This window comes from Ambystoma mexicanum, chromosome 8 (assembly GCF_040938575.1).
Source record: "Ambystoma mexicanum isolate Mex_15411 chromosome 8, UKY_AmexF1_1, whole genome shotgun sequence".
In the NCBI taxonomy this organism is placed as follows: domain Eukaryota; kingdom Metazoa; phylum Chordata; class Amphibia; order Caudata; family Ambystomatidae; genus Ambystoma; species Ambystoma mexicanum.
The window spans coordinates 1,052,536,296-1,053,113,011 of NC_090929.1; the positions used below are offsets into that span (position 1 = coordinate 1,052,536,296).

At 46.6% G+C, this 576,716-nt stretch overlaps 1 protein-coding gene across 1 annotated transcript; it reads right to left on the bottom strand.

The window, feature by feature from the left end:
• Positions 1-155,253: 155,253 nt before the first annotated feature.
• On the bottom strand, positions 155,254-484,168 carry ZCCHC24 (zinc finger CCHC-type containing 24). The gene is made up of 4 exons (XM_069611026.1): positions 483,630-484,168; positions 413,338-413,538; positions 191,875-192,039; positions 155,254-163,450 (listed from the first exon to the last, which is right to left on the bottom strand). The coding sequence occupies exons 1-4, from the start codon at positions 483,909-483,911 to the stop codon at positions 163,337-163,339; spliced, it is 762 nt and encodes a 253-aa protein (XP_069467127.1). The 5' UTR covers positions 483,912-484,168; the 3' UTR covers positions 155,254-163,336.
• Positions 484,169-576,716: the final 92,548 nt, after the last annotated feature.

A 576,716-nucleotide genomic window follows, 5' to 3' on the forward strand; every position in this document is an offset into this window, starting at 1 on the left:
CGACTTGCGAAACATGTCACATTTGGAAAAGGAGTAACCAGTGCACGGCAATCATTAGACCGGTTGCCTATTGAAGCAAGGGATAAGTTCAAGTCATTGTACGTGATTCATAATGCCCGAAATGGCAAAGGATGCCTAGCCATTCAAGAGAAACTTCAGAAGTATAATCACAGTGGAACTTTAAGATCCACAAATATCTCTCTTTTTTGTGTGCCCAGGTACGTAAGAGAATGGCTGAGTGGAAGAGCCTTCTCCGTGGCTGGGCCCAGGCTATGGAATTCTCTGCCCATACATTTAAGAAATAATGATGACTTTGCATCATTCAGGAAGGAGCTCCAGACCTTTCTTTTTACATAGGGGGTTCTCTTCCTTCTGGTATCTCTGTTCTACTTGTTCCCTTGGTGTAAGGGCCATGATGCCATTGGCGAAAGCGCGCTCTAGAAGAAACACATTGATTGATATGCAAGGCTGGGAAAGCAAAACGCCTCCAGCCTTACATGGCTCATTGAACTTGCGGTGCTGGGGAACTGTAACGGTCAAAGAGAAACAATGTTTCCCTTTGACAGTTCACAGCGTTCCCTCAGCTGACAAAAACAACTGATGGAGCACTCAGTGTTTCACTGGGCTGTGTCCTCCATAATGGCGAGAGGGGGCAAAGACCCGGTGGGTCGTCGCCCCCTCGTCCATTATGGACAAGCCGCCCCTGCAGGAAACATTTCTTAAAGCCTTCAAAAACAATCATGTATGACAGACACTTCAAGGACAGATGCATGTGATTGTGCTTACCAAGCTTCATCCCTTGTTTTCCTATGCAACCTTTTTTAAATAGTTCATGCAGGACTGTATTCTAGGGCTCCAGCATCTGATGAGGTGTGTGAGTTAAGCCATCTTCCACACAATACCCTGAACCGGGATGCCCTTGATCCAGGTCTGCCCATGGTTTGACTATTCATGTATTTAGTGTGTGCCAGCGGCTGACCTCAAAATTGTCTCCTGTTTTCCAAAATGGTGAATTTGCAGCATCTTCAAGTCAAGGATTTTTAATACTAGGATGTATTGAGCATTGACAAAGCCACATAGTTTTGGCAGTTGGATGGTGAAAAGCTTTTCTGAGGTCATGCAAACAGACCTGCTTAGGCAAATGGGGGATAAGCCGAGAGTATAGCCGAGTAGAGATGTTGCAGGGGGGAGGAATGAAGGAAAATGTGAGGAGTGATGGATTTATGAAAGCGAGGTTGCATGTGTGGATTGTTTGAGGGTAAATGGGGGTATGGGTATGGAGCGGGAGGGATGAATGTAAGATTCTGAAGATGGATGAATGAAAGCTTGAGGACTTATGAGGATGTGTGGGTGGATAACTGCAGGAGTGTGATATGGGTGAACTGATTATTGAAATAGCTTTTAGGGATGGATAAGTTAGTGTGATGTGGATGAGTGAAACAGTGAGTGGGAGCACAGTAGTGCGAAGCACACAGCAAGGCGGTCCCATCGCACCACTGTTCACCATGCAATGGCCAAGAATTTGGAGCATGTGCAAGTGTAAGAGGCTGACAGTGCATGCACTCATTTGAAAGCTTGGAAAGTAACCAAATGCATGGAGGTCCTTCAGCAGCAGAAGCCTGCTGTCTCCATTTCCATGGATTTAATTTGTGAGGCAAGTGACTGGTGTGCCCCAGATGATGATTATTCTACCAGCAGCCCCGTTTTAGGATGAACGCAGTGGCAGAGCGGCTTTTCTGGTGCAGGCGGCTCCTGAGTGGGCCGTCCAAAGTCATGGTCAATGGTGGCTGGTGAACATTTTCAGTGAAGGGGCATAAATGTTTCTCCCCAGATTAGGTGGATGGGCCCCTAGGTAATGAGGGGTCAAGAGGTTCCCCCGGAGAATTTGTTTTACATAATGGGCTGAAAGGGTGCATTTTACAGTACTGTTTTTGAGAATTTGCAACTATTATTTCAGTAGGGTAACACATTAACGAATCCACTAGACACGCCCCTACAGTGCCAGTGCACAGGCACATTTTACAACCTTTACTTGGTAACTGTACCCACAATATATGCCAGCATTCCCGTGCTCCCCCTGTAAGTTTTTTGCTGATGGCAATCTGATCTGCATTGCAACGCTTAACACTCGCTTAGCTGTCAAACTCTCCTCTGACTTCTGCAACCACCTTGAACTCCTGTCTCGGGTTTTGACACACTTCTCCCAGAAGGCTACAAGATACTCTCTCTGCCTAGACCAAACAGACGAGGTGGGGGAGTAGCATTGATCTTCCCTGAGTGTATCCTTGTGTCTGTCATTCCAACTCAGGCCTACTCATCATTTTCGCGCCTTGAAACACATGTGTATAGGCGCGTTACAAATACCATATCATATCATATCATTTGAGTGCCTGGACTGCTGGTGCTCACTCTGTCCTAGCTTTTCACTCCTGCTGGCAACCTTCTATCGACCACCTGGTCAGCCCTACCTCTTCCGTTCGGAATCGGCTGCCCTGGCCTCCTGTGTCCTCTCCTCCTCATCTCAACTCCTCCTACTGGGTGATCACAAACTCAATCTCGACTCACCTGATTCCTCAAGACCTTTACGCAACCTTTGTGACTCTAGTGCTGGCCCTACCTTCGATTTATTCGATGCTCTCATCTCAACTGACATTCATCTATCTATCCCTCTCACTACTTCTCTCTACTGGATTGATCACTCTCTCCTCTCTTCTCACCTGAAGCATCGGTAAGCCTGGCACTGCCTCCTGTCTGCAAGGTCATCCGACCCATGAAAAGAGTGTCAGTAGCTGCCTTCGCCTCCATCTACTCTGCTCCTTCCACTCCTGTGGCTGATTCCCACACTGATAAAGCCCTCTCTGACGTTACCTTCTCCATTTCCAACACTCTTGATATCCTTGCCTCTTTCATGAGGGTACAACTGAAGCCTACCAAAAAGTGTAATTCTTGGTTTGCCTCTGCAATGGCTGCCCTTAAACGCAAGTGCAGGGCAGCCGAATGGAAATGGGATTCCTCGGACGCACCCTCTGACAAACTGGCCTGCCGCCTCCTCCAAAGGCAGTACAGACTCTGCATCCTGTCCAAGAAAAGAGTCTTTATTCAAGCCGGCATCTCTGCGGCATCCAATAACACAGCCAAACCTTTCAAAGTCTGCAAGGAACTAGCCAAATCTACTGCAGCCTCCTCCACCATTGCACCCACACAGGCCCTTTGCTCGGCTCTGGCTGCACACTTCACCTCAAAAACACAGAATATCCTATCCTCCATCTCTTTCTCACCACCTCATGCACCAACATCTCTTGTACCACCCTTGGCCCTCTACACTGCTTGCCTTCTTCTCTCGTCTCTCTCCCCTGTCACACCTGTGGAGGTCACTAGCCAAGTCCAGTCTATGAAAGCCTCCTCCAAACAGGTGGACCCCTGCCCCTCCGAAACCATCAAGGACAACATTGACTCTCTCGCCCCAACCTTGACCAATCTCTGCAACCTCTCCTTCGCCAATGGAGTTTTTCCCACTGCACTTAAGCACTCCCTTGTGCACCCTCTTCTCAAAAAGCCTTCTGCTGACCCTTCCATTCCGGCAAACTATCGCCCAATCTCTATCACTCCTTTCCTGGACAAACTCCGGAAGAAGTTGGCTATTTCAATGCCACCCATCCTAGTAACATTGTTGTCTCTGTCCTCCCTCTGTTCTCCTGCCTAGCCTTGCTGAGCCTTGAAAGACTTGTGTATAGGTGGCGTTAAAAATGCCATATCATATCATTTCCCAGCTTACCCTCCACACTGAATCTGTTGGCTGCATCCATGACCACCAGTCTGGCTTTAGAGCATCCAGAGGCATGGAAACTGCTCTTCTGAACACCTGTGAAGATCTGCTCTAAAATCTTGATTCTAACTCTCCCTCTGTCCTCATTCTACTGAACCTCTCCTCTGCCTTCGATACAGTGAACCACAACACCCTGATCGCACGTCTCTGTGCTACCCTGGGCATCAGTGATCAGGCCCTGGTGTTGCTAACCTGCTTTCTCTCTGACTGTCCATCCCAGGTGGAACTTGGGTCTTTCTTCTCCCCTATCACTCTTTCTACTTGTGGTGTTCCCCAGGGATCTAGCCTATCCCCCTGGTTTTTCAATGGCTACATGGCCCCCATGGCCCGTATGATAGCCACCTTCAACTCGAAGTTTCAGTGTTGTGCGGATGACACACAGCTCTCCTTCAGTCTACCAGTGGCCTCCACCTCTTCCGCACTCATACCTGACTGTCAGTCCGCAATTCAGTCGTGGTGTGCTGCAAACGACCTCTGCCTCAATGCCAGTAAAACAGAGATTGTCCTCATCGGGACCCCTGCTCCCGCCTTTCCTCTTTCTCTCTGGCCGGCCTCCCTAGGCCTTGTGCCTCCACCTACCAACTAGGCAAAAAGTCTGGGGGTCTTCTTCAAATCTTCGACTCCACTCTAGCCTTCTCATCTCACATCACGGACATCTCTGAAAGTTCCACTACCAACTGCACCTTCTCAGAGGTATTCTACCTTTTCGCACCTTCCCCCAGAGGCTCGCCGTCTCAAGAGCCCTGGTACTCTCTAGGCTAGACTACTACAACAGCTTCTTTCTCAACCTATCCTCTTCTACTCTCCATTCTCTTCAACTCATCCAGAACAGAACTGCAAGATTTATCCTTGGCCTCAAGCGCAGGGACCGCATCTCTCCAACGATGAAATCCCTTCACTGGCTCCCTGCGGCTGCAACGATTAAGTTAAAGATGCTTTGCATTGTCCACATTATCTACAACGCTCTCTTCCTAAATACTCGCCTTCCCGAGCCCTCCGCTCATCTTCCTCCAACTCTCTGCGGGTGAGCTGTTTTCCAAGCACAGACTTGGGGGAGATCTTTATCCTCTGCAGGTGTCTCGCTCTGGATCAGCCTCTCTGCCGCTCTCCATCTTGAGCCAGATCCCCTTAAATTCCGGAAACTCCTCAAGACCTTCCTCTTCACATCCCCCTCCCCACTCCCCCCTCCTGCTAACCACCTCGTTCTCCTCTCTCACTCTCTATCCTCTACTTCTGCTCAGTTTTACTGACTGGCTGCCTGGTGTACCCTCAGAACCTAACAGGTCCCAAACTTTCCTCACCAGTCTCCTGCACTTGCCCGCGGGTCTTGCACTTAACGCAGCATGACTGCACTTTGGTTACGACCCACAGGAGTGGTATTTCTTTGCACTTAACCCATGTTCTGATGGGACTGGGTGCACTTGTCCCTATTGCCCCCCTCCCACCTCCCACAAATTTCCTTTTCTGTTCACCCGCATAATCTGGATGGACCATGCCTATTAAGATTGTTTGTCTTGTCTTCCCCTCCTATGCATGGTTGTGCTTTGAAACACTTGTGCATAAGCACATAATAAATAATCAATCAATCAATTGCCACTGTAAACCACTTTTGTCACACCCACAATATATGCAAGTGTCCCAAATGCAACACTTGCATAGTGTTGCACATACAATATATGCCAACATTCCCACTGTAAAGCACACTTAGGATGCCTCTGCTCAGAATGTTTTGTAGCATTCCCTCTGTAAAACGCCTTCATGGCACTGGTCCCCAAAGTATACGTCAATATGGCCTCTATATAATGTTCATGCTGCTGCAACTACACCCACAATATATTCCAGCCTTTCAAAAGTTGTAACATTTGTTTTCCAGCTTTCTTACTTTACAGGAGGGAAGCAAATGTTTGTCTCTTCAGTACAACAACATTTTGTCTTGGGGACATTAGAATGGGGCGAGAAAGTGGACATTTCTGATTCCCATACTCTATCCACTAGACCAGACTATTGTGGTGGTAATGACGCCTGTTTTGGTTCACCCAAAAATTCCACCCACAGTCTCAGACCCAGCGTTGGATTGAGCAGTCGGCCAACCGGCCCGTGGCCGATAAGAATTGGAGCTGACTGGACTGCGGGCCGGTTTTATTTAGCACTTAGGGGCCGATTTATCAGTCACACACACACACGTAATAAATCATTCATTCCATTAGCATTTCCACTCTGGGCTGCCTCTGCTCTCAGCCTGATGGCGCCGGCAGTGCTGCCTGGGCGGGCGTGGTGTTGTTACATTTGCTAAAAGTAACAGACTTCGTCCGGCGGAGCGCGCCCATGTGCCCACAGGTGAGAGAGCAGAGCAGGCCATTTAGCATTCAGTTTCGTTTCGCTTCCTTTCGAATTTTGCATTCAAAAGGAAGCGAGACTTCGAGTGCTGACTGCCTGCGGAGAGGATCAAAGTGCTCCCTGCAGAGGCTGTGGGGAAGGCGTGCACACAGTCATGGGGAAAGAACATAATCCGGCGAGCTGCAGAGGTTAGTTGGCAGGCACGCATAAACTTTGTTCTCCTTTCCCAGTGCGTGTGCGCCAGTTTTGGGATTGCTAAATGATGTTCTTGCTGACTGGCAGTGGAGCTTCAAGCACTAATTGTGCAGCCCGTACTATAGAAAACAATAGATTTTTTTTAAACTGACGCCATTCCTCAGACATACTCATGAAAGCAGACTTTTTCCTATTTGCAATGAAAGTGTGTGCTGTATAATAATTACACCGCTCAAGCAGCTACTGCTGCTTTTTAAGTGTCTCCCTTTGCAATGCCTGCCCCATCCATCCGAGAGGAGTTGTTGAAATGGGCAGTGCGCAAGCAACACAAACCCTGCCACTGGCAAGAAATTTCACAGGAACTCAACGCAGCGCATAGGCTGTGTTTAACCACTGCTTTAGAGCAATTGTGTTTCGTGTTGGAGATAGACCCGTTTTGATGCTTTAGACAGCAAATAATAGATATATCTCAAAGGCTGTAACTCCCATTAAAATGAATAGATTGTATTAGAACTAGAAGGGATGTGCAGTCCTGTTATTTGGTTTTGTAACTCTTAAAAAGGATGGATATTTTTTTCTCGCAGTTTGCATTCTGCCCATCGATTTGTTTCTTTTTAGTTTTTATGTAGCGCTGAAGCCCACTTTACAGTCACTTCAAAGCACTAGTTGGCAATAAGGTAAGAGAAGAGGATTGGCAGACAGAAGAGAATGATGCTCAGTGGGAAGTCTAGGGAACCGTGTGAAGTGATTAACATTAAGGGCCTGATTCATAGAATTTTTTCATGATGCAAAGTGACTTTTCACTGGTGCAAAGTGACTTTGCATTGACAACAAACACCCCGATTCATGGAACTGTGCAAAGTGTATTTTTGCAGTGCAAAGGCACTTTGAACCATGCAAAAAAGTTAATGAATCAGGCCCTATCTCTATAGTTCTAATTAGAATTTCAGAGTTTAGGTTATTAAAGGCCTGGTTGAAGGTGAAGAAGCAGAGGTACATTGTCCCCGAGACTGGGGGCATGATGGTGGACAGACCTACACCTTCTGTGCTTATCTCAGATGGTATGAGGCCAGGAGGTTGTGGGGGGGCCAAGGCTTGCTTAGCAGAGTGCTTGTGCTCTAGTCAGGAATTGTGGCTCATTATAGTAGTGGAAGGATTTGTGGTGCAGTCAATAGATCTCGCATTTATGTGGAGGTCTCCTGCATCCGTAGTCCCATCACACCTTCCATGTTGTGTGTGACACCTTCGGACCGTACTGTCTATTTGCCAAATTTATTTTATATGCTGGGTTTTGCTGGCACATATTTTAAGAAGGAACAACAGAACTACAAGTCCCAGAATACAAAGTGCTCTGTGTGGTGATAGATTGTCGGTCGACACGACAACACATGACTTCAGGGACAGGGCGAGGCGGGTCAGGCTGGGCATACAATTGTCTCGGGGACCATCAAAAAAATGTCCCAGGCCAGTTGCAAATAGCAATTAATTCCTTTTGTGACAGACTGTTTGAGTAGTACCCAGGGATTTTTTGATAAAACGTAATGCTAATTGTGCAATTTAAAGAATATTGATTCAGCAACAATGGTCAAAACTATTAGTCGCATAGTGAAGTTACTCATTCAACTGTAACTGGGCCATATTGGTCAAAAAAGTGTCCCACAGTTGCAAGTGGCTATTAATTCCTTTGGTGACACTGTTTGAATAGTAACCAAGGGGGAGTTTTTTTAAAATAAAATGTGATGTAAATTGTGTATTTTAAAGAATATTTATTCAGCAACACTGGTCAAAACTACTAACCCCATAGTGAAGTAGCTCGTCAAACTGGCCCACATTGGCCAAGAAGTGGTCTACTTTGACCAAAAAAACTGGCCTAAACCAGCATTTAGCATTTTTGGTTCGGTCATGGAGGAAACTGCACAGGGGCAGTGGCTACTGCGCTGTGTGGAGAGGTTGTTGCATGCTTACTGTTACATGATGGGGTGAAAGGGCATCATCATTCAAGCCAGAAACTGTGCGAAACCTCCTTGATCCGTTGCTAGTGCCTTCATATGAATCCACATAGAATGATAAATAGTTTACAGTTAAGTTGGAACCTACACAGTTGGGAATAGCATGTAATTTTGTTACTACCTACGAACATACTTGCAAACGTAGAAGTAATAGCCTGTATTTGTTATGCACGTGTTTAAGTGGAACGAGTTTCCATTCAATTTCATATGGGGCAGCACAATGGCAGCCCTGGGGTGGAATTCGAGCAGGGACAGCAGCTTTCAGCAATACTTGGACAAGAAGAGTGACATGGGTGGGGCAGAAGTGGGACAAGAGGCAGCATGAAAATGTGTTACAGTGGTAATGCAAGCACAGATTGTTAAGGCCAGTACGTGTTGTATGTTATCACTTTCTCAAGTGTTTACACAAAACATTACATGCAACAGACACATGAACCCTCCATGAGTAACTTTTTATGTAAAGTCGTGAATTGACGCGATTCACGGATGATGGTTTGAGGGCCACTTTTTTGAGGCGAGGGGTGGGCCACTTTTATTTGGGTGTCCGGGCCTATTTCTTGTCCCAGTCCGACCCTGCTCAGACCCTAATGAAACTTGCATGAAATACATATTGATTTGGCTTCATAGTAAAGACGGCACACAGTTACTTTAGAAAAAAGGTAGCTCCACTTTATTCCTACAGCGATCACATGGGAATGACATCCCAGGGTGCCCTGCAACAAGCATCGGGTGTAGGAAGCACATTCGTTCTTCCTTCTCTCTTTGCATCCTGGAATAAGTATGAATAAAGCACTACATGTCCCAAAATGCAAAGGAAAAAAATTTGATTGATTGAGACAATTCATTCACTAAAGAACAATTTGATTGCTTTTCACGGGCCCAAGTAAGCATTTGTGGCTAGAATTGGTTGCATGTTTACAACACCTGATTCCCGTTTTGTGAAAGAACACATTCCTGCTGTATTAGTACATTTGTATACATTCCCCTGCACACACAAACACACAAATAAGAAGTGCCTCTTGCTCTCCCTCAAAAGAATACTTCCACCTCCATTGATTAAATGGCCCAGTCGCGAGGTAATGATCTCATGTAGCGTGGCAGCACCAATCCAGCATGGCAGCTGGACTCTAATGGCCAATCATCCTGATTCCACCCTTTGCCACCCCCAACCCTACACTGTGACTTCCTCAACACCACCTTAGCAACCGTAATTGGGGCTTTGATATATACATGGATGCAATGTGAGAAGCAGCACTAAACCCTGCACGTGGTCAGTTTTTCCCATACAGCATGGCTTCGTGTAGCCCAAAAATGAGTCGCCCCATCTGACAACCATGATCACTAAGCATACATGTGTACTTTTATTTCAAGTATGGTGCTGAAAGGGAGGGTGGCTTGTTTATTTATTTTTTATTTTATTTTTCGTTTAAAACGCGTTTAATACCAGCGAGTGGTTTCTAAGTGCAGACCGGGATTCAAACCTGTGTTGCCACGTTGTCTTGCTTCCTTGACAAACGCGTTGCCCCTGAGCTATCCTTCCTCCCCTACCTTGAGATGTAGTATTATGAATGAGTGTTCATAAAATCAGGGGCTCTCTTGTGTATAGGCGTGTTATAAATGCTATATCATATCATATATCATCTAAGGGTGATGAAAGAAAAAACGGATTGGATGAATGCTCTACTGGAAGTAAACCTTTATTTCAATTTTATTATAATTGTTCATTTATAAGGGCTTTCTAAACACGGGTTAGGGATTCGAACCTGTGTTGTGCTGTGTTGTCTTGTTTCAAGACAAGCGGGTTGCCCCTGAGCTAGCCTGCCTCCCCAAGTCATAGACCTATGTCTCCTTACACGGATCTGAAAGCACACACAACACAGTAGAAATATTTTAGCCAGGTTTGCAAATGTTTAGGGTTAAAGTGCAGGATCTACCGTCAGCAAAATACTTTACCACTGCATTGCTGCACCACTGTACTGGGGGTTGGAGGTAAAATGGCAGTAACGGTAGGAAGTTTGGCCGATTTACCACTATTTTTACCGCATTGCCATACTCCTATTGAGGCCCCATGTCCAAAAGAAATGGGCGGTGTAACTCAAGGCGGAACAGTTGCTATTTCAGATCATTAGAAAATGGACTTGAATCGTTCACTTTAAACAGATCTATTCAGCATTTGCTAATGCTGTAACGTTTCATGATTTTATTCTTTCAACCTACCTATGTTATTTATCACCTAAAGCTGGCTCAAGCTTTCCTTGAATATTATATACATTTTTTTATTCATATCAGTTGCACTTTTTTGGGAGCTGACCTCTGCATAATGTATCAGGAGGGTGGCCTGGCTCTTATCTACAAAGGACAGAGTTGGAAGTGGCAGCGTGAACCCCACTGTTCTTGCAAGTGAGGGATTCAAGAAGTGTACTGTTGTGGGATTTTGGGGTAAGATAGGTGGAATGCATCGAGGGGATTGGAAGATAATGGGAGGTGGTCTTGGAAGTTGCTAGTAAGGTGGTCATCAAGTGAGGGGGGAGTTGGCAGTGGTTGGTGATGGAGGGCAGGTTGTTTTAGTTTGTCCTGGGTAGCTCTAATACTCCATGACCATGTGATGTGACAGGCAGGACAAGTAGAGATGTTTCAGGAGAGAGTTCGGAGTTTACTCAGGTGAGAGTGAAGTTGTGTTGTGTTGGGTTGGTGCCGGTTGAGGTTGCCTTGTGCAGGACGGGAAGAGTTGGTGATGTTTAGGGCTTCTATTAGAGCAGTGATGGAAGAGACAATGAAGAAGTTACTCAAGGATTCGTCTAGTCGTATGAGAGTTAGCGTCTGCAATGGGCCAGTGTGTGGTGTATGCTGGCACTGTGGTGGAAGGGGAGAGGTGAACAACAGGAGAATTTCACGTGAGAGGTTGTCTTTTCAGATGAGAGTAGGGGGTTTTGGGTTTGGTGAGCGACTTCCTCTGTTGGGTATGGAATAGAGAGAAGGTATTGTGGTGCTGGTGGTGTGATGAAAGGTGTAAAGGGTGATGGGGCATTATACATCGATTGAGCAGGCGTGTTGGTTTGTTCATGCATTTGTTTGGTGCATTTGGATCTGTGCCTTGTGTGATCAGGCCTGTTTGAGTAGTGTAGGTGTGGGTTAGTCTATGCTGTTCAGACAGTGTCCTGTGTAATGCAAATATGGGCCCACAAGATGTCAGAATTGATTTATAAGTATTGTTGTAAGGAATGTGTGGGGTGGCATCTGTGGTGTCCATCTTTTTTGTTGTGACTTGTAAGTGATGTGTGGTTGGTTCATCCTGCGGGTGAGGATGGTGTGAGTCATTATATAAAAGTTCATTTATTATTATTATTATTATTATTATTATTATTATTATTATTATTATCATTGTATTTATTGAGCACCGAGCTAGCTTCGAGAAGCAATGGAGCCCTTTACAGATGTATACATCAGTACAAATGCATAACGGAGTGCTTTTCAGAGGTTACAACAGAGCAGATATACGCCAGGTGGTAGGATACAGAGGGACACAAAGGAAGGGTACAGCTGTAAAGGGTGGTGGGCAGGAGAGGGGCGGACGGCGTCTAGTGAGTCAGGTGGCACGGGGGGAGTAAAGTGATAGCCCAGTGTTGAGGCAGAGAGACTCCTTGAAGAGGTGGGTGTTGAGTTCTTTTCTGAATTGTAAGAGCGTGCGGTCGAGTCTAATGTTGATGGGGAGGAGGTTCCATAGTCTCGTGGAGTAGGCAGAGGCGGCTTGTTTTCTGGTCCTTTCCTTTTTGCAGCAGTGGATTTCAACTCTGCACGTATCCTAGCTTCTTGTGGTGCACTGTTTGCCAGAGATGCTGAGTTTATCTGCAAGATAGCTGGGTGACATGTGGGCGGCTGCCTTATAAATGATGCACAAGATTTGTAGGTGATTCCTGGGAGACAGTAAAGGTCAGTGAGGGCTCGGGTGATGTGGTCATATCTGCGTGAGCCCTTGATGAGGCATGGGGCAATGTGTAGGACACTTCTCAGGGGCACAAGGGAGGACGATGGGTGTCTTGAAGGAGAGGTGTTTGTTGATGTGGAACCAGAGGGATTTGGCACAGGAGGTGAGCTTGGGTGTGAAGCCCTCTGGATTCATGGTTGATAGCCAGGTTTGTATGTCTTTGTTCGGTGTTGTTGGTGAGGAGCAGGAATTCAGTCTTGGAGGGGTTGAGCTTCAAGTATGCACTGCACATCGAAGACTGGATCAGAGAGAGGCAGGTTTTGAGTCTGTGGATGTCCTTGATGGAGTTGATCTTGAGGTATAACTGTGTGCCATCGAGATACTGGTGGATATGGATGTTTTGTGTGGCTAGGGGGGCTCCCAGCAGCTCAATGTATAAATTGAAGATCACTGGGTGTAGAAGATGGAACCCTGTGGGACTCCACAGGTGATGGGTATCATTGGCGATCTAGAAGAGTTCACTTGAACAAAATGCTGAAGGTTGGTGAGGTAGGACTTAACTCAGCATAGGACAAGGTTGCTGATCTCCATGCGCCGATGTAGAGTGACCGTGAGTGCCTGGTGGTATACTGTCAAAAGCAGTCAAGATGCCGAGTTTAACCAGGAGGCAAGGGTGGCATTCGTCAAGGATGTGGAGGGCATTGTCGACCCCCTGTATGGTTGCTGTCTATGTGCTGCGTCTGGAACTGAACCTGGATTGGTAGGTTTGGAGGATATTGTTGGTGTTGGTGTGTTGCTGCAGTTGTGTGGCTACTGCTTTCCCAATGGTCTTACCTAGAAAGGGGAGATGGGTGATGGGGTGATAGTTACCTAGGTTGTTTGGATTCAGAGGAGGTTTCTTCAGTAGAGGGAGGATTTGTCTTGTCTTTAAGGTCAATGGAAAGGTGCCTTGAGTTAGGGAGCTGTTGAGGATCTCCAGGTAGGGAAGGAAAGATTCTGCAGGGAGGATCTTGAGGATGCATGCTGGGAGTATGTCATCTGTATACGATGTGGCTTTGAGGGTGGCCAGGGTTTCTACCAGGTCCTCAGTAGAGAGTGTCTTGAATGTTGTTCAGGGTGTGGAGATTTTCAGAGGAGGGACGTGAGCTCAGTCTGTGGATGCAGAGCCGTTGTCTAGGTGCTGGCAAATTTTGCTGATTTTGTCGATGAAGAAGCTGTTGCTGGATTTCCCAATCTAGTGTGGTATGGCAGTGGCAGGTAGCCGGTTGATGCAATGCTTGGCCGCTTTGAAGTGGGCTCTGCTTTTTTTGTCGTCTTCTGTTATGTTGTTCTGATAGTAGTCAGCCTTGGCTGTGTTGATTAGTTGTCGGTGGATTGCTCCGAGGTCCTTGAAGAGTGCCAGGTTGGATGTGGTCCTGGAGCAGCACCAGGTTTTCTCTTGTTTAGTTCTTGCATGTACCAGGGTGCTGACAGATTTGCTTTGCAGGTGTGTTGTTTCATAGGCACGTGTCAATCGATGGAAGCCGGGAGGGTGTAGAGAGTCAGAGTTTGGTTGGGGGGTGTTCAGTCCATGTGAGGTGGAGTTTGGCAAGGTCTTCCATGAGGCCTCCCTCTGGGAAGTTCTTGAAGGACCTGAAGGTTTGTCTGCTGGGTTTCTGCTGGGAGTGCTTGACTGGGGAGGTGTGCAGGATGTTGAAGGGCACAGGCAGGTGGTCAGACCAACCAAGTGGGAGAAGAGAACTGTAGTCGAGGAAAGACAGCACGATGATGATTAGGTTGACGATGTTACCTTTCTCACACATTGGGTCTTTTGTGTACTGTGTGAGGCTAAGGGTGTTGAGGAGAGCTTTCTTCATTGGTTTGGTGACCTTCTTGCCTGGGAGGTTGAAGTCACCTAGAAAGAGGTCATTGGAGATTGTGGTGATTGAAGCACCAGTTATGTCTTTCATTTTTGATGAGGCCCTAGAATGAGATCGGGAGATAGATGGCCACTATGTGGGTATTTACTTTGATGAACAGTGTGGGTGCATCCATAATAAGCAAAGGGGACAGAGCCCTCCCATTACAGAGGGACCTTCACTGTTCGTCAAGCAAAGCACTTCCTGCCAGTCCACCAGACCAGGCGCACTCTGACCTAATTGTGAAGAGAGGAGCCATCTTCGATGGGGGCCTGCTTGGCCCCATGTCCCCATGCAATAGATGGCACTAGGCAGGCCCAGCTTTAGTAAATAATGAGGGCTTCTATTTTTATGCTTTAATGGGCTCCTTCAGGAGGTGCGGAGGAGGGACTTGGTGGCATTGTCAATCAACATCCCTCCTGGCTTCATGTTTCTGTGCAGCAAAGAGCAACAGAAGAACGGTCAAAATGGAGCCAGTTACAAAGACGTGGATTCGGGCAGAGAAAACCTTTTGTTTTTGCATAAATGTGGTTGGGTGGGAATACATGCATGTATGTGTGTGTGTGTGTGTGTGTGTGTTTGTGTATGTGCATGCATACATGCTGGATGTCGGGGTGCACTGGAGAGTCACTGGTGTAATGATGCAATTTTGGGGGCAGAATTGATGACATTGAAAGCAGTAGTGTGGCAAAACTGGGCACTGTCATTAAATAACCTGTTTACCCAATGGGCGTAAATTTAGGAGGGGGAAAAGGGAGCTTGTCACCCCCAACATTTCTGGCACACCATTTTGTCCCACTCATTTGGCAGGGGCTCCTTTCATTTAGATGTCAGGTCCCCCCGACATTTCAGTAAAGTTATTCCACTGCCTTTACCATCCCATGGAGTACTAACCACAAAAGTATTTCTTCCCTGTTTGGAATCACATGACGGCGACCAAGGGACAGGAACTGGGTGGAAATGGCCATAGGGATCAGCATGGCCATAGGCAGCCAATGAGTGGGCAAATAACCAAACAACACCTACAAGCTTTATTTCCCTCCTCATCTGCCATTTCTCTCTAGCTGTACTCTAATGCGATAGTCATGGGTGTCATTTTAGGGGGAGGACGGGGGTGTTTGTCCCCCCCAACTTTCATGGCACACTATTTTGTCCCCATTCATTTGAATGGGGCACATTTTCTTCAGAGTTCATGTCCCCCCCCAACATTTTCAGCAAAGTTTCTCCACTGGCAATAGTTGTGTCTTATAGGTGGTTGTGTCACCTACAGTCTGAACTAAAAGGGAAGATCTCGAAGATGAACTCTGGAGAGTGTAGAATGAGCTGAGGGATGAAAGCTTTCAAAGGTGTAGCCAAAACAAGGAAAGTGAATGAAAAGTGTAAAGCTGCATGCTGGAACTTGGAGTCACAGTCCTTACAACACTGTGAGAGAATGCATAACGCCATCCATTGAGAAAGGGCATTCTAACAGTGAACTGCTGCTTGCTGTAAGTCCGAGGTCACAAAGCCACTTGGAGAAAGCACACTGGCCATAAACTGTTGCCTGTTGGAACTCAGAGCCAACGTTCCTAAAGATGGATTGGTAAATCGCATGTAAAGAGAATTTCTGCTGGTTGGAAGCTTTACTCACGGTTCCCAAACCACATGGAGAAAGTGCACTCTCAGCAAACTATTGCACACAGGGAACTTAAGAGTTCAATAAAATAATTACTTGGCAATGAAAGAGAGATGGAATAGTGTTCTTGACATCTTCACTAAACCCAATTCTGTTTCTGCCATCATTTGAAGGCGGTAGAAGAGTTTCTGCCCAATGTCTTTTCCTGGATCAAGGGTTTCCTGCTCCATGTGATGTACTTCTCATCGTCCCATTGCTCTTCAAGTCTCACGCCTGGGCCATCCGGACTTACTGTTGCATGCATTCAAGATTGGGCTGTCTGTTTGCAAATGTTTGTGTGTTGGGTTCTTTTGAGGGGTCAGTAATTCGAGGCGGACAACTGCTTGTAGTATTTTTGGGATTGAACATTTTATTTAAGTAAAAGTTTGCAAAATAAATCTTGCATGCCCTACTCTATCAGGGACGTCCTACCTAGTCTAAATGCTAAGGGAACCACTCCTAATATAGAACAACTGGTCCTCATACTAAACAACCAAACATTCAAAGCAAATAATACAACAACATAAGATATTAAACAAGAATTGAACAATTTCTGATGACCTTCACCTCTGGTTTCTGTTGAAAATATCCCCTTCCAATTCCAGCTAAGTAAATAGCACCAATGGCAATCCTGGATTTCTTATTTCCAAGATTATTTGCCACAGTTCAAAGACTAGGTATAGAACATCTTAATCTACAACGTTATTCTTAATTAGAACCTCTCCAGTACATTTGGTGTCATTGACAGGATGCTCCTCTTTGAGTTGCTACTTTCCTCTTAAGAACCAACCTTCTACTAATGTTACTGTGGGAGCATTCACCTTTGTCTCATAGCATGTCACTACACCAAACAACTTCAATGTGACATCCTCTGACAGTTTTACGCCACCAAATTTAGGCACTTATGCTTCAGTTTTATATTTTAATTGTTAGGCATATTAAGACAAGACACTCTGACCTCTAGAAGTAGGCAAGGTCTATTCCTTTATATGCTCCAAGAAAAGGGCAGCCTAGTTGCCCTGGCTATCTGTCTCACTGCCACATGGATAATCCATCTCTGCCCCATGACTTATTTCCTCTCAGCTTCAGCAGTCTTTAGCATATTGGGTTACTGCCTTAATCTTCTCCTACAAGCACCCAGAGCCCTTCCCCGGCTTCAGTCACACCTTCTCTTTTCAAAAGAATGTTCAGAAGCTGTAGTGCCACTCTACCAGCGTCAGATAATAATGCCACTCTTGTACGTAAACAACTTCACAGAGTAGGTGGATGGCTTAAACAGGATTTGTTCCACTACGGAAAGGGTTAGCCTCTTGGCTTGGGTAATGCTTTTTATCCTCGTCAGTACAACAACTTCTGGTAATAAAGAATGACAGTTTGGGATACTGCAAGGTTCAGTCTTCAAAGGAAAAACACAATGAGGCACACGCAACCACTCTGTAATCTTAAAGGGTTGCAAGTAATTGTTTTCCCATATAGTTTCATAGAGATGATTTCTGACTTCTCTCGGGAAACACAGTTGGCCACACATGACCTTCCTTTGATGCTGTATTCCTTTGTAATACTTTTAAAAGTTAATGTTACGTTTTTGGCAAGGTTTATTAACCAGCATTTCCTTTTTCATTAAGGATACGCGACCACTCCTGCAATAGGAAAAAGTGTTCCACAATGGATGAAAGGTTCTTTGCTTTTCACGCAAACACTAACGCTTTCACTATTAGTGTGCATGCTATATTTCTATTGTGAAGGGATGATTTCAGAACAACAAACAGTGTTTACTCGCTTTCATGCATATGTGAGTTGCTTTAGAGCTGGATACAGTTACCAGCAAAACTTGCTGAGTGACCTAGGAACATCGAGATTCACTCACCCGCTTCAGGAACACTGCGGTTGTGGGTTGCTCCACTTTCCCGTCTTCCTCGACTTCTACTACTGCTTTGGGCACACTTGGGACCCACACCCTCCTCCAGCATGGGTGTCTCTGATCCGGCCACACTGTTTGGGAGTCTCCTTCATTCTCAGTCCTTTGGCTTGCCTTCTGTTGAAAGGCTCGGATTCCAGCATGGTCACGGCTCTGCAATCACAGCAACTCAGCACACATAGGGAAAGGTTTACCCTCAGCACATCTTCCTCTGTGCAGACACAGCAACAAAGGTTTTGAGACCACAATACCCTCTCAGAGCTTGCAGTAGAAATCTGATTTTATCACATTCCGGCGGCGTCCCTTCTGTGTTTCCACTTCCTCACGAATTTCCAGACTCATGCTTCTCCTCTACTATTACTACTGCCAGCCTTCCAACTCCTGCTCCCTTTCTTTCTTTCTCTGGCCTTTTATGCCTCACAGGTTAGGCAATTGGCTTCAGGTGTGAGCCATTCGTTCCAACTGCCTGACCCTTACACTGGCTAGTAGGCCTAATTGCCTAACCACTACTTCTACAAACCTCTTCAGCCCTCCACAGGATTCGTCATAGAGTGCTGTGAACCTAATTTCACGTGGCCCTCCCTGCCTACTGTGCATGTACAGAAATATGAATATTTTTTGGGCGTTGAAAAGTGAATATTTCCAGTTGGGCTTACCTGGTTTTTGCGCCATGCACTACTTCAGAATGAGGTTTAGGTTTGTGCCAAACATCAAACATCAAAGCAGACGATTTCGAGATATTGTGGGCCCAATAGCCTTTGTGGAAATCCCTTGAAAAAAAGTGCTATTTTTATGAATGGTTTTAACCATGAAAAGGCTGATGAAGATTTGCAAAGTTTGGCATGAGTGCTCAGAGTTATGCAGATCAGTTGACAGCCAAGTGTTATGAACTTTCATGGGCAAGAACACAAGTTACAGTGGAAAACATTTGAGCATTTTCTATATGTGTAAAGACATTTTTGTGCAACACGTATGTACATGTCAGAATTCTGGCAAGGCCATCTCCTCCTTTCAACCTGATGCAGCTGATAAAATGAGTACTATTTGATGGTATAATTGTAACCTACATTATTTACTATGCTGTGAAGCTAGTGGCACCCGCTGTTATGCTACATGATATTGTATAGTACCTAATTGCCATTGTAATGGTCTAGCTTTGAGTTGCCTGGGATTTCGGAAGATCATAGTCTAAATACTAGGTGGTAAAAGTGCATTGCATTAGAAGATATGCTGCACATTACAATTGCAGGGCAATGACAATTGCTTCGGTAGGGGTGACTAGTCTTGTAACATTATCTTTAACACGTTTATGTTTTGGGCGTGGGGTCCTGTGTGTTTTGCTATGTCATTGAGTGAGTGATTTCTTGCATAAGAACCAAGCGGGTTTGTGGGAGGATGCCACCTACGATGGGGACGCTGAACTAAAAGGTGGAAACAGCCGTGAGGTTTGACACAACTATCTCTTGCTGAAGGAACTGATTGCAGTTGTGTGTGCCGCAATTGCCTAAAAAACTGTACATTACATACACATTTGGTAGACTTCAGTCTGAACATTACAGGGTAAAACAGTAAATTGCCCTGGAGGAAAAAAGCATAAATGATAAATGTTCACGGTGCAATTGCTCACAAATGACGAGTACTTTGGGTGAAATTAGGTGTACTGTTCATGTTATTTATATATACCTGATAGCTGGCTTGAGAACCAAGTTTGGTCCTGGGACGCGGGCAACTATTATGGGGAATGCTGAAAATAAATTAGGAGCAAGCAGAGAGTTGAGATGCAACGATCTATTTCCAAGCAATTGATTGCAGTTGTGGTTTTCTGGGATTAACTATACATTAGATAACATGCAGATACAATAGACCATTCTCTGAGCATTCATTTATTTATTTATTTTTAAATTGTTGTTTAAAGCGCACCTAGTTCAAGCGCAGCAGAGCACTTTACAGAGTGTGGCTAGGCAGCATTTGGGCTGCCATCTTTTAACAGTAGCTCAGTACTGCAAGGTCTGTGTGTCGCTATGTGCATCCACTGGTACTAGTCCTTGGTCAGGTATTATTGAAAGATCCATGTTTTGAGAGAATTGCAAACTTGGAGAATTGTGGGGAAATTCCGAGCCGACACCAGGTTCCAAAGGGAATGCATTAAATCTTTAACATTGCTTTTTGTTCAGGAGGGTATTGCAAAGCTATACTCGAGCACCCATGAGCAGTATCATAACTCATTCTTCAACACACACACTGTTAACATATGGGGTCATGACCTTGTACATAGATATGCATCATTCATTTAATACAAACATTAAAAATAAACACTACTGGACCAGCAAGTAACACAATAGCTAGATTTGTCTTTTTCGCTTAAATTATTCAGCATATACAAATGCACCTGATTATACACCAGCATATACTGAAAACCACAGCCCATTAGGTGCAGTGGTGTTGTACCATATAGCATCTACATTAGTCATCAATATCTAAGTAACACACACTTGTATCTCTAGATTGTTTAGAGAAACAAACTACACTGTATACTATAAATGATATTGCAGGAAAACACTGGGGACTAGCATTATATAGTCATTTGTACAGTACACTCAATAATGCATTCTGGCGATTTCTGTCAGGGAAGCCTGCACTTTGCAAGTCAACAACAAAAATTAAAAAATCTAATGTGCAGAATCAGAATAGAGAGACCCTGGATAAAGAAATATAGGCAATCCCGAGCTATGGTTCATCATTTTTTGTTAAAAAAATATATTGTTCAGTGCATTTAGGCAATTTTGAGGAATTGTGGCTAATTCTGAACTGTTTCTATATTTTGAGCGATGTGAAATCGTGGTCAAAATTGATTAGCTGCAATGCGCCAAAATATTCCCTGAACAATGACACATACTTTTTTGCGAAACAAAATGCTTTAACTGAGCTTTTGCTGTGGCTGTATTGGTTCACCCAGGCCGTTGCATTGTTAAGGGTTGAGCATGACCAATTCAGAAGCTGTATAAATGCAGTCTGCTAACTTTTAACTTTGCTAAATAAAGGTATTTGTAAGTTCTTAGTAGGGCATATTGAAGAATTGTGGCCAATATTTGTGCTGAAAGGAGCAAGTACACGAATCGGGCTGGACTGGGAACCAAAAGAGACCCTGGAAATAATGTTCAAAGTGGTTGCATCTTACACATTTTCAACAAGCCCAACCCTTTTCCTATGGGAACATTTGCAAATACCACACAAAAGAGGCCCAGGGTGCAGAGGCCTACTGGGAAATCTCCGGAGTTAAATATATGCCAGCCCACCCCTGAACCTCTTCAACAATGAGACTTAGTTTTGTACTGAGCTGTAAAAAGTATGTGGAGCCCACAGATAAATAGAATGACTCATTCAGGAGTTTGTCTGAAAGAAATTGAGTAGTGAAGCTAGAATTCAGAAAACACTAGAAGACAGCAGAAGCTAGTCTAGTCGCCACCAATGCCTTTTTTTTACTAACTGTTTCATATCCTGGGGAAAAGCTATTAGGGCTTAAGACCTTAGTTGGCTGGGGCAACCAACCCATATTCCACAGTAGACTCTGCAGACTCACCACCCCTTTTCAAGCACTTTTGCCCTCAGCTCTGCATGATACTTGTTTATTCAAACTTACCTGCAGTGTGGCTTTTGAAGGCACAGACCGGCCTGTAAATAGTCTTACAAGACACCAAGTCTGTTTAATGCCAACTACAAAAAGTCTTGCTAGTTTCCAAGGTTGCCAGGATTCGTAAGCCAGCGCTGGCATCCGTATTCATGGCAGCCTGCATGTCGTGCCCCCAAAGCACAACAAACCACCTTGCAGAGCATGTACACAGACTACAGCTTTGCAGAAAGGAGCTCCTACACAGCCTGCAAACCCCACATACTCCCCCTTCCTCCACCCATGGGATTGGAAGAACAGTCCTGCCAATGCCCAGCTCCATCACAGAATAGGGCGACACATTCTGGGACATGGTTCTAAGCTTCACACGGGCCCAGGCCTGATCACGGTGAATATGTCGCTCTGCCAAAATCTTGAGGCCCACAGAAAGCTGCACACCTCCCAGCCCCCCGTGCTCCTCTCTGGGAGTGCCATCAGGTCACTATTGCCTGGTTACAAGAATGGCAGTAGCCCTAGCATCTAGGAAAGAAAACAAAAATTAAAAAACACTATATAAGATATAGGGCCTTTTCGTTTAAACAAGGAATTGCGGTTAGAAAGGCAGTTTATGGTACATAGGAGTGTTTTAGGCCGAGTGACAAGGATGGCTTGGGTGCAGAAATACACGCACTGCAGAAACGTAAATAAAGCAATTTCGTTGCCATTTCTCAGGATTTGTTTGAAGAATTGTGGGCAATTATAGGCCATTACAGGCCAAGTGAATCTGTTGTCACAAAAATGGCTGAACATTGGCCATATTTACTCAAAATAACCCTTGACCAGCAATGTCCGCCCTAGGATTTTAAAAATAGCCCTGCGAAATATGAGTGGAGATGGGCTGGAGGGGCCAATGAAACCAAAAGCTCGAGAAGGGCCAGAGATTTGTTTTTAACAAATGTTGCACTTTGCTGTGCTTTAACAGCAGTTTCTGCCTAAAAGACCGTATTAAGTGATACCTTTGGCAGCAGTGCTTATGATCCAGGATATCTCTGAATAAGCACAAGAAACATTCTGTGAATAAGATGCACATTCTGGCGCCATTTTTGGGTCAGGCAATCACTGCAGGGGTAGAAGGAGCAGTATACACCAAAGAGGAAAGATTTTGCCACTACCCCGCACTCTCCCCCTCGTTCTCCGACTCAGGGCACCAGCTGGAAGGCCAGGCTGGTGGCTCTGAAAAGCCAGCTGGCACAGTGTTGTGTCAGTCGCATGCCATAAACTGTGTTTTTGTACATCATGCGAAATAAAGAGCTGCAAGACGCAGCTCCGTTGCTTCTTGAAGCTAGGTCCATACTCAATAAATACCATAATAATAATAATTTGTAAAACTATGACTATCACACAACTTTTGTTGTTGTTTGTCTAAGTCCTGAAAGTACAGTTGCAAAACCCAAACCAGTTTCTTTTAGGATTTACGTGTAGTGTTATGAAGCTTAAATTATACTCTTTTTATTCAAAATCAAACAAAAACTGTTTGAAGATCACTACATGATCCTGAACAGAAGAACTGTCCTTAAGATCCTCAAGCAGGTCGATATACTCAACACCCTAAAGTCTGACAACTTTACGCTTATAGAGCCTTAACACAGAAACAAGCAAGCAAAGGCCTATCTACACATCAAAGATTTGGCGCTTCAAGAGATTCCCCAAGAATTTTACGCAAAAGTGGCCCATGTGGCCTTCACCCCGACGGAGATCCAGACTGCAAATAGCAACAAGAGCCAGACGGTAAATTACAAAAAAAACCCAGTAAAAAACTACAGATACAAATCACAAACTGAGGATCTGTATAGATGGAGAAGACGGGGAAGAACACCGCCTCGTTGGGAAAAATTTTACCATAACGAATTTAGAACTACTGGGAAACTTCCAACTAGATCGGACTACTCCAAACATCACCGGGACGCCAATGAAAGATTTGAAGAAAAAAGTGACTCAAGAAATTACAAAGAGCACGGAAGATTATCCACGTCCACCCATACATCATCAGCGCGCAACAAAGAAGGAAGACCCGCATCACCAGACCATTATGTACGGTCAAAACAAAAGACAGTCCAGTCTACTATTCATCCAGACCCGAAGCCAACAAAAGACACATGGTCTTGGTTGCGAGATGCCTTCACCCCTGGCCTCAAAAGATAGCAGCAAACGCGGGGAGCCAATCCCTTATCACGCTACCCGAAGCAAACTACGAAGCTCTTCAGAACTCAACCATATCCATAGCATCATGGAACACCAGAGGCCACACGCACCTTACCAAAATTGGTAGCTACAACTTGGGGGTCCACGATATTCTTTGCCTCCAAGAAACGTGGTTACTGAATAAGCCTGCTCTTGACGGCTACACCATCGAGATCTCGCCAGCCCTAAAAGGTCCATTTGGCAGACCACCTTCTGGCCTACTGACTGCTATTCGGACGGGATCAAACATAAATATCAGCAAGATAATAGTAGATACCTACGCTTTTCTGGCAGTGCTCATAACAACGAGCGATGAAAATTCTTCTGAAGTTTGGGCTATTATCAGCGCCTACTGTAACCCACAAAAACGTCTTTCGGCAAATTCTGTGACGAAGCAGCTAACATCATCGACGAAATAATGATCAAACACAAAACCTTGAATATTCTTATCTGTGGAGACCTCAATTCTAACTGCTTGAATCCGACAGACCACACACCGACGGCAGAAAGAGGGAAATTATGGGTAACGCTAATGAACTCTAAAAACCTTTGAAACGCTGCAAAATCTAATAATCAAACTACAATTCCAACATGGGAGCGCGACCAATCTACAGCAAATCTCGATTACATTTTTGTTTCGGAAATAATCGACTTGAATATAGCTTCTTTTGAAGCAATCAGAACAGAAGCTAGTGGCCATAACCTGTTAAATCTCACATGTAGCACAAGGCGTCGTGACCAGCAATTTTACAACGTAGCGGTCGAGACTAACACTCAGCTCTCTCGTCTACGTATGACCGTAAACGATATCAAAACTTTGTCAGATGAATATAAAATTCTTACCTCGGACATTGAAGCAAACAACGCAACATTCAGGACTAGCTATATCCCATTGCTCCTGACCTACAAAAAACCCTGAAAAGGGCTCGACAATCAGACCGGAAATCATACCCACACTTAAAATCGGAGCCTAGTGATCAGGCGCCATCATCTAAGAAAATTTAAAAAAGAGGCTACGGCTACGAGCTCTCCAGCGCTATTGAATCCTATCTCCTCGAGCTGAGACGCTATAAACAGTGGCTAAGAAACACCAGATCAGCACTCTACCAAGCAGATGCTGAAAATATGATCAAGACCATAGCCAACAAAAAAACTCGAGAATTTTGGAAACTAGTCAATAACACCAAACTCCATCCTAAATCTCAGATGATAATCGCGGTCTCCGAAGATTGTTGGATTAAACATTTTTCAAAACTGTTTGACCACCCTCCTTCCGACATCGAGAGGACAATATCTTCTACCAAATCTAACTGGGTCGACCTCTCTGATACAGAAGATGTCATGCACAACAGATCAGCTACACGACTATGCACCACCCTGCTTAATACCCTGACACACACTGCTGGACTCCCCGGGTCACAGTCCACCTCCCAAGCTATCCCTACACCTGTGGTGCGGGGGAGTCGTCATCGCCGCTGGTTTCGGGCCGTGCGCAGGGGCCGGCCCAGTTTGTTGCCTCGTTTCCATTGGCAACTCCCATGGAGATACGGTCGGGCTGGAGCACCCGATCGCGGTTACTTCCTGGTTCCGCGTCGGCTTCACGATCACGTGCTCAGGGTTCCGCTCACGTGATTGGGAGCCGGCGCACATAAAAGCCGGGAAGTTTGAATCGCTCACCGCTTCACAGCTGTCTCACGACTCTGTTCGGCGTTTCAGGATCCACGTTGTTTTGCTGCATCGGATCAGGACTCAGGCTTACGGACCACGGATTGGATTTCTTACTCCACGGACACTGTCACTCGGAACTCTGCACGGATATTGGTACTTTGGACTCTTTTTGCTAACGCTCAATGGATTGCTTTCGGATTTCCCCTTTCTGGCTCTTGACTTCTTGGACCCCTCGACCATTGACTCTACGTGATCAGTCCAAGCTCCCTTCGGCTACACCGGAAGGGCTACAGGTTTCAGTCGGTACCGCCCATCTGGTACTCGGCTGCCCGGAATTTTGATGCTCCCTCGCACCAGAACCCAAGGAACTATAGCACCATCCTGCTATATTTGGGTAAGAGAGTTTGCACACTTCAAAGTACTGTGTTTGCCTGTGCTAACCCTAACTTCCTTTTAACAGCCTCTGGGGTCCTCGGTATCATCAGATCCGGCGAACCGTCAAACCACCTGTGGCGTCAAAGCTCGCACAGGGAGTTGCTTTTCTTTCTCCCTGTGGGTGATTTGTGGACAGAGGCCCATTACTCTCCACTACGCGGCAAGTCTCGACAGACTGTGAAGCCGTTGCGTTGTGATGAGTATGGAGCCTGCAGCTGAGGACCCCGTGGCTGCCTTGGTACAGGCACTCACAGTGCTAAGGGCGGATATGGTTGCCGCCACTGCTGCGATACACCAGAGGCTAGACTTTATCCAAAGCACACAACACCCTCTGCCCGCTGATGTTGAGTTCAGGGAGGCCGCTGCCGCTGCACAACCCTCAGCGCTCCAGCCTATTGTTCCCCAACCTCCTGTTGCCTCTACAGCACCACAGTTGCCAGTACTCATGCCCACGCCCTTTCCCTTGGCTGCCCCAGAGAGGTTCCACGGAGACCCTAGAAAGTTCTGCACCTTTATAAATCAATGCAAATTACACTTCCTCTCTAGACCTCAGGCTTTTCCCGACGCCACCACAAAAGCGGCGTTCACTTTGTTTCATCTGGCCGACACCGCCGCAGCGTGGGCCAATCCTTTTTTGGAAAACAACAACCCTGTCCTATATGACTTTGAGCTGCTGATCACAGAAATGTCTTGTGTATTCGACACACGTCACAACGCCCAATCCCGGGACCTCGAGCTGTTAGACCTGACTCAAGGAAAGGGATCCCTCATAGAATACATTGCTCGATTTAATCAGCTAGCTGCTGAGACGTCCTGGCCTGAACCCAGAAAGGCAGTTGTCTTCTATAGAGGGCTCAACAATACCATGAAAGACGCTATGGCTGTCGTCCCTTCCTTACCCACGACCCACACCGATTTAGTGGACCTCGCGTTACAGATCGACGCAAGGCTTTCCGAACGCCGGTTCGAAACAGGAGTCCCCAATACCACTTTGCCCCCCTCTTCCTCTGATACAGGCATTGAGCCCATGCAAATAGGAGGCGTTCAAAGTCCCATGACACAAATAGAGAGGGACTGCAGAAGAAACGACCACGCTTGTTTCTATTGTGGCCTGAATGGCCATTTTGTAAAGTCATGTCCCAGACGCCCTAAGCTCAAGAATCCGGTTTTTCGGAATGCTCGACCCTAGACCCGGGGGCCGGCTCGAGCAGTCCTTCCGTTCCCCCGGACAGGTACCCCACCTTCGGCAGGATTAGGCCAGTGCTGGTACAGGCCATGTTAAAACCAACACTCGACATTGTTCATGCTGTTTCGATTTACATAGACTCAGTCGCCACAGGCAACTACATTGACATAAAACTGGCCGGGTCCTTAAATCTACCCCTGATTACCAAGCAACATCCGGAGCCGGTACAGGCGGTGGATGGCACAGCACTGATTTCAGGTCCTATCCGGCAACAGACTGCCCCGGTCACCCTAACTATACAGAACACGCATCAGGAAGTTATCTCTTTTGACCTGATTACCATGCCACAATTTGGGATCATACTGGGTCTCCCATGGTTGCATCAACATAACCCTTTAATTGACTGGGAGTCTGGGCAGGTCTGGGCAGGTTCATTTCGAATCAGAAACGTGTCAGAACTATTGTCTCACCGCACCTGACGACACTGAATCACCCCCACGAGCCCTAGGGGCCATAGTGCAATTCACACTGCACAAGGACATTCCTATGTCCCTGGAGCCTCACATGGTGGGGGCTGTTGCTGCTGGCTTCCCTATGGAATACGGGGATTTTCATGAGGTCTTTGATAAGGGTTCCTCGCAGGTGCTCCCGCCACATCGTTCCTACGATTGCCCCATTGATCTGCTCCCTTACTCCGCGATTCCCCCAGGCCACATCTACTCCTTGTCTCCCTCGGAAGAACAAGCATTAAAGGAATACATTCAAGTAGCTCTGAAGATAGGCCACATACGTCCCTCCACCTCACCGGCGGCCAGCCCTATTTTCTTTGTCCCCAAAAAGGAGGGCGATCTGTGACCTTGTGTGGACTACCGCTGACTAAATTCCATCACCATCAAGAACCGATATCTGATTCCCCTGATTACCCCATTGCTGGACAGGTTGAGTCACGCTACCGTTTTCACAAAACTCGATCTCCGTGGGGCCTATAACCTGGTCAGAATCTGCTCCGGAGACGAGTGGAAGACAGCCTTCTGTACTCGCTACGGATTGTTTGAATACGTGGTCATGCCCTTCGGACTTTGTAACGCCCCTGCTACCTTCCAACATTTAATGAATGAGGTTTTTCACGACTTATTGGATGTTTGTGTAGCAGTATACCTTGATGATATCTTGATATATTCACAGAGCATGAAGGATCACGTATCACACGTCCGTGAGGTACTGTCACGTCCACACTGAAAGTGTGGAATTCCTGGGATTCCATATTACCCCTGGGGGTTTGGCAACAAACCAGTCCAAGGTCTGTGCGGTTTTGGACTGGCCAAAGCCCAGTAACATCAAGTCCTTACAATCATTCCTTGGGTTCTCGAACTTCTACCGGCGGTTCATCCAGGATTTCTCATCTCTGGTAGCCCCCCTTACTGCCCTAACCAGCCCCAAGCTGCCTTTTGTCTGGTTGGAGGAACACCAAGCCGCTTTTGATGCCCTGAAGTCGGCGTTTACTACGGCTCCTGTCCTGAAACATCCTGACCCGGAACTCCCGTTCATTGTGGAGGCCGATGCCTCCTCCTTCGCCCTTGGTGCAGTTTTGTCCCAACGCTGCCCTTGTTCGGGTCAGCTACATCCGGTGGCGTTCCATTCCCAGAAGTTTTCTGCTACTGAGTCACACTACACTGTCACGGAGAAGGAGCTGTTGGCCATCAAGGATGCCTTCCAGGTCTGGCGGCATCACCTATTGGGGGCAAGGCACGCTGTCACGGTGTTCACGGACCACCGTAATCTCCAGGACGTGGCCTCACTAAAGTGTGTCAACAGTCGGCAGGTGCGGTGGCATTTATTCTTCGCGGCCTTTGACTTCCAGATCAAACATCGATCCGGTCTGTCCCATGGGAAGGTGGACGCCTTGTCTCGCTCTCTGGGTGGGGTATCCTTGCCTATTTTCCCTGAAAATCTACTAGACCAACATGTCATTTGTCTTTGCACCCCTCCTCTGCCTTTGTTGGATTCCATTCGCAATTGGGTTTCACTACATCCTGATCAGGTTACCGAGTGGAATCTGGTGTTTCATGACGGGCTACCATATATCCAGAACAGATTGTGGTTACCGACAACCGACGCTCGCAATCTCGCTCTGGAATGGTCCAACGATAGCGCCATCAATGGTCATCCCGGACAAAAACGCATGTTGGACCTCCTCAGGCGTTGGTGCTGGTGGCCCTCCATGAAACACGATGCAGAGGGATATGTTAACACTTGTGCGATATGCGCCCAGTGTAAGCACCGCAGAGGGCATCCGGTGGGGCTCCTGCTTCCTTTGCCTATACCTGCCAGGCCCTGGCACACGGTATCCATGGATTTCGTAACAGACCTACCCCGAACCAAGGGATTCGACACCATTTGGGTGGTGGTCGACTCCTTTTCCAAAATGGCTTGTTTCATTCCCTGTTCTGGCATCCCTTCAGCCCCGGCTTTGGCCGATCTTTTCTTTAGGTCGATCTTTTGCCTCTTTGGGCTACCCACAGTTATCGTCTCAGATAGGGGACCCCAGTTCACTTCTCGGTTCTGGCGGCACTCACAGTTCACCTGGGCATCGATTCCCGTTTTTCTTCCCCGCATACCATCCGGAGACGGACGGCCAGACTGAGAGGGTGAACCAAGCTATGGAGCAGTATTTGCATTGCCTTGTTTTGCAACACCAGCAATCCTGGCTGGGTGTACTACACCTCGCTGAGTTTTCCTACACAACGCCATGCATTCCTCCACTGGCTCTTCTCCCTTTTATGTTTTGTATGGTCAACACCCTCGCACCTTGCCTGTCCCTGACCTCGCACCTTCTGATAATCCTGCTGCTGTTGCCTGTGCTCGCGACTTGTCGACTGTTCAGGCCTGAACCCTTACTCACCTTCAGGAGGCCCAGGAGTCTACGAAGGCTGCAGCGGACCGGAGGAGGGCACTGGCACCTTCCTATGTTGTGGGGGACAGGGTTTGGCTCTCTTCTCGCCATCTCAGGCTTCCTAGTTGTCGCAAGTTACTTCCCTGATTTGTGGGCCCCTATAGGATTTCTGTTGTGATCAACCCTGTGGCCTATCGCCTCTCAGTCCCTACCTCCTGGCGCATACACCCTGTATTCCACACCTCCTTGTTGAAACCATGTCCTGCCCCTACCCGTCTCCAGTCTACGCCTGGCCCCGTTTCGGTGGGTGGCTCAGTGGAGTACAAGGTCTCGGGTATACTGGGATCTAGTGTGGTTCGGGGTGGTCTCCAATATCTTGTGGACTGGGCGGGTTTTGGCCCGAGGAGCGGTGTTGGGTCCCCGCGATTGATGTCCATACCCCGAGACTTGTTTCATGTTTTCACCGAGATCACCCTACCTGCCCACGTGGGCCATTGAGGGGGGGCCTCTGTCATGCACAACAGATCAACTACACGACTACGCACAACCCCCTGCTTAATACCCCGACACACACTGCTAGACTCCCCGGGTCACAGTCCACCACCCAAGCTATCCCTTCACCTGTGGTGTGGGGGAGTCATCATCGCCGGTGGTTTTGGGCCGTGCACAGGGGCCGGCCCAGTTTGTTGCCTCGTTTCCATTGGCAACTCCCATGGAGACTACGGTTGGGCTGGAGCACCCGATCGCGGTTACTTCCTGGTTCCGCGTTGGCTTCACGATCACATGCTCAGGGTTCCGCTCACGTGATAGGGATCCGGCGCACGTAAAAGCCGGGAAGTTCGAATCGCTCACCGCTTCACAGCTGTCTCACGACTCTGTTCGGTGTTTCAGGATTCACGTTGTTTCGCTGCATCGGATCAGGACTCAGGCTTACGAACCACGGATTGGATTTCTTACTCCACGGACACTGTCACTCGGAACTCTGCACAGATATTGGTACTTTGGACTCTTTTTGCTAACGCTCAACGGATTGCTTTCGGATTTCCCCTTTCTGGCTCTTGACTTCTTGGACCCCTCGACCATTGACTCTACGTGATCAGTCCAAGCTCCCTTCGGCTACACCGGAAGGGCTACAGGTTTCAGTCGGTACCGCCCACCTGGTACTCGGCTGCCCGGATCTTTGACGCTCCCTCGCACCAGAACCCCAGCCACTATAGCACCATCCTGCTATACTTAGGTAAGAGAGTTTGCACACTTCTTCATATCAAAGTACTGTGTTTGCCTGTGCTAACCCTAACTTCCTTTTAACAGCCTGTGGGGTCCTCGGCGTCATCAGATCTGGCGAACCATCAAACCACCTGTGGCCTCAAAGCTCGCACAGGGAGTTGCTTTACTTTCTCCCTGTGGGTGATTTGTGGACAGAGGCCCATTACTCTCCACTACGCGGCAAGTCTCGACAGAAGATATAAGGTCAATCATCTCAAAATTGAAACTGTCTCGTGCGCCTGGGCCCGACGGTCTGGCAAATACTGATTTAAAACAACATCCGGAGGCCTGGTCAACGGTTCTGAGCATGATATTCAAACACTGCAAAGAACGAAAGATTATCCCTAGTTCCTGGAACCAAGCTATTATCGTTCCGATCTTCAAAAAAGGCATTAGAGAAGACCCTTCCAACTATCGTCCTATTGCCTTACTGGACATCATCGGTAAAGTCTTTGCTACTAGTCTTCTGACTCACTTCCAGAACTGGGCAAGAACTTCTCCAGCCAGGGACCCACTCCAAACGGGATTTCAGAAAAATGCTAGTACTGGTGCCAATATAATGATTCTAAACATCTTAAAAGAAAAAGTTCTGCTCGGTGCCCCAAGAATCTTCCTTGCATTGGTGGATTTATCCCAGGCCTTCTATAGAGTGGATAGATCGAAACTGTGGGCTAAATTGAAGAACTGGAACTGTCCTAACCAGATCCTTGATCCAATTATCGCCCTTCACACCGACACCAGTGTTTCAGTCAGGCTAAACCATCAAGGCTTACTCTCCAACCCCATACCGTCCAATCGTGGAGTCAAACAGGGATGCCCTCTGGCCCCAGCACTCTTCATCTCCGTCCTTGGCGATTTTAAAACCTCACAAGATCTGATTAGATCCTTTCCTCCAAAAATCGGAAATACAATGGTCACCAGACTTCTATGTGCAGACGATCTCATCATTCTGGACCATACTCAAGAGGGCCTTCAACGCCAACTAGACAACCTGGCCCAGTACACCAAGGAGAACAATCTGGAGATCAATAAATCTAAAACGAAAATACTGATTGTTCAGAAGCAGGGGCTTAAAAAAAAGAGTCCTTGAAGTGGTTTCTTGACCACTCTAAAAATGAAACTGTCTCCACATTCAAATACCTTGGAGTTGACATTGACAGCTCGAAAAGATGTTTGAGTATGCAGAAAACCCTGTGGTCAAAGACAAAAAATCTAACGGCCCAACGTCGTGCTGTCGACAGAAAATACGGCAAATACAGTCTCCTTCCGGCAATTCAATTCTATAAGTCAAAAGTAATTTCAGCATTAACATATGGCATGGACGCCAGTCCCGCAATTCCATCGACCCTATGGACTAAATTAGAAGGTTTCATCTGGAGAGCAAAATTAGGCCTACCGAAATCGACAGCTGTGGCACCTATAAGACGTGAACTTGGGCTGCTTTCCATGGAGGCAGTTGTCGCTCAGAGGACCATCCAACTCTACAGGAAAATCCGGAGCCAAGAAAGCCTGGAAATATACGGGATGATTTCCGAGGAAATACATAAAGGGAGCAACAGATCCCTTAACAATTGGGCTGACAAGCAAAGGCGTACATTGCAAGAAATAGCTTGCTGAGAAGAAGAACTTATCCAGAATCCCATGAGAGTAAAAGCAAAAATGGAGTGGCTTGATTGGATAAAAACTAATGACAATGCTGTCTCGAACAAACTATTAACTCACTTGCCGCCAGTCTTCAATAAACTGAAACAACCGATGGAATATTGTATCAAATACCCAAGCAAATTCCTCATGAGAACTCTGCTAAAAGCCCGCCTAAATCTTTTACCAACCCAGGAAGTCTTGGCAATTCGGTCCGCATCTAAGGAAAAATTCTGTAGACTCTGCAGAGACCCTCAAGCCACAGAATCTATCAAACATCTTTTGATGGTTTGTCCTGCTATTGACCAAGAAAGAAAGGCCTTCCTCGGTCCTGTATACAAAATATCTTACGTCGTTGACGAAAATATTTGGTGGAACCGCCTCATTACCAGAGCCCAAACAAGATGGTTAATAGCAGCTACCAAACTTATAACCATCGCTCTGGAGAAGACTTTGCAAATGACATAATAGAGAACCTTCGAAATAGTACATCTCAGAGAAACTTACAAATACACAGAAATGTCACTTTTCTCTCTTCTAGACCCAAAAAGTTTTTGTAAAAATCTAAATTGATTAAATAAAATTATTAAAAAAAATTATACTCTTTTTGCTTAACATAAATATTTATATATTTTCAAGGTGGTATATAATGTGATTTGTGTACTTTTTATGTCTTCTGTATGAAATAAAGCACCTGTTTGTATCAGCTAGAGGTGAGAATATGTAGGGGCCAAACTCTAACGACTGCTTAAATTCAGTCATCGGCTCTCGCACAAAATGTGTCATACTTGGCAAATCATTTCTTCACTGTGCTTTATCTGACGAAAATGGGATGCCCAGGTGGGTGCCTTTTGTTTTGGGGGCATTGGGAAAGGTAATTCAGAAATTAATAATCCATTTTTTCAAGACTAGTCTAAACCTCAGATTGCCCCTCTCTAGGGATTTCCGAGTTAATGTAAACCCACTAGAAGGGTCACTGGATATACCCTCACATCTTTTAAACCTTGGTACTCATGGGAGAATTCTCTGCACTCCCTCACGTACTTGACAGATGTAGGGTTTGCCAGTATCATGCACTTCATGAGGTTGTTTACTGTTTAATCTCTTGCACTATGTTGAAAGCCGGCCAGGCGCCAGCCAGCCTACTATACCTCACTCCCTGCAGCCCCAGCACTTATACTGTCCTGAACGACCCAAGGACATTGAAGGACCTTTTATTTGTATCTCTCCAGCGTCACTGAACAACCCTCCCCACTCGTCCCTCTTGGGAAGTTACAAAGCAAATCTTGCACTGTGGACAGGACCTTATACATAAATATATTCCATTGGGGAGATTAAAATACGGTCCTGATTTTTGGATTAGGATTCAGGGTTTTGAAGTACTGGATTTGGAATGGGTAATCCAGGACTACAAGACCCAGAATGCAAAGGAAAAACATCAGAAATGAAATCCCGTTTCCCCAAAGGAATGGAGCATGTTGGCATGTACAGTTATGGTTCTGTGTTGTGGAGGGGCAGGATCGCATGTATGGATTTGTGTTTTGGAGGGAGAGAGGGAGGGAGGGAGGGATGGAGGGAGGGACGGAGGGAAGGCACTGGTATTTTGCCTGATCTTCTTGTTTGACTCTCAGTGCCAAGCAAGGACACTGGCTCAGCTCCAGCCACAAATAATCTTGCTTCACATTTGTGCTCCCGGGTGACTTCTCACCTCAACTCCCAGTGTGGATGGCAGTTAGCCTGACACTTAAGGGGTTAACAACATGGGCAGTCAAAGGACCTGCCCATAGATGTGTTTACTTAGTTTAATTGAAAACCATTACATTGCAAAATAAACGTGTTTGGGGAAAGGGTCGTCCCCTATGATCACTCAAAGTTAAACTAGTCAATGAGCGAGAGGGCTACCTTGCATGTGCAATGACTGCTAATTTAGGAAATGTAAACACCCAGTAAAGATAGGAAAAATGATAGACTACTGCCCACTTTTCTTACCCACTCACTTGTCTTATTGACAAGTCTTTTCCTTTCATCTAAATCCTTAAAATCACGCTCTTCTGATAAAGCTGGCTGCATTTTTTGTCATTGATGCCGGCGTGCAGCAAGCTGATGTGATTATAATAAAGACATTAATACAATGAACTACGATTTTAAAATGTTTGAAGAATGAAATGCATTTAGTAATGCAGTTTAATTGTTTTTTTTTTTATTACAGTAGTTTGATGGAGTGATTGGGGCTTTGGGTGGGTTCTTGCATTGAAATGCTAATGTCCTATCTCACCTGTTTACCAACACACCCTACAATAATTTCCGTGGCTCCCCATTTTCTTGGTGAATTATTAAGTAATCAAAATTAAGACACAGTGTCAAACTGCCAGCTCACCCCCCTTCTGTGCATGTAAGACTTGCACCACTGATGGCTTTGACACTGCCCTGCTTTGTACCATGGGCCCTCCTTGTATCGAGTTGAGATTCAGAGCGATCCACATAAGTGAGAGCATTGAATGAGAAGGGTCCTGCGGTCTGGCACTTCCCACCTAGGAAGCTTGCTGCTGAGCCTTGCAGGGCATGCTGTGTGCTGGCTGGGTGCCAGTTCTGGAGCTGTGGAGGGTCCTCTGGATTTGTATCTCCCTCTATTCCCTGGAAGTTGTTCAGGGGAGGGATCTTGCTTCCCTCTTGGAGGTCCTGGCCTTCCTTCACTTGCGAAAGATGTAAGGGAGAGTGTACCTTCAGCCAGGGGCCAATGATGAGTTCTTCTTGCTAGGTCACACGTCCCGCAGGATGCCTGGCAAATACTCTTTCGGAAAGCCACATTCACCCAAAAAATTGGGATTTTCAATGATTTGGCCCCAGCCCTCCCTTACTTTTGCCATACTGAATGCACCCTTAAATGTAACACTTCACGTTGATCTTTTCAGATCCGCCAGAGCGCCAGGGGACCAGTCCGTGGGTGATAGTGCGGGTACAAATGTCCTTCAACATCAACTGTGCTAAAAATAAGCCTGTTTGTTGTCTATGAATTTTGAATGTAGTACACATATAATTCCACTAGATGGGAGTAGATGAACATATACGAATGTCAATTAAGCACATTTACAATAAAGCAAACATGATAATTGCTATTGCGTGTCTAGACTTAATTGTACAATAGCATTCTTTGGGTTGTACATAATGTACCGATTTCTAACCGGTATTCTTCATTACACCTCGTACTACTCTTCCTCGTTACAGAAGACAATCCATCTTAATACATTCTTCAATAATATAGCTCATTTTTTAGCTTGACACCCCAAAACCCTCTGGCGTTATACATAGGGTTGACTAATACATATGATAAAGGAGTCAAGGTGACCAATTACCCGGTAGAGAGAGGTTGGTGTCAGGACCGTGACAAAGAAGAGCACTGTAATGAAGATTACTGGGCAATACCGCCATGCCCTCTCTTCCTCACCTCAGTCCTTACTCTTGCAGCATACCAAATACCACAGATCATCCCACAGAACACCCCGAAATGAAAACCCATATATGCAAGAAACCAGTGCACCTTTATCACCAACTAAAGAAAGTGGGCCACCATGAAAAGGCAGCCAGAAGGACTGCGGCAGCAAAGGTGGTATGGTAATGCAAAGTGGACCACTAATGATAGATAAACGTGCTAGGAGGAGCCCAGGTGGCAGCCATTAAGATGTGAAGCAAGTAAGTGCTTCTAGCCTCTGCCCAGGAAATTGCCACCCTTCTTGTTGATCTCCCTGGGATTCCTTGCATGAGATTTGTGTCAGACAGAGAGTATGGCAGCAAGAGGGTACCTCCCCCCCTGCCAGGGACTGACTGAAAGTGTGCAGGCCCTGAGATGCTTGTTGACTACCCAGTGGGTCACAAAGAGGCTATTGGCGTGGATTGGAATAGTCCTGCCCAACTATGTCAGGATTACAGATCAAGAATTCTGGGAGCAAAGTAGACTATGAGAGATCCAGAGTAAGTGCATGTAAGATGACTTTCTCTGACATGGGTAAGTTGGATACCACTTTAGATCAGAAAGTTGGATTGCTTCGTGTAATTACTGCTCCCGGCAATGTCCCCACCTGGGAGGGGAGTTTATAGAAGGGCTCAGAGTTCTCCTTATGCGTGTTGCCATAGAAACCAGGAAGACTGTTTTCGAAGGAAAGTATTTTGAATCAGCCAGGACAAAGTATTCGAAGGGAGGGGCTTCCAGATCTTTGAGAAATTAGGTGTTAACAGTGGCAGCTGGTGAATGTTTTGATTGGAGGGGCATACATATTTCCCACAAATATGCCAGAGTGGATGAGCCTAGAGCAGGATCATGAATCTAGCAAGCAAGGTCTGAGTGGCTGCTCCCTCCAAGAAGTTGTTTGAGTAATTGGTTAAAATGGTGCATTATGCTGCACACTTTCTGCAGTCCATGTGCAATTGGGTTTTGTAGGGTAACTCATGAAACAATCTTATAAATGCAAGTCACCAAAAGTTTACAAGAGCATTTCCCAACATATTTTCATGATGCCTTTGCCCACAATATATGCCAGTAAAAAAACATTTTCATGCAAGCTGCACTCATACGCTTTCTTGCCGACTGCATTATTATAGGCAAGTATTCCCATATCAGAACATACTCATGTTCGCTTTGCCATCATGTCAGTAATAATGGGGTAAGAAAGCATGTCTATATGGACTCTCCAATATAGAACCATGTAAGAACATACTAACATACTCCTGTTGGCTTTGCCATTAAAAATGCCATGCCACAATAAGAAAACATGTTCAAACTGGATGCACCAATGTAGGCCAGTCTAGACACATAATAACACTTATCATGTTTACTTTATCATAGATGCCCAGTAAAAATGTTTGCCACAGTAAGAACCTATAGCTAGACTGGCTGCACCAAAGTCAACGGGCTGCAGGATTCACTTGCTCATTCACAGGTGCATACAGCTACACACACATCATACACTCCCTATCTCATACACGCACACATAACATACATTTAAATTGATCTTGCTTTCAGCCCTAGACCGGACTCTGCTCCTGGCCGATGGTGCATCCCATGAAAACCCTCTGAGTCCTATGCAGCATGAACAGGAACCAGGAAGCAAAGAGCTGTACTTGGCTCCTGCACAAGTGTGTAGGAGCCCCGGAGTACTCCAAAGTCAGCTCCCCAGGTTGTCTGAATATGTGAGAGGGACCAGGAGCACCCCCTCCACATTTTCAAAGGTGCAGTTCCTCAGCCATCAGCCCCAAGGGGCCATTTGTGGCTGGGAAAGTAAAACACAAAGCCAAACAAAATAGAAACTGTAAAAGGGAAACTATATTTCCCTTTCAAAGTTTAAGCATCCCAGAAGCACTGCCTCAGCTGCAGCAAGCAGATGAGGGAGTTCTCAGAGTTTAAACTGCACTGGCATTGGATCATCCATAATAGGCAAAGCTCTCATGGCTCAGTACCCCGTCGCCCATTATGGAGGAGCCACCCCTGGGTGTGAGGGACTGGATCCTGGTACAGGAAATGAAAAAACTGTCAAGATGCTTGGATACAGTGTGCAGGAGCACAGAGCTGTGAGACCCCATGTCCACCCTGGAGTATAGCTCTGTGTAATCCTCCAATAGTGCCTGTACCTGTTATGCCACATATGAACAGCTACAGGTACGGAGCAAGAGGTTTTTTCTCAGAGCACTGTTTACCTATTATATACTGGGTCATGGGCCACTGTTTCCCGAGGAGACATAGAAGTCTGCTGACCCAAATGTCCCAGAAAACTATGGGCCATCATTCAAAAGTGCGTGAGCGAGTGGTCTTCTACCAGATCACTAAGTAACTTAAGGATAATGGCCTTGAGGATACTGGCCTTGGAGATCCGCTTCCATTTGGCTTACATAGTAAACAGGCCACTGAGACTGCTCTCATGCATGTCTCCAACATTCTAATGCTCACCACTCCAAGCTATACTTCTGTATTCCTCACTTTCCTTGAGTTTTGCAAAACTGCTCTTGCCTGGATCACCTCCTATCTGGAAAGCCAATCCTTTACAATCTCTTGGAACTCACAAGCCTCTGACCCACCCCTCTCCCTGTCAGCGTCCTTCAATGATCAGTCCTTGGACCTCGGCTCTTCAACCTCTCCCCTAGGAAATCCTATCTCACCTTTGGCTTTCACTATCACCTTTTTTGCTGATGACAATCCGCCTCACCCCAACCATCGCGGAATGGATTACCAACTGTCTCATTGCAATTCTTCACTGGATGGCTCTTTGTTGCCTGATGCTAAATTCTTCTAAAATGGAAGTCATCTTGCTCCAGGCTTTCAATGCCATTCCTACCCTCCCCTCTTCTATCTCCTTGCCATCTGACATTCTTGCTCCCTCTCCCAAAGCTCAGAACCACGGGGTCCTCTATGATAGCAACCTATGGCTGCAACAATTTATCACTGTCTCTGCTGCTCGTATTAACCTCCTCAATATTCCAAAATGCATCCATTATGCACTAACCACTCTACAAAAACTGTAATGTCCACTCTCCTGCTCAGCAAACTTGACTGCTGCTCAAATCTACTCCTTGGCCTTCCTTTCTACATCCTCCTCTCTCTATACAAAGTCCTCATCTTTGCTATCCAGACTCTCAAAATCTACCCAGAGCCTCCCCGACTTCTACCTACAAACAACATGCTGGTATGACTCTCCAAGCGCAATTGCTCTCTTTTAACTTCCTTCTGCTAGTCTACAAAGCTATCAATGGCCTTACTCTTCAGTACCTGTTTGATTGTATCTCATTTTACTTACCATCTTGTTCCCTCCGATCCTCCTCTTCACTCAACCTCACCATCCCATACGCTTACTGTACTTGGCCTCATCTCGCTTCTGCTCTTTCTCCCTACTCGCACTGTTCGCTGGAACCCTCTGCCCTTACCAATCAAATCCAGTCAAACATTGGATCTTTTCAAAGCTTGGATCGTAGTTCACTTACTTGAAAAATAGGGTGCTCCCGCTGCCCACTACCCATCCTTCCTACCATACCCCACCACTACCTCCAGTAATGCTTAATAATGTAATTGTTTATATTTAAATAGTACTCCTCTTTAAATAGTACTCCTCTTTAGTTTGAAGTACTTGCCCCCTTAGGTTAATGTTAACTTTGCAAGTCATCTGTTTTCATATGTATATATATTTTGTCTGTTTGTGTTGTCCCTGGTATATCTCTCACTTTGTATACATCCTCATAAACGGGCTCACCACTCGTTCTCATCCTTGTGTTATTGTACAGACACCCTTCCTTGGAACACCTCCACCATCTGTAAATGTTGTATTGTAAGTCATTTGTGATCGAAATTGACATGCCTTTTCTTCAAATAAATCCAAATACATCCCGTTAAACTACATTGCATAGGCGCGACATCCCAATCGTTTGAAAGGGATTGCTCCTCCCCTTTGAGGGCGAACCACTTGCTCACAAACCTTGGAATGGTAATACGATCAGGTTCCCACTATTCCTTTATGATCATATTTCTTGGTGTTGAGATTTGGTGTGTCTTCTTTTGAAAATTCCATGCGTTGAGAAACATGCTCCAACGCCTTGCTGACCCTGTCCTTCTAGACAAATTTTCCCCTTGGTTCTTTTCTGGAATCATCATTCGAAGAGAATGCAGAGGAAGAGGAGGAGGAGGAGGAGGGGGACTTACCTCTCAGTGTAGCAGTGCTGCAGTGTTTCTTCCGCCATGTGGTCCTGTTGGGCATAGGATAGCTGTAGGGGTCTGAAACCGTTGGGACTTCTCTATGATTGCGATACTCAGAGCGCTTGTGAGGCCTCATGATGCAAGTAAACAGATCAGAAGATACTGATAACAGACTATCTAGCTTCTCCTCGAAGCTGCATTAGCAGAGGACAGTTTCCATCACCCGCACGTGCACCAAGAGCCAGCAGAGGATTGAAAGCACTGCGAGGGCTATCAGCAAAGGATGCGTCTTACTGGGCTGCTGGATGCTACCCTGAAGTGTGCAAATTCACCCTGACAGACTGAGTGGTTCTCCATTGTGCATGCGTGAAATGAGAGGCCCATCGTCATCTTTCAGGATGGTCACAAGAGAACACACACACAGATAGCAGGCTGGGGGTGTTGCTTACTTCCCTGCATGGGACATCATCCGCTCCCCTCGGATACGAAAAGCTATCATGGAATTAACACTTGCATGACCTGTAAACACTGCTGCTTCCAGTTGTCCCAGGGTTGTAGCAAGGTCTTCTTCAATGCACCCCACCGCCAATAAGGTAGCATGCACCTTGGGGATCCCGAGACCTCAGCTCAGATTGTGGTATGGAGCCCTGCCTACTCACCAGGGAACTTTGCTGCCATTCCTACTGTACTGCGAACTAAGCCAAGGAGGGGGCCTTGCCACCATTGCCTCCACTGAGGATCCTTAGGAGGATGAGAAGATAAGTCCAGCAATCTCCCCCTCTCTTCTGGAAGATCTGTCTGGAGAACAGCAGAAAGAAGAGGAGCATTATGGGAACGTCAATCCCATTTACATGCCAGTGGGGCGAGGGATAGGATGAGCAAATAAAAGGGGGTGGGAGGGCATTTATTTGAAAAGAGAATGGGGGAAGGTGGGCTGCCTTCCAGAGTAGGGACTGCGATGAGGAATAGTGGAAGTCGTGTTAATGTAGGTTTAAGAGCACCACAATGCAAATGAAAACATCCTTCCAGTGTGTGTGGGAGCACACACATGTTGCACTGGCGGTAGTCTTCCCCAAATATTGCTCAAAAGAACTAACTCTCTTTTTTGGAAAAGAAATCCAGCAGCTCGAAGATATACCTTTTATTACTAGGCAGTGTGAATACGTTAGCATCAAATGAAAAGAAAATTAGTTCTGAAAACCTTGAAACAGCAACACGACTTGCCATCATGGATGCTAGTTTCTGAATTGTACATAAAGACATGTCTCTAGTTACAAGACGCCTGCAACCAACAACATGGTTTTAAAAACATCTACCATAATTTCCAAAGTTTGTTTCAAATTTCAGTTTACAATTAAAAGGCTGATATTAACTTTTTCAAAAGCATGCAATTAAAAATCACACATATAATTGTACCTAAAATAACAATCACATAAAAAACATGTATAACGTACAAAGTGAATAACGGATAAACCTCTGCTGTTTTATACACTGTAACTTGACATGTAAATGAGCTAATCTGCAGTGTATATAATGCATTTTTATTCCGTTCTATAATACATAATTTAAAAATGATCTACTATATATTGATCATAATACTTCATTATTCTGTTCTACTAAGGCTTTGATTTGTTTAAAGTAATGAGAAAACAACCTGTTAACGTTACAGCATATCAGATTTAATTGACCCCTGACCAGATGTTACCAGCTGTTATGATCATTATTAGCAGACTAGACATTATTCTCAAGCCAATTCGGTCTTTGATTTCTATATACCATAAGGATATTAATTCTATAATAACTTCAATCAAATCATATCAAATAAAATATCCTGGATAAAAGTGTGATGTATGTTATTGATAACATGCTTGTCTGATGAGATATTGGAGTGAAATGTATTTGGTTGTATGGAAATGCTAGGTTTCTATTACTTATGGAGGTAATACAAACATAAGAGGCTTCCGAAGGTTTTTTTCATGTGGTGGCAGTGCATGACTGGGAGGTGGCATGCCATTGTTGGTTAGGCCAACAAGGTGTGCTATTTTGAAAACTGAGATTTAGATCTACCATTTCCAAAGAGCCTTCCTTATACATTGTAAATTAGGACTAAATACCAGTCACGGCTGGTGTTCATTTTTTTATTTGTCGTGCTTAAATATTTCTCGTGAATGAGCAGCCAAGCATAGTGAGGGCCCGCAGCCAACCAAATGTGGCTCAAAGGTTCTCCCCCCAAACATTTTGTGAAAGAATTCTCAGAAAGCAATCCAATTTACAATAGGTTTGCATGGTAACATGTGAACAAATCCAAAAGACGCCAGGTCAACAATAGTGCACATGAGCATTTTCATGATTAATTTGCCCAGAGTACATGCCAGTATTCTGCCAGTGTAAAAAGACATTTTCATACTGACTGTAAGGGAACAAGTCCATGCTGGCTGTGCCAATATACGCCTGTATTGCCATGTAAAAACACTCACGTTGGCTTTATCCAATTGATAGTACGGTCACTGTAGGAAAACATATCCATGCTGGATGCACCAATAAATGGCAAGATTCTCAGGTAATAACACTAAAATTGGCGCTGCTCATTATGCACTAATGCCACTGTAAGAAGACATGTCCATGCTGGCTGCATCAATACATGTCAGTGTCCCCAAGTAAGAACACTCATGTTAGCTTTGCCCTCAATGCAATAATGCACAAAAACATGTCCACGCGGATGCACCAATATATGCCGGTATTCTCGCTGAATTGCACGCTCATTTTGTCTTTGCCTATAATGCCACTAATGTGCTGTGAGAAGACATACCCATGTTGCCTGTATTACTATATACCAAAATTCAACATTAGAACACCCACATTGGGTTGGCTTTGCCCATTATGCATTCATGGAATTGAACAAAAACATGTCAATGCTTGGTTCACCGATATATTCATTATCTACATATAATTACACCCTCATTTTGTATTTGCCCAGGTTGTACTGTAAGAAGCCATGCTCCTTGTTCTTTCCATTTGTCCCCCACCAACTGCTGCAGTCACTATCATCAGCCAGTTGAAATACAGTGAACCTCCCATGTATCAATTCCCCCCTCATCTGCCGGTGCAGCAGCATGATGCTTTCTGGATTGGCCATTGTGGGAATGTGTATCTTTCTCTCTATGCTGTGCCTATATTTGTTATGTTATGTTATGCTATGTTAAGTCATTTATAGGGCGCCAAAGCCCAAAGGCATCCAGGCACCATAAGAGGGAGGTACGGTAACTATCTTTTTATGAGAACAGGATGGTCTTTAGCTGTTTTCTGAAGTCCAAGTGATGTGCTGTTTCTTGTGACTGGGGTGCACTATGTGCTTCTTTGGTGATAGGCCACTTGTACTCTGCTCTGGGCCACTTGCTCAACTTCTAAATGGAGCAAATGTTGAAGGGCATTTCTTGGAGCAAATTCTGCAGTCTGGTTTTGTAAATCAGGATCTTGGTGTGTCTTCACTCACTTACTGTGGTCACTTTCCATTTGCATGCTTAATATGGTCCATTTGCATGCCTTCCTTCCACTGAGATGCTTACTTCTGTGAATGTGGTGCATGTATGTGTGGCACATTTGTGGCACATCTCAGTTTTGCACACTTTTTACATTTTTTTAATTTTTGAGAATCTGGCCTAGAGTCTCCACATCATGTAAAGAGTACTTCTGACCTGCACTCACCAACACCATACATTTTCCACATCTTCCCATCCCTCCATCTTACTAACATCGCCACCCCTTTCTCTTGCTTAGCCATACACAGTGAGGTGAACATTATTTGCAGAAGGGCGCTATATAAGAACACTTTACCTTACCATACAACATATCACAGCATTGTCACTGCAAAACAAACTCTCAAGAGGTATGTGCCCACAATGTATGCCAGGATTGCCAATGTAAGCAAACTGCTGGCTGCCTGTACCAACAATATTTGCCAGCATTGCTACTGTAAACTACTTTTTCAAGATGCCTGTGCCTACAATACGTGTCATAATTGCAGCTGCAATGCACATTTTATGCCCACAACAAATTCCAGCATTTCCTGTAAATCCAAATGAATGCTGCCAGTGCCAGTAATCTATGCCACCATTTCATAATGCCTCTTGCACAATAAATGTCAGCATTGCCAAGTAAAACAAGTTTAATGATGTTTGTGACCACAATATATTCCAGAATTTGGGATTTCATGTCACCATTGCCTTTATGTTGCCTGTGCCAATTATATATGCCAGAATGGTTACTGTAGCACTTTTCTATGTCGTGCCCACAATATATGCCAGCATTGCCCTACTGTGCACATGTTCATAATGACATTGCCCACAGAATAAACCAACATTGCCAATGTACCATGTTTTCATGATGCCTGTTCCCAAAACAATTAAATGCTTCCATAGAGAAAACCTCTTTGACTTGTATATCCCAAATTGACAGCATTGTCTAGCTGTTCGCAGATGTATTCATAAATATTCACCTTCCATTGGTGTATTCTAGCATTGAATTTAGTTTTGAATTCCACAATGTTGCATACAACCAACGGGACTAGTGCTTTGCTCTATTTACAATACTGCACGCAACGGGTGGCTTGATGACGTCACCCCGTTGCCGTGCACGTTGATTATAATGGCGGCAATTTTAACAGCCGTGAATTGGCATTTTTATTGTGCCAGTGGCGGCTCAGCTTCTCTTGGCGTTCCTATAACCCAAATTTGGTTAGTAACCTAGCTTACAAAATAATATGACAGGGATAGCATTAACCATGGCATATTGGATTTATTTAGGCCCATCAAGTACATCGTTTCTTTTTATTTGTTCTTGATTTAGGTGCTTAATGCTACTTATTTACCTTTATTCGAGTACCTAACAGGCCTCATCTTCCGCTAACGTCCCTCACCGTACACATGCTGAGGGGAGTTTTCATTCCACTTTTTGATTGCAAATCCTTATTGGCGACTTCCATTGTCTTTATACTATGCGCAAGTGGTTTTTAGAGCTACTTTTGTTTTCTCCCATATGGATGTTTAGATTGTCGCATTGAAGTTCCCATGTGATAGTATGTCACTATTTTGGCCAAGACTCAAAGACATGTGTATTGGTAAGGAGTTCTTTTGTTATATTAAAGCAATTTACCTGAGGTTCGTAAAAGGCAATTTGACAGTAACCAGACATTGGCTCCTCTTTTCTTTATAGATACTTTTCCGTTTTTTACAAGAAGTGTAGAGGAATTTACTCTTGGCCTTACACCCTCTTCCAAGATTCCCATTGGAACGTCACATATATGAGGTGACCTATAAAGCCTATAGTCTATTAGCATTTATGATATTGAGCCTTATTACGAGGCTGGCGCCAGTATTTTTTTTCAAGCGCCCAGGAATGGGCAATTACCGGGTCATTACGTCCTTGCCGGACTCGGTAATTGCCCATTCCTGGGCGCCGGAAAATATTCTTCCCCATTCCCATTGAGCCCTATAGGACTCAATGGGAATGGGGAAGCCGGATGCACTGGCACCGTCATTAACGGTGCCGGTGCATCCGACATGCTCTGCTCGCGGGTGCCGGTACAGCCGCCAGGGCAGACCTGCCGGCCGCAATGGCACCCGCGAGCAAAACTCGTACTTTGCCAGTCCGGGAACTACAGTACCGGCATTCTTACCAGTACCATAGTTCCGAGACCGGCAAACTTATTATGAGTCCCATTGTGCATACTATATACAATTACTGTGATAACTGAATGATTTATGCAATTAGCTACTTCCATTAGCTTTTTCTGATTACTTTCAACACTTGTTAAGGAATTAACCCCTGAAGAAGAGAATTATTTTCTCAAAACGAGTTTTAGATAAAAATGTGTCTGTTTCATGACAACACAAGTGGATGCCAAGAAGAATTTCCTTCATGAATGATTAATGACTAACCATGTACTTTACATATATCCCTATGAAATCATATAGGTATACTCTATATAGAATTGTTTGGCTTCTGAAGGCAGAGGAGGGGTGTTTCCACGCCTTTGGGAACTTTACCTTCTTGTACCCAAAACAATATATGTCGGCATATGTAAAACACGTTTTCATGCTGAAAGTGAACAATAAGGTGCCCTTGCCCAGAGCGCATGCATGTGCACACACTCAAACACTTCTTAATTACGTGCCTGCTGCTTTGCGCAGCCAGTCCCTGTGGCTCCGACACTGTCTGCAGGTTCTCTGGGATTCCGTGCAGAATGTGCACAGGGAACCTGGCTCACTGGGGGCATCAAGCTTGGGAACCCCAGTCATGCAGTCCTTGTGCATGTCCAGGGCTCTGAAAACCTATCACACACCAAGCTTGAACCAGCACTCCTGCAAGGTAGAGGCACTGGAATGCCTGAATCAAGAAGCATGGCCAGTGCCACATCCAGGGGCTTGAATTCTTGATGAAGGGAAAAGAGGGTGTAGACCTATGGTTAGGCCCTGAACACTTTGTGTTAGCCCCACACATCACTTGCATGATACCAGACTATATTGTTTGTAGGTTGTTGTCCCTATGGTTTTTAGTTCTCACACACATCCATTCTGATCAAGTTTATAAAGGTGTTAAAGCTGGCTACTGCCTCTTGTGTGGGCTGTTTATCATTTGTCACGTGGCTTTGTAAAAATGGAGTCACAGAAGACATTACTCGCATATGGCCATGTGTGCCACACTTTGTTTTCTGGACAGGGGATAGAAAGTTTTCATCTGGGCTCATAGACCTTGCTTGAGAAGCTTGCTTCAAGTCAGCCAGCATTGGGAATGCTTCTGCTTGCCAATGGGCAAGGGTTGGGCCATTGCCCAGACTGACACCTCTATCCCATCAAAGAGAATCGCACCTAGAAACAGGAAAAGAAGTAGCAAGACTGGAACCAAGCGGGCACTCAAGCTAGCTAGCAAGCTGAAGAGTACTAACAGCCTATCCCACCACTCTCAACCAGTGACAGCTCCTAGGTGTTGCTTCATCTCGCTGGGTGCACTATCACTCAAACACTACAATCTGTCTGATGACAGAGCCACCAGCCTTATGTTAAATATGTAGAAGTGCCCAGGGTCAGTGGTGTAAGGAGTGTTGCTACATCTCTGCCCCAGTTGCCTGTCCATCAAATGCCCTGCCCCAAAGATGCCCATCATATTCACATGCATGCCATGCCCAAATCCTTCTCATCTGCCCTCATATATCAAACTGTTTTAAGGTACAGTAAAATTAAACTGTGGCTGAAAACCTTTTGGCTGATTGGTATATATATCAGCTCTATTTAATAGGGAGCAGGCAAGTATGGCAAGCTTAGCAAGCAATCGCGACTCCTTAGGGTGGAATTTTGCAAAGGTGTTCCAGGCAGTTCTTAAGGGTCACTCATGAAATATTAAAACATTAACTAGATCATAGCCACTCCTTTTACTTATCCATGAATGATGAAAGGCTGTGAAGGCACGTCACAATTTCATCTACCGTCTTGCAACCCAACCCTCACACATATCTTTGCCATTTTACTGGAATTGGAATGAGCTCTAATGTACAATCATATCTCGAGTTAGCACGCAATCTACTGAGCTATTTCACGAGGTTTGAAATCTGAGACCTGCTGTGTGTACACACACACAAACACACACACTCTCTCTTCATCTCTGTCTTTCTGAGCCTCATCACAAGTTGGGCGGTATCCCGGCTGTAATACCACCTGACTGCAATAGCCTTAGCACCCACCAGTCCGGCGGTATTATCGCTTTAACGGCAAATCCCCTTTCCCCATTAGGTCCATTGGATCCAATAGGGAATTTTCGGGCACTAATACTGCGGGCTAATACAGCCGGCGGTAATACCGCTGAAAACAGGGCGCTAAATGGGATTTTCAGGGCTACAGCCAACTCGTGATGAGGCCCTCTGTATCTCTCTATCTCGCTCTCCCTCTCCAATGAGCTATCTAAGTGGGGCTGAATTGCAAGAAAGGATATGCAGCCAGCACACCGTCCCTTCAGCAAGTACAAACCTACTTGATATGTTTTTCTGGACTGGAACCTCTGACATTGCATGCAGTTCACATCCAGACCTCTACAGGCGTCAGCAAGCCCACTGAGCTAGCTTACTGCTGAGATTGTAATATGTGAACATCACATTACAAACCTACGTTTTCACCACGGACCCAATCAACTGGACTATGCGAATAGAAATGACACCCGTAAACCACAGTTTAGATGCATCTGTGCAGCAGAGCTATTAACACTGTGTTCTCTGCTCGGATTAGTGCCTCTGAAGTGCATCTGACCGAAAATCCTACCAGCTATTATGGAGTTATCTATATTAGCCAATCGATATCTGCCCCGCCCACTCTGCAAAAATAAAATACTATTTTAGGCATTGTGACTGCCCCTTAAGTGCCAAGGACGAGTATGCTCGTCCTTTTTGCATAGACTTGCATAATATTACTCTCCAGAAGTGATGCCAATAGAAATCACAGACTGGGCTTTGCGCATGTTTACATTCCATTGAAGAACCCTAATAATGTATAATACCTGTCTCTCCTCCCGACAAGCATCCCCAACCTCTAAAGTCTAGAGACACTTATCCTAGTCGGGTGCTGAGGGGGTTTGGGGGGAGGGCTCAGGGGGGATAGACACTCCATCCTAGTCGGGTCCTGGGGGGGGGGGGTGGTCGAGGATGGACGCTCCCACCACAGCCAAACCTCCTCACACTCAGGGCCATTTTAAGCAGTTTTGGGGCCTGGGGCACAGACCTCTTTGGGACCCTCCTCCACCGAACCAAATGAATGAAGGGATAAGAATATCTGATCACAAACCTCCTCGTCACCTTCACAACCCATAGCTTGATATGCTGCCTCGCAGAAATCAAAATGAGCCGTAGTGAATGCACAAACTCTGTATACCACAGTGAACACAGAACGCATTATAGGATGAATTGATTAGAGCAGAATGTGTTTGTCAACAAGAGAGGCAATAGGTTTAGAGCCTCAGCAGCATGCTGAACAAGGGAAACTGACTTCTTTAGCTCTGGCAGCCTTGTGGGTCCCCCCTACAAGGTGTGGGCCCGGGGCAAGTGCCCCTTTTGCCCTCCCATAAAGACATCTCTGCTCACACTCTCTATATGCCCAACACTCCTCTGTGTCTGTCACGAGCTCAAGCTCTTTTCGGCATACTCATTGTGCCCCAGGCTCCACAGCCTAGCCTGTTTGTGCACCCGAATGCATCCCATCACTGTATATGTGCCCAACGTTCCCCACGTGCCTTGTCTTTGTGCCCTGGCATTTCACATTAGTGAGTCATGTGCTGAAAGCCCCTCAGACACTTTGTGAATGTGACACAATCGCCACACACAAGTATTCTGTTAATTTGCTCAAAGCATCTGACGTGCTCTTCCGTATACAATCTCAGACCCACAGGGCAACATCCAAACACATATGCGCGGCCTGTTTTAGAAGTGTTATCCATTGTACATCAATGTAAACACTGGAGCGGGTGCTTCAGGAAATGCCACAGGCTAGCATATCTTGTTTTAAGAGTGTTTCCCATTACTCGAAAGGGTTATTCATTAAATGTTACGCTCTGATGGGGTCTTTTTAATTTTCGACAACTTTCTAGTTCGTTAACTCTATTCTGTTTGAAAAAATATATATATTTTCATAGAGCAGAATAACTTTGAATCGAGAACACTCCAATAAAAAGCAGGTGGAACTGAATGTTGATCCTGTTGAAGACATTTTCTCTTGGAGGGCAGCGATTTGAGTGATCTACGACTCTCGTGAAGAGCAAAAGAGTATAGTCTGATAGAAGTCACGTTGCCAAGAAGTCTGCTTAAAGTCAATAAATGAAACAGATTTTGGGGGGAGTCACTTTGAGAGGAGGAATGGTCAGCTGACTAGGAGCTTACCAGGCGAGCTAAGGAGCTGCATTTCTTCAGCACCTAGCTTTGTATTTTTTTGAATGTTCATGTTTTTAATTTTAATTGTTACTCCTAGAGTTTTCAGCTTCAAATTCTGGATTCAGAATTTTAAGCCATACCTTTTGATTTTTACATGTTCACCTGTTCTTAGATAGGGTTTCAGAGTGGCCCTGTTTTTTGCCAGGCTAGCCTTTTAAACTGTTCATTGGTGTTTGAGAAACACTGGGCCTCATTACAAGTTTGGCGGTGGCCTTGCCGGTAAAACCGGCAGGCTAACACCAAACTTGCGAATTTTTATGGCACCCGCGAATGGGCAATTACGGGGTCATTACGGCCCTGCCAGACCCGGTAATTGCCCATTCGCGGGCGCAAGAATAAAATGCTCCCCATTCCCATTTGAGCCCCATAGGGCTCAATGGGAATGGGGAGGACGGATGCACCAGCACCATTCTTCAATGTTGCCGGTTGATCCGACATGTTCTGCTCACGGAGGCCGGTACGCCCGCCAGGTCAGACCTCCTCCTGCACATTCTATTTGCGAGGAAATATGTAACAAACAAAACATGTGAGCAAATCTGCCACAAGCAAATTGCCTTGAAAAAACAACTTACAACAATAAGATTGTGGCTGAGACTATTATTTGACAATAATGCTCAGAGAAGCAGTCCATACTGCCTGGTTGCGGCCCATAGCACAATTTAATAGGATGGAGAGTAGCACGGTCCTCTACATGGGCTAAGGGTGGTACCACACATTACATCCGGCTACTCCAGCATTACTGCAATTAGCCCCCCAAAATAACAGCCAGGGTTCTAGTGGTTTATTTTTTTGTGGGGTAAACCCTTGGTGGGTGGTGCATCTAGTTTCCCATTCTCACAAAGAACCTAGACTCAAGACGGTCAAAAGAGTAGATTTTTTTGTTTGTTTCATGATGGATGGAGGGTGAAGGCAAAGAGGCGCATATCGAGGTGGCAGGTAAGTTTTATTTTTAGGGCCCATGGATGAGGCAGGGAAATGGGGAGCAAGATGGAATACCCACCACCTTGCTTGGGACACAAGCTTTTACTGTTGGATTCATCCGGTGTTCCAAACAACCTCATTGTCTACTCAACACCAGCTGGGTGCTAATTATTGCCCTACTTCTAAGGAACTGTGCCCTGGAGGAAGCCGATCAGTTACTGATTCACTTCTCAGCTCTGCTACTCATAAAGCAGAGTGACATCTTGTGGAGGATTCAGGTAGTTTGCAGACATAGGGCCCCATTACAGGTTTGGCGGTTTGGAAATAAAGGTGCCAGTAGCAACGTACCGGCACCCTTTCCGGACTGCTGAACTAAGAGTCTGCCGGTAGGAGCATGATACTCCCGGCAGGCCTGACCTGCCAGGAGTTCAGGCCCCTACCGGCATACTTGAGCACCGGCACTGTTACTAACCAAGCCAGTGCTTCAGGTTTCCCATTCCCACGGAGTCCCATAGGACTCCGTGGGAATGGGAAACAACCGATCCGCCGCCTCTTCTGATATCCCGGTGGCATCAGGATGTCAGCCAGCGGTAACAGTGTTACACGGTTAGCGGCAACCCGCTGGTAGCACCGGCAGCACCAACCTTGTAATGAGAGCCACAGCTTTAAAAAAGGTGCTTTTCAATTTTTTTCATGACCGACTGAATACAGATCTTTTTCTAGAACAGAGAACCCATAGGTAAAACAAGTAGTGTCGCTTGGGAAAAAAAATATGCTGAGACACCAGAAGTCACAAAGCCCTGCAAATTGGGGATTTGCAAACTGAGATGTCCATACTTGCCACCCTGAACAGAGGGGCCGCGCTCTAAAGAGACTTGGGCTTGATTCATGGAATTTTTTGTGCAGTACAAAGTGACTTTGCACTGCCACAAACACCCTGATTCACAGAGCAGTGCCAAGTGTATTTTTGCAGTGCAAAATCATTTTGCACTGCAAAAGTACTCTTTGCACCGGGATTTAGGCCAATTTAGCACACTGAAAAGAGTACATTTGCAGTGCAAAGTGGTTTTGCACAGCAAAAATACACTTTGCACTGCTCTGTGAATCAGGGTGTTTGTTGGCAGTACAAAGTCACTTTTTACAAGTGCAAAGTGTCTTTGCACTGTGCTTAAAGTTCCATGGATCAGGCCCTTGGAGTCTTATAATTAAAAAATAAATAAAAATGCAATTACATCACCTCTGAAGATATTCAGATTAGTTTCCTTTAATCTGGATCTATACATTTTGCCAGAGTTAGTACTCTTAGGGGTTTGTAAGATCTATTTGATCTTGTGTGTTGTTTCTTCATGAAAGATTGAGTCACTCTACTTTAATTTGAACAAACTATATTGCTTTTCTATTTTACAATATACATTGTTTTAAAAGGTTACCTACAAAGTGGCTATTGGAGAGAAGGACGTGCCTACTGCTGCTTGAACTGGAAATGCTGGCTCATTTCAGGTGCTGAGCTCTGGTTTAACTCAACCTATGTAAATGCATGGCAAGCGCCTGGTACTATTTTTGCTTTGATAAATTAAAAACTAATTTTCAGGCGGACAGGAGGCAATGCAACATGAATGCTGCAGGAGAAAGAGCAGAATCAGGCCATAGCAAATTAAGGGCCTGATTTACAAAACATTTTTAACATGGGAAAGTCTCATTGACATTTATTTTGTAAATTAGGCCCTAAGAATACTAAAATGTCCATTCCTGGTGTCATTGAATATATGAACGCAGTCGTAGATTTGGAATTACTGAGGTGGGCTGCTGCATATGCTATTCAAACAGGCATGCAGTAACTATCAAGGTTGAAAGAGTTGTACATCAGTAAACCCAATTTTGCAAAGAATATTGTTACATCGGTTCTATGAACCAGTCCCAAATAATGTTTGCCGGCCTACACGTTTGCCAACTTTTTCTAACCGAGTTTTGCACTTTTATTGCCGCACAATGTGCATCCTCCTCCTTACTACCTCTCACCCACATAAATACCTTAACCAGGTGCTTTAAATGGGCCGGTCCTACCTGGTCCTCAGTACCTGCACTTCTTATTTTTTAGCATTTGAGTACATGCACTTCTCAACGCTTGAAGGGGACCAGTACTCAACTATGTTGCAAAGTTAAAATAAAAGCTTTTCATTTCACTTTATCGCAATTTACAGGAGTACAATTCTGCAGCCTTTGCTGGGGAAAGCAGCTCCCCCTCCCTCCTCCTCTCCCCACCACCCGCAGTGCCCATAATGTCTCCCTCAGGGCCCACTCTGCAGAACTAAAAGAGAGACACATATGCATTTACTGTGGCCCAGGACACTAGGCGCGATAATCGTTTCGCTAAGTGGGCCTAACCTGTTACCATTGATGTCGATGGAGCCGGTATTGATTTGGAAAGCCTGGGAAATTACTTTCTTAAGATGCTTGTTTGTTATTAGCAGTGCCTATCCTAATATGTAAATGTTTCGGTAATTGGAGTTGTGATGGCAAGTTTTCGACTGAAAACTCACACACAGCTCCAGTTGCCTACTGAATTTCTCATTAGGTAATGAAAGCGAGCAATAATAAAACTCCCCTTCTAAAGCTTAGTTTACATCGATGATTTCTGCTGGTTTAATACCAAAAAAGAAAGCCTCACTTAATAACAACAAACTGGACGTGTGTGTGAAAGGATCTCAGATACACTGCTTTAATAAAGTGTATGCTCCTTGGCACACAATTTAATCTCACTGGGCATTGCCTGCAAACAACAGGAAGAGGGTGAGCCTAAACGGGACCTGTGCCCCAGGTGTCCTGCCGAAACGGCATGCCGGTAATTTTCTATTTTTACTGGCAAACTTGTAATGAGGCCCAATAGGCAGAGCATTTGCAGGCTGGCGACTGCCCTGTCGTAGCCTAAAAGGCCAGACAGGGAGTAATTTACAATCTGATCTATTTGCTTCTTTTTCAGTGTTGTAACACCGGACTGTATAGCGAATGGTGTTGAGTGCTCTTTGAAACCTAGGATCCTTTCTTTTTTGCTTGTTCACTATGCTTTTAGCCTGGGGTTTGTGGGGAGGGGGTGTCTGAACAACAGACCAAAACTCTCTGAGAGAGAATTACTTACATCAGTCTATATTTAATTAAAAAATATATAAAAGTCACGGCTTCTACGCCCTTGCCAGATGACAATCCCACCCATGCATAAACTAGGTTCATGGAATGCCCTGGTTTCTGAAGGAGTCTAAATCCTGAACTCGATGAGAGGCAAGCGCTAGAAAGATACTGGCTGCAGACACTAATAGGATGAGAGAAAGTATTGTCATGGAAAAAAATAATTTGTAGATTATCATACAGGACTACTTGCTTTTCAGCAGATGGGAAAAGATGGTGCCATTTATTCAGAAATTGGTTAATTCCCAGCTAGTTGAAACAACCACGGTCAGGTTGCCACCATCACTAAAACAAGAGATGTAATTGTTCTAATTAATTTTGGGCGCAATAATGCATGACATAAATCCTGCTTTCCAGATTGGATGCTTCTATTTATACAAAGCATAGAGTAGCTTTGCCACTTGTGACGCAGGTTTAGATGTCCTTATTGAGCCAAAATTGAAAAGGTAAATTAGTAATTTTTTAAAAGAACAAAAAAATGTTAAAAAACATTACTAAAAACATACATGATCTGAAACATCACACATGAAACTTTGCTGCTCTGATGTCTCGTGAAAACCCGGATTTAATTTCAGCTTTCAAGGCTTAAGTAGGACATCTTGTCATACAGAATGTCTAATTCCATAGCTCTCTATTGCGTTTACAGAACCTCAATACAGCCGACACAAGTTGAAAGGCAGACCCCCTGACAACCAGACATGGAATAAATGCAAACATCTAGGGAAAAAAGCTTGGAACACCTTTTGCTAGGATAACAAGGTTTTTACTTCCAAAAAGAAAAATACATGTCAGCAGCTGCATTCAAACCCTACTGCCACGGAGCACACTGGTTAGTTCATGGCAGACAAAGCTTTTTAAGGAACAGCAAAGTCACTCATGACGCAAACAGTATATGGTATCATATCATCATTATCATTGGTGGGGCCACTATGTACATGCGGTCGGCCCCTTATTGAACACCAGATGATTGGCTTCAGTTGCTTGTCTGGCTCTTCTCCCATGTGGACCTTGGCCTCGATATGTTCACACCCTAGCAATACAATTGGTTAATTAAATGAAAAGACCTTTCTGTTCGCGTTTTGACCACATGATGTGCACCTGGTAATTAGACATGAGCTCAGTTGATTCTCTCAAGGTCAAGATAGCTCTCAGAAATGCGAGGAGCATCCTTCAACCCCAGACACTCTGGCACCCCACCATGCCTCCCCATCATTGGCCTAAGTATGTTATCCTTACCCTGCACACCTTGCAGTACAAATGACACAGCATTCTGTTTGTGCTTCCCCTTTGGGGTCGGCCTGCTCCCTGGACTGCCCTTTACAAACACACTAATCAATCAACTATTGAGTGATTTGAGAGTTTGGATAGTGGGCATATGGTAGTTCAAATAGAATGGCTGGGGGCTTGGGGAGATGGGTGCTCTAAATCTGGGATACATGTTCTGGTAGCTCCAGACCTCTGCCCTGCCTCTTGTGAGTTTATCCTTCAGAACCAGGAGCAACCCTACCTGTGCTTTGCTGTGCACATTCCTTTCAGATTGCATGGCCCTGCAGTGTGAATCAAGAAAGGGCTCTGTCTTAATTGATAGGGTGACCTTCCCGTCTATCACCTGGGGTGGGAACAGGGGTGGAGGTGGGTATTATTGCTGAGGCCTACACCTATTATTCCCTAATACTGAGTCCTAGTGTTGCTGGGCCTAACTTTAAAAAAAGTGTTGGCTCGTTATACGTTTGCTGCATGAGATGCTCACTGTCTACAACTCAACACTTCCTACAAGTGTCTACATCCTACTGTCCCTATTATTCACCTCCCCCTGCTGCATTGTGCCATTAGGTGCCCACACTCATATTGTATTTCTCTCAGTCCAAACATTAACTCTGCTGCTATTCTTTGCATGTCCTCACCTCCATGTCTCTTCCTTTGTCACCCAAACTCAACATACATCACGCAAATCTTCTCCCGCCTAGGCATACTGTTCTAGGGTGCATGTAAGGTAAATACACCCTCGATCACCTGCCAAATCTACCCAAAGCTCAGTGTAATTTTCTGGGTCTGGTGGTCCCTGTTCCTGCAGGGTCAATACTTCACTCAATCCTCACCGTACGGGTTTGATAGGATCATCTATTTACCCCAATTGTAACCGTCATCATTGTGCTATTAGGAAGCACTTTATGCAATATCAAAGAATCATCTGGCATCTGCAGAACATCACCAGCAGAAGCACTACAGTGGGGACCAGTATCTTCACCAGTGCTTCCATCCAGGATGGCGCCCATGAGAACATGTTATCGAACCAATCGTCTGCATCAATTCCACCTTCTGTTTGTATATTCATCTTCTTCTTATATAGGGCCCCTATAATGTGCATTAGGCACCTGTTTTCTGCATCATTTGGGGCTGTGTAGGTACAACATGATATAGTCCAATTTTTCTACATACCCCCCTTCCAATGGCAGTGAGCATGTCGAGAATGTATCGGTTCTGGGGTGTTGTCAACCTAATCGCCCTCATTTCAGGCTTGATCGCATTTGGTCCTTGCTCTGTATCATTGGCCAACTGTTTCACTTCCCGCAGCACTTTATGCAGCCATTTTGTATTGACTGCTCCCTGCACTTCTGGTAGCAATATTGACGCAAATAGTTGATATTTATCAGGGATTTGATTTAGTAATTTGGAGAAGTCCTCAGACAAGTAGTTCAAACACCTCTTCTGTTGTCTGAGTGAGCGCTCATTTCTTCTTGGTTGTGGGGGCTGTGGCATGAGGTGTTTGGGTTGCCTTGCGCCAGTGTTTGATGCTGTCACAAGATTCACCTTAGGAACCACAAGGATCGCTGTCATGCCGCCGTCTTTTGGTGGTCGCTGGCGGCTATGGAAGGCTTGGCGTTGGCGGCGCCATTAGAATGTCCCGTGTTTTTCTTTCACTTCCTGGTTTGATGGTCTAGTCTTTTCCCTTGTTTTCTCCTTTCCGTATTTAGCCACGCCCTTCTCTAGGCTCTGTGCGTTGCAACTTTGTTTCCTTTCGCTTTGTTGCCGTGCTACTCCTTACCTTTGCTTTGTACCTGTTGTTCTGCTTTTCCTCGCGCAGATTTTCCCTCCGTGCTAGCTCCTCCTCTCTTCTCCTCCTCCTCCTCTGTTTCCCCGTCCTTACGGTTCCCGCACCGTATTGGGTTTCTCCCCTCCTTGCTGCCTTTTTTCCCGGACCGCTCCCTGGTCCCTGTCGGTGTTTCCATTACAGTCCTATTGCGGTGCCTGCTTTTTCTCTGGTCCTTTGCACTGCCCCCTGCTCATTACCAGCTTTGCTGCAAGTCCGGACGTCTCCGGTTCTCAGCTGCTTTGTGGAACTTGTGCCTCCATCTCTGAGGTCACCTGCTGCTCCTGCTCGTCTTACCTGCAAGTCCGGGTGTCATTTGTCATCGCGTCCTGAACGGAATCAGTTTCAGCAACATCCGTAGAGAGGTTTTTTTAAGCGGCTGCTTTTTTCCTCTCGTATTGGTTCCTGCGGGACGGGGGCCGGCTGCTTCCCTGTTTATCAGGGAATCAGGGTGGCTTCTTCCCGCGGACGGCCGTATCTCTTCACAAAGAAGAAAAGACCCAAGAACAAGACCACCAGACAAGAACCCTCCTCTGAAGAGACAGGTGAGGAGGAAGGGGAGGTGGACATTGATATATCAGATTTAGTAGATAATCCGCTTGCTCCTATCAAACGTGACAGTTTGCAACGCCAAAAGGAGATATCAATGACTACCCCGGAACAGGCCCAAGAGCTGCTTACAGCAATGCAGAATATGACATTAGAATTACAAGCTGTGAAGGCCGGAAACACTACTCCGAGACAGCGAGTCGACCGCTTCGAACAGTCCCGGAGTGATCTACCTCCCATGCCTTTAGCCTGCGGCAAATATGATGGTTCACCTAATAGATTTAAAGAATTCATGGAGGCTTGTATAATCTATTTCACCTTCAGACCCCAGACCTATGCCTCAGATCCAGCCCGCATAGGTTTTCTGATTTCTAATCTTACGGGCAATGCTCTTTCCTGTGCTACTCCACTAGTGACCGGTACCAGCCCGTTATTACACGATTACGCCGGGTTCACCGCCCAGTTCAAATTGGCCTTTGAAAGGCAAGAAACTGCGGTAGTTGCCAGCGAACAGTTACTTGATATTCGACAGGGAAATTCAGATCTTCTGTCCTACATCTCCCGCTTCAAACGGGTGGCTGCAGACGCAGGTTGGCAAGAGAACGCCCAGTACACCATTTTTCGTCGAGGATTGAGGGAAGACCTTAAGGACGAATTAGCAAGGGTAACCAGACCCGCTACGTTAACCGACTTGTGGTCTACGGTGGTACAGCTGGATTTCCGCCTATCAGAGCGGCGGTCTGAACGTCGGAAGCAGCGTGGGTTTCCGGCTACGGCTGATCCTGGGATTACCTCCCCCTCTCCTACCTGTCTGTCGAAAGAAGAACCAATGCAGATTGGGACTACTCGAGGACCACTTACCTCGGAAGAAAGAAGAAGACGCAGGGAGAACAACCTGTGTATGTATTGTGGATCCAACCAGCACATTCTTAGGGACTGTCCTGATGTACCACCGCGACGATCGGGAAACTCCATTCCTCGGAACTAGTAGGGACAAGTTACCGAGGGGGATTTCCTGGTCCCTTTGTTTCTTTATCTGTAACTCCCATGAATACCACAGAAGACAACCGTCTCATGGTAGTAGGAGTCGAGTTGTTCATCTCTCAGCAGTCCTATGAGGTCCTGGCGCTACTGGACTGTGGCGCTGCAGGTTGCTTTATGGATTTGGTTTGGGCTGACAAGGTCGGCATTCGCCGTTTGCAGAAAGATGAGGACCAAAAGGTGGAAGGAGTTGATGGAAAACCCCTGAGCTCGGGCCTCATTACCCATACCACTACTCCTATGCAGATGAAGATCCTCCATCACAGCGAAACCATTCAATTTGACCAGATCCGAGCAGCACATTTTCCAGTGATCTTGGGGGTCTCTTGGCTTCGGAAGCATAACCCGACCATTGATTGGACAAAGAATCAGCTGTCATTTACTTCAACATTTTGTCGTCAGTCCTGTTCTACGCAGACCCTGCATACCACTGTCCACACTCTCCCAGATCTAGCCTCCAGATCGGATGTTTTGAAGGTCAATAGCATCCCCAAAGATTATCTCTGCTATCAGGAGGTGTTCAAGGACGATGGCCCTCAGGAGCTACCTCCTCATCGACCAGAAGATTGTCAAATCATTCTCCAGCCCAATGCGGTTGTTCCTTTTGGGCGAATGTTTTCTCTTTCCCTCAAGGAAAAGAAGGCTCTCAAGGAATATCTGGATTCTAATTTACATCATGGCCTGATCCGACCATCATTCTCTCCCGCTGGGACTTCACTTTTTTTTGTTCCGAAGAAAGGTTCGAGCGAACTTCGACCACTTTGTATTGACTACAGGGGCCTCAACCAAGTCAGGCTAAGGGATAGGTATCCCATGCCGCTGACCGGAGACATTCTGGAAGCAGTTCAAGGTGCTAAAATCTTTTCTAAAATCGATCTAAGAAGGGCCTACCACCTTTTGCGGATTCGCTCAGGCGACGAATGAAACACTGCTTTTCGCACTCCTTTCGGACACTACGAGTATTGCGTCATGCCTTTTGGTCTGGTGAACGCTCCATCTGTTTTTCAAAGATTCATGGACCGCACCTTTTCTGATCTGCTTTTTCATTGTGCTATTGTCTACCTTGATGATATCCTGGTTTATTCTAAGGACGCCCAACTCCACTCTAATCACCTTCACCAAGTCCTCCAAAGACTGCAAGATAACCTACTTAAGGTCAATGCGGATAAGTGCGTCTTTCAAGCATCTGAAGTAAACTATCTTGGGTTCATCCTGTCCTCGGAGGGAATTCGGATGGATCCCGCTAAGATAGACGCCATACTGCATTGGCCCACTCCCCATTCCATCAAGGACGTTCAAAGGTTTCTAGGGCTTGCTAATTTTTACCGCAAATTCATCCAAGGTTTCTCGGATCGTGTCCTTCCCATTACAAAACCTTTAAAGAAGTCTTCAATGCCCTTTGTCTGGTCTTCTGAGGCAAACTTGGCTTTCCAACGACTGAAGGAGGATTTTTGCTCTGCCCCGGTGCTTCATCAACCAAATCAAGGTTTAAGATCCATTGTAGAAACTGATGCCTCCTCTGCTCCTCTTGGTGCAGCTCTTCTACAGGAACATGAGGGTCTGGAATATCCTGTTGCCTACATGTCCAAGACGTTGAACGAAAGCCAGACACACTGTTCGGTAATAGAAAAGGAACTCCTGGCCATGAAATCTGTCTGCGAAGAGTGGGGACATCTCCTACAAGGGGCTAACCACCCCTTTGAAATCAGAACTGGCCACAAGAATCTTAAGATTCTGCAGAAGATGGAATGTGTCAACTCCCGTCAGGCCCGTTGGGCGCACTTTTTCTCCCAATTTGATTTCACATTGACCTACTTGGCAGGGTCCAAGAACATCCTAGCTGATGCCCTTTCAAGAAGGCCTTATCCAGGCATGTCCCAGAAGGAATTCCCTAGTAACATGCTTCCTGAAGTCAAGGTAATCTGTACGGTGGAGTCTTTTTTGGAAAAGGTTCACAAGGCCACACAGTCTACCAGCATGTTTTCTGGCTCTCCTCTCACAAAGAACATATCCATTCAAGATGGCTTAAGTTTTAAACAACAGCGATTATTCCTGCCAGACATTTTCACCCGTCTTTCGGCTTTCAAGTGGTGTCATGATGACCCAACGGCGGGTCACAGAGGTGTCAAGAACACTCTGGAATTACTCAGTCGCAGGTTCTGGTGGCCCAGCATGGCCAAAGAAGTTTCATCCTACGTCAAGTCATGTCCAGTATGCTGTCGATCCAAACATTGCACTCAGAAGTCGATTGGATTTCTCCAACAGCAGGATCTTCCTAAGAGACCTTGAAGCCTTTTTTCGACGAATTTTATTGTGGATCTGCCACCCTCGGAAGGTTGTTCGTGCATCATGGTTACCGTCAACTGCTTCACCAAGATGGCTCATTTCACTCCCTTGGCCGGTCTTCCCACTGCCGCCGAGATGGCGGCTGTATTTGCCAGAGAAATATTTCGTTTGCATGGAACTCCGGACAAGATTATCTCCGACACAGGTCCTCAGTATACTTCAAGGTTCTGGAAGGAGCTTTGTGATAGACTGGGAATTGAACGTGCCTTGTCGTCAGGCTTCCACCCGCAGAATAACGGGCAGACAGAAAGGACCAATGCCACACTGGAGCAGTATCTTAGGTGCTTCACTAATGCCCAACAGGATAATTGGGTTAGTCTGCTGGCCACCGTAGAATTTGCCTATGACAATGCCGAGCACAGTGCCACTGGTCTCAGTCCTTTTTTTTGTTCCTATGGTTTCCATCCCAGCTTTACTCCTTCTCTCTCCTTTCCTCCTTCTGCCACCCCATCTGTGGATGCACTACTTACCAGTATCTCGGAGGCCCACAAGTCGGCTGCCGGATGTTTGCGGGCAAGCAGACTTCGGTATCGATCTTACTGCAATCTTAAGCGCTTGCCCGTTCCGGCGTGGCCGAGGGGCATCAAGGTCTGGTTGTCTACTAAGTATCTACCTCGCTGGCTTCACCCCTCTAAGCTGTCTCCCCGTTTTCTGGGTCCTTTTCCTATACTTTGCTAGATCAACCCGGTGGCCTTCCGCCTCCTGTTGCCCAAGCACATGCACCGTCTCCATCCTGTTTTTCATTCCTCTCTCCTGAGGGAATGCAAGGGAGATCCCTACCATCGCCCTTTGCCACGGGATCCGGTGCCCACCGTGGTTCCTCCCAATGAGTATGAGGTGGCCTCCGATCATGACTCCCGCTATCGGCGAGGTCGTTTGGAATATTTGATCCATTGGAGGGGGTATCCTCACTCGGAGGACACCTGGGAACCGGTGTCTCATGTGCACGCTCTGGCGTTGGTTCAATTATTTCACTGCCTGTTCCCGGGTAAGCCGGGGGGGGTGTTCCTTGGGGGGGCATACTGTCATGCCACCGTCTTTTGGTGGTCGCTGGCGGCTATGGAAGGCTTGGCGTTGGCGGCGCCATTAGAATGTCCCGTGTTTTTCTTTCACTTCCTGGTTTGACGGTCTAGTCTTTTCCCTTGTTTTCTCCTTTCCGTATTTAGCCACGCCCTTCTCTGGGCTCTGTGCATTGCAACTTTTTTTCCTTTCGCTTTGTTGCCATGCTACTCCTTACCTTTGCTCCGTACCTGTTGTTCTGCTTTTCCTTGTGCGGATTTTCCCTCCGTGCTAGCTCCTCCTCTCTTCTCCTCCTCTGTTTTCCCCATCCTTACGGTTCAGCACCGTATTGGGTTTCTCCCCTCCTTGCTGCCTTTTTTCCTGGACCGCTCCCTGGTCCCTGTCGGTGCTTCCATTACAGTCCTATTGCGGTGCCTGCTTTTTCTCTGGTCCTTTGCACTGCCCCCTGCTCATTACCAGCTTTGCTGCAAGTCCGGACGTCTCTGGTTCTCAGCTGCTTTGTGGAACTTGTACCTCCATCTCCGAGGTCACCTGCTGCTCCTGCTCATCTTACCTGCAAGTCCGGACGTCATTTGTCATCGCGTCCTGAACGGAATCAGTTTCAGCAACATCCGTAGAGAGGTTTTTTTAAGCGGCTGCTTTTTTCCTCTCATATTGGTTCCTGCGGGACGGGGGCCGGCTGCTTCCCTGTTTATCAGGGAATCAGGGTGGCTTCTTCCCGCGGATGGCCGTATCTCTTCACAAAGAAGAAAAGACCCAAGAACAAGACCACCAGACGAGAACCCTCCTCTGAAGAGACAGGTGAGGAGGAAGGGGAGGTGGACATTGATATATCAGATTTAGTAGATAATCCACTTGCTCCTATCAAACGTGACAATCGCTGAATGCAGGGTGGCCAACAAAATTGTGGTGGGAGTTGCAAATATGCCTGTGGGACGCACACCCAGTGCATGTCCATAAGTGCTGCAGTACCCATTTTGAGATCTGGAATATGCAACGTCTTGTTACATTTATTATTATTCCTTACTGGAACACTTCCGACTCCTTGAAGAACACCTGGTATTCTTCTTACACCTGCACCTTCACTGGAGCTTCTTTTGCTTCAATCCATGTTAGTACAGAAATGTGTTCCATCCAGAAATCTTGAAACAAGTTGTTTACTTCCCATATGACCTCTACTTCTAACACCGTCAATTTTCCAGCTGTGCAGCTGACCACTTCTCCTTCCCATCGGTTGAATACAAACAATACACCATCCATATTTATGAGCAGACGTGGCATACACTGTGGGTCTTAACTATTATTGGCACACTTTTCACTGTCTTTGCCCATCAACATGAAACATACACCATGTGCCTGGAAAAAGCTTTGCACTCGGCTTAATGCTAGATGGACTAAGCACTGCACATCTAACGACAACGTTTCTTGTGGTACTAACATCTTAGGTTCCCCTGATGCGTGGGAGATCAAGGAGCATACATAACAGCTCACATTTGTCCTCACTTTCCCCACTGTCGAAGTTCCACATATTACTAAATTCAGGATGGTGCACATCCCACATTGTGTCTAAACCAAGGCCCACATATTCATCATATTTTTTTCTGCCATCCATTTCTCTTTTGAATCTATGTACTCTTATAACAGTACTACTTAATTGCACATTGAGTGATGAATCCGGATACATGAGGGTTGTTAACTTCCCTTGCACATCTGCACCCACAACTAAACACTCCCTCCTATTACACCCACCTTTTATATGAACCAGCCATATAAAATGAATACTTACCTACATTGTTATTCAAAAAAAGAAACCTAATACTATCATCACTGTTATATATATCCTGCTGTTGTAATAGGAGTAATACTGTGCAGTAACTCTTTAAAAAAAAAGTGCTATACTTGTGTGATAGTGCAGGAAAAGCAACATGGGTACTGATAATAACTATGATTATGTGAGCAAAAACTAAAATTTGTGTGTACTTGAGTGCACTGAAAGTTGGTTGTGATGATGGGATATATTTGTTGTGCTGGAAAAACAAAGCACATATATACAGGCATCCCTTTTGGATTATTATTCTTTATAGCAGAGTGTATAACTTTAATTAACAGTTCATGCAAGATGAAAGAAAACAACACTATTGATTAGCAAGTATTATTACTTCGGACATCAGATAGTTGCACTCAATAGCGCAGTTCCTTTCCCTTAACTGGAATGGAGTTGCATAAACAACTGTGAAGGAACTGTTGTATCTGGGCTCACTCCATCTGTGGACAAAGTTTCCAACATAAATTAAGTCACCATGTGACAGCTGAAGGGGCGGTGAGCTTGAGAGAAAGTTTTGATTGAGCGCATCAAAACGGAAAGATATTCTTTAACTTCATCCCCCAGGATTGACGCAGCCCTGTGAGCATCGGAGGCACTTCTGATTGGTGATACAGGCATGTGCATATGCCAGCCCATCACTTTTCCATGGGGTGATAGGTGGTGATCCTTACAGGGCTCTGTCTGCATGCTAAACAGGGCTATGGACAAACAATAGACCCAGTTCTTCCTGAGGGTAACATACGATTTTGATAGCTTTGCCTTTAAAAGGCCATTGATCCTTTCTATTATGCCGTTAGTCTGGGGTGGTAAATTGAACACATGGGGGCCGTTATCTCCTTAAGCAGCTAATTAAAGAAATGCATGCCATTGTCCGATTTCAAAGAGTCGCACACACTCCATCGAGGAAATACATACCACCACAAGGAGATATGTGTTGTACTGTTCTCCCATGTCAGCGTAGTTGATATGGACCTCCCGGTATGGCCCAGTACGGCAAGGCAGGGTGCCTCGTACTGTCAGGAGTGTTTGCCTAGTACAATAGCTCTGGCACACAATACAGTGCATGTTGGGGACAAACAAGTCCTCCTGGATGTTTGCAGCAATATGTTGTTTGGACAACTGAGAAGGATAGTGGAGTTGCTCAAATGCAACGGCCATCAACTCATACGGCACAACCACCTTTCCTGAAGTACTTTGCCTCCGCACTAAGTCAATGGGAGATTGTGTACACCCTCTCGTCTACCAAAGCTATTCCTTCTCTTGGGGAGTCCGCCCCTGTATCTCAATAATCTAAATAGTTGGTAAGGACGTGTATGACAGTGGCAACTGCACTCACATATTTGCAACCTCCAGGCATTCAGCTATCTCGGGTACAGGAAGATACACTGTATCTTTGGCCGCTGTGTCCGCTGCACGATTTCCAAGGGACATTTTGTTTGGGTTGTTAGTATGGGCAGTGCACTTCACCACCTCTACTGACGTGGGCTGGGATAGGGCATACATTCATCTGTATAGTAAGGCAGCATGCTGCACGGGGGACCCATCTGCTCTTGAAGAGGGGGGGCCAGAATCTACCTCTGCCCCCCTTCCCCCAGACACATGAACAGGAAGAAGAGCAGAAAGAATAATGAGTGCACTTACCATTTTACACCAATCTCCAGTGCGCCCATGGGTGACAAATATGGTGAAAGATACCCACTTTGCCAACCCTGCAACCTACAAGCAACACAAACCTTGCACAGAGCAGATGAAGAGCTTCTTGGTGCTAGCAGAAACACTTCAATTAACAGTCTTGACTAAACCGCCAAGAAGACTTGCTCAGTGCTATTACGGCCCTCATGACATAGCCACGTTAGACATGAAAAACACGTGCCATCCACACACTGAGCCACTCAAACACGTGATTACATGAAGAACACGGATGTGCAGTTCTGTAGTTAGAGGACAGATATATTTACACTTTGTCATTGTTTATTATGTTTGTTCATTAGCTTGACTGCAGCAGTGCTGAAACCTGCAAAATGTAGAAGTATTTGGGACACCTAAAAGTGCTATAACTAATTAATCCATGCATTATAAAATGGCAAAATGGAAGCCATACTAATGCAAGAAGAGATCAGGGTACCAATTTAAAGACAACGGGATTCGGCCCCACAAAGAGTAACGGACAATCAACGACTAACCCCTTCCTATGTGTTACGCTCACCTGGTATCTGCGGAGGCATTGGGGCATGGTTGCAGCCCTCCCTGGAGTTAAATCATCCCCTTCTGGTTTCGGATCAGCTATGGGCGGCGACAATCGGTGGCACTGCTCCTGGTAAGTATGAATCATGAGCTCTCCGTCCTGATACTTTTGGCAGGGGCGCTTGTTGATGGAATCGAGTTCCTTCACTGATTCCCGAGTAATAGTCCAGTCCAGCTGTGACTAAGTTTCTCTTTCTTCTTCCTCTCAATGTCTTGGTGTTATTGCTCTCAATGTTGTTGTTTTTCGCTGAAAAACTTTTCTCTCTGTTTTCTCCGAAATAGGTGGAAATGCGGCCTAACAGCGGCTGTGGAGGTGCGGAATGCGACTGAGCGGAAGATGAATGCAACCACAATGTCCAGCAGCATGTGAGTGATGGCTTTAGGGAAGGCGCGAGGTTTTAATGGCTGCGCGCCCTTAGTGTAACATCTGTTAAGCGTCTAACCTTGTCTTTTGTCTTTCTTTTGCAGGTGCTGTGAGTTTGGATGGAGTGCGTCATGCCGCGGTGCCTAGATGATGCTGTCTGCATTCCGAGATGTTTGCCGGTGAGCCGCGTTGCCAGGAAGAAGATGTCTGTGCTCCGAGATGTTTGCAGGTGAGCCGCGGTGCCAGGAGGAAGATGTCTGCACTCCGAGATGTTTGCAGGTGAGCCACTGTGCCAGGAAGAAGATGTCTGCGCTCCGAGATGTTTGCAGATGAGCCGTGGTGTCAGGAAGAAGCGTACAGGAGAGAGCAGGATCCTCCAGATGGTAAGTATGGATGAAGATGGCAGGATCTCTCCAGGTAAGACGAATCCCAGGCTACGATGATCGTTACGCTACACGGAGGTGCAGAATAATGCGAAGCGTGTGCCTTGGGGTTGGGCTGGCTTTTATAGCTGAGCTTTTAAGGCCACGCCCTCTAGCACAGTCCTGCATTCCACACCCTGCCATCCTAGAAGTTGCACGTGCAGATGCAGATGGAGACCACACCCGGACTAGTTACACACAAATGAGAGTTCTTAAGAGTATTCCTACCCATAATAAAAGAGTTCCTGTTCCATTCCAAGCACTTCTGCCCATAATGAAAATGTCTTGTTTAAGTTCTTCCATGAGCCTGGCGCCAAAGGCACCAGGACTGCGTCCAACCAGGCCCACCATGTATAAACGTCCAAAAGGGACGTGCATGAACCATGATGCCCCCTGCTCCCTCCACTTGATGGTGACACTCCTGTGAACCTGGGCAAGTGGCACTATGTTTGGATAACTCAGTCTGTGGACCAAATAGGTGCTGAGTCAGAATTATTTCATGATCAAGATACAAATTTATTAGGAAAAAAACAGATTAAATCAATACATTTAAAAAAAAACACATTACAAAATTGACAATCTAAAACATATACAGTATGATACACATCTCTAAAGCCTCAAAAGCCCTAGTGCTTAGAATGTAAACTAAAAAACACCCTTCCTATACAGATCTAAAATTTATAGTGAAAAATACAAACAATTCAGTTCAGCAGTTGAGTGTAAACAAAGCGTTGGTGAACAGAACCAGGGGGCTCCTCTAATCGCGATTGCCTCACTGGACCTACACAACTGGTCTTTTATATGCACAAGTGCCCCATCTCTGCTACAAGGGACAAACAACAACTCAATGTGCTGTTAATAGCACTGCTCTATTTTCCAGTGCAAGGAAACCCAACATGTTATACCCAACCCAACGAGTTATACTGTGAACTTCTTCAGGGGAACCAACTGCACTTCATAACAACACACACACCACAACAATGTGTGGTGCCTACACCAAAGGAAGAATAGGCAACATTTAATACAACCAAGAAGAATAAAGGTATGGAGTCCAAACCTAGAAGAGAGAATAGAGAGAAAGCAGCAGTGAGAAAATGGAATCTAACTGCCAGCTGCTGCACCTAAGGGGTACTACAATCTACCCACATCAAGTTTACCGTGTCATCACGGTATGCTAATTGTCCTTTACACAGCCAGGTTCGAGCGTCTTCAAAGTAGACAAGAAATCTAAGGAATAATGTAAAACATCAGCATGAGTAGAGATCAAACGAAAAATGCATCTGCCAACCATCATAAATACCCACAGTCACCTGCAGTCACCTGACCAGACAAAAGTTCATGTCTGACCCCACACTTCATTGTTGATTTACATCTGCTGCTTAGTCTCCGCGTTGCGGAGCGTGGCCTTATTGTGCTCAAGTACAGACATATAAGTGAATGTCAGAAACATTACACAGAACTCTGCCGCCTACAAAAGCAGGGGTTCAGATGCGTGCTGACGGTCTTTAATTTGTTCATATATGCTTCAAGGTCGATAGTACCTACACCTTTATTTCCAATAGTTAAAGTATGCAGTTACCTTCCATCTATTTGCGTGAGGGAAGTAGAGTTGTATAATTAGCCCGTTATGTGCTCGTGGTTAAAGCACTTTGCAAATGCCTGGTGGTTATTCACCTCGTCCAACCGAGTGCGTACCGGTATTAGAAGGTGGCTGGATAACTCGCATCTGAACCTGTGAATACCGAGGAGTTGGTTACAATGGTGTCCAGACAACCAGAACTTCCAGCAACCAGTGCTGAACCCCAACTAGCCCATTTCTGAATGTTCAAAGCTTACAGCGGCTCCTCCGAGGTAGTTCGATCTCTCATGTAACCGCCGTTAAGCTCCAACACCAGTCAATCACTGGCTGCGCACCATGTGGGATGCAAAGCCAGAGAAGTACTGGTCAAGAAACACACGTGACTCTGGTTATGGTCCGATACGAAAGAACGATATCACAAAGTGCGTCAGAGTCATTGGGTGTCAGTGCACATACTCTGGACATGCATGCGCCCACGCTTATCCTCCACAGCTGGTACATGATGATTAATCAGAGCATGGGAACATTTGATTGTTAGCTCACTCAAGCAACTGTGTGGTGAACCATTCTAAAACACAATCAGGGCGTAAATGCCAAGTTCCAACAACATATAAATATATGAGAGACATTAAGATCTTACTACATCAGATGACCACATTATATGCATATTCCCAATCCTTACACGCATCATTGGTAGTCCATGATGGGAACAACAAGGAAACAGGAAAAAGCCAGGTCCTAGTGAGAGCCCCCTTGTTTAAAAAATTGCTCCATTCCACTTGTTCGTTCAGACCAAGTTCTCATGCGTCGGTAAGAAAGATCAACCATTGCTCCTTAAAAAAGAGTTTCTTAGGGTCAGCCTCGCTATTATGCGATGTCTCCAATTGTAATAATACTGTCCACTTCAATAAATCAACTTCATGCTCCATCATCAAAAAGTGATTAACTAATGGATGCCATGCCTGGCTCAGGAAAAGTAGAGCAAAGTACACTTGTCTCAGTGAAGTCCAGTAGAGTTGGGGTCTGCGCGAACAACATAATGCACCCCGTAAATCCAGACTCTCAAACAAGGTCTTGTGCGACAGATAAAATTCCTTTCCCTGAACAACAGTGAACTCAAGCACAGACAGCATTATTAATTCTTCTAAAATACAGCTAATTCAGAGCTGGAAAAGTCCAGAGCATGAAGACAGAGCCCGTGATTCAGTGGACCTGACAGCAAGCCAAGGACCCTTCTCTCGGAATGAAAGACAATTTCGCAAGGCCCAGAGATGATTTGCCACACAGTGTAACAAGAACACTTGCATGTTGCATTCAAAAGCAGGAGCACTCAAACGCAGTGGTGATTCACAAATAATTATGAAGCAGAAAGAAAACAGTTACCTTTACTTTGGGAAGATACATTCGAGCTGAGAGAAAATTATGTCTCAGGCCTGGGGCATCAGCTAAACCGATGGGAAGACATTCACAATGCAACATTTTAGAATTAGATCATTGGGGAACTACCAGGGCTGCCCTCTGACAATGTAGGACCAATTAAAATGATTTCTATAAGGGAACTATATGTGACCTATCACTCAGCACCCAATCACCGGGTGAGATAGGTTTTGTGGGAACTGACCCAAGCTCTGAGGTCAGCAGGACACTGTGTCTTAGAAAAGAGCCTGCAGCCAGGCTCTCTGTGAGAGTGTGCATGGACATTTTTTCTGTGCACAGATTCCTGTATGTTTCTGGCCTGAATAAAACCACAGTTTTGCTGTTTCTTTCAACTTCTGCATTCCTTATTGGCAAAAAGGTAGGTTTTGGGCCCCCCATGAGTTCTGGATCCAGGCACTCCCAGTAACCCTCCCCTACCTGGGGGTTCACTCCAACCCAACACTCTTTTAAATCCCCTCCTTTTCCACCAAGCCAAACTGGAATTTATAGTAGTGGTGACGTATGCCGAATTGGAGTACATTTTCACTCGGCAGCCCTGAGATGCTTCTAGTGCTTCTATTAGCGCTATCAGTTCAGCCGACTGGGCCAAATGATGCATGGGCAATCTCTTTTGTACTGGGGTCTCGTACTAGGCTGACCACAGTTGCAACAATATGTCTTTTTCCTGTCTCTTGGTCAATAGTGGCCGTACCCATCAATGAAAAACACCTCTCCTTTATCTAGGGCATAGTTGCATGCTTTTGGAGTGTCATCCTCTGGAACGTCATATGTGGCACAGTCATGTACTGTGTCATCGTCAGTGTTAGGTCCAGTCAAAAAGGTTGAGGGATACACTGGTTTGCATTGTACTACGTGAATGTTAGTGCTAGACAATATAATCTTATCATGCTGATGCTCACTGTGTGGTGTGAGAAACCTGAAGGTGTCTCCCTGACTAGTCCCCGGCAATCTGTCGTCCATGTAGCCAAAACACAGCCATTGCAATTGGATCCAGTTTGTGGGGGTGGACCAGTGAGAGAGGATCATCTGGATGGAAGGTCCTCAGGGAGTGGAAGTGGGACACTGATGGGTGAGACACGGTATCCCCCTTCTTATAACACTTTTTCCCCAGCCTACCCCATAGGATACTCAAACACTCTGCCCCCACCCTTTTCCGACACTAACACTTTTGCACACTACGAAAGACAATGGACAAACACCAGAGCCATCTACCTGACTTGTCCCAACACAAGGGTCAGGCAAGGTCAGGCAATTGACCAGAATCACACACACCTGATTGCCCTTTCCCTTCCCCACACAGATAAAATGTGGAGCATGAGAGCACAATACGAGCAAGGCAGAACGCACGATGAAAGAGCTAACTCAGCATGGCAGTTCAAGAGGAGGAGAAAGACAGCACGAAACAAGTGGGTGACAAGGAGAAAAGTGACCTTGCCCTTTCTGAGCCAGGCCCATGTAACCTCCATAGAAGGAATCGTAAGGCTGCGAACAATAGCCAGCGTGTGTTGCAGCAGATGTCGATGGTACACTGGGCCCTTTGCGGGCAGAATGGCGCACAAATCCTGTTTTTTTCGGCGCAAATAATCCATGAATCAGGGCCTTGATCTCTCGAAGAAATCCTAATGCTAGCATGGGCTGACATGGCACTCTCTATGCAGACAGAAGGCCTCATGACAAGTTTGCCGTTCCGGAAACAGGGGTGCCGGTAAACTCACAAGCACCCTTGTTTCTGGACCGGAAAACTATATTTTGACATGGTATGGCCATGCCGTGCCCTGCCGTGCACAGCAATCATGGTAGGCAAACCCGTCACAGAAACACCGGCACCATTAGCAGTGGTGCCAGTGTTTCCTTGTCCCCACTCCCATAGAGTCCAGTGGGACTCAATGGGAATGGGGATTTACAAATTTACTGGCACCTGACTTCTCGGCCACCAGACTTGTAATGAGCCTGTGGCACCGGGAAGTCAGGTACCAGTGAATATTTACTGCTCCGCCAGCAACCCACCGGTATCACTGGCAGGGTTACCGCCGGACCCATAATGAGGCCCAAAGTCTCTAGGTAACATAAATTCACACACAGCAGCTACAGTGCCCATAATCCAGATGAAACCATCAGAAAAACCAACCAGCAGAGAACAACTCAAATACTACCGGTGTGGTTACAATTTTCCCCATGTTGCTCCCTGTCCAGCAAATGGCCACTCCTGTGATGGCTGTGGAGGTGAAAATAATTTCCAGTCTGTATGCAAAAACATCAAATATGTCCAGCAGATTGCAGGAGCTCCAGCAAGTAAGCTGATGGCCCTCTGCCTAGAAAGTGGAGGTCTCCAATTACCAGGCAAACAACTTCACCAGGAAGACGTCACGAGTCACTGCGACAGGTCAGACAACGAGCTGAAAGAAAGAGGAATACCACAGATCGTTCCGTCCACTCCAGAACAGCCAAGAAGGAGGTCAGCACGCCACAAACTAAGATATGTAGCAGCCTCTTCCAGATATCACGATGACTGCTCATCAAGTGGTGATCGTAAACAAGGGTACGTCCATGCCATTGGGAACAAGACAGCAGTGGAATATAGTCCAATGTTATTGCTCCAAGTACTTGGTAATGCACAAGAGTTTTTGATTGACACTGGTGCCACGGTAAATGTGGTAAATGAGGACACATATTGAGGGCTAAAAAACAACGGGATGCTGCAGCCAGCTGACACAGACTTATATCCCTACGGATCTAACAAACCGCTGGAGTGCAAAAGCATGTTCAAAGCCAATTGTGCACACAAAGATTAGTCCGCAAAGTTAGTCATATATGTTGTAAAAGGAGAAGTACCAGGAGATAGCATTCTCAGCTTCAAATCGGCTATGCAAATGGGGCTAGTCCACATAATGTACCAAATAATGACAGCATACACCACAGACCCCAAAGACATGGTAGTCAAGACGTTTCTCTCTCTATTCAAGGGATTAAGAAAACTCAAGGGAAAACAGATCAAATTGCACATCAATCCTGACGTCAAGCCAGTAGCACGGCACTATTGGGGAATTCCTCTAAATGTTCAGAAACAAGTCAAAGATGAAATACAAGCATTATTGAACCAGGACATCATTGAACATGTGACAGGACCCACCACATGGGTCTCCCCCATTGTTCTTGTGCCCAAAAAAGAAAATGGGGACAAAACCCGAATATGCATAGATATGAGAGCACCAAATCTGGCTATTGTAAAAGAGAGGCACTTTTCCCCAAGAATGACAGACATGATGCATCTTCTAAATGGGTCAAAAGTATTCTCCAGATTAGATTTAAACAAAGGCTATCACCAATTGGAACTACACCCTGCATCTTGCTATATTACTATTTTCACGACACATCTAGGATTGTTCTGATATAAAGGACTTAGCTTCAGTGTCTCATCAGCCGCTGATATTTTTGAAAAGGAAGATCATCAAGAAATTCAGCACATACCACAATGTCTTAACTACAGCGAAGACATTTTAATATTTGGCACAACTCAAGAAGCGCATGATGACACGCTGCGTTGAGTGTGCATGGCACTGGAGGATGCCAATCTAACATTAAATGCAGCCAAGTGTGAATTCAGCAAGTCCACATTAAAGTTCTTTGGGCACATATTATCAAGTGAAGATCTACAACCTGATCCAGAGAAGGTGCAATCCCTTATTGTCACACTGACACCTACTTCAACCTCAGCAGTACGATCATTTCTGGGCATGGCCAGCTACTGCACAAGAAATATTCAAGATTTTGCATCAGTCAGCAGACCATTGCGCCTTCTCACGGGAAAGGGATAAGAGTTTGCCTGGTCAACGGAGTGCGAAAATGCCTTCAAAGAAATAAAATCCTGCATTGCATCTGCATCCTGCATGGCCTATTATGACCCTGACCTGGAAACGGAGCTGACAGTAGATGCGAGTGCTGTGGGTTTAGGTCCTATCTTGGTACAGTTCAAGCCAGGCTCATCCTCCCCTCGCCGGATTGTGGCATGCGTGAGTAGGAGCCCATGGACAACTGAATGTGCGTATTCTCAACCTGAGAAGGAAAGATTAGCAGAGGTCTGGGCTTGCAACATTATCATTTGCTTTTATATGTGAGAAAATGTGCTATCATCACTGCAACCAAGTTCTTACGACCATTAATGCCATGCCAAGCTGCCCCTGTGGATTGCACGCTGCGGGCTTCGATGGCAGGAATCCTCGTTTGACATTATCCTCTGGCCTGGAAAAGACAATAACCCTGCGGACTTCTTGTCGAGTAACCCACTACCTGCGAAAGAAGAAACTCAGTCATCTAAAGCTATTCAATAAATTAACTACATAGTAGACAATGCACTCCCAAAGTGCATAACTATTCCAGAAATCATAAATTAAATACATCAAGACAGAGTGCTGACTCAAGTCAATAATAAGGTCATATAAGGAAGATGACGTGAGTCATGCAAAGGCGAAGGAGAACAGAATTGTTATTCCTGAATCTCTACAGGATCATGTAATCAATCTAACTCACGCAGGACACTGAGGGATTGTCTCTGCCAAACGACAACTTCAAACAAACGTGTGGTTCCCACAGATGGACATCAAATTACAGGAGGCCGTTGAAACCTCTGACATCTGCAAGGCCGTAGCCCCACACACATTACCAGAGCCGCTAAAAATGACACCAATGCCACTGAAGGTGTGCCACAAAGTGGCAGTTGACATGTTGGGACCACTAGCTAACGGCAAACATGTACTGCTAGTTATGGACGAAATGTCTTGCTTTCCAGGGGTACACATGGTTCACTCAATGGCAGTACATGCGGTCATAGGAACATGTGACAAACTATTTGCTGACTATGGTATTCGAATAACAGTAAAGTCGGACAACGGCCCTCCATTCAGCAGGCATGAGGATCATTCATGCAAGCCATTTGCACGCTACTGCGAGACTATCGGAATACTCTGCACAGCTCAACGGGAGTCTGTCTGAACTGATGTTTGGAAGAGTAATAAAAACTAGACTTCCACAGAGTGGAGAGCCAACTTCAGGACCTGATCCAGATCTAAGAGTCCGATCAAAGGATGCCACAAGCAAGAGGAAAATGAAGATGTATGCAGACGAGAAGAGAAGAGCCAAAGAGTTGGATCTTCAAGTAGGGGATGTAGTACTGGTGCGACAACCGCAAGGACAGAAGGAAGTATTTGCTTTTGATCCCAAGTCACTGACCGCCATCAAAGGATCCATGGTGTCTGCTGAGGGTCCTGGTCGCAGAATCACCAGAAACTCCTCCTTCTTTAAAAACCAGACGACTGACACTTGTGAAGTTGAGAAACCAGATGATGCTGTAACGTCACAAGAATCTGGTTCGGACTACCTGGACGGCGATGTAGACTCTGATGACAGTTGCATCGCTGAAGAGAGCAGAGGAACAGTGTCTCTGAAGCCTTCAAGGAGAGTAACCCGAAAACATGTAAAATGCATTGAGGAAATGGAATAAGGGGACCATGTAGTATCTATCCTATTTGGGGGCGGGGAGATGTAATGTCCTGTTTCTATTTCTGGGCACACCCTTTCTCCTGTCCCCTGTCGATATTGTTTCCATATCATTGCCGCGGAAAGCATGTCATGTGATAGGGCGGGGTCACAGCAGTTCGCGCCTATGTGTCAGAATAAAGAGACGTGCATTACTGATCCGTGCCTCTCGTTTTATTAAGGCCATAATTGTTGTGCTAGCATCCTTCTGGGTTCCCCCATAACGAGACAGAACACACCCCTTAGTGCATCTAATTTGTATGCAAATTAACACCCAAGTCTCTGCGCTGAGCACTGCATATTAAAAATGTCGCACTCTTGAGCCTCGGCGCAAGATTGTCAGTGCGCCACGTTCACGCAATCTTTAGTAAATTGACGCCTGTCACATGTGTTTACAGCCTTCGCCTGCGAGAGTGAGTGAGATGTAGTCCTTCCTGCTTCGGTTTGGTGCAAAGCCGAGTGCGCAGCGCATGAGGGCGCTCTTGGGCGTACGAACGATCAGTATGCTCTTCCTCTATTTTTCCCGGGATATCTGTTCATGAAAGAAAGGCTTTCAGCAAAAAATACACGTTACTAACTCCTTTTGTGCCTTGTTTCCAGTGCGATGGCAGATGCAGATTCGCCTTCCCAATAACGCCTCTTACTCCTGACTGCCACATTACTTTGCACCACAATTACAACTGGACCATAGGGGTCGCTGGTTTACGCGTTTGCGGTTTCTTTCACTCTGGGGCCCTAGTGAATGCTGTTTTCTTAAATGAGGCTTAGGTGTTGTTGCTGTGCTGGTCAGTGGCAGAGCCAGGATTTGAAAAGAGTCCTTTGACAGTTTAAGCCTGGAACAGGTGTGTGGGTTGGGTACGAGGCACCAAGAGAAACCCAGTATGTAGGGGTGAGTGAGCAGAGATTTTTTTTTCATCGTGCATTTTGACTTGTTTTCACAGCGCTCACCATTCAATGAATGTACAGTTTCACACTAACCATTTGGCAGCAATACTTGGGAGTGAACAGATCTTTGTGAAAGCACAAGGAGCAAGCTGCGCGTTCAGTTTATGGCAGCATTTTGGTGCCAGGCAAGATCATTCTATAGGCAGCTGGATTGCCTGACCCCAATCCAACATGGCCACCTACTTTCAAGGTATCCCCCTCATAGACGAGTTGAGGTGCAGCACAAGCATCGTTTAATTCTCACCTCAAATATAGGAGCAGTAGATGCCAACAAGTAAAGATCCCTTATTTGCTCTGTCTCCCAAAAGCCCCCCCACCCCCCGCCCGCCACAGACACCTTCGATGCAACTGGATGGGGAAGCGCCTGCGTGGGTCCGCCCACGCATAAGAAAGAAAGAAAGAAAGAAAGAAAGAAAGAAAGAAAGAAAGAAAGAAAGAAAGAAAGAAAGAAAGAAAGAAAGAAAGAAAGAAAGATCTTACACAGCCCAGAAATGCCAGAGTGGCGACTCTGAAAAAGTAGTAGGCATGGGGTTTGGTTGGTCACATGTGGCGTGATCCTGGCAAGCCAATGATCCTAGCCCAGCACAACCATCTTTTCAAAGGCACTACATGTTGGTTATCCTGCCATTTATGTCTCCTGGTGACTTCTCAGCCAATTCCCAACAAGGATATTTTAACTATATGAGGAAGTAGTCCAAAGGACCTGTCTAAAAGCATGTTTAATTACAGTCTGGTTCGACACAATTACATTGTAACAGAACTATGTTGGGGGTTTAATTAGCCTGCAGCGCTCAAAAGTTAATCTGCTCAGTGGAGAAGGTTAATTTGCAGGTAAAGTAACCATTAATAAAGGAAATGTTCAAGTCTAAAAAAACCTCAACGAATAGGCATGTGTCCAGCTATCCTAAGTGTTAAGCTCCATAGACTTACCCCAACTTCCAATGCACTGATCTTACCCCTCGAAATTTCTGTTTTCAAATTCCATCAGTCTTACCATATCTTCTAACCAATTCTCAACTTTGGGCTTTTTCCAGATCTTCCGTACCCCAAGAATCTGTTTATTGGCCACAAGTCTATCTTCAACACCTTTCACAGCCCCAGATCCAAATATCTGAAGTGTAATCACTTTTGGTGGGATTTCAGTTTGACACCCCAGCACCAAATCTATTGCCCAGGGTTTCATGCCAAATAATCTCTCTCCGGTGGGCAAGACCATGACATATGACCTAGAAAGGCCCCTTCACCATTGTAGCCATCTGAGTCTGCTTGCAGGCTTATGGCTCACAACTCAACTGGAGTCCGATTTAGCCTATGGGCTGTCTTTTGATTGAACAGCCAGCGAGAGACGTCTGCTCCACTATGTATGTAGGTTTGTCTCTTGTGATTTATATGTATGTCCTTGAGTTGTTGTCGACAAATTCTAATTGTTTCTAATTTGAAGACTTACACTAACTGAGGCCTTGGTTGCTTCTGGGTTGGCCAATCAAAGTACTGGGTTTTACCTTTATGTATACAAAATGCTATGTGAGTTGCCTGGAAGCTGGTTGGACTGTTGTCTATTGTTCCTGGCCACTGTGAATGTATTATATATGACAAAGTGTTGGCAGAGTCTTGTCCTGCCAGGAAACACTGCTGTTTGTTGTGTGCTGCTGCAGCTGTTGTTGCAGTGACTACTGAGCCTGTTTACCGTCACTGCCAAGAACGAGGGGCTATTCCTTCGAACACTCCACTCCGTTTCGAGGACACGCAGCCAAGCCAGGCTCCAGCTAAATGGAGGTAAAGGGGGGAGGGGCGGCTCCACCGGTGTCAATGGGTCTTTTACCTCCTACCAAAACGCCCAATATGAATCTAGTGGATGGACCCAATATGTCCCCTCCCCCCCCATTTACTTCCTGGGCAACCAGCATCAATACAGAACTCAGGAAACCAGGGAGGGGTCTGTTGGCCTCCCACAACTGAGCCCTTAGGCTCTAATCCAACGGACACAGTGCTTGCCAGAACCAACCTGGCAACAGTGGAGCTTGACACGAATTTGGGTGGACACCTCTCCAGCATGCCTCCAGCTCTCTTTAGCAGCAGACCTGAGGCGCTGGTTCTGTGTGGGGAGCCCTTGCGGCCCCAGATCGGGGTTGTTGGGAGTGAGGAAATTGCCCATGATGGGACCTTGGCTGTGGGAGACCTAGGGGATTTCTGGGTTATGCCTGCTAACATTGAGCCCTTGTAAATGGATACCCCGCAAGGTCTTGTCCATGGTGTGACTTCTAAGCCCTCAACGCCACCGGAATGGACAAATATCAAGCTGCCTGAGGTCTCCCTTGCAGAAAAAGGTGGCGGCAACCAACAAAAACCTAGGGGCAAGTAATTCTCCGAAAGTAAGACCATCAAGTGGCATTTCAGAGCCAGGGCACAGACCCTGTTGCCGAATAAAAAAGTAGCTGCCCTTCCAACAGAGGAAGAGTGGAGCAATGTATCAGACTTGGACCTTCTGGCTTGGACGGTCCACGTCCACAGAAGGAGACACTCCAACGTTCTACTAGAGAAATGACCACAAGGGGGGTCCCAACCTCACATAGAGAATGAGGACAATTGCACTTTTACAGAGCCCATGCTGGATCCAGTGCCCACAGGGCCTGTCAAACATGGGAGCTCTGGTTACCAAGGATCTGGAGACATGGCAGCCATCCCTGCAGAAGCCAGTTGAGATCCCACAGAAGTCAGTCACCGATCAAGAGCTGGTATGTGGTGAACAAACCGGAAGAGAGAACTTTGCCTTGGCAGCCTGTCTTGCAAAAGACATTGCAATACTTACTTTCCAATTGACCACGAATGATGCGGCTAGGGGCGAGAAAAGGTGCATTCGAGAAATGGAAGAAGACTTGATCTCAGATCCAAGGGCCCCTCAAAAAAAGCTCAAACTAAGTTTGGTTTCTAACCAAGCCGGTCAAACAAAGGGCCATTCATCAAAGCAGCTTGAGAGGGCCTCTGGTAAAACCAAGGATTTCCGATTGCCGTGGGTCCCCAACGGGTAACCCAGGTGTACATCAAGTTCCAGTGAGGACTCAGAGATGGATCCTTCCAAAAGAGAACAATTTACCCAATGGAAAAAAGGATTGGTGTGGCCCACTGCCATGTAAGGAGGGCAAGAGCTACTGGACATTGAACAAAAAGATGACCATCAAAATGGGAGGCCAGTGTGCCCAACTTCAGCCCAGCGTGCCGAACTCCAGGCTTCAATTGTGTCAATAGTTTCAATCACCTTGTCTCCCTTTCTAAAAGTATCTGAAAACCTTAATGAGAATTATAAGGATCAGTCAACCTTGCTGGCGCTGATGCATTAGAAACTTATCTTTATATAATCTCATATTGAAGCATCAAGGGAAAAATTATCCAAAAAAACGTCGGAGAAAAGAGAGCTGAAGCTCCAACAAAGAAACCAAAAAACATCATGATATCTAAAGCGACATGCGGAGGTGGCACTAGAAATTTTATTAGAAACCTAAGAATGGTTTCAGTAACTTCACTGAGCTACCCACTGACATCTGAACAACACACAGAGGAGTCCAACAAATGTTCCCCTATAAAGAACAGCCGGGGGAAAAATGCAAACACTGATAGGCCAGCAGAGGGGGAGAATTTGGACTCAGAAGTTGAGGAAGGCCCCCTGATGCAGTTGTCCACTTACGAGGACTACAAATCAGAAGACCAGGAGAGTGACCCTAAGTCAAACTCTATATATTGAGTGTGGAGACTCTAGACGAGCAAGCAATTGCTCCCAAAACAAAAAACAAACCATTCGAAACCTTAGAAGTCAAGAGGGAAAAAATGCCCTGAAGTGGGTCCCAGCAGAGAGTCAATCTACGGTGATGGAGAAAATGATTGCGCATTCTAGAAGGCACAGCTCTCCCCTACTGCTGGAAAAGATAACCCTTCCTAACAACAGATAGTGAGAGACTCCTCAATTTCGCTCAGAAGGGAATCATCCACCAACGTCACAAGAGGGCCTAAAGGCACACCATAAGGTTTTTCTGGAGAGAGTATTGAAGGCTGATGACGGTCTTATATTGAAACAAGCCAATATCATGAGCCTTCTATACAACATACCCCAACTAAGGGTTATCGAATCAAAAGACATCAAGATAGTGGATTTACCGAGTGAAAAAGAGGATAATAGGGTACTCTTGCACGTGGCCTCCTCTGCTTTGATAGCTCTTATGCTGAAGGCCAATGATGACCCGAGGGCCTTCGGCTTTGATTTAAAAGAGTACGACTCTTCAACTAGCTATGATTCAGATCCCAGCTTGAGTGTTGTAAAAGAAAGATACAGAGACCCAAATAGATACTTATGTGTGAAAGGTGATGACACGTCTAAGCCTAAGAGAGATGTGCCTCCCATTCTTCATGGCCCAAAGGCCCTGAGGATCACTTTAAAAGGAAAGTCCAATGTGAGATGGCAGGAGAACTCCTCTGGGAGAGAGAACTTGAGTACAAGGATCCCAAAAGAGGAATCACAAGGCTGGCTATCAAGAGCATTATCTGCTCCTATCAGCGAATAGAGTGAGAAGAGACAATCAGGAATCCTTTCAGATCGGATCCTGCAACACCAGGGGATTTGCTCACCTGCTTCGATCCTTGGATCCTAGATTGTTCAAAGTTGATATTCTGTGTTTTCAAGAATCCTGGTTAAGAGAAACTCCACTGCTGGATGGATTCACGGGATACTTGAATCAAGTGACCAAGGTCCTGAAAGGGAGGCCCAGTTCAGGGTTATTAAGGCTGGTGAATAACAACTTGGCGGGACAGGTTTTGAAATAACAAAACTAGTGGAAATCTCCAACTCTACAGAAGGAACATTGGTCCTTTTTAACCTGTATTGGAACCTTGACACCAATGACTCAAACTCCTTTACATCTACATTAATGAAATGGATCAATGACTTAAAAACTGAACTAATAGATCCCTGTATAGTTCTTGGTGGAGACTTGAATATCGATTGTCTCTCAAAAGCTTTGAAAAAAAAAGGGGAGGTGGGAAGCCCGCACAAATGAAAAAAGCATCAAGAAGCCAGCAATGGCTAGAGGAAACCCACAACAGGGACTTGCACATGGTAAATGGCCAGGTAAAGGGAGATCTAGGGGGTGCCATAACTTGGTGCTCTGCCGTATCAAGTGCGACATTAGATTACTTTTTTGTGACTGGTTGAATCTTCCCAAGGGTGATATCCATGAAGACTTTTCAAACTAAACAAAGTGATCACAACCCAATGATCCTAACCTGCTCAAGACCATGTAGGAGTGAGGGGAAAAAGAACAGTGGGAAATCCTGCAAACAGAGTTTTACTGGAACCTGGCAGAAATAGGCTGTGAATCAATGCTAAATCAGCCCCAGCTTTGACAAAGACATTGAGGGTGTGGCAAGAGAACTCTGATGAGGGGGTCAAATACAAATCCTGCTTGGCAGTCTTTAGAGAAGAATCCAACCAAGGAGGTAAAACAACTTTTAAGAAAAAACACATCTTTGATTACCTCATTGCAACAAAAAAACATCAGCTACAGAAAGAATTTAGGAGCTGTTAAACCCTTCCAGTACCACTAAGATGTTGGGAAATTAAGAAGTTAAAACAACAATAACGAAATTGGGTTATTTCCCACAGAGCCATTCTGTACCAAAATGACACAAAACGCATGATGCACGTCTTAATGACCAAGAACTCAAAGAACTTGTGGTCATCACTTAATGGTAAAGAAGAAAATAGCTGCTCTTTACAATTAAACCCAATACATAGGTCTGAATGGGTTGAGCATTTTGAAAACCTTTTCAGCCAAAAGACGAATAAACAGACCCTGGGACCTTTCGAACAACAAGAGCTGTGGCACCTCACCTTCGATAGAGCTGAAATTAGAAACATCATATCCAAAGCAAGCACTTCAATGCCCCGGGCCTGGACGGCTTGACTAACGCCATGTTGAAAGAAGCACCAGAATTATGGACTGACTTCTGTATGATCCTATTCAATAGAATCACTCATCTTGGCAGATCACCAGTCTCATGGAAAAAAGCTATAGTGGTCCCTATATTTAAGAAAGGGGACAGACTAAACCCCAAGAACTACAGGCCCATTGCCCTCCTGTACATCCTAGGAGAAATCTTTGGAGGAGTACTGTTGAAGCAACTAAGAGAGTGGCTAGCTAACTCGGAAATTTACAATCTTAGGCAAAATGGTTTCATCAACAACACAGACTGTGGCTTAAAGCTGCTTATTATTAGACTGCTTAAAACAAAGACCCTGAAATGGAACGAGAGACTCTACGTAGCCTGCATAGATATGGAGGCTGCTTTCGACTCTATAGATGGAGTGTCTATAGTCGAAGATTATTGCAAGAGGCTGCCCTAAGGATCAAGTAGCGGCCATTAAATATCTTTACAATGGAACATCCTTGCAGATCAGGCTGGATGAGGACAGGAATTTAACAAGGGAGATCGATACTGTTAGCGGAGTGAAGCAGGGGTGTCCCTTGGCTCCAATACTCTACAATCTGTAGATCAACAATATGAAATATGTTCTGGACCTGCCAAGATCGTGTCCACCAAAGAACAATGGAACCTAGGCCGGATCGTTTTTATATGCCGATGACCTGGTCCTCCTGGATAGAACACCTACCGGCCTTAAAAGAAAATGGACGTACTACAGGAGTATGTTGACCAGAATAATCAGAAAATCAACACTGACAAAACCGAAATTCTGATTACTCAAAATCCCAGGGGGAAGGAGAAAGAGAATTGCCCGCTGGAGGTTTGGAAACAACCAAATCAGCCTCACGGCATCCATAAAATATCTGGGCATTATGATCAGTACCAGTGCCGGCGAGGCAGCCTGGATTTCAAGCTTGATTTTGAAAACGAAGCAGCTAACAGCTCAAGGCTTGGTGATGAGGAGAAATATGGCAACTTTTCTCTTATGCCTGTCATCAAATTTTGTAACCAGAATGTGGTTCCAGCGCTGACTTATGCCAGAGAGGCCGGGCTCAGGTTACCTTGGGAAACCTGTGAGAAATTGGAGAGTACATTTTGGAAGCAAATCTTAAAACTCCCTAATGTGGTGCCAATGGCTATGATAAGGCACAAATTGCGTCTCTGATCTCTATAAGTGGGAATTGTCTGGAAAACCTTAACTGTTTTTGGCAAGCTCAACTCCCCTCACTGCCCTCCTCAATACCATTTCATAAATATGAAGCAAGTGGGCATGAACAATTGGGCTTTGAATCAATGGAGAGATACATGTCTAGAAATTCTGGCCTCTCTAGGCCTCTCTACCGACACCTTGTGCCGAAATCCTGTTCTGGTTAAAAGGGCCCTCTGGGCGGCAGACTGGTCTGACACAGAAGCCAGGAGATCTTCTTCCAAGATCTATACGTTATCGAGAAATCTCACCAGCGTCCTTAACACCAAGTCGGACAGCCTAAAAAAATCTCTTAACCCAAGATTTCGAGACCTTTTTTTGAGATTCCGCTTTAACGTATTATACACAAAAGTTACATTATACCATTACGACAGAAGGGTAAAAGATGAAAAATGCCACTTGTGTAATAAATACCCAGGAAGATTCACTGCAACATCTGGTTATTTTTTCCCCTGAACTGAGAACGCAGAGAACATTGCTACTATATGAAAAGATGAAGAATTCTCTAGGCACAGACAGAGATGTATGGTGGGAGACCTTCTACAGGGGCGCAAGCCGAGCAGTAACCAGGCACCTGATGTTTTTTTAGAGAGGGTTTTTGGAAAGAAATTCAAGGATTTTATCCTGGAGTAAACTCTGGTATTAAGCCTGGACTCCTGTAATTACTGTTAAATGGTGTCCCTGCCAGAGGCGGAAATGTGGCTGCTATTTGGAATGAAACTGGAAGGGGAGAGGAGAGAGGACTGGAAGGAGAGGGAGTGAGAGAGCGAAGAAGCTGTTTCCTATGGAGAAAGTGGGTGGAAAGTGATCCACAGCGGGCAGAAGTCAAGCTTTGTGGCCTTCGCTGAGGATTCCAGAGCTGGTGCCATCTGCACCCCATGGGTGTAGGCCATCGGGGGGGCAGGGGCAATAAAACCCCCCACAATTTTAAGCAGGGGAATATAATGCCATTTATCCCCCCAAATCAGAAGCAAGGCAAGGAGCAGGGGTTTAATTTTTAGCAAGGCTGCCTGTGTTAACTTAAAATCAGGGCTGGAGCTGGACACTGTATGAGCGGATGTTCACTGGGCTCTGCTCATACAGTGTTTCTGGTTAGCAGTCATTTGGTCGAAAACCAAAGGATCGAATGCCATTTGATCGACAGTCAAATGGTCGAAAAAAATAGTCGATTTATTTATTTATTTATGTTTTTATTTATTTATTTATTTTTTATGGGGGTTCCCCCCAACTCCCTGTTTTCTTTATAAAAAATATTTTTTAACAAACCAAAACTAAAAAAAATATATAAATAAATAAATAAAAAATGTGACTTTTTTTTTCCGACCATTTGACTGTCGATCAAATGGTCATTCGATCTTTTATTTTCGACCATTTGACTGGACACCAGTGTTTCTTGCTCAAAGACAGTCACACTGGCTGGCTGTATGTGGCTGGCTGCCTGTGCACAGCTCTAGACCGCGCACATAATTGTTTTCTATCTGCTCGCGCTCCTGGGGTTTTTCTGCTTGTGAGCACAACAGTTCCCACCTCTTTGATTGGAATTCCAGGTATTTTGCTTAATGGGCAGGCTGGAGGTAGCACCTATACCTAAAGCAGTCCACGCATTGATGGCGAAATACATGATTTTTTATGCCACACAGACAAATGAGCTCGTACTTTTGAAAGTATGAACCATTTTTGTTGAAATTGCATTTAAACAACTTTATCCAGCTTCAGTCTACCTTTAGATTGACAATGTGTGAAATCCCTAACACTTATATAATGTTGATGTCCTTTTGATGCTGCATGCTTTAAGATAGACTTTATAGAGACTGATCATAATATTAATAATAATTTGCATTTATATAGCGCTACAAACCCTCAGGCATCTGAGCACTGCATATTATTAGCCACAGTGTGTGGTGCGCATTTATTGACCTCGGAAGGATGAAAGGGGGAGTTCGGCCCTGCCGGGATTCGAAACCTGCGTCGGCAGGCTCTGCATGGATGTCAAAGCGAGCACTGTGCTATCTGACTGGCATTTTGCTTAATGGGCAGGCTGGAGGAGGCACCTATAGCTAAAGCAGTCCAGGCTTTGATGGCCAAATAAATGATATTTTATGGAGTGCAGACACCTGTACTCGTAGTTTTGAAAGTATGAACCATTACAGTTGAAATTGCATTTAAACAACTTTATTATAGTACCTGATTGTTAAGCAACATTATTAACAATTCATTTTGGGCTCGTATTCGATTTGAGTGTACACTCACTTCGTTTTGATAAGTTTTAGCCTGAAGATGCCTTCAGCAGGTTTGCATTTGATTTATCTGCTAGTGCCACTCTGCTGGCGATCAGCCATCCATTATCACCACAATGCTTTCCTGGCAGCAGTGGCCAGAAGCGATGGGCTTGTAATTACGGGTGCATATTTCACACTTGGGGAAACTGACGTATAACCAAACATAAATTGCACTCCTCACTGGGGCGGCCACTAACTTCAAACTGGAACGTCGGGGATTTCACCCATCGACATCTCCACTTCCAAGCATTAGGTAGGTTCATAACCTGGGTGAATGGGCTTTTATGGTAACCTTGAGGCATGTTGATCCTCAACACTGGTGCAATCGCATAATGAGGGGCTCTAGGCGCATCTTTTGTAAGTAATGACCTAGCCCGTTTTCCTGGAAGATTACAACTGGGTGATACCTTTTTTGTAGCCAAGAAGAACAGATTTGTTAACATTGAGTGGACAATAGAGGGGATTGGAGAGTTGTCCAAATTGATTGTTGAGAGAAAATGGACAAATAGGGAAAAAGGGGTCTGTGTGCCTCTGTGCAGAGGCTCTTCTCAATGTGGACAGTATCTGTTTGACACAAGGGTAATCAGAGTTGGGGCGTTTACAACTCCTTTTATATAGAAATGTTTTAATGCTTTTCCATGACCAACAAATCTGGTGTAATTAGCCAATGGTGTGGTGTGATCACTATTTGTTCATATGGGGCAAATGATATCAATGCAAGGTAAATCCTACATTCAATGTCTGCAACCAAATATTAATAAATATTGGTAATAACTATTAACTATTGTTAATAAGTATTGTTGCATATGCTGCATTATTCTGTCTCTCATCTTTTCCTTTTTGGCATGTTTTTTGCCCTTCTCTTTTATCTGTGGTGACAATGCCGGAAACACAGAAAAGGCAGACAAGCTTCGGCCAAATGTTCAACACACACATATGTGATCAGGAATGGATTCTTTATATGTCCTGAGGATGGCTGCGGCATGAAAACCACCTTTAATGTCCAGCCGAAACTCAAGTCGATATTTTACTAGTTTAAACTCCAGTTGGATAACAATTTGGAAAGTTATACATTATTTGTGGGAAATTATTGTATCCAAATTATAGAGTCATACATTCCAGGATTGTAAATCACTGGTGCATTGATGGTTACAAAAAGTATTTTGCACCCAAGGTCTAATGGTGTGACCTCATTCTTTTGAATGAATTGTTCTTATTGCGTGTTTTGCACATTATGTAAGTATTTGACTGGGAATTAATGTTTTTGATCTGGATGAGTTAGAATGGTAGATCATTGTAAGTGTGTTGACACATGATTAATATGTATTATTATATCATAAATTGAGCTATGCATATTCTTTTAAATTATATGAAATTTGACACACTTTTTTTGTAAGCTCTTATGTACTTTATAAAATAAAGTAAAGAATTGTGAAAAATTATCGAAGTTGATCTTTATAGAGAGAGATTGTTTTCTGCATAGTAAACCTATTGAATGCAATGAGAGTTTGTATTTGCCTTTTGGGTATCTACATGTTGGGAGGTAAAATTCACGCCTAGTCATTAACGCTGCATTGCCTGATTAAAATCATTGTTTATATGCTCCTGGACCGCCACATGGGCTGACCGATGTCGCCGCACATGAAACAAGTGCTGCTCCTTCGCTGCGGCGACCGATGTCCTGACCCGGGCATGATGCATATTATTAGCAGCACTTTGGCTTATAGTGCTATGATAAAAATGAAACCATCGGCATCATCCATGCAGATTGTGTTTAGTGTTCGGTCCTGATTATGAGCTAGAGAAATTGGAAAGGCAATGTAGGTGCAGTAATGTATAGTAGTGCATTTGGTTCTGCGGCTTCTGCCTGGTGGAGCTTTTTGATATATATGCTTGCCGTTTAAGTGTCATGATGATGCTGCACTCGTAGCAACTTACTAGCAAGTGCAATATTGGTAAAAACTGGCGAGCAGAGCTTGGACCTTTGGCTAATTAACAACCAACCACTACAAGACCAATTTATTTACCCAAGATTACCCGAGCGGGACTCGGGACGGGAACACAGTCTACATGTCCACAAGGTGTCCCCTATCCCCCCAGATTTTGTGTCTCCTACGCCCCTGTGCCCTCCCCTCTTGGGACTCAGGACAAATGTATTTTCTCTCGTATCTTGTTTCTTTTTTCTTTGCTCCTCTCTTTCTCGCACCTTTTTCCCCGCCTTTTTCTCTCTGTCTTCTTCTTTTAATGAGTAATTATGGCTACTGAATGCTGCAAAAAAGCAAACATTTCTTTGTAATACTGAATTCTTAATAAAAAATAAAAATAAAAAACAAATATATATATATATATATATGTATATATATATATATATATATATATATATATATCTTTTTCTCTTCACACTGATACAATCAGGTAAAATTGAGCAGCACTCTTCAATCCTCCAAAACAGTTGGTCCGGACATCCAGTTCGTGTTAAAAGATAATCTTTATTAGTGCCTTACAGGACGGCACAAACATATTAAAAAAGCCATTAAATTAAGGCTCCCCAAAGTGCAAAAATGTGCGCGTTGGGAACGTTAACGCGTTTCGCGGCTTTTCCTGCCGCTTGATCACAACAATTCGTTCCCTTGGACCCATAGAGTTTAAAACAGCCATGCAGAGCGGAATGGCGCTCGTTGCCACTGAAATAGAAAGAGGACTCGAATGAGGGAATGCACCCATTCGGAGTAAATCTAAAGCGGACATGTTTACCCTAGCAAATCTCTATTAACAGAAACACTTATGGGTTAAGGTCTGTGTTCTGGCCCCCATAGGTAGTGCATATATGGATGTAAACTACAATCCAATACATCAGTTTAAAAATATTCAAAGTAATAAAGTGCCTGGTGCATGTTTCCTGAATAATAAACTGTCCGCATTTCTGTGCGGTATACAATGTATGGATCTAAAATTCGAACCCACATGCTTTCAATTTGAGACGTTGCTTTAAATGGCATATATCTTTCATATTAACTATCGCATAGTGCAGCTGGGTAATACTTGAATTAAATTCGTTATTATCCAATATATGCCAGAGGAGGACAGTTTTAATATGAACACATGTTAGTCTATCAATTCCTCAACTTTCTGTTGCAGAAAACATTTCCATGAACTCTGCATATGCTGTTAAACCAACCTCTAATGTGCATGTGTGTTATATAAAACAGTGTATATGTAAAAATCAGTGTAAACATAGTAGTGCACAAACAATCTACAATTCCATAAAAGAATCGTAAAATACCCTTTAAAAATAAGCAATAACAAACAGGTTAAAAAGGTGTTTAAAAAATTTGTCTTAAAATGCAAACATTGGAGTATCATTCTGTGTGTACGGACTGTATGGTTCCAGTGGTATTTTTTATCTCAATATTGAAAAATGTAAATTGGCAAGAACCATGGAAGCCTCGGAAGAATGTACCATTAGGGGAACAGATGGGAGCTTTCTTTTGACCGATGTCCAACACTTGATGGTCATTGTCCCAGAAATGTATATAGTTCCTCGTCTATGTTGTGTCCTAGGGGGAATTTGCTTTCCAAGTCCAATATGCAGCGAGTCTCTTTTTGCCTCAGAGTCTTTTCTTTGTCACCTCCTCTTGGTCCCATCTCAATTTTGTGCATGCCAAAGAACCTAAAGCTGCTTATGTCATTTTCATGATGTTCTGCAAAATGTTTGGCCATAGGGTAATTTGCATCGTTATTTATAATTGCTCTTACATGTTGTTGAATACGTGTTTTTAGTTTACATTTAGTGCTCCCTATATACCATTTGTTGCACGCACAGGTCAGCACATAAACAACGTATTCCGTCTCACAGGTAATCATTCCTAATATAGGAACCAGATTCCCAGTGATCGGATGTTTGAAAGAGCTTTGTGTTATAGCATACTTACAGATGTTGCAGCGAGTGCATTTAAAGAAACCCTCTTTCTTGTTTTTTGTCAGCCAATTACTCTCTCTGCTGTTTTCTTCTTGTGTCATATAGCTCTGGACCAGGACATCTCTGATCGATTGGTTCTTTCTGAAAGTAATCTTGGGATGATTTTGGAGGTTTCCATTAAGGTCTTGGTCTGCCATAAGGATTCTCCAATGCTTGTTGAGAATCCGTCTAATTTTGGGTGCTTGGATATCGAAGGTTAAAATTAATCGCGTGCTGTCTTTCTCCGTAGTTTTTCTTTCGTTGTGTTCGGTTCCTGCTATGAGCATTGAGCGATCCTTGGCTCTTGCTTTGAGGTATGCTCTCTCCACAACTCTCTTGGGATATCGTTGTTTGGAAAAACCTTGCGCGGTTATTCTGCTCTCCATGTCATAGGTTTTCAGGGTACTGTTATTTCTTCGTAACCGGATGAATTCTCCATAGGGAACACTCCATATTAGATTCTTAGGATGTCCACTTTGTGCATGGAGTGGTGAGTTGATCCCTGTGGTTTTCCTATATAGTTCACTGGTGAGTTTGTTATCTACTATTCTCACATTCACGTCGAGAAATGTAATCAGAGTACGACTGTGTGTTTCTGTGAACTGGAGATTGTTTTCATTGTTGTTTAGATGTCTCACACATTCCATCCATCCTTGTTCAGTCCCTTTCCATATAATGAAGAGGTCATCGATATATCTCAGCCAGAGAATGATGTTGTCTGTGTATTTTTGGTTTTTCTCCGTCCACACCTCACATTCTTCCCAAGCGCCCATCGTCAGATTAGCATACGAAGGCGCAAAAGTAGTGCCCATAGCGGTTCCTTGTAGCTGTTTAAAGAACTCATTATTGAACAAAAAGATGTTATTGGTTAGACATAAGTCTATCATTGACAGTACCATTTCAGTGTGCTCCAAATAGTTGAGAGATCGGGTTTGTAGGAAATGTTTACATGCCTGTTTACCATATTCGTGGCTGATTGAGGTATAGAGTGAGACCACATCCATGCTTATTAATAAGTAATCTTTCTCCCAGGGGATATCCTCAATTCTGGCTAGAAAATCTGTGGTGTCTCTGAGGTATGATGGTAATGTTGAGACAAATGGAAACAAGACTTCGTCTATGTACTTAGACATATTTTCCAGAGCAGATCCTATCAGACAGACAATCGGTCTTCCCAGTGGTTTTTTTATATTTTTGTGTATCTTGGGAAGAAAATAGATAGTTGGTATGATCGAGTTTGTTGTTTTCAGGAATTTGCAACTTTCTTCAGACAGGAGGTCTTTTGCTCCCCATTCCATAAGTAATATTTCGATTTTGTTTTCAAGTTCTTTAATGGGATTATGAGCAATTCTCATGTAACATTGGTTGTTATTAAGCTGTTTATAGGCTTCCCGTATATAGTCCTCCCTGTTCTGCAGGACTATATTACGTCCCTTATCAGAGGGTTTAATGATGCAATTTTTAAGTTCGTGTAGCTCTTTCAATGCTTGTCTGTCTGTAAACGATAAGTTGTCATTGGGGATGTTCTTCTGTTCCTTTCTTCTGAGTTTCTTCAGATCTTCGATCACTAGACTCTGAAATGCCTCTATATTGTTTCCAAGATTTGCCATGGGGTTGAATTTGGACATCGGTTTCAGTTGACTTTTAGGTGTCCAGTCTGTTCTAATGTCTAGTTCTTGTAGAGCTATGGGTTCCCCTTGATCTCCCGCAGCCGTACCTCTTTCCAGGTCAACCAGATCTGTCAAGACGGTTAGCTCCTTGATTTGAACCTCAGTGTGTCCCATTTGTTTTTCTCTGGGGCGTTTTTTGTACTGATTAGTGGCAAAGAATTTCTTCAAACGAATTTTGCGTATATATTTGTCAAAGTCTATTCTGGTTTGTACATAATCATTTTTTGCCTTCGGGCAGAAGTTTAAGCCTAGATTGAGTACTTTTGTCTGATTAGGGGTAAGGACATGGTCTGATAGATTGATGATTTTAAGATTTGTGTCATCCCCATTGGTTTGTTCTGTTATTTTCCAGAGCGCAGCGATCTGGCCGGGGTATTGTTCATTACAATCCCTGCCCCTCTTCCCCCTCCTCGTGGTTTTCGGCCACCTCTGCCTCTGCCTCTTCCTTGACTTTGATTTCCGCCTCTTTGTGATTTGTTCTTCCTGCCATCTTGGCGTAAGAGACGCATTTCGTCTAAAAAATTCATACGTACATGTGGTTCATCTGTTTCACTGCCTGTCAGGTCTGATTCGGAGGTTAGTGCATTATCACTGAATTCCTCTTCATTTGGTTCGATTGGGCCTGCCGGCCTCGATAGGGATGCCAGTCTCATTTGATCAAATCTTTTCGCAAATGTATAAACTCTTCCTCTTTCGTAGTCTTCCTTATCCCTTAGAAACTTTCTTTGTTTTCTTTGCTTTATTTCTTCTTCGTACTCGTTGAGACTTTTCTCTATATTCTTCCCCAACTTTTTACCTTCCTCGGTCTCTGGTATCTTTTTCAGTTGTTTCTCTATTTCTGAGATCTTTTCCAATGTTTTAATCCGGTCCGCACCAGCATACTTCACCAGTAACTGTAAAAATGTTTTAGAACATCCGTTCGTTGCTACACTCCATTCCTGTAGCATCATAGGGTCTAGTTCTTCAAATGAAGGGATAGTTAGAATTCTTAAACCCCGTGGGATTCTGCCTACTTCAATATAATTTTGAAGTGAGTGCTCCTCCCACCATTTACTCAGCTCTCTGCGTTGTAATTTTTCTAGTTCCTTTAGAAGACCCAATTCACTGTCATTTTTTGGTGCTGTTGCTGCTGGTTTATTAATGTTACTGGTTTGCAAAGTCTCATTAAACAATGTGGCGGCTTGTGCCTTTCTAATCGCCTCTTTGTTACTTTGGGGGTTGGCCATTCTCCTTGCAAGGTTGACAGATGAAATCTGTCTGAAGTCCGGTAAATGCAATGTCACTGCTTAGGCAATCCTATCCACTCAAGCAGCACAATTTTGGGATATGAAACACATAAAACACAGTATTGTATATATCTGTGTGAGTAGTGGGCTGGTGAAGAGGTCGTGATTTAGTGTGGTAGCGGTTGTATCCGGAACCTCTCTGACAGTGGAATACAGTTGCTAATTGGCACCAGTACTCACCCTGCTTCGTTCCGTTGTCCGTCCTCCGACGTTCAACCTCACTCCGCCGCGGGTTTTCCTGAATGCCGTTCTGCTACTGCTTTCCGAGTTTGTCTCCGTTTCAACGACCTGAGCAGCCACGGGACCAATGGGTCTTACAAACGTGCCGTAACCGTGCGCTCACTTCCAAGATGAGATCCCACTGGTGCTGAACTCCGCGCTCGCACGTTATAGCGTGTAAATTTCTTTTTCTCTTCACACTGATACAATCAGGTAAAATTGAGCAGCACTCTTCAATCCTCCAAAACAGTTGGTCCGGACATCCAGTTCGTGTTAAAAGATAATCTTTATTAGTGCCTTACAGGACGGCACAAACATATTAAAAAAGCCATTAAATTAAGGCTCCCCAAAGTGCAAAAATGTGCGCGTTGGGAACGTTAACGCGTTTCGCGGCTTTTCCTGCCGCTTGATCACAACAATTCGTTCCCTTGGACCCATAGAGTTTAAAACAGCCATGCAGAGCGGAATGGCGCTCGTTGCCACTGAAATAGAAAGAGGACTCGAATGAGGGAATGCACCCATTCGGAGTAAATCTAAAGCGGACATGTTTACCCTAGCAAATCTCTATTAACAGAAACACTTATGGGTTAAGGTCTGTGTTCTGGCCCCCATAGGTAGTGCATATATGGATGTAAACTACAATCCAATACATCAGTTTAAAAATATTCAAAGTAATAAAGTGCCTGGTGCATGTTTCCTGAATAATAAACTGTCCGCATTTCTGTGCGGTATACAATGTATGGATCTAAAATTCGAACCCACATGCTTTCAATTTGAGACGTTGCTTTAAATGGCATATATCTTTCATATTAACTATCGCATAGTGCAGCTGGGTAATACTTGAATTAAATTCGTTATTATCCAATATATGCCAGAGGAGGACAGTTTTAATATGAACACATGTTAGTCTATCAATTCCTCAACTTTCTGTTGCAGAAAACATTTCCATGAACTCTGCATATGCTGTTAAACCAACCTCTAATGTGCATGTGTGTTATATAAAACAGTGTATATGTAAAAATCAGTGTAAACATAGTAGTGCACAAACAATCTACAATTCCATAAAAGAATCGTAAAATACCCTTTAAAAATAAGCAATAACAAACAGGTTAAAAAGGTGTTTAAAAAATTTGTCTTAAAATGCAAACATTGGAGTATCATTCTGTGTGTACGGACTGTATGGTTCCAGTGGTATTTTTTATCTCAATATTGAAAAATGTAAATTGGCAAGAACCATGGAAGCCTCGGAAGAATGTACCATTAGGGGAACAGATGGGAGCTTTCTTTTGACCGATGTCCAACACTTGATGGTCATTGTCCCAGAAATGTATATAGTTCCTCGTCTATGTTGTGTCCTAGGGGGAATTTGCTTTCCAAGTCCAATATGCAGCGAGTCTCTTTTTGCCTCAGAGTCTTTTCTTTGTCACCTCCTCTTGGTCCCATCTCAATTTTGTGCATGCCAAAGAACCTAAAGCTGCTTATGTCATTTTCATGATGTTCTGCAAAATGTTTGGCCATAGGGTAATTTGCATCGTTATTTATAATTGCTCTTACATGTTGTTGAATACGTGTTTTTAGTTTACATTTAGTGCTCCCTATATACCATTTGTTGCACGCACAGGTCAGCACATAAACAACGTATTCCGTCTCACAGGTAATCATTCCTAATATAGGAACCAGATTCCCAGTGATCGGATGTTTGAAAGAGCTTTGTGTTATAGCATACTTACAGATGTTGCAGCGAGTGCATTTAAAGAAACCCTCTTTCTTGTTTTTTGTCAGCCAATTACTCTCTCTGCTGTTTTCTTCTTGTGTCATATAGCTCTGGACCAGGACATCTCTGATCGATTGGTTCTTTCTGAAAGTAATCTTGGGATGATTTTGGAGGTTTCCATTAAGGTCTTGGTCTGCCATAAGGATTCTCCAATGCTTGTTGAGAATCCGTCTAATTTTGGGTGCTTGGATATCGAAGGTTAAAATTAATCGCGTGCTGTCTTTCTCCGTAGTTTTTCTTTCGTTGTGTTCGGTTCCTGCTATGAGCATTGAGCGATCCTTGGCTCTTGCTTTGAGGTATGCTCTCTCCACAACTCTCTTGGGATATCGTTGTTTGGAAAAACCTTGCGCGGTTATTCTGCTCTCCATGTCATAGGTTTTCAGGGTACTGTTATTTCTTCGTAACCGGATGAATTCTCCATAGGGAACACTCCATATTAGATTCTTAGGATGTCCACTTTGTGCATGGAGTGGTGAGTTGATCCCTGTGGTTTTCCTATATAGTTCACTGGTGAGTTTGTTATCTACTATTCTCACATTCACGTCGAGAAATGTAATCAGAGTACGACTGTGTGTTTCTGTGAACTGGAGATTGTTTTCATTGTTGTTTAGATGTCTCACACATTCCATCCATCCTTGTTCAGTCCCTTTCCATATAATGAAGAGGTCATCGATATATCTCAGCCAGAGAATGATGTTGTCTGTGTATTTTTGGTTTTTCTCCGTCCACACCTCACATTCTTCCCAAGCGCCCATCGTCAGATTAGCATACGAAGGCGCAAAAGTAGTGCCCATAGCGGTTCCTTGTAGCTGTTTAAAGAACTCATTATTGAACAAAAAGATGTTATTGGTTAGACATAAGTCTATCATTGACAGTACCATTTCAGTGTGCTCCAAATAGTTGAGAGATCGGGTTTGTAGGAAATGTTTACATGCCTGTTTACCATATTCGTGGCTGATTGAGGTATAGAGTGAGACCACATCCATGCTTATTAATAAGTAATCTTTCTCCCAGGGGATATCCTCAATTCTGGCTAGAAAATCTGTGGTGTCTCTGAGGTATGATGGTAATGTTGAGACAAATGGAAACAAAACTTCGTCTATGTACTTAGACATATTTTCCAGAGCAGATCCTATCAGACAGACAATCGGTCTTCCCGGTGGTTTTTTTATATTTTTGTGTATCTTGGGAAGAAAATAGATAGTTGGTATGATCGAGTTTGTTGTTTTCAGGAATTTGCAACTTTCTTCAGACAGGAGGTCTTTTGCTCCCCATTCCATAAGTAATATTTCGATTTTGTTTTCAAGTTCTTTAATGGGATTATGAGCAATTCTCATGTAACATTGGTTGTTATTAAGCTGTTTATAGGCTTCCCGTATATAGTCCTCCCTGTTCTGCAGGACTATATTACGTCCCTTATCAGAGGGTTTAATGATGCAATTTTTAAGTTCGTGTAGCTCTTTCAATGCTTGTCTGTCTGTAAACGATAAGTTGTCATTGGGGATGTTCTTCTGTTCCTTTCTTCTGAGTTTCTTCAGATCTTCGATCACTAGACTCTGAAATGCCTCTATATTGTTTCCAAGATTTGCCATGGGGTTGAATTTGGACATCGGTTTCAGTTGACTTTTAGGTGTCCAGTCTGTTCTAATGTCTAGTTCTTGTAGAGCTATGGGTTCCCCTTGATCTCCCGCAGCCGTACCTCTTTCCAGGTCAACCAGATCTGTCAAGACGGTTAGCTCCTTGATTTGAACCTCAGTGTGTCCCATTTGTTTTTCTCTGGGGCGTTTTTTGTACTGATTAGTGGCAAAGAATTTCTTCAAACGAATTTTGCGTATATATTTGTCAAAGTCTATTCTGGTTTGTACATAATCATTTTTTGCCTTCGGGCAGAAGTTTAAGCCTAGATTGAGTACTTTTGTCTGATTAGGGGTAAGGACATGGTCTGATAGATTGATGATTTTAAGATTTGTGTCATCCCCATTGGTTTGTTCTGTTATTTTCCAGAGCGCAGCGATCTGGCCGGGGTATTGTTCATTACAATCCCTGCCCCTCTTCCCCCTCCTCGTGGTTTTCGGCCACCTCTGCCTCTGCCTCTTCCTTGACTTTGATTTCCGCCTCTTTGTGATTTGTTCTTCCTGCCATCTTGGCGTAAGAGACGCATTTCGTCTAAAAAATTCATACGTACATGTGGTTCATCTGTTTCACTGCCTGTCAGGTCTGATTCGGAGGTTAGTGCATTATCACTGAATTCCTCTTCATTTGGTTCGATTGGGCCTGCCGGCCTCGATAGGGATGCCAGTCTCATTTGATCAAATCTTTTCGCAAATGTATAAACTCTTCCTCTTTCGTAGTCTTCCTTATCCCTTAGAAACTTTCTTTGTTTTCTTTGCTTTATTTCTTCTTCGTACTCGTTGAGACTTTTCTCTATATTCTTCCCCAACTTTTTACCTTCCTCGGTCTCTGGTATCTTTTTCAGTTGTTTCTCTATTTCTGAGATCTTTTCCAATGTTTTAATCCGGTCCGCACCAGCATACTTCACCAGTAACTGTAAAAATGTTTTAGAACATCCGTTCGTTGCTACACTCCATTCCTGTAGCATCATAGGGTCTAGTTCTTCAAATGAAGGGATAGTTAGAATTCTTAAACCCCGTGGGATTCTGCCTACTTCAATATAATTTTGAAGTGAGTGCTCCTCCCACCATTTACTCAGCTCTCTGCGTTGTAATTTTTCTAGTTCCTTTAGAAGACCCAATTCACTGTCATTTTTTGGTGCTGTTGCTGCTGGTTTATTAATGTTACTGGTTTGCAAAGTCTCATTAAACAATGTGGCGGCTTGTGCCTTTCTAATCGCCTCTTTGTTACTTTGGGGGTTGGCCATTCTCCTTGCAAGGTTGACAGATGAAATCTGTCTGAAGTCCGGTAAATGCAATGTCACTGCTTAGGCAATCCTATCCACTCAAGCAGCACAATTTTGGGATATGAAACACATAAAACACAGTATTGTATATATCTGTGTGAGTAGTGGGCTGGTGAAGAGGTCGTGATTTAGTGTGGTAGCGGTTGTATCCGGAACCTCTCTGACAGTGGAATACAGTTGCTAATTGGCACCAGTACTCACCCTGCTTCGTTCCGTTGTCCGTCCTCCGACGTTCAACCTCACTCCGCCGCGGGTTTTCCTGAATGCCGTTCTGCTACTGCTTTCCGAGTTTGTCTCCGTTTCAACGACCTGATATATATGTATGACAAACCTATTGGAGGGGCTATTGTGGGACCCTGGGGAGTGATTCTGGTGTGGGTGAGGTTTGGAAACAGTTCAAGCGGATGTCCGGATTGATGAGCCCGCAGGGTGGTGTGTCTGTGTTGTTGAAAGGGGAAGAGGTGGTCAGTGAGGAAGCGGAGAAGGCAAATTTGTTGGGGGAGTATTTTGCGGAGGTGCACAGTTCAGGGAATTTTCCAGATGCGGTGAGGCTAGGTATGGGTGTGGTTGAGGAGGAGATGCGGGAGTTGTTGGCGGATGTTGGGCCTTGGGAGGAGCAGTACGAGGTTCCGTTTTCTATGGTGGAGGTGTATGGGGCGATTCGGAAGGGGAAGTGGTCTAGCCCAGGGGTGGAAGGGGTCATGTTTGTATTTTTGGAGAAGTTGCCAGTGGAATGTAAGTTGGAGGTATTGGCTTTGTTCAATGAGATTGTGGAAGAGAGCGATTTTGAAGGGTGGCAAGGTTCCTACGGAGTGTAAGTCGTATAGGCCGATTGCACTGACTGTTGTCAGGGTTCGGTGCGCGGTACAAATAAATAAACTAAACTAAACTAAACTAAGGTAATGGAACGGATGGTGGTTGAGCAATTGGGGTTTTATTTGGAGTCGAATGGGCGTTTGAGTGATTTTCAGAGTGGGTTCAGGAGGAATCGGTCAGTGGCTGATCCGTTAGTAAGGTTGGTGACTGGGGTGGAGGAGGCGTTGTGTGATGGGGAGTTGGTGGGGGCGTTCTTTATGGATTTGGAGAACGCGTATGATATGGTATGGAAGAGCGGGTTGTTGATAAGATTGTTGGAGATGGGTGTGAAGGGGAGGATGTTTCGGTGGATTAGGGCGTTTTTGGCTGATAGGACCTTTCAGGTGAGAGTGAGGGCGGTGCTGTCTGAGGTTTGGAAGATGGAGAATGGGACACCGCAGGGGAGTGTGATTAGTGCAATGCTGTTTGATGTGATGGTGGATGGGTTGATTCGGGCTTTAGCGGGAATCGGGTGTCAGGTGGATTTCTTTGCAGATGATGGTGTGGTATGGGTAAGAGGGCGGAGTTTGTTGTTGGTGCAGAGTCGGCTGCAAGCTGCGATAGTGCGTATGGAGGAGTGGTGTGGGAAATGGGGCTTTTCGGTGTCTGTGGATAAACGTGTGAGTATGGTTTTCTCAAGGAGAAGGGTGCAGCAGGAGTTGGACTTGGTTTTGAAAGGTGTGAGGGTAAAGAGCATAGAAGAGTTTCGGTACTTGGGGGTGATTTTGGATAGGAAGTTGAACTGGAATGTGCAGGTGGATGGTGTGGTGGATAAGTGTAAACATAGGTTGAATTTGTTGCGGGCGGTGTCTGGGAAAGAGTGGGGTGCGCAGCAGAAGTGTTTACGAATGTTGTATAAGGGGTTGATTTTGAGTGTGATGGATTTTGGATGTCAGGTGGCAGTAGGTTTCACAGCGAGTCAGAAGTTGCGGTTGGATAGGGTGCAGGCGAGGGCATTGAGGGTGTGTTCGGGTGTGATGAGGTCCTCTCCAGTGAATGCGGTGCAGGTGCTTGTGGGGGAGATGCCATTGGGGTTGAGGAGGGATGCGTTGAATATGAGGTGGTGGGTGAAGTGCAGTGCGAAGAGTGTGGCTCATCAGGTGCGTGAATGTTTGAAGTATAATTGGAGGTTTGACTATTATAGGGACCGGTGGAGGAGGAAGGGGGCACTTTGGGGTTTCATATGTGGGTGAAGTGGGGTGTAGGCGAGTTGTTGGCTGTGACGGGTACGGATTTGGTGAGATGGCCGATGTGGATGATGGGGTCTCCAAAGGTGTGTTTTGAGTTGGCGAGTGTGGTGTCGAAGAAGCGGGGTTTGCGGGATGAGATCAAGGCTTTGGGTCAGGCATATGTGGCAGGGAAGGAAGGATGTAAGGTGTTCACGGATGGTTCGAAAGATCCTGTGTCTGGGAGAGTGGGTATGGCGTATTATTTGGAAAGCACTGGGGAGTATAAAGTGGGGTGTCTGACGAATGATGTGTCTATTTGTGCGGCTGAGTTGGTGGCGATTGCATTGGCGATTGATAGGGTGTGCGAGTTGGGGTATGAGAAGGTGGTGGTGTTCTCGGATTCATTAAGTGGGTTGCAAGCGATTGTGGCAGGGGATGGTGATAGGAAGGATGTGATTTTGGACATCAGGAGGAAGATTGATTGGTGTGTGCGTGGGGGAATGGATTTGGAGTTGGCGTGGGTCCCCAGTCACAGTGGCATTTTTGGTAATGAGTTGGTGGATCTGGCGGAGGGTGAAGGTATGTGAAGGGGAATGGTTGATGTGAGGTTGCCTTTGAGTGTGGATGAGGTGAAGGCTGTGGAGGTGAGACAGGTCATGGATGAGTGGCAGGAGAGGTGGGTGAGTGGGGTGAAGGGCAGGTGGATGTTTGGTGTTCGTGGGAAAGTGTCGGTGAAGGTGGATGCGGGAAGTCTGGAATGGAGGAGGGGGGAGGAGGTGATGCTGAATCGGTTGAGGATAGGGCATGTGGGGATGAATGACTGTCTGTATCGAGTGGGGAAGCGTGAGTCGAGGGACTGTGCAGTGTGTGGGGTGCCTGAGACTGTGAGACATTTTTTGCTTAGGTGTGAGAGACATGTTGTGGAGAGAGAATTGATGAGGGTTTGGTTGTCAGCGCTGGGTGTGGCTGAGATGAGTGGGAAGGCTTTGATGGGAGGTGACGGGGTGAGAGGCAGGAGGAGGAGCAGTGTGTTGTTGGATTTTGTGAGACAGACGGGGCGGTGGGAGGAGTTGTGAGTTTATGTGGGCTATGTGTTGATTGGTGGGTTGGTGCACATCATCCTATTGGATGGGGAAGCGCCTGCGTGGGTCCGCCCACGCATTTAGTAATTAAGAAGAAGTTCAATGTATTATCAATAAGCCAAGTCCAGCTTATAACACAAGCAAACCACTGCTACCTTTCCTAATTTATGAAGAAAATGGCTTTCAAATTATTCACTGGCATGTCTGAGATGCTTTTCAAATCTCAAATTTTAGCTCATATAGTTTTCATTCCTGTACAGTGCTTGAAGTTTTATCTTCCCATTATCAACGCCAGAGTCCGAGCAAAGTGACAGAAGCATGGAAGCCAGGCCTGGCTTATCATCTTCCACTTGACGTGGGACAAACTTCAGACCAACTTTTTAAAAAGTTGGTCTGAGGTTTATCCCTGGCGAATTACCCGATTTTCAGGTGTTTCAGGTTCATTGCAGTAACGTTCGCCCCATACTACTGTAATGGATTGCCATTTGCCATGGGCGTAGGAGCCCGGGCTTGTTTTGAATTTTTAAAAAATGTATAGAATTATGCAGTTAATTCCCTCTCTGAAAGGTAAATCTGCTGATCACATTCCTCTTTCATAAGCTCCACGACAAAAGCACAGTGTGTACCTGTGTCCTGCTGCATCAGTACCCCGATTTGCAGCATCTGCACCATCCGTGGCAAAGAGCAGGTTCAGAGGTCAAAGGTGGCTATTTGACAGCTGCAGTGACTACCACGTCTCTGCATTGTAAGGGCTGCATTTCCGACATGCACTCCTGTCCCAAAACCCTATTATTATGGGCCCTCCCCCTGGTGGCAGAATAATCTTTAAATATAAGGCATACCTGAGTTAGTGTGTGGTGGATGGTATTCTCATAATTATTACACCCAATTTGATATCACAAATGTGTCAGCTCCTGTCAGTCATGCTCAGCTGTGGAAGATGATGTGTATTCAGGCCAGGCAGGTTGAGCCTGACACTCCATGCCTCCTCTTTGAACTCTTTGTGAGGGCTGGCAACACCTTCCGCCTGGGACAGCCGCAAAGCAGACTGTCCCTGGGCCCAGGCATCAAAGGAGCACACCCATTCATAGGGTGTAGCCCTACACCAAGGTGTCACATTTCTAAAGGCCTTTGATCCTAGTGAGAAGGAAAGTGGGTGAGGTTAGAATAGACAGGGGTGATTTGTTCAGTGGTAGGAGACCTTCACCATTTTGTTTCACTCTGCCTTTCTCTTTCCTTCCTGTCCTCTCTTCCCCTCCGCATGTTGGGTGTGATGTCAGAAGGACAAAGTCCACTTCTTGCTTTTAAAAGAAGGGGTCTACCACCACTTCTTAGATTCACTCTGGAACTACACCTGAAAATAACTCGCTGGACTTCCTTTGGTAAAATTGAACTTTCCAGAGACCTCAGTCTGGGGTGAAGAAGGAGCCTTGCAATGCAGAAGAAAGATCTGCTCCCTATTCACTCCCAGGGCACATTTGGGGTGAACCTTTGCGGTGGACGAGGACCTGCCACTTTGCATCGGAATCTCCTAAAGCTAGGTGATCAGACCCTTCACGGAACCATCCTGTCCTCAAGTCCCTGTGAGTGGACCTCATAGCAGCCGGAGGAGACCAGTTGAAGTTCACTGTGCTAACAAACCGAACCGGTCACTCCATGCTGACCATAAGCTGGACAAGAGGGAAGATGCTGGCACTAGCTTTTGTGCTCCTCCCCCAATCCGAACTATTGCTTGCGCTCCAACCAGCTTGACATTTCATCGTGTCCTAGCCCTGCCCATCATTTGCTAGGCCGCAAGCTACTGCCCGACTCTGGGACCTGACCCGAACCACTGCTGAGTCACACACCGACTCTAACCAGAGTTTGCAACCACAGTTCGGCCCAGCTAGCCCTCGAATGCATGCTTGACCGACCTGCACATTGAAGCATCCAACCTGCCCACTCAAACCACTGCAGCGTCACACATCGAACCCTCCCTGTGACTAGAAGCCTGACTCTGCCTGGCCTAACTTCAAAGAGACCTGCATTACTGAGAGCCCTCCTTTGACCACATAGAGCAGGCCTGTCCAACCTTTTTGAATGTGGGGCCGAAGCATTAACTTTTTGTCACCCGGTGGGCCGGCGAGCTAAAAGTGAACACCCTCACACAAAGCAGTATATTCAAAAGCGATGGTGTGTGACCTTTGACACAATAGCATCACAGGCATAGCCATGCAGTCCCAAAGATAGCTTTTGGTGTTAGGGGCAGTGATCAAAGGTTAGTTTCTTGTGATTTCTTCCAGTGTGTATGTGTTGATATTTCTCTGAAATAGTGGGGGCGACTGAGCATAGCGAGGGAGCTATAACGATCTAGGGAGGGTTTGGGGCCCCCCCCAAGATATTCTTTACAAATATGGGGCTGAAATTGTGCATTTTACAGCAGGAAAAGTGACCAAAAAGCCATGAGTTTACAATCAGTTCTAAAGAGGAACATGTACATTCCATGTCACCAACAGCAGACAAGAACATTGTAGAACACAACACATTTTAATGATCAATGTATCCACAGTGTAAGACAGCACTGTCACTGATGTAACACATTGGCATGTTGGTTTTGCCCAAAATATGCCTCTGTGGCAACATGTCTATGCTGGCTGTTCCCAATTTAGGCCAGCATTGTCCTAATCTGTTTATCTGCAAGGAACTGGCCAATCCTGCTGCAGTCTCTACCTCTCCTGTTCCTTCCCAGGCCCTCTGTGAGGCACTGGCCTCTCATTTTGTCTCAAAAACTCAGGACATCCTGTCCGCCCTCTCCTCCTATCCTCTCCTTCCCCCTACTCCCTGCTCCTCCTCTGGCCCTTCTGCAGCCACCCTTCCTCCCTCCTTCTCTTCCTTTCCCCTTTTCTCCGCAGACAAGGTTTCTAGACAAGTCTGATTTATGAAAGTCTCATTGAAACAGGTTTACCCCTGTTCTTCCAAAACTATCAAGGACCACATCGACTCCCTGGTTCCTGCCCTGGCTGATTTCTGCAACCACTCCTTTGCCACTGGAGTCTTCCCATCCCCCCTGAAGCAATCCCTTGTACACCCCCTTCTTAAGAATCCCTCTGCTGACTCCACTTGCCCGGCTAACTATCGCCCAAACTCTATCACTCCCTTCCTGGGCAAGCTCGTGGAGAAACTGGGCATCTCCCAACTGAATCTCCATACTGAATCTGTTGGTTGTCTTTATGACCATCAGTCTGGCTTCAGAGCTGCCAGAAGCATGGAAACTGCTCTCCTGAACATCCGTGAAGACCTGCTCTCCAACCTTGATTCTAACACCCCTTGCGTCCTCATCCTGCTTGATCTCTCTTCTGCCTTTGATACTGTCAACCATGCCATCCTGCTCAACCGTCTCCATGATAACCTGGGTATCACTGGTCAGGCTCTGGCGTGGCTGACCTCTTTCCTCTCTGACCGACCCTTTCAGGTCCAACTTGGGTCCTTCCTCTCCTCTGTCTTCTACTCTACCTCTGGTGTCCCCCAGGGGTCTAACCTCTCTCCTCTGCCAAATGCCAGCAAGACTGAGATTCTCCTCATCGGCACACCGCCTCCCTCCTTCCCTGTAGCTCTCTGGCCGGCCTCTCTCCCCTGCTGAATTCCTGGCTGAAACTGCACTGGTTACCTGGCCACCCTGCCTGATCCCAGGCCCAGACACCGCCAGCTACACACCTGCACTGCCTCCCTGGCAACCCCTGCACCTGGGGACTGTTTTCTGGATCCCTTCAGTCCCCGTACCAGCACTTATGTCTGCACTTACCTTGCACTTGCCACCTCTGGCTGTTCATTATCTTATTTTTTCTACTACCTCTTGTACTGCACTTTCCCCTCTCCCTTCCCCCATGCACTTTTCTCTTTCCCCCTTCTCATGCACTTGCGCGATCTGAATGACACCTGGCCTAGTAAGATCGCTGTCTGTATTCCTGTTGTTCCCCCTCCCTTGCCTTGCCGTGCCTCGAAACACTTGTGTATAGGCGTGTTATAAATGCCATATCATATCATATCCTCTACAAAGCATGATTGATGCTGCCTGAGCATGTGCAGTGTGCCCAATACATATGCCAGCTTATCTCTGTAATACACATTCATTACTTCTGTGGTAATGAAAGAGGCATAATCCAATTCCAGGGGGGCACCTGAGGCAGTAAAAGTCCTCCGCTATGGCCCGGTTTATTGGTCGGACCCAACATTGCAAAAAAAAATAAATTAATTGTGTCCACGGACCCGACAAGCATTGAACAAATAAATAAATTGGGCAGGGGAACCGACTTATGAATTTCCCGGGGGGTGCCCAAATATAGGAAGTGACATCACCAGCAGTTATATGACTGCATTTGCACGTAGTTGCCAACTTGGTGCAAGGAGTGCGGGGAGTGCAGAACAGTGGAAACATTGGCTAGCATGTACTGCATATAATAAAGTCAAGTAAGAAGGAGGTTTAAGCCTTCCAGTTGCATTCCAGTAGGCCAATACTGCCCTTACTCCACCCCTCTATAATCATCCAGGTTGTAGTAGACCTCAAAAGGCAGAGTAACACAACTAGGATGGGAGAACGAAATGCCATCCCATCCTGTAAGTGTGTCAAAACTCAGAGCAAAAACCGTGCATGTGCCTCCTTGGCGGTACACCCAATTTCTAAGGGGGGAAACTGGGTGTACACCCTCAATTTCTAAGGGGGGACAGAATTGCTTTGCATCTGTGCCTCGATTTATAAAATTCGTTTTGGGTTGGGTGTACCTCTACATCTGTGCACCTCTCTTGCCAAGAGGGGTGCACAGATGTACAAATACATCCAACCCAAAAATATTTTTAGAAATTGAGGGATAGATTTGCTTTGCATCTGTGCCTCGATCTCTAAAAATTGTTCTTGGTTGGGTGTACTTGTAAATCCGTGAACACAGATGTAGAGGTATACCCAAACCAAAACGATTTTTAGAAATTGAGGGACAGATGGAAAACAAGAGCCTCTTGCTTTGCACCCGTCCCTCAATTTTTAAACATCGTTTTTTACCCGGCTTTTACCCGGGCTGCCAGAGAGAGACACAGTATGGATGGAACAAAGGGCCATCCATACTGCGTCTCTTCTCTCCGGCCTGGGGGATTATTTATCGGACCCAACATTGCAGAAATAAATAAATGAATCAGGTCCACGGACCCGACAAACATTGAACAAATAAAAAAATAAACCGGGATGTGGCAGAGGCAGTAAGAGTCCTCCGCCACGGCCCGGTTTATTTATCTATTGGTTCAATGTTTGCCGGGTCCGTGGACCCAATTAATTAATTTATATCTGCAATATTGGTTCGACCACCATTGCAGAAATAAATAAATTAATTGGGTCCACGGACCCGACAAACATTGGGCAAATAAATAAATAAACCGGGCCGTGGCCTGTTACCTCCTCTCAAGCCCCCCCCCCTTTTAGGGGGCACCAGAGGCAGTAACAGTCCTCCGCCACGGCCCGGTTTATTTCTTTATTAGTTCAATGTTTTCTGTACAGCCTCGCGGGCCACATGAAATGGCTTGGAGGGCCGCATGTTGGACAACCTTGAGATAGAGCACCTGCATTCACTCCTACCCGAAGGCTGCTTGTTGCATGGGCCCACATGATCAAACGTGCCCGAACTAAGCCTGATGTCCTAGCATCTACATTTGACACCGGGTTTGACATCAGCCCACCCACCAAGAACCAAAACTAGATACTGTTGATCCCAAACTGCCCCCTCTGTCTAGAGACTGGTTAGGTCACCTACGCACCCTTTTTCACCCAAAGTCCTATCCGTTTTTTGTGGCTGGTAATTTGCCTTTCACTCCTGTATTCACACTGAGAGTGCTACTTTCTTCAGTATGTCACATTTCATCTGTCTTTTCACTCGGGGTTGATTTTGTACACTGCTTTCTATTGAATTATCTTGCAGATGGTGTGTTTTATTATTAAAGTACGAGTGGAAAAGCCAGTCTACACTGGCTAATGTGTGTAAGGGAAGACATTTTCAAGAGTGTAAACATATGATGTGGTGTATTTTAATTCAATTTATGTTAATAGAAAAAAATTGTGTAAAGGATCTTGCTCTTTTTACGTGTAGGAGTAGTAACCTCAAACACAATCTCCCAGACCCATTGAAAGTTCAACATGGTACATACAGACAATTGTTGTATCTGCTCCTCATTATCTTGGATTCCACTTATGGGTTTTGGACTCAAATATGTAATGTTGAGGGATGTCAGTGTAATACATTTCATGTGCAGCATGATTCGAAGTAGACATGAGATCATAAAATAAAGTCAATTGAAGTACAATAAAGTTTAAAATGTACATGAAGAATATTATTGATACACTAATACATACCAAAAAATGTTACAATTAATAATTACATAATACACTAGTACATAAATAAGAAATTGATTTTGTTGGAGAAATAGTGCTTAATCAAATGAATTTCTGTTTATATGTTTTTTTATATGTATATATTTTCTTAGTGTATGCAACTTCAAGTATGTTGTTAAAGTGGTATCCCTGTCTTGGGCCTTTTCTGCTTCTAATTGTATGTTATCATTGTTGAAATACACATTTTGTTGGCCTAGACTCTAGAGGATGAACTTGAAGTCTTATTGTTTTATGCATAAGGCAACAGCTCCCTCTAGCGGTTATAACGGGCGAAGCGGGAAGGAAATACACATGCCTGGAAGATGAACTTGAACAGTACACCTCGTTTTGGTACGGAAATTTCAGTGCCAGCAGTTTTGGCGTGCCACTTTGGCCATAGAGCTCCTTTTGGCATGTCCAAAGGGCCGCGAAAGTCAATTTGGCACAAAGGGTATTTCGACGCAGCTGACATTGCAGCCTATGTGCAAATGGCCCTCGTGCCAAATGGGCCCTCAGGGATGGAGATGGCCCAAAGCCTAACACCCAAGCAGATGCCTGAGCAAGTGTTAGCAGACCACCTTCTAGTCTAGGCTCTCCTTACCTGGAGAAACCATGAATTCAGTGCAGTAGAGAGAGAGGAGCAGAAGCCACCAACAAAAGGGCTGGTGCAGCAGAGGGGATGCCATCAGCCCAGCTGCAGGGCGCTGCCAGGAGGACAGCACTGCACCCAGAGCTGCAGTGACTCCCAAGCTTGTGGGGAAACTGAGGGGAAAGTCTTTGCAAACACTTTGGAAGCACTGAATTATGAAATGACCCACTGAGGAATGTCGTGTGAATTGCAGAGCAACCCCCGAGATGATTAAAATGTCCCACTTTCCTGAGGGGGTTATATCAACTTTACCGACATTAGTCATAGGATTTTCACATGTTTGTAAAATGCTAGTACTTGTCACACTGCAAATACATGCACATGGAGTTGGCATGCCTACAGGTAGGCATGCAGGGGTGGACTGGCCTTCAGGTGTGCATGCAGGGGTGGACTGGCCTTCAGGTGTGCATGCAGGGGTGGATTGGCCTCTGGATGTGCATGCATGGGTGGATTGCCCGAGGGATGTGCATGCAGGGGTGGACTGCCCTACAGGTGTGCATAGAGGGTTGTGTATGCAGAGGTGGACTGGCTGTCAGGTGTGCATGCACTGGTCGATGGTAAAGGCGGGATGCTGTCCATTTCCCATTCTGCTGTCAGGGAGGACGCTGTCCATTTTCCATTCTGTTAGGCCGAATGCTGCCTATTTACTGTTCTGCTGTTAGGGAGGATTGCTCTTTTTTGATTAGTCAGAGTTGTGATGTTTTTTAGAGGGTGGTGATGATAATTAACTGATCAATTGGATGTATGTGGGCATTTTCTTTAAACAGGTGCAATAATTTGATAAGATTTGTTTGTGGGTTCATCTAATCAGATCTATGTCCAAAGGTCGATTACAAAAGTGTAATGTTGCGAAGGACTGCCTTGTGAAGGCCCCCACCCCGCATGGTCACTCTTTTTTTTTTTTATTATTTTTTATTTTTGGTTTAATTGTATAACAATTTTTACAAAAAGAGACAGAAATTAATTTGCAGAATCCTATCTGTAAAATTCCGTTTAATCTAGTCCTTGTTTTGTCTTTGACTTATTCTTCTTGGTCTTTGATCCTAAATCCCATTGTACAGAAGGTTGGTGAGCCTTCGATGGATTTGCTTTCCTTTCTTTCCAAAAGTCATCTTCTCAGGACACATTCTACTACTGCAAGTTCAAAGATTTAAAGACTTAAGAAACAGGGCCACTCCTATGACGCATCGCTTATTGTTCCCATTGGTCAGCAATGACCCACCGATTTTCTGTGTCAAGGGTTGAGTAGTGTTTCAGTGGATCCCTAAGAAACCGCGACCTTTCTGTTTCTAAGCTGGAACTTCCATTATCAGATGCTTTGAGCTTTCTATATTTTCCTTTGATTTACAAAAGAGACAGGTGTTTGAAGGCGCTTGTTTGCGAATTGCCAGGATCTCATTGGTTTTCAATTGGTATAATTTGAATCTTAGGAACGTACGACCAAGGTTCTTATCTGGGAAGCTGTGCAGGTAACCGCGTATAGGGTTGAGCTTCATCTGGGCGGTTGGTAAATTGGTTGTCAGGGAATACGTGTGTGCCACTTCTTGTGTATGGATCCAATCTGCCTCAAACAGTTTTTTCGACACTCTGTTTGGATTTTGAATGAGTGTCTCGATCGACAGATCCAGTTCTTTCAAGATCGCTAAGTTTGTTTGTTCCCATTTTGCGAGCATCACATTTCCGCCAACCACAAGTTCTTTTCGTATGAGGTCCAACACGTGTGCTTCCGGGTTGTTGATGACCTTACGGTATAGCATCAAGGTGGCTCTCATTTTTGTTGCCAGTAATGATGATGTACAGAGCTCCCTCCTTATTAGTGCGATCGGTGTAGATGTTGCTAAGCCAAGTACATTTCGCCAGAAAAAACTTTCAAATTTCTCCCATATGGTGTTCGGAACCAATGGCATTGCGTCCGTGCCATAAATTAAGGCAGGGACAACCTTTGATTTGTAGAATCTTAGAATGGGCATAACCGAGAAGCGGCCATGCTTGTTATCAACAGCCTTTGCTTGTGCTGCGAGGTTTTTTAACTTTAGCCAGAGTGTCTCTTGCATGGTCTTTTCGTCCTTGTCGGTGCTTATTATTATTCCCAGGTATTTAAAAGCATCGACTATTTCTAATTTCTTGCCGTCGCAATGCCAGATGGGTTTTTGCTTCTTCTTTGCGGGCCTGCCCAATATGAGCACTTTTGTCTTTTCATTGTTTATTTGAAGGTTTTTTTCTGACATATAGGATACCATGTTATCCAGTTGGCGCTGGAGGCCTATGGGAGTCAAATCCATCAGGACGATGTCGTCAGCATATAATAAACGATCAATTTTTTCACCGCCCAGCCAAGGTGGAAAATGTCTGAGCGTCTGGATTGATTCTCCATAGTCTGCAATATAGGAGTTGTATAACGAAGGAGCCAAGGGGCAGCCTTGTTTAACTCTGCGTGCTGTACCAATTTCCTCAGACAAGCGGCCATCTGCACTAAGGCGCACTCGTATAGAAGTCCCCTGATGTAAGGCCCTTTTGTTTCCAGTTTCGCCCAAAGGCGCTGCCTGTCGACCTGGTTGAAGGCTTGGACCAGGTCGATGAAGACATCATAAATTGGATGGCCGCCTTGCAGAACTTTTGCCTTCAGGGCGCTCATGAGCAGGATATTGGTGGTTGTTCCAGAATTTCTGGTAAACCCATTCTGAAAGGGATCCAGGGCATTGGTGGAACGAGCCCAGTTTTGGAATGCATCCAGTACAAAGGACGAGAAGACTTTCCCCATTACATCTAAAAGGGCAATAGGTCTGTACTGGTTTGGGTCATCAGTCGCACCTTTTTTAAAGATGGGGACAATGTTAGCTTTTTTCCAGGTCGGTGGAAATTGCCTTGGTCTTATTGCAATTGGAGAAAAGTTTACTCATAAAGTTAGCCCACAGCTCAGGATGTTTTTTGAGTTCCAGATTACTGATACCGTCAAGACCAGGTGCCCTCGAGTTATTCAGTTTTTTAAGCTTATTTAAGATAGAATCTTTATCATCAGGGATGTTCCATGTAGTATTACTTTCCCAGTCATCTCTGGTAGAAGATTTGGTTGTGGTCACTTCCGCAGTTGGTGCAAATAGTTTTGAAAAATGCTCAATCCAGCGGGTCTCTCCCACGTTATTCTGGATATTGTCATTGATGTTAGTTTGTGTTCCCTTAATTGAGTTCCAGAATTCCTTTGGCTTGTTTCCACAGATAGCAGACAGCATTTGTTGGGAGTCATTCAAGTATAGTTTATGGCGGTAGTGTAACAGCCAGCTTCTGTAATCACACACTGCCTTTGACCAGTTTTGCTGGTTCTCAGGAGATGGTGCCTTTTGATAGAGTCTTTTGAGTCTTCTGTGCTCCTTCCTTTTCTCTACTAGTTCTTTGCTGTATAAGTGTAAATGATCTTTCTTTGAAATCAGTGTTTTAGCTGGAGCCATAAGGAATCTGGTTAGTAAGGGTGTGTAGTCCAGGTTGGTTCCGTTCCTTTTTGTTTTTATCGAGATCTTAATTCGGGATCGTATATATTGTGCTTCTAATTCCATCAGTCCTTTTTTGGATATCTTAACTCGTTTACCTTTTTCCGTTATTTCAAGGGACATAGGGTATGAGATCATTTGCAATCTTGCCGACCAGCCTTCTATTATTAAGAGGTTATGGTCGCTAAAAGTTGTATGTCTGATCACAAAGGAGCGGATCTCCGGCAGGATATCTCTTGAAACAAATATGTGATCTATTGTACCTGTTTGGTCACCTCTTTGCCATGACGGGATCAAAAGGTTTGCTTTAGAACGCTGCCAGTGAAGGTTGTAAATATTCCTATCCGACATTATCTTATCGAGGAGTTTTCCTCACTCCCGTGCTGGGGATTTTTGGCTTAGCGTGCTAGAGCAGTTTCTGATCCCTTCACAAATGGCGTTGAAATCACCATTTATAATTGTGCTGTAGTCAGTCCTTTTTTTGAAGGCTTCATCCAGGACATTTTGGAATTCATCTATGAAATCTTCATTCGTTGTTGTCAGAGGATTCCAATACACATTTATTAAAAGGAATGTGGTTTCCGTTTGCTCAATGGGAGTGGATTTTCTTATAAGTACTGAGGCCTGAATCCAGTACGGAGTCGTGAGAATATCAGAGATTTCCACACCCGAGCCAGCTCTGATCGCGGTTATTAGACCCGCTGAAGGACATCCTGTTACTCCTTTCCTGGGACTTGTGAAAATTATTTCATAACCATCCAGCTGGGGTTTGGTGGCTAGCCAGGTCTCCTGTAGACACAGGACGTCAAAATTTCCCAGATTAACATAGGTTTCCTTGGTGAGGTGCGCAAAACCTCTCGCATTCCAACAACCAAATTTTAATGGGTTTAAGAGGGGTATTTGCAACTCTTTGGCATTTTCCTGATGTATCTGAGGGTGGTTCTTCTTATCCGGTACTCGTTGCTAATGATTTTTCCTGGCATTGGTTTCAGTTTTGTGCCAGGTCCATGGTTCAGTTTGATTTGCCCCTGAAGTTCCATGGTTGTTTCGAGCTTGGTCGTTACGAGAGGACTGTTGGAACCATTTGCTCCGATCGGAAGTCCGTTCCCGATTTGAATCAGACCGAAGGTTTTTCACAAGTCTTTCTCCATCTCTCTGATTAATGCTACAAGTTTCAAATTTATTTGTTTTTTGGGTGATCTGTGAAGGTCTGGCATGAGGCATTTTGATGATATAGCGAGTGCGGTTTTCTTTGTTCAGCTTCAGAGTATCCTCTCGGTTACTTATTCCTCTTTGAATTCTTTTTGCTGAGATCACTTGTTCACTTGGGCGTCTAATGTCTGTTAGTTCGAAACCCACTGATAGCAGATTTTCTGATTCTCTCAGTAGGAAAGGTTTGGTGGCTTCCAAAGTAAGGTGAATGTAGGATTAATTGATTCTTCCTGAAGTACTTGGTCCCACCATCCAGAGATCTTTATTTTCTAAGTGCTTCGGATTTGGAATGTGTGTTAAGATTTTAATAATGTTGTTTCTGTTCATAGTTAGGCCTTCCTGTTTTCGGTTGATGTTTTTCAACGTATGAGCGCTCACAATTTGTTTAGGTTCATTTTTCCGTTCTCTATCTGTTTCCACTACTTTGTCTTCTTTCCTCTTCTTGTTCACCTGAGAAACATATTGAAGATATGAGTTTGTGGTCTTTTTTTCTTTTTCATAGTTAGGCTTTGTGTTCTTTTTCTGGTCTTCTTTTTCTCATGGGTCCGAGAATGGACAGGTGTATGCAGGTGTTTATTCCTCTTCCAAATATTTGTGCTCACTCTGCATACTCGGTCAGATCTTTTTTCTTCAAGGACATTTGACCTAGTTTTTGTAATGTCTACAAACTCCACTTTTTGAGGTTTTTGGCTTTCCTCAGAGGACATCGATAGTGAATCAGAGATATCGTAAATTTTTACCTTGTTTGGTGGTTCGTTTTTAGAAGAATCTGTGGTCTCTTTGTTCTCTTTTCTCTTTACTGGTTTCTTTGGGTTATTTTCAAACCATATCTCTTCCACTGTCAGAATACTCCAGTCTGACTGCTCTTCAACAACAAAAATAGGTTTAATTTCCTTAGTGCAGTAGGCTCGTTTTTCTGTCTCACAATTCTGGCGGGAGGAGACTTTCTTCTCACCTTTTGCAGAGGGGCCTTCTCTCCTGGTGGCCACCTTAAGCTGCTTCTGCTGGGCTAAAGAAACCGGTGTAGCATGTGGCATATTATCGTTACTCTTCGGGTAATGGTTAACAATCGATTTTTGTTGAGTGAATATGCCATATGTAAAGTTCTTAGAACTTCTGACAAGGCCTTTATTTGATCTTCTCCCACCTTCCACAGTCTTTGTGTAAGAAAAGGGGTTAGATTTTTGTTTCTCCACAGGTTCTGTATCCACAGTTTGAGTTGTCCCTGGATGTTCTTCTTCCTCCTCTAGAATGGCAATGATGGCATCTAGAGGCTCCGCCCCTTGTTTACATATCTGTGTGTCAGGAACTCTGTCCTGGTGAGATGCCGATCTGACTGCCTCATCTATGGGGTCCGACAAGGATGTTGATGGGCCGTTGGTATGTTGCGACCATCGATTTAAAAAATCATCAGTAGCTGGCTGGGGTTCGGATCGATGGAAGCATGGGCAGGTATCGGTCAACTTTACCCTGCTAACTCTTCTGCCTAATTCAGAGTCTTGGGATCCCATAATATAACCTTCCAGATACAGTAGTTTTGATTGCATTGTAGCCAGCATGGATACCTGGTCGCGCAGCGTTTCATTAATATGTTGGCCATTAATAAATGGCCAACATGATAGCAAGACCTCTAATTCCAGTACAGAGTAATTATTTTCACGTGGGAAAAGTTTGCAACTCGTAAACAAGATGGGATGTTACAATTCATTGTGAATTTGTGATAAGACTGCTCCTAGCCCTGTAAGCGAGGTGTCTGTCTGCAATACACATTCTTTTGAGAAATCTACTACCTTTAGGATTGGGTTCTGGCACAGGGTTTGTTTTAGGTTGTTTTAACATATATAATCTTCATCAGTCCAATTAATTTTCTGGGGTTCAGCATTCTTTAGTTTATCCGTCAGCCTGGCTGTCCTGCACAAGAGGTTTGGGATAAACCTACGTAATAACTGATTAATCCTAGAAATGCTCTGAAATCTCTTTTATTTGTAGGTGTTGGGATATCTAGGACAGCTTTCACTTTCTCACGTTGAGGTTGCACACTACAATTCCCTTCAAAGAAGCTGAGGTATTTCATCGCTGATTGGGCCAGTCTGCATTTGGATGGATTGGCAGTTAGACCAGCTACCGTGAAAGCCCTCATAATGGTAAAGAGATGGAAAAGGTGGTCTTCCCAAGTTTTACTATAAATTATATCATCATTATAAGCTCCACATCAGAGTAGGGCTGTAATATTTTGTCTGTAATTCGTTGGAAAGTGGCTGGAGCCCTGTGTAAGACAAAAGGGAGGACCTTGAACTTAAACAGTGCTAGGAGAGTGGAGAAAGATGTATTTTCCTTATCAGGCCTATACACTCGGACCTGCCACTCTTCCTGGTTTCTCTGAGAATACATCAGGGAACGAGATCATGATATCTTTCAAATCTTGTTGTTGTTGCCTGGATAGCTCTTGAGTAATTAATTCATAGTTGTCTACCTCCTCTGGCACCAAACAGGATAGTATCGTGGCATTGGTAGCAGACAGGTTTTCCTTCCACTCTTTTAAGAGATTTACATGATATAGATGTAATTTCTGTTTCCTATCAGGTTGTGCTACCTTATATGTACAGGTTCCTGTTTGTTCCATTTTTCATATGGTCCATGCCACTTAGAAACAAACTTGTTTTCTAAGGTAGGAAAGATGACCAATAGTATCTCTCCTACAGAAAACAATCTTAAGCTCACCTTTTTGTCATAGGTGGATTTTTGCTGGATTGGGGCAATTTCCATATGAGTATAGACTCGGTTTCAAACAAGTTTCATATGCTCTCGCAGTCTGGTAGAGGTCAGTGAAAGGGGAATGGGTGCCTCTTCTCGTTATTCCCAGGTCTCTCGGAGCATGTCCAGGACATCTCTAGGTTCTCTGCCATAGAGGAGTTCGAAAGGAGAGAATCCAGTAGATGCCTGAGGGGTTTTTCGCACTGCAAATACTGCCCAGAGGATCATACGGTCCCAGTCATTCTCATCCTTATCTACCAAATTTCTTAGGATCATTTTAAGCATTTTATGGAATCTCGCTACCAAACCATCTGTGTGGGGATGGTACAGAGAAGTTCGCAAGGTGGTAATATGGAGTAGCTCCTTGACTTCCCCCATGAGCTTGCTCATAAAGTTTGAACCTTGATCCGTCAGGAGGTGCTTTAGAATTTTCTGAGTGGTGTTGTTTCGCATAGGGAATGCCTCTGGGTATCTGGATGCGTAATCTACAATCACGAGATTGCCGCACGTTCCTGACGAGGGCAGGAGCCCTTCCCAATTGATGAGCACCGTAGACACCATCTCCATCCACGTGGAAGCTATGCGGAAGGCCGCTCTGCATGAACTAGCTCCACCCAGTTGATCCGAAGCGTACCGTACCACACGGTCCTACGTACAAGCCCGTGCTGCAAGAGCAGCCCCTGCCTAGCTGCAAGAGCAGTCCCTGCCCAGCTGATCAAGCATCCAGAAAAGTGAGATGTACCTCGTGCAACACCGCGCTTCATGAGAAGTGCAAGCAGCCTTTTCCTCACGTTCCGCTTCACTGTGAGGTATGTTCAAGCTAAAGCTTGCGCTCCTGCAAATCGCCATTTGATATCTCCCCAGCTGTACTTGAATCAAGAATTCTCTGTCTCAATTCTGCATGCCTCTACAATGGCAGCCGTGCGCTTTTCAGCACAATAGTGAGGCTATTGTCTCGTTGCTAAGCAACGCCTTCTACTACTTTACCCAGAACATACTGCCGGAAGGCGGAAGCCGGCCCACTCCTGAGAAGGCCCACGTTGAAAAGGCCCTATTTGTGCCTTTTTTCCCATTGCCGCACGTTCCTGGCGAGGGCAGGAGCCCTTCCCAGTTGATGAGCACCGTAGACACCATCTCCAGCCACGTGGAAGCTATGCGGAAGGCGCGCTGCATGAAGCAGCTCCACCCAGTTGATCCGAAGCGTACTGTCCCACACGGTCCTACGTACAAGCCCGTGCTGCAAGAGCAGCCCCTGCCTAGCTGCAAGAGCAGCCCCTGCCCAGCTGATCAAGCATGCAGAAAAGTGAGACGTACCTCGTGCAACACCGCGCTTCATGAGAAGTGCAAGCAGCCTTTTCCTCACGTTCCGCTTCACTGTGAGGTATTTTCAAGCTAAGGCTTGCGCTCCTGCAAATCGCCATTTGATACCTCCCCAGCTGTTCTTGAATCAAGAATTCTCTGTTTGTCCCAATTCTGCCTGCCTCTACAATGGCCGCCGTGCGCTTTTCAGCACGATAGTGAGGCTTTTGTCTCGTTGCTAAGCAACGTCTTCTACTACTTTACCCAGAACATAACGCCGGAAGGCGGAAGCCGGCCCACTCCTGAGAAGGCCCACGTTGAAAAGGCCCTGTTTGTGCCTGTTTGTGTCGTGGAGCGCGAGGGAGCGTTCTAGTCTGAACTCCCATAATTCATCTGCTGCCCAGGAGCCGGAGCTCCTTCGCACATGGGAGCTGCAGGAGCAGTGTCCTGTCCTCTACGACGAGTGCCAGCCCTCCGACGCACATTAGGCACCAGAAGACCTGATAAGGTCTGACCCCACGATCATTTGCAACATTGCCACCGCATTTTGATCCGGCCACATAGCCAATCACACGCCACCGACAGGCGACAGCCGGCCAGCGACTAAGGCTGCGAACAAGGCTGACCGAGCTGACAGAGCGCAATAGGAGCTAGGAGCCGACATGCTGCCCGTGTCATCTATGCCCACCACGAACCTTGGATGAGACTATCTAATGCTTCTATATCTGCATTCCCTATCAAAGTCTAGCTACGATGCCCGCTATTTGTTAAATAACGCTGCCCCAATCTTATATTCGTTGAACAAGTTTGACCCGTGCCTAGCTATGTACTAATTGTTCACCGTCTAAACGCAACTATCCCTTATTCTGAACGCCTCTCCTTATTGAGAGATACTACATCACTAGAAGCCTTCAGACCCATCTATTGCTCAATACAATAATCATGGCACAAAATTGTGCACTTCTAGCATGTCTTTACAGTATCTGTATTAGCTAAATCGTACTCACCAATGCTAATCCAAATGTATTTACCTATCCTCCTGCAGAAGCACTGCGCTGCTAGGTCAGTTAGCAGGCACCTCTTCACACTTGGCGACACGCTTGATAATTGAATCCTGTTTGAATCTAGGTGTACTCACAGTCTGAATCCATTCAGCCACGGTCAATCACTGTTAATTTTGCCATATTCTTGAAAATTGAATCTAGGTGTACTCAAAGTCTGAATCCATTCAGCCACGGTCAATCACTGTTAATTTTGAAATATTCTTGAAAATTGAATATAGGTGTACTCACAGTCTGAGTCCACTCATTTGTATATCTCATGGTCGTTAACAGACCTCACTTGATTGTGTTATGCCTTATGGTCACTAGCAGACCACACTTGATTGTGTTATGCCTTATGGTCACTAGCAGACCACACTTGATTGTGTTATGCCTTATGGTCACTAGCAGACCACATTTGATTGTGTTATGCCTTATGGTCACTAGCAGACCACACTTGATTGTGTTTTGCCTTATGGTCACTAGTAGACCACACTTGATTGTGTTATGCCTTATGGTCACTAGTAGACCACACTCGATTGTGTTATGCCTCATGGTCGTTAGCTAGCTGCTACTCTAAACCTACCTACTAGTCATGCCATTCACAAGCTACCTGTAAGCATGCTTCAATCCCGAATCTAGTGATACCTCAAACTAGCCTGTTTGCCCCTGGGCCCACAAGCATTAGCCTAGCCTACAACTTCCATCATCCCTCTAGTATCCCGCCCCGATCCCATATCCGAACCATGCCAGCCTGGCTAGTACTCATCATGTTACCCTTCTGCATCTTGCCCGATTGCACACCATGCAGCAGAAATAGCTATATCCCATTTAGCAATGGACTCGCCAAGCTTGGCTGTCCAAGACACCACCCCATTCCCTGCCCCACACCTTTCCTGCCCTCCCAGCCTCCTTTCCCCCACATTGCTCCAACAGACCAAAGCACTAAAATCAGCATTACTCTATGTAACCTTCCACCTAACCTCGTCACAGACAACCATTCTGACAATATCCTGAACGCACGTAATTTGCTCGAACCTCGCCCTACAGCCCACCCCAACCTTATGACTCGCAACAACAGACTAGGCTGTAACTCCCTACCTTACTTAACAAAATGTCCAACTACCATACATCTAAAGCCACTAACAAAAACATCATTGCAAACACTATGCCACTCAAAGGAGCCTTACTCAATGTTAGATCCCTTGTAGCCCATCCTACGGAAATCGCCGACATCATCCATTCAGCAAACTTGGATTTCCTCACCGTCACAGAAACCTGGCTTCATGCTGCAGCAGGTCCCTCCCTAACCCTCGCGGTTCCAGACAACTACTCCATCCTTAGGGCCGACAGACCTAATGCCCGTGGAGGAGGTGTAGCACTTATATTCAAATCCTCGTTGGATATTAGATCTGTGACTTCCCTTCCTCTAAACTCCTGTGAACACCTATCCATTAAAATTCAAACTACCCCTAAAAATACCATCACCGTAGAATTAATATACAGACCTCCTGGGCCCATAGGCTCCTTCGAGGAAGATTTAACGTCCCTCATAGCTGAAAAATCCAAACCTTCATCATAGAGCATTATTCTAGGTGACTTTAACTTGGGATACAACGATCCTCACGACACTCCAGCATCTGCCCTTGCCAATGCACTTGGCGAACAGAACTACATTCAACTTAACACCTTACCCACACATCAGAAAGGCAGAACCTTAGACTGGCTCGCTGCCCATAACTGCAACATTATCTGTAAGGACCCCCAACCACTCATATGGACCGACCATTTCCTACTCTCATTTGACATTAGCACTAATAACCCACACCATATACCGTGACCACCTGCACCAGCATGCCTGACGAGAAATAAGCGGAACATCACCGCTGAAGCCCTCATTCCATTGGTTCTACCCACCCTAAATATGATCCCCAACTCAGCGGACCTTAACCTACTAGTAGACACCTACAACAACGCCATGACCAAAGCTATCGACCTTGTCGGCCCTTTAAAACTATGTAAAGGTAAACCTAAAGCACATCTCAACTCCTGGTAAACACCTGAACTTAAAATACTAAGAAATAAAAAGTCCAAAATGGAAGCCCTTTGGAAAATGAACCCATCAGAGGAACATAAAATCAATCTCACAAATGCATCCTCCCTTTATAAAAAAGAAATAATTTGCACTAAAAAGGAAGCCTATAACACAAGAATAAGTAATGCTAGCGCCAGTACCAAAGAATTATTCACCATCCTGAAGGAGTTAGAAAACCCTAATCCCCCCACGGACACGTCCGTGAAGGATCAACTCTGGTGCACTAGCATCCAAGATGCCCTTGCGAACAAAATCACTGGCCTAGAAACTAAAATTGAAAACAAAAGACTGCAACTCTCTAATAGCAGTCCCACCCCTAGGCCCCCTATCCCCAGCCCATCCACCACCCCTAACACTAACCTTGGCTTCACCTTTAAAAAGGTCACTGCTCTAGAAGTGCAAAAAATCATAACCTCCCTCAAACCGTCAAACTGCAAAGGGGACAGCTGCCCTGCACAGATTATAAAAGACGCAGCAAGAGATCTCGCCCCCTTCATCTCCAAGCTCATAAACATGTTTTTCGCCACTAACTCGGTACCCAATAACTTGAAACAGTCATGGGTCCTCCCGCTGCTAAAAAAACAGACCTTGGACCCAGCCATCCCTACTAATTACAGGCCTATCACAACCGTTCCCTTCCTGTTAAAAATTCTTGACAGAGTTGCTTACTTGCAAATTCAGCATTACCTAGAGTCTAACCAATTACCTGGATTGCGTCAGTCTGGCTTCCGGCCTCAGCATGGTACAGAAACGGCCCTTGTTGATCTTAAAAGCCAGATTGACGAATTCAATTAAAGATAAGGGTAAGGCTGCCATCATACTCCTTTTAGGTCTCTCAGCCGCCTTCACATAGGCGACCATAACATACTCTGCAATCACCTCTCCTCTGCTGCCCACTTCTCCCCCTCTGCTGTCGCGTGGATACGGTCCTTCCTGGCCAATAGAACCATGAGAGTCTTCTCTCCGGTGGCAGCAGCAGACCCTATCCCCATTACCTGGTGTGTCCCACAAGGTTCATGTGTTTCACCGACCTTATACAATATTTTCACAAAGCCCCTCTTTGATAAACTGGACCGTCTGGGTGTCACCTACACAAACTACACGGATGACACCCAGATACTCCTCACTATCTCCGGCAACTACAAAACTGATGTAACCAGGATCAATTAAATCTTCTCCGTCATTCAGGCATGTATGGCCACACATGGCCTCTGCCTGAATGACGAGAAGACTGAACTGCTCATTGTTGGTTCACCCAACAACTTACAAAAACTAAGTCCCAACTACTCCAACATCATAATCGATGGTAACACTATCCTGGTTGCCAAAAATGTAAAAACACTTGGCTTCTACCTCGATGCTAATACCAACCTCGCCAAACAAGTCAACTCGACAGCTTCAGCCACTGCCTATACAGGAAAACTAATTAGAGCTTGTAGATCATTTATTTCCCCTAACAGTTGCCTAACAGCTAGAGCTCTTATACAATCTAAGTTAGACTATTGTAATAGCCTCTACCTAGGTGCCAATCAAGCGATAATGAGCAAACTCCAAGTCCTTCAAAATAATGTGCTACGGGCAGCGCTAAACATTCCCAGGCGTGAGCACATCTCTGCCACTCGAACCTCATGCAAATGGCTCACCATCCAACATAAAATCGATCTAAAAACCCTCTGCCTTACCTATAAAGCCCTCAACCAGCTAGCCCCTCCCTACCTTACTAACAAATTCACTCTGAAATCTTCCCCTAGAACTACGAGATCTTCCAATACCCTATGTCTCACAGTACATAGATTTACCTGTAAAAGAGCCAGAGGCTCGAGCTTCACTGTCCTTGCCTCCCAACTCTGGAACACCCTGCCACTGAATATTAAGTCGTCCAAATCCTTCCAATCGTTCAGAAAGCTTGCCATTAGGTGGCTTCTGACTAAAAGTCAACCTTCAAGTTAGACTTCAGCTACAAATTGTACATATTGCACATGTCTCATCTCTGTCATTATTGGTTGCTATTACCGCTACTGCCTGTATATTCTGTATATATATATATATATATATATATATATGTATATATATATTATGTATATTTGTTGTTCTACTACTACTATTGATTATTACCATGTACTGTGCCTTGTAACTTGTACTAAGCGCTCTTATACTCCCGGGCCCGGAGCTCTATAGAAATATAATAAACAAACAAACGAACAAGGCCATATTTGTTACCCAGTCTAGATGATTCTACAGGTTCAATGATATTGATCCCAATTCTTGTAAAAGGGACTTCTATGATTGGCAAAGGATTCAGAGAGGCAGGCAAGGGGATGTGAGTACTGGTTTTCTGACATATTTCACACTTCTAAATAAAGGTTTTTAAATCAGCATGGATACCTAGCCAGTAAATCTTCTGTTGATATGTGCCTGTGTTTTGGATTGTCCTAAGTGTCCCCCGGTCAGATGGGAAAACGCAGTTTCTAGCATGAACTTTCGGTGGGTTTTGGGGATTACTAACTGGATTTCACTCAAGCCTTCTGTGGATGTTTCTTTTCTATATGGCAATCCTAGCTTTAAGAACAAGAAAGAGCTTCCCTTCTCTGCCCCCTCTCATTCGGGAATTGCTCCTAAGAACACCTCAGCGATAGCTGGGTCATTTCACAGGGCAAAGGCTAGGTCAGCATAGATGTTAATGTTAATGGTAAAGGATATGTGTACCACGCACTATCACCACCGGAGTGGTCCCCTGGTGCTCTGGCGGCTCTGAAAAGGGAAGGGGGTGAGTTAGTAGGAATGAACGGGAAAAGTGCAAGAGAGCAGTGATGTGCCGTTGGCAGCATCAGCCTAGTTAACACTGTTCGCTGGGCTTGGGGTGCTTTCCAGTCGGTAGCCTTCATGTGCTGTTGTGCGAATCTATGTGTGGTTTGTTTTGTTGTTGCAGTGTAGTGAAGTTTGTGCGGTTTGTTGAGCTATAGGGTTGTGGTTGTGTTTGGTTAGAGTTTGAGAGGTGTATGCAGAGGGGTGAAAATTGTTAGTGGGTTGCTTATTGCCATCGCTGTCTAGAAGTGATGTGCTAAAATTTCACGTTCTTTCTAGATGTGGCCCCTTAATATCTCTGCATTTCTATCTAGATCCGGTACCGGCCTATATTCACAATCCATTCTATATATGACGTCCACCAATATTCACAACTGTATCCAAATGTGACACTGGCCCACCTTAGAAAATCCTGTCTATATGTGAAGCAAGCTGGTATTCACAATTCTATCTATATCTGGTCTCGATAGTATTCCCAATGCAGTCTAGATGTGGCACTGGCACAGCAGGGATCGCACAAAACTGTAATCCAACCACCGGGCAATGTGAGGGGGAGGGCCCCCTTCACTGCCCGGGGGTTGGATTATCTTCAATTTTACGTCGACGTGCGTGACGCACGCCGACATGAAATTGAAAGTAATTTCACAGTGGCACCCATTTTCGGCTGCCACGGTGAAAACAGAAGGTGAGTGTTCACCTTACTCTGCCTCGATCTCCGACTGTATTTCAAGCCGGAGATCGATGCAGGTATCGTTGCAAAGGGGAGATTCTCCCCTTTCCAACGATACCTTGTGTGACAACATTGCTGGTCACGGATCGGGCGCAGAGCTCGATCCATGGCCAGCAATGGCCACTAGACCACCAGGGATCTGTTTTGGGACAGGGGGAGGGGGGCTGCTTACTAGCCACCAGGGATATGGGAAAAAAGTGGTGTCGTTGGAAAGGGGAAATTCTCCCCTTTCCAAGGACACCATGTATGACGCATTGCTGGTCACGGATCGGCACAGACCGCTCCATCCGTGACCAGCAACCCACTGGATCTCCAGGGACACGTTTTTGATGTGAGGGGGGCTGCTTACAGTAAGCAGCTCTCTCCCCCCTGCCCCCCAAAGCATGGGGCACATATATGATAAACTCTGGGGGCAGATGGCTGATCATCTGCCCCCAGGGAAGGGGGCAAAATAAAAAAAATCAACAAAAAAAATCAATGGCGGGTGGGGTGGGGGCCAGGGTTTTATTTTGCCCCCCCTGAAAGGGTGGTGGCCCTCCCCCTCCCACACCAAGTGGAAAGGGGGGGCACCCCTTGTAGCTCTCCCTGGGGGCAGATTTATGCCCCCACGCAGGAGTACATGAGGTGCCCCCCATCCAATTGGTGGGTGGGGGGAGACCCACCAGAAATAAGTGTGCAGGCCCCCCAAAGGATGGGGCCTGCAGGTTAGGGCCCCCCTGGGGTCAGATGGCTGATAATCTGCCCCCAGGGAAGGGGCAAAATGAAAAAAAAATGAAATTAAAACTAATTACAAAAGGGAATTTTGGGTGGGAGTGGGGGGGGCACTAGTCACCAGGGATTTATTTTGGAAATAAAAGGGAAAGAAAAGGGGGATGGCCCTCTCCCCCTCAACCCCAAGGGGAAATGGGGGCACCCCTTGTAGCCCTCCCTGGGGGCAGATATCTGCTCCTAGGAAGGGGCATCTGACCCCAGGGAGGGCAGCATGTGATGCCCCCCTCTTATCTGCCCCCAGGGAGGGCTGAATGAGATGCCCCCTGCATTTGGTATGGGGGTAGAGGGTCACCCCTCATTACATTAGAAAATTACCTGGCGGTCTAGGTTGCCCCTCAGCCCGCCCTAAAGTGTAGTGTACCATTTTCCATTTTTTTCTTTGTTTACAAAACTTGCTTGGTGGCCCTCTCCCCCTCACCCCAAATGTAGGGGGTGTACCTCACGCAGCCGTTTGTAGGAGACCCAGGGAGGCCTGCATGAGGTGCCCCCGCCACCCATTTGGGGTGAAGGGGGAGAGGGCAATCAAAAATTGTGGGACAGGCCCCCTAGTGGGTGGGGCAGTAAGGGTTGGGCACCCTCGGGCCAGATTGGCACACCAATGTTCCCCTCTGCGCCAAGGCAAGTTTCGTAAACAAAGAAAAAAATGGAAAATGGTGGAACGCATTTTAGGGGGGGCTGTGGGGCACCCCAAAGGGAGGGGGAATTTTCTAATGGGACTGGGTGGTGACCCCGTCCCCCCCACCCGCAATGGAATGGGTGCCATGTCATGCAGCCCTCCCTGAGACCAGATATCTGCTCCTAGGACGGGACGCCTGAGTCCAGGGAGGAGTGCAGGACGGCCCCCCTTATCTGCCCCCACGGAGGGCTACATGAGATGCGTGGCCCCTCCAATTGGGGTGGAGGTGGAGAGGTGCACCCCCCTACACATTAGAAAATTCCCGAGCGCTGTAGGGTGCCCCTCAGCCCCTGCTAAAGGGCAGCCTGCCATTTTGAATTATTTTCTTTGTTCACTAATTTCTGGGGGCCCTCTCCCACCAACGCAAATGGAGGGGGGGTGTACCTCACACAGCCGTTTGTAGGAGGCCCAGTGAGGCCTGCATGAGGTGCCCCCGCCACCCATTTGGGATTAGGGGAGAGAGGGCCCCCAACAATTGTGGGACAGGCCCCCCAGTGGGTGGGGCTGTAAGGTTTTGGCACCCCGGGGCCAGATTGGCACACCAATGTGCCCCTCTGCGCCAAGGGGATTTGGGTTACCAAAGGAAAAAAGGGAAATGGTGGAATGCATTTTAGGGTGGGGGCTATGGGGCACCCAAAAAGGGACAGGGAATTTTCTAATGGGATGGGGCGTTGACCCCCCACTCCCTACCCACAATGGAGTGGGTGCCATGTCATGCAGCCCTCCCTGGGACCAGATATCTGCTCCTAGGAAGAGACGCCTGAGCCCAGGGAGCAGTACAGGACAGCCCCCCTTCTCTGCCCCCATGGAGGGCTACATGAGATGCACCGCCCCTCCAATTGGGGGGGGGGTGGAGAGGTGCACCCCCTTTCACATTAGAAAATTCCCCAGCGGTGTAGGGAGCCGCTCAGCCCCCGCTAAAGGGCAGCCTGCCATTTTGAATTATTTTCTTTGTTTACTAAACTTGCCTTGGCACAGAGGGGCACATTGGTGTGCCAATCTGACCCCGGGGTGCCCAAACCTTACTCCCCACCCACTGGGGGGCCTGTCCCACCATTTTTGGGGGCCCTCTCCCCCACCCCAAATGGAGGGGGGGTGTACCTCATGCAGCCGTTTGTAGGAGTCCCAGTGAGGCCTGCATGAGGTGCCCCGCTACCCATTTGGGGTTAGGGGGAGAGGGCCCCCAAAAATTGTGGGACAGGCCCCCCAGTGGGTGGGGCTGTAAGGTTTGGGCACCTGGGGCCAGATTGGCACAACAATGAGCCCCTCTGCGCCAAGGGGTGTTGGGTTACAAAAAAGTAAAAAAGGGAAAATGGTGGAACGCACTTTAGGGGGGCTGTGGGGCACCCCAAAGGGACAGGGAACTTTCTAATGGGATGGGGCGTTGACCTCCCCACCCCACACCCGCAATGAAGTGGGTGCCAGGTCATACAGCCCTCCCTGGGACCAGATATCTGCTCCTAGGAAGGGATGCCTGAGCCCAGGGAGGAGTGCAGGACAGCCCCCCCTTATCTGCCCCCGGTGAGGGCTACATTTTGCTGGTGTGACCGTAGGTAACACATGTTTTTTGTTTTGTTTACAGCTTTTTCTACGCGAGCAGCTGAAACGTTATGTGAGTACTGTTTTTTATTTTTCTATGGTTAGGGCCCACTGTCAGTGGGGTGGGTGAGACTGGGGCTGGATTGTTGGTGGTCTGGGTGGGAATGGGCCGTCTGGGCAGATATGTTGGTGGGCTAGGACACAATTGCAGGGGCAGGCCACAAATTGCCCCCCATGCCAGCATAACAGGTGTTTCCCTGGAAGCGGATCCCTCCCATGTGGGTTGTCCGTATGGAAGCCCAGGCTACACCTCTGGCTGTGCTATGTTACGGATGTCACCTCCGGGGAGGAATCGGGATCCTGCTGGGGTTCCCTGGAGCTGCTGCTGTGCTTAGGGGATGGTACACCCACATGGTAAATGAATGTCCAAGGCCAGGGACATCACCTCCAACCGTCCTGGAGTTGCGGCTGGGCTGCATTACAGCTTTTCCCTTCGGGGAGGTATTGGCACACTGCCGAGACTCCCTAGTGGGGAGAAGCAGTAACGCAGGGCAGCCAGGGCTCCAGCAAAGTCGGCGGTAATAGTCCTGGCCTTGGGCACCCTTCTCCCATGTGGGTCTTTGCCGGGGGTTCTGGGTAATACATTCTGGGCCGATTTGTGCAAATCATACCTCTGCGGATTCCCACGGGTGTCCTCTTTTCGGAAATGCATGGGGTTCCCCGTTTTCCCTGGTGGCTTGGACACCTGAGGCCCATATCTGTATGGTGTGCCCGTCTGCAGAACGTGTGAAATTCAGGTGTCAAAACAGACTTGGGGTTTTCCCTTGGCGCCCAGGTAGGTGCACCCTCACATGTGAGGTACCGTTTTCATCGGGACACCTGTGGGAACGCGGGACGGTAGGCCATTTGTTGTTGGCGACGTGTTTCTATGGGTGAGCTGAGTGAAATATGCGGAAAATGCGTTTTTTCTCACATTTTGGACTTTGCAGCGGTGTCTGGGTAATACATTCTGGGCCGTTTTGCACAAATCATACCTTTGTGGATTCCCATGGGTGTCTTCATTTCGGAAATGCATGGGGTTCCCTGTTTTCCTCAGTGGCTTGGACACCCGAGGCCCATATCTGTATGGTGTGCCCGTCTGCAGAAAGTGTGAAATTCACGTGTCAAAACAGACATGGGGTTACCTGTGTTTTAGGCTTTCCCCTTGGCCCCCAGGTAGGTGCACACACACATGTGAGGTATCGTTTTCATCGGGACACGTGTGGGAACGTGGCAAGGTATAACATTTGTTGTGTTTGTGTGGTTTTCACAACTTTTTGACCCATTTGCTGGTGCCCTTTTTCACACAACCCTAATGTGCCCTACATTTAGTCGCTGCTTTAGGCACCATACACTTTTGTAACGTACACAAGTCACCTACCCTTGAAAAGGTCTGCCTGTGCTCTTTCAAAAAATGTATGCTTGCCGTTCCTCACCACATTGGTTTTCCTGATTTACACATGCTAAGTGCGTCTGTTCAGGCCGTAAGCATAAAACTCCTGTGTGTCATGGGTCAGTGTTTGGCTTGTGGTGTTGCTTGTTTTGTAAAACACTACAAAAATGTGTGCTTTCCTAACTGCAAGAGTCGGGGAATGTAGCGGAGCATTGCTTTTCTCAAAATTCATAGAAGCCATTGCGTACCAAGCCAACCATGTCCACCACATACCTTTTTGTTCGGTCATTTTCCAGCTTTTCCCGCAATATATGGCATTTTCCCCTACCTACTTGTTGTCCGACCTATTCAAATCACCCCTTCCTAAACTTGGAATTGTGTCTACTTTTCAGAAATGTATGCCTTTCTGTCCTCCAATTCGGCTTTCCTACCCTTTTCTTCCGTTCCGTCCATGCATGTCCAATTGGCAAAAATGGCCAAAATCGTCTACCTCTCACAAAACGGTTGATAACCACATCAAAATAATTTGTTTTCATTTCCACTAAACCTGTTCTTGAAAGCCAGGAAATTGGAGAATTCAGCGCAGCAAACCATTTGTTCCTAGCTCTTACAAGGAAACAACCACAGGCTTCTCCGTACATCATTTTATTGGCATTTTTTGAAAAAACACAACATTTTTGCCCTTTTTGCTTATTTTCTCTCACCGCCCTACAGCAACCTAGGATTCCTGGGTGGTGTTATGACCGCCTACATGTGGGAAAAAAAGGGGCTGAATTTGGCCGCGATATCTCATGTAACAAAAAGGTTACAAGGCATTGACTGGCCACATACCGAAATCACCAAAAAAGGCCTTGGCACTGGGTGGAAATACCCATGGCAGTTAAAGGGTTAAAGACAAGAAAATGGAAAAATAAGATTAGAAGGAAGCAAACTAAAAAATGCTATCCCTCTTTGTGAATGAACAGACGACACTCTGTTGTTTGTTTTGTTACTCTTTGTTCTTTGATGAAAATGATTTCCTTCGTACATTGAAATTAGGGTAGTGGCCACCACACATGACAAAGACATAAGCCAGTTTGTCTAAATAAACAAGAAATAGCTAAAATTCCAAGGGTAGGATGCCCCCCATATTGATATTTTGCTAAACCCATAGTCCTTTTCCATTTGTAGGGTTTTCCCTTTTGTTTCTCAGATCCATTTCAAAACAAAGTTCAGAGAATTCTTTCTCGGGTTACTCACGGTCCACCCTTGACCTCCCTCTGCCGGGCTCAGATCCCTTCCATTCATTTAATTAGTCTCCCTCAGCTGGACTCGGACCAATTGTGATGTACATTAAACTATCAAAGACTTTCAAATGTGCACAGGGTTTAGCTTGACCCGTTGCATGACCACTTCGATTCCAATATTTCTTTCTCTCACACTCAGCATCAGTTGGATATCTAACAGAGACTTTCAAATGAGCACCTATGTGGTGCCGGACCACTCTGTGTATGGTATCTTTTCTTTGCTTCCAATTGTATTTGCGTCGCTCATCACAAATGCTTCACACACTGTTCTCTTTATACAATGTCGTCACTTCCAACCTTGGTTCAAAACACAAGCTGGTTTGGTATAAGTCTCTCTGACTCACCGGCTGTGCTGTCTTTCCTGGCGCTGTTATGTCGTAGAAGCCAAGGACAGTACCACTGCGGCAATCGCTCCTCCCCGTCTTGGTTATCGACGCAGGAGATCCCCGGGTACCTTCAATTTACTGTGCAGGTTTGATCAGCCTTAGTTCCTGGTCTTCGGTTTCTTACTTTCCAAGGTTCACAAAAGTAAAGGTTTTTATAGGTCAAGGGTACTTCCTGTCTCACCCTGCGGTGTCCCACTTCCACTACCCGAATATCCCTTATCCAGATGATCCTCCCGCTCTGCTCCACCCCAGGAACTGGATCCAAAATCGATGGCTGTGTCCTGGCCACCTGGATGACGGATCCACAGGGACTAGCGGGTGAAACACCTTCAGGTTTCTCACAGCAGACAACACTCAAGTCCACAAAAAGGATAAAGCGAATGCACTCAAACCAATGGCAACTGATCATGGTAAATTCATGAAGGGAAAAGACAAAGGTTGTGATCCTTATTCCAAGAAAGGTTCCCAAAATCCCCCGAACCCAAAGGGAAATCCCAGACCTTTGCCCGCTCAACTCCCACCAGAAAGCAGAGTGTGGGCAGTTGTAGCACTGAGGTACTCACACACCCAAGAACCAGGGGTTGTTTTCAGTGTAGAGATTTCACACACAGGAAGGGAAATCCTGCCTGCAAGTGAAAACCCAAGCAGGCTATTGTGATTGATGGTCCCTTCATGGAGGAGGCCACAGTCTGCATGGGCATCTTAACAGACAACGTCCCTCTAGACCAAGGAGTGGCAGAAGGTTGCCTTACTCTGAGTGGGAATGGTACTGGGTCCTTTGAGAGGACCCCAGTTCCCGCCAAGACTGGGCCTCATTACGACCGTGGCGGTCCGGAAATAACGGTGGCGGTAAACCCGCCGCCACCGTTGTTTCCGGACCGCCTGATCCCGACCCCTGCAGGCGGGAGGTGATGTTCCCGCCAGGTCTGACCTGGCGGGTTTAACACTGCCCGCCTGCAGGCGGACGAGGAAACACCGGCAGCATTACAAGATGCTGCCGGTGTTTCCATGATCCCGATTCCCATTGAGTCCCATAGGACTCAATGGGAATGGGGATTTACACCATTCCGCCTCCGTGATTCCCGGAAAACCGGGGTTGTGATGCCCCGGTAATTCCGGGAATCACAGAGGCGGAATGGTAATACGAGTCCGGCGTTAACCAGGCGGTTTTACCGCCTCGGTTAACGCCGGACTCGTAATGAGGCCCTGTGTCTCTAGAAACAGGGAAAGGTGTCCAACCTAGCATGGCACTGCTGTAAGTGTCACAGATGTCAGCAACTGTTGAAGGTATGGCCGTATACCACCAGACCAAACTCACAGTTAAGAGAGTTTGACAGTCTGAGTTACTGTCTCATGGAAATTGTAGGTCTTGCTCAGAGGGGCGCATGCTCCCGGTACCATATTGCAATCAGGGCCTTCATTTCAGCAGGGTGTCCATTAGGTAATGACCTCTCTGACCCGGATGTAGTCATGGCAAGTACTGGAGCGTAAACTCCGGAAGCAGGAGGAAATCCTTGAGGGCCGTGGCCCTGAGACTTCCTCAAACATGGGTAGCGCAAAGGACTGGTGTCTCCGGTAGCTTCTTGTCGAAGCCTTGAAGACCCCTGAAGCTCCCACTCCTGCAAGATAGGGCCCAGTGGCCACTGAGGTGACTATTGTGTTAGCACCAGGTTCCGTGATCTCGGGGTTGTCTGCTGGAATAGAAAAGGCACCTGGGATGGTGGACAGGGTAGTTTCTAGCTTGAGGGGTGCCTCAGGACTGAGTGAGTTGTCACCCACTGGAGTACCAGATCAGGCTGAGTGTTGCCTGGAACAGCAGGGCTGTTCCACTGAAACAGGTCAGTTGAGGCAGACCGTGGAGCAGGTTTCGGGGCAGAAGCCGTGAATTGCTCCAACAAAGGGAACAGGCACAGAGCGAAAGCTCTGACAAGTTCCACAAAAAGAAGGATACCTTAGTTGGGGAATGCGAGAGACCGGTCTCACCAGAGCCTCCCAATCCAAACCTGAAGTCCCCTGATGCTCCTAATCTTACAAAAGAGGACTCAACGTCCACTCAGATGACTATCGTGTTAGCACCGGGCTCAGTCCTCTCAGGGTTGTCTAATGCCATAGGAAACGAACCTGGCAAGGTGGGTAGGGACGTTTCAGACCAGAATAGCATGTCAGAACTGAGTAAATTGTCTTCAGCTGGAGCCACAGGTCAGGCTGACTCTTGCAGGGTACAGGGAATCTGTCCCACCAAAGCGAGTCTACTGAGGCAGACAGAGGAGCAGATGTAGGACGGAGGTCCTGAGCCACTCCGAAATGTGAAAGAAGCACAGAGCAGAATCCCTGGCCTCTTCCAAACACTGAGCAAAAGCCCTGACCAATTCAATGCCAAGATTTCTGGGACAGGGCACAGCTGGTTGTTGGACCAGGCTCAGAGGTTTCCTACCGCACTTGGCTCCTGACAACCTTGCTGGTCACTTAGATGTGGCTGGGACATCTGACCACTTGTCAGCTCATTTTCCCAATCCCTGGGTGGATTTAAAAATAGAACCTTTGTGCTCTGTCCAGTCCAGTCTAGGCATTGACAGGTTCAGCAATGCACACCAGACCCCCTTAAAACCACTACATGCGGTTGGGTGGTTTTGTGAGAGGAAAAGTAACTTCACTCAAGTGGCATCTCCCCAAGCTGTCATAACTGACAGGGGACACCATACCCTACCCGTGGCTGTGCAGACACCACATAGACATCAGCAGGCCTCTACCCCCCAAACAACGTTCCAGCACTGGAAGGCTGCTTTCTGCAGTTCTAAGGCTCCCACACTATGGGCAGGGAAGTAACCGTCAGACAGGCACCTGTAAAACTGGAATTGGAGTAGACTAAGTGCAGCTGAGCTTGGAAGAAACCGCATATTTTTGTAATGCGCCCAGATACGTACAGGTGAAGAGTGCTTTATAAATAAATAAATAAACAAACAAACAAACGTTGCTGAATAGCCAATTGCCTCTCTTCACATGCGGCTGATGGGATCAGGGAAACACTGGGCCAGGGTTGAGAAGAATCCAGCACTTGGACATCGGACCGTCTCTCTATCGGGAGTTCAAATGGGCATGCTTCCTAAGTATGGATCTCAACCTGTTAGCGCAAACGGCATCCAGCTATTTTCTCACCTTAAGGATGAGTCTGACCCTCAGAATGGTGGGCCTCAACATTTTTGGGCTGTGGGGTGTGTGATGGATTGCCATTTGGCAAGGGTGTAGAAACCCTGGATTTTTTAAAAATGTAATTAATAAAATGATACAGGTAAATCCATCTCTGAAAGGGAAATCTGCTGATCAGGTTCCTCTTTCATAAGCTCCATGCCAAAAGCAAAGTGTACACCTGTACCCTGCTGCATCAGTCCCCTATTTGCAGCACCGGCCCCACCCTTGGCATACGATATGATATTATATGATTTGTAATTTATAATGCACCTGTACACAAGTGTTTCTTCATAGAGCAGGTTCAGATGTCACAGGTGGGCTATTTGATGGCCACAGTGACGGCAAAGCCTCTGCAGCACAGGGGCTGCATTTAAGATGTGCATCCCTGTTGCAAAACCCTATAATTATGGGCCCAGCTCCAGGTGGCAGAATAATCTTTAAATACAAGGCATACCTGATTTAGGGTATGGTGGTTGGTATTCTTATAATTATTACAGCTACATCCAATTTGATATCACAAATGTGTCAGTTCCTGTGAGCTAAGCTCAGCTGTGGATGGTGATGTGTATCCGGGCCAGACGGATAGAGCATGACAAGACAGGAACCTGAATGGCCATGCTTCCTCTTTGATCCCTTTGTGAGGGCAGGCAACACCCTCTGCAAGGGACCGTCGCATGGCAGGCAGCTGCCTTGAGCCCAGCAATCAAAGGAGCACACCCATTCATAGAGAGTAGCCTCACACCAGAGTGCTGCATTTCTATAGGCCTTCGATCCTAGTGAAAAGGAAAATGGGCGGGTTTAGAGTAGTCAGGAGCAATCTGTTGAGTGGTAGGAGACCACCACCATTTTGTTTCTCTCTGCCTTTCTCTCGCCTTCCTGTCTCCTCCACTTTTTGTAGAGCAAGAATGTTGGGTGTGAGGTCAGAACGGTAAAGTCCACGTCTTTTAAGAACAGTGATTGAACCACTTAAGTAGGCTAGCTTTAGTTCAATCCCCTGCAGGAGTTTGCCTTTAAAAGAAGGGGTCTCCCACCACTTCTTAGATTCACTCTGGAACTACAGCTGAGAAGAACTCACCGGACTTCCTTTGGGAAATTTGCATTTTCCAAAGCCCTTGGTCTGAGGTGAAGAGGCAGTCATCCAAGGAAGACGAAAGATCTGTTCCATATCCACTCCCAGGGCTCATTGGGGGTGAACCTTTGCTGTGTACCAGCACCTGCCACTCTGAACCATAATCTCCTAAAGCTGCGAGAGCAGACCCTGCATGGAACCATCCTGTCCTTGAGTCCTTATGAGTGGGCCTCGCAGCAGCCGGAGGACCAGACCAGCTGAAGCTCCCTGTTCTCCCACACCAAACTGATTGCTCCGTGTTCACCGCACCTTGGACAAGAGGGAAGATGCTGACGCTGGTATGTGCTCTCCTCCACCAATCCAAACTATTGCTTGTGCTTGAACCAGCTCATGCCCTAACTGTGACCATCCCTTGCTAGGCACGATGCTAGTGCTTAACACCAGGACCCGACTTGAACAACCACTGGCGAGTCACACGCCGACTCTAACCAGAGGTTACAACAATGGCTCAGGCCAGCTAGCTCTCTGACGGATGCCTCACCGAACTACACATTGACACACCCAAGATCACCACCTTTGACGACTATCGCCTGCTGACTCGAACCGCTGGAGCATCACACATCAACCCTTCCCAGTGGCTAGAAGCTGATTCGGCCTGACCAAACTGCAAAGAGATCCTATGACTTCCCTGTTCTGCATCGCTGAGAGCCCCCCTTCAACCTCACAGAGCAACCGCATTTGCCCCTACCCGACACCCACTTGTTGCATGGGTCTACATGATTCAACATGCCTGAACTGTGCCTGATCCGTTAGCATCTATGTTTGACACTGGGTTTGAGATCCACCAACCAATCAAGAACCAAAACTAGGTACTTATGAGAAATCTAGGGGTATTCTCCCAAGTAGATCCTGGGAATCCTCTATTCAGGTGGACAAAGGAGGGCCATCGCTTTTGAATCCCAACTTTGGGGGTGGACAATCATAGGAGGATCACCTGGGTAGGGGAGGCTGTGGTTACCCTGCGGAGAATACCCTAGGGGAGATGCAGTATTCTAATGGGACGATAGGTGAAGAGTTCCCAGAAGCCTTTATGTGTTATGCATGTCACATTAACCCTAACCCCAGAGAGAGACAAACCGATTATCCCAGAAAAAGGCCGGGGAAAGAGGAAAGCAAGGTTACACAAAGACATAGGGCCTCATTACAACCCAGGCGTTAGCCGTGCCGGTAAAAATGGCAGGCTGCCACCAGAGTTGTGTTTTTTTACAGTGCCTGGCTTTAGGGAATCACTGGGACATTACAGCCCCGGCGGTCCGTGAAGCCAGGAGGCGGAAAATGTAACTCCCCATTCCTATTGAGTCCAACAGGACTCAATGGGAATGGGGAGGACAGTAGCACCAGCACCGGTCATAACGGTGCCGGTGCCAACGTGAAAGTCTGCGAGCAGGTGCCATTCCACCTGCCAGGTCAGACCTGGCCGGGGGGAGGGCATCCGGCTCGCAAACTAGTAATGTGCCGGCCCAGTAACAATGGTGCTGGTAAGCCTACCAGCACTGTTGTTACCGGACCGGCAGGGTCGTAATGAGGCCCATAATCGCAATTCCAACGCTTCATTTTTTTTCCCCGGTTCAGATCATGGGAAGGGTTATACGGGCTCAGGATCGCATGGACGGTGAGTAGGAAAGGGAGTAAGTTAATACAACGAGAATCACCTTTTGCCTACCAATCTAGGGCTAGGAAGTCTTCCCCTATCCTTTAGCAATCACCTTGTAACAGCCTATAAATGTCAATTCCTATCTGACCCAATCTTCCACTCCCCATTTCCAACAAATACTGAGACGAGGAAGAGGCAACTAAGATCAGTAAAGATCACCCATAGCAATAACATGGGGCAAAGTAAGGGCAACCTACCCTAGAAAGAACTCAAATTGCCCCACTAATAGCGTCAGGCAGGGCCAGGCATTTAACAGTAACTATTTACACCTGACTCCATTTGATTGGGTTTTTCACTATGGATGAGCGAGCTGGAGAGGCATTTTGGACCAGAGAAGCCACAAAGCTTGGAGCTGCAGGAAGGAGGATCTGGAGGAGAGCACCGTGCTGCGACGCTGGCCCGTTGTGTGAGGAGGACTTCAGCGTGGCTGGGGAGCCATGTCTCAGAAAGCCGGAGCAAGGCAGCTGGGGCCCTACTGGCACAGTCTGTGCAATGGCTTGTTCCCTTGGGTCGCGTGTCAAGGCCCAAGGGTGTCTGAGGGGCAGGTGGTGAGACCCTGACCTCAACCCAAAGCATCCAGGAGAGACCGCACGTCAGCGCTACGCTACCCGGTGAGTTTCACATGATAGAGAGAGAAACTCGGGAGCATGCGGGTAGCTGGAAAGGGAGGACACGAGTGGAAGAAAGTAACAGAAGAGAAACGGTGCATGCGAGCGGCAAAGAAATTAAGAGAGAAAGCAAATAGATTTGAAAGAAAGGGCAAGTTGCCCGAATGTAAAGTTAAAGCGGACAGAAGCAAAGTAAGAGGAAAGTGCGAGGGCGCACGGTAAAGTCAAGATAGGCAAGCGGCCCAAAAGAAAAATAAGGAAAAGGTGCGAGAAAGGCATGAAGAAGAAAAGTGACAGTTTAAAGAAGCAAGGATGTACGGCAAAGGAAAGGAAGTGCAAGTGTGCATGGCCAAAAACAGAAGTGTGTGAAACAGAAGGGTGCAAGAAGCACAATAAAGCAGGAAGGTGCAGGAGGGACAGAAGTATCGAGTGGAAAAGAACAGTGCAAGTGTGCACAACAAAGTGAAAGGAATAAAAGACAATGCAAGTGTGCACAGTAAACACCTGAAGATAAAAGGTACCAAGAAAAGTGCAAGTAAGAAATAAAGAGAGGGGCAAAGGATCAGAGTGGTCGCGCTATGGAAAAGCAAAGAGCCTGGCATCTGTATATAAGAAAAGTTGTAAATAAGGAAAAGGCATATCCTGACCAGCTGAATTTGTGTTTGGAACTAGAGGGGCCTGAGCTTGGGGAAGGGAACCCTGAGAGGCCTACTTAAGAAATCAAAGTGCATCCTGATATATATATTTAGTTTTTTGTGGAAAGTTGAAAGAGGCCTGAGCTTGGGAATGGAACCCTCAGAGGCCTACTTAAGAAATCAAAGCGCATTCTGATAAAACTGACAATGTTTTAAAGCTAGAAAAGGCCTGAGTTTAGGGAAGGGAACCATCAGAGGCCCAAGCAAGTTGGAGATTTATTTGTTTTCTTTATAATATTCAACAGACTGAAGCATGGGGAAGGGAACCCTGAGTAGCTTCAAAAAAGGAACTGTGATACATTTCTTTTGTGGTGCTTTAACCTTGAAGAAGTTGAAGCTTCGTGAAGGTAACACCAAGGAATTCAGAGACACTGAAAGTATTTGAATTCACTGCAAGGACCCTGAAGCAAAGGTCTTGCAGCCAACCCGGTTTGATTGAACCAATTTTTAGTGAGCTTAAAAAAAACACCTGGCAAGAAAGCCACCGAAAATCAACCCTGGTTTCTTATTTTTCTGTTGAACCAATACTTTTCATTTTTGACAAAAGACCCCCTAACACATTTTTTGTATAGCGTGAGGGCATAGGTTTAGACACAGATGGACATTTTATTTGGACTTTCAGACATCGACGGCCCTTAGAAGCATTGCTTCAGGGAAATATCCCTTTAGAGTTAGGACTAGTTAGGTATCACACTAACCCTGAAACTTTAAGTAAAGGTTTTTGGAATCTTACTCTTTGTATTTGTATTTGTTTATTTATAACGCGCAGACCATCAGGCCCGGGTGCATCAGGGCGCAATTTGTACAGGGTTGCAAGAAAAGAACATACAGGCAGATAGATTACAATAAAAGTATACCAATACAACATAATAACAATCTTAATAATTACATATATTACACATGGTACAGTGTCCCTAGGCTCCGCAGAGGAAGTATCCCTGAGGTAGATGGGAAGGTAGCAGACCGGAAATCGTGCTGGGGAACAGGCGGGATGAGTAAGTACGACAGATGTCTAACACAACTATTGCTGGTCAAAGAGCCAAGATTTGGTTTTATTCTTGAAGGTGTTGAAGGAGTCTTCAGCTCTGATGGCAGCGGGTTGGGTGTTCCAAAGTTTGGAGGCTAGAACAGGGAAGCTAGTGCCTCCCGCTTTTTGGAGCTTAAACCTAGGGATAGTAAGGCAGTGAGTCTGAGCAGTTCTTAGTGGACGGGCAGTGGAGTGACGCGAAAGCCGACTGCAGAGATAGATCGGAGCCTTGTTGGCTAGGCATTTGTGCGTGAGGGCAAGCGTTTTTAGGGAAATTCTCTGCTTCACGGGTAACCACTTTAGGCTAGTTCTGGCTTCTGAGATGTGGTGGTTATGAGGGATGTTCAGGGCCGCTCGAATTGCATTGTTCTGGGTGGTTTGGAGTTTGGACAGGTTTTCTTGGCTGGTGCCTAAGTATAGAGCACTGCAGTAATCTATTTTTGCCATGATAAGTGTTCTCGCTAGTGTGACGCTGTTGTGGGTGGTGAGGAATGGTCTGCAGGCTGAAATTAGTTTGCACGTGTAGGCAGAGGTGGACCTGACTGCATTAGTTTGTCTTGACAAGGATAAGGTGGAATCCAGGTAAAAGCCTAGTGTTTTAGTGTCTTTCGAGACTTGTATGGAGTTTCCGTCTATGATGAATGACTGATAGGATGGCTCAAGTTTGCTCAGGTGTTGTGATGTACCCAGGATAAGTAGCTCTGTCTTATCGTCGTTCAGACATAGCTGGTGCTGGGCCATCCAGTCTTGGATGACCAAGTAGACGTCATTGAGGGCCTTGCTGTCAGCAAGATAATCACCAGAGATGGGAATGATTATCTGGGTGTCGTCCGCATAGTTGGTGTAGGAGACACCCAGATAATCAAGCACATTAAAGAGTGGTTTCGTAAAGATATTGTAAAGAGTAGGTGACACGCAAGAACCCTGAGGAACACCGCAATGAATAGGGGCGGGATCTGCGGCAGCGGAAGGTGCAAAGACCCTCATAGATCTGTGGCTCAGGAAGGATTTGATCCAGGCCGCTGCGGAGGGAGAGAAGTTGGCAGCAGAGTGGAGGTGCCTGCAAAGGATCTGGTGGTTAACCAAATCAAATGCGGCGGAAAGGTCGAGGAGTAATAGCATAGCTAATTTGCCCTTGTCCTTCAGGACTTCGATCTGGGTTTTTAGGTCTAATAGAGCCGTTTCGGTCCCATGTCTGGGCCGAAATCCGGATTGTCGTAGACCTAACAGATTGTTTGATTCAAGGTAGTTTTGGATCTGCAGGTAAGCTGCACGGTCCAGTATCTTCAGCAGAAATGGTACTGTAGTAATAGGTCGGAAGTTCGTGGGTATGCTTGGGTCAAGGGAAGGTTTTTTTAGTAGCGGGATCACCCAGGCGTCTTTAAGGTTGTCCGGGACAATACCTGTTTCAAAGGATGAGTTAATGAAGGCTGTAATGAATGGGGCTAAGTCATGGGCGGAGTCCTTAATGATGGGAGCTGGGCACGGGTCACCTTAGCAGTTGGATGGTTTCATCCTGAGGATGATGTTTTCTACTTCGGTGACAGTGAGCGGTGCAAAGGTGAAAGGTTTGATGTTGGCAGAGTTGGAGAGGGTGGGCCTAGTAGGGGAGAGTGAGCGGTTGTCACGCCTCAGGCAGTCCTGCTTTTCTTTTATTTTAGGTTGGAGCATAGAGATTTTGTTTAGGAGGGCTGCTTGAATGTTAGCACACCATTTGCTGTCTTTCGTGCAAGTGTCTGGCGGGGAGACTGGGTTTCGAGCTCTTTTAGGACTCTAAAGAGTTCCTTGGAATTAGAGTCGGCTTGCATGATACGATTATTAAGCGATTCTTTTTTAGCAATGATGATGGCGTCTTTATAAGTGAGGGAGGCGAGGAGGAAGCCGTCTTTATGCTCATCAGATGGGTGGCTTTTCCAACGGTTTTCCCCGCAGCATTTGGCTTTGCGGAGGATTCTTAGCTGTGGAGTGAACCATGAGTTGAGATGTGCTCGTGGTTTAGCCTTCCTAGGTTTGATTGGTGCTATAGTGTCAATAGCCGTGAGCATCGTTTGGTTGTAGATGTCTGCTAGGGAGGTGGGATCAGAGCAGGCGTTGGTCGCCGCATTAAGAGAGGGGAGTAACAGTGGGAGGAGTTGTTCTCTTGTTATATTTTTTTTATTGCGGGTGGGGAGGGCTGGGGCTATGGGTGTTGGGGCTCGCGGGGTAGCTTCAATGTTAAATGTTATGATGTGATGGTCAGACCATAAGCATGGGGAGTTATTGAGGACATGGATGTTGCAATTAGAACCGGCTAACCAATCGATGGTCCTGCCTTTGATATGGGTCGGTTCTTGTATGTACAAGGTGAGGCCAAGGTCAGTAAGAGCATACTCCAGATCAGTTGCTACAGGATCCTTAGGGTCGCCGCGACCTAGATTGAAATCACCTAAGATTATTGTTTGGGAGTTGTTTTTTGTTTTGTCAAGAAGAAGAGTGGAAATTTCACTGACAAAGGTGGGTGCCGGCCCTGGGGGCCTGTAGATAAGGTGAAGGGTGACCGTTTGGTTAGGTGTTAGTAGTAATTTGATTGTCAGCAGTTCAGCTGATTCAAGTTTGGAGTCGGATACCACTCTTAGGTCAAGGGAGTTTTTATGGATGAATGCCACGCCGCCACCTCTAGTATGGGCAGAGGAGCGGTCACAGCGTGTGATGCCATAGTCAGGCGGTAAGGCCAAGGATAGAGAAGGGCCAGAGGCGGCATGTAGCCAGGTTTCGGATATGGCAATGAAGTCAAGGTTGGCAGTGGTGATAAGGTCGGCTATGTCAAGAGCGTGTGCTGTGAGAGATCTAGCATTGATGAGGGGACCCTTGAACACAGGCAATTTAACCCCTGTGGTCTTAGTTTTGCAAGTGGCGGTGGGCGAAGGCGGCTGGGTGGTGTGCATGGGGCTTGCTTAGTGGTGTTGGTGCGGGAAGGATGAATGCGGAATCTGGTGCCTAGTCTCTTGTTCCTGAGAGTGAGGGGGCAAGGTTGGTTAGGAGTTGGTTTCGTGGCAAAGTGTTTGAGCCAGAGAGCTGGGTCATTAAGGTATTGGTTAATCTGGTTGCAGGGGTGGTGAGCGTCAATGGTAGTTGCTGAAGGACTCGTTGAGGGTGTCAAAGTCATGGTGGGTGACGCTGGGTCACGTAGGTAAGGGCAGGCCAGGTTATTAACCTCAAAGGTAGGAGTGGTTGACTTGGGTGGTTGGGTTAATAGGGCAAGGTGTGTGGCTAGGAGGTAGTGCAGTAGAAGGCGCACGCTGATGTGTATGATGGTGGTGCTGGCTGCCAGAATAGGTTCCCTATGAGCTTGTTGACAGGGACAAGATAGGGTCTCCTTGAGTGGGACTGGTGAGATAATGGAAGGGAGTGAGGATGCTATGGTATGGCTGGAAGCCTGGGCACCTAGATAGGGATAACCCAATGGCTGGAATGCACAGGTCAGGGCAGCCCTAGATTAGCGTAATCACAGGCTGTCGCCCAGGGCAGTGGTACACCTAGATTAGACGTGACCCAAGTCAGGCACGGCACAATACAATTTGAAGCGCCCTTAAGGCACAACACCGTTGAAGTGGTCAGTGGGCTACCATAGGGTACATTACAATTGAAATGGTCTGTAAGCGACCTTAAGGCACAACATAATTGAAATGGTCTGTAAGCGACCTTAAGGCACAACACAATTGAAATGGTCTGTAAGCGACCTTAAGGCACAACACAATTGAAATGGTCTGTAAGCGACCTTAAGGCACAACACAATTGAAATGGTCTGTAAGCGACCTTAAGGCACAACACAATTGGCATGGTCTGTAAGCGACCTTAAGGCACAACACAATTGAAATGGTCGTCTGTAAGCGACCTTAAGGCACAACACAATTGAAATGGTCGTCTGTAAGCGACCATAAGGCACAATACAGTTATAAGGTGGTCTACTAGTGACCATAAGGCACAATACAGTTATAAGGTGGTCTACTAGTGACCATAAGGCACAAAATACTTATGATATGCTAAGGTTCGAGAGTTTCAAGGGTGGCCTGAAACACATTCAAATAGTAGTGGCTCAGAGTACATTCCTACAGTAGTGTCCCCGGTACTGGCATGCGTGATTATACTCCTTGATACGACGGTCCACGTAGTAAGTGGAGTACCGATATATGCCGACTGAGGGGGAGTCGTATCATTGCAATGTCAGTAATTTAAGCAAATACGAGTAGCTTACAAGGACAGGGGCAAAGTACTTACAGTAAGTTCTCCTTGTACGAATGGAGATATTTGGATACTTGGTTCAGATAGCTTGCCTCAAACTTTGCGGAAGGCGGTCGGGGAACTTTAAAATGAGCAGGGGGGGTGGCCACGCCACGCTCCCATGCGCGAAACAGGCGCAGGAACAGGTCTTTGTGTGGCCTTCGTGCTGGCCAACGGCGGTTCCGCCTACCGGCGGATGAATGCAGTTTTACACTGCTACAAGCGAGGATCAGCCTCGCTTTCGTGCCGCGCGGCGCCCGGCATGCGGGAGTCAGGCACCTTTGAGGACAGGGTCAGGCAGGCCCTTCTATGATGCCGGCGATGGTGCTGCAATGCACTCCAAGTGCGTGGAGCAGCTTCAGGGATGGGAGGGGGGGCTCCTGCCCTCGGCGAGGATGGATGGAATGGGGGCACAGGCGCAGGAACAGGCCTTTGTGTGGCCTTCGTGCTTGCCACCGGCGGTTCCGCCTACCGGCGGATGAATGCAGTTTTACACTGCTACAAGCGAGGATCAGCCTCGCTTTCGTGCCGCGCGGCGCCCGCCATGCGGGAGTCAGGCACCTTTGAGGACAGGGTCAGGCAGGCCCTTCTATGATGCCAGCGATGGTGTTGCAATGCACTCCAAGTGCGTGGAGCAGCTTCAGGGATGGGAGGGGGGGCTCCTGCCCTCTACCCTCGGCGAGGATGGATGGAATGGGGGCACAGGCGCAGGAACAGGCCTTTGTGTGGCCTTCGTGCTGGCCACCGGCGGTTCCGCTTACCGGCGAATGAATGCAGTTTTACACTGCTACAAGCGAGGATCAGCCTCGCTTTCGTGCCGCGCGACGCCCGGCATGCGGGAGTCAGGCACCTTTGAGGACAGGGTCAGGCAGGCCCTTCTATGATGCCGGCGATGGTGCTGCAATGCACTCCAAGTGCGTGGAGCAGCTTCAGGGATGGGAGGGGGGGCTCCTGCCCTCTACCCTCGGCGAGGATGGATGGAACTATGAGTCTCTGTCTCTGTTGTCACCATGCCCGTCTCACATACTGTTGACCCCGAACTGCCCCCATGGGACACCCCTCACCTTCTTTTACTCAAGGACATAGCCTTTTTTGTGGTTGGCAATTTGGCCATCACCCCTGTATTCACGCTCAGAGTGATTTTTTCTTCATTCTGTTGCTTTTTCTCTTTCTTTCCACAGGCATAGAATGTGTACAGTATTTTCTTTTTAGTTATCTTGCAGATGGTGTGTTTTATTAAAGTATATCTATTTTTATAGAAACTTGATTGGACATTCCCTTTATTTTGGACTGCTATGTTTTGCAGTTTGGGTCACTACTAAATCACATTCACACCCCTTTTAAGAGCAAAAGGTAAAGGAGGTATATCTCTAAACTCTGCCCGCTTTACCTTTATGATTGTGTTGGCTCTTGGTTTGTAGAAGTGTGAGGGTTGAGTGGGTATTTTTATACTCATTGTTGTACTTTTCTACTGTTGCTAACGACTACGAACCCATTGCACACAAGGCTTTCCTCCCATGGCTACAACCTGACTGTTTAGATCAGATCAAGAAGAGGTGGGGGACTAGCAATCCTACACAAGCACCAATTTACGCTGCTGATCAAGCATACCTTAGCCAACACTACAGACTATGAATTCCTTCTTGTAAAATTCCAACTCTCACCATCCTCCTCCCACAGCTTCCTACTCATCTATAGACCTCATTGCTACAACAGAAACTTTGCAGACACACTCAGCTATTCTCTGTCAACTACATTCAACCTACATCCTGCACTCACCATTCCAGGTGACTTCAATATCTGGTTTGACTCCCCCTCAAACCCCATAACCCGCTCTCTCACAGATAACCTAGAAGTCTTCAAACTCACACAACACATTTCAATGCCCACCCACACTGAAGGCCACAAACTCGATGCAGTCTTCAGCACCACAAACATCGTATCCACTCTGCCCTCACTCCCCCTAACATGGACAGATCTCTCAGCAATCTTCTTCTCCTTACCATCTTCATCCGTGGCCCCCTGCCACAACCATGCCAGGTATCTCTGCACCTCTCACCCCACTCTGGAACAAGGTTGTTATCACCCCTGATCTAGCCAACTGCCTCCTCAACTCACTGCCAGGACTCTCCCTCCAGGAAGGCCCCCATCAAGCTCTTTGACCAATGACTCTCCAGTGCCCTCACATCACTCACCAAAAAAAACGGACCTCTCAGAGATCAGGCCCCACACCGAGGTACACCACCCACCTCAAACCTCTGCAAACCCACAAGCACCATCTGGAATGGACCTGGAGAACCAACCCAACCCCCAAAAACAAAACCCTTCTGGTAAGACTAACAAGGGCCTACAGATCGGCAATCATAAAAACCAAAAAAGCATTCTTTGGGACCAGAATCTTGAACTCTCGCAACCCAAGCAAGGAACTGCAAAAAATCAGCTCTGGATTCAAATTGCCAGGTTGCTCAACCACTCCTCCACCAAACTCCCTATCCCTATGCAATGCCTTATCAGAACATTTTTATAACATCGCTATCGGCATTCTGCCCTCATCTCTAAAATAAAAATAGTGCGTCCGTCTGTTGCCCGACCACCTTCTATCCCATGTCCCAACTCCCTCCCGATGCAAACCTTGACCCATGTCTCCTCGAGCTCACTCCAGGAGTTCCTCTCGCTCCTAGCACTAAGTCACCCATCAGTAACCCCTGAGAACCCTTGCCCGTCCACCTTCCTCAAAAACATCCTAACCTCAGCCAGTGCAGGCAGTACTGCATGCTGAATCCTTAACCAATCCCTTACATTGGGAATTTTTCCCAGAAGCCTTAAAAACCTCCTACATCAAACCCCTCCTCAAAAAAACCTACGCTTGACCCACTCCTTCCTCAGAACCACCAGCCCATTTCAGACACCCGCTTCATGGCCAAACTCATGGACCGCCCAGCATACAAGCAACCTGGTCATTTCACTGAAGCCAAACATCTCCTTGACCCTGCACAATCTGGCTTCAGACCCCTGAGATGAATGGAGTCCTCCCTAGCGTCCATGTGGGACGATGTAAAAAGAACAGCTGATGTGGAATGATGCGTCTCCTTGACCTCTCTGCTGCCTTCGATACAATTGATCACACCATTCTCCTAGAAAGGCTACACTCTTTAGGAATCAAAGACACTGCCCTCACTTGGATATCCTACTTTATCTCTAATCGCTCGCAAACCATGCTGCTCCACCCTTTCACCTCTGCACCCCACTGAGTGCCGAAAGCGGTCCCACAGGGAGGTTCCCTGTCTCCCCTCCTCTTCAATATCTATCTGAGCCTACTTCCCCGCACTCATCCACTCCCAAACTCTCACCTGCTACAACTACGCAGACGATACCCAGATCTTCTTAAAAATCACCAGGATCCCCCCATCTGTACGCATGCCCATAATACCTCTAGGCTTAGCAAATGAATGCCTTACAACTGCATTCGATTGCCTATTTATAGTATAACTTAGGCTTAGCATGAAATGCTGTTGTGCACCTGCACTGTTATCTACCACCTAGGCGCCAATACTCTATACTAGCTACCTTGTGTAAATGTCTGTACATTGCATTAATACTGTATTGTGCACCTTATCTCAGTATAGAGCAGTACACAAGTCTATCATGATTAGTCTATCTTCTGCCCTGCATTAGGACGATAAACCGCTGCACTTTTCAGCTGTGTTTCTTAGCCAACGTGCCACTATCAAACCTAGACACACCATTTTACCTCTAATCTAGATGTTACAAATGCATTTTGGCCATATTGCCTGATGTCAAAACTAGGTGTTACTCATTGAAATTCAAATCTATGCATTGTGTCAGCCTACTTTGAAATCCGAATCTAGGCATTGAGTCAGCTTACCTTGAAATTTGAATCTATGCATTGTGTCAGCTTACTTTGAAATTCGAATCTTGGCACTGTGTTAACACACATAGTATCTAAGCTTTTTATTGTGCAAAATGTTCCTACCAGGCATCTACTCATTACTATTTAGAACTATTCTCCACCTTATTAATTCCTCATGCCCTCTTAGCTCCACCCTTAGCTTGGCCGCCAAAGGCACCACTCCACCACCCCCCCATAGAGCCCCACTCCACTACCATGCTGCCCCAATTCTGCCTACCATGTAGCTTCCATGAAAGAAATACCAGACTACGGTCTAGACTACCCAAACTGTGCGAGCCTCGTGCCAGGGACTCTATCCAGTCCAAACTGACTAACCGTTCCACTACCATTAGCACCTGCGCCAACCTTACGCTGGAAAGACCCAAGTCCAGCCCACCTAATTCTACACACAAACACAAAACTCACAACACAGCCACCATCCCCACCCCCACTAAGACTACTACCACACCTATAAAAGGCGCCCTCATTAATGCCCGCTCCATAATAGCCCACGCTACAGATATAGCAGACCTCATTATAGCAGAAGATCTAGACTTCTTAGACATAACCGAGTCCTGGCTCCACGCGGCCGCAGGTCCAGCCCTCTCGCTAGCCATCCCCGATGACTACATCATCCTCCAAGCGGATAGAACAGAATCTAGAGGCGGTAGCCTGGCCATAATTGCCAAAACACACATCAACATTAGACTCGACTCCTCTACCCACCTCCCATCATGCGAATCACTCACAGCTAAACTGCCTACTACTAACTCCCAAACAATATCCATTCACTTACTCTACAGACCTCCCGGACCTTTAGGATCCTTCGAGGAAGACCTCAGCACCATCCTCACCAATAACCTAAAAAACACCTCCCAGAGCCTCCTCCTAGGGGACTTCAACCTAGGTTTTAAAGACCCTAAAGATCACCAGGCCACCCTCATCAACAATACTCTCTCTGAATTAGGCTTTACCCAAAAAGTATCTGGCCCCACCCATAACAAAGGGAGAACCCTTGACTGGGTAGCAGACTACAACTGCGCGGCCTCCATCACCAATAACTCCCCTCAACCATGGTCCGACCACCATCTCCTCTCCTTTGCCCTCGAAGCCTCGAGCCCAATCACCAACAATATGCTAGCCTCAGCAATCCCCACGAGAAGTAAAAAAAATATCACAGTGGAAAAACTGATCCCTCTCATCCTCCCTACACTTAACCAACTCCCTGCTACTTCCAACCACTATGACCTTGTAGAAGGCTATAACAAAACCATTCGCACAGCCTTAGATTCCATTGCACCATTAAAACTAAGAAAAAGTAAACCAAAAAAACATCTCAACCATTGGTTCTCTAGTCACCTAAAAACTCTTAGATTAGAAAAACGCAAAAAGGAACAGGCCTGGAGACAATCTCCCACAGACCATAACAAAATATTGCTCAATAAAATAACATCCAACTACAAAAAAGAAATCATAGCTGCCAAACAAGAGTCTTACAACCAGAGAATTGCACAATCCAACTCCTGCACCAAAGAGCTGTTTACGATAATTAAAGAACTGGAAACACCTGTGCTAACCCCAGACACCTGTGTGAAGGACAAACAATGGTGCACCAGTGTCCAAAATGCCATAAACAATAAAGTCACAGGCCTCCAAACTAAAATTAAAAATAAGAAAGATTCCATAGCTAAACCAACCAACCCTACTTATACGACCCCGCGCCCCACACCCCAACACCCTCTTCCCAACCCCACTAGCTTCAGCTTCTCCAAAGTCTCTATTCTTGAAGTGGAAAAAATCATTCTCAGCCTAAAACCCTCTAACTGTCAGGGCGATCTTTGCCCCCACAAATTATTAAAGATGCGGCAGGAGACCTCTCTCCATTCATCACCAGACTCATCAACGCCTCCTTCACTTCAGGTACCGTCCCCAGCAACCTCAAAGAGTCCTGGGTCCTCCCCCTTCTCAAAAATCCCTCTCTTGACCCATCCACTCCCACCAACTACAGACCCATTACCACCGTCCCGTTCCTGCTTAAGATATTAGACAAGACAGCCTACCAACAAATCCAAAAACACCTTGAAACCAACCATCACCTCGGTATTTAGCAATCAGGCTTCAGAACCAAACACGGGACAGAAACGGCCCTTATCGACCTGAAGGCTCAAATTGACACCCTTAGAGACAAAGGGAAAACTGCTTTATTGCTTCTCCTCGACCTCTCCGTGGCATTTGATCTAGTTGATCACAAAATCTTATGCAATCACCTGGACTCAGCTGCCCACTTCTCCCAAGAAGCCATCGGCTGGATCGAGTCATTCCTCAGCAACAGATCCATGCGGGTCTTCTCCACCACAGCTGCCGCCGACCCCATTTCCATCACATGCGGAGTCCCCCAGGGTTCATGCGTCTCCCCTACACTGTACAACGTGTTCACAAAGCCCCTGTTTGATGATCTAGATGGTCTGGGTATCACCTACACTAATTATGCCAATGATACCCAGATCCTCATCCCGTTGACGGGAGATTACAACCATGATTTGGCCTTGGTGAACAGGGTGTAGCTCATCATCCAGGCATGGATGGCAACTCACAGTCTATGCCTGAATGATGACAAAACTGAACTCATCATACTTGGTTCCACCGCAAACCTAACTAAATTGGATTACAACTACACCAGCTTCATTATAGATGGGAACCCGATCAAAGTAGCCAAGGAAGTGAAAACCTTAGGAATATACGTTGACTCCTCCCTCTCCTTCCATAAATAGGTCAGCTCTGTGGCATCCTCCACGGCCTACACATGTAAGCTTATAAGAGCAGCCAAACCGCAAACCCTTCTTATCCACCCAGAGCTGCATTACGCTAGCCAGAGCCCTTGTATTATCAAAACTGGACTATTGTAATGCCCTCTACGTAGGATCTAGCAAACAGGTTACTAACAAAATACAGACGCTACAAAACAATGCTCTCAGAGCAGCGCTTAGCATCCCCAAGAGAGAAGACATCTCTAACATTAGGAGAGCCCACAACTGGCTCAACCCTACAGATAAAATCCTACTCAAAGTAGCCTCACTTACACACAAATACCTCAACAACGCTGCCCCCGTTACTTAGTTAACAGAATAAGTAAACACACCTCCAACAGACCTACTAGAACCTCCAACGCTAATCTACTCACAGTTCCCAGGTTCAAACGCACCAAAATGGGTGGCAACAGCTTCCAGGTGAAAGCAGCCCAACATTGGAACTCCCTACCACCCTCTCTAAGGTCACCCCAAACTTACACACACTTTAGACAAAACTACATACAATGGTTAAAGAACAATGACCGCTAACTCCACCCAACCTACCTCACCGCAATAAACTATGTAAATGTGTATATTTGTAAATCTGTAAACTCTTGCCTTATCGTGTCTGATTCAACCATCTATTGTCCCATTGTAATTATTGTAATGCTTTGTAACCTGTAACCAAGCTGTGAATAACCTTGTTGCTCCGGCGCCCTCATACCCTCGGGTCTGGCGCGCAATACAAACCAATAAATCAAATCAAACCATCCAGATCAGTCATCATGCTTCTCAGATATCGACCACTGGATGACAACCAACCACCTCATCCTCAACCCTGGGAAAACGGAAATCCTAGTATGTGGAAAAACTGCACTCCTTCCCCAATTTATCCCTTGGCCTTACTCTCTAGACCCCCCTCCCGCACTCCGGCAAACTCCACCACGGTGAAAAAACTTGGATGCACACTGGACACAGATCTATCTCTCTCCCACTGCATCAACTCTGTATCCAGTACCTGTTTCTTCCACCTACACATCCTCACGTGCATCTTCCCCTACCTCACCTACCGTCACTGAATCTCTGCCATCCTTACCATCATCCTCTCTCGCCTAAGATTACGCAAAGTGCCATTATCCAGGAGCTCAGGTGTTCCTACTTAGGAAACAACAAAGAGTCCAAAATCCTGCAGTCCACCTGCTCATCTGCCTCCCACCCAGAGAACACATAAGCCCCACACGGAGAGTCCCCCACTGACAAACTACCTTCAAAGCCTTGTGCATTACTTACTGTGCCATCCACAACACAGGGCTGGAATTCCTCCAAGACAAACTAACACTCTACCGACCCTCCAGGACACTCAATCTGGCGCAGCCGTTCTCCTAGTCATACCCCAATATAACTACACCATACTGGGTGGATCCTCCTTCTCTCTCCAAGCTCCCACCATGTGGAACTCTATGCCCCTTCACATCTGCTGCATTGACAATCACCTTGCTTTCAGAAAGGCACTAAAAACCTGGCTATTTCCTTCCTCCTCTTGAAGCTCTCCAACTCTATACTGTTATTGCCCGAACACACAAGTACAGGCCGAGACCAAATTAAACACCCACTTTCCAAACCATCGCAGAGGCTGGCAGTGTTTGCAGCAGCACATCATGAGAAACGTGCACTCTCTTTCTGCCCCATGCACCCAGGTACTGGCCCAGACCCAACTTCACACCTATGCTCCCTAACCACTGTGGATGCCGGCAGCGTTCGTAGCAGCACTCTCTTCCACCACTCCCTGGCCCCCACAGACGATCATACTTCACCCGTCCCTCTGAACCCTCCCCCGCTCCTGCCTGAACCACCAACTTTTATAACCTGTGCAATCGGGTCACAAAACAGCGCAGGTAAATCTGATGCACCTTGGATGCAGGGACAGAATGCTTGTTCAGACGGACCACTAGAGATAGGAACAGTAGCAGGATCAGTTTGAACAGGGGACAGCTCTGATTTGCTCACCCAGCTGGAGGTCCCTATCTAATTATCAAAGGACTTACCTAAGCACAAAGAGCACTAAACCCATAGATCGCACTGGGGGTTGTGAGGAAATGCACCAGTTCATCCGGGACTATTGGGTATTGAACGCACTTTAATAGCTGTGGGGGCAGGAACAGAGAGACACTAAGAAGATCCCCTTGAACGACCGGTCTATCGTCCTGAGAGACCTAAGAAAATGACACTGATTGAAAATCCATCCAAGACTAAGGTATGTATAACTCGCACCATGTCTGTGGACAAGTGCCAGAAAGTACGGCTCCCCATCCAGGCACAATAGAATCCAGTCTAGCAGCTTGCAGAGCCGTCCACTCTGAAACTCCTGACATACCTTAACACCTCTGCCACTAGTATACAGCGACAACCTACAGAAAACATTCGGTCTAGCTGGGCACACATCTCCTGCACTAGCACTTTATCCTAATCCACCAACGGCACCCACCACATGCCTGACTTTGGGCTGCTTGCTGGGCCCAGCCAACCCTCTTAAGTCCTAACCTGGCAAAATGCACATGCATCTTAAACTTAACTCTTAGAATCTCCAACACATGGACTTCGGTTCCCGAGGGCATTCCAACCACAAAGCACATTGAGGCCATGCAAATGGAGAAATGTGGCTGCATAACTGATCATTACAATTTCAATTACTCATGCAGAGCAGAACTATTCACAGGGAATGTGGCTCTATTGTTAAACAGTGCATAGCTGGCAACAACCTGTTTGTTACGGCTATCACCAATTAAAGCTCTCACTGAATCACCCTCACCACAGAATCAGGCCACATTCTCCCAGAACCCAAACTGTCACCAGACTCAGTACAGTAGTGGCAAACTTGCTCGGTGGTTTTTGCTGGCCCACCGTTGCATAAATGTCTGGACATCACCAGCGTTATCATGCGGCCCTGAGGTCCCCCTTGCTACTCCGGAGTCTCTCTTGCTTCCTCTAGCGAAAAATAAATAAAATAAAACTATTTTTTTTAAAAAAATGTATTGAATGTCCTGGGCTGTGGCCAGTGCCATGTGGCTCTTTGTTTCTGGAGTGGCTGGATTTCTCATTTAGGCCTCTTAAAAAAAAAACAGGGGTTCCACAAGTGTAACACTTTTAGCAGTGACCCTAAATAAGAAAGAATAGGAATAACAAATAATTAGTCTTTCTGGAATTCTACACAACAATTGCTAGATTTCAGGCATGGTATAAGGGGTGAGTAGCTTATTTAGTCTGTTCTTTAACACCTCAAATTCACAATGCAGACAAAAACTTCCAAAAAGCATTTAGAGTAAAATAAGCCTCCATTTCGGACTATGTATTTTGCTTTTCACAAGTTGCAATTATAGCATGTTTTTTTTTCTGCCGTTGTCTCTGTTACGATCATCACAAGACTTTCCATCTCGGTGTCCTCGGTCACTTGACAAAATTCTTGTGCCTAAAAGCTTGTGTGCAGTATAGAAATGTTTGACCATAGCACATCAAGTGGTACTTAATTTCATTGTGCTACAATTAATGCTTTGTTGTAATGTGTCTATCTTTCCTATCTACCTGGCATGATGTCCAGGATGTTTGTTTGCATGTACGAGGTAACCAGTGCCCAGAGTATGTGATGATGTGTGAGTGCGCTGTTTTTCCTGCGCTACTCTAAATTCTTTAATACACAGTTATGAACCCTCCCAATGGTATGTATTTTGACAACCTCTGAAGCCTGAAAAGTAGATCCACACGGGGTTGACATGTGGCCAACTTTGCACCAAACCTGTAGATGAACTGGCCTGCAGTTAAATCTCAGTTACCGGTGTAATGGTATCCACTACAGACTGTAATTTGCTTTGTGACTTTGAGAACATTCAGACATGTAATTGCTCATTTTACTATATGCAGAACGATAGCTATAGCCAGTAAGAAAGCTCAGTGGGTTGAGTGCTCGCAACTGTGGTGTGTGTGTGTGTGATCTGCAGGTTACACGTTTGAATCCTGGCAAGGCCAACTCAGCCTTTTCTCTTTCTGAGGTTAATAAATGAGCACCAATACAGGTTTGGTGATATTGTATGTATATTTGTCTATATAAAGCGCTTAAGTGTAAATGCTATATAATAACACATCATTATCATTTGGCCTTGGATGTCTGCTAGTATTCACAGTAATTTGGTTATATGGGCCTATACACAATGATATTAACAATACATATGGTGATCCATTCATGTATGAAACGTATATCACATTACAATGATATTGTAACCCTATTTTTCTGAGTGTACTGGAACAATGCTATGTGATGCCACTTCTTGTTTTGTCAAGGGATGAAAGGTTGTGTTTGATCGCTTCCTGTGAAGTCACTTTGGGGTGAGGTCAAAAGATATCAAGTCCTGTGATGTCATCAGAGGTCAAGGGTTGTGTGATGTCACTTCCACTACCGCTGGCATTTTGATGAATTACGTCCCTGGTTATGATCCACCCCTTCACTCCCCTTTCCTCTCTTCTATCTCTCTCTCTCTCTCTGCTTGTGGTGTTCCCCAGGGGTCTATCCTTTTTCCCTGGCTATGCAATAACTACCTGGCACTCCTGTCCCATTGCATCGCTACATTCTGTTCTAACTTTCAGTGTTATGTGAATGACACTCCTTCAGGCTCCCCAGTCACCTCTGCTCCTTCTCTCATACCAGACTGCCTGGTCGCAATTCAGGAATGGTGGGCTGCCAATGATATCTGCCTTAATACCAGTAAGACGGAGATCCTCCCCGTCAGGACACCTGCTCTCTCCTTTCCCCTCTGTCTCTCTCTCTGGGTGCCCACCCTGGGCCCTCTTCCTGCTACTTCCTGTGAGGTGAAGAACCTTGGTGTCATCTTTGACTCCACCCTCTCCTTCTCACCAACGTCTCTAAGAAGTCACACCTTCACCTGCATCCCCTCAGAGATATTCTGCCTTTGCTCACTTTCCCCCAGAAGCTCACTGTCTCCAGAGCTCTGGTCCTCTCCAGGCTGGAGTATTGCAACAGCCTCTTTCTAAATCTGCCTATCTCTACTCTTCAACCTTTCCAACTCATCCAGAACAGGACTGCAAGAGTTGTCCTTGGCCTCAAGCCCAGGGATCATATCTCTCCAGCTCTGAAATCTCTGCACTGGTTCCCAGTGGCTGTGAGGATCAAATTGCACCCTTTGCATCGTCCACAAGACTTTCTGGGGCTTGGAACCACACTACCTCCAACCTTCTCTTCCTAAACCTCTTCCTTCTCGAGCTCTCCGCTCATCCACCTCAAATTCTCTGAGGGTCAGATGCTTCTCCAAGCAGAGAATTGGAGACAGATCTCTTTCCTCGGCTGGGGAACAGCCTCCCTGCAGTCCCTTCTCTTTGCACTTATGAGTCACCCTCTGGCAGCCCTTATTGAGCCACCTGCACTTCTCTTCACCCCACACACCCTTTGGCACTTATCCCCACCCCTCTTCCGCACACTTGAGTGATCTGAATAACACATGGCCTAGTAAGATCGTTGTTTGTCCTCATTCTGTTTCCCACTCCTCGTCTAGTTGAGCCTAGAAACGCTTGAGTACAGGCACGTTATGACTTATATCATATATACAAACACTTGAAAATTAGGTGTGACGTAAAAGAAGTGTGTAAAAGCCTTACACAAGGCGTGTATGCATTTTTCTTAGATTATGCTTCATTCAAAATGAGCCCCAAATAGGGTAGCCAGCCTCGCCTACAGCACAATACAAAAATATATTTCATACTCTCATGTCTTAATGGGAATGGTGGATTGAAATCTACTAGTGGGACCGACAAAAAACAGCATGAGGGGGTCAGGAAATGGTTCCTTTGTACCCAAGAATGGGGAGAGGGAAACATGTGTTAAAAGACATTTAGAAATAGAAATAGGACTTCAGGCAATACGACTTGCCTTCCTTGCTCTATAATTAAAGAGTGGTGTTAGATGTGGAAAGCTGAGACTCCACATTATGTAAGAACTGACAAGGAAGGTGGATGAGGCGGTCATGGTTTGCCTGATGTATACGGTGCTTCCATAGACAGAAAGGTTAGCGTCTAAACAAATGTGTGCAGAACAGGGCGCCAGCTTTTACATGAGGACATCTTTTTTCAGTCTAGTTCAAGTAGGGGATGGAGGAGTTGGTGTATGTATAGAAGAGAGACTTGAAGGAACAGAAATTGAATAATCCAAAAAATAGAACAGACTTGTTTTCTTTTGTTTAGCAACAATTTATTTTTTCATTAAAATATTATGGTTCTATATGAACTCTTTTACACTACCAAGCAAATAAGGCACATGTGGGAATGCCAACGTATGGAAAAACCCAAAACGTGAATGTAAAGCATTTCAAGAGTCCAGCTAGCCACTCACCTTGATGATCGGCTTGACCAGTGGGACCCTCAAATCGGCCCACACTTTCAGCTGTACATACAATTCTCATCAACATATGTATACGTTAAAGAAACCATGAAATAAAATATACACGATTAAGAGCTGGTGCCCACCATACCTGGTGACAACAGCGATTATAAATCACACCAACACACATGTAAACTGGGGTAATGCTTAATGCAGAGTTATTTTTCTGTGGCTATACACTGTAGTGACTGCGCCGAGGCAGATTACAGAATAACAGATCTTCGTAATGACTACATTCGGACCCGTTCCTGTATTAGTCCGGTTACTATTGCTGCGAGGCGGCCAGGAACAGCCATTAAAAAACAGAAAACAACTACAGTCAAAAGTAGCTATTCAAACACACAAAACCACACACACTAGTCACACCATGCATTCCACATAGACAAGCTTATAAACCTTTACTTGTCTATTGTCACTTTTCCCAATCACCCATGCAGCCATGGTCCACCGTCAAAGGCTTTGCGCTATGGCAGGGTTCTGCACCCTCTGGCTCCCCAGATGTTTTGGACTATGAATCCCATGATCCCTCATCATGGAATTTGCTGTCAAGGGCTGATGTTAGTTGTAGTCCATAAACAACTCAAGAGCCCAAGATTGCAGCCCCTGGCTCGTGGGTATGTGGGTTGCACCGTGATTCGGTCACATTTTCTGATTCTTTCCCTGCTTCATGCAAACCATCCCACGTCGGGTCGCAGAACGATGTCCCACACAGAGAACGTGGAATGGGAGAAGACGAGAAATGGGATGGTGGAGGGAACAGAGAAAGCGGAGTACAACATTTGGCAGATGGGTGATTGGCTCGAAGACCAGGTCACTTTGAAGGCACTTTTCCTTTGTGAGGCCACATTCTGTTGGGAGGTAAAGAAGCTCATTCCCTCACAAGAACAATGATGTGATAAATCCTCTAGAGTGGTTGGTTGCCATTTTGTGCTTAGATGGATTTAAGTTCTTGCTTCTGTGGGAACCTGTGTTTCCGCCTCGGCCTGCACACAAAAGAGCAGAATAGATCTCCCTGGAACCGTGCTGGGAGAACTAGGGCCAGTGCCTATAACCACCGCCGCCTGGAGACATGTAAAGTCATAGCACAGACAGTGATAATGAATGAACTTAGTTCCCTAACCTGCTTAGTGCAGCTTTTCCTAATGAAACACTATTTCCCATAATGCATTGCAGCAGCATATATTAAAATATAAGTCTAAGCACTCGGTTAATACATTGGTTACTTAATACTGACAAAAACTTCCTCCAAGAGAAAATGCATAAAAAATACATATGGCTTTAAAGACGTGAGTTTTTTTTTCTCCAAATCAGACATATGAACCCACCTTCATATAACAATCTGCACGGAGAACAATATTTCCTTTGCACTGTAGTTCTAATGCATACTTTATACAGATAAAAGCATTGTAAAAAAATCCTTTTTTATAAATATTTTCCTTAGGATAAGCCCTTTACTTTGTAATACTTGAGAAAACTCTTAGCTCTGATTGGGACCGGCCTTTTTGAAGGCTGCCCGCATTCTTAAAAAAAACAAAATAACGAAAACACCATTTCTTGAAAAGCAAAACAATACTCCTGTTTTTGTTTTCCTTTTAAAAAAAAACGGCCTCGAATATATACAGAATAAAAACCACATGATTGCAAAGAGTTTTCGGATCAGAATACCATAATTCAGCACGATAAGAAATATTTGTAACCGTTCAAATGAAAGGACTTTTAACATCTAGAAAGGTTTTCCAAAATACACACATACATTATTATTTTTTTTTAAACTGAAAAAGTTACTCTATGTCAAGTATAACTGAAGATAAATACACATCTGCGAGCAAAAATGTAGAATATTTCATACATGGGTAAACATTAATATGAATGTAAATACATCCAGTAACAAACGTCATGCGATTGTCCCTTTAAACACTGTCTGAAACACAGACAAACATACACGCAAACACACACACTCCAAGACACACACCCCACACATTCTTTCTTCACGGTCTGAAAGCCATTTGGAACAGTATGTAAAAAAGGGCTCTTGCCCAAAAAGATGTGGCCGACTTGCAGCTTCCATTTTGGTTCTGTGGTTGGCAGTCTGTGGCACTACTTATGGAATATAAGCCCACCTCCCCCGTTGATCACTGACTGCTGCTTCAAGGGGTCATTGGGTCTCCCCAAGAGCATTGTGTGATTGGCCTCTGTAATCCGGCCTGCAAAGCATCGCCACTGCAGAGCAGCAGCTTCTAAGTAGGCGCCATTTTGTCAGGAGGACACCGGCGTCCATTGCATACTCTGCTGTGCTCTGTATTTCCTGCCTCTTGATAAGGCGTTCAGAGAGCTTCGTGGGCACCTTGGCCTTTGATTGCAGACGTAAAAACAGCACTACTGCATTATTTTTGGGGCACAGAATGTTGACTTATTCTGGCTTCCCCAAAGCCTGTTCATAGCTCTAGGATGGAATAACAACGCTTGAAAATGAGGAAGTCTTTGCATGGACTGTCTGTCGGTTAGCACCACCAACTTGTACGGAGACTACATTATCAGGGTATCACGTAATATTATCCCCACCAAAAATATCGCCGTATATATGGTCGTCAGGAACGGCCATAGGTGATAGGTTTATTGGGGATAATATTTGGAGTTTTTGGGAGTGGGGGTTGCGGGGGTGTCCCCTGCTCCCTTTAAAATAATACAGGGGTTGCGGGGGTCCCCCCCCGCAGGTTCCATGCCTTAATATTGGTGCAAAAATATGGCGATATTTTTGTGTGGCAATATTTTTGCGGGGATATTAACCCATGGAACCATTATCAGCACAGCGATGTACACAGTTGACCTTGTTTAGATGTTCATAACACCGTCAAGGTGAAGGGGTGGAGGAGGGGCGCATTTTAGGCAGATGGCAAGTAAGTATCCTGTTAAAAACTCCTTCCTTTTAAATGCAGCTCACGTGGACGACCTCACAAACAGATTTTAATTTTGCTAAGGAACACTGCACACACATGCATAGAGCTGGCCAGAGTGGCCCAAAGGTACGTTTTACATTGGGGCCTCCGGTCTTTTTAACGACCCTAGACACTATTGTTACAGAGGTTTGGATTTCAAGATGCCCCTTCAGCCTCTCCTAGAAAGATACACGCCTACTATACTACCTTTTTCATGAGCAAAACGGTTGCATTGACTTTCCCATGACTTTATTGGCGCCCACCTTGTGTGTTTGTTCTGATCAAATACACCTTTAAGCATCCATCTAACTCTGGATGAAGACCAGGTACTTCGTTGCTAGGATGATGGCGACACGCAGTGCCCAAACATACGTCAGGCCAATCAAGGTCTTCTTGACCAAATGAAAAGAGTGAAAATACTAGTTCTTCGTTACGGGTAGAGATTCGAATAACATTTCGTGAGTTCTCACAATCGAGGACTTATCCCGGATATTGCACAACAGCATCCTGTGGGGCGTATGAGCAGACACCAGGTTGGCGAGTCTTGAATCATCACACGGGCTTCAGTCCTCAATACTGTTATCAGAACAGCCAAGCTCATCCGAGCCAAGGTACCATCGCCATAAAAACTCTATAAGAGCATGGCAGCCCCTAGTTGAGCGTCATCGTTGTAAACAGGGCTCGTTCACATGTAAGTATCTTGGTTCCCTGTGTGGGTGCAGGGAAATGTACCGCCCTAGGAAAAGGGGCGTTTTGGCATTGCCACCCCCAGCAAGAGGCTAGATCTGCTAACTGTAGCCCCAAGCTGGCACTCCCTGGTCATTGCACCTTCTGTTGGAACCACCCGTGTCTGTACTACTAACTTGATTTGATATATTTAACACCCAAAAAGAAATGCAGGTGAGTTGTGAGCTCTGTGTGGTCTGATACTCACAAGATAAATCTGTTACTTAGGTATTGCCAATCGTTTTGCTATTGCTTCATTGAACAGTAGGTTCCTCTCTCCACGGACCAAGTGAACACAACATCCATAAACTCTGCCTTGCTGCTTTGGTCATGCAGTAAGACTTCTATGTGGCATACATCTGAGCTAAAGCCGGCCCATGGATTCATGCAGCTCCAGGTAAAGTGCTATTTTGACACTGTCTATCCACTCCCATAGAATGGAGCCAGATGTAATGCTTTTAGGGACAAAATGGCATTCCTGGCGGCCATTTGCCTGTGTTGCTTTAGGCAGATGCCTAGAAATGAGTTGTTGTAGAAGTGGCCCCAGACCAAGCCCACTTCCTGCTGCCCCACAAACCGATGACAGGTGAAAATTCAAAACATCGGATTTATGCTTTGTAGGTTAGCCATCCCGGTAAGGCAGCAACACAATATTTTAAATGGTGCCCATCATCCCTTTGTGGGGCGGCATGCAAGACGCCCCACAATGCCCCACAGTTCAATGCAGCACAAGCAGGAGCAGACATTCCAGTGTGCACTCTGAAGGCGGTGGCCCGATGCCTCAACTGAAATGCTGCTTAGCTGAAATACAGCTGCACCTCTCACCTTCTCCTCCACTAATCCACGCCCACATACCTTGCTTCATCAAGGTGGCAGCCAAAGCATGACCATGTAACACCTACAAGTCGCAGAATCATATTCATCTTCCACCACCCAAGAATCTTGTTTGGTGGCCTTTCGTCTGCTTCTTTTCTACTAGACCTAGGTTGTCCAAATCCAGGCCTCGAGATTCAGAATCCTGATGGGTTTCAGGGTATGCCCCATTAATGTTCATGAGGAAAAATGTGCATACATTTAGAATCTTTGTATGCAAACGTATCTCATGAATATTAACGAGGGGTATCCTGAAAACCCGTCATGGATCCGACCCTCGAGGCCTGGAGTTGGACATCCCTGTAAGTAGACCCACATGCGCAGCGGTAAACGATTGAACACGCCATCAAGAAACCAACAGCGAAGGGTCCAAAGACTTATCCATCTTCTGCCACTCTACCTAGTCCTCTCTGTGTCCCATCTAAAAATCTAAAATGGTCATGAACTGGGTTATCGAGTTAGCTGCCCGCGATTTCCTAAAGAAATCATGTATTGATCCATTGAAGATGACCGATGAGTAAGGATTTGTACATTCATTGACGAAGACCCTTACAAATGGCTGCTCACATCCCAAAACTTTTTAATGTTGGTGCAGAAAGTAATATAATGCATCAGGGACATCACACTGCATTTTTAATGACGTTCTAAAAAATGCCACGAAAAATGCAGTCAAATAGTCCTTCTCCAAATGCAGTGAAATAACCACAGGGAGTTGGGTGCGTACCAAAATAAGACCCCAAAAATTATAACGCTGAGGATCTAACCTACGCTAGACTTCAACACAGACACTGTATTGTTTTCCAAACAACCTGTGTCTAACCATAATAGCTTGCAATATCTGTGGGGGTTTGAACCATTAATCGGTGCACTAAGGCTGTTAATCAATAGTCTGTGGTCAGCAGCAATATGGGGCTTAAAGGAATTCCCCCTAACCTCTAATCACAATCCGCCCAGACATACAACCATGATAGCATAACCATGGCCATGGCACGGGGCGGGAGCGTGAAGACGCATACCGCCTGCATTTGAACCAGTCCACGCTCCCTATCTATTGATTTTACCGCTATAGTATGAAACTTTTTCAGTATCAATGCAGCATTCCCCAACTAGAACATTATTTGAATATGAATGAAACAATACCTAGGCTCATTAAAAGAATCGAACTTAATGAAGACGCTCTTCCTCTTGTTTTATATATTCAGACTCATCAAGGGCAGCAGCAGTTGTGCCACATTGTCAGCTTAGAAGAGCGGAACTCAATGTAAATGTTGCCATTTTTACTAGGATTTGCCCCTGCAGCTCTGGCCGAGGGCACTGATCGCCTACATGTAATCAGCGAACCAATCACCTGGTCATGAAACAGGTAGTGGAGGGTGCGGGGGTCAAGCTACGAGGCAGGACTCAATCTACCATTCTGCATCGAAACTCCCATGTGGTTTGTATCGTACCCAATAGTGACGTCTCCAAGAACCACACAAGTCCTCTCCTGCCCGTGTTATGTTATGTTAAGATTTCTTATATAGCGCACGGTCGTCCAGAAGCATCATGGCGCTGGAGAGGAAGAGGACAGAGACCCTGAAAAACTGAGACATCAACTATCAGTCCCTAAAAATAAAAGAGATACGTTTTAAGAGCCTTCCTAAAGGCCAGATGGTTGGCTGTTTTTTTCGATGTCACGGGCAGATTGTTCCATAGCTGCGTCGCTGCAATAGAAAAGGCACGTCCCCCGATACGGGAGCGGCGGTAAGGTAGCACAAAAAGCAGGCCAGCCGACTCAGACCTCAGGGAGCGCTTTGGAAGATAGCGTGAGAATTTAACACGAAGGTACTCCGCCCCTGGTCGTGAAGAGCACGATGCACAATGCAGAGCGCCTTGAATTCGATATGTTGGGCAACCAGCAGACAGTGCAAAAGGCGTAAAACCGGAGAAGTATTGTCATTTCCTTTAGGTTAATTTCCTTTTATTGCAATGTCACAAAGAGCACAGCATTACATAGGCCAGCTAAGATGATGTTGTACCGCGCAGAGGCATCTCTAGGGGAAGCCTGGGGTGGGGACTAGTCTTTTGGTTGTAGCCGGGGATAGAAGCTCATGGGTTACAACCAAAAGACTACCTAGCCCCGAGTCCCGAATCTTTCTAGACTTAGCAACACCACTGTGTTCACCAAACCAAAAAATGAGATCACCAGTTTAAATAAATTTCATGATTTTCCGGATCTCAAATGGAACCTGTTAGACAGAAAGAGAGCACATCCTTGGAACATCGGATATCTTGGCCACCATGATGTCTGCCATTGACTTCTCTCACACTTTCTGAAAAAACATCTGGAGAGAAGAAAATGGTGGCACACCCAGTGTACGGCGGGAGCCTTTGAGAGGAGGCAGCCATGGAATGGGAGAGTTCCAATGGTAATACAAGTGTGCACCCAGGAAGCGGGCATGGGCTATTGATAAACTGCAGAATCATTCACTTGCTTAAGCCCTGGGGGTAGGGGGCCGGGGCAATGGCATATGTGAATTAACCCCCAAATCCATTTTGGAAATCACCTGACCAGTCACAGAAACGTTGGCTAGCTGTGAAAGTATCCCATACTAAAATAAGGCCTGTGGTAGGGGTGACCATGCCCTTAAACCAGAACCCTGGAGAAGACTTGAACTCAGCCATCCTTTATAGAAAATCCCCATTTACAGGTCGTAAACAGAACACACAACACACAACACACACCCACACTTGGACACACACACACACACACACACACACACACACAGATCAGACACAAACACAAAACATTCCAGAAAGTGGCTTTCTGCAAAAAAGAGCTTATAAATAAATGTGTCTAGTCTCAAAATTAGGGATTGCAGGGAGAAGGAACAATTCAAATCCCACCATGTCCCCCAGTATTCACAGTAACAATTTAGTGGCCTAATAAACGATAAGAGTCCGAAAAATATACACACGGGCCTTTTGACGAAAAACTCATAATAAAATCACTAAACTTCACGTAGCTAGAGTGTAGGAACCGTGTAAACAAGACCACCGACAGCGCGCAGCGGGCGCGGCAGCAGCACCGTCAGTAACACTGTAATGGTAACACAGTCTCTCGCTAGAGTGAGAGACAGAGACCCTCATACTTCTTAAATAATATATCTTGCAGTTATACACATACATAGGCAGTGTGTTACACTCTAGTGATAAGGCATATTATTAGGTTGCAGGTGGGTAACGTTGGCAGGGTTCAGATCCCGGCACCGGCTGCTGCAGGTTGTCCGCTGCTGCGTGTCCTGGATGATTCTAGAATCTCCTGTGGAAGGCAGGCCGGAGAGGGCAGCTTCCCTTACTGAACCCGGCGGCAGTAGTAACCCAGAACTTTGCACTTCTCACACAGATGCTGGGGATGCTCCTTGCTCTGGTCTGAAACATCCAGGCCGTCCGGTTTTTCCAGGGGTCTCTGTGGAAGGAACGCAAGAATAGGAATCAGCAGAGGCCACCAATGAACTACCCATGCGACGCATTATGCCATGCAAACGATTTGTGATGCAAATAACTGGGACGACCACAGCTCCTCCACACTGGCTAGATGGTCCGCATCTCCGAACACAGTCACTGTGTCCCTCACAGCTTTATTCTCACTCACCAAACAACCACGTGGTGTTATAGGCAGAACTTCACTGGCCAACGCCAATTATTTGTCTGTCACTTTTTGCGTTAAAGGCAAACGATATTAGACTTCTTAATTAAAACCTGACTCCCCCACCCCCAATACAGATAATCCACATTTTGTTAGGGCTCTGCACAAGCAACTGCACTTCGGGCTCGAGGCACAGGGTTCGTATTAATGCCAGTGGTCGCACCTACAGGCAGGTCACTGAAGGCGCAGGCCTCCAGCGAACCAGACAACATACATGATCAAATGAGCACTTAGAAGAGTGCACTCGTCCTCTTTCTTTGTTTTGAGAATTGACAAAGACGTACAATGACAATATCCATTTGAAAATAATGAAAAGTGATTCACTTTTGAGGGACTGAGCAGGAGGTGTCGTAAACAACAAAGAAAATCTGGGATGGTAACGCCAGAACCCATGCAAATACGTATAATTAGTTGCTGGGAATGCCACTGCCGTCCACTCCTGTAAATGTGCCCGGAAGCTTCAACTTCTGAGCGTACAAGCCCCCCCACCCCTCCACTTCTCACCCCTCCTTACGTCTGTACGTTTTCTTTTCCACTCTGCCCCTTTCCCATTCTCGTTGCCCCACCTTTCCTTTTTCACCCGACAGACCACGGCCTGGATGCCTGCCTCTCTGGGTGGGGTCACTCACAATTTGCCACTGACAGGCAACGTGCAGCTCCTTAGCACCACCAAGCGGCAGATGTGCAAAGTATCAAAGACAAAGAACAGAATGCACAGTAACTCTGCACCCTCCCCTTGAGCAGCAGCACTGCACAGAGGCCACTCCTCCTGTACATATCCAGTCCCCCTAGCCTATGGTCTGTCTTGTGGCTTGCAGTGTCCCTCGATTATGCATCATTTATTTAAAAAAAAAGATCAGATGCATTATCCATAAAACATTTTAAAAGCATAAAATAGTGTAACTAAAAACACTGGTTATGCATAAAACATAAAAGAAAATTGCAAAAAATCATTAATATACCTCACTTCGCTGTAAAAGAATGTAGTACAACACAATGTTAACAAAAACATTGCTCACTACTGAAACTCATCCTTATGTAGGGTGACCAGGTGTCCCAGTTTTGCCGGGACCTTCCAGGTATTTCGCCCTTGGTCCCTAGAATGATTAGGGTTTTAAAACCCCGTCCCGGGATTGGATGGACGGATGGCTACGGTCTCTGTTTTTGCCAGGAACCGTTTACAAAGTGCCAAAGTTGGCCCAGGCGCTGCTTTTCCTGTTTGTGGGAATGCTTTTCATGCCCCCATTTTCTCCCCTTTCTCATCGCTCCCAACCTTTTGTGTCACCAAGGCGGGTGAAAACACCAGATTTTCTTTTTGGTGCGTGAGAGCCCATAGAGGTGAATGGGCGTATGAGGGACTTTGCGGGTGATTTAGCTGCTTGCAAGGCGGGTGACACCCACCAAAAGCGGGTGAGTTGAGAGCTATGCCTTCTCCTCCGTAGCCGCTCTCCTCCAATGAGAAGAGTGTGCCTGTGAACACACCCCGTAACAGGACAGCAACATGGAAGTAGGACTACAGTTTTATAAGAGTCCTGTTTGTTTTTTACTGTAGTCTTACTTCTATGTATATTGCCTGGTCACCCTATCCATATGTTTTAATTCTATTAGACATGTTATGTGAATTAAGCCGGATCATGTTTACTATGGCCTAAGAGCACATCAAGTTTTACACAACATCAACCTGTCAGCTGCTCATCAGGACGGAGCCTCCAACAACAGATAGGATGTTTGAGCAAGGTGTTGTGGAAACTAGCAGAGGTATCAAAGAAAGACTAGTGTACTATGTTAATGTTAAAGGATATGTGTACCGAGCACTATCACCACCGGAGTGGTCCCCTGGCGCTCTGGCGGATCTGAAAAGGAAAGGGATTGAGGGGTTAGTTAGTGGGAACGAGCGGGATAAATGCAAGATAACAGTAATGTGCTGTTGGCAGCTTTAGTTCGGTTAACACCGTTCGCTGAGCTTGGGGGTTCTTTCCGGTCGGTAGCCATTGTGTGCTGTTGTGCGAAGCTATGTGTGGTTTGTTTTATTGTTGCGGTGTAGTGAAGTTTGTGCGGTTCGTTGTGCTCTTGAAGTCACAATGTTACAGGCTCAGGAACAGCATGGATGCACCAAAGCACAGCCATGCCTGGCAAACTAAATAGGTTTGTGTACAGGGATGATTCTGGATTTTGATCAAAGTGAGAGTATTGGATGTGGTCTACTTAACCTTTTATAACACGCTTAAAGGGGTCCACGATTCGAACGTGTGCTGCTCTGTCTTGCCTTGCTTTCAAGACAAACACATTGCCCCAGGGCTATCCTCTCAGCCCTTAGATTTCATCATGGTCGTCGTTGACGTTCCTGCTCACAGAAAACTTACTTTGAGAGCAGTGGAATTGTTAAAGCACTGGCTACGCAGCCAGAGACAAGCTGTGCTGAAAAAAACAGTCCTTTCTGGCGAGATGGAGTTGAACTGTGGTGTGCCACATTGCACAGTGGAAAGGGCCACTCATATCAATGGCGGCATTCCAGAGAGTCACAAGCGACAGTACCATGTAGTTCCTGTTTGCAGAGGACACGAAATGGAGTAATGGAGAGAATTGTATGCGAGCCCGAAAACCTGCACTTGGCTTCACTGAACCCCACGTGTCAAAACATACCTTGGTGGCACTGCAAAATCTAGGGAACATGCAGGCTCGGACTGGCCTATAGAGCAAGAGGGCAATGCCCGAATCAAAAACACAAAAAATGCCAGTGTGGACCAGTTTTGTGGGTAAAATTGGGCTATTTTTTTGGCCAATGTGGGCCATTTTAATGAGTTACTTCACCATGCAGCTACTAGTTTTGACCATTGTTGCTGAATAAATATTCTTTAAATTGCTCAATTTGCATCACATTTTATCCAAACACTCCCCCTTGGGTACTATTCAAGCTGTCTAGCACAAAAGGAATGAATAGCCACTTGCATCTGGGGGCTATTTTTTCATTGGTGCCCGAGACAATTTTTTGCCCTAGTCCGACCCTGGGAACATGTCAAGAAGGGGCATGATGAATTAGGTGTCGCATGGCCCTACGGTGACAAGTCCACACAGACCAAGAAGATTCCTAACCCAAGACAACATAGTAAACCCGAGAAGATGGAGTAATGAGGCTCAAGCCTCAGTATCCAGAAATCACCGCTGATAGATAAAATCTATCAGCAAGAAGAAGACAGAGTAAGTGTCACACAGGCGGTGGAACTTGAATCTTATTAGATGACCACACGCGCTCTGAAGATTCTGGAAAAGCATTGTGGCACAGAGGAGTATTTCGCGGTCCATATGGACGGGTTTAACCCACAGAACAGAGCAAGTTATGTTGCCACTCTATACGTTGCTGTTGTAGCCTTAACAAGAGTCTCATGTAGTGTTCCGAGGACAACATTGGCAAAAGAACAATGTGGTCGGACAAGGGAGAACTTTCTATGGAGTGCCAGGGCTACACCTAAGCTCCTATGGAAAGTGATGGGAGAGAGAGAAAGAGAGCGGAGAGAGGCGAGATATGATCCAGGCCCTTGAGTGGACGAGTAGAAGAGGTGGGCACATTCTAGCACAGCTGCGTTTCTAATCAATGGGTCCCAAAATAATGCTAGTAAGGGACACGGATGTTCTCGATTAAAAAGAAGAATCAGTATTCTTGTATATCACTCATGCTGCATTCCTCCTGCTTCCAAGCGCTAATCGCAGATGCTATCATTACTCCATTTCATGCTACTCAGTTTATTGGGAATGATAGGTTGGCTCTGCTGTGGGGCTCGAGCGTGCACAGGGCCTTTTAGCCTTATGTGAGAAGCTGGCACATTACTCATGAGCTGTGCCGCTGACATAAAGGATGATTCGTGTATGGAACATCCGTTCAGCGGGAATAGTGGGGGCAGTAGTAGCTTCTTCCTAAGGGCGGGGGCACCCCAAGGCCTGCTGCTCCTTTACTGCAGGAGTGGCCACCATGCCAACCCTGGATTCTTGGTAATCCTTACAGGAATATCCAACTGGGACAAATACAAAAGGTCCTGGTTTACCAGGGACTCTGGATGTTGATATGAAATTTGAGTCGGATTCTTTAAAGGGGCAGTAGTGTTAGCAGTCCCCTACCAACCCCCAACCCTCCCCCACCACTGTGGGGGAGACTAGAGGATCCTCCCCACATCACCCCAGGCCCCGTGCCATGTGTTAAGTCGTGGGGACTGCTCGCCCGCTGGGTATCCAGTTAATATGTCGAATGCATTTTTTCGAATGACAATAATGTCGAAAACATTTGGCCGGAAAAAAAATATTGAATGTGTTCTTTTTTAATTTTAATTTACATGTTTTTTTTGGTTTCATGAGTAAAAAAAAGGGTTAAAAAAAATAAAACAAATAAAAAGGGGGGTGGGAAGGGAACAACCGCTGAGTAACAACCACACACAGACACCATGAGGGGTTAACAGAGGACATTGTTACAGCCCAACGCCCCCCAGTAGAGTATAGTAAAGGAGCAAGTTTTGGGAGCAGAAACAGTTGCCTAGTCCGGGCATTGGTCCCTTTGCTTCAGGCTAGGCATACAAGGGAGCAGTGGCTGACATTAGCATGAATACACTTCCGGTTAGGTAGTCATTACAGCTTCCCCAGCCTGAATGACGACAGGACGTTCTGGTTCTAGGGCTGAATATTTGATGAAAAGCGTAATGCTGTACCCCATTAAGATCCTGGAAGAGGTCTACCTCCAAGACCATCAATGAAGCATGGGTTTGTAATATAAATGTATGTTTAAATGATGTTACATGATGAGGGGGGATGCTTGGCAAAGGGAGTGCTTCAATCTACCAGAAATCCTCTTTTATTTCGGCAATCTACTGAAGTTGGTTTGGCGTGTTTCCTTTCAGTTGGTCCATCAAAGGGCCCGCCGAAATGGAGGCATATGGAATTAATCTCCTACAATGGCAGACTAATGAAAGGAAGTCCTGCTGATCTTTCTTGGTCTTCGGATTGGAATGCGATGCACCTCCACCACCTTATCCTCAGATGCAATGCACCTCCACCACCTTATCCACAAATGCTATGCACCTCCACCACCTTATCCTCTGATGCGATGCACCTCCACCACCTTATGCAACTCCACCACCTTATCCTCAGATGCTATGAACCTCCACCACCTTATCCTCTGATGGGATGCACCTCCATCACTTTATCCTCAGAAGCAATGCACCTCCACCACCTTATCCTTAGATGTAATGCACCTCCACCACCTTATCCTCAGATGCAATGCACCGCCACCCCCTTATCCTCAGATGCTGTGCACATCCACCACCTTACTCTCTGATGCGATGCACCTACACCATCTTATCCTCAGATGATATGCACCTCCACCACCTTATCTTCATATGCAATGCACTTCCACCACCTTATCCTCAGATGCAATGCACCTCCACCACCTTATCCTCAGATGTGATACACCTCCACTACCTTATCCTCAGATGCTATGCACCTCCACCACCTTATCCTCAGATGCAATGCACCGCCACCACCTTATCCTCAGATGCTGTGCACATCCACCACCTTACTCTCTGATGGGATGCACCTACACCATCTTATCCTCAGATGATATGCACCTCCACCACCTTATCTTCAGATGCAATGCACCTCCACCACCTTATCCTCAGATGCAATGCACCTCCACCACCTTATCCTCAGATGGGATGCACCTCCACTACCTTATCCTCAGATGCTATGCACCTTCACCTCCTAATCCTCAGATGCAATGCACCTCTACCAGCTTATCTTCAGATGCGATGCACCTCCACTACCTTATCCTCAGATGCTATGCGCCTCCACTACCTTATCCTCAGATGTGATCCACCTCCACCACCTTACCCTCAGATGCGATGCATCTCCACCACCTTATCTTCCTGAGGGTAATGGCATTTGCATGGGCTGGCTCACAGGCCTGATTGTTGCAATCTTTGAGCCACGTGGTAAAGGCATGTGCGCACCCAGGACTTACAGTGTATACAGTGTATGAAGGAGTGTGTTTTTTTTAAAGAGGGCGCTCGGGTATAGGAGGATAGCCACAAGATAGTTACATTTTTGGTTAGAGATTGGAAGCTTAGGATCAGGCTACTGGTGGGGGCTGCTTTCATGTTGGAGGAGTTCTATAGGGAAGGCCACTCGTGACAGCCTCTTGATGGAAACAACAACTGCATTCTATGATGCATGAATGAGAATCATTCGGGATGGTGAGATTCCCCCCACCCCCCCGAAAGTTCCTTTTTCTTTTTAATGAATGTGATGTTATTTTGTGATATGTATTATTATTATTATTTTTTTACTGTTTAATCTGTAAGCAAAAACATGTTACTTTCATGTAAATAAAGACGACTTGACAACTTGACTTATTGTATATAACAAGGTCACCCAAATAGGCTCCCATTATAAAAGAGGTCTGTAACTCATTGGAAAGTTACTGGGACTAGCATGATGGCCAAAAGGGAGTACTAGTACAGTGAACTAGTACAGTCTCACTGGGGTAGAGAAGGATGTTTTCTCCTGACCTTCGGGTGCAAGGGGATCTGACAAAATCATTTTGTGAGCTCCAATATCGGGGTATACTGGGCTGGTCCAATGTGTTCAATCATTTTGTTGGTGCAAGGCATCGGGTAAGCGCAAACTTCGATATTTCATATACGTTTTCAAAGTCTCTGCACAACATTTCGCTGCCATCCGGTTATCCTACACGGATGATTGGAGTGCATCAGTGACTGCGTGATGGTGTGATCGCACACAGGTCTAACATTTTCTTGACTTCCTGTTGCACTGCTTGGCGCCAGGCTTCCAGTAGTTGGTAGGGTCGAAGACTCACGGCTTTGGCACAAAGGTTTTAGACAGGCCTGGTTTATCAACGAAGATGCGCTGGAGGGTTACACTTCAGGCTTCCCTGCGGGCATCCTTGCAGAATACAACTTCTTTACAGGCTCCTCTATGGTCCAGGTACAAGCTACCATGGCATCTGTACAAACGTCGACACACTCCAGGTCACCTGACACGTCTTGTACGTGGAAGACGTACAGCAAGCCACGCCCCTATTACGACTATAAAACCACCGTCTTCCAAGGGGCTCGTTGCTGCTAATTAGTGTTACCAGTTACACGCGGTTTCGTCCGTTCCCTCTTCGTGTCTCCCTACACGAATCCTTATCTGAACGCCTGGTTTTGACCTTTTGCCTGACTTTTGGATTGCCTCGTCTCCTCCTTTATTCCTGTCGTGCTCGTCTGGTTGTTGGACTTGGAACGCTACTGGATACGGCTCTCTTCTGTGTCTTGCGGTTCTTTCCTGGTTGCCGCTCTGCACATCAATTTGCTGTCTACTATCCGGATCATCTCTCAACAGCTACTCAACTATACTCGTGTACTCGGATACATACCTATTGTCCTCCATTTTGCTATTTGTTACCTCCACGACTACTTTGGATATTGTCTTCTGTTGGATTCTGGGACATTGAGTGACTTTCCTGTGAGATTGCTCTTAAGTGCATATGAACACTTTACTGAACTGCACCAACCCGGCACTAGTGCGTCCCTCGTGCCGTTCGGGGTTACTTACCTGTACTAACTTCCCTGTTTGTTATTTTCTCCTGTCGTTGTCTTCAGAATCCTGGACTCCTCTTACTCCATTTATCTTTACTCAGGTCAGTTGTTATCAATTCTATAGCTATAGTGGGAACCAATACTGATTTAGTTCAATTCCACTCATTTGTGTTATTCTTTGTAGATCATCCCGGGGAAATCTCAACTCCACTCCAATATCTATCTAGGTAGTTGTCCAACTAATTCAACTGTTCTAATCACTTGCATAATATCAACACTGTCTAATATCTTTGTATTTTTTTTGCAGCATTGGTATTGGCGGTGTGTGTTCTCCCCGCTCTTTTACTCAATTGACATCTCTGTCTGTTCTAACTGAAACAGCAGAGAGGTACATTGTGGAAAAGAGCCCCTCTTTGAGGAAGCCTGAGTCTTGTACTCAGGGGAGCTGGGATGGAAGGCTGAGTTCCGAATTTTATACCACCAACATCTCCAAGGTCATTTTCTCTGCATCTTCGGCCTATTCGGAGTGGTGAGTAACATGGAGTTATAAGAAGTTCTCTAGGTCCTCCTTCCAGGAAGTATTCCAGATGTTCTCATCCTCATCTTCCTCTAACGATGCAGAGGGTCAGTAGCAACCACTCTTGTCTGGCTGGTAATCGTGGAACTTCATAGAAGCTCCTTCTGGGCCTTCAGCCAGTGCAATTGGTATGCTTAAGTGAGCTTGCAGTGATCCTCACATTGGACGCAATATTTGAGTTGCACGAGGGCTGCTATAACTTTGTAGGGCTTGTGCCATTTAGTTTGGAGTTTTTACTCAGAAGCGGGTAAGAGGAACACAGCTTTTTCCCCAATTTGAAACATTTGCAGTTGGACTTTTTTGGTTGTCAGTCGGTTTTTGTGCTTCTTGTGACTCCTGCAAATGTTGTTTGAGGGAATGGTCTCGAAAGAATTCATGCTCAGGTGTCTTGCACAAATAGGGTTGTGTTCGGTGCAGTATCTGAGTGGGCCTTCCACTCTTTTCTTAACATGTTGAGGATATCCTGGGGTTTCCATTCATACACCAGCTCAAAAGGGGAGAACCATGTTGATGGCTGGGGTGTTTTCCATACCATGAAGAGGGCCTATGGAATAAACTCCTTCCAATTCTGGACACACTGACAATCTTATACAGAGGATTCTAGACGGTTTGATGACATGTTTCCATTCAGTCATCCATTTAGGGGTGATAGATGGAGGTTGCTGGGCATCTATGTGGAGGAGGTTCCTTAGGTGTGTCCTAAGCTTTAACATGAAGGCGGTGCCATGGTCCATCAAAATCGCTTGAAGATATACCAGAGACGCAGCCAGGATTGTCTAACAAGTGGCGCGTGAAGCTAATGTAGTTGGGCCTACGGCAGTGACGTTAAGATCTGTAAATGCCTACAAAGTGCTGCTGTTTGGTACATTTACAGGTTTTGGGTGGGCCTTGCCCGCTCAGGCCCTACTCTGTCTACTTCTCTGGGATATACCACTCATGAAAAATAGGGCATGAGATGTTACAGAATTGCTGAATCTTATTGTTTCGATAGAGAGGCCTTGGGGTAAAGTGTAGCCTAATGTCTGACTGCTAAGATGTATTGATTCCCATTTTGTAAGAGGTGGCGGTGTCCTATGATATCCATTCCCACTCAGGAAAAGGGATGTTAGTAATAGGAAGGGTTTACAAAAGTGCTCGACCCATATAAAGAGGGTTTTTGAAATTTGGGGCAGGCCGCCAGTACTACTTAATTTGGCAGTATATTCCTGGCCAAACGAATCAGCTTAAAGCATGGCCTTGTGTCTTAGCTATTGCCTAGTGTCCAGTGGTAAAGTGGGAATTACCAAGGCCCAATGTTGCTGGTCTAAAAGGTATTTGGATAAGCAGCCGGAAAAGTCTTTGTCCATTCACTGTCGAGCTATTTTCCAACCCAGTAAATATCCCTCTTTTTTTGACAAAGTACTATCCTGTCTTCTGAAGACTTTCTTCATCTGAGATCACCTGCTCGAGGGCGGACCTTAATGATCTGTCACTTCTTTGGTCTATTGGGAACTAGCAGCTAAGGGGTAGCTCTGGGATATCTCTCATTGCACTTTGCTTATATGGCAATTGCTGGGTCTGGTGGTTTTCTCCTGCTCTCCGCAGGGAACTCCAGGTGGGCCTCAAACCTTTTCACCATTTCGGTATGGCTGAGGATAGTCACTTCTTCATATAATAATACATAATAATAATAATGCTCCCTTTTCACATTACAATATGGACTAATAAAGGCATGATTCTAAATGTCTAAATCTTCCTGCCTCTACTCTCTGCCCTCTGCAATTCATCCAAAACAGGACTCAGAGCTCAAAACCCCCTGCATTGTCCACAAGGCCTTCTTTGGCCTGGGACCTCAATACCTTCAACTCTCTCTCCCTAAATATCTTCCTTCTCGAGCTCTTTGCTCATCCGCCTACAACTCCCTCAGGGTTAGTCGCTTCTCCAAGCAGCGAGTTGGTGGTAGATCGCTTGCTTCTGCTGGGGCCTCCCTCTGCAACAGCCTCCCTGCCTCTCTGAAACTTGAGGAGAACCATCTCTGGTCCGGAAGCACCTCAAGACCTTCCTCTTTGCTTCTGCCTTCTCTCCTCCTCTCCCCTGCTGATCTCCTAGCTGAATCTGAAATTGCACTGGGTACCTGGCTACCCTCTGATCCCGGGTCCAGGTCCCCTCCCTGCCAGTTGCACACCTGCACTGCTCCGCTGGCAACCTTTGCACTCGGGGACTGTTTCTGTATCCCTACAGCCCCTACTAGCACTTGACACCTGAAGTCTGCACTTACCCTTGCACTTGCCACCAGCTGGCCACACTTTTATCTATTGTCTTTATTTACTTTATTGTTATCCTATGTACTGCCCTGCCCTTTCCCTTTCCCCATGCACTTTTCCCCTTGCCCCCTCCCCTGCACTTGCACGATCTGACTGTCACCTGACCTAGCAGGATCATTGTCTTTGTCTTCCCTCTGCTCCCCCCTTGCCTCATCACGCCTTGAAACACTTGTGTATAGGCGCGTTATGAATGCCATATCATATCATGATTATAATTAATAATCAATACAAAAATTTAGCTCAGCACATATTTCAAATCTACAGCACAGCTAGATTCAATAATGCTGCTTTCCAAACATGTTATGTCGCTCCTGTAATAACTAATGCGTCTGCAGAGCAGATCATAGCTCAAAATTGATAAAATGATGGCAAAAATGATCATACCCTCGTTGATATTCTTTTGTGAGACTAGGGAAACCGATCAGTAGATGTCTAGCTGCTTCTACATCCGTTATTTCCGTTTACTATGAAAGTGTGGATATTGCAGGGACTGATGGTCCTTCCCCTGCTCATGTGGGAGGGGGTGAAGGGGAAGGGGACCTCCACGCATTTCCCCCTGTCTGGGGAGGGCTGAAGATGGTAGTTTCTTTCACCAAAAATGGAAAGTATTTTTTACAGAATACTTGTGCGACTGGGTCTTCTTCCTGTCCTACAAACATCTGGTTGATGCGATTAAATAGCAATACATTGGGGGCATTATGACCCTGACGGTAGCCATGCCGGTAAATACCGGAGTCATGAATTTTCCCGCCGCCCGGGAAATGGGCAATTACCGGGGCATTACAGCCCCGGCGGACCCCGGTAATTGCCCATTCCCAGACGCCGGAAAATATTACTTCCCATTCCCATTTGAGTCCCATTGGACTCAATGGGAATGGGAAGGCCGGATGCAGCGGCACCATTCGTGAATGGTGCCGGTGCATCCGGCGAGGCCTGCGTGTGGGTGCCATTCCGCCCTCCAGGTCAGAAGGCACCTGCTCGCAGAACTCGTAGTTAGCTAGGCCCAACTTGCCCGCAATTCTCCCATAGCTGCCCTGGTAAACTGTAGCCTCAACCCTGTAGCCACTAACGCTGGAACTCTGGGAGGGATGCTGTTGGGTTTGTTTAACTATTAAACATATTTCATGTACTAGGATAGTCATAGAATAGAATGTTATGCATGTTCTGAACTCGTGGGTTCCACTTATATGCTTTTCTTTATACGAGTGCTGACTTATATTATGATATCATACTATTCTGGTTTAGAGTGTTTTTCTTCATGTGTGATTCTAAACTGATTCAGTTGGGGTCTGCCTCTGAGGCCAGCGCCTGCTGTCGTGTGATCTCTTACTTAATAAACACTCAAACGTGCCTCTGTTGTTTGAGTACAATTTCTTAACAGATGCTCACATCTTCTTTGCTGAAGATGTCCAAACAAGCTGCTCCCGAGGAGACTTGGGAAGGCAGCTGTACCATGCACCATATCTTGGCCACCTTGAGAGTTGCGCCTGGAGACCGGAGGGCATGCATCCATTCGGGCATCTGTGGAATTCACTTCTGAAAGGGTGACAGCAGCGGTAAGAGTGGCAGAAGAGGGAATATAATGGGTTCCCGGCCCCACAAAGGATTTTTTTTAAGCTGACGAAAAAGGCCCGGAACTATTGTACGTGCCTTCATTTTGTATTTGTGTTCCCTGACATAGGACTGGGTGGGGGGAGGGTGGTGGGCTTTGAGTTGATTTTAATTTACTGTTTCTTTTCAGTCACATATTTCAGTGCGTGTTTTCCCCACGTTTTCTTTACTCACTAAACGTTGGCCAGCGTTTATGTTTTTATCTTGACAGATAGTCGTATGAGGCAGGAGTACAGGAGAGAAGCCTTGAGTCACCGGTTATCCCGTGCCTATTGATATAAACCAGCTTTATTACCTAATGCCCTGGGAATCGCGCTTCTCTTCTTGGAATTGTCGCAAAGGTTTGTGGGAAATGACGGCCTGGCGCCAGCAGCTCCTTGGATCACGGTCAGAAACAATACCTCAGAGTACTCTGGCTCACAAGGGGCTGACCGGAGCGTCCTGGGGAGGGTGAGGGGGGGTTTGGAGGGGGAGAATCACGCAACTCAGCTGGGAAGTTCAGAGGGAGGGGATGAGTGATGGGAGTGTAGTCGTAGGCAGACGTGTACAGGCCTACTAGAGTATCGCACAAGGACGGTTGCGCATTGCTCTACGTGTGATGCGAAATCCAGGGGGGTGGTCCTAAGAGCCAGAAACAATATTTCGGGGGCGTGAACCAGGGAGTGGACCGGGCGCCAAAAGAGGCCCTGGAAATGTTATTTATTTTTTTTTTTTTAAACTTTTATTTTTATCGGCAGAGGTTCACAAGGTACAAACATCGAGGCAACAGGCATATGCATCATATAAAACGTGGAGCAGCTTACAGGCTACCTTATCATCATTACAACAGTGACTACAATATTTTACGAATAAAGGAGGAGACCAGGGGAGGTCACGATGCAGGAGTGGAGGCCGGGGACAGACCCCGACCCGCCCTCGGACTGATTGTTGAGATATGTGTTAACTTCATTCCAAATGTTCTTGGGACGAGATTGGGCTGGCAGCATAGTCAAGTAGTCCTCCTCGCAGTTCCGTGACCATGTGAGCAGGCCCAACCATCTCTGCGGGGTCGGGGGAGAGGAACACCTCCAACTCTGGAGTATACACTTCTTGGCAATCATACAACTTATATTTAAAAACTTTTTCAGGCGCTTAGTTTCCTCAGTGCTCCAACCCCCAAATAGGACTGCCAGAGGATCGGGATCAATAGTGGTTTCAGTTACTGCACTAAGTGTATTTAGGATCCCGTCCCAAAAATCGAACAATTTATGACAGGTCCAGAACATATGTAGGTGATCAGCGTCCGGGCCCCGCAGCGCGGGCAGAGGCGCACCTCAGAACGAGCAAACCCCGAAGTCCTGCGCGGTGTATAATATAGCCTATTAAGGAGTTTATATTGCATTGCCCGAAAACGGAAGTTGAGGGAGACTTTTTGGGTGTGGAGACACATGCTCTCCCATAGCTCATCAGTTATCTCTAGGCCCAGTTCGTATGCCCATTTGTTGCGCGCTCCGAGAACCGGGGTAGAGGAGACGTCTTGCAGGATATGATACAATGATGAGATGACGCCCCGTGCACCGCCCGAGTTAGCAATGTACGCTATTGCCGGGTTATCAGGGGACTCATCTGGGAAGGAGGGCCACAGAGTACGGAACGCAGCGCGGAGCCTGTAGTACTGAAGAGTCTCTAAGGGGGATCTGGTGTGACCCGGCCTCCAAGTCTGGGGGTCTATGAATTTGCCCTCTGGATAGAAGTCCGACAGCGCCCTATACCCCAGAGCCTCCCAGTGGCGGGCCAAGGCAGCGTCCAGTGTGGGCTCCAACCCGGGACAGGCCCATGCGGGCAGCCACCTGTAGTACGGGGAGGTCCCATATGATGGGCTTAGTATGCGTGTCCAGGCAAACATGGTCGCAGCAATGGGGTCAACGGGGGAGTCCGGAGTGTAGTGTCGATGCAGCACTAGGGACATTAGATTAATACCAGCGGATGCCAGCCGTTCCAGCTTGACGTGAGGGCGCACTGGGGCGCCAGGGTACCAGTGAGTGGCATATTGGGCTTGGGCCGCAATCCAATATGTAGCAAAGTCAGGAGCAGCAATACCCCCATGTCTGTATGAGAGTGCCATGTCAGTCCATTTCTTGCGCACCGCACCTGAGTGCCAGAGGAATTGTGCGCAGAGCGTGTCCAACTTAATGAAGTATACCCTCCCAGGCCATATGGGTATGTTACTGAAGGTGTATAGGAGCTTGGGGAGCAGAATCATTTTAATCAGGGACAGCCGTCCCGCAACGGATAACGGAAGAGTGCGCCATCGTGAGAGTTTAGCCTCAACTATCTGCGCTACCGCAGAGTAATTATCGGTAAGTAGGGTGGGTTTAGTAAGGGATACATGTACACCCAGGTATTTAATGCCGTCAGGGGCCCAGCGCAGGGGATATTCGGAGACGGGCTGTGTGGTGGATTTAGTGAGCAGGAAGATCTCCGACTTGGAGTAGTTGATCGTAAAACCGGAATGGGTGCCAATGCGGGTGATATCTCTCAATATGGGATTGAGGTGAGTTGTGGGATCTCTGATATAAAGTAGGACGTCGTCTGCGTATAGGGATATAATTTCAGGCTCCTCTATCAATCTTATTCCCTTACGAGAGTGTCTTGAACGGACATAATCCGACATTGGTTCTATCACTAATGCGAAGAGAATTGGAGAGAAGGGGCAACCCTGACGGGTGCCTCTAAATAGCATGAAAATCTCGGATGTTAGTGAGTTAACTCGAACCCGCGCAACGGGGGAGGTGTATAATAGTCTAATAAACCCTATCATGTTTGGGCCAATACCCATTGTCTCGAGGACCAGCCACATGTATTTCCAAGAAACCATGTCAAAGGCTTTCTGGGCGTCCAACGTAACCGCTGCCGCCTGGGCGTCCTGATCTATGCGGGACATGACATTAAACAATCTCCTGATATTATGGGAGGTGGACCTGCCCGGAACGAAGCCCGCTTGGTCCTCATGCACCAGGTGCGTCATGATTGGCAAAAAGCGGTTGGCAATGATCTTAGCAAAGATCTTTGTGTCAAGATTCATGAGGGAAAGAGGTCTGTATGACCCGCACTCATCTTCAGGCTTACCCGGTTTGAGCAGCACCGTGATGACCGCTTCACGCATGGAGGGGGGGAGGATGGAGGCCTGGAGTGCCTCATTCCATACCTCAAACAGCCGAGGGGCCAGAACCGCCACGTGCTCCTGGTAAAAGTCTGCGGTGAGCCCGTCAGGGCCAGGCGCCTTGCCTTTGGGCAAGTCAGAGATGGACGACACTATCTCGTCTAGCGTGATTGGGGAGTCTAGCTGGTCCCTGGTCTGTTGGGAAATTTCTGTAGTGGGGATCTGCGCAAGGAGCTCGCGCATTCGTTGCTCAGTGTGTTCTACGGGCTGGGAGTAAAAGGGAGCTATAAAATTCAGTGAACGTGTCTAGTATTTCCCGGTCTGCCCATTGAGCCTCACCATTTCGATCTTTGATAGAAGAGATCTGCATTCGGCCCACCTCTCCCCTCACAAGTGTCGCAAGCGTTTTCCCAGGCCTGTCGCCCTCCCCATACCTCCTGGCGGCCTGAGGGCGGCTGAAGTAACGGACTGCGGAGGTGGCCAGTGTGTTATATACCTGGAGTTCATCCGAGATTTGGGCAAGAATGGAGGGGTCAGAGCCGGTAGTGTTGCGCTGCTCAAGTTGTTTCAGTTTGATCTCAGATTGCCCCAGAGCAGCCCTAATGGCCCTTAGTACCCCGGCCTCCCGGGATATGGACATGCCCCTTATGTATACCTTGAAGGTCTCCCATCTAACCGCGGCAGTCGTATCCCGAAGTGAGTTAAGTTCAAAGAACGACCCGATATCAGCTAGTATTTCGGACTTAAACACAATGTCTTTTAGGGCTTCGGACTTAAAGCGCCAAGTGCTGACTGTTGGAACAGGGGTGCCCAGTCTTAGGGACAGTGTGATTGGAGCGTGATCCGAAAGCGTGCGGGCCAGAATGCCCGCACCCTCCACCCCGCCCATCACCTCGCTGGAGGCCAAGAACAGATCTATCCCGGACGAGCTGTCATGCACAGATGAATAGTAGGTGTATTCCCGCTCCTGGGGATGGAGAGTTCTCCAGGCGTCACAAATGTTGAGCGACTGCATATGGCACCGCAGCCTGCGCGCCGCGCGAGACAACGCTCTGGGACCCGTGGCAGTTCTGTCCAGAACAGTGTCCAATATAAGGTTCAGATCCCCTCCCACATCAAAAAGACTTCCCAGATCATACTCCTGGGCGACTTCAACCTGGGGCTCAATGACCCCAAGGACCCCCATGCCAAATCCCTCAGAAACGCCCTATCCACCCTGGGCTTTGCGCAATCTGTCTCTGACTCCACCCACATCAAAGGGCGCACCCTCGCCTGGATCAGTCAACATAGCTGCTCACTACTTGTCACGGAAAACACGCCCATCCCATGGTCTGACCACCATTACATCCAATTCAACCTTCACACCAAAAAAAAGAGTCCAACTCACCTCCCGCCCCATGCCCAGCTACTCTCGCCAGGAGCTCCCGCCAGCTCACAGTCGAGAATTTAGCACCATACTTCCGCAACCCGGCCTTGCAGGCCCCATTCTCTAACAACCCAGAAACCCTAGCCAACACTTTCAAAGAAGTTATCACCCAAGCAGTTGACGCCGTTGCGCCACTGACCCTCAAAAAAGCCAAGAAAACCAAACACACTAATTCATGGTTAGTGAACTCCTTGAACAACGTGCGCAAAAGAGGACTGCCCTCTCCACCTGGAAAACTAACCCTTCAGAAACCACCAAAAATGCATTCAAAGCCATCTCTAAATCCTACAAAACTAACATCACCCTAGCTAAAGCTGCATCCTTCAACGCTAGGATCTATGACGCCAAATCGGGGTCAAAGGAAATCTTCACCATATTCAGAGAACTGGAAAAACCAGAAACCCTAGCCAACACTTTCAAAGAAGTTATCACCCAAGCAGTTGACGCCGTTGCGCCACTGACCCTCAAAAAAGCCAAGAAAACCAAACACACTAATTCATGGTTAGTGAACTCCTTGAACAACGTGCGCAAAAGAGGACTGCCCTCTCCACCTGGAAAACTAACCCTTCAGAAACCACCAAAAATGCATTCAAAGCCATCTCTAAATCCTACAAAACTAACATCACCCTAGCTAAAGCTGCATCCTTCAACGCTAGGATCTATGACGCCAAATCGGGGTCAAAGGAAATCTTCACCATATTCAGAGAACTGGAAAAACCATCCTCTCCTCCTCCCGCTCTCATCAAAGATGACAACTGGTGCAATAGCATTCAATCCGCAATGCTAGACAAGCTTAACACTCTTCAAGCTAAAATTAGTGGCCACCAAACCACCAAAAAGCCCTTTCCCGCCTCATAGCTATCCTGCATAGTCAACCCACCACACCCTCCACCACTAATCCCTCTCCATCTTTTAACTTCAAAGACATTACTGAGCACGAGGATATCGCCCTGCTCAAGTCCATCAAACCTTCCAACTGTAAGGGAGATGCTTGTCCAGCTAGTCTCATTAAAGACTCAGCACAGATCCTAGCTCCATTTCTCACAGCATTCATTAATTCATCCTTCCAGTCCGGCCACGTTCCAACGGGACTTAAGGAGGCCTGGGTACGCCCACTCCTCAAAAAACCTTCGCTGGACCCAACGATCCCGGGGAACTATCGACCTATCACCACTGTACCCTTCCTGCTGAAAATCCTGGACAAAGCAGCTTACCTGCAAGTCCAAAAGTTCCTTGAAGAAAACCGTCTCCTCGGCCTGCGGCAATCTGGCTTCCGCCCACGACACGGTACCGAAACGGCTCTCCTGGACCTAAAGAACCAAATGGACGATCTAAAAGACGCAGGGAAACCTGCTCTCCTTCTGCTCCTGGATCTATCCGCCGCCTTTGACCTGGTGGACCACAACACCCTGTGTCACCATCTAGCTACCCAAGCTAACTTTTCCCCCAAAGCTTGCGAATGGATTACCTCCTTCCTCCAAGAAAGGGCCATGAAAGTCTTCTCCGACTCAGCCTGTGCCACCCCTAGCCTCATCACCTGTGGTGTGCCTCAGGGCTCATGTATCGCGCCCACGCTTTACAACCTCTTCACGAGGCCACTGTTCAGCATCCTTGACTCCCTGAGCATCTCGTATAGAAACTATGCGGATGACACCCAGGTCCTCATCCCACTCACAGGCGATTACCTGGCGGATACTAAAACTCTTACCACCATCTACTCCACTATCCAATCATGGATGACAGATAACTGGCTATGCCTTAATAGTGAAAAAACCGAACTCCTCCTCATAGGAGCACCTTCCACGTTGGGGAACCTCTGTGAACAGTACACTTCCTTCACTATTGACAACATTCCCATCAAGGTCTCCAAACATGTGAAGACACTCGGAGTCTACCTTGACTCCGACTTGTCAATGGATAGACAGGTCAATGCCATTGCCTCCTCCTCAGCCTATTACTCGAAAGTCCTCAACGCTGCCAGACCTTTCCTGTCACGCCAGAATTGCCTCACCATTGCTAGGGCAATAATTGGATCCAGGCTGGACTACTGTAATGCCCTTCTCGTTGGGATCTCCAATAAGAACCTGGCCAAACTTCAGCTAGTTCAAAATAATGCACTTAGGGCGGCCACAGGCACCGCGAGAAAAGACCCCATCTCAGAAGTCAGAAGACAGGCACACTGGCTTCCGGTGAAAGAGAGGATTGTTTTCAAAACACTCGCCCTCACCCACAAATGCCTCCATGATCTTGCTCCACCCTACTTGACCCAAAGAATCACCAAGCACTCTGCCACCAGACCATTAAGAATGTGCTATTCCAACACGATTGTCACGCCCAAATCACGCAAGGTGCGCGCTGGTGGTGCCAGCTTTCCCACTCGGGCCGCCACCCACTGGAACACACTGCCACCTCACATCAGAATGATTGAATCCCACCAAGCCTTCCGCAAAGCTGTTAAAACCAAGCTCTTTGTATGAAACGTACCTGAATGCATTCTGTTACTGTATTATGAATATCTTGCCTCACCTGCAACTATGCCTGTAATTTTGTATCCATAAGACCTCTGGTCTTATGCATATCTGCTGAATTAAGAATCCAACAATTACTTGTAACAGCGCCTCAATGCCCATGGGCTGCAAGTGCGCTATACAAATGCGAATAAATAAATAAATAAATATAATGTGCACCCCCACAAAGCCCAGAAGTATATTGGCTATTGTGTCAAAGAATTCCGGAGAGTCCACGTTGGGACAGTAGGTGTTAACAAGCAAATATTCCCTGTTGACTAGTGTGCAGTGCAGTATAACGTAGCGGCCTTCGGGGTCGATGTAGCTTTTATGCAGCCCAAACTTAATCGATTTGTGGATAATCGTGAGAACACCCCTAGATTGCGTGGTGTAGGAAGTGAAAAATCTGGCGGGACCCCATGACGGGGCAACTGCCCTTGGTATAAGGCCATTGGAATGTGTCTCCTGTAGGAGCAGGATCCTACAGTTATGCCTGTTGGCATACGCCATGATCTTGCGGGCTTTGGTGTGGTTGCTCAATCCCCGAACGTTCCAGGACATTATGACAGTAGACATTTCAGTGGTAGCCATCCCCAACTGCAATATCGATCCTCAGTGAACATCCCAACACAAATGACCATGTGAGCTCCCAAAGTAAAAACAGCATGCGCGCTTGTGCCACCTCAGGATGCGCCTCGCGAAACCTTGTATGCCTTTTTGAGAAACAACCCCATTTCCACCCCCCACCCGCACCACTAAACAAGAATCAGCAGTGTAAACATCACCCACCCTTAACAGCGTGCAGATGCGCCAACACCAACCTGGCCAACATTTCCCCAAAGCCCAACGGGGGCCAACCCATTCCAGCAAAACAGAAGATAACAGTGCAATCGCAATGGGGTGCACCGTTGCCACGCACTAGCACGCTTAGAGCCAAGTGGCTCTGTTGCAAAACAAACAGTAGTAGTGGACTCATAACGCAGGTCCCCACCCGCGGCGCGGGAAGCCGGGGACCGCGCACGAGCCCCTGCGGTTCCCGTAACTACCATAACGGTGTCAACAGTCATATAGCATCGCCCCCTGTGTCCCAGAGTGGGGAATTGGGCCAGACTCAAAGAGGTAGAAGTCCTGCCGTTGTGCAATTGGAAGAGGAAAAATAACAGTAGGGCAGCAAAATATTGCAACATTGGCTTCGTGTAGAGCATCATCAAGGCCCCAAGAGGGATGAGCGCCTGAACACTGTGGCCTGGGTAATCAGCAGATACGTAGACCATCCCAGGGGGAGCAGGCCCCAGAGTAGACATCTGGCTCCCAAGCAAGCGCAACGCCAACAGCAGGTGACCGGAGAGAGTGTCCCACCGTGGCCAGCCTTATGGGCATACCACGATCCAGCATGTACTGAGCGAGGCCCAGCTCTATGGCATGCGAAGTGTTCGGGTGATCTCGGGGCCAGTCACCGCCCCCCAGGACATCCAACCACGAAGGGAGACTGGAGTAAACGACAGTTACCAGCAATGTGAGAGATAAGTGGCCAGTGCCATCAGATCGTGGCCGACCCCCGCCACAGGCGAGCGCCGCCAGGAGCCAGAGCGACCCAGTAAGCCGAACAGTGTTAACAGTGATAAATTGTAAGTACAGAATCAACAAATGCAGCCAATATCCCCACTCCATGACACCCAATTAACTTTCATCAGCGATGGCATCTCCAGGGCCCTGAAGCGGCATCTGCATCTCAATAAATGTTACCGCCTCTTCAGGGATGGTAAAGAAATAGAGCTTGCCCATGTGGGTGATTTTGAGTCTAGCAGGAAATAAAATGGCATATGGGACTTTGCGCTCCCTGAGCATCTTCTTGATGCCAAGGAACTGACGCCTCTCCTGCTGCACAGCCATTGAGAAATCCGGGAAGATTCGGACAGTATTAGCCTCCAACCGCAACTCCCCCTTCTCCCGTGCCAGGCGGAGGATGAGGTCCCTGTCACGATAATTGAGAATCTTGGCTATAATGGGCCTGGGGCTATCTCTAGGCCTGGGACGCGGAGACAGGGCCCGGTGAGCCCGCTCAACAGTGAAGTAGGGGGAAAGGTCCGGATCACCAAGCAAGTCCTTGAGTAGACGTTCGACCGCCTCCTCCATTCGACCCTTCAGGGCAGTTTCGGGGACCCCAATAATGCGCAGGTTGTTTCTGCGAGAGCGGATTCCAAGTCGTCGCATTTTGCCTTTACATTCTTCATGTCGCGCGATAAGGCAGCCACAGTGTCCTGTAGTGTGTGTATCTCATCTTCATTGGTGGATATCTGGTTTTCGGCCTCCGTGATTCTGGAGCCAGCCTGATCAACGCGTGTTTTGAGTGAGGCCACGTTAGCATTGATGTCGTCAAGCTTTTCATGAAAGGAGGCGAAGTTTTTGGCCATCGACTCCATCATGGCAGTAAGATCAGGAGCCGCAGCCACGGGACTCGGCTCGGTATCAGGTTCCTCCGGCGTAGTTGACGCGTGGCCCACTTCGGATCGAGGGACCGCCTTTGTAAATTTGTCCATGGCCCCTCCCCTGGCGCCACTCTTGGAGCGATTCGACATGATCAGGTTCAGAGAATCAGAGGGGGAGATGCCAAGATGAGATTAGCCAGTTACGGTAGCACAGGGGCTGCTACGGGCAAGAAAGAGGCAGCCAAACAGGTCCAGGTCGATCCAGCCCCCGAGCCGGGAGGCGAGGAGACCATGCATGTGGAAGGTACAACTATTCACCCAGTGTAGGGCTTACCAGAGGGACCAGAACCCACCCCAGTGCAGTCCCCGCAGAGGTCCCCACACAAGGGAGCAGCCCACAGACCAGCAGAGCTTGGGGAGACAAAGAGGTGGAGTATGGAGGACGGGATCACCCGTATGCATAGATGGGGTGCTGTGGGGCCAATGTGTGCTATCCGGTGCAATGAGGTTTTGCAGCTTGAGGTGAGACTGCCCAGTATACTGAAGAGAGAGTGGGGCAGAAGCGTGGGAGGTCCGCAAACGTGAGTCCACTGGGCGCGGTGCAGGTCACCCACCCAGCAGGATGAGTTGCAGTGTTCCCCAAGGGCGACTCGACTCCGGGAGCGGGGTGAGGCCCCATTGTGGCAGTGCGGTGGAGGGAGGCCCCCGCAGGGAGGGCCGTGCGCCACGAGGCAGGAGAGGCCCACCAGCAGAATGGGCAATGCGCGGGGTGTCCAGGCCTCAGCAGGCTATCCCACATGCAGGGAGAAGCGAAGAGAGCGCGGGAAACAGAGATGGCGGCAGCCCCCGATCCTCACCTCCAGTCCGCCATGTCCTCCATCCAGGTGCCGCCACTCCAACCCCAGGCCAGGCCGCCACACCAAGAGGCCCCGCCAGCGGCCCCCCGATCCCAGAGAAAGGGGCCGCCTCCAAAAGCCGCGACAGCGGCGGGCGAAGGGCTCTGCCGCGGCAGAACTCCCCGCGGGGCCCGCACCACGCCCAGCCCGTCCCCGCGGCCGCAACCAAGCAGCTGGCGCGGCGCCGATCCTCAGCGGGAAGGGCGGGCAGACGGAGACGACAGGGGCACCAGTCCAGCGACGTGGAGGGGCCGCGTCTGGGACCCAGGCACGGGTCAGCGGCGATGGAGAAGGCGGCGGGCGCCCGTCCGAGCCGCGGTGCACACGGGAGACGCCGAACGGCCTAGGGCCGCGCCGGCGCCGGCGTGGTATGAAGGCAGATCAGGGGCACCCGATGTCCGATTTCCTCCGGGATTCGGTGTGCGGGACGAGTATGTAAACCGAAGCAGGATTGCAGGATCAGGTAGAGAACCGCAGATGTAGGCGGGTAGATGGCGGCTAGGCGCGGAGCTCAATCACTAGGCAGCCATCTTGCAGGCTGCTCAACAGCGCCCCCCCTGGAAATGTTATTTAACATTTTTTTAAAGTGGCTGAATATTAGACCGTGCGCAAGTAGGAAAAAATTGGTCGAAAAAATGAATTATAAAATAGATTTGCCTCTGTACCGGGACTAAAAAGTAGCAAAACATATAAAAAAAAAATGGGCATAACGTGTTATGGGTGAAGAACAACCTACTGGAAGATTAATATACACATTTTTACTTTAAATGTACGTGGGCAAGCTAGAATGAATGGTTTGGGGGGAATGGGAGCGAGCGCTGCTGAGTGGGCAGTTACAGATTTTGGGTTGGCCTTGCCCACTCAGGCCCTACCTTGTCTGCACCCCTTTTAATGCCCCTGCTGCAGTGATAGGCTTACCCTACATGTAAGAATTTCTCAGCCCATGACGCAGCTCAACCGGCTAATGTGCTCGCTACATAGGCTGAACAGACGATCCCGGTTTTGCCAGGACTGTCTGGGTATTTACACCTCTGTCCCGGGTCCCTAGACTTTCTTAAGTTTAAAAAGCCCGTCCGGGATTTCGGCATTGGGTGGATAACTTCCCGGTTTTTGGCAAACTGATGCAAAAATCATGATATCCAGCCAAAAACCGGGATGGTATCCACCCTACGCCCAAATCCCGGATGAGGTTTTAAAACTTAAAATAGCTTCGGGACTCCAGGCGCTGCAACATGACACGGGACAGGCCAGCCACACAGAAGTAGCACTACAATTTCATCGCTGAAGCTGTAGTCCTACTTCTATGTCAGTGGCCTGTCCTGGTTGTTTACTTTCAAAATCTGGTCACCCTATCGCTACGGCAATCTGTAACACGTAGGGCTCCATAACTGCCTCGATGTGTGCCGGCTCCACTTGCCAGGTGCAGGCCTTCCGTAACACACACAGCCCCCTATCCATCTTGCACAGGTTGTTTCTAATGCACACAAAGTCCCAGTTACATGTGTAGGGCTAACTCATTCACCCAGGGCCCCTTTGCTTTCCATAAGGCTATCCCTCAATGCAGTGACGGCCTTACAAAAAATGTGGCGCACCCTCCCAGCGTGCCCCTGGTCAATGGGCAGGGAGCAGGAGGGGAGGAGGGCCAATTTGTTTTAAAACTTTTTTTTTTTTATAACTCCCTGCTCCGGTGCCTGGCAGGAGTTAATCACTGGAATAGGGCATTCATGCTACATGAGCACCCTATTCCAATGAAAACCGCCTCGCTACCACGTCTGAGCAGGGGGTAATCATCTGAATAGGGTGCTGATGCTTAGCATCAGCACCCTATTGTTATTAAATGCGCCCTTCCGCTGCGGGCGCATTTAATAACAAAAGGGCGCCTGCCGCGCCTTCTCCCACTACGCCAGCTCTGGCGTGTCAGAGGGCTAATGGCGCCCTGGGGGGTATGGTGCACTAGGTGGTCACCCGGCCCGCCCTGCCCTAAGGTCAGCCCTGCCTCAATGAAGGTCACTTCCCGTGCACAGATCCACTTCACTGAGGGGAGGGACGCTTTTTGGAGCACAGGGACATATGCACTGTACAGGGTCCTCCAAAGCATGCTGTGCCACCGCACTGCAGGCAGGACTATTTCCTGTGTATAGATGGGTGCATGATCGGTTCTCATTGGTAAGAGTCTTTTCACCACGCACAAGCCATTTTCAGGACCTTTCATTCTGTTCAGTAGAATTCAGCTCAACGCCTGGTGTGCGGGAACAGGAGCCCCAACTCTAGCAAAGACAGATTAATAGCTTTTTAAGTGGTCATCTAGGGTTTCAGTCCCTGCTGGCTGCGTGTCTTGGTTCTGTTGAGCAGAGGCCAATGCACCTTTCCTATGATAATCTGCAGCTATTCACCCCCTCCCTCCATTGCTTTAACTAGGATTTTGACAGAGAATGAAGCTGCAAGGTACGGCTGGAGGTCTGCAAATATTCCCTAAGGAAGTGCTTCCAATGTGCCTTTGCTGGGAAAAGACAGATCTTTCCAAAATGTCTTTGATAAATCGCAGAGATGTTTCATCCAGCTTTAAGATCTTTAGTGTGGGGGCAGGGGAATGCTTGTACCTCAATAAAGTTTAAAATGGGGGTCACATTATACCACTTCAATGAGAAACCCAGTGAATCACCCATTGCATTTTGCATTAGCAGACGTTTTCTCCAATGCAATCTAGGCGCTGCATACCCTTAGCTAGGTTATTTTTCCATTCCTTATACCGTGTGTGCAATCAGGTCTACGCCCCAGGCGTACACAACTGCACCAATTGAAACTGGTTGGGCCCCAAACATTGTATTTACCATGTTTCCACTGGCCTTTTGCATTTCAAAGCAATACATCATATCAGATTAATGCACTTGTGTTGTTAACATAAGCAGGCAGGTTTTCACAGCTGTAGGCAAGGGGGGCCCAACTATCATATTTGAAATGTGCCCTCACCTGTGTCCACCTGGTATGTGCACCTGTGTATATGCGTGCGTGTGAGTGAGAGTGTCAGAAAGGGAATACAACTGTATTGTCACTTCCGGTCTGAAAAATCCGACACATACCAAGTTTCTCTCACATTAGCGGGGAAGGTGGAACCCTGGTTTGAAGGTATCCAATTTGAATAGAAGTCCTTCAAATGAGCTGGGAGCTGTGCTACAGAAAACTCGCCAAGAACGTTGGCTGGCAAAGGGACGCCGTCTTTTTGCTGGTAGGTGTGAGTAATTCCTGCTTTCTTGAGGGCTTCGTAAATCCTTTAATAGAAGACAGAAATCAGATGGCAATGTCACGCCATACAATTCGTCTGTTATTATGTTTTGTTTTAAGGCATTTGTAAAGTGCTCATCTGTCATTAGTATGGCCTCTTGGCGCTGTAAAATGGGTTGTGTTGCATCACTGCAAAGCTCTGGGTTTCAGTTCACCATATAGCAGCAGTGCATTTCAGTTATATGCTCACCATTGTGTTGGGTTATTATTGACCATTAACTGCCCTTCTTTGAGGCGTACAACTAGAAGCTACTCTGAAACCGTATTTTTGGGGGGTGGTTGATTTGGAAATAAATAGTTGTGCTCTCACAATTAAGGGAAGCACATGTGTAACTCATCCATTCTAAACAAATTAGGCCACATCATTACATAACTCTCAGGGCAGCACGTGATTAGATTTGGCAAGTTTGTGTACCCTACTCATTTTGTAGTTTCAAGATATGTATCTGACAGTGAGAATAATGTGGCAAACCATTTTATAAAAAAAAGCATTTGACTATACACTTTGAAATTATGTTTGCTTCCCCTTTTTCTGACTGACCTCTTACAGGCAGTGAGCTGGGAGCCATAGGGTTGGGGCGGGGCGCGGGGGGGGGGGGATTTAGGCATGGATTATTAATTTCGTTTCCGAGCCCCCTGGACAGCACCTGTTTGGAGATTACTGTGAGGTTAGGAAGAAAATAAATAATAAGAGGGGAAAGAAAGTGATGAGCAAAAGGCTGTGGAAAAATCATTAAGAGTGAGACGTGAAGGACACACGTGGAGAGGAGACAGTGGAAAGAAGAGACACGGGGGGGGAGGCAGCAGGGAGAAACAGCAAAAAACATTGATAAGGAGAAACAGTCAAATGAAAACCGAAGAGAGAAAGTGACAGATAAAGAGGCAGCAATTGGGGGCAACATGCATGGTCAAAGAGAGAGAACAACACAGGTGTACAGTATTAGCATGCTGAATGCATAGGAGGTAAACGGAATGAACATACTAAGAGTTGTTGAACATTGATTATCAACATTGATTATCAAATGCAGCGCCATATGATAAAAGTGGGGTTTCGACCCATGCCACAGATTGAAAAATATGCTTCAGAGCACAAAGATAGAACTCGCCTTGATGCCTCTGGGCTTTGTGCGATGATGTAAGTGCAAAAATAAATAAATAAACTCAAGAATACGGAGCCATTGATCTCTACTTACCACAACCTCTGCCCTGAGATAATTAAGAACACGCATTGGCAATGCTAACACTTTTGTGTAGCCATGGCAAAGGCATTTTCCAGGCACTGTTGTAGTGGTATTAAATGGCCATCAATGTTAGTAGCTGCAAAATGGAGCGAGTACCTGGGCATATAATAGCAGCGCCTGGCAAATGGCTTGTACTTACATAAGTCAAAACTCTTGGCTTTGCCAGTGCTTGTTTTTAACAGGACTTCAGTGAAGGACAGGCATAGTGCTTATAAATATAGTAGCTGATGGCAGACCTGGTTAAGACATTTTTATAACATCAGCGGCTCCAATGAATTCATTAACTCTCAGAAGACTTTTGAAAAAACACTAGAAGGCACTTTGAGTGCAACGTAAGGCTTGAACAAAGGGAGCTCAAAGAGATCCCAGCACAATGTGTTTCAGGAGGTGCAGGAAGTGGGTGGGAAGGCCATAGGGATTATCATGGCCATGGGCATACCATGGGTAGGTAAATAACCAAACACCTACAAGCTTTGTGTCCTTCCTCATATGCCATTTCTCCCTAGCTGTACTCTAATGCAGTCGTTTTCACTTCTAGGACCAGCTCATTACCAAAACTAAGTAGCTAACATTCCGAAATTGAATTAAAAAAATGTAATTAAAAATTCGAAATTGAATTTAAACAAATGGCACATACCATTCACAGTGATATGCTGTTCAAAATTTAGAAACATGAATTTAGGGTTTGGATGCACTAACCCCGCACACCCACACTGATTCATCAACTCCACTTAGATCAGTACACTACCTCTTGCAACCGGACCTTCCACCATCAAATCGCCGTCCTCCATCCCCAAATCAATGCAGAAATCATCACAAATACACCACCTGTTGCAAAAATTCTTCAACAACAGTTCCATCAAAGCACTCTTTTGTCAACCACGTTGCACCAGTCCTTAACTATCATGACTGGCCCACTCATCTTTCACAGACTTCCTACCCCTGGGTTCAAAACTGGCCCACTAATCTTTCACAGACTTCTTACCTCTGGAATCAGTGAAGCAGCACTCTCAGTCATACCCCTCCCTTTGCACCAATGCACCACCTCTGAGAGGTCAAACAACCCATTGCACTGTTCTGTTGCATCACTTGGTGGAGATACACCCTACCCCTAATAACTGTGTACCACTTTGAACATTAGAAATACCATTGCAATACACTGCCTGCCTCATTCACACGCTAACCCGTACCTGTTTGTGAGGGTAAACATTGATGTGGCACTTGATGCACTCTTGCCCCATGTTGGCCCAGGAGTTGCCACTCATCCATTTTCTCTTGCACTTGGGGCACTTGTATTCACCGAAGCAGCGCTTCTTGCCTTGGTAGGGGGTGAGGCCTTCTCCTTTGGGGCGAGCCTGAAAGATACAAGGAGAGAAGGATGACAAATGTACTACCAAGACTAAATGCAGAAAATCAAGCGGAACAGGCAGAGCACACTTGAGGATCACCAGTGCACTCTTACATGAGAACAGGCAGGTAGCCAATTTCTGTAACAACATTATGTATGTCCCATATATATACACATACAGACATTTTATAGGGCGGCAGGTGCCACCCTTTAGTTAAGGTGAGAGCTATGAGCCATAGGAAATACAAACATTCTGTTATTAATAACTTTTGTCTTAGTGGATGGATTTAGATGACATTTCCCAAACAAAAAGTTTGTTAGGCTCCACACCCACCCAACCCAACCCAATTTTCAAATCATGGGATGGATTCGCTCGAAAATAAGAAAAAATATGGTCAAGAAGCGTTGACTCGATTTCTGGGACCGTTTCGGGTAAATCCATTCAGTAGTTTTTAAAATATACGACGGGATGGGTGTGCCTCCTGCTCCCCCAAAAATAGCCATATCTCCCATGGTGATTTGCAGCAGAAAGACTTTTCAGAAATGATATTCTGAAATGTTTCCCCAGAATTCTATTGCTAATAACTTTTGACTTGCTGGATGGATTTTCCAAACAAAATGTTTGTCAAGGCCCCCACATCCCAAACTGGAAATTCTGGGAACAACACGTAAAAATGCATAACAAATCAAAAAGCTATGAAGAAAAAAAAAAGCAGTTTGTTTTCAGACTACTCCCATTCATTTTCCAATAGATTAAAAGTGCATTTTCTGAACAGCCGTAGCGCGAAACTGCTGGGCAGATGTGGACCAAATAAGGAACAACTTGAGCACAAAGCATTGACTTATTTCCTTGACTGGTTTAGGGTTAATCCATCCAGTAGTTTTTAAAATATTTGACAGAGAGTGCCACCTGCTCCTTAAAACCGTTTTATCTGCCTCAGTGCTTGGCATCGGAGAGGCTGAGAGAGGCTAATACATTTTGACTTGCTGGATGGACTTGGATGAAATTTTCCAAACAAAATGTTGTTCATGCCCCCACCTCCCAACTGGACATTTTAGCAACCATTTGTTTAAGAAATGAAAAAGTTATTAAGAAAACATAAAAACATATAAATGCAGTTTTCAGCCTCGTACCATTCATTTCCCCATAGTGATATGTAAAATAATAAAAAAGTTATTAAGAAAACAAAATAGCACAGTTTGTTTTCAGGCTACTCCCATTTAGTTTCCCACCAAGAAAAAGTGCAGTTTTTCAACAGCTGTAGCGCGTAAAACACTGGGCAGATTTGGACCAAATTAGAAACAATTTGGGCACAAAGTGTTGACTTAATTTCCTTGACTGGTTTGGGGTAAATTCATCCAGTAAGTTTTAAAATATTTGACAGAGGCATGGAGGTGCCCCCTGTGTCCTAAAACCTTTATATGTATCCACCATGGTACTTTGCTGTAGAGAGCCTTTTCAGAAATGAAAAGACTGCCATTTTTTTTTTGCTCAGTGCGAGCGATTCCAATGATAATACCGGCAGAAGCTGAAAATGAAAAAATATCTAGCTTTGGAATGAACTTCCCCATGGCCCTAGAGAGTCTAATAACCTTTTCAACTTCAGAAAGAAACTCAAACTCTTCTTTTTATGTAACCACTCCAAGGGGAACACTGATTGTTTTGAACGACAGCGCTTAGATGTCTTAGCCATAGGGGCCATATAAATACTAATAGCAATAGCAGTCACATCAGACTAGAGGTCGGGAGTGGGAAAGAAAACACAATGTGAAGGTGGGGATTTGGGGTGGGTTGAGGAGCCAGTTACGGGTTGAAAATATTCAGTTTATCTGTGGAAGACCACAGAAATTTCACAATGACGATAAAACAGAGCTACTCCTCATTGGATCCCAGACTAAATTGAATAAATTCGACAACCAGTTCAAATCCTTCAAATCCTTCAACATCGATGGCATTGACATCAAAGTTTCTAAGGAAGTGAAGACCCTAGGATATTACTTACACTCTTCACTCACTCTCACCAAACAAGTTACAGCCTCAGTTACGGCTTATACATGCAAATTGATCAATGCTTGCAGACCGTTCTTATCTACGGAAAGCTGCACTACCTTAGCAAGAGCCCTCATACTGTCTAAATTACATTAGTGTAATGCCCTCTACCTAGGGACTAACAAACATAATGTAAAAAAACTACAAATATTGCAAAATAATGCGCTAAGGACTGCTCTCAATCTCAGCAGCTAAACACAGTGCCCACTGGCTGCCAGTTCAAGACAGAATTGCTTTCAAAACCTTAGCTCTAACCTTAGCTCTAATCCCACAAATGCCTATCCAACTCAGATCTTAAATATCTCGCATGCAACATCACTAGAAAACATTCTGACCGAATCACACGGTCATCACTCACCCATTGTCTCAAAGTTCCTAAATTCAAGCTACAAAAAGCAGGGGTAACCGTTTTAGCCGCTAAACTATGGAATTCCATGCCAAGAGCAGAACCTTCCTTCTGGGGTTTCAGGAAAAAAGTGAAAAGCTGGCTATTCATGCAAGGGCACCCATAAGCCATAAGTACCCTTGCTCACGCTGTTTATATATATATGCTGTACAATGCCTCTCCTACGCCTCCTGTAAACATTATCCTTGGACCTACTTGCAATATATTTGCAATACAACCTGTAAAACGGCTTGATAGACTGTATATTTATGTGATGCTTAATGTGATGATTAATGCCATCTTCATGCAACTCTAGCTCTTGTAAGGAGTTGCACTTGTCTGCCACGTAACTTTAATGTTATCTTTCATGTGTGACCCAGGTACCCCAGGGTCAGGAGCGCTTTATAAATGAACAAATAAATAAATAGAGTGACATGACCAGTGGCCATGGCTATTGGGCCCAAAAGAAAATCAATTGGTGCAACATGTACAGAGGCCACAGCTGAGATCAATAATTACATCTAATGTGATAATATTGATTATGTAAGTTAGTATACCTGTCCACCTCCTTTGATACATATTTTATTTTACTCCACTTAACGATAATAAGAACATAACATGGAACCAAACACGGATTCAGAAGTATCATATGGTTATGTGTGGAGCATTCATTAGTAGTACTTCTCAACTTATACAATTTAAATAAAATATGTAATGTTATACAAATAGTTTGAATTTCATGTATTAGTAAGCAATTAGAATACTTCATTGCAAGGGGTACACCTGATTCAGCTAAATTTATTTCAGGTATTTCAAACCTAATATAATAAGTATATGTAGTATTAAATAAAAATAAGAATTGTTAAAAGTAGAAACATGCTTAATAGTATGTGTTGTGAAAATAGTAACAGGCCGATTCATGGAATTAATGTGCGCTGAAAAAACGGCGCACGCGTGCGAAAATGTGCGATTCGCAGTGAAATAGCGAAAATGACAGTGCAAGTGCGATTATCGCACAGAAAACATCGCACATCAATTCATGGAAGTCCGTGCACGCGCGAAATGTGGGATGTGCGCTGAAAAAGTGAGCGGCGCACGCTGGCGCACAGGTCATCGAACGTCGTGCGATAAGGCCACAGCGAATTCGCACATAGGGCGCCGCACATAACAAAAGTAGGCGTAACACGGGGCGTCACACGCAGAATGGGGAACAACTCGTGAAAATGTGGGCGTCACGGGGGAAGTACAGGAGGCAAGTGCGCAGAACGCCCACACGCTCGCCTACAACACGTATTCATGGAATCGAATAGGGAAAAACAGCGCACGGCCAAAGGCGCGCACAGACCCATACATGTCCGCCACACGAAAGCAGGCGGTAGCGTCCCTGCGCAGGAAAAAAATGTGCGCCAAAGTCCTACACGCGCGATCGGGCCTGGGGGAGCGTGTGCGTGTATTTCAGGGGTGCGCGAGAAGTTCCACACGCGAATGGCCTGGGCGCGTGTATTCCAGAGGTGTGCGAGAAGTTTCACACGCGATTGCCCTGTGCGCGTGTATTTCAGGGGTGCGCGAGAAGTTCCACACACGATCGGGCCTGGGGGAGCGTGTATTTCAGAGGTGCGCGAGAAGTTCCACACGCGATTGTGCTGCGTGCGGGCATTTCAGGGGTGCGCGGGAAGTTTCACACGCGATCTGGCCTGAGGGAGAGTGTGCGTGTATTTCAGGGGTGCGCGTGAAGTTCCACACGTGATTGGCCTGGGCGCGGGTATTTCAGGGGTGCGCGAGAAGTTTCTCACACGCGATTGGCCTGAGCGCGTGTATTCCAGGGGCTCGCGGGTGTTTTTACACGCGATCGGGCCTGGGGGAGCGGGGTACGTGTATTTCAGGGGCTCGCGGGTGTTTTCACACGCAATCAGGCCTGGGGGAGCGGGGTACGTGTATTTCATGGGCTCACGGGTGTTTTTACACGCGATCGGGCCTGGGGGAGCGGGGTACGTGTATTTCAGGGGCTCGCGGGTGTTTTCACACGCGATCGGGCCTGGGGGAGCGGGGTACGTGTATTTCAGGGGCTCGCGGGTGTTTTTACACGCGATCGGGCCTGGGGGAGCGGGGTACGTGTATTTCTGAGGTGCGTGAGAAGTTCCACACGCGATTTGCCTGGGCGCGTGAATTTCAGGGGTGCGTGAGAAGTACCACACGTGATTGGCCTGGGCGCGTGTATTGCAGGGGTGCGCGAGAAGTTCCACACGCGATTGGCATGTGTACGCGATTCCATTGGACCAAAGGCCCTGACAGTGCAGGCGCGTCTGTGACGTGACACGCGCGGGCGTGTCCCTGTACCCGGGGAATGTTACAAGACCAAAAACTGCACGTCCGAGTGTCAGCCCGCGTAATTGGAGGATAGTGTCTCAGTGCGTATATGCGGAAGTGACGTTGGACGTGTGGTGCGGTTTAAAAGGTGCGTGTAGTACGTCATTTCCTTGTACGTGCTTCCCGTGGAGAGCGAGTGGGTGAAATCTGTACTTCTTGTCGGTTCACACGCGATTTACTTCACAGCGTTTCTAGTTCGTACTCCCTGTTACCTCTGTCAGTATTTTTCTGATTTTCTCTTCGACCTGTTTCCAAAACAGCGTTGACTTCTCCTTTTGTCCTGTCTCCTCAGACAGTGTACAATTCTTCTTTTGGCGGGGGTGTTGCCAACGCGCACACGCGCATATTTTTCACGCTCTTTTCCCAGGCAGACGTATTTACCAACTGTGCTAGCCCTGTGTGTAGCGTACCCCTTCAGAGGTCATTGTAGGCTGCGTGTGACACGCATATGTTCATTTTTGTGTTTCTGGGTGCCACAGCGTAGTGCAGGTCCCTTTTCCCACGCACGTGGTCTACGAGGGGTCGCGTGCACGTTATTTTCTGTATTAGGGGTGCCTGTGCGTTGCGTGACCCGTCATCTTTCCCCAGGGGTTCCATACAGCCTTGCTAGAGTACTTGGGTACGAATTCCATCTAGTACCCTACCCCTTTGACCCCCAATTGCCCAGGACAATTGTCCACTGCCACTCCCATACGCACAACTCTATCAGTGCCATGGCTGGGAGGCGAGCAAGTGGTAAGGGTGGCAAAGGTGGCCGAGCCTCAAGAGGTGGGCGTGGTGGGTACGGTAGGGGACGTGGCCAGGATTTGCAGACTCCTCCTAGCCCCCCATGTGTGGAGGACCAGTCAGGGACACACATCCCCTCCCCCCCATGTTTGAGGGAAACGTGGCTGACACCATCCCTGCTCAGCCCTTGTTGGACCGGCCCGTTGTGGCACCTGACCCAGCACAGGGTGACTCCCAGGCTGACTTCCAGGTTGCCAAGTCTAGGCCACGGGTGGCGGCGCAAGCCAGTGTCACCAGGCCACGTGGTACAGGGGCAGCCATGTCATCTGCTGCCCCGAGTAGGCGGGGTGGGGAGGCTGCAGGGGCATCTGCAGCTCCGTCCACCCCAGCTCTGACTCCCCCAGCAAGGACAGGGTTGGTCCCGGTACATCAGATTGAGGTTCCCCCTGCCATCATCACACTTCAGCTAATGTCTGCAGAAAGTCATGTGGTCAGTGTGCCATCGCACACTACTACTACACAGTCCACCGGTGCTCCTGCCTCTAGTGTCCAGAGCGGCGTAGGGCACTCCGGATCCCCACCACCCACATAAAGAAAGAGGAAGAGTGCTCGTCCAGTACAGGCTGATGACCCCGACACGGCTACACGGTCCGGCACGCCAAGGAAGCCTAGCTTCAATGATGCCGAACTGGATGCACTTGTGCAGTATGTGTCCGAACATGACGCCGAAATGTTGGTCACTTCAGGGTGTAGGATTACACCTGCTCGACGTCAGGCACACTGGCAGTCCGTCGCGGACAGCATAAGTGCCCTTGGGTTTATGAGGCGCACAGCTGTTGAGTGCTACAAGCGCTGGAACGACCTTAAGTGTAGGGCTAAGAAAAAGCTGGCCTCAAGTCATGCCGCAACTCTGGTGACTGGAGGTGGGTCTCCACAGGAGGACATAGAACTCACTCTACATGAGTATGTTGCTGGGACCTACGTCACAGAGGAGCAGATCCAAGGTGTGGGAGAACTGCCAGATTACTAGGCATTGTCCGGTGAGTGCACATGCATGTGTGTGTGATCCATGTGTATGTTGTTTGTGGGAGGGGTTCTGGTTGAGTGCCAGGTCAGGTTGTGTGTGCCTGAGTGTTTTGGCCCACCCAGGTGCTTCATCCAATGCATTCGGCGCCCCGGGATTTGGGTATTACAGTATCCCTTCTTGCCACAGTAGGCGTTTTGCACTACATCGCACCAGTTGCCCTTGAAGTGGCATCTTGCTACAACATTGTTCCGTATTTAGCTGTGTTCATTCAGGCTGATTGTAGGAATTCACCTGATTCTGCTGCGCATCACTCTGCCCTATTGTCACATATATGACATGCCTATGGTACATGCCATCTGTGTGATGGCATGTGTCATGTATGTGTATTGGACATGCCACTCACAGGCCAATGTGTGATGGCACTGCTAGCCAGCATGCAGCTGATGTGTTGCTCTCCCATCTTGGTGTCATCAGTGTCTGACATTTTCCTCCCCTTCCAACTCATGGACAGTGCATGCATGGGAGGGTTATAGTCAAGTGGGACATGTGTAAATCAAGTACTGGTACTGTAGCTTGTCTGGCCTAATAGCGTGCCATGGTGCTAATGCCTGTTCCCATTTTTTGTCTTTCATGTTTTTGCAGAGGATGACGCACCTGATGCTGTTGAGGGAGAGGAGATGGTGCAGGCCCAGGAGGGATCTGAAGCACGACCAGGCACCAGTGGGGGACGTGGTTTGGTGGTGGGGGAGAACCCTCTCTTGCTGCAGGCCATACTCTCCAGGGGTGTCCCTGACTGCACCTCCCCAGAAATCTTTTCAGGTGTTGATTCGGATGAGGCCTATGTGGATTCGCAGGTATGTGTTCATGGAAGGGATACTGTTCTGTCCGACCCACCTGCACCAGGGGTAGAGCCCACTATGGGGATGTCAGTGTTGGTAGGTGCGCCTGTGGTGGTTACGGATGCAGGGCCACACTCCGCAACATCTGATCCTGTTCCTGGGCCAGCAGTTCAGAGGGGAAATGCAGTCCTGCAGCCTCAGGCAGTGCCGACACAGCAAGGCGCAGTTCGCCTTGCCCCAGACAGGTGTGGTGCCCGCCAACACGGTGGCCGTCCGCCACCAGGCAATACCGCATGGGAACAATCCATTTACGGTATGGCCAACCAACAGGCAGCATCATCCGAAATGATTGCTCAAGCCATGGAGAGGGTGGCCACTTCCATTGTCCCTCCAGAAAGGCAGATGGAGCTACTACAGCAGGCAACAGACTCCATTTGCCAATCAGTCAGGGAGGACATGTTGGCGTCCAACAGGGACAGACAGGCGGCCCTGGACAATCTGAGGGAATCAATTTCTATAGATGCCCAGGGACAGAGGGAAGCCCTGAGGGGAGAGGTGCGGCACCTCAGGCTGACTCTTGTGGACCTTGAGGCTTCCACTGTCACCAGGACGGAACAGCTGCTGGAGCGCGTCACCCGTAGCTCTCAGCAGAGATGCAGGCAACTCGGGTGGAGGTCCGGGCAACACATCGGGTGTTGCATGGGGATCTCCGCACCATATCCCTCCAGAACGAGGCCTTCCAGACCCGCATGCTTGCTGCCATGGAGGACCAAACTAGGGCTTTGCGTGGGCTGCCTCCCATAGCACCACCACCTCCTGTGGCAGCAGAAGCAGGGGTTGAGGAGAGCGAATCCAGCAGTGAATCTCCCACTATTTAGTAGCCGTGCAGGCCATGAGCCCATGGAGGTGTTTATTTTTCGCAACATTCAGGCAGGTGGCTGTTGGTGGGCACCCTGTCCTCGGACCTCCTGGGTGCCCCCCCCCATGGCCCACAAATGGCCATTTTTGATTTTTGATTTTTTGTTGCAGTGTGTTGCCTTGTGTGGCTCCCGTGGGCATCCACTGTATTCCGGTTGGGCACATACAGGCTTGTCCTGAGTTTGGGTTAGATGCTTGGGTCCGTGAGACACACACCCCTCCTGCTTCCCATTTCCATGGGCTTACAAAGGGTGTGCCCAAGTGACAGTGAATTACACAGTGACGTTGGACTCCCATGAGCTGTGTGGGTAGTCTGTAGTCAATACTGTGTATACATTCCTAGTGCATATTGTTGTTGCATTGTGCACTGCATGGTGTATTGATGTGTGCTTGTGCATCCATGTCTCCCTCCTAATTTGCAGGTTCATTCCTCATGTCTTCAAAAGGCTGTCCACTTTGGAGATGGAGCTCATGTTGTGAGCAGTGGACTTCCAGATGTGTGTGGCAACACCACTGTACAGTTGGAGGTGGTGGATGTGCTGGCATTCTCATGTTGTAAGACTACGTATCCTTTGCCTTAGTACTGTCATGTTTATGCTATGTCGATTGTATTGTGGTAAGTATTTGGTCATGTGTGTTGTTGTTTCTACATTTATGTGGGCATATTGTGTGTGGCCAGTTTCCATTAGGGACTCTGTACTTTGTGACACGTGTCATGTTTGGGGGATGACTTTGTTTGCTCTCACATGGCATGTCATGCCATGGTGTGTTGGGTGGCGGTGCTGGGGAGGGGTTGGGTGACATGGCACTGTTGTCATGTTGTGTCTTGCAAGGGGGTAATGATTTTAGCAGCATAGAAGTGTGTCTTTTGAACACAGCATTGGTGGTGTTTGTGTAGGTAGGGAAGCACACAATGGAACACTTCCAGATGTACAATCTCAGGCTGGTATGTTTGCGACAGTTGACTCTCCATTGACACATCATAATTGTCAGTTACAATCATCATTGATTGTCAGCTGGTATGTGCCAGGGCTGTGTGCACTCCACAGGGATGTGATTTTATTTGAAGTAATTAGCCACGAACTGCGTACGGGCTGCCTCACCCCGTGCCCTTTCCCCTCCCATGCGCAGTGGGCATGCATGTGGTTGGGGATGTGGGGGCACCACCATGTCCACGGCCAGGCCCCGGCGTGTTGCAACGTTGTGCAGGACACATGCTGCCACTATGATCCTGCACACTACTGGGGGAGCGTATAACAGCTGCCCGCCAGAACGGTCAAGGGAGCGGAAGTGTGACTTGAGCACTCCGAATGTGCGCTCCACGATGCTCCGGGTTGCAATGTGGGCTGTGTTGTATCTTACCTGGGGTGGCGTGGTGGGGTTCCGAATTGGCGTCATCATGTGGGTGCTGAGAGGGTAGGCACTGTCCCCTGGGAGGTGGTGATGGGTATCATCAGTGGGGTTGTGACATTACTCAGTATTTGACATGCATGCATGCGCAGTGGCATTTATACTCACCAAGCAGTCATGTATCGCCATGCCGCCCAGCTTCTATGTCCCGGTTTAGGGTAGACATTCTGTAGATGAAACTGTCATGGGTGGAGACTGGATAGTTGGCGTATACTGAGGTGATGATTCCCTTGGCATCACATACTACCTGGGCGTTGATGGAATGCCAATGCTTGCGGTTTCTATAGATGTGCTCATTTGCCCTGGGGGGACGTAGAGCCACATAGGTGCAATCAATGGCACCTAGCACTTTGGGGAATTGTGCCACCCTGTAGAAATCCTGGGCAACAGCCTGCCTTTCTGCAGGTGTTCTGGGCAGGTATATGTGCCTGCGGACTGATGGGCGTGCAGTGATGATGGCCAAGACCTGGTGTAGGCAGCGTGACTGCGTGGCCTGTGACACCCCCCCACTATGGCACTTGTCCGCTGAAATGATCCAGTGGCCAGGAAGTGCAGTACATTGAGGACCTTCTCCAGGGGGCTGAGTGCTTGGGAGCACAGGGTGGTTGATGTGAGGTCATCCTCCCACTCACTGACCAGGTCGAGTATTATGTGAGGTGGAAACCTGTACCTCCCATACACATGGTCATCAGGCATCCCAAAAAGGCTGGTTCTGGGTGTAAAAATTCTGGCCCGGACTATCCTCCACCTCCTCCTGCGGTATCCCACGGCCACTGCTGCTAGGAACGGTATGTTCATCCTGGCGTCTGAGCTTGTTTGTTGTTTGTGTGCACTTTTATGCTGTGCGGGTGGACGTACGCCTACTTCCTGCTGGTGTACGTGTTTCCGGATTGGCCACGTTCGTTTCCATGAATACGTGTTGTAGACGAGCGTGTAAAACTTCCCGCGCAGCGCTGGAATACCCGCACCCAGCCCAATCGCGTGTGGACTTCTCACGCACCCCTGAAATACACGCACACGCTCCCCCAGGCCCGATCGCGTGTGGAGCTTCTCGCGCACCTCTGGACTACACACACCCAGGCCAATCGCGTGTGGAACTTCTCACGCACCCCTGAGATAAACGCACACGCTCCCCCAAGCCCGATCGCGTGTGAAACCACCCGTGAGCCCCTGAAATACACGCGCCCAGGCCAATCGCGTGTGGAACTTCTTGCGCACCCCTGAAATACACGCACACGCTCCCCAGGGCCCGATCGCGTGTGAAACCACCCGCGAGCCCCTGAAATACACACGCCCAGGCCAATCGCGTGTGGAACTTCTCGTGCACCTCTGAAATACACGCACCCAGGCCAATCGCGTGTGGAACTTCTCGCGCACCCCTGAAATACACGCACACGCTCCCCCAGGCCCGATCGCGTGTGAAACCACCCGCGAGCCCCTGAAATACACGCGCCCAGGCCAATCGCATGTGGAACTTCTTGCGCACCTCTGAAATACACGCGCCCAGGCCAATCGCGTGTGGAACTTCTCGCGCACCCCTGAAATACACGCACACGCTCCCCCAGGCCCGATCGCGTGTGAAACCACCCGCGAGCCCCTGAAATACACGCGCCCAGGCCAATCGCGTGTGGAACTTCTCCCGCACCTCTGAAATACACGCGCCCAGGCCAATCGCGTGTGGAACTTCTCGCGCACCCCTGAAATACATGCATACGCTCCCCCAGGCCCGATCGCGTGTGAAACCACCCACGAGCCCCTGAAATACACGCGCCCAGGCCAATCGCGTGTGGAACTTCTCGCGCACCTCTGAAATACACGCGCCCAGGCCAATCGCGTGTGGAATTTCACACGCACCCCTGAAATACACGCACACGCTCCCCCAGGCCCGATCGCGTGTGAAACCACCCGCAAGCCCCTGAAATACACGCGCCCAGGCCAATCGCGTGTGGAACTTCTTGCGCACCTCTGCAATACACGCGCCCAGGCCAATCGCGTGTGGAACTTCTTGCGCACCCCTGAAATACACGCACACGCTCCCCCAGGCCCGATCGCGTGTGGAACCACCCGCGAGCCCCTGAAATACACGCGCCCAGGCCAATCGCGTGTGGAACTTCCTGCGCACCCCTGAAATACACGCACACGCTCCCCCAGGCCCGATCGCATGTGGAACTTCTCGCGCACCTCTGAAATACACGCGCCCAGGCCATTTGCGTGTGGAACTTCTCGCGCACCCCTGAAATACATGCACCCAGGCCATTCGCGTGTAATACTTCTCTCGCACCCCTGAAATACACGCACACGCTCTCCCAGGCCAGATCGCGTGTGAAACCACCCAAGAGCCCCTGAAATACACGTGCCCAGGCCAATCGCGTGTGGAACTTCTCACGCACCCCTGAAATACATGCACCCAGGCCATTCGCGTGTAATACTTCTCGCGCACCCCTGAATGACACGCACACGCTCCCCGAGGCCAGATCGCGTGTGAAACTTCTCGCGCACGCGTGTTCCCGACACCCGTAATACGCGTTCCCTGCTTTGCATTTGCTGTTTGCCAGTCCGGTAAACTGGTACAGGGTTGGCGCAGCCCTTTGCGATGGTTTTGCGATCTTGATGGCTTTTCCTTGCGCGAGGGCGTTCTTGGGGGCGTAACTGGCACTGCTGCAGGGTCGCTGCGCCACTCTGCGCCACATCTGCTTTTGGAGGTGGGAATCCATGAATACGCTGTGCGCGGAAATTGATTTTATCGCACGCGGCTGGCGCAGACATTCACACGGGCACGCTGTGCGCCAGCCGCGTGCGACACTTTTGAGAGGAATTACATGAATCGGCCTGTAAATGTACACATCGGCTTACTGTAATAACATTACATTAAACACATTCTTTTCTAAATGACATGTTTTATTTTTTTTTAAATCACATATGATGGAAAGTACATGCCCATGTGCATTGTGATAGTATAGAAACTAAGAATGATGTTAATAATTTTAAAACATTTCTTAGTGATGTCATGTATGATGTAAGTAGTGATGTCATCAGCGATGTCATCATTGTTGGCATACGCTGGGCAACTGGGGGTGGACAGTTAAGGTGGAGTTCCTTGAAATGTGAGTGCTGAATTTTAGGACTTTTGGTGCACTGAATCTGATCACCTTAACTCTCTCTTAAAGGTTTTTTCACTGAATATATATAATCTCACAGTGTCAAACAGAACTCTGGAACTAGTGGTAAGCTCCTATTTAACAGACAATATAAGCTTAAACATGGCTTGTGAACAAAGTGGTACTTGAACTCATGAATTCTTGAGTGCGCACATCATGTGGCTATAACTCTAGGCCACACTTCCTTTCACAAGGTCATAACCCATGACAGTAAACAATACACCCCTGATAGGCCACACCATGCGCCCATCACACTTACCCGTGAGGCCAGAAATGTAGGAGCGTAGGACCGACTCTGATGCTGACGGGGAGGAGGTTCCATAGTCTTGGGGCGTAGACAGAGAAGGCTTGCTTTATGGTCCTTTCTTTTTTGAAGCGGCAGATTTCAAGTCTGCCCTCGTTGATCCACGCCTACACCACCTGCCCCGTCTCTAGCTTGATTGTTTCACACCTTGCATTAACCCGCACTTTTAACCCCACAGACCAAGCCTCCTGACCCATTTTAACGCTCCTGTTCACCTGATCACCACTGATGCTTCTATTTGCCACCTGCCGCCAGCCAACAATTTGAATCCATGTGCACACCTTCACTTCAGAGCCCACACCTCCTCTTACAGCCTAAACCTCCCACACAAAGGCCACACCTGCTGCCTAAATCCTGAGCCTACTGTCCATAAACCATACTTCCAGTCCATAGACCACTCCCTCTGTCCAGAGCTTACACCTCCTATCAATATCCTACATTTCTCACCCATAGCCCAGACTCCCAGGACATTGCCCACACTCACTTCATTGGGCCACACCTCTGGTACGTGGTGCCCATCTTCCATCCCCGGCCTGCTTCTTCTGCTTCCAGCCCGCAACTCCCGCCCAAGCCCACAATAACTGCCCCTAGCAAATGCCTCTTGGTTTAATGTAGCCAAATATAGATATGCATGTAATACTTCTATTCTCTTTGCCCCAACCTTAAAGAAAAAAACCTCTCAAAAGCGCTTGTCTGCTATCCCAAAATGACAGCCTTGCTCTCTTATTCCATACAGCGCCGGTTCTGGCTTTGGTGTGTTACGTTATGTTATGTGGGGTTATTGAATCTTATATATAACAAGACTTCTGCTATTTGCATGGCCCCTTGCCACTTTGTATCTTTCAGCTATAAGGAGTGAGGTGGTTATAGCAGAGGGAGGAAAGAACATTCGTTATTGCTAACATGGCGGGTGAGTCTGATCGGAGTTACCATGCTCTGTTCAAGGTATGCGTCTACATATTAAAGAAACATGAGGGCTGTGTGGTAGGGTGGGATTGCAGGGTGGTCAAGTTGCTTCAGGCCAGATGCTCTGTTGGTCAGTGTGTGATGTGAGGTACATGTGGCAGTATTGAGCGTGACTAGGTATTAGTTATACTTCAAGGGTAGTGCGACGTAACAGAAGATGGGTGCTAGTAGTCAAGGGTCACTGCAGGTATCTGAGAGTAAAGGAGGTCTGACCGCAGATGAGGTTGTAAATTAGAGGTTATTCCTGGGCGAATGATCGCATCAGAAATGGGCAGCGCCACACACAGTATGGGCTCCCTCAGTCTTTTGTACCCTTTTCTGCTACCATTCATCCCTAGGCCCAACTTCTCCTCTACACGCTACTCCCAGGGGCCTTTGCAGGCGGATTCCATTGTCTGCCTCTCAATCTTTCTCTTTCTGGCTCTTTGTCTCCCTCGATATCTAGATACCTTTTGGACATCAGAGAATGACCTCAAGGGCTGCTTGGACCTTTCCGTTATTCTATCAGGGGTCTGCAATTTTTGGCTCTCCAGATGTTAAGATGTTTTGGACTACAGTTCCCGTGATCCTCCCTATTGGCTATGATGGCAGGGCTGATGGGAATAGTCTGAAACTTCTGGGGAGCCAAAGGTTGTAGACCCTGCACTACATTGACAGGTGGAAACTTAGGGCTTGGAAGATTGCCTCCATGGTCTCTTTCCTTAAGGGAATTTGGGCTGAAAACAGATTCACTCCTCAAAGCAGATGTTCTGTATAGTGGGGACAGAAAAGAGTTTGTATCATTTCAGTTAGTAAGGTGTCCTCATGTTTATACAAAGGCCTTATTCCCACAGTGTGAGCGGAAGTGCTGGTAATGGAGTTTCTACCGCTTTACTTTTACCACACTGCAATAAACCGAGTTTGGAGATGCCGTGGAGGGAATAACTCCAGCACTTGGCCTGGTGTTTTCCCACCGCATTACCTCTGAAAAATTGAGGAATTGCCGCTGACGGAAATGATTTCTGTGTTAAATTCTGTCAAGTCCCCCAACGGAGTCCAATTGTACTATGTAATGGGGAATAACACAGAAACTCCATCATCCATAATTCGGCAGATTTAATGTCAAAATGAGTGCAAGAAAATGTTTTTGAGTTTAGCGGTATTTCCCCTGGAAATGCCTCCATACTTGTAACAAGGTTCAAAAATTCAAGTTACAAGATACTAGACAGATATTAAAAAGAGACCCCCGCCACCTAAACGCTATACGTACACACAGAACAACTTTCGTACACACAGAACAACATTTCTTACTCGCCAACAGTCACATATCATTGGATCAGTGGTATTCAAACGTTTTGAGTAAAAATATTGTTTCCGGCCCCTGCAACACCCCAAAAAACCATAACTGCTAATTTCTATAAAATGCTTATATTTTCTGTTAAAAGCAGTTAGCGTAAGCCTTTTTAAAGAGCCTTGTGCCCCTCCCATCCTCCACCCACAAATCCTTCAAGCCCGCCTAGGGGGCCAGCTCCATTGTTTGAAGACCACTGCACTAGACAGTAGCTAGTGGCGAGTGCACATTTTGCCCCCAGCTTGTAATGAAGGTCAAAGCCACTTGCCATTACGATGTGACGAAGATTACAAATCATCCGCCTATAAAGTGACTTTGTTTCTGGAATTCATTGAGTGCGGCTGGACTCTAGACTTTACTATAGGCCAAAACATTTCTGGAGCATGCAGGTCCAGGTCTTCTCGGCAAAACTAAACATCTACATGGGTACTTAAAAACACCCTTCCTAAATCATCTTTGCAGACTGGTTTCACCTTTAGAATACTCCTGTTGGATCTGGGTTGTTTGACCGAAGTCAAACAGTTTGTGGCGGAATTGCTGGTAGTCAATTCCTCCGCAACTCTGAACTTCGTTCAAACAACCCAAACGCCTGCACCCGAAGCAGCCTTAATCAATCCCCCTGCCCTACTTACCGTGCTTCTTCCACAGCCGCGCAGCGTCAGTTCCGTCCCTCAAACGCGGGCCGTAGTTGACGCCGCAGGGTCCCCTTTTTTTTTGTTCTTTTATTTTGTTGGTGAGTCACCCGCTTCACATGTCAAGGAAACACGGGGGACATCCCCGCAGCTCCTGCTCCTCATGTTCGGTACATTAGGCTTCAAACAAATGATACACACCCAAATTCGATCAAAACGTCTATACGGACAGTTTGATTAGAACAAATTGGGTGATACCATCCTGTCAACCATTTATAGAGCACACAACACTAAAGGAATGTTCTCTCAGGCCAGAAATAATAGGCAATATTAATACATCAATCCCAAAAGTAGTCCTTTTATTGGCTACACTGAGATTGGACCCCATGACCCACACAATGCACAATTACAACTGGAGCAGGCCTCCCACCCTTAACAGCATTGAGGACCTACGGCTCTGCCTGACAGACAGATCCACACTCACCAAAGAGGGGGGTGATCGGGCTTGTTTTTGATACTTTGTCAGCATGTGTGACCCCCAAGAATTTTTTTAATTTAAACGTTAATATCCATTACTATGCTTTTGAAAAATGGAAATTTCTGCTAAGACAAAGTGATATTGCAATCATATCTGTGGGAAATAAAATGTTGAACGCGCCCCCACAAACTTAGGAGGGTTGGAAATGATGCCATTAATGCTAGATAAACACATATAATTAGACACATCCTGTTTTAGCATGCAGTCGCCTTTCTTCCACAGCATTGTGGAGTACGCCTCTAACCGGGCGCCGGTAATACCAAATATTGTTTAATACCGACACACCACTTCCTCACTCAATAACACCTCTTTCTCAACTCCTCATATCAGCCACTGTCGCACTGATTTTTAACCGGCAGGCCAAACCAGGAATGAACAAGCCCACCGGGGGATAGGGCCTCTTTGTGTCTTAGCGGAAGGATATGAGAATGAACACCCAGCTAGCCTGGGTGGTTTGCATCAAATTGGCTGTGCATTTCTTTCCTTGCCGGGGCCGATTGGGCCGGAATCGCTCCTGCGCATTTTGAGGGACACCGCACGCCCAGGGAACTGCATGTGTCAGCCTGCAGCCCTACTTTCTAGTGGTGTGTGTGCTTGCATGTCGCATCACATGATGATTTGCACACATTGTGCAGGTGCAGTGCTATGTGCAGCAGGCGACCTCAGTACAGTGCCGACTGCCTCTATTCCAACGATGACGCGGTGAGCAGTGCACCATTTTCACTTCAGTGCGATTCAATGAAATAGATTGCTTGGTGCCGGTCGGCGGAGGTGTTGGCTGGAGTGCTGGAGCTCAGACTGGCTGACAGGGGTGGCCCGAGTAGGATGATTGCTTGATGCTGGCAGAGGGCAGAAGAGCTCAGAGAAACAAAGGTACGGCAAGAGAGGAGGTGTGACCCAAAAGCTTCTTAGGGGAGACTGAGGGCCCGATTCTCAAGTTGGTGTTAATTACCGAAAATGTTGTAAAAAGTGCTAACGACATTTTCGGTAATTACGACCTATTCTGAAGGTGGCGCAATCTTCCGAAGTCGGACTGATTGCGCCACTTTCGGAATATGGGTGCCGGTTGCTAGGAAGGGAAGAAAACTGACCTAGCAGCCGGCACTTTCGTTATCTCTCCTTTTGCATGGGTATTCTTGTGGCACTCCTCCAATTTCGGAACTTCCTGAAATTGGCGCCGAAGTAGGGTCCAAATTGGTGTCGTACAGGAGGAGTGCCACAAGAAGCACATGCACAGGAGTAGTGCCACAAGAAGCACACAACTGTTTAGGTGTGCAGATGGTGACAGGTGGGTCCTGCACTGCATCTTAGTTTGCAGAAGAGGGCATACTGTCATCTATGGTTCTACTATGGATGGCAGTATGCACTCATCTGCAAACAAAGATAAATAAATGCAGCGCAGGACCCACCTGTCACGATCTGCACACACAAACAGCACGTGCTTTTTTGTTTTCATCTCGGCAGCATTTTCGTTAAATAACGATTCCCTCGTTATTTAACGAAAATGCTGCTGAGATTCTGCAATCGCCTGTTTCCATTAGAAACAGGTGGATTACAGGGAAAGCACTGTTGTGCTTTCCGAAGAGGCCCAGGCCTACATGAGAATAGCAGTGGTGCCTGGGCGTCAAGAAATGGCGCAGTGAGTCGTGCTATTTAGCACCCTCACTGCGCCATGATGAGAATCGGGCCCTGAAAGGAGGGAGCACGGAGCTCGCTGAACAAAGCTCGCCATATCTGCATCTTAGTTAGGGCTGCCGGCCGCCTGGCCACTGTAGCCACTGGCCAGCATTCAACTGCCAGCTGAGAGACAACCAGCTCCCGCTCTGGAACTTAGAACCTGGGCACTGCAGTGGTGGAGACATGAGCATCGCAGACAGTCCTCTTGCACATCTGCTACATTGCTGCTATATACTGTGAGTGCAACGGCAAGGAAGGGCAGTCTGCTTAGTAGGGGCCAACGAAGCTCTGCATTAGGTGGATGGTTCACTATTGCACTTGCTGTGACATGGAGCCAGCCTGCAATGCACTTCACAAATCGGAATGTCATGCAAGGGCCAACTCAACATAGCATTCTTCCGATGTTAATGCATGAAGTACCATTAAATTGGGCAATTATGACACCTGATTTCAGAGTACTTAGAGGGTTCCTTGCGCTTAACTGGTCTAAAGCCTCCAAAAGCCCATTGAAGATCAGCTAGACTCATCCCTTTTCTTTTTGTTTTGTAGGTGCTACCAAATGGCCGCTGCCTCATTATAAAAACTACAGTAAAGAAAATAAATAAATAAAATGAATGTCGGCATCTTCTTCTCATCCATTAATATGCGCCGCACTGTCCCTGTTTCTCTTTCATACCTAATTTCTCCCAAAAATGTCTGCTTCCATATTGTTGCCTGCTCCTTAAATGAAATTCACGCTGCTCGATTCAAATTAAGCTAACTCTAGAGCGAAACAAGAAACGGTTGTAGCAGTTCCAATGAAAAGGCCACCCTCTGCAGAGTGCCAATAGTCAGGGCGAGGAAATGGGCTCATAGTGCGACACATGAAATTCCTTTTGAAACAGGTGATTTATAACCATGACTTGTCGAGGCAGTAGGCTGTGGGTGAGTGAGTTGGTGGCAGGAGGTATGGTACTGCTGTTTTCAGTTTAATAGTGCAGTGTGATGTACCTTGCACCGTTTCTCACATTCAGCAGGCCCCCTGCTGTGCAGCTCCTCATGATTCCACTGTTGTGTACTGTCAACCTGTTGACTTTCTGTGACGAATCAACTACTGGGGCACCAGTGGTCCAGCGATGAATATCGGTTTCTAAACCATCAATCAGCCCCACACTTCTAGTACATCAGAAGCGAGCCGAACAGATTAGAAACACAAGCAAATAATTAACCTCCTTGTCCAATTTTGGTAACGTGGATGGAACCGCAGGCTTATCTCTGCAAGGTCGTGGATCGTTGGTTAGTTGCAACACAGCAACAATACAATTATTACCCAATGATAAAAGGGACTGTCCAAGGTTGTATAACAATATCTACTTTATCATTATCACAACAAACAATGCTAGCACACTATGAAATAGAACCCACCCTGTAAAGGAATGCAGAGGACTGACAGTTTCAAAGAATGAAAAGGGATGCACACTGGATACTGACAGGAGGGTAGTCGGTAAAGTAATTAATCGCAATAGTTTAAGGATACTTGGTTTGAACACAGAGGGAGTCATGGGTTGTAAAATGTCACTAGGTGCCTTCGGAGAAGGATCAGGGGGACTGAACCACAATGCACCTTGTGCTTATAGAAGTTCTTGGGGCTCGACAGCGTCAAGTCAGTTTCAGGGCACTTTGCAGCTTCTGCGAAAGAGTTGAAGATCGGAAACAGCTGTGGGTATCAGGCAGCAGGCAGTTCAGCGAGCGAGGCTGGATGGCTGCAGGTTTGGCCTACACAGACGGTCGGGTTCAGGAATCATTATCTCAGTGCTGGTCCTCGGGTCTGAAGCACTAGTTGAGGCGTCTCAGACAGCGTTACCGACTATGGTGTAACAACAGTCAGCGGTGTAGTCCGTTGCAGCTCGAGGGGCTCGACTGGCTCGAAAATGTCCTTTAAGGTGGATGTCAGTAGATGCTTGTCAATGCACTCCTCCTAGCATCTTCACTGGGCTCCTGTTGTCCTTTAAGGTGGATGGCCCAAATCTGAGGAGAATGTTCCAGGCAGTTGCCTTATCCTTAGTTTGGTTCAGAGACTCTCTTGCACTTCCGAACTGGAAAGCTTACTGCAGAGCCTAGCAGGGAATGATGTGTGTTGGCTGGGTACCAGTTTTAGATCTGCTTGAGGGTCCTCTAGATTCAGTGTTTCCATCTTTTCCCTGGGTGATGTTTAGAGGAGGGATCTTGCTTCCCTCTTGGAGTTCCTGGCCTTCCTTGGAGTTCCTGGCCTTCCTTCACTGGCGGAAGATGTAAGGCAGACTGTACCTTCAGCCAGGGTCCAATGCAGAGTTCTTTTTCCTACTCCTTGCAAAGTCTTCAGATGATCTGCTCAAAAGAGGGGCTCAACCCTCTTGTAAAGACAAATGGGCCACAGTGATTGGTGTAGGATAAGCCTACCTTAATGAACCAATTGTGGGTTCCCACCAACAATCTCCACTATGTGTGAGGTCATAACCAGAGTGCTTTGCAACAGAAAAGGTAAAGGGGTGAAAACATGTAATAGTAAGTCCCACTCATCTTCCTGTCTGTTATGGATCAAAGGGTCTCTCTAGTTAATAAAGCTCTCTGTGGTTACTGATTAAAGCAGCAGGTCTCTCTTGAAGCTGCAGCAGGGCCAGACTTTTGGTCTCTGCCAAACCACATACTCGTACCTTCTGAATGGGGTTCCCCTGTGGGAATGACTACTGTAAATAATTTCAGACATGATAGGTTACTGCCCTTGATATTGAGCGGCGGGAGCTGGCTTCGGGTCGACACAGTGCATATCAAAGGTTGCTGTTGTGTTCCTGTTTTTTGTTAGTCCTGCAACCAGGCCTCCCATGGGCCTGCTTGAATTAACTCGGATTAGTATGCAAATCTGCCTCCAGCAGCTAACAAAGCACAGGGCGGATCCATGGAGCCTTTGTTAGTTAATTAGGCTGGCCATGGCAGGAAGAAAGTTTTTGCCTTCCCCCTTCTGAGATGCCTTGATGTCAGCTAAATATGACTGGGGGAGGGGGGTGGTGCCTGTAGGCTGTGTTCACCCAGAGTACTGTAGAGGAGGACCCAAATGCCTCTACCGGAAGTCCCGACCCCATTCTTCGTATATGTTGGAAACCGGAAATTGCGACATGCACGACGCCAATAATGGTCCCTATACTGCGAAGAATCCGCGAAACAAGGTATCCATTGAGGAAACCCTATATGATATACCCACAGAGAAATGACAGTCTCTTAAAGGAGGCTCCGGAAGAAGTGCAAAGATGAATAAAAAGGAAGACTGGTGACATCACATGAAGCAGAAATGACGTACACAGAGGAGATGCCAATGAAGAAAGTATAAAGACCTTATAGAATCTGATGGCGAAGTAAAGAATTGAACAACATTTCATGTGTGGAATGAAGATTGGACGTGCGGAGAGCACTGAAGAAAATGCAAGCCATTTTATAATTGTACAGATGCTGAAACGCAAGTACACTAAGTAATCATAAGGCTGGCTATACATAGTGAATAGACTGCAGGCGGTGCCGCCAATATATATATATATATATATATATATATATATATATATATATATATATATATATATATATATATTGTGTGTGCATAGAATCTGGATGTTCCACAACATGTTTTAGCAAACTAGGACCCCATGAACAGAAGAGCTGAAAGTGTGGCGCAGTAGAAGAAAACAGTTGACGATGAGGGAGGGTTCGAGAAAGGTTGTCTGGCCCAGTGCCAAGAGTTGGGGCAGCCAAGAAACTGGTTATCAATTCGAGAAGATACAATGAACGTGAGAAGCGAGGCCAGCTCCTGTTGAGGTGTAATGGAAAAACACTATAACACAGGTTTTATTCATTTAATAGAGTTAAATTCGAAAGCAAGAACTCAAACACGGTCTACTGTCCCATGGGCTAGATGAAAATAGATTTTGGGCAGGCTACATCGAGACTTGCAGATAAGACCATGCTCACACTAACTTCTATTCTCAGGTCAATGATACTTTGCAAGGCCGAGTTGAAAGATAATTTGAATGGCAGAAAGTAGGAGTGATGATGGATCATGGGCTAATTGGGTGGGGAGGTATGGTCAAGTCCAACTCACAAACACATGGGGTACCAGCTTGCGTGCTGCTGGCGAGTGGAATATTCCAGAAGGGTACGAGCATGCCAACCAATTGTAGAGGGCCACATAGTAAAGAGCCCTATAGTTTGAAAAGCAATGAAACGTGTATTTCATGACGGTGAAGATGACTTGCACTAGGGGTGGTCATAGTTGTCCACCTGACTTTAGAGACCCAATCACAATCCTGTCTCCCCTAGAAAGTATACCTAGATGTTCGCCTTAAGCCTATTACAACCCCAAGTAGGTTTCCTTATTTTGCCACGTAGTACAACGTCAATAATTAATCTTTACTATATAAATGTAATTTTTATTAAATATTTTGAGAGTTCTCAAGAGAGACTTGAGCGAACGTCCGTTGATGCCTGTTGTACTCCCTGTTTCAAGACAATTACAATTAAAACCATTATGTTTTTGCCAACTGAGTCAGTCTTATTATTGGTGTAAGAGTAAAATCTGCATCCCGATCCATCCCATATAGCAATACCTTGCTTAAAGGGTCTTCAGGTTCAGTACGCTGGTCTGTGTGTATGTCGTGCGGTGAGCGTAGGAAAATGGGTGCGGATTAGCTCCACACATTTTCCAGAGGTTGATTCACAATCATTCAATTTCATTTAAAATTTCAAAGAAGCCCAGACGAGCACACACCCACTGTGCGGATGGTCGAATTCTTGACACTTGCATACTTCTGCGATGGATATTAGTGGTAATTGCTTGCACAGGTATACAATGAGAAAGTACCTGCCCAAGGTACACGTTTGTCTTCTGGCTTGATGAAAGGCAGGCAGGTATGCAGCGCTAAGCAGTGTCTGTTTCTTGCGATGCTTTACCTGCCGATTCACAGTTTGTCCAGGCATCTGACCTGTCATGTCAAGTGACATCGGTGTAGCTTCCCAGGCTTGGCCAGCTACTGTACACCCCGCTGATGTCCTGAGAGTTGTCATCTCTGTGGGTGCAATAGAAAGCTGCACATATTGCCAGCAAACCCCTTTTAGTGTGCTTACTCAAACATGGGCAAGTTCGCTTCCATAGATAGACTTTATCGCCTAGTCTTAAATGTGCCGTTCCCTTTTGTGTGATTTTGTCAAAGAAACACCCTGTGCAGGTGAAATAAAGTCATGGAATTTGTTTGGCTGGCCTGTGGGGATGTATTTGCTCAGGAGCTGTAGTCACAAAGACCGCTTCACTAGAAACCTTTTGGGAGGACATTTACTCAGTAGAATGGCAGCGGAATCAGCGGGTTTCACGTTAACAATTTGTTGTTCTGTCTTTTTTTTGTTTACCTGCGAAGTGCATCAACTTTGACATATGTATGCCATTACATTTTCCATTGATTTTCATTCAAGTGCCTGGAGTGCTTATTGTCCCATTTAGAACTGCTTTAAAAAGTAATGTGTGGTTGTGTAATCATTGCTTTGCCTGCGAAAGTAATCGAGGAATGGATGTCCCTAAATGGGAGAGCATTTGTTCGCTCACTGGGACATTTAAAGAATGAAGGACAAGTGGCCGCATTCAACACAGCAGAGGAGATGTTTCTTGCAAGTAGGAATTTCCCTCGTGGAGCAACCACTCATCCAGATTTAGATGGAACAATCCAATTATTTCATTGGAGTACAGCTACGGGGAGAAATGGCATATGAGGAGTGACACAAAGATTGTAAGTGTGTTTTTTTTTTTACCCACCAATTGACTGCCATTTGCCATACTAATTTCATATGGCCATTTCCACCCACTTTCTGCCCCTCTCCAAACAAAACACTCCCTTCTGGGATGTTTTTATGGTAGCTTTATCAAGCATTACCATCAAACTTAGTGCTTAAAGTTCCTGCCAGTGTTTTCTCAAAGCAGTCTTCTGAGAGTTAATTACTTAATTGGAACTGTAAAAACTCTACTGGTGAAATAAAAATGTAAACCAGGCCTTCCTTCTATTTTTAAGCAATAGGCCTACCTTTCACCGAAGTCCTGTTAAAAACAAGCATTGGCAAAGCCAACAGTTAAGCTTGTGTATCAATACTAGGCATTCACCAGGCTGTGCTATTATATGCCCAGGTATTCCCACCACTTTGCAGCTGCTACCATAAATAGACAGTCAATACCACTACGGCAGAGTCTGGAAAATGCCTTTCCCATGCCTACACCAAAGCCAAAACTAAGAATGCATTTTATCTGTGTGCCTTTCCGATCACGGGAGTAGGATGAAATGGATTAGGGATGCATGTTGTCTGGGCACCTTTAATACTGGATGAATTTGTTTTTCTCATCTGCAAAATGTGGAACGTCTGAGGTCCCTCTATCGTCAAAGATTTACTTTGAGAGTTCATGAACATATTTAAAACATTACTTTTTAATCCATATATGTTTAAAACATGCTTTAAATGCACTCATTGTAACTAATTGTATTCAACATTTTCTTGGGGGATCCTCCCAATCTCCTCATAGAAGGGTTGGACTCACGCGCTCTGTTAGCTCGTTCAGTGAAATGTGGGGCCATATTGAAAAAAAATGCCCAGGGCCACTTTTGGTTCCCAGACCAGACCTGGGCCAAACACACTCACAATCTGACCTGGGTCTTGAAGCTTTACCAAAATGCTCTATTCATGTGTCATTGGCAGTAGGCACATACATTGAGGCCTCTCTCACTATTTCCCCATCAATACTGGATACTGATCTCGTTCACATACACACATTCAGCCCACTATTAAACACACCAGACCAACCCGACTCAAAAACTAGCCCCAAAGAGCTCTTATTCAACTTTAGTGTCATTAGCAAACACAGAGACCACGCGTTGCAACTAATTGTACGGATACCAAACACATTGGTACCAGGCTACTTCTTACTCTTGGGGCGCAGTAACATCTAGTTTCCTATTGACCATATGCTTCATTTTGAACCCTTTACGCAACTAACACTAGACACAGATTTAGGTCACACTTTTGCACACTAAGCAGACCCTCCAAGATATTAATTTTAAAAAAAAGAAATTGCGGCACAAACACTTTTTTTATTGATTGGAGGGTGTAGATTGGAACACTGCAGGAAGGAAAGAGGCAGTGTGTGCCACTACAAGAGAGCCTAGTTGTCATTATGTGTACCTTTTACATCAATTTAATAGGAAGAGTCCCAGGTATCCCTGGCTTGACAGAACAGTGTTTGTTTTGGGCTACTTCTTTGGTTAAATGTGCATGCCTATTTAATATTATTAACTCTATTAATCATTATCAGTTGTGTAATGCAAAGAGCATTTGTATAGCGCCTTTCACCATTGGTATGGTCTCAACGTGCTGTAGGTTGAATGCCCTTTGGGGACCAAAGTCCAAATATGGGAAATTCGTCAGAGTTGAAAAATGCGTGTGTGCATTTTAGTTGATAAAAAGGTAGGTAAAGGTGGCCAAGTTCCTGCTAGCTACCCACGTTGGGCAGGCATGTGGGTGTGTGCAGAGATGTAGTCTGGGGAGTATGCAAAAGAGATTATGTGTGTGCAGCTAGACTACATTTTATCGTGTGGACAGGTGCATTCTAATGGCATAGGCGCTGTGAAAAGTATGTCAGGCAGGATAGACATTATGTGTACAACTAGACCAAATTTTACTGTGGGAGATAGCTGCATTCTAATGGCAGAGATGCTGTGCAGGGTATGTGAAACAGGAGAGACAATGAGCATTATTACAAGTTGGGTGGTGTGGGTAAAATGTGGCGGTATCAAAGGCAGAGATACGGTAGGGCCTCAGCAGGCAAGATCCACACAAAATCTGTAAATGCCCAGTCAGCTGCACGATGCAGGCATTTACAGATGTTAATGTCTCTGCGGTCAGCCCAACTACATTAGCTTCAGGCCCACTTGTTAGACAATCCTGGCTATGCCTCTGGGCGGCATTACCATATACAGCCACTTTACCACCCAACTATAAGTTTGGTAGAAAGTTTGAGGGTTCACCTCCAGCTATGAGCTTGAAGTAAATCCACTGACTTTCTACCAAATTTCAGTGGAATTACCACCGGTGGAATTACTGCTTCGGTAATTCTGTTAAAATCCCCCATTGAGTTCTATGGATTTACCCTGCCTACCGCCACTTGTAATCTAGCGGTGATACCGCCAGACCAAGTGGCGGTAACAGTTTGGTGGTATCTCGGCAGATTTACTGCTGAGATACCACTGAACTTATAATGAGGCCCGCTGTGTGTACAGCTAGACCAAATTTAACTGTGGGGGATAGCTGCATTCTAATGGAAGAGGTGTTGTGCAAAGTATGTGAAGTAGGACAGATATTATGGGCCTGGTTCATGACATTTTGTTTTTGCACAGTTGGAAGTGACTTGAACTGTGCCAAGTGTATTTCTGCAGTGCAAAGTCAGTACAAAGTAATGTTTGCCGTACAAAATGACTGCACTGACTTTGCACTGCAAACATATACTTTGCACAGTTGCATGAATCAGGGTTTGTGTCGGAAGTGCAAAATCACTTTTCAGCAGTGCAAAGTCACTTTGAACCGTGCAAAAATTCCATGGATCAGGCCCTATGTCTACAGCCAGACCAAATTCAATAGTGGGGATAGCTGCATTTTGATGGTCGAGGTGTTGTGCAAAGTATGAGAAGTTGTGCACTCTAATGGCTATGCTGTTGTGCACTGTGTCTTTGAGTGGTGCATGTAGTCAAAGTGTACCGAGAGATGGTCTGGAGAGTATGCGAGAGCGGGAGAAAACCTCATTTGTGCACAGTCTCCAATCCCCCAAACACCCAAAACCTCTCTCAACAACAACACTCACACTCACCAATTTCCCATCACAATTTACACTCCCGAACCTCTCAGTCATACACATACTCACAAGCTCTGTCACGCTGCCAAGTCACAATTTGCACTTCCCAGACCCTCCCACACTCCAAATCATCTTCACACCTTATCCTCCACAATTCCTCCCACAGTCTACATTCCTTCATTCTTTCTTGCTACTTCTGCATCTTGCATGTTTTCTCCCATTCTATCACACTCGTCCCTCGTCCTTCCTCCCAATTTGCAGCTTGCTGTGTTTTTCCAGCCAAGGGGGTTGAGCTGTAGCGCAAATGATGCGTTGGCCAGCCGCCATGAATACATTGTTGTCAGAAGTGCTCTCTGATCAGTGATGTTCCACAGGCTCCTAGCACATTCACTGTGATGAGCCGTTAAGAGCGTGTAAAGTGCAATCCAAAAAAAGCATTTCTATCCCATCATAGGAGAAGAAATGCAAGCGGGACAGCAGCGGTTCATTCCTCTGCCGTCACACTTAGAAAAAAGTTCCATGACTCATGCAGTGCACACCTCCACATATGTCTGTTGAAAGCAGGCGCATAGGGTTGCCTTTGTTTTCTGCACATTTAGTACCGTATCCTGTTTGTAAATTCAGGAAGCGCTTTTAAATTTTCAGAAATGTCCCCTGATGAGCGCAAAGAGATGAAAAAGTCCATCTGAATGGGTGCATATAAGACTCTTTTTTGGGGGGGTGCAAGTGATGAGATGTGCTCGTGCATTTCATTCTTTGCATCCCAAAAAGTTCTGAGAACCTGACTCCTTGTGTGTTTTAATTTCTAAACTGCTGTTTTTTGCAAAAGCTGCAATTTTCATAGGCGTTTCTGCAAAAATGGCTGTTTTGAAAGTGCCGTTTTCACTGCATTTTGCAGGATCACAAAATCGCTATAAACTGGATGATCTGATTACATACACAGTTCCCCAACCACACACATTGCTTCTACCCGCAGTTTCTTGTAAAATGTATTATGCATACTTAGGACCATCTCTTAAATTATAACTAGCATAGCAAAGTTTGCCAATTACCAGTTCTCTGATGTTGAGTTCAGTAATTTGGTCTTTCAGGGTAACATTTCACAATTAGCTACTCATGGATCGTAAAGATGGAACAATCGGTCGAAATAACTGTTTCCTTGAAAACTTGGAAGTCTGTCTATTCAATGGATTCCTGGGATTGATCTGATGACGACATGATTTGCAACTGGAAATGGGTTTACTATTGACAGAGGAAAAAATAAAAGTGTCTCAAATAATTTGGCAAACCGAAGCGGAGAGCTGAAAAATACCCCCTGCTTTGGTTTCTTCCTAGTGACATGCGTGGGCTCTAGCAGTTTTGGACCTTTGTTTATGAAATCTCATATGAACAATGCATGTTACTTCTGAATGAGTAACTCTTTTATTAATAATTCTCTGTTTAGTCAACCGGTATTTAAGTCCTAAGTAAAGAAACCGAAGAGAGAATGGAGCTTGATTTTAGGATTATTCCATCTGCCAAAACAGTCGGCACTCTCTTCATTTGGGGAATTAGGCAAAGGGGTTGCTTGCTTCTGTTCAATAATTGTGTATCGTGAATTTCAGGTCCTTTGCTTAAGTCAGGTTCCAGCATTGTTATGTTTGGGTGAAAAATTAATCTATCCCCTCACGCGTGTGTTCCACCAATAGCTCTTGATGATTTACTAACTGATTCCGTGCCTTAACGTATCGGTTGTAATTGTGGCACGCTGTAGTTTGAACACTTTAAGCCTCATTTCCTCAAAAGTGTTAATTGCATTCAACGTTAATTAGCACTTCTATGCTGCGGTGTCCCCATAGTCGGCCCTATTATTTGCGGCGCCCTGGGTGGCATAAGATGTGAGGGCCCCCTTATTTACATAAATGGTGACCCATGATATTACAGAAAACTATTTCACAGAATGCGTCTTTAATATACAAAATATCATGGGCAGTTTCATTAAAAACACGTTGCCATTAGTAAGGCAGGAGATAAATACAATGTGATGTCCAGTATATGATTTGTCACTTTTAACATTTACCCATGTGGCAATATCAGGAGTGAGGCTTTATTTTGTGGTAGCAGACAAAATGAGAAGAGAGCCTCATCAATGACTCCGAGCCTTCATTCGAGGGGGTGAGCAGGCCAAAGCTGTTTGGCGGGGTGAGGGAATAGAAAGAGGAAGCAGGGAATCCCATAACAGAATGTTGCAATGGCAACTGAGCAGGTTAGGTGACTGTTGCTGAGATCATATTGCTGTCTTCATATGGCTTTTTTTCCCGTTGCTGCTGCAAAATGTGCTGTAAAATGTAACGTTTTCACTGTGGCATGGATATGGCTTTCTCACATCACTCCTCACTATTTGGGGGAACTTCTGTCCTCAGACACGTGTTTCGGCTTCGTCAGTGAGGTGGAGCTGTGCCTCTCCAAGAACATTGAGCAAGGGTTCCATGCCTGGATTACCTTAGTAATTTATGATTAGCACTGTTTTTAGAGAGGCACAGTTCCACCTCACTGACGAGGCCCAACCAGTCCAACACGTGTCTGGGTTTGCTGTTGGTACTCTTGTTCTGAAGAGAATTGCCTGACATTTCAGTGCTTGGCTGCCCTTGGGCAGGACAAAGACTGATATGTAGTGGACATTTCTCTTCTGTGAGAATACGTTAAGGCACTGGTTCCGTGCCTTAACGTATCGGTCGTAATTGTGGCATGCTGTAGTTGGAACACTTTAAGCCTCATTTCCTTAAAAGTGTTAATTGCATTCAACGTTAATTAGCACTTCCATGCTGTGATGTCCCCATAGTCGGCCCTAGTATTTGCGGGGCCCTGGGTGGCATAAGATGTGAGGGCGCCCTTATTTGCATAAATGGTGACCCATGATATTACAGAAAACTATTTCACAGAATGAGTCTTTAATATACAAAATATTATGAACAGTTTCATTAAAAACACGTTCCCATTAGTAAGGCAGGAGACAAATACAATGTGACGTCCAGTATATGATTTGTCACTTTTAACATTTACCCATGTGGCAATATCAGGAGTGAGGCTTTATTTTGTGGTAGCAGACAAAATGAGACGAGAGCCTCATCAATGTACCCCCGAGCCTTCATTCGAGGGGGTGAGCAGGCCAAAGCTGTTTGGCGGGGTGAGGGAATAGAAAGAGGAAGCAGGGAATCCCATAACAGAATGTTGCAACGGCAACTGAGCAGGTTAGGTGACTGTTGCTGAGATCATATTGCTGTCTTCATATGGCTTTTTTCCCATTGCTGCTGCAAAATGTGCTGTAAAATTTAACGTTTTCACTGTGGCATGGATACGGCTCTCTCACATCACTCTTCACTATTTGGGGGAACTTCTGTCCTCAGACACGTGTTTCGGCCTGGTCAGTGAGGTGGAGCTGTGCCTCTCCTAGAACATTGAGCAAGGGTTCCATGCCTGGATTACCCTAGTAATTTATGATTACCACTGTTTTGAGAGAGGCACAGTTCCACCTCACTGACGAGGCCCAACCAGGCCGAAACACATGTCTGGGTTTGCTGTTGGTACTCTTGTTCTGAAGAGAATTGCCTGGCATTTCAGTGCTTGGCTGCCCTTGGGCAGGACAAAGACTGATATGTAGTGGACATTTCTCTTCTGTGAAAGGGATGGTGAGCTAAAAGAATCTGGTTGAGACTCTAACCCAGAATATAGGCCGGTAGAGAGACACTGCCAGAACCCCCTTTCCTAATGCATATTAAGTAGCTTTGGGTCTGCACCCTGTTACTAGGGTCATTCAGACGTGGAAACCTTGCTCACTGTTCTTTGAAAAGCATAGCTGCACCTCACTGACAAGGCCCAACCAGGCCGAAACCTATATCTGGGTTGCTGTTGGTACTCTTGTTCAGAAGAGAATTGCCTGGCATTTTGGTGCTGGATTGCCCTTGGGCACGACAAAGACGGATATGTAGTGGACATTTCTCTTCTGTGAAAGGGATGGTGAGCTAAAGAATGTAGTTGAGACTCTAACCTTGGATATAGGCCGGTAGAGAGACACTCCAAGAACCCCCCTTATGTATGCAAATTAAGTAGCTTTGGGTTTTCACTGTAAATTACTAGGGTAATCCAGACGTCAGGGGTGTTGCTAGGTTTGGAAAAGCTCTGAGGCTACAGTAATGTCAGGACTGACAGGACTTGGGGGCTAGCTACACCTTTGGTTGCAGTCCCTGAGCTTCTATACAGGGCTACAACCAAAAGACCCGGGGCTATTGGCCCCTCAACCCCCACCCCTCCAGCAATGCCTCTGCCAGACGTGGAACCTTTGCTCACTCTTCTGAGGGAGGCACAGTTCCACGACACTGACAAGGCGGCACCAGGCCAAAACACATGTATGGGGTTGCTGTAGGTACTCTTGTTCAGAAGAGAATTGCCTGGTATTTCAGTGCTGGACTACCCTAGGGCAGGACAAAGACTGATATGTAGTGGACATTTCTCTTCTGTGAAATGGATGGGGAGCTAAAGAATCTGGTTGAGACTCTAACCTGGGATATAGGCCGGTAGAGAGACACTCCCAGAACCCCCCATACTTATGCATATTAAGGAGCTTTGGTCTTCACCCTAAATTACTAGGGTAATCCAGACGTGGAACACTTGCTCACTGTTCTTAGAGAGGTACAGCTCCACCTCACCGACGAGGCCCAACCAGCCCCGAAACAATCGTCTGGGGTTGCTGTAGGTACTCTTGTTCAGAAGAGAATTGCCAGGCATTTCGGTGCTGGACTGGACTTTTGCAGGGCAAAGACTGACATGTAGTGGACATTTCTCTTCTGGGAAAGGTCTGGTGAGCTAAAGAATCTGGTTGAGACTCTACCCGGGATATAGGCCGGTAGAGAGACACTCCCAGAACCTGCCCTTACTTATGCAGAGGACAGATACAAACACGAGGGAAGATCAAACCGTTCACGTGACAAGCCCAACCCACCTTCATTCATTTCACCAGCATACCAACACGTAATCCTCTTAACCCTCCAATGACACACCCAACAGACTTAACCCATTATTAATTGAAACAACCCGCTATATTTCTTGGCTGTGCTTGTGCCCTGACCTATTTGCAGTGGTCGAAGTGTACAAAAAGTAGTGGAATTATGTTCCCTGCTGGCATGCCCCGGTGCTTCACAAACCCCACACCCCATTCCATGCGCAATGCACAGCCCCAAACAAACACACCTGCTGTTTAAGGCAATGTTCAGTGCAGGGCACTGAAGTGCAATCTGCAACGTCTTCCTACACTTTCATTTTAAAACTAAACCATTCCGGAAAGGTTTCTTTTTAAAATAAAAGTATAGCAACAGTAAAACTTTTTTTTTTTAAAGTAGAGGAGGGCCGTTCACGTCGACTTCGACCACTGCGTGTTTGCCTTACTGCTGCTATGCCAAATATCCAACATTGCGCACCCAGCCGTTGCCGGCCCTTCCACTGTATGTAATCCACAACACCATGCATGAAACACAGGCTGGCACGAAGCTCGGCATTTTATGAGGGAACTACCCAGCACCACTGCTTATCCTTTGGTGATGCGACAGTGACCGCGGTTCCCCTGGCAACACGTTATGTTTACATCTACCAACGCAGCCTAGACATTAGGGAAAATGTTTTATTTTGACTGACACCAAAGATGAGAAATCTATTTTTTTTGTGTTGCTGATAAGCTGCGCTGCCTTAAAAGTTAAAGGAAAAGACGTGGCCCGTTCTCGCGGGAGGTGGCTTGTGAAAGTGTTGCAGGACGGCCTGTCGGTGCGTGCTTCACTCGGGCAGGAGGTGGAGTCCCGCTGCACTGGGCCAGAAATACCACAGCACTACAGTCATCACTTCCAGCTGAGACGCACCCGCCCCACGAAGGGGCCATCAGAGAAAGGGAAAGGAAATGCAGACCAGATGACTGCCCGCCCTCCCTCTCCCCGCTGCATGTTATTCCCTTCCCATCCCATGAAGGTCAATGAACCGGTGCTCCAAGCCAGTCAAGCCCAAAGCCTCGTTTTAGGGCCTGCTGCAAATCAAGGATTTCTTTTCAGTTTCTCTTAAAGTAAAAGCCTCGCTTGGTAGCCTGGCCCACATCACCGTCCTAGTTTCCATGCCCTGTTTTCTGCTCTGCTTTAAATCGGTTCCAGATTTCCAGTCCTGTCTCTAATTCACACTGGTTTAACTATTTCTTCATTCAAATCAATACCTTATTTTCACCAGTCTTGCGCCAAATGAATTTATTTGCATTTTTAAAGCGCTCACACAGCCCGGGGGCATTGAGGCGCTGTTACGGGAATATGTCTTAGTTGCGTATTTATAACGCGCTTAATACCCAGAGGTTTCTGAGCACGGACGCGGGGAACGAACCTGTGTTGCTTCATGTCGTCTTGTTTCCAAGGTGAGCACGTTGCCTCTGAGCTATCCTCCCGGCAGGGACTTCATTTCACCAAAATGCCAGGGGTAGCAGAAGTGAAATCACATGACCCTTGATCCCTGATGACATCACAGGAAGTGATGTGACACCACCCCGAAGTGATATTGCGGGAAGCGATGGAACACGACCTTTCACCCGTTGACAAAACTGTAAGTGGCATCACATAGCATTGTACATTACGAAAAATATGGTTACGATATCACTATAATGTGATGTACATTTCATACAATAATGATTCGCCATATGTATCATTAAAATCAGTGTGTATAGGCCCATATTACCAAATTACTGTGAATGCAAGCAGACGTCCATGACCAAATGATAATGTGTTATATAGCACTTACGCTTAAGCGCTTTATATAGAAAAAATATACACCCAATATCACCGAATCTTTGTTGCTACTCATTTATCAACCTCAGAAGGATGAAAGGCAGAGTTGAGGAGTTTAAGAACCTACTAGATCAGTGGAGTGTGTCTGAAATAAACCTTTAATGAGTCTAGCAATTATTGTATAGAATTCCAGAAAGACACATTATTTGGTATTCCTATTCTTTCTTATTTAGGGTCAGTGCTGAAAGTCTTAGACTTGTGGCACTCCTGTTCTTATATTTCTTCTTTTTAAGGGGCCTGAACAAGAAAGCCTGGCACTCCACAAGTAAAGCACCACATGGTGCTGGCCACAGCCCAGGAGCTTGCATTAAAAAAAAACTTTAGAGGTCGCAAGGCAGACCACAGAGGTCGCAAGGCAGACTTCAGAGGTTGCTGTTGCGACCTCTGGCGACCCCTAAATGATGTCCCTGCCTCCCGGGAATGCCTTTTCCAGTCACACTTCAAATAAGTGCCCCGTTTTCCTTTCTGCCGCAGAGCAATTCCTAACTTTCCATTCATATCAACGGTTTCTTTCCAGATTTGTGCTACTTCAAATCGGGTCCCATGGCACGCCACTCAGATCATCCTCATTTGGAGCTCGTCAACACCCCTGAACTCCTGTCTACCCTTCCATCAAATAAAATCGATCCTATTGACTCATGGTCATTCTTTGCCATTTGGCCATGAGCAAAATGTGTCCGTCTGCAGGGGTGCTGAATGCCAGAGTAAGTGTGTGCAGGGGGCTGACCCAAGCTGACCTTAACGACAACGTAGAACTGCCCCACACTGATCCCCTTCAGCATTCGTCCGCCCACCCATGCATGTCTCACAATATGAATTGGGAAATTTAGCAGTACTGTACACAGTGCTTTAAATGGGCCGGTCCTACCCGTCCCTCAATACCTGCACTTCTTATTTTTGAACATTTCAGTACCTGTACTTCTCAACGCCTGAAGAGAGTACCAGTACTCAACTGTGTGGTGAGGTGAAAAAGAAAGCTCCTGCAGCCTTTACTGGGGAAAGCAGCGCCCTCTCCCTCCTCCTCTCCCCACCACCCGCAGTGCCCATAATGTCTCCCTCAGGGCACACCCTGCAGAACTAAAAGAGAGACAAACCTGCTCTCAGCAGACCAGGCGTAAACACTGTTTCGCTAAGTGTGCGTCACCTGTTACAACAGGAACAGGGTGTGCCTAAACGGGAACTGTGCCCAGGTGCCCTGCCGAAACGGCCAGCGCTGAAAGCACTGTGCCGCGGAATGTCCGGGTTCGTAGCTTGGTGAGTACCTGCACTTCCATTAGAGGAGGATGTTCTGCCTTACTGTCCCTAATTACTACACAGCTTTTGGGATGATCACATGGCTTAAAGTTACTGACCAAAAAAGTAGAAACATAAACACCATCAGAGGGACTGCACTTGCATGGCACAGTGAAATCAAGCACACAGAAGCCATTACAACTGGGCCATGTGTCCCGATGAGCAATGAAGGCTCTGCACACATTGAGAGACTCAGGTGGCATGCCACAAACTGCCAGGTAAATGCCCAGCAGCGGATGGCTTGCCTCCTGCATTGCAAGGAATCCAGAGACCTGTTACTTTACAGTAGTAAGAGGGTTGGCAAGGCACAATGTGTCAGTAAATCAAACTTATGATGTGGCATCTACGTAGCACAAACACAACAACCCCATCCCTTTCAGGATCCATGAAGGGTGAACCTATAAATGACCTCAAACTCTGCGACTATTATTATATGGGTATGCATGACACTGCTTCACAAATAGACATTACATCACATTGTTGAGTATTTTTATATACGTTTCAATATTGACTCACGCAGATGCGACATGCCAATCTAATGCTCCCACTTATTTTTTAAAACATTTTTTTAATTTGATTTAGTTGAGAATATCAACTTTTCAAATTATACAGAATAAAAACAGAATTTCATTTCCATAATAGAAAAGTTAAAAGAAAACTTTTTACAATATAATTTCATACATAAAACATAAAGCAAACAAGAAACTATTAATTTCACTAGGCTACAAACATCACACTAGTCTCTATCCACAATAATAGTATTGGCATTAGACAAGTAAAGAGCAGAGTTCTTAAGTTTAGTACATTAGTTCAATTCATTTCCTAAAATATTGCAAAAAAGGAAAGACAGAAAACCAAGTTGTCAAAACCTCCCAAATTGTTACTCCTGTGTCAAAGTAGCATCTAAGAAATGGACTATAGCTACTCTTACAGCTAATTTCGTGTTGGTAAAAAGTTTTTGATATATTTGTGATCTTTCAACTGGGCACAGAGAAAAAAGCAAACCCTTAAAAAAGAAATTACAGCTCTCCACCAGAGCAGGACAAACAACAATCAAATGCTCCAGAGTTTCTTTTATATCAATATTTCCACAGAACCGACAAAAGTTCTGTGCAGACGGAATCTGTTTGCGTCCCACCAATATGTCCCTGGTCTGCTCCGCCAAAGATTAAATCGAAACCTCATATATTGTAGTCTAATATAAGGAGAGGGACAAGCCACCAAATAATCTGCTGGTTCACGGTATCGCTTAGAGCCAAACAGTGCTGGATCAAAATCCTTATACTGGGAGCATTTAGTCTGATTTATGCACCAATCATGTTGATAGATTTTAATCTTTGCTCACCCAGGATTATACAAAACCATGTCAAAGGTACCTGACGCCTCGGCGAGAGCTTTTAGAAGAAAGATACACCATTGTGATGGAAAAGAATCATTTGATATCAACAAATAGTGGCCCATTATGATCACTACGTTACCTGCTGAAACTCCTACCAAACATTTCCTCCACAACAAGCACATATACCAAATGACCTGGGACTGCAGGGATACTAGACCCAATTCCAAGCGGATCATTGGTAGAAGCACAGACCATGGCAGATCCAAAACCTTTTTCCAGAAGCAAGCCTCCAGTCTGTCCCATTTGCATGATCTTTTGGGGCCCGTGTTTCCACAGCATAAAGTAAAATTGGGGTTATTTTCTGATGATAGTAGGAGATGACATGTTTGAGGGAAAATTTGCCATACTTATAGGCTAAAATTTGCGCCTGTGATGTAAGTGTGCGCAGTTTTTTATCCAAATCTGTCTTACAACTGTCCTGCGACACCTTTGCGTTAAACCACATACCCAAGTATTTATACTTTGGGACATCTACCAATTTTATTTCCTGTAGGGTCCAGTTAAAGTGTGCAGCTTCGGTATTTGCTTGAGGGATACAGATGGCAATCTGTGTCTTTTCGGTGTTAATGGAAAGATGATTTCCCAGGACGTAACTTTCTAGTTGTAACAAGAGATTTTGAAGGCCACTCGGAGACTGAGACAAAAGAACCAAATTGTCTGTGTAAAGCAGCCAGTAATTTTTTGATCTCCCAACTTTGGGGCATCTCCTATAGTCTCTATTAGAGTTTCCCCCTTATCCAAAATAAAAAGGTTAAACAGGGTGGATGCTAAAATGCATCCCTGTTTAAGACGTCTCATAGTGTTGAAAACCTCCGACAAACGTCCCTGGTTTGACAATCTGACTTGCATGGTAGTATCAGTATATAAGTGCATGATTAGGGCAAGCAAAGTAGGGGGACAGTCATATCTTTGCAATTTGTGGTACAAGAGGAGCCGATCTATTGAGTCAAAAGCGACCCTGAAATGCTAGATATAAGGGTTGCTTTATATGAGCGTATTTGGCCTTCAGCATATTAAGAATAATGACATTCTGAGCTATTGCTATTGTGGCCACAAAGCTAGCCTGAAAAGGGTCGCGTAGCCTGCACTTTTGTGTCTAGGCATTAAGTTCTTTAAGGATGATTCTGCTGTACATTTTGCCGGCAGCATCTAAAAGTGCAATGGGCCTATAACTCTCTGGCTTACTCCTATCCACGAGGAATGTTTCCAAGATTTGGGTATCTTTTGAGTTTCATTAATTACAGTAAAGATGTCAAACATGATTGAGGCCCACAAGTTTGGATGTTGCTTGAAATTGTAGTTAGATTGCCCATCTGGGCCAGGGGCTCTAGAACTGCTTATCTTGGTTACATAAAACACGATGCGATCCAACTAGAAATTCAAGTGGAAAGGATTGATTACAGCCACTGATTCTAAACTAGAATTGCCTTTTACCAAAGAATATAGATGACTGAAATACTTAATCCATATAGCTTTGAGGACCCCATTTGCTTCAGCCATTACTTGTGTTCCCTGTATAGTTCGATTCAGGATTTCCCACGTTTTGGCAGTATTCTTTGTCACAATGGCGCTTAGAATTAAGGCACCATCTGTTTGGTATAGGGAGGCTTTCCGGCTGCGTAACCAGTTTTTATAATTGGTACGAAGGGTTATCAGCTTGCTTTGTCTTTGTTCAGCAGGATAATTTAGGATTTGGCGCCTCTGTTTCCTATACAGCGCTTTTCTCACTTTTACTGTGTGATTAAAAACATGTAGTTTTGGTTTTAAGCTTACTTTGGTTTGTGCTTGGGGCTGAAACATTTGTAACATGTCATTGTATATCACATCATTTAAGTTACCCAAAGTTCCTATGTTTACCAAATTCATAGCTGAGAAGAGAACCAAAGGCCCTTACAGAGGAGTCCGACCATCAAAGTCTATTTTTTTGAGGATTTACTCCAATGTTACCATGGTTACACATTTTTAAGTTTGAAGTGGCCAAGGTTCCCTGCACCCATCTCATTACTAGCAAGTCATGATCTCTTGCTGTGACCTGAATCACACGAAAATCCATTATGCTTGTGGCCATGGCCTCATTGACATATATGTAATCTATGATGCTGGTTGAGTTGCCTCATCTCCTCGTGGGATGAGGAGGAGAGTCAGACACGCAGGAGCCATTTAGGACATGAAGGTTTCTTGATTTAACAAAACTTTGCCATAATGGAACCTCACTTTGTCTGACTTTCCGTCATCCACCAAACATTGAAGATTCAGATCACCTGCCACAACAACATACATTATGGTTGGGTCTAGCAACACCATGTTCATCAGATCATTCAAATCATTGATGAATTTGGTGTTAGCAATTCCCAAAGGATTCCAATAAAGATTGATAATGGCAAGGCCACAGGTTGAAATATGTATTCTTACGAGTTGGATAAAAGAGTGTGGGGTTGCCCAGGGTTCCATTTTAAGACCTCTCCTGCTTCTGACAGCCGTCAAAAGCCCAGATGATGGTCGACCTCAAATTGCTTTAATCGCGGGATTTAGCTGTATCTCATACTCGTCCCAAATTGGAGAAGAGAGCATCCATGTCTCCTGTAACATCACAACTGTATATTGTCTCAACATATTTACATCATTATTTATCAAATGGCAAAAACCCCTAGTATTCCAACTTGCTAGAGATAATTCTTGATAATCTTGTGTCACATCTAGTTATCAGGAGCGATTACCATTGGCAGAGTGACCTTTGTTGTTCTTAGGAAAGATAGAGGATTTTTGGTCAAATTTGTTTTTTGGTGCGAAAACATTGAATGGTGAAATATCAGTTTCCGTAAGGACCTCAAAACCCAAACTAAATAGTTGCTTTTTGGCAGCCCATATGGTATTCTGTATCACTCGTGAGTGAAACCATAATTTAACTGCATTAAATGAGGGTTTTTTAAAATATTCCACCAACTTAATGTCAGAGGAGGCTATATCCTCCAACATATTTACCTCGGAAAAGATTGTTAGGATTGCTCACCGACTTAAATCATACTGCGTGCTTGGTGGAGATTTGCATGCCACAATCAAAGAGTATGGGGTTGGTCGGTTTTGATTACCGAAGGATTGGGCGACTTGTCTTTGGATAGTTTCACGCTCCTTTTTAGTGGATACTGTCTTCTCACTCGCACTTTTATCAGTGCTGATAGCGTTGTCAATAAGTTTCAATATTTGTGGAGTGAGGGCATTCAGGACTGAGGTGTTAAATTTCTTTGATGTGTTTGCCGAACCGATCTCTTCAGTTGGCTCAGATGTTTCGAAATGCACTTTTTTTTGAGTCACTGGCAAGACCAGAGTCGTCGCCCTGGTTCTACTCACATCTCTCTCAGAGCCCCCCGAATTGTTCCCCGGGAGGTGTTTGTGAAAATGCTACAATGCAAAGCCACGCCCCCCAGCACCTCTTCAGGTACTTCCGGCCCATGATTTAATCCCCCTTGAACAGGGCACTGTTGGTCTCTACATTGAGCACGATTAGTCTGCCATGCTCCGAACAAAACTGGCTGTGACAGACCCGCTATATAGGTATCAACTGCCTTCCTAATCTCCTGGCGATGGTCAGCCAAGGCCTGTGTCAACTCAGAACTTTCTGCGTGAATTACTGTGATCTTTTTATGCTGCACACTCTTAAGACTAGCCATTGGTAGAATCTTTTTAGGGCTTTTAGTTTTAGCTTTGGTTTTCTCACCCCTGTCAGCTAGTTCAACTAGATCATCCAACGTGGCATAGGACAAAACCCTAGCACTTAAGAGGCGTTCAGAAGCAGCTGCTTTCAACTGATTTAAAAGTTGGTATTTTTTAGTTACTGCAGATGAAGCCAGCAGAAGGTTTTTTGATTTTGGAGGAAGGTTAATACTCTTGAAGAATTGTTTAGCAGAGGAAGTTGAGTTCGAAGTCTTTACAGATTTTTGGTGTTTAGTCAGTTTATTCTGAACCCCTTTCTTTAACTGATCTTTCAAGCCATGCAGACATAACTGCCCCACTGTAAAAATCGTGTAAGCTCCCTTTTCCTTTTTGCTCACTTTTTCCACTTTGTCACTTTGCAGGACCAGTTTTTGTTCCACAACCACTTCCCTTATAATTTTACTAATACAGGGAAGAGGCTGTAGGCCCTGGCTGGGTTTTTCTCGACTATTTTTCTCATCGTTATCGTGAATATTTATAGGATCGACTGCATCTGTAGAATTGCTGTACCCGGTTTGGGACTCAACTGACACAGTCAGTTTCGCTGTATTTGCTAGCTTGACTGCGTCACCACCATTACTTTTTTTGAGTTGTAAAAAGGTGTCTTAGAGAGTCTTTTGTCACACCAGCATATTCTCCCATTGTTTATCTTGAGCTGTTATTTTGGCATTAAGAGGAGCGAAAAGATTATTGAGGGAATGCAAGGCCATGTTCATGGCATGTAAGGTGATTTCTATGGGATTGTTGGAGCAGGGCTCTTGAGTGTTTTGTCGAGGCACGATTGCACAAGTCACAGGTCTTCTTGGAGTTGGGGCAATAAAAGAATATGAGAGATTTGAGTAAGGATGACTAATTTCGGTAAACAGAATCGGAGAACCAGATTCATTTTCCGACATTGTGTTTGCCGAAAAGCGAGAATTGTTCAAATCTTGCATCATAGTGGGTTCGTTATTCGCTGCAAGGCTTTCTAAAGGGAACAGCATGCCAGTTCTTAGCGAAAAGGCCATATCGCACAAAAGTTACCAAGATTCTCTACACTAACGAGAGAATCTACTTCCCGTTTATAAGGAAAGTCAACCAACACCCACAAAGACCCTGTGCCATGCGAAGTATCCACATTGCCCCAACGCCGCAACGAGCGCGGCGAAGCAGCAAAGCGGTACTTCCCGGTACTTCGATAGGTGCGGGTGCGCTGGTGCGCGCGCGAAGCCGTATTTGAACACGTGATCGCCGCTATGGGTGGGGTTTCAGTAAACACACTGAAACCTTCTGCAATAAAACAGAAATATAAGACTTAACCATCTGAAGTAATAGGTAAATAAGTAAGCGTCTTCAATTGGGACCAAATCAATGTTCAGGTACCGTTGTTTCTCCTAGTGAAGGTCCAAACACATCCACAGAAGCCAGAGGCAGAAGAAGGCACCAGCAGCAGTCCCGGCACAATCGGTACTTCCCGGTACTTTGCTAGGTGCGCACGTGCTAGTGCGTGCGCGAAGCCGTATTTGAACATGTGATCGCCACTGTGGGAGGGGTTTCAGTAAATACACTGAAACCTTCTGCAATAAAACAGAAATATAAGAGTTAACCCTCTGAAGTAATAGGTAAATAGGTGAGTGTCTTCAATTGGGACCAAATCAATGTTCAGGTACCGTTGTTTCTTCTAGTGAAGGTCCAAACACATCCACAGAAGCCAGAGGCAGAAGAAGGCACTAGCCGCAGTCCCGCACAAGCGGTACTTCCCGGTACTTCGCTAGGTGTGCGTGCGCTGGTGCGCGCGCGAACCCGTATTTGAACACGTGATCGCCGCTATGGGCGGGGTTTCAGTAAACACACTGAAACCTTCTGCAATAAAACAGAAATATAAGACTTAACCATCTGAAGTAAAAGGTAAATAGGTAAGCGTCTTCAATTGGGACCAAATCAATGTTCAGGTACCGTTGTTTCTTCTAGTGAAGGTCCAAACACATCCACAAAAGCCAGAGGCAGAAGGCACCAGCAGCAGTCCCGGCACAAGCGGTACTTCCCGGTACTTCTCTAGGTGCGCGCGCGAAGCGTATTTGAACACGTGATCGCCGCTATGGGCGGGGTTTCAGTAAACACACTGAAACCTTCTGCAATAAAACAGAAATATAAGAGTTAACCCTCTGAAGTAATAGGTAAATAGGTGAGTGTCTTCAATTGGGACCAAATCAATGTTCAGGTACCGTTGTTTCTTCTAGTGAAGGTCCAAACACATCCACAGAAGCCAGAGGCAGAAGAAGGCACCAGCAGCAGACCCGGCACAAGAGGTACTTCCCAGTACAATGCTCCCACTTATACAATCCCAACCCGCAATTCCGGGCAAAGAACAGACTGTAAGGAATTCAAAAATCAAAATGTTTTCAAAAGAATAGGTTTTTTTCAGACAACTTGGTCTCCAGCTTTATCCTGGTGCCCACGACAATATGGCATATATAGAATGATACAAAACAAAATGTTACCTCCCTTTATGAATCTCACTATGATAAGTCCACAAAGGTATCCACTTTGAATTATAACAATCTCCATATAAATATGCGATATTCTAGTAGACAAATGGGCCTCATTATGAGTTTGGTGGTATCTCAGTGGTATATATATGCTGAGATAGCACCAAATGGATTTACCGTTACTACCACTGGGTCTGGCGAATTACCGCCAGATTACAAGCGGTTGTATGGTTCTGTTAGTCCCCATTTGTGTAGTCTATAGTACTCCATGGGGATTTCGGCATAATTACCGGTGGCAGTAATTCCACCGAAATTGCCTTTTTTTGGGAGGTAAGGTGGCTGAATTAACTCCAGCATTTTGCTGAAGGTTTTTCCTACACCTTACTGCCAAACCCATAGTTTGGTGGTGTGGTAATGTGGTGGTAATGCAGTGGTAACTCTATTACCACTGTTTTGGCCACACCGCCAAACTCATAATGAGAACGTACTGACATTTCTGCTCAGCATTAATCTGTTTTCCGAACATCACCAAGGTCTCACGAAAATATTCTACCCAATGCAAATATAGTTAAACATTTGACTTTCTGCGGTATCAAGACAAGTATGGCACCGGAGACAATTACAATCAATAAACAAAATATAGATATGCACCACCTCCCCTGTGAAGGTGTGAGATAGAGAATATATTAAGCATGTAGAGGCCACTTGACATACAGGCAAGGACATGCTAACATAGGGCTATGTGATGAGAGACAAAACGTGACTTGTTTGCATTGGCTGTTGTACTTTTGAATTCACAAATATTGTCCTTGGAAATCTGTAGGTTCTATTCTGAACCACATGCATCCTATTTTTGCTGAAAGTGTGGGTGAATTTTTATATGCAGTGTATGTGGCTTTCACTAAACACGAATGTGAGTGTTTATGGCTTTCTCTGACATGAATGAATTTGTTTCTATCTAGAAACATGCACAGGTTTAAAAAGGGCCTGCATGTAAGGCTTTCAGTCTCTTTATATTTTGGGGTTGGAGATGCACTATTCTCCAGTGACAAAAATGTAGTTAAAATTAGCCACCTCTCCCCTACTACACCTGAGTCTGCCTATCCATTGACAGACAGGAGAATGCAGAGGATTTGCACTTCGCACAGTTTTTAATTAATCTAATTAATTCTTTCAGCATACATTTCGTCACACGAATATCCAGTCTGTACTATGGTCTTCACTGGTGGCATTTACTGCATTATATCATCTCAGACAATAGTACTTGCATGGCACTATAACCGACCGTGATTCTGCACCAGTTTGAACCACTACCTATGTTCTCAATTAATAGTTAATTTTATCAAGAGAATCCCACTTTCAAGTGGCAGCCAAAATGTTTTCTGTTTTGATTTCATTTTGAATTGCAAAGTGGAATGGGCCTAAAAGAAACCACATGTCATGCTGTCCTTGATATGTAAATGAGGAAACACAGGGCGAACATTTATCAGTACCAGTGTTCCAGTATTTAAAGTGCACCCCCTTTTGCATCCCCTGTCATTTGTCCTTCCCAGACTTAACCCTGATCAAAGATGGATAATTTTGGGGAATGTGCAGGGGTTCTTTTGATTTACCTTTTAAGATGCAACTTCTGGTTTTGGGATAATCAGCCAGGGACCCTGACAGGCAGGTATCATTACATCAGCAAAACCCTCAGTTCAGGTGGCTAGTTTGGAAGTCAATTCTTCTGTGCAGACCGACCATCCTTCTAGGCTGCTCTGGCTTCCTTCTCTTAATGGACTAGTCTTCTACTTCTGTGTGGAATCAGTTGTTTGGCTCTCCAATCTCCAGTTTGTTCTCCTTCTGTCTCTTTCTCGCTCAATATTCCACTATCCAGACTTCTCTGATTCTGTCCTATGGACATCCCATTATATTTTCCTCTAATCCCACCCCTGGTTTGTCACAGATGAGTGGTTTGTCTTCCACATGTCCCAAAAAGGAGGGCAGGATCTTACTCATTCTGAAGAGAAGCTGATTTCGTTTTTATTCACTCATTTCTGATTCATTGATGCTAACTTAATGAAATGTATATTTTCAGATTCTACACATTGGGGCAAACATTTGGACATATTGAATGCTGGAATTCTGATAATTGTTGAAGATTTTACATTTTATTGCCATTTTTGAGTGACTTCCAAAATGACAACATATAATTCTGTTTCAAAATGTATTTCTTTATTTATAAAGCGCTGACGCTAGCAAGCATCCGGGTGCTACAAATATACAAAAGGACTTGCGCAGATGGGACAAATGCATAAACTTCCAGAAGAGGGTAGGGGGCAAGTCAACTAGAAATCAAAGAAAGGTCAGTCAAATGGATCATAAGGTTTAATTTGTTCCTATAAGTAAGCAGGGGCATTAGCATGAATGCATCTATGGGCCAAGGAAAGGGCCTTGAAGCGTATTCTTGCCGATACACTCAGCCAATGGAGTTTCTTATTAGCATGTGAAATGTGCTCCCTCTTGGGATATCTTATATGATGCGAACAGCTTCATTTTGGAGTACTTTTAGTCTCCTTACACTGCTATTACTTGCACCAACCAAGAGGGCATTGCAATAATCTAGGCGAGGCATAATAATTGCCCTAACCAGCGTTACTCGATTTTTTAGAGACAAGTGTGGTTTAGCATGCCTTAACACCATCAGATGGTACTGTGATCTTCCAACTACACCATCAACATGTGTATCGGAATGCAGGGAGGCATTCATATGTACACCCAACTTTTTTACTTCATCCCTAATTTTAATGTGATTGTTTTCAATGCACATGTGTAGATATTCTGAGCCTAACTTGGCTTGTGTTGAACCAAAAATCATTACTTCCGTTTTAGCTGGATTTAAACACGTTCAATTACAGGACATCCAGCCTTTCAAACGGCCATAAATGTCATTAAGCTGGGTTGAATCGGACTCATCGAGCCTCATTCCGAGTTTGGAGGTAGCCATGTCGCTTTGGCATGGCTACCCCCAAACCGGGTACCGGGTCCAGGTTCCAGAAATAGGGAATTACCAGGCCATGCTGACTTTGGCGGGCCCGGTAATTCCCTTTCTCAGGACTCGGACTTGGTACATCCCCATGTGAGCCCTAATAGGGCTCAATGGGAATGGGGAGGATGCTAACAATGGGCCCGTTAATGACGGGCCCGTTGTTAGCATCCTGGTCTGCTGGCGGGTCCCGCTAAGGATGCCTGGTCTGACCAGACGTCCTTAGCGGGACCTGCTGCAGACCTAGTAATAGGGCGGCCTGGAATGAAGGGTGCCGGTCCCTTACCGGCACCGTTCATTCCGTGGCTGCCTCCCTCGTAATGAGGCCCATAGTCTCCACTCAACTCCATAGGGAGTTGAGTGTCTGCATAGTTCGTAAAATGGATGTCCAGGGTGGTGAGGATGTTGCAGAGGGGCTTGGTGTACAAATTGAATAGAGTTGGTGATAAGAAAGCTCCCTGTGAAACACCACAATGTATTTGCTCAATATCTGAAGAGGCATTGCCCCAACACACTTGTGATATCCTATTGCCCAGAAAGGAGCCGATCCAATTTGTCGCTTCTTTTGGAACATTCACCAAGAGTAAGTAAAATGTCCAGTAAACACTTATAATCAAGCACATGAAATGCAGCAGACAAGACAAAAAGTATTATAAGTCCTGATTTGATATTATTCATGATGTTAAGCATGTGTGTCTGGAGATCTAATAAAGCACTTTCTGTGCCGTGGTGTGCATGGAAACCGGATTGATTTGAGTGGAAAATATTTGAGTTTTCCAAATGTTGAAGCTGTAACGTTGTGATGTTATCAATGATTTTCAGTTGTAAGAGCATGTTGGTAATGGGGCGCAAGTTACTCAGATCATTTGGGCTGGGCCCAGATTGTTTTGGCAATGGGGTGACCACTACATGTTTGATAATGTCTGGAATATTACCATGACTAAGGGAGGAATTTACAAAATGTACCAAAAAAGGAACAAAGATTTTAGGATTTTGTAGAATAAATGTGGGAGGAAGGATTTCACTTAAACAAGATGTAGGGCGCATAGATTTGAGAATCTTTTGCAATTCTTCTTCCGAGACGTGTGAAAATGAGAAAGCAGAAATCGGAGTGATTTGGCTTTGAGAACTCTGAGACGAGTAATTTCTATTGTGATTCAAAGAGTCCGAAATCTTAGTGCGAGCACATGTAATTGTATTTGCAAAAGCTTGCTACACCATGTTACAGTCCTTGTCAGTTGGCACAAACTGCTTTGGCTGTAATTAAAGATCTCTATAGCTTCTGAATAGTCTCTTTGAATTGTTCCCTGCAAACTCAATTTCATTATTGTAAAAGTTCCCTTTTGCCTCATAAGTTTGTTGTTTATTGGTTTTTTGCAGTGACTTTCTGGTTTCTTTATTTTCGCTAGTTGGATATTTTCCCCAAATTTGTTCGAGCTGTCTCTTTCCAACTTTTACTTGGCCAATGCTGGAGTAAACCAAGATTGTTGGCAAACCCTGTCCCGGATCAATTTTGATTTTGAAGGAGCCACTCTGTCCAGAAAACACTTTAGTGGGTTTTATAAGTGGTCGCCAAGGTCTCTGGAGCATCAAATTCATGTGTAAGGTCTATGACCTGTTTAAGACATCGTTCTAGCTCCCCTAACTTGACCCTTTTTAGATTCCTACTGGTTATTATTTTTGGTAAGATGAGTACTTTTAGGAGTTTACTGGGAAGATGTATACAACATTGTTCGAAAGAATAGTCAGACCGTGGACAGTCTCTAGTATTAGTAATTTCCATGGTGATATTTATTAATGCAACCCAGTCTAGGATGTTACCTCCTGAGTGAGTTGGCTCAGTATTAAGAATTGTAAGATGCATGCATTTAAGGAGTTTTTCTAACTCACAGGCATCCTTATCTCCAGGATTTCCCAACCAGTGATTTATGTCCCCAAGTAGAACAGTAGAGCTATTTGGTTTATTGTGAGGAGCAAGTATGTGTATCAAGTCTTCCTTAAACTTTGTCATGGTCTCAGGTGGACGGTAAATCAGAATTAAGTTGATGCAAGAATTTTCATTTGGAAGAAATTGTAAGTGAATAATTTTGCAGCCAGCTCAAGCAATGGAGGATTAAACAAATATTTGGATAGAGCTTTCTTTTATCTACAGCCAATAAAAAGCTCAGATAAATCCGAGCATGCATGATGATGCAAATACAAATTTATTTTTTGCACATTTAATGCATTGTTTTGTTCATGTGAATGCATTGGGCCTCATCACGAGTTGGGCCGAATCCCTTAAGTGCAGCGGTAACTCTATTACCACTGCATTTAAGGGATGGCCCAATCTCTGGTAAATTGGTGTTTGCTGGAGGTAAACATTTTCTCTTAACGCCCCTATTTGGCACTATTACCGCCTGTGCAATTACTTCCGGTGATAATAGCACCCTGCCAACCCTATTGGGTCCTACGGACCCAATGGCGAATTACCACCCACATGCAACTCTGGATCCAGTGCAAATTGCGCAACACTGTGTCGCGCTAATGCAAATTGCATTGGGTGGTATTCTGGCGCAATTAGCGCGGAGGAAGCCACCCATGTCAAGATAGAGCCTGTTACGTTTTCTTTGGTGGATACATGCAGCAGTTCCCCACAAGAGGGCAGAGAGGACACGCCACCTAAGTGTTCCCTTTCCATCTCACCGCTTATTCAAAGTCAAATATCTTGGCTGCGCATACCTTGAATGACCTTTAACCTTCACTAATGTAAGGCAACTAGCTAATGCTGTGCATCTGAGTGTCTGTGTCCTCCTCTACTGACCTCTCCACACTTCTGGATTTGGTTCATCATTTTATGTGAATTCAAGCATGTGACATATCTTTGAAAGCAAGGCCTGCTTTAATGAGTGCATCCCAGATGACAACTTATGGTGTTTACATGCTCAGAAAGCCTGCATTGAATACAATGGAGGAGCATCTCGGATAATCTTAAAAGCCATCTGGCCTAACTATAACCTTTAATTATTTTCTATCCAGTTCCAACTGGACTTGATGCCCTGAACTCTTCGTGTATGCCTCTGTGTGAAAATAGGAACACAAAATGCAGCTTTGATTCTGTTCTTTCGCTCCAGCTCTGTTGGTCTTATTTCTTCTTTAAAAAATGCAGACCTATCTTTTCAATGTACATCAGACAGCCACATGAAATTGAATAGCATTTCCATTCCTAACCATGAGCATCAAACAATATGGTTTGAATGAATTACTAATATGGAAGAATAAAGAAACACATAATATATATTCTCACATTGGCTGGAATACGTTTGCTGTAATGACATCATCTTTACATATGCTTTTCACATTGGAAATACTTGAGGAAATCCAATGTTAAACCTTTGATTAAATGGCTTGCAGTAGACTCTGCCAAATAACTGCTTTAATTCTGAGGCTGCCTTCCACTTGTTGCTTTGTTCAACCTTGGAAAACTTTGAATGTTGTAGCTTTTCTGCTCAAAGCTCCATCCCCAAATGAATAACTTCCTGTGCTTGATATTTTGGGCTCAGGATTTCACAAGTGGCATATTCAAGATGGAATTGATGGAAATACACTTGGTAGAGTTTCTGGGAGTTGCACAATGGCTGGAAGAAAATATGTCACTATACAATTGTTCTCCGATGTCTGGCTTTGAAATAAATTACTTCCACAATCATTCTGGTGCTCTCCGAAATTCGCCAGGTGTCCCTTTTTAATGTGACAACAAGCAAGAGGCAGAAATCCCTAATAATTGCCAATGTTGGTACATTTTATTTCTCTTGTTTTATTCATTTTTAGGCTTCATTTTTATGATATATATATATATATATATATATATTCTTCCCAACAGTCTACTTTACTTGCTTCTCTTGGGCACTCAGAACCCACCACAAATCATAGTTCACTGATTCCTCACAAGCTGGCAATTGAACCCCATTGAGTTCCCTGGCAGTGCCTTCCGAAGTATAATTTCTCATATTCTACCATGACGGAAAGACAGGATGCATATTCGTCAAACAAGTGATCTAACTCTACCTTAGGAACACCATCTGACTTTATAAACCTACAGTTGTATTGCATTCTGACATCAAGCTGAAATGAGGTCTGACCAAACCGTGTTGTCAAACTAGAGGTGACCCAAGTCCAGGATCAGACTGGCCTATAGGGCAATAGGCCCATGGCCGAACCAAAAATGCGAAATGCAGGTGTGGGTCATTTTGTTGGTCAAAGGGGGCCACCTTTTGGGTCAATGTGGGTCAGTTTGATGAGTTACTTCACTACACGTCTAGTAGTTTTGACCAGAGTTTGCTGAATAAATGTTCTTTAAAATCCACAATGTGCATCACATTTTATGATAAAACATCCCCTTGGGTACTATTCAAAAAGTGTCACAAAAGGAATGAATTGCCATTTGCAACAGTGGGCCACTTTTTCACTGGTGCACAAGACAGTTTTATGGCACAGTCTGACCCTGCCCCAGGCCATCGTTCCTGAGCCCCAAGCAATGAAATCCAAAAATATGCAAATATGGAATTAGCAAAGCCTTCAGGGAAGGGATTGAATTGTCCGAGTTAAAGTCCCAGGTAAGAAGTTCATTGTTGTTGCATAGAGGACACTTATCTTGCAAAGCATCTGTATAAGTACTGACTCACTCATTGACTTGCACGCTCAGGTTCCTTACTGTATTGGCTCCCCGACAAGGCTTTCTTCCCCTATCTCCCATGCTTTACTCGCTTTGCTGCTCTAAGACATACAATATGCCCTTTCTAGTCAAGGCCATATTCAGCGTGGATTGCAATGGCCTGTCTCCTATCCCTATGCAGGGAGAACCTGCATGGTAGCCCCCCATTCCTACATCTAGCCTAGGATATCTTACTATTTTTTTCTTTTGGTGCCAGTGTGGCATAGACTAGCTCCCCTTTTGCCAAGTTAGCCTTAGCAATATGCACCGACTGAGCATCTCTCCTGCAGAGGTATCAGCTTGAGGCCTATACTTCTATGTGCCTTGTGTTTTCACGCACCCACCCTGAGCAGGCTAATAGCAGAGGAATTCCCTGTTGAAGGCCTCCAACTCTCAGGTGGCACCACATGTCCCACTACTGAGAGGCCCCACGCCTTCAGCAGTAGACTACACCACTGTGGATTTGATTGATCGCCCTGCATCGGACACATTATCACAGCATTTCTTGGTACACTTAGTACACACACTATATCAGATGTCTACTGGGGGATGCCCTGCACAATAACAAAAATGAATATTAGGCATCAGCCATCACAATATAGACTTCGGAGAAGAAACACACTTCTCCACAAAGCTTGTTTATATTTGTTTCTTTCAAGCTGAATGCCCAACACTAGGACCTATGTCTGTCTCTTTGAATATCACCAACCTGGAGATGCCTGCAGACAGCATTAGCACTTCCAAGATGTCCATGTTCTAAATTTATGCTGCAAATATTTACCAAAGTCAATGACACTTTTTTTTACACTTTAATGGGGGTCTCTATACTGCTAACCCTCAGCTTTAAAATTAAACTGATGTAAGCTCTCCTCCTCCCCTGCTTGATTATAAAAAACAGGGTATATATTATCTTTCCCTGAGAACCTAATCAAGAAACTAAGAATTAAGCAGCATGGTTGGTGCTGGGCCTCAAACCCCAAGGCCACGCGACGCCAGCATTCAACAGGCTTCAATGGATACCTGTAGAGCAAAGGATTAAACGGAATGATCTCTTGACTCACCCAGAATGCATTCTGAAAAACCGGTCCCATGTAACTTGCAAAATGTTTTACCAACTGCGACCCACCAAGATAGCACTTCTCCAGCTATGAACCATGAAACAATCCAGGAGAACAGACTAAAAATCAGAGCCCCCCCATCCCCCCGCGACCATTGCACCATTCCATCAGCTGTCCACACAAGGCCTTCTCCTCTGGAGCAGCTTATCTCGTGACCTACACAACCAAGAGGACCCCTCCTTGTTTTGGGGGTCACTCCACCAGGAAGTACTGAAGCAGACAGTGCCATAGTTGGGCCCACTTCTAGCAGTTGCCCACACTGGACTCAAGAATCCAGCACCATGTACCAAAAAGGCATCTCACCGGCCCCCACCCACTCTCCCTCCCAGCACTTATCATATAATAATACTAATAACAATGTGATCTTGTATAGTGTTCATCTGTCATTTTGTTGTCCTCAGTGTGTGTGACTGTGCATTTGATAAATATGGATAGAAGAACTTTGTAGAATGTCTTTGATTGAAAAAGTGCTGCTGAAACTACACAATAATATTCATCCTCATGATGAAATTTGGAGAAGGTCCTTGAAACTAATTTTGTAACATTACTAAATGCCCTTAAAACCTATTGTATGACTTCTAGAGGGATGTGAGAGGGGTGGGACAAGGTCGACAATTTCTTTAAACCTGTGTTAATATGATGTAGTATGATCTGTATTGAAAATAATTAAATATTACATTTAAAAAAGCAAAGTCAAGAGATGGTTGCTGTTAGTGGGCAAGCGAGAGAGGTAAATGGAAAACCTGTGGTGTTAATGGGTGCAGGTCAGAAGTACCCAGTTCCGGTGTGGTGGTGTGCTTTCTATGGAAATTGGGTAGTCATTTGGGGGTATGCTGTTCCAAGCGAGACCTCAAAGGCTGAAAGTGTACAGATAAGCACAAGCAAGGGAGTTCAATAGATTGAGCGTCCTCTACAGGTACCTATGTGCGATTGACATGTTCGAATATCGGCACAACAAGCTCAGCATGTCATCCTTTAAAGATCAATAAAACGAGTACCATTGAATTGGGAAATATGTAAATTATTGAGTGCCAATAGAAAACTCTGTGTATCAATAGTAACTATTCCTACTAGAAATACCACCTTCAATAGTTATCCTTATTACAGTGTATCCTGTAAATACGGTATACCACTAACACTCCAAGGTTATCACATCACCCATTTCCACCCAATGAAGTTAGAAACGTCCAAGTGCCAAATCAGAACTTCGTAAAGTGGTTAGACTTTGAATTGGGAAGTCAGGTATTATAAGAAATAAAGTACCCTCACACTTGTGGAAAGTAGGGCATGGCCCAGTAGTTGAGGCTGGACTGCTCTCCTTGGGGCCAGAGTAAAGCTAGACTCGTGTATGGCTGGACCCCTCATTAATCACACACTCGAGTAACAATAAAAAGAGTGAAATGCTACACAGTGGAACTCCCTGTGCATGAAAAGAATGTCCACCCATCCCCCTTTAGTATTTCTCATAATCAAGATGTGGGACGTCACCACAGGGTCCTTTGACATCAAAGGCATGTTGCCTCTATTTGATCACAGACCTCCTAGAGTACGTGCATTACCCTGATTGTCTGCGGTTGGGCACAATTGTTCCCAAATATAGTGCAACACTGTGCCCTCTTCTGAGAAGCTGATATTATTTATTTGTAAGCGCCTGGTGTCAGTTTTTCTTACAATGCATCCTTCCCCGCCGTGGGGCCTTTGGCACAGAATTGGACTGCTTGGATGTTCAACAATGTCGCTATCCCATCTCAGACTAAACTCTGGGCCATCATGTGAATTGAAACCTCCTTCCGGTGGGTGCTGCGGAAGCACCGCACACGCACCGCATCCTATCAGCACAGCTGCGGCATTGTGCATGCACGGTCCACAAAGAAGCAGCTGCGCGCATCGGCTCCAGCATGTGCGTCCTGTGAAAAGAGGCTGCCCCCAAGTGCAGGTGCACGAGCAGCGAGACTGGCAGTGGCAGAATGCGGTTCATGTCTCAGGCATAGCATGTGCACAGTCTCCCTTCTCAGGGACTTCCCTGTGTCACCTCACAGATACCCCACGCAAACCTCCGTGAATTTATAATTAGGAGGCAGTCAGTGTATGCCGGAAAGGCAGCTCGTGCAAGCCCACGGCCACAGCTGAAATGTCACGCGCCATCTCTCCTCCTCATGCGTCACAATGCCTCTGTCTGTCAAGGAGGCCAAAACACAAGGACATCATTGATTTGCTTATTTTTACTAGAAAACACAGAAATTGAGTTTCAGCCAAATAATGATGGTAAAAAAAGCAGTCTCTTTTTTGAAAGTGGAACGGGAGTTATTTATCTTTCATGGTAAAAGCCTGTAGAATTTACGATCCAAAGTTGCATTGTATGCCTGCTTTCAATGACACGGTGCACGTGCTACTAAATATGCGCATGCCCTGTTTTTCATGCCTGGCGCATGGTACTGGTTTTTCGCCATTTTCTGAGTGCATCTAATTTTGGCAAGTATGGGGAGTGACGCATATGGAAAAAAGCTCATATTGCCCACATGTGGATTAGTGGGGCGCATGCCATTAAGGTCCTGGAGTCCGGGATCAAAAGGAAACAACTGAACCACTATACCACATGTCCTCGCCGCCCACCCCCATAATGGCATTTCTCAATCAACTAAAATGGCTGTCACTTTCGTATAATGATCATAGTTTTCCATTAAACTAGATTGACCAGACTTCCCGGTTTTCCTGGGACAGTCTGGGGAACTCACCCTCCGTCCTGGGGTCCCGGGAGTTTTTTAATTTTATAAACCCCGTTCCGGGATTGTAAGGGTGGGCGGCTCGGTCCCGGTTTTTGCCAGACCCGATTTTGAAATCCCGAAATCAGGCACGAAGCGACTCTTCCTGCGCATGAATGGGGGTGTGAATGCTTTTCATGCCTCCATTTCATCCCCTTTCCCCCAGCCGCTCTCCTCCAATGAGAAGCGTGTGCCTATGACCACCCCTCCACCCACCTGCAATGGGTCAACGACATAGAGGTAGGACTACCGTTGTATTTGTGTTTACTTTAGTCCTACTTCTAACAGTGTTAGGAAGTAACCCATAAATGGCAACCAAACGTTGCTATATAGGAAAACCAGTGTGTTTATAAACAAACCATAAATATTTGTAGCATGCCTTTGTGCCTTTATTCATCTAACGTGCATTAACTAGGAGCTTGTGAGAAGACTTGTCCCATGTTTTCACCCAAGTTTCCCAAGATATGTGAAGACCTTAGATAGAATAGTGAAGACTAGCCATGCGTATCACTAGATAGTATTGTGACGATTACACATTCGTCACATTTAGATAGAATTAGGAAGATTAGCCACCTAAAAGAATTTTGAGAGTTCCCAATGTACTAAACAACCCGGTCCTGCTAACCTCCACCACACCTCCCAAGTACTATACATGCTCTATGGGCTAGCCAAACTGTACACAAACACACACCCAACATAAGTAACACTCGCCTACAACGAACCACCTCAGGCACTCGACCTTACCACTACGGCTACAACAAGCCAGTGCGTTCAACCACAACCTTAAGTACCAGCCAATCTACCCACAAAACACACAAACACACACAAACATTCACATACAATAAACACAGGTATAGGGCCTCACCCTTACAGATACAACAAGCCAGTGCTCTCAATCAACAAATCTGCAATCCAACACACACAGACACCAGTTTCTCCTGGTTCTGGACCTATCCTATCACTCTACCCTCACTAACCCACCCTTTCCACTTTCTTGCATAGCCACGTGAGCACCTGGAGACTGCCTCTGTTGTGGTAGCGTTGCAAGTTATAAGTCAACTTAACACAGCATATGCCATTCTGTGGATATGATGTTAGTGCTTCGCTAATGTTCATAATAGTTGCTCGTCTCACTAGTTCAATGCTAATGAATCCTTATACATGTAATGTAACGTAAAGAATATTTATAAAGCGCACCTAAACCAGCAGGGGCATATATGTTTCTTTAAGTGCTTTATCAAGTGCTAATAACTGCCTTCCAACTGTTTCCAAACTCTTTGAGACACTGTGGCATGCTACAATGGTAGAAAAAGACTAGGCCGGAGTAAAGATAATTCTACAATCCAGAGACTATCCCAGCGTTTTCTATAACCACCAATCCAGTCCCTCTGCTCCAACGTGGCCCAAAAGCTACTAGTTCAAAGTATGACTGAATGCAACATTGGGACTGAATTCCCAGAACAGTCTCCGGCGGGATGCAAGAACAGGACGAGGCTGAGTTTCCTAACATGTTTTATCACCTGCCTTCAGAGGCATTGCTATGGGGGGCGTTAGGGGGCTATAGCCCCAGATCTTTTGGTTGTAGCCCAGAGTAGATGCTCAGGAGCTACAACCAAAAGGCTAGCTAGCCCCAAGTCCCGACAGTCCCGACATTATCGTAGCCCCAGATCTTTACCAGACCTAGCAACACCCCTGCCTGCCTTTGATTTTCTTACACCAGCACCCGAGTGTGTGATAGCACTCCAGCTGTTGCCAAATGGGCTACAGCCCGAGAGAAAGCACCCGACAAGCCCAGGTGGTTAAGAACTCGACAAATGTCTCCAGTGGCAATGCTTTTAGTTGGGTTAAAGTAGCAGACAGAAATAGAACGATGGTGCACATTTTCTTTCCTTTTTTAGTAATGTTTTTTGGTTATTCAAAACAACTTAACATTTCACAATTCATATCACATATATTATCTAGTCAATCCATACAATCAACAATATATAAAATAATACTACATATAATACGATAATACAACAATTCATCAATAAAAAGATTGAAACACTAGGAAAGAGAAGAGAAAAAAAGAATACAAAGCATAATTAATTTCCTAGCTGTAAAAAATGTATTCATCACAGTCTATTTTTTATCAATACAGATGGATAGATGTGGTGTTTTCTTTTAAAGTGTCCAATTGCAAGGCATTGAGAAAACCCACTACTGCTAATACTATTGATGTGGTCCGGCCCGCTAAACAGTGACGCAAAGCAGTTTCCTCGTCGGCCAAAATAAACAAAGTCCAGACCTTTCTTAGGAGTAACATATGCTTCCATTTTAGTACACTACATGAAGTTAATAAGTGTTTCAAGGTTTCCATTTTTCCTGTTTCATTACAAAATCTACTATTGGCAGAAGCTGGTTTTAACATTCCATATCTGACCAGAATTTCTTTTGTTGGAAACAAGTTCCATCTGAATCTCACAAAAAAGACCCCTCACCCCTTGATCGGTATAATGGCACTATCATGGCACTAACATGGCACAGGATCCTCAACCCAACCTCCTCCTCTTCGACCGGCACTTGCCATCCCTCATCAACTTCCTTCCCACACCTGCTACTCCTTCCTCTCTCTCTGTCCCCCTTCCTCCGACTGGTGTACCCAGCCCCTGTAACCCCCCTCGAAAAACCTTCAAAGGCAGTGACCTCTTGTATCTAACCACGCTTAAAGTTCGCTCTGCTATCAAACACTCTACCGACATCTGCCTCCTCATTGAAGACCTTGACCTCGCTAACCTCGCTCTTACCGAGGGTTGTAGGTCAAAGATTCGAATACAAAGGATCGAATGACAATACTTTCAAGTCAAAAGGACTGAAAAAAAAAAAATCGAATGCACTTTTTTTTGGGGGGTCCACCTCAAACCCGTTTGTTGGCCAAAAACCATTATTTTTACCTATACCAAACCCAAAAAAAAATACATTAAAAAAAGGCATTCAGTCTTTCTTTTTCCACTCCTTTTGACTCAAATGTATTGCATTCGATCCTTTTGTTTTCAAATGAATGACTGGACACCCTTACCGAGACATGGTTCAAGGCAACTCAGTCACTGCATTTGACTCCCTTCTCCCTGAAGGCTATAAGATCCTCTCCAAGGCTCACTTTAACTGTGCTGGTGGTCGGGTTGCCCTTATCGTCCCTGAGTGGGTGCCTTCTTCCCTTATACCCACTGAGCCTTACTTTGCCTCCTTTGAGAGCCTGGTTTGCAAGCTGGTCATCTCACCAACTTCCTGCCTGACCATTGCCACTATCTACAGGCCACATGGCTCTACCACCCTCTTACTCTCTGAATGGGCTGATTTCTCCTCCTCCCTCCTCACATCCACCTCGAAAGTCCTTCTCTTGGGTGACAATATCCACCTTGACTCCTCAATCACAGCATCCACCCTCTTCTGTGACCTCTGCACCTCCCTCTCCCTCTCTATTCCCCCCTCTGGTCCTGCACACTCAGCTGGACACACTCTTGATGCCCTCATCCACACTGATCTTTCACTCTCCTCTCCACTCACCACCCCACTCTCCTGGTGAAACCATTCTCTCCTCTCACCTGGGTCCTCTCTGCCGCACCTCCCCCAGCCCTGCCAACCACATTCACGAACATCTGCTCGATGAAACAAGTGTCAGCTGCTGCCTTTGCATCTACATTAATCCCCCCTCTCCCTCCACTGCATACTCTACCTTTAACTCTGCTCTCAGCAACCTCCACCTTGCAATCACTAATACTCTTGACATCCTTGCCCCAGTCATGAGGATCTGCCTGAAACATGCCTCCAAGCGCGACACCTGGTACGACTCCGAACTTGCAGCCCTAAAACGCAAGTGCAGAGCTGCGGAATGGAAGTGGCAGATGTCAGGCTCACCCTCTGACAAACTGGCCTGTTGCCTTCTCCTAAGGCAATACCAACTCTCCAATCACTCCAAGAAAAGGGCCCACATCCAGGCTCACGTCTCTGGTGCATTCAACAACATGGCTGAGCTCTTTAAAATCTGCAAGGAACTAGCCAACCCTTCCGCAGTCACCACCTCACCTCTTTCTTCCCAGGCCCTGTGCAATGCACTGGCTACGCACTTCACTGCAAAAACGCAGGACATCCTGAGCAACCTTGCTTCCCTTTCCTCCTCCCTTTGCTCCATGCCCCTGCTACCTATGATCTCCTCAAATTCCGGAAACTCCTCAAGACTATCCTTTTCACCTCCTCCTTCCCCCCTCCCTCCCTTGCACAGTGATTGAGATTGGGGACCAGGGCCATTATGTGTCCACCTGGGTCCTGTCCTCCTACCCCAGTCGCCTTCAGCTTCTGCCCACTCCCAGCATTTGCCCTGGTGCCCACTGCCCTATGCTATCACAGGCCTGCACTTATTTATTAGCAGCTGACCATTCTTACCAGGTGATCTCTGCCAGTCATTTAACAGCCACTTGCAACTTACCTCCTAGCACTTCCCTCCATGGGGTCTCTCTCTCTCTCTCTCTTTTTCTCTCTCTCTATCTCTCGCTCTCTCTCTCGGTCTCTCTCTCAGTCTCTCTCTGTCTCTCTCTCACTCTCTCTCTCTCTCTCTCTCTCCCTCCCTCTCTCTCTCTACTTGCACATTCTGAATGCTCACAAAGCGTGGTAGGACCGCCTCCCTCTTTCATTGTTATATTTGCCTTTTATGCCCATGTTCCCTCCCTGTTGCCCTGTGTGCGCTTTGAAACACAATTTATTTGATGTATAAGCGCCTTACAAATGCACAATAAATAAAATAAATAAATCAAAAGGTAAGGAGTCAGTGCTCCCACATACTTATGATCCCAATACAGATCACTTAAAGATTCATATCTGTGCAGGCCTTCAATTGTAGCGATCCAGTCAAAGTGATATAGGGTATGTTTAACTTTTTCAGGATTGTGAACCAGATCCTGATAACACAAACCTAGTCTTTCAAGAAGTTTTAAACAGAACATGGAAAATTCTCCCAAAAATGTATCACCATTTCTGGCTAAAATCAATTTAAGATCATAGAAAAGGGAATCTGCTAAAGGATCTAAAATCTTAATATAAAAGCTAAAAGCTTCCAATATGCTCTAGCTGTGAGGGACTGAATTCCCTGCTAGCAACTAATTGTCACCGGCGGAGTTGAGCTTGGAATCTTCAGAACTCTTCTTCAAACTAGAGCTTCAAAATAAGGTAAACATTGTAAAAAAAATCCATAAAATCCATGGTCTGTAGACCTCAACACCATTGGAAATCTTTGGAACAATCTTTCCCTCATAAAACTTTAAAACAGGAAATCAGGGAGAGCTTTCCATATTTCGCATCAACTTTCGAAAGCTGGTCTAGAAAGCAGGTTTGATAAAAAAAAAAAAAAAATCACATGTCTTTTTATCCACTCCGTATTTGTACTTTCTGTGGTTTGGATGTAAACGGGAAGCTGAGATAAATAAAAATGTCTACTTTCTCAAGCACCTCAGAATGTATTCTCCATTGGAAGGAACTTACTTTTGACTTCTTTGTACAGTGCATTATTGACATTTTTGCTGAATTCATTTTCAATGAATTAGGCAAGGCACAAGTCAAAAATGCATTAATTAAATACTATAAGCCTGTGGGGTGCAACCAAAAATTTAAAAAATCATCACCGTACATAATCCATACTGGTTTTAAATACGAAAATTTCGTGGTCACAAAAGTAGCTGGTTTCAAGTGGTCAGCTATATCTTACCGATACAGATTAAAGAGATAGGGCACCAGTACACAACCCTGTCTAACACCCCTACAAGTGGGAATTTTGAGAGATAGGGTACAGCTATAATTGAATTTAACCTGGACATTGGATTGTTTGTTATTATCAGGCAAAAAATCCCAGGCCTAATACCCCCCTTTGCAGCTTTGACCATAAAAGACCTTAATCGACTGCATCAAATGCGGCTTATAGGTCAATTGTTGCTATGTAGATAGAATCATATTTTTTGGTCCAGGCTGAGTTTTGGATACACTTTGAGATAAATCCATTCAGGGAAGTAACTAAATGTTTCTGAAATCTCCTCTGCCATTGTTTTAAGTCTTCTTGTTCCTTTTACTCATATCTCAAGATGCTCCAACAGCAAGGATGCAAAGACCTTGCTGTCAGCATCAAGGATCGAGATAGGCCTATAATTAGTAGGTTGAGATCGGGATCCTTTCCTGTTTATCAGTACAATATATGAGGTAGTCCACATACTAGGAAAAGTATAGGAATAACCTACATTCATAAATTGTTTAGGATTTTAAAGATGCAGCACACTCCAGACCAGGACTCTTTCTACTGGCCAGGGATGAGATGCACAATATAAACGCTTTTAAGTTTATTACATTCAGATTACATTTTTGAGAAGGCAGCCAACCCATCTCACACCCCCTTAATGTACACCCCGTGTCGCAATGGACCATGAACAAGGCCGGTGTGTAATAATGAAATATTTATTTAATTTTAATTTTGAATAAAATCAAACACATTCAATATAGGGCAGCAATCACTAGTGTGGTGATAATTACACAATAAAATGATAGGATACACCTAGTTTAACCTTCTAACATCAGATACACAATACACAAATGAATGAATGCAAGATAACTTTATGGGTGCATTTTCAGATAGCACCACAGTTAGGCATTCCCTCTGCAACACTCACGCAAACCCCTGTTAACCAAATTATATGTGGGTTGAGGGGAATAGCAAGGAGTCAGGTATAATAGGCAAAATTCAGAATGAAAATCCGACCTAAAACCCCTGAATGGGAGGCCAAAATCGGATTAAGCTCCCTTGAAAAATGAGCAAAATGGCACTCGGAATTACTGAATAGTTATTTTACATGTGTGGATAAGGCAAGAATGTGTGTGGCTGTATCAAAGAAGCAAGAAATCTCGCAAGCTACAAGGCAAGGTACTAAACAACGGGCATACAATTTAGAAAATCGACTTTGGAAGGAAAAAACTGTGCAGCAAGAATCACACGTGGAAAAATTGCAATTGATTCGTTTCACGGGTTTAATATAGGCAAACAACTTCAGAAATGAGCTAAACAATCAAAATCAGAAGTCGCTTTTAAGGCTAAGGTACAAAGGCACATAACAGGTATGATACTAAAGTGAAAGGGTGACTCTGGATGGGGACAGCATGGGATTCTTTTTCGGAGAGGTAAATCGGTTTTTATAATGAAAGCAGTTGCACAGGCAAAATAGGTTTTAAAAGGAAATGGACAGGTTCTACTGAGACTATTTTTTTTGTGGCTAGATTATTAAAGAAGGACACTGCCTGCGAGAAGGTTAATTTGCAATGTTAACCCATTCAGGTCGTGGGCCTCTTTATATGGGAATTAATTAATGTATTCCAAATAGTACTAAGGACTTATACAATGGACTGAAATGATTTGAAAAGAATGGCACTAAAATATGGAGATTAATACAGATTTTTCGAAGGACAGGGTACACAGAGGATTCTGCCAATTTAAGGATTTACTAGGGTATTTATATGATTTCTATGGGAATAGACATAATACGAGGTAACAAAGCAATGGATGCAGCTTTTTGGTGGCTGGGGAAGGGTATTACTTACAATAAGCACTTGAATGGGGTAGTTTGGACAGCCAGCCGGGTCTCTGGACAGAGGTCTGGTCACAGCGCAGCAGCGGCTCTCCTTTAGGGACACAGCGAGGCAACCAGGGTCTGGTCTCAGTGGACAGCGGTGTGCATCAGCTGGGCAAACCAGGTCTGCTCACTGGATAATCCCAAAAGGGTTCAATAGCCTTTCCCCCTTTCTCCCTGAATTATTGGGATTTTTGTAGGGTTTAATTCTGGATAGGTGGTTCTGCCTGGATAGCAGGTTCTGCCTGGATCTGGATCAGCTACCCTTGGCCTGGCACTAGAGTCTGGAATCTTGCAAGGTGAGTGTTGAATGTCAGGATGGCCTGAATTTTGAATGTCTCCTCCTTTTATATGCCAGATGACATCATAGGATTTTTATTATGTAGGCAGAAATAACCTAGACTTACTTCTAAGCTGGGATAGGTCAGGCTGTAAATGTCGTCACCTCCCTATAAGCAGATTGGACTGAAGGAAGTTACTCAGTTTTAGTGTGGGTTTTTTATTAGGTGCTTTTTTATACCACAGTTACTTTTGTCAAAACCAGTTATGAAACAAAATCCTAATATTTATGGATGTCACCCTTATAAAAATGATATAGGCAAATACCATATTTCACATGGAGCATACTATTCCAAACCCCATGTTTGTACGATGCTGTTCAATCCTTCTGGCAATCTTTCGTAATTTCTATGGAAACTATTTCCCCTAAAAATCTGCAAATGGATACACAGAAGCTTATCACTGTCACTTTGATGCCATTCGCGCCCCCCACATGCTAGGAAGATCCCATCATCTTATTTTTATGGCGCAAAAATGACATTCAAGCTGTCAACATTTTACATTACTGCTTCTTTAGATTACTAAAATAAATGTCTTTATATGAAAAGTCTATTCAAGCACATGGGCTGGCTTTTCCCCCAAAAGTTGGCAGTCTATTCAACCCCGCCAGCCAAATGTCATGCTCTGGTCAGCTTTGCCCAGAGGTTGCTATGACTCCCCTTTGATCCTAAGCAGTTGAAGCTGAGGAGAGGTGTCAAAGGAATTCACACTTCAGTGACAGGGCTGTCCAATTTCCCAGGCTGCAGCAATGCCGCTCAGTCTGACGAAGTCACCACTTCCCATATCTCTGGGCCTTTCATGTGGTAAAGGAACTTCCTTTCCCATGGGGCTGGTACATTAGACGTGCCTGCCTTGCAAGAACTGGTTTAACAGCAATTTCTGGGCCTAGCCAGGATGTTGAAGTTCTTTTTGTGGAGAAAAATAAACTACACAGAGTACAATTTACTTATATTTTGGTAGCTTTTCTTGCCAACATGTATAGTTTTGTTTCTGGGCATGTTACAATATTATTTCTTATGTACAGGAATCTGTTCAAGAAAGGGGTTCTTTGAAACTGACATAAGCAAAGGGAGCGAGAGAGCTTCTTGTGAAGAGTTTTACCTGTGTTCATTTGTTGTGTTAATTTGTTGCAAAAGTAAATGCTTGCTGTACGGCCTGAAACAAATTTCTCTGCTCTTTCACAGATGATTTTACTTGACACACAATTCCTTTCAGGGAGGAATGGCCCTCCTTTGATGGTGTTCATCCTGAAGATAGATGGGCATGGATGTGTTTCACTGGAACCAAACTGTGTAATGTTGAAAATATGGAAATAGCACCAGTGCAAAGTCATTTTAAACACAGAACATTTTCTCTTTCAGTTGGAGGTCTTGAGCTGGCAGCATAGCAGCGCTGGGCCATGCTGCCTTTGAATTCTTCTTTTTGGTGCACATGATGAAAATAACTGCAGCCATTCTCGGGGTGTTCTATGTTCCATTTCGCCCCATATGTGCTCAGCAGAGCCAGAGCAGCCATTACTTTTGTAACTGCTAAAACACAGTTTTGGTGACGCAGGGGAATATGTGCTCAGCCGACCCAGTGCAGCCATTATTCATGTAACTGCTGAAATTGCAGTTGGGTGGTGCAGGGAGTTCTGCTGGGCTGGTAAATGTACCCCACAAAGTAAAATGGTGAATATAGAGGCCAGCACAGTTAGGTTACCCTTGTGCACTAGCACCTTGAGCGTATCTCATGTGCAGAATGAAATTACCATGATATATGATCTCAGATCCAAATAACCAGACAGACTCAAAGAATTTGGCAATAAGTACTACTTTATTGTCAGCTCAACTAAAGTATGGAAATCTGGTGATTATACGAAATGCAGCTCACTCACTCTCGTCTAATTTTTAGTTACACAAAGACTTTATCCTTCAATGCACGTCAGCTATCATGTCATCCTACGTGGCAAACAACAAAACCCATCGAGGACAGGGATTGGTTAGTGGAACATATACACTTATAGTATGTGTAAGTGTTGTTAATAACATAATTGGCTGCCCCTTATCTAGTAGGCACGCCTCAAACTGCCCCTAAAACACGTATAATACTGCACATGAACAAAACTAAACCCAAGTGTAGAGAACAAAGTCAGTACACTGCCCACTTTGCCCAATTAGCCTACCATCTCTCATCAGTTTGGCCACAAGCCAAGGCTTCTCCTTTATAGTTAACCTTGCTGGCTGTTTTCTTCTTCAGGACTTTTAAGGGAGTCAGGGTACACCACTATCTTCGTCTGAGGCCTAATGAATAGACCTTGTCTTCTGTTCTTCCACCACGTGTTAGTAGACCACACATTTGCCCATTTCGTCCTTTTTTACTGCTATTTGATTTAATTGTGCTGGGTCCTATAACTCCTATAACTCCTCTTGGCCTCTGGAGACTTGGTTGTTCCACCTTCCATATTTTATTTTGCATTTATATTGTCCACTACTTTGTACTTGCAGATGTTTTCTCTTTTGCTTAATCTGAGAGAAATGTGCCCTTCGTTCTTAGCTTATCCTTTTTAACTCCCTTTGTACTTCCCATTTATATCCTGCTGCGCCATCCTCAGTTTTAGTAAAACAGATATTCTTTGTTCTTCGCACAAAGCTGTTTCTGCGGCATCTCCCAGTCCTGCAGCCTCGGTTTGTCCCTGAGGTAGTTTCAACATGATCCGACGTCCATCTTTACATCATGGTCGCTCTATTTGCGTTATAGTTTCTATTGCAGCAAGCTTCTATATCTCTTATCTACCTTGCGTTTCTGCATATGTACATTTGTTGAGCTTCATCTCAGTCATTTCAAACGTAGAGGATTTCTTAATCTCTTTACACTTGATTACTTTGCTACTTCAATTGCACCTTCATTCTTTAAATATCTGCACATTATTTCTGTGCGTCTTCGTGTCTTTCCTTTATGACATCACTTTACTCGTGTCAGTATGCACTCAAAGCATTTCTATGTCTAATAGTGTATGCCGACATCCTTCCACCACTTCAGTACAAGGGTCCATTTGATACGATTGTCTGAGTGCATAACGTCTCTCATATCTTCGGTGCTGTATGGGGATGATGCTTAGCATACACACAGCGTTCTCTAGGTGTTCTTCCAGTATGCAGGAGCTGAGGGGGTGGGCACTAGAGATGACATCACCTGCTCCTCTACACCCTTGAACAGCGCATTGCATAGCTTGTTAGGGCCTGATGCTCTAGAAGTGCTGATATTTTTCTATATTTTTAGCACTACGTCAAATTCGTCATCTAGTTCCCAATAGCCCTCTCCCGTTGCTTCTACAGAATGAAAAGTATGACCTCAGAGTGGTGCCTGGTACAACGCGCTGAAGTAAGATACCCACTCTTGCTCAGATACTGGGTTAAGCTGTTATAGAGGCTGAACAACCTCCATCTCATTAATTAGCCTCCAAAATTCCGTAGAGTTCTTATTTCAAAGAGTAAACAGCATACTTTCAGCATCACTTTGGCTTCTAATGGCCCTGTTACCCCAGGCCAGTTTTTATAATGATGGTGCACATTATCCTACAGGACCCTTCCTCAGCTGGCTTTCTTCACCCCTTCCCAGCCCACGCCCCATGATGGGATCAGTTTCTTGTCCACTGGGGCGGGTTGGATGCACCTTGTGGGCAGTGCCAAGAAGCACACAGTGGTATGAGCACAGGACCTAAATAATATGTGTGTGTCTGTGTGTGTATGCATGTTTGTTTGGAGGGTAGCCTTTAAAATAAGCAATGGGAAGTAACATCAAATGAAGTACACATGCCCTGTAGTGAAATATGCAAAGTGAATTCAATTAACCTTTTTCTATTTGAAGTAAGTGCAAAGGACACACGAGTGTTTACCTTTCACAGAATTGATCTTCTAAAACGAAAAAATAAACCAAGAGAGTTGCTGAAAAAGTATAAAAGGTGCACACCTTTTAAATCGATCATTCTATATTCAAATATTCCCAGCAAAGCAAAACCCAAATATGATACATCACATTTTGCACTCATTGTCATAGAACTGTGAAGTGGTCAAGTGGCTAAAGTTCTAGCCTGGAAACCCGGGGAACTGGGCTCGAATCCTGCCTTCTGCACTAATCACAGCACCAAAGAAGCACTAAACCATTCATTGAATTAAAAGAGCACGGTACATTTATCAGCTCCTGGTCTCAAAAACACCGAACATGGACTGCGAACGGCCTCTGAAAAAAATGGGAGGATGCCATCCAACTGTGTGAAGGTACTTCAGGCTCTTTCAGGCCTTTAGCTGGGCTATTCAAAGAAGGGGTCCTAAAAATACTGTACCTAAAAACTTGGAAGCCATACCATTTTTGGGAGGTCTTGGAGCAAATGATTTCAGTGACAAGTGGAAATCAATCGTGAGGTCAAGTGACAAGAATCCCTGCGCCTTCCAGATTTCGCTTCTGGATACAGGAGCAGACAATTCCATTGCATTTCAGAGTGGAGGGAAGGGCTCAGTGGTTCAGTGGAGTAACTTTGCTGAAAATGTTGGGGGGGACATGACATCTAAAGGAAAGGGGACCCTGCAAAATGAGGCGGACAGAATGTTGTGCCAAAAAAGGTGGGGGGGGGACAAACACCCTTGTCCCCCTTCCCCCTAAAATTACGGCCATAACCAGGTTCACAATGCTTTAGTGAGTGATTTTTGCATTTTTAAATTAGGATTTTCAAATGATAAAATAACTCTTTTACGTATTCTATACAGAAGCTAGATTCACAATTATTAGCTTATGAGAAGAGTCATATCATACTGTTTAAATAAAGTTTGAAGTTCACAAATAATGATTTCTAAAACAGATGGCAGCATATCAGGGATTTTCATAGAAACACGAGAGAAGCTGGTAAAATGGTTCTGCGGGTTGAGCACTCTATGCTGTGATTTTTGTGTGATCTCTACGTCACAGGTTTGAAACCAAGCAAGGCCAACTCTGCCTTTCATCCTTCTGAGGTTGATGAATGAGTGCCAACATCAAGTGGGTGATTATAATGGCATTTAAATGTGCCATGTGCGGGTATTTAAATGTGCCATGTGCAGTGTTTTGGCGAAAGCAATATATATACACACATACACAAATATATATGACAAATGATTACTATATTGTAACCACAAAACCGACTAGGGAATTCTTTGGGGCAGATTTATAAAGAAGTCCTGGTAATTTATTTTTCTGCCTTAAACAAAATTCACAATCGTCTGTAATGAAGCAGTGGCTTCAGAGCACTTTACACAAGTTTCCATGGTGTGCTATAACGGCCTGTAAAGCGACACTGCCAGGGACCCCCTTGTTTGTGCATATGAAGTAGCTTTCGGTTTTCACCCTAAATCACTAGGTTAATCCAGACGTGGAATGCTTGCTCACTGTTCTTAGAGAGGCACAGCTCCACCTCACTGATAAGGCCCAACCAGGCTGAAACACGTGTCGGGTTGCTGTAGGTACTCTTGTTTAGAAGAGAATTGCCTGGCATTTCAGTGCTGGACAGCCCTTGGGCAGGATAAAGACAGATATGTAGTGGAAATCTCTCTTCTGTGAAAGGGATGATGAGCTATAGAATCAGGTTGAGACTCTAACCCGGAAAATAGGCCAGTAGAGTGAGCCTCCCAGAACCCCCCCTTACTTATGCATATTAAGTAGCTTTGGGTCTTCACCCTAAGTTACTAGGCTAATCCAGACGTGGAACACTTGCTCACGGTTCTTAGAGAGGCACAGCTCCACCTCACTGACGAGGCCCAACCAGGCAGAAACATGTGTCGGGTTGCTGTAGGTACTCTTCTTTAGAAGAGAATTGCCTGGCATTTCAGTGCTGGACTGACCTTGGGCCGGACAAAGACCGATTGGTAGTGGAAATTTCTCTTCTCTGAAAGGGATAATGAGCTAAAGAATCGGGTTGAGACTCTAACCGGGGAAATAGGCCGGTAGAGGGAGACTCACAGAACCTCCCCTTACTTATGCATATTAAGTAGCTTTGGGTCTTCACCCTAAGTTACTAGGGCAGTGGTCTTCAAACCTTTTTGGCCTGGGCCCCCCCTGAGCAACATTTGGGCAGGCCGGCCCCCCCCCCAAATGTGGCAGATGAACTTTTGCGCACCGTCACCGCACCCTACTCCCAGTACAGACCCTGGGCTCTCCCCACCCTGCTCCCACCACTATCCCAGCGCTCCCGCCCATTCTGCTCTCACCACAGTCCCAGAACACAATCATACACGCATCCATACACATATTTAAATAAACAATAAATCACCATAAACGTACCTTCTGCAGGGGCCAACGCGTGGTTGCTAAAATGCCCCGCTTTAGGTTGCTCTGCCCGTATGTGCGAGGAGGCGCAGGAGCACCCCCTTGCACATACATACATGCAGTGTCCCAGCCAGCATTTCCAATGAGCTATGCAAGGCTGGCGAAGCAAAACGCCCCCAGCGTTGCATGGCTCAGTGATCATGTGCAGCTGGGGAACTGAACTGTCAAAGGCAAACAGTGTTTATCTTTAACAGTTCAGCCAGCCCAGGAGCACTACATCAGCTGGAAAAAGCAGCCGAGGGAGTGCTCGGTGTTTCACTGGGCTGATTCCTTGGCTGCTCCATAATGGGTGAGGGGGCCAGTGGGTGGACGCCCCCTCACCCATTATGGATGAGCCGCCAGCCTTGGACTGGCCTATAGGGCAATAGGGTGATGACCGTACGTACCAAAAATGCAAAATGCTAGTGTAGGCCAGTCAAAATGGGCCATTTTTTTGGCCTATGTGGGCCAGTTTGAGGATTTACTTCACTATGCAGCTAGTAGTTTTGACCATTGTTGCGGAATAAATATTCTTTAAATATCACAATTTGTTTACATTTGAACAAAAAACACCCCCTTGGGTACTATTCAAACAGTCTTTGACTAAAGAACACCGCTCTGCCTCACTGACAAGGCCCAACCAGCCCCGAAACACATGTCTGGGGATGCTGCACATACTCTTGTTTAGAAGAGAATTGCCTGGCATTTCGGTGCTGGACTGCCCCTGGGCAGGACAAAGACAGATATGTAGTGGAAATTCCTCTTCTGTGAAAGGGATGGTGAGCTAAAGAATCGGGTTGCGACTCTAACCCAGGAAATAGGCCGGTACAGAGACACTGCCAGGAGGACCCCACTTGTTTATGCTATACAGAATCCTAAATACACTGACAATCAATCCAGGAGATGATGCACAAAAAAAAAATACACATATAAACTAAGAAAAGAGACCATTTTCAGGGCCTGATTTACTAAAATGTTTTCAACTGGACTTTCCCGTGTTAAAACATTTTTGTAAATTAGACTCTTAGAGTCTTAAATAATGGGCACAATGACTAAGAGCTTTCAAGGCAACGGTCTCTTTTCCTGAACTCTAAACACCCTCCCACTGGAGAGTTGGCTCCAGACCCTCCAAAGTATCTGGAGTGTTCTTCTTGTACTTTTTGGTTTGCGGAATTATGTTCAGTTCCTAAATCTTTTCGTAAACGTCTTTAATCGCCCGTTTCCACAATGTCTTCTCCAAGGCCAAAAAGCAAGAATCCAGTCTGTCCTCATAGAAACCCTGGCCCCTTCCCATCATCATGGAGGTCTTGACTGCGGATGCCGGAGAAGTGCCAGATCTGTACTTGGCGCTGGTGCTCAGGAGAATCGCATCACTTTGCGCGCGAGAGTGTGGTGGGAGGCAGGAGCATCCAACACAGCGTTTAAATGCAGTTCAGATTTCAACATGGTGTTTCTAAAAAAAATAATGTCCTTTCAAACTGCAAATGTAAATTTGGTGGAAAGGGAAATGCACTCAACGTATTCTTTTAGTGTGGCTGCGGTTGTGTCGGGAATCAAAAGGGATCAACACCAAAAATGTATTTATTTTTAGGCTCAGGTTTTTCTTTAAAATTTCAGCAACTGAAATGTGGGGAAATGGGAGAAAGTCTATCCTGATTAAGAATCTTCTTGACAAAGGTTTACGTGAAGCTCCAATCTTCCTAATTGGTTAAATAGCATCCAGAGCAGAATAGAATTGGAGACATCCCGGGAGTATAGCTCAGGGCAACGTGTTCGCCTTGGAAGCAAGACGACACAAAGCAACACAGGTTCGATCCCCGGGTCCGCGATTAGAAACCTCTGGGCATTTAAGCGCGTTATAAATATGCAACTAAGACAAAAATTTAAATAATGCAACTAAAAAAAAAACTATTCCTGTAACAGCGCCTCGATGCCTGCGGGCTGTGTGAACGCTTTAAAAATGTAAAATAAATAAGACTCATATTTTATTTATGTATTTATTTTATTTGTTGATAGCACCCAGACGTGGAGGTATCACAGCGCTATCTTGCATTTCTTTGTTGTGCTCTGAAAAATGTTCAGTATATCACAGTGCAGAGATAGAATCTGGACCTTATATCAAATGTTAGAAGATAGTTGAGCAAGAGAAAGGCGGGGTATGGATTACAGGTTTTTATGTATGAAATCGCTATCACCGGAGTAAGGCCTCTGTTTAATTTATTGAGGCATGCTGAGGGTTTTGGAAGCACTATCAAAAGATCTACAATATAGCACAGATCTCCAAAAGATCAAGGACTTCCTGCAGGGCATGCAAGTTCGGACATCCTGGGCAACTGGAGCAGCACTCTCTAGCAGACTCTGCCTCACGGGAACAATGTGAGCGTGCCTGCAAGCAGGACATCTCGTACGTATAGATTTACTGTGATGCGCTGCTGCTTTCAGACGGGCATGGAGCAGAGACAGAGATCGAGTAGGTATGTTTTCCTCACTCCCCACCTGGCCCACTATCACAGTCCTGGTGCACCCCCAATCCACGTGGCCCCTTGGCTCGGCTTTCAGGCGAGTGCAGCTCTTCATTTCCTATTAGAGTAAAGACTCTAGCAGTGCAGCACCCTCATCCACTGAGGCAGATAGTGCAAAAATAAGCGTGTAGGCCTTGGCTTGATGTCTTGGAGCAAGCTGTAGCTCCAGTTCTGTGTGAGGGCAGCAGCTGAAAAGCTGTTGCAGCCTGACAGCTGATAAAGGAGGAACACGTAGGTGCAAAAAAGTGCTTAGGTGCGCGTGTGTGTGTGTGTGTGTGCATGTTGTGACTACCGTCAGTCATATGTTGAGTGGGTGTCAGTCTGCATGCATGTGAGAGTGACTAAGTATTTGTTTGTGTGCATGTGTGGGTTTGTAAAATACGTGCATATGTGTTTGGTAGGGAAGAGGGGGCGATATTGGCACAAACATGATTTACAGTGGCATGCTGGCATATATTCAGCACACTGCAGGTGACATAAAAAAGGTTTTCACAGGGAAATATTGGCAAAGATTGGCTATAGCCAGCATGAACATGCTCTCATAGGGCAATGCTGGGATACTTTGGGCACAACCTACAGGGAAGTGTACCCCTACAGTGGCAACAGTGCAAGGGCACAGCCGGCTGAAAGGGTGTTCTTATAGTGTTATGCTGGCATAGGTTGTGGGCACAGAATCATGGACTCGTTTTTAGATGCAACACTGACACATATTGTGGGCTCAGCATGATGGAAGTGTTTTAAAATGCAATGCTGGCATATATCGTGCCATTACATTTTGAAAGTGTTTTGCAGTGCAAAGCTGCCATATATTGTCAACACAGAGGCCATGAAAGTATGTTTTACAGTGACAATGCTGGCATTTCATTTGACCTCATACAACCACTTGTACATTGCATGGATATTTAGTCATTTACTTTTAAACACTATGCTGTAAAATGCATCAATTCAAGCCATTAATATGAAAGATTTGTCTGGTCGAAAACCCATTGAACCTCCTGGCTTGCTTGAAGAGTTTGCATATTATCAAACTCCCACTTAAACAAGTCCCAAGCACCGCTGGCCTTGAATCGATTAGAATAGATGTGCCACCCCCACCCCTTGCAGAAACCCCTCGCCCTCCCTTGATACTAAAAGCTTTCTCTGTCACTGGAACGGAGGTAGTTGTCCAGTCATGTATTTCATGATAAATCTCTCATATTTGGAGAACCACACAGTAATGCGTGAGCAGGGGGTGAATTAAGCAGAAAGCCATCAAAATAATGGCTGACCGCACTTGAACGCATATGTGTCAACCAGGAAAGGGATCACAGCAACACATACACGACAAAACCTATGCCCACTTATGCTGGTCTACACACCTTTTAGGCGGCATGGGGATGGAATCCAGAGAGAAAAGATAGAAACAGAACACCTATTTACACCAGTAAACAACAGCCACTAAGCACCACCCACTGAAGATAGTTCGGTCTGCACGCCCTCTGACCAAACTCTTTGTGAACCTTTGGAAGAGGAGATTGCACCCCACAGTGTCACTGCCAAAAGGTGTTCACCCTCCATCTGGGGATGCTGAGTTTTTGGGTAGTTTTAGGAATATCCCTCAGGAATGCAAACATGAAAAATCCACAGGCAAGAACCCGAGATGACACAGGTGCTGCGGTCCGTGCAATATTTACATGTGGACATTGTAAGTAGACAACATGATATACACAATATTATCACTATTTATGCTCCGCAGGGAAAAATAATGTCACGCGTGATCAAACAATATTAAAAATAATGAACCATTGTCTTAACTGGTTTCAGTAAAGAATTAAAATATTGCATGCTAACACCCCCACTTGCCTTTTCAGGGGTGATTCTGTGCAGTAAAACCTGTGATCATTACACAAATGGCCACCCCCTCAGCCTGGCACAGGCAGAAACGGTGGATGCCTGTGGGTCCAGAACAACAATGCCCCTGCGCCTATGCCAGTAACCCTCCATGCATAGAGTGAGGAGAAGAAATGTCACATCTCTCTGATCAGTTTGAGAAATACATCCTTCCAACCTGAGAAAAAACAACTGTGACAATCAAAGAACAGTACTATCTACAATTACTCCGCCAAGAGGCATGCCCTAATCTCTTACTCTGCCAGTAACCATGCCCCGTCAGGTATTGCCAATAAGTATGCACCTATGAGTAATTGTGCCGGTAATCAAGCGATATTCAGTATTTTGGCACTATGCCATAATTTATTTTACAGTATTGTCACCTCCATGTGTTTTGTTGGTAAATGTACCCCTTCATTATTTTGGCAGTAATCGTGCCCTCGCCCTGGTTTTTCGATCATGTGTTTTCACAGTAATAATGTCACCAATTATTTTGCCCGTTATCATGGCCTCATCTGTTATCATGCTACTAATGGTGTCGAATTATGCATCTTGACAGTCATCGTGTTCCCAGACTCACCATAAGCAAACATGCAACAACGCTTGACCCCGCCACTCTCCACTCATTTAAGAGACTTCCAGAGTATCTCGGGAGCATAGCTCAGGGGCAATGCGCTCGTCTTGGGAACTTGACAACGCGGTGCAACACAGGTTCGATCCACCGCCCTTATCATCAACCAAGAAAGTCCTGCGAACAGAAAAACGACTCAACACTAGCACAGGCTTGACAACCTTCAGCAATCAGCACCCATCTCCTCCAGCCACTCCGTCTTACTGAACACAACGTTAGGATTCTGTTGCTAGCACAAACCCATTACCACCGATTTGCCTTTCCATCACAAAATGCGGATTAATGAAAGACATGAATTGCGCATTCTCCCTCGGGGCGCGTGCCAGAGAACTACTCCATACCCAAATACCATAGAATCCAAGGCAACAGTACACAAATCCCCCCGACTTTCACCAAAATACCACTACCCTTTGTTGCCTTGCATTAAGAACGTCCTTGTCCAGCCCTCAGAAGCACTTTGTTTGCGAGTGGTGCCCTGCAAAACACCTAATGACTAAATAAGTGGCACACTTCCAAATTAATAACCACAATCCCACCCGCATAAGATTTTCCTCAGATACCTCCAGCTCCCATCCTGAGAGTAGAAACTCCAGTCGCGCCATTAAGAAATAGCTCACTTAACTCAATCCACGATCTCATCGCCTCGTCCTGATTGTCAGACTTCAACCCTTTGACTATATTAACCAGTCAAAAATCCCTCCCACCCCTCTGGGTGCACCATTGACACATTCCTCCACCATAAGTTGCAAATGAGCACAACAAACTCAGGAGATGTGCCCTGGACAAACTGCAGAGGCATTCCATTTACAAATGTCATTGCTAAAGCACTACTGCCAAACGACACTCGCCACTTCCATCTTTTCCAACATAACTTCTGCGTTGACTACCCAACAAGACTTTTACAAATGAGATGCAGTTACTCAATTTTCCCCTTTTTGAAAACCGATGGCCTGGTCACTAACCTTGACTCTCCACCCCTCCCCCGTCCTACCTCTACATTCACGCACAAGAAAAACGGTTCCTCTGTCACTGATTCCATGCTGGACCGTCCTTGAGGACACACTCTACTGCAGGGATATGCAATCTTTGGTTCTCCATATGTTTTGGACTCCATCTCCCAACATCCATAGCCAGTAGAGTCAATGGGGAAGGATCATGGGAGCTGAGTCCATAACATCAGGTCAGCCATGGGTTGCAGAGGCCTGCTCCAATGCATCCAACCTCAAACGCCGCATGTCATGCACTATGAAACTCCAGAACTCAATCTTCACAGCAAACAGTTTTATTTATTTATTTTATTTTATTTGTTTTTTTATCACATGCCTAATACCGTACCTCAGTTCAGTTTCTAAGCGTGTATCCGGGATTCGAACCTCTGTGTGGTCTTGCTTCCAAGACCAGCGTGTTGCTCCTGTGCTATCCTCAAGAATCGCTAGTACAGAATGATTTAAGAAAATGGTATCAGGCCGATCATCCCATTGGCTAGATCACCTGGCCAGTGAATACCCAGCACTCCGCAACAAACTGACTTCTTCAGCAATTATTTCACCAAAACACTTCCCCACAATTGACAAATCCCAATAGGCTTAATCACCGGAGCTCACCGAGCATATGCAGCTCTGAAAGACCATTTTTCCCCCTAACCCCAACTTGTCTGCCCCTACACAATATCTACTCAGAAGCCTTTTTCAGTATTCGGCACCTTAAAATTGTAACCCTGCTGCGATTCATCAAAGAGTTTGTAGACGTCCAAGCCCCAACCATCAAACATGCTGTACCTTCCTACAACAGACATTGAAAGAAGAAGCATGCCCCCCCTCGCAAACAAGTAATTGCCAAGAATACAAACTAGACACCATCCTGAACATCCTTACAATAGTCTAACGAGCCGGGGTACTAATGGCAATAGGCCCCGAGGTTGGGGGGGGGGCATTACCATGTCAGGTATTGACCCCAGGGCCTTCCTTAAGGCCCTTGCTACGCTCAGGCCCCGGAAGCATTACCTGACGCAGTAAGGCCATCACCCACACACACCCCCCGCCCCTCCAACCCCTGCCTCAGGGCTTATTGCCTAAATACAGTCAGAAAACAATGTGCTTTCCATACAGTTTTTAAATGTTTTCATTTAAAATGGAAAGCAGGAGGCTTCATCATGACCCAATTTGCTCCAAGAGACAATGAACAGAAAAGAATATGAAGGCTAAAAATATGCCCTAATTGAGTCATAAAAGCCTGCACGCTCTTCTGTGGGGTCCCTATAAAACAGTGCAGTGCGTTAAAATGGCTGTTGTTGAAATGCAGGTCACAATTTGGAACCACATGGGGGTTGTACCTGCTTTTTCAGCTCTTTGTGGGTTGATTACATATGTATGATGAAGTCTATTTATTTGTTTATTTAGGTATCGTGTAGAGTGCTGCTACCTGCCTCCATGTGGGCACTTGTCTACGTTGGGCAATAACAATGCTTATTAGTGCCCTGGGAAGTGACATGGCATTCACTCATTGTCTGAAAGTCAGGCTGTATTTCCTGGTACAGTCTGGAGTGTATGCCCCGCCACAATACTACCCAGGCCCATGGATGTCATTTGGGGGTTTGCTCGGGGGTAGCAGCCAGCTATCGTATTCACTTTGGTCCCCCAGGTACTACCTACGAGGCACCATGCCTACTGCCCTTCACAATTAGACACCTATAAAGTGACAAATCACTGTTAAAAAGGACTAATTGCATAAAGAAAGTAACTTTGGCCTCGACACTTTTAATGTGTGCATTCTCATCTATCTTTTCAAAATGAGAACGGCTTGTTCAGTGAAAACTAGCACCACACAAGATTCCTGCAGGCCTGTGTGGTGTACCCCTTGGCATAAGAAAACTGAAAATTCCCCATGCTAGTACTAGCAATGCCATCTTAAGAATTATGTTTGTGTTGCAAGCTTTAACTGTCCGTGTAATTTCAGCTGGAGTGTTTCTTCTGTGTTTGCAGTTTCCTTAAATGTGACAGTTTTATTTGTATGTACTTGAAATGACCCTCTTTTATATGAAGTACGTGGGATAAAGTACGTAGGAAGATATAGAATAGCTCAATGAGTTAAGCGCGTGTTTCTTCTAAAATAATTCCTGTTTCAGCCCGTCATAGGTTTCAATTGCAAGAGCCAACTCAGACGCACATCCATACAATGTTGATACATTGTGCAGTTATTTGGATAACATTAATATATGTTATTTGCAGTGTTCAAAAAATGCAAAGATTAATTTAGCAGAAAGAGAATAAATCATACTTCTTTTACCCAACACGTTCTGATAACAGTTTCATGTTTATTTTCATTTTGATTTAGGATATGGTATGGTGCTTTGCAAATCAGCTTTATTAAACACAAGCAACTGATTCTGCTCATGAAAGGAAATAATCCAGAAGTATTAGCATGTTAACGTGAAGCTAAGAAGGCAAAGGATGTGGTCTACTTGGTCAATTAGAGATTCTGAAACAAGAACAGATATTCTCAACTCATGGCTTTCTACTTGACCTAAATGTCTGATCCAGGACAAATCGCATTTCCTTATAGCGTCTTATATCACATAAAAGTTATTTATTTCAGTTTTACAACCAAAAAGCTGAATTATAAACCCTGTGCCCTCGTCACCCCAAACTCGACTGCCTCACCTGCCCCTTATTTATTTTAATTTATTTTTATTATTTGATTTCTTTTATTTGTTACATGCCCAGACCCTCGGTTATCACTGCGTGGTTACAGACATCTTTGTTATTGGTGATACAAGAAAAACATAATACATTAGTGGACTGGCATTTGACATTAAAATTAAGCATAAGCAGACAATAGCAAACATTTTACAATCTGAAAACATATGAAAGTTAAATATAACTTAGGCAGGTGAGGGCTACACTAGTGTGATTGGGCTGTGAACTAGTATTGGTTAAACAGACAGGTTTTCAATTGTTTTTTGGAATCAAGGAAGGATGTCTCTTTTTTTTTATATTGGTAGGGAGGGAGTTCCAGTGCTTGGGGGTTAGTACATAGAAGCTGCTGCCCCCTGCTCTAGTATTATTATAGCAAGGTGACGCTAAATCTTGGCTGTTATTGGATCTCAAAGTTCTGATATTTTCTTTTTTCCGCAGGATATTGTTGAGATAGATTGGGGCTTTTTTGGCAATACATTTATGCATGATGCAAAGTGTTTTGAAATGATGCTCGCTTTGAAGGGCAGCCAGTGGACGTCCTTCATGTCTTAGAGATGTGGTCACATTTTTTGTATCCCTAGTGCTGCTCTTAGAGCTTTGTTTTGCAAGAGTTGCAGTTTACTGAGGTTAGAGTTGGAGATCCCTGATAGTAATACATTGCAATAGTCCAGCTTGGATAATATCAGAGCTCTGGCCAAGGTGAGACAGTTGGTCGGGGTCAGGAATTCTCGACCTAGCAATATGAGTTTTGCTGTGTAAGCCGTGGAAGATGCAAGTGCGCCGATATGTTTGGTCATTGTGAGATTGGTGTCTAGGTATACGCCTAATGTTTTGACTTGCTTGAGGACAGAGATCATGGTGCAATCGATGTTGATGCAGGCGTATTCGGGGTGAAGGGTCGCTATTTTAGTTGGTGATCCCACGATGAGGACTTCTGTCTTCTCATCGTTGAGACAGAGACTATTTAGCGCCATCCATTTCTGGATGATGGAGTATATTTTATTGATGGTTTGAGTGTCTTGGTCGTAATACCCTGAGATGGGAATGAGGATCTGAGTGTCATCTGCAAACTTTGCGTAGATATATCGTCTAGGGCAGAGAAGAGAAGCTTGGTGTAGGCGTTGTATAGTGTTGGAGATAGGCATGAGCCCTGGGGGACTCCAATAGGTACTGAAATAGGGTTGGCAGCTTCTTTACCTATGGCCACTCTGGACGTACGTTCAGCAAGAAAGGATTTAACCCACATGGTGGCAGCATTTGAGAAATTGAAATCATTAGCAAGAGAGGTACATAGTTTATCATGATCCACAAGTTCAAATGCTGCGGACAGGTCTAACAGGAATAGGATGCAGAGTTTCCCTGTGTCTCTGATGGTATCCATGTGGATTTTGAGATCCAAGAGGGCCGTTTCTGTGCTATGATTGGGTCTAAATCCTGATTGTCTGGTTCCTAGAAGTTTATTCTGTTCGAGATGGGATTGAATTTGTGTATAGGCTATTTTGTTTATGATTTTCAAGAGGAAAGGGACCGTTGTTATTGGTCGGTAATTAGGGGGTACTGTGGGGTCAAGTGTGTTTTTTTTAGCAATGGGGTAACCCAGGCTTCTTTAATGCTAGCTGGGACTGAGCTTGTGTTAAGAGGAATTGACAAAATTAGTGATGGTGGGGGTGAGGGAGGAAGCACAATCTTTTACTAGTTTTGCGGGGACACTATCTCCTTTACAATTGGAGGCTTTTAATTTAGATATAGTGTCGAGCACCATTTCTTGGGTGACTGGGGTGAAGTGGAATGGAATGTTGGGGTTTTCTATGGGGTGGTGGGGGTGTTATTGATGGGGGAGTTTTTTTCTGCAAATAGTTGTCTTTTGGTGGAAATTTTGCTTTGTAACATAGTGATTTTGGCAGCGAGGGGGTCTTGAATGGTGGTGCACGATTCTTTACTGGAGTTTGCACGTGCTGTGATGGGGATGGGATTTTCGAATTCTCTAATAAATTCTCTAATTCTCTAATAACGAAAAGCTCTTTGGAATCTGAAGAGGCGTTGCTGATATGTGTGTTGTAGGCGTTAGATTTGTGGGAGATGATGGCTGTTTTATACGTTTTGTTAGCGATCTTAAAAGCTTTAGCAGAGTCAGGGGTAGGGTGTTTGGTGTGGGCATGTTCAAGGGAGCGTTTGGATCTTCTCAGGGATACTAGTTCTTCATCAAAACAAAAGTGGTTCTTTTTATCGGTTTGGCGCATTTTGGTTGAGATGGGTGCTACTTCATCAATGGTGAGTGAGAGGCATTTGTGGTAGTAGTCGGCAATAGTATTTGGATCATTGCTAGTAACTAGATTCATTTCAAGAAATGTGTTAAGGGTAGGGGCGAATTTCTCGACAGTGAGTTTGCAGGGGTTCTGGCTTCAACAGTGTCTGTTCTGTTGGTCTTGGGTGATTGGGGTTCATCACTTGATAAGGTGAAGTTGAAGATGATCTGCCCAATCGAGGGGTGTGATCAAGTCTATGTTTAGCTTGGTGTTGAGTGACAATATCCAATCCAGGATTCTGCCCTTGACATTGTGGGATTGTTTACTAGCTGAGTGAAGTTCATGTCCTTGAGAGCTAGGAGCAGACTAGTGGCCTTGAGGTCTTTGTCATCGTTGAATCCTAGATTCAGGTCTCCTAGGATGACACATTTTGTATTGGGTTTAATGATAGGAATTAGAAGTAGGGGGTATCTGTTTCAGGGAGGCCATTAGCACTGGGCGTTCTGCATACTACTACAATATTAATCGTAGTTTTATCGTTCAGGGCAACTTTGACTAATAGGGGTTCATAGCCTGGGGTGGCTTCAATGGAACTAGATCTGAGTTGTAGGTTGCTCCTTGCTATGATGGCTACACCACCTCCTGTGGTGTGAGTTCTATCAGCTCTGAATATGCTATAGTCAGGTGAGATGGCGAGGGCTAGTAAGGGTCCTGAAGCTTGGTGGAGCCAAGATTCAGTAATCATCAGTAGGTCAAGATTTTGGTCGATGATTGTATCGTGTATTTCGATGGCATGAGCTCCTAATGAACGGGCGTTTATGAGAGCACTTTTGAGGCTAGCGGGGGGCTTAGTATTTTCTGTGGCGGTAGTCTTTGGCGATAGTGGTTGAGGGATACTGGAGCTTGTTTTGGTGGTCCGGCCTGTGTGTATTTTGTGTGTGTTTTCTTGTTGGTGATTATTTGGGCTAGTGGTATTTGCTGACTTCCACACCATATACATTCTATGCCTCTTTCACAGTCTTGACTAGAAGGCCATATGTCTTAAACCTTCGAGAGTGGAGCAGTGGGGTCAATGAAGGCCCAGTGGCAAAAGGCTGTGCCTGGGTGAATGTGCATATACTTGGCATGTGATGGAAACACCTGGACATGTGAGGATGTATTTTACATATGTTGATTGCAAGTGGCGCATGGCTTTACCTGCCATAAAACAGCAGTACTTGGGCAACTGAGGCTGCACTCCGCTTGCGCTAACAGTACTTGGGCTCACAAGGGTTCACCTTGCATATGATTAACAACAATGACATATGAGGATTTGCCTGACACACAAGGACACCATTTCGGTATACACGCCGGCAATTATCATATATCCAAGCAGTATACTATTATAACTATGCCTCGAAAGTAAAGTTTCAACTGGTCTGAGATGGCAGTAACGGGCCATAAAAGGCTTAACTGGCATAATAATAACTGCTTAGAAGAGAGAAGGGCTGTATAGCTTAATTATAACCCTTGGAGCCACCATTAAGCCTTCTCATTGGACAATCTATGGCATATAGGAACTAGTATAGCTCACAGATGGTTCAGCACACCACACTGCAAGTGTACCTGCAACTCGAGGAGTACCTGCAGCCAATTCCCCACGACCACCCAGGTGAATTTGTATACCATGAACAGGCAGGTGCACGCCAATGTTACTGTAAATACCAAAAACTAGAGCGCATTAAAGAATTGGAGAATGCAAACTTGCCCATTCTATAAACATATATGCCCTTTTAATTAAATTTTCTTCTTTCCTACTCATGAAATCGCTTGTGCGTCATGATAGCTTTATAGGTCATTCTCCAGTCATAGAGGCCTTTAACTCTGTTTTCTGGGTCCATAACACCCCCGGACCAGGTCTACAAACTTAACTCGTACATGATATGATATGATATGATATATGATATGATATGGCATTTGTAACGCGCCTATACACAAGTGTTTCAAGGCGCAACGAGGTGGGGGGGGAACAAAGGGAGACAGACAACGATCCTACTAGGCCAGGTGTCATTCAGATCGCGCAAGTGCAAGGGTAGGGGGACTGGGAAAAGTGCAGGGGAAGGGGAGAGGGGAAGTGCAGTGCATGGTTAGTGGAATACAAGATAAATAATAGGGCCAGCTGGTGGCAAGTGCAAGGAAAGTGTGGTACATGGTTAATAGAATACGAGATAAATAATAGGGCCAGCTGGTGGCAAGTGCAAAGGTAAGTGCCGGGAGAAGGGGCTGTAGGATACAGAAACAGTCCCGTAGTGCATGTAGGCAGTGCAAGCAAGAGTGGCTGGGCCAGGACATGAGATCGCTGACTGGCCCAGTTGCAGATTCAGTGCAGGTTCAGTGATTTTAGCAGAGGAGAGAGGGAGAGAAAGCGGAGGCAAAGAGGGAGGTTTTGAGGTGCTTCCGGAACCGGAGATGGTTCTCCTCAAGTTTCAGGGAGGCAGGAAGGCTGTTCCAGAGGGAGGCCCCTGCTGCGGCGAGAGATCTACCCCCAGCTCGTTGCTTGGAGAAGCGGCTGACCCTGAGGTAGTTGGAGGTGGATGAGCGAAGGGCTCGAGAAGGAAGATATTTAGGAAGAGAGAGTTGCAGGTATTTTGGCCCAAGACCCCAGAAGGCCTTGTGGACAATGCAGAGGGTTATCTATTAGTGACTTCATTTCCACCAATCAGAACATTGAGAGTTCAGGCAATAACTACAGGTGTTGACCTCCTTCTAAACATTCTGACTTTAATATCAGTCTGAAAAGTTAGACAATTGTCTTCATCTTCTCTATAAAGATATTTTCGCAACAATGAAAAGAGGCTTTCCTGAAATAATTTTCTGCCAACATATTTGGAAATTCCACAGAAGATCAACAAAACAGTTCACACAAAAAATGAAGCCTTTTCAAACGGAAAAAAACATAGAACATTCCGAAACAATCAGACACTGTGCAAACAATTGTATAATATTTATTCACAGTGTGATAACACCCTTAAGAATAGTCACTGTAGCATGGGGCCATTTCCCTTTCTCGGTGCAAGCAATTATTTAATGATAACAACACCTCCTGGAGTCTATAAGGTTGAATTATTTAAGCCACAAAAGACAAGTCACTATTACTATCATGCATTGCGGAAGCAGGTGGAAGGCCTTACAGTGGACACCATCACTGGCAACACCAGTCTTCCTGAGCTGTGGCTATTTTCGCTTTCTTGGGAGACCTTCCCAACAGCCAGAGACACAAAATATTACTTTTAAACACTTTCCATCCTTTACCAACCCATAAAATGTCTAACCATTTTTTAAAAAGGTACTTGCTATGAAAATAGCTCTTTGTTCTCAAAGCATGAATGCTAATCAGGAGCTTGTTAGCTGAACCAGGTCAGCGATATCCAAACATGTCTGGGATGGAAGCTTGTGAGAAACAGGAGTGGAAAAAGCTGGAGACCAAGTCTTTAGAGCAGAGGGCGCCTGGGAAGATGATATAGGTATTTAAATTCTGCGTTTTTATCATTAGCACTGGAGCGGTTTCTAAGACGGACAGTCTCTTAAAACAATCACAAGCTGCACCATTCCGTCCGACCTCAACCCAAAATGCAGATGGAGTGGCTTCCAGGCAGCCGACAGGCTGGAGTAAATACTTTCTCTCTGGCAACCCTTTTCATGACTCACTCTAAAAACATTTCCTTCTGATGTCCGCGTCTCCTGCGATCCAGTGTTTGTGTAGCCTAGAAATGGCTCCATCCAGTTATGTTAAAATATTCGTGTAAACACTTCCTCGTGGGCTACCGCAGAGCACTGTGACTATGCACAGGAAGTTTAGGAGAGCTCGCCAGTGGGCGGCGGGTGATTGCATATTTGCCAACATGGCCCATTCCAATCTGTAGGTTCTTATCCAGTCCTTGTTTTTTCTTTGCATTCTGGGACTTGTAATTTGAGTTCTATAATGGGAAAAGTGGAACTAAAAGTCCCAGAATGCAAAGAAAAAAATGAAGACTGGATAAGCACCTACAGATTGAAATGGGTCTTGTTGGCAAGTATGTGATTGCCTGCCACTATCCAGGTCATGGTGAAAGCACGGACAATCAACAGTAAGTGGAAAACCGTACAAAATAGGAGGGGACTAGTCACTCGGATGACAAAGACTCTTGGATGAGGGATTGAGATACGGGGACGACGAAAACCCAACAACTGAGAAATTGCCATTTATCGGCATGGTGTCAAACACCATAAATATTGGAGAGGCTCGGTTGCTGGCACAGCATGATGAAGACCCTGGCCACAACAAGGAGAGGGCCAGCCTCAAAGACTTTACAAGTGAGAGAAGCACTGTCACTTTAAGAAAATTGTCCATCTGTAATGGTTTATTGAGAGGCCACCCTCCACACAGGGAGTTCCTTCCCTCCCCAATCAAGGTGTCACACAACAAACTGTTTAATGTCAGTTCTTTGTCCAGCCCTATTTCTGATTCATCTAATACCCCTTCGATCCATCCCCCTGAGCTACCAATGAGCCAAGAACCAGGCCGGTGTACAGGAAATATATTTGTATGCATATGAATGATAGATAATGGAGATTGCATTAAACTACAGACACCACCTTCTTTGTGGCTCACAATTAAACTTCTTGTTACATAAATAAATCACACAAGCTGGTTGGGAAAAAAAAAACAAATTACAATAATTTACTTTCTCCTGATTTCAATTCAAGAACTAATCTACATTGGTCAATGAACAAGTTTACATTGCAATTTCGATTTTCCTGCACGCTTAAAAGGCTAGCAGTTTGGTTTACAGATTTATACAAATGCATATGGCAATTATTATTTCACCCACACTTCTACTATATAATAAACACAGGGTGATTTAGCAATTGGTTTTTCAGACCCCCCCCAACTTTGGTCTGTGTTGGGGAAGTCAGCCAGAAAAATTGGGATGATTTAGGAATTTTGGGTTCAAACCCCCCCCCTCCATTTAAAGGCCTGTGTTGGGGAAGCTGGACAGAAAAACCAGGTTGACTTTTAGTAGGTTTGGATTTCAGACCCCCCCTCCACTTAACGGCCTGTGTTGGGGAAGCTGAAACAATAGCATTACCCAATTAAATTACAGTCTATAGTTTTCAGTGCGCACTGGGAATGGGCATCGTTAATTTGGGAATTTTACCAAAAATCACCCAGTGGTGTTCTGCAAAGGGGAATTCATTAAATTAATATTTTTAGCTTAATAGGCTAAGGATCTACACAGTTTTTTCCCTCCCCATCCACCAACTATAATGGGAAAGGATTTATGGCAAGTAGACACCCCACACCTTTTGGTTTCAAAGGGCTCAATTCTACTTACATTGGAAGCCTCTGTTTAAAGTTGATGAAAGCCAGCTGCATTTCCGGACCCTCTGGGAGGACAGGGCAGGGGTCTGGTCACTCCACTCTCAAGGATGGTCCCCAGCTCTTCACCATAGGACCCAGTCAGCCTTTAGACCTCCCCAGCAATAGACAGCTCCACCCAGATGCAATTTCAGCAAACACCTCCTTTTGGTGTTTCATTGAGGCTGTCAGATGGTAATTTCTAGCAGTTCTCTTCTATCTCATAGTGCATCCACTTTATACCAGTGATGACACCATCAATATCTCAATATTGGGCAGTGCCCTGCAAGAGTTCGCGTATCTAGGATTGGGCAGTTATCCTTCTCTCTCCTCTCAAATCCAGCCTCGCTCTAAGGATTGGTTTAGGAGTCTGGAATAACTCCCATTTGAAATCCCCTTTTGTTTCCATGTCAACTTTTTGGCAAAAATAGTTCTGTGGCAAAACTTCATTATTTACTAGTAACTCCCATAATGTATATTTATTTTGGTTCTGATAATCATGGGGAATTAAATAAAACAACAGCTGGGTCTGCACCAATTAAATGCGCGTCTGGCAATTTTACACTGTTTTTACAAAAAAAGCATAATAGTTAAGAACATGCAATTTACTCCCCACATTCCTAATTTTACCCTCCACCTGCACGCACATTCTCAAATTCGGGATAAGTTCAGCGCAGCCAGGAACACCATTTAGCTGGCCATTGCAATTCCCTATGTCGCAGGTGGATACATTTTATTTCAACAACATCACCTGGAAACTATCTAAGAAATGACACAGAAATGAAGGCAGTACAGATTATGGTTGCTGAGAAAAATGCATATGTTATAATAGTCCTAATTTAATAGGAAATCTTCATGTTATGAAAATTGGACTTCTCTTGTCTACAGGCCATTTGCCACTCTTGACCAGCCTATGACCAGAGTTTTTTTTAATTAGCCTCTTTTTTGTTTGAAGTTGGCAGGCTGCTGGTCGTAAATGCTTGGGAGGCCTTGGCAACACAGATAATCCCCATTTCAGATAATGAGCTATGATGTCATGAGGCCCTGCTGCCATTTGGCATCCTGTCATCTTAACTGAAGGGGACCACCATTTAAATCTGAAAAGCTTCTATTTGCTTGTATTTTCTTCCAGAGTTCAGCCTTGATTGCAGCCCCTGTTTTCACAACTCCTCCCTACATTCCAGTCATGCACTGGCCATTCCATTGGCCCTGCACAGAAATGAGCTTTCAGAGACAACAAGTCTGGAGACAGTTTGTTTTGAACACCTCTTAGCAGGCCACACTTTATTGCAGTTGTAAACAGCTGGGATGAAAGCCACGCTTTCAGTGGGGGAAGGCATTTGCACAGTCTACTCAACAACAGCTCAGGGGCAACGTGCTTGACTTGGAAGCAAGACGACACGGAGGACCACAGGTTCCATCCCTGGGTCCGCGCTTAGAAACCTCTGGGTATTAAGCACGATATAAATAACCTATCATATACAGTTCATCAAATACAACAAGCCAAAAGGGTCTGCCTCAGGCCTAACTGAAATCTTCATGTGACCCATGGAAACAGAGTTTTTCTTTTCACTTGTTGCCAGTATTTTGCATCTGAAGCATAATATACATTACATTTTGTTTAACACACACTAAGCCTTTTCCCTGACATCTTTATGTTAGACAGGGAATATTTTTCTCATGTCTTGCTTTCAAACTGCAAACACACATATGAAGCCATTTTCGGGTCAGTGTTTGCAAATCCTGCTTTTCATGTGAAAGGGACCTTTGATTAAACCCCACACATCTGAGAGAGACATCCATCAACTCAGATAATAAAGACCATACCACTAAGAGATGTGCCACCATGACCGGTAAAACCTTCCAAATAGGAAAGAGTCTGTCATTGGGGAAAACAGACTGTACAACTTTGGAGATGCTGTGCCAATTACATGACAAAGAAACGTAGAACTGGGCTAATGCCTATCCAACTGGGAGAGGCCTTGTCACTCCCAGGAAGAAAACTGCGCATGTGGGAGAGGCACAGCCTCTCAGACGATGAAAAACATGTTATGCTATAGGGCAGGGGTCTGTAACCTTTGGCTCTCCAGATGTGTCACACTACAATTCTCATAATATCTGGCTATTGTTATGCTCGTTAGGGATGATGGGAGTTGTAGTCCAAAATATCTGGAGACCAAATGGTTGCAACCCCCTGCCATAGGGAATGTGCTCAACTGGAATTGACAAGTGCAAAACATGTGTCACACATTGATATTTGGACCTTTGCTTGGGGATTTTAACCCTCCCCGTGTCAGAAGATCACCATGTAATGTGATTTACAACTGTCCCTGACATGTTCTGGGCTTCCACACATTCCTCTGACATGATGTCTACTTTGTAACTCAGATGGTTCACAGGTACATTCCCGGTGAGCACATCAGAGCCAGGTCACATTAGGACTAACTGGCACAGCAACGTTGTAATCCAGTATGTCCAGTTCGCACAGCAGTTCCAAACTCCTTTCTGCTCAGTTAACACATTAAAGCCAGATTCCATTTTCTTCAAGCAGTACATAAGGCCAGATGTCATTATGCCTATTTATTGCAGTTTCTACAGATTCTGCTATGAGCAGAGAGCACAGCCTGGTTCTAGTATGCCCAGTTATCACATTAAAGCTATATTCTATAAACCCCTCAAATGCAGCAGTGCCAGATCCCATTATGGCCAGTTAGCAAAGTAAATCCAGATTTCTTTATGTCCAGTTGGTTTAACAGTGCCACAATACATTTTACTCAACACAGCATTACCCCATTTCAATATGCCTAGTTACCACAGCAAGGCCAGCCTGTTATTCCCATTTAGGCAGATCCTGGTATGCTAATTTCCCACTCTTACGCCCAACACATTTATCCCTTTACTGCAGTAAAGCAGATTAAAATATGTTTAATTAGCAAAGATTAATTGGTAAGACCTACCAGGGCCACCAACTACGGTTGCCTAAGAGTCCCTAGGTTTAAGATAACAAAAGCTGGAGGCAGTAGCTTTCCAGTCATGGCTGCTCAACTTTGGAACTCCCTACCACCCTCCCTAAGAGTTACTCAATCCTTCTGTAAATTCAGGGACAACACCAAACGCTGGCTCACCTCCAAAGACCTCTCGCGTCATTAGCACCTTCAAAATGTCCCAGCTAGCAACGCCATAGCCATCTATGTATATGTGAATATTATCTCTGCACTTTCTCTGTATATCTTGCCAGTATTATGGACTATTCTGTATTGTTTCGTAGCTTGCAATTCTTTTGTATTGTAACTAATAAATTGCATATTCTTGTAGCGCCCAGATACCTTTGGGTGAGGAGTGATGTACAAATAAATAAACAAACAAAGGTCAGACCGCAAATGCCAGTTTGAACAGCAGCACTAGATTCTGTTATGTTCATTGCAGCAGGGACAGATTCCTTTATACTCAGTTAATACAAAATGTCGACATTACATCATTCCATTTAGCACAACAGTGCCATATTTCATTAGGCACAATTACCTGGTAGCGCTAGATTAATGTATTCACAATTATCAAGGAGGCCTGATTCAAGTATGCCCAATTATCAAAGAAAGGCCTGGCCTGATTACCTAGGAACAGGTAGCTCAATAATGGCAAAGGCATAATGTGTAATTATCACAGCAAGGTCATAGTAAGGTCATCAAAACTGGCACGCTATACTAAAGTTGGCACACTGGAACTGCCTGTGAGAAGATTGTCAAGTCAGAATCCAAGTATACTCTTACTGGCACCCTGGAGCAAGGGGCACAGCTGCTTCTAGAGCTCCCTGAATGCCCCCAGATAGCATGTGTTACGACAGAGCAGAGCCCACCACAGGAGAAGACAGAACCGTCCATGCACATCTCTGGCCCCAGCCACCTCCTTGGACCCAGAGACCAAGGCTGGAGAGTTCATGGACGCTGAAAAGTACCCTGGCTGCTTTAGACAATAGCAATGGTGGGCAGGACAGGGCAGGTGGATTGTGGTAGAAGGAGGAACAATGAAAAGGCACTGTGCCCTGCCTATCCCTCTGGCATGCTCGCCTCCCCATCCCACTATGACAGCAGGAATGGTGAGGTGGGTGGGGCATGGGAATGCCAGAGTTGCTATGCTTTTCTGCTGCCGAAAGGCATCCCTGACCAGGAGCTCTATGGAGGAGTGAGGCAGAAGTGATAGGATCCTCCTGCTTCCCTCTCCAGAAGGCATGTGTTTTGAGAGGGCCTTTTTTCTACTGATGTCCATGTCCTACTGTGACATGTAGCAGGAGGAAGTACTCTGTGCAGCAGATGGAATGTAGCGTGCAGCGGAACGGTACACATAGTATAAAGTGTGCACTGTCAGTTGCATACCACATTTCATCTATCTCTACTGCTTTAGGCACTGCACTGGTTTAGGCACACACACTCTGGTTGGCGCTAAAGCAGCCACCCAGAAGCCAAAGCTAAAAATAGGTGCTGTCATGAAGAGTAAAGGACAACTCCAAAATCACATTTAATCAATTCACGACTCTTCCAAATTCCATGTATGCACACCACCTTTGTCAAAAGAGGTCCTATGGCTTTACTAATATACATATGTTAAATGTATTCAGCCTAACTAATAAGTGAACATTTTTTCTTAACTGTTTACATATTACAGGTTTCCTTCCTGTGCGTCAAACCAGGCTCCTTGAATTGTATCTGAGTGGGCCAGGTTTGTGATCAGGGGGTCCAATTTCCATTGTGTGTGGGTGTATGAGAACTCTAAACAAATTACTGGCATTCATCCAGATTTCCCAGATCCGTGATCCAGAAAAAAAATTCTTCCAAGATCCAGACCTGGATACATTTGCACCACTCTATTAAAAACAGTACAGAGCAAAAGAGAAACAAGGAAAATAGTGTTGCAACATCAATCTACCTATATTCCTTTGCCATCTGCTCTCCCCTTTCTATTGTATCCACTTCTTCACCTTTCACCCCGAGTCACCTTCCATCAGCTCCCTCTGACCACCATTCCCATTTTATTTATTTATTTACCAGCATTTTTAAAGCGCTCACACAGCCCGGTGGCATCGAGGCACTGTTACATGAATCTGTCTTAGTTGCTTATGTATAATGCGCTTAATAGCCAGAGTTTTCTAAGCACGGACCCGGGGATCAAACCTGTTTTGCTTCGTGTGGCCTTGTTTCCAAGGCAAGCACGTTGCCGCTGAGCTATCCTCCCAAGTACCTCCACTCCCACCTACCCCAAAAATACCCACCACGTCCTTCTTGTCCTGGCTGGGGAGAATCAAGGGTGATGCTTCCTCCTCCTCTGTAAGGACTGAGCAGTGAGGTCCCCAGTCTTTGTTCCTTTCCAGATGGTGTGCTCTGAACAATGCCACCCTGAACACTGGGGCTACTCCCAGCAGGCCCCAGAAGGAGGTACTTGTGGTCCCGCCATCTTGTTGTAAAAGACAGCCCCCTCCAGAATACTGAAGTAAGGAATAGGACATCTTGTTTCTTACAAAATGACATTTCAAAGCACATTTTATTTTTTTGTTGCATTTTTTAAGAACATTTTAATTGACTTGAGGGCACGGGGGGGGAGTGCTCATATGCAGGGGAGAGAGCCAGGTTTGAGGGGGAGTGGGATCAGGAGGCAGACAGTGCAGGTTGAGAGATTTCCAGCTTCCTGGTATCGCTCCTGGTGTGGCTTGACGGGGTGGAGAGGCCCTTGCTCCCCTGCAATGCCCCTGTACATCATTGTTTGGTACATACTGTTTACATACTGGTTTTCAAATATGCAATTATCTATGATGGCTTTTTGTTTGATGTGTTTACTTTGATTTGCTATTTGTTCAATACATGTGGCCTAATGTGTTCTTTGCTGGTCCTGACACATGGGCTGCCCGTCTATTAAACCACGAGTGAGGCTTTTTAAAAATAGCTTATACTGTGAACTGAATCACTTCTAGAGGAACCTAATGTGGCAAGTAAGGGACAGTGTGCTTAAATGATTTTCCCAGGATCACACATTTTGGTTAAGCGGTAAAGCCAGAATTTGAGACTAGCTTGGAATTTAGATACTTGGACACCTCTAAGATCATGTTAGTACAAATATGTCTTGAAGTTTGGTTTTGAATACCTAAAATAATACTCATTTTTATACAATTACTTCAAATGTAACATGACAAACCAACCTGACAATGTCATCATTGTAGAAATGTGTTGATGAAAATGGGGAAGGGAGCCATTTTATTTTGAATCCTAAATTGCATCACTCCTGTTTGCAATTTTTTTTTGCAAAAGGGCCCTCCATGCAAATATAATTGTTTCCACCAAGTACTGGTAAAGGCAAGCATAAAACATTGGTAAATATCACCTTTAATCTTCACTTTTCCACTATGTGTCTGGAAAAGTGTGAATCCCTCCCACAATTAACAATTGTGTGAGCCATTGACAATGGTTTCTTTTGAAATCGACCTACTTTTGCAAGTGTGTGAAGGTAAGGCCGATTCCATAGGAATCCATTGGTTTTGCACCAACATAAAAATACATGCTGGTGGAAAACCAATCGGATTCGGCAGGGGGACCTGTAAGAACAGGCAAACTTGTTAAGTGCGATCTGCTCTCCAACTTTGCCTGCCACATCATACAAAATCCTGCAGTGCATAAAAAGTGGTAATAAATCCTTTTAGAGCCACTTTTCCACTCCGCTTGACTTGGAAAATGACCCCCTATGAATGTAGTTTTATTTTCCCCATCCTGAATGGAAGCCTACAAGCTCCAGCATAGACATTAATGAGAACTTAAAAGAAATGTGATAAGACAAAGTGAAATGAAATGCATGACTAGCTCATTGTTTCACACAACTTGTTCTGCATCCCCTTAATTTCTCCAACAGTTGCGCATTATATAATTTTAAGGAAAAAGTGCCACAGCAGTGGTCACTGCCAGTTACCGTTTTGCATCTCTTATCACTTCCTGTTGTAAATAATCTGCCTCGGAGATACATTAAAAAGATAAGACATGACTGGGAGGGCCTGTGTATCCCTGCTGTTTGCGTTTGAGGGGAGAGAGACAGAGCAGGAGCAAGGCGGCATGGGCATTTGTGCCTTGTCCAAATGTTAAATCCACCTCTCTTTCCACTCTTTGGGACATATTTAAATACTTTTTTTTTGTTTTATAAGATGTACACCTTTTATACTTTGCCCACAACATTAAAGAAAATACTCTTCTCTTGTGTTATGTTCCAGGTGTTCATGATTAACCTTCTGCGAGGCAAATGTTTATTGGGGGGTGGTAACAATCCTCCAAACCAACGGCCCTTCCCATCACGAGTGGGGTGCCACAGCAAATCATTTCCATTTCTGGCACTGCCTAAACACCCAGCACCCAGGATTTACATCATACTTTCCAAACAAGACCCACAAAACACATGATGTATTCTGTTTGCATGCAAACTCTGATAAGTTACTCCTTTTTGTGTGAGGTTATCAATTCAGTATGTACCAGTTTGAATCATGAAAGCTTCTTGCAGATTAGACTGGGCTTTCACACAGACAAAGATACGTTCTATTTAGGTCTGAACCCCACTGGCAAGTATGCATGAGAAGAAGATCTGAAACTAGTCCATACTTGCCATCCTAGCCTTGTCATTTTCATGTAGGGCCTTGTTGGAGCAAACCGGTGAGGTGCAGCTGTATTCCCTGGGCATAGCAAACAAGGCACCCATATCTGGGCATATACACTTTCACTGAGGGAGACAAACAGAAATCAACGCACACTGACAAAGCCAACAGCTTCGGCTTTTGATTATGCATGAAAAGGCATTTGCCAGGCACTGCCATAAAGGTACCACCTGGCCATAAAATGGGAACAGCTGGGAAACTGTCCGAATATCTGGGCACATGATGTCATGCCTGGCAAATGGCTGTCGTAGTGACAGAGGGAGCTGAAGATTCCATATCTGGCAGCACCTCTTTGCCATTTTATTTGACAAAACAAATAGGTCTATCTTTTGCAGTTTAGATCAGGTTTTTGTGTGTTTATTTTGAGCGTGTGGTGTACACATAGAACCTCATTACGAGTATGGGTGGTAGGGCTTAAGACGGCGGTAAAATGGTGGCAATTGAGTTACTGCCACATTCCTGACACTTTCCCTTACCACTGTATTATGACATTTGGAGGCTATATGCTGGAGGGAAATCTTCCACTTCACCTCCAAAATTCTGCAGCATTGCCACTATTGGATGAATCCCAACAAATTCCTCTACAGTCCAATGGACTCCAAAAATGGTGATTAACAATGACTTGCTACCAAGCGTAATCACATGATAAACCCACAGGACAGAGTGACCAGGTAATAAAGAGAAGGCGGATAAGGATGACGTTTGTGTTTGTTTGCATGAATATATTCAGTGTAAAATGATGAAAGCATAGTGCTGATCAGAAAAGGCCAAATGCTTAATGATCCTGTGAATGAGCACATGAGTGTGGGCAGTTTCTATTCATTACAGGGGAGTACTGAAATTAGCAAGTGGCAGAAAGTGCAGGAAGTGACCGAACCCAGAGTAGAGTGTGTGCACAGTGATTGAAAGGTTCTAAGTCATAATCTCGACTGTTGAAGGTAGCTTCGGGAAAAAAAGACCTGATCCCCTTTCGCTCACCCATTTCCACGCCGCTAACATCACACACAGGTGCCCTGGCAACACTGCATCATACACCCTTCTCCCCAACACACACACACTTAGCTGCTGGACACAACACCCGTGATTTCCCTCTACCAGGCTGGTTACTTGCGGGCTCAGGAATTCGTGTTATTTGCCCGCGATTTAGACCTAATATCGATTGAGGTGGACCTACAGGTGAAGAGAAATCAAGTGTCTGGGCCACCGCTCAGCTTTTCATGCTTGCAGGATCACATATTGAAGTACGGGTGCAGTGATAGCGTAAAGTACAATATTTGGATGATATAGTGTCTGAGAGTGTGGTCACTGCTTATGTTAGGGTTCCGATACAGGGAGCTGTGCAATTAACAAGACAGTCAACATGTAGAGTTATGGCATGCCTACTAGTTTTACAGCACTTTATATGAGAAAATACCAGCACTATTCTTTTATAGAGAGCAGGCGAGGCAATTTCAATTAAGAAGCCAGCATGCTACAGCACCACATAGTAACAATCCTTGGAAATTCAGGTTCAGGCAAAAACAAAGTCCTATGTGAATGCAAACTATATGAAATACTTGCATTTTTGCCTCATGAGTGATCCGTGTGTTTATCATGCCAACAGTTCATGATGCAACAGCCACAACCTACACTGAGAATCAACGGTATGGTGTGGGTATGTTTACCAAACACCATCAACTGTATGGTGGTTGAAAAAACGCACACAAAAAAAATCTACCATGTAACGTTTGATTAGATTGGTGCATTACAGTTAACAGGCCACCCCTACAACAGCACAACAGTGTGAACATTGCCGAAGTTCACCGATAGGTAAGAGCCGCAGAGCAAAGCACTATGGGTATGCATATTATATTAAATGCTTCCATTTTTTTTCTTTCTGAGCTCAATGTCATAGTCTTAGATTAAATGTCTTTAATAGGACGGTACCAGCACTCCTCAGAAGGGCTGCTATATGTTTGACTGGACAGTGCCAGCATTTCTCAGCATTAATGCTATACATTTGACAGGGCACTTCTTCATAGCTGGATTCATATATTTTTGTTTGACACAGTGGCAGAACATCTCAACAAGCCAGCTGTACATGCAAGGAGATAGTGACACACTCCTCCCCTGCGTTGCCATGTCCCCAAGAGAGTAAACATTCCGTTGCAGCCCCTCTTTCCCTTAACAACACAAAGGGTGGGGGGAGGCATTTGCCGGCCTAAACATATGTCTCACTACTAAGTTCTAACTACAAACAAGAGTCGGAGGGGCACCGGGTAAAGGTGCAGGGTGTGTCCTGGATAATCTTTGCATGCAGAATCTCCTGCTTGGTCAATGTACATTATTGTAACTAACCACAGATGTTACTTCACCATTATAAACTCTCTGGAAGGAGCACTGCATGTACAAGATGAATTCCTCTAGCAGAGAAGATACAAATAGTGAGAGGATGTATCGCTTTTGTTATATACTGTCCCCAAATAAACATGTGTGAAAGTGCCTGAAACACATTTCATCACAAAGTACTATAAACATCACGAAAATATTTGTTTTTACGGTAGCGATCACAGATTTCAATGCTGGCTGTTAAGACTCCACCTTTCATCCTTCCTAAAACGAAAGTATGAGTACTATGAACATGCTAATGACCAAAACACCATTATTATTATTATTATTATTATTATTATTACTATTATTGTATTTGTTGAGCATGGACCTAGCTTCGAGAAGCAAAAGAGCGCTTTACATTTTGATTTTGAATATTTCTTGTGCAGACCAGACAGACTAAACTGCATTCGGGCGCAGATGATAACTACGATTCAACCTTTGACTGAGAAAAAGCTGTTTTAACCCATACCTCTTTGGCTCACTTAAATATGGTTTTAAGTGCCTTTATAAAGCCTTCTAATGATGGGCATGACCGAATGGCAGTTGGTAACTGGTTCCATATCTTTGGGCCAAACACGGAAAACCTTCTGTCGCCCTTCGAGGTCAGCTTAGCCCAGGGTATACCCATCAACAGTTTGTCTCCAGACCAGAGATCTCTAGTTGGCTGCTAGAGGTAGATTCTAGCGCTCAGGTATTTTGGTGCAAGGTCATAAAAACATCTATACATAAGACACGCCACCTTAAAATTAACTCGGCCCTCCAATATGAGCCAATGAAGAGCTCTACATGACGCTGAGACATGGCCCCTTTTCCCAAGATGGGCAATTAGCCTGACTGCCGCATTCTGGGCCCTCTGGAGTCTCATCATCTGTTTTGCTGGGATCCCTGTCATCAGACTGTTGCAGTAGTCGAGATGAGAATTGGTCAACGCCCCTACGACCACTGAGTGGTCTTCAGTTGCCACAAAGGGCAGCACGTTCCTAAGCATACGCAGGGAGTGGTACAGAGCCTTTACTTTGGCCCCCACCTGGGCTTCACTGCCCAGGTTTTCCTGCCATATACATCCAAGATTTCTCACTTTCCTTGAAAACTGAAGTTCTTCACCCAGAATCTGCAGTGTTATATTTTGTTTTTCACCTCTCATTTAATTCCCAGAGGTATATAACAATACAGATACATAGCAGAGTGCTTTACAGAGGTATACTACAGTACAAATGCATAATGGAGTGCTTTTCAAAGTTAACAGAACAGATATACAGCGGGGAGTGGGATACAGAGAGGCACAAAGGAGGCGTGCCGGGTGATGGGGAGCAGATGGCCTAGGTGTTGAGGCAGAGAGATTTCTTGAATAGATGGGTCTGAGCTCTTTTCTGAATTATAGGGGCGAGCCTGATGCTGACTGGAGGAGGCTCCATAGTCTTGGGGCGTAGGCAGAGAAGGCTCGCTTTAAAGCAACGTGAGACAGGGCATGGTTGTGCACTGCAAGCTTGCAATATTGACCAGGGTATGCCCATGAATACTTGTCTTGCCATGAGGACGCTGGAGATGCTTCAAGAAATGGCACCCATGGACTATGATGGGGTAGGCTCACCACAAAGGTACCAACACAGTAGGCAAGGACTTAAGTAGAACGGGAACTCTAAGTGTCGGCCGTGGGCAGGGTTTTAAATTCAGCTTTGAAACTAGGCTCACAATCACAGGGAGATTGTCACTTCCTCTAGTGATGTGTGGCATCTACTGTGGCAGGAGGTAACCTTTAATTAGGTGGCAAAACGATGTTTCCCCATTTCTCCATGACCATTATACCACATTTCAGGAAAGGTACATTTCACTCAATTTTATCACAATATTTTTATGGATGGTAAATAGCCACTGGGAAGTAAAATAGAACGTATAGAGCTGCAGAAGTAGGGAGGCGGGGGGCCATACAAAGCATGTTATAGGGTCCTGCCCCCACATAAAAATGCTGCAGTAAAGTGCTTTAAAATGTCCAGATGAGGTTGGAGGGGGAGTGGTGGGAGTCATAGATCCTGTTGAAACACAAGGGGACATTGGATATATTAGCACCTTGGTGATTACTGCAGACTGAGATGCCAAGGCCTCTAATTGGCTCCTTTTCTCAGGGCTTTAAGTGGCCCTGGGCTATCGAGGACAGATCTCCAGCTGTCTCCAACAAGTGTTTCTGAAATGGGGGAGATGCTGGAGCTCTCTAAATTCCACTGGTAGCCCTAGCTGATCAATCAGCTAGTGGCAAAAGTCTTTTTAATATAGCCCGAAGAGCTTGTGCATACGCGAGAGCTTCATACTTTAGAAAAAAAGGCCTTGGCTTGTACTCACTTCTCCTTTTCTTCCTTAATTGTGGCACTGACCACCGCCAGGCATCCAGGGATCATCACCCTCACAGCCTCGATGAGAGGGTGATGATCAATGCAAAGAGATGCCTGGCAGGGATGGGTGTCACAATTAAGGAGCAAAAGGAGAGGCGGGAGGCGGCACTTATCTAAGCCACATGCTGCCTATTAGGGCACGTCCCTTTAGGCCACGCCCCTTGTAAAAGCCCCCCTCGATTTTGCATGCCACTTAAATCATTGCCTTTTGTGTTTCAGGCCCAATAGGGAGTGAAGGTTCGTCCCTCCCCTGCCAATGGGCGTCTCAGAGGTCCTGGAGAGAGCCTCTCTTTATGCTGAGTGTTAACCCCTGCCAGGGCCTATCCCACCGGCTTTTGCATGTCCCTGTCAAGCGAAACGTATTACTTTTTTTCATTTATAGCAAATTAGTATATTGATCATTTTCTGGGGGTAATATGAAATTGTTTAAGCGGGACCACAGCTCTTCAGTTATTTAGGAAATGTGCCTTACAATATACACTTACACATAGAGCCCTGCAGCAGAAAACATTACGACCTTATCCTATCCTTCTGGTCTGGGAAATTGTCTGAAAGGTACAAGGATTTCTCTGCAGCATGTGCTTTAACCCCCTTAGCTATCTTACATGAATTGAGCGTGCACTGACATGCTTTTATTGTCATTAGTTCTGTTATTTGATAATTTTAGGTTTTTTTTCGAAATTGTTTTTGTAGATTTTAATTTCGCTACCGATTACGTTTTAAACCCAGCCCTTTGTAATAGATGTTGCATCCCATGTGTATTTTGTTGCATATTAAGAAGACGACCGCTTCTGTTAGGCCATTCCATTATTTTCGCAGGTCATCCCCTTATGAAAGTTCCTAAATGACTTACCCTACCGGTGTCAGGCGTTCATCAGCCCCCAACCAGGAATATTGTTTAGACACTGCAAGCCCGCCCTCTAGGTCTGATCCCACTCAGATCAGCACTGCTTTAACCAGTGGACGCGAGGCCCGGGCCAGCATCTGGCCTCCGCTGCAAGTCGCACATGCCCGAGCGAGCCAAGCCAAACAGAGAGGAGGACAGCACACGCAGGCCCACTGGGTTTGAAGTAATCGACCACATGGAGTCTTGGGCTCTGCGTTTTTGTTCACTTCAGTCGGGTTGGGGCGGGGATAGGGGCTCCACTTCCGAGCTCTTTCCATTGTTTACCCCGATGTTTTCCAGATGCTGGAGAGCAGGAGAGACAAAACGCCTTGGGCTCCGCTGCCAGAACATAGGGACGGGCGTAGGCCCGAATACGTCATTGCGTCACACTTCACTTCCTGGTAACAGGAGGACATGGTATCTTGAACAGCTCACCCTTTCATACGCTTGGGGTGTGTGCATTGTTTTAATTGCATGAGGCAGTCACTGCGTTAATTCATAATTTGACAGAAAACAAATCGCACGGACCAGTGGAGTAACTTTGCTGAAAATGTTGGGGGGGACATGACATGTGAAGAAAAGGTGCCCCAGCCAAATGAATGGGAACAAAATGGTGTGCCATGAAAGTTGGGGGGGACTAACACCCCTGTCCCCCCCTAAAATTACGCCCATGGCACTGACTCTATAAAGCAGGGCCCAGGATAGCTTGTGGTAGGAGGACATTCCGTTAAAGAACCGGTAATGAAAAGCAAAGAGAGACAAGCGAAAGTAAAATGCAAACGCCATTATTAAGGGGACTGAAAGCCAATTCTTGGCTCCCGACCCAGTTTACTTTTAACAAAGGAATTAAAAAACGGGCTCTCCGTCTCCAGGCACCGCAGCCGAGTGTACAAAACACTGCACCAGCCAAACGTGCTTCACCAAGGAGGGCCGGCTCATAAATCAGGGGGTTCAAGGCACAGTGAGAACACACAGATACTCTTGCAAAGGCGGGTGGAAGTTTGGGGGAGAAAAGATGCTTTGGGGGTTGGTGGGGATGTACATTTAAGGGCATTTAGGCAGGGTTTAGCCTTGGAGCTCCTATTTCCAAAATCCCACACGAGGGGGTCAGGTGTTTGTGTTTTAATATCAATATTATGGGCCTCATTCCGAGACTGGTGGTAGTCATGGCGCTATTTGCGCCATGGTTTAGACACTCGATTCACTGTATAGTTGGGATAAATCACACTAAAAACCAATTTAGGACAGTGACACATAGACATTCATGGAAAATACAACCTGACTTCATTGCAAAATCTGTTAAAATCAAATTTTAATACAAAGCATACAAAGTTAAAATCGTGTACATAAAATCTGATGAGTAAAAAACTACTAACAAAGTGACCAGTGCTTCCAAAAGAGTGCTATATGCTGGTCACCAATTTGCTAATAAAGTGCATAATACTCAATTTGACTGTATCTCATCCTTGGATACAAAAAAACTCCAAGTATACATGTCATTATTTAAACAATTTGTGTAACAATTTCAGGAAAATTCAACCTTGGACTTGTTTTGGTGAACAAAAACCACACAAGATACATCAATTGAGGCCTTTCCTTAATAAGTGTCACTCAATAAGGTGCCTCGGTCAGAGTATTTCTAAAGTACACCAGAGGGGTTTTACTCCTTGTTCAGATACTTCATTTTAGTATCTGTAATAGCCCTACATGTTTCATTCCTATAGTCCTTCGGATTAGTATTAGGAACTTCTTCAGGGGGGTGTGTGTGGAGGCTGGGACAGACAGACCCAGAGCCTCAGTCGTGATGGTAACTTGCCAGAACTTTACACGTTGAAACTGTCATGGCAGTGTGGAGTCCTTAATGGCATTCCTAGTGGGTGATTCTAAATGAAATTAGACCACGACCTCTTGTTCGTAGTACAAAGAAGTATATCCAGGCCAAACCGTCTCCTTAGTATCGGTAAGTGATTCTTGTTTACTACATAAATTCTTAGTGTCGCAGTCCCCAAAGAGATCCTTCAGACATCTTGCTAAGGCGAATTAGTGCTTCCTTAAACATACGGTGCAGTTTTATTTTCAATACAACTTGTGGTTTGCTGGGCTGGTAGTTGATCTCTGGGGTTTGGGATACAGGCTCCATTACGGCTGAGTTGCTCCTCCGTACTGCATGACAGTGGACTAACAGACTTTGTTCTCTTTTTCTAATAAGATATGTCAGGTTTGCTCCCATGTAACCTTTAGATATACCCGATTTCCCTCTAGGTGTTTCTAGCTATTTGTGACATGACTGCCACCAATAACGGGTCCGGCACGGTGTTGTTCAATGGGGACTTACCGGTAGTCCAACCCTGGCGGGACCGGTAAGTCCCCATTGAACAAGCCATTCCCCATTCCCATTTGAGCCCCCATAGGGCTCAATGGGAATGGGGAAAGCGCTAATAACGGGCTCACGACTTGCAAGCATGTTATTAGCGCCCTGGTCCCTTAGCGGGACCTCTAAGGGACGTGTGGTCAGACCACACATTCCTTGCGGTTCCTGCCAAGGGACCTTGGAATAGGGCAGTAAGGGATTACCGGCACCGGTCTCCTTACCAGTGCCTGGTATCCCTTACCGTCCTACTCGGAATGAGGCCCTATGATTTGTTTCTTCCGTTTGTTGACACAGTCTCCCAGCGCGCTACTCTGCACATGATACTCTTACCTGGGTGAATGCTACTCCTATCACTGGCCTGTAGGTTATACACGAGATCTGTAGCTGGTGCACACTGGGTAATCTTTCCAGTTTGCCTTGTAGTTTAGTTTGAGGCAAAACGACAAACAATTTTTGGGAATAATAACCCAGTTATTGTTATTGTTATGTACCTTTTACAAGGCGCAACTCGCCTCAAAAGCCTCAGTGCATAGCAAGTCATAATAAAGCAAGCTGGAGAAAGGTCAAAACCAGGGAAGCATAAAGGAAAGGTACAGCTGACCATGAGAGTCAAAGAGAAACGTTTTAAGGGCTTTTTTAAAGGAAGATAGTTAATCGCAAAGGCGGAGAGGAGCAGGGAGGAGATTCCACAGGCGCAGGACTATGGAGTCAAAATTGATGCCACCATAGCACCCAAGTCTAAATCTGGGCGGAACCAGTTTCAGAGTAGAGTTAGAATGAAGTGAATGAGCAGAACGAGCATGTCTAATCCGATTCATAAGGTATGCTGGCGCTTTCTCGTGAAGACATTTGTGAGTGAGGAGTAAGACCTTATACATTATACAGGGTTTAACAGGAAGCCAGTGCAAAGCGATACGGGCCTCGGTCACATGCTGTCTTCTGGAAAGGCCGCTAACAGCAAGCACTGCATTGTTCTGAGCGACCTGAAGCATTTTCATGCCGGATTTAGAGGTGCCAGCCGAAAGGCAGTTCCCATAGTGAAGTTTAGAATTGACAAAGGCGATGCCAATGCTGCAAGGGAGGCAGCATTGGCATCAGATAGGAAAGGTTTAATCTGACTACTGGGACGAGTAGGGTAGGCACACAAGGCATGTTTCTTCATATTTAGTAAAGAATCAAAATAGATGCCCACGGTCTTAATGCAGGATCCTGCAATATGAAAGGCAGAGTATCTAGGGTCCAACTTTAGCAGACGCTGGGTAGAGCCAACAAGCATGAGCTCAGTTTTGTTACCATTAGGAGCCAAAGAGTTGTTTATCCTCCAGTTTTCAACCAAACCATAGCTGTAATTGATACACAGGAGGCCATTCTCATAGTTGCCGGAGAACATGATGACAAGCTGAATATCATCGGCGTAGTTAGCGCAGTCTACGCCAAGAGTGTCCAGGAGTTGAAAAAAAGGACGAATATACAAATTAGAGAAAATAGACGTAAGACATGCTCCCTGTGGGACACCACAGGTAAGAAGTTCCGGAGACCATTTGAAGCCCTCAGAAGCCATCGGGCAGATCTTGGGCCCAAGAAAGAGGCTAACCATTGTAGAGCATTGCTAGAGCAGTTGGCAATACGCCCCAGTCTCTCAAGCAGCAAGGAGTGATCCACGAGGTCAAACACTGCTGAGGGGTCGAGGAGCATAAGTAGCGTGACCTGGCCCAAGTCTGCAATATGACATAGGTTAGCCTTTAGGTCAATCAAGGCAGCCTCTGTGCCATGGAGTGCTCGAAAGCCAGATTGAAGTGGACAAGAAAGTTATTACATTCAATATGTAGCTGAACTTGAGAGTAGGCGACCCTGTCAAGAATCTTCATAAGGAATGTGGTATTGGTTATGGGATGATTATTGACTGAGCAAGGATCGAGGGAGGCCTTTTAGATCACGGGAGAAACCCATGCTGTGAGGAATTCGACCATTCGCACAGGGAGAGTGCGCTCGCCTGGGCTTGTTGTAGAGCACTCTGGTACTGACCTCATGCATAACAGAAGATTGTTGGTTGGGACCCAGGATTGGTTCATTAAGGTGGGCTTGGACTGCACCAATCCCTGGGGCTCCTTTGGCTTTAAAAGAGGGCTGAACCCCTCACTTAGCAGATCATCCGATGACTTCAAAAGGAGTAAGAAGGACTCATTTGGACCTGAGCAGAAGATACAGTCTACCTTACATCTTCCGCCAGTGAAGGAAGCCCAGGTGTTCCAAGAAGGAAGCAAGATCCCTCCCCTAAGCATCTCCCAGGGAACAGAGGGAGATACCAGACTTAGAGGACTCATCCAGCAGCCCCAGAACCGGTAGCCAGCTATCAAACAGTGTGCCCTGCTGGGTTCTGCCAGGAAGCTACCTAGGTGGGAAGTGCCAGAGAGTATCTGAACTAAGGACAAGGCAATTGCCTACAAACACTTTCCTGAGCTTTGGACCGTCTGCCTTGAAAGGACACAAGCCCTGTGAAAAAGCTAGGAGGAGTGCCACACAAGCAACATCAGCGTCCATCTTTTAAGGACATTATCGAGACAGTCGAGTCCTCAGACTGCATCTAGCTGCACCACTGACTGTTGTCACGCTGCAGTCAGCAGAGCCATCGAGTCGCCGCAACCAACGTTTCAGATATGCCAACCAGCACAGAGATAACGATTCTTGGCCCTGAGCCGCCGCACCGACAATTGGAGTGAGGAAGATTGGCAAGCAGAGGAGAAGCTAGTTTGGATACATCATCTGGGTAATTTTGCGATAGTTCCTGACAGACCTTTGGACCCTCTGGTTAGTATTGAGCCTTGCAAGTTTTCGGGCAGGTCCAGAAGAAAAGTGATAAGGCTATTATCAGACCAAGGACAGATCGTGATGTCAAAATTATACAAGGTAAGATGTTGAGAGAGAACCCAGTCAAGAATATGACCATCTTTGTGAGTGGGAGTCTTTACATGTTGATGAAGGCTTCTAAGAAGAGGGCTAGGTTGGTAGCTTGGTGATCATCAATATGAGAGGCCCAAAGGTTAAAATCACCAAGGACGGCAACATAGGAGGCAGTCTTAATGAGGTCGCAGAGGAGCATGAGGAGTTGTTCATCAAAAAGAGGCATAGGCATAGACGGCTGATAGATGTTTACAAAACAAATAGTAGTATTAGAATCTACAGCAATATTCATAATGTTCGCAATCATGAATAAGGGTAGCATTGAATTTATAAGCAGTAATAGAATCTTTTATAATAATGGCAGTCCCACCCCTCCTGCCGCACTTCCAATCAGTGCGAAACAGTTGATAGCCCGGCGGGGTCGCAGACGCATGGTTGGTAACGTTAGACAGCCAATTCTCAGTGATGCAAAATACATCAAGTGTCTGAGTACAGATCATATCAGTAACTTCGTCCGCATGGTTGACCAGGGAGCGTGAATTAAAAAGCCCAATACGCAAGTGAGCATTTGGAAGGTGCTTTGCTGCAAAGGTCATAGCTCCACAAAGGCACAAGAAACTGAGGAACAGGGAAGCAAGGTAAGTAAGGCTAGCAGGCGGCCCACGAGTCAATGAGGCGTAGGAGGTAACCCAAAAGAGGAGAAGGTTCCGGTAAAGTCTGCTCTTACCACGGAGGAGCACCAGCAGGAGGAAGGTTCCAAGAGCAAGAGTTCAGAAATGGGAAGCGGACCAAGCACGGATCGGCCTATCTCACCCGCAGGCGCTCACGATTGCAGAATATAAGGGAACAGAACTCCAGATTAGATGGGAAGTGTAGTTCACACAACAAACACGGACTGCAGACTGATATCAAGGCAGTAAAGCTGCAGTCGGTTGTAGGTCAAAGGATCGACAACCAAAGGATCGAATGGTCAAAGGGTCGACACGAAAGGACCGAAAACAAAAGGATCGACATTTTTTTTTTTTACATTTCTTTTTTTTGGTGGGGGGGGGGGGAGTCCCCCCCAACCCCTGTTTTTGTGGTAAAAAACACTTTTTTCCATAAACGAAACCCCCCCCAAAAAAATGTCATTTAAAAAGAAAATTCGATCCTTCTGTTTTCGGTCCTTTGGTATCCTTTGACCATTCGACCCTTTGTAGTCGACCCTTTGACCGGACACCGCGGCAGTCTAGAGGTAAAACCCTGTCACGATCAACACAGCAAACAAGTTAATGCTAACACATTTCACAGGAGGGAATAAATATTACATTTTAATCTAAAGGAATTAAAATTGATTGTTTAAAATTCATATTGGTAAAAAATACACACAATCTAAGCAAACAGCACACTATAGCAATCAGGGATCCAATGAATGGAGGAGGGCTTTATAGACTGGCATAGACCTGCTTCCCAGTCACAAATAACCCAGACGTATAATGGAAGGATAAATAAAGTAATTAATATTATAAAGTAACATTAACAGAAAAATAAAGGCATTTTAAATAAAGTAACCAAAACTTAAGAAACTCAATATATTGTTTTACTTGAGTTTACTAAAAAGAGAATTATGTTCAACTATATCTACTTTCTTTTTTTAAAGTATTATCTAGTTGCTATTCATTTAGCATTGGGGCACCTAGCACAACCCATCGGCCAATTTCTGCACTTACATACTTCACATCCATGCTTGAAGATATGCTTTCATAACAGCGACCTGCTCACAGGATTTGCAGGGCCCCTTTATTTGCAGTGCAGAAAATAATGTCACAAAACTAGTCGTTAATATCTGTGGAGATCAAATAAGCTGATGTTCAATATCAGAATTTTAACTTAAGATTACGGTTGCAGCAAAATCAGGAATAGGGTTATTTTTGAGCAGCCAACCGAGTGAGCTGAATCATTTGTAGAGATAGGTACCTCAAAATAAAGTACTGTGACGAAGAGGAGCAGGACAAAGAGCAATGAAGATCGCCAGTAAGTAATCCAAACATATCTAATGTGACTGCAAGTTCCAAGGATGTAAGGGCAGGCATTGGCCCTGGTTCAGGCAGGGCAAAGTGCTTTTGCTTCAGGATAGTGCAATCATAACAAAGCCTATTTACCCGAAAGGTACTAAGAGTAAGCAATTACGCAGGTCTACAAGTGTCGTCAATAGGACTGAAGTCCAGAAAAAAAGTGAAATACGCAAATTAAATTCCACTGGTCATTCCCAATGGAAGACAATTCAAAATAGAAATGAGCATGGTCTTTCACTAAATTAATCAATACCCGGAAAAAAAAGCTAGAGGAGATTTTCCTAGAACACTGCTGGCAAAGTATAAAAGGTGTGCATCATTTAACCCAAACATCTAAATTGAAATATTCGAACAAAAGCAAACTAGCAATACAAGACATGTGCTTAGAAGACACTTTGCTGCGATTCAGTCCAGCAACCTCTCTTCCTCCATCCATGGGCCTGGTAAATCATCACAACAATTGTGCCCTGTGATCCTTTCCTCTGCGCACCATGACATTTGGCTTTCAACAATACTGTGATTTATAAATCGTACTTGAAAAGTACACACAGCATAATTAAGGTAGTCTAGCAATATAGGAATCCTTATAAAAATATGTTAAACAAAAAGAGTACAAATGCTGTGTTTTTTTCACCCGCTTCAACTACCAGAATGCAATTCCACAAAATTATAAAACGATGGCTTGTAGGCTGTCTTTCAAGGCTTAATCCTAACAAAAGATAATGTGAAATGGTAACCTGTTGCATCGTTTGACAAAGGCATTCTTTATATGATGCAAGTGAAATCCCCCCACCCCCAAAAGTATTTTAACACACCAGGGGCCTCATCACGAGTTGGGCGCTAACCCCAGAGGTATTACCGCCAGGGCTATTAGCCCTACCGCCAAACCCCCGACACTATTAGTGCCGGATCACGGGTTTGACCGAACGGTTGGTTCTCATTCGCCATTGGACCCATTCGGGAATTCCCCATTGGGCCCAATCGGGAATTTTCGCGCTATTACCGCTGGCGGTATTAGCGCAGGCAGTAATAGCGCTGAAAATCATCATAATCGCAGCAGATTTGCCCCCAGATCAGAGCTGGGGGCAAATCCGCCAAGCCCATGATCTGGCTGACCCTTAAATGCGGCAGTAATAGCGCTACCGCTGCATTTAAGGGTTACCGCCAGACTCGTTATGAGGCCCCAAATGTGGACATATGAATAATATCGAGAAAGTGCCCAATTCTTTTTTGTCAACATATTTTAATTGTCTTCAAAGAAGACAGATTTGGGCGGCAACTTGTTTTTTCTGTATGTGCTTTCAGGATAAAACAAAGGTTCTTAAATGGACCATTACTGTAAACAAAGAGTGTGATAAGCCCCAACTGTGAGGCACCACGGGTCTGACGGGCTGCTGGGGAGGTGGGTGGGATGTATTTGTCTCTAGAAGCTCGTCAAAGGGGGTTGGGTTTTTATTTCTTGCTTTCTTTTAAACTCACGGTAACATTGATGTTATTTGATAGAAAATATAAGCAATTCTCACAATTGGGGAGAGCCGCAAAAATTATTTTTACCCAAAGAGTGGCTCAGTATGAAACCTCTGAAAGCCACTATTTTACAGGGATGTTCGACATGCCTGGGAAGCAACAAAACAACAGGTTGGAGGTGGGGGCAGGAGTGGAAGGAAGGCTCTGCACAGGAAATAATGTGGAGTTCATGGGTACGTTACTTGCGTAGAGCACAGCCAGTCCTACAAGGATGGGATACATGATAATAGCTAATCTATCTGGACTAGATAAGGCCCACACAGGAACAAGTGGCATACCTAAGTGAAGATGGAGTCACGATTTGGTTTCGTGCCATATGGGATTGGAAAGCCACGCCTATGCAGAGGTGGTCTCGTTACATGCACACAGATGGACAATTTTCTTGTCCTTTCTTTCATGTGGTCAATTTTTCGGCATTGTGTAATTACCGCAAATCACCATAGAATAATATAAACACAACAGACCAACATAACCAACGCACAAAGAGACACACATTACTCTCCACAAACCCTACTAAAAACTCTCCAATATCCTGCATACTCACCCTCAAACACCGAAAAAAACACCCTCATACCTCTAATGCAGCAAAAACCTAAAACCACCACAAACTGCACACACTCCACAACACTCAACAGGAAATTAAACCAATTACACACAAATCACCCCATGCACACTCATACACCAAACACCACATAGTGCCCTCCAACTAAAAACAAACAAGCACACAGTGACAGGTTATTCTGAACTGAAGCTGAAAGAAAAAGACTTTTGAACCAGTAGCACCAAAGCACTCATTTTTGAATGAGCAGCAACAAAGCACTGACATTTGAGTGAGTACCCAATGATTGTCCTTGTGAAGAGCAGCCTGGAAGGACGGATTTTTGAGTGACTGACAGAAAGTTGACCCTTGAGGGAGAATTGACGAAGTGTTGGCCTTTGAGAGAGCCATATTGATATTTGAGTGAGCAATGAGGAAGCACTGATCACTGAGTGGGGATGATGGAGCAATCCCCCATTGAGTGAGCAGTGACCACGCACTGATATTTGTAGGAGGAGCGGGGAAGTGCTGGCCTTTGAGTGTGGACAGACACAGCGTTAACCTTTGGGTCAGTTTGTGCTCTCGTCAAGAACTCCCAAAGAGACAACTGCAGAAGGAACAGGAAAGATACAGGTTGGCCAAGTGTCCCGCTCATCTGCCAGAAAGCAACACAATGCCGAACAGCTGCTTTCCCGTCCAACTTTAAGCTTTCCTTTGGCTTGAATCTCCTGGCTATGTTATGCTAAACGGAGAGACTCCATTGGCCTCAGTGATGTCGGTTTCCTGTGCATATTTCATGACTAATTCCCTTCCAGGGCTAGCGTTTCAGCTGTCCTGTGGTACAAGAAGCCACTTGGTGCAATGCATCAAAAGGGGGAACCATTCCACGTGACCTTTGAAAGATTTCCTCTGTTCATCCTTCCATCTGCTGTGGCACCGCCTTGCACTGGTGCAGCAGGAGTCTTTGCAGACTGGATAGAGCTGCGCCAATGGTGGAGGGCCATTTGGTGTCAGATTATTTCCTCCAAGGTAAAATGAGCAACCAGGCATAGTGAGGGAGCGAAAACCAATGCAGTAGGGGGCCAGGGGAGTTCCACCCACAACCCAGTTCAACATTTCTTTTTTTAAAGAATTGACTGGAATGGGTTGCATTTTTCAGCCATTTTTAGAAAAACTGAGTAAAAAGTCATACAATGTAAAAACCAGTTCTTTAGGATGACATGGACAGCTATCCTCGGGAGGATAACTCAGGGGCAACGCGCTTGTCTTGAAAGCAAGATGACAGGGTCAATCCCCCGGTTCGCGCTTAGAAACCTCTGGGTATTAATCGTGTTATAAATAACCTATCATATTGTATCATATCAAAGCTCAATAGGTAGATTCCAGGTCACCAAAAGTACATAGGAGAATGGTGCACTTTCATGATGACTTTGACCACTTTAAAGGGCATCCTTGAAAATGTAGGCAACAGAAAAGTAGTCAGGGAAAAAGTCGGTGTTAAACTACCTCAGCAGGGAAAAAGGCGTCGCACACAAAGTAGTCAAAAATTGCACCTGAAAAGTATCCCCAAATGCAGTGCTGGCAAGGAAAGATTTTGGTTAGAATTAGATAAGAGTTTGTGTCATGGTGGTTGTGGCAGGGCTGGTGATGTTGGGGTTGGGTCAGGCGTTAGGGTAGATTAAGAGTCAGGGTAAGTGTTACGTTAGGTTTTATGTAACACAAAGGTTAATAAAGTAATGGTTTGGGCAAGTGTTAAAGAAAGGCATATGGAGGTTGGTGAGGGCTGCCGACGTTGGCTTAAGGTAGGGGTTAGGATAAACCTATAGGTTAGAGTAAGCATTAGGGTAAGTGTTAGAGTTGTGGTTAGGGTTAGGATAAGGTTAGAATTAGAGTAAGGGTTCAGGTTATGGCAAGGACTATGCAATTTGTGGTCATAGGGTTAGAGTTAGGTCCACTATTAATTTGCTATTTATTTGGCGTTTTGCATTTAGTAACATGCAAATACAATTCTTTAGCGCACTGAAGGGTTAGTGTTCAGTAAGGGCTCAGGGTAAAAATAAGGGATGTAATTAGAGTTAGGGTAAGATTTAGGAATGGATTTAGGGTGATTGTGGAGGTTTTATTAGAAGTTTGGGCCATTGTTGGGGTTGCAGCCTTGCACTTTTGTGTATTTAAAAATAACATTTTGTCGACCTTATTACAGGCAACATTTTCATCTTTTCCATTGCTTGTATTGAATGACTACATTTTTGAAAAACACTTTTTGCTGATTACATTTTCACCTGACTACATTTTCCACTGGACATTCAAAAATAGAACCCTGCAAAGCACATGTTCATGCTGCCTGGGTCCCCAATTTATGCCAGCATGGCCCTGTCAACCACCTTTTCATGATGCTAGTGGCTAGTTATATGCAAACACTTCCACTATAAAGGACGTGTTTGTGAAGCCTCAGTCCTCTATGTATGGCATCATCTTGCGACCTAGGTACGAATACATCTCAAAGTGGGGGATTGATAGCTATCTAGCCACAGCCACAGCCTTAGATACCAGATCATCTAGTGAAGAGAGAACCCAGGGAGGGAAACCATCAACATGGCAATGACATCTGAGAAGTAATAACAGATCGCCATAGGTGGTCCCCATACTGGTTAGATTGGTGTTGTTCTCCTAGTCTCCTTGAACAAAAAGTTACTTTTAAATGCACACAAAACAAATTCCAAGTTTATGGCCATAGAATAAAAACAAGCATTGGCAATGCCAACAGTTTGGTCTTTCATGTAGGCATGGGAAAGGCACTTGCCAGGCACAGCCGTAGTGGTAATAACTACCCATTGTAGGTAACAGGTGCAAAATGGTGCTAGTACCTGGGCAGGTAAAGGCAGTGCCTGGCAAAAATGTAAAACGTATGCACAAGCCTAACATTTTGGCGCTGCCAATGCTTGTTTAAAACAGGACTTCAGTGAAGGACGCACAGAGTGCTTATAAATCGAGTGGCTGAAGGCAGGCCTGGTAAGACATTCGTATCACACCAGTAGCGTGTTTACAACTCCAATTTAAGCCGTTAACTGATGGAGGAGTGCTTTGAACAAAAACTGGCAGACACTTTAAATGCAAAGCCTGATGGTAAGGCTTGATTAAAGCCAGCTCAAAGAGTTCCCTTGAGGAGGTGTTTTGGGCGGGGAGGAGCAGGAATGGGTGGGAATGGGATTAGCATGGCCATGGGCAGGCAATGGGTGGGCACATAACCAAAACCTACTGATTCTGTGGCCCTCCTCATATGTCATTCCTACCTATCAGTTATCCAATGCAATCATTTCAGTGTATAAGTGTCGCAAGCGAAAACCTGATAGCCCAAACTAAAAATGCCCAATTTTTACTTTCTCAAAGTTTGTCAAAACTATTTGTTTTACAATAATCTAATATTATTTGTTGAATGTTGGAATCCCACAAGTTCATTCAGTTGAAAAGCAAACATCAATAAATTATATCTACCAAAGGAACTCTATTTATTTAAGGCGAGGTTAATCTTTTCTGTGAGTAAATATAACATTTATGTAAAGAGAAATTCATTAATCGAAAAAGGAAACAAACTTGGTTTTGTGGTGGCAAAACATGATTTTTGTAGGTTGAAACGGCCCTAAAATACCATAACTACAGGCCAGAGCAGAGGGGGAGATATGCCCCTCAGCAAAAGGCCTGCGCATGAGCACGTGCAAAATGAGGCCCGTGCCCAAACACGAAGGAGCAGATACAGGCATCTAAGCCTAGTGAGGCCTGAAAATGATCCTTGCCACAGATGAGGGGAAGACCTCATGAGACTTTTCAGAAAGATCCGGGAAATGTATTAACTGATGCATCTTAATCTGAATCAGATTTGTCTCATATCGCCACCATGTGCAACACAAAAGGTGCACTGGTGCACTGGTGCTGCCCGCCCCCACCAACCATCAAACTTGTATGTCAACACTGTGCTTCATCCTATCCATGGCAAGGTCATCAATACAAATATTTGAAACATCCTTCATCAGGGTATAATGCACTTCTCAATGTATTGCATGAGGGGCGTCCCTACCATACGAGGACCAGGGCAAGACATACAAAAGACCACACTTTTTTTTCGCTTTTGTATTTCTATCCTCTTTTCTTTGAAACTGGGAGGGATGAAAAGATACAAAATACCTTGATTTTTCCAAGAAGCTCCTTCCTTATTAATATATGTAGGTCATGGGGCTGTGGAAGGGACATGGTGCAGATATCAACACGAGTGACACGATGGAGTATGAGTGTGGTATGGGGGAGACTTTGAGGAATGAGGGTAACATTGGGGCAAATCATGGGGCTGTGGGGGCCTACCCCTGAAGAATAAGAATATTTCATGTGTGACCCCACAGGACTACTTTTAAGTTTAACAGTTTAAAAAAAAATCTCTTTCATCCCCACATTATGGTAAAATACACCATGTTGACGAATTAAAAGTATTTGTTCATAGTACCTATCCAATCCCCCCTTGAAAATGTTTGGGATTGCTCGATAGCATTGCCGCACCACCGCATTACAAATCCATCAGCGGCCACCGTATGAATGAGGCCCATTTTCCAGGAAAGGAGTGGGCACATCTCCACGCTCCCTACATCGAAATGTTCGTTAGTATTTAGGAAATCCCATCGAATGCATTCAATTGTGGCCAGTGTTTAGGACCTAAACAACTGGTTCTTTATGTCCCTTCCTCCTTCAGGATGTTATACTCCACTTGAACAATTTGTGGAGAATTTACTGTAAGATCAATAGTTATAAACCCTAAAGGATGGTCATTGAAAAGTTCTTCAGCAGGCCCTTTATGTACTTAAATAACTCCTTACAGGATGGGAATCATGTGGGTACTTCTAAAAACTTTATATGCCTTTTAATTTCAGAATATCATTTCTAGGCTTGGGGAATTAAAAGGGCCACGCTGATGAAATGTGGGCAGCTTGCAAACAGCCACGGTTGCTGAAAAAATGTTTGTGTGCAGGGCAATCCGGATGTGAGTGACTACAATTCTGAAAAAGGCAGTTTGTTTTTTATCAGTGCTGCAGGAGTTTATTTCACTCTTAAATGCTTGCCAACGTGCAACCTTGGCTGCTGTCCAGGAGCAAAGATCAACTCTCTCTCGAGGAACTGTAGAGAGGGATTCAAGGCCAGAGATGTGTTTGCATAGGCCAGCCAGGAATGTGTGCTGCTGGGCAATGCAATATATCCTAATGGGGAGGGGCGCGGGGGCAGGGTGTCGAAGGGGCCGGTTAGGGTGTATGTGCACCTGTGTCTATGTTCATAAATATATATTTGCATTTGTGTGCGTGCCCCTTTGTGCGCATGTCAGTGTGTGTGTCTTTGTGTATATCTCCATGAGTGTGTGTGTGTGGGTAATTATAATTATAATAATACCAGCGAGTGGTTTCTATGCGTGGTATCATGATTCCAACCTGTGTTGCGTTGCATTGTTTTGCTTCCAAGACAAACGCGTTGCCCCGGAGCTATCCTTTCTTCCTGAGTATTGTATGCTTTTATTACCAAAACCTCCTATGTGGGCTCGGTTCCCAATCGTAAACCACCACCACCAGGGGCACCAAATAGTATAAGGAATAGTTTCATCTCTTACTCTACACACATTATTCCCCTGGCCCGCAATACAAATACTTGCATTTGTCACAAACAGGACGACTGAAGATTGTGTCATAAACGCTGCAAAGTAACTTGGGGCCTTATTTACAAGCGCGTTCATCAATGGGAACATTCCATCGAAAAACACTTTGTAAATCTATCGCCTAGTCTACATGCACTTTAATGCAGAAATCAAGAACGTAGAGTTAGGGAGGGGAACAAGATTGTTGCGCAGCTGATCTCCCGATGTAAAATGATTTTTTTTTTAAAAAGATGGCTGCAAAGTCCCTTTTCCGTGTCTATGGCGGCAGCCAGACAGGAGGCACTCGGGACCAGAGCTCAATACTCCGGTCCTGCAGGTAAATGGAGGGGATTGGGGAGGGCAAGTGGGACATTTTAGGGTGGGGGCAACAAGGAGAGGATCCCTGTTGCGTCCCCGCAATGGGAAAAAAAAAGAAAAACGGCACCCGGGGAAGGGCATCAGGTGGCTGGGACAGCGGGCGGTGATTGTGTAATCCCACCTGCTGTTCCAGCCACCTGATTGGCTAAGTCCCTTTCCCTGGGTGCAAATGTGTAATAACACACATGCCTCAATCTGGTTTCCACTTTCTGCTGTACCTTTGGGCCGCATCACTGCAGCATGTCATGGCTTGCAGAGCGCATGGCACTGTTACTGCCTGACACAACTTGGCTTGCAATATTTTATAACTGTCTCCCTTGTCACTACCTCACGTTCTAGAGAGGTCTGCAAGCCATGCACTTTCGCTATGAGCTCAGACGACTGGACATTCTCAACTGGACACACGACAAAGCTTGTCACATCCAGCAGGTCCTCCTCTGGGGTCTGCAGCCATTCGGACCAGTTCAGAGGACATTGCTATAATTATTTATTTATTACATTTATAAAGCACACAAAGCGGTCCTTAGGCGTCGTGGCGCTGTTACAGTAGGGCTTACTTAGTTACAAGAAGAAAGGCACATAAAAGATAATAATGACAAGCACTCAGATATAAATTACAGAGGCAGTTAAAAATACATGGTGGTGTTAGCCATTTAGTTCCTTGGTTACAGTGGGAACACTGACATAAGAGTTACAGGGAAATTGGTAAGGTGTTTGGTTACAGGGGAAGAACCCCAGGTCAGCACGCACAGGCAGACATAAGACATAAACTATACACAATATTGAGGTTACGTCTGAAAGTATGGTGAAGTTGGACTTGCCAGCTGTTACTAGTTGAAGAGATTGGTCTTAAGAGCTTTACGGAAGACGGTGTATGATGCTTCATTTCTGAGAGAAGTGAGCAAGCCATTCCAATTTTTACTGTGGCCCAACACGGTCCTGCACTAACTGTGAAGGGGAGACATGTGGAAGTCACCTGGAAGCTTTATGTGAAACTTTGCCTCCTGAACTGTTTATATGGGACTCTCACCAACTCTTGGAGGGCATAGAAGGGAACGTTCACTTCAGACACTAAACCACAAACCTAAAGTCAAAGAAAAGCTCAATCATGCACAATATGGGTTACGGACACATATTCAACCACCCTACCCAAAAAGATGTCTTGCACCAGACAGCATTTTGACTCCAGATGTAGCCATCTAAATATTGTCAATAGCTGAACAATTTTGGACAGATGACCATCTTATCACAGGAAGATTAATATCACCCATTTCACAATCAGACAAAGCAAGAAATGGCCTCATTACGACTGTGCCGGGTCGGTAACAACGGTGCCGGTAAGCCTACCGGAACTGCTGTTAACGGACCGGCACAGTACGACTCTGCGGGTGGGTGCCGTCCCGCCCACAAGGGTCAGACCTGGCAGGCGGAATGGCACCCGCCCGCAGAGTTTCACGGAAGCACTGGCACCGTTATAAATGGTGCCGGTGCTTCCGTGGTCCCCACTCCCATTTCAGTCCTATTGGACTCAAATGGGAATGGGGATTTACAATTACCTGCGCCTGACTTCCCGGAACGCCGGGGTTGTAATGCCCCAGTTTTTCCAGCAAGCCAGGTGCCGGTAAAATTTACAAGTCTGGCAGCAACCTCCTGGTTTTACCAGCAAGGTTACCGCCGGACTTGTAATGAGGCCCAAAGACTAATCCGACAGTGCCTCACAACCTAGGGACGTTTCAACTAAATAAACACTGTAGTATTCAGCCACCTTAGTCACACCTCCGACGCCAATAAATGACTGCACCAACCCAGAGATGTGGCTTCAGGCCCCCATCAACAAATGGGTGTATTGATACACTGGGAGCTCCAACAAGCAGATGGAGAAAGACTGACCTGTAAACCAACAGCAAATGATTCACCAAAGAAGTAGCAGGACTCAGGAGACATGAAAAGAAATGTGAACATTGATGCCATCAAACAGCAGAACAAAAAGAAAAACTTTGCACGGTGCACAAGGTACGACATGCATGCAATGTTATAGCATAGAGCAATCTGGTGGAAAATGATGGAAGACCTGCACAAAAGGGTCTCAGAAGCAAAGGAGAATACACAGAGGTGTTTACAATCCAAAACAAACGTTCAACCCCTCCATAGAGTAAGCAAACCATACTAGCCACCCTAGAGGCTGCTGAATAAGTCACCTGGTGTTTCATAAACAAATAAAGGCCATCAGGATCAAGACTAAGGCCCTCATTACAACCCTGGCGTTAAGGGGTTAACGGCGCCGTAAAAGGTGGCGGCACCGTTAACCCCTTAACACCTGATTACGAGGTCCCTTTGCGGGTTGGAGATTTTAACGCCTGCTTTTTGCAGGCGTTAAAAACCAACCCGCCAAGGGACCTTGCTGCTAATTACGGTGCTGCAATTTGCGGCACCGTACTTAGCGCCTTCCCCATTCCCATTGAGCCCTATGGGGCAAAAATGGGAATGGGGAAGGGCCATGGCGGCATGGGGAATTACCGCCCCGCCAACCTCGGAATGGGGTGGTAATTCCCCATTCCGCCATGGCGGAGTCGGTAAGTTACCGGCATGGACCATGGTGCTATTAGCACCATGGTCCCACGCCAGGGTCGTAATGAGGGCCTAATTCTCTTAAAAAGAGTAAGACCTTTGCCTTCCAAAGGCACACATATTTTAAATTCCGTCTCAACTCTATCACAGGACTCATCGCTTAACTTAGCCTGCAAAGTCAAAGGGCCTCATTACGACCCTGGCGGAATGGGTTAAGGGGTGCCGCAAAAGGATGCGGACCCGTTAAACCCATTCCGCCACATTAACGAGGTCCCCTCACGGAACACGGTAAGCACGCCTGGTAAAACCAGTCGTGCTTACCAGGTAGAGGGAGCAAATAACGGCCCACTCGTAATCGGCCCATTGTTTGCTACCTCTCCCATTCCCATTCAGCCCTAAGGGGGCTGAAATAGGAATGGGGAAGGTCCGGGTCCGGGTCCTTGGAGGGAGGAATTACCGGGCCCTCTGAACTCGGAATGGCCCGGTAATTCCTCATTCTGGGAACCCGGACCCGGATGGCAATAGCGACATGGCTACCGCCGAGGTCGTAATGAGTCCCAAAGTCTCTTTATTGGCAGCATCGCCATGTCTTGCATCCTTCATCAAAACAACTCACGTCACTGGTGACTCCCCTCACCACGTTTTGCAATGCCTCCTTAAGAACCGGACAGGTGCCCGCTGCCCTCAAAAAAGCTCTGATCACCCCTCTCCTCAACAAGCCAAATGCTGACCCAAAGATCCTAATAAACTACTGTACAAAGTCCTGGAAAAAAACACCACTGACCGATCACAGGCCTCCAGTGAGACACATTCTTTCCTTCATGAAACAGTACGTTTTCAGACCTAAAACGACTCTACTCCACATCAGGGAAGATTTGGTAAAAACGTTGGACCTACACCAACCCACCGCCCTCATCATCCTTGACTACTGAGTGACAGAGGCGTTGCTAGAGGGGGCGCTGAGGAGACTAATGCCCCGGGTCTTTTGGTTGTAGCCCCGGATAGAAGCTCAGGGGCTACAACCAAAAGGCTGGCTAGCCCGAGTCCCGACACGCCCAACATTAGCTTAGCCCCGGATCTTTTCCAGATCAAGCAACACCCCTGCTGAGTGGCATACGACAGCGCTGCTGACATGCACATCCAATGCCTAGAACCAGCTTCGGGTATCTCTGGTACAGCATTGGGATAGTGGTGCTTTTTCCTCAAATATAGGCAAAGCCAGGTGTCCCTGGAACACTCGTTCACAAAACCCTATCATCAATGTATTGGTGTCTCTCACACTCAGCCCCCTTCCTGGCACTTTCCAAAGCCTACATGAAGCCTCTTACATCACTACTTGAATCTTTCAAGATCCCCTTTCAGCTGTACGCCAACAACTTCCTGTTCCTTACCAACTTGAAGTGGAAGAGCTATGATCCTTCTCCACATCCAGGATAGGATGTCCTTCAGGTTCTTGTGTCTCAACGAGAGTAAAATAGAGATCCAATTGAGTGACAGAGGCGTAGACAGGGTCGGTCCTGCACCGGCAAGGCCCACCCATAATCTATAAATGCCCACTCAGCAGCCCTGTGTGGGAATTTACAGATGTTACCATCACTGCGGTGGGCACAGCTACATTAGCTTCCGGACCCACTTGTTAGACAATCCTGGCTATGCCTCTATTGAGTGGTCTAATCAAAATAAAGCACCTACCATGCGACTGGGATGTCACCCTCCAGGGATACTGTGCCCGCTCTGGCAAAACATTGTCAAAAACCTGGGAGTACTCCTCTTTGATGTAAAACTCATATTTGGAGCACAATATTGGATGTCCATAAGAGAGGAAACAGGTTAGTTGATTGATCAGTCATGTCACGTTTTGAGTTACAAACATGTGAAATGTGCGGTGTGAGGTTATTTGAAGGTGACATACCGTATTTATATTCCTTACAGCTCTCCAATTGGTACTTATTCCGCCAGTCTAAAAATAGACAGGTCTGTATTTTGGCTATTAGAAACACCCGAACAGAATGGTGCATTAACATAGAAGTTGATTGGCATCCTTTTCTATATTTTTATGAGATTGTTGGAAAAGATAACAGTTACAGCTGATGAAGGGGCGGATGGTCCCGAAACACATAATGTGGTGTCAATATGGGAGCATCACATTGAGAAAACCCTCATTTTGCTGATATGGTATTGCTCTGATTGAACACAGAATTGTTATCTGCATATATGTATGTACACACAGTCCTTTTCATGTATGATATGTGAAGACTAAGTTGTTGAATGTATTTGTTGTTTCTCTTCCGTTTGAATAATGGGTACTGTTTTTGTTGGAGGTACATATTTATAACACAATAGGAAAATATTGTATGTTGAATTATTGATTCAGCATTATTCATTTCCTCTTTGTAACTTAATGCGATTAAAGTCTTTTTTGTTTAAAGTCTTTTCTGTTTAAATATCGAAAACATGTGTAAAGTTTTTTTTTACCTCGATAAGAGTGACTGGTGAATTGTGATGACTGTGTCAACCTGAAGCCAGCTCCTGCCCATAGTATATACTGACAGTGAAATATCCTGACTGGGGCCGTGTGCTACAGTAGTCATTCCCGCAGGTGGACCCCATTCAGAAGGTAAGAGTATGTGATTTGACAGAGACAGAAAATCTGGACCCACCGCAGCTTCAAGGGAGAGCTGCCGCTTTAATCAGGAACCACAGAGAGATCCATTGACCAGAGAGACCCTTTGATTCACAACAGACAGGAAGATGGGTGGTACTTCATCCCTTTAACTTTTCTGTTGCAAAGCACTCTGAATATGACCTCATGCATTCGGGAGATTGGTGGTGGAGGCTCAGTATTGGTTCATAAAGGTAGGCCTAGCCTACACCAATCACTGTGGCCCATTTGGCTTTAAAAGAAGGCTGAGCCCCTCTTTTTGGCAGATCATCTGAAGACTTCACAAGGAGTAGCAAGAAGAACTCAGCATTGTGGCCAGCCGTCAACTAGCAACTACTAGGACCGGTATGGTAGGAGTGGCCTGGGTTGGGAGTAGAGCAATTACTCTACCCGGGAATCCTAGTCGCTAAGCAATCTCATCTAAAACATTGATTATTTTCCACTGCCTCCCACACTCTCAAATCTAGCTGTGTTTAGCATTGTACTCCACTGTACTGTTGGGTGTAGGCCTCTCTCCGTCTATACAGGATTCTCCAATCTAGCTCTGTTTAGTCCCGTACACAACTGACATTTTTAGGTCACTGGGCCTCATTCCGAGTTTGGAGGCAGCCATGGCTGTCTCCAAACTCGGGTCCAGGTCCGTGGTGTCGGAATGGGGACTTACCGGGACATTCCGACCTATGCGGACCCGGTAAGTCCCCATTTCGAAAACCATTCCCCATTCCCATTTGAGCCCCTGTAGGGCTCAATGGGAATGGGGAAGGAGCTAATAACGGACCCGCAATTTGTGGGCCTGTTATTAGCTCCATGGTCCCTTAACGGATCCCGCTAAAACAGGCTGGTAAAACCAGCCGGTCCTGGTGGGACCCGCTAAGGGAGCTCGTAATAGGGCCGTAGGGGGTTAACGACACCGGCATCCTTACCGGTGCCGTACCGCCAGGGTCGGAATGACCCCCACTGTGTTTAGTCTTGTACATGATTTGCACTGTGGTCGCTGTGTTTGGTCTTGTAAATGAATTACAGTGTTAGGTGTAGGCCTCTCTTCCACAATACAGGATTCTCAAATCTAGCTGTGTTTAGTCCCGTACACAACTTGTATTGTCAGATCGCTATGTTTAGTCTTGTACATGAATTGCATTGTTAGATGTAGGCCTCTCTCCCACTATACACGTAACTCATTTCTAGCTGTGCTTAGTACCTCACACAACTTGCATAGTTAGGGCGCTGTATTTAGTCTAGCCGATGGACTCTCAACTCTAGACCCAGACAAACAAGCAAATCTCGCAGCCTACGGTATGTATTGGTCACACCACTAGCGTGGACATTGGCCGCAGGCACGGCCAAACCTCGATGCACAATAGAACACATCTACGGCTAAGCACATCCGGCCTAGTTCACACATAGCCGTCCAGAGTGAAACAGCTGACGTACATCAAAATCTCTGCCACTAGCATACAGCGACCACCACCTGGTATAGCTGGCCACACAGAGACTCTCCCAACAACAGAAATCTATCTCTAATCTCAATAGCACCCACCCACGTGCCTGACTGCTACTGGGTCTTAGAATGGCAAAAATGCACACACGCATTTAAACTAATCCCCTAGAATCTCGAACGACTACGGTCACTAAGGGCGTTCAACCAAGGAAAAAGAGCATTGAGGCCACACATGTGGGGAAAGAACGCTATATAAATAACAAAATACAATACAATTCAATACAATTAAACTCTGGTGGAAGGTACAGTCTGGGAACAGAGGGAGATACTGAATCCAGAATACCCTCCAGCAGCTCCAGAACAGGTACGCGCCAGCACAGAGCGTGGCCTGCTAGGCTTTGCAGCAAGCTTCCTAGGTGAGAAGTGCCGGAGAGTCTCTGAACCAAACCAAGGACAAGGCAGCTGCCTGCAACACTCTCCTCAGCTTTGGGTTGTCTGCCTTAAAGGATGACATGAGCCCAGTGAAGAAGCTAGGAGTGCATCAACCAATAATCATCTACCAACATCTGCCTTAAAGGACCTTTTCAAGCCCCTCAAGGTGCAACCGACTGCACCGTTGATTGCTGTTACGCTGCAGTTGCTAAAACCATCCGAGATGCCTTGGCCAGTGCTTCAGAACCGCCGACCAGCGCTAAGACAACGATTCCTGACTCTGAGCCACTGGGTAGGCCAGACTGTAGCTGTCTGTACATCCTTGCTCACCAAACTGCCTGCAGCCTGATACCCACAACTGTCTCCCGTATTGACCTCTGTCGCAGAAGCTGCAAGCCACCCTGAAACTGACGCGACACTGTCAAGCACCAAGAACATCTACAAGCACAAGGTACATTGTGGTTTTGTCCCTCTGGTGCTTCTCCGAAGGCCCCTAGTGACATTTCACAACCCATTGCTACGTTTGTGTTGAAACCAAGCATTCTTAAACTATTGTGATTAATTACTTTACCAACTACCCTCCTGTCAGTATCCAGAGTGCATCCCATTTCTTTCTTTGAAACTGTCTGTCCTCTGCATTTTTTTAAGGGTGAGTTTTATTTTGTAATGTGCTAGAACTGTCTGTTGTGATAATAATAAAGTAGATATTTTTGTCCAACCTTGACTGGACAGAGCCTTTTACTCACTGGGTAATACTTGTATTTTTGCTGTGGTACAACTAACCAACAATCCATGACCATGAGGAGATAAGCCTGCTGTTCCGTCCACGTTACCACAATTTGACAAGGAGGTTTATAATTTGCTTGCGTTTCCAATCTGTTCGGATCCCTACTGGTGTACTAGAGGTGTGGGGCTGATTGATGGTTTAGAAACTGATATTCATCCCTGGACCACTGGTGCCCCAGAAGTTGATTTGTCACACCCTCTACACAATCTAACAAGCCATTAGGAGAAATGGAGCCAGGCATCTGAGAGAAGACCAGAGATGGTCTGTTCCAACTAGATGGCTGTGATCTACAAATTCATATGCAGTTTAGGGATAAGCATTGGGGTGGCCCGTCCATTGGCCTCGGACGACCTCCACCCAAAACATAGCCTACAAAAGAATCACCTCTGCTTCAGGAAAGAACTGAAAATAATATATTTTAGGGAGGCCTACCCTGAACAAACTAATTTCTCTGGATGTCAGCCTTCTCCTAGACCTCCCTGTCCTCAGGGTCCCTGCTTCTTGAGCACTTTTTGCTTGCATTGAATATGTCTCCTACCTTCCCTCACCCTTGGTATGCCCCCAATATATAGGCACGCATCTGGGTAAAGCCCCCTTTGGCCCTTATCTGACACTGGTAAAATGAAACACAGGTCTGCAGCCCTGGTCTCATACATAAATGGTGTCCCTTTCTCCTCCCTCCTCCTCCACCTCCCCCACCCTCCAATGCTCATCACCTGCACGCCTCCACCCATCCGCCTAAGCGCTGCAAAACGGGTGGCTTTTGCATGCCCTCACCGTGCAAAACTCCTTCAGAAATTAAATGAATAATAATACATAGATAAATACATTTTCAATTCTCTTTCTCTGTGGAAATTTGAAAAAAACGACGATACGCCCAGAGGAAATTATAATAAAATGGACAACAACCCAATTGGGTCCTGAAAGTGAAAATTAGAGATGTAAATTCGAATCTCTGCTTAATCACAGGGACAACTTTTGCTCTGCTCAACAAACACTTGTGGCTCTATTCTGGTATGGGCATGTTGCAAAACCGGCAAGCTTCGAGGATTAAACAGTGAAAATAATTGACTTTTACATCAAGGATGTAGGACGAAGAGTGTACATGGAGTTTTGATGACTTAAGTGCAAATTTAAATAATCTAAAGCTATACAAATTACATGAAGAATCTGCCGCCCAAATCGGGAATGATAAACAATTATGAGTACATTAATGTCTTGTGTCCTTTTTTTAACAGATCTGCTCACAGCGCTCCATGAGAAGGGCTTGCGAAGAACCATCGGCTCTATGATCTTACCTCAAGAAAATTAGCTCGAGGCCCATTTGCTCGATTATTTTCTTGAAAAACGTTTTGTACACATTCCACCGCATAAAACCCACCCAACTTAATAAATACCTAATTACATTTGCGATTAAATGTTTTAAATAAACTCAAACAAATGGGCCTCCAACAAATGGGCTAGTACCAGAACCATCTAGATGAGTAGCAGGTGGGGAACAAAAAACATGATGGTGCATTCCAGAGAGTGCATGGTTGAATCTTCTCCTTTCCACTTTTTTGCCCACGTTCCTATCCACACGTACTTCTAACTGTGTCACTGCTATCCACAAAGGGATGATGCTTAGTTGCCTCATGCGCAACACCTTTAACCCCCTGCCCCTCTTCCTCTCCCCTATATGTGTTCCCCCGTCCTCCATGCACCAGCCACAAAAGAATGCAACCATGACAGTGTCTTTGACAGTAAACTGAGGCACCACCAATTCATTACTTTCACTGCTGTATTTGTGAGATCAGCCCCTGCCTTACCTATCACTCTACAAGTACTCTCATCTTTAGTGTCATAGCCAGCAGACTAGACCACTGTCCTGGGCCTCTCTCTCTACTTCTATGCACCACTGAACTTCTCAACAGCCACTCTTCATAACATCTCTCGCTCCTCTACTCTTCCTACCACATCCACATCAGTTGGTTCTCTATGCGTCCTAGAACACATTACACATTTCTCTTCCTGGTCCTCAAATCTATCCATGTGCCCCAGCTCATCTGGCTAGCTCCATTTCTCAATATTCCAAACCTTGAACGCTGCGATGCAGTATCTCCCTTAATCTCCCTCTCTAATACCAATTCGGCACTCCTGTTTGCTTTCATATCTTCACCCTCTTTTCTCCCTACCACTGGCGCTTGCTGTCCCCGGACATCAAGAAAATCCACATTTGCAACATTCAAATCTGTCCTCAAACTAGAACTCCTCTCCTTTGATGGTATGGTTCTGTTGTTCTACCCTGTCCCATCGCCACATGTACACAATGATTTTAAGGGGCCGATTCATGGAAAAGTGTGAATTTTTCCCGCAAAGTCCACGTGATGAGAACACTGTGCAAGCCTGTTCCCAGTTGGGAATACACACACTTCATACAGTGTGTGGGGTCCACCGCAAGGAGGCCTGCATATCGTTGACCCTGCACGGGGTCTCCCGTAACTGTTACGATCACCCTGACAACATACATACAATGTATCGCAATTTGGGTAAAACTCAAAAGATCTGCGCACAAACCCCTGTAATCCGTTCCTGCTCCACAATACACTGCATACACGCACCCCTAAGTCCAATCAGATCCCTAGTTGTGTACACGCACCCGTAAATCCAACATGCAAACCAGCCTCCGTGCTGCGGTTCCTATGCAAAAGTGTACTTACCCATGCCTATGGGTGGCAGAGAGATGTATGGATTTGTGTGGGATTTCACAGGCCAGAGGTTGCATGGCCACATCCACAAATACGCTTTGTCGTGTGCATTTGTGGGCGTGTTATGGAGTGCCTGCGGCCCGTCCCTCTTAACACCTACTTTTTCCCTTGTTCTTCCTCATTTTCTGAGTTCTGCCCCCTACTGCGCCCTCTGCCTCACCCACGCTGTGCGTGGTATCTTGCGCAAGGCACTCGACCGCTCGCAGAGGTGTGCCGAGTCTGCGCAAACTCCTTGCAAGTCCCGGAAAAGTCCTGCACAGTTAATTCCAGGAATCGACGAACAGGGATTTGCACTCAGGGTGGCAAGCAAATCCCAGATGTTCCACACAAGTTATTCCATGAATCGACACCTAAATGTTTAAATGCTGTCCTATGTATATATTGTATACAATGCTGCTAATGTTTTTGAAGCAGGGTTACATTACATAAGAAACATGTCGAGTAGAACTAATACAGGATCTTTGGGGAATTATCAAGAGTTTGTTTGACTTATGGAATCTTCAAATGATTGGGAATTATGAAAAATACCACATAAAACATTGTTTGGGGATTTCTTTTGTAGTACATTTTTGGAATTTTCACATATGGAAGAACATATTCATGTGAAAATATTACTGAAAATGATACATGTCCTGTAATTCTGAATGTAACCAGTTGATTGTACTTTTGAAGAAATTAAAATACTTGCGATTTTAACATATGCAACAAAAACTTTGTGTATATGTTTCCTTGGCAAAATAACTGTCGAAAATCCTGGAAATTTCAATATAGTTTATTAAGTACATTTAGGGCAATTATAGGATGGTTCACAAGTTGTTTGCACCCATAATCCTGTATAAATGTTTATCTCGAAACAAAGAACCTTATAATACTTTGCCACAAAAAAATGTCAGTGAAGTCCACAATTCTGTTTTGCCCCTCGCTAACTGGATCATAAATGTACTACCACTACTCTCTTACAAAACACACGCCCATGGAAATGCCATGATGACAGCTGTGACTTACTGAAATATGTTTCTGATCTAAAAACCATGCTCTTTATCAAAAAATACAAATAAAATAAAAATAAGTATCACTTCCTGGATTAGCTGAAAGCCTGGTTTAGGTCCTTAGAAAAACGAGGAGATGATGGGGCGTGGGGGGTGACATCCCTCTTGAAGGACCTAGGAGAATCAGTTTCCCAAACCTGCCTTTGCAAAAGCATCATTGACTTTATGCAGCAAATGTATAAAGCAAAATGGCAGCTGGCCATCAATCCATTACACTGATCCCAGCAGTGTTTAGACAGCGCTTATCAAATATCAAGCCCCAGCCTTAAATGGAGGACCGGTTGTGGGTAGGTGGGGGGGGGGGGGGAACGTCGAAGAGACAAGCTCAAAGTAGTGGGGGGAGAGGGGTGAGATAAAGGACAGGCTGCAGAGGAGTGGGAGAGGTGGCTGAGAGTTGTTCAAGACCACCGCGGCAACTCTGGAGCTGCTCTTGTGTAACCCCACCCAACCAGATTACAAGACTGAGGCCTGTGGGCAAGTGGCCAACGCTTATCAGTCTCCCGCACTGTCATCATCATTCTCCAAGCGTGAGCTGTAAACCAAGGGGAACGGCACACACAGCATAGAGCAACAGTGCACAGGGTGAGCCTGTATGCTGCATTCGGCACTATCATGGAGTAGGTACAGGCCCAAGTGCAGGGTGAAGGACACAGGACCGTTCAATCGCTTGCCCACTCACCCAAGCACCCACCCATTACTCAATCTCAATGTGGCCACCTACTTAACATCCACCTGGGCGCCCCTGTAACTTTGTGTCCATCCAGTTAGCGGAACCTCAATCACCTGCCCAAAGTCTGATGTGCTTGCCTGTCAGAGACGACCCGGTATGTAAAAAAACAGGGTACTTGCTAAAAGGAGGGTACTTTGAAATGTTAACTCGGGGGCAGAGGAAGGCTCTTCAGAAGGGTGATTGTGAATGTGGCCCAACCCCTCTGGTCTTCCCGAGGCATCATCCTATCAGGAAACCTTCTGAGTTGGAGATAGGATTGCGGATTGGTTCCAGTCACCAGCCTGTATGCCCACCGATTTACCCACTGAGGCATCACCCCTTAACACTGCAACTGATACACATGTTTACACAACAGTCTTTACAATAATTCCCACCCCTTGATGCATGTTAATAAACTGCTGTACACACTTCACCTAACCTAACAATCTAGGTTAAATGACTGAGCACCAACTGAATTGGTTAACATCAACACAACGTACTTAATCAACAAGAGACAGTTCTTTGCGTGGTGTTTGCATGGTCTGTGGTTGTGTGTATGGGTGCCAACTTTTGAAGATCGTGGTGGCAGAAATTCAACACCGAGTCATACCCAATCTTGGATTGAAACAACCCATTTTGCAGCAGGATTTGCACACCGCAACCTGAATTATCTATTGCCACTTAAAAAAGTGCTGGGTTTTTTTTCCACCACAAAGGTACTCATTTTATCGACCCCAGAAGAATGAAAATCTGAGCCTGCCCTGCTTGTATAATTTGCAGATCAGGCGCTATTCTCCACAGTGAGCGCTCAACCCACTTCCCCAATGGACCTCTGCCTGGGAGTGGAACAGTATTTTGTACAGCCTTGGTTTCTTACACTGAAATTGTCCATAAAAGCCAATTCAAATAGAAGATATTTAAATCTAAAACAGAAAACAGATCTGCTAGACAAAATGTGGGTGATAGATCCGTGCAGGAATTGGTCCAGACACTGCACCTGTAGTGATCAGCTTTTCCAAGCACTCAAAGACTATCCTCCGAGTTCACAAGAGAACTGCTATGATTAGTCTTTCTTGTTATGTGTAAGCATGATTAGTGTTAGATTGTTGCAGGTACAGCAGTGTGTGAGAATTGGGTTAGCTATGGTCTGTGGCATGTGGCTTGAAAGGTGCAAATGATTGGTGATTAGAACAAGGAGGGGTGCAATAAGATGCATGCTTTGGGTAACAATAGCTACAAGCAGGTGATCATATGATGCATTTGCTTTCATTGTGTTTCTTGCAGTCTTTATCACTGTTGTAAGGGAGTTTTTTTCGGCTCACGTTACTTTTTATGCTGATATGTGTAGGCTCCCATTTAGAAGGGGGAAATAAACCTACAGCTACACTATTTTTGCTAAACATCTTACTGTAATGATTTTTGTATTGTCCGTTTTGTAAATGATCTGCGCAGTGTTCGTTATCTCTAAAAATGTTGTGTTGTTTCAGCCCTTTGTGTTTTTCACCTTGTAGAAAGCTGTCACTTGCCTGCCACGACTTCATCCCTAGTCCCGCCCCCACCGTCCACCATTTCCTCTCCTCCAAGGTGGAATCCCCAGTAATTGTTTTCCTTTTACATCATTGCCCCGCCCCACGTGCGGCGCATCACGTGAACCAGGAAGAAGTTACTGGCGCCTCTGTCTTCAAGAGTAACTATGCTAATGTGTGGAGCCCGAGAGTGGGGCTTGGAGGGTAGCCCTGTACGCGGCCCTGCACTAATATTCAGCCGACTTGTAGAGAAACACTGAGCTGTAGAAGCAGGGAGGCTGACTGGGCCATGCCCTGCCTAGCAGCTGTCAGCACCAGTGACGGAAACAGGGCGCTTGCACTGTTTACAATCCTGATATCCTTCCCTGCCACAGAGGGGTGGGGGAGGGAGTCCATGAGTTGGGAGAGTCGAAGGGAAAACATCCTAAACTGCCGCTGTAGCTCCGGGTTCTTTCAGACTTTGGGCCCGATTCAGGGATTTTTTTGCACGATTCAAAGTAAGCTTGCACTGCAGAAAAGTGACTTTGCACTGCCGACACAAACCCTGTTTCATGGAACTTTGCAAAGTATATTTTTGCAGGGCAAAGTCAGTGCAAAGTCATTTAGTACTGCAAAAATGAATTGGTACTGCGTTTGCACTAACTTTGCCCTGCAAAAATACACTTTGCACAGTTCCATGAATTCAGGGTGTGTGTCAGCAGTGCAAAGTCACTTTGAACAGTGCAATAAATTCTATGAATCGGGACCTTTGACTCCATTTTGGGGCAAAACAACACGCTTTTTTGGCTTACTGCACAAAAACCCAGACTCATTTAAAAGTGGAAAAGGTCGCTTTAATGTGACAGGCCAAAGCTTACAATTAAACACTTACCTGGCTCCATGGCCTTACAAACTAAAGACATATTTCAAACAACAAATTAAATAATTAAACATTCTCATTTTTTACCCAACAATTAAATAATTAAAATAAAGCCATTTCCTCCCTCACTATCCCTTGGACCCTACCGTCTCCTTACCCCTTTTCCAGGCGTCCCGCTTTCTCCCCGGGGCCATGCCCCTCCAGGCTCAATACCTGTTCCCCCGAGGTGGCCCGATTGTGCAAACAGCGCCACCCCATCCTTTACCGTGTCATTCCCCCATTGTGCTTCCCTCCCCCCTCATCAAAAGGGGCCATGCCCCCGGCACCAGAAAAACCCTCCCCCGAGGTGTTCTTTCTGCCCCACCCGCCCCCCCAATTTTCCTACCTCCAACTCCTCAACCAATCTCCCAGCCAAGAGCTCAAGTCCGCCAGATGATTGTTCCCCAAAAACCGGAAAGTTTACCCATCCTCTCTAAATCTCATCAGTCCTTCCTAAACCATCTCCTTATGGTCCAAACCTGTACTGCCACTGATGTACAAAATTCTACCATCTCTCTGTTTATCCCCTTCCTTGCCCGCTCTATCGGACCCTCATTTCTCGCTCCCCTCCCACTGTCTGTGGCAAACACTTAGTCCCCACTACCGTTGCTTGAGGCCACACTTGTCGGACCCATAACAAAAAAACCCTTTTGAAATTTTTTTTTATAAGAGCCACACCCAAATCACTTACCAGATCATTTTCCCCACCAAGACTAATGCCCCCCCCGTCTGGAGGCCCATAACTTTCCCTCAACCCAGCCAACATAGGAAGCAACTGATCCCAGCCCAACCCCCCAAACCCGGACCATCTTACCACAACATCTTTATAGTTGCACCCCAGTTGCCTGCCAACAACCCTTTTCTCAGCTTCTTTCCTCGCCCACTAACCCTAGAATGCAAAAACCCAATTTTTGACATCTGACCGGACCTCCTAGCAGCATCTGAGAAAGAAATTACAAAATCACTTCCAAATCAACAACATCCATATAAATGCAACACTCCTGCTACCTACTGAAAAATCCTATAAAGACATCCCGTTTGCCCCGGTCCCTGACATGCCCTTTGTATCTCCCTTACTTCCAGCGTCCAAAACGTTGCACCTACTCCTCTCAATAGCCCAGCTTGCTACAAATGCTGCACCCCTCCTAAATGAATGAGTTCCAACCTCCTAACCTTTCCCACACCACTAGTAACACCTCCTCATTACCCTATCCTTCCTGGTCATCTCCTTATCCCTCTCCGGAAACACCCCCGGTCCTCTCCTGCCTGTCCCCCTATATTTCGCACCTTCCACCTAACCTTTAAACAATACACCTAAACCCACTTTGCCCCCCTTTTTCCTCTAAACTATTACCCTCCTGCTCACCCTTGCCCCCCCACCTTATTAATTTGGCCCTACGTTGCCCCCCCTGCACCGGGGGCCCACGTGCACCCCCGTCCATGCAGGCCCTTTACTTTATTACTCCTCTCGCCACTGCACCAGGGGCCAAACCTGCACCCCCGTCCATGCAGTCCCTTCCATATAACTAATCTTCAAGCTCCCTGCGTCCATTACCACCTGTTTCCCACCTGCACCAGGGCCCTAGTGCACCCCCGTCCATGCAGGCCCCCTTTTTTTTTTTTTTTTTTTTGCCTTACTCCTCTCCATCGCTGCACCAGGGGCCAAACCTGCGCCCCCGTCCATGCAGACCATTCTACATAAATTCCTCTTCCAACATCTTGCTTCGTTGCTCCACTTTTTTCCCCCTGCTGCACCAGGGGCCCTAGTGCACCCCCGTCCATGCAGACCCAACTCATGACTTCCCCCTGCTGCACCAGAGGCGCTCCCGCACCTCCGTCCATGCAGCCTGAAGTTTACTCACCTTGTCGTGCGGCAAGCGTGAGGGCTTCGCCATCGTCAACCATGCCCCTCCAAACGACGGCCACCACCCCTTAACAATTTCCACAGTTACACCCCCCTGCGGCCCTCCCCTACCTTCCATTCTTCCTCCTCACCCCTCTCCTACCCCCTTAAATCGCCCCAAAACCTTTCATCAACTCTTGTGCCCCCCCTCCTTTTACGATAAACTGAGCCCCACCTACCAGCACACCCCAGTTTACCTGGCATGCGGTCCTTCCCCCCCACCTCCTTGCCCCCCTCCTCGCCCTGACCCACTGTCCCCTGCCTGAAAACAAACCGTAACCGGATGCCGACCCGCACACCTGCTGCACTCGTGTTTAAATTTGCACATCCACCTCGTGCAGCCTTCTTTATTGAACGACCAACATGCTGTCGAGGGCTGTCCCCCGCCTCCTCCCCCCGCCACCTCCTGGGCGGGGCGACCAAGAAAGGGCCGGTAAGGCACAGGCAGCCCACTTGCTGTGTGCAATGTCGGGGCAGGCCTCATTGGAGCCATCCATTGCAGCCAAATATCCATGACTATCCCCCCCAGACCGCCTGACTGTCCTCCGCCATTCTTGCTCTGAATTCCTCATCATAGCGTACCCAGGCCAAACCCCCAAAACTCGTGAACGCCTTCCTAATTACATCCATATATTTAAACAGGGCCACGCAACGCTACGGGAATTTTTCACAATATACACTGGCAGAAATGATAAATGCCGACGTCCAATTCTCAATAGTTACCGGGACCCTTGGGCGCAAAGCCAGTTCCCTCTCTTCTTCTTTAGACCCCTCCTTTGCTCTCACTTCCCTATGGAGCAACTTAAAAACATCTACAAATTCCCCCGCCTGAATCTTCTCCCTGGTCGCTGCCATCAAGTGCGCCCCCAACGGTTTTGTTATACCCATGTAAGGCAGTTTTTTCTCCTTGCCTTTCACTTCAACCTCCTTTTCTTTTCCCACTTGCACCTCGAGCACCAATGGCTCCACTACCTTGTCCGTTTGGACCTCCACTGAGCAAATGCTCTTCTCATCCCCCAAGGCTCCAATGGCCTGTACACCAATTTCTTTCCTTACCCCTTGCCGTCCAGACCCTTCATTTCCCGTCCCCCTTCTCGTGTCCCCTCTCTGCCATGCAGATGACCATTCCCTTTCCCGCTCACCTCTTTCAACACAGGCCGTCTGCGGTCTGGCGTCCACAGCGATGCTCCTCATCTCCTTTCTTAGAGGGCTCCTACTGCGGGGACAAAACATGCCAGCAGACACACCAAGCCAATAGTTACCCCGACCTCTTGCCCCCCAAGCACTCTGCACCTGCCTTTCCCGATCCCACCTCAAAGTTCTACTCTCCTCCCCCCTTTCCCTTACAGCCCTATAACCTTCTTCCTCCCACTGCCCCACATAATCCTCCAATCCAACTTCATCACCCGTTACAAGTGGCACAGCGAGTAGAGCGCTCGCTTTGACATCAGTGCAGAGCCTGCGAATGCAGGTTCGAATCCCAGGCAGCGCCAAACTCAGCGTTTCATCCTTCCGAGGTCGATAAATGAGCACCACACACCGTGGGTAATAATAAGCAGCGCTCAGATACCCAAGGGTTCGTAGCGCTATATAAATGCCAAAATAATAAAAAATAATAATAATTGTGGATGCGAGCTCATGCCCGAGTTGAGTTGAACTTGTTCGTGCGAACCCGGGGCGTCCGCACCGCCACTACTTTGACGTCTTCTCGGCGGGGTCACAGAAACCCCTGCCTGGTCCTCTTCTCTCGGGCGAGGCGTGCCGTCCTCCACCCTGGAATCCTCATTGCTAGGGGCCGTGCTGCACCTTCTAGGCTCTCCTTGCGCTCACCAAGGAGGGGCCGTACCAAAACCCTCTCCCTCCACCTGAACAGCGGGGGCTGCGCAGCGCCCTCCGCCCTCACTCCTCCTACCCGGGGGGGGCCGTTCCGTGCCCCACTCCAACCCCCTCACTTGATGGGGACCTCTCCCTCCTTCTACCACCTGCACTCTTCCGCAGGTATTTACCCCCTTTTCCCCTCTGCCCTGTCGCCCCCTTCTGCGCCCCATCACCGCCCCCACCGTGGCTCCCTTGACCTACCCCTTTTTGAGCACTCCTAACATCCCCTAGCTCCCCTCGGCCCTCATTTGTACCATCCCTCACTGGCTCCCCACCCGAAATCATTTCTCCCCTGGATGCTCTCCTGTCTATCTCCCTCCTCGTCTTCCTACCCCTGGATTCCCAAACCTCCCCTCTCCCAGCCGCGGGGATGCAAGCCACCACTGCCGTGAGAGCCCCATCTGCCGCAGCTCTACGCTGCGGCCTAACACCACCTAACTCCACCTCACCCGTGACCTCCACCACCGCCCCTTCCAGCTGGGCCTTAGACACCCTGCTGATAATTTCCAGGGCCTCCCTCAGAGCCCTGGCATCCCCCAAACCCGCCTTAATTGCTCCCTGACCCACCATGATGCACTGAAATACTATGGTAGCGCAATAAATATATGCCCCTTGGATAGTCCCTGACTTAACTAGCACTCTCGAGCCAGAACCTACCCGGGGACAGTACCAATACAATAAAACTCCCAGCAAGCGGCAGAAAACATGCCAAATATAACCCCCGAGCCAGCACCTACCCGTGGAACAATAAACCTCTGCTGGGTAGACCATGAAAAGAAATTGGGATATAAACTAAAATATCCCCATTACAGAGTTAAAGCAACTCTATAATTCCGCATAGACAAAATAGAACAATTATTCTCAGAGGAAAATTCTCTCTCTCTCTCTCTCTCTCTCTCTCTATATATATATATATTCCTAAATTTCTTTTTTTTTTTTATATACCCCCCCACCTAAATAACACCCCTGCCCTGAGAAACCCCCTCCCTTCGCTCCACCACTGCCCCAAGCGAAAAAACACACCAAACCAACACCCGCGGTCACTTTGGGGCTGAAAATCGAATATATATAACACTGCCCCCTGGCTGCTCACAGGCCGCACCGCACCCCCACCCTTCCTTCCCTGCTGCAAAACAAAACGGTCCCTTTAAGGGTGCCGCACTGCCCCCTTGTGCCCTGCCGCTGCTAGTGCGCACAGGGCTACGGTCAGAAGCAGGGAGAAACACCCGGGGGCAAAAGCACTCCGAAATGGATCCCCACCGCCGCGGCCCCAAGATCACCCACGCCAAACCACAGCGGCTCCAGCAATCCCCGTGCCTCACCCCGTAGTCGGGAAGCAGAAACCGCTCGTGCCCGACAAAGAGCCACAGAAGCCGACCCTCGAAACCCCCCCCGGGCCACGGAGAAGCCCCAGAAAGCGTACAACGAACGGCGCCCGCAAGATCAGGAGGAGGTACCTTATTTACGATACCTCCGCTAACGTATAAACCTGATTGAAATATAGTATTATCATTTTTTTTTTTATATACTCTAAACTACCTGCCCCGAATAACTAATACCCTTCTACCCAGCTCCTCACCTCTACTCAACAAAACCCCCTCAAAGGCCCCAATCAGGGAAGGCTCGGGAGCAGGCGACAGGACTGACAAACACCAAGTCCAACCGTCGCCTGCCTCCCGAACCTTCCCTGGCCCTTAAATACCCTAGTGAGGCGCTCTGCCCCCCACGGCCACTCGCTGGCCGTGTGCAGCGCCAAAAACCTCCCCGGGGGGAAACGCTTCGCGTTCCCCCCGGCACCCCCCTTGTCCACACCCTTACGTACTATGTTTTAATCAAAAGCTTAAAAAGCAAAACGGCTTATAATAGCAATAATGCTAGCTTTTTGGGTCTCTGAACCTAGACCTCCTATGTCGGGCCTTATTGCTTACATTATGAACATTTACATAGTACACATACACAACCAAATGTGCTGAGTACTTAGGGGCAGAGGGGTGACTTGCCCCATACTCCTTGAACTACGGGGGAGGAGTGTAATTTTGCCCCCGTGGATGTTCCGCGTGTATTTGTAATGGGGGCGGCCAAAAAAATTGCGTGGAGCTCCGTGTGCTCTTAAATCCGGCCCAGAAGGGCTTCTGGCTCTTCTGCTGGGCTGAGGCAACCACGCACACTTCAACTGCGGGGAGGAGGGGGAAAGAGAGGACTGGCCAAGCTGCTTGGCAGGCACAGAAGAAGTAGGGGGAAGGTGGAGATCCAAATGCAGAATGCTGTGGAAAAACAGCTCAGCAGGTTAGGCGAGTGTAGCTGAAATGTTCCACGTTTAGACCTGCCTGAAAAGCCTATGGATTTTTTTTGCAAATCTTGCTGCAAATTGGGTTGCTTGGACCTGAGGATGGGTACGACTCCCTCGCTTCGCACAGTGTGGAATTTCTGCCTCCACAAAAAACAAAAGTTGGCACCCATACACACAACCACATCTTATGCAAACACCACACAAATAACTGTCTATTGGGTGATTAAATAAATTGTGTAGATGTTAACCAATTTAATTGGTGTTCAATCATTCAATCAGTAACTTTCTTTCTGCACTTACCAAAGCAAATTTCTTTTATAGCATATAAAAAGATAAAATCGTTGAAAAGTGAATCTAAAAATCAAGGTAAGATACAAAGGTTTTGATAAATCAATGCAAAAACACATGACAAATGAAGGTTGTGTATGAAATTCAAGCTAATGCCATCACGATCTCTAAAAGCACTTTATAAAATAAGTTAAACGTCTGCAGGACGCAAAATAAAACGCTTAGTTGTTCTTAAAGCAACACTTACATATTGCGGTATGTCCCAAGATACGAGCTTATCTGGAACCTACATCAGGTGAAATAAAGCCGGTCTACAGAGTTTAAAACCTCTGCTTCTATGGACGGTTCGAAATTAAGATTCAATGACCAGAAGCTAAAACCAGCTCCTGTGTGTCGGTAATCACCAAGTAGACAAAAGCTACCAGGGAGGTACCAGGAGTGAGCTCCCTCTAACGTTTTCCCCCATTATTTATGATCTATTATTTTTAAATGTGTACTACATGTGTTCTAATTCTACTTCATTAACCTTCTCAAATACTTAAAGTTAATGTCACACATGGGTGTTTTAAGGCACCAGTTGGCCTGGAAGCCAAAAGTAGCTACTGAAAGCAGGAGCTTAAGAGCTCCCAGCAATTTCGAACCCTGCTAATTGTTGGCAAAAGTGTTAGCTCCCCTAATATGCAAATACATTGGGAAGAAGAAAATGAAATGCAGTACATTTTCCTGCCAAATCAGACAATGTGGACATGAAGCAGGATGCTGTGAGCCTGCATTCCTTTTTTTTTTTTAGTTTTTTAAAGAAATTCTCTTTACTTGTAAAGTAAACGCCGGACAGGCATAAAGGAAGTGAGAAATATTTAGTGAGAAAAAGAAAGAACAAAAAGGTGACAGAAATATTTACAAATTTGTAGACTTTGTCTTACACATTCTGTATACAGGACCAGATACATAAACACAAACTCATATGCTACATTTTTCAGTAACTACAGCAGTCATTCCAATGAGCCAAAATATGACTAACTGGCAGGAGGTGGACTCTAAGGCGCGCAATTCAAAAGCTGTCCTTGCCTTTGCTGTCCAATCCAGATATGACTCGCTCTAATGAGCAGAGTGTTAACTGCACAAGCCCTAGTACTCAGCTTCAGGAGGGACCGATCTTCCCTCTCAGGTGTGTAACGCTCACCTGATTCTCGCAGAGGCGCCGGTCTTGACTGGGCGACTACCGTATCTTCAAAGGTGATGTGTAGCACCCGGTTGGCTCTTTGGGCTGGACCTCTGTGCACTGTATGCCTGACGTGTAGAGTAAGATGTCTGCAGATAGAAAATATGGGGTTAATGAACTGGGGTTATTGGGGTGTCCCTATCTCTTTCCTCTTCTCCTCTCCTGTAGACCCCCAAAGGTTAACGCTCTCACCTTAGGTAAGTGAATGCCGAGCTCTCCATCTGCCTCGGGGCAGGGTGCTGTAACCAGTTTCTTCACTGGATAGGTAGCGCAGGCCTCTTGACTTCAGAGGACTGCTGTCCGTCGTTTACTGCACGAACAGTAAGTTTCGAGTCATTCAAATGTCTTTAAAGTCTTTAGTAATGATGTCTCTTGTTTTGCAGGGTTCCGGCGATGGCGGATGACGGGCTGAAGTGAGTTGAAGATGGAGCCCGTGTGATGAATAGAAGCGCCTGGAAGCACGTAAGTAAGCGCTTGTTGCCTGCTTCACTATGCGCTCTAACTGTCTTTTTATTTTGCAGGTACGAGTTCGGAGCGGCTGCAGGGTGCCGGAATACCCACTGGATTAGATGTGGAAAGGAGTAATGGCACGTGAGTATTAAAGTTCCCCAATGTCTTTAAACGCACCTTGTTTTGTCTTTCAGATGCGGGATGCAGCGCCGAAGGCCTCCGGAGCGTGCGAAGAGTTGGTAAACTTTTGTCTTTCAGATGCCGGAATGCAGTGTGAAGACCTCCGGAGCGCACGAAGAGTAGGTAAGCCTTTGCCTTTCAGATGCCGGAATGCTAACCTGTTCTTTCTTGTCTTTATAGGTGTTGCTGAAGACTGGATTCAGGATGGTAAGCCTTTGCCTTTCAGATGCCGGAATGCTAACCTGTTCTTTCTTGTCTTTATAGGTGTTGCTGAAGACTGGATTCAGGATGGTAAGCCTTTTCCCTTAGGCCCAGGACCGGATGCAGAAGACACGATGAGCGTTCTGCTGCAGAGGTTGCAGAATAACGCAAAGCAAGATTCATCCACCGGGTGTGGTTTAAATAGCCTCCTGTAGTGCTTAGGTGTCTCCTTCCACAGCCACGCCTAAGTAAGAAAAGAGTTCCTGGTAAGAAAAGAGTTCCTGCCTTCCAGAAGAGTTCCAGTGTTCTGAATCTAGGGAGTGGCTCCAGCCCCACCCAACAGGAAAAGTAGTTCCAAACAGAAGAGGATCAGAGGCTCAACTGGCAGGCAAGTAAGCAGCATGGTCTGCTGAAGGTAAGTCCACCCAAGCATTATGAGCCCGGCGCTTCCAGCGCTGGGACTGGGCATATTTATGAGCCTGGTGCCACTGGCGCCAGGACTGGGTCCAAAAGGTCCCAATTGGGACTGGTTGGCACTCGGAACCTGGGTTATGGATCTGCTTCCAAGGGAGTTGGGAAAACCCTGACCTTTTGGAAGCAGAGATCATGACAGGTGACCATTTCATTTTTAGATGAGCAGTCGTTTTGTAATCATTTTACCGCATTCAGAAGAATAAAGAGAGGAGGCAGCCCACTGGGAAAAGTCATTGAGTCGCAGGAAACACGCATGCTTCTGCAACAGTCACTAAACCCCCGAACTGTGTTAGCAACCCCATCAGGTGTTATATGTTATATTATTGGGAATTTGTGTAGCGCCTTTTTTTACCATTGGTATGATCTCAAAGCGCTGTAGGATGAATGCTTTTGGGGACCGTAGTCCAGGTCAGTGGAAAGAGTAGGGAAGTCAATAGTGCTTTGTTGCACTCAGTATGTGTGCAGCCTGTCAGGGCGGTTTATGGGGTGTGTTGGTGCATTCTAATGCTAGGCGTGTTGCAGTGGTTGTGTGAGATCAGTAGAATGTGTGCAGCAGGCCGATTTGACTTGGGGTAGCTGCATTCTGGCGGTGGTGGAACTCGTGTATGAGAATATGTATTGGGGATAGCTGCGTTCTAAAGACGGTTGAGGTGACCATGGAGGTGTATAGGTATGTGTGCAGCTAGGCTGAATTCATCGAGGGGTATAGCTGCATTCTATTGTTTGTTGGTGCACAGGAGAGAATTAGCATATGTGTGAGTATCGGTGCGGATTGGAGGGAGTCCCCTGTCCCTGATTATTTTTGAGTGCCTGCCGAGGTGATCGTATCTCACTATTTTAGAGATTCGGGGTATAAGTGCATTGTTAATTTAGCTTGTTTATGTACAGGCGCTTTAACGATTTGTGAGGCCCTGCATAGCAAAAGATGGGCAAGGCCCCCTAATTTGAATATGCATCGACATTGCTAGATGGGACAATACAGAAAATAACACCACAAGCAGTCACACCAATCTTTTGATACACAAGCCATGGCAAGAAGTCACATTACAATAATTAAATGACAGACAGATAACTTTGTGATGTGCTTATGAATGGTCATTAATAGTATTATAAATGGAGTAACAGGCACAGCACAGAGGATTATTCAAAAAGTGTGATCAATAAACTGAATCCATTCGGAGGACTCAATTTTGGCAGATAATGTACTGTAAGAAAACATGATTTGCCCAAGGTTACACACTTTAGTTAGAAAGCCTGGATTTGAATTTACTGCAAAACAGCTCTAGTTGCTTCAAATATATAATAAACACACCTTACAAATATATGAATTCTTATAGGAATACATTAAGCAAAACCAGGCTGATTGTAGCTTTATGTTTCACATTCTGAAAAGAAGTACACAAGTAAATGAATACAAAGTAATGTACACCTAATCATTCTCCTCTTGGCTCTGCAGCTTACTGTTAAGCTTAAAAAACACACAGCCCTCAGTACCTAGAGAGTGGAGGCCGGTTTCTGCCCACTCCTGGGCCGGTTTTGAAAAAGAAAATGATGGGCAGAGGCAAGATTAGGGGAGAGTATCAGCCCTTTTCATAGCTGAATGTCCTAGACACCCCCCCCAATGAATGTGTGTTTTTCAGTTTGTACACAACTCAAGTGGATCTACATTCATTCTTAATTCCTGCGCCCCAAATAGGCTTGGTAAACAGTTGTTCAAGTCGGTAGCAGCATGAACAGAGTAATAAAAGCTGAGCTCCAAGTCATTTATCGTTGCACTCATAGTCTCTTGCCAGGGAATGTACAGGTCATTTGCCAATCAGTGGTCCTGGATCTTCTGCAGTAGTGGGGTCTTGCTGATGTCTATTAGCTCCGACTGAGTGCTTTTGGTTGCTTTTCAAAGTGATAGTGGTGAACTAATTTCCAGCAGTGCTATTCAGCACCTTAATCCAATCATTGAGGTAGTCTTTGGTGAATGGTTCTAAGCGGTGGTGATGTTATGTTGTGTTATGCTAATGGGGTTTATACCGCACACCGCTGCTATGTGCATGGTGTGCAGGTGCTAGGGTTCTTTTCCAGTATTAGTGGTCTTTAAGATGCACGCCAACAAATATGTTACACTCCTGAACCAAGGAACCCTACATACATTCAGCAAAATATTGGAATTGGATATCTCCAATATGAAATATGGGACATTACACACAGATGGTATATTCAGATATTTATTTTAAAAAAAGGTTATTTATTGCAAGAACTATTGTAGCCTTGAGAAAGCCCGGGATGGGCGAACGTGTTTTGGCTTTAAATAATATGATTGGTTGTTCTCGGCTTTGAATTATATCCATTGCTTGTTCCTTACCAGGTTTCATGACACGATTTGCAAAAACAGAAATTTATGAAGGAGACGATAACTAATGAATAATATCACATGATATGAACTCAGTTATTTATGACTATATATTTCAACCATTGTGTTCTTTTGTTAATGTTTCAAGTTCAAAGCCATTCATGTTAATAGCAGTAGAGTGCATGTTTCCTGGATTTCTGTTTCTTTTACTAGTTATTATAACCAGATCAATTATGTAACAGCATAATTCATCAAAGCAATGTAACACATGTTACTTTGCTTTGATAATTGATTTGCATGCATGATGTGTGCATCATTTGTATTTGTATTTTATTTTATTTATAAAGCGCCTTACAAGTTGAGGGGCTGGGGCCCCTGCCGGGCCGGCGGCTGTCACTGTGCCGCCAATCCAGGGTCACGATGTCCCCGGGAGTGGCTGTGCTGTTGGATTAGTGTATGTATTAGGGATGTTAGTGATAAACGACCAGTTTTAGAGTGGCATAAGAATCCATTTCGGACTCTGTATTTTGCCTTTCACAAGTTGCAGTAATAGAATGTTTTTTTTCTGCCGTTGTTTCTGTTACGATCATCACAAGACATTCCATCTCGGTGTCCTCGGTCACTTGACAAAATACTTGTGCCTAAAAGCTTCTCTACAGTGTAGAAATATTTGACCATAGCACATCAAGTGGCTATTGACTTCATTGTGGGTCTATCTTTCCCATCTCCCTGGCATGCTGTTCAGGATGTTTGTTTGCATGTATGAGGTAACAAGTGCTCAGAGTATGGGATGTCCTGTGAGTGCGCTGCTTTCCCTATTTTGCCAACCTCTGAAGCCTGAAAGTAGATGCATGCAGGCTTGACATGCGGCCAACTTTGCACCAGACCTGCAGATGAACTTAACTGGTCTGCTGTTAAATCTCAGTTACCAGTTTAATGGTACCCACTACAGAATAATTGCTCATTTTACTATAGCCAATATGATAGCTCAGTGGGTTGAGCGCTCGCTGCTGCGATGTGTGTGTGATCTGCATGTTCGAAACCCAGCAAGGCTATCTCAGCCTTTTATCCTCCTTAGGTCGATAAATGAGTACCAACACAGGCTGGGTGATATTGTATTGATATTTGTTCTATAAAAAAGAGCTTAGGTGTAAGTGCTATACAATAACATATTATCATTTGGCCTTGGACGTCTGCTTGCATTCACAGTAATTTGACAATATGGATCTATACACACATATATTAATGATACGTATGGTGATCCATTCTTGTATAAAATGTATATCACATTAGTGAAATCATAACCATATTTTTCATAGTGTACTTAGGAACAATGCTGTTTGATGCCACTTCCTGTTTTGTCAACGGGTGAAAGGTCGTGTTTCATCGCTTCCCGGGATATCACTTTGGGGTGGGGTCAAATGACATCACTTCCGGTGATGTCATCAGAGGTCAAGGATCGCGAGGGGTGGGGCACTTTTTTTGGGTGTCCGGGCCTATTTCTTGTCCCAGTCCGACCCTGTGTACAATGTAAAGAAAATGTGACATTCCTATAAAAAAAAAACAGACATGGAAATAAATAAATGTAAGTTTAAGAAGAGGCCAAGGGGCCATTTTGTGACTCCATTTAGATGTCTTCAGAGAAGATGCAGATGTTGAGAGTTAAGTGCTGGAGCTGTGTGGGAACTTTAAAGTCGAAAGGCCAATCTGTTCGTATCACCTAAACAATACCGCTAAATAGGGAGATTTACTGCCATTCACCACTGACAAAAGAGCTACCCTGTCAAATACCCAGAAACGTGTCAAGGCATTTGCATAGCCCTATAGCCAGGTTGGGGGGCTTTCAGGACACAGCAACCTCCTGATCATGCTTCAGGAAGTCAATGGGGGTCTGCAGTGCCTTTAGCAGTGTGGGGCCCTGGGTGGATGAGACGTAGACAGGGTAGGGCCTGAGGGGCAAGTCCCACCCAAAATCTGGAGATGCCCACTCAGCAGCGCTGTGTGGGCACTTACAGATGTTAATGTCACTGCGGCGGGCCCAACTACATTAGCTTCAGGCCCCAGTTGTTTAGACAATTCTGGCTGCGCCTCACTTAAATCCTTTCACTGTCCCTGAGTGTATGGGCTGCATAGGTCCCACTAATACTTTCTTTTCAAACACATAGCACAGGATTGTCTGCGCTGGCCTTGCATCTGTACTGTGTTGGGGAACATTAACTTCGATTGAGGCTTGGCGCCACCGCTCACCCGCAGGGTATTGGACTACCAGTGTGCGAGTAGCCTGCCATAGCTGGCACTGCAGGCAACGTTTGTGAATTCCTGCATCCCCAGAAGTCGGTGAGAATGTGGGTTATGTCTTCCTGGAGAGTATGATGGGCCCAGAGCCAGGATTCAGAACTATAGATCATTTTCCGGCGAAGGGCACTTGGCCGGGTGAAGCCAAGATGCCCTTGTGCTGAATATAATTCAAGTATACCTGCATATTTATTGGTTACGACTAGTCCTAAAATGTTAATTAAAACATTTTCATTAACCAATATTTTTCGTTTGTGTGGATTTTTCTTTTAGTAATTTTTTCTTTCTTTTTTGGAAGACAATTCCAGTGGCACACTCATAATTTGTTTCTGTGTAGGCCTCAGCGGAATACGGGCGGTGCCTTGGAACGGCTGGAGGGGCTAGGATAGGATGGTTGGCTTGTCAGCCGGACATTTACCTTTGTTTAACTCACATCCCATGGTCTTGAGGGATAAAAGCTGAAACCCCCGTCTCCCGGCCTGGAACATGTCGTCCTGCATAATCTGGAACTCTGTGTCCGGCCAACAAAACAGAGCAATGCAAGGTCAAAAAGCACAAACGCATGGCGTTTCAGCCAAAGTAAATAAAGGTTTTTTGGTCCAGTGTTGCGCTTTTGGTTCAAAGTGTTACTATGATGCAGGGGTGTTGCTAGGTCTGGAAGAGACCTGGGGCTACGCTAATGTTGGGGCTGTCGGGACTCGGGCCGACTAGACTTTTGGTTGTAGCTCCTGAGCTTCTTTCCGGGGATACAACAAAAAGACGGGGGGCGGGGATAGCTCCCTCAGTCTCCCCGACCCCCCAGCAACGCCTCTGCTAGGATGTGATCAAAAGGAGTTAGGAAAACAGCATGGTGTGGTGTTAAATCGGATGTGCTATCTATGATGTGGGCGTCACGGCTGAGGGTCAATGGACAAAACCCTTAGCAACAGCGTGGTGATGCTTTTGGGAGCTACAAAGAACTTGAGCAACAGCTCTACAAACAGATTGTGAGATCTTGGGCACATCGTTGTAGGCAGCCTGCACAGAGGCTCACTTTTCTGTAAATTGGGGCTGCTGCTGTACTGTTTCCCCTCGCCAACACAAGCTCACTTACAGAAGGCAGTCCCAGAATCCTTTGCTCAAATGAATGCTTTGGGGCTTTCCCCCATCTTGTTTAGAAAATGTGGGCACCATTACCTCGTGCAAGGGAAACGCCATCTGGCCCCAGGCGGACATGTGCCCTTTTGACCTTACTAATTGACATGATCCCTACTGTGAAGTGAGAGTGCTCTCGCCCCTGCTCTCTGATCCCGTCACGTCACTTGTCTCAAGGCGTCTGGAGCAGCTCCGACTTGGCCCAGCACAAGTTCCACAATTTGCCTTCTGTAATGCCCTTGAATCGTGAAGTCTCCCTGGCATCTGTCACCATCGTGGCCATGGTCTACTGCTGCTGGCTGGACTGTCTGTCGCTGGTGGCGAGGGTTAGAAGGTCGCCTGACCGTAGCATTAGGCTCTGTTCTGCTGCAGGGCATTGTGAGGCCCACTGGGAGAGAGCAACCTTCCACGGTCGCCTCGGTCCTTCCTCGCCTTCACAGCCCTTTCATGTCCCATCATTCGAGTTGTCTAAGGTCAAATAGCACTGGTATTGATGTGTAAAAAGCAGGGAGGTTTCTAGCCAACTTGCTGCCCAAGGCGAAACACTATAATACACCCTCTTACCCCCTGACTGGCACATGTCACTCCCAAAGTACACCTCTGTGTCGCACAAGAAAACCCCTCCTCAATATCATCAAATCATTGCTATACAAATGAAGCTGGTTTCATTAAATTGTAATTCAAGTACTTTACAGAAGAAATGTGATGTGAAAACACAGCTGTTGCTGCCCAAGTAAATGGTTCTTCTGTCACCTGCTCTTAGGGAAGGCCTTGCCTGAATGCAGTTTCAAACTGTCCGCACTGGCACACTGGGTGTAACCAGCCTGCCGGGGTCTGAAGGCCCACTGACTGTCCCCGTGTTGCAGGTGTTCTGTTCGTAGCACCTCACTTGTATTTCGCAAGGGGCAATACTAGACTAACCATATGAATTATTTTCTGATAGAAGGTTATCATTCCAAGGTGGACAGTCTGGTACACTTCTATTATACTCTTTCAAAATACCTCTATGAGAGTGGGAACGGGGACAAATAGCACCAATGAGTGTTCATGTCAGCTTTGCATTAACTCAGAGCATTTCAGGAATATGGCAGTGATCAGAGAACTCTATATTTGATAAACATCTCTTTGATAAAATAAAAAAGGGTTGAATGTGTGAATCTTTAAATACATAACCGACTCATGGCATGATACTCACATCACTGTTCACAACACTCACCCTAACATTAAAATCTTTGTAATCATGAACCGTACCTATGATTTGGACATCTTGCATTTTTGGGTGCGAGTATAAAATGGCTGCAACATCAGCCACTCAAATGGGGTATAAGGGCTCTTTTTCTTCTTGTTTCTGGAGATTTTTAGATGAGGAGGGGCTGGGTCTCAGTGTGAGCATGCCCAGCCCCCAATACAGAAACATCTTTAGGGAATTATGTATATAGACAAGAAAGTATACCCTACAGGAGACACCCAATAAACAATGCACAGAAAGGATACACAGAATGGATTGTACCTCTTACAAGCTTCAGCGTGACCAGTAATAAGCTGTTGAAGCTTTTTAAAGAAAGGCGGCTTGTAATGCATGGTAAAGGATCCACAGTTCCTCAGCCACTACCTCCTTATGCAGGCCCCAAGGGTTATTTCTGCAAAAAAAGAGCAGGCCAATGCTTTATCTAACAGAGATTAGCATCTCTTATTGGTTGTTTCCTGCAGCTAGTGAAAATCATGGTGTGGCAGTGTAGATAGGGTGTTTGGCCTTGTGGATGTACAATTTGAGGCAACGTCTTTGATTGGTAAGAGCTGGTGGGGGCACTAGAAACATGGAACTACCGCTCTTGATTTGATTGTTACTTCGTACCCTGCTGCGTGTGGTGGGGTTTACTTAGGACAGTGCCCCACTGTCCTCAGCTGAAGATTTGAAAATGGGGGTTGAGACCCTTCACAATCGTGCCAGGTTCTGTAATGATGAGGGTATGTTCTCTCTGATAATGACTAGGAAATATTGATTTAAGGAGTGCGACACGTGTATTTGTGTGGACGACCTGTTGCACTCCTTGATTCAAGATTTCCTAGTCATTATTAGAGGGAACATACTCTCACCCTCATTACAGAAACTTCTTTGATTGCTTTATGTGTTTCAGTGTGGGCACAGTAGGGTATACTCCTCAGAGCCACATACACAAAACTTTACAGTGTGCTATTGTATGGACATGGGACACATCAGACGAAAACAGGTGTACATGCTGTTACATAGAGGAGCACCACAGATACGTTGTTAACCAACAGGGTGGTAACTTGGGCAGCACACACATCATTGCTGCACACATATCAGTGCATTCATTTGTCATGGACTACTGTCTGCATGGTGACACACAATGAACCCTGCTTTCCTAATCAAGGTGCCAATTCACAATGAGGAATGTGAGTGGATGGCTTGCTAAGAAAATGAAAAGACCTTTGATGCTGAGTGGATGCATTTAGTCCATGTCCCAAAGCAGCCACTAGAATACTTATGCAAGAAAATTACAGTTTAACCTTCCCAGGCATGCGCCATATGTAACTAAAAAGTAATATACAACAAAAAAAACACTTTGATGCGTCGAATAAAACGACATGAAAATAAAGAACATAGTTTAAAACGTTTTCTGTGTGGCATGTTAATTCTCTTCTTAGAAGAATGCATAGATGTGGTCAGCTAACTGCTGCTTTGAGCTGGCCTTCACAAAAAAAAGCCCCATATTCAGTTCTTAATACTGAAATGTTAAGCACATTCTGTGTAAAAACAATGGCTTGTTAAATTGCCCCCACTTTAAGGCTGTCAACAACAAAGAGCGAGGGGCAGTGTGTGTGTGTCTCTAGAGCAGTGTGGAATATGCAATCCTTTGTTTGTAACAAAGGAATGCCTAATGTTTTCTCCTGTGGCGAGCTCGGAGGCAGCTGTCTGGGTGCGCTCCTTCCTGTGCATCCCCCACCCCCTCCTGAGCTCTGCTCCCTGGGCAGCTGCCAGCTTGGCCCGCCCCAGGAAATGGGTATGGTAAAAATTCCATCCACTGCCCTCCTTCTGCAACACCACAGGCCACCTACTTCGTACCACCATCTGTAGTCTATCCTGAATGTCCCCATGGAGATTCTGAAAGCTCTGAAGATAGCTTCGCTAGTTAAGTGCTTGCCTCAGACATGGACTAGCATGCAGTTTGCAAGTTTAATTTCCCACAGGCTGGTTCAGCCCTTCATCCTTCCAAAGTTATAAATTGAGTACCATTATATTTGGTAATATTCTAGTACTTCCCGGCTTTCTGTACCAGCACTTCTTTTTTGGTTACTTTCGAGTACAGCGCTTCTCCATGCTAAAGGAGAATATTGATACCCTGTTTTCTGCCACGTCTGCTGGCTTTTAAGCCATGTGTTGTATATCAGGCTCGATTGTCAATAGGAATATACCATAAACATTGTGATTATCAGTTGTAACCACCAACCTTTGTGTCCTTCCACGATTCAAAGCCAATGGTTGTACTACAATTTGGCATGTTATGAATTTTCAAAAAATAGATAAATATTCCTGCTTCAGTGTTAGGAGTTGTGGTAGGGTGCTACTACTAGCATGACAGGAACCGTGTGGGGCGTGCGATTACGTTATCGTGATCACTGCTGGAAACCATGTTAGTGCACTGCCTCCCTTTAATCCTTGGAGTCCCTGGTGCTGTCTCTCATTCTTAGCTTTCGCCACTTCTTGGTGATGGGCCAACAATTGACCCCATGCTCGCTAGCATGCCAAAGAAAGAGCCCATTTCGTGCAGATCCAGACACAGTGCACACCCCCACTCTTGCTCTATGGAAGGGAGACCTGAGGCATGACAGGTGATTGGAAATCCTCATTTACTAGCCTACTTCCAAGCTGCCGTTCAGTTCCTTTCACCGCCATTTGCAGTGCTTCCCACAAAAATGACTGCTTTTAGATTTTACGAGGGGCTACCATTCTCAGACACATGAAAAGAGGGGCCAATGCAGGAGGAAAAAGGGGGTCGAAACGAGACACCCAAAGTGACAAATTGCCAAAAGGAGACATGGATGAAGAGAACATGAGTGCTAGACCAAGGGAGAGAGGACTATAACACAGACATGTTTGGGAAAAGGGAAAACAAAGAAAAGGCAGAGGATGAGAGAGAAGAGAGAGGTGGAAACATGGAAGGAGAGGAAGAGAGAGAGAGAGGGAGAGAGTGAGAGAGACAGGGAGAGAAAGCGAGAAAGAGAGCGTGAAAAGAGCAGAGAGTGAGAGCAAGGGGTGGTAACAAGAAGAAAGGGACATGTCAGAGCATGACTGAAGAGGAGTGAAAAGGATAGTAAAAGGGAGAAGTGAGGGTGTATGTGCGCGAGAAGGAAGAAGGAGAAAAGAAATTAGTAGCTAGGAAGGGAAGAGGGCTTGAGAGTGAGTCACAAAGTGAGGGAAGGAAAAGGTGAGTGTGCGTGCGAAAGAGAGCATGATAGAGACGAGGATAGAACGCACGAGAAAAGTGCAAGGTGACCTGGAAGTAAAAGAGTGACTGAGAGGAAGATATGAAGACAAAATGTCCAATATAGAGAAAAGGCAGCCAGTGTGAAGAAGGAACCAATACAGGAAGCATAAGAGGCAGAGAGAAAAGAATGAAGACCGAATCCACAGCATGCGTAACATCACATTGTAGACAATCAGAGGAAAGGACTCGTCGAGGAGCGTAAAGGTGGAATGTCAATATCTTCAATTTGTGTTAACCAATTGCATTTTCAGAATACATGTTCCTGAAAAATTCTATTTGTTAATATTAAGGAATGTATGGATACATTCTGTGTCCTATCTCACTTTCCTCTCCACTACACTAGCCTGCACCCCTAAATCCTTGATTGTCTCTCCTAGGATTTCTGGAGCAGGCCTTGTACCATCTTGGTAGCTCTCCTCTTATCCGCGTCTTCATCTCTTTAAAGATGTGCCATCCATAAGTGGTCAGAGTAGTTCAGACAAAGCCTCCAGAACTGCACACAACGCTCTAATTGGGGCTTCAAGAACTGAAATGAGTCCAGAGAAAGGGACATGATACATAAGATGAAGTCTGGCCAATTGTATGCACAACTTCCTTTTTCATCTGGATAAAGTTGCCTATGCACCCCAACACCTCACTACTTCTCCTCTCTGCCCTGCCACGCTATTTGGAAACTTTGAGGACCTGAATGGCTGACTATGCCCTTGGCAGCCGCCAGTCTGGGTTATCTCCCAGTCCTGCAACATGATGAAGGTTAATCATCTATGAAGACGGGGCTGCTAATGCCAAACCCACTAGGTCCTGATGTTCCCGACACTATCCTGAACATCAACAGGATTGTGTAGGGTGACCAGATTTCCGAAAAAAAAAACGGGACGACCAACAACATAAAAGAGGGACTACCCCATCGCAGCCCACCAATTACCGCCCCTCCACCAACAGGCCCCAATAACCATCCCCCAACCACATTTCCAGCACTTCTCCTTTCTATGAACTGTATATGATGTCATTTGTGCAGTTTTGTCTGTGAATCTTGGCATATTAATTCAAAACGAGCGTTAGCTCTAATTGATATTACATGGCTTTATGTACAACAATGTCCAAGCCAGTCTCTGTGGCACTGTCAGGAAGTGTTGCGACTTGTATGTGAGTTCGAGCCAAACCTCAACTTCAGAATTCTCGAAATGTTGTGAAAAATAATTACGATTTTAATCACCATAGCCACCCAACAATGCAAACCCCGGACGGGGTTTCTAAAATGAAAAAGTTCCCGGGACCCCAGGACAGAGGGTGATTTCCCCGGACTGTCCCGGGAAAACCCGGACGTCTGGTCACCCTAGGATTGTGTCATCTGTTCAAGATGCCCTAAAAAACCTGCAGGAAAGACACTTGTCCTTGGACACCCTGCGTATGACTGCCTCGGTTTGCAAATGGTTGCTGACAGAAAGCAACCTTCCCTCGCAGCACCTATAGACTGTTGTAAGCTTTGCACATCCTCTGGCTTGGCTGGTGCATTGGTCGCGTTTGCCAGTGCCCAGTTCCAGGTGGCCTGGCTGCCCTACTCCTGCCCTTCCTACATTGGCTGCACATGTTAGATCCTGCAAGCTGGGTAAGTCCCCGCCACTGGGCCACGTGACCTGTTTCCGAATTTCATAACCCAAACAACTGCAGTTATAAAGGGCTAGTTCTGAGCTCTGAGATTCCAGTGTAGGTTATATATGAGATACCGTATCCCTACTGTACGTTATAAGGTTATTGAAAGTCTCCGAGGAGTTCCGTGACCAATCAGAGAAAGGCTGCTGAAGACAGAGTTCCTTTATACGGTCGGTCACGGAACTCTGAGGTGGTTTGCAATATCCTTTCTACATATGGTAGGGTATTTCATTTCTTATTAGGCCACACATTGCCATCCCCTTTCCTGCCTGGCCTCGTGCTTAAGGTAATATAAGAGATCTTTCAGAAAATCAATGTAGGGTCGGTTTGGATCTGAAAAAGGTCATATGCAGCTTGTAACGTGATGCAAAAAATAGATGAGCCGTTTATTTTAAAGAACAAAATGAAAACGATTTTTAATGCATTCATTTAAATAACATGTAGACCTTGGCTGTCACGTGTTAAACCCCAGCAGTGCACACATTAAAAATGAACAAATTAAGCATTAGTACCAGGAACAGTTCCTTGTCAATTAATCGCTGTAAAGGGTCACAGTCACAGAAATGATTTCAAAAGCAGGGATTTTGAAAGGCTTCTCACAGCTTTAATTAAGTGCTGCTTAAAATGAAATTACGTTTTATTTTAAAAAAAAAAGGTCTTTTTTCGGTAGAAATGTTTCGTTTAAGATGTTTTCCTTATTTATTTATTCGTTAATATCACAGGGAACCTGGAATTCTGCTTTGTGGTGGCTCAAGCAGCAGGCATTATGACGTCTCAACGGAAGGATAATAAATACAGAGGAGTTGTGACGTCATTTTTCGATTTCAGGTCAGCTGTGATGTCACAACTAGCCTGTGATCCGATTATTTCCAGGCTTTCATACGGATATTGCAGGATGCCAATTATTATAAATACCTTCTGCCAGCCTCAAGGGGACGGTGTGCTCTTGATACCCACCACGACTCGATGGAGCCAATAGTGGGTGGTGCAGTCGGGGTAGCAAGTTGTACAGTCTTGATTACTCGCATGAATTTGTAGGAGGGTGGTAGCTCCAGTTACCGCACGGGAGCCTGTGGAATCGATCAGAGACTGTATACTCCTAATACTCATCATGGTTGCCCAATGTCCGCAGAGAGTTGTGCCTCACTGAATCCTAGCATGACCATAGGGAGTCCTTAGGAAGTTATTTGGTCTTTCTACTGTGTGACCCGATGGAGCGCACAGGGGTGTTGCTAGATCTGGAAAAGATCCGGGGCTACGCTAATGTCGGAACTGTCGGGACTGGGGGCTAGCCAGCCTTTTGGTTGCAGTCCCTTAGATTCTATCCGGGGCTACAACCAAAAGACCCGGGCTACAGCCCACTAAGCCCCCTCCCCCCCGCTAGCAACGCTTCTGGGAGCGCATATGAGGCTGTGCATGACATTCTTCACGTGACTGCCTGGCGACCATTGGAGCTGTGCTCACTTGGTTCAAAGCATTATTTTAGTTCAACTCCCTAATCTAAATACACATATTTGCACAATTTGGTTGCATTTTTCCTGCCATGAAGCTGGGTTGTCAGTGCCACCACATTCCCTGGGGGAGGAGGGGGCGCTTTAGGAATATACCGAGGACTGCATTTAGATTTCATGGTATATGCAAGGTTACTTCTTTCATATGTCTTAATGGTCACACGTGTACTAACCTGTTTCTTTAGGTTCTCCCACGCAGCGGGCTTGCTGTTTCAATTGAGCATCAACATAACATGGGCCCTTGCTCCGCTGAAATGGGAGCTCCTTTCCTAGTTTTCGATCCAAGTGTAATTTTTCCAGATTCATTATGAGATCAATTCCGTGTCTACAATGCATGAGGGTGGGAGATCATATGCCCCTCCTCTCACCTCCATGAGGCAAGCTCAGGCGATCCACCATGTGCCCATGGTACAGCTCAGCGTCCAAGGGCCGGCAGATATTCTATTGTGCTGCCATTTTTATAGCACCTTTTACCATTGTTATAGTTTCAATGCGCTCTTAGTGGGAATGCCCTCGGAGGATTGAAGTCCAGGGAGCTGGAGGTCATGGAGTGCGATGAGGATGCGTGTGTGCATTTGGCCAAGAAAGGCTTAGCAGGGCTGGTCAGGGTCCGGGAGAGAAGCAACCCATGCAGTCAGGCATGTGGATGGGCGCTGGGAGGAGTCAGGGATGGCGTCAGTGCTAGTTTTCAGCCAATAAAGTTCATTTGCAGGATGCCATGGTTTAAGACTCTATTAAGGTCACTGGTGGGCAAGAAGGATATTCCAAAGTGTGAGACTCGCACTGAGTGGGACGTGTTGTTGGAGGGAGTATCTGCCGTGATTGGCAGGTCCTTGCCCCATAGGAGGCCTGAGCTATCAGACCGCGCTTCTGAGGACTGAAAGAGCATGATCCCAAAAGTGTAGGTCCACAAATCAAAAGCCCCGAAAACTGCAGCGACGACACTACAACATAACCGCCAGATGGGCGCACGCCCGGCCAAGCACCGCGGATTAGCTATCAAACTTCTGCTGAACCCAGTGCAATTTTAAGAAGAGGACTTCAGCAGTCTGTGAGCACAGCTGCTCTGGGTATTGTGGTATTGGAACACGATACGTGTGCAGTCTCACGCTATACATCTGAAGTCATCTGAACAGCTGCACAGTGTGCCATAGTATGGTGTGGCATGTGGAACACACCTAGGTGCGAGTTTCTGCACACCATGTGGGAGTGGGGAGGCAAGCCAAGTTCTGTTTTGGAAAGCCAGAGAGGGTTTCAGTTCATTTCGCAGCCTGTTTATATTTGGGGGCTAGCTGGGAAGTGGGTTTCACCGTTTTAGGCCTTCAATTGGCAAACGCCTATCAACTCCGCTGGAATGGGCCTGGGGCATCTTTTCAGTGAATGCTCAGGCCAGGTGGCAGGGCCGGGGTGTGCAGATTTAGGGGTGTCTGGGGCTAGGCAAGGCTCAGGGCATATCCTGTACTTAAAGGGATGGAGCTACTGTATAGCCCACCTTCTAAAGGGGTGCTTTGCTCATCTGCTTGCAAGATTTGTATACTCCCTTGTGGAGCAGAAAGCTAACAGCAAACTCATGGCCTCTTCATAGAGAGTGTCCTGTCTGGCCTGGCTCCTGTGCTGGGGTCCAGCTCATATACACGGTTCCTTGGCCCTTGCCTACAAGGGCTCCGCAGGGCATGCACCTTTATGCTAACAAGACTCCTGGTGCCCAGGGAGGAAGTAACACGTTCTGGCAAAGCAACAGTATTTGCTTTTGTATAGACATGTGAAAGGCACTGCTATAATGCTATCTGCTGCTGCAAAATGGTCAGATTGCCTGGGCATATGATAGCTGTGCCTGACAAATGCCTATATAATACCCATACGCAAGTCAAAACGGTTGGCTTTGCAAATGCTTGTGTTTAACAGGACTTCAGTAAATGTGCACACATATTGCGTATAAATGAAGAGGCTGAAGGGGACACTTGTTTAAGACATTTGAATTACAGCAGTAGCACATGTATAGCTGCTATTAAGCCATTAACTCTCCAAGAAAGCATCGAAATAGCACTGGCAGGCCCGCATGGCAACAAAACGGATTTACCTCTTGATAAGGCGAGCTCAAAGATATCCCAGGAGGATATGTTGTGAGCAGGGAGGGGCAGGTGGTTTGTAGGAATGGCCATAGGGATTAGTATGGTCATGAACACTCAATGGGTGGGTTAATAAACCAAAAGACTATGGAACCTCCTCCCGTCTACGTCAGTCTCGCCCCCATACTCCTACAATTCAGAAAAGAACTCAAGACTCACCTCTTCAAGGAGTCTGTCCTCCTCAACACCTAGTGTCAAACGGGAAATTATATTGTACCTCCTATTGCAACGAATATATGTACATTGGCCTACGCCAAGCTGCTTATAAGCCACTTGCGAAGAAAACCGTGTTGCAAGGTCCTGACCTTAGAATCAATGTAAACCGCCATTTTAGGTCAATACGCCATTTTAGGTTCTCTCTGTAAAGTCACCCTGTGAGTTCAAATGGTGGACGATGTCATTCTGAAATACAACATGGCCGTCTTGACCTCTGTGTGTAATCAATATGTAACTTGCCTGCAGGCCACTTGTTGGGGTCGTGAACTGAGACCTTGGGCCTCATTACGACCCAGGCGTTGGACCATGGTGCTAATAGCACCATGGTCCATGCCGGTAACTTACCGACTCCGCCATGGCGGAAATACCACCCCATTCCGAGGTTGGCGGGGCGGTAATTCCCCATGCCGCCATGGCCCTTCCCCATTCCCATTTTTGGCCCATAGGGCTCAATGGGAATGGGCAAGGCGCTAATTACGGCACCGTAAATTACGGTGCTGTAATTAGCTCCTAGGTCCCTTTGCGGGTTGGTTTTTTAACGCCTGCTAAAAGCAGGCGTTAAAGTGCAACCCGCAAAGGGACCTCGTAATCAGGCGTTAAGGGTTTAACGGCACCGACGCCTTTTACAGCGCCGTTAACCCCTTAACGCCTGGGTTGTAATGAGGCCCCTTGTCCTTCGCTGACCTGTGTGTAAAGGATTACTCATGCCAATGAAACTAATCCGCGAGCATATGTTAAGAACAATGTATCCAAAAACTGAACTAAGAACACTTGTTTAACTACTTTGTATTAATGTTTGAGAAGACCTGTATGAGAAATCCCAAAATACACAGTTGCCGTGAAGGCTTGTTGACGTATGTATTAAAGGCAATCTAGTTGCATGTGGATATGCGAACTCGGCATGAACCCTAGATCAGTAATGTATTAGAGGAATATTAACCCGAAGTAGGGTTGGGCATCATGTTCGCAAATGGTATAAAAGAGCGATGAATTCTAATGTACAGCGCCTCTCACTAAGCACACTGAACCATGCTGGAGTTCATTGTGTTGTACTGAGGGCCGATAGCTATCTGTTACTTTTCCTGGAAAACTGTTCAGTATAAAATAAAGATCTTTGTATGTTCCTTTGTAACCCGTGTTCGGTGTATTTCCTTTTGGGGTACTCAGCCTCGATATTTCGGTTTGTTTTCACACTAGGCCATCATGTCGCCCCCCCCCCCCCGTGCCACCTGACTCGCTAACCGCCGCCCGCCCCTCTCTTCCCTGCCACCTGGTACAGCTGGTTGCATCATATGAAAATGTCCCCCGGAAAAAAGTTGTCGGGCATGCTGCTTTTTTATCTGCATCCCTAAAATCCTTCCCCTACATATTCTACGATGGATTTTTTATTCTAACTCCAGTCCTAGAATGGTTGGGGAAAGTGGACATTGGATAGCATACAGCTGTACCCCTCCTCTGTGCCCCTCTGTATCCTACCCCCTCTGTATATCTGTTCTGTTATTTCAAAAAGGGCTCCGTTATCCATCTGTACTGTTGTACACCCCTGTAGAGTGCTACATTGTGCATCTGTATTGTTGTATACCTCTGTAAAGCACTCTATTGCTTATAGGTGTTAGGTTGTGTCCAAAGGTATTTGTTTTTTGATTATTTTTATTTTCTAAATCACAACCTATTTTTTAGAGCAGCTGTTGGCAAGTTTTAGGGAATAGAGAGCTTGAAAGCATGTGTATACGGAAGCCATAGTAGCAGAGGGTGGCAGGACTGAGTTGACACAATGAAAACATTAAATGCGCCAAAAAAGGGGGGGGGGAAGAGGGAATGAAGGATGAATGGGAAAAAAGGGAGTTCTCCCAGAAAGGGATAATTTTACCACCTCACTGTGTTTTCAGTACAAAATCATCCAGCACTCCGAAGGAGCCCTTGGTTGCATGCGACGCAATAAGAGGGCCCTAACAATCTACTCATTGATCATCATTACTGCCAAATCAAGTTCCAGAGGCAAATCTATTGATAAGGGTTATTGTGGTGGCCCATGTCAGCAGAGTGGACAGGTTTTTTGCATGTGTGAGTCTATGCTGTGTACACCCCAATTGTAATTATCATCCCCATCCTTTGGGCTGCCTGATCCCTCAGTCCTATTATAATAATACCTTGTTTTTATATAGCACTTTAATCTAAAGCACTTTACATAGGACACATTTACATACATTGCCCAATCGAAATCGGTGCTCTTTTATCGACCTCAGCAGGAAGAACGGCTGAGTTGGCCTTGCTGGAAATCGAACCTGCGATCTGCAGCTCAAACACAGATCACAGCAAGGAGCGTTCAACCCACTGAGCCATTTTACCAGCTATTGTTTTTTAGAGTGGGTTTAAGTCAAGCCAAAATTTACATTTGCTAACTAGTAGAAACATAGGTTAATCTAGTACTGCACTGGATCTTCCACATTTTAAAGATGTTTGAATGGGCGCTTTGTATTTGTGATGTGTGCATGCATGACATACATAACTTACCCAGTAATGGTCTTTCTGTTGCTTTTATCTGTTTAGAATTATATGCTTTGCATAGGCTGCCATCTAGTGGTTGTGTAGAGTATTACATCTTGTTTTAATTCATTTTCAAATTTGCAAAGGGACATCAACAGGATCATTTTTATAATACTATCCCTATCCTACTTGTACATGTAACAATGATACTTCTTGCGTCAATGTCCTCAAATTACATACATAAAGTCTGTGTTAATTGACATTCAGATAATATATCTTTTAACTGCTGCATTTATGTTTCTGATGTGTTTAAATTAAAACAATTGACTCATGGTATGGCTGACCATACAAAGATCTATTACGTAGGTAGAAATGATAATTTATTTAGAATCATTTAAGCATTAGTGAAATAGTGAATCATTCTTGTTCTGTCATTTTCTGTGATATGGACAATGCATATTAACACTCTTGCCATACATTAAAGTTATTAAAAATTGATGTATGAATGAATCTATAGAATAACCCCTGCTATGTATGGGCTGAGCACTTGAAACTGTACACAGTGCAGACTCAACTGGGGGTTCTTGGTAGGATGGGGGGTGTGAGGTGACAGCCACGTGGCTTGGGGGAGTGGGAGTATGAGGTGGAGGGGAGGGAGAACTACGGAGTGAGAGGCATAGGGAAGAAATTACACAAAGAGGGTATCTGGGTTGGGGAAAATGGGCATCCCGTACCCTGGAAGGACGAGGAAAGGTTAACTGAGGAACAGAGAAGCTGCATAGAGTGAGGAAGTCAGCTGGGCTTAGGGAGTGGCCCAAGGTAGTTGAGAACAGAGAGCAGTAAAGAAGGAGTGTCTTGAGGGGGAGACTGGGCTGGTTGCGAGGGTGGACAGGAGGGAATGGTGGAGAAAGGGCGAACTGTAGGTTCAGGGTGATAGAAGAGAGGGCGGTGAGAGGGTTTCTGAGCTATGGGAATGGGTACGGACAAAACCCTGAAGGCGGTGAGAGGGCACAATTGTACAGAATGACAGCACAAGGGTTGAGGAAAGAGTTGGGATAGTATAGGGTGAGAGAGTGTGGACAGGCACATGGAGAGCTAGTCATTGGTGCGAGATCAAGCCTCTGAGTTTTGGGGGCCAAGCCACATTTTTCACCCTGTTGCCAAAGTGGAATACTTAGACCTACTTGAAAGTAAAGGAAGGCTAACGAAAAAGGTGACATCCAGAGATAATACACGGCTCAGGGTGAGAGATCTAATGGCGTAAGAGAAAGAATGACAGTAAAGGAGTCTGGAATTTGATGGTCGCAAATCCCGGAGAGCACTCGGTGCTTCCGGTTAGGATTGATGTTGATTAGATCTGTAGAATACACACTGCAAACGCCACAGAGGCTTAGCCAGGATTGTCTAACAAGTTGGGCCTGAAACTAATGTAGTTGGGCCCACCGCAGTGACATTAACATCTGTAAATGCCCAGACAGTGCTGCAGATTGGGTATTTACAGATTTTTTGTGGGCCTTGCCCACTCAGGCCCTACCCTGTCTACGCCTCTGCGCCATTGCCTTGGCACTTGAAAGACAGCAATTGGAACGGGGGGGGGTGAAGGTACTTCCAGGAGCGAGCAAGCAGCCATAGGTGAATCTGCGTTTTAGACGCGACCAGAAATCAGCTCAGGGTGGAAGACGTGGAGCAGCAGTGCAAATCTAGGGTAGGCGTTCAGAGGCAGGAGGCGAGTCCTTACGAAAAAGTGGGAGGGCTCAACAGATGTAATTACAAGTGACGCCACAGGAAGTGAACGGATGTTAAAGTGAAATATGCAAATGTCACTCAATTGGTCTTTCCTAATCAAATTACACAGGACAAATACAGCATTTGCCTCTCACAAGAATAATTGGGAACACCCGAAAAATAACCAGAGAGAAGCATTTCCTGTAATGTTCCTGACAAAGTATAAAATGTGTGTGCCTTTTAGACCAGACAAAATGACATCAAAATCCTAATTAAATCTTTTGCGTCATCAACAGTCTTGTGTGCAAGTGCTCTGCCCCAAATCCTGGCAATCTTGCTTTAAATCCCCCCTTCAGCACCTGTAGAAACAAGCCAAACACTCTAAAGTCTATCTAAACTAATTGAAGAGAGTGAGCTTTTTTTCCTAATTCCTCAAACACTCATGGCGTCTGCTCTCTAAACAAAAGTTTGCGGGCGCTGCTAAGAACATGTTTCCTCCCTGACTTCAGTTGAATGGTCAGAAGAGGAAACATGTGTGCTCAGTTTGGAATTGCATCAAGGCTTGCATAATACCAATACAAATATACGTTTTTTATAAAGCTTCATGCTGGATTCCTCCCACTTCTAAGCACTGTAATAATTGCTGTTGTTATTACTCATTTTAATATCACTCAATGTATCGACCTCGGAAGGACAGGTTGGTCCTGGACTTGAAACCGTGTGCACAGATATCTAAAGCGAGCACCTCATTATCTATCTGGCAGTGACCTTATGTGCATGAGCTTATGTGTGGGGAAGGACGTTCCAGAGACATAGTCCAATGTCTCTTCCCCCTGTCCTTGGAGCAGGAGAGGCGACGACCGAGAGGTTGCCGTCTCTATGGTGGTACTTGTAGATATTACATAGCAGTAAGGATATGCCGGCCATTGATGCTTGTAAAGACACGAGCCAATAGCTCAGCGGGTTGAGCACTTGCTGCTTTCTAGGTGTGATCTGCAGGTCGCAGGCTTGAAGCCTGACAAGACCAACTCAGCCTTTCATTCACCCGAGGGAGGAAAATGAGTACCAACTTCAGATGCGGTGAGGGTGATGCATGTAAATATATAGGTTATATGCACAGCGCTTAGGTGTAAGACAAGTCATTATCATTACTGGTATTTTTCCCTTTTTCCAATTGGTGTATTACACCCATCATATCACCCTTTGCTCCACTCTTTCTTCGCGTCCCTTCCCTTCCCCCCATTGCAAACATTATTTTTTCACCTATTTTTCCTACTACCACACACATATATATTCCCCTCCCTATCAGGTTAGAAAAGAATTACTCAAGCTTTCGGCAAAAACTCAAGACCCACCTCTTAAAATAATCCACTGCGTACCAGACAAACCCCAACCAACTACTTGAGCAAAAGGTCCAGTGATTACGTGTTTTGTACCAACTGTCTATATGTTAGCACCCTGATGCTTGCAAGGGACCGACGCTATATAAATAAATACACCATTATGTATATATTCACTTTCCCCTACCGACCATATATATTTATGGCCAGTATGGAAATCCCCCTATTGACTGTATATATTCATGGCCTGTATGGAAACTCACCAACCTAGGGTTGGCAAGCATTGATTCGTCAGAATGTTTTCTTGTTTGAGGGAACAAGACTCTGGCCTCTACCGGAGGCCATTGGGGTTCCTCAGTTGGGTTGCGCGTGATGGTTGCTTTTTGGAGACTGAAGACCAGGCAGGCAGTGGCAATATGCACCACATGAAGGCATTTGGTTTGCCGTGGCAGAAGACCTGCGCAGAATGTGGGAACCTTGCGGGATGAAGAGGGAATCATTTTGGAACATTTTAGTTGGGACTTGTCTTTATTCATTTACTACTGAGGAGCGAAGTCTCCTAGCCTGGAGGGACCCAAAATGAAAATAAAAAATAAATAGCTTCTTCTGTCCCAAGGTGTGTTCTCCGGCAAGAGGGCATCGCAGAAGAAACAGAATAAAGAATATTTCTAGCACGGGCCCGTCTATTATAGGAACATTATGCTTTCTATTTCTACTGCAGTCATTGCCACCAACATAGAAATAGCATTTCCAGGACGCAAGGAACCTGGCTAGATATTATATGTGTTTTCCTATTTGTATTGCAGGTTTAAGGAACCACTCCTGGTAATTGTTGGGAATCAAGAAGCCAGAGTTACCTGTAAATGTTTGCTGAACTCACCCGCACATATTCACTGGCCATATTTTACTACTTCCATGTGTCCTCTTGAAAATGCAAATACTTAAAAGAAATAGGTTATGCATTTATGTATGCATTTATATAGCGCACCTAACTCTAAGGCATCTGGTCGCATGTTACCCAGAGCAACAATAAGCCTGCCTCTATCAAACAATCACTGCAAGCATGTGATTTTGTCACACAGGCTCTTCTGGGGTGTCTCTGGAGAGCAATGCAATCAATCGCTCAATGTCTGACTTTGTCCTTTTGTCTGGTCTGAAATATCAATCAGCCATTCTTGCTGTTAAGTTCACATCACACTCGGTATGCAGTCTTTATATCAAATATTGTTATAAAAATGAACATATATTGAATATTTTATAACAAAACATTTTATAGAGAATGCATTTACAGATGGGGTAAAGGGTTAAATATTTTTGGGAAAAGGTTGGGGTGTGTTTTTAGGGTGGGAACTGGAGGTTTGAGGGCCCCCCCCATAAAAAGTGCATTCTCTATCACATTTTTTCATTATAAAATATTCAATATCTGTTCATTCTTTATAAAGTATTTCAGTATAAAGACGTGTAACCAGAGCTGATACTTGCAGACCAGTATTTGCCCGGATTTACCGAACTTAATTTTAGAGATCTGTTTCCGTATATATATGGCTGGGTTTCATCTGTGGCAAGTATGGCCTAACACCCAGAGAAGCGATACCTTTTGACAATCTCTAGCCATTGTCACTTCTCTTCCTTTTCGTCCTTCAAGCTGGAAGTCCGTGATGCAGGCCATGTAGCCACGTATGACGTAGGGCCATCTGGTTCCTCGGAGGTGGGGTGGGGAGGCCCTTGACATTCTGCCTGGGATGGACCAGGATGGCTCAGGATGGATCCTGAGGGTTGGGGGGAGGGGAGAGGTGTTCTGTTTTAGACAGCTGCACCTTGTGTGACCCATCACTTTGCTTAAACGTCTGCTCCTGATGTGCAACCCAGCTCTCTCCTTAAACATATCCACAATGCCAGAATCACATTACCTGTACTTTTGGCATCTGTCTTTCCTAATCTCTTCCTCGCTCACCCTTTATACATGCTTCCAATATGTTGCTCTTAAGGGATACATATACATGGGACCTGTCGTCGGCCTTTGGGCAGGCTACCTATCCAGACCATATAAAAGCGAGTGACCGTCCATTGGGATAACCCCAGTCATCCATGCCCACATTACACTTAGGCCAGCCCGAGCACATCTCGAGCCCCTCACACACCCACACTCGACATATTTATTTTGCAATACAGCAATCTTCACTCTTTTATCTCCCTCTTGCACCCAGTGGTCAAATCCTAAAAATTAAAGTGGGGGGACTCATCAACAAACGCAATGGGACGTGACGTCGCCAGAAATTAGAATATCAAGGTGAAATATGCACATTTCATTAAATTGGCTTCGCATAACCACGCAAATTGAACAGGACAAATGGCATTTGCCCTTCATAAAATCAGCACACACACACAAAACCAAGAGAGGATATTTTCTTCTAATGGTATTTTTTAAATGTTTAAAAGGTGTGCATGTTTTAAACTCCAAGAACCAATACAAATGTTTTCCCTGGAGCTTGCAGTACTGAAATGGGACATTTCACCTTTAGTTGTTTGTTATTTTTCATCAAGTTGTATAGTGTAGAGGTGAAGTGTTCGGCCTGCAAATCTGCCGACTGCCAAGGACGGCTTTAATTCATAAATTCAAAGACAATGTTTCTTATTTTTGCTGGGGGAGACTGAGTCCACCCTCTGAATAAAGTAGGTGGACTCCGCCCCCGTCCCCCCCATGTGTACCCTCGACTTGAGCCCTGCTTGCACCCTGTCTTACGCTCGGCACCATCTTTTACTTAAAAACACATTTATTTCCTTCTTGCACATCACGCTATTTTCCAGTCATTTCATCCCAAACAGGCTAGAGTCCTGCTGTCTCTGAGTGCGACTCGATGCACCTTCGCTCGGACAAGGTTTACGCGCTTTGAGAATACTACGGTGGTGAGCTTGCGCAATATTAAGACGAATACTAATAATAACGCACTCCCACTCTGCTTTGCTGCATTGGACAAGGCTTATGAGGCAGCTGCACAATGAACTTGGCGGGCAGTGGAGTTCGAGCGCGGTAGACTGGGAGGATAGGGCACGTGCAGCGCGCCTGCCATGGGAACAAGACAAGGCAGTTCAACATGTGCTGGACATCCCCTGGCCGGAAAAACACTATTGAGTGCAAGGAAAGAATTGAACCTCACAAACGCCGTCCTTCCAGAGCAGCATGCAGCAGTCAATGTGCAAGGATTCACGCAGCGCTTAAACCCGCTGAAAGGTAATTTAAGCGCTGTAATGAAAGTTTACATTATATCGCTCAACTGAATGATACAATTGTATCAAGAATATATATGAAAGGGGGAAGAATACCAGGATGACTGCACCCAGATTTATGCAACAGGAACATTAACCTATTAAGCTGTTTTATCAGAAATAAAACATAAGGGCCCTCCCTTCGCTAACCTGTTGCACACAACACCAGACAGTCACTGAATATTGCGCCGTATTATTGTGCACACACACAGATACGCTTTCACATTGAAGCAATCATATTTTAGGACGAAACGACAGAGCTGGAGACTAAGGGCCTGATTAATGGAATATTTTGCATGGTGCAAAGTACTTTTCACTGGTGCAAAGCGACTTTGCACTGCCAAAAAACACGCTGATTCGTGGAACAGTGCAAAGTGTCTTTTTACCTTGGAAAGCCACTGTGCATGGCAAAAATACACTTTGCACTGCTCCACTCTGGTTCATGGAACAGTGCAAAGTGTGTTTTTGCTGTGCAAAGTGACTTTACACGGCAAAAAGACACTTTGCACTGTTCCATGAATCAGGGTGTTTGTTGGCAGTGCAGTCACTTTGCACCAGTGAAAAGTACTTTGCATGGTGCAAAATATTCCATGAATCAGGCCCTAAGGGCTGACTTTGCACTGCTCCATGAATCAGGGTGTTTGTTGGCAGTGCAGTCACTTTGCACCAGTGAAAAGTACTTTGCACTGTGCAAAATATTCCATGAATAAGGCCCTAAAGGCTGACTTTGCACTGCTCCATGAATCAGGGTGTTTGTTGGCAGTACAAACCGTGCAAAAAATTCCATGAATCAGGGCCTACGTGGAGTTAATTGGGCCTGATTCATTGAACGTTTTCCTATGGGATTGCACCATTATAAAAAACTTCCATGAATCTGGCCCAATTGTGTCACAGCCGTCAATGTCGGAAAATCCGAGCAACATGAAAAGGATCTTGGGTGCATCCAAAATGGCAACCCTGCGATCAAAGCCTGCACTTCTGCCCTTCACAGCTGGTATTTGCATTAGAATGCTTGACTAGGCTCTAGGCCAAGCATGATATTGCCATAAATATCTGCCTTGGATGATGAACTGAAATGGACTGGAAAGAGAAGGCCTATCACTTCTGCAGCTGAGAGCAGTAGCTGCCCTCGCCAGCCATTGTGCATTGATCATGTGGCCCAGGTCTCTTGGCCAGCGGGTGGTGCCAGGAGTCTTGGCTTTGGCAGGAAGGAGTGTTCAGGAGTGAGTCCTGCTTCGTGCCGCGGACGGGCTCTGGCATTGGATCCTTGGCCCGTCCACAGAGCTGGCACTGACTTTAACTTGGCACTGAGTGAGAGCCGCCGCAGGGCCAATCCATGCACGGGCTACATCTGCCTGCAGTTCCTGGCTTCACTGCTGTTGTGCGTGCATAGTAAGCTGAGCTGGCGAAATAACCTTAAGTGTTAGTAGCCGAAAGAAAGACTCTTAGTTGGCCATCTCCTAACATCGATAGTTGGTAGCGGGGGCCGGGAAATAACTCTTCAGACCCAGAATCCGGCCTCAAATGACCCAACCCGGAAGTGCTTCATTTGTAAATAAAACAAGTGCCAGGGCCCAAATATTTTCTAGCACTCCTGTGACACAGTTCCCCGCCACTGCTGCTGCTCCCCATAGCTGCTCCCAACAGTGTCGACATATTAGGGATAACACTCCTGCTCGCACCTGCGCATTGTGGTTGATGGATGCACTATCACCGCTTCATAATGAAACTGGTGAGTCTGAGACAATAAGTGCCGGGGCTCAAAAATAAGTGGCAGCCCTGAGCCCTGGGAAACAGCCCCACAAATTAAGCACTGCAGCCCGGCCCTGCTAGACAGGACCAATGTGTACGCCAGGTCCATTGGGAACCCATGCCATTTCATTACTCTCTCAATGACATGAGACACCAAAGTCAATATTCTTGTTGCTGTCACCTGTGGCAATATGGGGCAGCCCTTTTCCCTGGTGCTCTCCCGCCAGCACTCATTTCAGTTAAAACCCTGCCGCAAAGCTGCCAGGCTATTATGCAAGTCTATGCAAAAAGGACAAGCATGCTCGACCTTGGCACTTAAGGGGTTGAATCTGCTTTTTTTCCTGGCACAGAGCTGCATTTGCCAGCGGGGGGAGAGCTAACCACAGGCATACACAGCTAGGCCTGCCGCCAAGGCCTACGCATAGAAAGCATTCTATGCCGCCATGATGCAAAGAGAAATATATCATTAAAAGACTGAGGAGGTCCTTTGTGGAGCCTCGCCTTCTTGGCGTAGGATGATCATGGAGGGCAGGTAAGGAGGAGACCTCAGTGGTGGGTTTGAAGCCAGCCACCTTCTTCCACTGCCAGGCAGCCCGAGTCCACCAAACTACTTACAGCTCTGGCAGCCCCATAAGTGATGCTTACTAGACCTCCTGAATAATGACGCGTACTCTGCCGAGAGGTCCACTTAGCACCATACCACCTTATTGAACTGCGTCCGGCGCTTGGCTTCTGCCAGATTTCCTTGATTCAGAACCGGAAAAATTGTGACACCAGATCCTGAGTCAAGGAGAATTAAAAGTCCAACCCGAGCAGCCACACAATGCACCTGCAGTGATCATCTGGTCCAAACGGCCAGAGACAAATTGCTCTACTCCCGTTTGTCTTAGTTTGGGATTTAAGCACATCCTTAACAAGAGATGGTGCATGCACAACAGTGTCTAGGTGATTGGAAGTAGCTATTAGTATTGGGTGATTAGAAAGGGGAGGGGTGCATAAAGCTGCATGCTGGGTGAAATAATGACTACAAACAATTGATATGTCGTGCCTGTTTGCATGGGTTTCTTTCAGCCTTGATAGAGCAGTTTGAAACCCAGATTTAATTATTTTAGGTTCACATTACTGTGCATTCTGATAATTGCAAGCTTCCGCCGAGGATGTGGACAACAGAGCTCCAATCAAACTCTTTTTGCTCAACATAACAATTTATATATTATCGGGTGGAGTTTCTTTTGTGATTTGTGCATATTTCAAGTCATCTTTATAAAACTGAGCATTATTTTGGCCATGTGTTTTTTTTACAAGCCTATCACTTGCCTGCCATGACTCCATCCCCATCCCCGCCCCATCACTCTGATCACACCCTCAACCCAGATGGAATCCCAGAATCATTTTGTTCCCCCATTTCCGGCCCTGATTGCTTCTCATTCAAGAGACATGGTTCTAATTGGGGCAGCTGTGATTATGTCCCCAGAGAATGAGTTCTCAGTCACTAAGTGGTCAGGAGGGTGCTTGCCAACCCCTCTTGGTGTTCACAGTTCAGCCAACTCTTGCTGGGTGTGGCCAACTAGTCACCCACAATTCAGGGTATTTAGGGCTGTGTCAGAGAAAACAAAGACACTGCATGTTTTTGACTAGTTCTCAACTTGTTTACATACACGTAAAAAGTGTGGAATCTGATAGTAAGTTTGCTTTTAGTATCATTTTTCCAGGTAGTATTTTGCAATTAAATACTGCAAACTACACAGTGGGGAGAGTGCACATATGTTTCTCCATATATACGGCAGGGCCAGAATGCAGAGCTCTCATGTTTCCCGTAGCCATGCATGCGAAGGCCAGCCAGTCCTGTTTTTTTCCCTTTTGAATTCTGGGACTTGGAGTTTTTTGTTTTCCTTTTGAAATGTAGTCCCAGAGTTGCAAGCTAAAACAGGACTTGATGGCCTTCTCTCACATGGCCACATGAAACTTCAAAGCTCTGAAAAGGTTTTATTTCTTGTTAAGTAATTGTTTTAAAAAAGACACATTTCACAGGAATGATGTTATTCCTGTAAATTACAGAGCTTCCACCAGTGAGGAAGAAATGTCAAAACCTGTCCCATAAAGTACAAAAACTACATTCCAATATACTATAAAAACTATATGACGAGTAACCTACAATGGTGTTACTATACAAGGGGGTCAAGTGATATTCCCAAAGCGCTTAATACATTGGTAGTGTTGCTCATCAGATTACCAGAACCCCTGAATGGTACTCAAGGATCGGCACATCCACTAGTGGGTGCATAGGTAAGCGTATTAGCCAGTAAAAGCTGTTAATTGACATAAACCTGAGTTATCTGACCCATAATGGGGTACTCACTCTATTGGCCCCGGTCAACTCACCTTTTCCATTTGTGTAAAATGGCTGTCGCAGTGGTGCAGCTAGCCCCGGATCTTGCAGGAAGAAGGCAGCATTCTGCCCTGACTCTCAGCCCAGGTATGCCGGACGGGGAAAGGGTGCTACAGCAAGAGCCAGTAGCATGTCTCACATAGGAGAGCAGAGTATTTACGTTTAAACAATCATTAAAGTGGCAGGAGCAGCAGCAAACGTACTGTGGCAGAAGACAAAATCCTGTCCAGGTGACATGAATACACCCCTATGATGAGACTTAACTGCTGGGCTCAGCTTTTAGATGGCCCACACTGCCAATGATAAGCAGCTCTTTCTGAAACTGACTTTCTTCTGAATTGGGGTGAACACTGGATCTAACAGGCCAAAGGAATCCTTAATAGCTATTCAGCTTCCTGGGCTCAGAAGAAGTGGGTTCACAGCCCAAAGTTGTATTGGCCACAATCACAACCGGCTTTTAGAACTGTCACCCAGCACGTTCACCACGCAAAATATTAAGGCTGGCCCCGCCCCTGGCTGTGCAGTCCCATTTGCCTTTTCATCCCAGTTATTTGGTGCTGCTTCGAGTTCGAACATTGTATGTCATAGAGGTTGCAGTCTCCATCACTTATCAGCAGTGTACTTGCATCACGCATCTGCACTGTATCTGCACTGTACCTCCATCACGCATCTGCACTGTATCTGCACTGTACCTCCATCACGCATCTGCACTGTACCTCCTTACTCATACACTTTCTTCACACATGTTTTCAGAGGAATTGGGTGAATGGCATGTGAACAGCGGCAAATTGAAGTATGACTGGCTATGCTTTACATTTGCTGGTCTTTAACCAGTGCTTTTAGTGGGACGAGGAGTTGAGAGGGCTCTAACAAGGGGGCGTGGCCTAAGTGTGGGAGAGGTGGTCTGGAAATTGCTTGGCCCCCAACTTGGGCAGACAGTGGGAGCCAAGCAGGAGAGGTGGGTGGGTGCACCTCTACCATTCCTTTTGGTTAGCCTGCTTCTCCTTTTGTTTCTTAATCACAGGCTCCAACACCGAAATGGCGGTCGGAGCCTATGATTAAGGAACAAAAGAGAGGCAGGTGCACCAAAAGGAATGATAGCAGCGTGACCGTCTCTCCTTTTGTTTCTTTGTGAGAAGTGCAACACCCTATGGCAGCCCTTTAACTCAACATAGCCACATGGTTAAAGGGGTGCCTGCGGAGTCGGTGGCTCTGTTTAAGAAACAAAAAGGAGGGTCAGATGTACTGCTATCATATCTTTTGGTGCTCCCACCTCTCTTTTTTTTTAAATACAAAGCGCCAACCCCATAGGATGCCCTTTAACCATGCAGCTCTGTTGAGAGCAAGGGCTGCCCGAGGGGGTTGGCGCCTCTGGGGCTAGTCGTCTACAGGCAGAGGCCCAGCTCACCAGCACTTTTTGGAAACTACCAGGGCTCCATCCAGACAAGCCCTGGCCCACTTAAATCCCTGTCTATATTACTTATCACCCACATTCCAAGGAGGATCATTGGCTCCCTCACTTGCCGTGCTCTATTCCAGGTTCTAATTTGTATAATGGAACTCCACATGAATGTGTGGCAGTCCTCATGTTTAGGTAAAAGTCACTGCAGCACATGCAGGGGGCAGGTTGAGACTGTTAGCTTTCCATGTGCTTTGGGAACTCAGACAGGCCTTTCTGCCACGGCAAGCTTCTTCACGCTGAGTGCCAACTGCCACAAAAAGAGCTCTGAAACAGGCCGTGGATGGAGATGGTGCCATCTCTGTACTGTGCTAAGGGACCTTGTGCAAAAACATTTCATAAGAGAGGGGAACTCATCTGCACGTGGCTTTTAAACCAGTCTCGGTTTTCAGCAAGTACAGGAGGAGCATGTTTCTTGCCATTCGAAAACCAGCAGAGTTTAAATTTAGTAATAGGTCCGGCCGAAACTCACTGCAGCTGTGGCACCAGGGCAGCAGCTGGTGTTCAGAAGAGTCTGGAAGAATGTTCCCCAACAGGGTTGGCACCTGCTGCCAGTAGAAACGCATAGCTATAATTTTTAGTCAAGAGCGGTAGTTGGGGGTAGGAGTAGTTGGAGCAGATGAGTGAGGAAAGTGGCAGGGGAGTTGCTAGGTCTGGAAAAGACCCGGGGCTAAGCTGATGTCAGAACTGTTGGGACTGGGGGCTAGCTAGTCTTTTGGCTGTAGCTCCTGTGATTCTATCCGGGGCTACAACCAAAAGATCAGGGGCTATAGCCCCCTTAGCCCCCCCCTAGCAACGCCCCTGGAAAGTGGTAATATCCAAGGGTGGAGGTGAGGAAGGCAGATTGTGAGAATGGAGAGACAGGAGAACAGCGGTAGGAGACCATCTTGGGTCCCAGGGTAGAGAAGGGTCAGGTGAGCCAGTGTGTGACAGAGGTTGCTAGGGGGGGGGTGAGAGGGCTATAGCCCCAGGTCTATTGGTTGTAGCCCTGGATAGAAGATTAGGGACTACAACCAAAAGGCTATAGCTAGCCCCGAATCCCGCCAGTCCCTGCATTAGCTTAGCCCCTGATCTTTTCCAGACCTAGCAACACCCCTGGCCATCCGTAGCATCCGTAGAACACTAAGCGGGTCTAGGTTAGGCGTAGTCAGAAGATCCCTAGGGAGACAGTCAGACACCGTTTTAGGGAAATCAACAATAGGCCATGGTAGATGAAAGGCAAAGCCACCCGAACCAATAGGGAATAGCATCCCCGTTAAGGACACATGGGCTCGGGAAGGGGAAATCCGAGCGAAGCAGTGAGAGAGTGGCCACAATAGCGCCAACTTCCCTAAAGAACCCAATATGCCCTAAAGATCTCTTGCTTAGAATCTACAGTCATTCTGCCTTTCTTAAGAATAAATACCCTTGTAATGTTATTGGGGCATCAGAGTGATTATTCGTTGTGGTCACCCCATCCCATGAGCCAAAGCTGTGCTTATATTCTTAAACATTTTGCAAAAAAGAACACGCCTAGGAGATCTAAGACCACGACACAACATTTTACCCAAATGAAAAACGATTTATTTTTTTCATTTCTGACATTCACCCTCTCCCGGCTGTTGTTGATGAAAGGGTTTACAGGTGTACAAGCTGCTCGGAGCACCGTTTCTCTTGCCTGGCCCTCCATTTTGAGGCGCATTCACTTCTGTTTCAAGCCCAATTCTCTGCTATGACTGGTCGGCTACCTGGCTGGCTGATAGGTCGTTCAGTGCAGATTTTTGGGGTCAGCTGATCTTCACGTTTTTGGCTTGCAGTCTGTAAGGTTCCCTCCCTAATCCTAAACCCTGTGAGGTGGCCTTCCTGTGCTCAAAGTGCGCTACAAGCAGCAACGCATGTCATAGCAGGATAGTTACAGTCATATAGCACATCTCCCTGCAGCTACCTGCAAAGAACCCCTAAACTGGGCAGTGACTGCAATCTCAGACAATATATTATAAGAATATCAAACCCTTTTGTTGTCCAACTACATTCATAGTTAATCCCAGATCTGGCCACATCGGGCTTCCCAACTGGACGGTTCTGAATTACCATTCAGGAGTTTGCCCCATGGAACCATTTTAAAGGAATTGCCGGGTCAAAAGGCCACCACAACTTAACTTGGTGTACATCTCGTGGCCTTCATTTATTTCTTTATTTATATTTGTAAAGCGCAATATAGACCAAAGGCATTGAGGCGCTGATGCAGCCAAACCCCTATGGGCCCGATTCATGGAATATTTGCCCGGTTCAAATTGAACTTGCACTGCTGAAAAGTGACTTTGCAAAGTCCGGATAAAGTCATTTTGTACTGCAAAAATGACTATGCGCTGACTCTGTCAGGACTTTTCACTGCAAAAATACACTTTGCACGGCTCCATGAGTCAGGGTTTGTGACAGCAGTGCAAAGTCACTTTTCAGCAGTTATCCACTTTGAACTGGGCAAATATCCCATGAATCAGGCCCTATGTGTTAATAATTACCTACTGCTGCTCTAAACCTCTTAACCTAGATGATAACCTCATTGTGGGTCTAATTTCTCTAAGAGATTACTATATCTCCAAAGTTAGGGTCTATATTTTAGTCTGAATGTACACTTGCTGAACTCAGACCTTCCTTTCAGTCTGACACTACCATACGGTGTCTGATTTTCACACGTACCAACAAAAGAGAAAGCAAATCGGTACGGGACAGCCTCTGGGTAATGAAAAAACAAATAAATATATAAACAAGAAACATGGTAATCATTAGATACCCTAAGACTTTGCTTCCCTTAAGTTTCACAATTATATTTTAATATCCCTGGACCAAAAGCAATATTCAAGCCAGATCCTGGACACCTTTTTAGTTTGGGCTATTGGTGACGCTTGTGACACCTATAAGCTGAAACTATTGTGCTGGAGTACAGTTAGGGACGAATGGCATATTAGGGGGGACACATAGGTGTTGTTTGGTTATGTGCTAACCCATTGCCTGCCATGGCCATGCTAATCCCCATGGCAATTCCCACCGATTCCTGCCTCTGCCCGCCCAAAACACCTCCTCATGGGAACTCTTTGTATTGAAAGTGCATGTCAGTTTTTGTCCAAAGCAGTTTTCTGAGCGTTGATGACATAATAGGAGTGTAAACACGCTGCTGGTGTAATAGAAATGTCTTACTACCAAGCCTGCCTTGCGCCACTCGGTGTCCTTCACTGAAGTACTGTTCAAAACAAGCATTGGCAAAGCCATTGAATTCCTTTTTAAAACAAGCATTGGTAAGCCAACATTTTTGGCTTCTGCATACGTTTTACACTTTTGTCGGGCACTGCTGTTAGATGCCCAGGTTCTCGCACTGTTTTGCACCTGCTACCAACAATGGGTAGTTAATACCAATGTGGCTGTACCCGGCCAGTGACTTTCCCATGCTAACACAAAAGCCCAAACTGTTGGCATTGCCAATGCTTTTTTATAAATTCTATTGACATTGGACCCTCTGCATTAATGCATTACCTCATGAGTCAACGGAGCAAAACAAGGAGGGCACGAACATTGTTTACCTTTACATCTAGGGGCCTGGGATAAGCACGTTTTACTTGATTAATTCCCGTCCCCTCCCTTTTGTTATCAACAGAATTGACCTCCTCACACATCCTACTCTACGACTAAACCACCTTCTAGAGTCAGATTGGCTGTCCCAGAATTAATATTTGGGAATTTACATACGGTACCATAAATAGATCCTGCAGGAATTGTAATCCAACATATCTGCCAGGATTAACTAGGCGCGCTCTTCAGCCACTCGCAATCCCAACACAACACAATCCGAAATCTATAATTTTTCCAAACCTTCCTTGGAATCCCAATGTGTAGTTTAACCTAACTGACTTGTGTCATATCTCTCTAGAAGGTACTCCTTAAATAAATAGACAAATATGCAGCCACACTAGCACAAGGTGTTTCCCCCTCCATGTCTCCCTCAACCCTCTACAACCTCCTTCTCAAAGACCCCTGACTTCCTTTACTCTTGCTTTCCTTCTGAGCAAGCCAAGCTCTGGTTTCCCCAGACAGGAGCAGAATAACCCACACACAAGAATTTGTGCTATGAAACTATTACGGTTGGGATTGGGCACAGTAAAATAACACCACAAGCCTTCTTCAAACTTTTCTCTGCTCGCCCCCACCCACCACACCCCCCAAGACTTTTACACCTCATTGTGAAATCTTTGCATTCTGGGAGTTTTATAATTAGTCAGTTTCAATGAAAGGCAATGCAGGGCTATATTCAGGCTTTCTAGTACCCGAGGTCCATGCACACCTCACAGTACCACCCTCCTTTTCCCGCCCCTACCTCTTCTGCAGGCTCTGCCCTGTTGTAGCTTAAAGACACATGCCCTAATTCACAGAGCTGTTTCCAATGGGGGATTGCCATTCTAAAACGCTTCTGTCAATTAGGCCCACAGGGTATTCACAAAGAATCCCTCAACCTTCGTCAAACTATTCTCTCCGCCCCCTCCTACTCTCCTCCTCCTCCTCCTCCTCCTCCTTCTCTTCCCATACCTTTTCTATGTCTTCCTTCTCTTCCGTCACTAATTCTGATGTTACCCTCCTCCTTACCAACACTCATCCTACTGCTTCTCCCGCTGACCCCATTCCTACCCCCCTCATCCCGAAAATCTACCCCCTCCTTATACCTTACCTTACCTCCTTCTTCAACATCTGCCTCTCACCGTCCACTTTTCCTACCCCTTTCAAGCACGCGACCATCATCCCTATTCTCAAAAAACCCTCTGCTAACCCCCATCTTGTTTCCAACTATCGCCCCATCTCCCTCCTAGCCTTCCTCTCCAAACTTCTTGAACGCATTGTCTATTCTCAACTTTCTTCCTTCATCTCTAACCACTCCCTCCTTCCTGATTCCCAATCCAGCTTCCGCCCACTGCACTCCACTGAAACTGCACTCACCTCTGTCCTGAACTCTCTCCTCTCTGCACGTTACTCAAAACACTCCTCCATTCTTATTCTCCTTGATCTCTCCGCCGCTTTTGATACTGTCGACCATCCTCTTCTTCTCAATTCCCTCTCCTCATTTGGCTTCAAGGACTCTGTTCTTAACTGGCTCTCATCTTATCTCTCTAACCGCTCTTTTTCTGTCTCCTGCGGTGGCTTTTCCTCTCCCACACTTCCTCTTAACCACGGAGTTCCCCAAGGTTCTGTCCTTGGCCCCTTTCTTTTCTCTCTTTACACCTCCTTCTTAGCTCCTATCATCTCCTCCTTTGGCATCTCGCACCATTTCTATGCGGATGATACCCAGCTTTTCCTCTCCTTCTCCTCTTTCTCTCCCGACATTCATGATAAACTATCTTCCTGCCTTTCCACTATCAAATCCCGGATGTCCTCTCACTTCCTTACTCTTAACGCTGATAAAACTGAACTCCTCTTCTTCCCTGCCAATACTCTTCCTCCACCCTCCCCTCCCGCCTTCATTCTCTTTCCCCCCTCCCAGCTCTCCTTCTCTCCACATGCCCGTAATCTTGGTCTCCATATTGACTCTCTCCTCTCTCTATCTCACCACATTTCTGTTACTGCCAAGTCTTGTCGCTTTCACCTCTACAACATCCGTAAAATCCGACCCCTCCTTACCTTTCATGCTACAAAACCTTTAATTACCTCCCTTATCTCCTCCAGACACTTGTATTGTTCCTCCCTTCTCTTTGGACTCCCCTCTTCTCAACTCGCCCCACTCAAATCCATCTACCACTCAGCCATCCGCTCCCTCTGCCTTCTCTCACCTCTTGATTCTATCTCCTCTTCTTTCACCTCTTTAGGCTGGCTCTCTTTTCACTCCCAGCTCAAATTCAAGTTCCTCTGTCTTGTTTTCAAATCCCGCTATGGTCTTGCCCCCCCCACCTCTCCTCCCTTCTCACTTTCTATACCCCTTCTCGCTCTCTCCGCTCTGCTAATCTCTTCCTACTCTCTCCTCCACCTCCTCCCTGTGCCCCCTCCCGCTTCAGATCTTTCCAACTCCTTGCTCCCTTCCATTGGAACCTCCTCCCCCTTCACATCCGCTCTTCCCCTTCCTTCCCTTCCTTTCGCTCTTCTCTCAAATCTTATCTTTTCCACTCACCTCCCTAACACCCTTTGTTTCCTCTCGCTCTTGCCCCTCCCCCTCTTTCCTCACCTCCTACTACTACTCTCCCTATCCCGCCCTACCTCCTTCCCCCAAACTCCCTCCTCTCTTCTAGTCCTGCTCTTCTCTCTCCTCTTCCTCTCACACTCATACATTCCCTCTTACTCCTGATCTTACCCCCACTAACATCTCCCTTTCCCTCTCTCTCCTCTGCCCTTCCATACTCCCTCCTCACCTCTGCATTATTGTAAATTGTTCTTTACACTGTTTTCAAGTTATGATTCAATTTCTATATTATGCTTGATGTATTTTGCGTGTTCTCATGTAAAGCACTTTGGATTAAAGGGCTATATAAATTCAATAAAATACAAATACAAAATACACGTATGCGGCTCTTGCAGCCATGTTTCAACAAAAGAAACAAGTCCCCTTGCCCAAATACGTACTATGTAAAAAATAAAAAAATAAAAAAATAAAAACACAGTGGGCATAACAGTGAAAATATTTGTTAAACATTTTTTCCAAGTAAAGTAGTGCCAAACTTTGAGAAAAGTGAAGAATTTTCAGGGAAAATGTTTACGAATAGAATCTTGCCTCATCCGATTTGTACTTATGCCAAATGTGACTTATGCCTGGTTAGAACTGGGAGAACATTTGAATGGAGTTTTTAAAATTTGATGCAGTATCTTTTTTTGGCATGGTAGCCATTTCCTTTAAATAATATGTACATTGGCGCTGGCAGCAGTTTGCACATTTTTGCAGCCCCAATCCACCTTCCTGTTAGACGCTTTTGTGGAAACGGCGCAGTAGATTTTTAATGTGCGCACATTTTATATTGATGTTTGCGCCAGTCTCCTTTAAAGTGTGTGTTCTTGCAGTATTTTGGTATAAATTATCTTTGTGTGAAAACCGGTATGTGTGGACAAACAGTCTTAAAGGCCAGCAAACTACACTAGAATTGCAGGCACACACATGAGATGACTCCGCACATGGATGACACCTATATGAGCTGTAGGACCACACCACGTCTTCACCCTTGCTGCTGTACATTCACACATGCTTAACATCTCCTTTCACACACAGAGAACCACATGTGCAATACAAAGCTCCCCAGCTCCCCAGGCTAGACAACAGGAGTAAGCGAGGAGAACTCATCAAGGATTGGGTCAGCTCCTCACCCTCTTAACCCGGCCTCTAAGCCCTTGACGGTGCATACCTGCCCAAACTTCTATTGGCTGAGGCCTGGCTGTGGGCTTGGAAGCAAGGCTGAGCGATTTGCAATCTAGCTGCATTCCCTTCTTTCAAGGATGAAAAGGGCTCAGGTCCAAGTACTGGGGGGAAATAGTTAGCACACACAAAAGCCTGTCCCAAAACCCAATTGGAAAACGGTTTGTAAACCAGGCCCAGAACGTGCAATAACTCGGCAGCAAGGAACTCCAGAGAAGGTAAAATTACAGCCAAGCAATCAGAATCTTGCAGTGAATTGGACAGTACCTGGCATATTGTGCTGTTTCACTGGACTGGCATGGCAGTGTTGCACTGTTAGTTGTCGGTCAAATAATAGTGTTCTGCCTGCACAAGTAACTTCAGAGGAGGAAATGCGAAAGCGTAACAAACCTAGGAAGTTGACTTTCAATTCCTCACCTTCATAATCCAACTGCCCTCTTCGGTCTTTTAAAATACATTTTTATATAAGCAGAGAAAGAGCGCGAAAACGGTATTTTGACGGCCCTGTTATTTTGCCCTCCTTTAACATGCTTGTTTTGTTAATTTCCCGTTTATAATCATACGACTACACGAAGGTACCAGAACACAAACTCTTGTGATCTTAATTTAAGCGGCTTTAAAGCCATGAATAACTTAAAAGCTCACACCCGACAAAGGGCATTTTAAGCACTCTGTCAACTTATCTTCATCTTTAAATATTTAGATATGAGCCAAACGAGACTGTAATATGGTAACTTGGTTATAGTCATTCTTTAGCATAGACACGCAGTTCCTGGTTCTGCACGTTGAGATGAAATCTTCAGTTAAAAACAATATATTTTATTAGCACATGTAGATCGTTATTGCCCTCTGCTCAGCCAATCAGAATGTTTAGAATGCAGTCAATAACTAATGTTATTGAGCGCATTATGAATATTCTATGTTCAAAAGTAGACAGGGAAACAACAATGCAATTTTCAGGCAAGATTATTTTCAATAAAACACTTCCTTTCCGGAGGGACGTTTTTTTGGCTGCAACGCATCATTTCACACATGAAAGAGAAGGCCAAAACATAGGAAAATGCTTCCACTTCCTTGAGGAACTGTTTACTTTTACATTACACCTAGGGCAGGGTTGTCCAGCATGTGGCCCGAGGGCCGCAAGGCCCACCAAGCCAGTTAATGTGGCCCTTGAAGCCCAAGAGCACAGACAAAGTATTAGGATTACTTTTGTACATTTTGTGTTTATTTTATACGCAGCGAGCGTTGTGGCTGCAGTTTCAGTGTAGGAATTGTAGTCCACACACATTACGATTTCCATTGGCTGAGAAACAGCCAATGGAAATACTGTTACCATGCAAGGCATGTTGTAGTAGTGGAAATAAATAAAATAAATAACCGTCTTGCATGGTAACAGTATTTCCATTGGCTGTTCCATAGCCAATGGAAATCATAATCACGTAATGTGTGTGGGGGGAGTGACGGGTACACAGCGCCACCTTCACACATCAGCATTGCCGAGCCCAGGGCAGAGCCTGCGTGAGCCAGCAGCTCAGCCCAGACCAGGTTCACAGTGCTTCATGCGGTGAACACCGAGGCCTACCTCTCCTTGCCTCCAGTAGTGGGAAGTATTGCCTGCCATATTTTCTGACATATGTCTGCGGCATGCAGTGCTTTTGAGCCTCCAAGATACTGCTTGCCAGATACACCGAAACACAAGTATCTGGCCAGCAGTATCTCGAAGGCTCAAAGACTCAAAAGCAGCGTAGGCTGCCTTAATGTTTGAACATTCCGCATCCGGAGGGAGGGTACAATTTGCATCACTTTTTGAAAAAAAACTCCCCCTTGGGTACTGTTCAAAGTGCGTCACAAAAGGAAGGAATTCCCACATGATTTTACCACATGTGGGAATTAATTATTTGCCAAAATGGCTAGGCAACACAAACATGCCATCCACACCCGGAAAAGCAGCACAGCGGGTAAAATGCCTGGGGCTCTATCCAGTTTTTGTTTTTGCAACTGACAAGTGCTAACCTGGAAGAGGCAGAACAGCCCTTGGGAGGTGTCCGTGCCCCTGTCGGAGGAAGGCCAGCTGCGGGAGTGAACTTTCAGAGCGCATAACACCGTAGCCCACCAGATCCAAGACACTGTGGGCTTTATAGCAGACACCACGAGGTCAATTCCCTTCCCGGTTCCTACAACATGGCCCTCAGCTCAGCTGGAGTGATCCTGGTACCAGTGCACCAGCCACCTCAGGTCTCAGGAAAGTAGGGCATCCGGCCATGTCTAGTTCTTCATACTTAAAGGTTGTGCTCACATTGCGTTTCTTCAATTAGGTACACCTTTGGGTGATCACTTTTCCCCATTTTATCTGTTGAATTGGATTATGTTTCTTTCATTAACACAGAAGTAACAAATGTGTATTACAGAGCTGAGATGGCATATGTATTGGGCAAAATGCACAGGCAGCATCAATCATTACCACAGAAGTAATGAATGTATATTGCAGAGGTAAGCTGGCATATGTACTGGGCACACTGCATATGCTCAGGCAGCATCAATCATGCTTTGTAAAGGACAATGTTGGCCTAAATTGGGAACAGCCAGAATAGACATGTTGCTACAGAGGCATATTTTGGCAATGTGTTACATCAGTGACAGCGCTGTCTTACACTGTGGACACATTGATCATTAAAACGTGTTATGTTGTAAAATGTTCTTGTCTGCTGTTGGTGACATGGAATGTTCATGTTCCCCTTTAGAACTGATTACAAACTTATGCCTTTTTGTTCAGTTTTTCTGCTGTAAAATGCACCATTTCAACCCCATATTTGAAAAAAGATTCTTGGAGGGTGAACCCCCCAAACCCTCACTAGATCCTTATGGCTCCCTCGCATCGCTCGGTCACCCCCACTATTTCAGGAAAATATGAACGCATACACACTGAAAAGAAATCACAAGCAACTGACCTTGGATAATTTATGGAGGGGCTCCCTTAGATACTCACTGCCCGACATCAAAAGCTATCCTTGGGACTGCACGGCACATCACTGCCTGTGATGCTATTGTGTCAAAGGTCCCACAATATCGCTTTGTAATATACTGCTTTGGGTGAGGTTGTTGACTTTTGGCTCGCCGGCCCACTGGGTGACAAAACGTTAATTCTTCGGCCCCACATTCAAAAAGGTTGGACAAGCCTGACCTAGGGCATGATTATGTCAAACCAGGAACCGCATCTCTCCAGCCCGAAAATCTCTACAATGGCTCCCGGTGACCACACGGATCAAATTCAAGACCCTTTGCATCATCCAGGCTGTCTGGGGCCTCGGACCTCTCTACATCCTGCTTTATCTCCCTAAATTCCTCCCTGCCAGAGTCCTTTGTCCTCTGGCTCCAACTCTCTACAGGTCAAACGGTTCTCCAAGCAGAAAGTGGGAGGGAGATCCCTTTCCTCGGGTGGTTCCTCCCTCTGGAACGGCCTCCCTGACCCCCTCAGACTTGAGCCGGATCTTCTTAAGTTCCAGAAACTTCTCAATACTTTCCTTTTCTCCTCTTCCTTCCCTCTTCCCCTCCCGTGCTAACGTTCCCTCTGCTGCTGTGACCGGAGTCTGGTGCCTTCAGAGCTATACAGGTGCCAGACCACCCCCTTACCAGTTCCCCCAGCATCCCTTGCCAGCTCTTCCCTCAGGCTCCATTTCCCGGACTAGCCATAACCTGGTCCACCCTGTCCTCCACATTTCCCCTCCCTTTCCTCTCCCTTTTTCCCCAGTACTTGCCTCTTTGCCCCCAAGCACTTGCCCTCCCTTTGGGCAGCCCACTCCTGCACTTCTCCCTCTACCCCCCAAAACCCCTGCTGCACTTACCACCTTGATCTTGCACTTGCACAGTAGGATTGTTACAAGGCCAATATAACCGTTTTTTCTTGTTCTTCCAATGTTCCCCTCCTTGTCTTGTGGTGCCTTGAAACACTTGTGTATAGGCACCATACAAATGTCCAATACATAAATGAATATAGAAAATAAATAAATCCTTGATGGGGTGATTCTGGGGGAGGAAGGGGCAGGCCGAAAGACATGATCTCTTCATATAACCCAATCCTGGCGATTTGCATAAAAGCAAAGAGCATTATGGGAACATAAGTATGTCCAGAATTTAACATTTGAAACATGTCCTATTGGGATTCAGTAAGAAACCCTTTTGAGCTAATATGAGCGAATAATGAAAGTTGGGCTCTGCAGTTTAAATTGGTCACACTACTCACCCTAAAAATAAATGTCTCTACATAGCAGGACATATATACCAGACTGGACAACTACAACAGGTTCTGCATGCAGTTGCTCATGCCGAGTCTACTGAAAGTGTCTTTTTAAGCGAGAGTTGTCTTGCATGTGATAACTCAGCTTCAGGACAGATACTTCCTGTTTTCTGAGCAGACCGCTTTCAGGATTCTGCAGTGCTGCAAGAATCTACTGAAAGTTACTCGATTGTTGTTGTGTGGGTGCGAGAGTCGTGGACAAGCCCCTTAGTCTCAGGACAGGGTGTCAAGATGGAGCTCTGTTCCAGGAAGACGTGTTTTGCTGGAGTCCCTCTCTGTCATGTTCTGGACAATTCCCTGCACTGAGAAGGGGTCAATGCAACCTGCAGGTTCTTGTCTGCTGGGCCATAGAGTGGAGAGGGGCTGTCTACTGGCCCTCTTGGAGGTTGGGGGAACGTTGGCAGACCGCAAAGAGGGTGGTGGGAAAATAAAGGGCTTTGTAGCGGGATGCAGACCATCCAGTCTACACCTTTAAAGCCATCCAGTCTACACCTTTAAAGCCAGTTAAAATGTAGGTGACAGCTAGAACAGAGACTGCCCATGCCTGGCATAGGGCCTTCCGCTTTTACCGTCTATGCCACGAGACCACAGGCAACCAAAGCCTGATTAACTCTAAACCTTCCAGCCATCACATCTTTTATTTTGTTAGAGAGTGACGGTCAACATGTGAGAAGTTTACACCACATTTCCAGTGAGCACACCTGTGTTTGTAGATTGTCCACTGGTCAGCAGATTTTGTCGCTGGATGTGACTCTTGGCCCACTGTGCTTCGATGCCCTCCAACCCCGCTCCAATGTCTTCAGTGATATAACCATCGCCTGATGCTTCTGAACACTGTGATCCAACAATCCCCAAAGAGAAAGTGACAGCTACCCTACGTCTCACACCCGCAATAGACGTGCAACGTGTACCACCTGTACCACCTGTGGCTGTGCTACTCCTACTATCCTTTAGTCGTCTTCCTCCTTACTTTCTAAAATTCGTAATTTGCATGCGGTGGACAACCAACGTTACCCATTACGTGCTGTTGGGTCCACTGCATGCAATTTTAAACAGTGGTCAAAGCGTACTAAAAGAAGTAGTGGAACTATATTCCCTACTGGGCTGCACGGCTCCCCACAAACCCGATCGCCACGCACACTCCACGGCACAATACAAACCCCAAAACACATGCTCCTGCTGTTTAGGGGAACGGTCATTGCAGTGTACTCAAAGTTAACGTTTCAACTTCTTCTACACTTTTATTTTAAAACGGTACCATTCCGGAACGGTTTCTTTTTAAAATAAAAATATAGGAACTGTAAAACTTAATTAAAAGAAGTAGAGGAGCACCGCTCCCGACCGCTCCCGCCCACTTCGACCACTGATTTTAAATGTCCGCGGGGCGGAGTAGAAAAGGAAAGAGTAAAAGCCAGGCAAATTGACTTTTAATCTTGAATTTTTTGACGCCATTTTATGGAAATGTAAAAAAAAACACCTGCAAATACGCCTTGCAGCTGGTGTTTACAACGGACTCCTATGGGATACAGCCCGTCATGACCAGGTGCAAAACCGAAGCGAATTCCACATATTGTACGCCTGCAGGAAAATCTAATGAAGGCATACAATGAAAAGCACTGACAAGACGGAGGCTATGTGCCCCTCCACCATCTAGTCAGTTTAGCAGAATGAGGCGACACGTGAAATACCGCCTCATTGAAAATGAGTCTGCAAATAAGAATGTACCAGAAAGCTTGCCCTACTATAGGAACACCAGTAAATCAATATTTTTGTTCTAAAGATTATTAAAACAGTTATGAGCCAAAGTAGAAATGGTATTTCAATGCACAGTTAAAATAATAAAGTAAAATTAGTACCCGGCGAGGGTCAACCAGAATGTAACATGCATTCCGATTGGCCCTTGCCTGGGCATTACCTGGCCGGGAATCCCTTGCACGCTGTACGTGCCTTTGGTTCTCGGTGGGGGGCGTGGCAGCCCCTTAGCCAATGAGGAGGCTCGAAGCTGAGGAGGCTCGAAACGGGGCAATCCCCGCTTCGAGCCTCCACATGGCTGGAGGCTGCCTTCGTCCCCCGCCGGGGACTCGGGTACATTTTCTTTTCCTCCACCGCCCTGCCTCCTCCCATTGCAAACTATCCCCTCTCCTCCCTCCCAACCCCACTTACTTTTTTCTTCCTGGGGTGGTATTGGCCCGCCGCCTCGGGTTTTATTGCCACAATAACGCATTATAAATAATGTTCACTTAAAAGGAATCTAGTAAAATCGACGAATGCAGTTTTAACATGGTGTTATTTTCTGAAGCTATTGCCGCTTGGAGGAAGAGGAAAGCAGCATTTCGAAGGTCCTAATTCACAGGATTTTCCATTTGACCTTTGATTTTTTTAAAAAGGGGTAAAGGCACATGTTTACTTAGATTGAGGCAGTAGAATGGGGGTGGGGGTGAGCTGTGTAAGGGTGGTGTGTGGGGGGAACCCCATAAAACAAAAAATATATAAAAACAAACCGAAAAAACAAAGGAAATGCATCAAAGTGAATTACTACGAATTAATTGACTTGGATGAACCAATCTACGATCACAGGCCTAGCTAGACTGCAACAGAGCCCAACTCAACAGAGGGAGTGGTGCAGAGTTGGGTTGCAGCCTTATCACTTCTTTGTTAATACTTGGATATTGTGTTGTTGAAGCTCCATGTCTACGTTTGCAGTAAAGGAAGAAGTTCATAAACAGCCCCCTATCCCCAGGGCTCACAGCAAAGGTATGCCGCAAAGTGACTGCGTTCACAGAGGCGCCTTTGCCTTATAAATGTAGTGTAAACAGATACATAAAGGACAGTGGTGAATGTGGCCTGTTTGAGTGCTACTGCTACTACATTTGCATGTGTGCATACCAGTGGTAGAAGTGGAACGGTGGTCTCGGCAGGGGAGAGGGTAGGTGGAAGCTTAGTGTAACATGTGACAAGCTGTTGAGGACAGGGCACTGCAATGTCTAAGTGACTAGTAACTAAGGCTCCTATTACAACTTTGAACTTGCACAAGGACATGAATGGACAAATCCTCTATATATAATGGTGAATATGGTCGGAAAAAGTAGAGGGATGGTAAACCGAAAATAATCAAATTAGTGGAACTCTGCTCCCGACCATTCCCGTTCACTTCAAGCTCTGGTCCATACAGACAAGTGGACCAGTGCTCTGTGATGCATAGATGGTGCTATGGTGTGGCTCCACTTAGTGCTGGTTACCTGTACGCAAGTGCTACATAGAGTGGGGTGCGCAGCAGTGTTCTGGAGGTAAAGATATGCCCTCATGGACTTAGTGACATAAGTTATATTGTTGCTGCTGCTGCCCCAGCAGCACAATGGAGGAAGCCATGACCACACACAATGGAGGCTGGCGGATTTTGTTGGATCTGAGTATGCACAATTGAGTAGTCAAGGAGGCTGGAGCACGGATAGAGCCCAGGAGGACTCATTGTGCACGGTCCTTAGTGAACCGTTCAATTATGAATCAATCCCTGGACTAGCCCTATCTGAGACTCGTGGATTAGAAGCCCACGTTCTAGCAAAATGGAAACAGAGCTGCTCTGCTAGCTTGTACTTTAATGCAGATTCATTGCTGGGCGTTGTCTCGCTGCAGTGCTCTGATGTGTCCTTTAGTCCCGAGAACTTCGATGGAACTTTGATGCAATGACTTTAAGGTGCATTTGTAAGTTAGGGCAAGAGAGGGGGCATTATTGACTGCCAGTTTCCAGACAACTAGACCTAGTTTGACTTTATTTATTAGTATTATGGTATTTGAGCACGGACCTAGCTACGAGAAGCAACAGAGCGCTTTACAGAGGTACACAACAACATAGATATGCAACAGAGCGACTTACAGAGGTATACAACAGCACAGGTACATAACGCAGCACTTTTTCAGAGGTTGCAACAGAACAGATGTACACCGGGGGATAGGATATAGAACTCCCAGGCAAGCAGGGCGGGTTGCTAGGAGTTTGTGGATATCAAACTCATGGAAGGCCTAACTCCTTCCCAATCCCAAAAGGAACGCAATTCCAGACAAGTAGCAAGTTCAACTGAGGTTTATTACAACCAACAAACCGCAGGGATCAGCTACTCTGAGGCGATTCCATGCATAGCTCAAAGAACTCTTGTTCGCAGGCCAGTTGTGTCATGAGAACGTCACGCCCTGGAAACTTCTCCAAAAACCTAACTCCACTCTGGATAGTGAGTGGTTGTTCCCCTATAGCATCCCTTATGGGGGTTATTGGATTGGACATGGCTATGTCAGGTGTCAGGCCTGGTCCATCCCAGAAAATTGTTATTTACTAATTGTTATAGTATGTGGACCCAATGGTTGGTCGCTGGCCCCAGCAACCCACCCCTAGGGCCATAAGCTGTGATTGGCTGAGCGGTGAGCCCCCAGGCCTGGGACAAAATCAATTCCCAGCTCGGACTGCACCTGTTCACGGTGCTATGTGCAACTATGTGTCTGCGATGTAACTGTGTGTAGACCATTATTGCCGTGTGAGTGCCCCCTTCCCATCGTACAACTACGGCTGGGCTGTAACAATTTTGTTGCAGGTCACTGTCGTGGTCCATGAGATGGCTGCGCTTCCAGCCCTTTGGGAGAAGAAATTAGTGCAGTAGTTACTCTTACATGGATTTTGAACATCAGTTGGAGAAAAGGCTTTCCAGCGTCACTGGGGAACAGACACTCCGACGAGCACACCACTAGATCACGTAACAATCACCCAGCCTGGGATTTGCACACTACGAAGCATCCTGATCCACAATTACGTAGTCCACCTTGCTCTACAAGCAACATTTTTTCGAGATGGATGGGTCCGCCTGATCTGTCATATACAGAAAGATGCTAAAACTGGAATCACCTTTGTCAAACTATTGGTCCTGAAGAAGATGGCACAAAATTAGATTTGCCATCAAAACCGACCAACCTTGAGGTCACGAGTGCTCTCGTGACCTGTCTTATATCCCAAAAAACCAAGGGGGGTATGTGAGCCTTTTAAGGTAGCCCTGATCGGACGGGCTTTTTTATAAAGCATAGCAACAGACAACTTTTGGGTGAATAAAAGCAGAAATCCCCAAGTTTAAAAGCAAATTTCCATTTCATTTGTGAGTCTGGCAATATCTAATAACTAGTCCTGTCGGCCTACGAAAAACGTATACACAATGTGAATGGTTTGCTCTATGCTTTCTTTTAATTATGAAAAAAAGTGTATGGAATGAAATTGAACAATAGGGTTGAGGGACAGTTCCTCCTTTCCTATCGCTATAAGATAGGCGGTGCACCATCCGTCACCTAGGGCCAGGCACTCCTGTCAGGGACAGGGTGTTCTTCCGCAAGGGACAGCCAGGGCATTTTTCTCCAACTGATGGTCAATCCATATAAAAGTAAATACTGCACTAATTTTTTCTCCCAAACAGCCGTTGTTGTTTGTGCTACAAAGACTTGTTTAACAGTTAGGGAATGCAATTGGTTCCTACTTTGGTATTAAACCTAACTCTGTTGTTGGAATCCTGCGCTTTCCAGCCACCACTTCTTGACTCACTCTCAGCTCGGCTGGGTCACGTGTCCAGAGACAGTGTTCATGAGCTCTGAAGCTCTGAATGATGCTGTATTTTGTTGAGAATTATGCACCTCTGCCGCCGGTGTTACTTCGGTTCAGGGGAAGGAATGTTCCTCGTAACATTGCAAACTTGGCGGTGGCCTCATTCCTCACGCGGTGGTTCTGCCGGTGTCTGGTTTCTACTGCTTGTGCTTTCCTATAGTATCCAAAGGTTAGTGAGTTATGGCTTGGTCAGGTCCCTCGAGTACTCCTGCCATTCCGTAGGGTTATTTGCATGTAAGCATCTGCAAGCATTCACACATGGTCTTGCTTCTATGCGGTTTCTGCGTTGCTGCGATAAGCTAATGGCAAAACAATAAACGTGCAGAGTATGCGCATGTCACTGTCCTCTATCTCATAGAAGTGTACGCATGTGTTCTCTGTGTATTTGGATGTGTGGGTGTCCCGAATGTGTGATGGCACATATTCTTCATGTCTGATGCTGCTAGGTCGTCATGGTGTCTCTAACGACTTGTAGCATGGCTTCTCAGCGCTTTAGTCGATTCTGTTCATATAGCCGTCACCGGCTCCGTCTTGTGAATCTTCATCCACTTTAGGTAGTGTTCGTACTGCCCCTGGGTTGTAGGGTCAGCTGAGAGGGTATTTCTCCTGGTACTTGTTCATTGTGGGTGCAGTGGGAATTGGTGCAAATGCGTACGTTCGGTGGCCATATTGTCTTTCGTTCTTCTTTTGGTCGGAGTGTCTTCCAGGACAGGGGGCATAGTTCGACCTCCCCTCTTAAATGGGGTACAGCTGTACCATGTGGCAAGGAATAGAGGGGCGGGCGGCGTCTAGCGAGTCAGGTGGTGCGAGGGGCGATATGATGGCCTAAGTGTTGAGGAGGAGAGATTCCTTGAAGAGGTGGGTGTTGAGTTATTTTGTGAATTGTAGGAGCGTGGGGGCGAGTCTGATGCTGCCGGGGAGGTGGTTCCATAGTTTTGGGGCGTAGGCAGATGTACTTATTGGTTCAAAGGCATTGCTTGTGACAATACACACACAGATCCTCTTTAAGTGCATTTTTGTGCTTTTGTTATTTATGTGAGTTTAGGGGTCACTCCCAGACATTGTACTAGCCGGTTGGGGGATTCTACTTGTTTTTTGAGGTTCTGTTAGCTCGCATGTGTGTGCGCCCTGTGGCAATTCACTACAGCGTATTAAGTCTCTACCCAAAGCCCACTTCTTTCTCCCAGTGAATTCTTCTTACTCACCCATGGGCACACAGCTATGACATTCAGAGCTCCTGCTTTACTCTCCCTCCCCCAAGTATAGGCGACTGCCAGTGAGGGCCACTCGGTCACTGCGGCACTCAGGGTTCCTTGGTCCTTGAGTCTATGAGGCTGGTCCTAGAGAGCGAAATACAGTCAATTTTTGAAGGATCTTGCGACAAAAATGTAAATGTATTGAATCAAAAAGGGACTTATTTACATTTTCATTGGTTATCCTGAAAGCATGGCCTAATTGTTGTTCTCGAGGACCAGAGCTGGAGCATGCGTACACCCACATTCCAGTGAACGCTCCAGTATCGCTGCCCCGTGCACAGGGTCTGACTAATGTGCTCGCAGGTTCACTTACCTATGGGTGCATAGCTGAGTTCGTAAGGGGCACTGTGCCAATGTTTCTCATGTGTAGCCAAACCCCACTGCTTGCTTCACCGTCAGCCATTGGCCTTAAAACTGGCCAGGGGTCCACCTGGTCAACATCAAAGACCATCTTTCACTTCGCCAGACCCACATTTCACGTTCCACGTAAGGCAATAGATCACGTGATCCTCATTGGCCACTTACACGAGTGGGCTGGGATATTAGGAAAAATCCTAATAAGAAGGATTTGTTCTTTCTTACGCACCCAACATCATCATTAACAAAAATATTCTCATGAGGAGTGCCCCAAGTAAAAGCACTAATATAGGTTATTTCCAAAATGTGGATGATGTGATAGGTTATTTATAACACGCTTAACACCCAGAGGCCCCTGGGCTATCCTCCCAAGACGAATGCAGACTATTACATATCTGATCGAACATAGCTAAGTCCACTTACAGACATAAACTGACACGCAGCTCTAACAAAGCACCTCAATGTAAACCTGTTACAAACTCCCCCCCTCTCCCCGCCTCCATTCCACCTCAGTCCGCAAGATACCTTTAAAAAACCGACCTTTGCGGTTACTAGAATCAGGGGGCCTTCCTTTTATACCTTCCTGTGTCACAAAGTGCAACTGGAAGTGCTCACTGAGCTGCCACTAGCCTAAATAATCCCCGCCCACTGGTTTGTTTACCTTCCTGCAGACGGTGCACGGCCCTCGAGTCCCAGCTCTGACATGTCATAATAATCACATGGCACAGCAGGGGGAGAGCAGCTGCGCGCACAAGGGTGAGGGCCTTGGGGCCATGAGGTTTCCCTGCTCAAGAGGGGTTTTTGCAGGGCTAAAACAAGTCACTTCGCCACAGGGAATCAGTCGCTGTATTCATTTGAAGCAGGGACTGCAGTGTCGCTGTCGACACAGTGAAATACTTGTGGGCTCAGTGAATTTACTTTCCTCAACACTTTGCCAAATAAAAACGCATGATCTTCACGAGGTCAACTGTGAGCCACGGCTCGAGGACTTTGAAGCTCCAGAAGCTGGGGCGGGGGGGGGGGGAGAACATGCATGCCATAGGTGCTTGGCCTGGCCTCTTATCTCCAGGCCTAACTCAGCAACCACGGCTCCCTGCTACATATGCTGTGAGTATGTGGGGTGGGGAGGGGGGGGGCAGGTAGTTTCTGGGCAAAGGCTCCTATCAGCTTTCTTATTTCTGTACTGCATTTGAGTAGGAGTAAATGTCCCAACTCCAGACTAGGAGCGAAATGGGAACCAAACGAGCCCTGGAAATAATTTTCAAAGTGGCCCCATATTACACATTTTCAGCAAGTCCAGCCCTTTTCCTATGAGCACATTTGGAAATAAAATAGGTTACCACACAAGCGGCCCAAGTGCCAGGGTGCAGAGGCCTCCTGGGAAATCTCTAGAGGTCCCTATCGGCCAGCCCATCCCTGCTCCTGACCCCCACTAAAAACAGTGCCTTATTCCTTATAGATGAAAGCTACCCAACATTTCCTCAGGACGAGTTAAATGCCTCCTTGCACCAGCAACTGACCTGCTGGTGTCTAAGCCAATAGCAGGAATGATTTGAAAGTGGGCTGTCCCTTTTTTTTTTACAGCCTTTTCAGTCGATTGCGGCTTTCATCCCATACCAACCTATTTAGATAGGTGATTCACGACTTTTTAGTAAAAAATGTAGCTATTTTTCATAAAGTTGTACTTTCTGCCTCTGAAAATTTCCCTCGCCACAATGCCAGTCAGCGGGCAAATGCAAGTCTTCCACTTTAATCTCAAAAATATCCCCACTTGCTTGATCTGAAATGTTGGCATATAGGCTATGCTCGAAGAGAACAAGACCCCCCCCCCACCCTCGGTAACTGCATCTAATTCCCACATGGGCCCTTGTTGCCCTCACTTACCAGCGGTAGCTGTGATTATAGCAGAGAAGCCCATTACAGTGCCAGTACCCAGTGGTCGAAGTGGGCGGGAACGGTCGGGAGCGGTGCTCCTCTGCTTCTTTTAATTAAGTTTTACCGTTCCTATACTTTTATGTTAAAAGGAAACCGTTCCAGAATGGTTTCTTTTTAAAATAAAAGTATAGAAACAAGTTGAAACTTGCACTTACAGTGCACTGCACTGAACGTTCCCCTAAACAGCAGGCGCATGTGTTTTCGGGTTTGTATTGTGCGTGGGAGGGGGCATAGGGATGGGGTTTGTGGGGATTGGTTCAGGCCAGTAGGGAACATAGTTCTTCCACTACTTCTTTCCATACACTTCGACCACTGGTACCGCCCCGCTGAGCAGGGCACAGTCTTAACAAATGGGAGGTGGCATTGCAGGAAGTGAACATATGTTAAAGAAAATTATGTAAATTACATGCAATTGGCCTTTCCTAATAGAACAAAGTGCACAGGACAAATGAGCATTTGCCTTTCAGAAAACGGGTCAACGAGATGGCCCTATAACATTGCTGGCAAAGTATAAAAGGTGCACTTTCAAACCCATTATCTACACACAAAAAGGATCCCCTACAGAGCAAAATCCCAATATGAGACACCCTTGGATCCCACTTTCATGTGGTCTAGTGGATAAGTCCCTGGGCTAACGACAGCTGGGTTCGAATCCTGACTTCCGCTCTGTTTGTAGCATGAACATTGTTACTAAACCATTAATTTAATAAAAAAAGCAACAAACCATTTTTTTTTGCTGCCGTCCTCAAAAACACCAAACGGGAAGGAGGGTGTGGGGAGGAGGAGGGAGTGGGGGGGAGGCGTCCTCCCTCTGAAAAAAATGAGCAGTTGTCATCAGGCTCGGACTGGCCTATAGGGCAATAGGACAATGCCCCAATCAAAAAACGCAAAATGCTAGTGTGCGCCGTTTTTTTTAGTCAAAGTGGGCCAGTTTAATAAGTTATGCAGCTAGTAGTTTTGACCAGTGTTACTGAATACAACGCCCTCTTGGGTACTGTTCACACTGGCTGTCACAAAAGGAATGAATTGCCATTTGTAACTGAGGTTCACTTTTTCATTGGTGCCCGAGACAATTTTATACCCCAGTCCGACCCTGGTTGTCATCCACCCCTGTGCACCCCTGACTTGTGCCCTGCTTATAAGTTGTCTATCTCAGGCCCCAAGAGCGGCTAGGCTAGGCTAGCCACATTGTACTCAGCTGCCCAACAGGTAGATGGATGCATGCACTCTGTCCCCTGGGCCTGTCCTTAGCCTTGGACCACTTGCCTGTCGATAGAACCGGCCTTCTGTAGCCATTCACAAGGGGAATAAAAAAAGGCAGAGTGTTAAAATGCCCGCTCCTGGGCATGGCCAGGGGCTCTTCCCCCACCAGAGCTGCCATGTGTCCTCGAGTGGGAGCCCGGCAACATTTCAGTAGAATGCGCCCTCAATTACCTCATTGTGCCTGTGTACGTATATTAATGGATAGTTCTGCTGACGCACGAGGCCCAACCAATCAGAGGCCTCCTTGCTCGTCAAGGCTTTATTGACCAATCGGATAATAACTATGGCTCATTAAGAGATCAGAACTTCCCACTTTAAAAAGGTCCGACAGATGGACAAGCATTTTCAATATCTGTAATGAAAATGTTGCAATATCCCTGAACAGGCAGATAAAGAAGCAAATATGGAGTGTCAGGCCAGGCCATGGTGAGCAGACCCGCAGCTGTGAACTATCTCAACATTATCTACTCGGATTAAACTTTCAATGAGCCACTTGCAAATGGTTTCTACTGTATCCAGTTGTGGGCATGTGGGGTTTTGGAAACATACTTAACTTCTCCAGAGGGAAAAAAAAAAATCACTTGACTCTCTTCCGTTGTGGTGATTGGCTATGCAATAGTGTTGATCGGTTTCAATTGTTAATCTTATTTAACTAGTAGAAATTCTGCAGTTTCTATCCACTTTCATAAATACTCCAACGCAGAAAACTGTGTCGAGGAGGAGTGTGGGTGGGGCAAGAGGGAGAGGCATGGGTAAAATCTGAGGTGCTGATGAATATAGGCAGGAAATACCGAGCGCTGTGTGCCGGCATGTCATTGTGTGGTTTGCAGTGGTGACACTTGAGTGTCTATCCAGAGGGAAGAGCCCAAGGTTGACTGGCTGCTAGTGCTGGGATACAAGGAGAGCCTCTGGTCTTGAACAATGAGGGCATGATATGATATGATAGGTTATTTATAACGCGCTTAATACCCAGAGGTTTCTTAGCGCGGACCCAGGGATGGAACCTGTGTTGCTCTGTGTCATCTTGCTTCCAAGGCGAGCACGTTGCTGCTGAGCTATCCCCCTGAAATGTGATAAGAGCAAAAGTAGCTCTTAGTGCCTCTCTGGCTTTTACTGTAGTATTAGGGTGCTAGAAGACATAAGGCTGCAGTGTGAGTGGGGATCTGTGTATGTAGTGTAAGATGGTAAGATAGTGAAACGGTGGGTAGGTTAGCTGTGGGCGTGCCGCTGGTATTGGTCAGGATGGCCAGGCACTAGCTCTGCTACCTTTTCGTTTTGCGATGACTGTGGCACTGCAGTCATTTGGGAGGCTCCTGGGGAGGCCTGTGTCCTTGGTGGTGGGCTAGACAAACCCCTAAGTGGGTTCGAACTTGAGGGGAGCTGGGGGCTATTTCACTCCTGCTTGTAGCTAAGAAGTTCCTGGTTAGCTTGACACCAACAGTTACCACGAGCTACTTTTGGCTCCCCAGGCCAACTGATGGTTAACAAACACACCTACGTGAAGTGAAGTTAACTCTGTGCGTTTGAGACAATTGATAAATATTAGGATACAGCTATGCAACATTTAAAGCACAAGGGATCATAAATAATGGACATAATTATAGGTTTGTGTTTTATGGTTAAGTTGGATTTGGGGGAGGGACCTTGTGTACAATCTACTGGTTCCCCAGTGGTAGCTCCTGGTCACTGGTTAATGCTGTATACCCAGGAGCTGCTTTTAGCTGCTGCTTATCCAATCTTAATTTCGATCCCTGCCCTAAATGTTCGGTCACTGGGCAGGTCAAACAGGGAAGTGCCTGGATTATTAATCAGGAGACCAGGGGTCTTGATATACTTACCTTGACCTGAAGTTTCATGCAAGACTCATTTTGTTCTACTTCGCGACAAGCTTGACTCGCTACATTGGGCAAGATCGTTATGGGTGAAAAGGGTTTTGGTAGTTGAGGGGTGGGAGGTTTATCCTTCGGAATTGGAAATAATGATCAAACAATCTAAACGTTGATACTTGGATTTAAGAAATGGGCCCTCTGATGGCTTTGGAAAAAGTGACGTACCCTACAGAAGGGAATGAGGAGTTATTGGGGAACGACGCAGGACGTTTCTAGACTCCTGTTTGTGACGCCTGCTTATGGTTCCATGTAATAATGTCGCCACAAAAATCTCGCCATGCAAAAATATCCCCGAAAAATTGCAGTTTTTTGTGGTGACATTATTGCATGGAACATGCGGGGGACACCCCCGCAACCCCTAAACTTTTTTTTTTTTTTACTTTTTTTTTTGCCCCTGTCCCCATATATATGGTCACCCAAATAATATCGCCACAACATTTTCCCGGCGAGATTATTTACGGCGACCATATCTATGGCGATGTTATTACCTGATACCCTGCTTACGTGGTTGTGAGACGGAGACAGATACGTTGGCTTGTGGGAACCTACCTGCATTACCAGGTACTGGTTTTGTGGAGCCTGGGCGACAGTGCATAGTCCCTATCATGATATTGTAATGCTACATTTTAGGATTTTGTGAGGGCGACATATCTTAGTACTTAGAGGGCCTGATTTACAAAAACGTTTTTCAATGGAAAAATCTCATTGAAAATGTTTTTGTAAATCAGGCCCTCTAAGTACTAAAATATGTCGCCCTCACAAAATCCTAAGATATAGCATTACAGTGTTTCCTGGCCTTTAAAGACTGAATGCAGTTTTGATGTTCTCGTCTTTTTGTACTATTTCTCATATCAATAAAGATTTGGAAAAAAAGATCAGCAACTTGTTTTATCAGAAACGTTCTTACTCCTGTGAGCCAGTGCCAAATACCCTAACACCAGTCCTTTTATGGGTCACAGATGGGCTTCAATGTTGTGTTTATAACGCTGCCTTCTTACAGTTTAGAGAGCACAATGCAAGTGAAGGGGCAGATGCATTTCATGGGGAGATTATTCCCCGCACATAATTCAATGCCCTGGACTGCGCCCCGGCGGCACATGCCTCGGTTTTTGGAATGACCTCTCGCCCATAGGAAACGGAGGCGTCCAATAAAAGCCAGAGAAATGTAAGCACAAGGAATGCTTCTCCCATAGAATGCAAACGGGTTCCATAAAAGGTAGCAGAGAATCTTTATAAGGGCAGTCTTTAGTGGCATGGGAAACCCTGACATGCCTGAGAGATTCTGCAGAGGATCTTGGGAAATTCCGACTAGGGGGCCTAAGCTACCATCACCCACAGTGTGTCTGATTGCAAGTGAGTTTTTGGTTGGCTCGAACCCACCTGCGAATGGTTAACATTTGTGATGTAACCCAAATGTCAGGTTCTACCCACTCCCTATCCCCAGATCCTGTGATGCTGTTGCGGGCCTGCTCACCCAGCGCAGTCTGTCGTCAAGTCCTTTTCATAATTCTGTCCACGTCCGGGAGAGAACGTTTTTTGTTGTTGCTTGCTTTGGGATTTTTGTATAGTGCCAACATGCTACCTTCGGAATGCTTCTGAGCACTTTGAGACAATTCACCATGATGCAGCGCTTGGAAACGACATGGTTCCGTCAGCTACAATAATAAAAAGGTGCATCAGTGTGCTATTCAGATGGTGCTGGGACCCTGGGGCTACGAGAGGGAATCTGGGAAGTCCCAGCAGCCTTGAAACACTGTTCTTTCAATGGGGTCTCAAGGGATGCTGGGGTTCTATTGGTCATTTCTCAACTGAGTCCCCAACTCGGTTCCTGCCCTACTGGCAGACCCCCACACCTTTCGGCTTCCACTGGTGGTATGAAGATAGGGTGCCCCTTAAGTCAGCACTAGACTCTTGTAAGGTTCATTCCACTCCACCCCAAGCACCTTCCCTGTGCTGGACTTATCTCTTTTGCTTTCTGCACCTAAGGACTAAGCTAGAGTTGTCGGGAGAGGGGGCGCTCTTTACACAAAAGCTGCAAGACTTGTAAGGTTGCACATCTCTTGTGGGGGGACACAAGCAGAACTAGCAAAGTAAAGCAAGCCTTCTCTGCCCACACCCCAAGGCTATGGAACCTCCTCCCCGTCAGCATCCAACTCGCCCCCACGTTCCTACAATTCAGAAAAGAACTCAAGACCCACCTCTTCAAGGAATCTCTCCGCCTGCACACCTAGGCCATCACATTGCCCCTCGCACCACCTGACTCGCTAGACGCCGCCCGCCCCTCTTCTTCCCACCACAGCTGTACCCCTCACTGTGCCCCTGTCTCCCACCTCCTGCTGTATATCGGTTCCGTTGTTACCTCTGAAAAGCGCTCCGTTATGCATCTGTACTGTTGTATGCCTCTGAAAAGCGCTCCGTTATGCATCTGTATTCTTGTATCCCTGTGTAAAGCACTCTGTTATGGATCTGTACTGTTGGATACCTCTAAAGCGCTCCGTTATGCATCTGTACGGTTGTATTCCTCTGTAAAGCGCTCTGTTATGGATCTGTATTGTTGTATACCTGTGTGAAGCGTTGTGTTATGGATCTGTAATATTGTATACCTCTGTAAAGCGCTCCATTATGCACCTGTACTGTTGTATTCCTCTGTAAAGTGCTCTGTTATGGATCTATACTGTTGTATTCCTCTCTAAAGCACTCTGTTATGGATCTGTATTGTTGCATACCTGTGTAAAGCGCTCTGTTATGGATCTATACTATTGTATTCCTCTGTAAAGCGCTCTGTTATGGATCTGTATTGTTGTATACCTGTGTAAAGCGCTCTGTTATGGATCTGTAATTTTGTATACCTCTGTAAACCGCTCCATTATGCATCTGTACTGTTGTATTCCTCTGTAAAGTGCTCTGTTATGGATCTATACTGTTGTATTCCTCTGTAAAGCACTCTGTTATGGATCTGTATTGTTGTATACCTGTTTAAAGCGCTCTGTTATGGATCTGTATTGTTGTATACCTGTTTAAAGCGCTCTGTTATGGATCTGTAATTTTGTATACCGCTGTAAACCGCTCCATTATGCATCTGTACTGTTGTATTCCTCTGTAAAGCGCTCTGTTATGGATCTCTATTGTTGTACACCTCTGTAACGCGATCTGCTGCTTCTCAAAGCTAGGTCCGCATACAATAAACACAACAATAATAATAATAATAATAATAATGACCCTCCCAGTAAACCCTAGCCCCTTCTTGCTACCAATGGTTTCAATTGGTTTCCCTACGGTAGACAGTACATCGAACCCTTTCTGTGTGATCTTCCAAGTTGTTGAATGTGTGAATATATGAGATGAATACTGGTCAATATTCATAGTATGGGACCAAAGAGAGTTAAATACTCAGGGGTGTTGTAAGTGGAAAAAGGACAGAGCCCCTTTAAGAAGGAAGCCCAGGACTATGGGAGGGAGCGGGAGGCAGGAGGAAGGGGAGGAGCAAGGGAAGGGAAGCGGCAGTCAAGAGGTAGGAGGAATAAAGAAAGGTTGAACATGACGGTGGCTCTGTGTTTCATGGTATGCGTGGGCACTGGTGAGTGCTGAGTCCCCCCACAACAAGGGGGATCCACAGTGCCCCAAGAGGCGGGGGCATTGGGGGGGAAAACAGAATGGGCCTGGCTGTCCACATCTGTCCACAATATCGATGTGTGTCATGTGGGAAATCAGACACTTCCTTACAACCACCCTCTGCTCTGAAAAAGAACCGCCCTGCACTCTCACACCGGCAGATATTAAACACCCTGGCAGCTGTGCGGATCCCAGCTGCCCTTGAAACCTTTTCCAAACAACTGTTGGCTCCGATGCCTCCTGCTTTCAGTGACACATGGAAGTCCATCGACACGACAGGGGCAGCTGCTGCCAACAAACTTTCAGTGCCGTCGCTTAGTTTGGGGAACGCGGGCTTACCTTGGCCAATCAAAGTACTTGGTGACGGGTGGCCAAAACATTGCAGATCAAGAATGCCGGTGGTGACCTCTAGGTGCCAGTATATTGCATGTGTCCCAGTTGCCTCTTAGTGGACGTCATACCCTATGGAACAAGGGATGGCCAGAGCCACAGGACAGTGGTACATAGATGACGGTCATGTTTCATGAATCCATATGGACAGATTCTCGAAGAAAAAGACGCTAGGACTTCGTGAGGAGATACGCTAGAGCATCTCATTACTTCAGGGTTCAAAATTGCTAGGAGCTATTTAGTGCCTACTTCAATTTTTTTATTTATTTACAGCGCCCATAACCCGTAGGTATCTAGGCGCTAGTTCCATTGTGTACGGGTAAGTTATTTATAATGCGTTTTTTTTTTTATCAAGTGCGGGTCGAAGAATTCAAACCTGTTTGCTCAGTGTGGTCTTGCTTCCAAGACCCGCGCGTTGCCACAGAGCTAACTATGCCTGGAGGCCTGGTTAGCTTGGCACCAACATCGATCAAGAGCGACCTTTGGCGCCAGAGGCCAACTGGTGTCATTCAAGCATACCTTTGTGTCATAACTTTCTGTATTTGGCAATATGTATGAAGAAGCATTTAAAGCATCGTGGATTGCATATACTGAACAAAGGGTTAGAGTTTGTATTGCACATAAAAGTAGATTTGGTATGGTATGTACTAGCTCCTGGCTCTCTGGTGGTAGCTTCTGCTAGCTGCCTTCTAGGCGATGCCCGACACCCAGGATCTAGTTTTAGCTCCTGCAACCCCTGTTACTTGCACCAAGAAATAGGATCCGCGTGTGCAGATGCCCATGTGACCCCACTGTCCACGCTTTACACATTTGCACAAATAAGGGAGCATTTTTGTACATTTTAAAGTGCCTCCCAAATTCAGAAACGGTATGTACTTTAAAATGTGCAGAAAGGAAAGGCAGTCCCATGCGCCTGTTTGGTTTCGAACAGGTGCAGGGCGATGTGCAATGCATGAGAGGGTCATTTCTGACCCTCTCGTGCATTTTTTTTAAATGGGACAGCAGCCATATGCACCACTGCTGCCCAATTTGCATTTCAGTCCCTCAAACAGTAATAGAAATGCTGTTTTACTTTGTCTAGCATTTCATAACAATGGCACTTTCATAGGGTCTTATTGTGCAATGCACTCCCAGCACCCAAGGGGTTGCTGGGAGCCTGCACTACAATAGACCCGAGGGTGGGCTTCGGACTCTAATGTATGCAAGGGGGGTTGCAAGCCCATTTTTGCACTGCTTCACAGTCCACAAGAAATCATCTTTGAGAATGAGGTGACCTGCTCATTTCTTTTAAGCAGTGGAAGTAAAAAAATGTGCACCCTCTGAGCTGCTTTCGCTTTCGCCCCTTTTTGAGAATCTGCCACGTAGTGTTTTGTAAATGTATAAGAAAAAGCACATTTAAGCTCAGATGCCCTCGCCCCCCCCCCCAATCAGTGTCTAGTCATGAACATTGAAGGGAAAAGAAGCACGTGAGGTGGAACATGTTCTCACTCTGCTGCATATTTGGCAGCAAGAAATAATTGACACTAGATTTGTCTGAGAAGAAGAGACAGGAAAATGAGGGTACTTGGTATAGCCTCAGGACAGAGAAGGGAAACTCAATGGTGTTCGATACAGTCTGCGCCCAGAGAAGACCCACTCTATGGTGCATAGCACAGTTTGCATGAAGATTAAGGAAGGGTACTCTGTACAGTGCAGTCTGCAGGCAGAACATGAAACACTCTAATGTCGAGGTCAAAGTGCTACAAAAAAGGTAGTCGGCCTGCCACACTGGCGCCCAGGCATGGAGCGACCTGTGCTAAGGGTCGGTGTGCTTGGGGGATAGTGGGCTAACGGGATGGACATAAGAAGGGGGTCCTCAAAGACCCTGATTCACAGAGCGGTGCAATGTGTATTTTTGCAGTGCAAAGTGACTTTGCACCACTTTTGCACCGTGCTAAAAGTTCCATGAATCGGGCCCCTAATCTTTTAATGTAGTACACTCATTTTGTTAAAGTTACCGATCTAACCTGAACAGAGGCTGAGAAATGTTTATTTATTTATTTATTGTGCATTTGTAAGGCACTAACAAATCAAGAAAATTGTGTTGTGCCTACAGGGAGGGAACATGGGGCTAGGAGGCAAATATAAGAATGCGAGAGAGAGGCGGTCCTACTAGGCCTTGTGAGCATTCAGAACGTGCAAGTGCAGAGAGGGATGGGGGTAAATGCTAGGAGTAACACGGAGGGAACCGCTATGGAGTAAGTTGCAAGCAACTGTCAAGTGATGGGCAGAGATCACTTGATAAGAGTGGCCAACTGCCAATAAATAAGTGCAGGCCCGTGACATCACAGGCCAATGGGCGCCGAGGCAAGTGCTGGGAGTGGGCGGAGGCTTAAGGCGACTGGGAGTGGGAGGCCAGGGCCCAGGTGGACACATATGGGCCCTGGTCACCAATCGCAGCGACTGTGAGGTTTTAGCAAAGGAGGGAGGGGTGAAGGAGGAGGTGAAAAGGAAAGTCTTGAGGAGCTTCTGGAAATGGAGGCGATCCGCTCAAGGCGAAGAGGAAGGGGGAGGCTGTTCCAACGGAGGGAGCCAGTCGAGGAAAGAGATCGGCCACCAGCTCGCTGTTTAGCAAAGATGATTATAATAACTCAAAGTGGTCCAGGATTAGTTTAGATATGGGAACAATACATGTGCCCAAGTGTAAGTCAGCAAAAAAAGAAGACACACATTAATACTAAAAGGACACTTAGATCCAAAAATAAGGTATTTATTTTTCTCATCAAAGCTCTCCTAGGGCTTTTAAGAACAAAAGCGTAGTTGGACAATGGTATGAACAGGTAAATTATCATTTTTATAGCATACTTCCTACACGTGCCCCTTTAAGCAGGGCGTGAACCTCCGGCCACACAATCCACACCCAGACAGGAGTTAGAAGGCAGTACATACCACAAGGGCCTGAATCATGGCATTTTTTGCACGGTGCAAAATGACTTTGCACTGCTGAAAAGTGAGTTAGCACTGCCCACTCAAACCCTGAATCATGGAACTGTGCAAAGTGTCTTTTGTGGTGCAAAGTCACTTTGCACTGCTAAAAATCACTTTGCACCGCTCTACACAGATTCATGGAGCAGTGCAAAGTGTATTTTTGCCACTTTGCACTGTTCCATGAATCGGGTGTTTGTTGGCAGTGCAAACTCACTTTGCACCGTGCAAAACATTCAATGAATCAGGCTCTTTGTTCTTAAACATGTTTCACTGCTCATCAATGCAGAAGGGGCCCCAAAAGGTGTGCTTAGCTTCAAAGGGCCAGTCTCAAGTAAAACTAAAGGCATTCCATTAGCAGTTAAAGGACATTTCTGGAACAGTGCAGATGATTTTAAAAAGTAGTGTTACTCTGAACGGCATAAATAAAAGTTCTGGCACTCAGATCCTATTAGTCCTTGCTTGCTTCGACCTATACACTGGTGTCGAGTGCAGTTTGGAGCAGAAACTGGCAACTATGGAATTCTGTGCAGCATTCAGGTAGAGAAGGGAAAGTCTATGGTACCAGAGCAGAGAAGGGGGACTGTGCTCTTGGCTGTGCTGCGTTGCTGGGGTCTGGAATTCGAAGTCGAAGTGTTTAGCTTAATGTTATTAGATATGATCTTGATGTTTGTGTATCATAAATCATTTTAATATTTAGAAAATTGAAAGACGTGTTTTTTGTACACAGGTGAAAATACTTAACCAATAAAAAAATCTATATTTATATAAATGTTGGCCTGCAAGGCAGCTTCACGTAGCAATTGACTATTAGTCACGTCACAAAACGTATTCCATTGATTGGTTTGGGAGGATGGCTGATGGAGTGAGGGGTCTGCAATGTTTGGGCACTTAGAAGTTATTCCATCAATAAAATTATCTTTAAAGATAAAAAGAAACCTCTTTGGGGGCTCAGTGCAGTCATAGGGCACAGAAGGAGGACGCTTTTGGGGCTCTGTACATCCGGGCTGTACATTCAGGAACCCCTATGCCGCGTACATCAGTTCAGCCTCAACGCGCCTGAAAACGTCTTTCCTATTAGCAGGCGGCCGTTTGTAAATCTCAGCAAATCTCGCGGCCACGTGCTGCTCGCGGGCGAGATAAAATGGACGATGGGCAGCGAGGGAGGAAGCTGAGGAGGAAGTAGCCCTCGGCTCACCACTGCCAGAGGACATTTATACTTTGCCCGAGATTACAGAAGTTTCCACCTTTCATAGCTGTTTATCAGAATGCTGAACACTACCAAGATCTACGCTTCTACTGCATGGTGGAGGCCCACTTTTACGTGACCACATGGCCCAGTGGCGCCCCCAGACATTTTTCATAGGGGTGGCCTGATGGAAATCTTGGGGTGGCACTCAAAGTTGTATTGATAAGAGGCAGAAGGGCTGGCGGGGAGTTGGTTGGTATGTGGGGGCAGCGTTTTATAAGGGTGGCCATGGCGCATTTGTGCAGCGAGATGTTACGCCACAGCCCGAATTTGACGCCTTGTTCTCAGGTTCGGTCAGCATTGAGCAGCTTGGGAGATCGCATTGGCGTTCAGTGACGATTTTCTAGTTAATTTAGGATTGGATGGCTTGAACATTTGCACTAGAGCATATATTGGATAAATAATCGTATTGAAAACGGTGATTGAGTAGTAAAACAGTGGTTTGAGTGGCACCAATTCGTCGCGTGGTGAATATAGAACACGGAATGGGGCTACTGACTTGGAATTGGGGTGCCGTTGCCCTTCATATCCAACGTAAGCAAAACTGACCACAGGACTCCAGGTAAGAGTGGGTACCAGCCCATTGCAGCACCTGAAAGCAGCCCAATAAACCAAACAAACAAAGCGGGGTAAAGCTACATCCTCTAGCCAATCAGTAAGCCTATACCCTAGTGCCACCTGCATTGATCCACGCTGTTTTGTAATCAGTGACATCAGCAGCACTGGGCAAAGGGAGGACTTCTACTGCTGCCCCCTACTTCCTAGTCTAGTGAGGCATTCTTCTATTTTTATTTTTTGTTTGATAATCCTCATTTTATGTCAAGACTGGAGACATCTTTTAAATGGCTGTCTGAAGCCTCTAGTGCACGCCAAATATAGTCCGTTCAAAAGCTTTAAAACAAAGGTTTTCTTTTTTAAAACAAAGCCACTGTGGCTCAGTAGACTAATGCATCCGCTGCAGGGGCATGTGATTGATCCCATGGTGACAGGTGTCAATCCTGGCAGGTGAATTCAGCCCTTCATCCTTCCGAGGGCGATAAAATGAGTACCATTGAGTTTGCTAGCAATAAACTTCTGTTATCTGTCAATAGTGCCAAGATGCCCCTTGGGGTGGATGTCCTCTCTACATATATGCTTGTTATGTTAACGTTTTTCTTAGTGGTGGTGTCTTTTGACCCATCTATACGTGCCCTCTAGCCTGAGGGCTTGAAGTTCAATCGTTAGAAGCCATTGCACCCCGAGCTGAGGGAGAACCTAAAGGAGCGGCATGGCTGCCTGCTTTCTGCATCGCACCTCCCGGGACAAGAGGATGGTCAAATCTGGACACCAGAGCTGGCCCACTCCCTATGGTCAAGGGAGGGAAGTTGCTAATATTTTCCCTTGAAGGGATCTTGCCATGCACTGTTGGTTGTTGGGAAACATTAGAAAGACCATGCAGGTCAAGTTGGTCATTGTCTTACACAGGAAGTTGGGAACTAAACAGTGGCGTGTGCAGGGAGTGGCCAGGGGTGGCACGTGCTACCCCTGGAATCTGATTGGCCACCCCATGTGCCACCCGATTATCCTAAACTATGGTCATTATGTGTGTGCACGCCCGTACTTCATGCCACCCCCTGCATAGGTCAGTGCCCCACTTGTGCCACCCCAGTCGAAAGATTCTGGACATGCCACTGGAACTAAACCCCCTCTGGTGTGCGGCGTCTGCATGAAAGGTACCGAGTCTGAACTTCATAGATTCCCCTAAAGCTAACTGGGGAAAATAACACGGCTGCTTTAGCCGACACTGTTTAAGAGAGAAACCTGAATTGCCAGTCTACTCAAGGAATCCTTCGGACACTCGTCAGGTTTGTACACTCAGACCCAGGAAGTCTGTTAGATCTAATTCTATGCCAAAGTCTGCACATACAGGGGTCTTTCCGATGTGAGACCCCCACTTACAACAGATCTATAGGCATGGACTGCCCTGTCTCAAAGTAGACCTTTCATGTACAAATACATACTTTCCTTTAGATGAATTAATAGCTTCATAGCAACAACAGAATATAAATGTTTCAAGGTTACAACCTATTGTGCTAACTTCATATACTAAGGTTGGAAATGATAAGGCTTTTTACTTAGTGAAAATAATTTACTTCCAAAAGAAGGGAGTACAAATATGCCACTTCACACCTGAACCTTGAGCCGGGGTTAATCTGCACAACTCTCAACCCCACTCACGTTTCAAAGCTACCTTCTTTCACTCTGTCACCAGGCTACATGGTTTCTTTTGTACCCTTTGCTTTCATGACCGTTGAATGCCTTGCATTGCTTGATAAGCAAGTGTGGCGGGGTCCGAGCAAGTTCTAAGATGGCTGCCCTAACCTGAGCTCAAGCGAATGCAGCCGGCTTAGCCTCTGCTTCCTGCTCTGCTGGGGCTGACTGGGACCAGCGGTGGCACCTGCTGGGCACCATTGCAGTAGCTAAAGGTGCTGGGCCAATGAGTGGACCACAGAAAAAGTTTGCTGAGTACACAGAGGCATCTGCCAACTAGGTAACCCATATCCGGTTTGCAATGTGAGTGGTGCAAGACATTTCCCTCCTCTGGAGCGGTGGGTCTGCGCTTGAAGTGGGTGTTTGAGCTTGCATGAGATCTGCTTGAGGCTCAGGGAATGTGTGAATGTTGCAGTCAGGGGTGGTAGTATATACTGCAGCCCCATCAGAGAGGTAACAGTGGCTGGCATCCAGATAACAAGTGGCAGGAGTAGGCACCACAGACAATCCCGGTGGGAAGGTAATGCAAGCCCACCCCTGCCAGGGACTGGCAGCAGAGCAGGCTATCAAGCATCTAAGAGAACAAACATACAGAACTTGGCTGATATTGAAGGAAAGCACCTCTGAGTATTGTGGCATACATCTAAACTAGTCATCGTTGAGGGACGCAGATCCCATCCGTTTGAAAGTGGAGGGCCCATCTTGGTCCAGTAATTGAATAAGCAAGCGATGGCAGTTCTGCAAGATACCTTTGTAGAACGCAGTGTACGGCGTAATGCCTGGGAGTTAACTTCAAGGCCTCTAAACCTTGCAGAGGAAGCTGTAGGCAACAGGCTGGTCTGCCTATGGGCGAAATGGACTTGACCCCTCCCTGGAAACATTATCTTTGAGGAATATACAAAATGGAGATAGTGAATGCAGTCTTAAAATGGACTTTAGAGATGTAGAGCATACCAAAAGGAGGTCAGGGGGCAAGATACAAGCTACTGGACACGAAGTGACATCTACTGAAAAGACCGTACAGAAAGTGGACTGCACACAAACAGAGATTGGAAAATGGTATATGTCATAATCTGTGCGGGGGCCTGATTAAGGCTATGTGTGTTATGATGGTCTGGTGATGTCACTGACATTCTATGTGGAGTGTTGATGGATGTTTGGAGTGCTGGGTTCTACTGGTGTCAGTTGGACCTAATGTGCTGGGCTGGATGGATGTCCCAGTGCTTTCTCTACCTTATAACTACAGAGAATAAACCTACATGTAAACTACATACCTTCTGGTGTTCCTGTTCTCTGAAGGAGGCTTAGTTTACTACAGTACACATGTGCAACATGACTTGATCCATTACAAGTGGAACAGAACAGGAACACCAGAAGGTAAGTAGTTTACATGTAGGTTTATTCTCTGTAGCTCCACCAAACTTGCTGGCCTTTCTGAGATCACAACCTCCATGGTATTCTCTCATTTCCCGACAGACCACAACCTGAACATACAAGGAATGTTTTCCCGGACAGACTTAATAAATAATACAGTTTACTAAATATTTGTGCATCAGCAGTGGTCGAAGTGTACGAAAAGATGTAATGGGAATTTTGTTCCCTACTGGCCTGCCCCTGATCCCCACAAACCCCATCGCCACGCTCCCTCCAACGTGCCACACAAACCCCCAAACACATGCGCCTGCTGTTTAAGGGAATGTTCAGTGCGCTGCACTGAAGTGCAAGTTTCAACTCCTTCCCACACTTTTATTTTAAAACAAAACCATTCCGAAATGGTTTATTTTTAAAATAGAAGTATAGGAACAGTAAAACGTAATAAAGAAAAGTACCACTTCGACCAATGTGTGCATGTCGCGAGTCATGTGACTTTGGCGGTTCAGCCATCTCACCCGTTTTTATTCATAGGGAAAGTGGGGCTTTGCTTCAGACTTGTTCTTGTTTTGTCCTTGTTTTGTTCTTCAATTTCTTGTAATGGATTTGAATGTATTGAGATATGTTATGTAATACCAATTACCAGCATATCCCCTAATGAGTTGGTTGATTTCTCTCTAATCAAGTTGGAATGGCCTGGAATCAGCCTAGAACAGTGGCGATATTGGGTTTAGACACAGTTTTTATGACCATCGGAGAAAGAGCATTCTATGGTAAGATACGTTCTGTACAAACGATGTCTATATCACCCACTTGGCTGCTAGTTAATTGCTGTTATTTTGATCAGCCTCTGAAGGATGAAATGCTGAGTTAGCGCTGTCAAAAGTAAAATGTGTGCAATGCCAGGTATTCACATATGTATCTCTTCTGTAGGTGTGGACAACCACTGAAGGATGAAATGCTGAGGTGGCCTCGTCAGGAGTACAACTTGAGCAATGCAAGTCATACACAATTGTATCTCTGCTGTGGGTGTGGTCAACCTCTGAAGAATGCAATGCTGAATTGCCCCTGTTAAGAGTAAAACGTGAGCAATGCAAGTTACACACATATGTATGGTTGAGGGGATAGCTCAGGTGCAGTGCATTTATCTTGAAAGCAAGTCAACGCATAGCAACACAGGTTTGAATTCCGGACTCGTGGTCCCCGGTATTAAGCATGTTATAAAAGAACAATTATAAATGTGGGTGTGGTCAACCACTGAAGGATGAAATGCTGAGTTAGCTCTTTGAAGAATAGAACTTTTGTAATGCAAGATATACGCAGATGTATTTGCTGTGAGTGTGGTCAACATTTGAAGGAAAAAATGCTGCGTTGGCAAAACCTATGCAATGCACGAGATACCTATATGAATCCCTGATGTGGGGTATAACCCCACAAGGGTCTCTCTCTCTCTCTCTCTCTCTCTCTCACACACACACATTCCTTCCACCTCTGCTGCAATAGAAGTTGACTTTCTATTCTTGTTTTCTCCCTATCCCCCACTCCCAGCTGCTGCCCCTCTCCGAGCACCCTACCCCCACTTCAGCTGGCTGGCTGCCCTCCAGTCTACATTTTACACAGTGCAGTGTAGGGTTTCTGCTCTTCCAGGAATCTCGCTGGATTCAGCCATGAAATCCCCCAGAAACACGAGCCAGCAGCTGGGTGTGGGAGAGGTCCCTGGCTTTGTGTTTTCCCTCTTGCTCGCAGGCATCTGGATTGCATTAGCAGATGGAGGGTTGGGGGATGTTGAAACGGGAGTGGGGGTTGGGCCCATGGGCCGGCCCGCTCCCATTCTCCCAGCAAAACTCCCTACTTTTATAATACAATAATAGTCTATGGGCAGGACAAACAAGCAAGTGCTGGCAAAACTGGACTGCAGTTCGTTTTCTTCCATCTATTCGTGAAGTATTCTGCATATAGTGATGAAAGAAACATTTTCGGTCAGTGCAAAATGTGTGGTTGACAACATTACTGAACAGCTACTATTTTTGCCCACTCTTACTTTGCGCATGCATCTTTTTTTTGAGACCTGTGATTTCCACTTGGACAGTAAAATGAAAGCACACACGCCCCAGCCTGCAAAATGAAATGACAGGATGGTGCATGACACGATTCCACTTTGTAATGATGACAATTGGGTTGCATTCTAAGTGCTACATTTCCACACATATTGGCATGGGATAAAAACCATCAGGACATTGCTAAACCCAATAAACAGTCTGAAACCAAATACGCTTGAGAAGCGCAAACGGGCACTGCTGCAACATGTAGCCTAAGCAAAATAAGAATAGGCAAAATGACCTTTACTGCAATATGGTCTAACTACAGGATTCCTGCAGATTGCAGCCAAGAAAGCCTTTTGCGTTGACCAAGAATGTTTGCGTACTGCGGTCAGGGTCGGACCGGCCGATAGGGCAATAGGCCATTGGCCGAACCAAAAACACAAAATGCTAGTGTGGCCCAGTTTTTGGGTACAATTGGGCCCCTTTTCTGGCCAATGTGCGCCAGTTTGATGAGTTACTTCACTATGCGGCGAATAGTTTTGACCAGTGTTACTGATTAAAATGTGATGCAAATTGTGCATTTTAAAGAATATTTATCAACCCCCCCTTGGGTATTAAAAGTCACAATGAATTCCGTAACTGTGGGGCACTTTTTTTTGTCGGTGACCGAGACAATTTTATGCCCAGTCTGACCCTGACTCTGGTCCAGGTGCCATGCGCTGTGAGCCATTGTTGATAGTGCCCACTCAGATTGCATCCTTCAGTGGTTGGCCACACCCACCGCACAGATGCATGTGTGTGTATCTTGCATTGCTCAAGTTTTACAAGAAACTACAGACCTCCCTCATCACTGACCCTACTATAAACCTTCAACTTTCCTATAAACTCACTGTTCAACTGCCAAATACAACACACACATACCCCTAGCACAGCACTGACCAGAAATCACACAGTAAACAGCACACCCCCTCTGTCATCTCACTCAAACAACACAATAAGGGCCCGATTTACAAAAACACGTTTGAATGGGAAAACACCATTGAAAAAGGCTTTGTAAGTCAGGCCCTTAATCTCCAGCACTACGCCACAGACACACAAAACACTCCCATGTAGACTCACACACTAAAACAACACCCAACACATACTTAAAGCAATCCCAACACGTAGTAACTGTTCTTTTTCCGAACTGAATCTACCAAAAGCACAGCAAAAAGGGGTCTGTATCCCCCTCTGTCCCGCTAATGAACCCTCCCCAATCTACCTTCCTTTTCAGATCCCGCTGAGCACCTGGAGGCCATGAAAATGGCAGCGCTGCGCGGTGTAACTCTCAATAGCATAGCACAGCTTCGATTCCCCGGTGGACTGAGTGGACACTTAGATCTGGTAAGAGACACTTTGAAAATTGCCCTATTTTTTGATCTCTGATGTTTTGGGTATATTGCCCTCTCAAAAGCTGCCATGTGTAATGCAGTTTTTTCTGCCATCTGACAGTTTTCACATACATGCATTGTATCTTTTGTTCATTACTTAGATTTGGGAAGGCTCTTATTTTCATTTCAAGTTTATGGTCCTTGCTGTGTCGTCATTGGGGTAAAAAAAGAAGAAGAAAAAGAAGAAAGAAGAAGAAAAAGAAGAGAAAAAAGGAAAAAGAAAAAAAAGAAGAAAAAAGAGAAGAAGAAAAATAAAAACAAGAAAAAGAAGAAGAGTCACATTTCTATATATATATAGTGCCTCATGTTAAATTCTTCCCACTTTTAGATGCTGTGCTAATAACACCTATTGTTGCAGTGCATAGACGCGGGAGAATTCTGGCTCAAAGCTCTTTATTAAAATGTGATACTAATCAATGAGGACGTGGATTTGATCTTTGATAGCATCCACATGGCATGTCCTTCTGATCCCTATAAAGAGAACTACCTGTGCTACCGATGGATGGTTGGACCAGTCCTCCGGCTCCTTCAACCGTAAGGGGCATTCATAGGTCACCTGTGGTGCTGACAGTGCCTGGACGCCATACACTAGCTTGGGAATTAGATTCCCTGATATGTTTAATTGTGGAAACATCAAAACAATACGAAAAATGGAATAGAGGCGCCACAGCTGTATTTCAACTTATGTTACTTATTCACCCACCTAAGAATACATCCTAAAGATTTAGTCATTTACTTTAAGTTTCAGGTGCACATGGGACAGTCCCTGGGCCTGGGGAGATTAGCAAATGTAACACTAAATCTAACCCATTGTTACCAACGGGTAATCCACATGCGCTCCTCACGGACAACGTCCCCCTGAAAATGTCTTTCACAAAGGTCTTCACAAATGTGTCTATACATCAATTGGTGTTTTTAATCAATAACTCACATATTCCAATATACATTTGAAGAAAAACGAAAAACAGCCCATTCTCTGGTCTTGTGTACATATCATGTACCCTAACAACCTTCAAAGTGTTTTGTACTCCGAGGCTGGTAAAACATTGGTATACTTTCACAAACAGTACAGCTTAATTGTAAAAAATGAAATAAAAAATGTCCACTTTTTAAATAGCAACACGTTTCAGATATGCTGTTGTATCCATCCTCAGGGCTATAAACTGTCCCTTTACCTGTAATCTACACCAAGTGATACAGTATCCTTAGTTATGTTACTTTTTCAAAAAACACATAGTTCTACATGAAAATGAAGATGAAGTGGGACTGACCTTCAATATTTGTTGATTCACAGTGGTCGAGACTAACCTGTAAATAAGTAATCACTATTACTAACGGCCATTATAAACTAGTCCTCTCTGCACAGAAATTAGTTGCTATAACAACAAAAAACCACATAACCAGCTTGTGTCTGCACTGATAGGCTGGGGTAACACAGAAACTTTCACCCTCTCCATGGTCGAGCGTTCATTTTCTAACCTGCTACCAAGAGATAAATAACATAAGACATGTCATCAGGCCACTCTGCTCCATTTCGGTGCAGGACTGCCCTTGCGGGCGGGACAAAGATTGATATGCAAATGGTTATTCCCCCTTTGTGAAAAGCACAGTGAACAAAAAGCAATTGCTGCAGACTCTCAAAGTGGGTAGAAATCACAGAACAGGTTCTTTCTAGAGAGGGGCGCCTGCTACCTTTTTTGTATTTTTGCAAGGAACTTGGGGTTGGTCACCTAAGTTTCCTAGGGCCATCCAGGCGTGGACCCCTTACTCACTGTGCTCAGAGAGGCACAGCCCCAGCTCACTGATGAGGCCCGACTAGGCCGAAACACGTGTCTGGGGTTGCTGTTGGCACTCTTGTTCAAAGGAGGTTTGCCAGGCATTTCGTTGCTGGACTGCCCTTGTGGGCGGCACAGAAACTGATATCCAAATGGATATTCCTCCTTTGTGAAAAGTACAGTGAACAAAAAGCAATGGCTGCAGACTCTCAAAGTGGATACAAACCACAGAAAAGGTTATTGCGCCATGTTCTTTCTACTGCCTGCTACCTTTTTTGTATTTTTGCAAGGAACTTGGGGTTGGCCATAGCCAAGCTCCACCGCACTGACGAGGCCCCACCTGCTACTGTTTTTGTAAGGATACATGATATGTACACAAGCCCAGAGAATGGGGTATTTTTTGTGTTTTTGTTCAAAAGTATATTGTAATATGTGAGTTTTTGATTAAAAACACCAATTGATGTATTTACACATTTGTGAAGACCTGTGTGAAAGATATTTTTGGAAGGCCGTTGTCCGTAACGAGTGCATGTGGATTACCTGTTGGTGACAGCGTGCTTGCTTTAGGACAATATTAGAATTTCACAGGGGATACCAATTTTTGTTTATAACCCCACTGTGTTTTGTCCCTTTTCTATTTCCTTTTCCCTTGTTTGCATATTGTTGCTTTGAAATCATTTTTTGTCATTATTTTGACATTGGATTGTGCTTCGGCGCACTATGTTTCTAAATTGTAACTGCACTTTATGTCCAGCCTGCATTGCAGGAGGTTCATTTGATAATGATGCACTCTAATTGTAGCTATCTAACATTGATTGTTTGTTTTTATGCTGTTTTACCATGGATTCAGCTCTGTGTATAATGTAGTTTGACATGTGAACATTAAAGATTGATTGATTGATTTTATACTATCCTTGAACTGGCCTATTCCCTCATTGAGCTCCTATACTGAGAGCAATTCTCCCGGCTTGATTTCTCTAGTGGTGTGTCTCACGTGACCCCTCTTCCTTTTGCTGCTTGTTTAGTTACTCCCCTGGGTCTACATGGTTGGGGACGCCTATCCTTGATCATATGCTTCAGTATTAACATCAAAACAATAGCACAGGAAGCTTTAGTATTTTTCCAATATAAGATTTTGGAGTGTATAACAAAAACTTTGCACCAAAGCAATGCTATTTTGCAGGGCGTTTGCATTAGTGCAAAAAAATGCCCTAGTGCAACAAATACATTAATACACAAGTATCCACACAAAGGCAGTTTTACACCCTATAATGAGAATGCAGAGCTGCACTTGCATCCCGTGCAATGTTTCCGTAATCTGGTCGTAGGGGTTTAGATAGTGCTTCCTGCTGCATTACCTCCTTGTGGGAGCCATGTTCTGAAATTACTAGTTGCCTCAGTTGAAGGTTTGTAGTCGCTCCAGGCATGAAATCAGCCGACAGGTAGCTGCAGATCTGGGTTTCCAAAAGCATTTAGGGTCTGATTCATGGAATTTTTTGCATAGTTCAAAGTGACTTTGCACTGCTGAAAAGTGACTTTGCACAGCCGGCACACTCTTGTGCCTCAGCAGCCCGACAGCGCCGGCACACTCCAGTTCAGAACCTCATGCCATCTCCCTGCCTGCTCCCACGCAGAATTGCAATGAGCTGCTCAAAACTCAACGCTTTCCACCACTCTGATGCCACAACCAACACGCATCTAATTGCTCACTTTAACGCCAAGAAGTCCAGGAGTCAAGTCCTAAAAAAAAAAAAGTGGGTGGACTCAGTAACATAGCAATTGAATGTGGTGTTACCATAAATTAGCATATCAAGGTGCCCTCTGAAAGAAGTAGGGGACTTTGTAACAAAGTGGGGGGACTCCGTTCACCCGCGTGCACACTCGACTTGAGCCCTAAAGAAGTCCCTATAAAAAAGTCTCAACAAAAAATGGATGGTCGGTAGAGCTGTGCCGAGGTGCACAGACAACTTGTTTACCTGGATGCCTGGGGTTACGAGGGAGAGCCACAGAGTAAGTTTTCCTGTTGTTGAGGCAGCTCCTTGCCTGGTGGTGGAAGGGTGCCTGCCATAGCCACCGGGGATCCCGAAACTAGGGGGGAGCATCCCTGAGAGTTATTATGCAGCTGGCTCCTGAGGCAAATGCCAGATAGGCAAATGGCTAATCTGCCCTTTCAATAAATATGATAAAGCAAAGAATTTTAAAACCCATCACCTTCCTCAGCAGGGCCATTTTGAGAATGTTAGCGCAGTTGAGGGATTCAAACATCATTTTGTTTTTTTTGTAGCTTAAAGTTTTTTGTCTGTGCCTATTTATCTTAGGGTAGCCAGATTTTGAAAATGAAAAACCGGGACCGGCCATAGACATAAAAGTAGGACTCGCACCTGCAGCGCATTCAAACCCTTTCCTACACCCGTCCCTCACACACCGCTGCAGGGCCAGTGCACATTAAAATAAATGCCATTTCCAGCACTGCTCCTGTATATAAATTGCAGATTCGACTCTGACAGAAAGCACTGCAGAAAAAAAGGAGATTTTACGCTGGCTGTTATCATAGGGTTTGCTATGCCAGTCTCTGTGGCGCCATCAGTAAATGCTTATGGCAGAGAACAAGAAGGGTGGGGGCTCGAGCCTCCCCTGGGATTAGATAACAGACCTCTAATAAAGGGATCATGCGAAGTTAGCAAATGTTTATTATGATCTTGAATTTTTGCATATCTGCCTCTCTACCAAAGCCGGAATGGGTTTTTAAATTTAAAAAAAACCTCTCCAGACAGAGAGCCCAATTCCGGGACGTCTGGTCACCCTAATTTATGCGGAACTGATATAATTCTACCCAGGAGCTAGGAACTGCTCAAAATGGCCGCTCCATTGTAAATTAAGTTGAAGGGACGGGAAGGAGGTCTGCAGCCACACTCTGGAGGACTTTAGCAGACCCTCCTGGTGCGTGGCCGGTGCTTGCCCCGCTCAACTACACGTTCTCAGTCATCATTCTGTTTAAGCAGGCCAGCCTATGCCTGTAGTGTTTGAAAGATCTCCCCCACCCGGGCCACCCCCAATGTCTACCCCTCCGCCCCCCCCGCCCCGAAGTTCTTGCACACGGAATGAGTTCCGGGGTCACGATTAGGGAAATCAATGCATTGCACCATAAAGTCCAGCGAGAGTTAGGTGTAGATGCAGGATGAGGTTGCCACATGTTAGGCTCTCCTGAAATAGGGGGAAGGTAAGCCTGGATCATTGGGTAGGGCAAGTAACCCAAAACGGTATGTTATGTCATTTCCAATGCAAAATATTTTTCTGCAGAATTCATTTGCAATCTCCATTTTGTGTGTCTACCAGCACTTCGGAAACTTGCTGATGGAGATAGCATGAGAAGCATAGATATTGCTCTTGCTCCGTTCATCACTTTTTTGCATGACATGGTTTTGGAAAAGAGTCCAGGTTCATTTAGCCTTTTATGCATATCCCATTACTCGGGATACTAGTAAGTATCTGCAGGAACCTTTACACCCCCCGGCATAAAATGTGACCTTGAACTTTTTGGGAAAGGGGGATATTGTGGTCTGGTGGATAAATTGCCAGCTGTTTAACCAGGAGACCAACATTCTATTCCGGGCTGCCGCTCTTGACCAAAATAGTGTGGTCATGTCCAAACCACCTCTCAGTTCCCCTACACCCCTGGTACAGTTGGGAGCACTGAGGGCACTTTACTCCTAAAGGCTACATTGTAAGATATATGTTATGTTATGTTACTTGGCATTTATATAGCGCTTTATATATCATTGGTATGATATAGAAGTCAATGGGCCTCATTATGAATGTGGCGGAAAGGCAACAACGGCACCGGTAGTGCTACCGGCACCGTTCTTAATTCTCCGCCACATTACGAGTTCTGCTTGCCGGTGCCATGCTGCATGCCTGGTCTGACCAAGCGTGCAGACCGGCACCTGCAAGCAGAACTCATGATTGCACCAGCGCCGTTGTTAACGGTGCCGGTGCACCCATGCTCCCGCCCCCCATTCTGCCCTATGTGGCAGAATGGGGATCGGGAGGCCGGCCATATTGGAACCCGCGAATGGGCCCATTCATCTCGTAATGGGCTGGTAGTGGCCCATTTGCAGGTGCCGGGGCCGGTAGCGAATTTGGCGGTAGCCAGGGACGTCATTTAGGGGTCACCAGAGGTCACAACTGCGACCTCTAAGGTCTCCCTTGCGACCTCTGTGATCTCCCTTGCGACCTCAAAAAAAAAAAAGGATTTTTTGTTTTGTTTACTTTTTTTAAAATAATGTTGTAATGCATGCTCCTGGGCTGTAGCCAGCACCATGTAGCTCTTTAGTTCTGGAGTGGCTTGATTTCTTGTTTAGGCCCCTTATAAAAAGAAGAAAAATAAGAATAGGAGTGCCAGAAGTCTAACACTTTCAGCACTGATCCTAAATGACAAAAAATGTGAATACCAAATAATGTGTGTTTCTGGAATTCTATACAATAATTGCTAGACTCATTAAAGCTTTATTTCAGGCACACTTCGGGGGTGAGTCACTGATTTAGTCTGCTCTTAAGCACCTCAACTCAGCATTTCATCCTTCTGAGGTCGATAAAAGAGTACCAACACAGGTTGGGTGATATTGGGTGTATATTTTTTCTATATAAAGCGCTTAAGCGTAAGTGCTATATAATAACACATCATTATCATTTGGTCATGGACGTCTGCTTGCATTCACAGTAATTTGGTAATATGGGCCCATACACACTGATCTTACTGATACATATGGCGATCCATTCTTGTATGAAATGTACGTCACATTATAGTGATATTGTAACCATATTTTTCATAGTGTACAATGCTATGTGATGCCACTTGTTTTGTCAACGGGTGAAAGGTCGTGTTCCATCGCTTCCTGCAATATCACTTTGGGGTGGGGTCAAATGACATCACTTCCTGTGATGTCATCAGGGGTCAAGGGTTGTGTGATGTCACTTCCGCTACCACTGGCATTTTGGTGAAATGACGTCCCTGGCAGTAGCCGTGCCCTTAACACGGGCACGGCTACCGCCAAACACGTAATGAGGCCCAATGTCACGTGCCAACTTCAGGAACAGTTTTCCAGTTTCATTGCTGAGAAGATGCTCATATTGGGGGTCCCTTTACCCTCCCTGTCAGTGCAGTGCCCATAAATATATACAGATGCTATTGTTGATGAGTAAAGGGGTGGCCACAACAAACATCTGTCACCCACCTGGGTCTGCCTTCTTTTTTCTTCATTCGTGTATCAATCGTATGCACTATTTGCTTAAAAATAAACATTTCTACGCCTCGTGCATGTTACAAGTAACTGCCCTGCCCTTTTCACAGCCTAGAAAAAAAGATCATGTTTAATTCAAGAAGACAAACGACAAAGACCTGTCAAAAGTATTCCAGGGCCACACTCATGAGTTACCCTGTTATCTGCAGTAGGGTATCTCCAAGGGGCTCTGTGGCCCTCTGGGCTCGCTGTGCCCTAGATCCATGGGCGTAATATGAAGGGGGGGGCAAGGGTGTTTGCCCCCCCAACTTTGGTGGCACATCATTTTGTCCCCTTCATTTGTCAGGAGCCCCTTTCATTAACATGTCCTCTCCCTGCCCCCAACATTGTCAGCAAAGTTACTCTGCTACCTACATAAAAACTCCAGGAAACGTAAAGTAAGATTACATGGCAACTGACGGGAAGAAACTGCAAAGCACTCAATTTAGAAACTGTTGGACTTTGTGGGCGCGCCATGCTGGTAAGGGGCTGCCAGTCGTTTGTAGGCCTGAGCGAAGAAAGGACCTAAGTGAGTGCTTTTACCAGCAAAGCCTGCACCAGGCATCAGTGGTAAAGGTTATCACTGTGGGCAGATGTCCAGTGTGCCACTTTCCCATACATTGTTTTTTTTGCAATAGCCAAGGGAAAAAGCAAAACATTGTCCCTTTTCTATTTCCCCGGCAGCCAGGGGGCAGATGAGGTGCTGGAGCAGGAGGCCACTAGAAAGGTAAGGCGAGGAAAAGGATCATGTGTGGGAGGGGCAGGGATAGGGAGTAGTGCACGGGTGGTGGCACTTGGAAACTAGGGGAGTGCCGCAGGGGGCAGGAAAGAAACACAAACATACCGGAAATGCAAGCCCACAGTCCTAGCCTCCTGATTGGCGGGTGCCACACCCCGTGCTCCATTTGTTTATAATGCTGCATGACCGGCGGCAGGACTTTTAGTAGGAGTTGTCATAGCAGCAGTGCTCTGAAGGAACACATCCCCTCTTGATGAAGTCTAATATATGGGAATGGAACCTGGATCTCGGGGGCGGCCTCTTTTAGAGCATTCCTCTCTGATCCCTAGTACAGGAAGGCCCACCTTCCGATAGATGAAGGTGAGTAGCTGCTGTCACAGGACTATGTCATTTGTCAGCTTCTCTGCTCTACGATTTTGGTCGATGGGGGCTCGGGGCCACCCCCAACTAGCATCGTAACCAAAAAATAAAACAAAAATGGAAATTGTTGATTCCCTTGTGCTGCTGGTAAATGGCTGCCATTAGACCCACACTGTACCTTCATTTGTTTTCATCCAACATGGGTTAGCACACAACGTGTGCAAATAAGAGGATACACACCCTTGCATTTTTAAAGCTAATAGATACACATTTACAAAATCTGGCAGCAAAAAAGTGATGTGTATATTAACATACACCTGTATCATTTATAACATAAGAGTTGGTCTCCAAGCCAGACTCTTTGGTATATTTATTTAACAAAAAATCTGCAATCCGCAAAGCATTCCTTACATTCAAGTACATTCTCCATACTTTACAAAATGTCCCTTGCACACAAATGGCACTGACTAAAGTTTACAGCAGGTCCCAGGCGCCACCCCGCGCCACCTCGAGAATAAAGTCCAAGACATAAGGGTGCTTCAGAAGTCTATTACATCATCTTCCTAAAAGCAAGCTTCGGAGATAGGTGGGCTGGGAACCAAAAGAGGCCCTGGAATTAATTACTGGGAACCAAAAGTGGCCCTGGAAAAATTTTCAAAGTAGCCCCATATTACACATTTTCAGCAAGCCCAACCCTTTTCCTGTTAGAACATTTGGAAACAGCACACACAAAAGGCCCAGGGTGCAGAGGCCTACTGGGAAATCTCCAGAGTTCCCTATAGGCCAGTCACCCCTGGCTTCGTGTAAGTGGCACAGTGAAGAAAGACTACAGAGGCCTTTCATTTTAATTAATAGAGGATCCAAGCCATCTGCGCCCAAAACTGCCTACAATTTGGGAATCAAGGCTGCAAAATTAATTAATGACCAATCGGACACTAATTGTTTAACAATTCAACGCTTTGTTTTCCATGCGGGACGCAGCCAGTTACCCAAAAGGGAGCAGGGAACTAATCAACCCCTGCACAAGCTTAAGCATCTTCAAGTGCGACAACCGTTTAAGCTACTACAGCTATTATTTAATGTGAAAACCATTTGGAAGCACAAGCGCATTCGATGACAACAGATCAGGAAGAAGATGCCAGTTGGTACAGAAAACCAAATATTGAGTGTGAGTATAATTACATATCTTGGAGTGAAGGGGCAAATAGGTAATAATAAAGCCCTGAAGAAGGCCTAGAAAGTGGCCGAAACATGTGTTGGCTGTGGAGGGTTATATTTATACATATAAAAATATCTTGCATTGTTAAACAATTAGTGTCCGATTGGTCATTAATTAATTTTGCAGTATTGATTCCCAAATTGTAGGCAGTTTTGGGCGCAGATGGCTTGGATCCACTATTAAATATACATTACCTTGTGACGTGGGGCTTAAGTCACAAATTTACCAAGGCCCTTGCAGCCCACTTCCAAAACATTGCATTCTTTTGCTTTTGGGTAGATTGATGAATTGATATATGAGAGGGAGTTAGCTCAATCTGTTACTAACCCCAATCTTGTGTGCCCTTTCATTTTAAGCATTGTTTTGGCACGTTCTAATACTTTAGTTACTTTAAAAGGCCTGTACACGTGAGCTGTCCACTATGTTAATGTGGTGTTTTTGTGTGTGTGTACAAAGCTCACCTGTTCGTGACCCCGTTTTAGGCCCACGAGCCATAGGAATATAAAATAAAAGAAACAAACCACATTTGATGGTTAAAAGCAGGGGTATGTAGATTTGTGGAGAAACCTCTGAAGACACCCACTCCTTGCAAAGCAACCCCTCTCTTCCATGACAGCCGCCTGCGCCAAGAAGCCATGCAAATGGCAAGTATTGTGCTTTACAAATACCACGAAGTACATCATAGATTTTCACAGTCAGAATTCCCGGGATTAGTAGAAACAAGTAACTGGACCCACTTCCTTTTCCATTTCCCAAAATATAGATTGAACATGACTCCACATATGTGTGCAAATGTAACATGCTATTCAAGATGCTAAATACAAAACTCATTTTATTTAATAAAACCAGCAGCACGTGCTCCAGCAATCTTGGGGATTCCGAACGTTTACTACATTTACTAAACCCACATTCCAACGCACCCGCTTCCTCCCACCTCCCTTCCCACCGCTGGGGCCGCAAAGCATCGCCTTAGACACTGCAAGCATGTTGTTTCCAACCAGGATTTCACTATAGGATGGGTCTGCACCATATACACCTGTGACCTGGGCAGTGCTCCTGTGACCTGGGCAGTGGCCCTGTGACTATGGCAGTGGTCCTGTGACCCAGGCAGTGCTCCTGTGCCCCGGGCAGTGCTCCTGTGACTATGGCAGTGGTCCTGTGACTATGACAGTGGTCCTGTGACCCGGGCAGTGCTCCTGTGACTATGGCAGTGGTCCTGTGACCTGGGCAGTGGTCCTGTGACTAGGGCAGTAGTCCTGTGACCCGGGCAGTAGTCCTGTGACTATTGCGGCGGTCCTGTGACCTGGGCAGTGGTCCTGTGACTAGGGAAGAGGGCCCGTGACCTGGGCAGTGGGCCTTTCACTATGACAGTGCTCCTGTGACCTGGGCAGTGGGCCTGTCACTAGGGCAGTAGTCATGTGTCCCGGGCAGTGGTCCTGTTACTATGGCAGTGGTCCTGTGACCTGGGCAGTGGTCCTGTGACTAGGGCAGTAGTCCTGTGACCCGGGCAGTAGTCCTGTGACTATTGCGGTGGTCCTGTGACCTGGGCAGTGGTCCTGTGACTAGGGAAGAGGGCCCGTGACCTAGGCAGTGGGCCTTTCACTATGACAGTGCTCCTGTGACCTGGGCAGTGGGCCTGTCACTGGGGCAGTAGTCATGTGACCCGGGCAGTGGTCCTGTGACTATGGCAGTGGTCCTGTGACCCGGGCAGTGGTCCTGTGACTAGGGCAGTGCTCCTGTGACTAGGGCAGTGCTCCTGTGACCTGGGCAGTGGTCCTGTCACTAGGACAGTGCTCCTGTGACCTGGGCAGTGCACCTGTAACATGGACAGTTGTCCTGTGACTAGGGCAGGGGTCCTGTGACCTGGGCGGTGGTCCTGTGACTAGGGCAGTAGTTCTGTGACCAGGGCAGTGGTCCTGTGATTATGGCAGTGGTCCTGTGACCTGGGCAGTGGTCCTGTCACTAGGGCATTGGTCCTGTGACCTGGGCAGTGGTCCTGTGACTAGGGCAGTGGTCCTGTGACTAGGGCAGTGGTCCTGTGACCTGGGCAGTGGGCCCGTCACTAGGACAGTGCTCCTGGGAGCTGGACAGTGCTCCTATAACCTGGCCAATGGTCCTGTGACTCGGGCAGTGGTTCTGTGACCCGGGCAGTGGTTCTGTGACCCGGGCAGTGGTCCTGTGACTATGACAGTGCTCCTGTGACCTGGGCAGTGGGCCTGTCACTAGGGCAGTAGTCCTGTGACCCGGGCAGTGGTCCTGTGACTATGGCAGTGGTCCTGTGACCCAGGCAGTGGTCCTGTGACTAGGGCAGTGCTCCTGTGACCTGGGCAGTGGTCCTGTGACTAGGGCAGTGGTCCTGTGACCTGGGCAGTGGTCCTGCGATTATGGCAGTGGTCATGTGACTATGGCAGTGGTCATGTGAGTAGGGCAGTGCTCATGTGACATGGGCAGTGGTCCCACTGAATTTAGAGAGATCCATTTGTTTAATTGGAGTGTTTATTTTTGCATGCATCATGACCATGCCGAAGTCTGAGCTTGTATAGTCTATCTTGATTGCATTGTGCATAACAGGTGATACTATTACTCAGGTAATGTGGCAGAAGGGTCTCCGATGATATATCTCATGATGTGGCAAAAGGCTCTGAAATGACCGCAAGATGTCCCCGAGACACTTTATAGATAAATACCCGGGGATCCTGTGTCTGACAGCACACCGCATCATGCAGTGAATCTGCTTCGATCTCTGTAATGCTGGCTGTCATGAAGAGCATGGGAGCCGCCATCGCAGTGGATCCCTTTGGATTCCGCCAGCTCTTAGCACATGCTACAAATCCATAGTCCATAGGGATTCCTGCCGCTCTGCCCGCAACAGAACCCTGGGTGGAGGTGCATTCGGATTCTCTGCCTGGGGTGGGAAAACAGACTCCTTGCGGTGAATCTGATGCAACGTGATGCAGATGCGGCAAAACTCAAGGAAGGATGGTTTCAGTGCGTATTCACACCCCCACAAAACTGACTGCAAGAGTTGTACTTCATCACACCGGCTTGTGTGTAATAATCAACCAGTTCTAGTTTTAGGGCATTAGAGTGACAGCATGTTGAATTCTGGTAATTGTAGTCCTATATTTGTAGTCCCATTTTGCACTCTCATCAGAACTAGGGTGTGAATGGTACCCATTTTATCGACTGGCTAAGGATGCAAGGCAGAAAGGTTATTTTTAATTCCTGTACAATTTATGAATACAGGACTACAATTACCAGAATTCAAAATGCTGTCACTCTAAACCCCTAAAACTAGAACTGGTCGATTATTACACAGAAGCCTGTGTGATGAAGTCCAACTCTTGTAGTCAGTTGTTGACGCAGGAATGCATCTTTTTTTTAATGTATAACGTGCACAGCATTTGCAATTCTACAAAACAATTTAGAACCTTTTTTTCAAACAAGCAAATATGCCCCTTCATCAGCTGCCAGGAACAGCTTTAAATTTAGCGTAGCGGCGGGGGAGGAGGGAGGCAGGGGGATTAGGGGGGGCGGGGGCAGAATAGAAGGTTTCAGCCGAGCTCAATGAAGGTGGGCCTCACCCGTAATGCCAAACCTTCTCTACGCCTCTGTGTGTCGCTAAAAAGGTTAACGGCATTGTGTGTGGAATCAGCATTGGCAGTTAATATGGGCAGGCCAGGGTAGCATAACAGACCAGTGGGCGCAACACATGCACCCCCTAGTGATGCAGCTTAACAGGTGTGAAACGTACATGACATTAGGGTTGCTGGACAGTGGACTCTCGGAGGCTAATTCTAGGCTTGCTTTGGCGTGGGGGGTCCGTCCATGGGGTTGATGTATATATAGACTGCTGGACATTGGCGCCTATGTGTGAAGCTAATGGCTTGGAGGTTGGGCACCAGGGGCGTTGCTAGGGGGGGCTAAGGGGGCTATAGCCCCTGATCTTTTGGTTGTAGTCCCGGATAGAATCTCAGGAGCTACAGCCAAAAGACTAGCTAGCCCCCAGTCCCAACCGTTCTGACATCAACTTAGCCCCGGGTCTTTTCCAGAACTAGCAACTCCCCTGTTGGGCACAGAGCTCACTCCGGGCAGCTGATTCTGGGTTACAGGGCAATGGTAGGCATCCCACTGGGGATGATGGTACGGTTTATGTCTAGTAAGGGCTCTTTACAGAATGCCTAGGGTTGGAGTAATGGGCAGTTGTGGTTAAATAAGGGATGGGCGGGTCTGCCATGTTGGTAATGTAAGGATTTCCAAGCAGTAGGTGGGCTTCAGATGGCTTATGTTGGGGCGGCGGGGCAACAGGGATTTGTAGGTGAGGGTTGTTGGTCCATGACAAAGGCAGGTGGTAGTGTTGCTGGGCAGTCGGGTTCAGCCATTGCAGTACATGATAGGGTTGTTTGATAGTGGGGGAAGGGGACCTCTCTGTGTGGCTTGCAGTGCGGTTGCTAGGTTGCGGAGGGTAGTTCATGCACGGATAGTACCTTCATTGTTCGCTGGCATTACTCTCGACATGCAGCTTTTGTTAGGGTTCACTAGCAGTGCAGTGCTGTCCTTCCAGCTGGAATTATGCTTTTTGGGGGGCAAGGACCCCCACAAAGCTGACAGTAGCTCGGTTGGGCAGTGAGGGTGGTGCACGCAGATCATGTTTGTTCTTATTGGGCAAGTGGACTGTAGATGAGGGTGGCTGGGCAGTTGGGCGAAGACTATCAAGGTGACTGCACACTTCCAGAGCAGTAACTTCCGGCTGCAGGCTATGGGGAGGCGCCGCAACGGAGAACCTAACATGGCGGCCATTTTTACCACCCACGGCACACTCTTACCTGAGGGCAGTCCTTGATGTAGTGTCCCTTGTTGAAGCACAGGTGGCACAGGTAGTTGGGGGGAGGCCTTTTGCTGGGTTTCCTGGCTTCGGAGGAGAGGGAGAGGTCCGAGAAGTGTTCCGTCAGGGAGCTGAGACCGTCCACAATGTCGTTAAGAGAGTCGTAGGGAGACACATTCTTGTATAAGCTGTTGTTTAGCACCTGCGGGAGAGAAGAAGCAGGTCATAAGCACGCGAATCAAGTAAAGAGGAGACATAACATACACTACTGACCGACCCAGCCAGCAAATAGACTGCGCAGAAACTAATATCTGGTAACAGAGGGGTCGCTACGGCGAGTGCGGGGGGTGCTACAGCCCCGGGTCTTTTGGTTGTAACCCCGGATAGAAGCTCAGGCGACAGTCCCGATATTAGCAGATCTTTCCAGAGCTAGCAACACCCCTGATTGGGAATTGTAGGAATCCATGCCTATTCTCTACTCAGCCACTTTGGTCCCTCCAATGTTATTGGACCCTAAATTATGTATTTATTTTTTTATTATTACGAGTTTATAATCACCAAAGTGATTTTTACAAGTTAGATGCAAAGTCCCCTTAAAACAATCTTTACTGAAGTGTAAAAAGTAGGCATAGGAAAAAAAAAACGAAAAAGTCAGTAGTATCAGCACGGTAGAATGAGCAGCGGACAAGGAGGGCATAACTTAGTAGAACAGAACAAAACAGAACAGAACAGCCTCTCCGAAAGGATTTGTGCTAACTTTAGCGAACCTGCAAAGACTCCAGTTCTTTGTCTTCAAATGTTTATTAATTTCAGGTAGAATGTGTTGTTGCTCACTTTTTAAACCATGATAAAGGCATTCATGGTGTTCGTGTGTGTCTCTCACTCTTTCTCTCACATACATTTATATATTTATATATAAAACTGTAAAAGAGATTTTATGGTTAATTTGCTCTGTTAAAAAAAACCTTTGAAATTAAGTGCAAAAACCTACGGTATGGTTGCAACGCAAAATCTAAAAACAAAAGAAATTCGCCAGTTGTGGTAAACTATGCAAAACTACAAAAGTATTCACCTTGGGCACGTTCCCCCGCCGCCTGCTCCCCCTGTTCTGCACATACATCTCAATATAATCTGTCAAATACCATTATCTATTTTATTTGTGTATTCAACTGTTGTTAAACCATGCTTTACCACAAATGTTTATCAGATCTTAAAACCGAGCCTTTAAACTCGAAAGATACACAACATACGTTTTGTATCACAACTTCTTTCGGTTCTATGTCATATTTCTGCATTTTAAAAACCAAACACAAATAAAACAGATTTATTTCAGCCGTTTTTGTGGGAGTGTTAGAGCACAGCCTAAGGGTCCCTGGGGCAGGGTGGGCCCCTGATTAGTTGTGTTTTCACAGTGAAGCCATAGCAAAAAAACTCCACATCCGCACCACCCTGCACAGCCACATCGCTCTGCATGGCCGCGTCACCCTGCACAGCCACACCGCTCTGGACGGCCGCATCACCCTGCACAGCCACATCGCTCTGCATGGCCGCATCACCCTGCACAGCCACATCGCTCCGGGCGGCCGCCTCACCCTGCACAGCCACATAGCTCTAGATGGCCGCTTCACCCTGCACAGCCACACCGCTCTGGACGGGCGCATCACAATGCACAGCCACATCGCTCTACATGGCCGCATCACCCTGCACAGCCACATCGCTCCGGGCGGCCGCCTCACCCTGCACAGCCACATCGCTCTAGATGGCTGCTTCACCCTGCACAGCCACAACGCTCTGGACAGCCGCATCACAATGCACAGCAACATCGCTCTGCATGGCCGCATCACCCTGCACGGCCACATTGCTCTGGATGGCCGCATCACCCTGCACAGCCACATCGCTCTGGACGGCCGCATCACCCTGCACAGCCACATCGCTTTGGACGGCCGCATCACCCTGCACAGCCACATCGCTCTGCACGGCCGCATCACCCTGCACAGCTACATCACCCCCAACAGCCACATCCCACGTTTACAGCCGTATCCGCCTCAACAGCAGGAGTGCACAACTGGAGTGGACTGCCCATGGGGGGTTGTTGGTGGCACGGTGTCAATACACGAATTTGAAGGAAAACAAAGCATTTTGTGATTATACATTGTGATATTTGCTCCATTTTATAACTGAACTGTGTCTAGCCTATTTTTCATTTTTTAGCATTTCGTCGGATAAATGTTTAACCTTACATAAAAAAAAAACAATGGAAACACTTCTTTGCTAAGGTTATGGAAGATGTAAGGCGACAGGACGCAAAACATTCACATTGAGCACATTTCAGTGAAATAGATCAAAGTAGTTCCAATGTCACCAGGTTGCTTGCGATTTGCAAAGTTAAATGTCTGCCATTTGCATCACTTCTAATAAAACCGAACGAGCAACCAACCAACCAGCAGGACTACAAGTATTCAGCGAGATATGCAATCTTTGTGTTCACTGTTAGGTAGGTCACCAAGCACGGGCTTGTACCAGCGGGGCATACACAAGTACCTACCACTGCACCTTATTGTAATTTCTCACAGCATCAGCTGCCATATATTGAGCAGGCCTGGGTGTAATTTTAGGGGGGACAAGGGTGTTTGCCCCCCCCAACTTTTGTGGCACGCCTTTTTGTCCCACTCCTTTGGCAGGGGCTCCCTTTCATTTAGATGTCATGCCCTCCCCAACATTTTCAGCAAAGTGACTCCACTGTGGGTAGGGTAGCACTGTCATGTCTTTGGAAGGCTACAGCATGCTTTGAATGGGCTGGTACATGTCAGCAGGACACAGGGACGTGCAATTCTACATTACTATCACAGAAGGCAATTGAGAAAGAATAACCGTGCGATCATCGAAACACTTAATGTCTTGTAACGGCACTGCCACTTGGAGTACAATCTTGTTTTTAAATAGAAGTAAACATAGATGTGTCAGAATGCAACAACAAAAACAGGACAACAGTGGCTTCTCACACCTAACACGGTGTCCTGGGAGGATAGCTCAGTGGCAACGTGCTCATCTTGGAAGCAAGACGACACGAAGCAACACAGGTTCAATCCCCGGGTCCGCGTAAATGGTACATCTTGTAAACTCACACTCAAACATCTCGGCTGGAGCTTTACCCCACTGAACTAGGTGCTTTTGGGATGAAAAGCCATGAGCAACTTGGAACACTTCCCACCTTATCTTGCGGCCAGCTGAGGGCAGCAGGGCACAGAGCCGCATGGGCAGAGAGAAAGGACAAACGGCACCGGCCTTCAGTATAATACTCATATGACTGGGAGGGCTATAAATAATGCACTGGCACGCCGCAACTGCCCACGCGCCATATGTAGTGAGGAAACTCTCAACCGTCTGACACTAATATCACTAACACCTGATGCCGGCCTTAGAAGCTGCAGCGCCCTGGGCAGCAAATCAAAAATGTGGCACCCACGCACCCCTAGTCATGCAGCAGGGGGTTGGAGGGGGTAGCACCACATTTTTCAATAGGCATGGCAGGCGTCCTATTGTCATTAAATGCGCTCCGCACCCGAGAGCGTAGCGCATTTAATTTCAATAGGGCGCCTGCGCGGCTTCTCCCACCATGCCAGCTCGGGAGAGACCTTGAAAGACTCTGGCGTGGCAGGGGTTTAATGGCAGTCCCCCCACCCCTGCCCCGGGCAGCCACCCAACCCGCCCTGTCCTTAGGCTGGCTCTGCTAACACCCAAAAGCCACCAGCGCCAAGAGACCTTCTAAATGTCAGAGGTTGCACTTGATCACAGCTCCATAACAACTTCCTAGTTGAGGCAACACGCCTCTTTATTTGAAGCCCTTCACAACTACATACTTCTTCCCTCTAGGACTGTACTACCCACACGAATGCTGAACGTCCATGTATGTATCCTGTCTTATTTACCTGTAACCTCGTGTAACTCCTCACAACATTGCTACACCTAATCTAACCAGTACGCAATGACATGTCCATGTAACTAAGTTTTCCCTTATGTAACAGCGCCTCAATGCCTATGGCTGTAAGTGCACTATATAAATTCAAATAAATAAATCAAATAAATAAATAAGTAAGGTAGACACATGTACATTGTGCCGGAGAGACATGCAAAATACAGGTATGCTATTGGTGAGACAGGCGTACAAAGCAGACAGACTATGTGGACCGCAGATTTCAAATAGAAGGGGAACGAGCAAACACCAGTAGAGGGGGGCAGGGAGAGCACGTAATATCCCGTTATCGTAGCCCCTCCTCTCCTCTCACACACCTCATAACTTCATTCACATTGTGTGCGAGTCTCTCTCTCTCCTTTGGTAAGGTCCGACAGGTGCAGACTAATTACTGTCAAGCCCCCGAAGTGTGCAGCTGTTTCCAGAGCTCCTGGGAGAGGGGGTGGGGCGCTGAGTGTGGTCTTTGAAACGGTCCTGTTGCTGTTCGCAGGGCCACTCCACGTTAATAAGGAAACTCCTGCAGAGCTGCACATGCGCACCCTGGCCATTAGTTGGGAACACGGGAAAGCAATTGCGGACTCACTGGTCTGGTGATCAGACGTGCCAGTTTTGCTGGGATTGTCCCGGAATTCGGCCCTCTCTCCGCAGAGTTTTGAAAATGTGATTTTGTCCAGTTTTTAAATCACTAACAACAATAAACTAAATACACATCATTATAGTTTCAGAATTTTACCATCTGAGGATGAGCTCGAACCCCCCAACCTTCCAGTTTCTTGCCATATGCATTGCCACAGAGTCTAGCTGTGAAACACGTCTTAGGCATGCAATGTAAAACAGAGCAACAGCTCCTTTGTTATTTACTTACATCAACAGTCAGAACTGCAGAATTTGTGTGCAGATACTGTGGCATAGGGTGGGGGGTGCGTTGGGCATTCCTTCTTTTTATGTAGCTGGCTGTCTCATTTTTTTGTCTTGAAAATATGGTCACCCTAGAGCGGGGGTGCACAACTGATTTTGCCAGAAGGCCTAATGCACCTTACATGCTGCCCATACTGGGCCAAAAAGTAAAATGTGGGAGGGGCGGTTGGTGGGGCGTGTCCGAAGGCTTTTTTAACCTACAAGTTGTATTAAACACACCTTTTTAAGGTGTACCTGTCTTTATTTGCATTTCAAACTTAAATATTGTGTGACACATTTTCCTTTTTCATCATTTCTGTCCTAAGGACATATTGGCAATAGTAGACAAAGTAGGCAAATCATTCAGGAGGAAAACACTGCGCTCAGACATTTCACACATTCAGTGAGAAACATTGCAGCATTTCCCAGACGTCATTTTCTGGATCTCAGGCTCCAGGGATGTTCTGCCTACTCTCAGAACAGCATGGAGATGGCGGTCAGCGAGTCTTGCCATTAGACTGGATTTTAGCTGTAGCTATCAGGCCCAAAGACAGAAGGAGGGGTGATAAGTCTGTGCAACACACTCCTGACCCTACTGTATGACAGGCCCACGGCAACCGCATCTTTGCTGGGAACATGTTGCACTGAGACAGGCGGTTAATGGGCACATCTCAGTGAAATGAGTACAAAAAAAACACTGGGTCAGGTTTCCACAAAAGGCAAAGGAGGTACATCTCTTAACTGTGCCTGGTTTAGTTTTATGACTGGGTCCACTATTGGATTGTGAGGGCTGAGTAGGGGCTTTAGCCCCACAAGCAAACACTATGCCCCATGATCCCACCCAGCCCCCCAAGAAAACACTATACCCCATGACCCTCCCCACTCCCAAGAAAACACTATGCCCCATGATCCCCATAGCAAACACTATGCCCCATGACCGTTCCCCACCCCCAAGAAAACACTATGCCCCACAGCAAACACTATGTCCCATGACCTCCCAGCCCCAAGAAAACACTATGCCACATGAGCCCCACAGCAAACACTCTGCCCCATGACCCCCACGCCCAAAGAAAACACTATGCCCCATGAGCTCCACAGCAAACACTATGCCCCATGACCGTTCCCCACCCCCAAGAAAACACTATGCCCCACAGCAAACACTATGACCCATGACCTCCCAGCCCCAAGAAAACACTATGCCACATGAGCCCCACAGCAAACACTCTGCCCCATGACCCCCACGCCCAAAGAAAACACTATGCCCCATGTGCTCCACAGCAAACACTATGCCCCATGACCCTCTCCCACCCCCAAGAAAACACTATGTCCCAGAGCAAACACTATGTCCCATGACCTCCCAGCCCCAAGAAAACACTATGCTCCATGACCCCACCTCCAAGAAAACAGTATGCCCATGAGCCCCACAGCAAACACCATGCCCCATGACCCCACCTCCAAGAAAACAGTATGCCCATGAGCCCCACAGCAAACACCATGCCCCATGTCCCAGGAAAACACTATGCCCCACGGGATCCACAGCAAACACTAGGCCCCAGGACCTCCCACCCCCAAGAAAACACTATGCCCCATGTGTCCTGCGCGTGCACATAAACACACTCCCAGAGAGAAGACTTGGATAGAGCCTTTAAGTTCAGTTAAGTTGCCTGCTGTGCAACACAACGCTCGAATGCAGCTCTGTGTTTACTTTTACGAAGGATGTAACCTTAGCTGAAAAATGTCAGACCTCGAGTCACCAATCAAGTTGAAACTTAGATGTGGTGTCAATGGTTTATTCTAAAGTGATATGGCAGGTTTTTATAACGAACTTAATACCCAGAGGTTTCTAAGCACAGACCCGGGGATCAAACCTGTGTTGCTCTGTGTTGTCTTGCTTCCAAGGCGATCACGTTACCGCTGAGCTATCCTCCCGGGACAATGGCTCCTCATTGCTATTCCACAAAATACCACTGATGACTTACTTCAATGTTTAAAAAAAAGAGCATGCGTGACCTCTCCGTTAAATTAAAAGAGCACAGCAAAAGGGACGTTTGTATAAAATGGTGACCTAGGCTGGAAAAGCGTGTCAAACCACCTGTGCCCTTTTCGCTTTTGGGCTGGTAAGGAATACGTAATGCTCTGTGTACATGTAGCTGCAGAGGCGTTGCTAGGAGGGGGCTATAGCCTCGGTCTTTTGGTTGTAGCCCCGGATAAAAGCTCAGGAGGTACAACTAAAAGGCTAGCTAGCCCCGAGTCCCAACAGTCCTGACATTGGCCTAGCCCCAGATCTTTTCCAGATTTAGAAACACCCCTGTGTAGCTGTGTTTCCTAATTCAATTGAGCAGCAGGGTTATCTCTTCCTCACAAAAGCGCTGACCCACATGACAAAATGTACTGTTTCTTGCACGAAATACTTGTGCCTCAGCACAATAATAGTACCTTTTTCCATGGATATTTTTTACGCTCTCAGACTGAGAACTTCTGCCCGGTGCCACCTTTCATCACCACATTGGGGTCTGTAACTTCCTGTGGACCACGTTTCTGTGCTATATCCGCAACCGGAACATGGACCAAGTCACCTCGAGGCTGCTACGGGCTCTGCCCGATTTCCACCACAAACCTTCATCTGACCGGGGTCAGGAAGAAGGGATGGTGTGCAACAAATAACCAGCACTCACTTCATTCCTCTCTACTGAATGTACCAACATGGAATGGAACCACTGAGCGGCCATTACGTGAATAGGTTTTAAAATGTCACTTAGAAAAGCAGGTGAAAACGGGCGTTTACAAAAAACGGGCATTCCAAATTCAAAGGAGTTCCGGGTTCCCTTTTAGTCAAACAGCACTAGAAATAAGCACGGGTACCACGGCGCAGAGTGTCATGTCAGGGCATCCAGTCAGTCTCTCCCTCAACATGTTTTCTGCTATTTTTCTTTGGAAGGTTCTCCCCGGTGTACCTGGCGATCAGGGTTGGACTGGGACAAGAAATAGGCCTGGTCACCCAAAAAAAAGTGGCCCACCCGTCGCCTCAAAAAAGTGGCCCACCCCTCGCTTCACAGCCCTTGACCTCTGATGACATCACCGGAAGTGATGTCATTTGACCCCACCCCAAAGTGACATCCCGGGAAGCGATGAAACATGACCTTTCACCCCTTGACAAAAGAAGGAAGTGGCATCAAATAGCATTGTACCTAAGTACACTAAATTACAGGGAATCCAAGCAGAAGTAAATAATAATGTTATTGTATAGCACTTATGCTTAAACTCTTATTTTACAAAACAAATATGCATACAATATCACCCAACCTTGTTGTTACTCATTTATAGACCTAAGAAGGATGAAAGGTTTTTTGGAGAAAAAAAGAAAAACATTTGAAAAAAAGAATTTTTTTTCACATTTTTTTTCTTCCAAACTGGCCCAGGCATAGCCAGAAACCGGCCCCCACATCCCAGACACGATTTCGGCTCAGGGGCCAATCCGACCCTGCTGGCGATGCCACCACACGTGTCAACATTGGAAGGCCCACGCCACAAAGTGCAGTGGGGGCTGGTTTCATTTTTCAGCATTTTACCTGTTGTATTAGACCAGAATGGTCTGATTGTGTACATTTAATAATTAGATGTACACAATCAGATTATTCCACAATGAAGTAAAGCAGGTTAAAACGGGCGTACAAAAACGGCCATTCCCAATTCAAAGGGAATTCGGGGTTCCCCTTTATTCGAACACCACTAGAAATAAGCACAGGCATCTCAAGCACACACAAGGCTGCAAACATACAGAGGCATACAGACCCAAACATACCGCCCCACTGTCCCTCCCCACCATGATTCACATCTTGGCACACACAGGGCAGCAAACAACATACAGACCAAATCCTACAAACTCCACTGCCTGACACCATTCTCACATCCTCGCACACAAGGGTTTTGCAAACATACAGCCCACAACATACAGATACCACGCAGAATGTACTTAGGGTAGCTGGAGGGCTGACGTGTCCTCGAGGTGGGGTGTTCTCGAGGTGGCGTGTTCTCGAGGTGGCGTGCAGACTTCTCCTATTGCGGCTGGCGTGGCAAGGCTGAAATGTTTTCCTTATGGCAACAAGCCTTATTGGCCATGTCAACAATTTTTCTACTGCAAAAATGACTATGCACTGACTTTGCACTGCAAAAATACACTTTGCACGGTTCCATGAACCAGGGTTTCGGCAGTGCAAATTCACTGGGCAAATATTCCAGCAATCGGGCCCTAATTCTGCCTTTTTTTGTAATTAGGCCCATTTAGCACGGTGCAAAGAGTACTTGTGCACTTCAAAGTGACCTTGCTCCACAAAAATACACTTTGCACCGCTCTGTGAATTAGTCCTGGTTCAGCGTGTTTGTTGGCAGTGCAAAGTCACTTTGCACCACACTAAACATTCCATGAATTATGCCCTAAGTCTTGAAAGAGGACCACACAATAACATTTCAGACCGGCCCTTCCTGCACTATGGGGGGCTGCTTCTTTTCCTGTAGTGTTAGGATCCCGCTAATAATGTTTCCCGAAGATTATTCCCCCACCACGAACCCACAGCTCTGCTGCAAAATATTCTAGATGGTCCAGATTTTAAAAGGCCCTAAAAGCTGAAAAGCATATTTCTAAAAAAAAGCCCAGTTTCGACAGAAAAGGGAACTGTGTCAGGGTATTACAATTTGGCGAATTGCCTAAGGGACACACAATTTGGTGAAAGAGGAAGCAGGGATTATAAATCAGTTTCCTACTCTTGGCTTCACAGTCAACAAATGAACTGCTTACATCACATCTCCCCCTGCTGCGAACAGCCTTCCCTCAATTGCTGGACTCGCCCTCATGAAAAGACTTTCAGACAAGCCTACTGCCTCTGAATAACAAAAACGGACATAGCCAACAGTTCTGAGTTTTGCAAGGAAACAAGAAAAGCTTTTCTGTGTACACTCACTTCAGGAGTCAAGTCCTAAACATACAGTGGGGGCACTCATTAACAAAGTGTTTTGCCCTGCACTTGCGCGATCTCAATGTCATATGGCCTAGTGAGATCGTCTCCGTCTTCCCTTTTGTTTCCCCCTCCCTTTCCTCGTCGCGCCTTGAAACACTTGCGTATAGGCGTGTTATCAATGCCATCTCATATCATATGGAATGGAATGTGACGTCACCAGAAATAAGCATATCAAGGTGAAATATGCACATTTCATTCAATTGGCTTTGCATAACCATACAACTTGCACAGGACGAATGGCATTTGCCTTTCATAAAATCAAGACTCACAAAAAAACCAAGGGAGGATATTCTCTTCTAACAGTGCTTTGAAAACAACAACCGCAGTGCATATTTCAAACTTCAAGGTCAAACAAGTTTATTCGGCTATATAAAAATCCATCAAACGACAAAAAGACAGTGTTAGAGACATTCAAAAATTGCAAATTCATAAACAGTGCCTGTACTTCCATAACAACTGAATCATTAAGCATTCTCACAAAAACAACATACATTAGAGTTAAGTTACACATGATTTCATATACGGTGCCTGATTAAAATGAATGATAAATCAGACAATAATATAGAGCGCTAACATTTAAGATCATTACTTCGGATGTTATGAAATTCACATTGCTAACTTAGGGCACCCTGAAGTTTTAATAGGCTGTTTCTAAAATACATCGCTCTTTTCAAAAACATATGTAGAGCCCAGGCTGTGTAGACCGTATCAGCACTCAAGAGAAACACGAGTGCTTCTTTATAAGAGCGGATCTCTGTCTTTTTGAGGGCAGGAATCAAGGTTACTCTACAAATACCTGCGTAACCTATACAAATAAACAATAGATGGGATAGGTCTTCGCGGGTATGGCCACAAACCGGGCAGCCCGGGGAATCAGGAATACCTTTCCACTTATAAGTATTCCCTTGCAACCGAAGGGAATCGAACCATGCCTTCGTTATCAACCACCTATCTTTTTTGTTTGGGCTCTATGTTAAGCACGGTTGTATTCCAGTGGGCCTGCTAATACTAGTATGGAATTGACCAGATTTATGGCCATAGCCAATAAGTATTCTTTTCCTCACTGCGATCTCGCCCAAAACAATTGTGACGTGCCCCCTCCCTCTTGGTTATCAATGAGGCAGACGGAAAAAGGACACTTAGATTAACCTCCCAAGAATCTTGGAGATGTAAGCAAGCCAGGGGATTTTTTGCCATCCAACTCTGCCCAACACAGTCCGAATAATAAAATGGCAGAGAGAGGCATGTTCATTGGCCCACAGCCGAACCCAAAATAAAAGTGGGGCCAACGCCCACTGGTCCTCCCAGAACTCCACACCCAATTCTCTATGCGTTGCTATTCCAGAGGCACAGGTCGGGAGCCCCAACAGTTTTTAAAGAAATTTGCTCTCTTTACTTTGGATTTCGGGCGCATTCTGGAAGCCCCAAATGGGTGCACCATACATAGTGGTTGCCACAGTTTGTGCACTGTAAATCTTGGTGATGACATCCAGTGGCTGGCCCCTACACTTTGACATAAATCTGTATAAACCTCCTAGTTGCTGGCTCATCTTTGCAGATTGTTTAGCCGCATGGGCCCTATCATTTAGTGCTTCTGAGAAACTAATTCCCAAATAGTCGAAAACCTTAACTCTGGGTATGATTTCTCCAGCACAGAGCATCAGTTTCATGGGCACTGAACATTTTCTGCCTACACATGCTATTACTGATGATTTTTTTGTATTTATTTTTAGGCCCAGGTTACCCATGAATGATGTGTAGGCATTTATCAGAGCCTGTAATGCCCTTGGTGTTCTCGCTAACAGGATTGTGTCATCAGCATAGGCTAATACTGGGAACCCCCTTCCCCCAAAACCACACAGTCAACCAAGATATCAATGAGGTCCTGTGAGAGGCCATTAATGTAAAGACAAAAACAGATGGGGGCCAACACACAGCCCTGCCTTACACCACACCCAAACTGAAAACAGGCCGTACAATGCCCCCCTGGACCACTATGCACACATGCCTCGTTATCTGTGTGTAGGTCAACCAACACCCGCAGGATGTCCCCAGGGCACCCTAAGGACCCGAGCACAGCCCAGAGCTTTGCTCTGTCCACCTTGTCAAAGGGTGTGCTCAGGTCCATGAAAACCATGTAAACTGCCTCTCCCCGACAAAAAACTGAATTGGCCACTAAAATGTATAAGTTTAGGCTCTGTTCCATTGTACACACTCCCGGGCAAAACCCAAATTGAATTTCCGAAAGAATCGACTGTTCACTAATCCATGTTTCTATGCAGGTCAGCAGGATTCTCCCAAAAATTTTGAAGGACGTGTCCAACAGAGAGATTGGCCTGTATGCGCTGGGGCTGGACATGTCCCCTTTTTAATACTAATGTTTTCCCTGGAACAAGCAGTCCTGAAATACAACAAGTCAACTCTAGTTGCCAACTTTTTCTCATCAGATTTTGTGGTGCAGTGGTCAAGCGTCTTGCCTGTGAACTTGGCAACCCAAGTTGGAATCTTGAGGTCGGTAAAAATTCAGAAAAAGTTGCCAATTCTTTGCATTTTACTCACAGCCTCCTAAATAAATGGGGGGAGGGGCAGGCGGCCGCCCTCTGAAAAAGTCCCAGATGCGCCCACCTGGGTGTACCCTTGAATTGAGCCCTGATGTAGGCCCTAGGCCAAACCTCATTTCACCAAAATGTTACGAGTAGCAGAGGTGGCATTACTTATCCTGATGAAATCACAGGAAGTGATGTCACATGACCTCTGATCTTAATAACATCATAGGAAGTGGTGACGTTGATGTAAAAAAATCCACACAAAGCACTTATTACTAAAATAACAAAGACATTCAAAAGCCGAGAAAACTTGTTTTGGCTTCCAGCCGTCTATTATATATTATATCATCAGATCACCAGTGTGCTATCGGGGTATGCCTGGACACCATCATGATATGCCGACAAAACCAGCAGCACCATTACGGGTGATGGGGACTGAGCCTCCATAAGCCAGGAAAGCTTTCTAAGGATAGGTGCTGCCATCTTGTTCCAGTCATAGCCTCACCTTTTCACAGCAGTTATAGCCTCCCGTGCCAGTAACGCAGTCATCATATAAAAGGTACAACCTCCCATTCTCAGATACTATCATTATATGCCACGTTTTCTTCCTTTGCAATCATAAACCCTGACCTGCATCATGACCTCTTGAGCCCTCTTCCATGAAGAGGTTGTGGCTGAATTTCAGGGGCTTTTGGGGACTCATGCCTGTAGGCTTGCTCGGTCACTTATGGCGCCACAAAGTCAGCCTAAGGCACAGACCTTGCTAAATGCAATGCAACCTTTGATATAGTGCTTCATAACGGAGTACGACTGCTTATGAGCTTTGTAGTAGGTGCCGTTGGTACCCAATTAAATGACATTCAATGTATCGACTTTGGAATGATGAGGGGTGGAAGTTCCTGCAGGATCTGCAGATATGCAAATAACAAGGGGGGTCCTGGGAGACTCTGCCAGACATGAGTCCTGGTTACAAGAGCCTTACCCAGAGTCTTTAGCTCACTATCTTTCGCAGAGAAGAAATATCCCAAACATATCAGTCTTTGTCTTGCCCTGGGGCAGTCTAGCACCGAAATGCTAGGCAATTCTCCTCTGACCAAGAGTACCAACAGCAACCCCAGACACGTGTTTCGGTCTGGTTGAACCTCATCAGTAGTGTGTAGCTGTGCCTCTCTAAGAATAGTGAGCAAGGGGTCCACGTCTGGATTCCCCTAGTAACTTAGGGTGAGACCCAAAGTTACTTCAAATATGCAAATAACAAGGGGGGTCCTGGGAGACTCTCTGCCAGACATGAGTCCTGGTTACAAGAGCCTTACCCAGAGTCTTTAGCTCACTATCTTTCACAGAGAAGAAATATCCCAAACATATCAGTCTTTGTCCTGCCCTGGGGCAGTCCAGCACCGAAATGCTAGGCAATTCTTCTCTGAACAAGAGTACCAACAGCAACCCCAGACACGGATCTGCAGATATGCCTGAAACGAGAGCTTAGCTCATTGAACAAGCCCACCTAATGGAGTGAGAAGCTGAACTGTTTTATACGTAGTCTAGTTTTTTAAGTTTAAGAATTGTTATCACATAATTATTGCACCCTCTTAAAAATATCTCTCTTTTCCAGAACACACACACTATAGCAATAAGCACCCCCTAGGGTGGCTTCACTGGCTGGTAACGTCCTGTGGCCCAAGCTATAGGCCTGAGTGAAGTGAGGGCCTTAACATCGGGCCACACCGCCATTACCAGCCAGTGAAGCCACCCGAAGCGGTGCTTATTGCTATTAGCACCCCAGGTTTTAAATCTGGAAACCCGGGGTGATAACAGCAATGTATTATGTTTGAATGAACAGACTGCTTCGGCAGAGTCTCATTCATTCAAACAAAATACTTGACTAAGATGGCCGCCATGCATCTGGAAGGCAGTGCTCCATACAGAGCCCCTCTTCCAATTCCATGCTCCGCCAGCAGGGACACGGAGCGGCAGTGCTGCCGCCGCCAAAGCAATAAGGTAAGCGGGCACAGGTAGGTGGGAAGGGACTGGACACCCGAGGGGAATGGAGAGGGCGGTGGGGGAAGATGGCGGGGTGGGGGAAGCAGCCATATGGCTTCTCAGAACGTGGGCTAAGATCGTGGGGTTCACAAGGAACCTGAGTGTTGCTTCTTCTTCCCCGGGTGCTAATAAATCAATATTCAATAGGAAAAAATGGCCATCAACTCATGTTGTCTCATTTTGGGTGTAACTACTTTATCCTGTCCTTGTTTCTTCATGAAGATTCTGACACAATATAAACATACACCTACAGGTAGAATGCAAAGAATGAAACAGGTCGGGGATACAAGGAGATTCATTTTTCAATTCCATTGCAAGCATTTTTGTAATTCCCATATATGACTAGGGAAGTCCTTTGATTCTTGCATTGCATTAACCTAATCTATTAAAATAGTGATTGCCCCACCATCAGTTAAAACAGGAACCCTGCTCTTGATAAAATGGTGTCCGTTCCAAATTAAAGAAGTGTCAGAATATAAGTTTCCTTTAAATCACAGATAATTTGAGCAGAGTGTACTAGCACTTAGCAGCATTTCACCAAATGCACGTTTGGTTTTTATAAAAACAGATTTTAGATCATGGCTCTATGTACAATGAACTGGAGGCCCACAGACGCTGCGCGTTTCTAAGTGCCACCGCACGTGGGCATTTTTGATCAGGGCTAGCAGAGGCACTGCCAGGGGTTGCAAGGACAATTTCAGGGGTAGCAGCTGGTACTCCTGGCTATCCCCAAATGGGTTCTGTGGTGTAGTCTACACATTTTGAGAGAGTTTATGGAATGTTTCTGTAGTGTTCTATATTTATCAACAATGCAAAATTCATTGATCCAAAAGTATCAATAACAATCAAATGAACTCACACAAATACACACACAGTGCCGGCTGAAGATACACAGGGGGCTATTTCAGAAAGATAACTGGGGAGGGAAGTGGGGGTGGTCTACTGCTCGGAACACCTGCCTGAATATATCAATCAAAATGCATTGATACTATGTAGTCCAGGGGTGTTGCTAGGTCTGGAAAAGATCTGTGGCTACACTAATTTTGGGACTGTGACTGGGGGCTAGCTAGCCTTTTTGGTTGTAACCACTGAACTTCTAACCGGGGCTACAACCAAACGGCCCGGGGCTATAGCCCTTCAGCCCCCCAACCCCTAGCAACGCCTCTGATGTAGTCTAAGGCATTCAAACTCAAAAGGGCACTGGAACAATGGTAATTTTGTGGGCCCAAGCAGTTTCATTTGGTGCAGTTCTGTATCCCTGAGGCACCTCTGGGATCAAATAATCGGGTTGAGGAATGCGAAGAATACATTCAAAGCGATGAAGGTAAAGTAGGCAGCTGTGTAGTGCACAGATCGTACGAGAGAAGGCGATGGTTGCGCACCATGAGCCCCACATTGCGCTTCATCAATCTCCTAGCATACACACAGAAAGGAGAGGAACGCAGGGTAAAATATGGCTGTGATCCTTGAACGCCCTTTGGAGAGGTCTGCCTTTGGCCAGCAAATGCATGCTTAAAGGGACAGAGCTTTTAGTTTGTGAACGACGATGCCTCTTTAGAGAATGTGTGCAATCCTTCAGCCCAATGTTGGGAATTTCACTGTTTGGAAAAAACCTAGCAATGAATGAAGAGAGTGAGTGCTACAGATTGTCACTGGACAGGCTTATTGCCCTCTGCAAAGCAGAACAAAGAAAGTCAGCCAGGAAGGGTGGGAGCCTAAACCTTAAATGGCCACTCATGAAAAGCTATTAAGCTTTCTTAGTCTGAGTCAAACCGGGCCCCCTGAAGTGTAGGGGACCATTTCAGTTGAAAATGGTTAAATATCCTAATGTGCGGCCTGCACATACATGTATGCCGAGGTGGATAAGTGGGGGATAGGTCAGGCAGGGGCAGGGAGCTGGAGAAGAGGCACAATTTGGGCGAGGGGAAAAATGTGGGAGAAGATACAGGGGAAGGTCTTTTATCAAAGATGAAGGGAGCACTGCACCGCTGGGAAAAAGAGATAAATGCGTGTGCAGAATGAGAAGGCAGGACGTGGTAGAGGATTAGGAGCAACTATTCCAACCGCGACCAGAAAGAATGGGAAGAGGGTGAAGGAGAAGAGGGGCACTACAGTTCCATTACAGTTGCAGAGTGAGAGCTAATCTAATTTAAGGGTCATTTCAGAACAGATAACTGCCCTCTACATTGATGTTGCATGAAAACCCTGTTAGAATGTACTAATGAAAATATTGATATGTAGTGTTACCACAGACAGAAGCAAACACATGAGGGATAGGCCCCTTAAACAATCAAAATAGCTGGACTAGGTGGCCAGTCCAAAGCATATAATAAGCAGTGTCGCATAGTAATTTGCTATGCGATTCTGAAGGTTTGCTACTTAAATTGACATTTGTATAGCACAGCCAGCTATTTGAAATGACCCTGCTCAATGAAAGCACAACTCACTGTGTATCACTCTTTTGACCTCCAGGGCTCTCTCTGCTCTCTTTTCTCTCTTTACTGAAAGCTCAAAGGGGCTAATTGAGAGGGCAGCGATAATCTCCTTTAATCTGAAAAGTTCCAAAGGCCTGTGAAAGAGCTAGGCAAGAAAAGTTTTTTTTTATTTAATTGCAAACCAGAAGTTATTGGGATGATGCGTTTATTGAGCAAACTATATCCTTTTTGGCAAAGACCAGTGTGTGTTAACTTAATTTATTTTTAAAGACAGTCCTGCAATCCATTCTTAAAAATTGTAATTGTTACATAATGCATAATTACAGTATGGCTGCTCTAAAACACTGCAGTGTCTCCATGTTTTACAGTAAAGTTTAGGTTAGTGTATCTAAATCTCAGTGTCAACTACATTTATTTTTTTTGGGAAAATGAATCATATGGATGAGTGAAAACTTTTGAAAATGTACATGATCACACTGCCAAACCTTTGGTGGTAAACCTAGTTCTGTGACCTGCTGGATGTATCCATCTGTGCAACTGTTGCTCAACCTACGATCTGATCCCAAACTCTGTCATTCTTTCTTATCACCCTGTTGCTTTATACCAGCTACCTGGAAAGTCAGATGGCTGTAAACTATAATATTCCTCCTAGTTTGACCTGTTCTCTGCCTGTTACGCCATCCACTTTGCTTAGTGTCTTTTTTCTTTCCTCGTACCTAATGAATATACAAAACTAACTAGATGTTTACACAAAGTAGTGATCAATACTTTCATCCAGTCTGTATATCCATCGATCTACTGCAATACCATACACTATAGTTAGTCTCCGAAGCTCACTTTGCTCTACGATTGATTGTATTATATATTAGCACCTGCGGGAGAGAGCTGGCCAATCCAGAAACTGCAAGTAGCTGCCGCCTTTCTTGCTGGCCGACTGCACCTCTGCCCAGCCTTCATCCTCTCCCTGGAGACTGGGCCCCAGACCAAATCTCCATGCCTCAACCCTCCCTGCCCACTCACCTGCACACATCCTGGCTCACCTTCAGGTCCTGGAAATAGTTATTTCCAATCACAGATATATGTGTAATTTATTTTTAAGAAAATCACAAATTGTGCAAATCCTGGATCCCTTAAAGATAAACAAATAAAGTATCTGCACCACAGATGGTGGTTTCGAGTGCTAATAGCCACAAATACCGCTTTCATGGCTCCACAGGGCTGGAATGCTGCACTTGGGCCTACCTGCCTCAGGATTGAGGGCCATTAGCAGCCCTGCCCCCCACTGAAAGTGGTTCTAATGCTATAATAAATAGCTGATATCCATGATGGGCAAAGGACCTTTTGTCCACCTGAAGTTGACAACTACTCTTTCTACCACAACACCGAACTATGTACTTCGTCTCAGGCTGTGACTTTCCTTTAACATTTTTGTTTTTTTTATTTATGACATTTCTGAACTTGTTCTTACATAGAAAATGATGGTCAAGCATTTATATGTGACACTGTCCTGTTCAACACCTACTGCATGCAGCCTTGCCTTATCATATTTATTTATTTGTGTCTATTCATTCAGCTAATCTTTACATTTTACAGATACTCATCTCGTTAAAGTATTACTTCAACGGTATACAAAATGCTGCAGTGCTGCTCATATTATGTCTTGGGTGCAAACACATTCTGGTGACATTAAAAATATTAGTACAACATTGCTAGTCAAATATGTTCCTTTGATAATCAAGAAAATGTTAGTTACCAAACTCTGATAATCAATTTTTGAAAACTAATGTATGCCCCGTCAGTCTATTTGTTGTGCCAATTAAATGCTGAATCTGGGCAAATAAGCATAAGAGTAATTCCGGGGGCAATTTATTGCTGAATCCGGAGGGAATGACAAATGCAGTTAGATAGCAATTGACGCTGAATGACAAACAGGTGCGCACGTGAGTGCAGGTGCACGTTTGTGTGTATATAGGAGGGGGCATCCTTTAATTGAAAAAAGGATCTGCATATTGTTTGTGAGCATGGGGGCTGTGTGTATGCATTTTGGGGACCTGTCAATGTGGGTGGTCTTACCTGTGCCTCTGAAGCACCATGTGTGCTTGTTTGCTCTGCACATACTGGGTGTGTTGTGTGCATTTGGGCAAGTGTGTTTGTTTGGAGAGCTCATATTGAGTGCAATTAATCATTTATGGATGTGAAATATGAAAAGTGTGAGTGTGTGTGCGCCCGCTCATATGTATGGGAAATGTGGGAGGGGGTGCTATTTGTATGGTGTGTAGGAGTTTGATGGCCAATATGGAGCATGGAGGCATTGTGTCTGTTCTTTTGGGATGGTAGCATGTAGTAAGTGATGATCTTGGGATGGTAGCATGTAGTAAGTGATGATCTTGGGATGGTAGCATGTAGTAAGTGATGATCTTGGGATGGTAGCATGTAGTAAGTGATGATCTTGGGATGGTAGCATGTAGTAAGTGATGATCTTGGGATGGTAGCATGTAGTAAGTGATGATCTTGGGATGGTAGCATGTAGTAAGTGATGATCTTGGGATGGTAGCATGTAGTAAGTGATGATCTTGGGATGGTAGCATGTAGTAAGTGATGATCTTGGGATGGTAGCATGTAGTAAGTGATGATCTTGGGATGGTAGCATGTAGTAAGTGATGATCTATTTGTGCTTTACCGCTGACATCTACAGAGGTTCTTGTTTTTTGACCCTATAAAGGGATTATCTGCGGGGGCCAAAGTGTGTAGCAGGTGGAGGCTAGCGTAGGTGGTGCCTGCCTCTTCTAGCCAATGAGAGCTATTGGTTTAGTGCAATGTAGCACCAATCGCAGGTTTGTGTATGTTTGGCGTTGTCTCTGTGCCGGGAGAGAGTGTGCGGGCTAGGGCTGAATAAGTGTGAAGACAGTGTTTGCATGGTAAGCTAAGCTACATTGGTATGTGGTGATATAGGCATGGGAAGTGTGTTTGAATGGTTTTGTGCCTGTGCCAGGGGTGAACCTTTGACAATGTGGGCCATGGGTACGGGTGCACTAAAAGGAACGTGCCTGTACTAGGGAGTGCATCTGTAATAGGGGTGCCAGTTTGTGCAGGCTACTGGCCGGCTCGCTTGATCGTGAGAGAGATTGTGTGTATGTGTTTGTGTGTGCGGTTGTGTGTGCATGTCTGAAGGTAAAGTGCTTTAATGTGACAAGGAACAAGCGGGATCTAACAAGGGAGCATTGCCTAAGTACGCAATGGGGTCTGGACATTGCAGAGCACCCATCTTTGGTAGGCACTGGGAGCCAAGCAGGAGAGGCAGGGTCATTTATTTCTTCCCTTTTGCTGTGCCCACCTCTCCTTTTGGGCTGCCTGGTGTTAGAGCCGTTAATGAAGATGAAGGGAGAGGCAGTAGCACTAAAAGGTATGATAGCAGTGTGCCGCCTCTCCTTTTGTTTTGTAATCAGAGGCACCTCAGGCAGCCCTTTCACACAACAGAGCCTTGTTGTGAAAGGTCTGCTTGAAGAGGTCAGTGCCTAAAATTAAGAAACAAAAGGAGAGGCGGACGCACGGATGTCATACCTTTTGGTGCATCAGCCACCTTTTTTTCTTAATCAGTGCCGACCCCGCAGACACCGCTTTCCCCATGCGCTCTGTTACGTGAAAGGGCAGCCTGAGGCTGTTGGCACATTTCCGGCTAGTTGGGGGAGCCTGGCAAAGTCCCGTTTTGGGAGTACTTTTTGGAGTCTTTTTGGAGTGGGCTGGGGCTATTTCCCTCCCCCTAGCTAGCATTTACCCACTTAAAGACCTGTGAAGGTGCCTCTGACTGTGGGAGTTCTGAAGGTTTTGGGCACCTGCTTGAGAGGCTGCGCATATGCCTCTCATTATGATGCATTCCAGGGACGTCATTTGGGGGTTGCCAGTGCTACCCCTGGCACCCCCTCTGCAACCCCTAGACCTGTCCTTGCTACCCCTGTCCTTGCTACCCCTGGACCACTGGACAAAGAGGCAGTGCCAAGAGCAGATATCTGTGTTGCACCTGAAAAAGCAGCTGAATGTGCCAAAGCTTTTTCACCTGGAATCTAGATCTCGTTAGCTGGAGAAATAACAGGGATGCAGGAAAAACCATTAAGCCACCATCACTGACAAGTTGGCAGTCCATTAGTGAACAATGCTTGAATGGTTGGGCTCAGAGGCGGGGCTGTCTGTGCAATCCATACCCAGTACTGTAGCAACAGGCAGGGTGTGTGGGCTGCGTCTAGCTAGCTGGGAATGGATAAGAACACCCTGCAGGACTAAGAGACAGCACAGCATGAATGCAAATCTAATCAGTTTTTCTCAATGTCTGCTTTGCACATCCAGTGAGCCACTGGACCTGTGATGAGACAGTGTTCCCCAGTGGCTTCTGCCAACAATCCTGCCTGGACACTGTGTGACCTGACCCAGATCTGCCAGACCTGCTGCAACACAGGCACACTGTAGATTGACACAAGGTGAGATAATCAATTTACATGAAGGTGCCCTCCGCCTTTGAAGTAAGCCATCTCTTGCTTCCTCAAGCAAGACAAAAATATATTAGGAAGGACAGTTCAGGGGCAAACCACTTGCTTTGGGAACAAGAGGATGCAGTGCAACATGGGTTCAGTGTCTGTTCCAGTGCTTATAAACTGGAGGTGTATGGTACTAACCAAGATATAAAGCACTAAAGAAAATAATAAAATGGGTCTTTTCTAGGGCCGATGTCATGGAGCTGCTGTTTACATTTTAAAATAAAATAAAAACTGCAATTACTGAGACCTGCAACACATACTTCCCCTCTATCTTCCATCTAACAAAAAGAAATGTGGGTTACTTACTAAATAGGCAGAACAGAAAGGTGATGGCTGGAAGGTTTCAAACCATTCATAACCACTGGCACAGCTCTGGGCAGCCCCCAGGCCATCATTGTTCAGCATGCCAAATAACTACAGGAGGGGAAAGACCATATGCAAATCAGGATTGATCCCACCCCAAAAGTGGCAGTCCAGCCCAAACTGCTAAGTCATACCCCTTGTACACAAGACCACAAGCATCTCCAGGCATGTTTTAGCCTTATTGGGCATCATCAGTGAGGTATAGCCTAGGTCTGTAGGTCCAGCATGCTTTTCTAGGGGTGGAGCCGTGGAGCTGCTTCTGTGGTTTACATTTTTTTCTTTTTTTAAAGAAACCTCCAATTACTGTGACCTGCAACACATCCTTCCCCTCTATCTCCCATCTAACAAGAAAACGGTGGGTTACATACCAGGTAAACAAAACAGAAAGGTGATGGCTGGAAGGCTTCAAATCATTCATAGCTTAACACTAACTATGCAGATGACACCCAAATACTCCTGCCTATCACAGGCAATCACGTCCTTGACTCCGATGCCCTGAACAAAATCTACTCAACCATACAGGCCTGGAAGGCGCACAATGAGCTCTGCCTGAATGACGATAAAACAGAGATACTTCTCATTGGCAACCACTTTCAGATTAACAACCTCTCCAACGAATACAAAGCCTTCATCATTGACGGCAATACCATTTCCACTTCCAAACAGGTAAAAACACTTGGAGTGTACCTTGACGCGTCACTCACCATTTCTAGGCAAGTAAATGCTATTGCATCGGCAGCGGCCTACAATGCCAAGTTGATCAATGCCAGCAGACCATTCCTGACTACTGACAACTGCGTTACACTCGCCAGAGCGTTAATAGTACCCAGGATTGACTACTGCAATTCCCTATTTGTAGGCTGCAACACCAAAACCATTTTTTAAAAACTCCAAATCATTCAAAATAATGCAATCAGTGCACCACTGAACATTCCTAAAAAGGATCATATCTCTGCATCTAGATGTAAAATCCACTGGCTACTGAAACAGGATTGCATAACATTTAAAATCCTATACCTTACACACAAATGTTTGTCAAAGAGCGCTCCTAGCTACTTATTGAGTCACCTCATCAAAGCCCAGTACACCAGACCTACCCAAGCTGCCTTCTCCTTCCTCCTCGATATCCCGAAATTTCAAGCGCCAAAAAGCAGGTGGCAGCAGCTTCCCAGTGGTTGCAGCTAAACAGTGGAACGCCATGTCCCTAGCGTCGAGATCAGACCCATCACTATGGTCGTTCCGGAAATAACTAAAAACGTGGCTGTTCAATCAAGGGAATTAGATACCTCATAACTGCATAACTGTACCGTTGAATATGCAACCCATTGTGTTCTAATGTTTCCCATGATCCACTGTCTGACTGCTGTAACCCAATTTATCCTAAGATAACCACTGTAAGATTGCAACCAAAATCAACATGAGAAAACCTTGTAACCTCCACGCTTCTGTAACCAGCGCTTAGAGGTGCGCTTAACAAATGTTAAAATAAATAAATAAACAAATAACCACTGGCACAGCTCTGGGCAACCCTCGAGACCATTGTTCTTCTGGTTGGACTTGTCTTGGTCAGTTGCTGTTTCCAGTATGTGGCCAGACACTTAGCAGGCGCTGGATGTTTGTGTGTTGGGGTTTAGGCCTCTTCGAGATGCTCTGTTTACAGTTTAGCCCAAGTGAAGTACAATAATCCAGGTTGTTGTGTTGGACATCTGCTTACATTCACAGTAATTTGGTAATATGGGCCTCTACACACTGATATTAACACTATATATGGCGATCCATTCTTATATGAAATGTATATCATATTACAGTGATATTGTAACCATATTTTTCTTAGTGTACTAAATAACAATGCTATGTGATGCTACTACCTGTTTTGTCAAGGGGTGAAAGGTCGTGTGCCATCACTTTCCGTGATGTTACTTGCGGTGGGATCAAATGACATCACTTCCTGGGATGTCATCAGAGGTCAAGGGTTGTGTGATGTCACTTACGCTACAACCCGTAATTTTTTTGAAATGACGTCCCTGTTGCATTCATTGTTAATAGCGTGATTAAGCATTCTGGTACCATATGAAGCACATAACCTATGTAGCCAGATCCCAGTTCTGTATTTCTCTAAGAAACTCAGACCATGCATGATACTGGACAAAGGCCTTGATCTTCTAGTGGCCCATTTCTCTCGTTCTCTGCCAATAGATGGATCTGTTAGGAGCGATGGCACTAAAGCACTATTAAAAAGTGAACATCTACATGGCATTGCAGTTGTGTGTTCTGTGGCTACATTCCGACCCAAAGGGATGTGTTTTTTAACGGCCATAAACAATGTATTCTGGCTCTAACACATGATGGGCCTGATTTACAGAACGTTTTTCAATTGGGCTTTCCCATTCAAAAATGATTTAGTAAATCAGGCCTGATATCTCCCTTGATATACAAAGACAACGTTGTGTAAAAAATAAAATTAAAACAAGTACTCCCAGCCACCAATCTAGACTCCCTTGCCTTCACCCTGCCCTATAACACACCTCCTCTACACGACCTAGACGCCTCATTGCTTTATAGCCCGATGTGCGCTCTATAAAATGCGATCCCGTATAATGCATTTCAGTGTTACAGAAAAAAAGTGCATCAGGGTTTTTTCCATCTGCATTAATAGAAAGCGAAAACCTAAATGCGGCCCCTCTGTGGAAAAGACAGTGCTATGAAGTTCCTGCAGTGTCATTTGAACACTAGTATTGGTTGGATTCCATCTCCTGTGGGTAGCACCTTGATTTGCACTGCATTTAGTACAGGCTGAGCTAAGTGCTCCCCTTTGTGTAACGAGCTGAGGGGAAAAGTCAGGCCAAAAATATTGTTTTCAATTGACCCCCGGCCCAATATCCCTCAGAACTGTTTCTTGTATTTCTTGGCCCTGGGCCAAGAGACACACTTTTTAAGCTGAAGTCCCCCCCTTCAAATGGCCACAGATAGTGCCCCCAGCATGCCCTCTTCCTTCTGGGGGTTGTAGAATGACTTCCACTACCAAACTATGGAGTCCCCTTCAATCTCACATTGACCAGTTTCTTCCCCATGGAAGCCCATAAATGTCTATGAAGGTATATAATGATGTATGGTAAATGGCAATACTGCAGCACCCAGGTAAGAATGAGGGCACAATATTTATCTCTGCAGAGTAGTAGAAAAATTACAACCATGCTAATATCGGGAAATGATGAACTACCCAGACTGCAACAGGTCAATGTGTACAGAGGCCATTCCTTTAAACAATTACATTCTTTCTAAGGGTATTTCCAAATCCAGCACAGAGTGCACTCTTGCCCACCATGGCAGGGCTCAGTATAAAGCTTGCAACACTTTGCATTAGAGGATGAGATGGACAAGACCTGACGGCCCTGTCCATGATAAGAAAGCAAATGCCAAAAAAAAGCAACCTGTACACCGCGCACCTGTTTCTAAATTAAAGACTTGATTTTATAGAAGTTAATAATCACTCAAAGATAGTAAAGCAAATTAAGGTGGAGGGGAGAAATAGAGAATCCTGGCACATAGATTGTGTCAATATACAACAACAAAAGTGTCCCAACTTGGGGACACTCCCGTCACCTGCACTATATCAAAGGCTAAACGCCAAGAAGTTAAATGTAGTTCACAAGTGTTTTTCTGATGTTAAAACAGCTACTTTAACATTAAGTGAAAGATTGCAATGTCCAGTCTCTAATGTCGTCATCCAGACGTTTTATTCTTAAGCAAACAGTAGGATCCAGCTCAGCGCGTTTCGGAACTGAACCGTCCCTTCTTCAGGAGCAAAATACAAATTACGTCTGCAATTTTGCAAAAGAGATGGAAAACCATCAGTAATAATTTCTCAACAATATTTATTAAAATAATAGGGAGTAGGTGAAGGTCATTTACCCTATAGTTCCTATGGAACTGCCATAGCGTTCACAATAAAGATTTTAGAAAACTGAGAAAAATTTTCCCCACAGTAGTCCTCCAAATCTGGGACACTATTGTTGTTGTAAGAAAGCAAAGGCCCCAACCCTACATATCAACCTGATATGACGAGTCTCCTCTGACATCTGTAACCTTATAAAACCCCACCTCTGGCCGTGCTGTGCATCTTTATGGTCACTGGATGAATCAATTACCTTTATGTCATGGATAATGATGTCTACAGGAATCGAAAGATCATTGAATGGAGGGATGCTAAAACTGTTGGCTCCCAACTTCACGGAGAACCCCAGTTTATAGACATATAGCATGGTGGAGTTTACCAAGGGCGTCAAGCTCAAAAACGGCATGACTATCAGCTCATAGTATGCATCACGGAAAAGGTTCTCCATACTCTCTCAAGCTTCCAACAAGGCGGTCTGGATGTGGAAGGGGTTTGAGAAACTAATAAAGAGTGCCTAGCGTGATAGACTCCAACGTGAATGGATCTGAGACATCAGCTATCTCTGGGCACCAGAAGCGTACATCAATTTTTGCACACCAAGATTTAACTTGTAAAATGAGTTCTGCCTCTCACTGGGAACCAATGAAAAGCCAGGGGAAAGTGAATGGGGGTGTAAGGTTCGCTTTTGATTCTGTACGGCTCAATAGTGCAGGTGTCCTACCATTCTTTAAGGGCTCCTCACTCTGTGTGCGCTTCCAATCCACACGCATCAACATAACAGCAAAGCTATCTTGCATTTTCCCTCTCTCCACACTAAACAAACCCGCTGACTTCTCTTTCTGATCCGCCAGAGTACCTGGAGACCATGTAAATGGTAGCGATGTGAGGTATAAATCCCAATATATAACAGCACGCAGACTGGGCCAATAGATAGAGCTAAAGCAAGTAATTGTTGCTTTTTTGTGACAGGTCTCCGCTCTTGAACGGTGATCATCACAAAGGCGCATTCTAGGTTTCTCATTCTGACTTTGCACTGCGAGATGCTCAGAATTCACTCGCATCCAAGACCAACTTCACTTTCCATCATCAACTGTGCACCCTTGTAAACATCCCTTTTCCATGACACCCTTTGATGAGACTGTGCTTAAATCTCTGAATGTATTTGGATAGAGAGCAACAGTTCCCCCAACCAATCGAAATGTTTACTAGTGGGATATTGAATAGTCACCAGGAGGCAGTCACAAACTTACCCGGGCGGCCCTTACTTGTTCTCAATTGGCAGCAGCGCGTCAGGGCATGCATGCATGCTAGTGGAACTGCTTGCACAGATCCAATGGGAGCTCTGCAGAGCAATGGGCAGCAAGAGCCTCTTTTAACCAAAAGGGAGGGGTCCCAAACAACGAATAATCAATCGCCTGCTGTTTGTTTACTTTGTGGTATTAGATTTAGCTAAGCACAACCAACCTGATGTGCAATGGGTAATGGTATATGGTTGATCAAAAAATCATTGCAGGGCAAAACAGGTGTGGGCGAATGGTCCAAAATTGTGTACATGGTTCAGGGAAAGAGTAGCAAGGGGTTCCTAGGTACCAGAGGACGCAAAGTTATCTAGCGTGAATGAGGATTGTTTTTAAGATTTGTACCCCAAATCTTACAGAAATTAATTTTGTTACAATTAAATGGTAAATATTACACAATTCCCAAAAATGACACTTACATTACTAAAATTAGGCAATGCTCTTAGCTACAGGGAATGAGAGACACATTCTTGAACGCTAAAATCACCATACTATGATGATGGCTGCTCACTTCTAGGCCTCCTTGGATCGCTCTCCTGGAGCCCACACTGCGGAATTGGGCTTTAAACATCACAACAGTGTACAAAAGCGATGGAATTACTTTGCACGAACACTTCAAAGTATGTGGGAACCAACAAGTTTTGCTCTTGGCCAAAGCATTAACAGGGCAGTACAATAAAAGTCTACATCTTTACTGTTGAGAAAACAGACTCCAGCCAATCACAGGTGAAGTCACTGGACTGATGGGCAGGGATGCTGCCATGTGTCCCCTTGTCAGACGCAAGGACCACGTTACACACTGCCGTTGTATGATCTCGCCTAAAGACCTTGCAGGACAGGAGGTTTACTCTAAGCTACCTTCTGCCACCCCAAATGATTGGAATATGGCCACAAGGTAACAAACTAACACCCCAAAACGCACATGGGGGCTGTCACGCATTTAGTCAACAAAGCAATGAAATTCAACAGATGCAACCCCTTAGGGCCTAATTCACAAACACGTTTCATAATGGTGCAATCCCACAGGAAAGCGCTCTGTGAATCAGGCCCTTAATGTCTGCACCACATTACATGGAAACTCAAGCCCGTCTGAATCTGGTCACTAAAGCAGCATTGAACTTCAATGGTAAATTAAAGCCAAACAATGCTATTGACATTGTTAGATTGCAGTTAGATTGGAAAGACTTAGAACAGCAAAAGAGGACATACATTAGTGTTATTAGAGGAACACTGATAGCTTTCATTTGCCAATAGGTCTTCATGGCATCCAAAATGTTCAGGGCCCCCCTTGTCCGCAATTGAAAAAGTAAGCTCATCCAAAAGCTTCAAGTCTTGGACAAGAACCAAACAGGGTTGCACAGAAGGTATATTTATTAACCAAATAGAAATAATTTAGTCAATTTAAAGATTAATAGGTTATACACCCAGGACTGCTTATAATGAACACACTAGTCACCTCAGTGTTCAATGCTACACTTATAGAAATTGAGACTTTTGTAGCACACACCTCACCTTAAGTACCTATGCATTTAATTCACCCTGGGCACGAATGCACCATGGATTGAATGCACGAGAGTGCATGGGGAATCTTTAATTTGTGAAAAACAACAAATGTGTTTAAAATATCCCTGTTTGTACAATTCTCGCTACTTCCCCTTTACTCAAAATACAACCTCCTTACTCAATAGATATGTCAGTATTTCAACAGCATTTTATACTCAATTGCAACAGACTACTAGGCATTCATGTATGTAGGTGGCTTGTAGAACGGAAAGTATGTTCAACATGTATGTAGGCTAGATTCCCTTCCGTGATGGTCTATTTAATTATCATGTAAAAGCATACCTTTCTCACTTGCAATGGGAAACATTAAACAGCAAAGGAATGGGTAGCGAATAATCCCCCTCTCTCTTTGGTCTGGAACTCTTTGCTTTAACAACAGTATTCTGCTCTATGGCATTTCCAGGATGTGACATCATTACTTTATCTGTCAAGGTATGCACACAGTGAGATTTGCTAGGGTCTTCTGTGCTTGTACAGTAATATTTTCAGATAATAAATTCCACACAGATTACCACTTTACAAATGTACTCAAAAGATTCCCCTCTCTGGCACATCAATTGATACAATTTTTATCATGATAGGACCAATGGTTAATTACTTACAGATTTTGTCTTTTGACTGATTGATCCTTTTATGTGCACATTATTTTTCCATCTCAAAGTGACAGGCTTGTCCCTGTGCACCATTTCTTTGCAACAAAATATATATTTGCCTAATTTGCATACTAAAAATGACCTCACACAAATGTTCTACCACCAAATAGAGCATTCCTAGCTGAACATTGCAAAAGAAAAATTAACTTTCTATGAATTTCTGTTAGAATATTATGGTCAAAATAGTGAATCCCACTGTACAGAAATGCATTTTTCCAATATAAAATATTAAATAGCATCTGCAGTTGGGTCTGTCACCAACAGAGCATCTGGAGTCTTTAGTTCTTTAGCTGTCAGTTCAGGGCTAATACGTATGACCCAGAGGCCTGGCAGTGATAAGGTCTTTGATGTTTTGAAGTAATCAGGCTCTTATGACTTTATTTGCTGCTCGCCTTGGACAATTTCCGGGTCTGTAGATTTTTCAGATTAACCTTTGTTTTTCCAGGTATTTTACCTTTCTGCCTTCATGTGGGCCAGAGGATTTTAAAGATCAGATAATGCACAACAGACCTGCTAACCCCCCCATTAGTTAATGATCTTAAACCCATCATACACAGATTCAACCGATAAAAATGCTAGTTTAGGATTGATCTCAGGTCCAGCCTTCCCTGTGTCTAAGTTGCAGGCCACTTGTTATCATTATGGCTCTATCTCTACCAGTTAATCTCTGTGAGAGCATGGGATCTGGTTTCACTTCTCATTTTGGGGCAGGTGGTATGGGCAGAATACAGATGTCAAGAGTTCAATTCTGGCTGATTCTTGTTTCAGGTTGCATTCTCACCATTGCGATTTATAAAGTGCATGTTCTGTGCCATTAAATGTTACATTTTCCATGTTATATTTTCCATAAATGCAGTTCATCCATTTTGATAAGAGTTGCATGATGTTCTCTGATATTTGGTCAATTTAATCTCCAGGCCTTGTAAATTATAGTTTTATTTCACTGTGCAAACATTGCAAGTGCGTTTTTCAATGCTGTGCACAGGATGCAGCTTACATATTGGTTTTGAACACAGCGCTTTGCTCTGCATCTTTTCTTATGAAATAGATTTCCCTGCAGGGTTGGACAGCCCATTGCCTGCCTTAGCAGGTGGTTGTTGGGAAAAGTGGGATGAACTAGGTCACAGTTGAGAAGAATCCCGGACTGTGGGATTAGGCCATAGCTCTTTGGAGATTCCATATGGGAATACCTCCTAAGCATGGTTCTCAACACTTCAAGAAAGATGTTCTCAGTATAGACCCATAGACCCATGGAAGGCTCAAACCTTTTTGGGTGGGGGGCATGTGATGGATTGACATCTGCAAGGCACCCTGGGTGTGATGTCAGAAGGCAAAGGGCACTTGTTACAATGGCCTGGATGGGACCCCTTACAGCAGGCTTGCTTTGGACGAATCTCCTATGATATTTTGAGGGAATCCTCTCCTTCTTTGATTGCTCTTTTGACTCTGAAAAATTAGGATTAATCTGGAACTCTGTTGGGGATACGTCAATCAGGTTTCCGCCCCGGTCACGGGACAGAATTGGCTCATTTTGACCTAAAGAACCAGCTTGACCAGCAAAAAGACACAGGAAAGTCTGCACTCTTACGGGCTGTGAGGATGCAATTAGATTCCAAGCATTGTTGTATTTGCGCGATCTTGGATCTTTAGGAGGAAGGGGACTGTGGTGATTGGGTAGTAGTTGGTGGGCATGATGGGATCCACAGAGTGTTTCTGAAGCAGCGGCAGGACCCAAGACTCCTTGAGGCTGGTGGGGTCCAGGCAAATGGAGAAGGAAGCGTCTAGGCCTTTCGGATGCTTTCGATCTGGTAGATAATAAGATCCTCTGCCAGTACCTCACCTCTGCAGCAAACTTCTCCCCGGAAGCCACAAGTTGCATCACTTTGATTCTGGCAGACAGATCAATTAGAGTCTTTGTGGACAATGCAAGCCCCCCCCTTCACTTATCTCCTGTGGTGTTCCTCAAGGATTGTGCCTCTCACCTGCACTGTACAACATTTTCACAAAGCCACTTTTTGACCTCCTAGACACACTGGGTGTGTCCTATACTAACTATGCCAACGAAACCCAAATCCTCCACCCTCTCTCAGGCGACTCCTCAGACGACTCCTCCAGTACATGCTCTTTATCAGACTATCCAGGCTTGGATGGCCTCTCATCTACTGCGCCTTAATGATGAGAAAACTGAAATTCTCATTGTGGGATCCCAAGGGTGTCCGGTCATTATTTCGAATTCCAAAGGATCGAATGCAATACATTCGAATCAAAAGGACCGAAACAAAAAAAGACTAAATGCCTTTTTTTAAATGTTTTTTTTGTGGTTATGGAATAGGTAAAATGTGTGGTTTTTGGCAAAAAAACAGGGGTTTGGGGAACTCCCCTCCCCCCAAAAAAACTGCATTCGATTTTTTTTTTCCGGTCCTTTTGTTTCGAAAGTATTGCATTTCGAAACTTTGTATTCGATTCTTTAACCCGCAACCGATCTCCAGCTATGTTCAAATCCCTTAACCAGCTATACTGCTCTTTCACCATTGACAGCATCTCAACCCCAGTCTCCCAGACAGTGAAGATACTGCGACTGTTTCTGGATGCCTCCCTCCCCTTAACCTGCCAAGTCAATGTTATTGAATCCTCCCCTGCCCACACCACCAAACGTGTCAACGCGGCTAGACCTATCCTATCTGCTGGATAGCTGCCTCACCATTGCCCTTGCCACTATTGGCTCCAGACTAGACTATTGCAATGCTCTATTTGTTGGCACTTCAAAGCTGAATATCCACAAGATGCAAGTCATCCAAAACAATGCTCTCCGAGCTGTCCTCAACATCCCCAGATGAGAACACATCTCAGCCACCAGGAGAGACGTCCACTGGCTCCCAATACGAGAACGTATCGCCCTTAAAACACTGTAAATCACCCACAAGTGCCTTCCAAAATCTGCTCCCCCTACCTCCCACAACAATTCACTAAAGCCCAAATCAACAAGACCGACCAGTTCTGCATACACTCACCGGCACACATACCGAGGTTCAGACGGTCTAGAGCCGGCGGATCGAGTTTCCCAGTCACTGCAGCAGAACTTTGGAACTCATTAGCACCAGCCCTAAGAGCTGAGCAATCAGACGGGTCATTCCGTAAACATTTAAAAACCTGACAATTCACCTAGTGAACTATGCAAATTCTTCCCCCCTAACACTGCCTGACTATAAGTGTATTTGAATGCTTACAATTTAACCTATACTTCGATGCCTAAGAGTTTAGTGCGCTTTATAAATGCAAAAATAAATAAATAAACACACCCTAAAAATACACCAGTTATGTTATTTTGAGCAGGTCAGGTTTTTTTAGACCTTGGCCGCACTGCACTTTACCCTCCAACAGGTGAGACCAGCCAGAGGTCAAAGAGTTAAGGAACTTCCCCATACAGAAATGCATCTGTTTCGGAATCGGGGTAGCAAGCAGCACAGACTCGATCCTCATCCTTTCGGTGTTGATTTCTAATAAAAGGGAATTAATCCGGCATGAGGTGCTTTATAAATCGGTGTTATTAATACACACTCCAGTGAACCACAAAGTAGATTTTACACACGTGGTTGTTCTTTAAGGACAAAAATAAACATTGACTGAAAAAATGTGCCCACAATTCATTGCAGTTAATGCTCCCTTTCATCGGCTCTGCCTCTAAAATAGTTTTCTGGGAATGAAAAATATGGCAGCAGATTCTTGCCTGTCCTGGCCAGAGACAGAATGCAGCAGCCCCTGAGGTCACACACTCTGTCATCCCTCCCAGAGCCTGCAGGAGGCTTTTCATCCACAGAATGCAAACCACTGCCCTGCTTAGCAGCAGGGGAGGCGTGGGTACACATGGGCACTATGTTAGGGACAAGCGATGCCATTCAGGGAGTAAAGGACTGCTGTGCACCACTGCGGGAGGGGTCTCTTGGTCAGGTCTGTGCCCACGGGCTAGAAACCACTGATTCACAGTGCTTGTGAGGACGCGAGCGCCTGGAGCCTGCCCCTGGGTGGTAGAAGGGCGTGGTGTAAATCAAGATAACATAACGTGGAAGGGCACATCAATAGAGAGGAAATGAGAGAGGATAAAAGAAAAGAGAGGAAGGGAGAAATGGAAGGAAAATGAGGGTCTGTAAGAGATTTAACTGGGTTTAAAAAGCTCGGGGACCATAACGCATGTTGATAGGACATGACCCAAGAGGTTGTGGCGATTCCATGTGTTAATATTCCTGCAAAAATATCGCAATACAAAAATATTGCCCTATTTTTCCGGTGATATTGAGCCATGGACCCTGCGAGGGACACCCCAGCAACCCCTGCATTATTTTAAAATGTGCAAGGGACACCCCCGCAACCCACACTCCCACTGATTATCCCCCCCAAAATATTGCTTATGGCGAGACAAACAAGCATATGTACGGCAATATTTTTGGTGTGGATAATATGTAGGGATACTGTTGTGGCCTAATTATAATAATGTCATTCTTGTGTTAATCATTATGCTATCATCTGCACCACCTACCCACCTTGCACAGGTCTTCTGATTACCACCCTTTTTCTGCATAAGTGACACATAGCACACAAACTGGATGGTCCCTAAACACTCCCTCGTAGAAGGGAGGGGCAATTTCTTTTTTAATTTTTAGAGCACTTAGACATTGCACTGGTCATTGTTTTAAGTGCCTCCAATTTTTTCAAATCATTTGACAGGGGCACAGGTTGTTGAGGCGAATTTATGCAGGATCAAAACATGTTGATATGAGTGAGCCGGGATTTTGACCGATGTCTGCTGCCTCCAAATTCCCTATTTCCTCTTGTAATCATTTGACATAAACAATAAATGGCAACAGCAGGAAATCTCAATAGCAGAACCCAAGCCAACACGTTCCAGGGGCATAATAACAGGTACGGCAGGGCAGCTTCAGGGGGCATTGGTGTCCTCTGTAAACTCCCTGGAACAACCATGGCTGGTCAAATGAACGTCACCAGATAATCCTGATGTAGTGATACTGCTAAGTGCACCGGTGGGACGGGATACGCCTCTTGAACATTATGTTATGTTATGTTATAACACTTATATAGCGCCAAACCCACAGGACTGGTCATTGGGCTGAATTCAACAACAAATGTCACCCAGGATCTCGGAAATCTATTTGTGGCCTTTCATATAATTGATCTGCTTTTATTGACAGGATTCGAACTTACGTCATCAGGACCAGTGCAGAAAATGTGCCAGAACAAGACGGAGTAGCACTATGGCAAAACAAACTCTTGCCTGAGCCCCGCTCTGTCTTCCAGACCCAGGGGGTCCCCCAGACACTACTCTCACAGATCCTGTGCCTCATTGAGCAGACCACTTTTAGAAGACTTAGTGCATGTGCCAAGTCTTCTGAAAGCAGTCTGCTTGTTGTAGGGCAGGCTAGGCGGCTCTTGCTGCATAACCCAATACTTCAGTATTGGAGCCTGCATACAGAAACTGGCAAAGCCTCAGATACAGTTTTGCAGCTGTTAAAACTGGTATATATGTCCTGCATTTTACAGACATCCCTTTATTAAGGTGAATATTGTGACCAATCAAAACAGAACAGTCAATTATTCGCTTAAAAGGTTTTCTTAATGAATCACTATAAGACATGTTTAACATTTAAAATTGTGGACCATATGTTGTTCCCATAATGCCCTTTGCTTTTATGCAAATCGCCAGGATTGGGTTCTATATTGCACAACCTGGCCGGTCATGCCCCGTGGTCACGCCCACTCCTTTCCAGAACCCTGCCCCTCCTAACAAGTGACAGTTCCACCCAATCAATGTTTTCCATTTCCAGCAATGCTCAGGACCCATGTCGAGAGACTTACCCATTGCACCACTGGAATTTCTGATGTGACTCCCTTTTGAATATGCCTGTTAAGATTGTACTCAGCAGAAAAAAATATTTAAGTACAGTTTTGTTCGTCTAAAAGGTGTGCTTTTTGCAATTTGCTAGGCAACATTATAGGAAACACTCCTCCTTTCTTAAATTAGTTTACAGTTTTCAATAATGTATTCATTAATGTCCTAAAATGGATATGTGTGGGAATTGGGGGGGGGGGTGTCTCCTGAGTCATCTTTCCTAACACACTGCACCCCACAACCCCGCACGGGTGGGATCGCGCCGCCATCCTGACACATGCATGCCGCAGAAGAGTTAAATGAAAAAGCAGTCCTGAAAGGGGTGCCTTCAATGGTCACATAAGGCTCAGGGACACCATTAAGCAAAAGTGGCAGTGTTTCCAGAGAGGAAATGGGGAAAAGGACACACAGCAATCGGGGAACTAGATCTGGTGCCTAAACCATGATTTTTGATCCCCGAACAGCGGAACTTGTCACTGCAACAAGGGGTATCCCTCTGGTTGTTTGATCTTGCATAAGACCACAGAGCATTCCATTTTCGGTGAGTATGTGTGAACTCGCAGAACTGAGCTGCTCCACGTGTTCACTGGTATTTCTGAGAGAAGGAAGATGACTGCATCATGTGAGAAGTTCGAATAGTGGAGTTGGGAGGAGAGTTTAATCCTGAGAGTTGGAGGCTGTGCATACAAATGTGAAGCTGGAATGGGTGGGTTCTTGGTACTTGTTTTGGGGTAGCAAATGTCAAATAGGGTGAAACCACTGATCTAATCCACAAATAAGATGCGACGGTCTGAACAGACATGTTTTTAAAAGCTGATGGAAGGCGACAAATCGGATTAGGGGATTTTCTTCTGTTCATGCCCTGTGCCTGGAGTAAGATAATATATGAGAATATATAGAGGGCGCCTGGCAGAGTCCTAATATGCCCAGGAGGGTACCTGCATGTAAAATGCTAGAAATCAGGGTGAGAGATCCGTAGACAGCTGTCAAGTTTTGAAGCTAATTTATTTTGCCTCCAAAACGATTTTGCACAGATTAATATATTTAAACATTTACAAGACTTTCGATAAGCACAAAAGTTTTTTGGACAGACATTTCTTTATCAGGGGAAATACAGGTGAGTATCGTCCTCTTCTAATCTCGAGGAACAGTTTTCACAGTGATGCAAGAATATGCAGTACAGGTAAGTGGTGACATAGGATTTTTACACGGTGCGACCCAGGACTGTGGTAGGTCCGGGGGTACTAAACACAATAGTGTACACAACACTTTCTATAAACACATATACACAGGGGTTGTGCAACAAAACATCGACACGGAAGTGTTTCGGCAAAACAGGGCTGGGTAAGAGCCCGAGGTGGTAGTGGCCTTCATCAGGATGATCACTTGGTAGTGGTGCTGTCCGTATAGAAAATCTGTGGGGAAGGGATAGCTGTCAGGATCTCAGGTAATTAATGATTCATTTAAATATTAGTAAATAATGGCTAATTAGTGCCTAAAACACACTGGAGGTGTATTTCAATGGTACAGCTTACCATCTGCAGTGGTGCAGCAGGGATGCTGTGCTTAGAGTCCTGCTATGGGTGACTGACTCTTGGAAACATGTCTATATTTGACATGGGAATACTCATACAAATCGGGTCATTACGGCAAATCAGTACAGCCTTGGGTCTCTAGGAGCTGTGAAGGAAAGGTAAGTTTACTGTTATCCTCATACTCGGGGGAGACCGTGTTTAGTTTAAAGCACGGGCCAAAGTACATCCAGCGTTACCAGAAATTGGACAAGGAGGTTTACAATTCACTTATATTCCAATCTGTTCAGATCCCTTCTGGTGTACTAAAGGTGTGGGGCTAATTGATGGTTTAAATACTGATATTCATCCCTGGACCACTGGTGCCCTAGAAGTTAATTCATCGAATTTATCCAGTCAGTCATGATTTTTCTTTGCATTTTGTGACTTAGTTTTATAATGGGAAAAGTGGAACTACAAATCCCAGAATTAAAATTAAAAAAAAAACAGGACTGGATAAGCACTGACAGATTGGAATGGGTCATGTTGGCAAGTATGCCAATCCTAGCCACGCCTTACAGGTCAGGTGGTGAATGCACACTGCTTCAGTGTCTAGAGCTGGGCACCTATGCCGCCCAACCTTGATGCGTCCACTTATTTTGGCACAGATGATCCCAAAAATTGGCAAGGCAAAAACCAACTCCGTACAGACATATATGCTTGGCCTGAGACTTGCCACCAGCTGGAACAAAGCTGGGACTCGACTGCAGTGTGTGCACTAAACCAATCAGGGTAACCAACATTCCCTTGTGGCGCACAGTGCAAAAGGCTCTGTTCAGCACTGGCCCCTAGGAATTGCACCCCTCTGTGTACAGCGGGCAAATGGATGAACACGTTATGCAGTAGCCGAGTTTTCAGCTGTGTAGTTGTGAGTTCTCTTGTGCGACACAATCTCCATTAGACATCTGCTTCTGCTGCCTGGCGCAGGCTCACTTGTTTGGTGTGAAGTGCAACACTTCAGTGCCTGGCACATACCCTTCCTCACCAGAGAATGACAGACAGCCTATCTCCCCAGCAGTACACTCACCATGGGGGGAAGCTAGGCCCCAAGCCCAAATCGGCTAATGGGATATACTTCCTGTGATGTCAGCACATTTAGGAGTCCTGCATTTCCTGTGCAAAATAAGGGGACCCACGAATCCAGCATGTTTCACCTATGTAACAAGCACCAAGATGCCCAAGGGCTGTTGTGCGCTCTACAAATGCTAATAAATAAATAAATCATTGGACTGGCCCAGCTGGTCATACAGAGTCAGTAATGTCCCTCCAAGGCCTAGCTAATCTCCGTCCACTGTCATGAATGCAGCTCCCAGCACAATTCCCAGTCCTGGGAGGGAAAATGGAGCTGGGTCTCAGGCTAAAGATCAAACAACATGGAGAAAGGATGGCTACTACTTACATATACACTGTTATGTTCCGCCCTGCGTCCCGCTACGCGGTGACGCAGGGCGTCTCTAATAAAAGCCCCGCCCCCGCGTTTGGGAGGCAGTTCCGGGGCAGACCAGCAACGCGTGTGGGTGTCTGTCTCTGCAGCTCGCGCTGGCGCTGCGCCACAGGCCGTGCGGCCTAGCCCGGACACTCCAGCCCCCGCGTGCGCCCACCGCGGGCTGGAATACAACAATGGCGACGAGGCAGAACGAAGTTCAACACGCGCTCGGTGTGTAAAGCATACCGATGGCCCACAGCCATCGCGGTGAAATTTTTGGACACTCGGTGGGGGGTGGATCACTCGCGTGACCCCCCCACCCCAAAAAAAAAAAAAAACATTTTTTTTTTTTCTCTGCATTTCTCCTTCGCTCTACGATCTCCTGCTGGGCATGGTGGAGCCATTTCAACATCTGGCACCCCCCCATTTGAGTGCAGCGACACGGATTGCCAACCAGGACAACGTGGAGACACCAGGTCCTGCGCTTCATCACTCAGTGGCTGGGGACCGCAGCACGTCCAGAGAAGGCCCATTTCCACGGCACTGGCGGTGATCTAAGCGAATCACGACAACACCGACAAGGTACACGTCGACATGGCGGCCGGCACATCAACCCCTGGGCCCACCACGCCATCCAAAATTGCGGCAAACCTGTCGCTGTCATCCCCCCAGCCGCGCACGCAAGGAGGGTCGTCAACTCTAATCCAGCCGTTTGACCCCTTCACGGACCCATCGTCAAGCGGACCCAGATGGCAGCTGTGGATCCAGAAGTTTGAAATGGCGATGGAGTGCAAGGAGATTACGGCGGCCAGGAAGATGAAAGCACACCTACTGCTCAGTGTGGGTGATGAGGTATTGCGCATTTTCAACTCCCTAAATGTTGATGATGGCCAAGATGCATACCAAAGCGCGAAAGATGCCCTCACGGCTCACTTTCTCCCTCAACTAAACCCGGACTACGAGACTTTTATTTTCTGCACCACCATACAGGCAGCGGACGAAACCTTAGACGCGTATCACACCAGATTGAGAAAATTGGCTATGTCCTGCGAGTTCACAAATGTGGAGAGGGAAATCAGGAGGCAAGTTATCAACGGCATACACTCAGAAAAACTAAGACGCCTGGTCCTCAGCGAAAGAGGTATTCCCTTACAACGCATCCTTGAACTCGGACGCCAAAGGGAACTGGCTCACACCAGAGCGGCCAACATGGAGGCCACGCTACACAGATTGCAACCTACCCTCAACACAGCCGTGGTGGCCCAGATTGCCAACAAACCATCCTCGAGGGATGATCACAGTAGGGGATATGGCCAGAACAGGTGGCAACCGCGCATTCCTGGGCCCACAGAGTGCGGCTGGTGTGGTGGCCCACGACATGGCCGTCGCAACTGCCCCGCACAAGGAAACACGTGTGGAGCATGCGGCAGGAAGGATCATTATGTGAATGTATGCAGATCAGCGGGCAGCTCCATCCAGCCTCTACAAAATCTTCCTGAGAAGAATGCGACCAAGAAAAAGAAGCAAGCCAATGCAAGGCGGGTCGCAGTGGCCAACTCCTCCACGGAGGAAGAAGGGGATGACGTCTCGACGATGCAGCAGAATCCCAGTAAAGACAACGACAGAAAAGGAAGGAAGGTATATCTGGTGCATGCATTGAGCCAAGGTCAAGGACCGCAAAGAAAATCTGCCCGAAGGCGCAAATGCATGGTCACCGTCCAAAACCAGAGCATCCTTATGACCATTGATACAGGCGCCTCAGTGAATGTGATGCCCACAAGCACATTCCAGACTCTAAACCCTCCACCAGAGCTGAAAAGCACAGACACGCTGCTATACGCATACGGCAGCCGGAAGCCCCTACCAGTGATTGGCAGATTCCGCACCATGCTGGAACACGGGGAAAATAGACTATGGTCGAAAGTCTATGTCGTGAGGGCAGGAATTGAAAGCCTCCTGAGTGGGGACGCAGCAGAAGATCTGGGAGTGGTTAAATTCGTCTGCCACGTCGATGCGGGCGAGGAGGTGGAGAACATACTGAGGCAATACCCCCAGCTGCAAGAGGGAATAGGCTGTCTGAAGGGCAAAACCATCAAACTACACATTGATGAAACAGTACAGCCCAAGGCCGTAAGACATCGGAGAACCCCATTCCACATGAGAGAGCAAGTGGAGCAGGAACTCAAGGCTTTGGAAGAAGCCGGCATCATAGAAGAGGTCACAGGACCCACACCATGGGTCTCGCCAATGGTGGTAACGCGGAAACCCAAACAGCCTGGAAAAGTGCGGATCTGTATAGACATGCGCCTCCCGAACACTGCCATTAAAAGAGAGCGCCACATCACACCAACAATCGATGAAATCGTGGCTGACCTCACGGGTTCCTGTGTATTCTCGAAGGTTGACCTGAAGGCGGGGTATCACCAACTCAAGCTCCAAAGGGACTCTCGCTATATCACGACATTCTCGACGCATTTGGGGCTGCGGAGATACAAACGCCTGAGCTTCGGGATATCGTCGGCAGCTGAGGTATTCCAGCAAACCATTCAAGAGGTCATCAGGGGCATCCCTGGTGTCCTCAATGTGAGTGATGACATTTTGATTCACGCCCCCGACACGGAAGAGCACATCAAGAGGCTTCGAACCCTACTGGACAGACTACAAGAGGCTGGGCTCACCATACACCGGGAGAAGTGTGAGTTCCTCAGATCAGAGATCACCTTCTTTGGCTACAAGTTTGGCAGCACGGGCATCTCCCCTGACCCCCAGAAGGTCGCAGACATTCAGGCCGCAAGCCCACCGATGAACCCCATGGAGGTACGCAGTTTCCTAGGCATGGCCACCTACTGCGGGAGGTTTATCCGAGACCTGGCCACCCTATCTGAGCCATTACGGGAACTGACGAAGGCCAACACCAAGTGGGACTGGGGGCAGAAATGCCAGGACTCGTTCGAAAGCATCAAAGACTCCCTGTCTGTCGACACCAAAATGGCATATTACAACACCGAGCTGCCCACTGAACTGTTCGTGGATACAAGCCCGGTTGGGCTCGGTGCCATCCTGATGCAGGTAACAAAGGAAGGGGAGAAAAGGCCGATAGCGTACGCATCGAGAGCCCTCACGGAGACCGAACAGAGGTACTCTCACATCGAAAAGGAGGCCATCGCCGTATTGTGGGGGTGCCGGCATTTTCACCTCTACTTATATGGGCGTCGGTTCACGACAATCACGGACCACAAACCCCTGCTGCCCATCTTCATGGGGACATCGTCGCACCCTCCGGCACGAATCACCAAATGGCTCCTACACCTTCAGCAATACGACTTTGATCTCATCTACCAGCCAGGCAGTGGAAACCCCGCGGATTTTCTCTCGAGACATCCGCGAGCGGCGACCCACCGAGAGATCCAAGTGGCCGAAGAGACTGAGGAACACATATGCCAAGTGGTACGCGCAATGAGGCCTAAGGCGGTGAGCATCGAGGAAATTGAGTCGGAAACCCACAAGGACCCTTGTTGCGACTTGGTGAAAGATGCCATCATCTCGAGTGATTGGAAGACTTTCATGAGACACACCCACAACAGGACAGAGGAAGCGAAAGGGTTTCTGTCCGGCATGTTCACCGTCAGGCAAGATCTGTCGATCACTGAAGGGGGGGTGATACTCCGAGGAAACCGCATCGTAATTCCTCTCAAACTACAAGCCAGGGTTGTGGCCCTAGCACATGAAGGACACCAAGGACTGGCTAGAACAAAGGCCTGCATAAGGCACAGGGTATGGTTTCCTCAGATCGAGGAACGTGTAGAGGCCCTAATCAGCACGTGCCTATCCTGTCAGATAACGGGAGCCCCGCCAGAACCGGAACCAATTCTATCGGCTGAACGCGGTCGCTCTCGGTGGGAGGCAATCAGCATTGACTTCTGTAAGCTACGAGAAGGCCTCTACCTACTGGTGGCCATTGACGATCACTCGCGCTATCCTGAAGTGGAAATAGTCGAATCCACCGCGGCGGAAGTGGTCATTCCGGCCATCGAGAAGATGTTCGCAACTCACGGATTACCCACCTCCATCAAAAGCGACAACGGGCCGCCGTTCACAGGGGAGGAATTCAAGAACTATTTGCAAGAACTCAATATACAGTATCACCACATCATGCCGGGATGGCCCCAGGCAAACGGGGATGTGGAACGGTTCATGAGAACAATTAACAAAGTTCTAAGGGTATCCAAGGCGAATGCCAGCCCATGGAAAGTTGATCTGTACCGTTTCCTCAGAAACTATCGGGTCACCCCCCACAGCACAACCGGTATACCACCGGCGGACCTTATGTTCGGCACCGTTATCAAATCCTCGATTCCGCACCATCCGAGCAGGACCCCGGACGGGGTCAACGAAGAACGCACAGAAATGAGGAGAAGGAGTGCCAATGCCCACATGAGCGGCAAGAGGAGAGCCAGGCCGTCCAACCATCAAGTAGGGGATCAAGTCATCATGCTACGCAACCCCACCAAGGCAAAACTCGACACCAGATACGATGAACTGCCATGGACCGTCAGTGATCGGCACGGAACCATGGTGACAGTGACACGAGGACGCCGTCAAGTGACGAGGAATTCGTCGTGGTTCAAGGCGGTGCCCCACACCATGTGGACAGACAAAGAGGACCACCGGGAGGATGAGGATGCTCGGTCCAGCGAAGAGGAGCCCGGATCCATCCCGGACGAGACAGGAGCTGGGGACAGGACTTGGGAACCGCCAGATGCCCCTAGCCTCGAGGATACCACCAATGAAGGTGAGCCAGATCAGGGGCCAAGGAGGGGTAGTCCCCGAGAAGGGCGATATGGCCTGAGAACTGCCACGAGGCCGCCAGCCAAGCTAAGTGACTATGTGTGGTAGCCAACACACCCCGTAGACTAACGGTGAACGTCCAGTTGATTGCAGTTGTATTGTGTTTGTTTGTTTTATAATAAAGGAGGAATGTTATGTTCCGCCCTGCGTCCCGCTACGCGGTGACGCAGGGCGTCTCTAATAAAAGCCCCGCCCCCGCGTTTGGGAGGCAGTTCCGGGGCAGACCAGCAACGCGTGTGGGTGTCTGTCTCTGCAGCTCGCGCTGGCGCTGCGCCACAGGCCGTGCGGCCTAGCCCGGACACTCCAGCCCCCACGTGCGCCCACCGCGGGCTGGAATACAACATACACAAGGAATGGACTCTAGGCGCACACTGAGGGCAGGAAGGGACTTAAAGGGCGGCAACATAGGTCAAGTTGTGATGTTCCTGCCCCCGCTCCCATGCCACATCCCCCCACTCTCCTTCACGTGTTTCTTCCTGTAGGAAGCCGGGTTAGAAGAATGTGACCCAGCGTCTGAACAACACTTCTCAGGTTTCCCTGCCAGCCTTGCCACGGCTCAGAAAAGCAACACTCGAAATAGAAAGTGTCTATGCATGCGTCTAAATCCAGTCTCCCAAACACTCTCACTTCAACCCGCAGTCAAAGTAACCGTGCCTGCTGGCACAGGGTCTCTCGAGACAGCCGCATTGTCATCTCTTCAGTAGGTGACGATTGAACCATCTGCGCGTGTAATTGTTTTGTAGAGTGCTGGATGAAGCCATGGGGCCACTTCTAAGCGCTTGGTCCGCATTTTAGTCTGGGTCAAGCTGGGAGGTTTAGGCTCATTTTGGTTGCTTAGCTACCATAATTGCCAGATCGGATGATGGATTATTTAATATGGAGTTAAAGGCAGAGAGACCAGTGGCGTGTTATTCGAGTGGTGGGGCGGAGTCCCTCAACAGAGAGTCTGATGGTCCCGGTTGCAGCAGGCTACAGGGCCAAACTATAATTTGACTCCCCAGGCTGTAAGTACGAGGAGCATTTAGACAAAGCAGGAAGCGACAATGTGGGGCATTCTCCTTATCCCACCACAATTAGCTGTGAATATCATGCCCGCTCGGGTGGAAAAGAGGGTGTTCTGAGAAGGCAGTGTACATTCTCCATTCTCTCAGCTCTGGAAATGCCAGGAGAATGCAGTGTAAATATCTCTCCATTGTCTCGGCCCTTCAGACCTGGAAATGCAAGGAGAAGGTAGAGTAAATACTGCTCTATTCTCTCAGCTTTGGAAGTGCCAGGAGAAGGTAGTGTAAATACCTCTCGATTCTCTCAGCTCTGGAAGTGCCAGGAGAAGGCAGTGTAAACACCTCTCTATTATCTCAGCTCCCGAAGTGCAAGGAGAAGGCAGTTTAAATACCTCTCTATTCTCCCAGCTCTGGAAGTGCCAGGAGAAGGCAGTGCAAATTCCTCTGTATTCTCTCAGCTCTGGAAGTGCCAGAAGAAGGCAGTGTAAATGCCTCTCTATTCTTTCAGCTCTGGAAGTGCCAGGGGAAGGCAGTGTAAATACCTCTCTATTCTCTCAGCTCTGGAAGTGCAAGGAGAAGCCAGTTTAAATGCCTCTATATTCTCCGAGCTCTGGTAGTGCCAGGAGAAAGTAGTGTAAATACCTCTCTATTCTCTCTCTCTCAGCTCTGGAAATGCCAGGAGAAGGTAGTTTATTTACCTCTCCATTCTCTCAGCTCTTGAAGTGGCAGGAGAAGGCAGTGTAAATACCTCTCTATTCTCTCATCCCTGGAAATGCCATCAGAAGGCAGTGTTAATACCTCTCTATTCTCTCATCCCTGGAAATGCAGAGAGAATGCAGTTTAAATACCGCTCTATTCTCTCAGCTCTGGAAGTGCCAGGAGAAGGCAGTGCAAATACCTCTCTATTCTCTCATCTCTGGAAATGCCAGGATAAGGAAGTGTAAATACCACTCTATTCTCCCCCAGCTCAGGAAGTGCCAGGAGAAGGCAGTGCAAATTCTTCTGTATTCTCTCAGCTCTGGAAGTGCCAGGAGAAGGCAGTTTAAATACATCTTTATTCTCTCAGCTCTGGAAGTGCCAAAAGAAGGCAGTGCAAATACCTCTCTATTCTCTCAGCTCTGGAAATGCTAGGATAAGGAAGTGTAAATACCACTCTATTCTCCCGCAGTTCAGGAAATGCCAGGAGAAGGCAGTGCACATTCTTCTGTATTTTCTCAGCCCTGGAGGTGCCAGGAGAAGGCAGTTTAAATACCTCTCTATTCTCTCAGCTCTGGAAGTGCCAAAAGAAGGCAGTGCAAATACCTCTCTATTCTCTCAGCTCTGGAAATGCTAGGATAAGGAAGTGTAAATACCACTCAAGTCTCTCGCAGCTCTGGAAGTGCCAGGAGAAGGCAGTGCACATTCCTCTGCATTTTCTCAGATCTGGACGTGCCAGGAGAAGGCAGTGTAAATACCTCTCAATTCTCTCAGCTCTGGAAATGCCAGGTGAAGGCAGTGTAAATACCTCTCTATTCTCTCAGCTCTGGAAGTGCCAGGAGAAGGTGGTGTAAATACCTCTCTAATCTCTCAGCTCTGAAAGTGCCAGGAGAAGGAAGTGGAAATACCTCTCTATTCTCTCGGCTATGGAAGTGCCAGGAGAAGGCAGTGTAAATACCGCTCTAGTCTCTCAGCTATGGAAGTGCCAGGAGAAGGCAGTGCACATTCCTCTGTATTTTCTCAGATTTGGAAGTGCCAGGAGAAGGCAGTGTAAATACCTCTCAATTCTCTCAGCTCTGGAAATTCGAGGTGAAGGCAGTGTAAATACCTCTCTATTCTCTCAGCTCTGGAAGTGCCAGGAGAAGGTGGTGTAAATACCTCTCTAATCTCTCAGCTCTGAAAGTGCCAGGAGAAGGAAGTGGAAATACCTCTCTATTCTCTCAGCTCTGGAAATGCCAGGAGAAGGCAGTGCAAATACCGCTCTAGTCTCTCGACTATGGAAGTGCCAGGAGAAGGCAGTGTAAATACCTCTCTATTCTCTCAGCTCTGGAATTGCCTGGAGAAGCAAGTGTAAATACCTCTCTATTCTCCCAGCTCTCTGAGTGCCAGGAGAAGGCGGTGTAAATACCACTCGATTCTCTCAGCTCTGGAAGTGCCAGGAGAAGGCAGCGTAAATACCTCTCTATTCTCTCAGCTCTGGAATTGCCAGGAGAAGAAAGTGTAAACACCTCTCTATTCTCTCAGCTCTGGAATTGCCTGCGGAAGGAAGTCTAAATACCTCTCTATTCTCTCAGCTCTGGAATTGCCTGGGGAAGGAAGTCTAAATACCTCTCTTTTCTTTCAGCTCTGAAATTGCCAGGAGACAGAAGTATACACACATTTCTATTTGCTCTTTAGCAACGAACAAGCCACCACATGAAGGAAATTAAGAACGAAAAAACGAAATACTTTATATGACGGAAAATAATGTGGGGAGTTTCTTTCCAAAACTTTATACAGAAACAGTATTCCCTTAACCTCCATTTAAAGAAAAGAAATTCGGAGGAAAAGTACCTGACAACTAGCCTTTCCCTAAATCATAATAATCTGACTCCATGGGTTTCCATTGATTCAATGCATCAAGAATGTTCTTTCTAATCACTGCTGGCTCTACGCCTGCAGCAAGATTCTATTCTTATTGGTGCTACAGAATTTGGAAGAGTCACTGCCTTGTCTGATGAGGATTTTGTCTGCTTTTCACGTTTGCTCTGGATACAAGATTAACTGCTTAAAATCAGAAGTGTTGCCCCTGTCCAGTGGGTGTGATAAGACTCTTATTACGGGGCTAGGGTTTACTTGGTGTGATGTGCGCATGCGCTATTTGGGGGTGTGGTTGACGCATCCTGTCTCCCTGATGGTTGGTGATTAGATGGGTGCAGTCATCCGGGATTGTAAAATAGATTTGGAAAGGTGGTCATTAGTTAATCTTTCCCTGTGGGGTAAAGTCAATGCCCTGAAAATGAATTTGACGCCCAGAATTAACTTTGTCGCTAGTATGCTTCCATTGAAAATCAAGAGTGGATATTGGAGAGATCTAGACCGTCTAGTTCAGGAGTTCTTGTGGGACCGAAAACCGTCACGACTGAGTCTGTGGAAGTTACAACTTCCGGTCCATTTGGGTGGCTTGAGTGTTCCGAATTTTAGGGCCTACCATTTGGCCTTTTCTGCTCATTCTTTTGTTCCATTTTTGAAAGGTGATGACAGCTGGGCGGTGGCAGAGTTGAATGCTTATGGGCCGCTAAGCCCTGCATCCTTGTTGACCATTAATACTAGGATTCCTGGTGGTGGCTTGTTGGTAGGCTGGATTGTGTATTATTTACCGCAATTTTCATCCATATTTTTTTGTAGGGTTGCGATGGCCGCCTCCCTACACCTACTATTTTAAGTAGAGAGCCCCCACTGGCACCACCATAGGTAAATTTACCCTTTTGTTGTTGCCTAGTTCATTGTTTGAACCTACCCAAGTACATAGTGAGTCATAAACTAACTCTTGGATGTTTACTGTTGTTTTTATCCCTCTCAGCTACTATGAGGCTCGAATGAATCTGTGTACCACCATTTCTTGTAAAATAGGCTATACTGTTGAATTGTTACCTCCTGATGAATGTTCCACACTTTGTCCTACGGAACAGAAACATGTCGAGACACATCTCTGGACTCTAAACAGGGATTATATTATATGACATATTGATCCATATGTGGATGGGTACTACACTTTGTTGCTAGACGAGTACCCACAGTGGTCGTATTCCTTTGGTAATATTTTTGTAAAGTCGCCATTTAAGCCTGTGACGTATTTCCTATTTGTTGTTTGTACATTGAAAGTTTTTTATATGTACTGTCATGGACCAATTTATTTAATTGGATGTTTTAGACTTGCCGATTTCTTCGTTATTATTAAAATTCGATACTATTTTTTAATTCCAACTGGTCCCCCATATTGTTTTGCTTTAAGTGTTAATGCAAGGCACCTCTAGTACCCGACTTTAAACTTTGTCTCCCTATACGGTGGCTTGTTGGTGACATCCTTTTTGCGCAATTCATGGACTGCTATTTGGTCGTTACTAGGTCGGGATGCATTTAAGTCCAGGTGTGCCTCTATTTGGCTGAATCCTAGGATTAGGGATAACTCGAGGACAGTTTTTTGGCCTGAATGGTTCTTGATGGATATTAAATGGGTCTCTGACTTGGAGAATGATGATCGGTGGTTGACTGCTGCTGAGCTGAGAGAGAGATGGAATTTTGATAGTTTGTCTGACTCTGCTTATAGACGCCTGAAGAGGTCAGTGGGTGAAGTGGACTGGTCTGACTCTTTGGATGTGGGTATTTTTTTCGGGCTGATCCAAATGGGAAGAAAGGTGGTTTAGCCAGTAGGCTGTACAGGCTAATAGTATCACATTATCAGAGTAATGAGAATTTGCTGAGAGTTTGGAGTGAGAGAATTGGGTCGGAGATTGATATTGATGACTGACAGAATATGTGTGGTAATGTCTCCTTGTGTTCACTGAATCTGAGTGAGAGGCCTCGGCAAATTAAGATTCTGAATCGAGTTTATTGGTGTCCTGAAACACTTCATAAGAGGGGCATGATTGATAATGATGACTGTTGGGGATGCGTCCAGGAAGTTGGGTTGCTGGAACACAGGCTATGGAGTTGTGTGCGTGTTAGAGATTTTTGGAATGACGTCTGTGGTGTGTGTGTGACAGGGTTTCTGGTGGAGGCTCTGTCCTGGATTTTAGGACGTAATCCTTGGTGATGATTCTGGGTTGGCTGATGTCAGCTCCGCTCTTAAGAAATGGATTTTTAGGGCGTTCATTGTGGCCAAAAGGTTGATTCTCAGAGGATGGAAAGGTCGGGTCCCTCCTTCGTTTGAGGAATGGATTCAAGAGATGCACAATCTGTCGAGGACGGAAAAGCTGCTTTACAAGTTGAAATGTAAATTGTCTTCGTATGAGAAGATCTGGAATGTGTTTAATGATTTCTTCTAATTTTGTTTTACTGTTTTTCTCTTCTGTACTCTAATTTGTTGACATATTATCTTTCTGTATATATTGTAAATAAATAAATAAATAAATTTAAAAAAAAGATTCTATTCCTGGGATTATCCAGCATGAGGTTCCATTCCTATCCAAACTCAAGCAATCTGGCTTGTATCCCCTTAAAACGTTAGGTGTCGCATTGATCTAGCACTTCTATGCGGACCCACAAATACAATGGGTTCTTCAAGGACATGCTCCTGTGCCACAGATGGGCCTTGCAAAGGACATCATGGGTGGGCGGCCACAACCAGCGCTAGAGTACCTCGGTCTGCCAATCAACGAGGCTGACTCCATTGTTTAGCCTTGGTGCAGATTACATCATGGAAGGACGGTCTACTGTGCTATGGAGAAATGAGACCCAGAGACGCTAGGCAGGCTAGCATCTGAATAACCCCAGCTACAAGCCGTTTACTCCCACGGGAGGATAGCTCAGGGGCAACGTGCGCGCACTGGAAGCAAAACACGGAACAACACAGGTTCCATCCCCGGGTTTGGCTTAGAAACCTTTGGGTAATAAGCGCGTTATAAATAAGCTATCATATCATACCAATGGGCAAGGTGTGATTTTGTGAAAATTACAGGACAATATTTGCTCATCAGTTGTATGTGAGCTCAGAGAGACTTAGCACTGTACAGAAAAGCAAGACTGTTTGCTCACATTTGCTCTATTTAGACTATTTGTCAACCGCATCATTTGCACAGGAATTCAAAATATTGTTGGTTACACTTGCACGTATTTGCTATTTTGCAAATTGCCTTATTTGCACAGGAACTTGTCAGTCATTTGTTACATTGCAGCAGGTGCTATGGATTTATTTATGCGTTTAACATGTTTTTTTTTTTTAAATTGTACTTTTTTGCACTTTGATAGGTTTATAAAGTTATTAAATCTTAGTACAATGGAGCCCTTAAGAATATAAAAAAATGTAATAAATAGATGAAAATTGACATCTTAATGAAGAGATGCTTTTCCATTGCTAGGAAGTAATAATGCTTCATTCAGCTACAGCTGCTTGACACAATAGGACATTTAGTGACCCCTGGCTAAATAATTGTTATAATTTTGTACAATTATTCTTTGTTACAAGCCCTCTTGTTATATTTGTGTTGTTAAAAATCACCACACATGTGTTTGAAGCCGGTGTTGTGCCCACCATGATACTTCATTAAAATGTCTATCTGTGCCTCTTAGGATATCATGCCAAATCCACTTTTAAGAGGGACTGTATCTGAATTAAAAGCCACCTGTGTCAGGGCAGGTGCAGCCGCTGTGCAGAAGCCCCCTTTCAAGTGGTTCATACACCTACCATGAGCTTAAAAGTGAAGAAAAGGGTCCACATGTGCTCAATGATTTTGGAATTTGAAAATTGAAATAAATGTGGGTGGGGGCTTGAATTCACTTTTAAAAGTGCCAAGGACGAGTATACTCGTCCTTTTTACATAGACTTCAATATTAGCCTGGCACTTAAGGGGTTAAGTTGCATCCTATGCGGTCAGAATATTCCTCCCCAGTGAATTCAGAAAAGCAATCCGGGCAGCTTCACCATTGCCTGCTCTCAGCAACTTCACCTCTTCCACTCGTAACTTCACTCACGTCTGCTTGATACTTCCCAAAGATCCCTCACAAAGTTCATCTGACCTCTCCTGACTTTCACCATCAACCCTGGTAAATTCACAGTATGTCTCAAAACTTCACCAATCTCCCCACACAACGTAACAAAGTTCCTCTTTCAGCATCAATTTTCTCTCTTAATTTGGAAAGGTTCTTGCTTATAAATTGACTATGTCCTCTTCATACATAAAATGTATATTTTTTTTGTAGGGCCGTAAAACACCCGGGTCCACAGGAACTTGCGTTATAGAACCCTTTATCAGTTGTCGATTTGATTTAATGCAGACATCTCCACGTCCAGTCCTCAAGATCCTAATCCACAACACATATTCAAGTGGAACACTCTAAATATATATTTAACACACTGAATCCAAACGAGAGTTATTTATATAATAAGTGGTTATCCTGAAAACCTGGAGTGGGTGTGGGTCCTTATTTGGATGCAGCTAATTCATTGTATTTACTGTAGCACCAACTTGAACTATGGCAAAGTTCATTCAGTATTTGTAGATCCATTCTCCCAGACCTATGCCGCCTCGCCTCGTGTTCTGATCCTGGGATAAGGGATAGTATTGGGGACTTTCTTGCAAGTGGGCTCCCAGGAAGATCCCATCTAGCAACAGATGTGGGTGGCAACCTGAATTAATCAGTTGCACTGGCCAGGGGAATGGTTCTTTTCCGGGATGTAGGGGTTTCACACTATGGGCCCGATTCATGGATTTTTTTTGCATGGCTCAAAGTGGCCTTGCACTGCTGAAAGGTGACCTCGCACTGCCGACACAAACCCCTATTCATGGAATTGTGCAAAGTGTATTTTTACTGTGCAAAGTCAGTGCAAAGTCATTGTTTACTGCAAAAATGTCTTTGCGCTGACTTTGCACAGCAAAAATACACTTTGCACAGTTCCCTGAATTAGGGTTTGTGTCGGCAGTGCAAAGCCACTGCACCGTGCAAAAAATTCCATGAATCGGGCCCTATGACTCCTCTTTGGAACATTCCATCATGTTTTATTGGTATCGGATGGGAATGCAATTCTGAAAATGCTGAGTAGCAACACCAAGCCTGTAAAATAGTCCATTCGATTAATGGACTCAATCTGAGCCTGTCCATCAGGGCACATTTCCTGGCAAAACTGCTTCGTCCGGTGACTTCCCGGGCACACGTATTCGGTGCATCCCAGTACCGTGCGCATGCAGACCCACACACAGTTTCAGGAGCCGTCCGTGGGGTGTTTGTTACATGGGTTTTCCAATGTGCATGGCATTGGTGGCTTTTTCCAGATCATGCTCAGTTAAACAGGACTCCATTTTGCAAAAGGTCCCGGAAGGGGCTGCACTGGCAGTTGTCGCTAAAGATCTCTGGCAGGCAAATGCTCTGAGCATTGTACACGGCAGAGATGTTTGGAGAATTCATCACGTCTGAGAGACCCAGAAAACAAGAAGGTTCCACATGCATGCAGTAATTCCTCGATCCATCTCCACGAACTGCAGCGAGGGACCCGCCGGGCCCCTAGAGGAGTCTGACCAATGGTCGTGGTCTCAATCAAACTCTTTAACACAGCAATGCCGGCTCCTTAACAAATGAGAGCTTAAGGATCAAGATTCTAGCTCCCTGAGCAAAATGACCTCCAAGGAGATATAGTTGACATCAGAGGCTTCAAAACACATCAAGCAGAGAAGTACTGTGGGATAACAAAAAGCCCTTCCCTCGCCAATGAGATGCTGGATACACAATCACTTGCAGACGGCATTAGTGCACCTCTCACTTTAGTGACTAAGCAGGATCAACAGTGAACATTGGATAGGCCAGAACCCAAATGGGCGAACACTCACCTGCCGCTCTACCACGAGCCATGTTTCATTACATAAGGCGGGTGAAGAACAGCAGCGTTGCGACATGTGAGATTTGGCAACACAAATGGGTACTAGATGTATTGATCCCATTTGTTTTGTGTAACACCACTTATGTTGGTGGTTGGTTATAAAAAGCACTTATGGCAGAACTAGTTGTCGAACAGCAGACCAAAAAGAAGGGCTTCACGTATTTCCTGATTAGGAGGTAGCATTCCCGCACTTATGGGCTGAGATACGCTGGATTCCATCGCTGGGTCCATTTGTCCATTGAATAGGGATACTTCGGGCGACAAACACGTGCACGTTGCTTACTTGCTGTGGCTGACTGCCTACTTCTGGTCGGCTACGGAAACAGCTGGAACTTGTCCAAGGTGGCAATGATAGGGCTTTACAGAGACTGGACTGAGCTCAGTCATCCAAGGAAACAGAGGAGTGACAGCAGTAGCAAGATGTCTTCCTAGTTATTGCTCCATTACCAGCGTAGACAGAAGTACTGAGGAACAACCAATTGCAATCAACAGACGTTTGACAAATCAAGGACTAAGAGATTGAGACTGTTGAGCAGGTAAAGGAATCAGGGATGTAATTTCACCAAAATGCCAGGGGTAGCAGAAGTGGCATCACACAACCCTTGACCTCTGATGACATCACAGGAAGTGATGCAATTTAACCCTAGCCCCAAGCGGCATACCAGGAAGTTATGGCACACAACCTTTCAGCCCTGGACAAAACAGGAGGTGGCATCACATAGCATTGTTCAGAGCAAAATATGGTTATGATAGCACTGCAACATGATTTACATTTCATACAAGAATGGATAACCATATGTAGGGTTAATATCAGTATGTATGGGCCCATGTTAGCAAATTACTGTGAATATAAGCAGACATCCAATACAACAACCTGGACTATTGTACATCACTGGGGCTAAACTGTAAACAGACAGAGGATGTCGAAGAGGCCTAAACCCCAACACGCAGACATCCAGCACCTGCCAAGTGTCTTGCCAGAGACTGGAAATAGAAACTGACCAACACAAGTTCAAAAGAAGACATTCAGGGGCTGTACCATTTCATCCTTTTACACTTGGGCAATACGCACAGGGATTTTCTTGTCAATAGTGCACGTTGAACCACTGCACAGCAACCCATTCCCACCAGTCACCCAAAGCATGAATATCCCCCAGCCATTTTCACCACAGGCACCCCACCATCGACTGTGAGTCGCTAAGGGCCCTCTGTCAACAGCTATAAATGTATGGCATCCACTCCCACCCTCCAACACCTTACACCTCCAATGCCTTGCTCCAACACCTGCATGTTTACACATAGCCACCCTCCAGCAACTTAAGTCTCCAGCATTCTCCGACACCATCAACCTCAAGCAAACTTGTAACTTAAGTATCCAGTACCCACCTTCGGCACCCCCAACAGTGTGAGTCTCAGTTACCCTCCTCAAACATCTTATATCTGCAGTCAGTGCATTTCAACTCTCTTACAACACATTATGTCTCAAACACTCTCTCCCAAGTCACTAGTACAAGATTTAAAGTCTCCAGTACCAGTCTCCATAACATTAAATAGATAGAGGGAAAGGATGTGTTGCAGGTCACATTAATTGCAGTTTTTTATTTATTTATGTTAAAATGTAAACGGCAGCAGCAGCTCCATGACATCACCCCTAAAAATGCCCATCTTATTATTTTCTTTGTTCCTTTATATTTTGCTTAATGCCAGCCTCTTCCAGCTTCTAAGCACTGGAACAGGAACTGAACCCAGGTTGCACTACACCCTCTTGTCCCCAAAGCAAGTGTGTTGTCCCTGAGCTATCCTTCCAAATATATATATTTGCTTTGCTTGAGGAAGCAACAGATGGTTTACTTTAAAGGCTGAGGGCAACTTCATGTAAATTGATTATCTTACCTTGCTATTATCTATTTACAGTGTGCCTTTGATGCTGGTCTGGCAGATCTGGGTCAGGTCACACAGTGCCCAGGCAGGATTGGTGGCAGAAGCCCCTGGGGTACACCCCTCTCATCACAGGCCCAGTGGCTCCCTGAATGTACAAAGCAGACAACGAGAAACACTGATGAGATTTGCATTCATGCTGTACTCTCGCTGAGTGCTACCGGCTCCTCTTACCCATTCCCAGAAAGCTAGACCTAGCCCCCATATCCTTCCTTTTGCTACAGTACTGGATATGAGCTGCACAGACAGCCCTGCCTCTGAGCCCAACAATTCAAGGCATTATATTCAGTAATGGACTGCCAACATGTTGGTGATGGCGGCCTCATGGTTTTTGCTGCATCCCTGTTATTTCTCCAGCTAACGAGACCTAGATTCCATGTGAAAAAATCTGTGGCACATACATCTGCTTTTTCAGGTGCAACACAGATATCTGCTCTTTGAGCTGCCGCTTTGTCCAGTGGCCCAGGGGTAGCAAGGACCGGTCTAGGTGTAGCAGAGGGAGACCCCTGGAACCCCCCAAATGACATCTCTGAACGGCATGCACACTCTGTTCATAAGTAAGCAGAGGGAGGTGGTCAAGAGATAGCTATTGACTGATCTGAAAGACGTTGGGAAGAGCAGGCCGCAACAATGCTTGCCAAAAGAACATAGCAAAAGCTCTAAAATCCAGAAAATCCAAAAATGAAGCAAAATAACGAGGAGGATGCTGAACGTCTGCTTCACGTGACTCCAATGTGTTTCGAGGGGAACTATGCGATCTCATTGAGATTATTTTGAGTACATTTCATCGATTTTGTTTTTGTATGACATTTTATTTATGTATTGAGCATTTGTATGGTGCCAATACAGTAGAAAGTGTTTCCATGCGCCACAAGACAAAAAAAGGGGTTAGGGGGGGTAACAGAGGAGAACAACAAAAACAGTCCTACTAGGCCTTGTGACATTTTGGATTGTGCAAGTGCAATTGTCAAGAAGTGCTGGGGTCAAGGGGCTAAAGTGGGTGGGGATGAGGCAGGGAGAGGGAGATTGAGGCAGAAGTGCTGGAGGGAGGGTGCCCAGGGGCTGGGCAAGTGCTGGGGGGGCCCAGGGCAAGTGCCGGGGGCAAATGGCTAGGGGTAAGTTGAGCGGGTGCACCAGCCTAGGAAGACTAGTCAGGGAGGAATGCTCGGGGGTATGTGCTGGTAGTAAGTGGTGAGAGGGGGAAGACTGGACGATGGAGGGCCTGTCCCCAGAAACTCATAAGGGACACAGGCATCCAGTCGAGTTGGCTGGAGGAGACTAGCAGAGTAGGGGGAGATGAAGGAGGAGAAAACAAAGTTCCTGCGATCTGGCTCAAGTCAGACAGGGGCAATGAGGCCGTTCCAGAGGGATGCTCCTGCCGAAGAGACAGTTCTACCCCCCCTCCCTTTCTCTGCTTGGAGAAATGTCTGATTTGCAGAGAGTTGGAGCTAGAGGACCGAAGGACTCTAGCCGGGTGGTATTTAGGGAGAGAGAGTTGAATGTAGTGAGGTCTCCGGCACCAGAAAGCCTTGTGGATGATGCAGAGGGTCTTGAATTTGATCCTTGCAACCATCGGGAGCCAGTGGCGAGATTTTAGGGCTGGAGATATGGGGTCCCTGAGCTACAGGCCAAGGATAAATCTTGTAGTCCTATTCTGGATTAGTTGAAAACTGCCTCTCCGATGGCAGGCTAGGTATTCTGTGTAGTCGGGGAACACAGAAGCTCCAAATAAACGATCACCTCTAATGCCTCTGGGTGCTAAAGGTAGATTACTGCGCAGAAGATTCCATCGAATACGAATTCATCCAATTTTTTGCATCGCAAATTTATGCGGGGGAGACCCCCGATAGTTCCCCCCATATACCCTCCACATTTATTATTACCCTAACCCCACATACATTTGCAGTGAAATGTGATGCAAAACATTCAATGAATTAGTATTCGATAGAATCCTCCACGCAGTAATCTACCTTTAGCTTTCTGAGGCACTAGAGGTGATCATTTATAAGGGGCTTCTGCATTCGGGGACTGCACAGAATACCGAGTTTTCTTCAGACGCATTGGCCAACTTGGTTGCTCCTCTATTTCCCCCGAAGATACCATGACAACCATGTCAGCATGCTGTGCAGGGGACTCCACTTCAAGTGGCAACCATAGAATTCGCAGCATATTGAATGCCATAAGGCAAAGCGGGTAAACAAGCTCTCAAATCCAAAATCTGTATGAGCAGTCAGTAATGGCATCAGTGACCCCCCCCCCTTGCAGGACTAGAAGTTAGAGCTGGAGGCATTCATCGGGCGGCCTAGGAGAAGAGCTTTGGGGACCTCACCCTGTGCTTACGGTATGCAGTGATAAAATCGCAGCAAAAATATCACCTGTAAAAAAGAATGGCGGCAAAAATGCTGTGGTTTGACCCGGTAAAGGTGTACCCCATTATACCATTTAATGGGTCAGTGGGTGTCCCCTGCATCCTTTACATGGATTGCGGTGTCCAAACCACAGCCTTTTTGCCACGATATTTTGTAACCACAGCCATTTTTGCTGCGATTTTAACACATGGAACCGTGCTTACTACTAAGGTGAATGAAGGATGACAGTCAGACAGAGCAAACAAGCAGTGATGGCCTCTGAGCTCAGGTTTTAGTATGTTTGGCTGAGCCGGGTGGTCATTTTCCTCAGTAACCTGAGACCTGAAAGAAAGCAGAGGCTTGACAATGGGGATGCAGAGCCGTCATCCACAGTGTGGATTCTGCAGAGCAAATCTACCCCACAGGGTGGGGCTCTGCAGCTGCCCCCCATCCCTCCCATGTGACCTCATTCAAACAGGGGTCCGTGTAGTGGGCTACTCCTGCTCAGCCTTGCTTCTCAGAGGTGGACAGCCCATGCAACACACTGCGGGTCCGCTCCCCTTGTATGTTCAGGGGGCAGGAACGAAGTGCTGGGACAACAGGAGCACCAAACTGGTCCAGCTCCTTCAGCTGGGGTTTTACCAATGCGGGAGTGGCCGCGACCGTACCCTGGACCAGTGGAGTAACTTTGCTGAAAATGTTGGGGGGACATGACATCTGAAGAAAAGGTGCCCCAGCCAAATGAAGTGGAACCAAATGGTGTGCCATGAAAGTTAGGGGAGACAAACACCCCCGTCGCCCCCTAATATTACGCCCATGCCCTGGACCCAGATCAACGAGAACAAGGAATCTGGCCCAATTACTGCACCATTCCAAAAGGGGCCCAACCTCAGGATCAGGGTGGGGGGATTGGGCAGAAAATTTGGAGATATACATGTTGAAAACTTCTCACCTTAGAAAAACAATATCTTGAAGGCACTCACGCCCTGCTTCTATAGGCTGCACCCAGAGAAGCTCATTGGTTCCTCTAATGGACCTGGCAACGGGAAAGGCTGCGTCAGTCCAATTGGTTCCCAAAAGTGTGCCTATCTCGGACTCAGTCCTGCTGACTTTTCAGAGACAATGGAGAGGAAGGACATCTCTTGATTTCCCAGTAGCCTCTGAGTTTTACTACCTGGCAGTAGGAGGAGGGACATAAAGTAGTGACGTCACTTGGGTACTGCACTGGACAACAAACTCGACACCCAGAAATCACAGCATTCCCCCTGCAGATTCCCGACGTGCGGCGTCAAGAGCTGGACTGCAGCACATTCTGGCTAGGACCGATTTCGAACAATCCACAGGGAAATTCAGAACATGAAACGAGCTGGAAAAGAAGTGTTTGGATTTCGACATTTTTTCACGGAAATAATTGCCCAGAATAGTCAAGTTTCACAAAGAAAATGCAAAGAATTTCTTAAGGATATAACAGCTTCCTATAAAGTTGCTGACCATGTGGTAGTCGAGTTACACCCACAATCCTTTCAAATAAAGCCCCCCTTTTTTGAAAAAGCTCAACTACTTATTTTTTTTTAAAAAAAAGCCCACCGAATGTTGCAGGCTTATAACAAAGTACTCTCCAGTCATTATACCTCCTGGAAAACATAGTTCTGAAAACAATGTTTTTTCTCCCACAATGCAGCACTTTCTCCACACATTCTAGGAGTGCAGCGTGTTTATATAATTATACCATTCCTAGAATACGATGAGGTTGCCAACAAGTAGGAGAAACATATTGTTGCTCCCAAAAAAGTGTTTCCAGCCGATGTAGTGGGTCGGAAACCTAACAGAACGAGTACAAACTGGCAAGGGTTGGGTGGGGGGATGGGGAATAGGGTCCCTGTGGCACCTTAGGCTCCTGGGCACTGTGGGGTTTTCTGGCTCAATACAGACTTTTGCAGTTGGTTGGCGGAAGAGATATGATCGGGAAGGCTGGGGCTAGACTGTGTCACTCTCCATTGATGGGGAGCATGGCCTGATGCCCCCGTGTCACCAGGACACACATTTTTGTATCCATAATCTTTCCTTTGACACCTTTTTGCTATCAAGTACTTATGCACAGTTTGTTTACTTGAAGATAATCAAAACCACAACCCCAAGAATGCATTCGTTTGTTAAACAGATGCCCACATCTGGACAAATGCTATCTCATAACATGGAGCCATATGGACCGCTTATCCAAGGACAGGGGCTGCCACCAGTGGAGTCACCCTTGCTGAAAATCCTGGGGTGGGAGGCATGACATCTAAATGAAAGAGGGCCCTGCCAAATGAGTGGGACAAAATGGAGTGCCACAAAAGCGGGGGTGGGGGAGCAAACATCTTCCCCCCCCCTAAAATTACACCCACAGCAGTCACCAGTCTCCAGCGTCAGCCTCATTTCAGAAGGAGCCAGAACTGATGGGTGGCCAGAGAGCTCGACAGGATGGGGGCTTGTTAGGGGGAGCTGCTGGTGCCATGGAGACGTTCAATGTGACAAGGCATTGATCCGGTAGCATCCTGCTCCAAACTCGACCGAGCTTCCCCCAGTATTAAAGCACAGGACAGATTTGGGGAGAAGTGATGTGCAAAAAAGATACCGAAGTTCAAAAACACTTGACTGCCCAAATGGCAGCAAATATTATGGGTTGAGCTCGAGACCAAGAAGGTTTTTCAAGGGCTGCAATATCTCCCAAAACATGTATCAGAATGTTCTTTTTGTTTAAGTTTTTTTTATGGATGGGCACATGGACGTTTTACACGGTGCGGGGGTCATCTATTTATTTTATTTATTTATTTATTCATAAAGCGCCAAAGCCCGCGAGCATCAGGGCGCATACATAAACGCAGCAGGACTTCCGGTTACAGGACAATAGGGCCTAGTCTATTTTACCCATTCTGTAGGGGGTCTCCAAATCCAGTCTTCAAGCGCCAAATTCACACCCATTTTTAAGTTATCTACCCACAATGCCTCTGATGAGAGCGAATCCAAATGGGAGTTATTTACATAGTGGTTATACTGAAAACCTGGTCTGGTCGGTCGTGACTCTCAAGCAATTGACTTGAAGAACAAGCGGGTCGTGAAATCCAGTCTTTTCAGAATGACCAACACGATATGCTAATTATCTCAATTGAAATTCAATATATGCAAATGTCGCTCAGATGTATTCATTGTGTGGATATTCTGGAGAGCCTCACACAGCAGAGGCACACACTGTCACACAAACACACCCACAACTTTGCAGCACTCCTTTTGAGTATGAATTTGCCATGCAGTCGTGGAGTGTGAACTAAGGTTCGAGGCACTTTGTGTTTGTTAAACAGTTCATTTGGGCCAGAGTGACTGTCCACGTAGCCTACATAGGCATGCAAGGGTTGAACTGGGAAGCAAACGAGGCCCTGGAAGTCATTTTCAAAGTGGCCCCATATCACACACTTTCATCAAGCCCAGCCCTTTTCCTATGGGAAAATGTGGAAATAAAATAGGTTACCACACACAAGAGGCCCAGGGTGCAGAGGCCTGCCGGGAAATCTCCAGAGTTCCCTGTAGGCCAGTCCACCCATGTTGGCATGTCCAAAGAATGTAGACTTTTTAGACTATAAGAAAAGTATGTTTTTCAGCTAGTACATCTATGCATACACACCACATGGTGAGGACAAAGCTAACCCTTTCAATGCCACCGGTTTGCGCGCAGGGCATATCTTCGGCGTTGCTTGTTTAAGCGCACAATGGTCTTTTGGGCCCACAAACAGCTGTATCCCGCAGACAGCTGCTTATCTCATGAAGAGGACCATTGTCGGGGAAAGTTGTCTGGAGCGGAGACATCTTGGTGACTATGTGAGAGCGCTCTGTGCCTCTCGGAGGTTAGCATGCCAGTCACATCCTCGCGCTGCGGACTCACCGAAGGCCGCCTCTTCTCGCGCGGAACCCGGCGCACACTGGCCCCATTCAGACCGCAGGAAGGGCGATATACGCCCTTAAAGACAGCGTCCGGGCCTGCAGCCCGCTTACCAAAATGCCGGTCAGCTTATGCTTCCCAGAATCGCCTGTGCTCTCTTGTGAACATTCCAGTGTACCAAGTTACACACGGGGCCAGGTCACAGAAACTTTGCGCCAATGCAAGTGCAATTTTGCACGGTGTTAGCACTATGGCAAGGTTTGACCAGTGCCAAAAGCATTTGGGCATATTAGAAAACCTCTGCACTATTACAAGTGAAATGTTTGAATGGCATTGGTACAAAGGCAAAGTTTGCCCTTGGGCAGAAAGACTCTTCTTTCAATGCATTCTGGAACCAGGGCAAAGTTTTCCACCAATGCTCGTCCAGAATGGTATTAGCACTAGGGAAAAGTTTGCCCTGCTACACAAATACATTGAGCGTATATGTTTTTGGCAGTGGAGCAGCTTTTGACCTCGTGCCACTACCATGCAAAAAATGCACTTGCCATGGTGCAAAATGGTTTTTGTTTTTGCAGTACGGCACACGTTGCCCAAGTGCCAATATTGTCCAAAATTGCACTTGCAATGATGCCATTTTTTTTTATCTGCCCATGGTTTCTACTCCACCGGGTTTTTGGACATCTAATGTAGGTCAAAACCTCCGGAGACCTAAAGGTTGCAGACCCCTGGCTCGTATACTAAGACAGAACTAAACTGGCCAATTGGCATGTGCACTGGAGCAGAGGGGTAGGTCCGCCATGAAACTCTGGAAAAGTTCATCTAGACGGGCAACATGCCCTGCCATTATTGACTTAAATATTTGATTTCAAATTTCTAATGGGAAATGTGAAACCGAAATATGACTGCGTGACAAGTCATCGGAAGAATGGTCCCATGCAATAAGCAACTCAGCTTTACGTTCAAATATATTATAAATTCATTGCAAAAACCGAAGTGACAAATCCCTTTTACTTGCTCTTGGATGGCCCTGAGGGGAATCATTGTTTTCAGGCCCGGACTGGCCTATAGGGCAATAGGGCAATGGCCGCACAAAAAACGCAAAATGCTGGTGTGGGCCAGTTTTTTGGGTCAAAGTGGGCCAGTTTTTTGGCCACTGTGGGCCATTTTGACAAGTTACTTCACTATGCGGCTAGTAGTTTGGACCAGTGTTACTGAATAAATATCTTTAAAATGCACAATTTGCATCACGTTTTTATCAAAAAACTCTCCATTGAGTACTATCCAAACAGTCTGTCACAAAAGGAATGAATAGCCATTTGCAACTGTGGGCCACTTTTTCATTGGTGCCGGAGGCAATTTTATGGCCCAGTCTGGCCCTGATTATTTCCTGACAATAGTCGGTTACTTTAACTGAATGTAATGCTACTGTCTGCTGGTAAAGTATACACGTGCATAACAATTGCTGGAATGAGTTTGGGATGAATAGGAAAAAATCCATGGCTAGTGAAGTTAGTTGTGCCACAAATGGATCTATGTGATTTTAACGGATATATAAAGAACCAGTAAGATAGCTCAGCGGGTTCAGCGCTCGCTGCTGTGATCTGACCGATATCTGCAGGTCGGAACCCGGCAAGGCCAACTCAGTCTTTCATCCTTCAAAGGTCGACAAATGAGTACCAATTTTGGTTGGGTGATATTGTATGTAAATATGTGCTCTGTAAAGTGCTTTGGACGCGCTATATAAATAAACACATCAGAATAACAAATTGATTTTTTTGGGGAGTGTCCCCCACCCAAGCCCCGGTTTCCCAATGCTAAAGCTGCACCCCAACCTCCTCCCCTACAGATGTAATCCCTTACATCACCCCCACATATATTTTATTTAAAAATTCAGTATTTTGTTTTTTATTGGTTAAAATTTAATTCGTTATTTTCTATTCGCTGTAATCACTGGATACCGCCACAAATGTGTTTCTGTCAAAGTAAAAATACTACTGTGTACTGCCAAGATAGCTCAGGGGATTGCATGTCTGCTTATTGGTTATATGCAGGCCAATTCGTCACATTCCAGCAAGATGGACTCAGGAGTGTGCGTAGGTGTGTGGGTCTTTCTTCAAATGGAAACAATTAATTCTTCCGTCCCTTTTCAGCACATGTGTAAAGTGATGCTAGCTCATCAGGCGGGTTCTGGAAGGTCACCAGCGTTGGTTTAGTTTTGCGAAAGGCATCAGTTATGGATCAAGGTTTAGTGCAAGATGCTTAGACCCCAAAGAAACCCCAGCTCTCCTAGGCCCCAGATTAATAATGTGCTTGTTTACCTTCCAAAACTTCCAACATTGTCTTCCACATATATACCTGTGTACTTAATCCACCTTTTTTGTACAACCTTTTAAAAAAAAAAATATTAAAGACATCCGTATTTATCACACAGTGTTTTTTTTTTGCTTTTGTTCGTGTTCTGGAGCTGCTACTAGTGCCTGGCCCGCGGGAGTGCGGGAATATATATATATATATTCCCGCGGGAGTGCGGGAATATATATATATATATGTATACATATATATATATATCCGAAGAGAGGAGGAGAAGGTGAACGGCACTTCCTCCTTCTCTTCTCACCTCTCCTCCTCTCTTCGGATATATATATATATTTTACTGGTGCTATTTACTGCTTTGTACAAACTATATTGCAAAATGTATTTTTTTAATTTTTATGTAACACCTGTAAATTCCAAGAAATGCCCCCAGATACCTAAGGGTTCGGTGCGCTATACAAATAAATAAAATACTAAATATATATATATATATATATATATATATATATATATATATATATATATTTATATGATTGTCCTTAATCCAGGGTGCGGAAATTCAGATTGCAACTACTAGCCAACCATAAAAAGTCACTTGCAACTTGAATTCTATACATACAGTCAGCACACCATTTCTTACTCGCCAAGAGTCAAATATCACTAGCCAATGGCTAGTATCCTGCTAATCTAGGACCACCCATGTATTGGGCCCCGATGACTGTTCCATTTACTCCCCTCCACAACCTGGTCAGAAAGTCCCTCAACTCACCCCATTTAAGAAGCTCGCTGCTTCTCGTCAAATCTGATTTCTTTATCTATTGTACTTTAGAGCTCAAAGAGTCGTGTTCCTCCCTGTATATAAATACATATCTATGTATGTTTGGCTTAAAGAAAGATGGATAAAGCCCTCAAAATCTAGATAAAGCCCGGACAGCCCAAGATCTTATGCTGATCACCCAAATCCCCCTAGCAGGTGTCCCTACCTCCTCGCAGACAATGCGAACTATAGCTGTGAGTGTACAGAAGGCTAGTAACTGAACCCCAAATGTCTTTGTCTTATTTAATGAAATGGTCTACTCTACTGACAGATATTTCGAAACATCACAAAGAATGTTGCACTTTCCTGAAATGTGTATGGGAAGTTCCCAGGGTTTTGCATTCTAGAAGTAACACATGAGGCGATGTTAACCGAGGCAGTGGTCTGAACCTGTCGATAACAGCCCATGGCCAACATAAGGGCCCGAGTGAAGCGAGGGTCCCTTAACGAGGGAGGCCGTGCCGTTATCGCACGGGTCGGTCCGCCGCCTCGGTTAATATCGCCATTAGCACCCGTTTATCTACACAGGTGCAAATGGTGGTTTCAAAAAATAAAAATAAAGAAACGTTCCTTTGTTCTGCGGCTCGGCACCGCACAGTGCTGCTGTCAGTGTTGTCCGTTTTCCATGCTGATGACTGTGATGTCATCAACATGGATGGAAAAGGGGATTCACTGATAGCAGCAGCGATGCGCAAAAGGTACGTTTCTAAAAAAAAAAAAAAAAAAAAATCACCAGGAAACTACACAGGTGCTAAGTGGTGAAGGGGGAGCGGGGCTAGGAAGGGGGCACTGGCTGCCCAAGCAGCCCAGAACGTGGGCTTCTACCATACAGTACAGCCCGCATTCCGAGCCTCCTGATCACCAGCGCCCCCTCCCAGGATGCTAATGAACATAAAAAAGCACCTGACTGGCGCAATACAACCAGGACACCCTGTGCTTTGATGGGGAGGGGAGGATTATGGGCTAGGGGGCAGACTGGCACATTTGCAAAGGCAAAGATGGTGACAGACAGCCCTTCAAGGCAGCCCTTGGCTGGCGGTATGCAGTTAAGGTCCCACTCACTCCTGACGTGCGTGCTATCTCGGGCTTCAGACACGCATAGGGCCTAATTTATGCGATATTTTGCACGGTGCAAAATGACTTTTCACTGGTGAAAAGTCAATTTGCACTGCCAACAAACTCCCTGATTCATGGAACAGTGCAAAGTGTCTTGTTGCCCTGAAAAGTCAATTTTCACAGCAAAAATACACTTCTGCACTGTTCCATGAATCAGTGTGTTAGTTGGCAGTGCAAAGTCACTATTCACCAGTGAAAAGTCACTTTGCACTGTGCAAAACATTCCACGAATCAGGCCCCTAATGTCAATAATTGAAGTGGCAGGAGGAACAGGTCGACCCCGCGCTCCCTCCCGAAAACCAACACATAGGAAAACTTCCCCAGTCTCCCCATTAAAACTTCTCTGTCGGTCAGAGTCCCCGGGAAGCCGCCGGGGCATGTGTGCATGTGTTTTCCTCTGCCAAGGTGGTGTCTGCAGACTTTTGGCAAAGGAAGTCTCAATCAACTGTGGCAGGAGAGGGGGAGGGGCGAGGGTTCACAAGCTAAGAGGAGAAACTTCTCACGTACGTGAAAGCGGGTCTCACCCTGTGCTGGGAAATTGGGGGCCTCTCTATACTTGAAATGTGCAAAGTCACTTTGCACTGCAAAAATACATTTTGCAGAGCCTGTTCCATGAATCAGTGTTTGTTGGCAGTGCAAAGTGACTTTTCACCAGTGAAAAGTCACTTTGCACAGTGCAAAACATCCATGAATCAGGCCCATAATGTCAATAACAGACTTGGCAGGAGGAACAAGTCGACCCTCTGCTCCCTCTCGAAAACCAACATTTAGGAAAACTGCCCCAGTCTCCCCGTTAAAACTTCTCTTTCGGTCAGAGTCCCCGGGAAGCCGCAGGGGCATGTGTTTTCCTCTGCCAAGGTGGTCTCTGCAGGCTTTTGGCGAAGGAAGTCTCAATCAGCTGTGGCAGGAGAGGGGGAGGGGCGAGGGTTCACAAGCTAAGAGGAGAAGCTTCTCAAGTACGTGAGAGCAGATCTCACCGGCGCGGGGGTATTTGGGGGCCTCTCTATACTTTCTGCAACTTGGCCTTTCTGAGCTCTGGCCAGGGCGGCGGCTTGTGTTGGCGCCCTGCGCCTATGACGTAATTAGGGTCGCGGCCTGGCAGCGGGTGGGGGCTTTCGGGGACTCCGCAGTGTGAAACCCGGGGCGCCAGGATGCACATGGCAGTCCCGAGAATGTGTTTTCTCAGTTGGCACTTGTCAGCTTCCTCCGAAACGTTTCACAGGCTGGTGGAGGGCATCAGGAGACTGCCAACACTTAGACGGGGCGTCTAAGAAATAAAATAATTAAGGGCGGGTGTGTCCACCTCCCGCTTCCTTCTCCCCATCACACGAAGCTGAATCCATAATGCCGGGTAGCTTTCATTTATTTTTCTTGAACACACTAAAAAAATAGCTTTCTAGTTATTTGATCAGTGTTTCAAATGGTACTGAAGCAAAAAAGCAGGGCACAATCGGGGCACACTATGGGAAATCTACTTTCAAAAAAAGGGCCCGATTCTGAATAGGCTTTTTATGATGGTCAATCCCATTGCAAAAAAGGCTCTGTGAATCAGACCCAAAGGACGCTGAATTCCCGGTTCCATGCAATAACGTTTACAGGATAGAAGATGCACTTAAAAGCAGGGCTGCTATACTTTTATTTGAGAGTCCTGGCTACCCCCACTCACATTTTTGGCATCACTTATTTATTAAGTGAGGGAGTGCGTACTTCTGGTAAAAGTGAGCATTTGAACACCTACAGATGAGGCGTTTTGACTGACAGATCAGTTCTCAGCATGGGTGCTGTGCTTGTATTGTTACCGCACTAGCATGTCTGAGAAGGCCCTTGGATACTTATAATGGGACAGTACTGATACCCTTCACTAGAGCTGCTGTACTTTTAACGGGACAATTCTAGCATTTCTTGGCTGGGCTGTTGTACCTTTTGGGGGCAGTACTGCTGGTAGATCTCAGCAGGACTGCTGTACATACAGTAGAACAGTACTAGCACTCCTCAGTGGGGCTGCAATACTTTTCTTCGGACAATACCAGCACTCCTCAGAGGGGATGCTACACTGTAAACAAGACTGTCACATCATTTCTCAACAGAAATAGTTGAATAGGGCACCCCAGCACGCCCATGCAGTGCTGCTATACTTTTAATAGGATTGCATTAGCACTCTTCAACATGCTGCAATACATTTAATAAGACACTGCCCACACTCCTCGGTGGGCCTGCTATACTTTTCTTCGGACTATACCAGCACTCCTCAGAGGGGATGCTACACTGTAAACAAGACTGCCACATCATTTCTCAACAGAAATACTTGAATAGGGCACCCCAGTACTCGCATGCAGTGCTGCTATACTTTTAATAGGAATGTATTAGCACTCCTCAATATGCTGCTCGTACATTTAATAAGACAGTACCACTACTTAGCAGAGCTGCTGTATATTTAATGGTATATCTCCAGCACCTCAGGAGGGCTGCTCTACTTTTAAGAGGCTGGGACCAGTACTCCTCAGCAGGGCTGCTATACTTTTAATGGGATACCTCCAGCACCTCAGCAGGGCTGCTATACTTTTAACAAGCCATTCCCGGCACTATAATTTGACATCCTAAATACCCCACAACAGGTATAACATACTTTTGATAGGACACTAGCAGCACTTCTCAGCATTGCTGCAATACTTTTAACATATGTTCCGAGCACACCTCAGAAAGAGCTGCAATACCTTGAATAATAGGACACTCTGTTTATATGTGATCTTACCGACCACAAAACACAGGGTCTACATAACAGAGTGGACAAAACATCGAAAAACACCCTTTCAAAGCAACCCATCCCCATCCCAACCCATTTTAACCCCTTACCCCACTACCCTTCATATATTGGTGCTTTTCAGTGTTATTGGCCGCTCTGTTATGTACCACTCTGTTTTGTTCGCAATAAAATGACTGGATACCGGACACTGCCAGCGCTGCTATACTTGTGAATATATAATGTGGCAGACAGTATCAGCACTCCTGAGCAGGGCTGCTTTACTTTTAGTAGGACATTGGTTGGACATTCCTATCACACCTTCTCATGGCTGTTATACATTCAATAGGACCTTCACATAATTGCAATAGGACAATACCAGTGCTTCTTCTCAGCAGTGCTGCAATACTTTTAATAGACGTTCCAAGCTCACCTCAAAAGAGCTGCTATACTTTTAATAATAGGACACTCCCAGCACTGCTATTCTTGGGAATATATAATGTGGCAGACAGTGTCAGCACTGCTCAGCAGGGCTGCTATACTTTTAATAATAGGACACTCCCAGCACTGCTATTCTTGGGAATATATAATGTGGCAGACAGTGTCAGCACTGCTCAGCAGGGCTGCTATACTTTTAATAATAGGACACTCCCAGCACTGCTATTCTTGGGAATATATAATGTGGCAGACAGTGTCAGCACTGCTCAGCAGGGCTGCTATACTTTTAATAACAGGACACTCCCAGCACTGCTATTCTTGGGAATATATAATGTGGCAGACAGTGTCAGCACTGCTCAGCAGGGCTGCTATACTTTTAATAACAGGACACTCCCAGCACTGCTATTCTTGGGAATATATAATGTGGCAGACAGTGTCAGCACTGCTCAGCAGGGCTGCTCTACTTTTAATAATAGGACGCTCCCAGCACTGCTATTCTTGGGAATATATAATGTGGCAGACAGTGTCAGCACTGCTCAGCAGGGCTGCTATACTTTTAATAACAGGACACTCCCAGCACTGCTATTCTTGGGAATATATAATGTGGCAGACAGTGTCAGCACTGCTCAGCAGGGCTGCTATACTTTTAATAATAGGACACTCCCAGCACTGCTATTCTTGGGAATATATAATGTGGCAGACAGTGTCAGCACTGCTCAGCAGGGCTGCTCTACTTTTAATAATAGGACGCTCCCAGCACTGCTATTCTTGGGAATATATAATGTGGCAGACAGTGTCAGCACTGCTCAGCAGGGCTGCTCTACTTTTAATAATAGGACACTCCCAGCACTGCTATAATTGTGAATATATAATGTAGCACGCAGTATCAGCACTCCTCAGCAGGGCTGCTATACCTTTAGTAGGACATTAGTTGGACATTCCTAGCACATCTTCTCAGGGCTGCTGCATTTTCAATAGGACCTTCGCATAATTGTAATAGGACAATATCAGCACTCCTCAGCGGGATTGCTATACTTTTTATAGACCCCCAATCGCAACTCAGCAGAGCTTATAAACTTGTAATATTCATTGCCACATCCCTCGGCAGGGCTGCTGTGCTTCTAGTAGGAGATTAGTTGGGCATCCTTGGCGTTCCTTCGCGGAGCTGCAATACTTTGAATAAGACCTTCGCATAACTGTAATAGGACAGAAGCAGTAGGGGGGCACGGGTCAGTGGCGGCCCCTTCTGCACAGGCAGCTTGTGCGAGTCTCGAAAACAGGCATTTTTGATAATTTTTTAAAATCTAAATTCAGTCGATCCTGCCTTGCCACCCCCCCCCCCCCCTTACCCAAACACATATAGGGGACCAGTAGTCTGCGCGGGGGTAAGTAGCAACCAGGTACCGCAACCCACACTCCCAAATATAAACCAAGGGTCATACCGCCCCCAGCCCCGCCCGCGTCTCCAGACATCATGGCGGCCCAGAGCTCCCACTGACAGTCCCAAAGTTTCCCTGGGAACCGTCCGCACTTTCCCCCAGTCCCCCAAGCCACTACACATCACTGCCCAGGGACCCCCGAGGGGGCAGCGGCCGCCCACTAGACCTATCATCGGCTCGAGGGGGCAGAGATTTCTGGCGGACGGGGTGCCCTGAGATAGGAGCTCATACAGATATGTGCGAGAGCAGGAAAGCGGCGGGGAGTGAGGGGGCGGGGGGGCGGCCAGAACACACAGCTGAGAACTGAGGGAGAGCAGAAAAGGGATACACACAAGGGATGAAGAAAGGGGGGGGGGCGAGAAAAAGGGGCACAATACCAGGCAGGGCAGCAGGTGAGGGGTGCATAGTCAGGCAGCAGAGGAAGCGTTTGCGGGCACTGGCACGCAGGAAAGTGCGGGCACAGGGTTGAAAGCGTTAGGCGGGGCACGGGCAGCAACAGAAGCACGGCTCCGACACGGGAGTAAAGAAGGGGTGCTGCACAGTTACGGGGAGCCAAGCAAAGTTGGATATGGGACAGCGAGCAGCGAAAGGGTGACGGGAGAGCAAGGCATGAGTCGAGTCAGTCACAGGCACCGTGGAGCAGGAAGGCGGGGGGGGGGGGCATACTAACACGGGTCCCTCACGCACACATGGGAAGGGGATTAGGAGGGGGGGGGGAGACCGACCTCGTTCCGCTGGAGCTGCAGGAAGCTGCTGAGATAGCTGGAGCCGAGGGCCGGGCCCAGGTCCTGACTGCTCTTGCTGCTGCCGTAGCTGCTCAGCTCCTGCTGCTGCGGGGAGCCCGGCGAAGGCCTGAAGGCGTCGAAGGCGCTGCCCTGCTGGTGTTGCTGCTGCTGGTGCTGCTGCTGCTGTTGGTGGGAGTCCTGCAGGGACAGGTAGACCCAGTTCAGGAGCTGGGCGGGTTGGTACACAGAGGCACTGCTGTCTATGGCCGACAGCAGGCTCATCTTCGCGCACAGTCAGGCTGGCCAAAAGTGAACCCCCTTCCCACCCCCCAGAGCCCTCCTTCAGCTTCAGCTTGTCCCCCTTGTAGTGGCACCTATTCCTCTCTCAGCACCCCCAGGCCTTCTTCTTTCTGTGCCCCTGGGCCTCCCCCCCCTCAATGCTGTTTCGGAGCCCTGGGAGTGCACAGGCAAAGTTGGCTCAGGACAGGCATAACTGCGAGTTCTGCTCTGAAACTCCGACGTAGCCTCCTCCACCCCCCCTTCTCCTCCACACTCCCCTTATTTTGGAAGCCTGCAGATCCGCTATCTGCCTTCATTCCCACTGCCCCCGCCCCTCCTCTGATTGGTCGCCTAATCTGCATATGCAACAGAGGGGCTGGGACAAATGGCGGCGTTCAGCCCAGTCTCTACACCCTCTCCCGGGCACATTCCAAGCAGCGGCGAGGTGTCTTTTTTGTGATATGTATTTTCTTTAAAAGAAAACAACGGATCTTATACCTGCGAAAGCTACTTTGTGAAGAAATCGCGGGTGACATTTGGAGAGCGCGTTACTTGTAACACCGTGGCATAATATTTTTTACTAGTCCAGTAACACATATAAATACCTGGGATTTTTGGGATGGCTACTCGTAACACCCCTGGATAATCCTTGATAAAAAACATAACACCCGGTTGTCATATAGGGTGTCATGTCAGGCTCCTCATGCTAAGCGCTGCATGTCTTTTCAATGACTGCTTTGTTTTAATGTTTTAATTTTATTTTCCAGTTTATTGTCATTGAACAAGAGCGCCAGGGGACCACTCCGGTGGTGATAGTGCGCGGTACAAATGACCTTTAACATTAACATTAACATTAACAAACATAGTTTTCCATTAAAGCAGTGGTATAAAACCTTTTTTATGCTGAGCCCCCCTTTGATTAAAAATATTGTTGGGAGCCCCCTTGAGTAAAAATATTGTTTCCAAAAACCCTATCTGCTTTTCTAACAAAAGCAAACCCCATAATCAATGTTTGAAAAGCCCTGTGCACCCCCACGCCCCCCCACCCGGTCGTCCTTTGGGCCCCCTTAGGTGGACCAGCCCTCCAGTTTGAAGACCACTGCATTAAAGGCACATATTACAAGTGATGAATACATTCTGGTGGAATCACATGGCAAACAATAAAACCCCACAGCAAGCACCTCCCTCCACTCTCCCCCCTCCCCGCCACAGCATCAGCACCTCCCTCCACTCTCCCCCGCCACAGCCTCAGCACCTCCCTCCACTCTTCCCTCTCCCCCGCCACAGCCTCAGCACCTCCCTCCACTCTCCCCGCTCCCCCACCACAGCCTCAGCACCTCCCTCCACTCTCCCCACTCACCGCCACAGCCTCAGCACCTCCCTCCACTCTCTCCCCTCCCCTGCCACTGCCTCAACACCTCCCTGCACTCTCTGCCCTCCCCGTCACAGCCTCAGCACCTCCCTCCACTCTCCTTCTCCCCTGCCACAGCCTCAGCACCTACCTCCACTCTCCCCCCTCCCTGCCACAGCATCAGCACCTCCCTCCACTCTCCCGCCCCACAGCCTCAGCACCTCCCTCCACTCTTCCCTCTCCCCCGCCACAGCCTCAGCACCTCCATCTACTCTCCCCCTCCCCCGCCACAGCCTCAGCACCTCCCGCCACTCTCCCCACTCCCCGCCACAGCCTCAATACCTCCCTCCACTATGCCCGCCACAGCCTCAGCACCTCCCTCCACCCTCCCCCCTCCCCTGCCACAGCCTCAGCACCTCCCTCCACTCTCCCCCTCCCCGCCACAGCATCAGCACCTCCCCCCACTCTCCCCGCCACAGCCTCAGCACCTCCCTCCACTCTTCCCTCTCCCCCGCCACAGCCTCAGCACCTCCCTCCACTCTCCCCCCTCCCCCGCCACAGCCTCAGCACCTCCCGCCACTCTCCCCACTCCCCGCCACAGCCTGAGCACCTCCCTCCACTCTCTCCCCTCCCCTGCCACAGCCACAGCACCTCCCACCACTCTCTCTCTCCCCGCCACAGCCTCAGCACCTCCCTCCACTTTCCCCCTCCCCTGCCACAGCCTCAGCACCTCCCTCCACTCGCCCCCTCCCCTGCCACAGCCCCTCCCTCCACTCTTCCCCCTCCCCCGCCACAGCCTCAGCACCTCCCTCCACTCTGCCTGCCACAGCCTCAGCACCTCTCTCCACTCTCCCCCTCCCCCGCCACAGCCTCAGCACCTCCCTCCCCACCACAGCCTCAGCACCTCCCTCCACTCTCCCACTCCCCCGCCACAGGCTCAGCACCTCCCTCCACTCTCCCCCCTCCCCCGCCACAGCCTCAGCACCTCCCTGCACTCTCTGCCCTCCCTGTCACAGCATCAGCACCTCCCTCCACTCTCATCCTCCCCTGCCACAGCCTCAGCACCTCCCTCCACTCTCCCCCCTCCCCGCCACAGCATCAGCACCTCCCTCCACTCTCCCCCTCCCCTGCCACAGCCTCAGCACCTCCCTCCACTCTCCCCCTCCCCTGCCACAGCCTCAGCCCCTCTCTCCACTCTTCCCCCTCCCCCGCCAAAGCCTCAGCACCTCCCTCCACTCTCCCCCTCCCCAGCCTCAGCACCTCCCTCCACTCTCTGCCCTCCCCCGCCCCAGCCTCAGCACCACCCTCCACTCTTCCCCTCCCCAGCCTCAGTACCTCCCTCCACTCTCTGCCCTCCCCCTCCCCAGCCTCAGCACCACCCTCCACTATCCCCCTCCCCCACCACAGCATTGTGTCTGGTACTTTGGAAAGGATTGTGGTGAAATACAGGGGGAGGAAAGGTGCACAACTCAATATTAATTTACTCAGTTTGGGGTGTTGTATAATAAATCATTCAACGGTTCTCTTAGTATTTCGGGTGAACCAAGATAGGACTCCCTGCTTCGAGTACAACACGAACCAACCACCAAAAAACATTGCCAACAGCTAATCTCAGTGGACTCTTAATTGGGAATATGTCCCATCGAGCTAATTTATTTGAATTCAATAGTTATAATTACTGCACTCAAAATATATTCTTTGACATCAGTTCTCAAAATGCATATTTCTTCTCTTTCTCACCAGAGGCTCTTGATTTCATTGATCAAGTTGTCTTATATACAAGCGAAATAAGTCAAATCAATATGGCAGATATATAAAAAATGTTAATGTCAAAGAAACGATTTGCACTATTATGATTGTACTTATTTCGCTTGCCTATAAGACAACTTGATCAATGAAATCAGCAGCCTCTGGTGAGAAGAGAGGAAATAAACATGTACTTTGAGAACTGATGTCAAAGATTATATTTTGAGTGCAGTAATTATAGCTATTGAAATATAATAAATGAGATCGATGGGACATATTCCCAATTAAGAGTGCACTGGGATTAGCTGTTGGCAACAAGGTTTTTTTGGTGGATGGTTCGTGATGGACTCGAGGCAGGGAGTCCTACCTTGCTGCACCCGAAATACTAAGAGAAGCGTTGAATGATTTATTATACAACACCCCCAAACGTATTAAATTAGTATTGAGTTGTGCATCCTTCCTCCCCCCGTATTTCACTTTAGATTGGTTTGCCAATCAATGAGGCAGCACACCATAGAAAATAGAAAATAGAAAAAAAGAGAAAAGTAAAGAGTACACATTGATATGTTGTTTGCAAAGATAGACTAAATTGCATCAAATCGTGCAGAGGTCCACGGCTTCAGTGAAGATGAGGCACATAGAATACTAGGCCTGATTAAACTAACCAGGGAAGACCTATTGACCCAGGACAAACCAGAAGAACTAATTAGACAACTGGAACGCTTGATCCGAAGATAAATCGAATGCGGCTCCTTTGGCCCAATATCAACGAATACCATGAGGATTAAGAGTATCACTAGAGCCCACATTGTGTAAAGAGAATCCAACATTTGTCAAGAAATTGTGACAGATACTTAACAAATGTTCATTGGATCTGATTTTGTTGACCATTGAAGAATTAGCACAAAACCTGAACCATTTGCATGAAGAAATCAATACAATTAAAAATCACCTGACGGAAAAGTTTTCCCAAGAAGCAATAAACAAGATCTTGGACGACACAAACCAAAACTTGGATCATTACAAACAAGAAATGGAGTCAATGAAAATTAGGAAATTTAGGAGGGAATCTGTGGATTATAAGCTAGATATTGTATACACCTGGCAAGAATGTTATAGACAATCAGTGAATCCTAATATGCAGCACCAAGAAAAAGAAGGGGAACGGTTCAGGGACCGCATCATCAGAAATTTCAAGTGTAGAATCAGAACAAGGAAAATCACAAGGGGAAGCAATGGTGGGGCAATCAGGCTCAGGGAGAGGGCCAGACGGACATTAGAAGAAGGAGGGGCGGCATCAACTTCTACATCCAACAGGCAGGCATCCTTTTTAGAAAGAAATTCACTAGAAGAGGGAAGAAGAAGAAACCAGCAACGAAAACCAACTCAAAAGAAGAGTTAGTGATCAATATCTCGAGACTCCAGCTCAACACATTTAAAAAAGCTGTACTAGAGAAGGGTTTATCTTTCGTTCCTCAACACACAAGTACCCCGATACAAGGAAACATAGATTTCTTTAAATTAATGAGAACATTGAAACTCAAACTTTTCTTTGAAAACTTGGAAGAGATAGATGAACCAGAACCACCAGAATTTCTAGAGATTAAACCTAAAACTTATTTCTACCCTCAAGTGCAAAATCCAATTCTAACAACATTTGAGAAATGTGTCATTGAAGATCTAAACAAAATTCAGACGGAATAAACGCATGAATTTTACCAACAGAGAAAGGCAGGCACTTAAGGCACTTTTAGATAATCAAGAGATTATCTTCAAACCAGCGGATAAGGGTGGTGCACTAGTGCTTATGGACAAAAAAGAACAGTTTAAAAGAGATAAACAGACAACTGGAGGATAAAGAAAGATACAGGGAAGTTCACTTTGACCTTACAGAACATGTAAAAGCATTAATCAAAGAAGTGGTAGAAGAGGCAGAACTACGAAATGTGATAACAGAAAACACAAGAATTTTCTTGATGGTGGATAATCCAATGATGTCAGTGCTATAAATATTACCGAAGATTCATAAAAGCTTAATTGACCCACCGGAAGACCAATCATTGCTGCAATGGGAAGTGTGCTGCAACCTCTAGCACAGTACCTTGATAAAGCCCTACAGCCATTGATACAGAGCAGTCCTACTTACCTTAGATACAGAGGAGCTTTGCTACTGCAACTAAAGTAAATACATTTTATCTAAGGCTGAGACATATGGTTCACCATGGATGTCTCGTCGTTGTACACCAACCTCGGTCATGAAGCAGGATTGGAAGCAATGAAATGGTTACTACTCTCAAATGATGCTTTTAAGGCAGATAACGTGTTTGTCTTGACACTGCTAAAGTTAATACTTACCAACAACTTCTTTAAGTTTAATGACTGATACTTTGTACAACTATCAGGCACAAGTATGGGGGCAGCAATGCCCTCCAGCAATGCAAATACATACATGTTGTATTTAGAGACAGAATTTGTCTTGAAATCAGAAAGATGGCAAAGGTATCTCGTGCTCTATAGGTGACATATTTGGGATCTAGAAGGGCCAGGAGAATGAGCTGGAGAACTTTTTCACAATGATGAATAATATGCACCCCCGGAAAGAAATTCACGACTGAGCACAGTCTTAGTAAGGTTCATATCCAGGATGTGGAAGTGTATGCAGAGAACAACATGCTGTACACCAAGATATTTACAAAGAACACCGACAGGAACAGTCTAATCCTGGCTACTAGTGTCCATCCAAAACACACTCTCAAGAGTGTTCCAATTAGTCAATTTATGAGATACAGAAGAAATATCACCTCAAGAGAAGAATACAAATTTCAAGCGAAAAAATTGAAGACAAGATTTGTTGAGAGGAAATATGATCCAGAATTAATAGTAAGGTGCAACGGATTTCCAGAGAGGTTTTACTTAAATCCAAAGCAACTAAAGAAAACCCATCACTGGTGTATGTTACAACCTACTCATTATAAAGCCGGATGATCAAGGGGATTATCAAAAAGAACTGGGAGATCATGAAGTTGGATAATACCTTAGAAAAATTGTATCCAGAGCCTCCGGTGTTTCCTTACAAAAAAGTTTAGCTTTAAGGGATATGTTGGTAAGAGCAGACTTTGAAGAACATCGGAATAAAGCTAAATGTACAGGCACACAGCAATGCCATAATTGTCAGCACTGCAATAATATCCTAAAAGGAGATTACACTACACATCCCTACATGGGTAAACAAACCCCCCTGAGATATTCAAATATTTGTGGCTCCGCCAACGTGGTTTATGGCATAAAGTGCCTTTGTGGCCTCTATTACGTAGGAATAACATCACATAAAGCCAACACACATTGGACGGAGCACAAATCGAACGTAACAACCAAGAATTTGAAATTCCCAGTTGCAAGTAATTTTTTGGATGAGTAACACACTATCGCAGAGGAGTAACATTTGACATATAGGATTCAGGAGTGGGACAATCTAGAAGGGGTTGTTAAGACTGTAACTGAAGACCTGATCTGGGTGGAATGAAACAATCATGTACTATGGTGTGAATATGTTGAGGAATGGAAGTAGAAGAAGATTACCTACGGTGAGAAATATGAACACAAATTTTGAATTGAGCGAGGTAACCGTAATTGGTACAGCTGGAGCTACGATATGAACGAGCTACGCATAAGAGAGGATTGAGAACGTATCTATGTGATTCCCATACTTCAAAGTATAGTAGAAGTGATTACAGCAACATTACTAATAGGATGTAAAGTATATAGAGCAATATAAGGTTTACTTTTTGGGATGGTGAAAGTATACACCATTGAAAGCTTGTGATAACACCAATATGTATACTGGTGACTTTGCTATGGAATAGGAGAGAGGCACAACAGAAATGTAAAAACCATGTATATGCTGGCCACAGGAACTAGGTTAAAATGGCCGCTCTGTTAGTGGGAGCCAAGCCCTGTTCTCGGAGAAGTGGTCTCCATGGACCCCAAATCAACATATATGCGGCCGAGGGGCACCCGTCCAGCTTTCCGGGTGGATGCCTCGCGTTCCGCGTGACAAAAAGAATGGCACAGTAAATAAAGGGTAGTAGGAGAGAGAAGGGAGACTGGGAATTTTGAGGATGAGTAACAATAGTAATTGGGGCAAATGTATTTCCAGGTGGAAGAAGAACATGAGGCAGGGATACTGAGCTGAGCAGCAACCCGTGGGAAATGTAAGCTGACGTACTGTTGGGTATGTTAGAGGCAATGAGGTTTCTCAACAAACGGACTGTAAATGAAAGCTTGCCTAAACTTAGGGTCATGATTGGACAAGATGACAAGTTTGTACTGTTGGTCTTTGTTTTTCGGTCATTGGAGAACTTGAGAGACCACAGAGATTTGGAGGTGGGTGAATGACATGATCTAGAAACACATTAGAACGAATGTCGCATGAGTAGGAGATTAATTGTTTAAAAGGAAGTGAACATAAATTGGACTATGTTTTTTTATTTGTTTTTTTTAGAAAATGCAAATATCGTAAAGGATATAGAAGCCACATCAGTGTAGCCCAAGAAGAAGGGTAGCGAGAATTACCCGAAATGTGTCAGCAACAAAGCCACAATTTTGTGTTGTTGCTGGTGTACATTTTCTGTTTTGATGTATAGAAATGTACAATTTGGATACAGTTGAACTAGAGAAGACAATGATTGTGGTGAGACAGAATAGCTCATAGAAGGGCAGAATTTGCCCCATATTTCCCCCAAAGGATTCCCATTCCCTTTGCTCCCTTTGCTCCCTTAGTCCTCCCTCTTAACGAGCAAAGCACACTGGACGGTGCTTAGCCAGTTATCATGACTTGGTGGCAACAGAGATTTCCAGTGTCTCAAGATCATCTTCTTGGCCACCCTCGCCCTCTTAGAAAGCCACAGTCTTTCACAGGAGGGCAGGTTCCACAGGTCAGACTCATCACCCGTAATCATCAGAGCAAAGCTAAGGGAGTACATCCCCAGATAGCACCTCTCTTATCTACCTGACTGCCCTCTCCCAGAAGGGTCGTATCTTCATACCATCCAAGAGCATATGGTCCATAGTCCCATATTCATGCATACATGCTCAGCAATGTGCCTAATCCACCATGCCTCTCTTATGAGGGCGCTCTAGTGTCAGATACACCGACAGCAGGGGTCTGCAACCTGCGACTCTCCTGATCTTTTGGAATACGACTTCTATGATACCTCACCATTGATTATGCTGGCTAGAGCATATGGGAGTTGTACTCCAGAACGTCTGGAGAGCCCAAGATTGCAGACTCCTGCAATAAAGTATCTTAATCTAGCATGATTTAACACTGCGATTCAATTATGTTAGCATGGTATTCCTGCAATACCTCTTCCATGTAGCTGCATCCAAAGGATGACACAGGGACCCTGACCATGCCATCAGCAAGTGCGGTTCCTGCAGGCAATGACCCCCCCAAAAAAGCTTGAACACAGGGACATCAGCATGTGATTCCTGTCCTCTAATTAATTAATGAATTTGTTATAACTAGGGCCCGATTCATGGAATAATCAGCACTCAAAATCAGTACTTTGGATGCCAATGTGCACACAAATCCCTGTTCATCAATTCATAGCACTGATACCGGTAAGAACGGTTATCATGATGATGGTAATACCGGCATCGCAGGACAGGCCCTAATAGCAATCTGCTGTGATCCAAACTGCCACAGGTGCACACAATCATCACAGGTGGAGGCAATGGAGTCAAGCACAGCACAAAAGGAGCACACCCACACACCACACCCGTTCCATGTCCAAGGACATGGCTGCACTGCTACTATTCCAGCATGCACTAAACCAGGGAATGCAGAGGAGGCGCAGGGGGAGAAGGAGGGTGAGACTGGGCCCGCACATACCACCAGTGCAGGCAGTGGTACCCCACAGGCAGCCACCAATCCCTCGCATAAGGATCAGTCCATTTCACTTAACACCTGCACAGATCCATAGCCTATACCGCCTGGACAGGGACACAATATGCACAATTGTGGATCTCATTCACGATGACCTGATCAGCCTGATGAACATCCATACCACCATCCCCCTTCTGCTGAAGGTGGTGTCTATGCTCCACTTCCTTGCCACAGCCACCTACCAGTACACAGTGGGGCAGCTGCCTGGCATCTCACGACCATGTTTCTCCCGTGTGCTCAACCAGGATGATGCTGACGTGCCATGGCCGCACAGCTATGTGTAAATGGTAGCTACAAACACAGCACCCACCCCTGCACATGCACATGGTACATCATCAGATCTGAGCCACAGGTACCACAATGCACCAACCTGCAGTCACAATGCATAATTCACATGAGCGCAGCAAATTACAGTGCAGGTCGTGCAGCCATGACTGAGCCAAATCCAACTGCCTCTGCCCCTGCACGACAGGTACACCGCACACCACCATGCCATTCCATGCACCTGAAGGGACACTCAAAAAACCAATGGGATATGGATGTAGAAAATAGAATTCAGCAAGTAGTCAACACTACTGACACATGTGCGAGTGCTGCAGGACCAATACACAGAACCTCACTTCCACCATGCCAGTTGACACCCAGCCCCATTACACAAACGTCTCCCTACACTGGCGGACCATGCCACCAATTCCATTGTGCCATGGTCACATGGGTGAAGGCGTTGACGGACATGTACATGGCTTCATCGAGTATTTGAAAGCATGACTGGCAAAACGTGTATCATATTGCACACCAGGGAAATCCATCACACAGTGCCCTACATGCATACTGAATCTTCCTCTGCAACACAGTCATCACATGTGAGTACATCATGGACCTACTGACATCATCTGTGTGAGTGCTGTATCGGTGTTAAGGTCCCTAAGACTTGAACGTTACCCATGCTCCCCTACCATGGTTCAACGTCAAGTACACCAACCTGAATGTTGCTCTAATTAAATGGCAATAGCTGGCAGTGAATATCTCTTGCATTTGACCATGAACAATGTACTGCCAGTGTACACAAGGAATGCCAAAAACAATCACAATCAAATTTTCCATTGCCCCCATACAGGTGATGCTGGGTATTCCCTGAAGCCGCGGCTCCTCACCCCTGTCAGGCACCCACTCAACAGGCACAAAGAGGATTACAATTGTGCACATGCACGCACTTGTGTGATGATTGAGCAGACTTTTGGGCTGTTGAAGGCACAGTTTTGCTGCCTCAGCAGGTCATGTGGGGCATTTATATGCGGGTCTGAGAAGGTGGGAACATTTTTGTTGGTATGTGCCATGCTGCACAACATGTGCATCCGGCACAATGTACCCCTTCCCCCTGACATGGACCAAATTCCAACGGAAGATGATGATGATGATGGGGAAGATGTTGCATATTGGCCACAGCAGAATATGCCAAAAGGACGCGCTGTACGCCAATCTTTGATTGCACAATATTTCTGATAGACTGGGTTACACAAGGCACTGGGAATGGAGAACACTGGGCACTGTTAAGAAATAAATTTACACACACTCAATAATCAATGTCCAGTCATGTGTTCTTCATATGCACACCAGGTGTATTAATCAAATGTGAACTATGTATAATGAACAGGTATTAATGTGGACCTCAACCCTTTGATGTTCTACAAAGTACCCCCGACCCCATCCCTCAACACCCCCACACAACCACGCCCCACCCCCATCCCTCAATACCCCCATACACTCATGCCCCCCAAAACCCATCCCTCAAAACCCCCACACACCCACACTCCCACCCCCCAAACCCCATCCCTCAACACCTCCACACACCCATGCCCCCCACCCTCCACCCCATCCCTCAACACCCCCATACATCCACGCCCCTGCACCCAATCCAAGTCCAACCGGACTCCCTCCTGCATGTGTGTCCGGCTATTGACGGCCCTTTTAGATGGAGGGTGTTGCTCCTCTGGCGGGTGCATACTGCGCAGCGACCTCCGCACCGGGCTCGTCTGGGTCTAGCTCGCCGGGGTTGTGCTTGCGATGGTGGGGGTTGCGGCTCGGTCGGTGCAGCATGATGTTGGGACATGGTGGCAGCCAACTGTGTGAGCACCTGCGCCACGGATGCCATGCTTTCACGCACCCACCTAGCTACACGTAGACTGCACAGGTGACAGTCTGGGTGTTGTCACGAGGGGCCCGTCGCGTAGCTTCCCCTTCTGTGAGGTATTGCTTCACCATGTTGTTCATGGCCTGCTGGCGCTCCTCCATGCGGATCATCCACCCCTCAAAGTCCCCTATGGTAGGTCCAGCTGGTGGTTGCACAGGAGGTGGAGTGGGACTTCTTTGAGGGCTGAATACATCTTGGGGCATCTCCTACACAGAGCTGCGACCTCCCGGTCCATGCCCCAAAGAGTACAGTGGTGTGTGCAGCATGGTTGGTGTTGCTTCAATGTCCTCTGACATGCAATGGCCTGCTGTGTCCGCCTCGTCCTGTTGCTTGTCCTCCTCCGTGCCTTGTTGAGCGGATTGAGCCACCCCACTGAGGTCACTTGTGGCCGTTGACTGCGGCCCGTCAACATTGCTGCCCGCTGGTGAAACCTCCTCGTCCACATTAGGTGTCTGCTGTGGGGCAGGGGTTTTCTTGGTTGTGACCTTTGGGGCCAGTGTGCCTTTTGGCATGTGTGCCTTGATGGCACCAATGTTTCCTGGCTGGGACACATTACTAGGCGTCGGAGCTAGCTGCGCCTCAGGTTCACTGGCTTGTGCGCCCGGTTGGTGGGGTGCTGTGGCTTGAGAGCGGTGGTTCGCCTGGGGCCAGCCCTTGATGTCGATGGCCTGGTGCCGTCATCATCCCTTCTGCTCCTGCGTGCTGGTGTTGACTTGGTTGTTGCGGTATGTTCGGCATCGCTGTCTGATCCCGTGCCTGTGGGGAATGGAGAGGCAGGGCATCAGTCATGGATGAAGGTACATCCTACATACATTGATGTTAGTACATTTTGAGTCCTGTGCATTGTCGTATGCATGTTCGAGGGGCGGCCATGGTGCTTACAGGAGTTAGGGGGGCTGGTGCAGTGTTTGGGCATCCTTCTGACGCAGCCATGATGTCCGTGGTGTCTGTTGGGTGGCCTACAGGTGTGTCGTGGATTGCGTGCTGTAGCCATGCCTCAGGGCTGCGTGCCAATGGCTGTTTGGTTGGGGCTCAGGTGTGCAATCGGTAGTGGATATGGGTGCACCATGCAATGAGATGGCGCAGTGGTGAGGTCTGCATCTCTACGGTGATACATATGTGTGTGTCTGCATGCAGATGGTGCTTGTGTTTGCAATTGGGGACTCATGTGGTTTGTCTCAGTGGGGTTTGTTGTGTGTTTTCGTGACAGGGATGTAGCATTTGTGTTAGGGCTGACATTAGGTGGGAGGTGATGGGCAATCTATTTGCTGTCATCTACTTGCCATTTGGACTTCACCATTGTATTTGGGGTGTTGTGTGTGTCTTCACTTTTGTATTATGCTAATGGTCACTCACCGTCATCAGCCGATGATGGGACTCCCATCTCAGCATGCCCGACTCCTTCGATTGGCCTTCATGTCAATCACAGAGCTAGAGGTTTCCTCCCACCGTGCAAGCTTTATGGGTGAGAATGCTCCACCACCTGTTGCCTGGGCCTGGGTACGGTTGGCTGACAAGATGTTGCGGACACGCAGCCGCAGATCGTTCCACCTTTTTCAGCAGTCTTTTACACTGCGTGGGGTTGTCCCCACCGCAGAGACCTCTGGGTCACCTCCTCCCAGATGTTTTTCTTCCTGATTTGGGCAGCACGGCGCAGGTCTGGGCAGAACACAACATCCGCATGCTGGACCAGGGTGTCTGCAAGCATGTTTAGCTCGTCGTTGCTAACGTGGCTTACGCAGACGAGGTGTGCCTTTACGGGTAGCCTGAGATATTTTCTAGCTGGCAGGGTACACAGTTTGCAATTCCAGTAGGCAGAGGATTGCAACAGATTGTCAGGGTAATTCATAGAATTTCGCAGAAAAGTGTCGCAATCGGCTGGCGCAGAGTGTCCGCGTGCGATTGACTGCGCCAGGCACGTGCGATAAAACCGATTTCCGCGCACAGCGTATTCATGGATTACATGCTCCCAAACCAGCCGTGGCGCAGAGTATCGCAGCGACCCTGCAGCAGCGCCAGTAACGCCCCCAAGAACGCCCTCTCGCAAGGAAAAGCCAGCAAAATCGCTAAATCATCGCAAAGGGCTGCGCTAACTCTGGACCAGTTTACAGGGCAGCCAAACAAGGAACGCAAAGCGGGTAACGTGCATATCAGGGGTACACGTGAAGTCATACACGCGATTAGCCAGGGTACGTGTATTACAGGGGTACGCGGGAAGTTTAACACGCGATTGGCCAGGGTACGGTACGTGTATTACAGGGGTACGCGGGAAGTTCAACACGCGATTAGCCAGGGTAAGTGTATTACAGGGGTACGCGTGAAGTCATACACGCGATTAGCCAGGGTACGTGTATTACATGGGTACGCGGGAAGTTTAACACGCGATTGGCCAGGGTACGTGTATTGCAGGGGTACGCGGGAAGTTTAACAGGCGATTAGCCAGGGTACGTGTATTACAGGGGTACGCGGGAAGTTTAAAACGCGATTGGCCAGGGTACGTGTATTACAGGGGTACGCGGGAAGTTCAACACGCGATTGGCCAGGGTACGTGTATTACAGGGGTACGCGGGAAGTTTAACACGCGATTAGCCAGGGTACGTGTATTACAGGGGTACGCGGGAACTTTAACACGCGATTAGCCAGGGTAAGTGTATTACAGGGGTACGCGGGAAGTTCAACACGCAATTAGCCAGGGTACGTGTATTACAGGGGTACGCGTGAAGTCATACACGCGATTAGCCAGGGTACGTGTATTACATGGGTACGCGGGAAGTTCAACACGCGATTGGCCAGGGTACGTGTATTACAGGGGTACGCGGGAAGTTTAACAGGCGATTAGCCAGGGTACGTGTATTACAGGGGTACGCGGGAAGTTTAAAACGCGATTGGCCAGGGTACGTGTATTACAGGGGTACGCGGGAAGTTCAACACGCGATTGGCCAGGGTACGTGTATTACAGGGGTACGCGGGAAGTTTAACACGCGATTAGCCAGGGTACGTGTATTACAGGGGTACGCGGGAACTTTAACACGCGATTAGCCAGGGTAAGTGTATTACAGGGGTACGCGGGAAGTTCAACACGCAATTAGCCAGGGTACGTGTATTACAGGGGTACGCGTGAAGTCATACACGCGATTAGCCAGGGTACGTGTATTACATGGGTACGCGGGAAGTTTAACACGCGATTGGCCAGGGTACGTGTATTACAGGGGTACGCGGGAAGTTTAACAGGCGATTAGCCAGGGTACGTGTATTACAGGGGTACGCGGGAAGTTTAAAACGCGATTGGCCAGGGTACGTGTATTACAGGGGTACGCGGGAAGTTCAACACGCGATTGGCCAGGGTACGTGTATTACAGGGGTACGCGGGAAGTTTAACACGCGATTAGCCAGGGTACGTGTATTACAGGGGTACGCGGGAACTTTAACACGCGATTAGCCAGGGTAAGTGTATTACAGGGGTACGCGGGAAGTTCAACACGCAATTAGCCAGGGTACGTGTATTACAGGGGTACGCGTGAAGTCATACACGCGATTAGCCAGGGTACGTGTATTACATGGGTACGCGGGAAGTTCAACACGCGATTGGCCAGGGTACGTGTATTACAGGGGTATGCGGGAAGTTTAACAGGCGATTAGCCAGGGTACGTGTATTACAGGGGTACGCGGGAAGTTTAAAACGCGATTGGCCAGGGTACGTGTATTACAGGGGTACGCGGGAAGTTCAACACGCGATTGGCCAGGGTACGTGTATTACAGGGGTACGCGGGAAGTTTAACACGCGATTAGCCAGGGTACGTGTATTACAGGGGTACGCGGGAAGTTTAACACGCGATTAGCCAGGGTAAGTGTATTACAGGGGTACGCGGGAAGTTCAACACGCAATTAGCCAGGGTACGTGTATTACAGGGGTACGCGGGAAGTTTAACACGCGATTAGCCAGGGTACGTGTATTACAGGGGTACGCGGGAAGTTATACACGCGATTAGCCAGGGTACGTGTATTACAGGGGTGCGTGGGAATCATCACACGCGATTAGGCTGGGTGGGTCCTCACAGGTGTTCCCTGTACACCCTCCACGGCCCCTGCAGGCAGTCTACAAAACAGGGGACTACCCTGCACACCTGCTCATGTCCCCCTGCACCCCCACCCCCCCAGCAGTGCAGGGGCAGCCTCCACCAGGCCCCCACTCATGTCTCCCACCACCCCCACCCTCCCGCCACCAGGGGCAGCCTCCACCAGGCCCCCACCCATGTCTCCCACCACCCCCCGCCACCAGGGGCACTCTCCACCAAGCCCCCACCCATGTCTCCCACCACCCCCACCAGTGCAGGGGCACCCTCCACCAGGCCCCCACCCATGTCTCCCAACACCCCCACCCACCAGCACTGTGGGGCACGTGGCCAGCAGGCAGTCAGGCAGCAGCAGATGGCAGGTGGGAGCGTGCTCAGGGCTCTGGGGGGCAGTAATTTCGCCTCCTGGCCAGGAGCGTGGTCTCTCGTGTGTGAACGCGTGGACAGCCTGATAGGTAGTGAAATCCCACACGTCAGCAAAGGCCCTTAGCGCGTAAACCCGTCAACAGCATATGCGCGCCTATAGTCACCTGCACGTGCAGGAAATTGTTACGTGACACGTCCCAGTGTCAAAGCGTGTGATTGGTGAAAATGGATGTACACGTAGAAGTGACAAAGCGTGTGATTGGTGAAAATGGATCTACACGCAGGAGTGACAAAGCGTGTGATTGGTGAACGTACACGCCGCGTAAGTGACGCTGTACGTGTGGGCCTGTATATAAGGTACATGTAGAACACCATTTCCTTGTACGTGCTTTTCGTGGAGAGCGAGTGGGTGAAATCTGTACTTCTTGTCGTTTCACACGCGATTTACTTCACGGCGTTTCCAGTTCGTATTCCCTGTTACCTCTGACAGCTTTTTCTCTTTTTTCTCTTTTACTGGTTTACCTGGGCCTGTTCCCTCAAACAGTGTCCCCTTCTACTGTTGTCCTGTCTTCTCAGACAGCGTACACATCTTCTTTTGGCGGGGGTTTAGCCAGCCAAACGCGCTCATTCTTCACGCTCTTTTACCTGGCAGACGGTGAGTCACGCACGTATCCAACTTCTGTGCTTGCCCCGTGTGTTGCCTACCCCTTCAGAGGTCATTCTAGGCTGCGTGTGACACGCATACGTTCATTCTTGTGTTACTGGGTGCCACAGCGTAGTGCAGGTTTTTCTTTCTGCACACGTGGTCTAGGAGGGGTTGCGTGCACGTCATCTCCCTTTTTTGGGCCTCCTGTGCGTTGCGTGACCCGTCATCTTTCCCCAGGGGTTACAATCAGCCGTGCTAGAGCACTAGGGTACAATTACCATCTGGTACCCAACCCCTTTGACCCCCAATTGCCCAGGACAATTGTCTACAGCCACTCCCATACGCACATTAATATCAGTGCCATGGCTGGGAGGCGAGGATTCCGTAAGGGTGGCAAAGGTGGAAGAGCCACAAGTGGTGGCCGTGGTGGATCCGGTAGGGGACGTGGTCGTAACTTGCAGGGTGAGCCTGTCCCCCCATGTGTGGAGGACCAGTCAAGGGCACCCATCATCCCCCCCCCCTCCCCCCCTCCCCCCCTCCCGTTGAGGCTGAAGTGGCTGACACCATCCATGCTCAGCCCTTGTTGGACCAGCCCATTGTGGCACCAGACCTGGCTGACTCCATGGCTGACTTCCAGGTCAGCAGGGCTACGACACGTGCGCTGGTGCACGTTGATGCCATCATGCCACGTGGATCTGGGGCAGCAAGGTCATCTACTGCACCAAGGAGGCAGGGCGGAGTGGCTGCAGGGGCAGCTGCGGCTCCATCCACCCCAGCCCTCACACACCCAGCCAGGACAGTGTCGGTCCTAGTCCATGCTGCTGAGATTCCCCCTGACACCATCACACTCGAGCCAATGCCTGCACCAACTCCCATGCTGAGTGTGCAATCCCACACTCCTGATACAGAGTCCACCAGGGCTCCTGCCCCTAGTGTCCAGAGCGGCGCAGGACACTCAGGATCACCACCACCTTCCAAGCGGAAGAGGAAGAGTGCTCGTCCGGCACAGGCTGATGCCCCAGACACGGCTACACAGTCCGGCCCGTCCAGGAAGCCCAGCTTCACGGATGACGAACTGAATGCACTTGTCGAGTATGTGTCCGGACATGACAACGAGATGGTCATTGTTGCAGGATCCAAGACCACACCTGCACAACGCCAGGCACACTGGCAGACCGTTGCGGACATCGTAAGTGCCCTTGGAATCGTGAGGCGCACAGCCAATGATTGCTATAAGCGCTGGAATGACCTAAAGCGCAGGGCAAAGAGTAAGCTGGCCTCAAGTCATGCCGCAACTCTAGTGACTGGAGGTGGGTCTCCAGTAGTAGACATGGAACTCACTCCACATGAGTCAGTCGCTGGGACCTACGTCACGGAGGAACAGATCCAAGGCGTGGGAGATCTGGCTGATTACGAGGCATTGTCCGGTGAGTGCACATGCATGTGTGTGTCATACATGTGCATGGTGTGTGTGTGAGGGCTTCTGTTTGGGTGCCAGGAGAGAGTGTGTGCGCCTCAGTCGTATGGGTCAGCCATGTGCTTCATGCAATACTTCCTGCGCAGCTGCATTTGGCCATAGCAGTATCCCTTCTGCCAACAGTAGACATCTAGCACAACTGCACGCCAGTTGCCCTTGAAGTGTCACCTTGACACAACAGATTTGCTTATTTTTCACTGTTCATTCAGTCAGTTTGTTTGCATTCCACCACTTTCACTAGGCATGTCGCTGTCCACTAGTCACATGTCTGACATGGGTATGGTAAAGGGGAGTGACTTTGTTACCTGGATATCATTTGTACACACATGTCCCTGTGCAATTTGACCATTACAGACTGGCAGCTCCAGGTGAAAAATCTGACCTGTTAGAATCAGAAAAGCTATTACATGCGGGAACTGGACTGAATGAATAGGTGCTGCCCTCCTCTCCATCTTCACTCAATAGCAATGGTACATGCCATCTGTGTGATGGCATGTGTGTTTCACCTGCCAATCACAGGCCAATGTGTGATGCCACTGCCAGGCAGCATGCAGAAAATTTGTTCATCTTCCATCTTGGTGTCATCAGTGTGTGCCGTTTGCCTGCACTTCATACGCAGTGAGGGTGCATGCATGGGAGGGTTCTAGTCATGTGGGACATGTCAATCAAGTACTGGTTCTCTTGCTTCTCAGCCCTCAATGTGTGCCATGGTGCTAATGCCTGTTTCCAATACTTTGTTTTCATGTCTTTGCAGGGGAAGACGCACCTGATGCTGCTGGGGTTGTGGAGATGGTGCAGACCCAGGAGGTGTCCCAGGGCCGACCAACCACCAGTGAGGGACGTGGTGTGGTGGTGGGGGAGAACCCACAAGTGCTGCAGGTCGTGCTCTCAAGGGGTGTCTCTGGCTGCACCTCCCCCGAGCTGTACTCAGGTGTTGATTCGGATGAGACCTACGTGCCGTCGCTGGTGAGTGTTCCAGGGAGGGATTCTGTTCTGTCTCACCCACCTGCACCAGGGTCAGTACCCTCCATGGGGATGTCAGTGTTGGCAGCTACGCCTTTGGTGGTTACGGATGCAGGGTCACACTCCGCGACATCTGATCCTGTTCCTGGGCCAGCAGATCAGAGGGGGAATGCAGTCCTGCAGCCTCAGGCAGTGCCGGCACAGCAAGGCGCAGTTCGCCTTGCCCCAGACAGGTGTGGTGCCCGTCGACGTGGTGGCCGTACGCCACCTGGCAATACCGCATGGGAGCAATCCATTTACGGTATGGCTACCCAACAGGCTGCATCATCCGAGATGATGGCTCAGGCCATGGATAGGGTGGCCACTTCCATTGTCCCCCCAGAAAGGCTGATGGAGCGACTAGAGCAGGCAACTGACTCCATCTGCCAGTCACACAGGGAGGACATGTTGGGGTCCAACAGGGACAGGCGGGCGGCACTGGCGACTCTGCAGGAGGCCATCTCCATTGAGTCCCAGGGCCACAGGGAAGCCCTGAGGCAGGAGCTCCTACACCTCAGGACGACTCTTGTTGAGCTTGAGGCTTCAACACACCAAAGGACAGAACAGCAGCTGGAGCGTCTCACCCGTACGCTCTCAGCTGAGATGCAGGCAACGAGGGCGGAGGTCCGGGCATCCCGTGAGTTGTTGCATGGGGACCTCCGCACACTCATCCTCCAGAACCAGACCTACCACACCCGCATGCTTGCAGCCATGGAGGAGCAGACTAGGGCCTTGCGTGGGCTGCCTCCCATAGTGCAACCACCTCCGGATGCAGCTGCACAGGGTGATAATAGCGACAGCAGTGACACTCCCACAATAGGGTAGCCGTGTGGGCCATGAGCCCATGGAGGTGTTTTATTTTCCCAGGATCCACGCAGGTGGGTTCTGGTGTGCATCCTGTCCTCGGACCTCCTGGGTGGCCTCCCCAACCCCCCCGGGCCCATCAATGGCCATTTTTGATTTTTTCTTATTTTTATTTTTATTTTGATTTCTTTTATTCCCAATTTTCTTGGGAGGATCTGTTGGCTCCGATCTGTTGGCTCCGATCTGTTGGCTCCGATCTGTTGGCTCCGATCTGTTGGCTCCGATCTGTTGGCTCCGATCTGTTGGCTCCGATCTGTTGGCTCCGATCTGTTGGCTTCCGTGGTTCCTGTGGGCATACGCTGCATTGTGGCTGGGCACATGCAGGCTTGTAATGTATTTGGTTCAGATGCTTGGGTTTGAGTCACACACACCCCTCCTGCTTCCCGTTTCCATGGGCTTGCAAAGGGTGTGCCCAAGTGACAGTGAATTACACAGTGACGTTGGACTCCCATGACCTGTGTGGCCAGTCTGTAGTCAATACTGTGTATACATTCCTAGTGCATATTGCTGTTGTGTTGTACACTGCATGTTGCATTGATGTGTAACTCTTCTTCTGTGTCTACCTCCCAATTTGCAGGTCCCTTCCTCAAGTCCACACAAGGACCTCTAGTCTGGCGATGGGGACCATGTTGGCAGCAGTGCACCTACAACTCTACATGGCGCCAACACTGCACAGTTGGTAGTGGTGGGAGTGCAGGCATTTCCAGGTGGTGAGACTACTAATATGTTACATTTTTGATGTCATGTTAATGGTACTACGTGCTCAAGTATGTTGTTGGTCCGGCATTGCTGTGAGCATTTCAGGTGTTGCAGGTTTCTAATAGTGCCACTGTACATAGTGAGAGTGATGTCATGTTGTGGGGATTACTTTGTTTACCTGCAATTAGCATGACATGGCACGGTGTGTCGTGTGGCAGTGCTGGGGTTGGGTTGGCTGACATGGCACTGTCCTCTTGTTGCATTTTGCAAGTGGGTATTCATTTTAGCTGCTTCAATGTGTAACTTCACAAAACTGCATTGGTGGTGTCTGTGTGGGTAGGGATGCACACATTGTGACACTTCCAGGTGAACAATCTCAGGCTGACATGGAATTCCCCGTTCATTCTCCACACATTCAGGATCAGTGTCAGGTTGAGTCATCATTGATTGTCAGATGGAATGTGCCAGGGCAGTGTGCACTCCACAGGGGTGTGATTTCTATGTGAAGTAATTAGCCACTAGCTGTGTACGGGCTGCCTCCCCCCGTGCCCTTTCCCCTCCCATGCGCAGCGGCTGTGCATGTGGTTGGGGATGTGGGGCCACCACCATGTCCACGGCCAGGCCCCGGCGTGTTGCAACGTTGTGCAGGACACATGCTGCCACTATGATCCTGCACACTACTGGGGGAGCGTATAACAGCTGCCCGCCAGAACGGTCAAGGGAGCGAAAGCGTGACTTCAGCACTCCGAATGTGCGCTCCACTATGCCCCTGGTTGTAATGTGGGCTGTGTTAAATCTTACCTGGGGTGGCGTGGTGGGGTTCCGAATTGGCGTCATCATGTGGGGGCTGAGAGGGTAGGCACTGTCCCCTGTGGAGGTGGGGATTGGTATCATTGGTGAGGTTGTGACCTTGCTCAGTATCCAACATGCATGCATGTGCAGTGGCATACATACTCACCAAGCAGCCATGTATCGCCATGCCGCCCAGCTTCTAGGTCCCGGCTTAGGGTGGACATTCGGTAAATGAAGCTGTCGTGGGTGGAGCCGGGATAGTTGGCATATACTGAGGTGATGATTCCCTTGGCATTACATGCTACCTGCACGTTGATGGAATGCCAGTGCTTGCGGTTCCTATAGATGTGCTCAGATGCCCTGGGGGGACGTAGAGCCACATGGGTGCAGTCGATGGCACCTAGCACTTTGGGGAATCGTGCCACTGCGTAAAAATCCAGGGCGGCAGCATGCCTTTCTGCAGGTGTTCTGGGCAGGTATATGTGCCTGCGGACTGATGGGCGTGCAGTCATGATGTTCAAGACCTGGTGTAGGCAGCGTGACTGGGTGGCCTGTGACACCCCACCCACTATGGCACTTGTCCGCTGAAATGATCCAGTGGCTAAGAAGTGCAGTACATTGAGGACCTTCTCCAGGGGGCTGAGTGCTTGGGAGCACAGGGTGGGTGATGTGAGGTCATCCTCCCACTCAGTCACCAGGTCCAGTATGATGTGTGGTGGAAACCTGTACCTCCCATACACCTGGTCATCAGGCATCCCGAAAAGGCTGGTTCTGGGTGTGAATATTCTGGCCCTGACTATACTCCTCCTCCTCCTTTGGTAGCCCACTGCCACTGCTGCTAGGAACGGTATGTTCATCCTGGCGTCTGAGCTTGTTATTGTTAAAGTCCGCAATTTATGCTTAGCGCGTGTTCTAGGCGAGCGTGTGACCCGCGCAGCCCTGGAATCCTGTTGCCAGTCCAATAGCGTGTGGAAATTCACACGCACCACGGGATACAGCGTGTGACCCGCGCAGCCCTGGAATCCTGTTGCCAGTCCAATAGCGTGTGGAAATTCACACGCACCACGGGATACAGCGTGTGACCCGCGCAGCCCTGGAATCCTGTTGCCAGTCCAATAGCGTGTGGAAATTCACACGCACCACGGGATACAGCGTGTGACCCGCGCAGCCCTGGAATCCAGTTCCCAGTCCAATAGCGTGTGGAAATTCACACGCACCACGGGATACAGCGTGTGACCCGCGCAGCCCTGGAATCCAGTTCCCAGTCCAATAGCGTGTGGAAATTCACACGCACCACGGGATACAGGTTCGCTGACGTACTTGCGTGTGTAAGTGGCCGCGCACCCATTAAATACACGTACATAGGCCAATCGCGTGTACGCGCACTTTTGTCCAATTACACGCGATGACACTCTGACGTGCAGTATCTCCACGTGTGCCCCGTCATCACGTCCTGAGTGGGGAACACCCGTGCGGGTCACGTCACAGACGCGCTTACGCGCTGAGGGACTCTGGTCCAATAGAATCGCGTATGCGTGCTGACGCGCTTACGCGCTAAGGGCCTTTCCTCGGATTTCACGCTGACGTGCAGGATTTTCACGTGCCAAATCACTCCGTATCAAGCTGGCCACGCGAAAACACACGGAAGCCCACGCTCCTGCCCAGAAGGCCGAGTTACTGCCCCCCAGTGCCCCGAGCAGCCTCCCACGTGCCATCTGCTGCTGCCTGCCTGCCTGCCTGCCTGCTGCCACCGTGCCCTGCCATTTGGTGCCTGCACATCAGCCATCTGCAGGGGTCCAGTTGCTGTGTCCACCCCTGCTGGAACTGAAGACTCCCGACTGGTATTACATCGCTCCACAGCCCAGCCCCAGGACCCAGTTGCCCACCCACACCTGCCTCTGGGGTTGCCATGTCGGGCACTTCCACATCTGGCACCAGTGGCAACCCCAGGCCAGAGGGGCAGAGGGGCACCAGCTTCACTGTCACCGAAGTTGGTGTCCTGGTGGAGCATGTCCTGGGGCAGTATGATGCCCTCTTTGGATCGTCCCGCGCCAGCAAGGAAGGACGGCAGAGGATCTGGGCCGACTGTGTGGTTGCCATCAACGCGGAGGGGGTGGCAACCCGCGACGTCCTGAAGATCAAGAAGCGCTGGGAGGACTTGAGGTCCAGGACCCTTGTGAAGGCCCGGCGCCTCGTGGAGGGGGGCCGGGGCCGCATGAGTACCATCCAGATGAGGGTCCTGGAACGCGTACGCCCAGCGCTCCACGCCCAGATCCTTGAGAGGGAGGCCCGTCTGGAGTTGAGCGGTAAGTGTCCATGCATTACTGTGTGAGACAGGGCATGTTGCGGTGTGCTGGTTCTATGATACTTGCCTGTATGTGTGCCATAGCCCATGTATGCATGTATGTGTGCAGGGACATCATGGTAATGCATGTGCGACCAGTGATGTGTGATGCACATGGTTGTTGCATGTGTTGAAATGCCGCATGGGGAGCCCTAATCAGATTATGAACATGAGAGCATGCCAGTCTCTGTACCTGAACATGGGTGGGGGTGAGGGATGGGTGCTGATGCCAGGTACATATATGGTAGCCATGTCTGTGTGCCTGACCTGCGTGTCTGTGACTTGTGCATGCCATGGATGCATGACACATGTGTGTGACAATGCAGAGATTCAGTAAAGCAGCAAAATGACCCTTGTATCCGCTGTGTTTGGTGTGTTTGGGGCCAGATGGATGTGACTGAGGTGATGTGTGTGCATGTGATGGGCATGAGCCATGATGCATGTGAGTTACATATCATTGAATGTTTCAAGAGTCCATTGGACATGCATGGAAATGTCCATGGCATGCACCATGCCTGTTACTGTGTGTGTTTTGCCTGGACTGGCCCATGTGTTGTGGAGGGACATGATGGAAGTGTACTTTGACAGTGGTGCTCATCTGCTATTGCTTCCTGTCTAGGGGACCATTGTACAGTGCCCTGATGCTTGTGTTCTTTGTCTCCCTCTACGCAGCGGCTAGTGAAGAAGAGGGCGGAGACGGCGCTGTGGAGCAAGGCGGCGGGGATGCCCCCACGGCTGCAGCGGAAGGGGTGGGTGAGCCCCCACAGGGGCCTGCTACGGTGGGAGACGGTGAGGAGCCATCCAGGTTGGTGGTTTGCACAGAGGAGGAGGAGGCCGCCACTGGGGCACACATGGGGCCTGGTGGGGGCATCCCTGCTGGTGCAAGTGGTGCAGTCCAGGGCCAGGGGCAGGAGGCAGCACAGGTCACCGTGGAGGGGCCTGTGCATGTCGCTGTCCCTGACCCTGTGAGTGCACCACCATGCACCAGCAGGGATGCCCCGTCCCAGGCCTGTCCGCAGGTAGAGGGGATGTCCATGTCACCTGACTCCCCTCCACCTGCGGACGTGGGAACCCCTGGCCGTGCGGAGAAGGTCCTGATTGGGGTCGCGTTGCGCACGGCTGCGATTCGTGATGCCGTGCGTGCTTCCCGGGAGGAGCACGCACGTCATCACGAAGTGCACCGTGCCGACGTGGCCCAATTGGGATCGGCCATGTTCGGGGGTTTCCTGCATGTGTTGGCCAATGTGGCGGCCCTCTCCTCCTCTGTGCAGGCTATCCACCAGTCGTTCTCCTTGCCGTCTTCCAGCCCAGATGCCACCAGGGCCCCCTGTGGACCTGCCCCGACCAATGCAGCCAGCTCGGTGGGGATCCCATCCCTGCCACAGTCGGGAGTCAGAGATCCAGCAGGGGTGGACACCAGAGCAACTGGACCCCAGCAGATGGAGGATGTGACGGCATCATCGGGCAGGGCACGTGCACGACGGCGTCGGTGGTTTCCATCAGCCTGGATGCCGTCGTGCTGGCACAGGCAGTTGCGTCGGAGGCAGCAGCAGGCTCAACGTGGGAGGCATCATGGCTCGGGGCCATCAACATCAGGGGTGCAGGCATCGGCCGGAGGGCAGGAGAACCCTGGAATGGGAGTGGCTTCCGTGTGGGAGAGGTTGTGCCAGCGGATAGGTGCGGAGCGGCAGCGGGCAGAGGAGGAACGGCTCACGATGGTCAGGGCGGAGGACTCCATGCGGAGGGCGCTGAGGCGGGCTGAGTGCCTCGAGGGTCTTCGCAGGGAGTTTGAGCTTGACACTGCGTTATCCCTGCGGGACCTCGGGGCCAGGGAACATGCCCGCCTCCAAGCCATTGAGCAGGAGTTCGAGGATGCCCTGGCCCATGACAACAACCAGTGAGCCGTCCGAATAGCCCGCTGCCTTTGTATATAGTTGTATAGTTAGGGTTAGGTTTCCTTTGTTTTTTTGAATTTTTTTTGGGTTGCGATTGGACAATGCACCACTTTTTTGTATATAGTTCCCTTTTTAGTTAGTAGTCAGTTAGGTTTAATTTGGTAGGGCTCATGGACCCAGGATTATCTTCTTGATTGGCTTATTTTATTTTTTCATAATTTTTTCATGGACATTCATCTTGTTTTGTTTGATTTGCTTTGTGTTTTTTCTTATTTGCTGTTCAATACATATTATTTTTTTAATCTTCAATGTGTCGTATCATCTCATTGCTTTCAGGCATGTCATGTTGGGTGTTTTGTCATTCACTTGCAGCCATTGTGTGTGACAGACATGTGTTAAATTGCATTATTTACATTGGGGGTGTAACATGTAATTGCCTTTGATATGTGGGTGGGTGTGATAGTTGGTTGGGCCTTTTGGCAGGGGAGGATGGGCATTACGGACATGATTGGGGAATGTTGGGACCCAGGTGCAGGGGGGCATGGATTGGACATGGGTGGGGGCCTGCTGGCAGGTGCCCCACAGTGCTGGGGGGTGGGGGTGGTGAGAGACATGAGTTGGACATGGGTGGGGGCCTGCTGGCAGGTGCCCCACAGTGCTGGGGGGTGGGGGTGGTGGGAGACATGAGTGGGGCCCTGGTGGAGGGTGACCCTGGTGGCTGGGGTTTGGGGGTGGTGGGAGACATGAGTTGGACATGGGTGGGGGCCTGCTGGCAGGTGCCCCACAGTGCTGGGGGGTGGGGGTGGTGGGAGACATGAGTGGGGCCCTGGTGGAGGGTGACCCTGGTGGCTGGGGTTTGGGGGTGGTGGGTGACATGAGTTGGACATGGGTGGGGGCCTGCTGGCAGGTGCCCCACAGTGCTGGGGGGTGGGGGTGGTGGGAGACATGAGTGGGGCCCTGGTGGAGGGTGACCCTGGTGGCTGGGGTTTGGGGGTGGTGGGTGACATGAGTTGGACATGGGTGGGGGCCTGCTGGCAGGTGCCCCACAGTGCTGGGGGGTGGGGGTGGTGGGAGACATGAGTGGGGCCCTGGTGGAGGGTGACCCTGGTGGCTGGGGTTTGGGGGTGGTGGGAGACATGAGTTGGACATGGGTGGGGGCCTGCTGGCAGGTGCCCCACAGTGCTGGGGGGTGGGGGTGGTGGGAGACATGAGTGGGGCCCTGGTGGAGGGTGACCCTGGTGGCTGGGGTTTGGGGGTGGTGGGTGACATGAGTTGGACATGGGTGGGGGCCTGCTGGCAGGTGCCCCACAGTGCTGGGGGGTGGGGGTGGTGGGAGACATGAGTGGGGCCCTGGTGGAGGGTGACCCTGGTGGCTGGGGTTTGGGGGTGGTGGGAGACATGAGTTGGACATGGGTGGGGGCCTGCTGGCAGGTGCCCCACAGTGCTGGGGGGTGGGGGTGCAAGGGGACATGTGTTGGTGTTCATTAGTTCAAGGAGACATGTGCCTTTGCTGGGGGGCATGCCCATGTTGGGTGGGCTGCCTGCGGGACATGACCAGGGATGCAGGGTAGTCCCCTGTGGTGTGGGCTGCCTGCAGGGGCCGTGGAGGGTGTACAGGGTACACCTGGGAGGAGCCACACTGTCAAATCACATGTGGAACTTCCCGCGCACCCCTGAAATACACGCGCCCAGGCTATTCGCGTGTGGAACTTCCCGCGCACCCCTGAAATTCACGCGCCCAGGCTATTCGCGTGTGGGACTTCCCGCGCACCCCTGAAATTCACGCGCCCAGGCTATTCGCGTGTGGGACTTCCCGCGCACCCCTGAAATACACGCGCCCAGGCTATTCGCGTGTGGAACTTCCCGCGCACCCCTGAAATACACGCGGCCAGGCTATTCGCGTGTGGAACTTCCCGCGCACCCCTGAAATACACGCGCCCAGGCTATTCGCGTGTGGAACTTCCCGCGCACCCCTGAAATACACGCGGCCAGGCTATTCGCGTGTGGAACTTCCCGCGCACCCCTGAAATACACGCGCCCAGGCTATTCACGTGTGGAACTTCCCGCGAACCCCTGAAATACACGCGCCCAGGCTATTCGCGTGTGGAACTTCCCGCGAACCCCTGAAATACACGCGCCCAGGCTATTCGCGTGTGGAACTTCCCGCGAACCCCTGAAATACACGCGCCCAGGCTATTCGCGTGTGGAACTTCCCGCGCACCCCTCAAATTCACGCGCCCAGGCTATTCGCGTGTGGAACTTCCCGCGCACCCCTGAAATACACGCGCCCAGCCTATTCGCGTGTGGAACTTCCCGCGAACCCCTGTAATACACGTAGCCCGCTCCCCCAGGCCCGATCGCGTGAGGAACTTCCCGCGCACCCCTCAAATTCACGCGCCCAGGCTATTCGCGTGTGAAACTTCACGCGAACCCCTGAAATATACGTAGCACGCTCCCCCAGGCCCGATCGCGTGTGGAACTTCACGCGAACCCCTGTAATACACGAAGCCCGCTCCCCCAGGCCCGATCGCGTGAGGAACTTCCCGCGAACCCCTGTAATACACGAAGCCCGCTCCCCCAGGCCCGATCGCGTGAGGAACTTCCCGCGAACCCCTGTAATACACGTAGCCCGCTCCCCCAGGCCCGATCGCGTGAGGAACTTCCCGCGCACCCCTCAAATTCACGCGCCCAGGCTATTCGCGTGTGAAACTTCACGCGAACCCCTGAAATATACGTAGCACGCTCCCCCAGGCCCGATCGCGTGTGGAACTTCACGCGAACCCCTGTAATACACGAAGCCCGCTCCCCCAGGCCCGATCGCGTGAGGAACTTCACGCGAACCCCTGTAATACACATAGCCCGCTCCCCCAGGCCCGATCGCGTGAGGAACTTCCCGCGAACCCCTGTAATACACGTAGCCCGCTCCCCCAGGCCCGATCGCGTGAGGAACTTCCCGCGCACCCCTCAAATTCACGCGCCCAGGCTATTCGCGTGTGAAACTTCACGCGAACCCCTGAAATATACGTAGCACGCTCCCCCAGGCCCGATCGCGTGTGGAACTTCACGCGAACCCCTGTAATACACGAAGCCCGCTCCCCCAGGCCCGATCGCGTGAGGAACTTCACGCGAACCCCTGTAATACACGTAGCCCGCTCCCCCAGGCCCGATCGCGTGAGGAACTTCCCGCGAACCCCTGTAATACACGTAGCCCGCTCCCCCAGGCCCGATCGCGTGAGGAACTTCCCGCGCACCCCTCAAATTCACGCGCCCAGGCTATTCGCGTGTGAAACTTCACGCGAACCCCTGAAATATACGTAGCACGCTCCCCCAGGCCCGATCGCGTGTGGAACTTCACGCGAACCCCTGTAATACACGAAGCCCGCTCCCCCAGGCCCGATCGCGTGAGGAACTTCACGCGAACCCCTGTAATACACGTAGCCCGCTCCCCCAGGCCCGATCGCGTGAGGAACTTCCCGCGAACCCCTGTAATACACGAAGCCCGCTCCCCCAGGCCCGATCGCGTGTGGAACTTCACGCGAACCCCTGTAATACACGTAGCCCGCTCCCCCAGGCCCGATCGCGTGAATAACTTCACGCGAACCCCTGTGATGCACGTACCCTGCAAATCGCGTGTGACACTTCCCGCGCACCCCGGTATACATGCACACGTATTTTTTGTCAGCGGGTGTCCGTGTTTGTGGGTACCCCTTTGCACGTCATTTTTCCTGGAGGGCCACAGTATGGGACATTCATCATGGCAGTATATAGGTGCTATTTGTTGGCGCACCTTTTGGCGCACATTTCTTACAGCCGCAGAGACGCTACCGCCTCCTTTCTTGTGGCGGTCGTGTTTGTGCCTGTGCGCTGGTTTGAGCGTGCGCTTTTTTCCCCTATTCTATTCCATGAATACGTGTTGTAGGCGAGCGTGTGGGCGTTCCGCGCACTTGTGCCCTGTACTTCCCCCGTGACGCCCACGTTTTGGCAAGTTGTTCCCCATTCCGAGTGTTACGCCCGTGTTCCGCCTACTTTTATTGCGTGCGCCGCGCTATGTGCGATTTTCGCTGTGGCCTGTGCGATTTTCGCTGTGACCTGGCGCACGCTGTTAGATGGCCTGTGCGCTAACGTGCGCCGCGCACTTTTTATCGCACATCCGCTGGTTTTCTCGCGCACGGACTTCCATGAATCGACGTGCGCTGCTTTTCGTGCGATTTTCGCACGTTCACTGCGATTTTCGCTATTCCACTGCGATTCGCACGTTTTTGCCCACTTGCGCCGCGCTAATTATTCCATGAATCGGCCTGTGTGTCTTTTAAGAAGGCCATCGGAGCATTTCCTGTTCTGGCGCGATGACGTTGCTTCCAGTACCGGTACCGGCACTTCTGAATGGTACCGGTATCAACTGTACGTTCTGTCTGGCATCTAGGATACCAGTGCCCGTGTCCCGGCATGGATGATGCCGCTATCAGGGGTGTGGAGGGCCTTACCGGCATGCCGGTGCAGCCGTTACTGGCATGCCGGTATGCGCATGCATGCTGACACGGAATCAACCGTTGATTCCGGCAGCAGTGCAACACGGACACGGTTGCACTGGCATGCCTGTAATTTTCAAATTTTACCGGCCAACTCGTAATGAGGCCCAATGTAGTGTGTGCAAAACAAATTTTCCCTTTCATTCCAAACAAGAATCCCAAAGCCCAACATTTCATTTGAATGTGTGTTGCAAAAGGAATGTTCCCATTTATTTCCAAATCAGAATCTCAAAGCCCTGCATTTAATTTGAATGTGTGTTCCCCAAACAATTTTCCCATTGAGTTCATTTTCCAAACTTTGACTTTCAAATAAAAAGGCCAAAAGAATTTCCCATTATATTCCCACTCCCTGTGCCTTCAAAGCAAACGTGTCATATATAACTTATGCCTCGGTTTGGGGGGCTGCTAGGAGAAAAGATCATTGTGATAAACCAAGCAATCACTGTGTGTTTTTACAGTTTCCCATTGGTTAATGTGCAAAGAAATCCCACGAGTGGTTGACTTAAAATACAACCTGTATTTGTTGTGGTATCTGAAAGTCTATCAAGAAATACATGTCAGTCCACTGGTGCAAGTACATTTGCATTTGTGATTATTGTGTTGTGCCACAGAGTTGGTGGCTGGTGTTATTGTGATTCGTTTATTATTCATTGTTGAAATGTAAATAAATATACACTTTTATTTCTATACACTGGCCTGGATCCTAGCTTATTGGTGATGAAGAGGGTATCTGCTGAATGATGTTATACAGATTGGAGTCCTAATACAATTTTAATCTGTTCAGCGCTTTGTTGTGCGACACCTTGATTGGGGGGCAGGGGAGGAACTCCCTGAGTTGAGACTGACCGTCCTATGAACCAGGACAGTACCAGTCTGTATCCTTCCACAATCAGCACTATTAACACCACCTGTCAAATGATAAAATGTTCAGTTTTATTGTGGGGCATTGTATTGTACTTGTCATTTATATAGCACCTTTTACCATTATTATAATTTCAATGTGCTGTTAGTGGGAATGCCCTTGGAGGGCCGAGGTCCAAAGTGTTGGGGGTCACGGAGTAAGATTAGGATGCGTGTGTGCATTTAGCCAAATAAGGCTTAGCAGGGCTGGCCAGGCTCCGATATGTGCCTATTACTTCAGTAAAGATATAGAGTAAGCCATTTCTGTAAATAAAATGGAAGACCACATTGATTTTTTAAAATGAGGCTTCATACAATAATACACTTGAAAATTAGATATTGTTACATATTGAGACTTGTAACGTTTAGTGGCCTGTGCATGTTTCACTCTGAATAGGGGCTTCCTCTGGGCGTAAGTAATATAAGATATATAATATAATCTGCACAAATATCGTCTAACTGTGGAGTCCCACAGGGAGCATGCTTATCCCCTGCACTCTATAATATATACCTGTGTCCATTGTGTAATATTCTGGACAAAGTAGGGGCCAGATTCACAAATTATGCCAATGACACTCAGTTACTGATCAAACTGAGTGGGGACTATGCTGAGGATGTAAGGAACGTCCAGAGCATCTATCAAATATTGAACAACTGGATGACAGCAAACAGATTTTGCCTTAACAGTGCAAAGACAAAGTTATTGGTCTTTGGTTATTCTCAAGCAAGGACGAAATTGGGTCTAGGATATTCAGAGTTCCTAATTGATGACCACTCTATCAAAACCCTGGACAAGGTTAGAACCATGGGAGTGATAGTAGATCAGTCTCTAGGAGTTGATGTACATGTGGATAATGTTATAAAAAAATCGCAATATCATCTGAGGTTACTTAGACTGGTGAAACCCTATGTCACCAGTAAGAACGGGAAAACACTGGTTAGAGCCATTGTAATGCCCCGCATAGATTACTTCAATGCCCTTCTTCGCAGAGCAACTAAGAACAGCACACAAAAACTACAAACTCTTCAAAATGATGCTTTTCAAATCATTAAAAATGTCTCGAAAAGGGAAGGAAGGAGCTCCACTGGCTGCCCGTTACATCTAGGATTACTTTTAAAATCCTCACCTTGGCGCACAAATGCCAGCACGGTCATGCACCAATCTATCTAAATAATTGCTTTAGCCTGCAAACACAGGAGAGATGAACAAGATCTAGAAACACCTACCATCTCGTTTGCCCAAAGGTCAAAAGAACCTGTGGTAGGGGATGGTCATTCCCAGTCATAGCAACACTCACCTGGAATGATCTCCCAGCTGAGATGCGTATAGAGAAGAGCTTCCCCATGCTCCGCAAACAGTTTAAGACCCTATTATTCAATTAGAGTTACCGCTTGACTAATGGCTAAAACTCTCCTGTCTAGTTAGACTTACTATCCTCCTGCTGATCTCCCACCAACTGTCTGTCACGGTTGTGAGCTGTCCTTGTTCTTTATGTTCTATGTGCGCCCTGATGCTGGCGGGCTGCGGTGCATTACAAGCAAAACAATAAAAATAAAAATATATACAGAACATTAAAGTTGCATGTAGAGCAACCTAAACATTAATATTTGTAGTTCGGCTGAGTCCCAGTTTGCCCAGAGACTCTGTGTGTGTGTGTTGCTGTGAGGAGCTGCTGCGACCAAAGTGGAGTCCTCTTTCTACTTCTAGTGAATTTCTACATAAACACCTTTGCCGCGCGGAGCGCGGCGCGGAGTCCGACTGAGTCCCAGTTTACCCAGAGACTCTCTGTGTGTGTGTTGCTGTGAGGAGCTGCAGCGACCAAAGTGAAGTCCTCTTTCTACTTCTAGTGAATTTCTACATAAACACATTTGCTGTGCGGAGCGCAGCGCGGAGTCTGGCTGAGTCCCAGTTTGCCCAGTTCGCCCGGGTGCGACCGGGGGCTGGAGCTGAAGATGGTTGTCACCCCGAAGGCCCCCTCTTCGAATGGGCCACAAGCAGCGTCGGATGTTGAATCTGTGGACCGCCTTGCCGGCAAACGCTTCTGCGGCTGCCAGCCGACAGCCACAAGGTAAGCCTGCCGCATGCTCGAAGTCAGTGGTGCCCTTGCCCATGCCTATTGCTCAGACTATCGCCCAAGTGCATCAAGATGATCCCACTGATCCCAATGTCATGCTTGGCCGAGCTGACATTTATGACACTATCCTTGTCTCCAGTCCATCACGCACGGCAGCACCCCAAACCTCAGTGAGACCGCTTGTTTTGCTTTCTCTCACTGATCTTGCTCCGATACCAACGCTCCCAGTGAATAGTGTGATGGTGGACATTCCTTCTTTTCTTCTTTCAAGAAACTCCCCTTGCCTGAAAAGTACTTTTCTCCCTTTGACCTAACGGACGCAGAAATTATAAGCGCCACGTTGGTTATACAAGAAAAAACCAATGAAGACGAAACCCCGGTGGTACCAGCCAACCTCTTAGTTGAACAGGTGGGGGTCAGTGATTGTGTACGCTCAGCCTTGCCCGCAATTGCTGAACCTGAACGCACTACTGCCGCGGTTGACTTTAGTGCTGATCTTGCTGTGCAGCCTGACTGTAGTAATGTCATGGCAGATCGGACACCTCCCTCTCTAAGCAACAGTCTACTTGATCCACCGATTCAACCGCAGTCTTTAATAGGCCCTGTGTTAAATAAGGATATGCTATCAGCTCCGTTGAAGATCTGCGAATCAAGCACTTTCAAAAAGGCTTATTCTGATCAACATGCCGCAGTCTCAGCATCAGTTTCTCAGAATCCTGGCGGCATGCCTGACATGGCAGTTTTGGCCTTTCCCCTTTCTAAGGCTGATAGGCATGTTCAATTACATCCACAAAATGGGTCACTTGATGACACTTTACTTCAGCAGGGCCTGAACAATGTCTGTCCGACTACCAACAATCGGGTGCCGCCCATGATCCAGAAATATATGGAGCATTCGACTACATCGTTGATGGCTACATCTGCTTTGCCAATTCAACCAATGCCGTGTCCCGGCCCTCAAGATAAAGGAAACACCTCGCACTCGCTGTGTACAGCGAAACAGCGAGAAGGCAGCAGTTGCGTAAAAAGATCAAATATATCAGCGTTGCTAGCCACTCCATCAAAAGCCTTTTGTCTGAGCCTCCAAATGGTCAAACTCCAGGCAAAGATGGCCAGAAAACTCCAAATTCAAAAATTAATCTCTCAGTGGGCGCTGCAATACAGCTGCACAACAATGTGCTGGCGGCTTCATCGCAAGCCATGATCCCGTTTGTTAAGCTGTACGAGTCTCTGAATGAAACAATCCGAGATCAGGGGGCCCTGCTATTGAACTTATTGTCTAAACTGGATCAAATTGACTCCTTCACTAAGTTCATCCAGCAAGATGTGCAAGCAGGCAAAGACTCAAGTTCACACTGGCAATCTCGTCTCAATGACCTTGTTACCTTACAACAGGAGAGACATGATCTTCAGTTAAAATGTCTTTTGGAGGTGTTGACTGAGATTGCGCCCTGACTAAATCTGGACCACTGCTCAAAACAGCTTAAGGTTGACATGCATAGTTTTGCTTTACCGTCTAACTCTCTCTCCAGGCCGGAGGCAACGAAGCAAAGTGGAGCTTCTTCTGACCTAGTGGCGCTTCAAAAGGACTGCACTACTGTACAATCTATGGCAAGTCAAAGTGCTCATCCCTTAGCTGAGTCTAATTCATTACATACCTCCGACGACGTCGCCCTGCAAGCCTCGTCGGATTCTAAATTGCCAACAGTGGCTGCCGAAGTGCCCACTCAAGTCGAATTGCAATTAACAACTGCCGCAACACAAGCCGATCATCAGGAAAGTGTTCCATTTACATATGGCATTTTCACAGGTCCAGCAAAAAATGGAACAGTTGGCTGCTCTACAACTTGAAATTGCCGCCTGCACAAAAGCAAAGCACACGGCCCAAGCCAAATCTGCAAAGCCGACTACAATGGTCAAAAAAGTAAAACCGGCAACTCACTCATCCACGAAAAGCTTTATAAGAAACCTGACCTCTCCTCCGCGGTTAGGTCTCTTTAAGCGCCATCATGAGGGTATGAATGGTCCCACAGCATCAAAAAACAACGCAATGATGCCGCCCCGGAAACATGGCGCCAAGCGGTGACGCATAAACTCAGATGACAGTCCTTCAGTCATCTCGGTGAAATCGGATTCTCCAGACTTATGCGATCTTTCTACCTATTCAAATTCAAGTGATAATGAAATGTCGCATCCCACCAGTGAAGAAAACCTGTCTGAGTCGCAGCCACCTTTGAGAGCCGCTCACCTAAGGGAAAGTCGATCTCCTTCGAAGTGGCATGTAGTGCAAGGAAGTCGCTCAACCACTTCAAACAAGGAAGACTCAAATCTCATGGTCGCTACATCTAGCCTAAATCCAAAATTCACCACTAATCAACGCAATCAGCGAACCCGCTCTCCACCGAGGTCTAAAGCTCTGCACTCACATCGACCATACGACCATAAGTGCAAATTAAGACTACAAAATATTCACAGGGACGACAACGAGCTGAACCTCAATCGAGCAAATGTATTGCGTCTATTCAAACACATTCCACCTCTGCAGATGATTAACTCGGATGACATTAAAATCGTTGAATTTGTAAACGAAATTTGCTCTGATGCCGTGTTGCTACACATCGATGCCGCTGGAGTACGTAACACTCTGCTTAAAGCAGCTGATGATCTACTGATGTTTGGCTTTGATATCTCTGTTGAACCTGAAAAGCAACCTCGGAGCACCAACTGCGATCAGCCAGCTCATAGATCAGCCGGTAAAAACCCAGCAGAGGTGAGAACTTTACGCCATACCATGATTTCCGATGTGAGACCAGGCGACTTAAGTTCTCGACATGAGAAAAAAGTAAGTTATCAGAGAAACCAGAACCAGGATTAGCCATGATTGTGCCAGCAGGACGCCATCTCCTCCATTCTATCGTGGAACACCCTAGGGTTCCATCATCTGTTCCAGGGGTTTGATGTTCCCTTAGATGATGTTTTCGCTATCTGTCTGCAAGAGACCTGGTTGGTTGATCCACCAATGAGAGACGGCTATGTCACATTGATTAATCCTGCCATTAAAAACATACAAGGGCGCCCTTGTGCAGGGCTATTGACCATGGTCCGGCTGTCCCAAAACTGGTCTACTCCAATCTGTTCAAACCCAAACCCTTACGTACAAGGATCAATTATGCACTCACGGTCTGTTAATTCAAATGTACTTTCTTCCTTGCTGCTTATCAGCTGCTATTGGAACCCAGCGAAAATAAACAAATCGGCCTTCACCACCGCTATTAGTTCGCTAATGGATGACGCAAATTTGAAATACAACAACCTGACAATCATCTGCTGTGGTGACCTAAATGGTTCATGGTTCAAGTTCGATCCACATTCAAACTGTTTTTGTCAACTTGCCTACGAGGAGCTGGGCGCGAAAGAGCAACGCTGGACAAATGTAATGGAGACGCATAACTGTGTGATGTTGAATGGTGGGGTGCGAGGTGACACGCCGGCACAACCCACTTGGCATTGTAAGTCAATACACAGTATTATTGATTATTTCTGGGTGTCAAGGAATTTTGAGGAGAAGGTTATCACTTTACACTCTCTAAAATCGACCAAGAGTGACCACATGCAATCAAAACTTGAGTGTCTATTGCCAGCGCCTGACTCTGCGCTTCTATATTCGGCACCAGTAGAGGCACATCCAAGTGGAAATCGCTTAAGATTAGGCGTTAAGAAGATATGCTTGCTAACTGAAAACTTAATAAATCTGCCAATTGGCGTAGATTATACTGCACTTCTATCAACCTTCATAATATCAACCAGTGATGCATCTCAGCAACATAAAGGCCATAATCATTGGTTCAGCAAAGTGCTGGATGACAAAAAGAAGGAACTAAGAAGCGACGTCCGAAGAATAAAAAAACAAAAAAATGTCTCCAGGTCAATTGTGCGTGATGAAGTCAAAATAAGAAGAATGAGCTATCGGAAATTAGATTAGATCACATAAATTCATTGTTGCTCAAGATCGGGCTAAACTCATGATGAAGCTGCTGATCACCAAGAATACACGCGACACTTGGAAAATCTTGAATATGAGACCGTCAACAAGTTCAAACTCGACGCAGAATACGATCCCTGGTGACACTTGGTGCAAGCACTTCACGACAGTGTTTAATAGTCAGTCTAAGGTGCACAAGTCAGTTCCTGAAGCTAAACGAGTGCCTTGGGATGTACAAATGTTGCATACTGAAATTGTGGATGCCATCAAGATGCTCAAAAACTCTCGTGCAGCTGGTCCAGACATGATTAGCAACGTGATGCTAAAAAAAAATCCACAAATCTGGGCCCCTTTTATTGAATGTCTCTTCCAAAAGATTGCTAGTTCTAATAGACTGCCTGAGTCTTGGCTCACTTGGCTCACTGCGTGATTCCGATTCACAAGAAAGGCAGTTGGGATGCACCTGAAAACTATCGCCCCATTGCCCTCTTGGACTGTATTGGCAAACTGTTCGGCTCCAACCTAAGATTGAAGTGGGTCAATTGGGCGACAAAAGCGGGAATTTTAGATGTTCGTCAAACTGGGTTTTCAAAGGGAACAGGAGTGGATGTAAACCTTTCAATCTTAACAACATTGAAACTCGATGCCCTAAAACGAAAAACCAAACTTCACCTAGCCTTCATTGATATGAAGCAAGCGTTTGACGGCATTAACCGTGATTTGCTCTGGGCAAAATTAATCAAATGGAACTGCCCACGGGACATCCTCAACCCAATCATGGCTCTCCACGCGAACACTTCATTTCGTGTTCGCATCAACAAGAACGGCACTTTATCTGACAGCATTTCTACTACAAGGGGAGTCAAGCAAGGCTGTCCGCTTGCTGCCGACCTCTTCAAATTATTTCTGACAGATCTCCCGATTCACCTTGCGCAGGCCCACTTCTTTCCTCCAAGATTAAATAAGTCCTTTGTACGATACATCGCATACGTCGATGACCTGGTTATGATTGACAAAACACAGATTGGCCTACAACGCCTTCTAGATTGTCTCTTTGATTACTTAAACATCAATGAACTCGTACTCAACACAGAAAAAACGAAAATTCTGTCAATCGGCTCTATAACCAGCAGAAAAGATCATGCGTTTAAGTGGGCTGTTGGTGGCCAGCCACTAATCTCAGTTAACTCGATCCGCTACCTGGGAATTCAGTTTAATAATTCAATCTGTGAAGGGCAGTGGCTAAAGGATCTAAAACTGAAATCCGCAAGATTAGCGCTTCAAGCGTCTAAGCTCAATAAAAGCTTTGGAAAATTTTCCTTAATTCCAGTCTTAACGTTCTACCTCCAAAAGGTAGTTCCTATTCTAACATTTGTCGCAGAAGCCGGCTGGAATATCAGTGAGCAAAAATGGAATCAACTGGAGGGCCTCTTCTGGAGACGTGTTCTCAATCTTCCAGTCTGTGTTTCAATCATTTTGATACGCCATGAACTATCGTTGAACTCCCTCTACACTGACGTGATTTGGAAGTCCATCCTGCTGTGGCGGAAGATGAAGGAGGCGGGTGGTGCGCCAGCCTATAAAATATTTACCACCATCGATGATCCAAAAACTAGTTGCCTGCTAGATTAATGGTACAAAAGAGTTTAAGATTGGATTGTTCCTGCAGAAATCAACAACTTTGATCTATTCTCCCGCCCCCAACTTGCCAAAAGAAAATTTGAAGCTTGGTCATGGATCGTCAATGTTGAAAATCGTACAAAACTTGTGTCATCCCAATGGCTAGGCAACGCACAAAAAAAACTAAATTGCCAACCTCAATATTTGACTTAATGCTATTCCCGCTTCTATCGTGAACAATTCCTTCGCTTTCGTTTAAACACCCTGAATTCGAAGGAAATTCTATTTCAAAAGAAACATCCAACTGTAACTAACAATCTCTGTCGTTTTTGCGCTGCTTCAGTTGAAACATTGAAACATTTAATTCTAAAGTGTTCAGCTATCTGTGACCACCGCTCTGCCTATCTAGGCGAATTCGCCCCTCTGGATGGGGATATGGCGGCATGGTGGCATTTGATCTCCTCTGGACAAAATATCAAACATGTTTGCGCTGCTGTAAACTACCTAAATGCACTCCTGAAGCTTCCTCTTGAACATAAGGGGAGTTTATCCTGATGCCTCACGAGTCCACAGACATGTCTGTAAACCACTATACCTGCAGTAGAGGAATGAAGAGCTGATGTTTCTGAAACAAAAGTTTTTTCTTTTTGTTAAAACTGTAGTTTTTCAATAAAAAATAAATAAAAAATAAATTAATATTTGTAAAAGCATATAACATGCCATCAAATAAGTGACATTTGACAAAATGCATAAGAACACATGAAAATTGCAGCAAAATACCAATTACAAAATTACAAAGTTAGCCTTAATGCAGACCCAACAATTTTGTGTATTAGTCATGAGATAATACCGAAAACAACGAACAGTCCAGGAGAAAGGAAAACACAAAACAGTAAATGAAGTTATTAATTTGTGTCAAATTAATGCATAGAATCTATTGAAATTCTGTGCAGGTGAAACTAAAACCCTAATTTCATTACCAATTTTGAATGCAATGTGTCACCTGGAGGAAATGCAATATCATATATTTTTGAGTCAAGAGCAAGAGAGCGGCTTTCCCTTTGAATGGTATTGGTTAGGTTTTAAGTGTTTCAACTGGAAAGTTTCATCTTTGTGACAGATGTCCCATTACTCATGTCAGCGGAGAGCAGTGAGGTCTGTGCTGTGAGAAACCAAAGGGTGTCTCACCTACTAGTCCCCGTGGATCTCTCTCTCAGGTAGCCAGGGAACAGCCATTGCGTTTGGATCTAGACCTGGGGTTGGACCAGTGCGGGTGGACCACCTGGGTGAGGGGTCTTCAGAGAGTGGGGGTGAGGCAACCGATGGTGGGGTGCAGTATTCCCCCCTTTCCCCTACCCGTACCCATCCTATTTTTTAGGATATTCCAATGTCCCAACTCCCCCCTTTCTACACAAACATTGGGATGACGAAGAGGGTGACTGAGAGTAAAGAGGCTAACCCTTACATATCCCATTGAAAACTAATTGGGTCAGGTAAAGTCAGGCACTTGACTTTAATGACATACATCTGATACCCATTAGCTCTCCCCACACAAATAAAAGGCAGAACATAGAGACACACTCTGAGCAAGGTGGAACACGAGAAGGAGCAGAACTTCCTGGGTGAAGGTGAACCTACTGGAGCAGAACGACAGACAGAGGGACTAGAGCAAAGGGTAGAGAAACCCAGGAGATCCCTGCAAGAGGTAGTTGCCTCCAAAGAGCTGTGAAAGATACGCAAGAAGGCCAAATCCCCAGCAACTTCTACAAACAAGAATACATTCACACTGCGCGTGTGTCAAAATAGGTTTTAATGCTGAGTTGCATATATATGATAGCGTGCTAGGGCAGCCTGACACGTTTTTTCGAGCCGCTGCGCTTCTTCTGAGGCTTAACATTGTTGTATTCCGTCACATATCCAAAAGTAGTTGTAATTCCTTTATCTATATTAGTTCGCAATTGCGGTCAGGCAAATAGCAGAACGTCAAGTGTTGCATTGCCGAAAGGCTTGAAGTTCTGCTATTTTGCGCAGTGTGAATGCATTCTTGTTTGTAGAAGTCACTTGTTGGTAGGGCTTGAGCAGTAAACCCTACACATTTTTTCATTCACTTGCTGCAATCTGTGGTAACATAATTGGTCTGTACATCCAATTTGGATATTATTTTGCTGTTGAGCGCTAGCGTCACCAGTCTTTTTTCTGCTCGTTTTTTCTTTTGCCTTCCAATCACAAACAAGAAGACTGCATTGTGTTTCAAGGACGCCACCTACCCTCCCGCATGAAGGACAGAGTTGGGGAGGCGAGGCCAAGCCTGTGGTATTAACCTTGACTCATGAATTAAAGATGAAAAGACAAGAAAGGAATGTACACAGCCGGTGAGTTGGTGAGTGACATGAAAGACCAGTGTGTGTTAAGGAAAGATTGAAGTTGCAACAGTATATCTCACAATTGACGGCTGCACGCATGTGGATGAAACGTGAAGGAAGGCAGACCTGTGGGAATTTAAATTACTGATAACTGTGAAGCCAGTGATACAGAGTAGCAGAGTGGTCTGGTGAAAGGAAGTAGCCCATTCAAAAGTCGCCGTGAAGTATGTGATATCTTGTAATAAAGTAGAAAAGTAAATGAACTCTGAAATGCACAATGGACAAGATTAACCCTGGCGAAAGGGGAAGTTGAAAAGTTATTACTTTAAGATAAAGATTTCTATGAACATTTGTGCTCATGGTGTTGAACTATTAAGACCAAGAGACACTAGGACAAATAACACAAGAGTGTGAGCTGAAGGGAGAGTCCAAGTGTCCTGCAGAGGTTTACGGAAAAGCCTTGCACATTCGAAAGTCTTTGACATCTGTGAAAGGTCTGAGCCCGACTAAGGGAGGCCTGGAATGTGAAAAATGTTAGGGGAAGGGACCCCTTAACAAATGTGAATAAAGCTTGGGTAAGGGAACTCCTTCAAGTCCTGTGATTGAGAGGTCCGAGTCCGGCTGAGGGAAACCTATGTGTACTGTTAAAGCTTTGAGAGGTCCGAGCCCAATGGAGGGAGACCAATGTGAACTTTTTGTTTAACTTTGAACTTTTTGTTGAACTGCAGAAAGAACTTTTTGGGCACGCTGGAATAAGTAACTTTAACGTGGAAGGCCAGGCGGGCCTTGATACACGTTTTTGAACTGCCTTTGTTTTGAGAACCTGAGCCAGGGTGTGTCATCCTGACTACGGGGGCCACCTTACTCCGTGCTGTCCAACATGGGGAGGAGAGCTGACTCAGCCTTCTTGACCCTTTATACGATAACACTGATTTTCCTTTGCATACATATTCCCTCTTAGACACTTTTTGTTTAAGAGCTAGGGCAGGCATTCGTTTTTGTTAGTATAGGCCATTTTGATTTGACAGAGACTGATTAGGACTGTGTTTCTTTAATATTTGATTGTAGAAACTACTCCCCTCCTAGCTAGAGGGCAAAGCAGGAGCTTTTCCAAACCCTGAAAGTTGATTAAAGGTTTTGAAACTTGTATCTCTTGTGTCTGTGTCATACTTGTGATACCATGCCTCCCCTACACTGCCCCCTGTGAAGGGAATGCTTGTCAATGTGAAGCCACCTCAGCCAACCAGGAGAGTAAAAGGTGGGTCAAAGATCAGCGTCACAGTGAGCTAGATCCTATGGGTCTAAAGGTTTCAGGTCTCTAACAGGGAAAGGAGCTCAGGTGCTATGTGGCTCAAAATAAAGTACTATGAGCTCTCTGCTCAGTATGACCAAGCTTAACAAGAGGAGCTTGCAAACACGAAAAAGCCATAAAAAAAGTGGAATACTCTGAGGAGCCCATGCTCTGCTCTCCCTGTAATGTGTCACACCCAGGGAGGGTCATAGGGCAGGGGAGCCAGGGCGACCTCCCAGAGCTCCATTAGCCCCCTCCCATGCCAGCTCGGGGGAGTTCTTCAAGGCATGGTGGGCGAATGTGCGGCAGGTGCTCTATAGAAATTAAATGCACTCGCTCTCAGGAGCGTGGCACATTTAATAACAATAGGGCAACAATGCTTTTGTAACAGCGCCTATTGAAAAATGTCATCCCCCACCCCTGCGCAAAACACGAGGTGTGCAGGGGGGGGGGGGGTGGCAGGTCACATTTTTGTTTCGCTACCCCGGGCACTGCCACAGCTAAGGCCTGCCCTGGTCACACCACCGCCTAACAACCAAAAGCAACAATAAAGTGGATGTGCGAGTTACCCAACTCTATTCCCCCTATATGTTAACCTCTATTAGACCTTTTAAACTTGATGAAACGCAGGCCAGAATAGTCTACCCCACCATGACTCTCTCCCACCCTACTGCACCAATCGAAGATCTACTGCAGTTTGGAACCCCCACAATCAGTGGCATTGAACTGGGACAATGGAGGGCAGTAATTGAAATTGAAGAGTTTTCCTAAATTGTCAATCTGCAAGGGGGGGGGCATTTAATATCAATAAGACTCCCATCCTCAACTTCTGAGCAACAGGCTTACATGTCGAAACATTTGCCACTCTTTAAAAGTGAATAGTGGACTACAAATACCAGCTAAATAAAACGAATAATATAAACATGCCAATTTATAGGTAGCACTGCCAAACAGCAGTGAGCTCTGGCTTATCTTAATGACCCATCCATTATGGTAAATATACTCCCTTACCTCAAGCCCATGAGGGACAGTGGGAGAAGGCCCATGGATTGTTAAAGAGCATCATATCATTGGACCCAGCACTCGAGTAACAATCCAACCCCTCAATAGAGCAAGGGAGGGAACATATACAGATTAATTATCACTTAAAGGGCCAAAAGTAGTCACTTACTAACAGAAACATTTACTGATGATGAAAGATACCCCAAAATGTGATTTGGTGAAGTGTGAAGTTTGCAAAGATGACAAGGAAGCGGAGCAAGCAAATAGATATCATAAAAGGTAAACGTCATCCAATTGGATCAAACAAATTATGTTCTTATATGGAATTTGATGCTGAGTTTGAAAACGTAAACCATATTCACCTCACGTGTAAGGGCAGAGGAAGCTCTCAAGAATTGCATACATTGCCTAGCTTTGCCTTAGTTATCTAGTACTTAAATAGATTCTCGCATACAAACCTTTTGAATTTCCTATTGTAAAGCCCTATAGGTTCGGAGACCTAGGGGGTCGATTCATGGAATTAATGTGCGCCGAAAATTCCTGCGCAGAGGTGCCAAAACGTGCGAATCGCAGGAAAAGTGCGAAAATCGCAGTGCAAGTGCGAAAATCGCAGGAAAACCAGCGCACAGCGATTCATGGAAGTCCGTGCGCGAGAAAAACATTGGATGTGCGCTAAAAAATCACAAAAGTAGGCGGAACACGGGGTGTAACACTCGGAATGGGGAACAATGCGTGAAAATATGGGCGTTACGGGGTAAGTCCAGGAGGCAAGTGCGCAGAACGCCCACACGCTCGCCTACAACCCGTATTCATGGAATCGAATAGGGCAAACCAGCGCACGGTCAAAGACGCGCACAGGGCCAAACAAGTACGCCACAAGAAAACAGGCGGTAGCGCCCCTGCGACTGAAAAAAATGTGCGCCAAAATGTGCGCTAACAAAAAGCACCCATATACAGCCATGATGAATGGCCCATACAGTGGCCCTCTAGGACAAATGAGGTGCAAAGGGGCACCGACAAACACGGACACCCGCTGTGTGAAAAATAACGTGTGCGCGTGTCCCTGGGTGCGCGGGAAGTTCCACACGCGATTAGCCTGGGTACGTGTACTTCGGGGTGCGCGGGAAGATCCACACGCGATTAGCCTGGGTATGTGTACTACGGGGTGCGCGGGAAGTTCCACACGCGATTGTCCTGGGTAGGTGGGGGTGCGTGGGAAGTTCCACACGCGATTGGCCTGGGTACGTGTACTACGGGGTGCGCGGGAAGTTCCCCACGCGATTGGCCTGGGTAGGTGGGGGTGCGCAGGAAGTACCACACGCGATTGGCCTGGGTACGTGTACTTTGGGGTGCGCGGGATGTTCCACACGCGATTGGCCTGGGTACGTGTTTTCCGAGGTGCGCGGAAGATTCACACGCGATTTCTGCAGGGTACGTGTATTTCGGTGGTGCCGGGGAATGCTACACGTGATCTGGCCATGTGGGTCCCCCCAGGTGTTCCCTCTACACCCTCCACGGCCCCTGCAGGCAGCCCACACCACAGGGTACTACCCTGCACCCCTGCTCATGTCCCACAGGCAACCCATCCAACATGGCCATGCCCACCAGCCAACCCACATGTCACCTTGCACTACTGATCACCAACACATGTCTCCCACCACCCCCTAACCCCCAGCAGTGCAGGGGCAGCCTCCACCAGGCCCCCACTCATGTCCCCTATTACCCCCACCCCCCAGCAGTGCAGGGGCAGCCTCCACCAGGCCCCCACTCATGACCCCATGCACCCCCACCCCCCAGCAGTCAGGGGCACCCTCCACCAGGCCCCCACTCATGTCTCCCACCACCCCCACTCCCCAGCCACCAGGGGCAGCCTCCACCAGGCCCCCACTCATGTCCCCATGCACCCCCACCCCCCAGCAGTGCAGGGGCAGCCTCCACCAGGCCCCCACTCATGTCTCCCACCACCGCCACCCCCCAGCAGTGCAGGGGCAGCCTCCACCAGGCCCCCACCCATGTCTACCACCACCCCCACCCCCCAGCAGTGCAGGGGCAGCCTTCACCAGGCCCCCACTCATGTCCCTATGCACCCCCACACCCCAGCAGTGCAGGGGCAGCCTCCACCAGGCCCCCACTCATGTCTCCCACCACCCCCACCCCCCAGCAGTGCAGGGGCAGCCTCCACCAGGCCCCCACTCATGTCCAACTCATGTCTCCCACCACCCCCACCCCCCAGCCACCAGGGGCATCCTCCACCAGGCCCCCACTCATGTCTCCCACCACCCCACCCCCAAGCAGTGCAGGGGCAGCCTCCACCAGGCCCCCACCCATGTCTACCACCACCCCCACCCCCCAGCAACCAGGGGCAGCCTCCACCAGGCCCCCACTCATTTCTCCCACCACCCCTACCCCCCAGCAGTGCAAGGGCAGCCTCCACCAGGCCCCCACTCATGTCTACCACCACCCCCTACCCCCCAGCAGTCAGGGGCACCCTCCACCAGGCTCCCACTCCTGTCTCCCAGCACCCCTACCCCCCAGCCACCAGGGGCAGCCTCCACCAGGCCCCCACTCATGTCCCCCTGCACCCCCACCCCCCAGCCGTGCGATTTGCCTGGGTACGTATACTTCGGGGTGCGCCGGAAGTTCCACACGCGATTGGCCTGGGTACGTGTACCTCGGGGTGCGCAGGAAGTTCCACACGCGATTAGCCTGGTTACGTGTACTTCGGGGTGCGCGGGAAGTCCCACACGCGATTTGCCTGGGTACGTGTACTTCGGGGTGCGCAGGAAGTCCCACACGCCAGGTGCGCATGAACTTCCACACGCGATTGGGCCTGTGAGAGTGGGGTACATGTATTTCAGGGGTGGGCGGGAATATTTACCCGCGACTGTGCCTGTGAGAGCGTGCTATGTGTATTCCTGGGGTGGGCGGGGATTCACACGTTCGCCTACGACGTGCCGAAAAATAAATGGTCCCATCCTGAGACACGTACGCCAGCATGAAGCAGGCGTACGTCGACCCGCGCAGCATAAAAGTGCGCGCAAACAACAAACAAGCTCATACGCCAGGATGAATATACCATTCCTAGCAGCAGTGGCCGTGGGTTACCAAAGGAGGAGGAGGAGGATAGTGAGGGCCCGAATTTTCACTCCCAGAACCAGCCTTTTTGGGATGCCTGATAACCAGGTGTATGGGAGGTACAGGTTTCCCCCACACATAATACTGGACCTGGTCAGTGAGTGGGAGGATGACCTCACATCACCCACCCTGTGCTCCCAAGCACTCAGCCCCCTAGAGAAGGTCCTCAATGTACTGCACTTCTTGGCCACAGGATCATTTCAGCGGACAAGTGCCATAGTGGGTGGGGTGTCACAGGCCACGCAGTCACGCTGCCTACACCAGGTCTTGAACATCATCACTGCACGGCCATCAGTCCGTAGGCACAAATACCTGCCCAGGACACCTGCGGAAAGGCAGGCTGCCACCCTCGATTTCTACGGTGTGGCACAATTCCCAAAAGGGCTAGGTGCCATTGACTGCACCCATGTGGCACTTCGTCCCCCCAGGGCATCTGAGCACATCTATAGGAACCGCAAGCACTGGCATTCCATCAACGTGCAGGTAGTATGTAATGCTAAGGGAATCATCACCTCAGTATATACCAACTATCCAGGGTCCACCCACGACAGCTTCATTCACCGAATGTCTACCCTAAGCCGGGACCTAGAAGCTGGGCGGCATGGCGATACATGGCTGCTTGGTGAGTATGAATGCCACTGCACATGCATGCATGTCAGATGCAGAGTTATGTCACTACCCCACTAATGATACCCATCACCTCCTCACCAGGGGACAGTGCCTACCCTCTGAGCACCCACATGATGACGCCAATTCGGAACCCCATCACGCCTCCAGAGGTAAGATACAACACAGCCCATATTGCAACCCGGGGCATAGTGGAGCGCACATTCGGAGTGCTCAAGTCATGCTTTCGCTCCCTTGACCGTTCTGGCGGGCAGCTGTTATATGCGCCCCCAGTAGTGTGCAGGATCATAGTGGCAGCATGTGTCCTGCACAATGTTGCAACACGCCGGGGCCTGGCCGTGGACATGGTGGTGCCCCCACATCCCCAACCACATGCACGTCTGCTGCGCATGGGAGGGGAGAGGGCACGGGGTGAGGCAGCCCGTACGCAGCTGGTGGCTAATTACTTCACATAGAAATCACACCCCAGTGGAGTGCACACAGGCCTGGCACATACCATCTGATAAGCAATGATGACTCGACCTGACAACTAAGACGAACAAAGGGACTGTCAACTGTCAGAACCATAGCAGCCTGAGATTGTTCATGTGGAAGTGTCACAATGTGTGCATCCCTACCTACACAAACACCACCAATGCAGTGTCATGAAAAGACACTTCCATGCTGCAGAAATGAATACCCACTTGCAAAATACTACATGAAAACAGTGCCATGTCACCCACCCCCTCCCCGGCACGGCCACACAACACACCATGGCATGTCATGCAATGTGAGAGGAAAGAAATTAATCCCCACAACATGCCCCAAGTGTCACCAGCTACAGTGTCCCTAATGGAAACATGTCCACACATGAAATGCTCACAGTAATGCAGGACCTACAACCCACATTACCAAATACTTACCAAAATACCAATCACCTACACAACCTCCAACCTACCTTAAACATGACATTACAGACTTAAAAATTAGCTAGCCTCACCACCTGATGATGACAGCCCTCCGAACACTTTCAAGTATACAGTGTTAGCGCCACGCAAGAGTGTAGGTGCACTGCTTACAACATGGACTCCAGTTCCAAGGTGGACTGCATTGTGAAGACATGAGGAATGGACCTGCAAATATGGAGGATGAGATGGATGCAGAGGCACATGTCAATACACCACGCAGTGTACAATACAACAACAATATGCACTATGAATGTATACACAGTATTGACTACAGACTGCCCACACAGCTCATGGGAGTCCAATGTCACCATGTACGTCAATGTCACTTGGGCACACCCTTTGCAAGCCCATGGAAACGGGAAGCAGGAGGGGTGTGTGTGACAAAAACCCAAGCATCTGAACCAAATCCATGACAAGCCTGCATGTGCCAAGCCACAATGCAGCGTATGCCCACGGGAGCCACACAAGGCAACACAATGGGCCTCATTACAACCTTGGTGCTAAGTGCACCAACTTTACCACCATGGTGTAAACTCCGTTTACACCATGGTGGATGGCGGATTTACCGCCCCATTCCAAGGTGAGTGGGGCGGTAAATCCCCATTTCCCATTTTCCCTTCCCCATTCCCATTTTTGCCCCATAGGGCATAATGGGAGTGGGGAAGGCGCTAATTACGCCGCCGTAAATTACGGAGGCGTAATTAGCACCATGGCAGGTTAGCGCCATGGATTTTAACGCCTGCTAAAAGCAGGCGTTAAAATCAGAATCAGGCGTTAAGGGTTAACGGTGGCGTTAACCCTTAACGCCTGAGTTGTAATGAGGCCCAATGTCCCAAAAAAAAAAAAAAAATGGCCATTAATGGGCCCGGGGGGGTTGGAGAGGCAGGGTGCACACCAAAACCCACCTGTGTGGATCTTGCGGAAAAAAAACACCTCCATGGGCTCATGGCCTACACGGCTACCCTATTGTGGGAGTATCACTGCTGTCGCTATCCTCACCCTCTGCAGCTGCATCAGGAGGTGGTGGCACTATGGGAGGCAGCCCACGCAAAGCCCTAGTCTGTTCCTCCATGGCTGCAAGCATGCGGGTGTGGTAGGTCTCGTTCTGGAGGATAAGTGTGCGGAGGTCCCCATGCAACAACTCACGGGATGCCCGGAACTCCGCCCTAGTTGCCTGCATCTCAGCTGAGAGCGTACGGGTGAGACGCTCCAGCTGCTGTTCTGTCCTTCGGTTTGTTGAAGCCTCAAGCTCAACAAGAGTCGTCCTGAGGTGAAGGAGTTCCAGCCTCAGGGCTTCCCTGTGGCCCTGGGACTCTATGGAGATGGCTTCCTGCAGAGTCGCCAGTGCCGCCCGCCTGTCCCTGTCGGACGCCAACATGTCCTCCCTGTGTGACTGGCAGATGGAGTCGGTTGCCTGCTGTAGTCGCTCCATCAGCCTTTCGGGGGTGACAATGGAAGTGGCCACCCTATCCATGGCCTGAGCCATCATCTCTGATGATGCTGCCTGTTGGGTTGCCATACCGTAAATGGATTGCTCCCATGCGGTATTGCCAGGTGGCGTACGGCCACCACGTCGGCGGGCACCACACCTGTCTGGGGCAAGGCAAACTGCGCCTTGCTGTGCCGGCACTTCCTGAGGCTGCAGGACTGCATTCCCCCTCTGATCTGCTGGCCCAGGAACAGGATCAGATGTCGCGGAGTGTGACCCTGCATCCGTAACCACTAAAGGCGTACCTGCCAACACTGACATCCCCATTGAGGGTTCTAACCCTGGTGCAGGTGGGTCGGACAGAACAGAATCCCTCCCAGGAACACTCACCTGCGACGGCACTTAGGTCTCATCATCCGAATCAACACCTGAGTACAGCTCGGGGGAGGTGCAGCCAGAGACACCCCTTGAGAGCACGACCTGCAGCAGTTGTGGGTTCTCACCCACCACCACACCACGTCCCTCACTGGTGTCGGTCGGCCCTCAGACCCCTCCTGGGTCTGCACCATCTCCACAACCCCAGCAGTATCAAGTGCGTCTTCCCCTGCAAAGACATAAAAGAAAACAAATGGAAACAGGCATTAGCACTATGGCACACAATTAGGGCTGAGAGGCTACAGAAACAGTACTTGATTGACACATATCCCACATGACTAAAACACCCCCATGCATGTACGTCACTGCGTGTGATCGGGAGGCAGATGGCACACATTGATGACACCAAGATGGAAGATGAACACATTTGCTGCATGCTGCCTAGCAGTGGCATCACACATTGGCCAGTGATTGGCAGGTTAAATACACATGCCATCACACAGATGGCATGTACTCTAGCCATGAAGTGAAGAGGGAGAGGAGGTCATCAATTGTTCATTCAGTCCAGTTTGTTCATATAATTGATTATTTTCATTGTAATGGTTCAAATGTTTAACCTGCAGCTGCCAGTCAAAAATGGTCCTATAGCACAGGGACATGTCCAAACTAATCATGTCCACGAAACTGAGCCAGTCCACTGTACCATAGCCATGTCAGACATGTGACAATAGGACTGAGAAATCCTGAGTAAAAGTGGTGGTATGCAAACAATCTGCCTGAATAAACAGAGGTAAAAAAGCAACAGTGTTGTGGAAAGATGACACTCCAAGGGCAACTGGCGTGGTGTTGGGCTGGATGTCTAATGTTGGCCGAAGGGATGCTGCTATACCCAAATGCTGTTGCCAAGAATGTATAGGAAGAGGCACATGGGTGAGCCGAACCACTCAGGCACACACACCCTCCCCTGGCACCCAAGCAGAAGCCCTCCCACACACACCATGCACATGGATGACACACACATGCATGTGCACTCACCGGACAATGCCTCATAATCTGCCACTTCTCCCACGCCTTGGATCTGTTCCTCCGTGACGTAGGTCCCAGCAACCTGCTCATGTGGAGTGAGTTCTATGTCGTCTGCTGGAGACCCACCTCCAGTCACTAGAGTTGCGGCATGACTTGAGGCCAGCTTATTCTTTGCCCTGCGCTTCAGGTCATTGCAGCGCTTGTAGCATTCATTAGCTGTGCGCCTCACGATTCCAAGGGCACTTATGATGTCCGCAATGGTCTGCCAGTGTGCCTGACGTTGTGCAGGTGTGGTCTTGGAGCCTGCAACAATCACCATTTCGCGGTCATGTGCGGACACATACTCTACAAGTGCATTCAGTTCGGCCTCATTGAAGCTGGGCTTCCTTGACAGGCCGGACTGTGTAGCTGTGTCTGGGGCATTAGCCTCTACTGGACGAGCACTCTTCCTATTCCGCTTGGAAGGTGGTGGGGATCCGGAGTGTCCTGCGCCGCTCTGGACACTAGGGGCAGGAGCGTGGGATTGCACACTCAGCATGGGAGTTGGTGCAGGCATTATCTCAAGTGTGATGGTGTCAGGGGGAATGTCAGCATGATTGACTTGGACCGACACTGTCCTGGATGGGTGTGTGAGAGGTGGGGTGGATGGAGCCGCAGCTGCCCCTGCAGCCTCCCCAGCCTGCCTACGCGGGGCCGCAGATGACCTAGCTGCCCCTGATCCACGTGGCCTGATGACACCAACGTTCACCGGCGCACGTGGCCTAGACCTGCTGACCTGGAAGTCAGCCATGGAGTCACCCTGTGCCAGGTCTGGTTCCACAGTGGGCTGGTCCAACAAGGGCTGAGCATGGATGGAGTCAGCCACGGTAACCTCAAACAGGGGGGGGGGCATGGGTGTGCCTGACTGCTCCTCCACACATGGGGGGCTAGGGGCACCCTGCAAGTCACGGCCAAGTCCCCTACCGGATCCACCTCGACCACCACTTGGGGCTCGGCCACCTTTGCCACCCTTACGGCTTGTTCGCCTCCCAGCGATGGCACTGATGTTATTGTGCGTATATGAACTATTGTCCTGGGCAATTGGGGGTCAAAGGGGTTGGGTACCAGATGGTAATCGTACCCTAGTGCTCTAGCAAGGCTGTATGTCACCCCTGGGGAAAGATGACGGGTCACGCAACGCACAGGCACCCCAAAAAAGCGAAGTAAGGTGCACGCAACCCCTCCTAGAACACGTGCGTGGAAAAATAAACCTGCACTACGCTGTGGCACCCAGGAACACAAGAATGAACGTATGCGTGTCACACGCAGCCTAGAATGACCTCTGAAGGGGTACGCGACACACGGGGCAAGCACAGATGTTAAATACGTGCGTGACTCACCGTCCGCCAGGAACAAAAGCGTGAAAAATATGCGCGTGTGCGCGTTGGCAATACCCCCGCCAAAAGAAGATTTGTACGCTGTCTGAGGAGACAGGACAACAGTAGTAGGGAACGCTGTTTGAGGAAAGAGGCCCAGGAAAAAGAGGAAAAGAGAAAAAGCTGTCAGAGGTAACAGGGAGTACGAACTGGAAACGCCGTGAAGTAAATCGCGTGTGAACCGACAAGAAGTACAGATTTCACCCACTCGCTCTCCACGGAATGCACGTACAAGGAAATGGCGTTCTACACGTACCTTTTATACACACGTCACAGACGCGCACACGCGATGAGGCCATTTCCACCAATTACGCGCTTTGACACTCGGACGTGTATCTCTTCATTTTTACACGCGCCATTCTCTACGGCCATGCGCGTGACGTCACAGCTGCGCATGGTGGCCTTTGGGCCAATGAAATCGCATATGCGAGCACACGTGCTAAAACTGCACGTCCGAGTGTCATCGCATGTAATCGGAGGGAAGTGAGCGTACACGCGATTGGCCTGGGTACGTGTATTTCTGGGGTGCGCAGGAAGTTCCACACGCGATTGGTGGAAATCCATGTGTGCTCTGTCATCACGTGTAATGAGGGAAACACCCGCGCGCCTCACGTCACAGACGTGCTCAAGCGCTAAGGGCCTTTGGTCCAATGAAATCGCATATGCGTGCTGACGTGCATACGCGCTAAGGGCCTTTCCTCGATTTACACGCAGACGTGCAGGATTTTCACGTGCCAAATCACTCCGTATCAAGCTGGCCACACGTAAGCACACGGATGACCATGCTCCTGCCCAAATGGCCAAATTACTGCCCCCCAGAGCCCCGAGCAGCCTCCCTCGAGCCATCTGCTGCTGCCTGCCTGCCTGCTGCCACCGTGCCCTGCCATTTGGTGCCTGCACATCAGCCATCTGCAGGGGTCCATTTGCTGTGTCCACCCCTGATGGAACAGAAGACTCCCGACTGGGATACCATCGCTCCACAGCCCAGCCCCAGGACCCAGTTGCCCACCCACTCCTGCCTCTGGGGTTGCCATTTCGGGCACTGCAACATCTGGCACCACTGGCAACCCCCGCCAGAGAGGCAGAGGGGCACCAGCTTCACTGCCACCGAAGTTGGTGTCCTGGTGGAGCAAGTCCTGGGGCAGTATGATGCCCTCTTCGGAAGTAAGCGCGCCAACAAGGAAGGACAGACTCAGATCTGGACGGACATCGTGACTGCCATCAACGCGGAGGGGGTGGCAGTCCGCGACTACCAACATGTCAAGAAGCGCTGGGATGACTGCAGGTCCAGGACCCTCTTGAAGGCCCAGCGCCTCGTGGAGGGGGGCCGGGGCCGCATGAGTACCATCCAGATGAGGGTCCTGGAACGCGTAGGCCCAGTGCTCCACGCCCAGATCCTTGAGAGGCAGACCCGTCTGGTGTTGAGCGGTAAGTGGCCAAGCATTGCTGTGTGAGACAGGGCATGTCGCAGTGTGCTGGTTGTCTGATACTTGCCTGTATGTGTGACATAGGCCATGTATGCATGTGTGTGTGCAGGGACGTCATGAATGTGAGACCAGTAATGTGTGAACCACACGTTTGGTGCATGTGTTCAAATGCAACATGGGTTGCCCTATGCGGAATGGCCACATGAAAGCATGCCAGTCTCTGTTCCTAGACATGGGTGAGGGATGGGTGCTGATGCCATGTACATATATGCTGTTCATGTCTGTGTGTCTGACCTGCATGTCTGTGACTTGTGAATGCCAGGGATGCATGACACATGTCTGTCGCAATGTTCAGGTTCACTGATGCAGCCTAGTCATCCTTGTATCCACTGTGTCTGTGGTGTACGAGGCCAGATGGATGAAACTAGGGTGAAGTGTGTGCATGTGATAGGCATGGCACATGATGCATGTGAGTTCCAAAACAACAGTGTATGTTTCAAGAATCACTTGGACATGTATGCTAATGTCCATAGCATGCGCCATGCCTGTTACCGCATGTGTTTTACCTGAACTGAGCCATGTGTTGTGGAGGGACATGATGGAAGTGATCTTTGACAGTGCCACTCATCTGCTATTGCTTCCTGTCTAGGGGACCATTGTACAGTACCCTGATGCTTGTGTTCTATGTCTCCTTCTGCACAGCGCCACGTGAAGAAGAGGGCGGAGACGGCTCTGTGGAGCAAAGCGGCGGGGATGCCCCCACGGCTGCAGCGGAAGGGGTGGGTGAGCCCCCACAGGGGCTTGCAACGGCGGAAGACGGGGTGGAGCCATCCAGGTTGGTGGTTTCCACAGAGGAGGAGGCCACTACTGAGGCGCACATGGGGCCTGGTGGGGGCATCCCTGCTGGTGCAAGTGTTGCAGTCCAGGAGCAGGGGCAGGAGGCAGCACAGGTCGCCGTGGAGGTGCCTGTGCATGTCACTGTCCCTGACACTGTGACTGCACCACCATGCACCAGCAGGGATGCCCCATCCCAGGTCCATCTGCAGGTAGGGGGGATGTCCATGTCATCTGACTCCCCTCCACCTGCGGACGAGGGGACCCCTGGCCGTATGGAGAAGGTCCTGATTGGTGTCGCGTTGCGCACAGGTGCAATTCGTGATGAGGTGCGTGCTTCCTGGGAGGAGCATGCACGTCATCACGGAGAGCACCGTGCGGACGTGGCCCAGTTGGGAACGGCCATGGTCGGGGGTTTCCTACATGTGTCGGCCAATCTGGCGACCCTCTCCTCCTCTGTGGAGACTATGCACCAGTCGTTCTCCATGCCGTCTTCCGGCCCAGATGCCACCAGGGCCCCCTGTGGACCTGCCCCGACCAATGCAGCCGGCTCGGTGGGGATCCCATCCCTGCCACAGTCGGGAGTCGGAGGTCCAGCAGGGGTGGGCACGCCAGCAACTGGACCCCAGCAGATGGAGGATGTGACGGCATCATCGGGCAGGGCACGTGCACGACGGCGTCGGTGGATACCATCAGCCTGGATGCCGTCGTGCTGGCACAGGCAGTTGCGTCGGAGGCAGCGGCAGGCTCGACGTGGGAGGCATCATGGCTCAAGGCCATCAACATCAGGGGTGCAGGCATCGGCCGGAGGGCAGGAGAACCCTGGAATGGGGGTGGCTTCCGTGTGGGGGCGGTTGGGCCAGCAGATAGGTGCGGAGCGGCAGCGGGCAGAGGAGGAACGGCTCACAATGGTCAGGGGGGAGAACTCCATGCGGAGGGCGCTGAGGCGGGCTGAGTGCCTCGAGGGTCTTCGCAGGGAGTTGGAGCTGGACAATGCTTTATCCCTGCGAGACCTCGGGGCCAGGAAACATGCCCGCCTCCAAGCCATTGAACAGGAGTTCGATGATGCCCTGGCCCATGACAACATCCAGTGAGCTGTTGGACTTGCCCGCTGCCCATGTAAATAGTTATGTAGTTATTGTTAGGTTTCCTTTGTTTTTGCATTTTCTTTGGACCTTTTGGACAATGGGCCACATTTTTGTATATAGTTATTTTTTATTAGGTAGTGTTGTTAGATAGGTTTCATTTCTTTTGTTGGGATCATGGACCCTGGCTTGTTCACCTGTACATAGTTCACTGTTGGATTTTCTTTTCTTTTTACAATTTACCCATGGAGCAATGGCTTTCAATTATAATTTCCCATTGAATTTTCTTTTCTGGACTGTGACTTTGGACACCATTCCTTTGGATTCTGATTTTTGGTTTTGCATTTTTTCATGGACATGCTTCTTTTTACTTTTTTTACATTCCCATTTCTGTTAGTTTATTTTTGATTCAATTCATGTTTTCTTTAATACATATTTTTTTATCAAACTTCAATGTGTAGTATCATCTCATTGGTTTCATGCATATCATGATATGGGTTTTGAGATTCACTGACACCCATTGGGTGTATGTGAGGGACATGTGTTCGTTTCCAAACTTGCAATTGCTGTTCTATCATGTTATTGCCATTTCTGAGTGGGTGGATGCAATACTCGGGTGGGTGTTTTGCATTTGGAGGCTGACCATAGGGACCGGGGATCTAGATTGTGATGACATGTTGGCTGGGGAACATGAGTTGGACATGAGTGGGGGCCTGCTGGCAGGTGCCCCACAGTGCTGGGGGGTGGGGGTGCAGGGGAACATGAGTTGGACATGAGTGGGGGCCTGCTGGCAGGTGCCCCACAGTGCTGGGGGGTGGGGGTGCAGGGGAACATGAGTTGGACATGAGTGGGGGCCTGCTGGCAGGTGCCCCACAGTGCTGGGGGGTGGGGTGCAGGGGAACATGAGTTGGACATGAGTGGGGGCCTGCTGGCAGGTGCCCCACAGTGCTGGGGGGTGGGGGTGCAGGGGAAGTGGGGGCCTGGTGGAGGCTGCCCCTGGTGGCTGGGGGGTGGGGGTGGTGGTAGACATGAGTGGGGGCCTGGTGGAGGCTGCCCCTGCACTGCTGGGGGTGGGGGTAATAGAGGACATGAGTGGGGGCCTGGTGGAGGCTGCCCCTGGTGGCTGGGGGGTGGGGGTGGTGGGAGACATGAGTGGGGGCCTGGTGGAGGCTGCCCCTGGTGGCTGGGGGGTGGAGGTGGTGGGAGACATGAGTGGGGGCCTGGTGGAGGCTGCCCCTGCACTGCTGGGGGGTGGGGGTAATAGGGGACATGAGTGGGGGCCTGGTGGAGGCTGCCCCTGGTGGCTGGGGGGTGGGGGTGGTGGGAGACATGAGTGGGGGCCTGGTGGAGGCTGCCCCTGGTGGCTGGGGGGTGGGGGTGGTGGGAGACATGAGTGGGGGCCTGGTGGAAGCTGCCCCTGCACTGCTGGGGGGTGGGGGTAATAGGGGACATGAGTGGGGGCCTGGTGGAGGCTGCCCCTGGTGGCTGGGGGTGGGGGTGCTGGGAGACAGGAGTGGGAGCCTGGTGGAGGGTGCCCCTGACTGCTGGGGGGTAGGGGGTGCAGGGAGACAGGAGTGGGGGCCTGGTGGAGGCTGCCCCTGGTGGCTGGGGGGTGTGGGTGGTGGGAGACATGAGTGTGGGCCTGGTGGAGGCTGCCCCTGGTGGCTGGGGGGTGGGGGTGGTGGGAGACATGAGTGGGGGCCTGGTGGAGGCTGCCCCTGGTGGCTGGGGGGTGAGGGTGGTGGGAGACATGAGTTGGACATCAGTGGGGGCCTGGTGGAGGCTGCCCCTGCACTGCTGGGGGGTGGGGGTGCAGGGAGACAGGAGTGGGGGCCTGGTGGAGGCTGCCCCTGCACTGCTGGGGTGTGGGGGTGATGGGAGACATGAGTTGGACATGAGTGGGGGCCTGGTGGAGGCTGCCCCTGCACTGCTGGGGGTGGGGGTAATAGGGGACATGAGTGGAGGCCTGGTGGAAGCTGCCCCTGGTGGCTGGGGGGTGGGGGTGCTGGGAGACAGGAGTGGGAGCCTGGCGGAGGGTGCCCCTGACTGCTGGGGGGTAGGGGGTGCAGGGAGACAGGAATGGGGGCCTGGTGGAGGCTGCCCCTGGTGGCTGGGGGGTGGGGGTGGTGGGAGACGTGAGTGTGGGCCTGGTGGAGGCTGCCCCTGGTGGCTGGGGGGTGGGGGTGGTGGGAGACATGAGTTGGACATGAGTGGGGGCCTGGTGGAGGCTGCCCCTGCACTGCTGGGGGGTGGGGGTGCAGGGAGACAGGAGTGGGGGCCTGGTGGAGGCTGCCCCTGCACTGCTGGGGGGTGGGGGTGATGGGAGACATGAGTTGGACATGAGTGGGGGCCTGGTGGAGGCTGCCCCTGGTGGCTGGGGGGTGGGGTGGTGGTAGACATGAGTGGGGGCCTGGTGGAGGCTGCCCCTGCACTGCTGGGGGTTGGCGGTAATAGGGGACATGAGTGGGGGCCTGGTGGAGGCTGCCCCTGGTGGCTGGGGGGTGGGGGTGCTGGGAGACAGGAGTGGGAGCCTGGTGGAGGGTGCCCCTGCACTGCTGGGGGGTGGGGGTGGTGGGAGACATGAGTGGGGGCCTGGTGGAGGCTGCCCCTGGTGGCTGAGGGGTGGGGGTGGTGGGAGACATGAGTGGGGGCCTGGTGGAGACTGCCCCTGGTGGCTGGGGGGTGAGGGTGGTGGGAGACAGGAGTGGGAGCCTGGTGGAGGGTGCCCCTGCACTGCTGGGGGGTGGGGGTGGTGGGAGACATGAGTGGGGGCCTGGTGGAGGCTGCCCCTGGTGGCTGGGGGGTGGGGGTGGTGGGAGACATGAGTGGGGGCCTGGTGGAGGCTGCCCCTGGTGGCTGGGGGGTGAGGGTGGTGGGAGACATGAGTTGGACATGAGTGGGGGCCTGGTGGAGGCTGCCCCTGCACTGCTGGGGGGTGGGGGTGCAGGGAGACAGGAGTGGGGGCCTGGTGGAGGCTGGCCCTGCACTGCTGGGGGGTGGGGGTGATGGGAGACATGAGTTGGACATGAGTGGGGGCCTGGTGGAGGCTGCCCCTGGTGTCTGGGGGGTGGGGGTGGTGGTAGACATGAGTGGGGGCCTGGTGGAGGCTGCCCCTGCACTGCTGGGGGGTAGGGGGTGCAGGGAGACATGAGTAGGGGCCTGGTGGAGGCTGCCCCTGGTGGCTGGGGGGTGGGGGTGGTGGTAGACATGGGTGGGGCCCTGGTGGAGGCTGCCCCTGCACTGCTGGGGGGTGGGGGTGGTGGGAGACATGAGTGGGGGCATGGTGGAGGCTGCCCCTGGTGGCTGGGAGTGTGGGGGTGGTGGTAGACATGAGTGGGGGCCTGGTGGAGGCTGCCCCTGCACTGCTGGGGGGTGGGGGTAATAGGGGACATGAGTGGGGGCCTGGTGGAGGCTGCCCCTGGTGGCTGGGGGGTGGGGGTGCAGGGAGACAGGAGTTGGGGCCTGGTGGAGGCTGCCCCTGCACTGCTGGGGGGTGGGGGTGGTGGTAGACATGGGTGGGGCCCTGGTGGAGGGTGCCCCTGACTGCTGGGGGGTGGGGGTGGTGGTAGACATGGGTGGGGCCCTGGTGGAGGGTGCCCCTGACTGCTGGGGAGTGGGGGTGCTGGGAGACATGCATTGTTGATCAGTAGTGCAAGGTGACATGTGGGTTGGCTGGGGGGCATGCCCATGGTGGATGGGCTGCCTGCGGGACATGAACAGGGGTGCAGGGTAGTCTCCCGTGGTATGGGCTGCCTGCAGGGGCCGTGGAGGTTGTAGAGCGAACACCTGGGAGGACCCACACGGCCAATTCACGTGTAGTACTCCCCAGAACCTCTGAAATACACGTACCCTGCTGGAATCGCGTGTGGAACTTCCCGCGCACCCCTGGAATACACATACCCTGCTCGCACTGGGCCAATTGCGTGTGGAACTTCCCGCGCACCCCTGAAATACACGTACCCTGCTCGCACGGGGCCAATCGCCCGCGCACCCCTGAAATACACGTACCCTGCTGGAATCGCGTGCGGAACTTCCTGCGCACCCCTGAAATACATGTACCCTGATGAAATTGCGTGTGGAACTTCCCGCGCACCCCTGAAATACACGTACCCTGCTGAAATTGCGTGTGGAACTTCCCACGCACCCCTGAAATACACGTACCCTGCTGAAATCGCGTGTGGAACTTCCCGCGCACCCCTGAAATACACATACCCTGCTGAAATCGCGTGTGGAACTTCCCGCGCACCCCTGGAATACACGTAACTTGCTCGCACGGGGCCAATCGCGTGTGGAACTTGCCGCGCACCCCTGCAATACACGTACTATGCTGAAATCGCGTGTGGAACTTCCCGCGCACCCATGGAATACACGTACCCTGCTGGAATTGCGTGTGATACTTCCCACGCACCCCTGAAATACACGTACCCTGCTGGAATCGCGTGTGATACTTCCCGCGCACCCCTGAAATACACGTACCCTGCTGATTTTGCGTGTGATACTTCCCGCGCACCCCTGATGCACGCGTACACAGGACAATCGCGTGTGGAACTTCCCGCGAACCACTTAAAATACACGTTCCCCGCTTGGCGTTTGCTCTTTGCCAGCCCTGTGAACTGGTCCAGGGTTAGCGCAGCCATTTGCAATTATTTGGGGATTTTGAAGGCTTTTCCTTGCGTGAGGGCGTTCTTGGGGGCGTAACTGGCGCTGCTGCAGGGTCGCTGCGCCACACTGCGCCATGGCTGGTTTTGGATGCGAAAATCCATGAATACGCTGTGCGCGGAAATCGATTTTAGCGCACGCGGCTGGCGCAGACATTCGCACGGGCACGCTGTGCGCCAGTCGCGTGCGCCACTTTTGTGCGAATTTCTATGAATTACCCTGCTAGTATTTTTGGAGAACCTGAAGGCGCACCTGTATGCTCACACCAGAAAAAACACAACCCGCTTGGGAAAAGGCCCAGGATGCTCTTGCAATCTTGCGAAGGTAGCAAGTATTTATTTCTCCAAAACAGAAAAAAATATCTGCAAAGAATTCTGCTGCATGAGAACATTCTGGGCTGTGGGAGCATGTACACTACCTTATAACTGCAAACAGCATCACTCGTAATGTCATATTACACAATACAATTCTACCATCCCAATTGGATGGGTACTACATATATAGGGTCTGCTCCATATGGTATGCCTGGCCATTGGTATGTCTTCATCTGTACATCTCCGTCCATGTGGGTGCTGCTGGGCTTGTCATCCGTGATGAGGTCGGTCTAACAATTAATTGGGCTATAATTTTCGTTGCTACCCTGCACCTCACTGCACAAATCATGTGACCCATTTCTGAAGGCATGATAGCCTTGACTTCTGATCTTAGTGATTGATCGAGGGATGTAAGAGTATACCTGACATGACACTATGGACAGGCAATTATGGATTATTACACACAACTGATTTTCATCACACTTCCCCACACGGATAAAAGGCAGAGCATGCAAGCACACTCTGAGCGAAGCAAACCACATGGCTTAATACAAGGAGCAAGATGACAAGATCAGAGAGAGTCACAAGGAGGGAATTACCTGTGACCTCTAAATACTGTTTCGTTCGTGAGCCCTGGAAAGTAAGAAACCGAATACCAGGAACTAAGGCTGATCAAACCTGCATGGTGTGTCGCATGTACCCAGGGCTCTCCCACATAGATAATCAAGGTGGGGTAGAGCGATTGCTGCCGTCGTACTGTCCTTGGCTCCTACAACAAAGCAGCATCAGAAAAGAGTCGGAGGGACTGATACCAAACCAGCTTGTGTTTTGAACCAAGGTTGCAACCGGCAACCTTGTACAAAGAGAAGAGTGAGTGAGGCATTTGCAAAGAGCGGCGCAGATATAACTGGAAATCAAAAGGGGTGGTTGAACCTTATAATAGAACTTTAGGAGAAAAGATACCATTCACAGGGTGTCTGGCGCCACATGGGTGCTCATTCGAAAGTCTCTGTTAGGTATCCAACTGATTCAAAGTGTGAGAAAAAGGAATATTGAGATCGAAGTGGTCATGCAACGGGTCAAGCTAAACCCTGTGCACATTCGAAAATATTTGATAGTTTAAAGTACATCACAATTGGTCCGAGCCCAGCTGAGGGAGACTAATTGAGTGAAAGAAAGGGATCTGACCATAGTTTGAAAGGGATCTGAGCCTGAAAGAGGGGGATCCAATGTTGAACTTTGTGTCTTCAAAAGGATCTGAGCCTGACTGAGGGGGATCAAGGGTCAACACCCAAATTGAGTGCTGGAAAAGGAAGAAAATAACTTTTTCATGTTGATTTTGTTTTTTCTTGCCTTCTGAGTCAAGAGACATGCAAGAAGTAAAGAGGCTTGCACACAAAAGGTCTTGAACTGTGAAATTGGAACTGTATCCTCATGCCGCAGAAGCCAGAGAGTGTGAGTTGCTCGAGTGAACCGCCTTGTCCCATGCTGAAAACGTGGGAAAGGAAGGCCAATGGCACAAACATCCCAACTTATCATTTTGTGAACACTTCTACCTATTTCATGAACATCACCCCATCTTATTTTGTAAATTAGTGGTAAGGATTGGAAATAGTTTTTGTTTTTAGTATCAGCCCTTTTTTTATTTGACAAGACTCCACTAGGACTGCATTATTATTATTTGATGGTCGTAGCTTTTTCCCATCTGTAGATTTAGTTTTAGATAAGCGTTTATCTCACCCTTCTGAAAGTTCAGTTAAACACCCTTGAATTGTGGTCACTTGTGTCTGTCTTACTGTTGATACCATGCCTTCCTTATAGTGTGATCGTAATTTATGCCACCCCTGCATAAGTCAGTGCCCCACTCAGGCCACCCCATTCAAAAGAGTCTGGACACGTAACTGCATGGCAGCTGCCAATCACATCAAAGTTCGCCACTTAGATTCAACAACCTGAAGTTTCAATGTCAATTATTTGTTAGCAAGGCTTGAGCTTTCCGAATGTATCTCATACTGCGCTTATCTGGGGCTTTCTGGGGGAAAGCAGAGCAATTTTCTTAATGTCAAACAGGATAGCCGGTGTCCGTGCCTGAACATGCTGTGATGATCCGGCACTACCAATCTAGATGTTGTGGTATATTTCACAAGTGTAGTCTGTGATGCAGAAGGATGTGGAAGGTGGGTGCAGATGACAAAGAAGCACAATATGTCAGGTACATAAGTGATACTGAAGTCAGTCATGCAAAGGCCTTTAAATGCTATTAAACGGACATTAGGCCCTTGGTGCCATCTTTAAACTACATGTACATTTGTACAAAAGGGTCATCATTTGGGGTGGGGGAGAGGCTCCTAAGGGTGCAAAGAGCTCACATAGAAAAGGCAGAAGGGCAGATCAGGATCAAACTAGGTGCAAGCAGGGGCAGGCCCATGGAGTTTTGGGGGGTGCAAATTACCATATATCTCCCCTCTACTGGTTGATCTCCCTAAACCATTGTAAGGTGAAGCTTGGGTCAGGCATCAATTTTGCAACTTCAGCCAAAATTATCTACAAGATTGCAGTCTTCCCAGTATAATCTTGGCATTAATCCCTGTAGAATAAGCCATGGCTTTCGAGGAGGTGTTTCTTTTGTCCACCACCTCTTAAGATAGTATGAATAGATGGCTAGCGGAGGTCCCCCCAGCTGAGCTCTCTCACAGCCTTCAGTACCCCCTCCTTCACAGAACGCCTAAACAGTGTCTGGATAATCTGCCTTTGTTTGCCTTCTACAAACCTTCTAGTCTGTGAGGAACAATCAAGACACAGGGGTCATTATGAGTAAGCCGGTCTAGGAAAAATGCAGTTAAAATGGCCAGTAAATGGCTCTGGCATTTTTCCCAGATGGACTTACTCTGAGTTTGCCTGTAGGGGCAGTGAACTACTGGCAGGTCGGACCAGCCAGGAGTTCAGGCCCCTACCAGCAAAGAAATCACTGAGCACCGGCACCGTTAAGAACAGTACCAGTGTTTCAGTGGTTCCCATCCCATGGAATCCTATGGGAATCCATGGAATGGGAACTTACCACCATTGCCGGTACCCGTAATATCCCAGTAACACCATGATATCGGGTTCCGGCAATGGTAAGGTTAGTCTGCCGGTAACCCACTGGTAGCACCCCCGGCAGACTGATAATGAGGCTGTGGGCCTCATTACGACCCAGGCGGTAAGGGGTTTACGGCAGCGTTAACAGCGCCGACCCTTACCGCCTGAGTACGAGGTCCCTTAGCGCCATGGCGCTTTTAACACCTGCTTTTAGCAGGTGTTAAAATCCATGGCGCTAAGGGACCATGGAGTTAATTACGCCACCGTAATTTACGGTGGCGTAATTAACGCCTTCCCCACTCCCATTATGCCCTATGGGGCAAAAATGGGAATGGGGAAGGGTAAATGGGGATTGGGGACTTACCGCCCCGCCAAGGTCGGAATGGGGCGGTAACTCCACCAACCACCATGGCGTAAACATAGTTTACGCCATGGTGATAAAGTCACGGCCCAGGCGGTAACTTACCGCCTGGGTCGTAATGAGGCCCTGTGTATGTTGTTGCTGAGGGATTCAGAGATTACCTTCTCTATCAGGTCAAAGATAATGATTACTGGAGCAGCTTCTGATCTATGACTTCATATTCTGAGCTTGAAGCCTGGACACATCCGTTTCCCTTTCATTCTAGGCTCTGTAGATCACAGCTATTTCATTCGACAGTTAATCAGATATTCTCTCCACCTCTCCCACTCTAACTTCCACAATGGTCACTTTCCCCAACACGTCCGCTATGGTTATCCTCATCTCACCCCAGAAGAAGCCACAGCGTCAGCAGGGCATAGACATCTGAGATGCTGAGCAACTCTTTGACCATTTCCATCTCAGGGAGCCGGAAATTGAGTTCCTTTTCCTTCTTATGTGTTGGATTATCAGCAGTATCAATCCTTTTCTTAATATCAAGGTTGGAATTCATGCAATCACGCCATCTCATCAATTGTCAGATCAATGGGCGAAAGGGAGAACAGGAGCTCCTCACTTAAACTGCTGCCTTGTCAGTGACCATTACAAAATATTTAAGCGCTGTAATATTTAATTTTAGTAACTAATTCCAATGATAAAACTTCAATATAATATGTTACAGAAATTAAATAATGTGTTCTCCCATCATAGTATAACAAAACAAGTTATCTAATTCCAAACGACTGTAACGGATGGCATGATTCCAAATATGGGTAATAGCGACATCTTCTGCGGAAAAACAGTATTGTCCCTCATTTAATTATTGACCTTTAGCATAGGGAAATCAGATCTGGGATTTAAGCAGAGCCCTGGGTTAAGGGTACATTTTGGATCCTGCCGAGGCTGCCCTTGCTAGCCGCACCCCAGCTAAAGCCTTGGATATGCAAGAAATAACTTGGTTACTGCACACTGGCTGACTGATGAGATTTAACACATACCGCGTGTTGAGGAAACAGATATGCTTATGAATGCCTCAAAGATTGTTGATCGGAAGTGTATTTGAAAGTGAATCTAAATGTAAGTGGACTAAATAAACTGATTTGAGAAAGGCTAGGCCTCTATATTTAGTACTAGGCCTCCTTTAGCATAGACAAAGACTCAACACAAGTTTACTTAAGCTACGTCAAATGAATGATGATACAGTGTGAGTGGGTGAACATCTGTGATGGTTACCTCGTGAAGAATGGGAAGTGACCCTGGGTGTCTAGGTTTTCCGACCTCCACAAAAAAGAACATTGCTCTATTTGAAAGGACAGAAATTATTCTTAGTGAGGTCATGTAGTATTCCATTTGTTGTATTAAATTCAATGTACTGAAAACCTACAAAAAGTGTGGTTAAAGGGGTGGGATAACACTGTCTTGGATTGCTCTGGGTTGATGTGCTATTTATGTGCTCACCTTGCAGTGCTGCTATTAAAGATTTACCAAACAAACTTCATCCAAGATTCAAGTCAAGTCCCTTGTCTGTTTTCTGCAACAGTTATGCTGCCATGGCTCAGATACATTGACCAAGGGTGCCCCAGAGGTATTGCAATGGAGCCTACCAGCATGCCCCACACCCACCGAAAAAAGGCAAGACGCTGTGTCTTAATGTGGATCTCGGTGAGGGGGGCATCTGTGGGTTAGGGAGCCTTTGGCCAATTGAAGAACAATCAATTTTATTCTGAGGATGGTTTGGTAATTATTTAAAAACGTTAATAGTTTGTATAGTTTATTTGTGTCTGTCCCTGCTAACTGTTATTCTTGGTCTGTCAGAAAGAGCACTCTTAAAAACCCTATCTCTTTTGGGAACAGCCGGCAGTCAGTAGTGAAATTCCTTGCATCCTTATATTATGTTAAAAACGAGGTCATCGTAGAAGTAGGAAATCAATATTCTTGTATGGCTAGCTCTTGAATGAATGTTAAAAAAAGAGAACGGTCCATGCACAATTCAAACTCAATGGAGAACAGTCATACCTATCCTGTGAGTCCACAAGATGTCACAACTGGGAACAGGTTATGGCAAAGGGCCTGTGACATAGAATACTGTATGGATGCCAGAACAAAAAGTGACTGTGTGAAAGAGTTTGTTGTATGTCTGTCCACCCCTTCCAAATCTGAATAATTTTTGCACCATGAACCAGATGCCTTGGTAGGTGTGGCTTTGGTAAGACTTTCTTTTTTTCTCTTGAGACTCCTCCGCTCTGGTGTTCTTTGGTAAACACACCAGTGACAGGGACAGTCATTAGTAGCTCTGCGACATTTGTAAATTAGACACTGGTGGCAGAGACACTCGATTAACCCTTATTCTATTTCAATATTTCTGTTCTTTCTATCTCAGCAAGGGTTATAATCAGGCTTATCTATCATCACCCCTATGTGCGTGTAATTGTGGTTTCCTTCCCTACCCTGTCGATGAACTACTAGCTGAATAAAGACTGTGGCCCTCATTACGACCCTGGCGGAAAGTAACTGACCTGACCGCCATAGCGTAAATAGCGTTTCCGCCATTGCACGATGGAGTAAAGTGCGGCTAATTCTGACTCATCGGGCACGAGCATTACGCCATGGCGGAAGTGCAAAGTCCGCGATGGCGGAAATGTCCCCAAAACGCCCCTCACCGCCGTCGTACGGCGCCCTAGGTGCAATTCCGCCACCCATCATAGCGGTCACCGTAATGAGCGGTAATCGCAAAATACGGTGACCGTAAATATACGGAAACGGAAGTAAAAACATGGGGCCGGAACGGGAAACAGCACGCCGTACACCTACAAAATCAGAATCCCAACACAACCATTACAAATCCGACCCTGAGACACATCCCAACCCGTAAGCCACCCTAGTTAAAACAATCAAAATGGGAAAAGTTACTAAAAAAGCAAGCGGCAGGTCCACTTCTCCCATGAGGAACTCACCGTGCTCACAGAGACCCTCCAGGAGAATGCTGCCGTCGTCTTCTCGACGCAAATGACCAGGACGGCACTTGCGAACAAGAAGGCCATATGGGCCCTGGTGGCACAGCGGGTAAGTGCGGTGGGGACCGCACCCCGCAACCCACAGCAATGCAGAAAGCGATGGGACGACTTGCGGATACGCGTACGGAGCATACTATCAGCCAACCGTAACATTGCCACAGCTACCGGGGGAGGATCGGAATCACCCATCAAGTTGACCCCCTGGGAAGAAATCTGTGCCTCCACCATTGGAATGGAGAGTATAGAGGGAGTCGGAGGGATGGAGAAAGGAGTGCAGACATCCGAAGAATCAGGTAGGTGGGCCAAATAAAACAATGCTAAATCCACAATGTCCAATCATGTGAAGTACCATGTGTCCACATAGTGCAACAGAAACACATGTCCAGGAGAACGTCCACATACATTGGCCTGATAGCGCACTTTAAAAGTCACATTAAATACATAAATAATCAAAAATCCTAAAAACACCCTCTACACGTGCAGCATGCACACCCTAACTGCAGGCTGCAAAACAACTGCATCCTCAATCCACACAAAAATGAAACCACCTCCAAGGCCCTGACCCAAATCACCCTCAGGTACCACCCCAATGCATGTGATACATTGCCATTCCAATTTCCACAGACCCATAAATAACGCTCGCCCTCCTTTACTCCACCACAGGGTCCGATTCAAACGACGAGCTCCAGGACACCCCTACCAGCACACCTGCAAAGAGGGCCAAGACCAACGGCCAAAGACCCTCCACCTCAGCTGCACGGATCAAGACACGGCAGCAGCACAAATCAAGTGGCAGCACACAGGAGGGGACTTCAACAGGCACCCCAGCAGCCAGCATGCCCACAACAGCAGCACCACAGGTCCCCCCAATGGATGCCACAGAAGGCACTGCTTCTGGTGGCAGCAGCACCATAGGTGACACTGCATTAATGGCAGCATGCTCCGACACAGAAAACGGTGCTGTCGATGTAGGACCCATCCATGACCTGTCTCAATCCCCCTGTTTGTTTCATCCCGTACACCATGAGGATACCACGCAGGGGCACCCACAAGACGACTACTGGCCATCCCCCACAAGCCCTGTGGCAAGGCAACATGAGGTGATCAGCCCCTCTGTGACACCACCGCAAATGGCCATGGCCCAGCAGAGGCAACAGTCCCTCGACCAGGTGATCGTGCAACAGCAGCAACTGGCCACGCTCCTCAAGGAGCATGCTGATGAATGTGGGGGTTCTAAGGCAGTCATAGAAACATCTACTGAGACACTTAGGGCACAAATGGAGAGAAGTACAGAGACACTAAGGGTACAAATGGAGAGAAGCACCGAGAGCCTGAGGGGGGAACTGCATGCGACGTCCAAAGACGTATGTGGTGAACTTGCCGCTGTGCGCCGTGTGCTCACTGAGCTCTCACAAACCCTTAGGGACATGCATGGACGTGAGCAGGCAGAGACATCATCCGTTGCAAGTTCCGTCCAGGGCAGCCCCCAACGTAGATCTGGGAGGAACCTGCGCTCCACAGGCAGGGGTGCCCCTGATACCCGGAGAGGGGGCTTGCAATAGCGTCTGCCCACTGACAATGAGCATCTTTGGACACTGGTGTTCGGGGGGGAGGTAGGAGGGTGGAGGGAGGGTGTTGGGCTTACTTGGGTGGCGGGTCGATGGGGTGTGTAATATAATTTCACATATGCTATAAACATTACATAATCATCCAATGAGATGTGTGGACATTGATCTTTGTGTACGAGGCCTTTAGTGGCGTACAGTCCACATTGTGCATGTTCCAGACACACACAGTGCCACAAGTCCCGTGTCCATGTATCAGCCACCAGGCGTGAGTGCTAGAAGCATGAATCTATGATATTCTGACGAATTTCACGGGCCTCCTGTGCCTCGCGGACTCCTTGAGGTGCTGCCACATTCCCACCCTCATCATGACCATCTTCAGGTGCTTGCAGTTCTGCGTCAGGGGGCATGGGCACATTTCTACGTACGCACATGTTGTGTAGCATGACACATGCCATGACCATCTTTGCAACCTTCTCATGGCGGTACAGGAGTGCCCCGCCAGACCTGCTGAGGCAGCGGAAACGAGCCTTCAGTAGGCCGAATGCCTGTTCAATGACTACAAGGGTACGTGAGTGGGCATGGTTGTAGTCCTCCTCATGCTGGTTCTGTGGGTTCCGGAGTGGTGTAAGGAGCCATCTCTTCAGTGGATACCCGGCATCACCTGTATGTGGACAATAAAGGATGTTTGTGGAATGACATTGCTACGTACGCATCCCCCCCCCCTTCCTGCCAGGTCATTGCCGCATCACATACCCCACATTATCATGCATGAAATGAGACTCACCGAGTAGCCAGGATCTGTTCCCTGCGTGTCGCTCCATGTAGCGTGGTATTGTAGAGTTCCTCAAGACCATAGAATCATGGGTTGATCCAGGAAATCGGGCACAACAATGTGTAAAGATCCTGTTGGAGTCACACACCATCTGTACTTTAAGAGAATGATATTGTTTCCGGTTGCGGTACTGGGCCTCCATGGCATGTGGGACAACCAATTCCACATGGGTGCAGTCGATGGCACCAATGCAACCCGGTATGCCGGCCAGTGCATGGAATCCCACTTTTGTGTTTGTAATCTCCTGCTCCGAGCGTGGTAAAGAGATGTAGTCGTCTGCGTGCTTCAGGAGGGCATCGAGCACTTGCGATAGTGTCCGTGACAACAGTGGCTGTGAAATGCCATGCAACTGTCCGACTGTGTGCTGGTAGGTGCCTGTGGCCAGGAAGTGGAGTACAGACACCACCTTCAGTAGGGGTGGGATGGCGGTTGGGCTATCTATCATGCTGACAAGGTCAGCGTGTGTCATGTTCACAATGGCGGTTATGGTGTCCCCGTCCAAACGGTAGAGGGTGTGGATCTGCTCAGCAGTGAGGTTGAACGGATGAGCTCGGAGGCGTGGGATTGCGGGCTGCCTGCGTGGTGGTAGTGGCTGTGCTGGTGGCCCTAGCTGGCCCTGCCTTGCCCTCCTCCTCCTCCTGCGTCTCCTCTGTGCGGCCGGTTGTTGTAGTAGTTGGTGTTCGTCTTCTTCTTGAAGTTGGCGTACTTGCAGTGCTATCAGGTCCCCCAGGGCCAACATCGCTAGTCCTGCCGGTAGCATTTTGGTGTGGGTGTGGTTGTGGGAGGGGGTTGGGTGTGCAATTTATGTGTTTTCAGGCTGTATAGCCTCCACCTGTGGTGATTCATTCCACCTGTGCCAGCTGCAATCCCCTTTGGGCGGGCACGTCCCGCACACAACGCTGCAATGTGACGCATGGCATCTTGCTATTACAATCATGTATTTAATCCCGATGGCAGTGAAATATTGGTTTATATGTTCATTCTGCTATGGTCCCATTGTTTCACATACTATCTTTGCAGTCGCGAACAAACTTGTGAAGGGTCAGTGGAATGTAGTACTCGATTAACGGTGGACCCTCATGCAGCACTGTACTGAGGTTCACCGACGGGCGGGGCGTCCCATTTGTGAGTGAAGCCAGTTGCCATTTTCACACACTGCCGCACTACATGGATGAATTTGTGATTTCAAGCGGTCACAGATGCCTTTTCGACGTGATGTTGCAAATGAGGAATTCGAAGGACAGCGCTTTCGGTTTTCAGCTAGCGGCGAGGAGACGCCCACAGGTCTGACTGCAAATATAACGTTCTATTGTTTAATGTCCTTGGGACAGGGGCCATGGCGAGAATGCAATGATTGATATGAATAGTATGGGATGCGCAATAGCGTAGTGGACGATAAGGCAGGTAGTTCCCAAATACATGTTACTTCACAACACTAGAATTCCGGGCTGGAGCACAGTGGATTTTGCAGACTGCATTCCGCACAGACTCAATGGAAATTTCAAATGTGATGTGAGTAAATAATCAGGCGTTTTTATACCGGGATGAGGGAATGATGTATGGATGCATGGACAGATGATTTAATTGTGAGTTTGCCATGTACATGGCTTTTCGGAATCTATCCCCTTCCCCTGCGCTATGTGATGCAGAGCTGCCATAGTGGGACCATCGTCTATCTGCCCTTGTTGAACCCTCCCTGTCTCGACGCGCCTTCAAACACTTGTGTCTATGCACGTTACTAATCCCATCTAATGGATTCTGTCTTAACAGACGCATGCACACAAACACTCGTTTGTAATAGTGTTTTCACCTCGATTTATATAGTTATGATTCGCAAGTGATTTTTGGGTGGAAATAATCCTTTTGAGTGGGCTAGCATGCATATGGCTGTAGATTTAGTGTGATCATTGAAGTGAGTAATACAAATGAAGTTCTGATGCCCATACTATTCTTTTTCATTTCATTTGGGTGACAGGTATCTCCTCCCCTTTTGCCGCTGCCATCTGTATGCCACTCCTGCAGATGGCTTTTACTCCCGACACCTGCTGCTTCGAGTTAATCAGTGGAGCACCATTACGATCTTATGGGACGATCGCCAATGGGCCACATGCCCTTACGCAGTACTAGTGGCTAGGAGCTACATATCAACCTTTCAGCTGGACTAGTGCCTACCTAATGGGACGGCCCTGCGGTTCTCGGCGCTTCCATGTTGCCTTTTTGAACGTGAATGTAGCCCCTGTGTACCATGAAGGAACAGGGCGTCACACAAGAAGAAGCTGGTCATTTATTGCGGATGCAGCCCACAGTAATGAAAAATATTTTGGTGTTTATGACCTAATAGCTGTATGGGCTTGGTGAATTTGATGTGCATTAAAATTTGATTCTGATATCAACCGTGTAGCGTTATTCTTTGCAAGTAATGTAGCATATTCCTATTTGTGGAGCGGTGTATTGTGAGAAGATCTGCATTGGGTTCCGGCTTCTGAGTATAGTTGCGTGGTACTGTACTGGCCGCGTTTGCCTACGAAGCCCAGTAAGGTCAGGGATGGGGGCTGCCATTATGACTGTTTTAATGATGTCATGCTCAGGGGCGGGGGATTAGCTTTTGTGTAACAGATGCCGGTCAGCCAGGTGGATTGGTGGAATGATGTGATTATCAGAAAATGGCTGGTCACAGGTGCCTGTGTTTGCGTGCGTTTCTTGGAGGGTGACTGAGGTCATGTCCATTGGAATAGCTTCTGTATTCGTGCCATCTGTGCCCTGCAGCTCCCATTGGCCCCTCTTGAGATGAGCCTGGCTGCTCAGTCACTCTGCCAACTTGTGTGGTACATGCTTATGCTGATGGTTGGTTTGTTTACTGGCAAGGGTACAGGGCTGGTGCAGTCTCCCTCAGGATACTGCTTTGAATGTTGCCTTACACTGGTGTCAAGCGATGGGGGCCTGTTGTTGTTTTGTCTCATGTTTCAGTTCATATTGCTGTACTTGAACCTTCACATGACTGTGCTGCATCAGTACGGCAATGGTGCCATGCCAAATATGGATGGCCACTCACAAGGCACTTGGAGCCCCTACATTCATTTGTTCGTTGGCATGCATGGGTGACTTGTACATTTCACTGGTTGCATTGTGTAACTTCATTGCACCTACGAGGTGTTGTGCAATGTGGGCAGGGAGTGGTGTACAGGCACTCAGTAGGGCCATTTACGGTTGGTTCACAATGCCGTAATTCTCACCATGGCGGAATGGTACTTTCCGCCATGCTTGATGGCGTTAAGTAAATGTCCGCTAGGGTCAGCATTCGCGTACCGTTGCGCCATGGTGGTAATTACGGTTTTGCATGGCGCGCGTGCGCGTACTTGGTGCAGTTAGCGTTGGCGTTCACTAGGGTGTCGCTGATGGCATCGTACTTTACGGTGACGGGTCATAATCGCACCGAGCCGTATTCGATGGCGGTATTACATTTCCGCCATCGTTTTTCGATTTCCGCCAGGGTCGTAATGAGGGCCTGTGTGTCGATGCTAAAGCATGGGGCATTGTAATTGAGAATCAGCCATGAATGGTGTCTGGTCTAGCAGAGATTCGACACTATAGCAAAGGGGATCGCAAAGAGCGATATAGACTTCCTCATAAGCCAAAACTTGCCATATATCTTAGAGAATGTGAACAGGTCATTTGAAGTAAGTGCCACTTCCCACTAAGCATACTTTATGTGCTGAAATTATTCACACAAGACTGGTACATTTCTGGATAAATTGAACTATTTTATACAATGTGACATCACAAAGCAATGCTCTGAGCAAAGAACATTCAATCCTCATAAGATTTTGTATCTTAGAGGAGCTCTAGAAACCCTGTGCACTAAAAGCAATGAATAGCTTCTTCAAATAGTATGTGGAGGCCACTAAACGGTGTCCGAAATATAAGACCAGAGTTCTGCAGTTATAGGAATTGAGAGTGAGCAAATTTGAGCATCCCCAGGAATGGGAAAGGTTACAATAGACTTTATATGGTACTTCAAAGGGTACCCCAACTGAAAGAAACTACAGAATATATTTTAGATTAGCATAATATTGCTACATTGAACTCTGTACCTGATCTGACACCAGATCAACCGCAAGCAGCTGCATCGTCTCTGCCCTCTCCACCAGGTTGGCCGGTTCAATTCATAGCCCAGATTCATCCCTCAGTGACGCACTGGAATATAGTCAATCCAATCCCAAATGATCAATGGGAGGCTCCACATAACAATCACATTCAGCCATTGATGCATTGCATGCAAGTTGCAGGATTTCTAATCTTTCTGGTGCCTCACCTGCATCTAATGCATCTTTTGCCTTTGAAGGGTTCACCAATAAATCCCTTCAAGCTGATGCTGCAGCATGCTCTGAGGCAGGTTCCTGGGGCAGTTAAAAGGATAGTGACTGTGCATGCACCATGGAATTCCTCTGATTTATTTTACATTGTACACAGATTTACTGAACTATGTGAAGATCCTGTTAAGCTTCAAGAAGAATTGCAACTTCTTACTGGGTGCTACAATCCTACTTCTGCTAACCTCAATCAGTTGTAAAGAGTTCCATTCCTCCTGCCACCTTCACTTTATTGAAACAAAGAAGTAACTGGTCATTGCAAGAACCCCCTACAGATAATCTAAAAGAGGTTACTGACAAGTTACTCTGCGCCATTATAGAGATCTTCCATAAGAAGACAGACTGGATGAAGACAAATCCATTTTATTTTAAAAGAAGGGGGGGAACCCGGCTGATTATATCAAGAGACTTAAGTGATGTTTTCGAGGATCCTCAATGCAGTAGGTGAATGGACGAAAAGTAGATCATGATGGGGTGGAGTGTTCTGTTGGTATAATTTGATTAGCTGGGTGAGGTGTGGTTGGACCTTTGTTGTTCAAGTGGACCTGGAATCATTGAATTCTGTTGCTGAACAGGGTTCAAAATTGCTGGGAGATGGGCTGAGTGGCCACTGGGTTCGCATGTATCTCTGACCACCATGTCGGAGGGTGTTATTCATCTATATTGACTGTTTTGCTTGCGAGAATGCACAACTTCAGGGGATATACAATACTGATGTGCAAGGGTAGCAGCCCCACAAGTTGTTATGTATTTTCAGGAGACCAAAAGGACATATCATGAGAGAATCGGGAAGTCAATCAGAAAAAATATAAAAAATATATTAGATTGATGAAAGAATGATAAAAGGTTTAGTTGCATTTGTTCACTATTTATGCAGACTCGACATCTGTTATATGTTTTGGACTGCCCATCTTAAAATGTCCTATTTATGTATTCCAGTCAGGCTCGTGGTTGTCATGATTACTCTATGATTTCCCGATGACTGCATGCTGGTGTCCTAAGTCAGATATATTCTGATCCACGTGCGTGTTCACCATATCTTGGGCTGGGCAACCAAAATATCCTTAATTCTCATTTTCTGATAATGACCGCTCCCTGTGCCTTAGTGTGTGGGTGTAAAAGGGACAGGCATGTTCCCCTGTCAATGAGTCCCATTATGTCCTATGATAATACTGGTATATACATGATGGACATGGAGAAGCAGGTCTCCTAGTTTTATGCTGAACATGTTCTATGTCAATCCGTTAATTCCAAAAGTAAAGACCATATATGCCAGGGGGGGATTTACAGGGTTGCCAATGGTTGCCAGCTCGTGTGTTCATTAAGGCCAATGCTGTCTGTGCACAGACAAAAGATCCACAGTTCTCTTCTGTACAGTGACGCATACAAGTCGCCTCCTCTGCGAGGTACAAGGATCCTTTACAAAATTGTCCATGGGAAATCAGATGGACCATGGCCCTTCAGAAGGAAATGCTCTACAAGGAGTGCACTGATCTTTTTCATCCTGATAAAGGACCGGTGTTCTCCAATATGTGTCTTCACGGGCCGAGTTGTCATTCCCACGTATCTTAAGTTGCATGGGCATGTAATGATGTAAATGACATTACTGCTGTTGCAATTTGTAAAGAATCTTTGATTCCTCGCGTGCCGCCAGACTTTATCTATGTATGTGCTGCTTTTGGTTTGTGGGCATACACTACATTGGCCACAGGGGATATGTCCTATTGTGTATGGTTGGTTCCATAGAGTGTTTGATGCTCTGTCCATTATTTCTTTGTATGTATTCACATGTGAGTCCCGGAGGTTCAGTCTCCACTTTATCACAAATCTAGGTGGTCCAATATTAGATGATCCCTCATTTAAGAATGGTCAAAGTTTAATAACTTCCTTCTTCATTTGATTCGCCTGGGGGGGGGGACTGAGTACTGCTGTGATGGTGTCTGGTACATCGGGTCTTCTCCCATGTTGTTCAAGGGTAATGTCTCTCGGGGTGTTTCTTGCGTGTGTTTAGCATGTTTCACCCTGCGTCTTGGGTAATCCCAACTCCTACGTTTGAGTGCTAGGTTGATAGACTGATAGTTGTATTCCCATAGGGCAGTGCAATTCCTTCTATATCTGAGGAATTGTCCAAAGGGAAGGTTCTCTCGTAGGCTCCTTTGGTAATAACTTTGGAACAATAATAGAGAGTTTCTATCTGTGGGTTTATGAAAGACAGTGTTCTTGATTCTCCTGTCTTGTTGCACTGAGGACCAGAACATTCACCTTTGATCGTCTACTAGTGTATGTGAACTTTAAGAAAGCATTCCTCGTGTTCAACAATGTTATGAATTCAGCAAGCTCGCTATCAGTGGCTTCGAAGATCATGAGGATGTTGTTGATACAGTGAAACATGCTAAGAAACTTGCAAGAAACATCCCGAGAGACATTGCCACCGTCTGGTCTCTTCCCCACCCAGGAATGTCTTCCTGGTAGCACCATACTCCATCCATTCCTACAAACACTCTACTCATGAAACACTGGATGCTGAGCAGGGGTCAAGTCCTAAAAAGCAAAGTAGGAGGACTCATCGACAAACGCAATGGGATGTGACGTCACCAGAAATGTGCATATCAAGGTGAAATATGCACATTTCATTAAATTGGCTTTGCATAACCACCCATATTGCACAGGACGAAGGGCATTTGCCTTTCATAAAATCAACAGACACACAAAACCAAGAGAGGATATTTTCTTCTAATAGTGTTTTTGAAAACGTTAAAAGGTGTGCATGTTTTAAACTCCAAGAACCACTACAAATGTTGTCCCTGGAACTTGCAATACCGAAATGGGCCACCTTTAGTTGTTTGTTATTTTTCATCAGGTTATGTAGTGAAGTGGTGCAGTGTCTGCCCTGCAAACCTGGTGACTGTGGTTCGATCCCTGTGGTCGGCTCTAATTCATAAATTCCAAGAGGACATTCAATGATTCTCATTTTAGCTGGGGGGGACTGAGTCCGCTCTCTGAAAAACGTGGGTGGACTCGTCCATCCACTCCATCCACATGTACCCTCGACTTGATCCCTGATGCTGAGAGCAGACTGAACAGCATCCTTTCACACCTGTATAACCCAAAAGGTGTTCATGACGGTTGTCAACTCCATTGTCTCTGGATACAGACACACTTAAAGGTAAGCCACTTTCAAATTTTCTCTCCACAATTCTTCTGAAATCTTGTGGTTGCTACATTTTGGACCTAAGTCATGAACTTTTTTTCACGGATCAAAGTGACTTTGCACTGCTGACACAAACCCTGATTCATGAACTGTGCAAAGTGTATTTTTGCAGTGCAAAGTCAGTGGAAAGTCAGTACAAAGTAGTTTGTGCATTACAAAATGACTTTGCACTGCAACAATACACTTTGCACAGTTCCATAAATCAGGGCGGGTGTCAGTAGTGCAAAGTCACTTTACAGCAGTGCAAGTTCACTTTGAACCGTGCAAAAAAATCCATGAATCTGCCCTTTAATAATGAATTGGTCCCTCGGATGATCGTTCCTGCAGTGCTCAATCCCACACTTGTGTGCCAATCCCATTAATGTCGTATTAAACTGCTCTATGGACTCGTCCTTTCTTTGTTCCCTGGTGGCAAAGTGGTATCTGGCCAATATTTTCTTTTCTTTAATCATGAAGTGTTTGTTTAATGTCAATATGCTTATCTCATATGTGCTCAACCTCTCGATCTCGACAATGGTGGGATCGGACAAGCCTTTATATATTGTTTGCCCCTTGTGCCACAGACAATGATTCAGTAGCGAGTCCTTCCTATCAGGTGCCAAGATTCCTCCATAACACCTCATGCAAGTAGCACAGGAAGCCTTCTACCAATCTTGCCACTTGATAGGTGGCTCACCCGAAGCTTGTAGGAACAGTGAGGGGCCAGGAATATTAGCCATGCCCTAATAGGGTGATGGTCCAGTGACTTGTGTCTCAATTGTTCTGCAATCACCAAACAGTATCCCAATATGCAGCAAATCACCCCAATCTCCTCACCTGCGATCACACTTGCTCTGGCTTGGAGTGGCACACAGGTGTAGGGCATCCGTGTTCCTGGGGCGGCGCCAATGCCGCATCAGATGCGGCAGCCGCTCGAAGAGAACAGGCATGGACTTTTGATGGAACCTCTCTGCATTTTCGTGGCAAGGCTAACACTGCATCCAATATGGCTGCAGCACAGGGAGCGGGTGCACCTGGTAATGCCGAGGGTGGTTATGGGAAGTGACCCTCACACGTAACTCGTGACCCTGCTGGTGCCTGACTCCGCTGAGGCCTCTCTGCCTTTTCTTCACATCCTTGGCCCTCTCTCTGCCGTGTCACTGGGGTCCGGTGCAGAAGTTCCATGGTGTCAGGGATCACTGGTAGCTGATCAGCCACAGACTGAGGTTGGGGGCTGCTGTGTGGCTTTCACCTCATCGCCAGTATTATGATAGCGCCTTCAATAATTCAGGACACCGTCTCGTAAGTTCAATACTTTTATTGAAGGATATACGGGTACGGCAGCGCCAGCCATCGACTCGCTTCTCCTGGCACTCCCTTCCTCTTCCTTTTGGCCTTCTCCATTTTGAATCCAAACATTCTCTCCTGTACCCTTCCATGTTCCAAGGGTACAGCATGCCACAGTTCAGCTGTTGTATTCCACTCACATAACTATGTGCAGTTTATTTATGCCTTATACAACATAACATTCTACACACTAGTGACACTTATAGAATCCTCGGCACTAGATAGACTATAAACTGCTGCCTCCTGAGTGGCTCAACTAGGAATCTTGGCCCTGGGTGACAGTCTGAGCCCCTTCAATGTGGGAGGAATCTGAATCACTAGAACCCTGGTATCGGGTCCTTAAAATCCCATTTCTAACACCATTTGTGGTAATGTGAGACAAACAGAACATTTTACTTCACAGATATAATTTGACACCTTCATTTACATAGCTCAGAAATTTGGGAGGAATGAATACCTACCCAAATTAATCTTGTTTGCTACAAATTAAAAGAGGGTCACACCTTTTTTTGGTGTCGAGATGGCTATCTGAAATTGAGGCATAGCTTATCTAAAGGGCTGCCAGTCTCCAGCAAGACTTCTCTATTCTAATGCAAAACGTCCCAAGGTTATAGTGTCAGCACTCTTTATTGCAGTTCAGTGTCAGGGATTCAGCACCCAGCACACTTTTTGACTTCTCCTTGCTTTCAAAATCCTTGTTGGCCTAGATACTGTTATCCTCTAGTCACAGGTCACACCCTTGAATTTCAGGGAGTTAGAGGAACAATCTCCTGCAAGCAAGTGTTTCTTCTCCATTGCATGGGTATTGTCAGGTCCATGATTTATCACCCACTGACCTGGGGTGAGCCTTCTGGGTTTGAACCTTTATCAAACTGCCTTTCCTGGTCTAAGGCTCCTGCCAGCAACTGGGATACGATCCTTAGAAGGACTGTAGGAATGTGTTCTCCTCCATCTGAAGCTCCTGCTATGATCCAGGCAATAGTGCCCAACAAGTTGGGCTTTGTTTCCTTTTTGGCTCTCCAGTCAAACCTACACTTTCCTATAGCATCATCTTGACACTGCTTTCTCCTGATGTGGCTTACTATTTCATTGATCCTTTAATGATCGACAGGATTGGAAGTCCCTACTCTCTTTTTTTCTGCGGGCCGAGGATTGGCCCAGCCCTAGTTTTGCTTCATATCTGTTAGGTGCAAAAGGAAGCGATGCAGAGCAAGCTTGCAGATGCTTATCGTGACTAACCCTATGGAACTTCAAGATCGTATAAGAAGCCTGGAAGAACTGAATACTACTATCCTATAGGAAACATAGCACAGCATAGATATATTGAAATCATAGTATAACTATAATGACGTTACATGAGGCCACAAGCCACAGGACGAGAGATGAAGGAAAGCAGAACTAGGCTGCACAGAACAGCAGGCCAGGTAATCACAGCCAAGATCCAGGACAAACAGCACATTCCAAAGCTAAGAGACACTAAACCATCTGCAGAAGAGCAGAATAAATCCTGATAAATTGCAGACCATAGTGCTTGATTTTGTGGTCCTCAATCACGTGATGCGGGAGAGCCGGACAATGGTCATTCACCTGTGGTGGGAAGACGAACAGTTCTCAGCAACACAGACAAGAAGCGAACCATGTAATCTTTAACAATGTTGCAACGCTGAAGGCATTCTCACAGTCAAAAGTGGTGGCACTAACGGTTACATTGGGAACACATGGGGGGTCATTACGAGTATGGAGGTAGCCATGCCGCTTTTAGCGCCATGGCTACCCCCATACCGGGTACCAGGTCCGGGATATCTGAATGGGGAAATACCGGGCCATTCTGACCTTGGAGGGCCCGGTATTTCCCCATTCACGGAACCCAGACCCTGTGCATCCCCATTCCCATTCGAGCCCCCATAGGGCTCAATGGGAATGGGGAGCATGCTAACAACGGGCCCGTTAATGACAGGCCCTTTGTTAGCATGCTGGTCCGCTCACAGGACCCTGTAATGCAGTGGTAGGGTGTTGGCAGCGCCGGCAGCTCTGCCGCCACCGTTAACCCCCTATCACCAGTGTCGGAATGACCCCCATAGCCTTTCTCATCACCTGAAGAAGGTGCACTGAGCACTGAGAACAGAGCTGGGTCCCAGGCCTGGGGAGGGGAGACCAGCTCCGGCCACTCAGGAAACAGAAATCCAGGGCTGGATGGCAGAGGGCAAAGGCCAATGATAATCCTGCAGTAACAATGTAATAGATAGTTTCTTGGGGAAGGGGCAAGCAAGTCACCTGACATGTGAGGACCAATAGAGTAGTATCTATAGGTGCCATGCATAGGCACTGCCACCCCACCCACCCAGTCCTATCTTCTCAAAGGTTTTTGGTAAAGGGCCCCATATTGTGATATAGAAATGGAACAAAATGGGCCGACACAGGCTCAGGAGCCGTGAGTTCGGGAGATTTCAAATGTCCTGTATGATCCCTGTCTGGTTGAGTAATAAGCAACAGTTCTAACTTATCCTGGGCTGGGTCCTCCATCTGTGCACTGGGAGAGGGTTTGTTGGGCCCTGGGAGCTGGAACGGTGAGCTCATAGTGTGAGCCCCAGTCCCTATGGTATACCTAAGCCACAACAATGTCCAGTGGTATGTTCTCAAAATGGCAAAAAGGGACATTTAAAAGTGATAATAGTCCCTTAAAGTGGACGAGGGGGACAGGGCCTCTTCAAAATACCTTTAGTTCTTGACTTAGATGATCAACAGCATCGAGCCAGGCTTCTAGGCACTTTTACTGCAATTGAGCCTTTGTTGAGACCTTCAAGTCATGTGGTGCCACTGGCATATTGGCATCAAGTCTGATTGAAGTGTGGGCTCCCATTAGGCTGAGTCAGTGTTCAAGACACTTGAGTCAAATGCCTCCAACATTTTGAGATGGTAGTCAAATTAGCAGCAAAACAGTGCTTCTGCTGGGTTGAGTCAGTGTTCTAGGTGGCCAAGTGGATGGCTTCCAGCAGGTTGAGTCACCATTCTAATTAGTAGCTTCCATGGAGCTGAGGCGGTGTTCAAGTAGAAATTAAGTGGTCTGCTTCAATACGTCGAGCTGGCTTCTGGATAGCTCAAGAGGCAGGTACGGTATTAGCATATATATAGAGTGCACAAAGCCGCACTGCAGGTCTTGTAGTGGCGTGAAATACATTCAGTGCACTTGAACTGGCTCAAACATGTTTTGAGGGGAGGACAATGGGTTCAAGCTACTTCTCGACTCTTGGGTTGCATAGAGACCCAATACTGGGTCTCCAGGACTGAGTCAGCTCTTGGTTCTGCACTTCCAGACCAGCAAGTTTGCCTGCCACCTGCAGAGCTTCTTTCACCTCCAATGAGCACGATGCTGGTTCCAGTGCGCAGACAGCAGAGAGGCCTGGGTTGTCAACTGTGTCACCCCCACTGTTCCCTGGGGATGGTTAGAAAGCAGTGCTTGCCTGTGTCTTGGATGCCTTCTGTCTTCACCTCAATGGCAGAGTACTATGGAACAGACTGTATTCCCAAAAGAGGTCCAGTGAATCCTTCTTTTTTTAAGAGTCAAAAGATGAATCAAGTAAGGAGAGGGTTCTCCCCTTATGGAGGCACTATTTCACAGAGGATTGGTCTAAGGCAAGTCTGCGGCATGGTGCCTATTCCAGGCTGTTGTAATAAGTGTCCTTTGCCTTCTGACATCATACCGAAAGTACTTTGACTGCTGGGAATTGGGAGGGCAGGAAGATGTAGGGAGCAGAAGAAGAAATCAAGATGGTGGACCTCCACTCTCAGCCAACCGCTCTCCTCTAGCTGTGCTAAGTCCAGTCCATTCCCAGGTCTGCTGACTTCAAAGTGACTGCAGTGATCATCACCCAGGTGTGACAGTGTATTTAAAATGTCAGTGTTGTCGTTGATTGATCTATTTTCAGGGATCTTTTGAATTGAATTGATATTTTATTTATATCGCGCTCATACACATGTGTTTCACAGCGCGATAAGAACCTGTGGAAGGTTCCTGTACCCTGGGCGGAAAATGTTGCACTCCCTCCAGGAGGGTCAAAAAGAGATATACCCAGGTCAGTCAGCTAGTAGACATAACTGGGATAGCTGAGCACTGCTCACCAACATGACACTAGTATGGTGTCAAATTGCTGTGGTTGTATACTTCTTTGACCATGGTATCCAGCATAGAAATGGTGGATGGTCACACTCCGTAGTTATATTTATGCATAGTAAATTCAAAATTAAATGCCATTTTTATGGGTGCTAGTACTTAAGGCCCTGCGCTGGGTTCAAATACACCTCACAATGTGTCCTTTAGAAACTACTGGTTATGTTATGTTATGTTACCTGGACTTATAGAGCGCACGGTCGCCCAAGGGCATCATGGCGCTGGTGGGAAAGCTACAAACAGGAAAAACAGTAAGAGCCAGAGAGCTAGAATAAAGTGGTTTTCAGGGCTTTCCTGAAGGCCAGATGGTTAGAGGTAGACTTGAGTAGCAGTGGGAGGGTGTTCCACAGCCTGGCCACAGCAATGGAAAAAAGCTGCCACCAAATCTTTCCCGGTTATACCTGGGAACCACAAGTAGGTTGGTGGTCGAGGAGCGAAGATTGCGTGCACTGGTACTGCAATCTTCCATGTATATACTCTGTCATCTCTTTGCCTAATTATCTCATCGTGTTTAAATTATAAATCACATTCAATAAAACTCTTCAAGAAAAACGCTTTTCTTTGAAAAGTCCCTCATTCATATTGTTGTGAGGAATTTGATCATCTGCGTGGTGGTTGTACACTCGCCTGGGATTTTTTTGAAATGTTTAATTAAATGGAATGATGTTAGACCAACCTCAGGAGAATGTGTGGGGCTAATCCACACATATAGTCCTATCCTCACACCACGACAAATGCATAGACCCATGTACTCTGGGTGGACACAGCCTACAGGCATAGTCATGCCCTGTCATATTTAGTTGGGATATGACAGGCAGGAATACACTATGTCATCTCCAGAAAGGGGGATGACCAACCTTCCACCTGCCATGGCCGGCGTGATTAATTAACACAGGCTCCATGGAGCCACTCTGCTATTTTGTTCTGCCTTGCAGCTGATGGCAGCAATTAACATACTAATAGAGGGTTCTTCAAATCGGGCTGCATAGGGCCTGGCTGCAGAGGTTAACAAAGGAGACAGAAAACCCCAACAACCTTTGTAACGGTATCAACCTCATGCCAGCTCCCACCCTCAGCATTATTGACAGTGAGCTGTCATGTCTGGGACTGCGTGTTCACAGTCGGTACTCCGGTAGGGGGGCCCCATTCATAATGTATAAGAATGTGGTTTGCTGGAGCCAGAGAGTCTGATCTTACAGTAGCTTTAAGGTAGACCTGCCGCTTTAGGAACCACAGAGAGATCCATTAACAGAGAGACTCTTTGATCAACAACAGATAGGAAGATGGGTGGGACTTACTATCACACGTTTTTACTCGTTTACCTTTCCTGTTGCATAGCTCTCTGGTTGTGAATGTTGGTAGGAACCCCAGTATTGGTCCATTAAGGTAGGCTTAACCTACACCAATCACTATGGCCGACGTGGCTTTCAAAGAGGACTGAGCACCTCTTTTGGCAGATCATCTGAAGACTTTGCAAGGAGTACCAAGAAATACTCATCATTGGACCCTGGCTGAGGGTACAGTCCAAAGAGGGAAGCAATATCCCACCCTTAAACATCTCCCAGGTAGCACAGGGCGATAAATACCTCAGAGAACCTTCTGGCTGCTTTAGAACGGGTACCCAGCTAGCACACAGCGTGCCTTGCTAGGCTCTGCAGCAAGCTTCCTAGGTAGGTAGCACCTGAATATCTCTAAACCTACAACAAAGGACAAGGCAGTTGCGTGCAACACACTCCTCAGCTTTAGGCCATCTGACTTAAAGGACAACACAAGCCCATTGAAGAAGCTGGGAGAAGTGCCTGGACAAGCATGTACTGATGTCCGTCTTAAAGGACATTTTCGAACCAGACGAGTTCCTCGAGCTGCAACCAACTGCAATGCTGACCGTTGTCAAGACTCAGACATTTAAAGACATCTGAGACGTCTCAGCCAGTGCTTTAGAACCGTCGACCAGCACTGAGACAATGATTCCTGTCCCTCGAGCCGCTGTGTAGGCCAGCCTGCAGTCGTTCATACAGCTTCACTCGCCGAATTGTCTTGCCGCCTGATACCCGCAGCTGACTTCTGTCTTGAACTATGTCACAGAAGTCTGCAAAGCACCCTAAAGCCTACTCAACCCTGTCGAGCACCAAGAACACCAACAGCACAAGGTACATTGTGGTTCTGTCCCCTAGTCCTTCCCGGAAGGCCCTTAGAGACATATTATGACCCATTGCTCACTTTGTGCTGAAGCCAAGGAACCTTAAACTTCTGTGGTTATTAACCATACCGACCAACCTCCTGTCAGTATCCAGAGTGCATGACTTTTCCTTCTTTGAAACTATCTGTCCTCTGCATTCCTTTACAGGGTGGATTGTATTTTGTAGTGTTGCTAGAACATTTTCTTATGATATAAATAAAGTAGATATTTCTGATGCAACCTTGACTGGACAGTCCCTTTTATCATCGCTGTTTTGCAACTAACCAACAGTCCACAACCTCTCGAAAGCTAAGCCTGCCATTCTGTCCACGTTACCAAAATTGAACAAAGGAGGTTTATAATTCGCTTGTTATTCCAATCTGTTCGGATCCCTTCTGGTGAATTAGTGGTGTGGGGCTGATCAATGGTTTAGAAATTGATATTCACCCCTGCACCACAGGTACCCCATAAATTGATTTGTCACATTTGTATTTGCAATTTCTACTGAATTTAAAACTTTCATATTCATTGTTTTTACAAAAAAAGTAAAATAAGCTTTACAACTAGTTTCATACAAATGTATATGTTATCACATCCATTTCAAAAGTGTGAGTTTTACAAAACCTTTCCAATATAATTCGAATTATAATTAATTGCTTCTATTCATAGATGGTATCAAAATGTAACAGCTCTACACAGTTCAGGTTTTACACTTCTTCAGGAGATGATAGTCACCAACGTCTTGTGTGTAGGGTTTTTCCCTCTTTCTAGGAAAGTCGGATCTATGTGTTTTTACATTTGCTGTTTTGTTTGAAAATTAGCATCTCTCCCCTAATGCACTGTCTGGGTTATTTCTCTTTATCCTGCTTCTGCCACCCTTCTGGCTCCTCTGCCACCACGATTGGGTGTACCACATGCCTGTACCCCTCCTTGGAAGACCTTCAAAAGTGGGAACCAGCTTCACTTAGCTAGCCTCGTCTCTCACTCTGCAATCAAGCGCTTCAATTATATCTGCCACCTCCTTGAAGACCTCGACCTTGATGTCCTCTCTCTCAAGGTTCATTGTCAGCTCTGTCATGGGTTTTGACACTCTCCTCTCGGAGGGGTACAACATCGTCTCTAAGCCCAGACATAACTGGAAACTTGTTCGGGACGGAGTGGCCTTGATCTTCCCTAAATGGGTCCCAGCTAATTTCCTACCCACTCAGTCCTACTCCTCCTTCGAATGCCTCGTCTGCAGGCTTGGTGTCTCTCCTATCCTCTCGCTGACTATCCTCTTGCAAGACTTAGCCTTGGCCAAAGGCCCAGGGACCGCATCTCTACAGCCCGAAAATCTCTCCACTGGCTCCCGGTTGCTGCTAGGATCAAGTTCAAGACCCTCTGCATCATCCACAAAGCTTTCTGGGGCCTGCGACCCTGTTACATCCAACTCTCTCTCCCTAAATACCTCCCTGCTAGAGCCCTTCGGTCTTCTAGCTCCTACTGTCTGCAGATCAGATGCTTTTCCGAGCAGAGAGTGGGGGTAGATCTCTCTGCTCTTCAGGTGCCTCCCTCTGGAATTTCCTCCCTGCCCCTCTCAGACTTGAGCTTGATCTCCTTAAGTTCAGATAAGACTCTTAAGACCCTCCTTTTCTCTTCCTCCTTCGCTCTCCCCCTCAGCTGCTAACATCCCCCTCTGCCTGGCAGCTAGGAGCTTCCTGAGGTGGTAAGTCAGTGTTGGGTTTGTGAGCTGGTAATCTGGGTCCACCACACAGTCCGGTGCAAGCAGCAACGTCATATGTCATGAAGAATCTTGGGACAGTCAGGCTATGCCCAGGTCGGTGTAGATCACAAGAGTGCAATGTGGGCATGAGGGCTCAGGGCTGCCCATTGACTTCTGTGTGGAAGGAGGCCATATTCAGTGTCTGCAGGGACACCGTAAATTCATTTGTTGCACTCCCACTTTAGGGAGCTTGGCTGGCACCTACAGGGTGTCCTTCACCTCCAGTGAGCAGGAGCATGGCTCCACTGCAGCTAGCAGATGAGGCCTTAGTCTGCAATAGTTTGCCCCCACTTGTACCGGAGGATGGTTAAGGGACAGGGCTTTCCTCTGTCTAGGATACCCCTGTGTTTTTCTCTATGGCAGAGAAATTTGGAATGGACTGTACTCTAAACAGTATTCCAGAGGTGTCTTATTCTTGGTGTCTAGGAAAGAATCAAGGAAGAAGGGAGAGGCCACTTTCTTATAAAGGTAAAAGGCCACAGGCAATTCGACAGAAGCAAACCTACTCTAAGGGTACCAATACTTCATCATACCCGGAGTGTTTTGTTGCACAGGAAGGGGAGCGGACAGGAAGGAAATAGAGCCCCACCGAGAAGTGAGATGATGAACCCCTTCTCACTCCCCCCTCTGTCCACTCTGGCTACTCTAACCCTGCCCCTTTCCAAACTTGCAGCATCAAAGGCCTTTTGGTGTGAAACACCTTGGTGTGAGGCTGGCCACTTTTTATAAGTGTGCATCTTTGATGTATGATTCCCAGGAGATCTCTTGGAGAACGCTTACAGGCTTTAGTGGAGGTGTTAGCCAGTTCCAGAAAATCAAAGAACAGCATCCTGCCTTTTGTCTCACCTGCTGAAGTGGAGAAATGCAGGCTAGCCATGAATCTGCAGAGCCTTCCATAGCTGATCTGGCTCAGAGGTGCATCAAATTAAATAGTGTATGGCTGTAACAATTGTAGGCTCTTATCAAAAACCAGGTATGGCTCATTCTTAAAGCTTACCCTGACACCAGACTGATAGTACCAGAATTAGAATATTTTAGATCAGAGGTGCAGACATTGAACTCAGCCTCTGCCAGCAGGGAGGTGGTGTCCCAGAAGCTGTCATGAAGGCCCATGCAAATTCTACCCTTCTTCCCTGTGTCACCGAAGGGCAGGCCCTGCAGCTGTCATCAGACTAATGAAATTAACTATGCTTTTGGTTTGGAGATTTTTATTAAATGAGTTCTGATCAGCAGACCACCCATACAGAGATGGATTACCTGCATCATTGTATTGATTAAAAATCAAAAAAGCTTGGGCTGTCTCACCCTTATCAGATGGAAATCCTTCACAGGGTGACAAATGCAACACTGAAGGTTGATGGATTGAAGATTATGAATTAATCTTATCCACTAGCAATTGCTCTGGTCAGCACATCAGATCCCAATTTTATAACCTGCCATGTTGTTACAAAAAGGTAAAGGCCATATGCAAATCAATTTTGGTTGCACTCCAAAAGGGGCAGTCCACCATATACTGCTAACTCACATCCCTTCTACACAAGATCACAAGGAACCCCAGAAATGTGTCGTCCTCATTGGACATCATTATTGAGGTGTAGCTTGTGACTTTAGGCAAAGCAGGCTTGGGACCCACATCTGGGCATACCCATCCCACTCAGTGTGATAAAATTCAATACTGAAAGTTGATAGCCGGAAGGATATCAATTATTCTTAACCAGTCGCAATTGCTCTGTGCAACCCTCCAGACCACGAGGCCTGTCTGCAGCTGGTTTTCTGCCGCCTCCTCTGTCTGAGCCTGATGACCTGTGTTTGGTGTATCTTTGCTTGCAGTGACCTGGGGGTCCATCCTTGTGGGAGTTGTGGTGCTCGCTGTTACAAGTCATCTGGTACGACGTGCTGCCGGAAACGCACCTGCACTAGAGAGCAGAACCACTACCTAGCCGAACCAAAACCCGATAGCGACTTAAGCCACTGCATCCATGGCCCCTGGACCACTTACAGCTGAACCAATGGTATGGAAAGTTGGCCCCAGCAATTCCTACTTACCAAAGAGTTGCATAAGTGGGTGTAAAGTCCCATCACCATCCCTTGCCTTACCTGGCCATGCGGTGGAGTCCTGGTCAGGAATTCCTCCCTGGAATCCCCTAATTGGGCTGGAATTGGAAGTGTCATTCCCTTTGTTGGAACTTTCGTTGACTGAAAAAAGGCCTGTTCCTGAAGACTTTCTGAATTTGCTGAACACTTACCCCAGCTAAGGTATTACCTGTGGGCCTGAGCCACTTTTCCACTAGGTGTTGGACCTCTGTGCTAAGGGAAGGACATTGTGGTGATATTTAAATTATATGGTATACCGTGTAAGCATTAACGAACTATTTTCTCCCTTTACTGTAGGATTGAGGGTCTGTTCCTATTAAGTTTAAGTAGAATACAATATTATCTGAACCACCCGAAGTGCAATTCAACCCCAGGCTTGGTTTTGCCTGCAGTCTAGATTTTGTATATATGTGGAGGGTTATTGCGGGTTGTAGTGCTGATTTTCTAAGTGTTTGTCTCTAAATATATAATGTGTTTTATACATCTGAGTGAAACTCTAATACTTCACAATATTTGTGTGTTTTTAATTGTACCTATACACCAATCTCCGAATCACTCATGTCTAAGCCTCAATGCTCAGCCTAAGCTACCTTCACAGTTTGGTTAGACCTGTAGGTGACAGTCCTTGATAATTGCACTAGGTTAGCCCTCCAGGGCCCCACACCACTGGTGCTTTTGAAAATCCCTCCTAACACTGCCCTTTTTGGCCAGTAATCTTGGAGAAGGAATCTGTGGACTCAGAGTGGGAGGGGTTGGTTTCCGGGGAAGGGAAGAGATGATTCTGGAGCAAGCTACTTGGCTTTTGGACAACATCGAGCTCCTTGCTATATGCCTGATCTTCTATGCTTGACCTTTGCTGGTATGATTCATTGGGCTGTGATGGGTCACTATTTCCCACCAAGTTATGATCCTTTATGGATGTCAATATCCTATTGTGGTTCTCAGTCCTGCGGATGACTTTTAAAAATGTGCTGAAAGTAATCAAGGGGCTGTGGACGGATATACATTTATAGTCTGGCAGTGTATCGCTTTATGGGCCTAGAGCTTGGGGGCTTCTACCAGGAAAGGGAAAGGGTTGGTGATAACACTTGGTTCTTTCCTCACCCTGGACTGGACATTGAACCTGGGGCATCTGTCATCCACAGAGTGCATTTTCTCCAGAGGCACCGGCATAGACAAGTATTCACTGAGAACCTGAAAACCTTGTACTTCAGAGAGTCACCAGAGATTGGCCACATAGCCTGCACGACGAACAGTCTAGTGAAGGGAACTTAGGCTCCCCCACTAAAGGTAAGCCCACATGTGTGGGTAAAATCAAGTATCACATAGGTTCCCTTTCTTGCACTGTTTGTGTTTCTGTCGTTGATGTCCTGACTGCATCATAATATCATTTGTGTTATTTTGCTATTTCGCTTCTTTAGAGGATGTTTAAACACATACACCTACCATAACATATATCACAATGCATTACAACTTCCAAGGCCTTGCACCCACTTCCATACAGTTGCTTACTTCATCTTCCTTAAACACCTAGGTCGTGACAATTTAACATGTCATTTCAGTCTGACATTTATCTCGCCGCTGAAGTGTGTGCCGCACACTCAGGGCAGGAATGATAGCAGATTCAAATCATAAGAGTTTCTCTCATTTAAGGTTGGCACGCCTGCAACACATGTTGGAATTTGTCAACAATCCACAACACCTTGTTCTTCCCTTCGTTTTTTAAATGTTTTAAATTCGTTTTTTGTGTATTTGGTTTATTACAAACCTTTAACACAAATTATTAATCACATATTAGAACAAATCAAACCTACAACACACCTTAGTACAAAACAAATCAATTAAATCAAAGCAAGAGCAGAAAATGGCAAAATTAAAACAGGTCATTAAAACAACAGCATTGCCATGTTCAACACACAATACTTTTTCAAATTCTTTCCAAATGTAATGTGCAGTGGATGTGATAACTAATGACTCACCAAAGTATATAGTGCCCCAAAACTGATCTAGCTTTATATTTTTAAACTCAGCGATAAATAATGCATAATCTCTCTTATATAAAGTACATAATTTAAAACAGTAAGTACATGTAAATAGTTTCAACTTTTGAATTGCATAAGCTACACAATCGTTGGTCATAGGGAAGACTGCGCCAAGCCCCTGGGATTTCAAGAGTGTGAAGCTGATTGAATCGCATGCACATGATACAATTCCCTAATGAGAGATCTTGAATTTTAGTTGAATAACTAAAAGGATAGGGAAACGAAAGCCATTTTTTACATGCTACTTACATATGGCATTACATGATAAAAGATGCACTAATGTACCATAGATATGCTTTCTTTGCATTATCTTTCAGAGAAAAACTCACATTAAGCCACTCTTCAAATATAAAACCAAGCTCTCTATGAAAATCATCATATCCAATTCAAAATTACAAAAGATGAACTTAACACTCCTTCCATTAGACATATGCACAAAATACACAAAATACTTCAATACAGATGCAGCACGTGGGCTCCAGCCAAGATTTCACATAAAACCACCCTCCAAGATGTCGACAAAGAGGTGAGCCCTAGTTCACAGCATTTAGATTCCTCTGGTACACAATTAGGCAACCCCAAATAGCTTCTTTAAATTCTGCCTTCAGACTGAGAAGCCATGTTACCTCCTTCTCTTCAAAGGTTTCCAATCCATACAAAATGCTTGGCATGATACAGCTTTTATGAAGTTTCATAAAATCAATAACAGTATATTGCCCTTTATTGCTGTTTAATGATGAAATTAACCTAGTTGTTTTAAAGGTTTTTAGCATAAAATATCCAGATAGCACATCCACCTATAAACATGAATAGGTGTGCCTAAGTAGATATATTCATCCACCACCGCAATAGGGATCTCACTGTTTTTTTTTGGGATCGGGGTTGGAAGCCTGTGACGGAAATGTTCGAGGGAGAAAAGACTGAAGATTACTTTTCCGAAATAACCTTTTGGTCTTTTCTCCCCTGAACATTTTCCAACTTGGCCCCGGCAATCACCCACACCCCCAGCCCCAACACCCTACTTACCTTGCGGCGGCGGCACACTCGCGGTGTCCCTGCAACACCTGTTACTTTTCACTTCTGTGATCGGGAACCCGCGCTGCAGGGTCCTTCCCTTTTCTTTTTTTCTTTTTGGGATCGGCTGCAGGGGCCATCCCCACAACCCCTGCTCACAATATAGTGTACAAGGTTGCGAGGGACACCCCAGCACCCCCTGCAGCCCTTAGCACGGAATGGGGATTTGGTTGAATCTTTGGGCCATTCGGAATTTTCGTACAGCCGAAATACAGCCAAATCTCCCATTCAGGCTTTTTGGGTGAATCCTTTTTTTTTTTACAGTACGTGCTCCTACAACCATAATTTTTGTCTTTTTAGTATTTATAGATTAACCATTTGACACAGAATAAGCCACCAGGGCATTTATGCTACGTTGGAGACCAATAGCAGTTTTGTCCAAGAGCAGGGTGTCGTCAGCATAAGATTTGACACTGCCTAGTGGGAAAACTATTGCAATTAGCTAAACTCTCTTGCATGTCTGACCAATAGCAGTTTTGTCCAAGAGCAGGGTGTCGTCAGCATAAGATAGCGAATTGACACTGCCTAGTGGGAAAACTATTGCAATTAGCTAAACTCTCTTGCATGTCTGACACAAAAAAGGTTGTAAAGCAGGGGCACCAACACACACCTGTTTTACCCTAAAATCGGTATCTATATTTGCAGAAGATTTTGATCTAGTCTGATACAAAAAGTTGTATCTTGATAAAGTTGTATTATCATGCTAGTCAGAGATCTATCACATCCCAATTGAGCAAGCATCTCCCAGAGCAAAAAACGAGACATGGTGTCGAAAGCAGCAGTATAATCTACATAACATATATATATATATATATATATATATATATATATATATATATATATATATATATATATATATATATATATATATATATATATATATATATATAATTTCTGTTCTCCATTACTAATTTATATCAGGATTCATATGTTGTGCGTTGTTCCCAAGCCTTCCCGCAAGCCAGTCTGTTGGTAGGGCAATAAACCCTGTTTCACTACCCAGACGTTTTACTTTTTCAGAATACAAATTGAGAATATTTTGGAAATGCAATTGGTTAAGGCCAACAATCGATAATTAGTATAGACTCTTTCTTAAATATAGGAATAAGATTGTACTTCTTCCAAGATTCCAGCACCCTACCAGATGTCACAATTTTAGCAAAAAGTATGTGAAGTGAGTTGGCCCACATGTGCGGATGCACCTTGATTACAACATTCGGAATGCCGTCTGGCCCAGGAGCCCTTGAAGAATTACATTTGTTTTA

Excerpts from the sequence above, each read along its gene's own strand:
- ZCCHC24 (XM_069611026.1), bottom strand. The coding sequence starts at position 483,911 with ATGAGCCTGCTGTCGGCCATAGACAGCAGTGCCTCTGTGTACCAACCC. Across the intron at positions 413,539-483,629 it reads TGCAGCTCCAGCGGAACGAG|GTGCTAAACAACAGCTTATA; the intron begins GTCGGTCTCCCC and ends TCTCTCCCGCAG. Across the intron at positions 192,040-413,337 it reads ACATCAAGGACTGCCCTCAG|GCTCGCCCCAAAGGAGAAGG; the intron begins GTAAGAGTGTGC and ends TGTATCTTTCAG.